Consider the following 487587-nt stretch of genomic DNA (forward strand, 5'->3'; position numbering starts at 1 on the left):
GCTCGCCCACACTACCACAAATAGAGTGTATGGTTTTATCTACTTTTACCTCTGTAAGCCTTTGAGGATCCACTGGACTCTGTTCACACTATACCTTACTTGACCATATCCTTCGGGGAGTGGGCATCACACTGCCCCAGAATTCCTTATCCCACCACACACAAGATGGTGGAATTTCCAACTTGGTGTTCACTTCAGGCTGTTCTCACTAGAGGTGTATCCAGCCTGGCAGAGCTACATGCCTCCTGCATAGCTCATTTTCCAGCTTGTCCTGGTGCCAGATGGGCCGGCGGTGGCAATTCCTCGCTCTGGGGAAGCCTTGGGTCGCATATCAAAAGCGGCAGAGCCCTTTGAAGCCTCCTGCCTTTATATGCAGATCACCAGTCATCCTGCTTGGAGGAGGTGTAAACACCTCCTGCTAGAGCAGGCTTTGTTTCTGTCCTCTGAGAATGGGGCTCTCACCTCGTAGGGGGTCAGAAACTCATCTGTGGTGGCAGGCTGGACTGGACCAGAAAGCCAGAACACTAGAGGACTAGTTGGGGTCAGGGTACTACTAAGGCACCCTCTGGGTGCATGTATTAATAAATCCTTCACTGGAATCAGTGTGGGTTTATTAATACAAGGTGTTTAATACCAAACACCATAGCTTTCAGTGAAGCCATTATGTAGCTGGGAAACTCCCTTTGACCAGTGCCCAGTACAGTATTGTATTGTATTGTAAAAGCTTCTATATAGCGCTTACTACCCCTGACGAAGCGTCAACCACTTTTTCAGCAAGTAGCATGCTACTCCGGAACCCATAAAGGATTAGGGGTGAATTAGTAAAATAAAATATGAAAGTAATTTGAGTGGTGGTTATGTTAGTTAGTTATTTGGATTGAAAAGGATAGTGGAGGGATAGAAAAGGGAAAAGGTTTGCATTTATATAGCACTTGCTACCCCTGAAGGGGTGTTGAATCGTTTTTTCAGCAAGTAGCACGCTACTCCAGAACCCATAAAGTATTAGTGGTGAATTAGTATAGTGTGCAACGCTCTGTCTCGCGAGGACCTTGGAGGCCGGGAGTGTTCTTAGAGGGGACTTGCTGTCCCAGAATCCTGTGCTTCCCTAATTCCCGTGCTGTGCACTTAAAAGTGCGTTCTAACTCCCGCGGCACAGGGACGCTCTGCCTGGCGTGGATCTTGGAGGCCGGTAGTGTTCTTGGAGGGGATTTCCTGTCCCAGAATCTTGTGCTGCCCTCATTCCTACACCGCGCACTTAAAACTGCGTTCTACCTCCTGCGGCCCGTGATGCGCCTGGGCCAAGGGCAGGTCCATCCATGCCCGTCAGAGATCGTGGGAGGCTATGATTGGACACCCCTCTTGGTTGTCTGTTCTCTGGGCTGGCTACATCCTACTGTCCAAGGTGGAGCTGGACTATTACATGGACCACAAAAAGAGGGGTATTCCGGATGTCTTTGTGAAGGTGCTGGAGCGGGTTATGCAAAATTTTGTATACCCACCCCATTTTGCATGTCGTTTTATTAATTAAATTAATTATAATCGCAGTAATGGTTTGGAGTGATGTGGAAATAATTAATCAACCTTATTAATGACTGAAATATATGTGGGATTTGCATCTGTATGGCCTAATTAATGACGTGAACTAAATTTCGTACGCATACTAATGATAGATAATTAGAACATTGCATGATATATGTCGCTTTGGTGATGTAATTGTGATTCGTGCTTTATTTAGTAAGTATAAACCGCATTGAGTGTTGCTTTTGGCTAGATAAATACACACACATATGGGTATTAGCGAGGGAATAACATTTAATTAGTCATTTTTATGTATTAATTACGTTTTTGTGTTTCTTTGCTTAAGTTGACTATTCTGGCCTATCGAATGATGGCTGCTTTTGGTGCCTAACCCGACTGCCAACGCTGAACCAGGCTTGGGTGAAGTGCGCCTGCGCTAAAGATGAGCAACAATGGCCCTGTCCTGACCCCAGATGAACATGTACCTTCCAAGGACAGCCTGAGACATCAGCCAAATATTTTGAACAAAGACTGTTGTGTGAACCGGAACTGACAAGGTTCATAACCCAAAAGACACTTTCGTGAGAAACCAAAAGGATGATCCCTGATTGTCCAATCAGCGAACTCGGATGCCCAAACTTTGATACTTTTTAACATTGATTTTACTATAAATTAGGGTAAAATAGAGAGGTAAAAAAAGTCGCTCCTTCGATTTCCTGATGATATGCTGACGGAGAGGACGGTGACACTGCAGGACAGCTGTTAGCCTGAATCTTTGACGGACAGAATTAATGCCCAAATTCCTGATGAACTGAATCTGCTAAAATTGATGGGCATAGATTTGCGAGACTGCAAAATTTGACATAGAGGACGACTTTAGCCAGAATAGGTAAATATGAATGGCAACTTGATCAAATGAATGATTTAATCTGCAATATTAATATAAATTTGGATTTGAACATCTACAGAAATGAGTTGGGTTGTTTATTCATTGAAATGTGTTAATGAAAAGGTTAATTAGAGTATTAGAAATTCACTTAAATCTACAACTAACAGATCCGTCCCGGTTATGAGGGGAATACCAAATGTGGAATATAGGGCCCAATGAGTATAAGAAGGGTTTGTAGGTTTGATGCTCATTAGGATAAAGTGGTTTCTTCCTCCCTCATTATTCAGCGCTTGGAAGGATGATCGCCTCTCGCACGGACTGATGGTGAGTGTGTGTTGGTGTTATGGGCCCCACCAGCAAATGTTTGGATAGTGTGCGTGTTTGAGATCTTTTAGTCCGTGACAGTAGGGAGGGATTTTACACTCCGCGCTGCATCAGTTTTTCTGGTAGCAGTATGATGGTTTGTTATTGTTTGGTTTAGTGATTATTGCTTGTACATTGCTTATTGATTTTGGTTATTGATTGGTATTGATTTATGTACTAACACTCTATGTTGAGTTACGTTGAGTTATACGTTGTATGCACGGCTTCTGGGATGTAGGAAGTCGGAAGTTTGTAACGGTTCCGTAGTAGAGCAGAGGTAAGCGCTGCTCTCGGGAAAGACGGAATTGTTGTTGCCCTGTAGGTACACAGGGGAAACGTGTGACAATTGAAGTTGTACGGCGCATTGTCTGGGTTCGATTCGGCGACATCGTCGTGTGTTTCCATTAGAGACATTTTTTGTGTGAGAGAAGTGTGTATGATAGCGAAGGTTACCTGTGAAGTTCTGGTCTTAGGTACCAGGGATCCAACTGGCATTCCGATAACGCTTATCACTGGAAAGATAATAGGTACTCTCTGAGCTTGTTAGAAGGACAAAGGAGAGGTAAGCGCTGCCTTGTTAACGTATGTCATAATTCTGTAGTAGGACAACTGTTCGCTGTTCTCGGGAAAGACAGGATTCTGTGTGAATGTACTACATTTTTCTTGTGTGAACGAGTGTAAAGGCATTTGGGTTGATTGCGAAACTCTGGGTTTATTTCTCAGGAGCATTGGGTCTCCAACTATGTGTCTTAAATACTAGAGAAACAATTAGCTAATGCTTGTTAGAAGGGTGAAGTAGAGGGATGTGCTACTTTATCAACGGAAGTAATGATTCCGTAGTAGGGCAGAGGTAAGCGCTGCTCTCCGGAAAGACGGAATTCTCGTGAGAAAGGTCTTTTGCGGACAATGGAGATGTTTCTATGTTGTTACTAACAGAAGTGTAGAAATTGAAACAAAAACTTACTGAGCAGATTTGTAAGGGAGGGGTAGACAGAAGCGGGCGCAGGAGCGGCCGCTGACGTCAGAACGGCCGCGCTGGGATTGGACAGTCGGTCAGGACTGTGAAAGGCCCCGGATTGGTGCGTTAGTGTACGCCGCGCTAGGATTGGAGAAGAAACAGGGTGACGTAGACGCTCCTTATTGGTGCGTTAGTGAGAGTCGCGCTATGATTCGAGGACTGTGACAGTGACGTGGACGCTCTGAATAGGTGCGTTAGTGTGAAGTCGCGCTGTGATTGGATAGATTAGCGGTACAGTTGTAAAGAGGGACTAGCATTGCGCAAAAGACAAGAAAATGTATTACGACCCACCAAAGAAGGAGAAGAAAACCTGGTTAGGGAGAATTAAGAAGTGGTTTAAGAAAGACAAACCAGTTAAGACTAGGGAAGGACAGTTACTTCCTCCACCAAAAACCCCTACATCTTTTATGATTGCGAAATATGGGTATCATACTTGTATTTGGTTAGATAACTGGGTGAGATACACCAAGGACGACGGAGTATTGGCTTTTCCAGAGCATGGTTCATTTAATTTGGCGGTTTTAAGAAATTTACGCGAAAAGATGATGAATTTGGAACCAAGACCTAGACCGACCCAGTTTGAGGCTTTGACGGAATGGGAAGACGAAATGCATGAACGAGAAAGGCAAAGAAGTGGTAGAGGATATAGGTACTGGTTTGGAAGACCATACGGACACGAAACGCATAGTGATCGAATGAAAAGATGGCGCGATGCGAGCATGACTGAGGGTGTGTTCCCTGTAAGAACTGTAGGAGAGAATGAAGGTCGAAAGTGTGCAGAAAAGAGGCATCATTTAGAATCGAGAGGGTATGGAGCGAATGAGTCTGAGGATGATGTTCTTGATGATATGTTCTATAAAAATCCACCACCGTATCGATCAGAACCAGAAATGTTAATTCCAAGTGCCCCAATGAGAGAAACAATGCGAATTATAAAATCGGAACCAGAATCCCTATGTTTGAGCAAAAACAGTGGTACCAGGGAAGTTGAAAAGAGATCAGAAGGAAGAACAGATGGAGAAAATTCTGTAGAATTAGCGAAAACAACCCTGGAACTAACTGAGAGTATAAGAGAATTGACTAAGAATCTAGAAGCAGTAACTGTTCCAGTAACGATAGGTCCAGTAATGCATATTTTTGAAAAACAGAAGGACAATGAGCATTGTTTGACAGTCCCTTACAGAAATAATAACCCTGTAGAACAACCCAGTGTGAGTCAGAATGAGAATCCATGGAGGCAAACTATGAGTGTAATGGAACCAAATTTTACAAATAATACATTTGAAGATCAGAATTGTGCAGAAAGACGTATGACAATGATAGAGACAGTGTCAGAAACACAAAATGATTTTGGACACGGAAGTGTAGAAAAACCAGTAGGACCATCAACAGACGAGTTAAGTGAATGGTTGAGAAGCTTGCAGAGGAAAGACAAGGAATCCCAATCAATTGATGTGGCCAAGTTACGAATGGTATTGGAAGAATTGATTGTAGGGACTATCCCGACAGAAAAATTGAAAACCTATCAGGATGAAGAATTATTATTTCTGTGCAAAAGTGTGACCTGGAGAGCGAAAAACCTGCATGAAAGGTTAGAAGAAGTAGCAAATGAAATGGGTATTGATATTGAAAAGGTAAAAGCCTTACAGAAACCTTATCGAGTAGAATTCACTGAAAAGGATATTGAAAATATCAACACCACAGGACGAATAGGTCAAATTAAGGACATGATCATTTTGCTGAGAAAATGGGGAGACGTGGATAAATGGAGAAGCAGGTGGTATAGAAAACACGATGATGCCTCAGATAAGACATTTTCAGCCTTTCCTGTAAGAGAAAAGGAGAAGGTAGTGACAGAATGCCCTATGAGAGAGATTCCAGGAGGAGGATATGTACATGTCCCATGGACGAGACAGGATATTTTGTCTTTTACGAATGATTTCCCTCGACTACGCGAAAAGCCCGTCGAGTGGTACAGGCAGGTAGACAGATTTGTGAAATTGTCTAAAGTACTATGGATTGATCTGAATAGTCTATTTGACATAATTGTGCCAGAAGATCTATGGTCAGAGTGCAAATTAATGATCGATTGGCCAACGAAGGAATATCCTAGGGATCCTAAAACAGAAGCACCAGACCCCAAGGTAATGAAGAAGTATTAGCAGGTTATGGTATTTTTGAAAAATAAAGTGCCCCCTAAAGAGACAGACTGGGTAAAAATTGATCGAACACACCTACAATGAAGAACAGGTAAATAAGCTGCCACGTGCTAGCACTGTCTCGCAGTATTGGCTGCAACGCGATGAGTGACGCAGAAGAGAGCTATTGACGGTGCCGAAGGGAGGAAGAAGAGTGCGTACGTGGCGCAACTCTAGAAGTAGACCAGACAGGACCTTTTGTAGATGGGAGGGTTAATGATGAAAATATTACTTTCCTAGTGGATACTGGTGCTACTCGATCAACTGTTAGATCAGCTGATGTTAAGAATCTTCCTCTCTCAGATGAAACGATCCAAGTAGTTGGTGTGTCCAACAGACAAATTAAGACATATCTTACAGAACCAGTGAAAGTCAGCATAGGGAAATTTTCAGAAATGCACCGCTTTGTGGTGTGTGACACCAGTCCTGTGAATTTATTAGGTAGGGACCTGTTGTGCAAAATGAATTGCACTACATTTTGTACTCCGGATGGAATAGCTTTTGAAACACCAGATGATGATGTATTGTATAAAATGACCCTAGCTAACAGAGAAAGTGAAGTTACTGAAACATATGCTGTATTCAACCCTGATGAATTACCAAAAGAACTGAGAAACTCTGTAAAGGCAGAGGTTTGGGATTTCACTGGGGAGGATATAGGACTAATAAGAAATTTAGATCCAGTCAAAATAACTGTAAAAGAAGGAGTAACGTATCCAAATGTTCCACAGTACAGATTGACACCTGAAAAAATTGAAGGTGTAACTCCTATAATAGAAAAAATGATCAGACAAGGAATCTTGAGAGAAATAATGAGTAGTCCATGTAATTCACCGATAATGAGACTGAAAAAGCCTAATGGGAAATTCAGGATAGTGCAAGATTTGAGAAAGGTGAATAAAATTGTGGTATCATGTTGTCCCATTGTACCAAATCCATCAGTGATTTTATATCAGATTCCCCATGATGCAGAAGGGTACACAGTAATTGATCTGTGTCATGCTTTCTTTTCCATCCCATTGCACCATGACAGTCAGCAAATTTTTGCATTTCGTTTTGGTGAGCGTATTTTGGCATGGTGCCGAATCCCACAGGGGTATACAGAGAGCCCCTCAATATTCAATCAGTTGTTAAAGAGATCTTTGGAGAGTCTAGAAATGCCAGAAAGCTCTGTATTGGTCCAGTATATTGATGACCTTTTAGTATCGTCAAAAACACGTGAAGCCTGTGAGGTAGATACAATAGCCTTGCTGAATCATTTGGCAGATGGAGGACTTAAAGTGTCACCTGCAAAACTACAGTTTTGTAAAAAGGAAGTGCAGTATCTGGGACACAACATTGAGAAAGGACTAAGGCAAATAACCATAGACAGAATCAGAATAATAAAAGGAATGAGAGCTCCCATGGCTCAAAGAGAAGTGAGAATGTTTTTGGGAATGGTAGGGTACTGCCGTCAGTGGATTGGAAACTTTTCCTAGATCGCAAAGCCTTTGGTGCGATTGACGAGAAGTGATGTAAAAGATCCCCTTGAATTAAATAAAGAAGAATTGGCAGCATTTAGACAATTGAGAGATGGTTTGTGTGAAGCACCTGCATTAGGCATGCCTGACTATGAAAAAGAATTCGAGTTGTATTGCAGTGAGAGAAATGGATGTGCACTTTCTGTGTTGACCCAGAAACATGGAAAAATGAGAAGACCAATTGCATATTTTTCATCAATGTTAGATCCAGTAGCTGTAGGTTTACCTGGATGTTTGAAAGCGGTGGCTGCAACATGTCGAAGTCTGGAGCAGAGTGAAGGAATTGTGATGGGATATCCATTGAAAGTGTTTGTACCACATGATGTAGCGATTCTGTTGACAAGGAGTCGTACTCAGTATATGACACACAGTCGGCTGACTAAGTATGAGAAGGTCATATTAGGTGCAACTAATGTGAGTCTTGCAAGATGTGTGAATGTGAATCCTGCAACATTGTTGCCTGATGCTGAGATTGTGGAGGTAAGAGATGAAGTTGATCATGATTGTCTGGATGTATTTGATTTTTGTACCAAACAACGACCAGACATAAAAGATGTACCTTTGCCAGAAAGTGATTTTGTGATGTTCGTTGATGGGTCATGTTTGAGAACGGATGCTAAGTGCAGCGTATGCAGTGTGTATAGTCACAGCAGTAATTGAAGCATCATATTTGAAAGGAGTGAAATCAGCCCAGGCAGCTGAACTTGTGGCTTTGACTAGAGCATGCAAGATTGGGAAGAGTGTGAGAGTGACTGCGATAACTGACAGCCAGTATGGCTTTGGGTTTGTCCACGACTTCGGCCAACTATGGCTACAAAGAGGTTTCCTGACCTCGAGTGGAACTCCCATTAAGAATGCAGAAATGGTTTGAAAATTTCTTGACGCGATACAGCTGCCTAAACAATTGGCTGTTGTAAAATGTGCTGCACATAGTCAAGGTGCTGATTATATTGCCACTGGGAACAGGTATGCAAACGACATGGCGCAGTATTGTGCACAAAATCAGAATTCGGTCAATCGGGCTAAGGAAAGAGAAATGTCTTCTTGCTCATTGATGTTCACTAACATTGTGGGAACTTGGGAAGAGGTAAAACAATTGCAGGATGAGGCAGGAGATGAGGAAATGAGACAGTGGGTAAAAGCAGGATGTGCCCCAAGGGAAAAGGATCATGTGTGGGTCTATCGAGATGGAAGACCAGTTATGCCTGATAGCATGATGTCTACCATGGCACGAACGTATCATGGTCAGGGACATATTGGGAGAGATGCCGTGATTAGGTCATTTAAGCAGACCTGGTACAATGCAAAATTCAGACTTGTAGCAGAAAGTCTTTGTCAGAGATGCTTAATATGTCAGCAGTACAATCCTGGAAGGAAGACAGTAGTGAGTCTGGGAACAATAGGTCGAGAAGGAGGGCCTTTCACCAGAATGCAAGTAGATTTCATTGAGATGCCTCCCTGTAACAGACTGAGGTATGTTTTGGTAGTGGTCTGCCTATTCTCCAGGTGGGTGGAAGCATTCCCAACAAGAAGAAATGATGGGTTGACAGTAGCTAAGCTACTGCTGAGAGAGTTCATCCCCAGGTTTGGGTTCCCAGTGACAATTGAGTCAGACCGAGGAGGACATTTTCATAATGAGATTGTAGGATTAATTTGAGAAGCATTGAATGTACAACAAAAACTACATTGTGCCTACCGACCAGAGGCTTCTGGTGTGGTTGAACAGATGAAGGGTACTATCAATAATAGAATAGGGAAAATGTGTTTGGCCACAGGTATGATATGGCCTGATGTCTTGCCTCTAGTACTCATGACAATAAGGGCCATTCCAGACAGAACTACAGTATTGAGTCCTCATGAAATAATCATGGGACGTGCAATGAGACATGTGTTTATACCAGTCAACAAGCTGATTACAATTTCTGATGACATGGTGTTGGAATACTGTAAAGGCCTGGCTGACGCAGTTCATTCTGTGTTTCATCAGGTTGGACCAGATGCCACCACACTTGAAAAGAAGCAAGCCCATGATCTGAGCCCAGGTGATTGGGTAAGGATAAAAGTCCACAGAAGAAGAAATTGTCTGGTTCCAAGGTGGGGAAAACCACGACAAGTCATTTTGACCACGACCACAGCTGTGAAGTGTGCTGGACTGAAAAACTGGATCCATGCCAGTCATACATTGAGAATTCCAAATCCGGTGGACAGCACAGGAAAAGAATACTTTGATGAATCAGAATCAAGCACTGAATCAGATGACGAAGGATCAAAGGCACAACGAAACACTGAAAGGGGGGAAACAGAACAAAGATCAGCTTTAGTCCCCAAAAGTATCGCTCTGAGAAGAAGATTGCAGATTTCCGAAACTAGTGATTCTGGAAACGAGCAAGAAGCGCACGGTTCCAAGAAGGAACACAAGAAGAAAAGAGGAAAGAGTACTGAAGATGCAACCAAAGAAATTCGTGAAAAGGAAGTACCAGATGAGAGACTGAGAGAAATTCCACCTGAAATAACAAATTTGGGTGAACAAGGGACAGGTACAGAGATAGAGGGACAGATTTCTGCGGAAGACCCCCAAGGAGATGTAGGGAACTGCAACATCGAGTTAGGTGAAGGGACAAGTAGCCAGCAGGAAGATTGCATGACGGAGACCCGAGGAGGGACAGAAGTAGGGAAAACAAAACAAGTGGTGGAAGAAGAAGTTGCTGAAAAGACAAAGCAAGTTGAGACAGAGTCTGAAGAGAGTGAAAATGAAATACCTGAAGGTCGAGTTCTAAGAAAGAGAGCTTGGAGGAATGAAAAGAATGACAAAGGAAGTAAAGTGAAAAGAGTTGCAAGAGATGATGTTTGGCCCAATAAAATAAGGAAACTGAGATATCGATTGACAAGAGTGAATTCACCAAGAGCTGAACAGGTGAATGAAGTGATAAGTCAAGAAAAATCAAAAGAAGACGAATTAACTGAAGACAAAGAGAGTAGAAGAACAAGGAAACCTAACCAGAAGTTTAAGTCACCAGAATGGACGTACGTGGCTCTGCCTGAACAGGGAGAAGGGGCAGATAGTCAAGGAAATCCAGAGGAGACTGTACTGAAAGTGGTTGAGGATGAAATAGAATCGGAAATCCTGAGAGTTCTCTTGTCCGACATTGGAGAAGAAGAAACGGAAGTTCAGGAAAATCCATATTTGGAAGACGAGAGGAGAGTGAAGAACGATGAGATGCCAAACTGAATAAGTTAAGAAAACTATTGATGAAGAATACAAGATATTGAATTAAAAATAGTGACTGGTAGAACCAAATAGGTGTTAGAACCTTAGGTTAGAAAAACTAGTTGTGAAGTAAAAGAGGCTAAGTCAAAAGACACGGTCCATTTTAACAAAATGGCTAACATAGAAAGTAGTGAAGGTAGATGTACATTCATGAAAAGATGGTGTAAAATGTGTTGTTGTTGTACAGGATTATTAATGCTTTTATGGAGCATCCTTGCTCTTGTCATTTCTTTTAAGGCTACTATAGATACATTAGAAGGACATAGTGAGAACAAAACTAATATAGGGAAAATTCCAAAAGTAGTTCCAACTAGAATAGATAGAAATTATTTGCATAAAGACAGGTCAATAACAGATTTTTCTAATAATGTGTTTTCTAAATTATTGGATGAATATGTAAAGACAATGGACGTACGGGACTGCTACGTATGTATGCAGTTACCTGCATCTGTTTCTGAGGGAGTGACATATCATCACCTTCCGGCAACGTATGGAATAACATGTGGTGTAATAGCTAGTTTGATTTATGAGACAGGGAAATTAGAATATTATTTTTCAGATGTAGATAACATTTTTGTGCAAGTGCCTTCTTATAATAAATTGAACAAAGTAAAACCTGCTAAGATATTAGGTGAATTCTTTTTAGAAACTAAGGAACTAACATTAGAGTATATTTTTAGAAACAATTTAACATGCAGTTTGAAGAAGGAGGAAAAGACATTCCTAGACATGGTTGAGGAAAGGAGTTTGAAAATGCAAAGAAAAGCAGCAGAAGGGAAAGTGGAGAAAACAATCTGGGATATAGAGAAAGAAAAACATTTGAAAGGAGAAGCTAGTCCAACTATAGCTTTAGATTGGCCTCAGAAAGGAAAATTTTGCATTCGAAGGAATCAAACTGCGTATGATAATTATTTTTTAGGTAATAGTGAGTGCCATGATACATATCGAATCATGGGTGGATGGCGATTCAAAGGTGGAAGAGATCCAGTCTTTCCTGGATTATATTTTATTTGTGGGAACAGGGCACATTATCGTTTGCCAGACCATTGGCATGGCACATGTTACGTAGACCTGGTTTTTCCAAAAATCTCTTATATGGATAGAGGAGAAGATGGTGTACATAGCTTAAGTAATCATTTAGCTAGAACCAAGAGAGAATCTTGGGCAGAAATTGTAGGTGATATTTTTCAGGCATTGATACCAGCAGTGGGAATAACTCTGAATGCAAACAAAATTAGAAAATTGTCAACAGTAGTGGATCGCTTGTCAAAAAGCACCGCTGGAGGATTTTTATTGGTTAACACTGAAATGGTTGCCATGCGTGCTATGATAATGCAAAATCGACTTGCCCTTGATATTTTATTGGCAAAAGAGGGTGGAGTCTGTGGAATGCTGAAAGTTCAACATTGTTGTACTCCTGACGAAAGCAAAGATCTGAAAACTTATATTAAGAATATTAATGAATTGCATGATGAACTTGCACCACTGGAGGTTGAAGGTGTTTGGGATAGAATTGGAAAGAAAATAGCTGCTATTAAGAATTTCTTAGTAAAAATAGGTAGTACACGTATAGGTAAAATATTGTTTCCATTAACATGTGTAATCTGCATAATTTTAATGATAAGATTATGTTGTATGTGTTGTAGAAACAAGAAAAATAAGAAACGAATAAAAAGAGAACATTTAAAAAGAAAAGATAAGAAACAAGAGAGAGAAATTGAGGAAATAGAATTGGAGGAGTGGAAGGAGAGTATGTATGAATCAGTAGAAAGAGAAGACGTAGGTGAAACTGAATTATGATTAAGAGCAAGAAAACATTTTAAAGATTCCGTAAAGACAGAACAAAATTTTGGGTGGTGTGGTGATAAAATCACCAAAGGGGGGATTGCTGGAGCGGGTTATGCAAAATTTTGTATATCCACCCCATTTTGCATGTCGTTTTATTAATTAGATTAATTAAATTAATTATAATCGCACTAATGGTTTGGAGTGATGTGGAAATAATTAATCAACCTTATTAATGACTGAAATATACGTGGGATTTGCATCTGCATGGCCTAATTAATGACGTGAACTAAATTTCGTACGCATACTAATGATGGATAGAACATTGCATGATATATGTCGCTTTGGTGATGTAATTGTGATTCGTGCTTTATTTAGTAAGTATAAAGTTAGTAAGTATAAACCGCATTGAGTGTTGCTTTTGGCTAGATAAATACACACACATATGGGTATTAGCGAGGGAATACCATTTAATTAGTCATTTTTATGTATTAATTACGTTTTTGTGTTTCTTTGCTTAAGTTGACTATTCTGGCCTATCGAATGATGGCTGCTTTTGGTGCCTAACCCGACTGCCAACGCTGAACCAGGCTTGGGTGAAGTGCGCTTGCGCTAAAGATGAGCAACAATGGCCCTGTCCTCACCCCAGATGAACATGTACCTTCCAAGGACAGCCTGAGACATCGCCAAATATTTTGAACAAAGACTGTTGTGTGAACCGGAACTGACAAGGGTCATAACCCAAAAGACACTTTCGTGAGAAACCAAAAGGATGATCCCTGATTGTCCAATCAGCGAACTCGGATGCCCAAACTTTGATACTTTTTAACATTGATTTTACTATAAATTAGGGTAAAATAGAGAGGTAAAAAAAGTCGCTCCTTCGATTTCCTGATGATATGCTGACGGAGGGAACGGTGACACTGCAGGACAGCTGTTAGCCTGAATCTTTGACGGACAGAATTAATGCCCAAATTCCTGATGAACTGAATCTGCTAAAATTGATGGGCATAGATTTGCGAGACTGCAAAATTTGACATAGAGGACGACTTTAGCCAGAATAGGTAAATATGAATGGCAACTTGATCAAATGAATGATTTAATCTGCAATATTAATATAAATTTGGATTTGAACATCTACAGAAATGATTTGGGTTGTTTATTCATTGAAATGTGTTAATGAAAAGGTTAATTAGAGTATTAGAAATTCACTTAAATCTACAACTAACAGATCCGTCCCGGTTATGAGGGGAATACCAAATGTGGAATCTAGGGCCTAATGAGTATAAGAAGGGTTTGTAGGCTTGATGCTCATTAGGGTAAAGTGGTATCTTCCTCCCTCATTATTCAGCGCTTGGAAGGATGATCGCCTCTCGCACGGACTGATGGTGAGTGTGTGTTGGTGTTATGGGCCCCACCAGCGAATGTATGGATAGTGTGCGTGTGTGAGATCTTTTAGTCCGTGACAGTAGGGAGGGATTTTACACTCCGCGCTGCATCAAAGGCAGGTAGGGAAATAATTTGTTTTTATTCTCTCCAGCGCCCGGCATTTCACCCTGCATTTCATCCTGTTGTGGCTCAAGCCTCTCCCTCTGTAGCTTGTAGGGAATAGTGTTGGGGGCCTTTCTCGTCCGGAGTTACTGTCACCTGATTTGCTTGCTCATGCCGGGCAGCTCTTTAACCTAAGTTGGTAACAAGCCTCATTGTAACCTGGATCGGCCCTGCCCTGGTTCTGTCGGTGTGTCATCATGAGGAAGTGCAGGCCAGTGGGTTCTACTCCCAAAGCACCTGGGAACACGATGGATGCTTTCTTTCAACAAGCAGTTGGCGTTTTAGATAAGGAGATTGAGTTAGCTACCCAGCGCCTTTCCCATTCCCCATCAAATCACATACCCAATGGCTCCCTGAGCACCTCTCCTTCTCCTTCCTTATACCGAGTCCATCCTGAACCCGTTCGAGGCCAGAATTCCATGCCTATTGACCTGAACAAGGACAGGGACACCAGCTCACTCTTGGACCAAGGAATCATTGAGATACCGGAGGGGTGGGCAGCTCCAGCGGCCTCTGCACAGGATCCCGGGGTGGGGAAAGGAGCAAGAGCCAAAAGGAAGTGTCCTCCCATTGGGAGTAATGCCAAACAACAGAAGAGTAGTGGTCTGCACACCACCCCTACTGACATTTCAGTCCTATCGAAACCAGATAAGGCCGCTATGTTGGAGTCCTTCATGATTTTTCTGACAGCCATTTTGGACTCTAAAATAGATACCATTCTCCATCACTTAACAGCTTTAGAATGGGGCCTTACCACCTTGACTTTGTCCCCCCCCCCCCCGAGCTGATCTAGTGGCATACATCAGAAAACATATGGAATCTCAAACAAAATAAGCAGATTCACACATAAAAACCATCAAACCTATGAATGACTCATACATATCACAAAGCAAATATAGTTCCACAGTACTTACAAATCATAATGATTAAATCATTCAAACATTAAATCGTTGAATCATTGAGTCATTAAATTCAATTGAGTCATTAAATGAAATGAAATTAAATTAAATCAAATCAAGCAAAATGATAATAAATCATGAAACCACACAGAGCATACCATATGATCCGACTGTCATGCTGACTGGTCACCATTACTGCCAACACAATATTGCATACGAGTTGCCTTCACGAAGGTCTATAGTGAAATCTGCATCGCTCTTTATGAAGAATAGTATCCCTCACATCCTTTAATACATAGAACCAGTACGGAACACATATCTTACTTCCTCATTACTTCCGTGTGCCTATGGTACAGCATGGATGATCGTGGGAGATTATGGGGAGTCATGGCGGGTCAAATGAAAATGAAGACCCATCAAGGGAGTTCCAGAGCTTCCTGTGGGAGGCACGCCATGGTGAGGAATGCAGAGCTGGATTGTCAGCTCCTCTTAGAAAGGAGAGCCACTCCTGCCATACCCTGAAAGAAACTTCAGAAGCGTTTTTCCATTTACACAACACTACCTTACAGGCCAGAGTAAGTAAGATATCTAACAGTTGGCGATCATTGACGGGATGGAGTTCCTGGTCCAATACACCCAATAGAACATAGACAAACTCTCTCTTAGGCTTGATACCAAAAATATGTGCTATGCAGTCGAAGACTTTTCCCCAGAATGATCCCAACTCGGGGCAGCTAAAGAGCATATGGGCCAAGTCTCCTATAGCTGAGTCGCAGTTCCAACACATAGGAGTATCTCTCAGTTGGAGTTTAAAAAGCTTATCTGGCGTCCAGTATGTCCTATTAATGATCATATACTTGGTTTGAGCTAGTATTGGTGAGTTCTTGTTCGATAAAGCAGTGGTGTGTATCGTCTCCCAGTCAAATAATAAACCAGTAGAGTTGGGTTCAGACTCCCACTTGAGCTCATTCCTCCTATGGGCCGCCCTTGGGGTAGGGAGAAGCAGCTTGTAAATTTTAGAAACAAAATGACCAGTCGCCATGAACCTTGGGACATGGGTCTTAAGCCATGGGTCACACGGATTAAGGGAGCGAGTGGATAAAATAACTGAGTTTCAAAACATCATAAAAATCTATCGGTGTGAGGTTCTGTTTGACCTGGAGCGAAGAGAACGGTAGAGGGTGTACCCCTTCAAACAAGTCACTCACCAAATTGACCCCTTTCCTTGACCAGTGTTCCCACTGAAGAGGTTTCCCTACGATCTTAAATGAGGGATTACGCCACAAAGATAACATAGTATTTTTTTTTAAAGATAGTCCTGTTTTATGAGTTTGATCAATTCTCAAAAGGGCCCGCCTTGTGTTCAATAAGATGTATTTGGAGTGAGGAAGATGTGAGAGATCCATAGAAAGTATGGCTGTAAGAGGAACCTTATCAATAAGGGATTTTTCAATATCTATCCATAGCGGGGTATACTCCGAATCCATAGCCAGCCACTGTGCACCTTGTTTACAAAGGAAGGCAGTCTGATAATTCCTGAAGTTAGGGAGACCCAGGCCACCTTTTTGTTTAGATAGCTGAAGTTTCTTCATTGATATCCTGGGTTTCTTCCCCTGCCACAGGAACACGCCGAATAGCCTACCCACCTTAGTCAGGAAGTCCTCTGAGAAGGTCATTGGTAACATACTCGCCAGGTAGTTCACCAATGGGGTTATAATTTTCAAGGTTTCGGCCCTGCCCCACGACGAGAGATATTTCGGAGACCAGCCATCCAGTAATTTAGATATTTTCTTTAACGTCAGATTTTCATTAACGCGCAGTGTCGTGATTAGATCCTTATCAAAGTCCAGCCCCAGATACTTAAAGCAGCCCGGTTGCCAGGTCAGACCAGAGTCCCCCATTACCTCTCTATTTCCCAGATTATTTAACAGTTTCACCTCCGTTTTATCTTTATTTAACTTATATCCAGATACCCTGGAGAATCCATCAATGATAGACATGAGAGCCGGTATAGCCTCTTCAGCTTTTTCTGATACAACCAAGACATCATCCGCATATGCGGTTAGCTTTATAATACATTCTTCAAACGGAATCCCGGCAATACCCTCACTAATCCTCAGATGTTGGAGGAATGGCTCAATAGCTAATAAGAACAGTGAGGGGGAGAGGGGGCATCCCTGTCTGGTTCCCTGATGTAAGTGAAACGTGGAGGAGAACGAGCCGCCCGCTCTGACTCTAGCAGAGGGACAAAAATAAAGGGACATCACCGTCCTTGTAAAAAATTGACCCAGGTTAAATTTATTTAATACCGCCCTCAAATAGGTCCAATCGACTATTGAATGCCTTTTCGGCATCAAGTGTAATTGCTACAGTAGGGGTAGATAAAAGTTTCGCTTTTTCAAGTACATGTGCCAATGTTCTGGTATTGTCACTAGACAGTCTATGTTTTAAGAAGCCTGCTTGTGAAGGGTGTATCAGTTTGGGTAAGACTTTCTGAAGTCGATTGGCCAGAATCATGGCAAGGAGCTTACAGTCAAGATTAATCAGTGAGATAGGCCTATAGTTCTTTGGGAGTGTTGCATCTTTCCCTTCTTTTGGAAGGACGGCAATAATAGCTTCAGATAGCGTTCCTCTAACCTCCCCAGCAGTGTTGATTTCCTGAAACAGGTGTAAAAGTGGGTACGATATGAGGGAGGAGAAGCTCTTATAGAATCTAGCAGTGAACGCGTCCGGACCAGGAGCCTTACCACTTTTTAATGACTTAATGACCTTCTCAACTTCCTGAATCGTGATGGGGCTATTAAGATCCTCTTGGTCAACAGTAGAAAGAGACGGTAGATCACATTCCTCTAAGTAACCCTCGATTTTGGAGTCCTCCACTTCCATATTTTTGGCATAGAGACGCTCATAAAAGTGTTTAAATACCTCTGCTTTCTTGACTGGATCTGAGTGTGCCGTCCCCCATTGGTCCTGAATGGAATTTATCGTATTTTTCTGTGCCTTAAACTTAAAATATGCAGCCAGGCTTTTCCCAGCCTTATTCGATTCACATAGCTTGAATTGTTTCCTCCTGTTTAACCAAACACCCGCTCTTTCACTTAATATTTTATTATATTCATACTTCTTATTGGCCAGTTTATTCAATGTCTCTTCCCTCCTATCAAGCAGGTGTCTTTTCTCCAGTGTACCAATTTCTCCCTCCAGACTCTCAAGGGCCTTGTTGTGGTTCTTGTTTATGGCAGATTTTATTTTAATAATGACCCCTCTAATCGTACTTTTCAATGCTTCCCAACGTATCAAATCAGTGGTGTCTCCCCTACTGTTGTGTTCCAAATAATCTCTAATGGCGGTATCGATTGCCACCCGATGTTGTTCCTTGTCAAGGACTTCATCATTGAACCGCCAGATTGATTGGCGAGTGGATGATTTCACGTTGGAGAGGGACAGGGATATACATGAGTGATCGGATATAACCCTTGGTTCTATTGATGTCTCCTCTATTCTGGGAATACCATTCTTTGTAATGAATAAATAATCAATACGGGAGAATGAGTCATGTGGAGGCGAATAAAAAGTATAATCTCTCCCATCAGGGTTTTCCAGCCTCCAAGTGTCTACCAAGTTAAATCGCACACAGAGGTTAATGAAAGCTTTATGAGACTTGTTGCTACGAAAGGAACAACGAGAATCCCTGTCTAGAACTGGGTCGGAGGGTAGATTAAAATCCCCTGCAAGTATGTGTATGGCTGAATCAGGGATAGTTTCAATCTGTTTAGCTAGATCAAACCAGAAATTGAGATCAAATGTATTAGGAGCATAAACATTCGTAACATAGAATTCAGTGTCATCTTTAACCAACTTGGTTGTAACCCACCTCCCTTTAATATCAGAAGTGAAGGAGAGCAGGTCTACATTAGATTTTTTTTAAATCAATGTCAAAACCCCATTCTTCTTCCCGATCGCCTCCGATCCTGCCACTTCAACAAAGAATTTATTCCTAAGCGTGTGAAATTGGTTAGCATTAATTTTAGACTCCTGCAACAGGACAATATCTCCTTTTTGCCCGCGCAGATAATCTAGGATCTTCTGACGCGGGGGGTGACCTAGCTTAGGACACCCCCCGCGCGCCGCACGGCCACCAGCTGCTGCGTGTGCCCCCCCGCCTGTCTGCCTCGCTGCCCCGTCCGCTGCCGTGTGACCACGCCCCCTGCCACCGAGCGGCGTGGGCTCCGTGTAGCGCTGAGCTCGCCTGTCCTGCAGGCTCCTATTCCCCGCTTTCTCGACGTGTGCCCCTTTGTATTTTGTATTTATTGTGTTTGTGATATTGTACCTTCTGCCTGATTGCGTGTTTGCCTGTTTTCCTCCGTCTCTTCCCTACCCGCTCCCCGCTTCCCGCCACCGCCGCTAACCACGCCCCTTTTTTCTTTCTGTACCCTCCCCGCTCCCGCCTCCCAGCTGCTCCGCCCCCCTCGCACTTGGCCATATATGACGACCCTGCGACGCAGGTGAGTGTGACCTAGCTTAGGACACCCCCCGCGCGCCGCACGGCCACCAGCTGCTGCGTGTGCCCCCCCGCCTGTCTGCCTCGCTGTCCCGGCCGCCGCCGTGTGACCACGCCCCCTGCCACCGAGCGGCGTGGGCTCCGTGTAGCGCTGAGCTCGCCTGTCCTGCAGGCTCCTATTCCCCGCTTTCTCGACGTGTGCCCCTTTGTATTTTGTATTTATTGTGTTTGTGATATTGTAACTTCTGCCTGATTGCGCGTTTGCCTGTTTTCCTCCGTCTCTTCCCTACCCGCTCCCCGCTTCCCGCCACCGCCGCTAACCCCGCCCCTTTTTTCTTTCTGTACCCTCCCCGCTCCCGCCTCCCAGCTGCTCCGCCCCCCTCGCACTTCGCCATATATGGCGACCGGGCGAACGCGCAGCGGTCACGCGCAGCGGGCGCGCCGATTGTGCGCCGAAGGCGCGCCAAAGGCAAGCCCGTCTGCGCCCGTCCGCGCCTGGACCGCGCCCAGTGCCAGGACCCCTGGCCCTCGAGGACCCCTGCCCACCCGCCGGACGTACACCGCCGCCACCCTCAACGCGCTCAACACCGGCCGAATCCCAGGATGCTACCGAGCCACCCCGAGACGCACCCACGGACCCTTCAGCTGCCTCGCCTGCAAGTTCACCTGCATCCGGACCGGCCTCGCACCAGCACCCGCCAAGCCGAACACCAGCAGCAACCACCTCAAGTGCATCCTGCTCAACACCCGCTCCGTCCACAGACACGCCATCGAACTCTGGAACCTCCTCGACACCACAGCCCCCGACGTTGCCTTCCTCACGGAAACCTGGATGAACGACTCCTCAGCGCCCGACATCGCCATCGCCATCCCAGAGGGCTACAAGATCACCCGGAGGGACCGCACCGCCAACCAGATGGGAGGAGGCATCGCCATCAACCACAGAGACACCATCCGCATCACGACCAACACCGACGACACCCTGACCACCGCCGAACACCTGCACTTCCAGATCCACACCGACCCAAAGACCACCCTCAGAGGCACCCTGATCTACCGACCCCCGGGACCACGCACACAATTCAGCGAGGACATCGCCGACTTCGTCTGCCCGCATGCCCTCCCCTCCGCTGACTACATCCTCCTGGGGGACCTCAACTTCCACCTGGAGAACAACAGCGACCGCAACACCATCACCCTGCTCGACAACCTCTCCAACCTCGGACTCAAGCAGCTGGTGTCCACCCCCACCCACCTCGCCGGACACACACTCAACGCCGTCTTCTCATCCAGCAAAGACATCGCCTTCAGCCACGCCACAGGACTCCACTGGACAGACCACAGCTGCGTCCACTTCACCTTCAGAAGAACGACAATCCACCACCACCAGCAACAGGTTGCCCGAAGAAGCTGGAACAAGATCACAGCCGACCAGCTCGCCGCTTCCCTGAGCCAGCACCCCCCTGCCAGCTCAGCGAACCCCAGCCAGGCCGCCGACAACCTCACGAAGTGGTTCAGCAACTGCGCGGACGAACTCGCCCCTCTGAGGACCCCGCCCAGCAGACCCGGCAGCAAGAAAGCCCCATGGTTCACCGACAAACTCAAGAGCTCCAAGAAGAACTGCCGAGCCCTTAAGAAAGTCTGGAGAAGGGAACCAACACCGGACAACATGAACACCCTCAAGCTTGCCACCCGGAAGCACCACCAACTGATCCGCGCCACCAAGATAACTGCTTCAAGGACCGGCTGGACAACAACGCACACAACTGCAAGGAACTCTTCAACATCGTGAAAGAGCTCTCCAACCCCAACGCCGGAAACAACGACATCACCCCATCGCAAGACCTCTGCAACTCCCTCGCCTCCTACTTCCACAACAAGATCGCGGACATACACAACAGCTTCAGCATTCAACCGACGCACGCCACGACCGCAGCAACACCGCCCACCACCACCCTCCGCGCCTGGACTCCGATCAGCACCGAAGATACCATCCGCATGATGAACTCCATCCACTCCGGATCTCCGACCGACCCCTGCCCTCACCACGTCTTCAACATGGCCGACGCTGTCATCGCACCCCACCTGCGGGACATCATCAACACCTCCTTCGACACCGCCACCTTCCCGGAGAGCTGGAAACACGCCGAACTCAGCACTCTACTCAAGAAACCAACAGCCGACCCCACCGACCTCAAGAATTACCGCCCCATCTCGCTCCTCCCGTTTCCAGCTAAAGTCATCGAGAAGACCGTCAACAAACAGCTGGCCGCCTTCCTCGAGAGGAATGGATCCCTCGACCCCTCACAGTCTGGCTTCCGAGCCAACCACAGCACCTAGACCGCCCTCATCGCTGCCACCGATGACATCCGAGCCCTGATGGACAACGGAGAAACAGCGGCCCTCATCCTCCTAGACCTCTCCGCGGCATTCGACACTGTCTGCCACCGCACCCTAGTGCAGCGCCTCAGCAACGTCGGAATCCAGGAGAAGGCACTGGAATGGATCATCTCCTTCCTCGACGGAAGAACACAGAGAGTCCTCCTACCACCGTACAAGTCAGAGGCCACCAAAGTAATCTGCGGCGTCCCTCAAGGATCCTCGCTGAGCCCCACCCTCTTCAACGTCTACATGAGCCCCCTCGCGGCCATCGCACGCCAACACAACCTCAACATCATCTCCTACGCCGACGACACCCAGCTGATCCTCTCCCTGACCAACGACCCCGCCGCCGCCAGAGCCAACCTTCACGAAGGGATGAAAGATGTAGCCGAGTGGATGACGACCAGCCGCCTGAAACTGAACTCAGACAAGACGGAGGCTCCTCCCCCTCCGCCTGGGACGACTCCTGGTGGCCCCCCGCCCTGGGCACCGCACCCAAACCGACGGACCCCGCACGCAACCTGGGCTTCATCCTGGACTCTTCCCTCTCCATGACCAGACAAGTCAACGCCGTCTCCTCGTCGTGCTTCAACATCCTGCGCATGCTACGGAAGATCTTCCGGTGGATCCCCACCGAGACCAGGAAGACTGTCACCCAGGCCCTCGTCACCAGCCGACTGGACTACGGCAACGCCCTCTACGCAAGAACCACCGCCAAGCTCCAGAAGAGACTCCAACGGATCCAGAACGCCTCAGCCAGACTCATCCTCGACATCCCACGTAACAGCCACATCGCCGGACATCTGAGAGACCTGCATTGGCTCCCCGTCAACAAAAGAATCACCTTCCGTCTCCTCACCCACGCACACAAAGCCCTACACGATCAAGGCCCGAGCTACCTCAACAACCGCATCAACTTCTACGCTCCCAAACGCCACCTCCGATCAGCCAGCCACGCCCTCGCCGCCGCCCCCCGCATCCAAAGAGCGACAACAGGAGGACGGTCCTTCTCCTACCTGGCCGCCAAGACCTGGAACTCCCTCCCGACCGACCTGCGCCTGACCCAAGACCACCTCTCCTTCAGGAAGAAGCTCAAGACCTGGCTGTTCGAGCAGTAACGGCACCCCCCCCCACCCCCAAGCGCCTTGAGACCCTACGGGTAAGTAGTGCGCTCTATAAATGTCTTTGATTGATTGATTGATTGATTTGACGTTTAACCGGCTGATTGAGACCCTTGACCTTAAGTGAAAGTATTTTCAAGTTGCTCACCCTTGTCAAGCTCAGCGGTGTATCTATTGTGGGTAGTGACAGAGAATCAATAGTAGATCATATCCACTCGGCTATGAGATTAGTTTATATGCACTGACACCGGACCCACCCCAAGTACTACAACATTGCGATGAAGACAAGAACAACACCTGGTCTGAACCTGTACAAATAGAGCGACCATAAGTGTAACAGTAGCTTCAAAGGTGACACAAAAACAACTCCATCGGGGTATTGGCAGCATGATGACCCCAAGACTTGGTATGCGTGAAAATATGGCGACAGAAACAAGGCAAAAGAAAAAGAACCTAAAATTCAGACACTTACCCAACCCTACCCTTCCTCTCAACCCTCCCCTCACCCAACCACCCCTCAACCCACCCTCCCCACCCTGAAAAAAGATAGTAGACATGGTGACACGGAAAAAACAGTGTCCCTCCCATGGTCTTAAACCGTAATCATGTTGACAATTTGGGAACTAACACAACAATCAATGCTATTGTTAATGAGTTTGATCTAATGTTAGCCATGAACAAGATGCCCCCGGGAAAGAATGATATCCACCCCACCTTTATTGGGAGAGGGTGTGGGTCATTTATTGACTTTATTTTTGTCTCTACTTCCTTTTCTGCACATATTATGGATTTTTCCATCCAGGCGAGTGTGTTTAGCGACCACAACCCTGAGCGTATGTCAACTTGCTGGTCCGGGGCCGTACAACAAAATAAGAAGGAAAACCAGGGGGTTACTGACAACAGTGGATGGCAGGAAGAGACTGAAGTGGGTGCAGATCTCCCCCGATAAGTTCTATGAGTCATCGCTTTCTCATGCCAGAGGGAGTTGCAACCTGTATTGATCGGTCGGCCAAGCCTGTAGAAATCTTAAAGGCCTTTAGTGTCATATCAGGCACCATAGAAAGCTTATTAAAAGCCCCGGCGGCACAGCGACCCCCCTTGGTACAGAGTTGGTTCGACCCTGAATGTTCACGTGCCTCCAGGAACTTGAAGCTAGCCCTTGGTACCAAACCGAGAGACCCTTTTATTGTTAAGGTTTGTTGTAGACAATACAAGGTTGCCCTAGCTAATCAGAAGACCGCCTTTTAGGGCACAGCTTGGCTAGATCTTAATCGAAGCCAGTACTCTGATGGACAGGTCCAAGTTCTAGAACATTATAAATAATCCTTTTTTGGCAGGAGACAGTGCCAACCTTCTGGATTCTCACATAACTGAAGATGAATGAGTAAGGCATTTTGAGGACATGTTCTTGTCCTCTCCCACTGCAAAGGAAGACCTGTGTTCAGGTGAGGGGATACCCAATGCGTTTTTTACATCGGAGGAAGTAAGAGAGGGTATAGCAGGGTTGACAAAAAACAAGGGCCCGGGCCTGATGGAATACTCACAGACCTTTACATCTCGAACATGGACATCTAGGTACCAGCCCTCACCTCGATTATCAGCGCTGCAGCCGTCTCAGGATGTCCGGCTACTTGGGCATTAGCAACAATCGTGCCGGTCGCCAAAAAGGGTGACCGTGACCGTACTCACTGTTATAGGTCCATCTCCTTACTTGATTCAGTGGTAAAGATGGTGGGGCGTATTGTACTCAATAGAATTTGCAGATGAGCAGATGACAACAATATTTTGTCAGATGACCAATATGGCTTTCGTCCGGATCGTTCCACGGTGGACCAGAGTTTGAATCTTTACATGGTACTCAATAAGTACACTGTGGCGCACCCCATTACCGTCAATTTAGCTTTCATGGACCTGTCATCAGTGTTCGATCTTGTCAATAGATCAAAAATCTGGCAGATCATGTTGTCCCTTGGTGTTAGCCCAGACCTTTTCCTCTTTTTGAGGGACCTTCATAGAGATACTAAGGTGGTGATTCGCTATTCCAAAGACCTTAGAGTTACCCACCAGTTTTCAATTCAGAGAAGAGTCAGACAGGGGTGTATCCTGGCACCTTTCCTTTTTATCTATACACAAAAAGAAATTGGGGAAGCTCCCCGTACCTAAAGGGTTTGAGAGGTTTCTCAATCAGAGTATGTCCTCCCTGGGCAGAATATAACTCACAAAAAATACCCCAATGGACCAACTTGTGGTCAGTGGTGCCTATTATCTGACTGTACAAAAGAACAAGGGGGGGGAAAGAAAAAAACGGGAAGAGAAAGGGGGGCCTCTCTAGTGAAAGGTTGAACCTAACTCAACCATGAATGTGGGGGAGGAAAACACTCTTTGTTTTAATTACCCTCACACACCCTAGTGGTGACATGCTTCATCATCGGGTCACCCCAACTCCTAAACGTCGGGGTGGGCTCTTTGGATGAATGAAGACCAGGGGGATTAAATATTAAAAAACCTCAGTCAGACCCCTGGTTTCCCTTTATTCTTTGGTCTGTCTGGGTTATTAAAAAATCTTAAAAACGGGTCCTGTAGGAGTATTATGGTCCTAAGACCCTAGTGCTGACATGTCAATGTTTCAGTCCTGGGTGGCCATGTAGGTCCTGGACTTTCCATGTAGGTCCTGGACTTTCTTCAGGGCAATTGGATACCCCCTCTGGGAAGAATAAGAAGGGGAAGTCCCTATCCTCTCAATGTGGCGAGGGCAGAGTAGCTACTCCTCGTGTGTGTAAACAGAAAACTAATCCGTTATGTCTAATCCTCCATCTGTGAAGAAAACAAAGGACAACGACAGACAACACACAATATTAAAATAACATCAATTCAGTACTGTTGTTGTGCTTACAACCATTTAGGTGCGTGGTGGAGACCAGACTCATACGCATGCCATAATCATGTGCATGATAGTGTCATCAGTTCTCGAACCCTTGTCGAAGTATACAGACTGGTTTTTACGCCCTCTGGTCACACGTATAACATCATATGTACAGGACACTAAACACCTGCTCAACCTCTTGACCAACATTGAATATGACCCAAAGGAGAACATCTTGGTGTGTCTAGATGTTGAGGCATTGTATACAAGTATACCCCAGACTGAAAGCATTAAATGATAGACTATCTTCTCAAAAAAGAGGACTGGCAATGGACAGCGCCAGTAGAATGGGTGATATCCTTGATACGTCTGGCACTCACAGAGAACTTCTTCAAGTTCGAAAACAAGCTGTACCTACAAGTTCACGGCACGTCGATGGGCAGTAGATATGCTCCTAGCATCGCCTGTCTGTATATGAGCCATTTTGAGGACCGATATATATGGACGAGGGATCAATACACCAGCAACATCTGTAAATGGTACAGATATATCGATGATGTCCTTTTAATTTGGAAAGGCGATGATCAAAGTTTGAAACAGTTCACAGATTGGATCAATGGGTTAAACCCACATTTATGATTAAAACAAAGAGTGTTTTCCTCCCCCACGTCCTCTTATTAGCAGAAAGAAAGGGCCAATGCCGCTATTTTTAACTTTGCGTCTAGATCGGTTAATAGACCCATCGGGCCCTTTTGCAGATTTATATGGCCAAGTGTATCACCAAGATGGCATATGGCAGTGAGATTTGGGGATTTTAGGGAGCACGATGAACTCCAAATCTCTGAAAACATCTTTTTTAAGCGTTTATGTTTACCGCAGAGCATCCCTCTTTTGAAGCCCATGAAGAATTGGGAATGTTTTTTCTTTCGAACTTATTGTCCTATCGTCCACTATCATTGTGGATGAACTTGTGGCTCAGGAAGGGAATTGCTTTAGGCAAGGACATCTTAAGTGACTGTCTATCTCTGGATTATAGTTATCTTATTCCCTGGCTTAAGTATGTCCTGGATTGCCTTACGGGTTTAGGAAGGGCCGATCTATTTACCAACCCGGAGAAAATGAGTAGAAGAGACCAGGGTTGGGTGAAGGAGAACTTCTTTAAAAAGCAGCAGCTGGACAGGGAACAAGTGGAGCTGAGGAAGCCCAGTGTGCATAGGTACTCTGTACTGAAAACTGATGTCCAGTGAGCCTCATCTTTTATGGCTCAAAAGTAGCCTTGATTGATTTTTACTGACCAGGTTTAGTTTGGACCTCTTTCATTATCTTTTAGCCCACCCAAGGGAAGCACATATGGGCCAGAGTTTTACTCCCTGTGGCTGCGACGGGAAGTCTCCACAGGCCATGATGCATTTTTTATACTATTTATTTTTATTTTGAAGGTTTTATATAGCGCTGGCTAGACCCAGAGGTATCAAAGCGCTTTACAAGATAAGGATAGTATAAGGCACATAGGGTATAAAGGCATATGAAAGGTAGCGCAACAAAAATATACAAAGTAAAAACAACATGAGCATTATACAAATCAAGATAAATAAACGGGGGCAGGAGCTATACATTTAAGTAATTAGGTAAATGGTGAACAGGAGAACAGGGTATAGATTACTGAACAAATATAGTACGATTGATAAGAGATCAGGAGTGATTTAACTGCACAGTGTAATTCACAGGCAGAGGATTCCCTAATGTGCAACAATAAGGTAAGGAAAACAAAAGTTAGAGCCACAGAATTTTCAGGATCAAATTACGCAATCATATCAGAATTATATAAAACAGCAAGCCCAAAAGAAAAGCAAGATGGCAAAACAAGGCTGAAACTTCATAAGCCCTTACAGGGGCTTTGAAGGTTAACTTTCAGGGCCTCTTTAAAACATAAAAGATGAGGAAGAGTTGCAGAAAGGAGATCCAATATTATTACATGTTTTGGTATGGCGCCGCATTCTAAACGCCTGCTGCGTCCAGGCGTTGTAAATGAGACCGTTCTTTCACTTAACCCATAGATAGACTTCAATTCACTGGCCTTGGAAAGATTAAAGGCTAAGTCAGCCAGATCAGGATGCAGATGTGTGGCTTGCAAGTGTGTCACTGTGAGGGTACAGCTTACTGGGGAAACCGGCCAACTGAGTAGTGGGCTGGAAAGAGGAAAGCAGACAAAGATCCAGTATTGTAAGTTGAGTGACTGATAATTACATAAATCATTGGTACCTTATGGATATCCTTTGGTATTTGCAGAGAACCTTGATGGGTTTCACCCAGAAGAATAAAGAAAACTAGATACAGTTTTAGAAAACCACAAATTGAGATGGTTAACACAGCAAGCTTGTTAGGGTCAAAAGAAATACTCTATGCGAACAGGAGAATATAGAGTAAATCAAATCTACAGAATTATTTTCACCAGTCCCATAAAAAAAGGAAGAAACTACTTTAGAATGTGTGTGGACCACCAAACAATTGATAGTAACACCTTTACAGATAAACTTCTGTCTCAGTAGTGGAAGATCTTAAAAGAGAGTGGAGGTGGGTGATCAGACATTGATGTTCGGGTACGCTAGGGCAGCAGATCGATTCAATGTCTTCTCGCCTGCCTTTATGAAGTCAGTGGTTGGAAAAAAATACTGAGCTAATTTGAGTCCTTGTCTTGCTAGAGTCAATCTGTCGCAAAATTTGTATTTAAGGTTTCCTCGAAACTTGCAAGATTGTGACTACCTCAAGGATCACCCCTTCCTCCGCTTTTCCGATTACTATCTCCGGCCTGCAGTTCTATTACATCTCTCTTCTGGAGATTACATTTTCAGCCAGATTGGCATCATCAGTTTTATTTTTAGCTCTAAAAATAAAGCGAGGATTGGGAAAGTTGACAAAAATCTATTTTTTTATTTAAATCTGACACAACCCAAAACTGCTCGCATTTAAAAGTACTTTTGGAGAGACCCAGAATGTTTATTTCATACTAGGCCCAACATCCTACACCCATCCAAGTGGTCACAAATCTGCAAAGTTAAATCGATTTAAACATAGCATTTTACTAGCAAATCTCAGCTGTATTTACAATTATTTTTTTCCTTTTGAAGCTCAAATAACATATATATATATATATATATATCTTTAAAGTCTGTTGCCCGTACCATCACATTTGAATTATAGCGGTACAATTTACCTGGCTTTTCTCCGGTACATCATCCAGCTTGCTGATACTCTGCTTCTTTTTGTACAGATGTCCAACTTCTCCCCTCTAATACCTCCCACTTTCTCTTAGGCTTACCCTCAAAACCTTTGCTAAAATTGAGCCAACTGTTTGTGGCAGGGAAGAGACTACCTTACCGGGGCTCATTATTTCACAAAAATGTGCAAACCATAGACATTATCTGGGTGAATGTGGGCATACAATCAAAACAAAATAAACATTTAAAATTTTTGATCCAATTAGCTCGGTTTAGAATCATTCAAATTAGAGCGTAACATTTGGTGTTCTGGGTCCATCTAGTTAGAGTTCTGCCATGTTATAATCCTATTTGATTGTGAATGGAGTTAATTATATCAAAAATATTTTTGTAATGTTTTGTTCAATTATATTCCTGTTGTGTACCACTGTCTTGAGATATACATTATTTTCCGTATTATTTTTGTAATCGTAGTCCAATAGGAAGTAAATGTCACAAAACGCATGCTAACATTTGGGATATTCTTCGTATCCACAAACCACTCATTGTTACCGTGGTCCAAAAAGTACATGAGTATTAGAGACACTTGAAGAAAACCAAACAAACTATTAAAAATACACTCGCTGTATTTCCGAGTTCCACGCTGACATCAAGGTTCAGACATGATCCAAAGCTGAATCTTTTTGGTAAACAGGAACCAGCTACTACATTACTGTGACAAGCAGCTTCCACACAGAACACCAACTCTGGTGGACCCACTGCATCATCTAAACACGATAGGGCAAACATTGCTTGGATCTGTCAGAGGTGTAATCGTCCAGAATCCCCAGTTACTTGCTAACAAACTCCAAATGCGTATGTCATTTGGGAAGCAGCCACAATATTTGACGTTTAATGGTCATCGTTCTTTTCCACGTCTCTAGTTATGTGTTCTGTAGATCAAAAATGAAATTCACATTCTTAGGAAAATATTTTATTTATCACAAGTGAGTTGGAGAACGATTTGAAAAACTCAGCAATCGAAAGCTCATCAAGCGTTTGTATGTTACCGGTAAAACGATTACAATAATAAAAATGTACGTTGATTTCGCAGTTTTTGAAGTGGGTGTAGACAGGTAAAATATAAACACTACAAAAACATTTCTACAGTGGCTCACAAAGAGTTGCAAATTCTTAAACAGGTTTTTCTCAACAGAAACGGTTATAAAGATAAGACCGCTTAACTCGCCCAGATGCAGGCTCTGTCCCAGACTCTTGAATAGGTCTATGACTTTCCAGCCATAGAATCTTTGCAGGAGCAGCAATGGTGTTCTCAACTCTTTTACCCTGTGTACAGTATCCCACTGGAAATTCTTGGAATGTCATTGTTCCTCATCTAGCAGGGCTGGTTTCAGAGATTGGTCTCTTACTAAAACTTGTCCATGAGCAGGAGGTTCTTAAAGTTGGACCGCCACCCAGAGTAGAATGAGGATGGACTCAAGTGCTAGCAGAACCGGAAGTGCACTCACTGAAGGGGTTGCAAATCCCTATCTGCTACCTTGACAGCTGTGGGCCACAGAGCACTGTTGCCACCAGACTCCATGTTCATGTCCTTCCTTCGGAGTTTCCAACCTATCCTTCCTGGTCTATGAGTCGCTGCCTCGTTTCCATCACAATCTCTTCCGCCACCTCAGGCTTCAATAGATCCTTGATCTGGTGAGGCATGGAAGCCTCATAGCAGTACAGGATGCTGGTGTCATACAGCATCATTTTCTGAGAGGCCAGAGCCACAATACAGTTCCTCAGACGTGAGATCACTTCCCTGTCAGACAGGGGAATGGGCTCCAGGTTGGTGACAAACCCCCCGGCCTCCTCCTCCGTCTGCTCGGGAGTGGGGTAGATCCAAATGAAGCCGTTGTTGCCCAGGATCACAGATGCCCCGCATGGCAGGTTATGAAAGTGAGTCTTGCGCCGTTTCACCAGGGAGGGAGAAACCTGCACCAGCAAACCCTGACCCAGCTTGCCATATTTCAGACTGCGTGTGTGCATCGAAAGAGCACCATCAGAAAATACGGCCTGAACTTCTGCACTGATCAAGTCCTCTTCCTGCAGGTAGTCCCTCATGGCCAGCTCGTCCTCTGCGGATCGCCGCCTCAACTCCCCTCCTGGAAGGTTCACTGCGGACAGCAGCAACACAGAATCTAGCCTGGAGTTGGTCTCTACTTTCCATCTCTTTTGCTGCACCTCTGTGATTCTTCCCACCACAATATCGCCAACTTCGCCATTGTATCTGGTCTTTAAAGCTCGGACGCAAATAAGCTTATTGACTCTCTCCACTGCACCGGCGACTGAAGCAAGGAGCTTCTCATCCTCCATGTAAGTCCCATGGCCTCTCATGAAGCCGCTGTCGGTGGTAATGGTGTCCCCGGGCGCCACCAGGTGCCGGCCGCTGTCCAGGGCCTCGGGCAGTCTCCGCCGGGCCGTGGGGAGCCGCACCTCCACAGCCATGATTCGCAGGGGACCCAGTGCTCAGGGGTCTAGCCACGCGCGAGGGAGCCTGACTTCCGGCCCATGATGCATTTTTTAATGTTCTGTAGTTTTTAAGAGGTGCCAAGGAAGTCCTACCTTATTGCCATCTTAAAAAGGCAGATTTTAGGTAAATGATACCGCTTTTTTTACAAATGCTCTCCAGCAATTCAGTACTACATGTTCTTAGTTTGTCAAGGTCTGCGGTCAAGCTCAGATCCAGTTGTGATTAATTTATTCGGGTTACCCGTGACCTCCTAGGATTGTCGTGACATTTGTAAATGAACGTATCAGTTGCGTTATAGTTCGCTTCATTTTCCATGTAGCCTAAGCGGCTGGGCTCGACATACTGTCCTGTTAATGTCCTTTTACAAGGCTTATCAAGCAGCTATAACTTATCATAATGTATTGGATAATATGTTGTTTATTTATCGTATTTATGTCTTATTTTCATTTCACTGTTATGGTCTATTTTTATAGATCGAATAAAGTTTATTATGATTATGATGGTATAGTGAAATATGAAAGTAATTTGAGTGGGGGATATCTTAGTCAGGTATTTGGATTGAGAAGGACAGCGGAGGGATAGAAGAGGGAAAAAGGTTTGCATCTATATAGCAGTTGCTACCCCTGATGAGGTGTTGAAGCATTTTTTTGGTGAGTAGCACGCTACTCCGGAACCCATAAAGAATTCCCAGTACATACCTTAAGATGGCTTCCCTGTTCACTTGTACTGTCAGTAATTGAACTGGCCAACAAAGGGGTATATCTGCTCATGCAGATGTGTCCTCACATGCAATACAATGCACCCTGACTTAGGGCTCTAAGGCCTGCTGTAGGGGTGGCTTATAAATAATACATGCAGTGTTAGGGGACATGGCAAATGGTGTGTGCCATGTCGTGTTTTCACTTTTTAGAGCACCTTGTCATGCAGTCTGCTGTGTCAGTCTGCATGGGTTTTGTGTTGGGTCCCTTAGAATAACACAATCTATGCTGCTGATCTTAGGGACCCTCTTTAGTACCTATGCCCTAGGTTACACCTACTAGGGACTTGCTGAAGTGCTACAGGCCTGGCCAATTGAGGATCAATTCTCTTGTTTTGGGGAAAGAATACTGGCACTGGGGACCTGGTTAGCAGGAACCCAGTGCACTCCAATTGAAGTTACATTAAATACCAGGTAAAAAGTAGGGGGACTACTGCAACAAAGGCACAGATTCCTTCAATGACAACAAGTAAATCAAAGACAAAGGTGGAAGTAAGCACATTGCTTTTATTAGATCAGCAGCATTTAATACCATCTCAAACTCTATCTTGCATCAGCGACAGTCAGGAACTGGAGGCAAGGTATCCTTTCTCCAAAATCACTCCCAAATTGTTAGGTTGAATTATTTCCTACCAACACCTAAACCCGTCACCACTGTTGTTCCTCAAGGCTCAGTATTGAGTCTCAGTCTTTTGAGTCTTTACATTGCCCATTGCTAAACTGTTTGAGACCTTTGGCATCTCCTTTACGCATGTGGACGACAACAAATAGTCTGCCTTGCTGGGGAAGTCGATATGCAGCACTCAACTTTAAAAAAAACAAAAAAAAACTGAACTGAGGGCCATAAATTTGCTACGGCTAAATGGGGATAAGTCTGAGGTATTTGTTTGTGGTAATGCTTGAGGAGGGTTACCTTATATTGTTGGATCCTATTGCTAACCACAAGATAAAATGTTGCGTTGCTACTGTCTCACTCGGGTTTAGGATTGTTAACTAGGTAAATCGATGAAAACGGTGCCCTTGTGGCATATATTTTAGGGTCCTCTACCACATGTACCACCTATGGCTTGCTTTATCATCGGACCGTCGTCCCGCTCACCTAGTGTGGGCAGACGGGCTCAACACGTTTGGAAGTGGAGTTCTTGGCTATGTGATTTTTGGGATTGTGAGAAGAAATTAAAATTGCCTGCCAGATTTTACTACTTTTTTAATGGTTGGTCCACTGGCGAGGTTGAAAACATTGCAATGTCATAAAGGAGTAGTGACCCTATACATATGAGGTCGACATGTTTCAGCTGTTAGAATTGCCAGTGTGGGACGGCCTGCTTTCTTCAGGACCTTATCTTTGTACTAATCTCTATAAGTGTGATTGGCCTTTATCGCCGTGTACATCTGTCTTTTAAAAAAAAATTTAAGAAAGGCATGCATGCGCACATCATACAGACCAGTATTGTGGACTTTTTCCTATTTGCATTTGTCCGAGTTGGCCTATTTAGTCAATAAGGCTTCATAGGGTTAATCCTACAGGGTGCGGGGAGCCAAACAGGTAAAGACGCTTGGAGCTGTCCTTTGATGAAAGGAGCGACCCTTGACCCTGTCACCAGGCAGGTCGCTCCCCTCACCGCCACACAACCCCACCTGTGTGCACTGAGCCCGCTGCTGATGTCGCTCGCATTTGGTTCGTGCCCGGCGTTATTGCCTGCACTCTGCTCTGCCATTGTCAGTACTGTGTTATCTTTTGTATTGTTTTGTCCGTATTCTTGTGTTTTTTTCTCCAGCACTGTTGTCTTTTACCCCTTGTGCCCCTTTTTGCCTTCTGTAACCCCTGTCCGTTCCCCCCCGTTTTCCCGCTGCTGCGTCCCCGCCCCCCTGCTTTTCGTGTTCGCCGCCCCGCTCCTGCCTCCCAGTTGCTCCTCCCTCTCACATGCCCTCATATGGAGGCTGCGCAGCGGTGAAGAGAGGGACCCTTGACCCTGTCACCAGGCAGGTCGCTCCCCTCACCGCCACACAGCCCCACCTGTGTGCCCTGAGCCCGCTGCTGCTGCCGCTCGCATTTCGGTCGTGCCCCGCGTTATTGCCTGCACTCTGCTCTGCCATTGCCAGTACTGTTTTATCTTTTGTATTGTTTTGCCCGTATTCTTGTGTTTTTTTCTCCAGCACCGTTGTCCTTTCCCCCTTGTGCCCCTTTTTGCCCTCTGTAACCACCACCTGTTCCCCCCTCGTTTTTCCCACCGCTGCGTCCCCGCCCCCCTGCTTTTCCCATTCACCGCCCTGCTCCCGTCTCCCAGCTGCTCCTCCCTCCCACATCCCCTCATATGGAGGCTGCGCAGCGGTGAAGAGAGCGACCTTTGACCCTGTCACCAGGCAGGTCGCTCCCCTCACCGCCACACAGCCCCACCTGTGTGCCCTGAGCCCGCTGCTGCTGCCGCTCGCATTTGGTTCGTGCCCCGCGTTATTGCCTGCACTCTGCTCTGCCATTGTCAGTACTGTGTTATCTTTTGTATTGTTTTGCCCGTATTCTTGTGTTTTTTTCTCCAACACTGTTGTCCTTTCCCCCTTGTGCCCCTTTTTGCCTTCTGTAACCCCCGCCTGCTCCCCCCCTCATTTTTCCCACCGCTGCGTCCCCGCCCCCCTGCTCTTCCCATGTGCCGCCCCGCTCCCGCCTCCATGCTGCTCCTCCCTCCCAAATCCCCTCATATGAAGGCCGCGCAGCCTGAGGCAAGCCCATCACCGCCCGTCCGCGCCTGGACCGCGCCTGGACCGCGCCCAGTGCCAGAACCCCTGGCCCTCGCGAACACCACGACGCCCGACTCCGCTACGACTCCAGCACCCTCCACGCACTCAACGCCGGACGATCACACACCTGCTGCCTGGCTGCCCGAGGTGCACCCAAGGACCCTTCTCCTGCCGGAACTGCAGGTTCACCAGCATCCGGCCCACCAACCCACCTACCGAAGAACCCAACTTCCTCAGATGTATCCTGCTCAACACCCGCTCCGCCCGCAAACACGCCGTCGAACTCTGGGACCTACTTAACATCAACGCCCCAGACGTCGCCTACCTGACGGAGACCTGGCTGAACCCCTCCTCGGCACCCGACATCGCCATAGCCATCCCGGAAGGCTATAAGATCACCCACAAGGACTGCACCAACGGAGTAGGAGGAGGAATTGCCATCGTCCACAGGAACACTCTCAAAATCTCGACATACACCGACGACACCCTCAGCACTGCCGAATACCTGCACTTCCAGATCCACACCGACCCCAACACCACCCTCGGAGGTACCCTCGTCTACAGACCTCCCGGACCCCGACCGCAGTTCAGCGACTCCATCGCTGACTTCATCAGCACACACGCCCTCGCCTCCACGGACTACATCCTCCTCGGGGACCTGAACTTCCACCTTGAGAACAACAACAACTCCAACTCTTCCACCCTGATTGACAACCTCGGACTCAGACAACTCGTCACAACACCCACCCACTCCGCCGGCCACACGCTTGACCCCATCTTCTCAGCAAGCTCCCAAGTCTTCTTCAACCGCACCACCACTGGACCGACCACCGCTGCATCCACTTCACCTTCCGGAAACCCACCACGCACCACCGCACCCAGCAAATGCCTCGCCGCCGCTGGAGCAAAGTCACCGAAGACCAGCTAACCACCACCCTCACCCAGAGCCCACCCGCAGACCCGACCGACCCCGACGCCACAGCCCGTAACCTCAGACAGTGGATCAATGACTGCGCCAACACCCTCGCCCCACTCAAGAAGCCCTCAAACACCCACACCAGCAAGAAAGCCAGCTGGTTCACCGAAGACCTCCAGGACTCCAAGCGAACCTGCCAAAAACTTTTAAAAAACTGGATCCGTGAACAAACACCGGAAAGCTACACAGCCCAAAAGAACGCCACCCGCAGACACCACCACCTCATCAGATCCGCCACAAGGACCTCCTTCTAAGACCGCCTAGACAACAACACAAACAACAGCAAAGAGCTCTTCAACATCGTGAAGGAACTCTCCAACCCCAGCTCCAATACCAACAACCTTCACAAGACCTGTGCGACTCGCTAGCCACCTTCATCCATCGCAAGATCGCAGACATCCACGACAGCTTTGACGCCGTCACCACCCCGGCAACCGCTGAGACCCCCACTCCCACGACCACCACCCGCCTGCTCTCCTGGACCAACATCAACGACGACGACGACACCATCAAGATCATGAACACCGTCCACTCCGGATCCCCGGAAGAGCCCTGCCCACACCACATCTTCAACAAAGCCAGCAGCTCAATCGCACCCCATCTCCGGAAAACCATCAACATCTCCTTCGAGACAGCGACCTTCCCGGAGAGCTGGAAGCACGCAGAGATCAACGCCTTACTCAAGAAACCCAAGGCATATCCCAAGGACCTCAAGAACTTCCGACCCATCTCCCTGCTCCCGTTCCCGGCGAAGGTCATCGAAAAGGCCGTCAACAAACAACTGACCAGCTTCCTCGAGGAGAGCAGCATCCTGGACCCGTCCCAGTCCAGGTTCCGCAGCAACCACAGCACCGAAACTGCCCTCATCGCCGCCACCGGTGACATCAGGACCCTGCTTGACAACGGAGAAACCGCAGCCCTCATCCTCCTGGACATGTCAGCCGCCTTCGACACGGTCTGCCACCGCACACTACGAACATGCCTCTACGACGCCAGAATCCAAGAGAAGGCCCTGGACTGGACCACCTCCTTCCTCTCCAGCAGAACACAGAGCGTCCGCCTCCCTCCCTTCCGCTCCGAAGCCACCCCGATCATCTGCGGCGTACCCCAAGGCTCATCCCTCAGCCCAATGTTGTTCAACGTCTACATGGCACCGCTCGCCCACGTCGCACGACGGCACGACCTCAACATCATCTGCTACGCCGACGACACCCAGCTGATCCTCTCCCTCACCAAAGACCCCCACACTGCCAAAACCAACCTCCACGAAGGAATGAAGGCCGTCGCCGACTGGATAAGAAACAGCCGACTGAAGCTGAACTCGGACAAGATGGAGGTCCTCATCCTCGGATCCACCCCCTCGGCCTGGGACAACTCCTGGTGGCTGACTGCACTAGGAGCACCTCCTACACCCACCGACCACGCACGCAACCTAGGGGTCATCCTCGACTCCACCCTTTCCATCACGAAGCAGGTCAACGCCGTCTCCTCCTCCTGCTTCAACCCCCTCCGCATGCTTCACAGGATCTTCAAGTGGATCCCCACCGAAACAAGAAGGACGGTCACCCAGGCCCTCGTCAGCAGTAGATTGGACTACGGAAACGCACTCTATGCAGGAGCCCCGGCCAAACTCCTTAAACGGCTCCAACGCATCCAGAACGCCTCCGCACGCCTGATCCTCGACATCCCTCGCCGCATACACATCACACCCCACCTGCGAGACCTGCACTGGCTCCCTATCAACAAGAGGATAACCTTCAAACTTCTCACCCACACACACAAGGCACTCCACAACACCGGACCAGCGTACCTCAACAGCCGACTCAGCCTCTACACCCCCACCCGCCAGCTCCGCTCCGCAGACCAAGCCCTCGTCCCCTGCATCCGAAGAGTAACCGCCGGTGGCAGGTCATTCTCCCACCTTGCCGCCAAGACATGCAACACCCTCCCCATCCGCCTGCGACAGACCGAAGACCATCTAACCTTCAGGAGACTTCTCAAGACCTGGCTCTTCGAACAGTAGCAGCTTCCCCCCCACAGCATCTTGAGACCCTCACAGGTATGTAGTGCGATCTATAAATGCTATGATTGATTGATTGATTGCTTGACTGTAAGGATTACCCCCCCAGGTTAACCCTATGAAGCCTTATTGACTAAACAGGCCAACTATGGCCCGGTGCGTACAGGATTAGCCACTTCCAAGCAATCCATTTCCCGTTTTATGGTTTCCTGTATCTAATTGTGCTATCAAAAAGCTAACAAGACGATATAAGCTACACTAAAACCGCACTCCACTGGAGGTAAAGTGGCTACTTTTGCTTTATTGAGGAATATCTCTATACTGGATATTTTCAAAGCAGCCACATGGAGATCTGCTATTACATTTACCAAGCATCACTGCGTAGACTGGGATGGTAGAGCAGATCCTCAAGTAGGACAGGCCTCCTTCAGAAATCTATATGTTTAAATGGCTACCTTCGTTCGCCCTCTGTCTTCACTGCTCTTAGTAGGGATGGGCTTGCTACGCTATTCAGTGCTTATGACAATCAATGGAAATCCCTGAGAAAAGGAACATTTCTGACCTCTGAATCCAGTTCTATCGTAGGGGAATTTTCCTTATAGTCATAATCAACCCTCCCTCCTACCCGGTGGAGTGGACAGAGGTAACAATGGGACCTAAATATGTTCATGCTTTTCTCAAAATGAACTGAAGAAATTGCTACCTGCAGAGCATGATGGGATACTTACGGTCCCTGGGTTCTAAAAAAGAACAGCCTCTATTTTTTAGGTTATTTAATGACAGCCTATGGGGCTACACCGTCCTGCCCTCCATCTCTATACTATATCAAAAAAGGGTTTGTGAAAGAGATTTATGCTGTAATATAAAAACATTATGGAATTATACACATATACATTTCTCCTGGCCCCTTTCTTAAGTATACGATGAAGAATTGGGCCATTGTAGCCAATTCATCTAGGAAAATAATCTTTTTCATTTTAAGTGACTCTGCAGGCCTTCCTGTAGAAAGGCGAACATCTGCACTTAAGAAGATAAATTGTGAAAAAGTGCTCTGGGATTCCCCCATGTGGGCGATACTATTCAGTGCTTATGACTATCAATGGAAATCCCCTACGAAGAAGCCATTTCAAAGGTATGTACTGGGCACTGGTCATTCTGCGTTACCCAGCTACATAACAGCTTCACTGAAAATAATTATGTTTGGTATATAACACCTCATCTCAAATCTATATTGATGCCAGTATCACATTGATTGTGACATGCACCCAGAGGGCACCTTAGAGGTGCCTCGTGAAAACCTACTAGTTCTCTAGTGTGTTGGCTGACTGGTATTGTCCAACCTGCCACCACAGACAGGTTTTTGACCCCTTGCAGGTGAGAGCCAGCGCTCCAAGTAGCCAGAAACAATCCCTGCTCCGGAGGAAGGTGTTCACACCTCCAGCAGGATTGCTAGTGATTTAGCATATCAAGGCCAGAGGTTTCAAAGCCTCTGCTGCCTTTGATATGCGACCCTAGCTCTCCCCCATTCCCCCCACCCACCTTCCAAGACCTGGAGAAAACCACCCACTTCCCTGGGGCCCATTTGGCACAAGAGCAGGCAGGAAATTACCGAGGAGCGCAGCTGGCGAGTAGGAACATACGGGGCGAGCAAGTTAGTTAACAGGCTTGGTGAGGCAAGCTTCAAGATCTTAAAAGATAGACAAAGCATCTTAAATTGGATTCGCTTAGCCATAGGTAGCCAGTGAAGCTTCTGGATGGCACCAGCAGAGGGGCAACTACGCGGGAGTCCCAACAAGGCTCTAGCGGCAGCATTCTGAACACGCTGCAACCGAATAACCTCAGCCTGATTAGCCCCCAACAGGAGAGAACTAGCGTAGTCTGATCTAGATAGAATGGCAGATTGAACAATCAGCTGACGCGTAGGTGGATCAAAGAACTTCAAAAGGGGCTTAAGTCCCCAGAGGAGGCCAAAGCAAGGGCCGGCAACTTTTTTAGTATGGTCTTGAAAACTAAGGGTGGAATCCATCCATACCCCCAAGTTCTTAACCACCGACTTAGGGGTGGGGGTACTACCAAGAGCGTTCGGCCACCATTGCTCCCTCCACAAGCTCGTGTTCTTCCCCACCAACAGGACCTCTGCTTTATTAGCGTTCAACTGGAGGCAATTTATAGTCATCCACTCTGCAACGGCAGCCAGGCCACTCTTAAACCTAGAAGCTTCCAATGTGGAACCATCTGAGAGGGCCATCACCAGCTGCATATCGTCTGCATACGAAACCACGGTGAGGCCCATGTGTCTGGCCACCGTTGCAAGAGGCTGAACATACAAGTTAAACAGTATGGGGCTCAATGCAGAGCCCTGAGGCACCCCCTGATCGATGGGATGAGCCTGAGAAAGAAACGGGGGGGCAGACACTCAGAAGGATCTTTCGGTCAGAAACGATCTGAACCAGTCCAGTGCCAGGCCCACCACACCAGCTTCCTCCAAACGCTGTAACAGAATCTCATGCAAAACCGTATCAAATGCGGCACTCAGATCAAGCAAGATCAGTGCCGCCGTATGACCGGAATCGAGAATGGTCCGCAGATGTTCTGTCACAGCCAGGAAAGCAGTCTCAGTGCTGTGACCAGGGGGGAAACCATTTTGAGATGGATCCAAGATGTTATTGGTGCTCAGGAATCTCATTAGTATGTTATTAATATGCGCCTCTGCAATCTTAGCCACCCAAGGGAGGAGAGATATTGGTCGAAGGTTTTCCAGTTTTGCCGGGTCAAGCGAAGGTTTTTTAAGTATAGGGGATATCCTCGCCTTTTTCCACGGCTCCGGTACCACCGCTGTAGAAAAAGAGGTGTTAACTACCTAGCACAAAGGGGCCAGGAAAAGAGAGAGTGAGTCCCTAAACTGGACAGGTTTTAAAGGATCGGCCGGAGAGCCAGATTTAACTTTTCTACTCAGCAGAGTAAACTCTTCCTGCGAGATACTGGGGATAGCTATCAGAGCGTAGCAGAGATCTAAGAAGAGCAGTAGGAGGAGAAAAAGCCCCTTGTGGGAAGGACCGATAGATGGTGCGTACTTTATCAACAAAGAAAGTTGCCAGGTCCTCACGCTGCTCAGATGTAATCATGGTTATAGAATTTTTCCTTACCCTAAGGTCTTTAAGGATCCTGAAAATGCATTTGGCCGGATTTGGGCTAAGCTTTATTTCATTGGCATAATAAGCCGCTCGAACAATACAAATGGTTCTATGATAGTGTTTGATCGCGGCCAAATAGCATTTGTTTTTCGTTGGGTCATAGTCCTTTCTCCATGCGCGCTCCAATTTCTTACACACTTTCCACACAGTGGTGAAGAGACGTCGGAACCTACCGTAGACGATGGGAGACTTCGAAAGAAATGCCTCAGGAGGAGTCCTTGAAAAAGTTTGGTGAAATCCAAGGGTGGATTCTGGAAGCAAAGAACCTGCAAGCAGAGGAGAAAGAGTCTATGCCACTCGGAAGTGACCAGGAGGCACAGAAGCAAGTCAGGAGTTTCAAAAGTGAAGACGGTGACCTTGTCGCTGCACTGTGAGGACCAGGCGATGCTGAGGAAGACTAGGAGCCGTGCACAAGCTGTCCCACGTCGTCTGTCGGTAACTAGGTGGTCGATGTCTGGCGAGAGCACCAACAAGCCATGGTAGTCGCAACTGGCGTAGTGAATAGAGAAGAAGCAACGTTGGGAACGGCAAGATCCCAGAGACTCACCAACAGCTGGAGAGTCAGAACAGGCCCTAAGCAAGCAGGGGAGCCCACTGAAGCACAGGAAGACCCTCAAAAGGACCCACAGGCTAAATGCACAGGAGTTGCAAGAGGACCTTGGCAGCTCACCCAAGATGGAGGCCCACGAGGCAGGGACTGCAGAGAAGACACTGTTCTTTGGACGATGAGATGCTGGAGGCTGGAGCTTCTTGTAACCCGAAGATCTCTGCAGTGCAGAGCCAACAGGCCTTGGCAACGGTAAGTCACCCCGGTGCACAGGGGTTTGGTCCCAGCAGCCCAGACGAGGGATAATGTCCTCAAAACTGCTGAGAAGACAGGTCAGGCGTCTAGGGAGCAGCAGAATCACCACCTGTGTTGCTAAGCATCGGGAAGTCCGTAGGACGACAGGAGCAGCAGACAGGTCAGCTTCGTTGCGGTGCCTGCAGATGCAGAAGAGTGACTCCTTCACTCCAAGGGAGATTTCTTCGGGTGTCCTTGATGCCCACAGGTCTTTTGGAGAACCTGCATGAAGCACAGACAACACAGAAGAACAGCGAGACCAGCAGCAAGAGTCTTCCCAGTTGCAGTCTCAGTTCCAGTCGAAGTCCCATGAAGTCCAATTGTCCAGGCGGTTCAAGAGTGACATAGTTTTAGGCTCAAGTATGGTCCCATGACGAATCTGAGGACCCACCCACAGGGGAGCCCCAAAATACCCTAAGGTAAGGTTTGGAACCACTCGGGGTCCCTCCCTGAGGCACCCCCTGATCGATGGGATGAGCCTGAGAAAGAAACGGGGGGGCAGACACTCAGAAGGATCTTTCGGTCAGAAACGATCTGAACCAGTCCAGTGCCAGGCCCACCACACCAGCTTCCTCCAAACGCTGTAACAGAATCTCATGCAAAACCGTATCAAATGCGGCACTCAGATCAAGCAAGATCAGTGCCGCCGTATGACCGGAATCGAGAATGGTCCGCAGATGTTCTGTCACAGCCAGGAAAGCAGTCTCAGTGCTGTGACCAGGGGGGAAACCATTTTGAGATGGATCCAAGATGTTATTGGTGCTCAGGAATCTCATTAGTATGTTATTAATATGCGCCTCTGCAATCTTAGCCACCCAAGGGAGGAGAGATATTGGTCGAAGGTTTTCCAGTTTTGCCGGGTCAAGCGAAGGTTTTTTAAGTATAGGGGATATCCTCGCCTTTTTCCACGGCTCCGGTACCACCGCTGTAGAAAAAGAGGTGTTAACTACCTAGCACAAAGGGGCCAGGAAAAGAGAGAGTGAGTCCCTAAACTGGACAGGTTTTAAAGGATCGGCCGGAGAGCCAGATTTAACTTTTCTACTCAGCAGAGTAAACTCTTCCTGCGAGATACTGGGGATAGCTATCAGAGCGTAGCAGAGATCTAAGAAGAGCAGTAGGAGGAGAAAAAGCCCCTTGTGGGAAGGACCGATAGATGGTGCGTACTTTATCAACAAAGAAAGTTGCCAGGTCCTCACGCTGCTCAGATGTAATCATGGTTATAGAATTTTTCCTTACCCTAAGGTCTTTAAGGATCCTGAAAATGCATTTGGCCGGATTTGGGCTAAGCTTTATTTCATTGGCATAATAAGCCGCTCGAACAATACAAATGGTTCTATGATAGTGTTTGATCGCGGCCAAATAGCATTTGTTTTTCGTTGGGTCATAGTCCTTTCTCCATGCGCGCTCCAATTTCTTACACACTTTCCACACAGTGGTGAAGAGACGTCGGAACCTACCGTAGACGATGGGAGACTTCGAAAGAAATGCCTCAGGAGGAGTCCTTGAAAAAGTTTGGTGAAATCCAAGGGTGGATTCTGGAAGCAAAGAACCTGCAAGCAGAGGAGAAAGAGTCTATGCCACTCGGAAGTGACCAGGAGGCACAGAAGCAAGTCAGGAGTTTCAAAAGTGAAGACGGTGACCTTGTCGCTGCACTGTGAGGACCAGGCGATGCTGAGGAAGACTAGGAGCCGTGCACAAGCTGTCCCACGTCGTCTGTCGGTAACTAGGTGGTCGATGTCTGGCGAGAGCACCAACAAGCCATGGTAGTCGCAACTGGCGTAGTGAATAGAGAAGAAGCAACGTTGGGAACGGCAAGATCCCAGAGACTCACCAACAGCTGGAGAGTCAGAACAGGCCCTAAGCAAGCAGGGGAGCCCACTGAAGCACAGGAAGACCCTCAAAAGGACCCACAGGCTAAATGCACAGGAGTTGCAAGAGGACCTTGGCAGCTCACCCAAGATGGAGGCCCACGAGGCAGGGACTGCAGAGAAGACACTGTTCTTTGGACGATGAGATGCTGGAGGCTGGAGCTTCTTGTAACCCGAAGATCTCTGCAGTGCAGAGCCAACAGGCCTTGGCAACGGTAAGTCACCCCGGTGCACAGGGGTTTGGTCCCAGCAGCCCAGACGAGGGATAATGTCCTCAAAACTGCTGAGAAGACAGGTCAGGCGTCTAGGGAGCAGCAGAATCACCACCTGTGTTGCTAAGCATCGGGAAGTCCGTAGGACGACAGGAGCAGCAGACAGGTCAGCTTCGTTGCGGTGCCTGCAGATGCAGAAGAGTGACTCCTTCACTCCAAGGGAGATTTCTTCGGGTGTCCTTGATGCCCACAGGTCTTTTGGAGAACCTGCATGAAGCACAGACAACACAGAAGAACAGCGAGACCAGCAGCAAGAGTCTTCCCAGTTGCAGTCTCAGTTCCAGTCGAAGTCCCATGAAGTCCAATTGTCCAGGCGGTTCAAGAGTGACATAGTTTTAGGCTCAAGTATGGTCCCATGACGAATCTGAGGACCCACCCACAGGGGAGCCCCAAAATACCCTAAGGTAAGGTTTGGAACCACTCGGGGTCCCTCCCAGAGGAGGAGCCAGTAATAAGAAAGGATGCTCTTCTGTCCTTTGTCAAATTTTGTGCAAGAGCGGGAACCAAGGGTCCCTGAACTGGCTCAAACCGAAGTATGCAGGGAGGGCACCATCTGTGCCCTTCAAAGCAGTCTGGTGGTGCTGGCAAGCACCCCCACCCCAGCCCAATACACTAAGGGGCCTATGCATCAACAATGCCATTTGCGATTCCTTATTAGCGAAAAATAAGGAATCGCTAATAAGGAATAGCAAAAGGCTATGCATGTAGGAATCGCTATTCAAATAGCGATTCCTTAATATTCCTTATTACCGAATCGGTAATACCGAATCGGTAATAAGGAATACCTACCCATTCATTCCTATGGGCTTGGAGGCCCATAGGAATGAATGTAAAGCCAGTCTGTATTAGCGATTCGGTATTACCGAATCGCTAATAGCGGGAGCACTTTCAAGGGTGCCAGGGTGTCAAAAGGACACCCTGTTGCACCCCTGAAAATGAAATGTGCACATATGTTGCACACACACATGCTCTAAGGGCATGTGTGTGCGCAACATGAAACTTTGAAAAATGCACAAAAGTGCATTTTTCAAAGTTTTTGCAAATTACCATGCAGTTCATCTTCATGGTAATTTGCTCCCCCTATTAGCGAAATCGCTAATTTTTTAACTTTGATGCATTGCATTTAAGGAATCTCACTTTGGGATTCCTTAAATGCAATCGCTATTTAAGGAATCGGTATTTAAGGAATCCCTATTTCAAGAATCGCTATTTAAGGATTCCTTAAATAGCGATTTCTGCTTTTGGGTTGATGCATTGGGATTGGGTATTTTTTACTTAATACCGGGAGCTATTACCGAATCGGTATTTTACCGACTGGATTTTGGGTTGATGCATGAGGCTGATAGTCCTGTAAGGGAGGTGGTCACACCTCCCTGTGACATGAAACCTATTGTTCTACCTTCCCCTGCTTGAGCCTGGCTCAGCACCAGGAGGGCAGAATTGTGTCTGTGGTTGGCAACAGCACTAGCCTGCTGGCAGACCCTGAAAGGCTGTTACCTGGAGTACAGGGGGTCCCCTAATGAGCCCCCCAGTACATGGGTTCATATTTCCAACACTGGAAACGGTGTTTGGGTATGATTCCAACCTGTTTGATACCAAACATGACCGGTTTGGTGCAGCCATTATATAGTTAAGACATCTCGCAATGACTTATGTCCACTATTTGTGTTAAAGAACAAGTTACTTAGCTTTGGTAATGATATATCTGTAAGAGACATAGATTAGTTCTAGATTCCTTACCTTAGAATAACCCCCAGGCATCAGACTGGATCTGGAAAATGTACTCTCAGTAGTACCCCTGCGCATCAGTAGGTGGCGGTAAGTACTCTGGTACATCCCAACATGGCAACTGGTGTACCCTTATAGGTCCCTAGTATATGGTACTGAGGTACCCAGGGCATAGGTACACCAGGGGTCTCCCATGGGCTGCAGCATGTATTGTGCCACCAATGAGAGACCTTCAAACTGTGACTACAGGCCTGACATTGCAGCCAGTGTGAGATGGTGCTTGCACCCCTCATGACAGATAGTTTCCCTATATGCGAGGTCACTGTACTTAAAACCTATCAGTTAGCTGTATGGTGGGCTCTTCGGTCCTGCAGGCAGGGTGCCTGGTTAGAAGTGTAAGGGTTCCCCTGTATGAGCAGGACACCCCTACAAAGCCCAGAGTCGATTCTCCAGGCTTTATAAGTGCGGTCAGTCATATCCAAAGAGACAATTAGTTATAGATTCCTTACCTTAGAATCACCCCCAGGCGTCAGACTGGATCCGGCAAAAAAATTCTCAGTAGTACCCCTGTGCGTCGGTAGGTGGCGTTGGTCGACACTGCGTTTGTGGATGGTGTCGCAGTATCTACTTAGACGCCGCCACTGCGCGATGACGTCCGGTCTTTATACGACATTTCACGCCAGAAGCGCAGAGCCATGCAAGACACTGACCACTGGTGCACAAAACTAGAGCCCTGAAAGGGAGTCCCTAGCCCTAGAAGTCAGTTCGGAGAACGGGGAGGATGGGTGGGGCGGTGAGGAATCTATAACTAATCTATGTCTCTTACAGATATATTTTTACCGAAGGTAAGTTACTTGTTCATCTGAAAGAGACAATTAGTTATAGATTCCTTACCTTAGAATAGATACCCCAGCAATACCAACCCCGGAGATGGGTCTGCAAACCAAGTTCACACCAGGAAGTTCCGGAGAACCGAACAGCCAAAGAAGCCGACTCTCAGAATTTGGCTGTGCAAAGAAGCCCATGTGGCTGCCTGGCAGATATCATGCAGTGGGACTCCACGTCCCAAAGCAGTAGTGGCTGCCGTCACCCTGGTAGAATGAGCGCACAACCCCACTGGAGGTTCCTTTTTCGCTAAGGAATAGCAGAACTTTATGCAAAGAATGACCCATCGAGATGTTGCGCTTTTGCACGGTCCGACCTTTCTTGGCAGCCACATATCCTGTGACACTGACCTTAGAATTAAGTCTACCTTTAATCCCCCCCCACACACAGTACCAGCTGAAATAATTGCTTTTGAACGTGCAGTTTTTCTGGATGTGGAAGCATTGGAGGATAGAGAGGTTTTCAAAAACATGAACACAACAGAATTTCAGGCACTACAGTCACTACAAAATAACACTGCAATTGTAATCAAACCTGCAGATAAAGGTGGTGGGGTGGTGATACAGGATGTCGCTGATTATGACAAGGAATGTAGACGACTCCTGAATGACTCTGTCAGTTACACTCGTCTAACTAAGGATCCATCTATGGATCTAAAAGAAGTTATATGCAACTTGGTCCAAACGGCTGAATCTAATGAGTATATTTCCAAACAAGAGGCACAATTCCTGACCACCAGTGCAGGGATTGTACCCTACTTTTACACCTTGCCAAAAACTCACAAAAATAGGACCCCGCCTCCCGGACGTCCTATAGTGTCTGGGATCGGCTCCCTTTTGGAACCTCTTTCCCGGTACTGTGATGAATTTTTTAAACCATTGGTGCAAGGGACTTCTACATACTTGAAGGACACCAAAAATCTTTTGGCCCTCATACAGACACTGAATGTGGACAATGATAATACAATCTTGGTCTCAATGGATATAGAGAGCCTCTATACGAGCATACCTCAGGACGAGACCATCAGGGTCCTTACCGAGGTCCTAGATGCAGCGCAATGGGACTACAACACGCCCAGGTCTTTTGTGATTGAATGTGCCACATTGGCTTTAAAAAAGAACTTTTTTGAATATCAAGGTGATCTGTTCATGCAAACCACAGGTACATCTATGGGCAGTGTTTTTGCCCCTAGTGTAGCGGGTTTATATGTCTTCGATTTTGAAAGTAAATACATTCTACATGACAGTAACCCGTTTGGACAACATCTGTCCTTGTGGCGCAGATATATTGATGATGTGTTCATCATATGGCAGGGTGCAGAAAGTCGCCTTTTGGATTTCTTTAACTGGATTAATACCTGCGACAGACACCTTAAGTTCACATACACTTACCACCATACAGAGATGATCTTTCTTGATTTGGTGATAACAAAAACCAATGGGTCATTAACAACACGCACCCATTATAAGCCTACAGCAAAAAACAATTTACTGGCTTTCTCGAGTTTCCATCCACAAACACTACGTGAAAACTTACCATATGGCCAGTATTTGCGTCTGAGACGCAACTGCAGTGAGGTTGCAGATTTTCGTAAGCAATCAGAGGATTTGACTCAGAAACTAAGCAAACGAGGTTACCCTAGAAGAATCCTTACAAAAAGCTGCAAGAGAGCCCGTAATCAACCCAGGGAAGCTCTCCTTGAAGAAACAGTAAAAATAGACACGGGTATCCCCTTGACGTGCGTAACAACCTATAGCACGGCCTCCAACGCAGTCACCAACTCTATACGCAAGAACTGGCGTATTTTGGTGAGTAACAACAGGAAATGGGAAAAACCCTTGTTTTCTTTCAAGAAGGCTAGAAGCATTAAAGATGCCCTAGTACATACTCGTCCAAAGAACATGACTATGCAAGGCGAACAAACACTTTGCAATGCTTGGGGTCTGCCTAAAATAACGGGACACTACCCATGTGGGTCGTGTAGTGTTTGCCACCTAACGAAAGCAAGTAAGACCTTGCTGTTGGAGACCGACAAGGTCTGGACACAAAGACAACACACGAATTGCAACACTAACAACGTGGTCTACCTTATTACCTGCCCATGTGGGTTACGGTACATAGGAATGACCACCAGAAAAATTAAGCAACGAGTGTGTGAACACCGGAGCAATATAAGGTGTAAGCGTAATACCACCAAGCTCACCGAACATTTTCTCCGCTTCAATCACACAATTGATGACCTGGTGTGGACCATTATTGAACACCTACAAGGAGGCAATAATATAACCCAGAGACTCTTTGAGAAAGAACAACGATGGGTATATCGTCTGGCCACTCATACATCTGGCCTTAATGATAATATACCCTGGAATAGCGTAATGCAGCACTGAAACATCTATTGGGCTTTTGGTTTATTAGTGTGGTCACCCTATAAAGCTAAAGGGACTGGTACTTTACCTAGTTTACCTAAATGTCCACAAGCGCCACTGAATAAAGTTTTGAGAAAAGAAAAAAACGTTTAAAAAAGAGGCATCCCTCCTCTTTTTATTTCTCAAGACGTACTGCACTTTATTGTTTCTGTAAAGAAATAGGGCACTTATAATTTTTCTGTGTCTGTTTTCATGCGATACCACACAGTAACGCTTCCGCCTTTACATTTTACATTGTACACTCGTAGAAAAGGCTAGACTGTTTAGTGGGTTTAACGTTCTAGTCCCTGAGCTATTTCCTCATTTTTCTTCTGTCTGATTGGCTATGAAGACGTAATATGACGTAACACGTATTTTGGGGCTTCCGCATTTGAGAAACAAATAACATCAGTCTTGTTTGGATATTGATTGGATGTTAAAGGTATTTCAACTGTTGCCCTGACCAATAACGACACCTACGGGATCCAAATCGGAGGGAACGTTAGGTGTTCCGGCGGGTGCTGCGCTTTGACGAAGTAAGTGGTCCCTTGCAACTGCATAACTCGTTCTCCATTTTAATTTCTCCAGTTACCAGATGGTAACGTTTTTATTATTGTCTATTGCAGTGTGTGACTACAAGTGCGCATCCCCCTCCCTGGGTCCATGGTGTGAGGCATATCATAGCCATTAGTAAGTCTTTTTACGAACACGTTCTGTGACAAGGCACGATCATGACTAAGCCCGTTAAGACCTTTTTTTCCCCTAATGATCTCTTTGGGGACTCCTGAAAGTTCCGTGACCGTAATCTTGGAGTTCTTCCTTTTACCTTTGGTTCCTTGGCCAATGAGTACAACCCTAAATAAGAGGATGTGGTACAGTTGCGACTCCCTTCGAAATGTAACGAATGATACGCATGCTGTCAAATATTTATAGACTTCCATACACCACAGTAGCATCTGATGATTTCTAAATGAGATTCTGTGTGGTCTCTATCGTATACCACATGACGGGATTGTTAAGTGAAGGGGGACTTTTGCCTTTGACCAAAAACATGTAATTGCGTGTTATTTCACTAAGCAAAGATCTGTTTATGTTGTTTGTTGTTTCTGTTTATTCTTGCAGACACTTTTTTCTTCAGAATTTCCTGAAGTCTCTCCGGTAACAAGAACCGTGAGTCTTTTATTAACATCACTGCCAACGGTTGGGTGCACCTTAGCGTGTGCATACCACCGGGGCAGTAAGGTCCTGATGAATGCCTGGTGAATCATCTAAAAATGGCAGAAACATGTTGACCAAATTTTATTCTTTTCACTATTAGGGTTAACTAACCAAAATTTGGTATCTAGTTATCATACCCTTTTTAACTAATGCCAGGTTTACCACAATAAAGGTTTTTGGTTTAAACCTAGACATTTTTTATATTCACTTTGCACATCACATTGCACTATCACACGTTGCACTTCAATCACCAGCTCCGCTGTAAACAGGCGTTGTAGCACACCGGGGAGGTATTAGACCTCCCTGGTGGGAGTCCAATGATGAAGCATGTCACCAACCAGTTTGGTGAGTGAGGACTCTTTTTACAAATTTTGATTGTTTTGGCAATATAGGCTCTCTTTCCCTTTCCTTTGTAGTAGTTGTTCTTTCCCATACTCTTTTGTTGTTTATCATAATTACCTCAGGGGGACGAAGAGTGTGTTCTTGACCCTCTCTCTCTTGTTGTTTGATTCTAGTTAAGGCAGCGTACAGCTGCGAGAGTCCATTTTTTGAACTCCAATTTTTGAACTCCCCTTTTGTGTGCCACGGCTTTCTTTCAATGGAGAATTTGGGCTTAGCATATTCCAATGAGGAAGTGGACGCCCTTCTGGCGGGTCCCTCCCTTTTTGCGGATGTCTCCATTTCACAGACGATTTCCCAGACGACTGAATGGGACAATCTATCAGAACAGAAACGGAACAGGATACGCACCATTTTACACGGTATTATTCTTACCGAATATTTGAGGAATAATATAGCACCGAGAGGTCTACTAGTGACCAATGCCCCACGCATCTTCCTTGATGATGCGCTATTCAGAAAAGAATGGGCCCAGATAGCGTGGCGGTGTACCCGCGACTGGCTGGTTCTCATTATAAAAACAGCACTCAGACTCTCAGAGGCTATAATGGTTGAGATACAACTAGCCGAAACCCATTTTAGGGCGACTCTTACAGGCTATAAAAAGAAACTAGACGAACTCAACAAAGAAATTAATGAGTACAAGGACAATTTGACACAGTCCAAGGCTCAGAAGTTCCAAAAGGACCTAAAAAAATTCTCTTTTTTGAAAGTCTACCCTTATGCCGATCCCGATTACCTTCCTTCCCCCAAAGAAACATACAATTCAGATGCATCGGAAGATGATGTATCCACTACTCGTGGTTCTAGTGGGGGTAGTACCAGACAAAAACAAAGAGGAAGAGGGCGGGGCTGGAGTAGACATTACCATCAACAAGACTCCTGGCCACCCTTTCCTATGGCAGGAAGTATGAATTATCACAATCAGTTCCAACAACCTCATTTTCCTATGATGGGTTGGAACCCTGCATTCATGCCCCCACAAGCCTTTACCCCTAACACTTATCGCCCCCCTTTTTTAGACAGGGGCAGAAGACGGCGGGGCAGAAGAAGAGGACAAGTCCATTGGGGTGCGGAGGAGACAGTAGGGAACAACACCAGGAACAAAACACAGAATCTACAAGCGGGTGTCAGCAACACACGAGCTTAGTCACTAACCTCTCTAGTATCACCCTGTCACCTAGTGAACTTTCAGTACTGGAGAAAGGATTGGGTTTCGTGCCCACGGCACGTTTAGATAAATTTCGTCTACATTGTGAGTTGGCAAATTTCTTTAGAAAACTCAAATTAAAAGCATTTTTTGAAAACATGGAACCAGCCGAGACCACAGAAAATACGAGTGACACTGACCTTAGAATTAAGTCTACCTTTAATCCCCCCCCACACACAGTACCAGCTGAAATAATTGCTTTTGAACGTGCAGTTTTTCTGGATGTGGAAGCATTGGAGGATAGAGAGGTTTTCAAAAACATGAACACAACAGAATTTCAGGCACTACAGTCACTACAAAATAACACTACAATTGTAATCAAACCTGCAGATAAAGGTGGTGGGGTGGTGATACAGGATGTCGCTGATTATGACAAGGAATGTAGACGACTCCTGAATGACTCTGTCAGTTACACTCGTCTAACTAAGGATCCATCTATGGATCTAAAAGAAGTTATATGCAACTTGGTCCAAACGGCTGAATCTAATGAGTATATTTCCAAACAAGAGGCACAATTCCTGACCACCAGTGCAGGGATTGTACCCTACTTTTACACCTTGCCAAAAACTCACAAAAATAGGACCCCGCCTCCCGGACGTCCTATAGTGTCTGGGATCGGCTCCCTTTTGGAACCTCTTTCCCGGTACTGTGATGAATTTTTGAAACCATTGGTGCAAGGGACTTCTACATACTTGAAGGACACCAAAAATCTTTTGGCCCTCATACAGACACTGAATGTGGACAATGATAATACAATCTTGGTCTCAATGGATATAGAGAGCCTCTATACGAGCATACCTCAGGACGAAACCATCAGGGTCCTTACCGAGGTCCTAGATGCAGCGCAATGGGACTAAAACACGCCCAGGTCTTTTGTGATTGAATGTGCCACATTGGCTTTAAAAAAGAACTTTTTTGAATATCAAGGTGATCTGTTCTTGCAAACCACAGGTACATCTATGGGCAGTGTTTTTGCCCCTAGTGTAGCGGGTTTATATGTCTTCGATTTTGAAAGTAAATACATTCTACATGACAGTAACCCGTTTGGACAACATCTGTCCTTGTGGCGCAGATATATTGATGATGTGTTCATCATATGGCAGGGTGCAGAAAGTCGCCTTTTGGATTTCTTTAACTGGATTAATACCTGCGACAGACACCTTAAGTTCACATACACTTACCACCATACAGAGATGATCTTTCTTGATTTGGTGATAACAAAAACCAATGGGTCATTAACAACACGCACCCATTATAAGCCTACAGCAAAAAACAATTTACTGGCTTTCTCGAGTTTCCATCCACAAACACTACGTGAAAACTTACCATATGGCCAGTATTTGCGTCTGAGACGCAACTGCAGTGAGGTTGCAGATTTTCGTAAGCAATCAGAGGATTTGACTCAGAAACTAAGCAAACGAGGTTACCCTAGAAGAATCCTTACAAAAAGCTGCAAGAGAGCCCGTAATCAACCCAGGGAAGCTCTCCTTGAAGAAACAGTAAAAACAGACACGGGTATCCCCTTGACGTGCATAACAACCTATAGCACGGCCTCCAACGCAGTCACCAACTCTATACGCAAGAACTGGCGTATTTTGGTGAGTAACAACAGGAAATGGGAAAAACCCTTGTTTTCTTTCAAGAAGGCTAGAAGCATTAAAGATGCCCTAGTACATACTCGTCCAAAGAACATGACTATGCAAGGCGAACAAACACTTTGCAATGCTTGGGGTCTGCCTAAAATAACGGGACACTACCCATGTGGGTCGTGTAGTGTTTGCCACCTAACGAAAGCAAGTAAGACCTTGCTGTTGGAGACCGACAAGGTCTGGACACAAAGACAACACACGAATTGCAACACTAACAACGTGGTCTACCTTATTACCTGCCCATGTGGGTTACGGTACATAGGAATGACCACCAGAAAAATTAAGCAACGAGTGTGTGAACACCGGAGCAATATAAGGTGTAAGCGTAATACCACCAAGCTCACCGAACATTTTCTCCGCTTCAATCACACAATTGATGACCTGGTGTGGACCATTATTGAACACCTACAAGGAGGCAATAATATAACCCAGAGACTCTTTGAGAAAGAACAACGATGGGTATATCGTCTGGCCACTCATACATCTGGCCTTAATGATAATATACCCTGGAATAGCGTAATGCAGCACTGAAACATCTATTGGGCTTTTGGTTTATTAGTGTGGTCACCCTATAAAGCTAAAGGGACTGGTACTTTACCTAGTTTACCTAAATGTCCACAAGCGCCACTGAATAAAGTTTTGAGAAAAGAAAAAAACGTTTAAAAAAGAGGCATCCCTCCTCTTTTTATTTCTCAAGACGTACTGCACTTTATTGTTTCTGTAAAGAAATAGGGCACTTATAATTTTTCTGTGTCTGTTTTCATGCGATACCACACAGTAACGCTTCCGCCTTTACATTTTACATTGTACACTCGTAGAAAAGGCTAGACTGTTTAGTGGGTTTAACGTTCTAGTCCCTGAGCTATTTCCTCATTTTTCTTCTGTCTGATTGGCTATGAAGACGTAATATGACGTAACACGTATTTTGGGGCTTCCGCATTTGAGAAACAAATAACATCCGTCTTGTTTGGATATTGATTGGATGTTAAAGGTATTTAAACTGTTGCCCTGACCAATAACGACACCTACGGGATCCAAATCGGAGGGAACGTTAGGTGTTCCGGCGGGTGCTGCGCTTTGACGAAGTAAGTGGTCCCTTGCAACTGCATAACTCGTTCTCCATTTTAATTTCTCCAGTTACCAGATGGTAACGTTTTTATTATTGTCTATTGCAGTGTGTGACTACAAGTGCGCATCCCCCTCCCTGGGTCCATGGTGTGAGGCATATCATAGCCATTAGTAAGTCTTTTTACGAACACGTTCTGTGACAAGGCACGATCATGACTAAGCCCGTTAAGACCTTTTTTTCCCCTAATGATCTCTTTGGGGACTCCTGAAAGTTCCGTGACCGTAATCTTGGAGTTCTTCCTTTTACCTTTGGTTCCTTGGCCAATGAGTACAACCCTAAATAAGAGGATGTGGTACAGTTGCGACTCCCTTCGAAATGTAACGAATGATACGCATGCTGTCAAATATTTATAGACTTCCATACACCACAGTAGCATCTGATGATTTCTAAATGAGATTCTGTGTGGTCTCTATCGTATACCACATGACGGGATTGTTAAGTGAAGGGGGACTTTTGCCTTTGACCAAAAACATGTAATTGCGTGTTATTTCACTAAGCAAAGATCTGTTTATGTTGTTTGTTGTTTCTGTTTATTCTTGCAGACACTTTTTTCTTCAGAATTTCCTGAAGTCTCTCCGGTAACAAGAACCGTGAGTCTTTTATTAACATCACTGCCAACGGTTGGGTGCACCTTAGCGTGTGCATACCACCGGGGCAGTAAGGTCCTGATGAATGCCTGGTGAATCATCTAAAAATGGCAGAAACATGTTGACCAAATTTTATTCTTTTCACTATTAGGGTTAACTAACCAAAATTTGGTATCTAGTTATCATACCCTTTTTAACTAATGCCAGGTTTACCACAATAAAGGTTTTTGGTTTAAACCTAGACATTTTTTATATTCACTTTGCACATCACATTGCACTATCACACGTGACACTTCAATCACCAGCTCCGCTGTAAACAGGCGTTGTAGCACACCGGGGAGGTATTAGACCTCCCTGGTGGGAGTCCAATGATGAAGCATGTCACCAACCAGGTTGGTGAGTGAGGACTCTTTTTACAAATTTTGATTGTTTTGGCAATATAGGCTCTCTTTCCCTTTCCTTTGTAGTAGTTGTTCTTTCCCATACTCTTTTGTTGTTTATCATAATTACCTCAGGAGGACGAAGTGTGTTCTTGACCCTCTCTCTCTTGTTGTTTGATTCTAGCCACATATCCCACACAGAGCTGATCATCCACCTGGAATTGTCTTGTGCGATCCAAGTAAAATGAAAGCACACGTTTTGGATCCAGGCGGTGGAGAGTTTCTTCCTCTCTAGAAGGATGCGGAAAGAAGGTGGGCAAAGTGATGGTCTGTCCTATGTGGAAAGAGGTAACCACTTTGGGTAGAAAAGAAGGTTATGTTCTAAGGACAACCTTGTCCGGATGCACAGCAAGGAAAGGAGGCTTAGAAGAAAGAGCCTGGAGCTCACTCACCCTGCGAGCAGAGGTGATGGCAACCAGAAAGGCAGTCTTCAGAGTCAAGAGTCTGAGAGGGCAATTATGCAGCGGCTCAAAGGGCACGCACATCAAGTGCGAACAAGGTTCAAGTCCCACTGGGGCATTATGAAAGGAATAGGAAGAAAGAGGTGAGTAATGCTCTTAAGGAAGAGATTTACAATAGGGTACTTGAAAAGGGAAGGTTGATCTGGAAGGGGAAGGAAGCTCGAAATGGCCGCAAGATAGCCTTATATAGTGCCCAGAGCAGAGCCCTGCTGGGCCAAAGAAAGCAGGAAGAGGAGAATCTCAGAAAGAGGGGCAGAAAGGGAATCCACAGCCTTTGCTGCGCACCATGCCACAAATCTGTTCCATCTAAAGGCATATACCGTTTTGGTGGAGGGAAGCCTGGCTGCCAGAATAACATTACAGACTTCGGGAGGAAGGTCAAAAGCTATCAACTGTCGCCGCTCAATCGCCACGCAAGGAGGTGGAGGCTGGACAGGTTCGGGTGGAGGACCGTCCCATGGTACTGCGACAGAGAGCCTCCCGAAGGATCAATGGCCAAGTTCATGAGCTCGGGATACCAGACTCTTCATGCCCAGTCCGGTTCCACAAGAATGACTTGGGCCCGGTCGCGCTTGATCTTCTTCAGCACTTCGGGCAGAAGTGGTATAGGCGGAAAGACGTATAGAAGACCGCAACTTAACTCGCGACGAAAAGCATCGCCTAGCGAGTGCCACCTTGGAAACTCCAATGCTCAGAACTGCTGACATTGCACGTTCTCTTAGGTAGCTAATAGATCCAACCAAGGCTCTCCCCACCACTGAAAGAGACCTTGCACCACCTCCGAGTGAAGACGCCGTTCGTGATCCATCAGGCACCGGCGGCTGAGTTCATCCGCCCTGGCGTTCAGGGAAACTGCCAGATGTTGAACCACCAGGGACATGCCCCGATGTTCCAACCACTCCCAGAGGCGAAGGGCTTCCTGACATAGGGTCCACAACCCCACTCCACCGTTTGTTGCAATACCACATGGCGGAAGTGTTGTCTGTTAACACCTGAACTACTCTTCCCTTGACAGAGGGAAGGAATGCCTTCAGTGCCAGACAAATTACCATGAGCTCCAGAAGGTTGATGTGGAGCTCGGACTTCGCCGGAGACCAGAGGCCTCTGATCTCCGTCCCTCCCATGTGGCCGCGCCATCCCAGAAGTGACGCATCTGTCATCACTATAAACTCTGGTTGGGGAAGGGAGAGGGATCTGCCGTTGACCCAATCCTGGTTCGTAAGCCACCACTGCAACTGATGTGTAGTCCCTGCCGAGGTCTGGACGACATCGGACAGATTTCCTTGATGCTGTGTCCACTGGAACTTCAGGTCCCACTGCAGAGCCTGCATATGCCACCTGGCATGATCTACCAGCAGGATGCAGGAGGCCATGAGGCCCAGTAGCCTCAGGGTCATCCGTACCGAAATCCGACATAGAGGCTGAAACATCGGTATCATAGCCCGAATATCCCGGACTCGCTTTTCGGGAGGATAGGCACGAAGCTGCGCTGTGTCCAGAACCGCTCCGATGAATAGGAGCTTCTGGGAGGGGGATCAGGTGTGACTTCGGCATGTTGACTGTGAACCCTAGTGAATGCAAGAGGTCTGCCATAGTCTGGGGGTGGGAGACGACAGCCTGGGGTGAGCCCGCTTTCAACAACCAGTCCTCAAGATAGGGGAAGACTGGAACCCCTGATCTGCGCAGATTAGCTGCGACCACCGCCATCACTTTCATGAACACACGAAGGGCGTTGGTAAGGCCAAAGGGGAGCACAGTAAACTTTAAGTGCTCGTGGCCTACCGTGAACCGTAGGTAACGCCGGTGGGCAGGCAGGATGGGGATGTGAAAATAAGCGTCCTGCAAGTCCAACGCTACCATCCAGTCTCCAACGTCGAAGGCAGACAGGACCTGAGCCAATGTTAACATCTTGAACTTCTTCTTCCAGAGGATGCAATTGACGTCCCTGAGGTCTAAGATAGGACACAGGCCTTTGTTCTTCTTGGGCACCAGTAAGTAGTGGGAGTAACAACCTCGACCGACTTCGGGCACAGGGACGTGCTTGATAGCTCCCTTGGCCAAGAGAGCCGTAACTTCCTGACGGAGAAGGGCCAAGTGATCCTCCAATATACGATGGGTTGCAGGTGGTATGGCTGGAGGGGTAGTCTCGAAGGGGAGGGAGTAGCCCTTCGGACTATTTGCAAAACCCACCTGTCCGACGTGATGTTGTGCCAGTGGGGAAGGTGATGGTGGACCCTGTCACCCACTGGCACCTGGTGGCCCTGAAAGGTCGGACTAGGAAGGTTTGGAGGCTGCTGCAGAGGGGGCACTGGAGGACTGACCCGCTCGCTGGACCCCAGACCCATGGCATTGGGTCCCACATCCTCGGCCGCTCAGAGTCTGGGTAGCTTGCGCCAACCTGTGGCTCTGGGCAGAACGTGGTGGGGCACCCCTTCCGTAGCCACGAAAGGCAGACTGCATGGGGTGCGAGGTGGTTGCGAGGCCTAAGGATCTGGCCGTAGCCCTAGAATCCTTGAAATGCTCGAGTGCGTTTTCTGCCTTGTCGCCAAACAGGCGACGGCCATCAAAGGGCATGTCCAAAAGTGTCGATTGGACATCGCCCGAAAAGCCATTGGACCTCAGCCAGGCATAGCATCTAACTGCCTCTCTGTGGGACATTACTCATTATCAATGAATGTATGATGTTGATTATTTTGTAAGTGGTTTGATTGTTGCATATTTCCATAGCGTCAAAGGGCTACTGACATTGAAATCGTCCTGCCTAGCGAGTCAGCGGTATCAAGTCCACAGTGAATTTAGCTGTGTCTCTCCCTTCGACAAGCGGATGGGAAAGTACAGTCCAGGCATCCTCCGGGGATTGTGGCAACACTTGCGTGACCGGATCCCACATGGAGTGGGAATAACGGCCCAAGAGACATGCGGTGTTCACCGACCGCAGTCCTAAGCTGGCAGGAGAAAACATCTTCTTCCCAAGATAATCCAGCTTCTTGGATTCCCTAATTGGGAGAGCAGTAGGGAACAAGCCTTTAAAGGTTGAGGCTTGGAACACCAAGCTCTCAGGGGTAGGGTGTTGGGAGAGGAAAAGTGGGTCACCCAGAGCCGGGCGGTGGCGTCGGGCGATCATCCTATCCACAGGAGCCCCTGTGCTGGGCTTGGACCAGGTGCCCAGTAGGATGTCTGTGAGGGCTTCGTTAAAAGGCAGCAGGGGCTCTGAAGAGGCTGACGCACCTCAGTCAGGAGGTTAGTCCTGACCGTCACAGTAGGAAGCTCAAAGCCCAAGGCCTCAACCGCCCTACACAACACCACAGCGTAGGAATCTCCCTCCTCTGTAGCCACGGTAGGGGTAGAAAGCATGCCAGGGTCTGGTGATGTGTCAAGACCACTGGCATCACCCAACTTCTCTCTCTAGTCCGGTTCTTGGAGTTCATCAGTTAAAGGGTCTCCAGATCCCTCCCAATCCTCCTCCTCTGGCCGCCAGGGTAGAAAATAGGAACAAAATTGCCTGCTGGCGTCGGATCCGGCGTCGGCTAACGCGGTCCGGCTCCGTTTCTCAGTCGGGGGGAGGATCGGGGGCGACGCCGGCCGGGTGCACAGCCGGCGCTAAGCAGAGGTGTCGCCAATGGAATCCGTGCCGGAGAAGATATCGTCCGGCATCGATCGAGATCCAGATTTGAATCCGGGGGGGCCCTGCGGTGCTGGGACCGAAGTCGCTGGCCTCGAAGGCCTAGAGCCCCCAACCGAGTCCGCAGGGCCCGAAGGCACGCCAGCGGAGTCGGGCTGCCCAAAGATGTGGAGGGCTTTGTAAAAACTACGAAGTTAGTCAGGGGTCGCTCCGGCTCCCGGGAAGGAGGGGAAACCCAGAGCTGACCAAGAAGGCTCCGCAGGCGGAGCCGCAGGTTGACGACCTTCCGCGTCCCGCGTCGCGTAGGCAGACGGACGGGGAGAAGGCGAAGAGTGGCGGTGCTTCTTCGACTTCTTCTTGTGCTTCGACATACCCGAAGACGAAGACTTCGATGACGAATGGTGGTGGTGGCGCCGCGACCGGGCCCGCAACCTCCCTATCGACCGGGACCTCGAGCGGCGCGGAGCCGACTGCAGGGCCTCTAGAAGCTTTCGGGACCGCTTCGCAAACACTTCAGGCCATGGCCCGACAGTCAGAGCACGACTTCGGGTTGTGGTCGTGCTCCAGGCACCAAAGGCACACGAGGTGTGGATCTGTGACAGACATCAGTTTGTGACTGGAGTCCCAAGGCTTGAAGCCGGTCCGAGGACGGGACATCCGTGCGTGCACCAGGAGTCAGAAGACTCGAAAAAAGACTTTGACAAAAGTAGAAAAAAGGGTTTAGTCAAAAATTGACTAAGAGTACCGCTGTCTCCGGATCTGCGCTGGCTGGTGCGGAAAAAGAAAGAACAGACGTCAGCGCGCAGGTGTGGCATCAAAGTAGATACAGCGACGCCACGACGGTGACCACAACGCTATAGACGAACGCGGAGTTGACCGATGCCACCTACCAACGCACAGGGGTACTGCTGAGAAAAAATTCCCTGGATCCAGTCTGATGCCTGGGGGTAATTCTAAGGTAAGGAATCTAGAACTAATTGTCTCTTTCAGATATGGCTGACCGCACTTATAAAGCCTGGAGAATCGACTCCAGGGTTTGTAGGGTTGTCCTGCTCATGCCGGGAAACCCTCACACTTATAACCAGGCACCCTATCTGCACGACTGAAGGGCCTACCATAGGGCTAACTTATAGGTTTTAAGGGCAGTGACCTCCGATATAAGGAAATGTATATCGGTCATGAGGGGTGTGAGCACCATCTCACACTGGCTGCAATGGCATGCCTGTAGTAACAGTTTGACGGTCTCTTATTGGTGGCACAATACATGCTGCAGCCCATGGGAAATCCCTGGTGTACCTATGCCCTGGGTACCTCAGTACCATATACTAGGGACTTATAAGGGTACAACAGTAGCTAAGTTGGGATGTACCAAAGTACTTACCAGAACCATTTTAGGAGAGACCACAGCAGCTGGGGTCTTGATTAGCAGGATCCCAGCAGGCTAGGTCAAAACACACACTGACACAGGCAAAATGTGGTGGTAACCATGCTAGAAAGATCCTACCTTCCTACAAGCATGTTACTGTTTTACTATAAAATCCATATCTCTGAAAGTACTTACCTGATTCTGATGATCTTGGTGTCTAAAATTATCTAAAATGTGTATTATTGTTCTAAATTGGTCTCAAATTTCTTCTTGATTGTGTGTCTGATTTATTGACTCTGTGTGTGCAACAAATGTTTAACACTCCCCTCTTATATGCCTAAGCTGCTCAAACACACTACCACGAATAGAGCACTTGGGGTTATTAAAGTAAGCCCTGTAAACCAATAAGGGTCGTCTGGACTTTTTGCATGGTGTGCCCCTACATTGGCCCACGTACATAAAAAGCCAGCTTCCTACATTGGTGGTTCAGCGATGTGATACAAGACTTTGCATTTGCTAAAAACCACTTGGTCCATAGGTGATTCCATGAAGAAATCCAGAACTGACATTCGCTCAAAATTATCTTTTCTATATTTTCAAAATTTTCGAATTCCCCAATCCATTGTATTAGAAACGTAAAACGTATACTAATCAGTTATGCCTTAAAAATCCTTTAGAATTTTTTCTCGAGTTTGTAAAAAAGTCCGAACTGTACTAAGCATGTCTGGCTCAGAGAAACCTGTGCAGGAACTCAACCTGACCCTTTATCTGCAACTTAGTATGAAGCAGTTAAGGGTCCTCTGTAAAGCCAAAGACATAGTTACTGGCTCAAAACCTACCATTTTGCTACTCCAGATTTTGATGCAACCCAGTTAACAAAAGATCCTGAGACCCCTACAGAAGAGGAGGTGGACAGTAACAAAGGCTGTAGTCAGTACTCATGGGGGTAAGCATCTCCATCCTAACAAGGGAAGTTGAGGGCATAACACCTCCCATCTTCCCTCACGCACAAGTTACTTACCTCTGGTAATGTCTTATCTGGTAGAGACTAGAGGTAGCCACAGATTCCTTACCAAAGAATTTACCCAGGTATCAGACTGGATCCGGAAGGTTTTTCGAGAGCAGTAACCCTGCACACCAGTAGCTGACGTCGATTGGCTCCGCTTCCATCGTCTGTGTTGTCCATGCTGGAAGTGATGTCGTGGAACCTAAATAGGCACACTGACATGCATTTCTTTTCACGATTTTACACACCAGAAGCGCGTAGCCTTGACAAACATTGACCACTGGTGGGACAAAATCTAGGGACCTCAAAGGCATCATTTCTGTCCCTAGAAATGTGTCGCAGAGCGGGGAGGATGGGTGGGTCTGCAAGGAATCTGCTGCTCGATATAGTCTCTACCAAACAAGCCATTACCAAAGGTAAGTAACTTGTTCATCTGATAGAGACTTCTAGATGCAGATTCCTTATCTTAGAATAGATACCCAAGCAATACCATGCCCAGAGGAGGGTCTGCAAACCAATTTCAAATGAGAAAGTCTGGCAGGTATGGATGGGCAAAGTGTCCATCCCTGCAGACCTGACTGTCCAGATAGTGATGTTTGGTGAACGGGCGCAGGGAAGCCCACGTTGCTGCCTGGCAAATATCCAGGACAGGAATGCTGCATGCTAACGCAGTGATGGCCACTTTAGCTTTGGTGGAATGAGCTCAAAAACCTTCAAGAGTTTGCTTCTTGGCCAGCAGATTTTGATGCAGAGCATGACCCTTCTGGAGATGGTCCACTTCTGCACTTCCCAACCTTTCTTTGCACCAACATACCCCATGAAAAGTTGGTTGTCCACCTGGAACTCTTTCGTGCGGTTAACGTAGAATGACAACACTCTTTTTGGGTGCAGATAGTGGAGTTGCTCCTCTTTCTTAGAGGAATGTGAAGGAGCGAACATAATAGGCAAGGTGATGGATTGGCTTACATGAAGAGAAGTGACCACTTTTGGCAGAAAGATGGCCTGAGTGCAAAGCATTATTTTGTCAGGATAGACCGAGTGGTAAGGAGGCTTAGATGATCAGGTCTGTAGCTCACTCACCCTGCTGGTAGATTTAATTGCCACAAGGAAGGCTATTTTCAAGGTGAGAAGTGTGAGGGGACAATTGTGTAGAGGCTCAAATGGAGTGCCCTTCAAAAAGTCAAAACCAAATTAAGGTCCCACTGAGGCATAATGAATGGTTAAGTAGGGGATGAGTAAGACATAAGGAACCTACCTACAATAGGGGACTTGAACAAAGAGGGTTGATCAGGCAACCGGATAAAGGTAGAAATGGCAGATAGCCCTTAAGAGTGCTCAGAGCACAACCCTGCTGGACAAGACAAGAATGAAAAGCAGAACCTCAGAAAGAGGGGCAGAAAGGAGATCAACAGATTTTCTACATGCCATTCCACAAATTTCTTCCAATGGCAAGCACACACTGTCTTGGTAGAGGGATGCCTGGCTGCCAAGATATCGTTACAGACTTCGGGAGAAAGGTTGAAAGCTGTCAACTGCCACCGCTCAATCTCCACACAAGAAGGCGGAGAGTCGACAGGTTCGGGTGGAAAACCCTCCCCTGCTGCTACGACAGAAGTTCTTCCAGGAATGGTAGCCTGATCGGAGGATCGATGGCCATGCTCAGAAGCTTGGGGTACTAGACTCTACGTGCCCAATCCGAAGTCAGAAGGAGGACTTGGGCCTGGTCGCTTCTGATCTTCCTGATACTTTGTCCAGGAGCAGTATGGCCAGAAAGGCACACAGTAGGCCTGAGCTCCACAAGAGACAAAAAGCATTTCAGAGCGAGCGCTGCCCTGCAAACTCCAGCGTGCAATACTGCTGACATTACGTGTTCTCGGTGGTGGTGAACAGATCTAACCAGGGCTCTCCCCACCACTGAAAGAGACCTCGCACCACCTCCGAATGGAGATGCCATTCGTAATCCACTAGGCATCTTTGGCTGACCTCGTCTGCTCTGGTGTTCAGAGAACCAGCCAGATGTTGAACCACCAGAGAAACATCCTGGCATTCCAGCCACATCCAAAGGTGCATGGCCTTTTGACAAAGGGTCCACAATCCCACCTGTTAGTTGCAGTACCACATGGCGGTGTTATGGTCCGTGAACACTTGTGCAAGCCTTCCCTTGATGGAGGGCAGAAAGGATTTCCATCCCATTCGTATCGCTCGAAGCTCCAGCAGGATGATGTGGAGCCCGGATTCTGCCGGAGACCAGAGGCCTCTGATTACCATCGCTCCCAGATGGCCGCCCCATTCCTGGAGCGACATCTGTCACTACTGTGACATCTGGTTGCGGAAGGGAGTAGGGTCTGCCTCTGATGTAATCGCGGTTTGTTAATCTGCTGCAGATTGTTTGCAGTTCCCTACGAGATCTGTATCATGTCGTACAGATTCCCCTGATGCTGCGCCCACTGGAACTTTAGGTCCAGCTGCAGAGCCTGCATATGCCACCTGGCACGTGTCACCAGCAGGATGCAGGAAGGCATGAGGCCAGCAGTCACAGAGTCAGTCTCACCGAACCCCAGGATACAGGCTGAAATATCGGTATCATAGCCTGAATATCCTCGACTCCCAGCTCAGGAGGATAAGCCCAACACTGCACTGTGTCCTGAACAGGTCCAATGAAAGGGAGCTTTCTGAGAGGGAGTCAGGTGTGAATTTGGCACGTTTACAGTGAACCCCAATGCTATGCAGGAGGTTCACCATAGTCTGCAAGTGGGAGACGACAGCCTGGGACGAGCCTACCTTCAACAGCCAGTCATCGAGGTAGGGGAAACTGGCACCGCAGACCTCCGCAGCTGAGCTGCAACTACCGCCATCACTTTTGGTGAACACACGATGGGCACTGGTAAGGCCAAAAGGGAGTACAGGGAATTGAAAATGCTCGTGGCCTACCATAAATCGCAGATAGCGCCAATGGGCAGGCAGGCTGGGTATGTGAAAATAAGTATCCTGCAAGTCCAACGCTACCATCCAGTCTCCAAGGCAGACAAAACCTGAGCAAACATGAGCATTTTGAATTTCTCCTTGAGGAAGAGGTTGAGAGTTTGGAGATCGAGGATAGGACGATCGTGAACTTTGCCCGAAACCGTGAAACCCCAAAAGCGGTCCTAGGATGCTTGTTTCCAGTCCAGGGAGGACCTGGCCTGGCAGTTCGGCTGGACTGTTCCCATGAGGCACAGGGTCAAGACTGATTTGCATATGGCTAGGTTCAAACTGGAATGGCAAGGTGAGCAAAAGAAACATGGATTTAGGCCCAGATCTCTGTACTGAGGTGAATGTATGACATTGTTCTGCATTCTGTCCATAAACTGTTCTTTTTGCATTTGTCACCCCTAGTGGGACAGGTATGCCCAGACGTGGGTCCCGTACTCTCCATGCCACTGGAGTCAAGCCATCCTGGCTAATGAGGGGTGAGACCCCAAAACCGGTCCTAGGATGCTTGTTTCCAGTCCAGGGAGGACCTGGCCTGGCAGTTCGGGCTGGACTCTTCCCATGAGGCACAGGGTCAAGACTGATGTGCATATGGCTGAGTTCAAACTGGAATGGCATGGTGAGCAAAAAAAGAAGGATTTAGGCCCAGATCTCTGTAATGGGGTGAATGTATGACATTGTTCTGCATTCTGTCTATCAACAGTTCTTTTTGCGTCCCTCCCGTCAGCAACAGCTTGGGAGAGTACAGCCCTGTGGCAGCACTTACACAAATGTAACCCACAGTTTGTGGGAATAATGGACCAAAAGGCATGGTATGTTCATGGACCGCAATGCCAGGCTGGCGGAAGAAAGGAATATGCTACTTACCAGTATGCATCTGTTCTTGGCATGTAGAGCTGCAGATCTACACACTTTTGCATAGATCGCCATCTGGTGTTGGGCCCGGATGTTTGCAGTTTGTTTTTCCTCTTGGAAAGTCTTTGGAAGTCACGAGGTCGGTGACTCCTCCCTTGGTTCGTATTGCGCATGGGCTTCGGCTCCATCCTCAGATTGTTTTTCGCCAACAGGGAAAGATGGACCGTAGTAATAATAGTGAAGAAACCCATGTGTGTTGTATCTAAATAAGATAGACTGGAACAGATACAGGTAGCCGGGGAGGCGGGTGGGCGTGTGTAGATCTGCAGCTCTACATGCCAAGAACAGATGCATACTGGTAAGTAGCATATTCCGTTCGAGGCATATGAGCTGCAGATTACACACTTTTGCATAGACTATATAGCAGTTCCCAACCCTAGCGGCGACCACCGGTATCTGTTGCAGTGGTTTGAAAAAGTGTTTTTAGTACAGCCTGGCCCACACTAGCTTGTTGCTTGGTTTCCACATCTACACAGTAATGTTTAGTGAAAGTGTGCGGTGTTGACCATGTAGCTGCTTTGCAGATATCATCTAATGGGATGTTCCCTAGAAAAGCCATAGAAGCCCCTATCTTTCGTTTAGAGTGGGCTTTAGGGGGAACAGATAGCGTGTGTATTGCCTTGTGGTAGCAAATCTGTATGCATTTTACAATCCACCTAGCTATCCCTGATTTAGAGATGGGGTTGCCTTTATGTGGTGGAGAGAAAGAGACAAACAGTTGTTTTGTCTTTCTGAAAGGTTGTGTTCTCTGGATATAGTAAAGTAAGGCCTTTTTAACATCCAGTGTGTGTAAAGCCCTTTCTGCAACAGTTTGAGGTTGCGAGAAAAAAAACCCGTAATTCTACCGATTGGTTTAGATGAAAGGGGGAAATGACTTTGGGTAGGAATTTTGGGTTGGTACGGAGGACAACCTTGTTCGGGTGCATTTGGAGAAAAGGTTCTTGTATAGTAAGTGCTTATATCTCACTGACCCTTCTAAGGGAAGTGATGGCTACAAGGAAAGCTGTTTTCCATGCAGTTCACATTTATGCAAAGGTTCGAAAGGCGGTCCCATTAGCTTTGTGAGAACTATATTTAAGTTCCACACAGGTGAGGGTGGTACTCTGGGGGGAATTATTCGTTTGAGGCCTTCCATGAAGGCTTTAATGGCAAGCACTCTGAAAAGTGATAGGTGCGGTCGGTTTTGTAGGTAAGCGGCAATTGCTGCGAGGTGTAGCCGAATGGATGTATATGCTAGGTTACAGCATATGATGTGCTGTATAGATGCGTCTAGAGGGTTAATTGTGTTGTTATGGCAATAAACAACAAATCTTTTCCACTTTGCAGCGTAGCAGGCTCTAGTAGTAGGGCGTCTAGCTTCTCTGATGACGTTCATACAGTCGGGGGGAAGGTTAAGGTATCCGAATTCTAGGATTTCAGGAGCCAGATCGCAAGGTTGAGCTGAGCTGGGTCCGGGTGTCGGATCTCTCCATGGTTCTGGGTTAGGAGGCATGGTGAGAGGTGTAACTTTTGGTGTGGCACTACCGAGAGTTCCAGCAGCGTGGTGTACCACAGTTGTCTGGCCCATGTTGGAGCTACTAGAATCAGTGTGACGGAGTGCTATTGTAGCTTTCGCACCACTAAGGGAATAAGTGGGAGAGGTGGAAAGGTGTATGCAAATTTGCCTGACCAGTTCATCCATATCGCATTGCCTTTGGACAATGGGTGTGGGTATCTGGCGGCGAAGCTTGGACATTTTTTGTTTTCGTGGGTGGCGAAGAGGTCTATGTGTGGATGCCCCCACATCTGAAAGAACGGGTGAAGAACCTGCGGGTGAAGTTCCCACTCGTGGATCTGCTGCGTCTGTCTGCTGAGCAGATCTGCCATGGTGTTTTGGACTCCTGGGACATGTTGGGCTAGGAGAAAGATTTTGTGTGGAATTGCCCATCTCCATATGCTCTGTGCTAGTTGAGAGAGCTGTGGAGAGTGTGTGCCGCCTTGTTTTTGAATGTAGTACATGGCCGTCATGTTGTCTGTGCGAATAAGGACTGCCTTGCCTAAAATCTGTGTCTGAAAATATTTGAGGGCTAGAAAGATTGCCAGTAACTCCAGATGGTTGATGTGGAGTAACTTTTGTTGTGGCGTCCATGTGCCCTGCACTGTGAGGTGTAGTAGATGAGCTCCCCAGCCGGAGAGCGATGCGTGTGTTAGGATTATTTGTGGAACCGGGTCCAGGAACGGTCGACCTCTGGAAAGATTTGTGGTGTTCCACCACTGCAGAGAGCGATGGGTGCGACCGTCTACCAACACCAGATCTGTCAGTTGCCCCTGGGCCTGGTTCCATTGGCGCGCTAAGCACTCTTGGAGTGGACGCATCTGGAGTCTTGGATGAGGCACTATGAAAATGCAAGAGGCCATCATCCCTATTAGTTGCATAAACACTCTTGCTGGGAGAGAGTGTTGAGGTATGAATCTTTGACGCAAAGCCTGAATGCTTGCAATCCTGGCAGGATTGGGGTAGGCTATGGCTTTTGAGGTGTCTATGGTGGCACCGAGGTACTGCTTTGTGTGGGATGGTATTAGCTGGGACTTTTGGTGGTTCACCGTGAAACCTAGCTGGTGAAGTAGTTGGATGGTAGTGGCGGTGTGATGTACACATAGGTTGTAGGACGTGGCTTTTATTAGCCAGTCGTCCAAATATGGGAAGACGTGAATGTGCTGTCTTCTGAGGTGTGCCGCCACTACCGCTAGGCACTTGGTGAATACCCTTGGTGCTGTTGTGACCCCGAATGGGAGCACCTTGAACTGGTAGTGTTGCCCGTCCACTACAAATCTGAGGTACTTTCTGTGAGCATGGTGTACCGGAATGTGAAAGTATGCGTCTTTCAAGTCCAGTGTGGTGAGAAAGTCGTTCTGGGAGAGGAGTGGAAGTACCTGCTGAAGTGTTACCATGTGAAAATGGTCCGAATGTATTTATGTGTTTAGAGGCAGGAGATCTAAAATAGGTCGTAGAGTCTCGTCTCTTTTTGGCATCAGAAAATATAGGGAGCAGACTCCTAAATTTTGTTGACTGGCGGGGACTTGTTCTATCGCATGTTTTTGTAGGAGGGAGATTACCTCCTGTTTTAGTAACGGGGAATGTTCTTGTGACATTGGGCGTTGCCTGGGTGGAATGTTTGGGGGGGTAGATGGCAATTCTAGGCAGTACCCTGAACGAATAATTTGGGTCACCCATTTGTCTGAGGTGATGGTCTCCCAGACGTGAAGGAAATTTTGTAGCCTGCCCCTGACCGGAGTGGGATGGTCTGCAGGGTAGGCGGTGTGGCAGAGCGGGCGGTATTTGTTTTGCCTCTGCCTTTATTGTTATTGCCTCTATAGCCGCCTCTTTGATAACCCCTTGTGAAGGTGGATTGAGCAGGGGATTTGTAGGAAGTGGACACGCTATCTGAGGAGTAGCCTCTGGCTGTGCCCCGAAAGGAAGAGTGGCGAAAGGAGCGCCTAGGAGGGTGTGACTGCAGGGCTCCCATAGATTTCGCCGTATCTGTGTCCTTCTTCATCTTCTCGAGGGCCTCATCTACCTTTGGGCCGAATAGATGTTCTTGATCAAATGGGTGATTTAATATGAAGGCCTGTACCTCAGGTTTAAAGCCTGAAACTCTCACCAAGCATGGCGACGGAGGAGGACGCTAGTGTTAATGGCCCTGGAGGCTGTGTCTGCTGCGTCTAAGGCACAGCGTATAGAGGTGTTAGTTATGGTCTTACCCTCTTGAATGAATTCATTGGCCCTATTTTTGTATTTTTCTGGGAGGTGGTGCATGATGGTTTCTAGTTCATCATAATGCGCTCTGTCGTATCTGGCCAATAGCGCTTGAGTGTTGGCAATACGCCATATATTGGCTGCCTGTGACGCAGTGCGCTTTCCTGACGCGTCCAGTAGCTTTGACTCTGTCAGGTGGTGGTGCTTCGCCTGACATCTGGGAGTTTGACCTCTTCCATGCAGTGGAGACCACTAGGGAATCTAGTGGCGCTGGACCTTTGATATAGGCCGGATCTGTGGGGGCAGCTTTATACTTTTTCTCTATGCGTGGGTTAATGACCCTAGCCCTGACTGGGTCTTTAAAAACCTCTGGTGCATGTTTTATTACCCCTTTGAGCATAGGTAGTATGGAAGTAGACCTATGTGCGGTATCAAAGGTGTCGAGGAGGAAATCTTCCTCTACCGGGTCAGTGTGTAGCTCTACCCCGTGATAATGTGCCGCCCTCTGAAGTAGGTGGTGAAAACCTAATGAGTCTTCTGGTGGAGATGGCCTGGATGGATAAAGGTCATCTTGTGGGACATCTGGAATGTCTGGATTATTATAATTGTCCCATGGGTCTGGGGATCCTGTAGGGGTGGGGTCTTGTGGCACATCCCCTGGATCGTAGTATGGGTCCCCCTGATCATCATGGTCTGGAGACGGGGTCGGAGAGCGATGAGGCAGGGGTGGAGAAGGCGGAGGGGGTGGAGGTGGAGAGGGTGGAGAAGGTGGGGGTGGCACTCTGAAAGGGGAGGTAGCACAGTCTTTCCTCTTTGGAGGTGGAGGCGGAGCCAGTTTGTCCAAATGTCTCTTTTTAGAAGAGAGTGCCAAATGTCGTTTTTGGATCCTTGGTAAGTGTCTTTTGCAAGGGATCCGGTGTAAATAGTTCCTGAGATAATGTTTGTTCCGTCGGCGCCGAAGGTTTCGGGGCCGATGACTTTTTAGGCTTGTCCGTGCCGTGCTCTTTTGGAACCTCCGATTTTTTGTTCGGCGCAGAGGTAGGCTTCGGCGCTGGAGTGTCGGTGCCGAGGGCCTTATGATGTTTGATCGGTACTGAAAGGCTGGGTTTCGACACCGAGGACTTTGGTGCGGAGCTCGGTGTCGAGGTAGAGGCCGGTCTCTTTTTCGGTGCCGAAGTGTGTTTATCAGCACCGCTGGCAGGCTGGCTCGAGCCCGAGCCGCCAGAAGGCTTATTAGGCTTCTTCACCGGGCCCGAAGGTGGGGTGTTTGAAGCAGTGTCTTTGGTCTTGCCTAGGCCCAGAGGCGAAGTCGTGACCAAAGCCTTTTTGGGTGTCGGTGCGGGTGTGGGAGGGGGTATAGTACTCACGACCCTCTGCGCCGGGGTGATGTCCTCCACATCCGAGTCGTCGGCTTCGGAAGCACTGACTAGGTCCTCTTCGGTGTGCTGCTGTCCCGGAGCTTCAACGTCGTCCCCGAAGATGTCGACTGGAACGGAGGTCGAGGAGTGTGCCATGTTTCGTCTGGCCCTTCGATCTCGAATAGTCTTTTTTGATCTAAAAGACTTGCAGGCGGGACAGTCTCGAGCCTCGTGTTCAGGGGAGAGGCAGAGGTTGCACACCTCATGAAGATCGGTGTGGGGGAATTCGGACCCACATCGAGGGCACTTCTTGAATGGAGTTCTTTCCATCAGCCGGGACCGGAGCTTGGATAGGCCCGAAGGCCGCCGTTGACGACTGGAATCGAAGATGTGTCGAAGAAAAGGTGATTGAGGAGATCTGGATCTGAACAATACCGCGATGAGCGAGGATTCCGCTTCGATCGTCGAACTGGAAATGTTCGGAACCGGAGCGCGAAGTATTACATCCGAGCCCGATGGCGGAAAAAAACAATCTGAGGATGGAGCCGAAGCCCATGCGCAATACGAACCAAGGGAGGAGTTACCGACCTCGTGACTTCCAAAGACTTTCCAAGACTTTCCAAGAGGAAAAACAAACTGCAAACATCCGGGCCCAACACCAGATGGCGATCTATGCAAAAGTATGTAATCTGCAGCTCATATGCCTCGAACACATCTTTCCAAATGAGTCCAGCCTCTTCGATTCCCTATCTGGGGGAGCAGTAGGGAAACTCCTTAGGAGGTGGAGGCTTGGACCTCCAAGATCTCAGGGGTAGGGTGTTGCGTGAGGAAGTTTGGGTCCCCAAGCGCAGGGGGAATGCAGCAGGTAATTGTCTTATTAACAGGAGCTCCTGTGCTGGGTTTGGCTATGATCTAGGGAGCAGGGCTCCTGTCGGAGTCAGTTGACTCACCTTCGGCTCCATATCGGGGATGACAATGAGGAAGGAATCTCAGGGGGTGCCGGGTGCATCGGCGTTGGAACCAGAGCCGAGGAAGGTAGAGATAGCTCGACCGCATCGGTCCGAAATCCAGGAATGGATCCTTGAGGCCCCACTGGAGCTGCCGACATGAAACCAGATGGGTGCCCTTGCAGAACAAGATGGGTGCTCTTACGACCATGCGGTGCCCGAGAACGTGCAGACGGGGTCAGTCCCCCAAAAACTTGACGCATTGCTTTATAGAATTTTTTCAGCTTTCAGATGAGTGGTGGTCGCTCTGGTCTTCGGAAATTCAGGGAGGCGCGGAGGTGACCCAGGCACAGGTTCCGGGGAATGTGGCCTGGAAGGCCAAGGCTCCATCGTCGTGTCGGCCGAGGAGAAGACAAAGAGCGCTTCGACTTCTGGCTCTTGTTCTTATGGACTTCGGGCTCTGTAAACGATCCTTCAAAGCCTTCAGAGCCATGCCCAGCATTCAGAGCACGCCTTGGTGTTGTGGTGGCGCTCCAAACACCAAAGGGAAACGAGGTACGGGTATGTCATCAACAGTCAGTCCTAGGTAGATTTTGTTGACTTCTCAGTCAAAACACTAGGAGGCTGGTTAAAAGGCAGTTAGGCGCAAGATTATGAGGGCTCTATAATTTGATAATTAAAGAGCATCTAAGTAATTGCACATCTGAAAACCTGCATCAGTACCTAGTGGAGTTAGGGTTAATTTCTCCTCAAGAGCTATGGAAGAACTGGGGTTTCTAGTCTCCAGATGGGAGCCCTGGTGTGCCACGATCAAGTCAGAGAGCACACCGAAGATATTTTAATCTCAGAGGGTGGGGTGGATATGGCTACCCTAGCTGTCTGGCCCAGTAACCAGGAGAAATACACACAAAATCCACTCGTACATGGGGTTGAGGTAGAAGCAGTGAGGGATACCAGTGCAAGTGTCACCATGGTGACAGGAAAGTGGCTATTCCATGAACAGTACTGAACTGGATAGACATATCCAGTTATCAATGCTGATAACATTAGAAAGGTTTATCCGATGGCTATAGTGACCTTGTAATGGAGAGGGGTTACTGGCCGATGGTGGTCGTGTCCTCTGCACTTCCAGTTGAGTTTCTGTTGGGTAATGACTCGGAGACCTCAGCATGGGCTGAGGTAGGGATGAGAACTCAATCATCCATGCTGGGAACACCTGAATGTGTGTGAAAAAAAAAGAGCACAGAGAAAGCCCAGGGTGAAAAGGAGGTATTGGAGTCTGGAATACTGGCCTAAACCTCCAAGACAAAATGGCAAGAAGGGGTCAAAACGAACTTTTGAAGAGACACAAGCTCCGGCCCTCCCTTCTCAGGGAGAAGACCTTTCAGCCCTTGAGGGAGCTGAGCCTCAGGAAGGAGTAGTTTCTTACCTGTAACTCCAGTTCTGTAGTAGGGGTATCTCTGTGTATAGTCATAATCTACGAATAGTCCCGCCCATGTGCGGGGACCCCGGAGCAATCAAAATATCTCTTAAGCTGTCCTGCATTTGCAAACCTGCAAAGACACTTAAGAGACAGACAAAATAATACAGCCTAATAACAATATGGCTGCACTGGCCAGCACTTCATCTGAAGTGAACACAAAAGCCAAAATAAAGTTTAAATGTCATTTTTATTCACATCTGACATGTTCCTTTATTGTATCACACTCCCTTCACCAAAATCCCTTTAAACAATAGAGAGGAAGGGGTGGACAGACAAGCCCTATAGGCTGTCATTATGTGTCTGCTAAAAGGATACCGTGCCTTTAAGGAACTCTCCAGAGACCCCCGGTATCCCCGGAAGCACAGCCAAAGCAAGTTACTTTCAGTTCTTTTTGAAGGTGTATAACAACAGGCCTGATACTGTCAGTTTACTCCACCGGGGAGGAGGGAGGGTCGCTTATGACTATAACAGAGATACCCCTACTACAGAACTGGAGTTACAGGTAAGAAACTACTCCTTCTGTAGTAGGGGATCTCTGTGTATAGTGATAATCTATGAATAGAATGGCAAGCCAATCCCAACCAATAAACAGCGGTGGAGTAAAAACCGAACACCAACAAATTACTGTGCAAACAAATTCCTCAGCGAAGCCTGTCCAACCTGTGCATCTGCCCTAGCATCAGAGTCCAGGCAGTAATGCTTTGTAGCCTTACAAATGTCAGCGATTGGAACATTCCTAAGCAAAGCTGTAGTCGCTGCTTTGCCCCTAGTCGAATGCACTGTAGGCTTACCCCTTAACGTCTTATTAGCTTTCTGATAACAGAGCTGAATACAGGACACAATCCATCTGGAGATGGACTGTTTCGAGGTAGCTAGACCAGTTCTTACCGAACCATAATTTACAAACAGTTGATCCGACCTGCGGATGTCTTTTGTCTTATCTAGATAGAATTTCAACACTCTACGCACATCTAGTGAATGCAGAGACCTCTCCGTCGGAGAGGAGGGATGCTGAAAAAATGTAGGCAAAGTTATCATTTGATTTACACGGAAATCAGATATCACTTTAGGTAAAAACTTAGGATGAGTACGCTTTACCACTTTAGAAGCATGGAATACAGTGTACAGCTCTTGACAACACAGAGCCTGAATCTCACTTACTCTCCTGGCCGATGTAATGGCCACAAGGAAGGCAGCCTTCCAGGACAAATGCTGCAAAGAAGCCTTATGAATAGGCTCAAAAGGCTCCCTCATTAATCTGGACAACACCACGTTCAATTCCCATGGTGGAGAAGGTCGTCTAACAGGGGGAAACACCTTACGCAAACCCTCCAAAAAATCTTTACCAGAGGGATTTGAAAAAATGAGGTTTGGGAAGGGCCCTTTCTATACGCAGTCAAAGCTGCGAGATGAACTTTAATAGACTGAAAGGTAAGCCCAGATTGAGCTAACTGCAGCAGATAAGGCAGAATAACATCTTCTTTACAGGATGTAGGGTCAATGTCCTTTGCCGTGCACCATAAGCAGAATCTCTTCCACTTATAGGCGTAAGAAGTCCTCGTAGACGGTCTCTTCGCCTCTTTCAAGATCTCCATACAGTCCTGAGGTAGGTTCAAGTGTCCATACTGTACTAGCTCAGGAGCCATGCTGCCAAACTCAAGGACGAGAGATTGGGGTGAACCATCTGTCCTCCGAATTTCGTGAGAAGGTCCGGCCGACACGGCAGGCGCCGGTGTGGTAGAACAGACCGGTGAAGAAGGTCGGTGAACCACCATTGCCTCGGCCACTCCGGAGCAATCAGGATCATCCTGGCTCTGGATTGCGACAGCTTGATCAGCACCGCCGGAATCAGGGGAATGGGTGGAAAGGCGTAGAGAAAGCTGTTCGACCAGCTGATCCATAGTGCATTCCCCAGCGTCCCTGGTTGGTAGTTCCTGGACGCGAAGTCGCGGCATTTGCTGTTTTCTGCCGTAGCGAACAGATCGATATCCGGAGTGCCCCACTCTGCGAAGACGTCTCTTAGCACGTCGTCGTTTAGCACCCACTCGTGATTTTCTTGAACGAGCCTGCTGAGCGCATCGGCTTGGGCATTCTGCACTCCCGGCAGATGGGTTGCCGTGATCGTTAGGTTCCTGGCCACCAGCCAATTCCAGATCGTCTGTGCCTCCCGAGACAGCGTGCGTGAACGGGAGCCCCCCTGCTTGTTGAGGTAATACATGGTAGTAGTATTGTCCGTCTGAACTAGCAGGGAGTTCGTCTTGAAGGAGGAATGGAACGCCTTCAGGGCCAAGTGTACTGCTCTGAGTTCCAAAAAGTTGATGTGGTAAGTCATCTCCGTCTGTGACCATATTCCCTGAATCTGAAGAGGGCCCGAATGCGCTCCCCAGCCCTGGAGAGACGCATCGGTCACTATGGTCTGGACCGGAATATCCTTGTGAAAGGGAGTCCCCTTGCAGACATTCTCTGAGGAGCACCACCATTTCAGAGAATGTAGAGCGTGTTGGGACAGATGAATCTTGTCCTCCCCAACGCCCCCGCCTCTGGTCCCATTGATCCTCCAGACATTCCTGCAGAGGCCTCATATGCAGACGTGCATTGGGGGTGAGAAAGATGCATGAAGCCATCGACCCCAGTAAAGAGGACACCGTCCTCACTGCAGGAGAGTGGGCTGAGAGGAGGTGCAGGGCCTTTCAACGGATAGATCAAAGTATTGACTGAGGCCCCCAAGTACTGGAGACACTTTAGACACTGCACAGGGATCGGCATTGACTTCGTCATGTTGATGTGCAGTTCCAGGCGATGAAGCAAGGCAGCTGTCCTGTTGAAATGACACTGGGCTTCCTGGTACGTGGAAGCTTTGATCAGCCAATCGTCCAGGTATGGATACACAAACACTTTGTTCTTCCGCAAGTGTGCTGCCACCACTGCCATGCACTTGGAGAACGTCCTTGGTGCAGACTTCAGACCAAACGGGAGTACTGTATACTGGTAATGGTTGTTGCCTACCAGAAACCTCAGGAACTTGCGATGCTTTCGTGCGATCAGCACATGAAAGTAAGCGTCCTGCAGATCTATGGCGCACAGCCAGTCTCCTCGATGCAACTGAGGGTAAATCTGATGCAGGGACAACATACGGAACTTTTCTCTGCGGATCCACTTGTTTGCTTGACGCAGATCTACAATAGGCCTGAACTCGTTCTTGTCCTTTTTACTGACGAGAAAGAACCTTGAGTAAAGACCTTTTCCTTTTTGCCTCAAAGGAACAGTCTCTATCGCCTTCTTCTTTAACAGAATGTCCGCCTCCCACTGGAGCTCTCGCACCATGTAGGGAGAGCGCACTGGTGGGATCTGTGGAGGCGGGCTGGTGAAACGAAGACTGTACCCATTGCAAACAATATTCAGCACCCAATTGTCCTGAGTTATTGTTCTCCACTCTGCCAGGTAGTATTGAATACTTCCCCCCACCGGAGCGGGTAACGGATGAGGGGGAAGTGACCTTTCAGGGCTTCGACACAGCCGGGCCTTTGTTCCCCGAGGAGGATTGATGCTGTCCTCTGCCCCTCTGGCGCTTTTGAAAGGACTGCCTCGGGAACTGTTGTTGTTGCTGGTTTTGTTGTTGACCAGACTGACGCCCTTGGCCGCGTTGTTTAGAATAACGCCTGCCATAGGAACGGAATGATCTCTTCTTTTCCTTGGGTTTTTCCAACCCTACGGCCTTCAGGGTTTCTGCTTCGGCCTTCATGCGGGCCATTTCGTCATCCGCATGAGACCCGAACAACGTCGTGCCAGAGAAAGGTAAGTTAGCAATCTTTTGCTGCGCTTCAGGCTTTAGAGAGGTAAGTCTCGGCCAGGAATGTCTCCTCATGTGTACTCCATGACAGTACCCATGGGCCGCCAGGAATGACACATCCCCCGCTGCACTGATGATCTGGTTGGAGACCATCATGCCCTCATTCAACACCTCCTGGAAGTCTTCCCGTTTATCCCTAGGCAGGGAGTCAGCAAACTGTTGCAGGGAGTCCCATAATGATCGGTCATAGCGACCCAGCAGAGCGGAGGCGCTAGCAGCCTTCATAGTCGTGGCCGACGTGGAGCACATCCTCCTCCCCAAGGAGTCCATCTTGCGACTCTCCTTATCCGGAGGAGCTGTTGAAGAGGGCGTCGTGGAATGTTGTTTCCTAGCCGCAACCACAATGACAGAATCCGGGGTAGGGTCCACCCTGAGGAACGCCGGGTCCGAATCAGGGGCCCTGTACTTCTTCTGCAACCTTGAGGGAGCAGACTTCACCACGGCTGGTGTCAAGAAGACCTCCATGGCTGGTTCCTCCAGACCTGGAACCAAAGGGAGGAGGGGGCGTGATAGATGCGCCTTGTGTAATGTCTCGAATATCACAGAGGTAGGGGGAACTGGTACTGTCACTGAGATTCCCAATTTTGCCGCCCCTCTCATCAGTACATCTTGGAAAGTGGCAATATCATCCACTGGCGAGATTCTAGCAGGCAGTGTTTCCGATAACGTGGGGGAAAGCCGTCCAGTGCCAGAAGAGTCCGTATACCTCGTGCCTCTGGATCGAGATCTATACCTCCGTCGTCCATGCCTTGTGTGAGTGGACGATCTGTGTCTGCTCCGTGACCTCCGGCGAGATCTAGAGCGTGATCTCAGTCTGCGTGGGGTCTTAGGAGCCACTGGCAGCCGAGGAGAAGGCGGGAGCTGTGGCACCGGAGGCGGTGGTAGCGGAGGTGGCGTAGGTTGCTTAGGAGGCGCCACTGGGGCTGGGGGTCAGGTGGAGGAGGAGGAGGAGGAGGAGGCGTAGGAGGCTTCTGAGGCCGCGGCTGAGGGGGAGGCTGCGGTTCAGGCTGAGGTTGCGGCCGCGGTAGAGGCAGTGGCAGGGGGTCCATTGGAGACTCTCTCCGTCCATCACCCCTTGCAGGGGAACCCAGACTAGCTCTGTCCGGACTTCCGTCCACCTTTCTCTTCTTTGCGGGTCTACCCCGTGAAGAGGCTGAAGTGAACGAGGGAGAGCGTCCTCCTCTCCTAGATCCACGACTGGATATCGTAATCACTGAAGAAGTGTTACCAGGTGATCTCGTCCTCGATGTCGAACTGTGCGTCGACCTCGTACGGCTTCTCCTCGACGTTGAACGCAAACGGCGTCCCCTCGACGTCGAACGGCGTCCCCTGTCTTTCCTCGACGTCGAGCGCCTTCGTCTCGCCGGCGAGCCTCTCGACGTCGACGGTGAGCGATGTCGCCTCGACGGCGATCTCCTTCGCGTCGACGGCGATCTCCTTCGTCTCGACGGCCTTCGCCGGTGTCTCGGCGTCGATGTCGTCGACGTCGATCTATGAGGCGAAGGAGACAAGCGGGTTCGCCTCGACGGCGAGCGGCGCTGTCAGCGGGGCGCAGTACGACGTCGATGGTGTGTCGACGTCGACTGTGAAGTCTTCGACGGCGACCTAGTCCTAGGTCTCGCCGGCCCCTCTCTCGACGTCGAACGTCGAGGACGCGGAGATCCAGAGCCCTGGAGCGACGGCGAACACACCGGTGCTGTACCTCTCGCCGTCTACGTCGTCGTCCTCGACGTCGAACGGGATCTTCCAGCCGGTAGGCGTCGTTTCTGCTCCTTTTTCTGCCCGGAGGTCCCTCCAGTGGCTGAAGCATGGGCAGAGGATGGGGAAGGAGATCCTCCATGCCCAGAGGTCCCACCTGTTCTCTGCTCTTCCTGTCCCTGAAGGCGAATCTTCTCTCTGTCCCACAGGGTCCTCTTGGAGAAGGCCTTGCAGATGTCACATGTAGCAGGGACATGTGAAGATGATAAGCAGAGAATACAGACATCATGTGGGTCCGTCTTGGCCATTTTCCTCCCACACTCAGGGCATTTATCAAATAAAGCCATGTTAATTAAAATAGAGTGGGTCAAACTGCACCAAACTACAGGATGCAGCAGAGAAAGGCTCTAGACGTCGAATGAACAAACTTATCTTCAAAAAAACAATTTTTAGTCCAAAAAATCCACCCAAAAGGGTAGAGCTCAATGCTCCCGGGTCCTGCTAGCAGGAGCCGGAAAAAAGAACTGAAAGTAACTTGCTTTGGCTGTGCATCCTGGGATACCGGGGGTCTCTGGAGAGTTCCTTAAAGGCACGGTATCCTTTTAGCAGACACATAATGACAGCCTATAGGGCTTGTCTGTCTACCCCTTCCTCTCTATTGTTTAAAGGGATTTTGGTGAAGGGAGTGTGATACAATAAAGGAACACGTCAGATGTGAATAAAAATGACATTTAAACTTTATTTTGGCTTTTGTGTTCACTTCAGATGAAGTGCTGGCCAGTGCAGCCATATTGTTATTAGGCTGTATTATTTTGTCTGTCTCTTAAGTGTCTTTGCAGGTTTGCAAATGCAGGACAGCTTAAGAGATATTTTGATTGCTCCGGGGTCCCCGCACATGGGCGGGACTATTCATAGATTATGACTATACACAGAGATCCCCTACTACAGAACTTGGGCCTTATACGGCAGAGCTCCTAGGACCAGGGGGGACACTCTAGGGAAGATCTGTGCCAGAGACATAAACATGTCCCACTCCTGAGAGCCTTAGACAGCAAGATGCTACACAGGAAGGAGGGGATGCCAATGGTTCCCACAGGACCTATTGGGAGGAAGGACTCTGTTACATTGAGGACAGAGATACCAAACCCATTGCTGCTAGGAGAGTGGAAGTGCCTCAGTATGTATAGAAAGTTCATACATACTTTGGCCTTTCACATCCCCTTAGCTGGGCATCTAGGGCAGACACAAACATGGAGTAGATTAGTTGCCCACTTCTACTGGCCAAATATGTCCCAGAAAGTGAAGGGGTTTTGTAGCTCCTGTGTTACCTTTCAAGCCAGTAGCAAGACAGGTAGCAAACTAAAGGTCCACTTAAGTCCACTTCCAGAGGATGGGGGACCCTTTGAAAAGGAAGAGATTGACATTGCTGGTCCCCCTGACCCTCAAACAGCTTCAGGGAACAGGTTTATTCTGGTGGTAGTGGATCATGCCACTGGGTATCCTGAGGCAATTCTCCTTAGAACTGTCACTGCTCCTGCAGTTGCCTGGGCCCTTTTAAGTATTTTTTACAAGAGTGATTTTCTCCAAAGAGGTGGTTTCAGACAGAGGTAGTAACTTCTTCTCTGCTTCCCTGAAAGCCATGTGGGCTGAGTGTGGGGTGACGTACAAGTACACTACCCAATATCCCTCTCAAAACAATGGCCTTGTTGGGAGGTTCAACAAGACCACGAAAGATATGATCATGGGACTCCCTGAAAAACTCAGAATGGGTTGTCCTGTTGCCATATATGCTTTTTGCCTACAGAGAGGTGCCACAGAAGGGAGGAGGCTTTAGTTCCTTTAAGGATCTGTTTGCCCATCCTGTTAGAGATTCTCTAAGTCAGGTAAGGGATGGCTTGGAGAAGCCTCTCAATAAGCCCAAACTGGACATAGTAGACTATGTGCTAGGCCTTCGTCCAGGACAGCAGAGTATATAAAAAAGTAAGTCAGGCGCTACAGAATCAATGGCTTGACCAAAAGGCTACACCGGTTGAGTTTCAGCAAGGGCAGAATGAACGGGTTTTCGAATCCACTCACCCCCCCATCACAGATCTGGGTTTAATCCATTGTTCTTTTGTTCACTATGCCACCCCAGTTTGGACCAAAGCATATGCAAACGGTCTTGATCCAGGCCCGAACTGCAATGCCAGGTCATCCCTCGACCGCAAACAAGGATCCTGGGACCAGTTTCGTGGTTTCTCCCTCATCAGCCAGGCTAGCTTGAATCCAGTAGCACAGCAAGCAAGAGACCCATGTCTAGGCATACCCTTGGCCACTTTGGGCAAACAAGCTGATGGACGGAGTGCTGAAACGTTTCAACCACTCACCCTCAGTCACAGTTCTGGGTTTAAGCCATCATTCTTTTGCTCACAATGCCACCCCAGTTTGGACCCAGCCATATGCAAATCAACCTTGACCCGACTCCTCATGGGAACAGTCCAGCCCGAACTGCCAGGCAAGGTCCTCCATGGACTGGAAATAAGCATGCTGGGACCGGTTTCAGAGTTTCACCCCTCATCAGCCAGGCTAGCTTGAATCCAGTGGCACAGCGAGCAAGGGACCCACGTCTGGGCATACCCTTGGCCACTTATGGCAAACACAACAAGTTGATGGACGGCGTGCTGAAACTTTTCAACCATTCACCCCCAGTCTTGGGGGGGGGGGGGTTTGAAAAGTTTCAGCACTCCGTCCATCATCTTGTGGTATCCGTAGTCCTGTTACTAAGACATTGCAAGTGATCAGGAAGCCATTTTAAACATATGTAGTGGGCACTTGTCTTTACAAGTTACCCAGCTACATAATGGCTTAACTGAAAAAAATTGTGTCTGGTAGCAAACAACTCGTCTCAATAAATCTATCCTGATGTCAATATCAGATTTATTGTGCCTTGCACCCAAGGGCACCATAGGGGTGCCCCCCTGAAAACCTACTAGTTCTATAGTGTTGGCTGACTGGTATCGTCCGGCTTGCCACCACAGACAAGTTTCTGACCACGTCCTGTTGGTGAGAGCCCGCACTCTCAGAGGCCAGAAACAATGCCCGCTCCGGAGGAAGGTGTCCACACCTCCACCAGCAGGATGGCTAGTGATTTAACATATCAAGGACTATGGCTTCAAAGCCTCTGCCGCCTTTGATATGCAGCACTGGCTTCCACCCAGACCTGGGGAACATCATCCCCTGGGGCCCATTAAGCACCAGAGCAGGCGGGAAATTAGCTAGTCAGAATGTGTGTCACACTTACAGGCTAATTGGGACGAAAGGATGAATGAATGAGTATCAATATTGGCATTCTTGGTGGTTTCTTGTTTATTGGCCTGCCCTTACTGATTAAAGGCCAAACCCTTTTGTGATTTGCAGTTAAGAGCGGGTGCTGACTCGCAAGGTTGTTTTGGTTTCACACTGAAGGTGGTGGTGTGTGTCTGGATACGTAATCATTGGACACAGTGCAGTCCTTTGTGTGGTAATTGTCTGGGGATGACGGAACAGGACGCTTTCTCACACACTGAGGATCACATTAAATAATACTCCAGACCTCTTCTCCTCAGTCTCTCTAAATACCAATGCAAAACAACTCAATGAATCTGATAAACTTATCAGGTTAAAAAAGAAACAAATCAGGACTGAACTGGACACTTTCTTTTAGAACATTTAAAGGCAGGCACAGTCCCTGCTGAATTACAGATACGTAATATTCCAGTAATTTTTACTGAAGATGCTACTTACAAGAAAGGGTACAGCTGCATAGGTACTAAATGCAGTAGAGATTTTTTTTTTTTTAATCTTTTTATTAACAAAACTGGTGGAGCAGTCAATGCGTACAATCAGGTCATGAAATACATGTACAGTACATCAACGCCAGCAACAGGTTGTTTCGATCATTAGAACTGTGAGAAAGAGTAGCTAGGATTGTAGAAATACTTATCAAGGAGTCAATGGTTCGTCAAGGGGGGGCACATTGGGGGGTTCACATAAGTTGCCACAATAGTTATTCCATTTTATCCAGATCGCGATCTATTTTCGGGGACAGCCACGTGACACATACACAGTTTTTTCTCTTATCATACATCAGTCCATTACGGTTTTCCATTCGGCAAGCGTCGGTGGTGTTGTTGCTCCCCATAGGCGAGCGATATTCCGCTTAGCCACCATCTGGCCAAGTGTTGACCAGAGTTTGCCTGTGGTGTTGAGATCCGTCGGTTCCCATACATTTAGAAGACACCTTTTGGCTTCAAGTCGTAGTTCAACCCCCAAACATCACTCATACATTTATGTACCTCCTTCCAGTATGCATGGATCAAAGGACACTCCCAAATAATGTGGAGGAAGGATCCCTCCTGGCCACAGTTCCTTCTATATATCCCTTCTTTGCTCCTACCCATGAGAACCAGTCTGGGACCAGAGAGATATATACAATGTAGGATTTTTATTTGAACCAACCTAAGTTTTGCTGAGATGGCCACCTCCTTCGGCTAGGTGAGTGCCTCCTGCCATTCTTCGTCATCTAGTTCCAGGCCGTCTCGCCCCCACTTCTCCCGTAGTGCCTTTAGAGGATCTGGGGTATTGCGTATAAGTTTCTTGTATGTGAGTGAGATAGCTTTCTCGGATAAGTGACCGTCCAGCAACCTATCCTCAAGTGGGGAGGACTCTGGTAGGTCGGAGCCGGCTGGATTGTTAGTCTGGAGGGAATGTCTGACCTGTACGTATCGTAAATATTCTGAGTCAGCTAACTCGTGTGTCTGTTATAGTGCGGCGAAGGTAATCATCCCGTTGCGTTCCCAAAGGTCCCCAATGCGTGAGAGTCCGATTAGGTCCCATTTATCTAACACCTTAGAGCGTCCCAGCGTGCCCAGGGCTTCAGAGTCCCATAGTGGGGTGGCAAGTGTGAGTCGGGTTCCCCACCCTAAAGTGCGGTTTGCCGTGTGCCAGATTTGCACTGAGAGCTGTGTGGGACCTGTAAGAGGGAATTTGTTTGGTCTGGAGTATATTGCTCTTGTGTAGCTACCACACGGGAGTATCCACCTGTCCATCTTGTATCCTGGGTCCTTATCCCCACGGTAAACACCCTGGTTTATGGCTGCGAGGTGAGCTGCTCAATATTATTTCCTGATATCTGGGAGTGCAATACCGCCGTCGTACCAGCCAAGTGTCAATTTCTGGAGCGATATACGCGTTTACCACCCTAGAGTAGGGCTCTCTGGGTGGATTCGATGTCTTTGAAATATTTTTGCGGTACTGGGTCCGGGAAATTCTGAAGGGCATAAAGGAAAAGAGGCAGTGCCATCATTTTAAAGCGGGCGGCACGACCCAACAAAGATATCAGAAGCGTCTTCCAAGCAGCAGTGTCCCTCTTGAACCGCTGTAAAGGTGGGAGGAGGTTTCTGTCATAACGGAGCTTGGGATCCGTGGAGATGAAGATGCCCAAATATGTGAATCCGTCCATTACTGTTTGAATTGGGCAGCCATTCGGGACCCTTGGGGGGGCTACCGTGCAGGACATAGATCTGTGATTTGCTCCAGTTGATTCTATAGCCAGAGTTTCTTCGGAAACTCGTAAAGATATCAAGGACCACTGTCAATGATTTCTGAGGGGAAGCCAGATACAGGAGGATGTCGTCTGCATATAGGGAGATGCGATCCTCCCAATCAGCTGTCCACCTAAGTCCCCTAATGGATGTGTCTCTCCGTATCCAGGCCGCCAGCGGCTCAAGGGAACGTGCAAAAAGCAATGGCGAGAGGGGGCACCCCTGTCGTATCCCTCTTTCAAGGGTAAAGATGGATGATATTTTGTTATTGACTACCACTTGTGCCAGCGGTTCGCTATAGAGGAGTCACACCCATCCTATGAAGTTGGGTCCAAAACCTAGCTTTCGCAGAACTGCCATTAGGTATGTTCACTCTAGAGTGTCGAAAGCCATTGTTGCGTCCAACGATACCACAATGGCATCCTCCTGAATGGAGGCGTGTCGCCCCAGAACCCCTTGAAGTCTTCTAAGATTAAGCGCGGTATTTCTGTGCGGCATGAAGCCCGATAGGTCAGGGTGCACTAGTGTGGTAATCACTCGCCGCAGCCGAAGTGCCAACAGCTTCCCAAGGATTTTTGGTTCAGCGTTAAGTAAGGAGATGGGCCTATACGAGATACAGTCCAGTTTAGGTTTCCCTGCTTTGGGAATAGCCATCAACGTGGCGATACGCTGATCTCGTGGGAGTTTGCCCATGCCCCTACTGTCTTCAAGCATGCTTTTTAGGTCTCGCCTAGCTATTGCGTTTACGCAATCGCTATGCAAGACTCTAGTAAGAGGGGCATTTCAAAGTGCTCCCAAAAGTGGATTGCATGGCGAGCACGCGCACAATCACGTGCATCGTGCCGCCATGCAATCCGTTTGGGGAAGCGCTTCAGCCCACTGGCGCGTGTACGTGTAGCCACAGCCTCGGCATCATACTTCAAAGTGTCAGCTCCCCCGCCTGGAATGCACTTCCCCGCCCCTGCCACAGCATGCTGAGAGATTGTTTCCTCATGGCACCTCTCACAACTGTCCCTCCCCCACCACAGGGCTAGTCTCACAGACTCATTGCCATCCATCAATTTCACTTTCCTGCCCATGTTCTCTTTGCCTTTCAGCACACAGCCCGCCCTCCCCCCTCCGTGTTTTCTTGCAGCTTTGCCCAGATCTGAGTCTCAAACAACCAAAATAATAAGTTTGCCCTGCACGCTTTCTGCACTTACAAAGATAACATATGCCGCGCTCATTCCCTTTTCATCCTTCTAAGGTCGATAACATTAGCTCCATTAATTCTGCGTCTAAGGATTTTAATAACCATATGTTTTCTTGCAACTTTAGGCACTTCACACACACACACAGCCCCACTGCTCACACACACAGGCATCAAGGCAGCAACAGAATGCTCTGAGCCCCACCAGTGTTTGCCACACACACATGCCTCTCGCATCTCGTGTTTTCTTCCAGCTTTGGCCCGTGTTCTTTGCCTTTCAGCACTCTGCTTCCCCATAACCACCATTTAACTAACATCCTGCCACACTCATTCCATTTTCATCCTCGCTTTCACTTTCATGCCCGTGTTCTCTTTGCCTTTCAGCACACAGCTTCTCCGTAGCCACCATTTAACGACCATCCTGCCACACTCATTCCATTTTCATCCTCGCTTTCACTTTCATGCCGTGTTCTCTTTGCCTTTCAGCACACAGCTTCTCCGTAGCCACCATTTAACGACCATTCTGCCGTAAACACCATTCAACTACCATCCTTTTAGTTAAAATAAAAGAATTGCCTCTAAGAGTTTAAGGAACCATAGAAATACAAGGCAAGGCAGCAACAGAACGCTCTGAGCCCCACCAGTGTTTGCCACACACACATGCCTCTCGCCTATCTCTCCCCCCGCCCTCCCCCCTCCGTGTTTTCTTGCAGCTTTGCCCAGATCTGAGTCTCAAACAAACAAAATAATAAGTTTGCCCTGCACGCTTTCTGCGCTTACAAAGTTAACATAGGCCGCGCTCATTCCCTTTTCATCCTTCTAAGGTCGATAACATTAGCTCCATTAATTCTGCGTCTAAGGATTTAAATAACCATATGTTTTTTTGCAACTTTAGGCACTTCACACACACAGCCCCACTGCTCACACACACAGGCATCAAGGCAACAACAGAATGCTCTGAGCCCCACCAGTGTTTGCCACACACACATGCCTCTCGCATCTCGTGTTTTCTTCCAGCTGTGGCCCGTGTTCACTTTGCCTTTCAGCACTCAGCTTCCCCGTAACCACCATTTAACTAACATCCTACCACACTCATTCCATTTTCATCCTCGCTTTCACTTTCATGCCCGTGTTCTCTTTGCCTTTCAGCACACAGCTTCTCCGTAGCCACCATTTAACGACCATCCTGCCGTAAACACCATTTAACTACCATCCTTTTAGTTAACATAAAAGAATTGCCTCTAAGGTTTTAAGGAACCATAGAAATACAAGGCAAGGCAGCAACAGAACGCTCTGAGCCCCACCAGTGTTTGCCACACACACATGCCTCTCGCCTATCTCTCCCCCGCCCTCCCCCTCCGTGTTTTCTTGCAGCTTTGCCCAGATCTGAGTCTCAAACAAACAAAATAATAAGTTTGCCCTGCACGCTTTCTGCGCTTACAAAGTTAACATATGCCGTGCTCATTCCCTTTTCATCCTTCTAAGGTCGATAACATTAGCTCCATTAATTCTGCGTCTAAGGATTTAAATAACCATATGTTTTCTTGCAACTTTAGGCACTTCACACACACAGCCCCACTGCTCACACACACAGGCATCAAGGCAGCTACAGAATGCTCTGAGCCCCACCAGTGTTTGCCCCACACACATGCCTCTCGCATCTCGTGTTTTCTTCCAGCTTCGGCCCGTGTTCTCTTTGCCTTTCAGCACTCAGCTTCCCCGTAGCCACCATTTAACGACCATCCTGCCACACTCATTCCATTTTCATCCTCGCTTTCACTTTCATGCCCGTTTTCTCTTTGCCTTTCAGCACTCAGCTTCCCCGTAGCCACCATTTAATGACCATCCTGCCACACTCATTTCATTTTCATCCTCGCTTTCACTTTCATGCCTGTGTTCTCTTTGCCTTTCAGCACACAGCTTCTCCGTAGCCACCATTTAACGACCATCCTGCCGTAAACACCATTTAACTACCACCCTTTTAGTTAAAATAAAAGAATTGCCTCTAAGGGTTTAAGGAACCATAGAAATACAAGGCAAGGCAGCAACAGAACGCTCTGAGGCCCACCAGTGTTTGCCACACACACATGCCTCTCACCTATCTCTCCCCCGCCCTCCCCCTCCGTGTTTTCTTGCAGCTTTGCCCAGATCGGAGTCTCAAACAACCAAAATAATAAGTTTGCCCTGCACGCTTTCTGCGCTTACAAAGTTAACATATGCCGCGCTCATTCCCTTTTCATCCTTTAAAGGTCGATAACATTAGCTCCATTAATTCTGCGTCTAAGGATTTAAATAACCATATGTTTTCTTGCAACTTTAGGCACTTCACACACACATCCCCACTGCTCACACACACAGGCACTAATCACACACACCCCTGCGTCTCAAACAACCCAAAAAAATAGTTTACCCTGCACGCTTTCTGCGTTTACAAACTTAACATAGGCCGCGCTCATTCCCTTTTCATCCTTCTAAGGTCGATAACATGAGCTCCATTAATTCTGTGTCTAAGGATTTAAGTTACCATATGTTTTTGTGTAGCTTTGCCCAGATCTATGTGTCACGCGCCCCAACAGTGTTTGCCACACACACATGCCTCTCGCCTATCTCTCAACCGCCCTCCCCCGCCGTGTTTTCTTGCAGCTTTGCCCAGATCTGAGCCTCAAACAACCAAAATAATAAGTTTACCCTGCATGCTTTCTGTGCTTACAAACTTAACGATTGCCATTATAATTTACATTAACTTTTATTTAAGTATTAATTATTTGCAAAAATTAAAAGCCATTGTTATTTGTAATATCAATACATCTAAGTCACGTAAATACAACACATATTGCATTACAAATGCTATAGGTGTCACATTTGCAACAGTTAAAACTATTGACATTGTACATGAGAAAGCTAGTAATTTCAATATTTTCAATACCAACACAAATAAAAATTAGTCAATTTACAATACAAAAAGCTCAAACTTTCCTAATGCGAGACCTATTGCATTGCAAATGATTGTTAAATAGGGGGCCAATTTGTCAGGTCTAAGCTTATAAAGTTCGATTGGCAGGGTATTAGGGCCTAGAGCTTTCCCTGGTTTTAATGCTCTGATCGCCGCGGCTATCTCATCTGTCGTGAAAGGACTCTCTAACACCTCTGCTTCAGAGTCAGAAAGGGTGGGCAGTTGGATGTCTGCCAGGAGGGCTATGGAGTCCTCTTCCGGGAGAGCCGAGCTGCTTCGGTAAACTTGTGCAAAGTGGGTGGCGAACTCCTGTACTATATCATGGGGTTCTGCTAACATAGCACCCGTAGCACTCTTAAGCTCTGGGACCAACCTATTTGCCCTTTCCTTCCTGTCCAACGAGGCAATTCATTTGCATGCTTTATCCCCTTGATCGTACAGGCGACCGTCCTTATCTCTTGCTAGGATTTTGGCCGCCTCTGTTGTTAATGCTCTGTATTCGGCTTCTTTGAGCTGCAGTCTGTGGAGAGTGGCCTTGTCACCTCATTCTTGTGCCTCCTCTTCGAGTCGAAGCAGGTCGCGCTCACATGTGACAATCTGCTTGGTGTTTTCTTTACGTAGCCCAGCTATGGCTGAGCGGGCGTTGCCCTGATCACTGTTTTGAACGCTTCCCAAAGGGTGGAAGGAGAATGTACTGTGCCGTCATTTTCCTGAAAATACTGATCGATGTTTTGGGTTAGTGTAGTTTTAACCTCCGGATTGCGGAGATACCACGGGTTGATGGGCGCTATACACCCCACCCTTCTTTCCTCAATAGTGAGGTGTACCCATAGGGGAGAATGGTCCGATATACCACTCGCCAAATGTCTAATTTCTTGTATAATAGTGTTGTATTGTAAGGGCAAAAGGATATAGTCTTTCTAGAGGATGTCTGATGGGACCCCGAAAAGAAGGTATACTGTTGGAGGTGTGGATGGTCAGTGAGGCCAAATGCCTCTGTGAGGGTGGGAAGCCACGTGTGGCCCGGGGTTGTTGTCTCGGGGCGGATGGCGGTCTAGAACTCCCGATATAACCGCATTAAAGTCCCCACCCAGTATGAGGTGTCCTTCAGGGAGGGAGAGCAAGAGCGTCCCTAAGTCTTTATATGATTGGGCTTGAAGACCTGGTGGGATATAGACTGCCAGTAGTGTTAAGGTTTGCCCTTCCCATTGTCCCAAGACCCCAGCGAATCTCCCGGGTGGATCGTCCCATGTGTGTGTAATACTGAATGGGAACGTGCGTCTAAAAAGGATACCTACTCCACGGGAACCGGAGGTGAAGCCAGCATGCGTTACCATAGTGTATCCCCACCTGTTTAAAGCCTTACAGGAGTTACCAATTAGGTGGGTCTCTTGGAGCAAGGCGAAGTCAGGGGACTGACGCTTTATGTATTGAAGCACTATGCTTCGTTTGACCTTATCCCCAAGCCCATTGACGTTCCAACTGATGAGTTTCAAACTTCTATCCCACTTCATAATCGCTGTCAAAAATCATCCAGGCATTGCCATGCCCGTGAGTGATGTAGAACAACCAGAGCGTGTGATGCCAGTTTCCGCATGACCAAAATTCCACCCTCATAACCTCCCCCTGTAATAATAGGAGCGATTAAATTGACTAACAGTAACATTCATCACCCCAAGCCGAGCCCCCCCTCCCTGCTACCCTGCCACGTTGGTTTGAAACTACCCACATCCCCAACTAGCAGAGTGCCTATCGCCCCAAGAACAAACCAAACAATTGATGAGGGGAAAAAGGTGCAAGCACCGACTCCGGTCACCCAGGGAAAGCCCCCACCCCTATGCCAACTCATAGAGGGGAACAATAAACCAAGTGTCAAATAGGAGCAATCCCACATCACCCAATACAATGCGACCCCTACCCGCCCCACCATCCTGGGAGCATATAGATTACGGTTCACTGGAGCTGTGCCACTGGAGAAGGAGGACAGAGTTCAGCACGGTCAGTCTCTTTGAGCCATACGCCTCCCCGGGCTACTGGACCTTGACCTCCAGGAGCGCTGGCTCTGTTTGTCAACATCGGATCTGCTGTCCGCCGACCCCGGCGATCGGACGCGGGTGTTTTTCCAGCCACTACTCACAGCTGTCGGCGATTTCCGAGTAGCCACCCGATCCAACCAGTCTTGCACTTCCAAGGGGGCCGTGAAGAAAAGGGATTTGCCGTCCAATATGACTGAGTTTTGCTGGGAAAAACATCATATATTTAATCCCGCGTTCTTGGAGCTCCCGCTTGACCCCGTCAAAGGAGCGCCGCTCCCGCTGGACCTTGAGCGTGAAGTCGGGAAAGAATCTTACTGTCGCATTTTCATAGAGAAGATCTCCTTGCACACGGGCAGCCTGCAGGATCGAGTCACGGACCCTATCGTTGAGAATTCTAGCAATTATGGTCCTGGGTGCTGCTCCCGGTTTGGGCTTGGGCATTGGGGCCCGGTGTGCTCGTTCGATTGTGAATAGAGAGGAGAGCCGCTTCAGTTTGAGGTGGTTTAGGAGTAAGTCCTCCAGGAAGAGGTCCATACTAGGCCCCTCCGAGCCTTTCTGGACCCCAACTACCCTGATGTTGTTACGCCGGGCCCTTCCCTCCTGATCCTCGAGCCAGAGTGCCATCTGCCGGTGTTGGCGTACCAATTGATGTACCCGCTCCTCAAGCTTCTTTGTGGAGACCTGGAGTTCCTGAACATTTTTTTCTGTGACTTTGACTCTATCCGTGGTTTTGTTCATGTCAGCTCGCAACAAGTTCATCTCAATGGAGACTTTATCAATTTTAGTCTCGAGTGTGGCACCCAGCACCTGGATGGACGCCATGATAGAGGTGAGGGACGGTTAATTCTCAACAGTATTTCCGCCTTGAGCTCCCTCTTCAGCGGTGTTGTGTTTGGGGACTGCATATTTATTGAGTTTGTCTGAACCGCTGCGCTGGTCTTGGGTTTCATTGTGAGAGCAATTGTGCCCAGCAGGTGTACTATGTCATCGCCGTCACAGAGATCAAGTCTTAACAATGGTGCGGGCTCGTGCCACACTCCGCACCTTGAGAAAGAAGAGGTGCGACAGACACAATTCCAGGGGGACCCAACAGTAGGAAATAGAATATCCTGTCCGTCTGCTGTGTGGGCGGTGTATGCAAACTAGGTCTAATGAAAAGGTATCCGTATTTGGCCGACCACGGCCTGGCTGCCCCTGGGTCATGGAAAGATCTATTCCCTCGCTTCAGACGCCGCCAGGGTTGCAATCTTGCATGGCAGTGTTTTCAATGCAGAGGGGCCGGGTCCGTGACACACCTTCCCCCTCAGTTCCTGGGTAACACCTGTATGACCCCTCTCCACAAAGCGCAGGGCCAGGCACACGCCAGGTGCTCCGCCGGGGTGGTTCTGCTCTGGTTCACCCAAGCTGGATGTGCCCTTAGAATGTAGTCCCCTCCAAGCACAATAATTAAGGCCAGTCACAGTCTTTGTCCCCGGGCCCTATCCGGTGCCTGCCCCGAAAGATGGCGCTGCCTGAGTCCGGCCCCCGAGGCAGCTCCCGCACTGCAATCAGTCACTGGGCCATTGGCTCTTTCCACCCAAGGCGTCGCCAGCATCAAATGACTCCGGTGGTCACAGCCCTCTCACCCCAGTGCTAGTGTTGCCGCTTCGCAGATCTTTCAATCCTCTAAAATGGGTACACCTTTCACACCAGCACCCACCGTCCACCGATCTGCGGACCGAGCTCGATACAGGAAGCCGCCGCACGCCATGACTCATACATTCAGCACCTTACCGGCGTTCGCGGGGTTGGGGCAGGTTATATCCGGTCAGCGGGATGAATGGGATGGCTCCTCAAATCATTGGCTTCACCTCAGCAGCCTGCATCCTCCGTGGGTTCCCCAACGTGTAAGAGGGCCCGCCGCTTTCAGTCCAGATACCGCCGGCACCCTAGAGGCAGCGGAGTATTCATGCCTTTAGGCCCTGCGCCGCACGGGACTTGGCAGCGCGGGTCCCCGATTACCCATCCGATGTCGGACTTACGGAGGCCGCCAGCGCCGTGGGCTGGAGGCCAGCGCCGTGGGCTGGAGGTCAACGGACCATAGGAGGAGCCAGGCGCTGTGATATGCAGGTTCAGCGCCGACGCAACAACCCCAGAGGGCCCCCGGCAAGAAGGGTATCCAGAGGCGGCCGCGCGCTATCCCGGGTCCGCGCGCAGCCTTGTCGGCAGTCGCGGCCTCTTCCTCGTAAGTGCGGTGCTGCCACCCCGGGTGTCTCTCCGCGACCCGAGTTTGCGGCAAAACTGCTTCTAAGTGATGAGGGGTGCAGTGCTGGGTATAATAACGTCCTCTCCTCCGGATTTAGGGTGGTTAGGGCTTATCCCTGGCGGAGCTCTAGGTTCAGGCGGCCATCTTCGCCGGCGCCAAATCACGCCCCCCAATGCAGCAGAGATTTGATGGTGCTCACAATAGAAACCGCACAACGGTTACAACAGGACCAATTTCGTGAAATAGCAGTTTTGGAACAGGAAATAAAGGACAATCAATCTTTATCAGACGCAAAGGCACTTCTAGCTAAAGTTAAAAAAGAAATTTTGTAATTCAAAGACTTTACAATTAACCAAAAAAGGTCCAAATTTGAAAAAGACAAAAAAAACTTTTCACTAGAAAGTGCATATCTGTATTTACAACCGGATTTTTATTCTCGCCCGGAATCAAGAAGATTCGTACCTGATTATTTTGCAAGGTCACGACGTAATTTCATTTTCTTCTCGGACTTGTCATCCTCCTCAACAGGAGCATCAGATTCTGGCGAATACAGTAAAAATCAAAATAGACAGGGACATAATCATCAACAGCAGCAACAACCTTTTTTAGGAAGAGGCCAACAGCGAGCCAAAGGACGCACGCAATTTGTCAATCAGCCATGGGAAATGAGGACAAGTAATTTCATTTCCTTCTCGGACTTGTCATCCTCCTCAAAAGGAGTATCAGATTCTGGCGAACACAGTAAAAATCAAAATAGACTGGGACGTAATCATCAACAGCAGCAACAACCTTTTTTAGGAAGAGGCCAACAGCGAGCTAGAGGACGCATGCGATTTGTCAATCAGCCATGGGAAATGAGGACAAGATGCCAAAATTACAAAACATAGACGCCTCCCCCATTTTTAATTTGTCTAGCAGACAACTATCTGAAATGGAAAATAAAGTCCTGAAGAAAGTATTGTCGTTTGTCCCAACCAGAACCACTGATTTTGTTAGAATGAAAACTGAAACAATGGAATTTTGTCATACACTTAAACTCAAGGCATTTTTCTCTCAAAATGAATATCCATCAAGTTTAGACACATTGGATTAAGAAATAAATCGTACTTTTGCCCTCCCATCAACAAGACACCAACAGAAATCCTTTGAGCAAAGGTCCTGTCAGCAATAAGTGACATAGAAAGGAGAAACACCTTTGTGAACTACAACATGTCCAAAGGTGAAAGAGACGCCCTAAGAGATTTACAAAATGACCCTTCAATAATAATAAAGCCTGCTGATAAAGGCGGAGCCATTGTCATTTGGTCTTTATTGGAATATCAAAAAGAGGCTTTAAGACAGGTACAAAACACGGATCAATACAGGAGACTTTCATATGATCCAACGAGAGAAATCCAGGGTGAAATAACTACACTTATCAAATTTGGAGCGGATTCTGGATATTTTGGTCCAAAAGAAACCAAATTCCTCATAAAACAACATCCTCGAATTTCTGTGTTACATCTGTTACCTCGAGTTCATAAGTACGAAAAACATCTACCAGGTCGCCCGATTGTTTCGGGGTGCGACTCGCTCCTGGAATCGATCGCAAAATATGTTGATTTTTTCCTTAAGCCTTTCTTGAAACAAGTCCCTTCGTATTTAAGAGACACCATGCATTTTTTAAATGCAATTCAGGACATTGAGTTTACGGACACAACACAGAGATTGGTTACATTTGATGTTGTGTCTCTGTACATGGAAATTCCTCAAGAAAATGGATTAGAGGCAATAGGATCTTTCCTTGACTTAAGACCCAAACCAGAACAAGTGCCGACTGATTTCATTATCAAGTTGGCTATAATCTGTCAGAAGCAGAAATATTTAAAGTTTGGTGAAGACTTTTATTACCAAGTTAAAGGAACCCCGATGGGCTGTCCATTCGTATGAAGAAAGGTTTGTCTTCAATAATAACCCATTTCAACATCAAACATCAGTGTGGGTAAGATATATCTACAATATTTTCTTTATATGGACTGGCACAGAGTAGACACTTAAGCAATTTTACAGGTGGCTCAACGATCGGACACCAGATATTAAATTCAGTGTCCACCACAATGAGAATCACATCACATTCTTGGATGTAGAGGTATACGCATCGGAAGGACGTCTTGAAACAACACTTCACACAAAGCCAATGGATAGAAATAAGGCCCTACACCACAACAGCCATCACCCTCGTAGTTTAAGAGATAATTTCCCGTACGGACAGTTTTTAAGGATCCGTCGAAATTGCACAGAGAAGGAGGAGTTTCAACTCCACGCCAACAATTTGATCTCCAAACTTAAAGATCGTGGCTAGCCGACAACTCATAAAAAGATCAATCAAAAGAGCTTGGTGGACACCACGGGACAAATTACTAACACAAAAAACAAAATCATAATTGGAGCAAGTGGTGTGTGTATCAACTAGTCCGTGCTTCCCTTACGAAACCATCATCCAAGATGGACATGCGCCAGTACTTGAATTTACCTCCAATACAAGGACATCATAAATGTGGGACATGTGTCTGCTGCAGCCAGACAATTGAAGGCAATTTGTTCTCCCACGAGTCGGCGAAGTGGAAACATAATACATTTACAAATTGCAAATCAAAAAATGTCGCGTAGGGAATAATCTGCCCATGTAACAAACTCTACATTGGGAAAACCAACCTAGAGATACGCCTGCGTATTTCTCAACATAAATCGTGGATTTGGAAACGTATAATTACAGCACCTTTGGTGACACATTGGTTAGAAAATAATCAAACAGAAACTGAATTAAAATGGACAGTGATTTCGTCTATTGAACCGAAATACAGAGGAGGCGACTTGGACCGGAAATTGAGCCAGCGAGAGGCGTTCCTTATTGTCAAATTCCACTCTGTAACTAATGGCCTCAATGAACTGAGAGCCACAAAACTTATGAGCATCACTCACCCCTACTGCTCGACAGGATTCATATACCTGACCTCCAGTATGGAGGCTATTATACTTTACCACATTCGAGTTTGAAATCTCCCCTGTGAGCAGACCAGTACAGACTCACTATAAAAACATTGGCAACTGGATTGATACCTAGCGATTAGATTTTTTTCACTAATTATCTACTTTCCTTCTCCTTTTACTTTTTGAATAACTGGCTTTGGCTCATATATCACTCAAGGAATTATAGGAATCCGTCAGACAGGTGCAAGTTTTACAAGGATTGCTTAGAGCATGTTCATATAAGTGAGACGCAGTACAGAATATTAATAGAGTGGCGCCTTGCCCCAATCGATCACGACAACTGGAAAGAATGTCAACAGGCCGCCGAGACTTGTCCCGTTTGCAGTAGATGACATAACAAAGTACTGGATCCAAGAGCTAGACGGAATCTGTGACATCAATAAATTTGTTTCTTGTTCGAAAAAGAAAAAAAATCACGTAAGCTGGAAACAGCTTAAAACAAGCTGCTGATGCACCGGCCATAACTCGCGACCTGGACTTTCTCGGCGTAATATCGCCACATGCGAATACAGTGGATAGAAAGTGGCTCTTTCCTACCTCATAACTCTGCCGTATTGCCATTCCGTCGAGCTATTTCGTGTGGCACGCGAACACAACATGCTTTTAATTGAGTGCTTAAAGTGAACGGAGTCTTTCTTCTGATTCCTAAATTAGTCCGCTTGAATTTGCAAGTATCTTTCCCAGACACTGGGCAACATTATATACCCAATATTGAAAAGGCATGTCTATGAACGAAGCGTTACAATGTAGCTTTGTTTTTTTGAAACGCAAGCCAGCTTGCACGAGTTCAATCAAATGTATCAGTTTTAAATGCATGGGTTTTACTCATAAATCTGCTTCCTTCGATCAGTTGACCGTTTGACAAATCGCACTCGAGACCGAGCCAGCCAAATTCTCTTTGAGACACTGGTTTCTTCTTTAAAAAAAACATGTTGGTCACCATAGGAGTAAATGGGTTAATAATTGTCGAAAAATCATGTTTTAAGAGAGCCGCTGCCTACAACTTCCTGAAATTTTTCTTGTGCTGTTTTAGACATAAAAGTTTCCTGTTTGGAGACACTTACAAATAAAATAGTTGGTCAAAATAGGAGAACATGTGAAAGTATTCATCTGATACTCTGGTCTTCTGGCTTACTCAACAGAGAGGAAGTGGAAAATTAGAACAAGAAAAGGCGAGCCCGAGGTCCCATTTCCCATTATGCAAGTAAGCATTCCTTCAGCCAACACATTTTTTATTTTGACTTAGGTTACCATGACATGGTAGTCTAAACAGGTTGTTTTGGACATTGTTTTATAGTGGTGCCCTCGTTAACAAGTGTCACCGGATGGTGAACAAGTGGATAGAAACAAGGAGATGGAAGCCTGGTTTAAAGAGACTGAGGTCAATGAATTGGGATGAATGGGGTTCAAGTGGACAACGTGTTAATGTGATCATCATTTTTGAAATTACAGTTATTTTTTTTTCTTTACATTTTTAGTTATTTATTCTGTGTCCTGAGGTGAACCGGGCAAGTAATTTAAGTAGGTTAGAAACGCGTCAACAGTTTTATTGTTGACTAAATAGGTGCCCTTGTGGATGAAATACCACCGTGCTCACCAAACACCTGTGCTTTGCATTTGTTATGTACACGAAGTGAGCAGAGTAGGATCACCATTTGGCCTTGGCCTCTGAAACAAACTGAAAAACGATCAATACAGATAATTGTCAAAAGCAATGTGGGTTTATGAAACTGTGGATAAAAAAGTATACAATACCAGAGCGAAAAATGTGTTCTATATGTTTGTAATGTAATGTGATTAGTTTGTAAATTGACAATATTTTGTGTTATTTATCTGTAGGAAATTGGCATCGACTGCATAGTTGCCCCCAACTTTTTGCTGATGTTTTGACTGCGTGAGGTGGTGCTTGCACCTCTTACAGGGATATAGGTATCCTGTATCCCACTTAAATACAACACATATATCCTCATTGGTCACCCCTAAGGCAGGCCTTGGTAATCCTACAAGGCAGGGTGCTGAGATATGTGTGAGAGGGAACCTCTAGCTGAGTAGGGCCCCTCTGCAACCTTCGTTAAAACTATTGCTGGGTTGTTTGTAGTGCAGCCATACCATATACTCTTAACCGCATTATAAGTAATCGCGATAGTGTGATAACTTGAGAGTGGCTGCACAGAACCATGTCATGTTTGGTGTCAAACATCGTGGAATCATACCCCCAATCCAGCCATGGGAGTGAGGGCATGATTCCCCCCTGCTAGAGGGGTGATATGGTAAAAGCGGCAGATTTTAGACACCAATTTAAAAGTGCATACGTAGTACAAAATGGATGCTACCCGCCACCCACACGACTCTGGCTGCCTGTTGCTGGGCAGAACTCCAGCCATGGCAGCTGGACAATAGGGATCTTGTTGCAGGGAGGTGTTCCCACCTCCCCAGACAGACTATGTGGATTGGAACTGGGTGGGTGCACCATAGGATGTCTTTCAAACTTGCACGTAGGCTTCTCCAGTGCCTACTTCTGCATACACCGCCTCAAACCGGTTCAGGGGCATCCTGTCCCCTGCCCAGGCGGGAAAACACATAGGGGAGAGGGTGTAGCCACCCTTTCCCGCCTGAACTCTCATTGGTGGGCGCTGATTCAGACACTCCCCTAATCTCTGGATAAAGGTGGGTGCAGGGTCCCCAGAGCCTCAGATTAATCTTGGACTTCAAAGACTTGAACCTTCGACGAGCTTCTGCACAGCTGAATGAAGAAATCTCCCTTGGGGTAAAGGAGTTACCCCCCTGCTTGGCAGGCACCTGAAACACTGCAAGTGACCTGGTTGGAACTCCGCTGCTCCTACGGACATCGAAGACTTCTGCCTACCCTGAGGTGGGTTTCCAAGCATCCCAGAGGCCAGTGAGTGTGCACAGCAAAGCTCAGCACCGTGGATCCCGTGGGTGCCGAGATCCCCAATACCCCAGGACACCGGCCCCCTCTTGCACAGCATACGACCCCGACCAGTGGGGAAGTTGTGCTTTGGCCCATTATTGAGCCAACCTCTCAGCATTACTTTGTACTATGTACTATGTACTTGGTCTCCGCTCCCGGATGGCTGAGTACACGAAGAAGGCGACAAAAACCTTGAGGCAAGTCAGGAATTGCAAAAAGCCTGGCATGACCAAAAGGCTGTACTGGTGGTGTACCAGCCAGGACAGAAGGTATGGGTGTTGGAGCCAGTGGCCCCAGCAGCCCTCCAAGACAAATGGAGTGGACCCCATACCATTTTGGAACAGAAGGGAGAGGTCACCTACTTGGTGGACCTTGGCACTCCCAGAAGTCCCCACAGGGTACTTCATGTAAACAGACTGAAACCATATGTGGACAGGGCTGACATAGGCTTGCTCATGGCAACTGATGAGGGACAGGAGGAGGAGAGTGACCCTCTCCCACACCTGCTCTCTCACAACCCTGATGATGGGTCAGTAGATGGTGTAGCCTTGGCAGGCAGCCTCACTGCCCAGCAACAGTCTGACTGCAGACAAGTTCTCCAGTCATTCAGACATATGTTTTCACTGACTCCAAGTCAGACCACCTAGTGCACTCATGAAGTGGACACTGGGGACAGTCTGCCTGTGAAGAATAAGATCTACAGCAACCTGACCATGTCAGGGATTGCATAAGGACAGAAGTCCAAAAGATGTTGGAATTGGGAGTTATTGAGCCCTCAGATAGCCCTTGGGCTAGCCCAGTAGTCCTGGTACCCAAACCTCACACCCAGGGTGGCAAGAAAGAGATGAGGTTCTGTGTAGACTACAGGGGACTCAATGCAGTCACTAGGACTGATGCACATCCCATTCCCAGAGCAGATGAGCTCATAGATAAATCGGACTCAGCCAAATATCTGAGCACATTTGATCTGACAGCTGGCTACTGGCAGATAAGGTTAGCTGAATCTGCAAAAGCCAAAACAACATTTTCAACCCCTGGTGGGCACTATCAATTTATTGTAATGCTCTTTGGTTTAAAAAATGCACCTGCCACTTTTTAAAGGTTGGTGAACCAAGTCCTCACAGGCCTGGATGACTTTAGTGCAGCGTATCTAGATGATATTGCTGTGTTCAGCTACACCTGGGAGGATCACCTGATCCACCTAAGGAAAGTGTTGGAAGCCCTGCAAAAAGTAGGACTCACTATCAAGGCTACCAAATGCCAGATAGGGCAGAGTCAGGTTGTTTACCTGGGCCACCTTGTGGGTGGAGGCCATGTTCAACCACTACAGAGCAAGATCCAGACCATCATGGACTGGGTTGCTCCAACCACCCAGACTCAGGTCCGAGCTTTCTTAGGCCTGACTGGTTACTACAGAAGATTTGAAAAGGGATATGGATCCATTGTGACCCCCTTAAATGACTTAACCTCTAAGAGGATGCCCAAAAAGGTTCAGTGGACTGTCAGCTGTAAGAAAGCTTTTGAAGTCCTACAACAGGCCATGTGCTCTGCTCCAGTGCTCCAAAGCCCCAACTACTCCAAAGAATTCATAGTTCAAACTGATGCATCTGAGGTGGGGGTAGGAGCTGTATTATCACAACTGAATGAAGAGGGCCAGGATCAACCAGGAGCTTTTATTAGCAGAAGGTTGACCCCCAGAGAGAAGCGTTGGTCAGCCATAGAGAGGGAGGCCTTTGCTGTGGTCTGGGCCTTGAAGAAGCTGAGGCCATACTTGTTTGGCACTCACTTCATTGTTCAAACCGACCACAAGCCCCTCCTATGGCTAAAACAGATGAAGGGTGAAAACCCCAAACTACTCAGGTGGTCCATTTCCCTACAGGGGATGGACTATACAGTGGAACATAGACCTGGGAGCAACCATGCCAATGCAGATGGCCTCTCCAGATATTTCCACTTAGAACATGAAGATTCAACTGGTCAAGGTTAGTTTAATGTCCCTGCGTTTGGGGGGGGGGGGTTATGTAGGAGAGTGGCATCGACTGCATAGTTGCCCCCAACATTTTGCTGATGTTTTGACTGTTTTCTGACTCTAGCCAGGCTGTGGCCCTGCTATCCAGGACCCCAGCCTATCTGCTTCCTCTCTAAACTAATGTGAGTACCCTAGGTACATACCAATTGGATACTGAGGACACCCTATCAGCCCCTTGTAGATGGTACCCTAGGTACCCAGGGCATGGGTCCCTCAGAGGCCTACCAGGGGCTGCAGCACTTATTGTGCCACCCCTGGGACAGCCATACAAACTGACACCACCAGACCACTACTGTAGTCTGGGTAAGGTGGTGCTTGCACCCCTTACAGGGATATAGGTATCCTGTACCCCACTTAAAGACAACACAAATATCCTCATAGGACACCCCTAAGGCAGGCCTTGGTAATCCTACAAGGCAGGGTGCTGAGATATGTGTGAGAGGGAACCTCTACCTGAGTAGGGCCCCTCTGCAACCTTCGTTAAATCTATTGCTGGGTTGGGGGCGTGGCCAGCCGGGCAACATGGCAGACGCGAGCAACTGAGGCTCCGACCGTTACCTCCTAGCAATCCTGCAAATAATCCTGTGAGGGGGCAGATCGTGGCTGCTGGACACGGGCCTGGTGTGGGGAAGCGACGAGGAGTCTGCACAGCCCAGCGGGCGGCGATTGCGAGGCGCCAGGACCCGGCGCGGCCCAGGAGGAGAGGACGAGCGCGGCGGCCTGCGAGGCAGGGCCAGCCGCTGGAGCCTGCGATAGCACCGGGAGGCGGTTCGGGGAAGGCGCTGCGCGAGAGGTCTCTTCCCCCCGTGGACGGAGTGTCCTGAAGGCTGCAGGCTGACATCGCCTGAGGACGCGGACTGGCGGGAGCCCCTGCCGGGTGCTGCGGTGTTGCGGGTGGCCCAGACGGGGTGGCGCACAGCGGAGTGCAGCACCCTGGGCTGCATACTGGGGGCCTGCTGCGCCCTGTGGAGCGATCGGCGGCGGAGCACTGTGGAGCTGCGGCCCAAGGGGACGACGAGATCCGGAGTGAAGGGGGAGTCTGCGGCCTCGAGTGGTGAGGGCCGTCCCGATGTCAGGACAGCGAGGTGAGCTGAGGCCTGGGGCCTGCTCAGGTCCCTCTGATGCAGTGAGCCCGCAGTGACTGTGTGCGCGACGTGCGGTGAGGAGGGCCCTGAGACCGAGGGGTGATGCATGGTCGCACCCGCGGCAAGGCACGGGTAGCGGTAACTGGACCGGTGTGTCTCGGAGCCGGCGCGCGTCGAGGGATATAAGGCGGAGAGGGCAACTATTGCATAGGAGGGGTGCAGAAGCGCGCCTGGAGTGCCCGGAGAGTCCGGAGGCCGCGGCGTGGACTACCCGTTGCTGATTCTGAGGCCTGGTATAGACAGAGGCGGGCGCCATTCCGTGGGAGGCGCCATTTTGTGTGAGGCCGCGGCGGCGTATGGTGTGCCGGACACCGCAGGGATCGCCAGGAGACACACAACGGAGCGGTGGGGGGCCCCCCATGAGACTGTGAGCCGGGGAGCTGGGCGTAGAGACTGAGGGAGCGTGGCCCCTGCCGTGAAGCTGGCTGACGGGGCTGCCGCGCTTGGATTGACTAGCGCTCCAGTGGACGCAAAGCTGAGACGGCACAGAACGAGTGAGCCTGAGCACACAGCGGTCTGCTGGCGGGCACCGGTCGGGTGTAATTGGCAGGGCCGGAGCGGGACTGGATCGGACATCTGCCGGTCGCTGCATCGGGGGACAAGTAAAGTGGTGCGATGCCCTGAGGGGGAAGAGGCTAACAGTTCTATGCGCCCCTTACGGACTGGGGAATCTTACTGGTGTGCTTCCTCTCTGGAGCCTGTTGCTTGTGCGGGCTGTGGGGTATCCTCGGTCCTCCTCCTGCTGTTTGCGGCCAAGCGGCTGGGCCCTGGGGACTGAGAAGAGCTCCGGCGGTCGCGCAGAACAGAGCGCCGGCGGGATTGGAGGGCCCACGCCCGGTTGTGCATACGACGCCTGGGGACCAGCTGTGAATGCCGACTGCTCAGCAGTACGCGATGGGCCGGCTTCGCGACAAATCGCAGCAAGGACAGCTACGTGCCGGGAGCCTGGACCCCCCACAGGGGCGGTCGGGGGGAGACACGGAGCCGCAAACGGCGGCCCTCTCAACTAAAATGGACACCATGCTCGCGGCGGTGGAGAGACTTGGCACTACCCTGAACCAAACAAGGGAGTCCCTCGAAACAAGGATTGACAAGGTCACATCAGACTTCACCCTCCTTCACGCTGACCATCGCAAATTGGCCGAGAGGGTAGCGACACACGACCAAACGCTTCAGGAGCTCCAACCTTTTGTCCAGAGTCGTAGCGCAGCACTGCAGGATGTGCTGGACCGGGTCCATGCGCTCGAAGATCGGATAGACGATGCGGAAGGACGCTCCCGGCGCAATAATATCGGCGCAGTGGGTCTCCCGGAAGGAGTGGAGGGTAGACACCCGGAGCAATACGTGGAAAACTGGTTGCGGGATCTTCTGCCTCAGGGGGTGTTATCTCAGCACTTTGTTGTGGAAAGAGCGCACAGGGTGCCGGCGCAGAGGCCCAGGCCGGGGGCCCGGCCCGACCGTTTCTGTTCAAGCTCCTCCACTACCGGGACAGGGATGCGGTTCTGAGTGAAACTAGAAAGTCTGGCGACCTGACCGTGGGCAGTAGCCGAGTCATGCTATTTCCGGACTACACCGCAGCCGTACAGCGGCGCAGAAGCAACTACATGGCGGTGAAGCGACTGCTTCGAGAGCTGGCGCTACCTTACTCCCTGCTGTTCCCGGCCCGCCTAAGAGTGGTAGCAAAAGAGGGGACCCGCTTTTTCGACTCCCCGGCGGACGTGTGGGACTGGCTGGAGGAGTCGGGCAGTGGACGGGGGCGAGGCCCGCTGGTTCGGATGTTGACGGCCGCCCAGGGAGACGATCCAGAAGACGTGGGCATCGAGGTGCACAACAGCTGGCGCGGCCGGGACCGGTGGCGCCTAGCTCGGAGAGAATACGGATGGAGCGGCAGGAGGCACTTGAGGCGGTGGCGACGCTTGGAACATCACCTGCCAGTGGTCGAATGGAGATTTGTACGCACAGCGCTCCGGGAACGAGTAGGGCGTCGTCCCCGTCCACAGTGGTCTCGGAAGACTTGATTTTGCCAGTGGTGACCCCACAGACTGCTGACCTGATTGTGTGATAAGATGTTATAATGTTTAAGTTTGGGCAGGGACTGCGCATGTTAGACAAGGCCACGTGCCTGCCGTGGCATCGTGTTGGGTGGTTCTGGGGCCCTGGGACATACTGGGGGGGTGTAGGAGTAGCGCTGGGAGTGACTGGCCTCGTGAGGGCGGGTTGCACATGGCGCGCGCCACTAGATGTCACACCTGCGGGCTCCTTCCGCCGAGACTTGCACTGGGCCTGCACGGCAGTTCAATTCTTGACACGATGCTGCTCCTCCTTCTTCCAGTGGAGACAAGGGAGGGGAACTAGTACCAACAAGTCGCTACGATCGCACGAACCCCATTAGGCACTACACTGCAATAGCCTAATATTACTTAGCATTCCTGAGGTTTGGACGGATGCCCCGTTGGGAATACGCCCAATTTGTTAAACTGTTCCTAATAGTTACACTGTTTACATGTCAGCGCGCTAACATGCTCCCTCCGGACTGTGGCCCACCCCCCTCCCCTGGCGCGGACACTTTGCCCCCGGCCCGGCTTGCTCGACTAGCTTTGCGATGACGCACACTAACATTGTGACCTGGAACATACGGGGCATGCACACGCTGTCCAAGCGTTACTCCATCTTTTCCAATCTGCAGCGACGTTGGGATTCCCCTCCTACAGGAGACGCATATGACCCAGACGGAGCTGGGCAGGCTCTCTAGGCGCTGGAGAGGGCAAACGTACGGCACCGTTTACTCGGCGCATGCTGATCTGGGTGCGAGCAGGCGTCCCTTTCGATTGCAAAGAGGTGGTGGTGGATCGGGAAGGCAGGTACACATTAGTGCGGGGGAAGCTGAATGGTCAAGAGATGCTGCTGGGCTCGTTATATGCGCCTAATGTGGATCAGGCCTCCTTTCTAGTGCGACTGACGCAGCTTCTACACCCTTATGCTGGGCTCCCCTGGATGCTGGGAGGAGACTTTAATATGGTGTTGGATGTCCAGTTGGACAGATTCTTCCCTCCCCTCCGTGCCACGGTAGCAGAGTCCAGCGCCCGGGCACTGGGAGACTGGCTCACGCACTGGTCGCTGCAGGACTTGTGGCGCATACCCCACCCGAAGGATAGGATATATTCTTACTATTCAGCAGTTCACGACCTGCACGTACGGTTGGACAGGATAGTGGGCTCCCGGTCATTGCTCCCGCTTATCGAGCAGTCAGAATACCTGGGGCGGACGCACTCCGACCATAACCCCTTATGGTTTCGGATTGGCTGGGTGGCGGATCGCCCGCCGGTGCCCACCTGGCGACTTCAGCCGAGCGCGCTGCAGGACTTGGAGTTCCGCTCCTCCCTTGGTACGGCCATTCTAGCATACTTTGACGCAAATGAGGGGACGGCAAGCAGTGCCTTGGTGGAATGGGACGCCCATAAGGTAGCCATTCGGGGGCACTGCCTGGGGGCCCAGTGGAACATACGTAAGGCCCTTTCAGACTCTCTGGCGTGCCTAGAGGACGAACTCTTGCAGTATGAGAGGGAGGGAGAAGGAGGGGGTAGACATTCACGTAGCCTGGAGGATCTCCGCGGAAAACACGCGGAGCTCCTGGAGCGGCTCCGCTGTCACAACTATGCGGCGCACACAGCCAGAACACATGCTAGAGCAGATAGGGCGGGCCGACTGCTGGCTTGGTTAATCCGCCAGGAGGATCGCCGGGACCCGATCGGAGCAATCCGTAGGGAAGACGGAGTGGTGGTATACACACAGTGCGAAATACATCGGCCCTTCATAGACCATTACAAGCAACTGTATACGGCTAAGGGGACGGGTCCCCGGCACCTTCTTGGGGAGTTCATGGCTTCCATTCACTTGCCTGTGGCCTCAAGGGAACATAACGAAGCTCTCAGTGGGCCCCTTTCCCTGGAGGAAATTGGGAAGGCGATACAATCAATGTCGTCGGGAAAAACACTGGGGCCGGACGGATTGCCTGCGGAGTACTACAAGGCATACCGTGAGTCCCTGGTGCCACTGCTGCGAGCGCTCTACAACAAAGCGTTAGAGGACGGGTCGCTCCCCCCCTCCATGCAGGAGGCGTTCCTGGTTTCCCTGCCTAAACCGGATCGTGACCGCACGGCCTTTGGCTCATACCGACCCCAGGCGATGCTCAACGTGAATTACTAAATCCTAGCAAAAACACTGGCGGACCGATTGGCGCCAGTGGTCCCTCATTTGGTGCATTCAGACCAAAACGGGTTTGTCCCTGCGAGGTCCACGTCGTTAAATCTTAGGAGATACTTCAGGGTGGCCAATGAGGCCTTGCACAGGTGGCCCAGAGCAGGGTGCCTTCTCCTAGATTTGGAGAAGGCGTTTGATTGCCTGGAGTGGGACTACTTGTCCACGGTGTTGTTCCAATATGGGTTGGATGGGGATTTCCTCAGGATGGTTGACCTACTCTACAGGAACCCCACGGTCCATGTTCGGCTGGGCCCCTATGTCTCGGAGGCGGTACCGGTGGGCCGGGGCACCCGGCAGGGATGCCCTTTGTCCCCGTTGCTGTTCGCCCTGGCGATGGAACCCCTGGCGGCGGCTGTGCGGACGACCCTGGGAGATGGTATACCGCTGGGGGACGCTGTTCACCAGATGTCGCTCTATGCAGACGATCTGTTAGTGTACGTTAAGGATGTGGGATGCATGCCGGAGCAGCTGGCCCAGTTGTTGCAGTCCTTCGCCACTATTTCGGGACTCCGCGTGAACGCAGGTAAATCTTGTCTGTACGCTTTTAGGGCAGGGACTGAGGACCCGGGTTATCACCTGAATGGCATGCCGGGTTAATGGAGGGAAGGCACCTTTCGATATCTGGGGATACAAATATACCGCTGCCCGACTGACTTATTCGATGGCAACCTGGGAAGGGCGGTCACGGCGCTCAGGTCGCAGGTGAACTTTTGGAGCACACACCCACTGACGACCACGGGCAGGGTGGCACTCGCCAAAATGGTCATGCTTCCTCGCCTCCTGTACTACTTTGTTAATTTACCGACGTATGTCCCCCCGCCTTTTTTGGTAGGCTCAATAGGATGCTGCTGGATTTTGTTTGGGGCACTGCCAGACACAGGTTGGCGCTCGCAAAACTATTCCTGCCGACGGACAGGGGTGGTCTGGCGGCTCCTTGTTTTGAACACTACTACCTGGCCGCTCAGCTACAATGGGTCGCCCGCTGGTTGGCTGATAGAGGCAGGGACGATACAGCCACGGCAGTGGTACCTTACTCGCTGGAACGTGTGACCGGACTCTTTCACACCCTAGCTACGGTTACAAGACCGCTGCTGCTCCTTCTGGCTGTGGCACATAGGTGCTTTCGGAGGGCTTTGTACCTCACTCGCGCTGTTGTTCCATACGCACCGGCAATACCTCTGGAGGGTTCCCCCGGAGGTGGAGGTGTGCTTGCGGCCCCCGCACTGACGGGCTGGTGGGAAGCAGATGGGCACACGCTGGGGGACCTATAGAGAGAGACGGTGAGCTTATACCGTATGAGACCTTAGTGTGGGAGGACGGGCTCCCACCCGGCGGGTTCCTTACGCACCGCTCACTGCTGGCGAGATTGACCGCCAAATGGGGGAACATGACTACGGAGCCTAATCAGCACCTAACCATGCAATACCTGCACGTCATGGGGAGGGGAGACATCTGGTCCGCTGGTTCGCGGCTTCGCTACGGGAGCACACGGCGGTTAGTCTAGGCCCGCTTTGCGGCAAATGGGAGCTGGACCTGGGGAGGCCATTAGCAGACAAGGAGTGGGAGAGGGTCCTTAAAGGCCCAGTGCGTATCCCCAGAAACATGCGGTTCCGCCAAATCCAGCTGTTCATAGTACACAGGGCCTACCTCACACCTGAGTTGATTAACAGGTACATTCACCGCAATGACGCACTCTGCCCTAGGTGCAGCGAGCTGGGGGCGGGGTTTTTGCGCATGCTGTGAAGCTGCCCTGGGTTGAGCACCTATTGGAGAGCAGTCAGTGGGCTGTTACAGGGGAGTGTGGGTCGTAACATCCCATTAGACTGGCCCGAACACATTTTACACCAATTTAAAAGATAGCCCAAAGACAAGGTAACGTCCCGATATCTGGACCTGGGGCTCGTAGTAGCAAAACGCCTCATCACTAGGAGATGGAAGGCACATGACCCACCACACACGCGGGCATGGAGCTCCTCATTCCAGGCATGGGCTAGGGCGGCGGGGACTGCCATCCGCAGGGAGGAAACTCTGGGGCTGCGGAAGGAACCTATGGCGGACCGCTGGGAGCAGTTGCTTGCTGAGCTCCGGCGCTTGGACAGGGAGGGTCACACGGGCCGCATGGGGGTGGTTGGAAATGCCTGCGCGAGTGACAGCGTAGTACAGGCTGCCTCGCTGATGGTATAGCATAGCCCCTACTGCCTCTGGCCTAAAGACGCGCTTGGATTGACTAGCGCTCCAGTGGACGCAAAGCTGAGACGGCACAGAACGAGTGAGCCTGGGCACACAGCGGTCTGCTGGCGGGCACCGGTCGGGTGTACTTGGCAGGGCCGGAGCGAGACTGGATCGGACATCTGCCGGTCGCTGCATCGGGGGACAAGTAAAGTGGTGCGATGCCCTGAGGGGGAAGAGGCTAACAGTTCTATGCGCCCCTTACGGACTGGGGAATCTTACTGGTGTGCTTCCTCTCTGGAGCCTGTTGCTTGTGCGGGCTGTGGGGTATCCTCGGTCCTCCTCCTGCTGTTTGCGGCCAAGCGGCTGGGCCCTGGGGACTGAGAAGAGCTCCGGCGGTCGCGCAGAGCAGAGCGCCGGCGTACCAATTGATGTACCCGCTCCTCAAGCTTCTTTGTGGAGACCTGGAGTTCCTGAACATTTTTTTCTGTGACTTTGACTCTATCCATGTCAGCTCGCAACAAGTTCATCTCAATGGAGACTTTATCAATTTTAGTCTCGAGTGTGGCACCCAGCACCTGGATGGACACCATGATAGAGGTGAGGGACGGTTAATTCTCAACAGTATTTCCGCCTTGAGCTCCCTCTTCAGCGGTGTTGTGTTTGGGGATTGCATATTTATCGAGTTTGTCTGAACCGCTGCGCTGGTCTTGGGTTTCATTGTGAGAGCAATTGTGCCCAGCAGGTGTACTATGTCATCGCCGTCACAGAGATCAAGTCTTAACAATGGTGCGGGCTCGTGCCACACTCCGCACCTTGAGAAAGAAGAGGTGCGACAGACACAATTCCAGGGGGACCCAACAGTAGGAAATAGAATATCCTGTCCGTCTGCTGTGTGGGCGGTGTATGCAAACTAGGTCTAATGAAAAGGTATCCGTATTTGGCCGACCACGGCCTGGCTGCCCCTGGGTCATGGAAAGATCCATTCCCTCGCTTCAGACGCCGCCAGGGTTGCAATCTTGCATGGCAGTGTTTTCAATGCAGAGGGGCCGGGTCCGTGACACACCTTCCCCCTCAGTTCCTGGGTAACACCTGTATGACCCCTCTCCACAAAGCGCAGGGCCAGGCACACGCCAGGTGCTCCGCCGGGGTGGTTCTGCTCTGGTTCACCCAAGCTGGATGTGCCCTTAGAATGTAGTCCCCTCCAAGCACAATAATTAAGGCCAGTCACAGTCTTTGTCCCCGGGCCCTATCCGGTGCCTGCCCCGAAAGATGGCGCTGCCTGAGTCCGGCCCCCGAGGCAGCTCCCGCACTGCAATCAGTCACTGGGCCATTGGCGCTTTCCACCCAAGGCGTCGCCAGCATCAAATGACTCCGGTGGTCACAGCCCTCTCACCCCAGTGCTAGTGTCGCCGCTTCGCAGATCTTTCAATCCTCTAAAATGGGTACACCTTTCACACCAGCACCCACCGTCCACCGATCTGCGGACCGAGCTCGATACAGGAAGCCGCCGCACGCCATGACTCATACATTCAGCACCTTACCGGCGTTCGCGGGGTTGGGGCAGGTTATATCCGGTCAGCGGGATGAATGGGATGGCTCCTCAAATCATTGGCTTCACCTCAGCAGCCTGCATCCTCCGTGGGTTCCCCAACGTGTAAGAGGGCCCGCCGCTTTCAGTCCAGATGCCGCCGGCACCCTAGAGGCAGCGGAGTATTCATGCCTTTATGCCCTGCGCCGCACGGGACTTGGCAGCGCTCGTCCCAGATCACCCATCCGATGTCGGACTTACGGAGGCCGCCAGCGCCGTGGGCTGGAGGTCAACGGACCATAGGAGGAGCCAGGCGCTGTGATATGCAGGTTCAGCGCCGACGCAACAACCCCAGAGGGCCCCCGGCAAGAAGGGTATCCAGAGGCGGCCGCGCGCTATCCCGGGTCCGCGCGCAGCCTTGACGGCAGTCGCGGCCTCTTCCTCGTAAGAGCGGTGCTGCCACCCCGGGTGTCTCTCCGCGACCCGAGTTTGCGGCAAAACTGCTTCTAAGTGATGAGGGGTGAAGTGCTGGGTATAATAACGTCCTCTCCTCCGGATTTAGGGTGATTAGGGCTTATCCCTGGCGGAGCTCTAGGTTCAGGCGGCCATCTTCGCCGGCGCCAAATCACGCCCCCCAATGCAGCAGAGATTTGATAGTGCTCACAATAGAAACCGCACAACGGTTACAACAGAACCAATTTCGTGAAATAGCAGTTTTGGAACAGGAAATAAAGGACAATCAATCTTTATCAGACGCAAAGGCACTTCTGGCTAAAGTTAAAAAAGAAATTTTGTAATTCAAAGACTTTACAATTAACCAAAAAAGGTCCAAATTTGAAAAAGACAAAAAAAACTTTTCACTAGAAAGTGCATATCTGTATTTACAACCGGATTTTTATTCTCGCCCGGAATCAAGAAGATTCGTAACTGATTATTTTGCAAGGTCACGACGTAATTTCATTTCCTTCTCGGACTTGTCATCCTCCTCAACAGGAGCATCAGATTCTGGCGAATACAGTAAAAATCAAAATAGACAGGGACATAATCATCAACAGCAGCAACAACCTTTTTTAGGAAGAGGCCAACAGCGAGCCAAAGGACGCACGCAATTTGTCAATCAGCCATGGGAAATGAGGACAAGTAATTTCATTTCCTTCTCGGACTTGTCATCCTCCTCAAAAGGAGTATCAGATTCTGGCGAACACAGTAAAAATCAAAATAGACTGGGACGTAATCATCAACAGCAGCAACAACCTTTTTTAGGAAGAGGCCAACAGCGAGCTAGAGGACGCATGCGATTTGTCAATCAGCCATGGGAAATGAGGACAAGATGCCAAAATTACAAAACATAGACGCCTCCCCCATTTTTAATTTGTCTAGCAGACAACTATCTGAAATGGAAAATAAAGTCCTGAAGAAAGTATTGTCGTTTGTCCCAACCAGAACCACTGATTTTGTTAGAATGAAAACTGAAACAATGGAATTTTGTCATACACTTAAACTCAAGGCATTTTTCTCTCAAAATGAATATCCATCAAGTTTAGACACATTGGATTAAGAAATAAATCGGACTTTTGCCCTCCCATCAACAAGACACCAACAGAAATCCTTTACTTTGAGCAAAGGTCCTGTCAGCAATAAGTGACATAGAAAGGAGAAACACCTTTGTGAAATACAACATGTCCAAAGGTGAAAGAGACGCCCTAAGAGATTTACAAAATGACCCTTCAATAATAATAAAGCCTGCTGATAAAGGCGGAGCCATTGTCATTTGGTCTTTATTGGAATATCAAAAAGAGGCTTTAAGACAGGTACAAAACACGGATCAATACAGGAGACTTTCATATGATCCAACGAGAGAAATCCAGGGTGAAATAACTACACTTATCAAATTTGGAGCGGATTCTGGATATTTTGGTCCAAAAAAACCCAAATTCCTCATAAAACAACATCCTCGAATTTCTGTGTTATATCTGTTACCTCGAGTTCATAAGTACGAAAAACATCTACCAGGTCGCCCGATTGTTTCGGGGTGCGACTCGCTCCTGGAATCGATCGCAAAATATGTTGATTTTTTCCTTAAGCCTTTCTTGAAACAAGTCTCTTCGTATTTAAGAGACACCATGCATTTTTTAAATGCAATTCAGGACATTGAGTTTACGGACACAACACAGAGATTGGTTACATTTGATGTTGTGTCTCTGTACATGGAAATTCCTCAAGAAAATAGATTAGAGGCAATAGGATCTTTCCTTGACTTAAGACCCAAACCAGAACAAGTGCCGACTGATTTCATTATCAGTTGGCTATAATCTGTCAGAAGCAGAAATATTTAAAGTTTGGTGAAGACTTTTATTACCAAGTTAAAGGAACCCCGATGGGCTGTCCATTCGTATGAAGAAAGGTTTGTCTTCAATAATAACCCATTTCAACATCAAACATCAGTGTGGGTAAGATATATCTACAATATTTTCTTTATATGGACTGGCACAGAGTAGACACTTAAGCAATTTTACAGGTGGCTCAACGATCGGACACCAGATATTAAATTCAGTGTCCACCACAATGAGAATCACATCACATTCTTGGATGTAGAGGTATACGCATCGGAAGGACGTCTTGAAACAACACTTCACACAAAGCCAATGGATAGAAATAAGGCCCTACACCACAACAGCCATCACCCTCGTAGTTTAAGAGATAATTTCCCGTACGGACAGTTTTTAAGGATCCGTCGAAATTGCACAGAGAAGAAGGAGTTTCAACTCCACGCCAACAATTTGATCTCCAAACTTAAAGATCGTGGCTAGCCGACAACTCATACAAAGATCAATCAAAAGAGCTTGGTGGACACCACGGGACAAATTACTAACACAAAAAACAAAATCACAATTGGAGCAAGTGGTGTGTGTATCAACTAGTCCGTGCTTCCCTTACGAAACCATCATCCAAGATGGACATGCGCCAGTACTTGAATTTACCTCCAATACAAGGACATCATAAATGTGGGACATGTGTCTGCTGCAGCCAGACAATTGAAGGCAATTTGTTCTCCCACGAGTCGGCGAAGTGGAAACATAATACATTTACAAATTGCAAATCAAAAAATGTCGCGTAGGGAATAATCTGCCCATGTAACAAACTCTACATTGGGAAAACCAACCTAGAGATACGCCTGCGTATTTCTCAACATAAATCGTGGATTTGGAAACGTATAATTACAGCACCTTTGGTGACACATTGGTTAGAAAATAATCAAACAGAAACTGAATTAAAATGGACAGTGATTTCGTCTATTGAACCGAAATACAGAGGAGGCGACTTGGACCGGAAATTGAGCCAGCGAGAGGCGTTCCTTATTGTCAAATTCCACTCTGTAACTAATGGCCTCAATGAACTGAGAGCCACAAAACTTATGAGCATCACTCACCCCTACTGCTCGACAGGATTCATATACCTGACCTCCAGTATGGAGGCTATTATACTTTACCACATTCGAGTTTGAAATCTCCCCTGTGAGCAGACCAGTACAGACTCACTATAAAAACATTGGCAACTGGATTGATACCTAGTGATTAGATTTTTTTCACTAATTATCTACTTTCCTTCTCCTTTTACTTTTTGAATAACTGGCTTTGGCTCATATATCACTCAAGGAATTATAGGAATCCGTCAGACAGGTGCAAGTTTTACAAGGATTGCTTAGAGCATGTTCATATAAGTGAGACGCAGTACAGAATATTAATAGAGTGGCGCCTTGCCCCAATCGATCACGACAACTGGAAAGAATGTCAACAGGCCGCCGAGACTTGTCCCGTTTGCAGTAGATGACATAACAAAGTACTGGATCCCAGAGCTAGACGGAATCTGTGACATCAATAAATTTGTTTCTTGTTCGAAAAAGAAAAAAAATCACGTAAGCTGGAAACAGCTTAAAACAAGCTGCTGATGCACCGGCCATAACTCGCGACCTGAACTTTCTCGGCGTAATATCGCCACATGCGAATACAGTGGATAGAAAGTGGCTCTTTCCTACCTCATAACTCTGCCGTATTGCCATTCCGTCGAGCTATTTCGTGTGGCACGCGAACACAACATGCTTTTAATTGAGTGCTTAAAGTGAACGGAGTCTTTCTTCTGATTCCTAAATTAGTCCGCTTGAATTTGCAAGTATCTTTCCCAGACACTGGGCAACATTATATACCCAATTTTGAAAAGGCATGTCTATGAACGAAGCGTTACAATGTAGCTTTGTTTTTTTGAAACGCAAGCCAGCTTGCACGAGTTCAATCAAATGTATCAGTTTTAAATGCATGGGTTTTACTCATAAATCTGCTTCCTTCGATCAGTTGAACGTTTGACAAATCGCACTCGAGACCGAGCCAGCCAAATTCTCTTTGAGACACTGGTTTCTTCTTTAAAAAAAGCATGTTGGTCACCATAGGAGTAAATGGGTTAATAATTGTCGAAAAATCATGTTTTAAGAGAGCCGCTGCCTACAACTTCCTGAAATTTTTCTTGTGCTGTTTTAGACATAAAAGTTTCCTGTTTGGAGACACTTACAAATAAAATAGTTGGTCAAAATAGGAGAACATGTGAAAGTATTCATCTGATACTCTGGTCTTCTGGCTTACTCAACAGAGAGGAAGTGGAAAATTAGAACAAGAAAAGGCGAGCCCGAGGTCCCATTTCCCATTATGCAAGTAAGCATTCCTTCAGCCAACACATTTTTTATTTTGACTTAGGTTACCATGACGTGGTAGTCTAAACAGGTTGTTTTGGACATTGTTTTATAGTGGTGCCCTCGTTAACAAGTGTCACCGGATGGTGAACAAGTGGATAGAAACAAGGAGATGGAAGCCTGGTTTAAAGAGACTGAGGTCAATGAATTGGGATGAATGGGGTTCAAGTGGACAACGTGTTAATGTGATCATCATTTTTGAAATTACAGTTATGTTTTTTTCTTTACATTTTTAGTTATTTATTCTGTGTCCTGAGGTGAACCGGGCAAGTAATTTAAGTAGGTTAGAAACGCGTCAACAGTTTTATTGTTGACTAAATAGGTGCCCTTGTGGATGAAATACCACCGTGCTCACCAAACACCTGTGCTTTGCATTTGTTATGTACACGAAGTGAGCAGAGTAGGATCACCATTTGGCCTTGGCCTCTGAAACAAACTGAAAAACGATCAATACAGATAATTGTCAAAAGCAATGTGGGTTTATGAAACTGTGGATAAAAAAGTATACAATACCAGAGCGAAAAATGTGTTCTATATGTTTGTAATGTAATGTTATTAGTTTGTAAATTGACAATATTTTGTGTTATTTATCTGTAGGAAATTGGCATCGACTGCATAGTTGCCCCCAACTTTTTGCTGATGTTTTGACTGCGTGAAGTGGTGCTTGCACCTCTTACAGGGATATAGGTATCCTGTATCCCACTTAAATACAACACATATATCCTCATTGGTCACCCCTAAGACAGGCCTTGGTAATCCTACAAGGCAGGGTGCTGAGATATGTGTGAGAGGGAACCTCTAGCTGAGTAGGGCCCCTCTGCAACCTTCGTTAAAACTATTGCTGGGTTGTTTGTAGTGCAGCCATACCATATACTCTTGACCGCATTATAAGTAATCGCGATAGTGTGATAACTTGAGAGTGGCTGCACAGAACCATGTCATGTTTGGTGTCAAACATCGTGGAATCATACCCCCAATCCAGCCATGGGAGTGAGGGCATGATTCCCCCCTGCTAGAGGGGTGATATGGTAAAAGCGGCAGATTTTAGACACCAATTTAAAAGTGCATACGTAGTACAAAATGGATGCTACCCGCCACCCACACGACTCTGGCTGCCTGTTGCTTGGCAGAACTCCAGCCATGGCAGCTGGACAATAGGGATCTTGTTGCAGGGAGGTGTTCCCACCTCCCCAGACAGACTATGTGGATTGGAACTGGGTGGGTGCACCATAGGATGTCTTTCAAACTTGCAAGTAGGCTTCTCCAGTGCCTACTTCTGCATACACCGCCTCAAACCGGTTCAGGGGCATCCTGTCCCCTGCCCAGGCGGGAAAACACATAGGGGAGAGGGTGTAGCCACCCTTTCCCGCCTGAACTCTCATTGGTGGGCGCTGATTCAGACACTCCCCTAATCTCTGGATAAAGGTGGGTGCAGGGTCCCCAGAGCCTCAGATTAATCTTGGACTTCAAAGACTTGAACCTTCGACGAGCTTCTGCACAGCTGAATGAAGAAATCTCCCTTGGGGTAAAGGAGTTACCCCCCTGCTTGGCAGGCACCTGAAACACTGCAAGTGACCTGGTTGGAACTCCGCTGCTCCTACGGACATCGAAGACTTCTGCCTACCCTGAGGTGGGTTTCCAAGCATCCCAGAGGCCAGTGAGTGTGCACAGCAAAGCTCAGCACCGTAGACCCCGTGGGTGCCGAGATCCCCAATACCCCAGGACACCGGCCCCCTCTTGCACAGCACACGACCCCGACCAGTGGGGAAGTTGTGCTTTGGCCCATTATTGAGCCAACCTCTCAGCATTACTTTGTACTATGTACTATGTACTTGGTCTCCGCTCCCGGATGGCTGAGTACATGAAGAAGGCGACAAAAACCTTGAGGCAAGTCAGGAATTGCAAAAAGCCTGGCATGACCAAAAGGCTGTACTGGTGGTGTACCAGCCAGGACAGAAGGTATGGGTGTTGGAGCCAGTGGCCCCAGCAGCCCTCCAAGACAAATGGAGTGGACCCCATACCATATTGGAACAGAAGGGAGAGGTCACCTACTTGGTGGACCTTGGCACTCCCAGAAGTCCCCACAGGGTACTTCATGTAAACAGACTGAAACCATATGTGGACAGGGCTGACATAGGCTTGCTCATGGCAACTGATGAGGGACAGGAGGAGGAGAGTGACCCTCTCCCACACCTGCTCTCTCACAACCCTGATGATGGGTCAGTAGATGGTGTAGCCTTGGCAGGCAGCCTCACTGCCCAGCAACAATCTGACTGCAGACAAGTTCTCCAGTCATTCAGACATATGTTTTCACTGACTCCAAGTCAGACCACCTAGTGCACTCATGAAGTGGACACTGGGGACAGTCTGCCTGTGAAGAATAAGATCTACAGCAACCTGACCATGTCAGGGATTGCATAAGGACAGAAGTCCAAAAGATGTTGGAATTGGGAGTTATTGAGCCCTCAGATAGCCCTTGGGCTAGCCCAGTAGTCCTGGTACCCAAACCTCACACCCAGGGTGGCAAGAAAGAGATGAGGCTCTGTGTAGACTACAGGGGACTCAATGCAGTCACTAGGACTGATGCACATCCCATTCCCAGAGCAGATGAGCTCATAGATAAATTGGACTCAGCCAAATATCTGAGCACATTTGATCTGACAGCTGGCTACTGGCAGATAAGGTTAGCTGAATCTGCAAAAGCCAAAACAACATTTTCAACCCCTGGTGGGCACTATCAATTTATTGTAATGCTCTTTGGTTTAAAAAATGCACCTGCCACTTTTTAAAGGTTGGTGAACCAAGTCCTCACAGGCCTGGATGACTTTAGTGCAGCGTATCTAGATGATATTGCTGTGTTCAGCTACACCTGGGAGGATCACCTGATCCACCTAAGGAAAGTGTTGGAAGCCCTGCAAAAAGTAGGACTCACTATCAAGGCTACCAAATGCCAGATAGGGCAGAGTCAGGTTGTTTACCTGGGCCACCTTGTGGGTGGAGGCCATGTTCAACCACTACAGAGCAAGATCCAGACCATCATGGACTGGGTTGCTCCAACCACCCAGACTCAGGTCCGAGCTTTCTTAGGCCTGACTGGTTACTACTGAAGATTTGAAAAGGGATATGGATCCATTGTGACCCCCTTAAATGACTTAACCTCTAAGAGGATGCCCAAAAAGGTTCAGTGGACTGTCAGCTGTCAGAAAGCTTTTGAAGACCTACAACAGGCCATGTGCTCTGCTCCAGTGCTCCAAAGCCCCAACTACTCCAAAGAATTCATAGTTCAAACTGATGCATCTGAGGTGGGGGTAGGAGCTGTATTATCACAACTGAATGAAGAGGGCCAGGATCAACCAGGAGCTTTTATTAGCAGAAGGTTGACCCCCAGAGAGAAGCGTTGGTCAGCCATAGAGAGGGAGGCCTTTGCTGTGGTCTGGGCCTTGAAGAAGCTGAGGCCATACTTGTTTGGCACTCACTTCATTGTTCAAACCGACCACAAGCCCCTCCTATGGCTAAAACAGATGAAGGGTGAAAACCCCAAACTACTCAGGTGGTCCATTTCCCTACAGGGGATGGACTATATGGACTATACAGTGGAACATAGACCTGGGAGCAACCATGCCAATGCAGATGGCCTCTCCAGATATTTCCACTTAGAACATGAAGATTCAACTGGTCAAGGTTAGTTTAATGTCCCTGCGTTTGGGGGGGGGGGGGGGTTATGTAGGAGAGTGGCATCGACTGCATAGTTGCCCCCAACATTTTGCTGATGACCCCAGCCTATCTGCTTCCTCTCTAAACTAATGTGAGTACCCTAGGTACATACCAATTGGATACTGAGGACACCCTATCAGCCCCTTGTAGATGGTACCCTAGGTACCTAGGGCATGGGTCCCTCAAAGGCCTACCAGGGGCTGCAGCACTTATTGTGCCACCCCTGGGACAGCCATACAAACTGACACCACCAGACCACTACTGTAGTCTGGGTAAGGTGGTGCTTGCACCCCTTACAGGGATATAGGTATCCTGTACCCCACTTAAAGACAACACAAATATCCTCATAGGACACCCCTAAGGCAGGCCTTGGTAATCCTACAAGGCAGGGTGCTGAGATATGTGTGAGGGGGAACCTCTACCTGAGTAGGGCCCCTCTGCAACCTTCGTTAAATCTATTGCTGGGTTGGGGGGCGTGGCCAGCCGGGCAACATGGCAGACGCGAGCAACTGAGGCTCCGACCGTTACCTCCTAGCAATCCTGCAAATAATCCTGTGAGGGGGCAGATCGTGGCTGCTGGACACGGGCCTGGTGTGGGGAAGCGACGAGGAGTCTGCACAGCCCAGTGGGCGGCGATTGCGAGGCGCCAGGACCCGGCGCGGCCCAGGAGGAGAGGACGAGCGCGGCGGCCTGCGAGGCAGGGCCAGCCGCTGGAGCCTGCGATAGCACCGGGAGGCGGATCGGGGAAGTCGCTGCGCGAGAGGTCTCTTCCCCCCGTGGACGGAGTGTCCTGAAGGCTGCAGGCTGACATCGCCTGAGGACGCGGACTGGCGGGAGCCCCTGCCGGGTGCTGCGGTGTTGCGGGTGGCCCAGACGGGGTGGCGCGCAGCGGAGTGCAGCACCCTGGGCTGCATACTGGGGGCCTGCTGCGCCCTGTGGAGCGATCGGCGGCGGAGCACTGTGGAGCTGCGGCCCAAGGGGACGTCGAGATCCGGAGTGAAGGGGGAGTCTGCGGCCTCGAGTGGTGAGGGCCGTCCCGATGTCAGGACAGCGAGGTGAGCTGAGGCCTGGGGCCTGCTCAGGTCCCTCTGATGCAGTGAGCCCGCAGTGACTGTGTGCGCGACGTGCGGTGAGGAGGGCCCTGAGACCGAGGGGTGATGCATGGTCGCACCCGCGGCAAGGCACGGGTAGCGGTAACTGGACCGGGGTGTCTCTGAGCCGGCGCGCGTCGAGGGATATAAGGCGGAGAGGGCAACTATTGCATAGGAGGGGTGCAGAAGCGCGCCTGGAGTGCCCGGAGAGTCCGGAGGCGGCGGCGTGGACTACCCGTTGCTGATTCTGAGGCCTGGTATAGACAGAGGCGTGCGCCATTCCGTGGGAGGCGCCATTTTGTGTGAGGCCGCGGCGGCGTATGGTGTGCCGGACACCGCAGGGATCGCCAGGAGACACACAACAGAGCGGTGGAGGGCCCCCCATGAGACTGTGAGCCGGGGAGCTGGGCGTAGAGACTGAGGGAGCGTGGCCCCTGCCGTGAAGCTGGCTGACGGGGCTGCCGCGCTTGGATTGACTAGCGCTCCAGTGGACGCAAAGCTGAGACGGCACAGAACGAGTGAGCCTGGGCACACAGCGGTCTGCTGGCGGGCACCGGTCGGGTGTACTTGGCAGGGCCGGAGCGGGACTGGATCGGACATCTGCCGGTCGCTGCATCGGGGGACAAGTAAAGTGGTGCGATGCACTGAGGGGGAAGAGGCTAACAGTTCTATGCGCCCCTTACGGACTGGGGAATCTTACTGGTGTGCTTCCTCTCTGGAGCCTGTTGCTTGTGCGGGCTGTGGGGTATCCTCGGTCCTCCTCCTGCTGTTTGCGGCCAAGCATCTGGGCCCTGGGGACTGAGAAGAGCTCCGGCGGTCGCGCAGATCAGAGCGCCGGCGGGATTGGAGGGCCCACGCCCGGTTGTGCATACGACGCCTGGGGACCAGCTGTGAATGCCGACTGCTCAGCAGTACGCGATGGGCCGGCTTCGTGACAAATCGCAGCAAGGACAGCTACGTGCCGGGAGCCTGGACCCCCCACAGGGGCGGTCCGGGGGAGACACGGAGCCGCAAACGGCGGCCCTCTCAACTAAAATGGACACCATGCTCGCGGCGGTGGAGAGACTTGGCACTACCCTGAACCAAACAAGGGAGTCCCTCGAAACAAGGATTGACAAGGTCACATCAGACTTCACCCTCCTTCACGCTGACCATAGCAAATTGGCTGAGAGGGTAGCGACACACGACCAAACGCTTCAGGAGCTCCAACCTTTTGTCCAGAGTCGTAGTGCAGCACTGCAGGATGTGCTGGACCGGGTCCATGCGCTCGAAGATCGGATAGACGATGCGGAAGGACGCTCCCGGCGCAATAATATCGGCGCAGTGGGTCTCCCGGAAGGAGTGGAGGGTAGACACCCGGAGCAATACGTGGAAAACTGGTTGCGGGATCTTCTGCCTCAGGGGGTGTTATCTCAGCACTTTGTTGTGGAAAGAGCGCACAGGGTGCCGGCGCAGAGGCCCAGGCCGGGGGCCCGGCCCGACCGTTTCTGTTCAAGCTCCTCCACTACCGGGACAGGGATGCGGTTCTGAGTGAAACTAGAAAGTCTGGCGACCTGACCGTGGGCAGTAGCCGAGTCATGCTATTTCCGGACTACACCGCAGCCGTACAGCGGCGCAGAAGCAACTACATGGCGGTGAAGCGACTGCTTCGAGAGCTGGCGCTACCTTACTCCCTGCTGTTCCCGGCCCGCCTAAGAGTGGTAGCAAAAGAGGGGACCCGCTTCTTCGACTCCCCGGCGGACGTGTGGGACTGGCTGGAGGATTCGGGGCAGTGGACGGGGGCGAGGCCCGCTGGTTCGGATGTTGACGGCCGCCCAGGGAGACGATCCAGAAGACGTGGGCATCGAGGGGCACAACAGCTGTCGCGGCCGGGACCGGTGGCGCCTAGCCCGGAGAGAATACGGATGGAGCGGCAGGAGGCACTTGAGGCGGTGGCGACGCTTGGAACATCACCTGCCAGTGGTCGAATGGAGATTTGTACGCACAGCGCTCCGGGAACGAGTAGGGCGTCGTCCCCGTCCACAGTGGTCTCGGAAGACTTGATTTTGCCAGTGGTGACCCCACAGACTGCTGACCTGATTGTGTGATAAGATGTTATAATGTTTAAGTTTGGGCAGGGACTGCGCATGTTAGACAAGGCCACGTGCCTGCCGTGGCATCGTGTTGGGTGGTTCTGGGGCCCTGGGACATACTGGGGGGGTGTAGGAGTAGCGCTGGGAGTGACTGGCCTCGTGAGGGCGGGTTGCACATGGCGCGCGCCACTAGATGTCACACCTGCGGGCTCCTTCCGCCGAGACTTGCACTGGGCCTGCACGGCAGTTCAATTCTTGACACGATGCTGCTCCTCCTTCTTCCAGTGGAGACAAGGGAGGGGAACTAGTACCAACAAGTCGCTACGATCGCACGAACCCCATTAGGCACTACACTGCAATAGCCTAATATTACTTAGCATTCCTGAGGTTTGGACGGATGCCCGTTGGGAATACGCCCAATTTGTTAAACTGTTCCTAATAGTTACACTGTTTACATGTCAGCGCGCTAACATGCTCCCTCCGGACTGTGGCCCACCCCCCTCCCCTGGCGCGGACACTTTGTCCCCGGCCCGGCTTGCTCGACTAGCTTTGCGATGACGCACACTAACATTGTGACCTGGAACATACGGGGCATGCACACGCTGTCCAAGCGTTACTCCATCTTTTCCAATCTGCAGCGACGTTGGGATTCCCCTCCTACAGGAGACGCATATGACCCAGACGGAGCTGGGCAGGCTCTCTAGGCGCTGGAGAGGGCAAACTTACGGCACCGTTTACTCGGCGCATGCTGATCTGGGTGCGAGCAGGCGTCCCTTTCGATTGCAAAGAGGTGGTGGTGGATCGGGAAGGCAGGTACACGTTAGTGCGGGGGAAGCTGAATGGTCAAGAGATGCTGCTGGGCTCGTTATATGCGCCTAATGTGGATCAGGCCTCCTTTCTAGTGCGACTGACGCAGCTTCTACACCCTTATGCTGGGCTCCCCTGGATGCTGGGAGGAGACTTTAATATGGTGTTGGATGTCCAGTTGGACAGATTCTTCCCTCCCCTCCGTGCCACGGTAGCGGAGTCCAGCGCCCGGGCACTGGGAGACTGGCTCACGCACTGGTCGCTGCAGGACTTGTGGCGCATACTCCACCCGAAGGATAGGATATATTCTTACTATTCAGCAGTTCACGACCTGCACGTACGGTTGGACAGGATAGTGGGCTCCCGGTCATTGCTCCCGCTTATCGAGCAGTCAGAATACCTGGGGCGGACGCACTCCGACCATAACCCCTTATGGTTTCGGATTGGCTGGGTGGCGGATCGCCCGCCGGTGCCCACCTGGCGACTTCAGCCGAGCGCGCTGCAGGACTTGGAGTTCCGCTCCTCCCTTGGTACGGCCATTCTAGCATACTTTGACGCAAATGAGGGGACGGCAAGCAGTGCCTTGGTGGAATGGGACGCCCATAAGGTAGCCATTCGGGGGCACTGCCTGGGGGCCCAGTGGAACATACGTAAGGCCCTTTCAGACTCTCTGGCGTGCCTAGAGGACGAACTCTTGCAGTATGAGAGGGAGGGAGAAGGAGGGGGTAGACATTCACGTAGCCTGGAGGATCTCCGCGGAAAACACGCGGAGCTCCTGGAGCGGCTCCGTTGTCACAACTATGCGGCGCACACAGCCAGAACACATGCTAGAGCAGATAGGGCGGGCCGACTGCTGGCTTGGTTAATCCGCCAGGAGGATCGCCGGGACCCGATCGGAGCAATCCGCAGGGAAGACGGAGTGGTGGTATACACACAGTGCGAAATACATCGGGCCTTCATAGACCATTACAAGCAACTGTATACGGCTAAGGGGACGGGTCCCCGGCACCTTCTTGGGGAGTTCATGGCTTCCATTCACTTGCCTGTGGCCTCAAGGGAACATAACGAAGCGCTCAGTGGGCCCCTTTCCCTGGAGGAAATTGGGGAGGCGATACAATCAATGGCGTCGGGAAAAACACCGGGGCCGGACGGATTGCCTGCGGAGTACTACAAGGCATACCGTGAGTCCCTGGAGCCGCTGCTGCGAGCGCTCTACAACAAAGCGTTAGAGGACGGGTCGCTCCCCCCCTCCATGCAGGAGGCGTTCCTGGTTTCCCTGCCTAAACCGGATCGTGACCGCACGGCCTTGGGCTCATACCGACCCCTGGCGATGCTCAACGGGAATTACAAAATCCTAGCAAAAACACTGGCGGACCGATTGGCGCAAGTGGTCCCTCATTTGGTGCATTCAGACCAAAACGGGTTTGTCCCTGCGAGGTCCACGTCGTTAAATCTTAGGAGATACTTCAGGGTGGCCAATGAGGCCGTGCACAGGTGGCCCAGAGCAGGGTGCCTTCTCCTAGATTTGGAGAAGGCGTTTGATTGCCTGGAGTGGGACTACTTGTCCACGGTGTTGTTACAATATGGGTTGGATGGGGATTTCCTCAGGATGGTTGACCTACTCTACAGGAACCCCACGGTCCATGTTCGGCTGGGCCCCTATGTCTCGGAGGCGGTACCGGTGGCCCGGGGCACCCGGCAGGGATGCCCTTTGTCCCCGTTGCTGTTCGCCCTGGCGATGGAACCCCTGGCGGCGGCTGTGCGGACGACCCTGGGAGATGGTATACCGCTGGGGGACGCTGTTCACCAGATGTCGCTCTATGCAGACGATCTGTTAGTGTACGTTAAGGATGTGGGATGCATGCCGGAGCAGCTGGCCCAGTTGTTGCAGTCCTTCGCCACTATTTCGGGACTCCGCGTGAACGCAGGTAAATCTTGTCTCTACGCTTTTAGGGCAGGGACTGAGGACCCGGGTTATCACCTGAATGGCATGCCGGTTCAATGGAGGGAAGGCACCTTTCGATATCTGAGGATACAAATATACCGCTGCCCGACTGACTTATTCGATGGCAACCTGGGAAGGGCGGTCACGGCGCTCAGGTCGCAGGTGAACTTTTGGAGCACACACCCACTGACGACCACGGTCAGGGTGGCACTCGCCAAAATGGTCATGCTTCCTCGCCTCCTGTACAGAACGTATGTCCCCCGCCTTTTTTGGTAGGCTCAATAGGATGCTGCTGGATTTTGTTTGGGGCACTGCCAGACACAGGTTGGCGCTCGCAAAACTATTCCTGCCGACGGACAGGGGTGGTCTGGCGGCTCCGTGTTTTGAACACTACTACCTGGCCGCTCAGCTACAATGGGTCGCCCGCTGGTTGGCTGATAGAGGCAGGGACGATACAGCCACGGCAGTGGTACCTTACTCGCTGGAACGTGTGACCGGACTCTTTCACACCCTAGCTACGGTTACAAGACCGCTGCCGCTCCTTCTGGCTGTGGCACATAGGTGCTTTCGGAGGGCTTTGTACCTCACTCGCGCTGTTGTTCCATACGCACCGGCAATACCTCTGGAGGGTTCCCCCGGAGGTGGAGGTGTGCTTGCGGCCCCCGCACTGACGGGCTGGTGGGAAGCAGATGGGCACACGCTGGGGGACCTATAGAGAGAGACAGTGAGCTTATACCGTATGAGACCTTAGTGTGGGAGGACGGGCTCCCACCCGGCGGGTTCCTTACGCACCGCTCACTGCTGGCGAGATTGACCGCCAAATGGGGGAACATGACTACGGAGCCTAGTCAGCACCTAACCATGCAATACCTGCACGTCATGGGGAGGGGCAGACATCTGGTCCGCTGGTTCGCGGCTTCGCTACGGGAGCACACGGCGGTTAGTCTGGGCCCGCTTCGCGGCAAATGGGAGCTGGACCTGGGGAGGCCATTAGCAGACAAGGAGTGGGAGAGGGTCCTTAACCCCTTCAGTGCCCATGACGAGCTGGACTCGTCATGGGCTGCGGTGGCGCTGTGCCCATGACGAGTCCAGCTCGTCATGAACTCCGCCCGCTAATGAAAGGCGCGGCACTGGGCGGGGAAAGGGGCGGGCATGCAAGGGGTTAAAGGCCCAGTGCGTATCCCCAGAAACATGCGGTTCCGCCAAATCCAGCTGTTCATAGGACACAGGGCCTACCTCACACCTGAGTTGATTAACAGGTACATTCACCGCAATGACGCACTCTGCCCTAGGTGCAGCGAGCTGGGGGCGGGGTTTTTGCGCATGCTGTGGAGCTGCCCTGGGTTGAGCACCTATTGGAGAGCAGTCAGTGGGCTGTTACAGGGGAGTGTGGGTCGTAACATCCCATTAGACTGGCCCGAACACATTTTACACCAATTTAAAAGATAGCCCAAAGACAAGGTAACGTCCCGATTTCTGGACCTGGGGCTCGTAGTAGCAAAACGCCTCATCACTAGGAGATGGAAGGCACATGACCCACCACACACGCGGGCATGGAGCTCCTCATTCCAGGCATGGGCTAGGGCGGCGGGGACTGCCATCCGCAGGGAGGAAACTCTGGGGCTGCGGAAGGAACCTATGGCGGACCGCTGGGAGCAGTTGCTTGCTGAGCTCCGGCGCTTGGGCAGGGAGGGTCACACGGGCCGCATGGGGGTGGTTGGAAATGCCTGCGCGAGTGACAGCGTAGTACAGGCTGCCTCGCTGACGGGATAGCATAGCCCCTACTGCCTCTGGCCTAAAGACGCGCTTGGATTGACTAGCGCTCCAGTGGACGCAAAGCTGAGACGGCACAGAACGAGTGAGCCTGGGCACACAGCGGTCTGCTGGCGGGCACCGGTCGGGTGTACTTGGCAGGGCCGGAGCGGGACTGGATCGGACATCTGCCGGTCGCTGCATCGGGGGACAAGTAAAGTGGTGCGATGCCCTGAGGGGGAAGAGGCTAACAGTTCTATGCGCCCCTTACGGACTGGGGAATCTTACTGGTGTGCTTCCTCTCTGGAGCCTGTTGCTTGTGCGGGCTGTGGGGTATCCTCGGTCCTCCTCCTGCTGTTTGCGGCCAAGCGGCTGGGCCCTGGGGACTGAGAAGAGCTCCGGCGGTCGCGCAGAGCAGAGCGCCGGCGGGATTGGAGGGCCCACGCCCGGTTGTGCATACGACGCCTGGGGACCAGCTGTGAATGCCGACTGCTCAGCAGTACGCGATGGGCCGGCTTCGCGACAAATCGCAGCAAGGACAGCTACGTGCCGGGAGCCTGGACCCCCCACAGGGGCGGTCGGGGGGAGACACGGAGCCGCAAACGGCGGCCCTCTCAACTAAAATGGACACCATGCTCGCGGCGGTGGAGAGACTTGGCACTACCCTGAACCAAACAAGGGAGTCCCTCGAAACAAGGATTGACAAGGTCACATCAGACTTCACCCTCCTTCACGCTGACCATCGCAAATTGGCCGAGAGGGTAGCGACACACGACCAAACGCTTCAGGAACTCCAACCTTTTGTCCAGAGTCGTAGCGCAGCACTGCAGGATGTGCTGGACCGGGTCCATGCGCTCGAAGATCGGATAGACGATGCGGAAGGACGCTCCCGGCGCAATAATATCGGCGCAGTGGGTCTCCCGGAAGGAGTGGACGGTAGACACCCGGAGCAATACGTGGAAAACTGGCTGCGGGATCTTCTGCCTCACGGGGTGTTATCTCAGCACTTTGTTGTGGAAAGAGCGCACAGGGTGCCGGCGCAGAGGCCCAGGCCGGGGGCCCGGCCCGACCGTTTCTGTTCTAGCTCCTCCACTACCGGGACAGGGATGCGGTTCTGAGTGAAACTAGAAAGTCTGGCGACCTGACCGTGGGCAGTAGCCAAGTCATGGTATTTCCGGACTACACCGCAGCCGTACAGCGGCGCAGAAGCAACTACATGGCGGTGAAGCGACAGCTTCGAGAGCTGGCGCTACCTTACTCCCTGCTGTTCCCGGCCCGCCTAAGAGTGGTAGCAAAAGAGGGGACCCGCTTCTTCGACTCCCCGGCGGACGTGTGGGACTGGCTGGAGGAGTCAGGGCAGTGGACGGGGGCGAGGCCCGCTGGTTCGGATGTTGACCGGCGCCCAGGGAGACGATCCAGAAGACGTGGGCATCGAGGGGCACAACAGCTGGCGCGGCCGGGACCGGTGGCGCCTAGCCCGGAGAGAATACGGATGGAGCGGCAGGAGGCACTTGAGGCGGTGGCGACGCTTGGAACATCACCTGCCAGTGGTCGAATGGAGATTTGTACGCACAGCGCTCCGGGAACGAGTAGGGCGTCGTCCCCGTCCACAGTGGACTCGGAAGACTTGATTTTGCCAGTGGTGACCCCACAGACTGCTGACCTGATTGTGTGATAAGATGTTATAATGTTTAAGTTTGGGCAGGGACTGCGCATGTTAGACAAGGCCACGTGCCTGCCGTGGCATCGTGTTGGGTGGTTCTGAGGCCCTGGGACATACTGGGGGGGTGTAGGAGTAGCGCTGGGAGTGACTGGCCTCGTGAGGGCGGGTTGCACATGGCGCGCGCCACTAGATGTCACACCTGCGGGCTCCTTCCGCCGAGACTTGCACTGGGCCTGCACGGCAGTTCAATTCTTGACACGATGCTGCTCCTCCTTCTTCCAGTGGAGACAAGGGAGGGGAACTAGTACCAACAAGTCGCTACGATCGCACGAACCCCATTAGGCACTACACTGCAATAGCCTAATATTACTTAGCATTCCTGAGGTTTGGACGGATGCCCCGTTGGGAATACGCCCAATTTGTTAAACTGTTCCTAATAGTTACACTGTTTACATGTCAGCGCGCTAACATGCTCCCTCCGGACTGTGGCCCATCCCCCTCCCCTGGCGCGGACACTTTGCCCCCGGCCCGGCTTGCTCGACTAGCTTTGCGATGACGCACACTAACATTGTGACCTGGAACATACGGGGCATGCACACGCTGTCCAAGCGTTACTCCATCTTTTCCTATCTGCAGCGACGTTGGGATTCCCCTCCTACAGGAGACGCATATGACCCAGATGGAGCTGGGCAGGCTCTCTAGGCGCTGGAGAGGGCAAACTTACGGCACCGTTTACTCGGCGCATGCTGATCTGGGTGCGAGCAGGCGTCCCTTTCGATTGCAAAGAGGTGGTGGTGGATCGGGAAGGCAGGTACACGTTAGTGCGGGGGAAGATGAATGGTCAAGAGATGCTGCTGGGCTCGTTATATGCGCCTAATGTGGATCAGGCCTCCTCTCTAGTGCGACTGACGCAGCTTCTACACCCTTATGCTGGGCTCCCCTGGATGCTGGGAGGAGACTTTAATATGGTGTTGGATGTCCAGTTGGACAGATTCTTCCCTCCCCTCCGTGCCACGGTAGCGGAGTCCAGCGCCCGGGCACTGGGAGACTGGCTCACGCACTGGTCGCTGCAGGACTTGTGGCGCATACTCCACCCGAAGGATAGGATATATTCTTACTATTCAGCAGTTCACGACCTGCACGTACGGTTGGACAGGATAGTGGGCTCCCGGTCATTGCTCCCGCTTATCGAGCAGTCAGAATACCTAGGGCGGACGCACTCCGACCATAACCCCTTATGGTTTCGGATTGGCTGGGTGGCGGATCGCCCGCCGGTGCCCACCTGGCGACTTCAGCCGAGCGCGCTGCAGGACTTGGAGTTCCGCTCCTCCCTTGGTACGGCCATTCTAGCATACTTTGACGCAAATGAGGGGACGGCAAGCAGTGCCTTGGTGGAATGGGACGCCCATAAGGTAGCCATTCGGGGGCACTGTCTGGGGGCCCAGTGGAACATACGTAAGGCCCTTTCAGACTCTCTGGCGTGCCTAGAGGACGAACTCTTGCAGTATGAGAGGGAGGGAGAAGGAGGGGGTAGACATTCACGTAGCCTGGAGGATCTCCGCGGAAAACACGCGGAGCTCCTGGAGCGGCTCCGCTGTCACAACTATGCGGCGCACACAGCCAGAACACATGCTAGAGCAGATAGGGCGGGCCGACTGCTGGCCTGGTTAATCCGCCAGGAGGATCGCCGGGACCCGATCGGAGCAATCCGCAGGGAAGACGGAGTGGTGGTATACACACAGTGCGAAATACATCGGGCCTTCATAGACCATTACAAGCAACTGTATACGGCTAAGGGGACGGGTCCCCGGCACCTTCTTGGGGAGTTCATGGCTTCCATTCACTTGCCTGTGGCCTCAAGGGAACATAACGAAGCGCTCAGTGGGCCCCTTTCCCTGGAGGAAATTGGGGAGGCGATACAATCAATGGCGTCGGGAAAAACACCGGGGCCGGACGGATTGCCTGCGGAGTACTACAAGGCATACCGTGAGTCCCTGGTGCCGCTGCTGCGAGCGCTCTACAACAAAGCGTTAGAGGACGGGTCGCTCCCCCCCTCCATGCAGGAGGCGTTCCTGGTTTCCCTGCCTAAACCGGATCGTGACCGCACGGCCTTGGGCTCATACCGACCCCTGGCGATGCTCAACGTGAATTACAAAATCCTAGCAAAAACACTGGCGGACCGATTGGCGCCAGTGGTCCCTCATTTGGTGCATTCAGACCAAAACGGGGTTGTCCCTGCGAGGTCCACGTCGTTAAATCTTAGGAGATACTTCAGGGTGGCCAATGAGGCCGTGCACAGGTGGCCCAGAGCAGGGTGCCTTCTCCTAGATTTGGAGAAGGCGTTTGATTGCCTGGAGTGGGACTACTTGTCCACGGTGTTGTTACAATATGGGTTGGATGGGGATTTCCTCAGGATGGTTGACCTACTCTACAGGAACCCCACGGTCCATGTTCGGCTGGGCCCCTATGTCTCGGAGGCGGTACCGGTGGCCCGGGGCACCCGGCAGGGATGCCCTTTGTCCCCGTTGCTGTTCGCCCTGGCGATGGAACCCCTGGCGGCGGCTGTGCGGACGACCCTGGGAGATGGTATACCGCTGGGGGACGCTGTTCACCAGATGTCGCTCTATGCAGACGACCTGTTAGTGTACGTTAAGGATGTGGGTTGCATGCCGGAGCAGCTGGCCCAGTTGTTGCAGTCCTTCGCCACTATTTCGGGACTCCGCGTGAACGCAGGTAAATCTTGTCTGTACGCTTTTAGGGCAGGGACTGAGGACCCGGGTTATCACCTGAATGGCATGCCGGTTCAATGGAGGGAAGGCACCTTTCGATATCTGGGGATACAAATATACCGCTGCCCGACTGACTTATTCGATGGCAACCTGGGAAGGGCGGTCACGGCGCTCAGGTCGCAGGTGAACTTTTGGAGCACACACCCACTGACGACCACGGGCAGGGTGGCACTCGCCAAAGTGGTCATGCTTCCTCGCCTCCTGTACTACTTTGTTAATTTACCGACGTATGTCCCCCCGCCTTTTTTGATAGGCTCAATAGGATGCTGCTGGATTTTGTTTGGGGCACTGCCAGACGAAGGTTGGCGCTCGCAAAACTATTCCTGCCGACGGACAGGGGTGGTCTGGCGGCTCCTTGTTTTGAACACTACTACCTGGCCGCCCAGCTACAATGGGTCGCCCGCTGGTTGGCTGATAGAGGCAGGGACGATACAGCCACGGCAGTGGTACCTTACTCGCTGGAACGTGTGACCGGACTCTTTCACACCCTAGCTACGGTTACAAGACCGCTGCCGCTCCTTCTGGCTGTGGCACATAGGTGCTTTCGGAGGGCTTTGTACCTCACTCGCGCTGTTGTTCCATACGCACCGGCAATACCTCTGGAGGGTTCCCCCGGAGGTGGAGGGGTGCTTGCGGCCCCCGCACTGACGGGCTGGTGGGAAGCAGATGGGCACACGCTGGGGGACCTATAGAGAGAGACGGTGAGCTGATACCGTATGAGACCTTAGTGTGGGAGGACGGGCTCCCACCCGGCGGGTTCCTTACGCACCGCTCACTGCTGGCGAGATTGACCGCCAAATGGGGGAACATGACTACGGAGCCTAGTCAGCACCTAACCATGCAATACCTGCACGTCATGGGGAGGGGCAGACATCTGGTCCGCTGGTTCGCGGCTTCGCTACGGGAGCACACGGCGGTTAGTCTGGGCCCGCTTCGTGGCAAATGTGAGCTGTACCTGGGGAGGCCATTAGCATACAAGGAGTGGGAGAGGGTCCTTAAAGGCCCAGTGCGTATCCCCAGAAACATGCGGTTCCGCCAAATCCAGCTGTTCATAGTACACAGGGCCTACCTCACACCTGAGTTGATTAACAGGTACATTCACCGCAATGACGCACTCTGCCCTAGGTGCAGCGAGCTGGGGGCGGGGTTTTTGCGCATGCTGTGGAGCTGCCCTGGGTTGAGCACCTATTGGAGAGCAGTCAGTGGGCTGTTACAGGGGAGTGTGGGTCGTAACATCCCATTAGACTGGCCCGAACACATTTTACACCAATTTAAAAGATAGCCCAAAGACAAGGTAACGTCCCGATTTCTGGACCTGGGGCTCGTAGTAGCAAAACGCCTCATCACTAGGAGATGGAAGGCACATGACCCACCACACACGCGGGCATGGAGCTCCTCATTCCAGGCATGGGCTAGGGCGGCGGGGACTGCCATCCGCAGGGAGGAAACTCTGGGGCTGCGGAAGGAACCTATGGCGGACCGCTGGGAGCAGTTGCTTGCTGAGCTCCGGCGCTTGGACAGGGAGGGTCACACGGGCCGCATGGGGGTGGTTGGAAATGCCTGCGCGAGTGACAGCGTAGTACAGGCTGCCTCGCTGACGGGATAGCTTAGCCCCTACTGCCTCCGGCCTAAAGACGGGGCGTCTGCGAACACATGGGGATGGTTGCAACCGTGGGGTTGGGGGGGTGATCCCGGGGGTGAGGGAGGGGGGGGGGATCAGGGGTAGGAAGGGGGGGGGGAGCAATTTATGTGTACAACTGTTCACGCTGCCACTGTTATGAGTTCTTCTTTTGAATTGTAGGTAACTCATTTGTTCTCAACGCCTCAGTTGTGTGGGCTACATAAGTTTGCATGTACGGCTAAGTGGCTGGTATACGGTGGCTACTGCCCCTCCTCAAGAGACAACACCAGAACTGATAAGGAAAATGCAGCCGGCTCCTGGGCGGGTGGTGGTTGGCACATAACTCGAATGCAGGTTATATTAAATTGACTGCAGGCCAGGCACGGATTAACAATCTGCATATGCTCATGAACGTCTGTGTGTAATGTATGCTGCCGAAACATGTATTCTTTTACCAAAACAAAAAAACACAATAAAAACAGATTTGCAAAAAAAAACTATTGCTGGGTTGTTTGTAGTGCAGCCATACCATATACTCTTAACCGCATTATAAGTAACCGCGATAGCGTGAAGACTTCAGAGTGGCTGCACAGAACCATGTCATGTTTGGTGTCAAACATCGTGGAACCATATCCCCAATCCAGCCATGGGAGTGATGGCATGATTCCCCCCTGCTAGAGGGGTGATATGGTAAAAGCTGCAGATTTTAGACACCAATTTAATAGTACACACGTAGTACAAAATGGATGCTACCCGCCACCCACACGACTCTGGCTGCCTGTTACTGGGCAGAACTCCAGCCACGGCAGCTAGACAATAGGGATCTTGTTGCTGGGAGGTGTTCCCATCTCCCCAGACAGACTATGTGGATTGGAACTGGGTGGGTGCACCCTAGGATGTCTTTCAAACTTGCATGTAGGCTTCTCCAGTGCCTACTTCTGCATACACCGCCTCAAACCGGTTCAGGGGCATCCTGTCCCCTGCCCAGGTGGGAAAACACACAAAGGGGAGAGGGTGTAGCCACCCTTTCCCGCCTGAACTCTCATTGGTCGGCTCTGCTTCAGACACTCCCTTAATCTCTGGATAAAGGTGGGTGCAGGGTCCCCAGAGCCTCAGATTAATCTTGGACTTCAAAGACTTGAACCTTCGACGAGCTGCCGCACAGCTGAATGAAGAAATCTCCCTTGGGGTAAAGGAGTTACCCCCCTGCTTGGCAGGCACCTGAAACACTGCAAGTGACCCGGTTGGAACTCCGCTGCTCCTACGGACATCGAAGACTTCTGCCTACCCTGAGGTGGGTTTCAGAGCATCCCAGAGGCCAGTGAGTGTGCACAGCAAAGCTCAGCACTGTGGACCCCGTGGGTGCCGAGATCCCCAATACCCCAGGACACCGGCCCCCTCTTGCACAGCACACGACCCCGACCAGTGGGGAAGTTGTGCTTTGGCCCATTATTGAGCCAACCTCTCAGCATTACTTGTGCCAAAGGACGACGCTCCAGCCCGCTCCGGCGACCCGTGGGCTCATCTTTACGCACTCCAAATTGCCGCCTCCCGCGGTCCCTTGTCTCTCGACTGGTGGGCCCTAGCGGAGGTCAATCTTTACTTTAAAGGGCTCCCCTGGTTGCTCCAGGCCCGCTCTACAGTTTCCTTGCTGGAGACCTCGCTCAGACCTCGTGGGTCTGCACCGTAGCTGTTTTGAGATCCTTGCGTGGGTTGCGGTTGCCAAGGCTTAGTGGATCCAATCCGGACACTAACACTGCAGCGGCCTTCATCCTTTGTGGGACAGTCGCCCTCCAGAAGCTGGCCTTCCTTGAAGCCTCCTGGACCCCGTGGCTGCTGATCCAAGCTACCCGTCTTCAACCTGGAAGCACCCGACATTGAAGGGCTCTTTCTCCTGAGCTCCCTAGTCACTGGCTAGTGACCCAGACTCTGTCCCCTCTGCTTTCAGGTCCTTACCTTCAAGATCTACATCTTCAATCTGCAGGACATCGACGACGCTTCACGCCAGCAGCAGTTCTTCACCTTTTTCCATTGAAAACGAGATCGCGACCTGACATCGAAAACGACCTATGCACCCGGCTTCCCTGGGGCAGGTAACAGTGGTACCTCGGTACTGTCGTGGGTGTGGGCCCTCCAAAAGCTTAACTCTGTGAAGTGTCTAGATTCTTGTAATTTCCAACCGCGACATTTCCCATAGGGTTTAATAGGGATCCCGACTGTAGTTTAAACACTGCACCCGTCTCCCGTGGGTCCCCTTCCTCACTCCCTTGGGTGGTTTCGTAAGGGGCCAGCGACCGTAAGTGCCCTAGGCAACGACTGTAGAACTGTCGTGGTTCTTATACCACTTTTTTAATATATGGTTTGGTCCCCCCCTTGGGCCCTGTGATTCCAGTGCTATTTATTATTGTTTAAATGCTTTATTGAATTCTATCTTTACCTCCAGCCTCACAAGAAATTAGTGGGATTTGTTCTTAGAATAAATACATATATTTTGAATATATACCTGTGTGGACTACTCTTTCATTTGGTCATTCAAGAGGTTATCCATGGTAAAACAATAAGTTTAACACTCCTTCAAGACTTAGCCTGAAGGCTGCTCTTCACAGCTACCACTAGGATAGCTTTCTTTAAAGGTTGTCTTTTAACCTATCACCATAAGAGTCGAATTGGACTGGTGCAAGGTGTCCCCTATAACTAGTGGACAGCATATGCCAGGCCAACTTCTCACATTAACAATTTATGTTGTTGTGTTCTCTTTTTTTTTTTTTAAATTTTTTTTATTGTTTAACCCTTTTTACTCAGTATACACATTGTATTACATATTTAACATTTAACATTTGTACATTTTCCAGCCAATTTTGAAATAACCATCCATAATTTCACTTCATCTGATTGAAATTTAAACAATATCAGCAACAAAAGAACATAGGTTAAAAAACAGGTAGCAGATAGGCCTATATTGCATATTATGTTACAGTACCCTGTGATACAATAGTCTCTTTCCACTTCCCTATAGGTTCCCAAATTTTTAACCCTAACTTCCTTCCCCTTTTCCCCTTGCGTGCATATATTGCTTTCTCAAGGTTATAACTAGCTAATAAATTTGCCAGCCAGCTTTGCATTCCCGGGGGGATCTTTTCTAACCATGCTCTTGCTATCGTCAACCTCAGAACTGCCATAGCCATAAACATAAACTCCTTATATTCAGGTCCGTCCTGGTTATCTCTCCCAAACAAAATCCTCAAAGGTGTCAATTTTACCCGTACATCAAGTGTATTAGCAAGAAAATCTTCCACATTTTTAATCAAACTATACAGCTGGGGGCAGGTAGCAAACATATGGATTATATCTGCATCCCCTGCATTACATCGGGGGCAGGTAATACCAGTGGAGCCTCCCCATTTAGCTATTCTAGCGGGGGTGTGATACAATGAAAATAAAGTCTTGTAGTGCTGCGATTGTAAGGGTCCCGAGCACAAAATATAACAGCCCATATTCAAAGATTCTTGAAAACTTCCGGGGTCCCCCCCCCAATTTTCCAACCCACTTATTGCTAACTTTCTCCATATCATCCATCTTCCCTTTTACTAAGAATGCATAAAAGGATCTAATTGTACAGTCCCTTCCTGTTTTTATTTTCTCCAGCACTTCATTACTATCAAAGCCCATGCTGCCACCCTGCTTACGACCAAGAAAACTCCTTAACTGTAAATATTTGAAGAAGTCCCTTCTCTCAATGCCATATTTAACGGTGAGGTCTACAAACTGTACGATCCCTTCCTCGTCCATTAAGTCTCCAATCTGTACTATCCCTTTTTGAGACCATCTTGCCATTATTGAATCAGCGAATACTTCTGTAGGAAAGGACTTATTCTTATACAGCCTTGTATATCTGTTGTATCTTCCAAGTCCCATTTTTTTTAAAAAGGCATTCCATATCCTATATGCTGCCACTACAGTCTTAAATCTAGTCCTTTTATGGTACCCAAACTCAACCGTGTTTAAGAAATTATTTTCTGCCTCCGCCCCCAGTACTATAGAATAGACTTCCGTAGACATGGTCGTAACCCCTGAGTCTCGCCCCCCGCCCCCAATTAACCCCTGCATATACTGTAATGCTGCTGCCATTTGATATAACCTAAAATCAGGGGCTCCCCATCCCCCTCTTTCTCTTGGGAAAGTCATTAATCTGTAGGCCCGCCTGGTTTTCCCATGCGCCCAGATAAACCTATTTAGTACTCTCTCTAGCATGTTAAACCATTTGGCTTCAAAGACGAGAGGGACAGAACGAAAAAGATATAAAAATTTGGGCAAGATCAGCATTTTGATTACGTTAACACATCCCAGCAAGGAGAGATGTAGGTTATTCATCCTCTCCAGATCCCTCTTCGTCTTATCCATCAGGGGGGTCAAGTTCATTTCTACGATTTTATCCAGATCCGCCACTAATGATATCCCTAAATACACTGCCGAGTTAACCACCCTATCATCATTACATATAGCATGAGTGTTTTTTATAATCTGTGTTTTGGATCTATTTAAGCTATAGCTCGATATCCGTCCAAACACATGGGCCTCTGCCTCGACTTCCTTTATAGCTAAAGTTGGGTTCGGCGTTAAAATAGCTATATCATCTGCATAGGCTAGAGTCTTTATCATACTGCCATTTATCCGCATCGGCGGTATCCCCTGATTTGCTTCCAGTCGTCGCAGTAGTGGTTCAAGATATAGCGCGAAGAGGAGGGGTGAAGAGGGGCAGCCCTGCCTGGTCCCCCTAGCAATTTTAACTATATCTGACAGTCCTCCGTTCACTCTAATTCTCGCTATTGGGTTACTGTATAGTATCCGTATGGCTTTAACAAAGGGTTCCCCTATACCGCACCACCTCATAACCTGCCAAAGGTAGTCCCAGGAGACCCTGTCAAATGCCTTCTCAGCATCTAAAAAAAGTGCTGCGACAGGGTCCCCTAGGTTTCCTGCAGAGTCGAGCATCGTAACAACAGTCCTGACGTGCTGCGTTGTCCCTTTCCCGGGAATAAATCCGTGCTGAGTGGGGGTTACCAACTGCTCGATGATCCCAGCCAACCTCTTTGCTAAAATTTTAGAGTATATTTTTATGTCTGAGTTCATTAGTGTGATTGGTCTATATGATCCTGGTGCTTCTGGTGGCTTCCCTTTTTTCAAAATTACAATTATGTCAGCCCCTCCCCATGATTCCGGGCTGGATTCCCCTCGTTGAACTTGTTGCATTAACAAAAACATATCTGCCACAAGCACTTTTTTAAATATTTGGTAAAACTCAAGCGGGATTTGGTCTGGTCCCGCTGCTTTACCCGTTGGTAAGCTACCAAGGGCCTCGTTAAATTCTTCCAGCTGTAGGGGCCCATTTAATAACTCCCTATCCTCTTCGGACATTAATGGCGGACTGATATCTCTCAGATATTCCTCCACTTCCCGTAATCTTGTTGGTCCCTCTGGGGTATACAAATCTGCATAAAACTTTCTAAAAACATCCCTTACTAAATCAGAGTCCATAACCATATTTCCACATGCATCCCTGATTTCTTTTATTCCAGCTGCAGCCACTCTCTGCCTAGTTCTACTAGCCAGAACTCGACCCACTTTCTCACTAAATTCATATGTCCTTTCCTTTTTTGTCAGAAATTGATCCGCAGCTTGTCTAGCCAACCCTTCCACTGCTTCGGCTTTTAAGGCAATAATTTTAAGCAAATGCTCTTCTAAAGGCAAATTATTTACTATGGCCCTACTTAAGTTCCCTTCTTCTCTTAATAGTCTCTGCCCGATCTGCTCTCTCTTGTCTCTTTCTCTCTTTTGCCTTCTTAAAACAAAACTAATTGTTTCTCCCCTTACTCCTGCCTTAAAGGTATCCCAGACCACTCCTGGAGCTGCTGTCCCCCTGTTGATATCCCAAAAGAATTTAATCCAAGCTGTCATATGCTCCCTATATACAGGATCTTTTAGGAGGCCTCTCTCAAAAGTCCACTGCGATGGCATTTTAGGTGCTTGATTAAATTTAACAGTAAGAATAACCGGACTGTGATCTGACATCAGCCTAGGTAACTTCTCCACTTGTGCTCCAGAGAGGAGACAATTAGAGATCAGAAAGTAGTCCAGCCTAACCATAATCTGATGTGGCGCAGAGAAGAAGGTACTACCATCTAAGTGGGGGTGTAGCTTCACCCAGGGATCCATCAAAGCATTATGTATGACCATATCAGCTAATGCCCTAAATACTTTCTTCTTCCTACCCCGATATATCGCATCTGGAAGTGTAAATGAACTCTCTGGATCATGGATATTAAAATCTCCACAGCATACTAAGGGCTCAGGCCACTGAGCTAACTCAATATCAAGAAACTGGAATACGTCTGGATCGTCTTCCGTGGAGCCATAGATTGAAACAAGAGTAAATTTCTGGCCCCTGAAGCATACTTCTAGCATAACCCATCCCCCCATTGATCTTCCTTTTTCTTCCCTACAATCACATCCCTTTGCCTACCCAGAATAGCTACCCCTCTGGTCCTAGACCCCTGCTTAGTGCAAGCCAATACCTTAAAACCTAATTGCTCCAAAAGATATGTCCTCCCTGCTTCTATATGAGTCTCTTGAAGGCATATCAAATCTAATCGCATAGGTTTCAAATATGCTGCTACTCTCATCCTCTTACCCGGCTCGTTGAGACCGCATATATTGATTGACGCTATCCTGCACGCCATATCATTGACATTCGTGGATCCAGCCAAAAATAACCTTTATTCACCATCTTCAAATCAGCGTGTGTACAACGAATAACTCCTACGTAGGTAACAATGTGCCAAACCTTCTGTTCTAAAAAACTCAATTGTTGCTGTTTCGCCCCCCCCTGCCTCCACCCCCTCCTTCTCCCCCCCTGCACTGCCCCCCCACCCCCCTCCCTCCTACAGGCAAATAGGTCAGCAGACCTATGTGTGCCCGCCTTGGTTGCACCAGCCGCATCCCTCTCCCGCAAAGTATCTTACTTATGCTGTGTTGCCCTTTTATCCCTTCTTATCTATAACACAATCATCTATACTCTGGTTGTATTCTTATGTATGCAGATCCCCATATCCCCTATCCTCCCTTCTGCTTCCTCATTTCCTCCAAAAAAAGCTCGGCTTTGATCTCAGAGTTGAACATCCAAGTTTTTCCCTTCACAATTACCTTAAGCCTAGCCGGATACAGCAGGTATGCTTCCAACCCCAAGGCTTGGAAGGGAGCGATCATCTGCCTTAACTTCCATCTCCTCTCTACGGTGAAGTGGCAGAAGTCGGGCCTGGCAAAAAAGGTGTTGCCTCCAAAGGTCTTCCTACTGTCTATTCTTGCCTTGCTCAGAATCTCCTCCCGAAGCAGGAAGTTCCCAACATAGACTAGTATTGCCCTCGGGTGATTTTGCTGACCGCCCCTCCCTGCTCCTCCTGAGGCCTGAGCTTTCTTCATTGTGAAAGGGAACCTGTGTACCCTCTGTATTTCTGTTTCCCACTGCCACTGGGATTCTGGGAAGGCGCCCTTCAAGAGATTTATCACAAATTGCCTGACATCCTGCCCCTCTGACCCCTCTGCCACACCCAGCAATCTGATATTGTTCCTCCTCTGTCTGTTTTCAAAATCCTCCATCTTCCAACGCATGTCCTCTGCCATTTTTTCCTGCTCTGTCTTGAATGAGTGCCATCTCCCAACATCATCCTCAAGTTTGCCGGTGCGCTCCTCAACCTCTGTTACACGTTCCACAAGTTCATCATATAGTTTATTAACCTTCTTCAAACTACACTGGATTTTCTTTGATGCCTGTCTCGCTCTGCGACTTTCAGCTCTTGCTTCGCTTTGCATCTGCTTGAGAGTAGTGAACAAGGTATGAAAGGGGTCCCCCTGGGGGGGGGGGTACCGCCTGCTGCCGCAATCTCCGTGATATTACCGGAGTTGTCATCCTCCTGGTATACCTGCGAGGTCGCAGAATAATCCCACAATAGCCGTTTCTCTGAGCGCCTGGATAAATTGGGTTCCTGCCTCCTTGATTTTGCATTCCCTTTCTTAGTTGTGGATTCTTTCCCTGGAGTGCTAATATCCGACTCAGTACCGTCCTGATCATCCAGATCATCCTCCTCCTCCTCCTCCGTGTTAGATTCTGATGAGGGAACTGACCCGGAGTCTTCATTTACAGAAAAGAACTCCCCTTCTAGAGAGGTACAATCTCCTCCCTCCAGAGGGTTCTTGCCCATGTTTAATTCCCCCATAGATCTCTGATTTACTAGACTGTCCCTGCTGCCCCCGATGCCGACCTTTTCCTTTTCCTTAGATGCTTTCAGCTCTTCTTCAACAAGCATTATAGCCCCCAGCATGTCTGCAGTCGTGCCACCCGGATTCCTATTGCTGACAGCCAGCCCCCCTCTAGACTCCCCTCCACCGCTGTCTTCGAGCTCATTCTGCTGCTCACCTCCAGTGTTCAATCTGCCTACTTCCACTGGTATCACCGGTATCTCGGGTTCCGCCGAATTCCGCTCCGTTTTCGGCGCTTCCGACGCTTCCAACACTGTCTCAGCTCGTCGCCTAGCAACCAGACTCTCTGAGCCTTCCGCTGCGTCCTCGAGGACGTCTCCTATGGCCAAAGATACAGCGTTCGTTCCGTGGAGGGGATCCAGTGGGTCTAATGGCTCTGAAATCTCTGAAGACTCGGGGGTCTCAAGAACCTTCGCAGACAGCATCTCTGACAAGGTAGGCTGTTGCATCCCCGTGTCCTGATTCCTGCTTTTGGTGTCCGCGCACGGCTTCCGTGCGTCTCCCTTCCTCGCTTTCTTTAATTTCTCCATTGGAGGTGGGGGGGGGGGTACTTTCCTGATCGCGCCCGTGGTAATGTCTGTTTTGGAGCTGCCAGTTGTCTTCGCTGCTACTGCTGGAGGGTCAGATGTCTTGCTCCCCCTCACGCTCCCTCTCTCCTGATTTGCGGTACGAGTGTGTACCTTAGGAGCCATGGGATGTCCGGCAAAGTACCTCGTAATCACTTTCTTGAGGTGAAACAACCGCTGCCCGATCCGAAGCACTTGTCTCCTAACGTGCTGAGTTTCAGAGAAGCCTTTATACCACAGTCGTGCACACTCCATCAAGAACAGTCCTTTGTGGATAACAGAGCATATTGCTCAGTCACTCATTGTCCAGTGCGGGAGAGAAAGGATGCGTCCTCTCAGCACAACGCTACAGCGGCCATCTTGCCCCCCAATTTCGGACTTATGTTGTTGTGTTCTCAGTGTATGTTTAATATGTCTAAAGGTCTATGTCATAAAATTCAAAAAAATAATCTTTTTTCTTAAAAAAACAATATGAAAAGAACATAATTCAAAAGTGATCAAAATAAAAAGTTTTTTCAGATCAGATTGATTAGGTCTTTTGATCTTGGGACAAAAGGATGAATGGATGAGTATCAGTATTGGCATTCTTCTGAAGTGGACAGTTGAAGGTGTAGGAAGGTAAAATCCTACTGCATGGTTACCCCCAATTTTTGCCTGATGCTGTGATGGTTTCAGACTAGTCTGACTGGGATCCTGCTAATCAGGACCCCAGTCTGTGCTTTCTCCTTTAAATTGGCTATGGTGAGTACTTGGTGTGAGAAGTTGGCCTGATGTATGATGTCACTAGTTATAGTGTACACCTTATATCAGTCCAAATACCCTTATGGTGATTGGTTGTAAAGTCAACCTTATAGACCAGCTATCCTAGTGGTAGCATGGACAAGAGCAGTCTTAGGCTAAACTCTGAATGGCATGTGAAGCCAGCTGTGATACCATATATAATCCCTTGAATACCAAATGAAAGGACACCACAACAGATATATATATAAAATAAAGTGTATTTATTCTAAGCAAACCCTCAGCACTCTTTATGAGATTAGAGGTAAGTACAACACAGTCTTATTAATGCATACAGTAAGTCACACAGGTAAGTAATACAGTTAGGCCCTAGGGGCCACGCAAACCATATACTAAGTAAGTGGTATAAGGACCACTGTCACGGAAATAGAGTAGGCCTAGGCCTAGGGAATCGCTGGGGCTACACTGCACTAGCAACAGTTAGGAAGTGGGAGGCCCACGGGATTCGTATGCAGAGTGGAAACACTCACGCGTAATGCGTAAAAGTCACTAGCAATAGTACAGTTTAGAATTAGATAGATTTAGGACACTTCCGGAGTAGCTAGGAAGTTGAGACTTGAAACTTAGACACTAGGATAGTCACTATCCTGATGAGCACCGGAGTACCCAAGTTACCTAGCCCACAGGCTGCGGGTGCATAGGGTTGAAGTTGCGTCGGGTTTCGTCGTCGACTCCTATGGATGCCTGAAGGAAAGATGCTGACAGGCAGTCAGTGAAGAGTGTCCGGTGGATCCCAAGGCTGGGATCAAGAAGAGAAGAGACCTGCAAGCAGAGGGGACAGAGTCAAGATCACTAGCCAGTGACCACGTGGAACCAGGAAGGAACCAGACGATGTCGTGAAGAGTTGCAGGTGAAGGTGGAGCTTGTCGCTGCAGCCAGGAGGACCAGGAAGCGTCGAGGACGACCAGGACCAGGAGGCGAGCTGTCCCACGAAGGCTCTTGCTGTCGGCGGCGTCGAAGCTGGGCTAGGACTCACCAGGCCTTGGCAAGCGGAACCCACGAAGAACGGAGGACTTGCTTCAGGATCAGACCAGGAAGGTCTGGGGTGCTTCTTCTTTGCAGGGAAGCAGGAGCCAGTCTGGAGGAGCCAAACCAGCGCAGAAGATTTCGGGATGCGTCGTCACAAAGGCCACTAGCCAGCGGGCAAGCAACCGGACAGACGCGGCAAGCAGGAAAATGCTGAAGGGCCCCACGCAGGACTCGTTGAGTGTGGGGGGCTAGTCTTCGGTGCAGATGGTGCTTGGGGGTGGGGCTTCTCAATCCCCGGTGCACAACTTCGAGGGTGCCTCAGAAGCTGCGCTTGAAGATACTAGCCACTTTTCCCAGGTAGCCGGTCCCATGTCGCTCGTCGCCTCCACGGATCTCAGCTCTGCTGCAGATGTGGATCAGGGTCGGAGAAGTCTGGAAGTCAAGGCTCTGGTCGGGCTCTGCAGTCGGTTCCTCGTAGAACGTGGGCAAAGCAAAGGGTAGTCTCTTGATGGTGCCTGTTTGCACAGGGTAGCCACTCCTTGGCCACAAGGGAGATTCTTCAGTCTTCTTCTTTCGTCGAATGTCGAAGGTCCAGAGTTTCTGTTCAGTTTTGCAGGTTCAGGATAATCTAAAGTCTTGAGGCCCAACTCCCACTCTTATACTAATCTGGGGGGCTGGGATACCTGCTAGGTCTCGCCTTATGGGTGGGACCTAGGAGGGGGTGGTTACACCCACTTCCCTTTGTCCAGTTTCGCGCCAGAGCTGGGGCTGGAGTGCCCCAGCACCGGTTTGAACTGGACTATGTAAGGAACACCTTGTGTGCCCCAGGCATGTCTCATTCCTTTCAGCCCACCCTGCCCCAATACACTAAAGGCTGTCTGGGGAGGTGGTAGCACCTCCCCAAGCAGGAAACCTATTGTCCAGGCCTCCCTGGCTGGGATCACTCCCAGCTGCAGGAGGTCAGACTTGTGTCGTGGCAGCAGCATCCATTTTGTGATGCTGAGGCTTTGGTCAGAGGTTACACAGCAAAGTAGGATTTTAACATGTCTCTCCCTCTAGAAGGGAGGAATAATATCCTCATCACCAGAAATGGTATGGGCGTATTATTCCAAAGTGTTAGACACCTTACACGACATGTTTTGATACAGCCCAACCATAGTTACCATAACCGTTTAAGATTATAAGGCACTTTAAGAGTATATGGTAGGCTATATCATAGAACAGCTATAAGGACATGGTTCCGAAAGCTGCAGACAGGCTCAGCTCATGCTAGAGCACCATCTCACATGTTACCAAGCACTCTGCCTCCAGGATTGTTAAGGCCTGCCATAGGAGTGACTGATAGGTACACATGTGTCTATATATAAGGTAGATATAGATATACTATATCTAAGCAAGGGGTGATTACACGACCTTGCCCCAGCTGAGTGATCAGCCAGTTGTGTCTGATTGGAAGGCCAGACCAGGGGTGGCATAATACATGCTGCAGCCCCTGGGAGGCCTAGGGTACACCTATGCCCTGGGTACCTAGGGTACACTGTACAGGGTCCAATAAGGTGATCCTTACCAATTGGTTATGTACCTAGGGTACATGGAGTCCATTTTACAGAGAGAGCAGACAGCCTGAGACCCTGAATGGCAGGATCTCAGGCCAACTAAGTCGAAAAACCAGCTAGACACTAGGCAAAAAGTTGGGGGTAACCATAGTCAGATATCCACCTTCCTACACAACCCCCCCCCCAAACTAAAGGAGATAAGGCTGGCCTTGACAAGGTAAGCCTCTATTGCCTGAGTGGCCATATAAGGAAGAACCAGCACTGGCATGGTTACCCCCTGTCTCATGGTCCACTAAGCAATCCCTCATCCTAAAGATATCATAGGGTCTCCACCATAGGGAATCTCTACCTTTGGTGTGTCTTTGCAAAGAAAAAGGCTGGTGTTGAGATGGAGTACTGAAGTGAGTGTCCCCAAAGTGAGGCCTCAGCTTCCTCCAATCATCCTCCACCATGGATGCCTTTCTTTCTCTAACTGAGTTGCACTGTGCTCTCAGGGTCAGCCTCTGGCTACCTAAAGCTGGAGGCTGGGTCCCTTTTGTGGGCTTACTGGAGGGACAGGTCAGGTTTGGGGCCCTAAGGTCCCATGTTTGCCTGTGCCCAACAGAATCCCTCTGGGGGAGGTCCCTAACTACCTGTGAAGGGGATCCCTCAGGAATGTTTTTACCCATCACCTGGCTAGGGCAACTAACCAGGCAATCCTCATTCTTTTGAAGGGGGGGTTCTTGTGGACAGGGGCCCTCTTGGGGTCCACTGGCCTCCCTGACCTCTGCAGCCCTGGGCTGACTGAGGCAGGGTAGAGAGAGGCAGGCTACCTGCACCAGACTGGGTCCCACCTTGGAAGGGGCCACTGACATCAGAGGCTCTGCCAGGCCAGGCCTGGCTACCTCTGGGGCAGTTCCTTCACAAGGGGTGAGGTCAGATCCCTGAGGAGGCTGACCTTTTCCTAGTGTCTGGGGAGAGGGAGACTTTTCTTCCTCCCCACTACTCTCTGTTTGTGTGGAGTGATCCATAGTTTCAGGCTTCACTACACCTATATCAGTCTGAGTGTGGGCTGAGACCATTACAGCCTTGCCAACCTTTTCAGGAAGGCACTCAGTTTGTGTTTGAGCTGTGACTGTCACAGCTCTGCCAATTTCTACAGGGAAGTCTGTCTGTGCCTGGGCTGTGGCTACCACTGCCCTTCCAACCTTTTCAGGGAGGAAAGCTACTTGGTCAGGGGTTGTGACTGGCACAACCCCACTACCCTTTTTGGAAAGGCCTACCATTTTAGAATGGGTGTCTTGTTCAACTCCAGCCCAAGCTGAGAGTTCTAAGTCATTCCCCAGTAAGCACTCCACAGGCAAGGTTGGAGACACTGCCACCCTTTTAGGGCCAGTGACACCTCCCCAGCTGAGACATACCTCTGCCATGGGATGACTGTTCTGTTTGCCATCAATGTTAGTTACCTGGTATGAGAAACCAGGCAAAAGCTGCTCAGAGGGAACTAGCCTATGGGCCACCATAGTGATGCTAGCTCCAGTGTCTCTGTAGGCCTCAGCTTTTCTACCATTGATGTAGGGTTCCTGTCTGTACCTACCCAAAGTGTTGGGACAGGCAGTGAAGTTGGCAAACCCCATGCCACCATCACAGACAAGAGTAGCTGCTGTAGGGGAATTGGCTAAGCCAGGATCCCCCTGTGTTCCCCAAGAAAACCCAACCAAATTTTTGGGGGCACTCCCACCACCTGGGGGATTACTGCTGACAGTAATAGGTGGTGTGACAGGAGTAGTTGGAGGAACAGTTTTGTTTTTAGCCTGTGGACAACTGCTGTCAGTTTTCCAATGCCCAGGAGTTTTACACACATGGCAGTAAGGCTTTTTAACTGTGGTAGAGGAGGGAGCTTGGGACCCACCACCCTGTGTGGAGTTTTGGGGCCCTGAGGAAGATTTCTCTTTTGCTTTATCCCCACCCTTCTCTTGAGGCTTGGTGGTATCTTTCTTTTGGTCACCACCCTGATTTTTAGGCCTAATCCTGGTCCTGACCCATTTATCTGCCCTCTTTCCCAATTCTTGGGGAGAGGTCAAATCTGAGTCTACCAGGTGTTGATGGAGAAGCTGGTTCTGACAATTATTAAGGATCTGCTCCCTCATAACCAAGTTGTACAATCCTGTATAGTCCTGCACCTTGCTGCCATTTAACCAACCTTCCAAAGCCTTAGTGGCACAATCCACAAAATCAGACCAGTCCTGTGTCTGTGTCTTCTGGGTGTCTCTGAACAACAACCTATATTGTTCAGTGGTTAAGCCAAACCCATCTATCAGAGCACTCTTCAGGACTTTGTAATTGTTTGCATCCTCATCACTGACTGTGAGGAGCTTGTCTCTACCTTTGTCAGAAAAGGAGAGCCACAAGATAGCTGCCCACTGACTTTGGGGTACCTGCTGTACTTTGCAGGCCCTCTCCAAAGCAGTCATCCACTTGTGGATGTCATCCCCATTCTGATATGGGGGGACTATCTTGCTTAGGTTTCTATGGTCATAAGACCTATCCCTTTCTCTAGGAATGTTGCTGCCACCAGTGGGTTCTGACCCACACAATTTTTGCTCTCTAGCCAGAGCAAGCTTCTCTTTGGCAAGGGCAATTTCTTCCCTCTGAATCCTCAGATTAGCTTCCCTCATTCTGGCTTTATGCTCCTTTCTCTCAGGTGAAGTCATTCCCCTGTGAGAGGAAGCATTAGAGATGCTAGAGACATGGGAGTGGATGGATTCCCTTGAAGGGGATCTGTCCCTCCTGCTTCTCTGTGAAAACCTACTTGGGGGTCTGTATGGGGGGACCCCATGCAAACTCCCATGTAAGCTTAGGTTAGCCTGGCTAAGTCTTCCTACTTGGCCCTGGCTGTCTACCTCTTCCTCTGACTCATCTGTGGTGGGTAGACCCCCATCTACAGCTATGGCACCATCCCTGGCAGCTCTTTCAGCATCATAGGCCTCCAGAAGCTCCACTAGCTGTCTAAGGGTAGGGTTTGCACCCTGTTTTATTCCTCTGGAGGTACACAATTGTCTCATCTCCTGGAATGTTAAGGTATCATACCTAGAGGGGGTCTTCTGCAGACCTGCCCCTCCTGAGAGAGCATCTACTTGATCTCCACCCAGAGGCATGATCTAGTGAGGGTGTGGTGTGTGCACCTACCTACACTAGTTGTTTCTACTAAACCTCTCTAGTAGTTGTAGTCAGGGTGTGTTACTCCCTTCAACCTACAACCACTAAGTCCAGTAGGACTTAAATATTATAAACTATGTTATATGTACCTAGACAATATATGTGTGATCTTTCAATTTAGTATCTCAAGATTACAATGGTATTACAACAGCAAGCTCAGATCCCAACCGCTGCTCACCAATGTGAGAAGTTGGCCTGATGTATGATGTCACTAGTTATAGTGTACACCTTATATCAGTCCAAATACCCTTATGGTGATTGGTTGTAAAGTCAACCTTATAGACCAGCTATCCTAGTGGTAGCATGGACAAGAGCAGTCTTAGGCTAAACTCTGAATGGCATGTGAAGCCAGCTGTGATACCATATATAATCCCTTGAATACCAAATGAAAGGACACCACAACAGATATATATATATAAAATAAAGTGTATTTATTCTAAGCAAACCCTCAGCACTCTTTATGAGATTAGAGGTAAGTACAACACAGTCTTATTAATGCATACAGTAAGTCACACAGGTAAGTAATACAGTTAGGCCCTAGGGGCCACGCAAACCATATACTAAGTAAGTGGTATAAGGACCACTGTCACGGAAATAGAGTAGGCCTAGGCCTAGGGAATCGCTGGGGCTACACTGCACTAGCAACAGTTAGGAAGTGGGAGGCCCACGGGATTCGTATGCAGAGTGGAAACACTCACGCGTAATGCGTAAAAGTCACTAGCAATAGTACAGTTTAGAATTAGATAGATTTAGGACACTTCCGGAGTAGCTAGGAAGTTGAGACTTGAAACTTAGACACTAGGATAGTCACTATCCTGATGAGCACCGGAGTACCCAAGTTACCTAGCCCACAGGCTGCGGGTGCATAGGGTTGAAGTTGCGTCGGGTTTCGTCGTCGACTCCTATGGATGCCTGAAGGAAAGATGCTGACAGGCAGTCAGTGAAGAGTGTCCGGTGGATCCCAAGGCTGGGATCAAGAAGAGAAGAGACCTGCAAGCAGAGGGGACAGAGTCAAGATCACTAGCCAGTGACCACGTGGAACCAGGAAGGAACCAGACGATGTCGTGAAGAGTTGCAGGTGAAGGTGGAGCTTGTCGCTGCAGCCAGGAGGACCAGGAAGCGTCGAGGACGACCAGGACCAGGAGGCGAGCTGTCCCACGAAGGCTCTTGCTGTCGGCGGCGTCGAAGCTGGGCTAGGACTCACCAGGCCTTGGCAAGCGGAACCCACGAAGAACGGAGGACTTGCTTCAGGATCAGACCAGGAAGGTCTGGGGTGCTTCTTCTTTGCAGGGAAGCAGGAGCCAGTCTGGAGGAGCCAAACCAGCGCAGAAGATTTCGGGATGCGTCGTCACAAAGGCCACTAGCCAGCGGGCAAGCAACCGGACAGACGCGGCAAGCAGGAAAATGCTGAAGGGCCCCACGCAGGACTCGTTGAGTGTGGGGGGCTGGTCTTCGGTGCAGATGGTGCTTGGGGGTGGGGCTTCTCAATCCCCGGTGCACAACTTCGAGGGTGCCTCAGAAGCTGCGCTTGAAGATACTAGCCACTTTTCCCAGGTAGCCGGTCCCAAGTCGCTCGTCGCCTCCACGGATCTCAGCTCTGCTGCAGATGTGGATCAGGGTCGGAGAAGTCTGGAAGTCAAGGCTCTGGTCGGGCTCTGCAGTCGGTTCCTCGTAGAACGTGGGCAAAGCAAAGGGTAGTCTCTTGATGGTGCCTGTTTGCACAGGGTAGCCACTCCTTGGCCACAAGGGAGATTCTTCAGTCTTCTTCTTTCGTCGAATGTCGAAGGTCCAGAGTTTCTGTTCAGTTTTGCAGGTTCAGGATAATCTAAAGTCTTGAGGCCCAACTCCCACTCTTATACTAATCTGGGGGGCTGGGATACCTGCTAGGTCACGCCTTATGGGTGGGACCTGGGAGGGGGTGGTTACACCCACTTCCCTTTGTCCAGTTTCGCGCCAGAGCTGGGGCTGGAGTGCCCCAGCACCGGTTTGAACTGGACTATGCAAGGAACACCTTGTGTGCCCCAGGCATGTCTCATTCCTTTCAGCCCACCCTGCCCCAATACACTAAAGGCTGTCTGGGGAGGTGGTAGCACCTCCCCAAGCAGGAAACCTATTGTCCAGGCCTCCCTGGCTGGGATCACTCCCAGCTGCAGGAGGTCAGACTTGTGTCGTGGCAGCAGCATCCATTTTGTGATGCTGAGGCTTTGGTCAGAGGTTACACAGCAAAGTAGGATTTTAACATGTCTCTCCCTCTAGAAGGGAGGAATAATATCCTCATCACCAGAAATGGTATGGGCGTATTATTCCAAAGTGTTAGACACCTTACACGACATGTTTTGATACAGCCCAACCATAGTTACCATAACTGTTTAAGATTATAAGGCACTTTAAGAGTATATGGTAGGCTATATCATAGAACAGCTATAAGGACATGGTTCCGAAAGCTGCAGACAGGCTCAGCTCATGCTAGAGCACCATCTCACATGTTACCAAGCACTCTGCCTCCAGGATTGTTAAGGCCTGCCATAGGAGTGACTGATAGGTACACATGTGTCTATATATAAGGTAGATATAGATATACTATATCTAAGCAAGGGGTGATTACACGACCTTGCCCCAGCTGAGTGATCAGCCAGTTGTGTCTGATTGGAAGGCCAGACCAGGGGTGGCATAATACATGCTGCAGCCCCTGGGAGGCCTAGGGTACACCTATGCCCTGGGTACCTAGGGTACACTGTACAGGGTCCAATAAGGTGATCCTTACCAATTGGTTATGTACCTAGGGTACATGGAGTCCATTTTACAGAGAGAGCAGACAGCCTGAGACCCTGAATGGCAGGATCTCAGGCCAACTAAGTCGAAAAACCAGCTAGACACTAGGCAAAAAGTTGGGGGTAACCATAGTCAGATATCCACCTTCCTACACTTGGGTACATACCACATTGGCTATTGGTGTACCATTATAACTCCCTAGTATATGGTACTGTGGTTCCAAGGGCATGGGTACACCAGGGGTCGCCCCTGGGCTGCAGCATGTATTATGCCACCCATGAGAGACCACTTAAATTGTGACTAGGGGCCGGCCATTGCAGCCTGTGTAAGCTGGTGCCAGCACAACTTACGATAGATATAGGTTTCCCTATATAAGAGGTCACTGCACTTAAAACTTTAAAAGTCAACCCTAAGGCAGGCCTTTCAGTCCTGAAGGCAGGGTGCTCGGTCTGAGTGCGAGGGTGCCCCTGCATGAGCAGGACACCCCTACAACCTTCGGAGTCCATTCTCCCAGGTTGTAAGTTCATCAGCCATTAAGATACTGTAATAAAAGAGGCGCTCTTGTGATTTGGCACCCTATGATGACCCCCGACTACCATCATTCGAACTGACTTTAGTGTGTTATTTTACCCTAGCCTTAATGTAGAACGGTCCTGCACATGCCTGCTTGTCTTATGTCTTATAATCTTGCTGTCTTTTAGTGAAAGCTGTCATGGAGTAGAACAGTACATTTATATTGTAAGTGCTTACTATTGGCTTTGACATGGTCTCATGTCATCTTGCTTTCTGACTTTGCCATGCTTCTGCGTGCACAGAAATATGAGTTTGTACTATTGGCTTTGACATGGCCTCATGTCTAACTTTGCCTTGCTCCTGCCTACACAGCAGTGCTTGCGATTCATAATTCAAGGTCTTTTTGCTCCTCACTTGTTATTGGCACCTCACAGACTAGAGTGAACTGGATATTATCTGTGGAATGTACAAACTCTGTCTCAGTCAAAATACAGAGGCTTGGCCAGCCATTGTCTTGGCCTTGACGCAGACTGTTACAGCCTGCTCGGTTTTTTCCAATGAGAAAGGGGCAGGGTTTTCTAGAAATTTCACCTCACGTTGAAAAATGAAATTTAAGCTGGAAGATTTCGTAGGTCAGGTGGGAGTTCACCACAGAATAGACGTATTGCTGTGGAAGGTGATGGAACTTGAGACCTGACTGACACTCCTACCTGGGCTGTTGAAAGGGCTTCCCCAGCTAAAGAGCAGGCAAGGATGTTGCAGAACTAGTCGGTGAGGTGTTCCTAACCACTCACTCTCTCTCGTATATATTTTCTACTTTTTGCCATCTGTAATATGTTGCATTCTATTTCAATTGATCATTTAATTATTCATTTGACATCTGAGAATCTGCATCTACTGATATATTTGGCTTACTTTTTTTGAACATTGCATTACTCAATAGTTTTCTTTCAGTCTGCCATAATAGATATGTTCGGCCTGTCTTTTTAAAATGTTGCATTAATAAACTTGTGTGTACTATTTTAAATGCATCAGAATTCGTTTTTCTTGCCTTGCCTAAAGGGATTGCTATGTTCTTCCCTCATCTTTAAGAAGTGCTGTTCAAAGAGTATTTTTAAAGGTGCAGTGGTATATTTACCTCCCAGAACGGGAGTGCAGGGGTTGGGTGTGTTCTTTTAGTGAAAAGCAGATTCATTACAGATGCATAAAGTGGCCCTGCGTCATTACGCGATGACCATCTCTAAACTGGCTGTAACAAACCCGGTCATGTTTGGTATCAAACATGTTGGAATCATCCCTCCACACCGTAAACGGTGTGGGAGGTATGATTCCATGCATTGTAAAGCTCCTCCGGGAGCTCCTTATCAGTGCTCCCAGTACCAGTCTTTTAGACCCGGACACAACATGGCTGCTGAAAACCAGAGACACACGATTCTGCCCTCATGCTGCTGAGTCAATCTCAAGCAGGGGAAGGCAGGCAGAACAATAGGTATCCTATCTAAAGGAGGTGTGACTCCCAGACAGGGTTTAGTGTTTTGGGGACAGGTGGGAGCACTTCCCAGCGCCACTGTCTGCTTGACGGGCACATTTGGTGCCCTCCCTGCTTAGTTCAGTTCAAACCAGCTCAGGGAGCTGTCGGCTCCCACTCTAGCGCTAAACTGGACAAAGAACATGGGACTATCCTCCCCATTGTCCGACTCCTCTCCTGGGAGGCAACTCTGAATTGTCTCAACCCTTTCCTTAGGGTACTTAAGTGCTCACCTGTAGGTGGGTCCCTAGATTTGTCGTAGGACAAGATTAATATCAAGACACCACTTCTTTGACTCTCTGGGCACTCTGGACTTCGCTCTGGGTATCAAGACTGCAACTGGGAAGACTCCTGCTGCTCCGGGTCTCGTCACCCTACTCGTCTGCTGCAGCGTCCGTACCTGTGCTTCATACAGAAACGTTCCAAGACCTGTGGGCATCCAAGACACCTGAAGGAATCTCCCTTGAAGTGAAGTAGTCACTTCCCTGCATCTGCAGGCACTGCAATAAAGCTGACTGGTCTGCTCATCCTGTGCTCCCACAGACTCCGAAAGGCTCAGCAACACAGGTGGTGGTTCTTCACATCCCCAAAGCCTGCACTGTCTTCTTACAGAGTTTGAGGCCAGTATCACTTGTTGGAGCAGCAGGAACCGGACCCCTGTGAACCGCGTTGACTTGCCGTTGCTAAGACTTGTTGGCTCTCTTCCTCAGAGATCTTCGGGCTCCAAGTAGCCTCCACCTCAAGCATGTACTGTGACCAAGATCTTCGTACTAATCGCATCCCTTACACCGTGGGCTGCATCTTTGGTTAGCTGCTCGAGATCCTCTTGCGACTCCAGTAACTCCAGCCTGTGGATCCATTTGAGGGTCTTCCTTGCTTTCAGCTTGCTCCCCTGTTTGCTTGGGGCCTGCTCCGACTCCTCTGCTTGTGGTGAGTCACCTGGACTTTGCACCTTCTTTGCTTTCCACATTGTTTGTGGTTGCTAATGCTTGTTGGTACTCCCGAGGACACCAACCCCTGAACTCTCGACATCCGACGTGGGACAGCTCATGAACAGCTGCTGGTCTTCCACAGTATCACCTGGTCAGCACAGCTCCAGCTCCAAGGTCACTGTCAACTCTCCTGCAACACTCGATATCAGTTGGCATTCGACTTCCGTGCACCCTGGTCACTCCTGAGTGGCATAGACTCGGTCCCCTCTGCTTGCAGGTACTTCTTAACTTGAATCCTCCAGACACTTTCCACTTCTTTGCCAGTGGCATCTTCCTGAAGTCCTCCATTGAATTCAACTGCGGTTTCCGATGCCACTTCGCACCTATGCACCCAGCTTCCCTGGTGTAGGTATCCTGGTTCCTAGGGTATCCACAGGTGGGGTGGCTCTCCAACATTCTGGCTTTCACAGGGTTTCTTCAGGGTCCACTGGGAAGGGTCCTTCTTTAAAATTGCACCTGCAAACTGGTTATTTACCTTGGGTGGTTCCTTGGGTACCCACCACTTCTAAGTCTTCTGGGTATAGTCTTGACTTGGCCCGTAGTTCGCATTCCACTATTTTAGTATATGGTTTGGTCCCCCCCCTGGTGACCACTGTGTAATACGTGCTTCTTACCTGTTTTCTTTGCAAAGTATTGTGTGCTTTTCGTATATCTCCGGTAAGGAGATATTTGTATGCGTTAGTGAGTGTCTTATAATAAATAAATAAAATTATAAATACACTGTGTGGTTATTTTTCACTTAATCTATACCAATAAGATTATGCTCTGGTAAAACAAGCTGCTTTGCACTCCTTCTGGACTAAGCCTGAAGGCTGCTCTCCACAACTAAAACTTAGAGAGCTTTCTAAGACCACTAAAATCACCATAAGGGTTGTCTGGATTAGTGCAGGCTGCTACACTTACATAAGTGAACACCATATACTAAGCCAGCTTCTCACAGAAGGGTTTCACCATCTTGGGTTTGGTGAAACTAGGAACAATGGGTCAGAATTATGGCAACTCCTCGAAGTATGTGGTCATGTAGGGGGTGTAGACATCACAGGGGTAGGTATCCCATTGCCTACTACCCTACACTCCTCTAAATGCCCATAAACTCAGGATTATGGGGTCCCTTATGACACCAGACAGACAGATTTGTCTACTTGGGAACAGAAGAAGGACAAAGAAGAGCTGACACCGCAAGAACAGAGGATCTGCTCTGAAATTAGTGCCAATATTTGCCTGGTTGCTGGTAACCTAGACAATTGCAGGTCTGAATCGTCCAGAAGCTGTACATCCTCCCCAAACCCTTTGAGGACTGTTTAGCACTTCAACAACCTTGCAGCATCTCCCTTGGGGTGGAGGAGCTATCCCCCTGCATCTGCAGACACCAACCGCACTTGCCTAGTCCACTGTTTTGCTGGCCATCAGGTCTACCAAGGAAGCATCTCTCTAAGAGGAGGACACTGTGGTTCTAGGAGGCCAGCCCAGTCTCTCCAGCCCGTTTCAAGACACTAGACTCTCCAGGAGCCCACAAGCAATAATACCCTGGGTATCGAAGAATTTGCCGCAACCAAGGCTTGCTAAGTGTCCAGTCTCGACACAACCGTCACAAAATCCGACCTGGCCATGAGGGACTTCAGGACCGGCGTGGCCCTGCCTCCCTGTTTTCTTCCCCTCTCCTAGTCACCCAAGAACCATGAGAGCCTCTAACTCAGGCGCCCTGCCAGACAAAACACCTTTGCACCCAAGCCCGGATCTGCAGAAACAGACTACACCTCCTCGCATCAGACACCCTCATGAGCCGAGCCCTCCTTCGGGTACTGCTGGGCTTGTCCCCACTTGCACCGTTTTTGTTACAGGTACCCTTCCACTGACTTTAACACACAGAGCTCAACGTGACCAGCAGGTAAAACTGAACTGCTGGTGGTTCTTTGGACTTTGGCCCCTAAGCACTCAAATCCTAAAAGGCACCTTCAACAACTGTTTGCAAGTTTATGTACGCAGTGCATGTTTCTCCCATAGAATAACATTATTGCATTCAAGGCTCATATCTAAAAAAACATTAGTTGAGCATTTTACTGTAAAATCTAGATCTCTGAAGTACTTAACCGATTCCGATGATCTTGGTGTCTAAAATTATATAAAAATCTGTATTATTTTTCTAAATTGATCTCAAATTTCTTCTTGAGTGTGTGTTTCATTTGTTGACTCTGTGTGTGCAGCAAATGCTTCACACTCCCCTCTGATAAGCCTAAGCTGCTCGACCACACTACCACAAACACAGCACTTGGGATTATTAAAGTAAGCCCGGTAAACCAATAACGGTTGTCAGGACTTTTTGCATAGTGTGCCCTTATATTGGCCCACTACATAAAAAGCCAGCTTCCTACAGTTTCGTTGTCTGGATGCGAAGAACTGGCATTTTGCGCTTTCTGCCTTTGCAAACAGGTCTATTGCTGGTGTTCCCCACCTTTTGAACACCTTCTCCTTCACCGCATTATTCAACTCCTACTTGTGAAAGGCGAAGCTTGCATGCTCAGTTTGCCCGCTCCCACGTTGTCTATTCCAAGTAGATGATTTGCTGTCATGGTTATCTGTCTCTGGATGGCCCATCTCCATATCTCCTGTGCTAGTCTTGAGAGGGCAAAGGATTTTGTTCCCTCATACTTGTTGAGGTAGAACATTGTTGTATTGTCTGTTTGAATTTGTATTGATTGTTCTACAATTGCTTCTGAAAGATATTTAACGCTAGGAACACTGTAATGTGGTTTCCTTAACCCTCTGATGTTGAGCTTCCCCCATAAGCTACCCAACTTATATGTGAGGCATCCGTGGTGATGGTCACTGTTGGGGATGGTAGCATAAAGGATAGAGGGTCTTTCAGATGTTACATTAGTGTTGTTCCACCACATCATTTCCTTCTGCACTTTTAACGTGACAACCACTAGATCTTCCTGGCTCCCCGTCCCATGTGACCATTGGCTTTGTACCCATTTCTGGATTGGTCTCACGTGTAGCTTTGCATGTGAGGAAGTCATAATTCCTATTAATGTCCTCACTGTCAGAGCTTGACCCTTCCAGTAACTGTGACCTTGCATTATAGCTTTCTTGCATGGAAACACCTTCGCTTGCATGGTTTATTTTCACCACCAGGAAGAGCTTCTCCTGTTCTGGTGTGGGTGAAGACTTCAACACATGTATTTCCATTCTTCTCACATGCATGGCTAAGGCTCCCAAGCACTTTGTGAACACTCTAGGAGCTGATTTTATGCCGAATGGTAGAACTCTGAATTGGTAGTGCACATTCTCCACTGCAAAGCGTAGAAACATCTTCTGCTTGTGATTACTTGGAATGTGCAGATAGGCGTCATTCAAGTCGATGGGTGCCATGTAATCCCCCTGCTAGAGTTAAGTTATGACCTCCAGTAGGGTCCTCATTTTTAACTTTTGTGTTCTTATAAACCTTTTCAGGAAGCAGAGGTCTTGTATGGGCCGTAGCTACCAGAAAGTATGTTGAGTAGATTCCCTTGTTATCCTTTAAGGGCATCTTTTTGATTAAATGTTTTTGTAGAAATTCTATTACTACCTGTCTAAGACGGACTTTCTCTTTTTCCATATGGGTTGTAAGGTTTGGGGCACGACTTAAGTGGGTGTTTCTCCAGTTCTATACAATAGCTGTGTTGGATAATATTAAGTATCCACTTGTCTGATGAGTTCTCCCTCCACTCCTGGAGGAAGGCCCCTATTCTTTCCCCCCCAACAGTGTTTGGTGTGGGGCTCCTCATTTTGAGAGTCACTTGCTTGCCTCTGCCATCACTCTTGTAGGCTTTCCTTAGACTCTCGCTTGACCGCAAAAGGTCTGTGGTGCCTAGAATTACCAAGCTGTGCTGGTGTTTGTGTCTGACCTGTATGTTGGGAGGTTTGGTGTGTCGTGACGATTTGGAAACCTCTTCTCCCTGATGGTCTTCTAATGGAAGTGATTCTCTGTCTCTGCTACCCCCTGTACTGTAGAGCTCACTTCGGTTTTGCTGTCTCGTTAAACCTTTTTGAGCTGTTGCAGTGGGTCATCTGTTGCACTACTGAACAGGTGTTCTCTGTTGAATGGGGTGTTTATGTTGGCCTGAACCTCATCTTGAACCCAGAGATTCACAGCCAAGCATGTCACCTTAGAGTCGTTTCTGTCACCAGTTGTCTAGCCGCTGTGTTCGTGGCATCAAGTGCTGACTTTAGGCACATGTTAGCTATGTTATTCCCTTCTTCTGCGAACGGAAAGAGCGTCCGCCGGTCGACCAGTTGGAGTAGGGGCTGGATATGGTGGCGTGTCTGCTAGACACCGCCATCCATATTAGAATGGGCAGCGGTGCAGGGCTTTCCATGGCGGAGACCCTGCCATGGAAAGCCAGGCGGATTTTTCTTTCGGGGGCCTGTTGCGGGACCCCAGGATATGGGGGGGTGGGGGTGCACATTGGGGGGTACACATTGTCATGGACAAGGTGGCAGGCACCGCGCGGTGCCTGTCACCTTGTGCTTGACAATGCACAACGTGCATTCCCACCATTGTGGCAGTCGGTGCTGTGAGCACCGCCCGTCACAATGCTGGGAATAGAGGATGCCACCGCCACGGTGGCATCCTAATTGCCGGTGCGGGACCGTCGCACCACTGGCGGCCGGACCCAGCACCGCTAGGGTGCCGGGCGGCCGAAAGTCTGCCCGCCATCCTAATCGGCCCCTAAGTGTGGTATTATAATCACAAGGCCCCTCTCACTCACCAAGTTCTATCAGTAAGTAGACTTGAAATGGCGAGGGAATAGGAGCGGTTCCCCGTAGTCACACACTACATGAAAAATACATAAAGTTAGTGGTAAACAGTTACTCATCTATATTTAATGAGTCATGCATCTCTTAATCTGAGGGTCGTCGCTGATTTTAGTGAAGCCATACCACCTAACACTACGGAGATCGTAGTGATCTGGGGAACCTCCCACCCTTGTCGGCGGTCATTGTTTTATAAAAATGTCCTTGCTCCGTAATAACCAACACGTGTGAGTCTGTCACATCCCTGTGTGTTATCTTGAATTGCCAGCGAGGTAAAAGTAAAACCACGTTTGAGCTCTGTTGATTTTCAATTATCAAAGTTTTCCCCTCAGTTTCTAAAAGGTGCCGCGGTCGATGATCAAGTAGCCCCCGTTCTGTAATGGGATTATTAGGGACGTACTCAAAAGGCCTCCTGCACTTGTTAAACTCCATGCGCCAAACCCTCAAGAATTACGGCGGGCAGGAAAAATGGTTAATACCCCCGCCCCGTCTCCTTACTTTGTCAAGGTGAGACCACTGCCCGGCATTGCCCTCCTCATGCCTTGAAGGTAGCGGTCTCTCTCCATGGCGACTCTGTTTTACGGACATTGTTCCGGTCACGTGGGGCGGTGCCCCATCACGTGATCGGGATGTGCTGACGTCCACATCTGCCTACCTCCAAGCCCTAGGGGTGTTCACATCGCGCCATAGAAGAGTGGTGCAAGTTTCTCAATGGTGTTTCTCTTTCCCTGCTATTATGTCTGCTTCAGTAAGTGATCATGGGTGGGATGGCGCCTGTATGCCGTACTACATTCTCCACTTGTCCTCACTATTCCAGCGTATGAGTTATGCAGAGGCCTCCTTCTGTCTGCACTTGTTACCTATGCATATAATGTAATGCAAAGTAATGCCCAAAGTAGGTGCATTAATCCACTGATTGTTTGGGCCCATACAGGTGGATATACCAGGGGAACCAGATATATCCAAGATGGAAACTCGTATTCCAAAATACCTTTCCCCTATTTCTATATCACCAGAGCTTATGTAAGGTGAATAGTCACGTCTAATCCCATCCCAGTAATCTTCTGGGAGGGTACACAGTCGTGTTATTGAACCACCCTCCTGGTGTGCATTGAGTCGTGATGTGCATATTCTTCATATATGTCCAGACCCCCCCTTGAAACTTTCTAAAGTATCACCTATTCAGAGTACTCCACGGGATATCGTTGTTGAGACCCACCTCATGACTACGGAGTCTATTCACCCATTTCTGCTCCCTAAGGAGAAGCAGTTTCTTTTTATAATTCTTTTTATTTAACATTCATCGACAATAGAATTGTACAGTACAGAGGATGCAAAAAGAAAACTTGCAGTATTGGCAATTGCAGTATGCTACAGTTCGGTACAATAGTGCAATATAAAATCAATTACGGCTAAAGGGGATCCTCGTGTTCAATACTACGTGGTGAGTTACAGATTTCACCCCTGTAGGAATTTCACGGGCTCCAGATTCGCGACCATTTTCGGGGGCAGCCCCGGGCTATGTAGACAGTCTTTTGCCTAAACATGCACCAGTCAAGGTCCCTCTCCCAAGCCTCTAGAGAGGGTGGATGCGTAGCTCCCCACAATTGTGCAATATTCCTCTTTGCCACCATTAATCCTAATGTGACCCATTGTGTGTGGCAGCTGTTTAAATCAGTGGGCTCCCAAATATTTAGGCGGCATCGACGTGCTTCTGGGAGAACTGTCGTGAGCACTTCGCTCAGTATGTCATGTATTTGACATCAATAGGGTTGTATGTATTCACATTCCCATAATATGTGCATAAATGTGCCTATCTGGCCACATCCTCTTCTACATTCTCCTCCCTCCGCCCTCCCCATTTGTACCATTCGGGGCCCTGTCAGATACACTCTATGAAGAATTTTAAGCTGCATTAGTCGGAGTAATCGCTACAACTCTGGGGGAGGAGACCGCTTCCTGCCATTCTTCGACATCCAGCTCAATACCATCTCTTACCCATTTGTCCTGCAAGGCCTGTAGGGGGTTCTCCATATTGTTGATCAGTTTTTTGTACATTAGGGATATGATTTTTTCAGGCAGATGACCATCTAGTAGCCTGTCTTTCAACGGAGAGGAATCAGGGGGAGAAGTGCCTCTAGCGATGTGCGATTGAAGTGCATGGCGGACCTGCAGGTATCTAAAGCGCTCCGAGTCGGCTAACATGTGCTGTTGCTGCAGAGATGCAATTGTCTTTATGTCACATTTCTCCCAGATATCTTTAATCTGTGAAATAACAATTAAGTTCCACTTGTCAAACCCCTTCGACTTCCACAGGCTACCCAGCATTTCGGAATCCCATAGGGGGGTTGCCAGCGTTTGTTTCTGTCCCCAGCCAAGAGCTTTAGTGGCAGTGTGCCAACTGTGAACCGAGTGCTTGGTGGGGTCTGTCAATGGGTACTGATTAGGTTTGGAATATAGTGCCCTGTTGTAGCTTCCACCCGGTAAGACCCACCTGTCCATGAGATTCCCAGGATGCGGAGCATTCAATCAGGTGACACGGATTATTTAAAGCGGGAGAGTAACATGCAGTGGTTTAAAGAGTTGGGTCGAACGCTTTAACATTGAACCAAGTTCGAGCACAAGAGAAGATAGGCACGCTGTTGAAAACGTGGTGGGCTTACCGCAGGTGAGAAGGAATTGAATACGCTCTAGATAGTAGGTTTCGGTCAGCTGTAAAATCGGGGAGGATTCATGTAGGTGACATTATGGGCTCATGTTCAGTTGTATTAGTGGAATCAGAGTCAGTAAGGCATAACCGTTATGTTTATACTCGGGGTGAAGGAGCGCAGTTTGATGGGTGGCAGTTATAGGGGGTGATTGATACTGAATATGCAAGTAGATGAGGGATTTCACATTTGTTTCAATTACACTGAATTATTCACGTAAGAGTTAGGGCTTGAAAAAAGAAAGGATTTGCTTAATTTGTTTAAATTTAATTTTAAGTTGCTGTAATAAGAATCATTTATGTTTTTCTGACAGACATGTATTTTACTATTGTAGATACCCCTGAGGAAGGTCGAAATGACCGAAATGCATTGGGTGATTGTAAATGTAAATGGAGGATTCAAGTTTCCTAACATGCCTGCGATTAGGCCCGGATGGGCAATTCCTGAGAAAACAAAAAGCATGAAATTGTGGAATCTTGTACCTTTGATGTGACGGACAAACGTTGACAAATGAATTTAAATAAACAGAATGAACTAATTTGAATAATTCGGAGTACGTGGATAACATGGATCACAAACGTGTATAAGGCTGTGCAACTCTAGGTGACTCGCACAGAGCGCGTCACACCTTCTTGAACATATTTAAAAGCCTCCCACAGGGTCTGGGAAGAGTCAACTGTACTCTCATTTTCTTGAAAGTAACGATCCATAGCCTCGCCCAGTTCTTTTTTGATGAGGGGGTCCCGGAGATACCATGGGTTGATGGGAGCAATTTTCCCTATTCCCGGTTGGCCAAGAGCTAACTTGCACCCACACCAGGGAGTGATCAGAGATGCCTGAGAAGCAGTTTCTCGACATTTCGTGTAGAGTTGTACATTTTAGGTTTGTACAATACTGTCCAGATAATGTCATCCACAGAATGGTGTTTCTCTAGGTAATGTGTGGTGAATTCTGAGTTTGTTCTTTGGCACTGAATGTTGCTTCTGTGCTCCATGATGCGCATCTTCACTTTCGGTGCCGTCACACCTATATATAGTTTTCTTCCATGGATCAAGTAAATTATGTTTTCTGAGTTACTATTTGTGTGGATTTTTTGCACTCATGGGTAAATCAGACCCACGTCTATACTTTTCAAGTCCCTGGTCGGATTGCACACACCACACAAGCCACACCTAGTGTGGCCTATCACAGGGGCGTTACCCCAAAGACCCTAAGCTCTGTCTATCACCGTGGTGTAGGGTTGTGTATGTACTAACAGGTCTTTGAAGTTGGCGCTTCTCCTGTGGGAGAACAAGGGTTTCTCTACATTAAGGCCGTTGGAGTTCAAGATCTTTATTATGAGGCGTCTTATGTGATGTGAGGCTGTATTAAAGGTTGTTACGCAGACTCTGTTCGTGACTGTGGGCTTTCCCTGTTGACGTTCAGGGCTCTTTTTCTAGCGCCCTTCACTATTCTCTCAGGATACTGTCTTTCATGGAGTTTTGTCAGAAGCGATGCTTCATCCACGAAGTCTGTTTTATCTGTACTGTTTCTTCGCAGACGGAAAAACTGCACCACTGGCCATGAATGTCAACAGGGAAAGTCTCTGCAAATATCTAAAAACTGCTTTACTTACCCTTTCTCTACGAAATGTCCCGGTGTGAGATCGAGGCATATCACACTGAGTAGGAAGAGTAATCCATAAGTAATCAAAAGTAATCTAACAGTAATTTCTACTGTATTGAAAAGATTTACAAACCTGTAACAACTACATTTTTCATTCAGCTTGCTTGTATTGTTCAACCTGCCTTCAAAGGATTATGTTACTTAGCCAGTAAGCATATGTTCTTGGCATGTAGAGCTGTAGATTCACATGCTTTGCATAGCCGGCCATCTAGTGTTGGGTCCGGATGTTTGCAAGCTGTTTTTCTTCGAAGTAAGGCGGCGACTCCTTTCGGTGAAAGTGCGCATGGGCATCGACTCCATTGTTCGATTGTTTTCCCGCAAGAGGGCGAGAATGGAGAAAGCAAGTGTAGTATAGAGATGTCCATGCGTATGAATGTGTTAAGAACTGCAACGATTACAAGTACCCAGGGGGGCGCATGTGAATCTACAGCTCTACATGCTAAGAAGAGATGCTTACTGAGTAACATTATCCGTTCGAGGAATGTGAGATGTAGATCACATGCATTGCATAGACTATACAGCAGTATTCTCCCAAAGCGGTGGCTAACCTGTAGACGTTGAAGTGGTTTGGAACAGTGTTTTAAGTACTGCTTGGCCTACATTAGCTTGTTGCCATGCTAACACATCTACACAATAGTGTTTGTTAAATGTGTGTGGTGTAGACCATGTTACGGCCTTACATATGTCAGCTAGAGGGATGTTGCCTAAAAAGGCCACTGATGCCCCTATTTTGTGAGTGGAATGCGTCCTAGGGGGGTATGGTTAAAGTTCTTTTAGCTATAATATAACAAGTTTGAATGCATTTCACAATCCATCTGGCAATACCAGACTTTGAGATAGGACTTCCCTTGTGGGGTGGAGCAAACACAACAAACAGTTTTGTTTTGCGAAAGTCTTTTGTCCTTTCTATGTAATACAATAAAGCTCTTTTAACATCAGGCATGTGAATAGCGTGTTCTGCCACAGAATCAGGTTGAGGAAAGAAAACTGGTAACTCAACTGATTGGTTTATATGAAAAGCAGAGATTACCTTGGAAAGGTATTTTGGGTTGGTACGGAGAACTATCCTGTCTTTGTGTAGCTGAAAGAATGGTTCTTCTAAGGTTAATGCCTGTAGCTCACCAATTCTCCTTAGTGATGTGATGGCAATGAGGAAAGCAACCTTCTAAAATAGAAATTACAAAGGGCGCTTGTGAAGGGTTCAAGGGTGGCCCCATGAGCCTTGTGAGAAGAATTCTGAGATTCCATACCGGGGCAGGGGGAATCCTTGGTGGTATTAACCTTTTTAAGCCTTCCACAAAGGCCTTGATTACTGGAACTCTGAATAGTGACAGGTGTTGCCTATTTTGTAAGTACACAGCTACTGCTACAAGGTACGAATGAATAGAAGTCTAAGCCAGGCCTGTTTGCTGCAAGTGTAATAAGTAACACATTATGTTTTGTATAGAAGCATCTAAAGGATTGATTTTGTTGTTATTGTAATATACAGCAAATCTTTTCCGTTTTGCAGCATAGCAGGCCCTGGTGGTAGGCTTTCTTGCTTCTTTTAGAATATTCATACAGTCTGGTGGAAAATTTAAATAACGAAGCTCTATGACTTTAGGAGCCAGATTGCAAAATTCAGTTCTTTGGGATTTGGATGTCTGATTTCTCCATGGCTCTGTGTAAGGACATTTTGCGTTTTCGACTGTGGCAAATAGGTCTATTTGTGGAAACTCCCACTGTTGGAAGTACGGCAGGAGAACTTGGGGGTGAAGTTCCCAGTAGTGAATTTGTTGTTTTCTCCTGCTGAGGAGATTGGCAATTTGATTGTTTACTCCTGTGAGATGTTCTGTCAGAAGATAAATCTTGTGATGGGTCGCCCAGTTCCAAATGGCTTGAGCGAGTGTTGACAGTTGGAGAGAATGCTTCCCTCCTTGCTTCTGAACATAATACATCGCTGTCATATTGTCCGTCCGGACTAACACTGTTTTGGCTATGAGCTGAGTTTGAAATGCCTTTAGTGCTAGGAAAACAGCTAACAGCTCTAGATAATTGATGTGGAGAGTCTTGTGGTTGTTGCTCCACATGCCGTGTATTGTGTGATTTTTTTAAATGAGCCCCCCCCAACTTGCTAGAGATGCGTCTGCTGTGAGCACGATTTGTGGAACAGGGTCTGTGAAAGGCTGGCCTGCTGATAAGTTTTGTGGGTTCCACCACTGCAGAGAGCGATGGGTGCAGCCGTCTACCAACACTAGATCGGTTAATAGACCCTGAGATTGATTGCACTGGCGTGCTAAGCACTCTTGTAGGGGGCGCATGTGAAGTCTAGCATGGGGTACATTTGTGATGCAGGAAGCCATCATTCCCAGCAATTGCATGAACACTCTGGCTGCTAACGCTTGGTTGGGTTGAAACTGTAGAATGGTAGCCTGAATATTGTATATTCTGGCTACATTGGGAGAGGCTAGAGCTTTAACTGTGTCTAGAGTAGCTCCTAGATAAGACTGCATCTGTGATGGATACAGGTGAGATTTTTGTGCATTGCTAGTGAAACCCAGTTGATGAAGTGGATCTACTGTGATGCAGACAGTTTTGGTAAGTGCTGGCTTTGATGAGCCAGTCGTCTAGATATGGAAAGACGTGAATTTGTTGTCTTCTGAGATGAGCAGCGACTACTGCCAGGCATTTGGTAAAATCACAGGGCGCTGTAGTCACTCCGAAGGGAAGCAACTTGAATTGGTAATGCTTTCATGCTATTACAAATCTCAGGTATTTGTGATGAGTCTGATGAATTGGAACATGAAAATATGCGCCCTTTAAATCTAGAGTAGACAAAGTCTGCTCTTTGTAAAAGTGTGAGTACCTGTTGAAGTGTCACCATGTGAAAATGCTCAGACAGTATGTAGAAGTTTAGCTCTGTCAGATCTAAAATAGGTCTTAGGGAACCGTCCTTTTTGGGGATGAAAAAATAGAGAGAGTAAACCCCTGAGCCTTGGTACTGTATGGGGACTGGCTCAATCGCCCCTTTTAGTAAGAGGGACTGGACTTCTTGTTTTAGCAAGTGTATGTGTTCTGGAGACAACTTGTGAGATCTTGGTGGAATATTTAGGAGATTGCTGGTAAACTACAGGCAATAACCATGTTGGATAATTCCAAGAACCCATTTGTCTGATGATATAGACTGCCAAATGGGGAGAAATAGGTGACGTCTTCCCCCGACAGGTGTGGTATGATCGGGGGGAAGCTTGGGCGAGTCGCTGTTTGTTGTTGGAAGGGGAGTTGTGAGGAATGTTGCCCTTGCCCCTATCCTTGAAGTTGTTGCCTCCATAACTTACACAAAAAAAAACTGGAGGGAGAGGATTGGTTGTTACCCTTGTAAGTGGAGGTATTTTGATCTGGGGATGTTGTTTTTGACCCTCTCCTATAAAATGAGCGTCAAAAAGAACCTCTGCTGGATTTGATTTGAAGTGCTCTCATGGATTTAGCGACTTCAGTATCTTTTTTCATCTTTTCTAACTCTTGGTCAACTTTAGGGCCTAACAAGTGTTCCTTATTAAAGAGTGTGTTAAGGATTGATTGTTACACCTCAGGTTTAAAACCTGAAATCCTTACCCAAGCATGTCTCCTAAGCATGATGCTGGTGTTGATCTCCCTAGCTGCAGTGTCTGCAGCATCTAGAGCACAGCGAATAGAGGAATTTGAAATTAGTTTACCCTCATTTACTAAGTCTTGTGCTTTAGCCTTGTGCTCATCTTGGAGATATTGGAGCAGTTGCTCCATTTCAAACCAGTGGGCCCTGTCAAACCTAGCTAAAAGGCCTTGGGTATTTGCAATGCGCCATTGGTTTGCTGCCTGAGCAGCTATGCGCATGCCAGAGGCATTAATTTGTTTGGACTCCTTATCTGGTGGAGGAGCATCCCCTAAAGTTTGAGAATTTGCTCGTTTATGAGCTTTGAAACTACAAGGGAATCTAAAGGTAATTGTCCTTTAATAAAGATGTGATCTGTAGGTGAGGCTTTGTATTTTTTGTCCACTCTAGGAGTTAAGATGCAGGCTCTGACTGAACTTTTGTCGGCATGTCACATCATGCCTTTGCGCATAGGAAGTGATTGTGATGACCTATGTGTGGATGTTAGTGTCTCAAACAGGAAGTCTTCCTCTAGGGATTCCTTGTGGAGCTCTACCCCATAGTAATTTGCAGCTCTGGCAATGAGTTCATGGTGTGATGCATTGTTGTCTGGAGGAGATGGTTTGGTGGGGTACAAGTCTGGGTCCGTGTCACCTGGGGGATTCACTGTATAATCAGTCCATGGATCCATAGAGATAGTTATGCCCCCGTCAACTGCACCATCATCGTCATGATGAGATTGAGGAGAATCTTGAGGTGTAATGTGCAAAGGATTCTCAGGCGGTGACGGAGGTGACGAAGGTGCTAGAAGTGGTGGCGATGGTAAACGAAAAGGTCTTGTAGCCAAAGTTTTTTTCTTCAAGGAGATTTCGTAATAAATGTCCTCTACCAGATATTTGCGTTTTTGAGGCGGTTTTATGTGAATATGCCCAGTGTCAGGGTTAATATGTAGTCTTTTCTGCTTCGGATAAGGTGTTAGTGGAATAATGTAGTTTCGGATCCGAAGGGGCCTCTTTATGTTTCAGTGCCAATGTTTTTAGTGCCGGTGTTTTCTGTGCCAACAGAGGCTGACCTTTCGGCATGCAAGGTTTCGGCTCTAAAAGGTGCTTGGACTTCAGCGCAGGTGATTTCGGCTCCAAACCAGGCTTGTGTTTGGATCCAGAGACTTTTGGCTCCGAGGAGGGTTTCTGTCGACCCGGTACTGAGCCGGAAAGCTTGATTGATGGTTTTGGTGCCGAGCTGGAGGGCGGGGCTTCTGAAGCATTGTCTCTGTGCCGACCCTGGCCAGAAGGCAGAGGTGGTGCCGAAGCCTTAGGTTTTTTGACAATAGTTTGTGCGGGCAAGGGATCATCGTTACTCATGTCACCGTAGCCCTGCGGCAGTTCTTCGGCGTCAAGGTCGATCTCAAGTTTGGAGCCTGAGTTTTCGGAGAAGGTTTTCTCCGCCTCTGCCGCCGATGTCTTCATGGCCGGATTCTTCACCGAAGATGTCCGGCATGTCTATGATACTTTGACGCTGCATGTCCCGACGTCGAGCTTGATGATCACGAAAAGCATTCTTCGAACAGAACGATCTGCAAGTGTCACAATTGTCTTCTTTGTGCACGGGTGACAAGCACAAGTTGCACACTTCATGTGAGTTGGTGCGCGGATACTTCGCGTGGCACCGAGGACAGAACTTAAACCTAGTCTGATCCATCGATGGAGAGCTAACTCAGCACAGTTAGGAAACACTACCATCGAGGTAGAGAGGATTTCGCGTTGAGGGAAACCCGAAGAACGGTTTGGAACCAGAGCGCAGCAATATACATCCGAACCAGATGGCGGAAAAAAACAATCTAACAATGGAGTCGATCCCCATGCGCACTATCACCAAAAGGAGGAGTCACCTTACCTCGTGACTAGGAGAAGAAAAACAACTTGCAAACATCCGGACCCAACACTAGATGGCAGGAGTATGCAGCTCACATGCTTCGAACAGTACCATTTACACTTACCTGTATCAGGCTTGCTTGGTTCTAGAAAATAATTATACCTAAATAATATTTTTATACAAACAAATTGGTCTGAGTTCAGCCTTTCCAAGTTACACTGTAATTTTGAATTGTGTTCATACAAGTAGTCTACTACTGAAAAGTATTTTCATGCTTACCTATACCAGGCTTGATTGGTTCTAGAAATAAAACAGTATATTTTTTATACAAAAACAATTGGCCTAGAGTTCAGTTCTTGAGTGTGTGACATCATTTGCTGCCTGAGTGTGTACAACAAATATTGAACACTACCCTCTGATACAGCGTTACTGATAGCCCACACTACCACAATTAGAGAGTAAGGTGCTATCTACTTTTACCTCTGCCTACCTTTGGGGTTCCACTGGACTCTGTGCACACTATACCTCATTTTGGTATAGTATATACAGAGCCAGCTATCTACAAACATTAAAAAAGAAGAAACATCAAATGGTATATTAATACCAGACATGGATCTTAATGAAAAAAAACCCAATAAAAGTAACATAACACAGGGCTACATGAAACTCTATGTCCTGGTGAATAACCCCCATTTCAGTTTGTACACTCTATAAACCATTCCAATGGTAATGAATGGCATGGCAATAGCCAAACAGAACCTACAACACCACCAGGTTGTGTGTTAAATCACACCATTATGTGATATATTGACAGTACCAATGTCAAGGTTTGATGACACCAAGAAGACTTTCATAGAAAGAACAAAGACATAAATACTACTCTCTGGTGTACCATTCAGAGAAAAAGAGAAAACATGCCCCCACTATACCGACCACACACATTTGGAAATGGATATTATTGCAACATCTAAACAACCTAGGCGGCTAGGTCAAGCGATTTGTTTAGTCCCAAGATAGATTGAGATAGTGATCATTGGTATATAAACCCAGTACTGAAAGGGTATAACCTTTACCCCAAAGGAAATTCGCAGAGCTGGGAGGATGGGCAGGGCATTAAGGAATCTGCGGCTAGACTGTGTCTCTACCGGATAGTGTCACCGAAGGTAAGTAAATTTTACATCTGACAGACCCATCTAGCCGCAGATTCCTTAACTTTGAATTAAATACCATAGCTATACCCCACTGGAAGGGGGTCTGCAAACTAATCCTACAAAAGTTCTCAAAGACAACTAGCCGGTCAAAACTAACGACTGACCAAAAGTATGTAGGAGTAGCAGAGCAAGAGCTAGGCTCTTATTAGAATCCATGATCACTGTCACAGAACATATAAATAAAAAACAACCTTACAGTCCTGAGAGAATCGGCCCTAGAAGAAAAAAGGGATGAAAAAAACCCCTGGACAACCATCTGTCGGTTATCAGACATTAACCAAACACAAATACCAAAAAGGGTCAAATTCATGATAAGTCATTAAATCTGCATTGTTCATGACAATAAAGAATCAGAAAAAGAACTGTCCTGATATAGTCCCAAAACAGAACTTTCAGAACTAATTTCCCCCACCTCCTTGTTATAAATCATTTAGTTTTGACAAAATAAAAAATTATATTCGTTCTATGCTCTAATTGTATAACATTTTGCCACAACGATTCAAATATAGACATATGGAATATGCTACTTACCAGTATGCATCTGTTCTTGGCATGTAGAGCTGCAGATCTACACACTTTTGCATAGATCGCCATCTGGTGTTGGGCCCGGATGTTTGCAGTTTGTTTTTCCTCTTGGAAAGTCTTTGGAAGTCACAAGGTCGGTGACTCCTCCCTTGGTTCGTATTGCGCATGGGCTTCGGCTCCATCCTCAGATTGTTTTTCGCCAACAGGGAAAGATGGAGCGTAGTAATAATAGTGAAGAAACCCATGTGTGTTGTATCTAAATAAGATAGACTGAAACAGATACAGGTAGCCGGGGAGGCGGGTGGGCGTGTGTAGATCTGCAGCTCTACATGCCAAGAACAGATGCATACTGGTAAGTAGCATATTCCGTTCGAGGCATATGAGCTGCAGATTACACACTTTTGCATAGACTATATAGCAGTTCCCAACCCTAGCGGCGACCACCGGTATCTGTTGCAGTGGTTTGAAAAAGTGTTTTTAGTACAGCCTGGCACACACTAGCTTGTTGCTTGGTTTGCACATCTACACAGTAATGTTTAGTGAAAGTGTGCGGTGTTGACCATGTAGCTGCTTTGCAGATATCATCTAATGGGATGTTCCCTAGGAAAGCCATAGAAGCCCCTATCTTTCGTGTAGAGTGGGCTTTAGGGGGAACAGATAGTGTGCGTTTTGCCTTGTGGTAGCAAATCTGTATGCATTTTACAATCCGTCTAGCTATCCCTGATTTAGAGATGGGGTTGCCTTTATGTGGTGGAGAGAAAGAGACAAACAGTTGTTTTGTCTTTCTGAAAGGTTGTGTTCTCTGGATATAGTAAAGTAAGGCCCTTTTAACATCCAGTGTGTGTAGAGCCCTTTCTGCAAAAGTTTGAGGTTGCGAGAAACAAACCGGCAATTCTACCGATTGGTTTAGATGAAAGGGGGAAATGACTTTGGGTAGGAATTTTGGGTTGGTACGGAGGACAACCTTGTTCGGGTGCATTTGGAGAAAAGGTTCTTGTATAGTAAGTGCTTGGATCTCACTGACCCTTCTAAGGGAAGTGATGGCTACAAGGAAAGCTGTTTTCCATGTGAGAAATTGCAGTTCACATTTATGCAAAGGTTCGAAAGGCGGTCCCATTAGCCTTGTGAGAACTATATTTAAGTTCCACACAGGTGAGGGTGGTACTCTGGGGGGAATTATTCGTTTGAGGCCTTCCATGAAGGCTTTAATGGCAGGCACTCTGAAAAGTGATAGGTGCTGTCTGTTTTGTAGGTAAGAGGCAATTGCTGCGAGGTGTAGCCGAATGGATGTATATGCTAGGATACACCTTTGTAGATAGAGTAAGTAGCATATGATGTGCTGTATAGATGCGTCTAGAGGGTTGATTGTGTTGTTATGGCAATAAACAACAAATCTTTTCCACTTTGCAGCGTAGCAGGCTCTAGTAGTAGGGCGTCTAGCTTCTCTGATGACGTTCATACAGTCGGGGGGAAGGTTAAGGTATCCGAATTCTAGGATCTCAGGAGCTAGATCGCAAGGTTGAGCTGAGCTGGGTCCGGGTGTCTGATCTCTCCATGGTTCTGGGTTAGGAGGCATGGTGAGAGGTGTAACTTTTGGTGTGGCACTACCGAGAGTTCCAGCAGCGTGGTGTACCACGGTTGTCTGGCCCATGTTGGAGCTAATTGAATCAGTGTGAGGGAGTGCTGTTGTAGCTTTCGCACCACTAATGGAATTAGTGGGAGAGGTGGAAAGGCGTACGAAAATTTGCCTGACCAGTTCATCCATATCGCATTGCCTTTGGACAATGGGTGTGGGTATCTGGCGGCGAAGCTTGGGCATTTTTTGTTTCTGTGGGTGGCGAAGAGGTCTATGTGTGGATGCCCCCACATCTGAAAGAACGGGTGAAGAACCTGCGGGTGAAGTTCCCACTCGTGGATCTGCTGCGTCTGTCTGCTGAGCAGATCTGCCATGGTGTTCTGGACTCCTGGGACATGTTGGGCTAGGAGAAAGATTTTGTGTGGAATTGCCCATCTCCATATGCTCAGAGCTGTGGAGAGCGTGTGCCGCCTTGTTTTTGAATGTAGTACATGGCCGTCATGTTGTCTGTGCGAATAAGGACTGCCTTGCCTAAAATCTGTGTCTGAAAGGATTTGAGGGCTAGAAAGATTGCCAGTAACTCCAGATGGTTGATGTGGAGTAACTTTTGTTGTGGCGTCCATGTGCCCTGCACTGTGAGGTGTAGTAGATGAGCTCCACAGCTGGAGAGCGATGCGTCTGTTAGGATTATTTGTGGAACCGGGTCCAGGAACGGTCGACCTCTGGAAAGATTTGTGGTGTTCCACCACTGCAGAGAGCGATGGGTGCGACCGTCTACCACCACCAGATCTGTCAGTTGCCCCTGGGCCTTGTTCCATTGGCGCGCTAAGCACTCTTGGAGTGGACGCATCTGGAGTCTTGCATGAGGCACTATGAAAATGCAAGAGGCCATCATCCCTATTAGTTGCATAAACACTCTTGCTGGGAGAGAGTGTTGAGGTATGAATCTTTGACGCAAAGCCTGAATGCTTGCAATCCTGGCAGGATTGGGGTAGGCTATGGCTTTTGAGGTGTCTATGGTAGCACCGAGGTATTGCTTTATGTGGGATGGCGTTAGCTGGGACTTTTGGTGGTTCACCGTGAAACCCAGCTGGTGAAGTAGTTGGATGGTAGTGGCGGTTTGATGTACACATTGGTTGTAGGACGTGGCTTTTATTAGCCAGTCGTCCAAATATGGGAAGACGTGAATGTGCTGTCTTCTGAGGTGTGCCGCCACTACCGCTAGGCACTTGTTAAATACCCTTGGTGCTGTTGTGACCCCGAATGGGAGCACCTTGAACTGGTAGTGTTGCCCGTCCACTACAAATCTGAGGTACTTTCTGTGAGCATGGTGTACCGGAATGTGAAAGTATGCGTCTTTCAAGTCCAGTGTGGTGAGAAAGTCGTTCTGGGAGAGGAGCGGAAGTACCTGCTGAAGTGTTACCATGTGAAAATGGTCCGAATGTATGTATGTGTTTAGAGGCCGGAGATCTAAAATAGGTCGTAGAGTCTCGTCTCTTTTTGGTATCAGAAAATATAGGGAGTAGACCCCTAAATTTTGTTGACTGGCGGGGACTTGTTCTATCGCATGTTTTTGTAGGAGGGAGATTACCTCCTGTTTTAGTAACGTGGAATGTTCTTGTGACATTGGGCGTTGCCTGGGTGGAATGTTTGGGGGGGTAGATGTCAATTCTAGGCAGTACCCTGAACGAATAATTTGGGTCACCCGTTTGTCTGAGGTGATGGTCTCCCAGACGTGAAGGAAATTTTGTAGCCTGCCCCCGACCGGAGTGGGATGGTCTGGAGGGAGCAGGGGGGAAGTCATTGGGTAGGCGGTGTGGCAGAGCGGGCGGTATTTGTTTTGCCTCTGCCTTTATTGTTATTGCCTCTATAGCCGCCTCTTTGATAACCCCTTGTGAAGGTGGATTGAGCAGGGGATTTGTAGGAAGTGGACGCGCTATCTGAGGAGTAGCCTCTGGCTGTGCCCCGAAAGGAAGAGCGGCGAAAGGAGCGCCTAGGAGGGTGTGACTGCAGGGCTCCCATAGATTTTGCCGTATCTTTGTCCTTCTTCATCTTCTCGAGGGCCTCATCTACCTTTGGGCCGAATAGATGTTCTTGATCAAATGGGTGATTTAATATGGAGGCCTGTACCTCAGGTTTAAAGCCTGAAACTCTCTCCAAGCATGGCGACGGAGGAGGACGCTAGTGTTAATGGCCCTGGAGGCTGTGTCTGCTGCGTCTAAGGCACAGCGTATAGAGGTGTTAGTTATGGTCTTACCCTCTTGAATTAATTCATTGGCCCTATTTTTGTATTTTTCTGGGAGGTGGTGCATGATGGTTTCTAGTTCATCATAATGCGCTCTGTCGTATTTGGCCAATAGCGCTTGAGTGTTGGCAATACGCCATATATTGGCTGCCTGTGACGCAGTGCGCTTTCCTGATGCGTCCAGTAGCTTTGACTCTTTGTCAGGTGGTGGTGCTTCGCCTGAGAGTTTGACCTCTTCCGTGCAGTGGAGACCACTAGGGAATCTAGTGGCGCTGGCCCTTTGATATAGGCAGGATCTGTGGGGGCAGCTTTATACTTTTTCTCTATGCGTGGGTTAATGACCCTAGCCCTGACTGGGTTTTTAAAAACTTCTGGTGCATGTTTTATTACCCCTTTGAGCATAGGTAGTATGGAAGTAGACCTATGTGCGGTATCAAAGGTGTCGAGGAGGAAATCTTCCTCTACCGGGTCAGTGTGTAGCTCTACCCCGTAATAATGTGCCGCCCTCTGAAGTAGGTGGTGAAAACCTAATGAGTCTTCTGGTGGAGATGGCCTGGATGGATAAAGGTCATCTTGTGGGACATTTGGAATGTCTGGATTATTATAATTGTCCCATGGGTCTGGGGATCCTGTAGGGGTGGGGTCTTGTGGCACATCCCCTGGATCGTAGCATGGGTCCCCCTGATCATCATGATCTGGAGACAGGGTCAGAGAGCGATGAGGCAGGGGTGGAGAAGGCGGAGGGGGTGGAGGTGGAGGAGGTGGGGAAGGCACTCTGAAAGGGGAGGTAGCACAGTATTTCCTCTTTGGAGGTGGAGGCGGAGCCGGTTTGTCCAAATGTCTCTTTTTAGAAAAGAGTGCCAAATGTCCAGTTTTTGGATCCTTGGTAAGTGTCTTTTGCAAGGGACCTGATGTAAACAGTTCCTGAGATAATGTTTGTTCCGTCGGCGCCGAAGGTTTCGGGGCCGATGACTTTTTAGGCTTGTTCGTGCCGTGCTTTTTTTGGAACCTCCGATTTTTTGGTCGGCGCCGAGGTAGGCTTCGGCGCGGGAGTGTCGGTGCCGAGGGCCTTATGATGTTTGGTCGGTACCGGAAGGCTGGGTTTCGACACCGAGGACTTTGGTGCGGAGCTCGGTGTCGAGGTAGAGGCCGGTCTCTTTTTCGGTGCCGAAGTGTGTTTATCGGCACCGCTGGCAGGCTGGCTCGAGCCCGAGCCGCCGGAAGGCTTATTAGGCTTCTTCACCGGGCCCGAAGGTGGGGTGTTTTAAGCAGTGTCTTTGGTCTTGCCTAGGCCCGGAGGCGAAGGCGTGACCGAAGCCTTTTTGGGTGTCGGCGCGGGTGTGGGAGGGGGTATAGTACTCACGACCCTCTGCGCCGGGGTGATGTCCTCTATATCCGAGTCGTCGGCTTCGGAAGCACTGACTAGGTCCTCTTCGGTGTGCTGCTGTCCCGGAGCTTCGACGTCGTCCCTGAAGATGTCGACTGGAACGGAGGTCGAGGAGTGCGCCATGTTTCGTCTGGCCCTTCGATCTCGAATAGTCTTTTTCGATCTAAAAGACTTGCAGGCGGGACAGTCTCGAGCCTCGTGTTCAGGGGAGGGGCAGAAGTTGCACACCACATGAAGATCGGTGTGGGGGAATTTGGACCCACATCGAGGGCACTTCTTGAATGGAGTTCTTTCCATCAGCCGGGACCGGAGCTTGGATAGGCCCGAAGGCCGCCGTCGACAACTGGAATCGAAGATGTGTCGAAGAAAAGGTGATTGAGGAGATCTGGATCTGAACAATACCGCGATGAGCGAGGATTCCGCTTCGATCGTCGAACTGGAATTTTCGGAACCGGAGCGCGAAGTATTACATCCGAGCCCGATGGCGGAAAAAAACAATCTGAGGATGGAGCCGAAGCCCATGCGCAATACGAACCAAGGGAGGAGTCACCGACCTCGTGACTTCCAAAGACTTTCCAAGAGGAAAAACAAACTGCAAACATCCGGGCCCAACACCAGATGGCGATCTATGCAAAAGTGTGTAATCTGTAGCTCATATGCCTCGAACTAACTGTTTCTTGTGTATTGATTGAACCGATTTTGTTGTTAGTGGTGCACAATGTGGTATATCGCTTACATTTTGCTGTATAGAATTTTCTTGACTGATTTCTTGCTTCTTTTCCATGGTTCGCAGAGGCAGATTGAGGTGCCCAAATTCTATGTACTCTGGTACCAAGCTGCTAGCTGTTGCGTCGCTGGTTCCGGGTAATAAATCTGGCCCTGCTGCATTGTTAGCATGTCTTTTTCTGCTTTGATCTTGACCATTTCTCCCCTGGATAGTTCTAGGAGGGTTGAGTACCCTGTTTGCCTAGCCCATTGAGGGGCAATAAGAATCATATTTGTTCCTGGACTTTTTGCTTTTTGTAACACTCTTTGCATCAGGGGTATTGGTGGAAAGGCGTAAGCAAATGTCTGTGACAAATTGAGTGAAAGTGCATTTCCCTTTGATAGGCGGTGTGGAAACCTCAAGGACAAGCATTGGCATTTCTTGTTCTGCATTGTTGTAAACAGATCTATCGCTGGTGTACCCCAGATGTTGAATAGATACTGTACTGTCTTCTGCTTCAACTCCTATCCATGGGAGCAGCTGGTTTGTCTGCTTAGTTGGTCCGCTGTAATGTTGTCTACTCCTGGTAGATGTACTGTGTGTAGGTTGATTTTTTAAATTATCGCCCATTGACAGATCCTGTATAAGTTTGCTCAGGGGAAAATACCTTGTTCCGCCCTGTTTGTTTAGGTAGCACATTGTTGTCGTATTGTCAGTTTGAATTAACATGGTTTTCCCCTGAATCGGTTTCTGGAATGCCTTGAGTGCCAGAAAGACAGTTTTCATCTCCAAAAAGTTGATGTGCTTTGTGGAGTCCGGTTCGCTCCATTGACCATGAACTTTCAGCTGGTTGAAATGTGCACCCAAACCGTTGAGGGATGCATCCGTGGTGACTGTCATAGATGGAGTTGGGTCCCTGAAAGGTCTCCCCTGTTCTATGTTGTTGGATGCCCACCATTGTATCTCTGCTTGCACCCTTTGTGTAACAACCACTAGCTCCTCCCAACTTCCTGTGGCTTGAGACCAGCTGTTGGTGAGCCATTCTTGAATGGGTGCATGTGTAGGCGAGCGTGGGGGATAAGTGGGATACATGATGCCATCATGCTCATTAGTATCATTACCTTCCTCACTGTCAGAGACTGACCCCTTCTGGTAGAGGGCTGTTTCGTGCTGGATAGCTTGTATGCTGGCTTGTGTGGGGTAAGCCTTTGCGCTTGCTGTGTTCAGTCTTACTCCCAGGAAGATTTTTTCTCTTTCTGGTGTTGTTGAAGATTTCTTGTGGTTTATTGAGAAACCCAGTTCTTCTAGCGTTTGGATTGGGTTTTTTAACATGATTGTGACATGTTTGTTTTGAGTGTCCCCTTATGAGCCAGTCATCTAGATAGGGGTAGACGTGGATTCTCGCTCTTCTCATGTGTGCCGCCACTGCGGTTAGACACTATCAGAACACTCTTGGAGCTGATTTTATTCCGAAAGGGAGAACCTTGAATTGGTAGTGTGTTCCGTTGTGCAGGAATCTTAGGTACTTTGTGTCTTTTGTTCATAGGAATATGTAAGTAGGTGTCTTTGAGGTCTATTGTTGACAAATAATCCCCCTTTTGAATTTGTGGGATTATTTCTAGGAGGGTACACATTTTGAAGCGTTGTGTTGGTATGAACTTGTTTATAAATATTAAGTCCATGATTGGTCTTAGAGTTTGATCCTGTTTGGGTAATAGGAAGTTTGGAGAGTAGTTTCCTTCGAACCATTCTTGTGAAGGTACTTTTTCTATTGCCTGTTTTAGGTATAGTGCTTTGATCTCTGCGTTTAGCAGTGTTTGTTCTGATCTCGTTAATTTTCTTGTCTTTGGTGGATTGAAGGTGGTGTTTTTGTTAACTCTATGCAATATCCGTATTGTACCTAAATTAATATCCATTTGTCTGTTGTGATCCTTTCCCATTGTCTGTGGAAAAAGGATATTCTTCCACCCACTGGTGTCTTGAGTGTGTCCTTTTTTGTGATTGTCAGTTTGACCCATTTCATCTTCCTCGAAAGGGCTGCTTTTGTTGTTGTTGCCAACTTTGGTAGCTCGACTGTTGACCCATTTGTTGATTTGGGTTATGTCCCTTAGATTGGTGTGGCATCTGCTGTCTTTGACCAAAGGTGCCTCTACCTGTGGGCTTTCTGCAATTATAACCTCCTCTTTTAAAAGAACCTCTTTGCTGCTGGGCCCCCATTGCCCTTGCTGTTTTGTAGTTCTTTTTTATTTGCTGAAGGGATTCATTCACTTCTTTGCCAAACAGAGCTTCTCCGTTGAATGGTCTGTTAATGATTGATGTTTGAACTTCCTGTTTAGAACCTGAAATTCTGAGGCAGTCCTGTCTTCTGAGGATGGTTCCTGTGCACATTTGCCTACTAGCAATATCTGCTGCATCTAAAGCTGACTTTAGGCAGGTGTTAACCACGTTCTCTCCTTCCTGGACAATAGATCCTGCCCTCTTTTTGTCCTTCTCAGAGAATTTGTTCAGCAACTCTTCAATCTCATCCCACTGTTGGTGGCCATATCTAGTAGGGCATTGGAGTTAGAAATACGCCACTGTGTTGCTGCCTCTTTTTCCATCCTTCTCCCCACCATATCCATCCTCTTACTTTCTTTTTCTGGAGGACGCCCGGAGACTGCATTCTTTTAATTGCGGCTGACCCTCGATCGCCTTCTTGCTTGGCGTCGGGGCTGCCTTGGGTGCTTTATGTTCATGGCCCTTCGGTTCCAACGGATCTTTATAGTGTCTTACCTTCTCCGTCTTCTTTTTCGACTCCTTTGCCTTCTTCTCGGTGTGGATTTTTTTCGGAGTCCCCTTCTAGGATCTCGACATCCGATCCTTCGTGTGTCGACTCTGCTGGTGCTCCATGTTCTTCCTCATCGCTAGAGAAACCCAGGTCTCTCAGGGAAGTTTTCTTTGTTGTCTGCAACATTGTGGCGTAGTGGGCCTGTCTTTGGTTTCGGCGTGTCCCGAGTGTCTTCGCCAGGAACGCTGTGCAGACCTCACAGTCCTTGTACTGATGATTTTCGGGCAGGCAGAGGTTGCAGACGTCATGTGGGTCGCGTTGTGCGTACTTGTGGTGGTACTTGGGACAGAACTTGAAAGGGGTATTCTCCATGACCCCTACCTCGCCATTTGTGGACCGGAGTGGTCCTCTGGTGTTCAAACTGACGCTCTACTCCTGCCTTTTTTTGGGAAAAAACAAAACTTTCTTTGAAGCTTCCAGTCTTGCTTCCGGACCCAACAGTGGAAAAAATAAACTGAAGATGGCCACCACGCAAGTCGACCTCCAGGATACCGTCTGACGTCACACAGGGGACGTACCTGGCACCAAATGGTGATCAACACTGACCAAAACAAGAGGAAAAAAAAGAAAAAAAAAGACTATTCCGGAACAAACCACTAGATGGCGGAATGATGCACAGCATGTGAATCCAGAGAAGGATTCACGCTGCAAAACCAGGCTTTGGCTGGCCCGTCCCAGGACCCATACACTGCTGTGGGGACATGTTCAACGACTGCCCCTGAGGAGGCACCATCATGGAAAATCGTTGCATGCCCTGTGGCATCTGCTGGGGCTGCAATAGCCCTCCCATCAACCATTGCGCCTTCTGTTCTGGCTGTTGCTGCATCATTGCCTGTGCGGCCTTCCTTGGTCGACATGCACAGGCCCGCCGGGGTGGCTGTGCCGGATTCATGCCAACTGGTGCCATGGTGTTCATGTTTGACATCTGGGGCCGCATTACATACAAGGCGCAATTTCATTGTTTGGCTGGGCGCACCTTTTAAAATGCGCCCTATTCTGATGAATGCGCTGCCCCTTGGGCAGCCGCAAACTCACGCTTCCATGAGGGCAGCGCATTTTGTGAAAAAAAGGAGCAGCTGCTTTACAGTCGCTCAGTGTTTTCACAAGGCAGGCGGCAACCCGCCTACACTTAGATTAGAGATCTCCCAAGAGTTCTCTGCATAGCATAGGAAGGCATGGTATGAGGCAGTGTCGCTGCGATACTGGCAGGGGTTGGGGAGGAGACTGGCTGCAGAGTCTGTGGCATTGTAGGCTGCTGGCCCATGGGAGTTGCAGTCCCTGTCATGTAGTTTCCACTGCACTAGGAACTGCACGTTTGTGGACTACATAAACTTTGGGGATAGTGCCTGGCTGATTCTATGCACCCCGCAGGATACGTTGTCCAATGGCTAGCACACAGTGCCACTGTAAACCCCCCTAACCTAGACAGGAAGAGAATGGTTTCTGGCAACCACTGAACATGACAACCCTGACCCCTCAGGGATCGTGGTAACAGATCTAGAACCCTTTTGCCTAGTCACTCGTGCACTTTCGTTCTCAGAGAAAATATACAATGAATACTCAGGGAAGTTCTTCAATATTTATTGAACCAATGTTATCCTTGTATAAAGTACATGTGCTGCAATAATCAATAGGCAGAAGCATATGAAAGTGATTACAAGCATTAAAATAGTAAGCATCAAAATAGTGAACAGCAGAAATAGTTCCACCATAGTGCTGAGACAATATATATATATATATATATGAAGGCATAGAAAACAGTATTTGATATTTGTGTACCCCCACTATGCAGTCCCTAACCTAAATGTCTAGGGCAAGTGTATGTTTAACACCAAGAATCTTCTTACTGGATGATCCACCCCATTAGCTGGTGAGAGAGAATGAAGGAACCTGTGTTGGTTATGAACTGGACACCCCTCATGGAGATGTTAAGTAGCTGTTAGGCTAAGGATCAGTTTGCAGGGTCCTCACGGTGTCAGCAGGAGTCTCTCCTCTGCCTGACTACCAGAAATTGCTTGTTTATTTATAATAAAAAGCATCACTGCAGGATACGTACAAACCAGCATTTGTTATGGTCTTGCAGATAGTCATGTCGCCTCATGAATGACAAATAGACCGACATTTGTATATTGAGTGCGAGGCCTTGTACGCAGTGTTCAAGGAGTCCTGATAATGTTAGACGAAGCTAATTGTGTTTGCAAAGCAGTTTCAGAGCAACTAACCCAACATTGCCACGCATGCAGCTATGTGCAAAAAACGGCAAAGGTTATTGTAAAAGAAGACAATGTAAAGATAACGTACAGCGTTATTGCATGGGCCTAACTAAGACACAACAGTCTAGCGGACGTGGGGAATGGTAAGCTCTGTTGTGGATGCTGCCCACGGATGTCTGTCCTCTACATGTTGGCCATTCTCCGGCGGAGAATCTGAGCCTGCTGCAAACGCTGCAGTAGCTGTTGCTGCTGAAGCTTTTGTTTGATGTTTAAGCAGAAGGGCACCGGGCACTGGTCCACCTTGCAGTGCTTGGCGTGAAAGCAGCAAAGTGCCATTAATTCTTTGCAGATGAGGCAGCTAAGATTTGCCTTCAGCTTGCAGTCTTTAGTGTGCTGTATCACACGCTTCATCTTTTGACAGGACAGCAGTGAACAATTGTCATTGCTGCACTTACAGGCATGCACCAGTGATTGGATGCAGCGCTGGATGCTGTTGCGGCGGAAGTCGCCAGGGGCCTGTGCTGCATTTGCCTGCTGGTTGTTGTTTTCATCATCCAGGGAAAGGCCGAGCTTTTCCATCTTGTGCTCGTGAATCTTAGTTTTGTAGCAGGAGATACACAGGTTGTAGTCCTGTAAGAAACAACAGGTACGTGAGTAGAGTAGTAGCAATGCTTGCGAAAAAGAGGGAATGTTATGAACAAGTTATTTACCTTAGGTAATGCATTATTTGGTAGAGACTATCTTGCTACAAATTCCTTACTTTTGAATTTCCCAGGCATCAGGCTGGATCCAGAAACTTTTGCTGAGCAATACCCCTTGCGCGTGCTGTCGGGTGGCTCCATTTGGCTCAGTGTGACATCGTCGTTAGCGTCGGTTATGACGTTGCGGTACCTATATAGGCACCACCTAGGCACGTGGACGTCAGTACTTTTGGTTTTTTTCCACGCCAGAAGAGCAGAGCTACGAAGTAAGTGACGTACTCGTTAGCCCTACAATATTAGTCCGCAAAGCGGGGCGGCAAGGGTGGGACTGTAAGGAATCTGCAGCCAGATAGAGCCTCTACCAGATAATGAGTTACAGAAGGTAACTTGTTCATCTGATAGAGACTTCTAGTTGCATATTCCTTACCTTTGAATTAGATACCCAAGCCATACCATCCAGGCGGTGGGTTGCGGACCAACTCCTACACTAGGAAGTACTGCAGGACCGAACAGGCAAAATGCCCGTCCCGGAAGACCTGACTGTCCAGGCAGTAGTGTTTGGCAAAATTGTGCAAAGATGCCCACGTTGCCACCTGACAGATTTCCAGGACTAGGACACCCCAAGCCAAGGCCCTAGTCGCAGCCTTTCCACTGGTGGAATAGGCCCTCAATCCCTCAGGGGGCTGCTTCTTTGCTTTTCTGCACTGCCCTTCCCTTCTTAGCTCCCAAGCACCCCACAAAGAGTTAGTCATCCACCCAGGACTCTTTTCTGATGTCAAGATAGAACGACAATGCTCTTTTTCGGTCCAGTCGGTGGAGACGCTCCTCTTTAGAGGGATGAGGGGGGAGCAAAGAAGGTGGGCAATGTGATGGATTGATCAGGATGGAATGGGGTCACGACCTTTGGTAAAAAAGAAGCCTGGGTGCAACAGCAGGCGTATACGGTCTTAGTGGAAGGCCGCCTGGCTGCCAAAATGATGTTACATACTTCGGGAGGAAGGTCAAAAGCCATCAACTGCCGCTGCTCAATCTTCATGCATGGAGGCGCAGAGTTGACAGATTCGGGTGGAGAACCCTCCCCTGCTGCTGCGACAGAAGATCCTCCCGAAGGGGCAGCCTGATCGGAGGATCGATGCTCGTTTTCAGAAGCTCTTAATCCTAGACTCTTCTCACCCAGTCCGGAGCCACAAGAATGATTTGGGCCCGGTCGCTCCTGATCCTCTTCAGAACCGTGGGCAGGAGTATTATGGGGGGAAAGGCGTACAGCAGGCGTCAGCTCCACTCGCGATGAAAAGTGTCACCCTGCGATAGCCACCTGCGAAACTCCAGTACGCAGTGCTGCTGACACAGCGAGTTCTCATCTGAGGCGAACAAATCTAACCAAGGCTCACCCCACTGCTGAAAGAGCTTGTGAAACCTCCAATTGGAGACATCATTCGTGATCCGCTAGGCATCAACAGCTGAGTTTTTCCACCCTGGCGCTCAGAGAACCTGCCAGGTGTTGAACCACCAGGGTTATGCTCTGCTGTTCCAGCTATGTCCAGAGACGCAGGGCCTCCCAACAAAGGATCAACGACCCCACCCCGCCCTATTTGTTGCAGTACCACATGGCGGTGGTATTGTCCATGAACACCTGCACTAACTTCCCCTTGACAGAGGGAAGAAATGTTTTCAATGCCAATCGAATTGCTCAGAGCTCCAACAAATTTATGTGGAGACCCGAATCCGCTGGAGACCAGTGTCCCCTGATCTTCAACTCTCCCAGATGGCCTCCCCATCCCAGAAGTGACACGTCTGTGAGATCTGGTTGGGGAAAGCAGAGGAGTCTGCCGTTGACCCAATCATGGTTCATCAACAACCACTTCAGACCTTTCGCAGTTTCTTCTGAGATTTGAACTACAGCGTTGAGAGTTCCCTGATGCTGTGCCCACTGGAACTTCAAGTCCCACTGCAGAGCCCTCATACGCCGGGAAACGATCTTTACATCGCAGTGATTACACCGTGCTGCCATTACAACGCGGTCGTTACAGCGACCGCGTTGTTCGCACGCAATGCCATTACTACGCAAGTCATTACAATGACCTGCAGTAGATGGCACGCTAACATTAGGAATAGTATAGTTTACTATTACAACACCTTCCCTACTGTTGCGTAGGCTGGAGTTGGAATAGTAAATTATATATTTCTAATGTCAGTGTGCCATCTACTGCAAGTCGATGTAATGACTTGCGTAGTAATGGCATTGCATGGTAACAACGCGGTCGTTGTAACATCCGCGGTGTAATGCCACGCGATGTTTTGACTCGCGTAGTAACGAGTCATATTTTCCCATACGCCACCTGCCATGCTTTACCAACAGGGTGCAGGAGGCTATGAGGCCCAACCGCCTCACAGTCAGACTCACCGACATCCAACAGAGGCTGAAACATCTGTATCATAACCTGAATATCTTGGATTTGCTGCTCGGGAGCATAGACCCGAAACTGCACTGCATCCAGAACAGCTCTGATGAAAGGAAGCGTCTGAGAAGGAGTCAGGTGGGACTTTGGCAGATTTATAGAGAACCCCAGCGAATGCAGGAGGGTCTCCGGAGTCTGAAGGTGGGGCGAGGACGCCTTCAACAGCCAGTCGTCAAGGTAGGGGGAAGATTGACACCCCTAACCTGCGCAGATGAGCTGCGACCACTGCCATCACCTTGGTGAACACCCGAAGGGGAACATGGTAAACTGAAAGTGCTTGCGGCCTACCTTGAACCACAGGTAAAGCGTGTACCCTGGCAGGATGGGGATGTGAAAATATGCCTCCAGCAAGTCCAATGCTACCATCCAGTCTTCTAGGTCTAGGGCAGACAAGACTGAGCTAGAATTTCTCCTTCTTGAGGAAGAGATTGGCGATCCAAAGATCTAAATTGGGCCGCAACCCTTTGTTCTTCTTCGGAGACAGAAAGTAGCGGACATAACAGACACTGCCTACTTCTGAGTCTGGGACCCTTTCTATAACTCCCTTGGACAAGAGCGCTGTAACTTCCTCCTGGAGCAATTTTAAATGATCCTCCGTCGGCCATCCCTGAATTGGCAGAATGGGAGGAGGAAAAGAAAGGAAAACAGAGAACAGCCCTCCTGAATGATCTGTAAGACCCACTTGTTCGATGTTATGGACCTCCAGAGGGGGAGAGGATGATGTATTTCCCCGCTAACTGGAGTGGTGTGGTCTTGCAGTCAGACTAGGAGTGCTTGGAGGCTGCGGCTGCCGAGGGCAGGGTGGCCGATGACTTCTGGTTTTCATTCCGAGGCCGGAATGAACCACGTCCCCGCCCGGTTTGAGAAGCTTGTGCAGGACGGTGGCTGGGATAGGGCTGACGTGGCTAAAAACAAATTCCGTTGCCACGCAAGGGGTGAAAGTTAGACTGGCCACAAGGAGTAGAAGAGAGGCCCAAGGATCTGGCTGTAGCTCGAGAGTCCTTGTACGTCACTAGGGCCGAATCTGCCTTTTGCCCCAAAGGGTTCCATCAAAGGGCATATCCAACAGGTTTGCCTGGACAACACCCGAGAAGCCTGTTGTCCTAAGTCAGGCGTGGCGTCTCAAGGCCACTGTCGTGGAAATTGATCTGCCCAGCGAATCAGTCGCATCAAGGCGACACCTTAGGGTGAAATTTGCTGCATCTCTCCCATCCTTAACTGCCCGAGAAAACACAACCTGCCCCTCCCCTCCAGGACTTGTGGCCACACTTGCGCAACCGTCTTCCGGGCCTCCCCCAGGACTTGTGGCAGCACTTGTGCAACTGTCTTCCAAAGGGAGCAATGTCAGGCTGGACGAAGAATTTTTTTTCTTCCCCAATGAATTCAGCCTCTTGGATTCCCTATCCGGAGGAGCGGAAGGGAACGCGCACAGTGACGTGGAGGCCTGCAGCACCAAGCTTTCTAGGGTGGGGTTTTGGCGGAGGAACTTTGGGTCACCCGGAGCTGGGCAATGGCGGCGGGCGATTGTCCTATTCACAGGAGCCCCTGTGCTATGCTTGGACCATGTGCCTAGAAAGACATCAGTAAGCGCTTCACTAAAGGGCAAAAGGGGTTCTAAGATGGAAGCCCCAGGCTGAAGCACTTTAGTCAGGAGATTAGTCCTAACCTCCACTGAGAGCAGCTCCAGTCCCAGGACCTCGGCTGCCCTCTTAACCACCAGGGCATAAGATGCCCCCGCCTCTGTTGCCACAATTGGCGGAGAGAGCAAGGCAGTATCTGAGAAGTGTGCAGTCCACTGGCTTCTCCAAGTTCCCCATACCAGTCCACCTGCTCTGCAGAGTCATCCTGGTGTTCCAGAGGGCCTAAAGACACCTTTCATTCTTCTTGCGAGTCTAACATAGCCACAAAGTGTTCAGGCAGCCACATAAAACCCCTTCGTTCAATCGACGTCAGAATCTGCATCGACCGACACCATTCCGACTCCGTGTCCTCGGGGATAAGGATGGGGCTGGCACCGCCAATGGGTATCGGCGCTGCTGCAGGCACTGACTTCGTGTCTGATTCCAGAGGAGGTTGCGGTGGCACGACCAGGGGTCGACCCAGATTGTGCTGAATCCGACGGGGACCCTTCTGGCCCCGCAGGGCCTGAAAGCTCAAATGAGCGGCGCATGGCCTCGTAGAACTCCTTGATTTGAGCAGGTGTCGCTCCGACTCCTGGAAAAGGAGGGAGGCGTGAAGTCGACCCTGGTTTCACCGTGCCTAGAGTGTTAGCGGTACGTACCTTCTTCGTCGACAGATGACAGTCGAGGTGAAGATGAAGTCTGCTTGGAATTCTGCCTCTTCCCAGAGTGTCCCGACGACCTCGAGTGGGATGAAGAGGACTTTGGGCTCCGAGAGCGGTCTGGCGACCTCGGGACCGGGACCTCCACGGAGTCTTGCTTGACGGTGTCGGCTCACAAGGAAAGTTTTAGGAGCCATGGCACGACAGCCTGAGCACAAGTTCGGATCGTGGCCGCATTCGAGACACCAGAGGCAGAAAAGGTGAGGATCGGTGAACGACATTGTGCAGGGACAGGCCCCGCAAGGCTTAAATCCTGTCTCTCGATGACATCCTTTCGCACACGATGGAAAAAGTCTTGGAAGTCGACAAAAAGCTGAGAAAAAACCTGTCAAAAAATGACAGGGCGGTAGCTCTTTCTGGATCGGCCCTTAACTGGCGCAGAAAGAAAAGAACCAACGTCGGCGCGCCTGGGTGCCGTCTATATAGGTACTGCGATGTCATAACAGACGCCGTCACGCAGAGCCAAATGGAGCCACTTGATGGCACGCGCAAGGGGTATTGCTCAGCAAATGTTTCCAGATCCAGCCTGACGCCTGGGAAATTCAAAGGTAAGAAATCTGCAGCTACATGTCTCTATCAGATACAATGCAAGATAGAGACTGGTCAAAGCCAGCCAGTAGGGAGGCAGAATAGGCAGGGTGACAAAGGGGAGTGGTACAGGAAAGTCCATACAATAGAGAGCAGGACAGGAAGTACCAGAGAGGGTGCATAATAGGTGGTGCTCAGAATGGCGACAGAACATGTAATACTTCAGAGAGGGAACCCAATGGGCAAAGGAAGCAAGAGAAAGTAGAACGGGCAGAGCAACTGAAGGACCATGGGAAACCAGTAATGGCAGACAAGGTATGCAGAAGAAACAGTCCCAATGAATTAAAGTGAGGGACAGAAGAATTCATAAAAGCGGGGAAGAGTAGAGGGGAACAACAGCACAACTAAACTGTTTAGTGGTGGTACAGAGTAAAGGTAACCAGAAGGGGCAGTATCAGTGTATTAAGGTGCTAATCAGAGTATGTGCAGGGCAACAGCATCCATTCTTTTCACTGAAGTGGCTACAGGTCTAACAGCAGATTGGTTAATAGTCTGAACCGCCGCGTGATACTATACACCTTACCTCAAAGGCTGTGGAGTAACTGGACAAGTTACAAGAGTGATAACAGAAAAAGACATGCTACGTACCTCAGATCGTGCTTAAGTCAATATTGGAGGGAGAGTACATATAAGGGACATTATTGCACAGATTTTGCAAATCCTGTACTGTTTATGAACTAATTGAAAGGCCTGGGGAAAGGAGGGAGAGCAAATACAAGCATGACTTCCCCCACTGAAGGTGCAGATAGGATTGGAGGGCAACATAGACCACCATGACTTACATCACCAGATCCCATAATACCAGCACTCACTGGTGGGAGACAGAATGAGCAGACTGGCAAGACACTTACCTCGCAGACCGTACAGTGCCAGCATGTATCCACATGGTGTTTGCACTCATTGCATGTGTACAAAACACGATCCTGGCTCTGTGGGTGCAGTTCCACCAGCATGCACATGGTGGGCCACTTTGCTTGACGCAGGGAAGAGAACTCCAGGAGCTGGTCACGGAACAGGGTGAGGAAGGCATCCCGACCTTTCATTTGGTCGCAGAGCATCAGGGGATCTGGCTTCACTATTGGTGGCAGAGAGTTAGTAGTGGGGCCAGCAATCAGACAAATCACGAAGAAAACCTGCAACAAACATGACAACAAGTATGCAAATATGAAACTTACAGCAGGAGCAGCATGGGTCAAATATGAGCAAAAAACTTAGACTAAAGAGTTGGTATTACTGGCATTGCACAGACATTACTGGCAATGCAGGGAACAAGCGGGTACCACTGGTAAATAATGGAAGACAGTCTATGTAGCTAGCAGGTCAGGCTAGTAGTACAGGCTCATCTAGCAGGAGAGTGCATTCTCACCTCCTTGTGCTTCTTCATGGTGGCGTACAGCTTCTGGGACAGGTCGCTGGACACGTTAGGCCTCCATGGCTTCTTTATGTTGCCTTGGCTGAGGCTACTTTTGTCCTCACTTGTCTTCTTGTTGTGCTCTTTCTTAGCATTCTTACTGTCGCCCTGCATCACCTGCTGAGCCGCATGAAAAAAGGATTTACATGATTGAATGCAATTCAATAGCACTTCGGCAAAAAAAGTGTTTTAAACCCATTTGAGCTTGTTGACTACAGTAGCTAGGAGAGAGCAAACTCAACCAAACACTGTTATCTCCAGAGCCAAACTACTTCACAACACTGCCAGCACCCCAACCTCACCTCAATAGCCCAAATTAATCTTGAGCACCCCACCCTCTCGCTGGCCCAATTTAATTCCAAGCACACCAACATCACCTCCAATGCTCCTTAATTGCTTCAACATCACCCCCTGCATCCCCAATAGTGTGTAACCCCAATGACCATTGTCTCCTGTGCCCGTACCGCCTTCTAAATGCACTTTTGGGCCACACCACTGGCTCCGCCTCTTACATCAATACTATCAATGCTGGTGTTCTGCTCCTGTGTACGCTCTTCCTCCTCCTGTTCCAACTCATTGATGCTCTCCTCAAACACATTGGGCCAGAAGTCCCTTTCGAAGTATGGAAGCTCGTTAGCACTAGTCAGGCGGTCCTCAGTTGCTTGTCTGAACACATCCTGGCAAGAGAAACGGTACATGCTGTCAAAAGCAGGCTGGGATGTCAGACATGATCAACAATAGCAATTTGCTCTGTGCACAGCGGTTAGCACCAAAAAACGGTTGTTACCCTAGTTTCGCGCAAGGACAGTGCCTCTACTTCCCTCAAAATGTTCCGTTTGTATAACCGCAAAGTAGAAGCCTCTGACTGCAGTAGCAAACCTCCTTGAGTCTGTGTTCAACTGCATTTAGAAAGTACTGATAAGAGTGACACTATACTTTGCGCACCAGCAGGACTAAGATGCATCTTAAAGATGTGACATGTCCATAGAACCCTAAATGGCCACGCTGAAGCAACAGCTTATTTAACAAAATGTCACCAAAGGCATGACACAGTTTGCTGTTATAATGAACACTAAAAATAAAAAAAAATTGAACAGCACTCAGGACACCAGCATCAATAAGATAGGAACTGCCAGCAAAGGTCCCAGCAGCCATGCTGAACCAGAAAGAACCACAGAAAGCATTGGAGGTAATCTGCAGCAATGCTGTTGCCCGAAGAAATACTCTAGAGAAGGATGCAAGTAAGCACACAAGACAAACCTTACACAGACTATGTTATCAGAAACACACAAGTTCAGCACCAGCCTTAAATCAACTCAATATGTATGTACCTTGTATTCATGAACAATGCGCTCAGACACACACTTGTCCAGCATCTTTTTGTACCACTCCTGCAGTCGCTTTGGCTTGGGCAACTTCTCATCCATGGGGTGACAGTGGAAGATCTCATCGCCGCCCTCAGTGGACGGGCTGGCCCAGATGTGCCCGGTGGTGTACCTGACGAGAAAAATTGCATCTTGTTGACCAAGCAGAAAACTAACAGGAAGACATGGCAGAAAGACCAATGGAGGATTTGACTGCTTCTAACTTTGGTTTTTACCTCACCTACTCAGCCTTCTGTGGTGACAGTATAGGTCAAATTAGTGAACACACACACAGCTCTTCACTCCCTGCTTAAGAACTCGATACACAAATACTTTTAAAACATCCCGTCCAGAAATGGATCAGTGCAACACCAAGACTGTACAATCCCTTCTTTCTTTGAGCCACTGATCCCCTTAGGGTTTTCATACTACAACCATATCACTCAACTTTCCTCAGAAAATTTAAAACGAGCTCCTTCGTGTGTTACTGCATTTGTCCAAATTCTGGAAAATATATTATAAAATTTAGGTCTGAAAGACAGACTGGCAAAGATCTCAGAAGTCTATTGCAGCATTATCATGTAGCTCAGAACACACAAGCTAATACCAGCACATGCTGCATAGGAAAAGCATCTCAAAAACATAAAAGTGATAGGAAGAATGCCTGCAATAATTCTAACCACTGGCAATCTCTTGGTAGCATTCCAAAGCCATCGCTCTTTTGCTCAACAGACCATCTTAGTTTGGACCGAGCCATATGCAAATCAGTCTTGACCCTGCTCCAACAAAACAGTCCAGTCTGAACTGCCCGGCCAGGTCTTTCCTGAACCAGAACACAAGCAACCAAAGATTGTTTTCTCCCTTATTGGTGCTTTTCAGTCAGGTGTAGATTGATTCCAGCGGCATAGTGAGCAAGGGACCCACGTCTCGGCATACCCTCTACCTTTCATGGCGTTACATCAAACACACAAAAGGTGATAAGAGTAATGTTTGCTCAAGGCGGAAGTTGGGGAAAGGCTGGGTTGAAGTTGATCAGCGCATAAGACACTTGTTCCAGCGTAGTAGTCCAAAGTAGCAGAAACTCGCTATGGGACACTCTGCAGAAAACGGGTTTCTGTTGCAGTACCCGCTTTTTGCCTGACTTTGATGCACCTTTGACTGAACGTGCACTGGGTTCCTGATAATCAGGTTCCCAGTGCATGTGTTCTTTACCAAAACTGTACCTTTGTTTCCATAACTGGCACACATATGGCCCACTTCTAAATACCATGTAAAAGGTACCATTGGTACCAAGGGCATTGTGACCAGAGAGGGTCCTTAAGGGCTGCAGTATGTATTATGCCACCCTAAAAGACCCTTCAACAAATACATGCACACTGCCACTGCAGCCTGCGTGTTTTGGTGCAGATAAAAGTGAAGAGTTGACCTGGCACACATCCCTGTGAGCCAGGCCTGGCAAACACTGCAATAGGCATAGGTAAATCACCCCTACAGCACACTATCACCCCGAGGCAAGGTACGCAATCCCTCTTGTGAGGGCATGACTGCACAAGCAGATATGCACTTACAGTGTCTAAATCCATTCTCAGACATTATAAGTACATAGTAAAGCCATACTGAATTCATGGGTTGGGAGCTCGTCATTTAGAGTTCCACAGCATTAAGAAAGAGGCTATTTATATACTGCACCAAAGTAAGGTTCAGTGTGCAGAGTCCACAGTCCCCAGAGGTTTGGCAGAGGCTAAAAATAACCTTACTCTCTAAAGTGGTAGCTTGGTCAAACAATAAGGCAGTATCAGAGGACGTGTAAAGCATTTGTTGTACACACTCAGTCAGTAAATAGTCTCACACACTCAAGAACTGAACTCTAGGCCAATTGTTTTGTATATAAAAATATATAGTTGTTTTATATTAGAACCACAAGTAGGTATCAAAATACTTTCTCAGAATGGAATGCTGTAGTTGTATACTTTCAATAAGCAATATACTTTTAAATGCAATAGTTACAGTTGTTGCAATAATTATAACATTGAGCTCAATGGGAGATTTTAATTAAATGCAATTTCAATTACTTTGCGTGTGATTTTCTTACTCAGGGTTGGATCCTGGATTCAACCCTGGTGCATTTCCTGTAAACAGTTGAAAGAAATCGTTTTTGTTACACAGGCAATTTTTAAGGAATATTTGTATGTTTCAAAAATCGACACTTCGAAGAATTTCTGGCAAAAACCAGGCAATGTTATCCTATGGAGGAAAATCAAGTTAGCGGTAAGTACTGTTGTAATTACTTTACAGGGTCAGTGCTGGGCACCAAGATGCAGTACTGGGATCTCTCCTGATAACAGGTGAGTAATTTCGTTTTTGTTGTTAGGCTGATTTTTAGTGAATATTTTAAAGTTTCAAAACTCGACACAAGAATTTCCAAGTGAAACCAGTCAATGTTACCCTATGGAGAAAAGGCAAATGCTACTTACCAGTATGCATCTGTTCTTGGCATGTAGAGCTGCAGATCTACACACTGTGCATAGATCACCATCTGGTGTTGGGCCCGGATATTTGCAGTTGTTTTTCCTCTTGGAAAGTCTTTGGAAGTCAAGAGGTATGTGACTCCTCCCTTGGATCGTATTGCGCATGGGCTTCGGCTCCATCCTCAGATTGTTTTTCGCCAGCAGGGGACTGATGGAGTGTAGTAATAAACAGTGAAGATGCCCATGTGTGTTGTATCTAAATAAGATAAACTGGAACAGATAAAGGTAGCCGGGGAGGCGGGTGGGCGTGTGTAGATCTGCAGCTCTACATGCCAAGAACAGATGCATACTGGTAAGTAGCATTTGCCGTTCGAGGCATATGAGCTGCAGATTACACACTGCATAGATTATATAGCAGTACCCATCCTTAGCGGCGACCACCAGTATCTGTTACAGTGGTTTGAAACAATGTTTTGAGTACAGCCTGGCCCACACTAGCTTGTTGCTTAGTTTGCACATCTACACAATAGTATTTAGTGATAGTGTGCGGTGTTGACCATGTAGCTGCTTTGCAGATATCATCTAAGGGGATGTGCCCTAAGAATGCCATGGAAGCCCCTATCTTACGAGTAGAGTGGGCTTTAGGGGGAACAGATAGTGTTCGTTTTGCCTTGTGGTAGCAAATCCGAATGCATTTGACAATCCACCTAGCTATCCCAGATTTGGAGACGGGGTTGCCTTTATGTGGTGGTGAGAAGGAAACGAACAGTTGTTTTGTCTTACGAAAGGGTTGTGCTCTCTTGATGTAGTAGAGTAAGGCTTGTTTGACATCTAATGTGTGGAGAGCTCTTTCTGCAACGGTTTGTGGTTGCAAGAAGAATACGGGTAGTTCCACAGATTGGTTTAGGTGAAAGAGAGAAAGGACTTTAGGGAGGAATTTTGGATAAGAACAGAGAACCACCTTGTTATGGTGCATTTGCAGAAAGGGTTCTTGAATGGTGAGTGCTTGCATCTCGCTGACCCTTCTGAGAGAAGTGATGGCTACAAGAAAAGCATTTTTCCATGTTAGGAATTGAAGTTCACATTTGTGTAGCGGTTCAAAGGGAGGCCCCATTAGTCTGGTAAGAACGATGTTTAGGTTCCACACCGGTGAGGGTGGCACTCTTGGGGGAATTATTGCTTTGAGGCCTTCCATGAAGCTTTTATAGCAGGTACTCTAAAGAGAGATAGATGTTGCCTGTTTTGTAGATAAGCTGCTATGGCTGCAAGGTGCAGTCTAATAGACGTGTAGGCTAGATTGCATCTTTGTAGGTGTAGTAAATAGCCTATGATGTGTTGAATGGACACATCTAGGGGATTGAAGTTATTGTTGTGACAATAGATCACAAAACGTTTCCACTTGGCTGCGTAGCAAGCTCTAGTGGTAGGTCGCCTAGCTTCTTTAATGACGTTCATACAGTCAGGGGGAAGATTTAGGTGACCAAATTCTAAGATTTCAGGAGCCAGATCGCAAGGTTGAGCTGAGCTGGGTCCGGGTGCCTGATCTCTCCATGGTTCTGGGTTAAGAGGCGTGGAGAGAGGTGTAATTTTTGGTGCGGTACTACAGATAGTTCCAGCAGTGTGGTGTACCACGGTTGTCTGGCCCAAGTTGGAGCTACTAGGATGAGAGTGAGGGAGTGTTGTTGTAGTTTGCGCACCACTAATGGAATGAGTGGGAGAGGCGGAAAAGCGTACGCAAATCTGCCTGACCAGTTCATCCATATCGCATTGCCTTTGGCCAATGGGTGTGGATATCTGGCGGCGAAGCTTGGGCATTTGGCGTTTTCGTGGGTGGCGAAGAGGTCTATCTGTGGATGCCCTCACATTTGAAAGTACAGGTGAAGAACTTGTGGATGGAGTTCCCACTCGTGGATCTGTTGTGTTTGTCTGCTCAGCAGATCCGCCATAGTGTTTTGGACTCCTGGGACATGCTGGGCTAGGAGAAAGTTTTTTGGGGTATGGCCCATCTCCATATACTCTGTGCTAGGTGAGAGAGCTGCAGAGAGTGTGTGCCGCCTTGTTTTTGTATATAGTACATGGCTGTCATGTTGTCGGTGCGGACTAAGACGGCCTTGCCTGAGACATGCGTTTGAAAGGCCTTTAGGGATAAGAATATGGCTAGTAACTCTAGATGGTTGATGTGGAGCAACTTTTGTTGAGGCGTCAACCTGCCCTGCATGGTGTGATGTAGTATGTGAGCTCCCCAGCCGGAGAGCGATGCGACCGTTGTTAGTACTATTTGAGGAACCGGATCCAGGAACGGTCGTCCTTTGGAAAGGTTTGTGGTTGTCCACCACTGCAGAGAGCTATGGGCACGACCGTCTACCAACACCAGATCTGTAAATTGACCCTGGACCTGGTTCCATTGGCGCGCTAAGCAATCTTGGAGAGGACGCATCTGGAGTCTTGCGTGAGGTACTATGAATATGCAAGAGGCCATCATTCCTATAAGTTGCATGAACACTCGAGCTGGAAGAGAGTGTTCTGGCTGAAATTTGTCGCGGAGAGCCTGAATGCTTGCTATCCTGGCAGGACTGGGATAGGCTAGCGCTTTTGTGGTGTCTATGGTGGCACCGAGGTATTGTTTTACGTGGGATGGTTGCAGATGGGACTTCATGTAATTTACTGTGAAGCCCAGGTCGTGAAGTAGATTGGATAGTGGCGTGAGTGTGTTGTACACACTGGTTGTATGAGTTGGTTTTTATGAGCCAGTCGTCTAGGTATGGGAAGACATGAATATGTTGCCTTCGCAGGTGTGCAGCCACTACCGCTAGGCACTTGGTAAACACCCGTGGTGCTGTGGTGACTCCGAAGGGGAGCACCTTGAATTGATAGTGTTGATCGTCCACTACAAATCTGAGAAACTTCCTGTGAGCGTTGTGAACAGGAATGTGGAAATAGGCGTCCTTGAGGTCTAATGAAGTCGTTTTGGGAGAGCAGTGGAAGTACCTGCTGGAGTGTGACCATGTGAAAATGGTCAGTGTATATATTGATTTAGGGGTGTGAGGTCTAGGATGGGCCTTAGTGTTGTCCCTTTTTGGTATGAGAAAATATAGGGAGTAAACTCTATATTGGTTGGTAGGAACTAGTTCTATCGCACTCTTTTGTAGGAGGGAGATTACCTCCTGCTTTAGTAGTGCTAAATGTTCCTGTGATATTGGGCGTTGTTTGGGTGGAATGTTTGGGGGGGGGTAGATGTTAGTTCGAGGCAGTAGCCTGACCGAATTATTTGCGTTACCCATTTGTCTGAGGTGATGATAGTCCAGACAGGAAGGAAATTGTGGAGTCTGCCCCCGACCGGAGTGGGATGGTCTGGGGGGAGTGGAGGAAAGTCATTGGGTAGGGGTGGAGGCAAAGCGGGAGGTGTTTGTCTTGTCTCTGCCTTTATTATTGTTGCCCCTGTAGCCGCCTCTTTGGTAACCCCTTGTAAAGGTGGATTCGGTAGGGGCTTTATAGGAAGTAGAAGCGGTGTCAGAGGAGTAGCCTCTGGAGGTGCTTCGAAAGGAAGAGCGGCAAAAGGAGCGCCTGGGAGGGTGCGATTGTAAGGCTCCTATAGACTTCGCCGTATCTGTTTCTTTCTTCATTTTTTCTAGGGCCTCATCAACTTTTGGGCCGAACAGATGTTCCTGGTCAAAGGGGTGGTTCAGGATGGAAGCTTGCACCTTTTGTTTGAAACCTGAAATTCGTAGCCAGGCATGTCGACGGAGGAGGACGTTGGTGTTAATTACCCTAGAGGCGGTGTCAGCTGCGTCTTGGGCACAGCGAATGGAGGGGTTGGTGATGGCTTTGCCCTCCTGGATTAGCTCATTGGGTCTATTTTTATATTTGTCAGGGAGGTGTTGCATTATGGCTTCTAGTTCATCATAATGTGCCCTGTCATATCTTGCCAAAAGCGCTTGTGTGTTTGCAATGCGCCATATGTTGGCAGCCTGGGATGCAGTGCGCTTGCCCGATGCGTCCAAGAGTTTGGACTCCTTATCAGGTGGTGGTGCCTCGCCTGATGCCTGGGAGTTTGCACGCTTTCTTGCAGTGGACACTACTAGGGATTCTAGTGGTGCTGGCCCTCTGATGTAGGTGGGGGTCTGTAGGGGCGGCCTTATATTTTTTGTCGATGCGAGGGTTGATGACCCTGGCTCTGACCGGGTCTTTAAAGACCTACGGCGCGTGCTTGATCACGCCTTTGAGCATGGGCAGGATGGAAGTGGCCCTGTGTGTTGTGTCGAAGGTATCTAGGAGGAAGTCCTCCTCCACGGGGTCAGTATGAGATCCACACCGTGGTAGTGTGCAGCCCTCTTGAGCAGTTGGTTAGACCCCATTGAGTCTTCCAGGGGGGGGGGGGGGCGGGGGATGGGGGGGGATGGTCTCGAAGGGTAGAGATCATCCTGCGGGACATTAGGAATGTCATAGTCGTCCCATGGGTCTGGGGAGCCTGTAGGAGTGGGGTCCCCTGTGGGTTGGTCATGGGGCTCATCCCCTGTGTCATCATAGACATCATCATCATCATCATCATGCGGAGAGGGTGTGGGGGAATGATGAGGTGGGGGAGGAGGAGGTGGAGGAGGGGGGGAGGTATTCTCAAAGGGGAGGTAGCAAAGTCTTTCCTCTTAGGAGGTGGAGCTGGGGCAGGCTTGTCCATCGGTCTCTTTTTGATGCTGAGCATCAAATGTCCAGTCTCAGGGTCCTTGACCAGTGTTTTTTGTAATGGATCAGGCTGCTCCGTCGGCGCCAAAGGCGTCGGGCCGTAGGTTTTTTTGTCTTGGAGTCTGCATCAGTTTGTTGTTTTGAACTGTGCGGCTTCGGAATGGCTGGTTGTTTACTCGGCTCCGAGATGACTTTCGGCTTTGAGGTGTGGGTGTCGATGGCTTTGTGTTTTTTGCTCGGCTCCGGGGACAGTGTCGGTACCGTGGAGCTGGTGCTTGTTTCGTCGCCGAGTGCTTCGGTGTGGAGCTCGGTGCCGAGGAGGAGGCCATTTTCTTATTCGGCATCGGTGCGGAAGAGTGTTTCTCGGCACCGACAGTAGGCTGGCTCGAGCCACCAGAAGGCTTGATAGGCTTCTTTACCGGGCCCGGAGGCGCGGTGTGGGAAGCAATGCCCTTGGTCATGCCTAGGCCCGAGGGTGAAGGCGAGACCGAAGCCTTTTTGGATGCCGTCGAGGGTGTGGGGTGAGGGTGGATGTTGGTACTCACGACCCTCTGTGCCGGAGTGATGTCCTCGACATCTGAGTCGTCGGCCTCGGAGGCGCTGACTAGGCCCTCTTCGGTGTGCTGTCTTTCTGGAGCTCCGAAGATGTCGTCTGGGATCGCTGTCGACGAGTGTGCCATGGTTCTTCTCGCCCTTCGGTCTCGAATGGTTTTCTTGGACCGGAAGGATTTGCACGCCGGACAGTCTCGAGCCTCGTGTTTTGGGGAGAGGTAGAGGTTGCATACCTTATGGCGATCGGTGTGGGGAAATTTGGATCCACATGGAGGACACTTTTTAAATGGAGTCCTTTCCATCAGCCAGGACCGGAGCTTGGGTAGGCCCAAAGGCCCTCGTCGATGACCAGAATCGAAGACCTGGATCGATGAGAGCCGCGTCGAGTGTGGAGATCGCGATCAAAAACAATACCGCGAAAGGGGGGAAAGGGGGGGCGGATTGCACGTCGATCGAGGAACTGGAAACTGTTCGGAACCAGGGCGCGAAGATCACATCCGAGCCCGATGGCGGAAAAAAACAACCTGAGGATGGAGCCGAAGCCCATGCGCAATCCAATCCAAGGGAGGAGTCACATACCTCGTGACTTCCAAAGACTTTCTAAGAGGATAAACAACTGCAAACATCCGGGCCCAACATCAGATGGCGATCTATGCACAGTGTGTAATCTGCAGCTCATATGCTTCGAACAGTGAGTTATCGGCTTTCAGGTAACTACTCGACTGGCAGAGTTAAGGTTCTGGGCATAGACTCAGGGGTCTACCAGGGTAAGGTAGGTACAGTTGCTGCATCCTCAGCGGCACAGGGGCAGCTGGGTGCAGAGAGAGTTAGGACCAATGTTAGCCTATTGCGGGCAGGGGGCCTTTGGTTGGTGGCTGCTAGCAGGCAGGCCACGCGGCTGTGGGAGCTGGGCCCCTGGTCACTCACAAAGGGCAAGTGGGGAAGTAAGATAGGATAGAGGTTGCACTTCCAGGGGCACTCGGGCAGCTGGGTGCAGGGTGCTTTTGAGCCGTCGGGCGCTCAATGTATCTCAATGGAGAAGCTACCAGATGAACAAAGGCTGCAAGCTCGAGGACGGAGATTCTTCAGGTGCGACCACCACTTCGAGAGGTAAATTGGGAAGCTGCAGGTTAGGTAGGCACCCAGGAGCTGGGCACAGGGGGCCTCAGGGCGCCGGGTGCAGGGGTGTCTTTTCGCGTTGGGAAATCTTACCCTCTGCTGGTCGCGGTTGGAGGGGTCCCTGGTTCTGAGGCTGCAGGCGTGTTCAGGAGCGTCGAGGAGGGTCCTTGGGTGCTAGATTCTTGGTCACACTCGCCGGGGGGACATCCTCGTGGTCTTTGTCCACTCAGGCACAGGCCGGGCTTGGCGGGTGCAGAGTGTGCAGGAGTCGCGATTCCTGGCTGGAACCACGGGCTTGTTGGTTGCTTTGAGCAGAACCACTGCTCGTGGGAGTCCCAGTCTTTTAGATGAGCAAGGTAGTCAGGTCCTCCGATGTTTTCGAGGTTGCTGACCACTGGAGACGCCAGGTTTTAGCAGGAGCAGGTTCAAGGGTCGGCAGGCCTGTAGGGCTGGACCCAAGTCAGTTGGTGTCGTCCTCTTGTTAGCAGCTGCAAGGCAGGTCTTCTTTATTCTTGTTCTTCTTTCTTGTTTCGGATTCGGGATCTGAGGAAGGAAGGTTCAAGGAGCCCCTAAATACTAAATTTAGGGGTGTTAAAGGTAGGTAGAGGTCAGGGACCAATGGGTCCCTTCCCTGGGGTGGGTACACCCCCCTAGCCTGCCACTCTCCAGTGGGAGGGGGGCAGGAGCCTAGTCCTGATTGGGTAGGGCTCCCCATCCTCAAGATGGTGAGAGATCGGGAGTTGTGCTTCACCTCGCCTCCCCCACCTGAGGGGTGGGGTTGGCAGAGGCTGGCACTCCCCCTTTCCTCACTTAATTTTTCCCACCGATCTTCCCGCCAGAGTGGGGGTCAGAACCGCTAGGGGCCACTTGCTGAGTACAGCAAGTGGCCTGGAGAAGCTCACAAAGCCGGCATGCCTTTGAAGCTTCCCCTGCCCATCCTGGGGGAGGAGACCTAGCACCTCGCCCAGGATGTGCATTGCTGCAGACCCATGAGAGCGCATTGCTCTCTACCCAGGGGTCCAGCAACATGTCTGCTGGGTGGCAGCCTCTCAGTCAGGACGCTGGTTGTTGGTTAGGTTCAGGGGGCATCTCTAAGATGCCCTCTGTTGTGCATTCTACATTAAATGCCAGTGGCCTGGGGAAGCTCACAGAGGCGGCATGCCTTTGAAGCTTCCCACTGCCCATCCTGGGGGAGGAGATCTAGCACCTCGCCCAGGATGTGCATTGTTGCAGGCCCAGGAGAGCAGGGGCTCTCCTACCCAGGATTCCAGCAACATGTCTGCTGGGTGGCAGCCAAGGCAGCCTCCCAGGCCAGACGTGGATTGTAGGTTAGGTTTCAGGGGGCATCTCTAAGATGCCCTCTGGGGTGCTTGGTACATTAAATCCCACAATGGCATCCGTGTGGGTTTAATGTCCTGAGAAGTTTGATATCAAACTTCTCAGTCTTCAGTGCAGCCATCATGGTGCTGTGGAGTTCGTGGTGACGACCTCCCAGCATCATATACTCTTAATGGCAGCACTGCATTTACAGTGCCCAGGAATGGACCTGGGTACTGTAGGGGTACTGGTCTCATGCACCTGTACTCACACCACTGGTATAGGGCACCCAGCTAGAGGGGTGACTGAGGTATGCCAGGGCAGTGTGTTTTGTGGGCATGACACACAGGGATGTGTTTCATGTCGACTCTCCGTTTTGTTCTGCACCAAGACACTCAGCCTGCAAAGGCAGTGTGAGTGTGTCAGGGTACAGGGCCCCTAAGGGTGGCACAATAAGTGCTGCAGCCCTTGAGGGCCTTCTCTGGTCACACGGCCTGGGTACCTAGGGTACCATTTACCAGGGGCTGACATGTGGCCAGAGATGCCAATTGGGTTCAGGCTTCATGCAGTTTTAGGGAAGAAACACAGGCCCTGGGCACCTGATTGGCAGGAGCCCAGGGCACACTCAGTCAAAGTACATCAGCAATTCAGCAAAAAGTGGGGGCATACCATGCAAGAAAGATGGCAGTTTCTCACAACAGCTCCATGATGGCTTCACCGAATCCCCAGATGTTTTGTACCAAACATCTCACATTGATGAACCCACACTGATGCCAGTGTTGGATTGATTAATAAATGCACTCAGAGGGCACCTCAGAGGTGGCTCCTGAAAACCTACCAAAGTCCTAGTGAGTGCTTGACTGGTCTGCACCAGCCTGCCTTTTCTAGACATGTTTCTGACCCCCCTGAGGTTGGAGAATTGTTCTCTTGTAGGCCAGAAACAAAGTCTGCTCTGGGTGGAGGTGCTTCACATCTACCCCCAAGCAGGAACCGCATTGAAGGGGGGCAAGCCTCAAAGGCTTCCTGCCCTTTGTTATGCTGACCAGGGCCTCTACAACTAGTGGAGATGCCTGCCCCCCTGACCAAGCCCCACTTTTTGGAGGCAAGGTCAGCAGGAAATTTAGTAAGCAGGAGAGGTGTGTCCCCTCTCAACCAGGACCACCCCTAAGGTCTCCTGAGCAAGGTGACCCCCTTCTTTGAGAATCCTCTATATGGCTTTGGAGGAGTCTAGCAGATAGGGGTATGCCCCTCCCCAGCGGGAGTGAACATACAAAGGGTGTATTCACCCTCCAGGTGAGGACCCCCTTGGCTACTACCTGCCAGTCCATGTAAGGTCCCTAAAACTAGTATTTAGGGCGTAGGAAACTGGCTCTCTATAGACTATACCAAAAAGAGGTATAGTGTACACAGAGTCTAATGAGTCACCAAAGATATTGCAGAGGTTAAAGTAGATAACACCTTACTCTCAATTTAGTGGTAACTGGGCTGAACAGCTAGGTTTATCAGAGGTTATTGTTAATCATTTGTTGTACACACTCAGGCAAAAAATTATGTCACACACTAAAAGAGTGAATCCAGACAAATTGGTTGGTATAAAAAGTTGTTACTTTGTTGTTTTATTACTAGAACCAAGAATACTGTTCAAGAATGCAGTAACGTTTTGTAGATGCAGTTATATACTTTACAGCATTTAAAAATGCTTTCTGTAAATGTCAATCAAGTACAGTGGTAGATTTTGGCAACGGTACAGTTAGGCAGTTCAATGCCATCCTATGGAGGAAAAACAATGTTAAACAATTTGCAGGTAAGTACTCAACTTACTTCCCCAGGCTTTGTGTGTTTAGGACAACACAGGGCAAAGAGGTAATGCACCACCAGCTGCACTGGGACAGCAGGGTGCAAAGGACACTGGGCTCAATGTTATTCAATGGAGCCGGGCGGTACCTCGAAGAGGCAAGGGGTTGCAGGCAAGTTCTTAGGGTGCATGCCCCGGAGGTTGAAGTGAGTACAGGGGGGATCACAAGGCAGCACTAAAGCAACATCACAAGGGCGGCCAGGTGCAGGGTGCAAATCAGCTTTGGGCGCCCAATGCTTTCAAATGCAGATCTGCAGTTTCGGAAAGAGGCTGCAGGCTTGGACCAGGAGTCTGGACGAAGGCGACTAACGGCTGGGCAGTAAGCTTGGGGACACATGGGCACCATCGGCTGGATTCCCCATAGTCAGGGGCGGAGGATGCAGGAGTGCATTTTGGTGTCTGGTTTCCTCACCTGGGTCCGGTCGTCGTAGGGGGACCATTCGAACAGAGGCTGCAGGCGTCGTGGTGGGTGGGATCCTGGACAGTTCAGCCACCAATGCAGGCGAGGTCAGGATCACCAGGGAGACTTCACTGGATGGGTGAGTCACTGAAACAGGGGCCGGGGGCATCAGGTGCAGAGAGGTGCTGTGTCGCGGATCCACCTAGATCCAAAAACTGGTGTTGGTTTCTTTGCTGGACAAATCTGGTGTCCACGGGAGACAAGAGACTTTGGCACAGATAGCACAGGTCCCCTGGGGTTCTTGAGGTTGCTGGCTGCAGGCCACGCTGGTTTTTTGAAGCAGGGTCGCTGGAGGAGGACTGGGGACAAGTCAGTCGCATTCTCCACTGCTGCATGGCTCTTCAGTCCTTCTTAGTTACTCAAATCTGAGGAGCAAGGTTCAGGGGTGCCCCTCAATACTAGATTTAGGGGCATTACAGGGGTGCGTAGGTTGAGACCAATGGGTCCCTTCCCTGGGGTGTCTACACTCCCTATTTTGCCACCCTCCAGTGGGAGGGGGGCATATGCCTCGTCCCGATTTGGAGAGTCTCCTCATCTTCAAGATGGAGGGGACTGAAATATGTGCTTCTCTTCTCCTCCCCCACCTAGGGGTGGGGTTGGCAAAGGTGGGTACACCTCCCTTTCTTCCTAGGATTTCCTGCTGATTCTCCAGCACAAAGTGGGGGTCAGAACCGGTGGGAGCCAGCTGCTCAATGCAGCAGAGGCTGGGGGTAGCTAACAAAAGCGGCACCTCTGCCCAGGATGTGCTTCGTTTCAGGACCCAGAGAGCGGAGGGCTCTCTACCCAGGGGTCCAGAAACCTGTCTGGTGGTGGCAGATGGCTGGTAGCCAGTCAGGTACCACACCCAGGTTGGTCGTTTTTCAGGAGGCATCTCTAAGGTGCCCCCTGCATGCACTTTACATTAAATCCAACATTGGCATCAGGGTGGGTTAAATGGGTTGAGAAGTTTGGTACCAAACTTCCCCGTCTTCAGTATAGCCACCATGGAGCTGTGGATTTCGTGTTGATACACTCCCAGCCAATGTACTCAAAATGGCTCCACTGCACTTACAATGTCTGGGAATGGCACAGACACTGTAGGGGCATATTGCTCTTGCAGCTTTGCACTCACCTGTTGTATGGAGCACCCTGCCTTTAGGGCTGTAAGGCATGCTAAAGGGGTAACTTACACATGCCACAGGCAGTGTTGGGGGGCATGGCACACAGGGACGTGTCAAATTAATTTTATTGTACACACCTGTTTTAGTGTATCATGCAGAAACAATTTGTAGAGTTTAAATGCTGTTTTAATGTTTTAACATGCTGTTCAGGAACGTGTGACTGCCTTGCACATGTGCACTTCCCTATTCCAAGTGTCACTGATCACTTGCAACCCAGCCGCACTGTAATGGATTCCATCAAGGCAATTTTAAACAATGCTAGAATGACTGATTCAGTTTCTCATCGTTTTCAATCTGTTATTTTTTAAATTTATCAATAGCTATGATATGCATTCATTGGTATTGAATTCAACAACAACTTACTCTATTTTGAACATAAATAAAAACTAAGAAACACATAAAGTGGCCAATTTAACAAATGAAGGTTTTGTTTCCAAACGCATGTCTGTTGCCTGCCCAATGCATTTCGGGATGTTACTCCCTTCTTAAGGGGTCTCTGTGCAAAATATGAACAACAATAAAGGGGGAGGAAATATCCAAAAACAATGCATTTTCAACTCAATCCAAACATACACAGGAGAAATGGCAAAACTTAAGAAAAAATGTTTCGCTCAAAGGGTGAAAAAACTTGTGCCTGAAGACAGAATAATGTACTCTATATTGCCCAAAGATGAAAGCACCCGTGCCTGAAGTCCTGACAAAGTGGTTGAGGTCACCCGAAGAGAAGATAAAAAAAGAAAAACTGTGCATCAATCTCCTTTCTGTAATGGCAAATCAATCCGTGATCGCAAAGTGCCCCTATTATCTAACCATGGTACCCCACAAAAAGTAGTTCCTAACTTGGTTCTCTAAAATGAGCGTACGAATTAGTTGGTAAATACTCACTACTCCGGGAAGATGTACATCACAACACCTTCTACCGGAAAATCTTAAACACACGTTCTTCTGTGCAAACTCTAGAAAATAACCGCCTGCAAGGGACCAACAGAGTGTGGAAGTACCTGCTTTGACTAAACCAGAACTATGTAGCATGTGTACATATACCTGCAGAGAACAAAGCTTAAAATACGCCGGTCGATAACGTCTAGGACTCACTTGAGAGTCAATTGCAATATATACTATAAAACAAGAGAAATTAAAAAATGTGCTTACCACGATCGTTCGGTGCTCTATATTCAACCCCTTGTCTCTAGAAACCGCACTCGTATTCTACCGCTGGGTAGCCACTTTTTATTTGGCATATGTGATCAGCGTCTTCCCTGTTTGAAATCAAAACAGGACTGGCACTCCCTCAAATCACTAAGCCAAACAAAAGCCGCCATGTTAGCCCTGTGTACGCTAAATCAATCTAGGTTGCAACACAATATCAATTCGCTACATGATGTCAGCGTATTCCTTGTTTAAAATGGGACTGGCATTCCCTCAAGCCACTGAGCTGAACTGATAGCTACTATGTTAGCACTGTGTACGCTAAATAAATCTGCCACAGCTGAAACCCAATAGGAGCCTAACCTTACTCCAGTTATGGTGCCTCATGCTTGAAGTAAAAACACTAAGTGTTTTAGGAACTGAAACCATACATTTGGTTAACAGTGAATCAACTTATAGGTTGCTTAAGCAATTGAGGACATGTGCTGTGAAGACTGAACATACCCACAGTAAAAACTTGGTGGGAAAGATACATAGGTGACTATGCATGAAAAATGTTTTGGGTGTTGAAACCATGAATTCGTTTTAGCTAATTAACATGAAGAATGTATAATAAATCATGGGTACTGTCGCTTGAAACAAGATCATAAATTTTATATTGGAAACATAAATTTGTTTTAATCAATTAACACAGAAAATGTATAAACAATCTTGAATATCATTGTTTGCCTCACGATCTCGTTATGTCAGTGGAATTGATTAGTGAATAAACATGTACATCCATTACTGAAGTAATACCTTTATAAGAAACAGCTCATGTCAATTTTATCATTCATTCCTGACAGTATCATTGTGTTAAATCTATTGATCCAGTAAGTTTCTCTGTGAGAGTGCTTTGGAATTATCTTTAACACTACTAACTATGCGATGTTATGTCTGCTTTCTAGCTGATGGACAGCTAAACTAGAAGGAAAATGCTACTTACCCAGTATGCATCTGTTCTTGGCATGTAGAGCTGTAGGTGTATGTGGTGGTGAGTGCTCAGATGAAGTTGGTACAGGTAGAGCCTGAGGAGAAGGTGGTGATGGAAGAGGAGGAGGAGGAGGGGAAGGGTTAGTTCCAACAGTTCTCTTCATTATTGGAATGTGATATTCCTCTTCAGTATCAGTCCTCCTCTTTAAGGTCACCTTGGTGGTAATATGTCCAGGTTTAGGATGTATGTAAAGCACCTTCTGATTTTGGTCCGGTTTGTCAAGCGGATCGTCTAAACGGTGCTTTTTTTTGGTGATTTTGGGGTATCAGTCTGTTTTGGCACCGGCGGCTTAGGGGTTGGTGTCTTCGGATCCAAAGTGTTTTTTAGTGCCGAGTGGTGAGGTTCGGTTCCGGACTTGGGCTTCGATCCCAAAGGCTTTGGCTCGGTGCCAGACTTGGATCGGGGCTTCTCGGAGCCAGAAGGCTTTTTGGAAGGCTTTGGTGCCGTGCCTAAAGGCGGGGCATCGGAAGCCTGTTCTCGGTGCCGACCGGGGCCTGAGTGCTCAGGTTGGTTCGGAGCCTTCTTTTTAACTGTTTGACTTGGGAGTCGGGCCAAGAAGGGACTGTACTTACAGTACATTGTCCATGTGGGATGTCCTCATCCTGGTCGGAGCTCTCCTTCGAAACGGAGATCGGATCCTGCTCCTCCTCGGCCCGATAGCGTTGCCGGCTTCTTCTTCCGATTCAGGTCCAAAGAGGTCCGGAATGGAGCCTGTGCCTTGGCTCTGCATGTCGCGTCGTCGAGCCAGACGGTCACAAAGCGTCTTCTAGGAGCGGAACGCCTGTTACGCGTCGCAGTCCTGTTCTATGTGTTCTGGTGACAAATACAGGTTGCACACTTTGTGTGAGTCGGTGCGCAGGTATTTCGTGTGGCACCAAGGGTAGTATTTAAAGGGAGTTCGTTCCATCGACTGCAAGTCGAATGGAGGCGGTTAGGCCCGATGGCCTACCACGGGTTTTCTGATCGAAAGAGGGTTCTTTCGAAACAAACACGATACCCGAAGAATTGAATATGCGATTGGAAACAATACCGTCGAGGGCGAGTGTTCTACGCAACGAAGGAAACCGAAGGATTGGTGTTGAACCGGAGCGCAGCGAGTAAAATCCGAACCTGATGGCGGAAAAAAACAATCTGAAGATGAGTCGATGATCATGTGCACTATCATCAAAAGGAGGAGTCACTTACCTCATGACTAGGAAGACTTCTTCGAAGAAAAACAAAGTGCAAACATTCGGGCCCGAAACTAGATTCAGATCTATGCATAAGCATGTGATCTACAACTCACATGCCTCGAACTTAGTGTTTTTATTGTGGATCATGCCTTTGTGTTCCGTGATTCTTATTTTTATCTTGCACTCAGTTTTCCCAATGTAAATTAGTCTGCATGGGCATTTAATGCAATAAATAACACTGGATGAATTGCAGTCTCCAGAACGTCTGAGTTGCACTATCTCGCCTGTACTGGGGTGTGTAATGGTATTGCCTGTAATTACGTTATTGTAATGTATGCAATTTTGAAATTTTTGGGTCCCCTCATCTTGTTTCTGGCTCTGGATTTTTCGTGAACCCAGTAGTTTCTTCATATTCTTTGTCCTCGCATAAGCAAAGAGTGGTTTGTTTTTGAATAATCCTTTAAATTCTGGTATGTTCTGAAGAAGTTCCCATAGTTTATTGATGATTTTCCAAATGGAGACTGATTTCGTTGAAAATTTAGAGGCGAAAACAGGTCTGTCCTGTGGAACTTTAGGTTTATTTGTCAATAACTCTTGCCGGTTTATCATTTCCAATCTTTTTTCTGTAGTCTCCAGTATTGTCAATTGGTACCCTCTTTCCTTAAATTTCAGCTTGTGTTCTTCAAGTGATGTTGAAAAAGCTATCGTAGAGGATGATATTTTTTTAATTTTTAACATCTGAGAGTAAGGTAAATTGATAATAAGACTCATTGGATGAAAGCTTAACTGTTATTTCTGTCCGTGCTTTTCTTATGTACACTCATTTCAATCTTCAAATTTAACTTAACCACCCAAGTATCTAAAAATGCTAAACTTCTGTCACTGATGTTGTGAGTAAATTGTATTTGCATGTTCTTAGTGACCAGCTCTATTATTTTGTCCAGAAATTTATTTTGGGTGTTTTCCAGATCAAAAAATATGCAATTGATGAATCGATAGTAAAAAACGAGGTCCTCATTCCACTCTGGATCTGAAAAGATGTAATCGTGTTCGGATTTGGCCATGAATGTACTTGCATATGTTGGAGCCCCAGTAAATCCCATTGATGTTCCACTTAGTTGAAGGAAGGAAAATGCTACTTACCCAGTATGCATCTTTTCATGGCATGTAGAGCTGAAGATTCACATGCTTTGCATAAGTCTGCCATCTAGTGTTGGGTCCGCATGTTTGCACTTTGTTTTTCTTTGAAGAAGTTTTTTCCAGTGATGAGGTAGGTGACTCCTCCTTTCGGTGATAGTGCGCATGGGCATCGACTCCATTGTCAGATTGTTTTCCCGAAGAGGGTGATAATGGAGTTAGTAAGAGTAGAATAGAGACGTCCATGTGTATGTAAGATGTTACTGCAACAGGTATAGGTACCAGTGGAGGCGGGTAGGCTCATGTGAATCTACAGCGGTACATGCCACGAACAGATGCATACTGGGTAGGTAGCATTTTCAGTTTGAGACATGTGGGCTGTAGATCACTTGCTTTGCATAGACTATACAGCAATAACCTCCCAAAGCGGTGGCTAACCTGTAGCTGAAGTGTACGAAGAACTGCCTGGCCTACATTAGCTTGTTGTCTTGCTAACACATCTACACAATAGTGTTTTCTGAATGTGTGAGGAGTAGACCATGTTGCAGCTTTACAGATGTCAGCTATTCTGTTTCCTAAGAAAGCCCTAGAAGCCCCTAGTTTGCGAGTGGAATGCGCTCTAGGTGGAATTGGTAAAGTTCTCTTTGCTTTTGCATAGCAAGTCTGAATACATTTGACTATTCACCTTGCAATACCCGATTTAGAAATGGGATTGTCTTTGTGTGGTGGAACAAAAGCAACAAAGAGTTGTTTAGTTTTAAGACAGGGTTTTGTCCTTTCTATGTAATAGAGTAATGCTAGTTTAACATCTAAGGTGAGTAGAGCTCATTCTGCCACTGAATCTGGTTGAGGAAAGAACACAGGCAACTCAATCGATTGATTGATGTGGAAGGCAGATACTAATTTTGGTAGAAATGTAGGGTCAGTGCCAAGAACCACTTTGTTCTGGTGTACTTGTAAAAATGTTTCTTCTATGGTTAATGCCTGAAGCTCACCCACTCTCCTCAGTGATGCAATAACAATGAGAAAAGCAACTTTCCAAGTGAGAAATTGCAGTTCACATTTATACAATGGTTCAAAGGGTGGAACCATTAGTCTGGTAAGGACAATATTAAGATTCCGTGCTGGGGCAGGTGGAAGTCTTGGTGGAATAACTCTTAAGTCCTTCCATAAAAGCCTTGATAACTGGCACTCTGAAAAGAGACAAATGTTGCAGTTTCTGAAGGTATGCAGCTATTGCAGCGAGATGTAAGCGTATAGATGTATATGATAGAATTGAGCGCTGCAAATGCGGTAAATAACAAATGGTATTTTGAACTGAAGCATCAAGTGGGCTGATGTGTTGTTATTGCAATAAATAACAAACTGCTTCCATTTAGCTGCATAGCAAGCTCTTGTAGTAGGTCTTCTGGCCTCTTTAATGATATTCATAGAGTCTGGTGGAAGATTCAGATAACCAAACTCTATGACTTCAGGTGCCTGATCGCAAGGTTGAGAGGCTTTGGATCTTGACGTCTTATCTCTCCATGGCTCTGCGTGAGGAGACTGAATGTGAGATGTAGTTTTTGATGGGGAACTACTGAGAGTTCCAACAGGGTAGTGAACCAGGGTTGACGGGCCCATGTGGGAGCTACCAGGATTAGTTTGAGGGATGTTTGCCTGAGCTTCTGAACCACTAGTGGAATGAGTGGGAGAGGCGAAAAAGCATTAGGAAATATCCCTGACCAGATCATCCATAGAGCATTGTCTCTGGATAATGGGTGTGGATACCTGGAGGCGAAGTTTGGGCATTTTGCGTTTTGTTGTGTGGCGAACAGATCTATATCTGGGAAGCCCCGCATCTGGAAGAACGGGAGGAGAACCTGAGGGTGAATTTCCCACTCGTGGATCAGTTGTCTGTCTGCTGAGAAAATCTGCTATCTGATTGTTTACTCCTGGGAGGTGTTCAGCTAGGAGATGCATTATATGATGAATGGCCCACCTCCAAATGAGAGTGCCCCGTGCCCCCCCCCACCCCCAGGCTTTTGTATGTAATACGTGGCTGTCTTTTTTGTCTGTGCCTATCAGGACAGTTTTGCCTACAAGGTGAGTTAGGAAGGCTTTGAGCGCTAGAAAGACTGCTAGTAACTCTAGATGATTTATATGGAGTTGCTATTCCTTTTGACTCCACAAACCCTGAATTGTGTGAGTTTGGAGATGAGCTCCCAACCATTGAGCGATGCGTCTGCTGTTAGCACTGTCTGTGGAACTGGGTCGATGAAAGGCCGTCCTTTGGAAAGGTTTTGTGGATTCCACCACTGCAGAGAGCGATGAGTGCAGCTGTCCACCAACACTAGATCTGTGAATTGACTCGGAGACCGATTCCACTGACATGCTAAACATTCCTGAAGGGGACGCATTTGAAGTCTTGCATAGGGAACTATCATGATGCAAGACGCCATCATTCCTAGTAGTTGCATGAATACCCGAGCTGGTAATGAGTGGTCAGGTTAAAATTTAGAAATAAAAGCTTGAATATTGTGGATTCTGGCTGGATTGGGAAAAGCTAGAGCTTTTTGTGCATCTAGAGTAGCCCCAAAGTACGTTTGCATATTGGAGGGTTGAAGATGGGACTTTAACAGATTTACTGTGAATCCGAGGTGGTGTAGTAAACGTACTACTGTTTGAGTGTGCTGTAGACACTTTGAGAGAGCGCTGGCTTTGATGAGCCAATCGTCTAAATATGAGAAGATGTGAATATGTTGTCTTCGCAGATGTGCAGCGACTACTGACAGGCATTTGGTGAATACTCTGGGAGCAGTGGTGACTCCGAATGGAAGCACTTTGAATTGGTAATGTTGTCCCGCTACCACAAACCGGAGGTATTTGTGATGAGCGGGATGTATTGGAATATGGAAGTATGCATCCTTTAATTCTAGAGTAGACAGAAAGTCGCCTTGCTGAAGGAGTGGGAGGACATGTTGGGAGTGTCACCATGTGAAAATTATCCGATTGAATATACAGATTTAGATCTCTGAGGTCTAGTATAGGCCTGAGAGAGCTGTCCTTTTTGGGTATAAGAAAGTATAGGGAGTATACCCGGGCACCTTGATATTGTAATGGGATGGGCTCTATAGGAGTAAACCTCTTGTTTGAGAAGTTCCAGATGCTCTGGTGACGTGTGTTTGTGGAGGAATGTTTGAGGGATTGTTGGTAAGCTCCAGGCAATAACCAGATTGGATAATTTGTAAGACCCATTTGTCTGATGTTATTGTATTCTATACAGGAAGAAATTGAGAAAGACGTCCCCGGACGGGTGCGCAATGATCGGGGGAAGTGGAAGCAAGTCACTGTTTATTTGCTGCAGGGGAAGTACGGGTGTGTTACTTTTGCCCCTTCCCTTGCCATTGCTGCCTCAAAATGCTCCTCTAAAATAACCTCTGGAAGAGGGTGACTGATTGTTGCCTTTTTATGAAGAGGATGTGTCTGTGGATACAGTTTTTGAGGCCCCTCTGTAAAAGGAGCGGCGAAAGGAGCCCTGACCAGATGGGAATTGCAAAGTTCCCATGGATTTTGTGACCTCTGTGTCCTTTTTAGGTCTCGCTGAGCCCAGCGCATGTGCTGGCTCGGAGAGACATTTTGGAGGTGAGTTTTCAAAGTGCTGCTGGCTGGCCTAGCACTTGCGTTCACGCAAGCGTGCACGCACGAACCGCTACCCTTCAGCAGCACTTTAAAAACTCATGCTTTAGCGCGTCATCGCGTTCACTTCCGCTTTCAGAGCGATCGCGATGACTTTCGCTTTTACGGCAATAAAAGTAACGCTGCGCGGCTGTAAAAGCTTGTTTTATAATGTATTTTAAGCCAGGTTTACAAACATTAGCAAAACAAAGTAGAGGGCTTTTGACACCCTATCGCTTTCTGGGAGTTTGAACCTGGGCTTGTGTCCATTGAACCAATTTGACTAAGACACCTGATGACAAACGTTTGTGAGAGGTCAGTAAAGGACTTGAAACGATGTGTCCTATTGAAACTGAGCAAGGTTGAAGCCCTACATTATCACCCTAGATCAGAATGCATTTTACCAGATGATTTCAAGCCAACAAGGAGACAGAGCTGCTCGTTTGTTCAGAAATCGTTGTTTGAGTGCACTGGTTCGAGTACAGCAACTGAAGTTGACGGACTACAGCTCCCAGAATTCATTAGATGTCATACTAAACCCCGGGAACGAAGTACTGTGCCCTTCGTGACATTGAGCGAACTGGTAAGGAATATGCTACTTACCAGTATGCATCTGTTCTTGGCATGTAGAGCTGCAGATCTATACACTGTGCATAGCTCGCCATCTGGTGTTGGGCCCGGATGTTTGCAGTTTGTTTTCCCTCTTGGAAAGTCTTTGGAAGTCACGAGGTTGGTGACTCCTCCTTTGGTTCGTATTGCGCATGGGCTTCGGCTCCATCCTCAGATTGTTTTTCGCCAGCAGGGAAAGATGGAGCGTAGTGATAACAGTAAAGAAACCCATGTGTGTTGTATCTAAATAAGATAGACTGGAACGGATACAGGTAGCCGGGGAGGCGGTTGGGCGTGTATAGATCTGCAGCTCTACATGCCAAGAACAGATGCATACTGGTAAGTAGCATATTCCGTTCGAGGCATATGAGCTGCAGATTATACACTGTGCATAGATTATATAGCAGTACCCAACCCTAGCGGCGACCACCGGCATCCGTTGCAGTTGTTTGGAACAGTGTTTTTAGTACAGCCTGGCCCACACTAGCTTGTTGCTTGGTTTGCACATCTACACAGTAATGTTTTGTGAAAGTGTGCGGTGTTGAGCATGTCGCTGCTTTGCAAATGTCATCTAGTGGTATGTTTCCTAGGAAAGCCATAGAAGCCCCTATCTTCCTTGTAAAGTGGGCTTTAGGGGGAACAGATAGCGTTCGTTTTGCTTTGTGGTAGCAAATCTGTATGCATTTTACAATCCACCTAGCTATCCCAGATTTGGAGATGGGGTTGCCTTTATGTGGTGGAGAGAAGGAGACAAATAGCTGTTTGGTTTTCCTGAAAGGTTGTGTCCTTTGGATGTAGTAAAGTAAAGCCCTTTTAACATCCAGTGTGTGTAAAGCCCTTTCCGCAACTGTTTGGGGTTGTGAGAAAAAGACTGGTAATTCTACCGACTGGTTAAGATGGAATGGAGAAATGACTTTGGGTAGAAATTTCGGGTTGGTGCGGAGTACAACCTTGTTCTGATGCATTTGGAGAAAAGGTTCCTGTATAGTGAGTGCTTGTATTTCACTAACCCTTCTGAGGGAAGTGATGGCCACTAGAAAAGCTGTTTTCCATGTGAGAAATTGGAGCTCACATTTATGTAATGGTTCGAAAGGGGGTCCCATTAACCGTGTGAGAACTATATTCAAGTTCCAGACAGGTGAGGGTTGTACTCTGGGTGGAATTACTCTTTTGAGGCCTTCCATAAAGGTCTTGATGGCAGGCACTTTGAAAAGTGAGAGGTGCTGCCTGTTCTGTAAATAAGCAGCAATTGCAGCGAGGTGTAACCGAATGGAAGTATATGCTAGGTTACACCTTTGTAGATGGAGTAAGTAACATATAATGTGCTGTATGGATACATTTAAAGGATTGATTGAGTTGTTGTGGCAGTAAACAGCAAATCTTTTCCACTTTGCCGCATAGCACGCTCTAGTAGTAGGGCGTCTAGCTTCCCTGATAATATTCATGCAATCAGGGGGAAGGTTAAGGTATCCGAATTCTAGGACCTCAGGAGCCAGATCGCAAGGTTGAGCTGAGCTGGGTCCGGGTGCCTGATCTCTCCATGGTTCTGGGTTAGGAGGCATGGTGAGAGGTGTGCTTTTGGTGTGGTACTACTGAGAGTTCCAGCAGTGTGGTGTACCACGGTTGTCTGGCCCATGTTGGAGCTACTAGGATCAGCGTTAGGGAATGCTGTTGTAGCTTTCGCACCACTAATGGAATTAGTGGGAGAGGTGGAAAAGCGTATGCAAATTTGTTTGACCAATTCATCCATATCGCATTGCCTTTGAACAATGGGTGTGGATATCTGGCGGCGAAGCTTGGGCATTTTTTGTTTTCGTGGGTGGCGAATAGGTCTATGTGTGGATGCCCCCACTTCTGAAAGAACGGGTGAAGAACCTGTGGGTGAAGTTCCGACTCGTGGATCTGCTGCGTCTGTCTGCTGAGCAGATCTGCCACGGTGTTTTGGACTCCTGGGACGTGTTGGGCCAGGAGAAAGATCTTTTGTGCAATTGCCCATCTCCATATGCTCTGTGCTAATTGAGAGAGCTGTGGAGAGTGTGTGCCCCCCTGTTTTTGAATGTAGTACATGGAAGTCATGTTGTCTGTGCAAATGAAGACTGCCTTGCCTGAAATCTGCGTTTGGAAGGATTTTAGGGCGAGGAAGATTGCCAGTAACTCCAGATGGTTGATGTGGAGTAACTTCTGTTGCGGCGTCCATGTGCCCTGTGCTGTGAGATGTAACAGATGAGCTCCCCAGCCGGAGAGCGATGCATCTGTTAGGATTATTTGTGGGACAGGGTCCAGGAACGGTCGACCTCTGGAAAGGTTTGTGGTGTTCCACCACTGCAGAGAGCGATGGGTGCGACCGTCTACCAACAGCAGATCTGTCAGTTGTCCCTGGGCCTGGTTCCACTGGCGCGCTAAGCACTCTTGGAGTGGACGCATTTGGAGTCTTGCATGGGGCACTATAAAGATGCAAGAGGCCATCATCCCTATTAGTTGCATAAAAACTCTTGCTGGGAGAGAGTGTTGACATATGAATTGGTTACGCAGAGCCTGTATTTTTGCAATCCTGGCAGGATTGGGATAGGCTATGGCTTTTGAGGTGTCTATGGTGGCACCGAGGTATTGTTTTGTGTGTGATGGTACCAGGTGGGATTTTTGATGGTTCACCGTGAAACCTAGCTGGTGAAGTAGTTGGACTGTAGCGGCGGTATGTTGTACACATTGTTCGTAGGACGTGGCTTTTATTAGCCAGTCGTCCAGATACGGGAAGACGTGAATGTGCTGTCTTCTGAGGTGTGCAGCCACTACTGCTAGGCACTTGGTGAATACCCTTGGTGCTGTTGTTACCCCGAACGGGAGCACCTTGAACTGGTAGTGTTGTCCGTCCACCACAAATCTGAGGTACTTTCTGTGAGACTGGTGTACTGGGATGTGAAAGTATGCGTCTTTCAAGTCCAGAGTGGTGAGAAAATCGTTCTGGGAGAGGAGTGGAAGAACCTGTTGAAGGGTTACCATGTGAAAATGGTCTGAATGTATGCAAGTGTTTAGAGGTCTGAAATCTAGGATAGGTCGTAGAGTCTCGCCTGTCTTTGGAATCAAAGTACAGGGAGTAGACCCCTAACTTTTGTTGATTTACGGGGACCTGCTCTATGGCTCCTTTTTGCAGGAGGGAGATCAGCTCCTGTGTTAGTAGCGCAGTATGTTCTTGAGACATAGGGCGGTGCCTGGGTGGAATGTTTGGGGGGGTAGAGGTTAATTCTAGGCAATACCCTGACTGAATAATTTGCGTCACCCATCTGTCTGAGGTGATTGTCTCCCAGACATGAAGGAAATGTTGTATTCTGCCGCCGACCGGAGTGGAATGGTCTGGAGGGAGCGGGGGAAAGTCATTGGGCAGGAGGTGTGGCAGAGCGGGCGGTATTTGTCTTGCCTCTGCCCTTATTATTATTGCCTCTGTATCCGCCTCTTTGATAACCCTTTGTGAAGGTAGACTGAGGAGGGGATTTGTAGGATGTGGATGCACTATCCGAGGAGTAGCCTCTGCCCGTGCTCCGAAAGGAAGAGCGGCGAAAAGAGCGCCTGGGAGTATGTGACTGTAGGGCTCCCATGGATTTCGCCGTGTCAGTATCTTTCTTCATCTTTTCGAGGGCTTCATCTACTTTGGGGCCAAATAGATGATCTTGGTCGAATGGGTGGTTTAATATAGAGGCTTGTACCTCAGGTTTAAACCCCGAAACTCTGAGCCAGGCATGGCGACGGAGAAGGACACTGGTGTTTACGGCCCTGGAGGCTGTATCTGCTGCATCTAGGGCACAGCGTATAGAGGTATTAGTGATTGTTTTTCCCTCTTAAATCAATTCATTAGCCCTAGTCTTTTACTTTTCTAGCTCATCATAATGCGCCCTGTCGTATCAGGCCAACAGCGCTTGCGTATTGGCGATACGCCATATATTGGCAGCTTGTGATGCAGTGTGCTTCCCTGACGCGTCTAGGAGCTTGGACTCTTTGTCAGGTGGTGGTGCTTCGCCTGACGCCTGAGAATTTGAGTGCTTCCTAGCTGTAGATACCACTAGGGAATCCAATGGTGCAGGGCCTTTAATGTATGAAGGGTCTGTGGGGGCGGCTTTGTATTTTTTCTCTATACGAGGGTTTAGGACCCTTGCCCTGACTGGGTCTTTAAAAACCTCAGGTGCATGTTTAGTTACGCCCTTTAACATAGGTAGAATGGCAGTAGACCTATGTGCATCGTCGAAGGTGTCTAGGAGAAATCTTCCTCCACTGGGTCAGTATGTAACTCCACACCGTGGTAGTGTGCCGCCCTTTGTAACAAGTGGTGAAAGCCTAAGGAATCTTAAGATGGGGATGGCCTAGATGGGTAAAGGTCATCCTGTGGGACATCTGGGATGTCCGGATTGTTATAGTCGTCCCATGGGTCTGGAGATCCAGTAGGGGTGGGGTCTTGTGGCACATCTGCTGGATCATAATAAGGGTCTCCCAAATCGTCTGGGACAGGAGACAAGGTGGGGGAACGATGAGGTGGAGGGGGTGGAGGTGGGGAGGGTGGAGGAGGGGGGGAAGGCACCCTGAAAGGAGAGGTAGCAATGTCTTTCCTCTTTGGAGGTGGATCTGGTTTGTCCAAGTGTCTCTTTTTTAAGACAATGTCAAGTGTCCAGTTTTTGGATCCTTGGTGAGTTTTTTGCAGAGGATCCGGTGTGAAAAGTTCCTGCGACACTGGTTGTTCGGCCGGCGCTGAAGTTTTCGGGGCCGACGGCTTTTTAGGCTTATCTAAGCCGTGCTTCTTTGGAACCTCCGATTTTTTGGTCGGTGCCGAAGAAGGCTTCGGCACGGGAGTGTCGGTGCCGAGGGCCCTTGTGATGTTTGGTCGGCGCCGGAAGAGCAGGTTTTGACACCGAAGGCTTGGGTGCCGGGTTCGGTGTGGAGGTGGAGGCCGATTTTTTCTTCGGTGCCGAACGAATAGTTTCTTACCTGTCGGTGTAGTTTTGCAGCTTGAAGATCTTTCTGGATTCACTATGCTGTGCATTATTCCGCGATCTGGTGGTTGTGTCCGGATTCGTAGTCTTTTTTTTTTTGTAGCCCAGGTGGGCATCGACGTCCCACCATTTGGTGCACCTCTCGTGACGTCGTCGTGCTTCCTGCGGAAGTCCCACCTTTGGGGCGCCATCTTCGGGTTCTTTTTTCCACTTCTCTTTTTTTTAACCCTAGGCGTTCTCTTAATTTTCCTTTTCCAATTTCTTTTAGTATTCCAATTATTCTGTTCTTCCATGTCCTTCCACCTCTTCCTCCATCCTCATCTTCCTGGCGGAGGTGGGTAGGTTCGCTAGTGAATCCAGAAAGATCTTCAAGCTGCAAAACTACACCGACAGGTAAGAAACTATTCGTTTTGCAGCGTGAATCTTTCTGGATTCACTATGCTGTGCATAGACTTTGTAGCGGTTTGTTATCTTTGCGGCGGCTGGGTGGTAGATGAGTGTTGGCTGTTGAATATGTGTTGAAGCACCTTCTGTCCGACTTGTGCTTCCTTGTTCATCTGAACGTCCACGCAATAGTGCTTAGTGAACATGTGCACTGAAGCCCATGTTGCCACCAGGCATATGTCCTGAATGGGCGTATTTGCCAGAAAGGCAATTGTTGCTGCCTTCTTCCTTGTGGAGTGGGCTCGTGGCCCCTCCGATAGCTCCTGCCCTGCTTGTTTGTGGCAGAATTGTATTGTCAGTGCAATCCATCGTGCAATGGTGGCTTTTGTCACGGGTCTACCCAGAAAACTAGTTGCAAAGGAGACAAAGAGCTGCTTGGTCTTCCTGTGCTCTTTGGTGCTCTCAATGTAGTGCATCACTGCCCTTCTAGCGTCCAGAGTGTGCAGTGCCCTTTCTGCGCTTGTCGTGGGGTTTTGAAAGAAACTCGGTATCTGAATTGTCTGGTTCATATGGAATGCCGACACCACCTTAGGCATGAAGTGTGGGTCCGTTCTTAGAACCACCCTGTCCTTGTGTATCTGGATGTAGGGCTCTTGCAGTGTCAGTGCTTGCAGCTCGCTCACTCTGCGCAGCGAGGTTATCGCTACCAGGAAGGCTGTTTTCATTGTCAGCATTTGCAGCGTGGCCTTGTGGATGGGTTCAAACGGCTCCTTCATAAGCTCGGTTAGGACCACGTTGAGGTTCCATGCCGGCGGCGGCATCCTCTTTGGAGGCGCAATTCTTTTCGCCCCTTCCATGAATCTCTTTACTACCTGTGACGTAAAGAGACTTCCTCCTCTCTCCCCTCGTGTGTAAGCTACGATTGCCGCCAGATGTACCCTTAGGGAGAATGAGCATAGATTACTTTTTAGTAGGTGTGTGAGATATCTAAGCACCGTTGACTCTGTTGTCATTTTATTCAGTAGCTTATTTCTGCTGCACCATATTGTGAACCTTTTCCACTTCTCCCCATAGCATTTTCGTGTTGTAGGTCTCCTTGCCTCCCGCAGCACTTGCATAGTGCTTTGAGGTAGGGTTCAGGTGCGCAAACTCTAAGTCTTCAGGAGCCCTGCCGCCAGGCTGAAGCGCTCTGGTTCTGGGTGCAGGACCTCTCCGTTCTGCATGGAGAGCAGGTCCTTTCTTCTTGTGAATTTGTGAGGAGTGCCTTGTGCCATTTCCACTATTTGAGAGAACCAAGTTTGCCTTGCCCACTGTGGTGCCACTAGGATCAGTGTCATGTTGCTGGTACTGCACTTGTCGAGCACCCTGTGTAACAGCGGCATCGGTGGAAAAGCGTAGGCAAATGTCTTTGACCAACTTATCCATAGGGCATTCCCTTGCGATTGCTGTTCTGGTTGTCTGGATGCGAAGTTTTGGCATTTTGCATTCAGGCGTGTTGCAAACAGGTCTATTGTCGGTGTTACCCACCTTTGGAATAGCCTCTGCGTTTCCTGTCCATTGAGCTCCCACTCGTGGGATGCCGATGTCTGTCTGCTGAGCCAGTCTGCCTCCACATTGTCATTCCCTGGTAGGTGTATGGCCAGCAGGTCTATCTTGAGTGGGATGGCCCATCTCCAAATCTCCTGTGCCAGAGTGGAAAGGGGGAACGATTGTGTCCCTCCCTGCTTGTTGATATAGAACATGGTAGTGGTATTGTCCGTCTGAATCAACACTTTCTGGTTGTATAGCTGTTTCTGGAAAGCCTTCAGGGCTAGCAGGACAGTCTTCAATTCCAGGTAATTGATGTGTCTGACCGCATCTGCCGGAGTCCACAGACCCCTCACCCTGAGTTTGTTCATGTGTGCTTCCCATCCTATTTGTGATGCGTCCGTGGTAATGGTCACAGTTGGGTTTGGTGGTTTCAAGGTATTTCCTGTAGTTAAGTGTTTCTTGTTCCACCAGGTTATCTCCTCCTGCACTGCGTGCGTAACAACCACTAGATCCTCCCAAATCATGCTTGCTTGTGACCATTGCTGTTGCAGCCATTCTTGGAATGGTCTCATGTGAAGCCGTACATTGGGGACTAGGTGGATGCATGACGCCATCATCCCCATGATCTTGCTCACTGTTCTCACTGTCAGAACTCGCCCCTTCTGGTAGAGACATGTCTCGTTCAGCAGGGCTATTGTTCTTCTGTCGCTGGGCATCACCGTTCCGTCTATGGTGTTGATCGTCGCCCCCAGGAAGATCTTCACCTGCTCTGGTTCTATCGATGACTTCCCCCAGTGTATCGAGAACCCCAGGTTTGTTAGTGTTCTTGTCACCCGTTCTGCGTGCTCCTCGCACTTTTCGCAAGTGTTTGCTTTGACTAGCCAGTCGTCTAGGTAAGGGTACACATGAATCCCTTCCCTTCGTAGGTACGCTGCTACTGCTGCAAGGCATTTTGTGAAGACCCTTGGGGCTGACTTTAGGCCAAATGCCAGGGTTGTAAACTGATAATGATCCTGGTTGATGCTGAACCTTAGCAGGTTTTTGTGTCGCCTGTTCATTGGGATGTGCAGGTAGGCGTCCTTGAGGTCCACGGTGGACATGAAGTCTCCGCCTCGTATTTGGGGTAGCACTTCTTGTAGTGATGTCATTTTGAATTTTTGCGTCTTTATGAATTTGTTTAGGAACCTTAGGTCCAGGATGGGTCTTAGGGATTCGTCCACCTTTGGTGCAAGGAAGTAGTTTGAGTACACCCCCTTGTTCCTTTCTCTGCGTGGCACTATTTCTATGGCCTTCTTTTCCAGTAGTTGAAGTGTCTCCTCCCTGAGTTGAGCGAGCTCCTGACCCGAGCGCTGTCTTCTCTTTGGTTTCTTGTTTGGAGGCCTTTTCTCTAACTCTATGCAGTATCCGTGCTGTATGACGTTGAGAACCCATTTGTCTGAGGTTATTTCCTGCCATTGTTGAAGGTAGAGGCCCAGTCTTCCGCCTACCGGTGTTGCATGCTCGTAGGCGCTTGTTTTGTGTAACCCCCTTGGTGTTCTTACATTGCGCTTCACCCTTCGGGGTATGCTGTGGGTGAGCGTCCTTTTGTGTGTGTAGTCACTTAGATGAGGGTTGGTCTCCCCCTCTCCTCCTTTGGCCACGTCTATTTCCTCTCCCTCGAAAGGACTGGCCTCGAGGCTGGTACTGCCAGTTCTGCTTCTGCTGTCCCTGCTGGCTGTGACTGTCACCATGCTGCCCGTGCTGGAATGTCTGGTGCGACGTACCCTGCTGGCTTCCTCCCCTTCCGTAGGGTTTCCGATTTGGGGTGCCTCTTCGCATTCCTCTGAATTGCAGGGCTCCCATGGATCTTGCGGTCTCATTTTCCTTTTTCAGATGGGTGAGCTTCTCGTCCACTGTTTCCCCGAACAGCGTTTCACCGTTGAAAGGGGCGTTCAGTATGTTATTCTGGACTTCCTGCTTGAATCCAGAAATTCTGAGCCAAGCCTGCCTCCTTTCCGTGATCCCTATGGCCATCAGTCTGCTCGAAGTTTCCGCCCCGTCCAATGCAGTCTTGATGCATGAGTTGGCGATATTCTTCCCTTCCTCCACTAGATGGGAAGCTCTTTGACGGTACTCTTCTGGGAGATGCTTGACTAGTTCCCCCATCTCATCCCAGTGCTGGTACTGGTGCCTGTTCAGTAGCGCGTTTGAGTTTGCCATGCGCCAGTGCATTGCGGCGTTTCTTTCTACCTTCCTTCCAGTGAGGTCCATCCTTCTGCTCTCCTTATCAGGAGGTGGCCCCGAGGTCGCCGGCACATTGGCTCTTTTCCTGGCCGTGGAAGCAATGATGGAATCTGCCGTGACCGATCCCTTGATGTAAGGAGGATCCTGAGAGGAGTGCTTGTACTTCTTTTCCGTTCTGGGTGTGATGGACCGGCATGTTCCCGGGTCCTTAAACGCCTCCTTCCCTTGGTTTATCACGCTTTGGAGCATGGGGAGGAACTGGCTCCTCGTCTGGATGGGGAGCAGAGTTTCGAGTAGAAAGTCTGCTTTCGGCTTCTCCTCGTCCAATTTCACACCAGAAGCTGCTGCAGCACTCTTGACGACCAAGTTGTACGCCCCGATGTCGTCAGGCGGCGAAGGCCTCGAAGGATACGAGTCCACGGGCTCTTCGGGGTTTTCGGTGTCGATGTCCTGCCATTCCAGCTCCTGACTCGTCGACGGCGCCGAGCCGTAGAACGACTGCTGATCCTCATCATCACCTTCTCCCTCATAGTAGGTGCCTTCCTCCTCCTCTTCAGGACTTCTCTACTGCTCTTCGGCGTAGAAATCCCCTTCTTCCTCGATCTCCACGACGGGACCGTTGGGATTTTGAATCGTTTCATTCGTTTATCGAACTCCTTCTTCCTCTGAAGGATGCTCTCCATCTCCGCCTTGAGCCTTCTCTTTTTGTTCTCCATGCTTGAGATGTGCTCGGCGTCGACCGCAGGTCTCTTCGACGGAGCTTGCGTCGACGCGGTCTTGTCTTTCGTCGCCGAACGTCCCACCTCGTGGGTCTGTTTCGACGAACTCTGCCTCTCGGCGGTCTTCGGCACCTGGGAGTCCTTCTCGAAGGATCCGCTCGGCCTTTTGTCCTTTGAACCACTGGCGGACGTCGAAATCTTCGGCGCCGGTGTTTCCTTCGAGGACTTTGACTCATTTTTTCGAGAGTCACCATCCGATTTTCGGGGCCCTTTCGATGGTTTTGTACTAGACGTGTCTCTTACCTCATCACGCGTTTTCTTATCGGTCTCTGCGACCGTGAAGACATCAGGTCCCTCGGCGATGTCATCATCGTCGGTTGATAGGCCCAGATCGTACAGCGACGGGGCCTTACCCTTGCCTTCCATGCTGAAGTTGGCTCTCCTCTGACGTTCTCTCACCCAGAGAGTCTTCGGCGTGAAGGCGGAACAGGCGTTGCAGTCCTTGCTCTCGTGGTCGAACGGCAGGCAAAGGTTGCAGACCGGGTGTTGGTCCTTCTGCGCGAACTTGTGGTGGCAGTTAGGGCAGAACTTAAATGGTGTCTTGTCCATTGCGCTCAGAGCCTCTGAGTGCGCATTTTCCTCTGTGCGTCGAAGAATTCGAGGATCCCCTCCTTCGTCGTCTCGGCTGTAATACCTTTCTCTCTGTAGTCTTCCAAAGGTTCTCCTTCGATGAAACTCTCGTATTTTCCTTCTTCCTTCGTCTAAAACTCTGGAGCTTCTCGATGACGATCCAGACCCAACGGCGGAAAAAAGAATCTGAAGATGGCGCCCCAAAGGTGGGACTTCCGCAGGAAGCACGACGACGTCACGAGAGGTGCACCAAATGGTGGGACCTCGACGCCCACCTGGCCTACAAAAAAAAAAAAAAAAAAAAGACTACAAATCCGGACCCAACCACCAGATCGCGGAATAATGCACAGCATAGTGAATCCAGAAAGATTCACGCTGCAAAAGGGTATTTTTCGGCACCGGTGGTCGGCTGGCTCGAGCCCGAGCTGCCGGAAGGCTTAATAGGCTTCTTTACCGGGCCCGAAGGTGGGGTGTGAGAAGCAGTGTCCTTGGTCTTGCCTAGGCCCGGAGGCGAAGGTGTGACCGAAGCCTTTTTAGGTATCGGCGTGGGAGGGGGTATTGTACTCCACATCTGAGTCGTCGGCCTCGGAAGCGCTGACGAGGTAGTCGTTCTCCTGTTCGATGTTCTGCTGTCCCGGAGCTTCGACGTCGTCCCCGAAGATGTCGACTGGAGCGGAGGTCGAGGAGTGCGCCATGTTGCGTCTAGCCCGTCTATCTCGAATAGTCTTTTTAGAGCGAAAAGACTTGCAGGCGGGACAGTCTCGGGCCTCGTGTTCTGAAGAGAGGCAGAGGTTGCACACCTCATGAAGATCGGTGTGGGGAAACTTGGACCCACATCGAGGGCACTTCTTGAAGGGAGTTCTTTCCATCAGCCGAGACCGGAGCAGGAATAGGCCCGAAGGCCGCCGTCGACTACCGGAATCGAAGAAGTGCCGAAGAGAAGGTGAGTAAGATGATTTATTATCTGAAGAGGCTCGATGAGCGAGGATTTTTGCGTCGATCGTTGAACTGGGAAGTTCGGAACCGGAGTGCGAAGTATTACATCCGAGCCCGATGGCGGAAAAAAACAATCTGAGGATGGAGCCGAAGCCCATGCGCAATACGAACCAAAGGAGGAGTCACCAACCTCGTGACTTCCAAAGACTTTCCAAGAGGAAAAACAAACTGCAAACATCCGGGCCCAACAACAGATGGCGAGCTATGCACAGTGTATAATCTGCAGCTCATATGCCTCGAACACTTAGTTTTAAGCTAATAATACACTGTAAATCGATATGGCCCACCAACTTTTATTTCTGCACTTACATGTGGAATTAAAAGCTGGTAGATGCAAGGTGCTGGCTTTTTGGTAACCTCGTGGAAAAGGAACGACTACAGTAGAGGGTGAACAGACCATCTAGCTTATGTAACCGAAACTGGCTGACTGGCTGCTGCTCTAACACGATGAAAAGAAACGCGCAAATGCTTTCTCACTATACAGTACCTTATTTACCCGTAAAATAAATTTGCAGACGAATCGGTCTCGAAGACTGAAATTGTTTCACAAATTGAAACTACTCGCTGAGTGCAGTAGCAATGATTAGCTGCTACTGAAATAATAAAGGGACTACCGAAGCAAAAGTAAATTTAACACTGTGTGTTTTGTATTAATTTGTTTAGCTTCTATGTAGGGTGTTTTTGTTTGTTATAAGGATTCTGCTGAAAGCGTATCTAAAGCGGCACTTTTTGGGAATCATTTATTTTTTGAAGATTTCTTTGAAAGAGTATCCTGAAATACAGGTATGCTTCTCTCTGTTTGTATGTAGTCAGTAATATATGAAGGAAAAAATATATGCATTGTGTTTGTGCGTTCTGTGGACTTTGCTGCAACATTCTGTATACAAGAATGAGGTAACAATTTGTTTCAAGATGTCCGCCTTAATTGATCCGTAAAGCGGTAAACTGGTGCTTATTCTGCTTATTACAAAAACAGAAAATCCAATGAAAAACAACTCTCTATGTGTAGAGTTGCAGCGTTCAAGAAGAGAAAGAGGCAGAAAAAGAGCGCATGCAAAACACAGTACCTCAGTACACAATGTCACGCAAAACAAGGGAGTGCAGACCAAGAGAACAGGATGAAACTAAGAGGTTTTGTAGATATTTTTTATCTAAAATAATTAGAAATTAATATAATTCTGAACTCTATACGACATCAAAAAGAGGACACGAGTAATACATTATTAATCATAAATTATAAACATTTACAAGCTGAAACAATGTATCTCCATAACGTAAATTTCCCCTGTCCTTAAGTTAAGTGTTTAAAGTTTTGTTACTTATTATTTTTCTGCTACTAGTATTATACATAAACTTCTTCCATTCCAACATGGAGCTTTGAAGTGGCTATCACCTTACACGCAGGTCCTTGTTCTGTTTTAGTGATTACCCTAGAACGGGAGCATGTGCATACAAGTAGCTCAGGTTCCGACGTGTGCGACATGCCATATGATTCCATCTTCCTGTTCTGTTTTCAACAGTGTAACTAAAGAAGTCATACGCTTTACAGACATGGCCTCAGCAGAAGAAGATGACACTATGGACCAGTTTATGGATAAATTGAAAGCTCAGAAGTACAAAGGAGCGTTCAAAGAAGAAACATGGGAAGAGGTTTGATGTTTTATTGTGTACTGGATGTTCACTTCAGATTGAAGGTGTGTTGATTGACACAGCTGCAAGGCCATAAGATGTTTAATGGGCACCCAGGCAACATAATATTTTATGGGTCCTCTGTTTTTGCTTTATTTAGTTTTTCAGGGTTCTTTATGACAATTTTTTCCAAAAATATTTTTAATGAGTTAGCAGTTCCTGTTGGGAGTATTACTAATGGAACATGACCAGGCCTGTTTTGCATGAGGGCGTTTAATGTCTTGAGAAGTGAAATGAGCAAAAATAACTGTGCACTGGAATGCAGACCAGGGCAGCTACTAGTGACCGAGATTAGTTCAAGCACTCCATACATCCCTTTTCTAGTTCGAAGTCTACCACATAGTGGAGCTGTCTGATTTGTTAAAGACATTTTGGGGGCATTCGGAAAGCTTACTTAAGAATGCGTTCCCCATTGTATTACCATTGGCTTTGTAAGTCACATGTGCTTCCTTTCTATTGGCTGACTTTATTTGTTTTAGGCTATCCAGTGTGGTCCATCCTGTGGAGCATTGCCTGGTTTAATGTATTCTTCCGCAGTGCTTCCTTCCTGTAAACAGGCCTTGACATATTGTCTTTTATCTCGTCACATATGCTGTGCATTCAAATACTAAGGTCAAATGTCAGGCTCTGTCTACCGAGGGAGCTTAGTGTTTTCTTTCTCTGACTTTAAAGTGAGAGGTTTAATCTAACAGTCTAGGGGTGTGAATGGGGGTTTGCTTTTTCATTTTTTATTCTGTTTAGGATTTTCTCATCATTTCAATTGCTCTCCCTGCCTCTGTCACAGCTTCTGGGTTTTGCTAGCAGCGTGACACCTTTGGGCACCGGGCGCTCGGTAAATGAATTTTATTTACTTCCAGCTTTTGTCTAGCACGCAACAACATTTAAATATCTGTAAATGAACTGTGCTGAATATATCGGTATTCGGAAAGCACAAATGAAACTTTTTTTTTTGTGATTCTGAAGTATGCTGGACACAAATATTTGAATACGATCAGAAACAAGCATTGACATGGCCAATAGGTCTCGCCTTTAGGACCTTGTAAGTGTTTAGCCATGCAACACTTGATGTTGTTGCACCAAGGATATTGTGCTGGATAACTAAACACTTATAAGGTCCCAAAGGCGAGACCTATTGGCTATGCCAATGCCTGGTAATTTTTTCCAAAGAAGTATCCACTGTGGGACCAAAGAGGTGCTCTTTATCGAAGGGTAAGTTTAAAATGGAAGCCTGGACTTCGGGTTTAAATCCTGAGATTCTTAGCCAGGTGTGTTGTCTTAAAAGAACACTGGTGTTGACAGTGCAAGTTGCTGTGTCGGCTGCGTCTAAAGCACACCTAATGGAAGTGTTGGAAATTAATTTGTCTTCCTGAATTAAATCATGTGCCTTTGATTTGTGTTCATCTGGCAAGTATTGAAGCATTCTCCAATTCGTCGCAGTGAGCCCTGTCATACATCGCTAAGAGAGCTTGAGTATTAGCAATACACCAGAGATTGGCTGCCTGCGCAGCCACCCATTTGCCAAAGGCGTCTAGGAGTTTTAACTCCTTGTCAGTAGGAGCATCTCCTATTGTTTGCGAGTTTGCTCTTTTACGGGCGGTTGAAAACACTAAGGAGTCTAAGGGACCCTGGCCTTCAATGTAGACAGGGTCTGTAGATGCAGGTTTGTATTTTTAGGTCTCGCCTGCGAACGCAGCGCGAAGCACTGCTGTCCGCCAGCGAGATCTATTGTTGCTGACTTGCCTCGGAAGTGGGACAGGAGATGGGCACGTGTAGGCTTTTGGCGGATTGGAGCCTGTGTACGTGCTTACAGCCACGCGGCGTGCACCTCTCCTGTCCCCCTTCCCTCGCAAGCCAGCATGCAGTTTCACTTTCGCTTGTTCTGTTTTTTTTAAACTCTCCCTTTCTTGACACTGTGCCTTCATCGGCACAACCACTGGACAAATAGAGAATCCCCCACTTACCCGGTCTGCGGGGGAAACCTCAACGGCGGCTGGCTGCGGTGCTTCCAGAGCACTCCAGCTCCACTACTGCCAGCACGACGCGGGGCACTCTCCGTAGGCATGGGAACCCCGCACTGCTATCTGCCGCTCTTCACCCGGGCCCCCTCCTGGGACCCGGGACTTCAGCTTCCTCTGTTGCGCCGGGGCTCCCTCTTCACCACGGGAGCCCCGGAACGGGACAGGCGCTGTCTGCACTGGCTGCACACGCTGCCACTGGGCACGCGAAAGTGACAGGTACCGCGCATGCGCTGGCAGCCCTCGCCCTCCCAGGTCTCCCCCCCCCAGCCCGGGCGTGGAGCTGCTTTCTGTTTTGCTTGCTATAACATATGTCTCTGACTTTGCACTCTTTACCAGTAAACAATGGCGTCCGCGCGTCTTGTTTTTTGTTCCTGCGTCTCATTCCACTTCCTGGCATGCCCATCCCTCCCCCCCACCTCACTCCCCCCTGTACTCCCCCTCCCCGTTCTATTGTTAACAATCATGTGTTCCTTTGTCTTTCGGTCGGACCTCTTTCTTCCTGTTCCCTCTCCCTGTCGCTCCAGTCCTCTCTTTCATGTCTCTCTGTTCCCCCCCTCATTATTTGCATATGTTTACACATTTTTGCGTGAATTTTATTTTACTGCCAGGGGGCAATGAGCGCCTTGAAGAGGGGGAGAGACGCCGAGTGAAGCGCGGGGAAGGCTGCTGGGAGACATCACGGTTTCCTCCCGGCTCTTCTGCGTTAATGTTTTGTGCATTTAGCTGTTTAATGTGTACCTAGAAAATCCACAAGAATTTTACCATCGCATTCGTGTTCCCCACTTCTGACTGACGAAGCAAAATTGATCTCTACAGATTTTCCAGCAAAAGCGCCGGATCACAGGCGTGTGCGTCTCGCTGCTTTGAAACCACATGACGCTGAGCGAGCTCCCGGCCACTGAATTGCATTGTGATAATTGCAGTTTGTAGGAGTTTCAATAAGTTGCAAGCAAGGAATCGTCCCACCGGCTTGCTCGGCTGTGTGCATTCCTGGACGTGTGCATCACGGTGGCAAGAAGGAACAAGTATGAGCACTCCCATTCCAGCGCTTGGAGGAGTCAGCACTCCCGGAGGAGCTTTAACGAGGCATGGAGAATTCCAGCAAAAGGTACCATTCCAACCCGGTGAATGAAGTTCAAGATGGTTTCAGTAACTCATAATCAGGGCTTTAAGTGGGCCGGGTCCTGCCGGTGCACAGCACCAGCAATTCTAACAAGCATTTGCAATGCAATAGGTCTCGCATTAATAAAGTTTGAGCTATTGGTGTTGCATTATTTAGTAATGCCAATAGCTCAAACTTTAATAATGCGAGACCTATTGCATTGCAAATGCTTGTTTATCTACCCTTGGTGTCAGTATTTTTGCATGTACTAGGTCCTTAAAAATATCGTCTGCGTGTTTAAGCATGCCCTTAAGCATGGGTAGTGTGTGGGTCGCTCTTTGAGAGGAACTTAATGTCTCAAAAAGAAAGTCCTCTTCAAGAGACTCCTTGTGAAGCTGAACCCCATTATATTCAGCAGCCCTGTTAATTAATTCTCTGTACTCTACATTATCATCAGGTGGAGAGGGTTTTGTAGGTTATAGATCCAGGTCATTGTCAGTATTATGATCAGTGTTTTAATCATCCCATGCATCTGGACTATTGTCATGTGGTGTATCCCCATCCCTGTCACCCTGGTGGTCAGGTGACTGTGGTTGTGGTGAATTTGTAGAAGTAATGATTAGATTAGGGTTAAGTGAGGAAGGGGGGGGGGGGGTAAGAGGAGAAGAGAAGGGTTAGTACCCACATTTTTCTTCTTGAGAGGAATGTGGTGAGCTTCCTCCATCTTGTGGTTTAAGCTGGTAATTTAACATGAATATGACCAGTTTTAGGGTTTATGACAAGTTCTTTCTGTTTCGGGTCCGTGTTGGAAGGCAGAACGTCGAAACAAGACTCCTTGGATGGGGAAGGAGCTGTTTTGTCTTTCAGTGCTGATATTTTTGGTGCGGAATGTTTCGGTGCCGAGCTTTTCAGATCTGAAGATTTTGGTTTAGGTACCGAAGGAATGGTCACGATGACATGCTTAGATTTCGGTGCAGAAGATTTTGGTCCGGTGCCGGAATGGGGCCGACTCGATCCTGAGCCAGAAGGCCTAGATGTGTGTTTCGGTGCCGAGCCCGAAGGCGGGGCATTCGAAACCTGTTCTTGGTGCCGGAGGAACCGGAGCCTTTATCTTCGGCATAGTTTGGGGCAGGGAAGTATCTGTACTCACAGTAAGCGGACCGTGCGGAACGTTTTCTTCCATGTCAGAGTCGGCTTCGGACACAGAAGTGTGTTCCTCTTCTTCCTCGGCTCCTTGTGCGTCGAAAACTTCATGATCCGAATCTACTCTGAAGAGATCTGGTGCGGAGCCGCTTTGTTGGTGCATTTCGTGACGTCAAGCCCAACGATCACGAAGCGTCTTCTTGGATGAAAAAGATCGGCACATGTCGCAGTCCTGTTCGTAGTGTTCCGGGGACAGACACAAGTTGCACACTTCGTGCAAGTCGGTGCGCGGATACTTAGCGCGACACCTGGGACAGAATTTGAATGGAGTCCGTTCCGTCGACTGCGAGCTGACCCAACGTGGTTAGGTCCAACGGCCCTGCACAAGTTTTCCGCTTGAAGACTTTAAACCGATACGATACGCGGAGAATGGGAAAGGCGATCGAGAAACAATTACGTTGAGGTTAGTGGTTTGCGCACCGAGGGGAACCCGAGAAACACTGTCAAACCGGAGCGCAGCAATTCACGTCCGAATCCGATGGCGGAAAAAACAATCTAACAATGGAATTGATGCCCATGTGCACTATCACTGAAAGGAGGAGTCACCTACCTCGTCACTGGAAAAGACTTCTTCGAAGAAAAATAAAGTGCAAACATCCAGACCCAACACTAGATGGCAGACTAATACAAAGCATGTGATCTACAGCTCACATGCCTCGAACATACTGGTTTTTCCAGGTGAAATAACTGTTGAAGGCAAAATAGTAAAATTTGTTGGCTTTAATTTGAGGCTGTTGTAATAATGCCCATTTTACTGCTTCAATGCCCTCTTGTAAAGGAATGAAACTATAAAGGAATGTTACATCAATTGTGCATAGTAACCACTGATCACTGGCTTCACATTCAAGGTTCTCTAGGCGTGGTATCTTGTATGTATGATCTCCATGTTTGAACGAAAGGCTGCAAAAAATAATCAACATATTTCCCAAGTGGTACAAACAACGAGCCACATCCAGATACAATGGGTCAAAATGGTGGGTCAGTAATGTTTTTGTGGATTTTGGATGCATGTACAGGCATGGTCATCGTGGATATCGGACTGCTCACCTTGATATTGATAAAGTGAACCATAGAGCTGCCCGCACCCTTTACCATACGGAAATAAAACAAGCTCGCAAATCATACATAGCCTCTCAGCTAAATCAGGCAGGCAACGCCCCTAAAATTCTCCATCAAATCCTGCAAGATTTTATTTGCCCTAAAGCATGCGATTTGGATAATAATTACTCCCAGCTTCTGTGCAATAAAATTAGCTCCTTCTTTATTCAAAAAATGTATACCATTTATGATAAATTTTCTAAAACTTCCCTCACATCATGGTCTGTTGACACTGATAAATCTATTGGTGCCAAACACACAACTCTGTTGGCCTTTCCTCCCCTCTCACGGGACAAGACCATCGCACTTATGTGCAATGTTAAATCCGGCTCCCCCTTAGATGTTATGCCTGCAAAAATCTCGGCATCTGTCGCACACGTACTGGCAGATTCTGTCAACTTACTTTTTAACTCCTCTTTAAGTAAGGGGATGGTCCCCCTTGTTTGGAAAGCAGCCCAGGTCATTCCTCTGCGGAAAAACAACAAGCTTCCCATGGATGACCTCTCCAACCTGCGTCCTATCTCCCTTCTCCCCTACTTGGGCAAGGTATTGGAGAAACATGTGAATAAACATCTTTCGAACTATATCGAGGCTACTGGCCAGCTGGACCCGTCCCAATCAGGGTTCCGTGCAAACTATAGTACTGAGACCGCCTTTGTAGCAGTCACTGACTGCATCAGACGGACACTTGATCAAGGACAATCTGCCATCTTAGTCCTTTTAGATCTCTCCGCCGCCTTCGATACGGTTGACCATCTGACCCTACTTGGAAGATTAAAAACGACTGGACTTGGGGGAATGGCGATGAGTTGGGTAACCACCTTCCTCTCCGAACGCACACAAACTCTCAACCTTGGCCCCTTTCGCTCCACTACTGAAAGTCTGAACAAGGGTGTGCCACAGGGCTCCTGTTTGAGCCCAACGTTATTTAATATCTATGTGGCCCCCCTTGCTTCTCTTTTAAGATCCCTTGGGTTCATCCCTGTATCCTATGCGGATGATACCCAATTTATCTTCCCTTTTGATAAATCCTCTCTGACAGCTCAATCATCTTTCTCCCTGGGTATGTTAGCTATTTCGGAGTGGATGAGTAGCAATTATCTTCAGCTGAATGCAAACAAAACAGAGATTATTCACTATGGTGAGGCCTCCATTATGTGGTCACCCACCTGGTGTTCAACAGATTTGGGCATCGCTCCCCAGCCTAAACTAACAGCAAAGAACCTTGGTGTCCGCTTCGACCAGGCTATGACTATGAAAGATCATGTATCTTTTACAGTCAGCGCATGTTTCTATACTCTGAGCCTTCTGAGGAAAGCTCTCCCCTATCTTCCGGATTCTTTCCGCAAAACACTTGTCCAAGCTCTTGTGTTGAATAAAATAGACTACTGTAATGCTCTTCTGGTCGCCGCTAATGAGTCTGCTCTCAGTCGCTTGCAGATGGTACAAAACACCGCTGCACGACTGGTTACCAATGCACCGTATAGATCAGCCTCTCTCCCGCTGCTTCAACGCCTGCACTGGCTGCCGGTGAGGAAAAGAGTTATGTTTAAGTTTTGCTGCCTGACACATAAAGCATTGTGGGGCCCTGGACCGATATATCTAACGGAAAGACTCCACCAATACATTCCCAATCGTGAATTGAGATCATGCTCTAAATCCCTGCTACTCATTCCGAGGATAAAGAGAGCACGGATGGGAGGTAGATCTTTCTCCTACCAAGCTCCGCTGGTCTGGAGTCAGCTCCCCCTTCCGCTCAGACAATGTTCTGACTACCTCAGGTTCAGGAAGATTCTGAAAACCACTATGTTCACAGAATGACATCTCTTTTATGCTCTTGCACAGCCCTGCCAGCGCTGAGAGACCCCCTCGGTGGTGATTCACGCGCTCTACAAACTATTTAACATAACATAACAATGAACATCTGTTTAATATGGCATAAAACTTGTCCATGATTGCTTTATTGAATTGAAATCTAAATAACATCGGTTTGAGTGGTAGCTGCAGTCCACGTGGAATTCTTTTAACTTTGTGATACTGAATCAAAGTTAATGCATGTAAACATTGATTTAGTGCTCTTCTGGAAATGAATTCAAGCCGTTTTAATTGAGAGCACTAAATCAACCAACAGAACCAAAGTTTGACTTTTTTAGGCAGCAGCCGAGATATAGGACGCCCACCAGATCCAAGCATTTAAAAAAAACACGCAGAGGACAAAAAAAAAGGATAAGCAAAAAACCCAAGGACAAAAAAAAAGTCTAGTCATAGACATATACTTGGTTGTATTAACAACACAACAATTGGCAGTTGTAGGAAGTTGGCTCTGTATAAACTATACCAAAGTAAGGTATAGTGTGCACAGAGTCCAGTGGGACTCCCAAGGTAGGCGGAGGTTAAAGTAGATAATACCTTACTTTTCATTTATGGTAGTGTGGGTGAGCAGTAAGGTTTTATCAGAGGGTAGTGCTAAGTATTTATTGCACACACTCAGGCAAGAAATGTCACACACTCAAAGACTGAAATCAGACCAATCTGTTTGTATAAAAATATTATTTAGTTATATGTATTTACTAGAGCCAATATAGCCTGGCACAGGCAAGTGTAAATGGTACTTTTCAAGGCAGGTTGAACAATACAAGCAAGCCAAATGAAAATGACTGTTACAGGTTTGTAAATGCTTTGAATTTCAGTTGAAAATAATATTAGATCACTTTTGATTACTTTGCAGATTACTTTATAGATTAATTTTTCTACTTAGTGTGATATGCCTAGATATCACACTTGGACATTTCCTAGAGAAAAGGCAAGTAAAGCAGGTTTTGTATATTTTGCAGTTTATTAGAGTTCACTACAAACCAACTCCACACTTGGCACAATTTAAGAAAAGCAGTCAATACAATCCTATGGAAAGGAAATGGAGTTATCGGTTTACAGGTAAGTACTTAGTTGTGGGAGCTGGGTTTCTGGGGTTAGAACCAGGGTTCCCCCTGAGTCGAGGATGCACTCTCAAAGGCACTAAGGCGGCCAGGTGCTGAGGCCCAATGTTATCCAATGGGGGACAGGGGGGCCTCCGGTTAGTGGCACAGGGGCGGCCGGGAACAGGGTGCTGTTTTGGCATCAGTTGCCCTGTTTTCAACGGGCACTGTCAGTTTTGTTTTTTAACTCCAGGCTCGGTCAAGGAATTCTTCCAGGAGGAACCAACAGCTGGGCAGGTAAGTTGGAGGGCTTGTGGACGTAGGTACACATCAGGTTCTCTTCTCTAGGGTGCAGGAAGGCTGGATGCAGGGCTGTCTTTTGAGGTCGGATTTCACCTTATCGGGACACTCACGGTGAGGGGGGCGGCCTCCGTGTGAACTCGGACTCTGGAACGCTGCAGTCTCCTCTGCTGGGCATTTTCTTCCGTTCTTCTTCTTCATAGGTTGTGGGCATCTCTTCTTGGTTCAGGGCTGCCCCCTAAATACTGTATTTAGGGTGCGTTTTAGGGGTCTCGAGGTCAGTAGCCAATGGGCTACTGACCTTAGGGTGACTACACCCTTGGTGTGCTCACCGCAAGTGGGGGAGTGGGCCCAATCCCTAACCCAGATAGGAGAGTGCCTGCCATCTGCAAGATGGCGGGCACTGGAGAGTGGGCTGCACCTCGCCTCACCCACCTGAGGGTGGGGATGGCAGTGGTGGGCACACCTGGGCTGATTTAATTTTTCCCGCCTGTCTTCCCGCCGAAAGGAGGGGAGACAGGAAGGGGGCCTGCTCTTGATAGCAGGAGAGGCTGGGGGTCGCGTTACAAAGGCGGCAAGGCCTTTGAAGCTCCCCTGCCACATATGGCTCTTCCTGGCCTGTGGGAGGTGTGAACACCTCCGCCCAGAAAAGGCTTTGTTTCTGGGCTCATGGATCGAAGGCTTCCAGCCCAGGGGTCCAGAAACATGTCTTGTGGTGGCAGGCTGGTGTTTACCAGTCACTGAACCCACCAGGCTGGTTGTTTTTCAGGGGGCATCTCCGAGATGCCCTCAAACCCACACTGATGTCAGTGTGGGATTATTATACTGGAAAGTTTGCTACAAAAATTCCCAGAATTCAGTAAAGCCATTATGGTGCCGTGGAATTTGTAAGGACAAACTCCCAGACCATATACTCTTTAAGGCTTTATTGCACTTACAATGTCTAATAACAGACTTAGACACTGTAGGGGTACATTGCTCATGCAACTGTACCCTTACCAGTGGTATAGTGCACCTAGCTAGAGGGATGTCTTACCTACACCATAGCCAGTGGTTTTCAGGCATAGCACCCAGGAATGTGTGCCATGTCGACTCTTCACTTTTCTCTGCATCAAAACATGCAGCCTGCAATGGCAGTGTGTGTGTGTGTGTGTGTGTGTTAAGATACAGGACCTCCAAGGGTGGCACAATATGTGCTGCAGCCCTTAGAAGCCTTCTCTGGCCACAGTGCCCTTGGTACCCATGGTACCTTTTACAAGGGACTTACATGTGGCCAGAGAGGTGCCAATTAGGGGTACAAAGGTACAGTTTTGGGAAAGAACAAAGTCCCTGGGAACCTGGTTGGCAGGGCCCCAGGGCACACCAAGCAAAAGTGCATCAGAAATCTGGCAAAAAGTGTGTGTATGTGCAACAGAAACCCAGCTTTCTACAGCAGTATTAAACAAAGGTACCTTGTTTGTACCAACTTATAACACCAATCTACAGGAAATGGAAGTTGCTCTGATTAAATTTATGCGATCTTTACAATTACGGCATTTTTTTGGAGAAAGTTATACCACCTAAAAGTGAGATGGAATCACTGGAATACAAAGAATTCAATCCTAGGAGCAAATGTATGCCACTGGTTTACCATAAAATGCTGGACACCTTTGAAGTACTGACAGAAAAAAAAACTAGCCTCCTTAAATGTTTTATCTAATCAACGTTCTAATTTTTCAAAAACGAAACACTGAATTTTGAAATCCTTATCTCAAAACACACAGTATTCCAACCAGCAGATAAAGGTGGCGCCTTAGTCATTATGGATAAGAATATTTACAACACTAAAGTACAAGAACATGTGTGGGACGATTCTTCACATTTGCCTCTTGATAAAGACACCACGGGAGACATATAGGGAACATAATAAAAAATCTTTGAAAAAGCTCAGAAATGGATAATCTCCACAACACGATCTTTTTTGACAGTCAGATATCCACGGCGACCCTCCTGTACATGCTTCTGAAAATCCCCAAAAGCATTACTGACCCACCATTTTGACCCACTGTATCTGGATGTGATTCGTTGTTTTAACCACTTGTGAAGTATGTTGATTTTCTTTTTGCAGCCTTTCGTTCTAACATGGAGATCATACATACAAGATACCACAGATTTTCTAAAACGCCTAGAGAACCTTGAATGTGAAGCTAGGGTTCAGTGGTTACTATGCACAAATGATGTAATATCCCGTTATACTTTCATTCCTTTAGAAGAGGGCACTGAAGCAGTAACATAGCATTATTACAACAGCCTCAAACTCAAGCTAATAAAGTTTTGCTGCTTGAAATTTTACAATTTTGCCTTCAACAGTTATTTCACCTGGAACGAACAGCATTTCTTCAAACTAAGTGGAACATCAATGGGATTTGTAGGGGCTCCAGCATATGCACATGCATTTGTGGGCAAATCCGAAGATGATTACATCTTTTCAGATTCAGAGTGGAATGAGGACCTTGTTTTTTTACTGTTGATTCATCAATGACATTTTTGATCTGGAAAACACCTAAACTGAATTTCTGGACAAAATAACGGAGCTGAACACTTAAAACATTCAAATTCAATTTATTCACAACATCAGCGACAGGAGTTTAGCATTCTTAGATGTTTGGGTGGATAAGTCAAATTTGAAGATTGAAACTAGTGTACCTAAGATAAACACCGACAGGAATAATCTTTTACTGTATCAGAGCTTTCATCCAAAGAGTCTTATTACCAATTTACCTTACTTACAGATGTTAAGAATGAAAATATCATCCACTAAGGAAGTTTTTTCAACATCACTTTAACACAAGCAGAAATTTAGGGAAATAGGGTACCCACTGAAAATACTGGAGAATACAGAAAAAAGATTGGAAACGATAAACCTGCAAGAGTTATTGACAAACAAACCTAAAGTTCCACAGGACAGACCAGTTTGTCTCCAAATTTTCAACAAAATCATTCTCCATTAAGAAAATCATCAATAAACGATGGGAACTTCTTCAGAACAAACCAGAATTTAAAGGATTATTCAAAAACAAATCCCTCCTTGCTTATACGAGGACAAAGAACATGAAGTAACTACTGAGTTCACCAAAAATCAGAAACAAGATGATATAATCAAAAAATGTCGAAATTGCATGCATTGCAATAATGTAATTACAGGCAATACCATTACACACCACAGTACAGGCAAGATAGTCAAACTCTTACATTCTGCAGATTGCAATTCATCCTATGTGATTTATTGCATTAAATGCCCATACTGACTAATGTACATTGGGAAAACTGAGCGCAAAATTTAAATTAGAATCACGGAACACAAAAGAATGATCCGCAATAAAAACACTAATTCTGGTTTAGCTGTCCACTAGCTAGAAAGCAAATTATCACCACCCAATTAAGATTTCTGATTCTGGAAACACTAATCGTTAGTAGTGCGAATGAAAATTCCAAGCACTCTCACAGGGAGAAACTCACTGGATCAAAAGATTTATCACAATGACCCCGTCAGGAATGAATTATAACATTGACATGAGCTGTTTCTTATAAAGGTATTACTTCAGTAATGGATGTACATGTTTATTCACTAATCAACTCGACTGACATAACAAGATCGTGATCCAAGCGATAATATTCAGGATTGTTTGTATATTTTCTATGTTGATTGGATAAAAAGAATGTATGGTTCCAATATCAAATATATGATTGTGTTTCAAGCGACGATACCCATGATTTCTTATACGTTTTTCATGTTAATTAGCTAAAACAAATTCATGGTTTAAACACAAAACCTTTTTTCATGCATAGACACCTATATATCTTTCCTACCATGTTATTCCTTTGGGCATATTTGGCCTTTACAGCACATCACCTCATTACCTTAAGCAACTTATATTAGAAAAAGACCAGCTATCAAGCACACCCTTATACCAAATTGTATATAGCAGTCCATCTGAATGTACACGTTATAAAGAAAAGTGTCTCTAAGAAGTTAGTAATCCAATCGAATACACTGGACAGGATACAATGGTCCTCTGCTATGTTCAAGTTGTTCCTCTTTATTGAAAATGATATCCAAGAGATGTGGTACAGTCGTCCAATAATGAATACAGCTCCAAGAAATGTGGTACAAGCGTCCAATATCAGATGCAGCCCAGCCAACACGTGTTTCGTCTGTACTTAATTGGTACAATGACTTTTTCAAGGCTGTTGACAGGAATATGCACATGTAAATAAACATAAATTGAAGGAGCAAAAGAAGTCGAAAGACAGAAGTGTGACCAAATAGTGAAAACTGCCCAAAATAGAGGTGAAGAAGGCTAACTGTGTTGGGTAATAAGCATTGTATACCATAATAAGAAATTAGTGTAATTCTGAGTCCCAAAACCCAGTCAGAAAAAGAACGGATCAAGAAGAAAAGAAGCTTCACTGTGGCCTATTAAAGAAAGGAGTTTAAGTTATGAGGAGGACGTAAGATCATATAGGAAGTGCAAACCTAAGATATAATGAGTGGACAAGTAAATTGGTAAAGTTCTGGTCAAGAAATCTAGTGAAATACGATTGAACAATAATATCAAAAATGTCAACCAACTGCTGACGTCTAGGAGCCAAGTAACCAATAGAGAACCTGAAAAAAGTGCTCTCTACCACCAATATGTAAGTTCGAACCCACCTCAAAATCCATACTTTGGGTCCACCATTCCAATACATCAATATAGGTGGGTTGTCCAATCACATAAGAGTCTCCAAAGTAATCACGTAATAAGCAAAATTCTAATGAAGAGAAAAAGGGGGGTGTGCAATGATGTCAATAATCTGATCGAATTGGGAGGTATAAGAGAACAGAGTCATAAAGCATTCGTAATCACAAGTCGGGTGAGGGAGTAGTATAAATTCATTAAGATAATGAAGGAAAGCCAAACTAATTAGCAAACCCTCCGCAGAGCCAATGTAATGGTGTGTAGCGTGACAAACTATAAAGCTGAATATAGCCATATAGTGCTAGGTACGTAAAATTCATATGAATTGTCTTAGTGAAAAGCATAACTTACAGGCCTAATTAGAGCCTCCTCCTAGAGACAATAGGAGCTGAAATATAGAAATATAAGGACACAGTAATATATGAATGGACACTTACCAAACCAAATATAAGGCGATATAGAAGTATAGAGTGTCCAATCCGAACTGACGAACACACCAAATTGTATAGTATGAAGCGTAAAGAAACCTACAGATAAAGAAAGTATGTAACTGAGTAGGCAACTAAAAACCTAAAGTTGAAATGCTACGAGTAGCGGTGATTCGTACATTGTGAGACTTATACTAGCGATAAAATCATGGCAAGATGCCAAGTAATGCCGACATCACCTGACTCATACTATTTGGTGATTCATACATTGTGAGACTTGTAATAACAAAAAGATCATGACAAGTTACCTGTAATGCCGACATCTCCTGACTTACATTTTAACTAAAAAAATCAACACGCTACTGATCATGAACCCCAAATCGTACATAGACAAGAAGCGGCCCCCATATTAATCTTAACGGATAAAAGTAATCCGGCAACAAACATCCAGCGTCTGGTAACGCGAAAAACAGAGTCACAACCAAAACTCGCGGCCACCATCTTAAATAAGGTACCGCCCAACAAGCACGTCACGGAATAACACTGCAACAAAGAGAAGGGACTATATCCAATGAATCCAATGGAAACAGTCAGCGCCATCACAGAAGGGACAAATATACTATATGAAGTATTGTGACGGGCCCAAATTGATAATGTCTTGCGCCCAAACACTACAGAAAAAACGTAGAAATACGTGACGCGCTGGGAAAGTAATGCCCAGATAAAGCGCTCCTTAACAAAGAAGTCAACAATGTCCCCAAAATAAAAGGAAAATTAGAGGGAAATTGAAAAAGAAAAAGATACTCAGAAACCCCCAGATGAAGAGTAATCTAACAATCCTAGTGGTTATCACGTCAAATTGCAAATCTGAGTAGTAGTCTTAATTAACAATACAATAAACATGTAATATGTAGAGAAACATGTATGGTCATACATATTGCGTTAAGAACAATGTACAGTGGTGTGTCCAAAGTTAGGCAACAGAAGAGCACTGTGGAAAGAAAGACACCTCAAATATATACATAATAGTTCGAAAACTCCCAGATAAATCGATCTGAACAGTAATATTAGGTTCCTAAATTCAATGATGAGAGGGATAAGCTCTTCAATGATATTTTTACTGGACAGGGGATACAATCTAATAAGATATCCATGTCTGAAACAAAACCACAAGGTTTAAAACAACTATTTACTAAACTTGAGAGATTGAGGAAGGCCGAATTGTCTAGATGGTGGGATCTTACCACTTTGAAAAAATACATAGAGATTGGACAAGTTCCGAGAGGATTACGGGTTATTATTTTCCCAACCTTCGAGGACTTGGATCCGGATCTCCTACAAGAATGGGAGAAACTTACATCATTCTCTTCTTTTGGCATGATGGATGTATTGATCCGTCATGCTGAAAGAAAGAGAGCGAAACTCATGGAGGAAATTGAACAGATAGAGCAGGAGATCAGGAAACTCAACCTTGAAGAGGCTACTGAGAAAAACTTTAAAATTCTGAAAGATGTTTTGAGCTTACATCAAACTTATATACGTGACAAGAAAATTCGTAAATTAAAGAGGGACGAAAACGACTACAAGAACGGTCGTATTTATACTTTTGCTAAGAAATTCGATGAACAGAGACCTAGAGCAGGAATACAAGACCTCGACAAAAAGAGAGTGGATACTGATGTTATAGCCAGTGACTCGGAACTTTCAAGCATAGCTAGCGAGATTAGTAATGCTAGCAATGATGGTGTATCTACCCTGGGCTCTAATGACAATATTCCTGTGACCCCCACGTCTTCTTTTTTATCGGAACTAGAGAGGTACAGGAGGGGTACCAGACCAGGATTTATCAATCTCAAACCTGTAGGAAGAACAGGATCAGGCGGGGGGGGGGAAGGAAGAACAGAATCAGAAGAGACCAAAAGAATTACAAGATCAGTGACACGGGTGCAGAAAAAATGAGTGCTGGTCTGAGACCGACTGATATGGTTGCAACGAAACGTATTAATACTTTGGAACCTAATGTAGTTGATGATGTTTCTGTTGTTAATCTGTCCAAGCATTGTTTGAATGATAATGAGATTAAGGTATTAAAAAAGGGGCTCAGTTTCTGCCCAATGTCTAAACCGGATTTTACTCAAATTCATATTGACTTATTCAAATTCACACGGAGGCTTAAGCTAAAGACGTTTTTTGCCTGTCAAGAAAGAATGTGTCCAATACCTATCTACACTACTAGTACTAGTGGACAATCTATCCATGACATGCACAACTTACCGTTATTACTGTCACTTGATGACAGTCTTGAGACAGTTCCTAATATGTAAGAGATATTGTCTGATCTAAACATCACACACAGACAGATAGTGGATTGAGGACTAAATCATCTTTTATTCCCACTTTAGCACCAGATAACATCATTGACTGTTTTTTTAAGGCAGTTACTGCTGACCTTTACAAACTGGAGGATAAAATATACAAATCCCAGACTAAAGAGAGGGATAACCTTACCAAAAAAGAGAGGATTGCTCTCCTACAATTGCAAAGTTATCCACACCTCAGTATAAGGGAAGACGACAAAGGTGGCAACATTGTTCTTTTGGACAATGAGGATCATCACAATGAAATTCAATGTCAACTATCTGACATGACAGCTTACACCAAAATGCCACATAACCCAATGAAGGAAGTTAATATCTTAGTAGAGAAAACACTTAGGTATTGGCTCAATTCAGGGATCCTTTCTGATCTGGAATTCAGATATCTGTTCAACTCAACACCTAGAACAGCATACATTTATACACTACCCAAAATCCATAAAAAACATCACAGCACCACCGGGTAGGCCGATTATTTCTGGAATTGGGGGCCCTACTGAACGTATCTCAGAATACATCGACATATATCTTCAACCGATTGTGCGTAAATTACCTGCCTTTATTGAAGACACTAAAGATCTTCTTAATAAATTGGAACAATTTCCATGGTCAGATGATCTTACTGTAGTCACACTAGACGTAAATTCATTATATAGTAGTATTCCGCTTGACAAGGGCATGGAAGCATTAACGTATTTTTTATCTAAAAGAGATGCAACTTTGTATGATCATACCAAAATGGTTCTAGAGCTTACAAAATTGACTCTAGAAAACAACTACTTCAAACACTTGGATGTTTGGTACAGACAGCATTCTGGAGTAGCAATGGGGGCCAAATTTTCACCTTCATTTGCAAATATCTACATGGGGTTCTATGAACAACAACATATTTGGAAAGAAGGGCCACCTCATTTGACCAATCATATAGTGTATTGGGGTCGGTTTATCGATGATATTTTACTCATATGGGAGGGTGTGGAAACAGATCTCTATGATTTTATTCGTCATTTGAATACTAATGAGTACAACTTGAGTTTCACCCATAACCATAGCAAAACTGAGATTGATTTCTTGGATGTGACACTATTTGTTGAAAATGGCATGTTGGAGACTAAACTCTTTCGTAAGAAAACTGCTTGCAATTCTATTCTGCACGCTAGCAGTGCACACCCTACTTCCCAGATTCGGGCTATACCATTTGGAGAAATGACCCGAATACGGAGAAATTGCAGTACTGAACAACACTTCCAACAGGAAATCAAGAACTTAAAAACAAGATTTGCCATTAGAGGCTATGACAAAATAACTTTGGACAAAGCACATACAAGAATCAATGGGACAACACGATCCAATTTGCTTAGACCTAACAAGAGAAGCAAGAATGCTTCTACTGAGAAAGAAATTACTATGATTACACATTTTCATTAGCACAGTAATGAAATATTCCGCACCCTTCTTAAACACTGGCACCTGCTTAAACTAGATCACGATTTGGTTCCATATGTCAGAAAGAAACCTCATATTACTTACATGAGAGGCAGAACACTTAAAAATGTACTCAATCACTCGACGCAGGCAGTTCAGGTAGCTGTGAACACCTGGTTGCCCCCAAAACCTAAGGGATTCTTTAAGTGTTCCATGTGCAATATATGCCAATTTGCAGAAGATAAAATCACTAGCTTCAGGTACAATACGGAACGAGTACACAAGATCAACCACTTCATGAACTGCAATACTAAATACGTTGTTTATTGTATCATTTGTCAGTGCGGTCAGATCTATGTCAGTAGCACGATCAGGCCTCTTAAAGAACGTATACAAGAACACATCAGAGCCATCAAAAATAACAATGCTAACTATCCATTGGCAGTACACTTTAATGCTGAACATAATATTTCGGAACTTATACAGATTCGATTTCATGGCATAGACAAACTAGTGGATGATCCGCGGGGTGGTAATAAAACCCTAGCGCTGAGAAAATTGGAGACGAGATGGCTCATTAAATTGAGGTCTGTTGATCGGGGGATCAATGTCGATAGGGAATTGCATGTCTTCTTAAAGGACTAAACATGTCTACTTCCAATGTCTACACTGCTGCGTGTATGGATATCCTTCAGTAGTATTGATTCTCTCTGCACTGACTTTAACATCATGAGTGTGCATCTTCCAGGATATCCTCGATCCAAAATATTACTGTTATTAGTAACTACTGTTATGTGTTCTCATACCCCACAGCATTACTGATCTTCTATTTACCTGTTCCAATATTACGCAAATTTGTTTATGTATTGTAATTTGACACAATGATTCAAATTTTTAAAATAATAGGGGGATAGGAACCTAATATTACTGTTCATATCAATTTATCTGGGAGTTTTCAAACTATTATGTATATATTTGAGGTGTCTTTCTTTCCACAGTGCTCTTCTGTTGCCTAACTTTGGACACACCACTGTACATTGTTCTTAACGCAATATGTATGACCATACATGTTTCTCTACATATTACATGTTTATTGTATTGTTAATTAAGACTACTACTCAGATTTGCAATTTGACGTGATAACCACTAGGATTGTTAGATTACTCTTCATCTGGGGGTTTCTGAGTATCTTTTTCTTTTTCAATTTCCCTCTAATTTTCCTTTTATTTTCGGGACATTGTTGACTTCTTTGTTAAGGAGCGCTTTATCTGGGCATTACTTTCCCAGCGCGTCACGTATTTCGACGTTTTTTCTGTAGTGTTTGGGCGCAAGACATTATCAATTTGGGCCCGTCACAATACTTCATATAGTATATTTGTCCCTTCTGTGATGGCGCTGACTGTTTCCATTGGATTCATTGGATATAGTCCCTTCTCTTTGTTGCAGTGTTATTCCGTGACGTGCTTGTTGGGCGGTACCTTATTTAAGATGGTGGCCGCGAGTTTTGGTTGTGACTCTGTTTTTCGCGTTACCAGACGCTGGATGTTTGTTGCCGGATTACTTTTATCCGTTAAGATTAATATGGGGGCCGCTTCTTGTCTATGTACGATTTGGGGTTCATGATCAGTAGCGTGTTGATTTTTTTAGTTAAAATGTAAGTCAGGAGATGTCGGCATTACAGGTAACTTGTCATGATCTTTTTGTTATTACAAGTCTCACAATGTATGAATCACCAAATAGTATGAGTCAGGTGATGTCGGCATTACTTGGCATCTTGCCATGATTTTATCGCTAGCATAAGTCTCACAATGTACGAATCACCGCTACTCGTAGCATTTCAACTTTAGGTTTTTAGTTGCCTACTCAGTTACATACTTTCTTTATCTGTAGGTTTCTTTACGCTTCATACTATACAATTTGGTGTGTTCGTCAGTTCGGATTGGACACTCTATACTTCTATATCGCCTTATATTTGGTTTGGTAAGTGTCCATTCATATATTACTGTGTCCTTATATTTCTATATTTCAGCTCCTATTGTCTCTAGGAGGAGGCTCTAATTAGCCTGTAAGTTATGCTTTTCACTAAGACAATTCATATGAATTTTACGTACCTAGCACTATATGGCTATATTCAGCTTTATAGTTTGTCACGCTACACACCATTACATTGGCTCTGCGGAGGGTTTGCTAATTAGTTTGGCTTTCCTTCATTATCTTAATGAATTTATACTACTCCCTCACCCGACTTGTGATTACGAATGCTTTATGACTCTGTTCTCTTATACCTCCCAATTCGATCAGATTATTGACATCATTGCACACCCCCCTTTTTCTCTTCATTAGAATTTTGCTTATTACGTGATTACTTTGGAGACTCTTATGTGATTGGACAACCCACCTATATTGATGTATTGGAATGGTGGACCCAAAGTATGGATTTTGAGGTGGGTTCGAACTTACATATTGGTGGTAGAGAGCACTTTTTTCAGGTTCTCTATTGGTTACTTGGCTCCTAGACGTCAGCAGTTGGTTGACATTTTTGATATTATTGTTCAATCGTATTTCACTAGATTTCTTGACCCGAACTTTACCTATTTACTCGTCCACTCATTATATCTTAGGTTTGCACTTCCTATATGATCTTACTTAAACTCCTTTCTTTAATAGGCCACGGTGATGCTTCTTTTCTTCTTGATCCGTTCTTTTTCTGACTGGGTTTTGGGACTCAGAATTACACTAATTTCTTATTATGGTATACAATGCTTATTACCCAACACAGTTAGCCTTCTTCACCTCTATTTTGGGCAGTTTTCACTATTTGGTCACACTTCTGTCTTTCGACTTCTTTTGCTCCTTCAATTTATGTTTATTTACATGTGCATATTCCTGTCAACAGCCTTGAAAAAGTCATTGTACCAATTAAGTACAGACGAAACACGTGTTGGCTGGGCTGCATCTGATATTGGACGCTTGTACCACATTTCTTGGAGCTGTATTCATTATTGGACGACTGTACCACATCTTTTGGATATTATTTTTAATAAAGAGGAACAACTTGAACATAACAGAGGACCATTGTATCCTGTCCAGTGTATTCGATTGGATTACTAACTTCTTAGAGACACTTTTCTTTATAACGTGTACATTCAGATGGACTGCTATATACAATTTGGTATAAGGGTGTGCTTGATAGCTGGTCTTTTTCTAATATATGTACTGGTTGGTCGTTTGTCGACTACCCAACTGCACTTTTAGGTAGTAAGTGCTTACAGTTTACTAGCACCCTGATTCATTTTACTATATTGTTGACGCCATTATATATACTGCTTCACTGTTTAGGATAACCTTGTTAAATTGATGTGCGGTTTTTTCCCATTTTGGGAAACACTACTACCTAACTCAATTTTTACCTTAAGCAACTTATTAGTTGATTCACTGTTAACCAGATGTATTGTTTCATTTCCTAAAACTGATGACACTTAGGGGCCAATTAGCCTTCTGACTCGCATCGTAATGTGCCAGTTGGATTCTTTTCCGACCGCCTAATTAAGATGTAGGCGGTCGGAAAGAAATCCTACCGGTCATTCCGGCTGGCTTCAGACGGGCTCGGAAAGCCTGTCCGCAAGTCGGTATGAGGACATTAATCTCAAGAGCGAACATTTCCGCCCTTGAGATTGCGATGTTGGGTTTCAGCAGCCTTTCTGTGCCAGCCTTTCCTACACAGAAAGGCTGCCAGGACTAGACATTGGAGGCCCCCAGCAGGGGTGCCCCCCCCCGTTGATCCCTGAACCTTGTGGCAGGCACCATGCAGGGATGAACTGCACCTACCATTGTAAAATATAGGATCCTCATGGGCCAGTCGGGACCGCCAAATGGGCGTCGGTCGGTCCCATGACGGATGCGGTGCCGGGCGGAAGAGATTCCACCCGACATCACAATCAGCCCCTTAGTGTTTTTACTTCCAGCATGAGGCGCCAGAACTGGAGTAAGGTTAGGCTCCTATGGGGTTTCAGTTGTGGCAGATTTATTTAGCATAAACAGTGCTAACATGGCAGGTATCTGTTTGGCTCAGTGTCTTGAGGTAATGTCAGTCCCATTTCCAACAAGGAAGAAGCCGACAACTTAAGGCAAACTGATATAGTGTTGCAACCTAGATTGCTTTAGCATACACGGGGTTAACATGGCAGCTTTTGTTTGGCTTAGTGATTTGAAGGAATGCTAGTCCTATTTTAATTTCAAACATTGAAGACGCCATTTACATGCGGCGAAAGGATAAAGCGTTGCTACCCAGTGGTAAAATACGGATTCGGTTTCTCAAGACAAGGAGTTGAATATAGAGCACAGAGCGATCGCAGTAAGCGCATTTCTTGCAGTAGAATACTGGAATGTTTCACATTTTACATTAAGAGTTGTAAAACGGGTTGTTTAATTTCTCTTGTTTTATAGTATATACTGCAATAGACTCAAGTGAGTCCTAGATGTTATTGAAAGGCGTATTGTAAGGAAAATGCTACTTGCCAATATGCATCTGTTCTTGGCATGTAGAGCTGCAGAGTTGTATACTTTTGCATAGATCGCAATCTGGTGTTGGGCTTGGATGTTTGCACCTTGTTTTTGTCTTCGAAGAAGTCTTTGTAGTCACGAGGCTGCTGGCTCCTCCTTCGGTCGACAGTGCGTATGGGCATCGACTCCATCTGTAGATTGTTTTTGCCACGCAGGGTTACGATGGAGTAGTGAGAAGTAGAAAGATGTCCATGTGTAATGTATCTAATTAAGATAATACTGGAACAGATAGAGGTATCCGGGGAGGCGGGTGGGCGTATACAACTCTGCAGCTCTACATGCCAAGAACAGATGCATACTGTTAAGTAGCATTTTCTGTTCGAGGCATATGAGCTGCAGATTGTATACTTTTGCATAGACTATACAGCAGTTGGCTTCTTAGCGGTGGCTATCTGTATCTGTTGCAGTAGTTTGAAAAAGTGTTTTTAATACAGCCTGGCCCACAGTAGCTTGTTGTTTTGCCTCCACGTCTACACAATAGTGTTTTGTGAAGGTGTGTGGTGTAGCCCAAGTTGCTGCTTTGCATAGGTCATCTAGGGGAATGTTCCCTAAGAATGCCATAGAAGCCCCTAATTTGCATGTAGAGTGAGCTCTAGGGGAATGGTTAATGTGCGTTTGGCTTTGATATAGCATATTTGTATGCATTTAACAATCCACCTTGCAATTCCTGCTTTTGATATAGGATTACCTTTATGAGGTGGGGAGAAAGCCACAAAAAGTTGTTTGGTTTTCCTAAAGGATTTTGTTCTCTCAATGTAGTAAAGTATTGCTCTTTTAACATCTAAGGTGGGTAGAGCTCGTTCTGCCACTGAGTCTGGTTGAGGAAAAAACACTGGAAGTTCAACAGACTGGTTGAGATGGAAGGCAGATACTACTTTGGGTAAAAATTTGGGTTAGTCCTTAGGACCACTTTGTTATAATGGATTTGTAAAAATGGTTCTTGTATGGTTAATGCCTGGAGTTCAATAACTCTTCTGAGAGATGTGATAGCAATTAAAAAGGCCACTTTCCAAGTAAGGAACTGTAGTTCGCATTTGTGGAGAGGATAAAAAGGAGGACCCATGAGTCTGGTAAGGACTACATTGAGGTTCCACACCGGAGAGGGTGGAACTCTTGGTGGAATTATTCTTTAAGTCCTTCCATAAAAGCCTTGATAGCAGGAACTCAAAACAAAGACAAGTGTTGTCTGTTTAATAGATAGGCCGCTATGGCAGCTAGATGTAACCTAATAGATGTATATGCTAGGTTACATTGTTGTAGATGCAAAAGGTAACAGATGATGTTTTGAATGGAAGCATCTAGTGGGTTGATTTTGTTGTGTGTGCAGTAAATGACGAACTGTTTCCATTTTGCTGCATAGCATGCCCTGGTGGTAGGGCGTCTAGCCTCTTTAATAACGTTCATACAGTTGGGTGGAAGATTAAGGTAGCCAAACTCTAAGATTTCAGGTGCCAGATCGCAAGGTTGAGTTGATTGGGATCTGGATGTCTCATCTCTCCATGGTTCTGAGTGAGAAACTTGGGTGAGAGGCGTAGCTTTTGATGCGGAACTACTGATAGTTCCAAAAGAGCTGTGAACCATGGTTGCCTTGCCCATGTTGGATCAACTAGGAATTTTGTTTGAGTTTCCGAACCACTAACGGAATGAGCGGGAGAGGCGGAAAAGCCTAAGCAAATTTGCCTGACCAATTCATCCATAGAGCATTGCCTTTGGACAATGGGTGTGGATACCTGGACGCGAAGTTTGGGCATTTTGCATTTTGGTGTGTGGCGAATAGATCTATTTCTGGGTGTCCCCACATGTGAAAGAATGGAAGAAGAACTTGAGGATGAAGTTCCGATTCGTGGATCTGCTGTGCTTGGCGGCTGAGCAGATCTGCAATCTGGTTGTGTATTCCTGGAAGATGTTCTGCAAGGAGGTATATCTTTTGCGGAATGCGCCATCTCCATATGCTTTGAGCTAGGTGTGAAAGCTGCAGGGAGTGTGTCCCCCCTTGCTTCTGTATGCAATACATTGCTGTCATGTTGTCTGTACGGATTAGAACAGGTTTGCCTAGGAGGCGTAGTTGAAACGATTTCAACGCTAGGAAGATTGCTAACAATTCCAGGTAGTTGATGTGAAATTGTCTTTGCTGGGGGTCCAGATACCCTGAATGGTATGGGTATGAAGATGAGCTCCCCAGCCGGTGAGTGATGCGTCTGTTTGAACTGTCTGCGGGACTGGCTCGAGGAACGACCGGCCTTTGGAAAGGTTTTGTGTGTTCCACCACTGCAGAAAGCGATGGGTGCGGTCGTCCACCAACACCAGATCTGTTAGCGGACCTTGAGCCTGGTTCCACTGACGTGCCCAACACTACTGTAATGGACGCATCTGGAGTCTTGCATAAGGGACGAGAAAGAGGCAAGAGGCCATCATCCCTATTAATTGCATGAACACTCACGCTGGTAGTGAGTGTTGCGGCTGAAAGCTTTGAACTAGTGCTTGTATAGCGCTTATCCTGACTGAATTGGGATATGCTAGGGCTTTGGAAGTGTTTATTGTAACCCCTAAGTATTGTTGTATTCTGGACGGTTTGAGGTGGGATTTGTCCAGGTTTACTGTGAATCCCAAACTGTGAAGCAGTTTAATTGTGCTGAGTGTGTGTTGGACACAGCTGTTGTGGGATTTTGCTTTTATGAGCCAGTCGTCCAGATAAGGGAAGACATGGATGTGCTGTCTTCTCAAGTGGGCTGCAACCACTGCGAGGCACTTGGTGAGAACTCTGGGTGCCGTGGTGACCCCGAATGAAAGACCTTTGAATCGGTAGTGTTGACCATCTACCACAAACCTGAGATATTTCCTGTGAGCGGGATGAATGGGAATATGGAATTAGGCATCCTTTAAATCTAGAGTGGAGAGAAAGTCGCCTTGCTGAAGTAGCGGAAGCACCTGTTGTAGAGTGACCATGTAGAAGTGGTCTGATTGGATGTAAAAGTTGAGTGGTCTGAGGTCTAGTATCGGCCTGAGAGAGCCGTCCTTTTTTGGAATTAGAAAATAGAGGGAGTAGACCTTTTGCAGGTATTCTGCTCTTGCGCAGAACTATGCTCAGGAAACCAGGACCTTGTGTATTATTGTGTACCAAAAAAAGCCACCTCAGTGCCCAGAACCCCAATCCGACTAGCATTAGTGTCTCATTCGTTCTCCGTACTACAGCGAAGCTACCAGTGATTAGACAACCTAGAACATCTCAGGAATAGTGGGAAACAAGAACACTCTTTCGATCACACTCATACTTGTCCACAACGTGAGTAATCAGAGACACTGTATAGTTTAAAATGTTTATTTTTAACTAACGTGCTCTAAGGTGCAGTACTCTAAGCCAATACGAGCAGCATAATGCATAAAAACAATATAATTAGCATTGTTACAATTCCATAAAGCACAAAAGAGGAAATCATATTATAATGACAGTGGAAACAGGACTATAGCTCCTTTTACCACCCTCCCCGTGCTCATGAGCTAGTTTAGAATAATTATAGAAGACCTCTGGGCTTTGTCAGCGAGACCTCATACCTACAAGATCAGATGCAGTGAATTACATCTCAGGATCAGCACATCTCTTCTATGTTGGAAAGGTTTTCTTCAAGTGCCTTCTCATGCATGTAATACCATATTAAAAGCACCCGACTTTCAGTTGGGCCGCTGTGCTTCATGTTATGTCTATGTGCGTGGGACTGACCAAAGTGAATCAACAGCATACACTGTTATTCGACCTTGAACAGGCTGTGCAGACAGAGAGCGCGGTGCCCCGCTGGATGTGAAAGGTAGAGAGTTCTCATGTGAAGCAGCGCAAGCAAAGTATTTCACGAGAACAGAGCCACGTAGTGTCATGTGCAAAAGCAGCAGAATGGCAGCCAAGCCTATACTACTTATGCTAACTTAGCAATGTCTGCAGTTAACCCCATTTCCTCATTACACCCTCCCCTTGGTCAGGCCAACGGAGAGTTGACTCAATAGAACACAGAGTTCAAGTAAGAGTGAGCAAGAATTAAGAGCAGCCGTCATATTTGGACAAAGAGTCAAATGGTGCACTAATTCATGTGTAAAAACTCAATTTGAGAAAAAAAAGTGAAAAAGAAAAACCATTACAAAGAGTATCCGGCAGATGATGGAAGCCATCCAGGTTAATCCATTAAGGTGTATGAGCAGTATGTTGCAACAGCCTCCAAGAGGAAGTCATTGATATCGTCAGAAAAGAGAGTAGCCATCCATTCCAGCAAAAAGAATGAACATACATGTTCATCAACAATGGGAGCTTCTAGCACCATCAGTGGACAACTTGCGTGTTCCTCAAGAAAACTCTGTTGTTAGAAATCATGTGCAGCAGCACAGACATCCCATTCCGCTAAAACTCCAAGCGCAGCTGCGCAGGCCCTAATCCCAACACCAGATCATTCCAGCGCATGCGCCACTAGAGGACTCATTAGCAGGTCATAATTTGGGGCAGGAGACACCATATTGGAGAAGCGAAGATCCAATGCCCATTCAAACGAACATTTCAGGCAGTGGAAGACTGGTTGCACGCAAGTGAAATAACCAAAACGAAAGGATAATCCATAAGCCACGCTCAGAGTGGCCAGTAGTAAAGTAAAGTAGCATTCAACCACACGACTACGAAGCAGCAGCAGCCAATCCCGGCTGTTTGTTGCCACAGGAGGAGCATCCACTTTGTAGCAAGCAAATTAACAGCAGGACTCCAGCGGCTAGTGCAAGTAATAGTGGTAAGCCACCGAAGACGCTGGAAAAAATAGAATGGATAAATGCTGGTATCACACCAAATATAGTTTGAAAAGAAAGTCACAAGGCCAGAGCCCACAGATTTAAAAAAAATGGGCAATGCCTGTAGTGTTGGAAGCATTGAAGATAGTGTGAATCAAAGCACTGAAATGTAGTGGGAGATCGGCATTAAGAAGCACATGTACCTCTGAACGGGTGTTAGCCACGTGAAGGACGTAGGTCTCACGAGCAGAAGTGAGAGCAACTTCTTTTTGTAACAATAATGCTCTTATTCTGCTCAATTTGTTGAACTCTGCCTTCAAGGTCGGAATGGAAGGCCAAATCGAGATGTCGGGCCTCCCATGTGGGGACGGAAAAAGCAAATTTTTATAGCAAACCACACGCTGTGAGACTGTTACAATGTAAGGGATGTCAGCAAGCATGCCGTAGCAATCTTCATTATTTTTTTTTATTTTTCAAAAACCTTTTTTGAAAAAATTACACAGTTACAAGATTCCACAGTTATACGGCAGTATGCACAGAAATAAAATACATCAGAGCAAAGGCTACCTCAAGCTTGTGCCACTTGGAAACTATGTCAGGGAGAGATATCGTGGAGCCGTTAAGAAAGGGAAGAGAACAACAGTGAGAGGTACCATGAGTAGGGGAAGGAGGCAGACCGAGCAGAGGGGAGCAAGAGCGAAAGGGGAGCAGATCATTGACCTTCACCGGCGGCCGGCGGGGAGCGCAGGACACTGGGAATTATGACTTGAGAAGTAGGTCACGAGTGGACCCCATATGTCAATTGGGCGGTATCTGGCTGGTAGAAGGTCCCAGAACTTGGACAGGAGGGTCTGGCATCGGGAGGCATCCTCGAGCCAGAGGGCAACCCTAGGCGCAGGCCTACAACCCTAACACAAGGAGATCCTGAGCCGCGCGAGGACCAGCAGCATGGCAGTCAAGCGGCGGGAGGCGTCCGAGCAAAATATAACAAAGCCTAAGAGGGAGAGCAGAGGGTCGGGTTGGACCAGTGATGAGGAGATTTCAGAAATAGCAGCACAGACCACGCGCCAGTATGCGGATACCTGGGGGCACAGCCAGGCGAGATGGGAGAAGTCAGCCGCGGGTGCAGCGCAGGCATCTGTCACTTGCGATTAGTCCAAATTTATGCAGTTGGTCTGAAGTTCGATATAGCCTATGTATGTACTTAAAGTGAATAAGGCGCAAACGATAATTAGGGGAGAGACGTTTGATCTGCTTACAGCAATACAGCCAGTCGGCTTGAGACATTTCGACTCCTAGGTCCTCGCCCCATGCAATGGGCGCCCAGTCAGTGGGGGCGGAAGACGCTGCCAGCGTGTAAGCGTAGATTTTGGTGACCAGTTTCTTAGGAGAAAGGGATACGTAGAGAATATTGAGAGTGGCAATCGAGGGGGAGGCTGGGGAAACGAGGGGTGCAGCTTCCTACAGACCGCCCTGAGTTGGTAATAAAGCAAGGTGTCCATGGGGCCAGAGTCAGCTGCCAGCGAGAAGAATGTGCTCCCAGGGTAAAAGTCGGACACTGTGGAGTGCCCCAGGTGAGTGGCGTGTTCAACCATCCCAGCAGGCTGGAGAGGAGGAAAATCCGGGTGATGTGCGATTGGCATAGTGTTCGGGAAAAGCATATCGGATCCTGAGAATTTGCGCAGCCCGTCCCAGGCCCAGCGCAAGGTCTCCACTGTGTCAATTTCAGTGTGTAGGAGCTTCGCCGGGGCGAATAGGGCGGTCGTGAGCAGCCACGGGGCGGCGAGGTTGGCCTCCACCGCGATGTGGGGCTGGAATGGCGTGGGGTGAAACCAGAAGTATAGTAAACTTGCCTGAGCACTAAGGGCATAGAGATTGAAATCCTGGGCGCCGAGCCCATCATGTGACATAGGGAGAGTAAGGATACTATAAGCGATCCTGGGTTGCCGGCCGGCCCAAATTAGGGTGATTAGCAGAGAGCGGATCTTGCGGAAGAAGTGGGCAGTGAGAGGGATGGGGATATTGATGAATAAATATAAAAACTTCGGGAGTACCACCATTTTGGCGATGACTATGCGCCCGGCCACAGACAGAGGCAGCCGGATCCAGAGCGTGATCTTGGACTCAAACCAGTCCAATGCAGGGCCGAACTCCATAGTTCATCCACATTCCTGCTCAGCCATACGCCCAAGTATCTAGTGGGCTTCGAAGCCCACATAAATGGATAGTCTGGAACAAAGGGCGTTGTGGCATCTGTGAGAGGAAATAATACGGACTTATTCCAGTTGACTTGAATTCTGGAATAACCACCGAAGCGTATCACCTCACAAACCAGAGGGCTGAGATTCTCCTGGGGGTTGCGAACATACAGAGTAATATTGTCCGCAAACTTGGAAACTAATAAAGCACGAGTCGCGAAGCCAATGCCTCTCCGAGTATGATGTGGTCGGAGACGTACTGCGAGGGGCTCCATTGCAACAGCAAACAACATGGGGAACAGTGGACAACCTTGCCGGGTGCCGCGCCCGATGGAGATGGGTTCAGAGATCTGGTCGTTGATACGGAGACGGGCTGTGGGAGTGGGTGCAAAGGAGTGACACTTTGCGTATAAAGACCGGGCTGAAAGCCAAGCGGGGAAGAAGATAAAACAGGAAAGGCCACTCTAAAGTTGTGAGAAAGTGCCCTCTTTCTTGCATGGTATGCCCCAACGTTTTGCTGAATAGCTGAATGTACTTTGACTGAGTGTGCCCTGGACTCCTGCCAATCAGGTGCCCAGGGCCTATGTTCCTTCCCTAAAGACCTAAAACCCAAATTGGCAAACCCTGGCCACGTCAGCCCCTGCTAAATGGTACCCTAGGTACCCAGGGCTTTGTGACAAGGGAAGGCCTCCAAGGGCTGCAGCACTCATTGTGCCACCCTTAGAGGCCCTGTACCCTAACACACACACACTGCCCTTGCAGGCTGAGTGTCTGGGTACAGGACAAAACAAAGAGTCGACATGGGACACTCGTGGGATGCCAAGGTCTGCCTGCTGAGCCAATCGGCTTCCACATTGTCCTTCCCTGGTAGGTGCATCGCCAGCAGGTCTATTTTGAGTGGGATGGCCCATCTCCAAATCTCTTGTGCCAGAGTGGAAAGGGGGAACAATTGTGTTCCTCCCTGCTTGTTGATGTAGAAAATTGTGGTAGTATTGTCCGTCTGTATCAACACTTTTTGGTTGTATAGCTCCTCTGGAAGGCCTTCAGGGCTAGCAGTACGGTCTTCAATTCCAGGTAGTTGATGTGTCTGACCGCATCTGCTGGAGTCCACAGACCCCTCTCTGAGCTTGTTCATGTGCGCTCTCCATCCTATCTGGGATGCGTCTGTGGTAATTGTCACAGTTGGGCTTGGTGGTGTCAAGGGCTTTCCTATAGTTATGTTCTCCCTGTTCCACCATGCTATCTCATCTTGCACTGCGTGCGTAACAACCACTAGATCCTCCCAACTTCCGTTTGCTTGTGACCATTGTTGTTGCAGCCATTCCTGGAACGGTCTCATGTGAAGCCGTACATTGGGGACTAGGTGGATGCATGACGCCATCATCCCCATGATCTTGCTCGCTGTTCTCACTGTCAGAGCTTGCCCCATCTGGTAGAGGCGCGTCTCCTTCAGTAGGGCTATTCTCTTCTCGCTGGGCCTCACCGATCTGTCTCTGGTGTTGATCTGTGCCCCAGGAATATCTTCACCTGCTCTGGGTTCATTGATGATTTCCCCCAGTGTTTTGAGAACCCCAGGTTCATTAGTGTCCTTGTGACCCGCTGTGCGTGTTCCTCGCATTTTTCGCGCAAACTTGCTTTTATTAGCCAGTCGTCGAGGTAAGGGTACACATGAATCCCTTCCCTCCGCAGGTACACTGCTACAAGGCATTTTGTGAAAACCCTTGGTGCGGACTTCAGCCCGAATGCCAGGGTTGTGAATTGGTAGTGATCTTTGTTGATTGCGAATCTTAACAGTTTTTTGCGCTGTCTGTTCATTGGGATGTGCAGGTAGGCGTCTTTGAGATCCACTGTGGACATGAAGTCCCCGTCTCCCATCTGTGGGAGTAGTTCTTGTAGGGACGTCATTTTGAATTTTTGCGTCCTTACGTACTTGTTTAGGAACCGTAGATCCAGGATGGGTCTTAGTGTTTGGTCCACCTTTGGTACCAGGAAGTAGTTTGAGTACACTCCTTTGTTCCTCTCCTTGAAAGGTACTGGTTCTACGGCCTCCTTTTGGAGCAGCTGTAGTGCCTCCTCTGCGAGTTGTGCTTGCTCCCGTCTCGAGTGTTCCCTTCTTTTTGGTTTTCTGTTTGGAGGGCTCCTTTCCAACTGTATGCAGTATCCGTACTGAATGATGAGTATCCATTTGTCTGAAGTAATTTTTTGCCATTCCCGGAGGAAAAGCCTCAGTCTTCCGCCTACTGGTGTTGCATGCTCGTGGGCGTTTTGTTTGAGTACCCCCTCCATTTTGTTTCTTTTGTGCTCCACCCTCGGGGGTATATTGTGGGTGAGCCATTTTCTTCGTGCAAAGTCACTTTGAGGTGGGTTGGTCTCCCCCTCTTCTTCTTTGTCCTTGTCCGTTCCCCCTACCGGGAAAGGACTGGCCTCTAGGCTGGTACTGCCAGTTTTGTTTCTGCTGCCCCTGTTGGCCGTGGCTCTCGCCTTGCTGGAAACTTTGGTGAGACGTTCCCGGCTGGTTACCTCCCCTTCCGAAAGGTCTCCGAGTCGGGGTACTTCTTCGCATCCCCCTGAATTGCATGGCCCCCATGGACCGTGCCGTCTCATTCTCCTTCTTGAGTTGGGTGAGTTTCTCATCCACCGGTGCCCCTCTCTGTTGAAAGGGGTATTCAGTATATTATTCTGGACCTCTTGAATCCTGAAATTCTGAGCCAGGCCTGCCTCCTTTCAGTGATTCCTATCGCCATCAGTCTGCTTAAAGTCTCTGCCCCGTCTAATGCCGTCTTAAGGCATGAGTTAGCTATATTCTTCCCCTCTTCCACTAGATGTGAAGCCTTCCTTCTTCGTCGTCCCGGCTCTATGTTCTTCCTCTCTGTATTCTTTGCTTAACTTCCCTTCGATGAAACTCGTGCTCTTCTTCTTTCTTCGTTCAAACTCTAGAGCTTCTCGTTGACGATCCAGACCCAACAGCGGAAAAAAGAATCTGAAGATGGCGCCCCAAAGGTGGGACTTCCGCAGGAAGCACGCCGACGTCACGAGAGGTACGCCAAATGGTGGGACGTCGACGCCCACCTGGGCTACAAAAAAAAAAAAGAAAAAAAAAAAAAGACAGACTACGAATCCGGACCCCAACCACCAGATCGCGGAATAACGCACAGCATACTGAATCCAGAAAGATTCACGCTGCAAAACCGTAATTAAGTCGACTTTTATCACTTGATGAGCTCCTGCCTAAAGTTGAATGACGACAAAACTGAGCTGATGATCCTGGGCACAGCCTCCCCCGTCTCCATAGAGCCGAGCTGGCCATCAAGCATGGGAGTGGCTCCACCCTCCAGAGACAACATCAAAAGCTTAGGGGTCTGGCTCGACAAGTCTCTGAGCTTTAACACACAGGCCACTAAGATCTCAGCCACCTGTTTTGGCCTCCTCAGAGTGATCAAGAAAGTCCTTCCCCTCCTCTGCTTCGAGGCCAAACAGATAATTATACAGGGCCTTATCCAATCCCGCTTGGATTTTAATAACGCCCTATACCTGGGAGCCCCGGATTACATCCTACAGAAGCTCCAACGCACCCAAAACTGTGCTGCCAGAGCACTGTTGGGCATCCCCCGGAGGACCTCAGTGAGAACCAGCTTGAGGACCTTGCACTGGCTACCTATCAGGGACAGAGTAAGATCCAAATCGCTCTGCATTGCCCACCAGACTTTCTGGGAAACGGGCCCAGACATCAATCGACCCCTGATTTCTCCCTATAGGCCGAATAAATCCCTCCGCTCTTCTACAGCATTCCTGGCCGAGATCCCCAGAACTCGCAGAGCTAGAGCAGGAGGACGCTCCTTCTCGTATAACGTTTCCAAACTCTGGAACTCACTCCCTTTGCAGCTAAGAAACAACCCCAACCTGACCACTTTTCGTAAACAGCTAAAAACCTTGCTGTTTAATGCCTAGCTAGTAACCTCAAGAGGGCCCCATCTGTTTCCAGCGCCTGGACGCCTCAGGGCAACTGTAGCGCTTTATAAGTCACATTTTCATTTCATTTCATTTCACTGACCCAGGACTGAATCTAGGATCCAGTCCTGGAGTTCCAAAAGTAATCCTAAAAGTAATCTGTTGCAAATAAATCTAGTATTTAGGGGCACACTGAACCTTCCTTCCCTAGATTCCAGATTCCGAAATACAAAGAAGAGCAAGGAGAAGGAAGACCTGCCCTGCAGTTGCTAAAAAGAGAAAGACACCAACTGCTTTGGCCCCAGCCCTACCGGCCTGTCGACCCTCGAACCTGCTCCTGCTCCAACCCGGCATCTCTTGTGGCCAGCAACCTCACAAACCCCGGAGGACCTGGCTACCCTTTGGCTCCAAGCCCCTGGGACTCCCATGAGTAGAGGCTCTACTCAAAACCTACTTCTAATCCCTGGCAGCAGCCCGGAACCGCGAACCCAGCACACTCTGCACCAGCCAAGCCTGGCCAGTGCCGGAGTGAACAAAGACCACGAGGACGACCCCACGGCGACTGTGATCCCGAGTCCGGCACCCAAGGACCTCCCTCAACACTCCTGAAGAAGCCTGCAGCCTCAGAACAGGGTGCCCCCCCTAACGCAATCAACAGAGGGTAAGATTTCCCGACACTAAAAGGCACCCCTGCACGCGGCGCCCCTGTGCCCAATCCCGGGGTGCCTACCTATCCTCCAACTACCCAACTTACCTCTCGAAGTGGTGGTGGCACCTGAAGAATCCTCGTCCCCGAGCTTGCAGTCTTTTTCCAAACCGGAGATTTCCCATTGAAATCAATTGAGCGCCCGAAGGCTCAAAAGCACCCTGCACCCAGCCGCCCGAGTGGCCCTGGCAGTGCAACCTCTACACCTACCTACTTCCCCACATGCCCTGAGTAAGTGACCAGGAGCCCAGTTCCCACAGCCGCGTGGCTTGCTATTCAGCAGCCACCAACCAAGGCCCCCCTATCCCTCATAGGATAACATTGGGCCTAACTCTCTCTGCACCCGGCCGCCCTAGAGTAGCTGAGGGTGAACAAACTGTACCTACCTGACCCTGGGGGACCTCTGACTCTCTGCCCAGAACCTCAACTCTGCCAGTTGAGTACTTACCTTTAAACCGGTAACTCTATTTTCTTCATAGGGTAATACTGACTGGCTTTTCCTGAAATTTCTTCTAAGTGTGGACTTTTCAAATCTTAAAATATTCACCAAAAATCAGCAGAGTAACAAAAACGAAAATACTCACCTGCTCTTAGGTGAGCTCCCAGTGCTGGATCTTGGTGCCCAGCACTGACTCTGAAAAATACAACTGTACTTACCAGTAACCCAATGTTCTCCCATGGGAAATCATTGACTGTTTTTCTGTGAAATTTCTTCTAAGTGTCAATTTCTGCAGTCTTTAAATATTCTTTAAAAATCGTATAATATCTGAAAACGTAATTACTTACCTGTTTTGGATAAATGTCCCAGTACTGAGTCTAGGTACCCAGTACTGGATTACAAAAGTAACGAGAACATACTGTACCTGCAACTTGAATTTTCTTCCATAGGGAATCATTGACTGTTTTCTCTGAAATATTTTCTAAGTGTCAACTTTTAAAATAGCTAAACATTGTTTAAAAATCATCACAGTAATTAAGTCGACTTTCATCACTTGATTCTAAGTACTGACCCAGGACTGAATCTAGGATCCAGTCCTGGATTCCCAAAAGTAATCCTAAAAGTAATCTGTTGCAAATAACTTGAAATTTCCATTGAGCTCAATGCATTGTTGTGTTTAAAATAGTGTTGCCTATTGCAACCACTTGTAACAGTTTACAAAAGTCAATTGCATATTGCAAAAGTATTTATATAATGCATCTCATTCTGAGAAAGTATATTTTAATGCCAAGTGTTGGTTCTAAAATAAAACAAGCATATATTTTTTATATATAAACCATTGGCCTAGAGTCCAATTATTGAGTGTGTGAGACCATTTGCTGACTGAGTGTGTACAACAAATGCTTTACACTGTCCTCTGATACTGCCTTACTGCTCGACCAAGCTACCACTTTAGAGAGTAAGGTTATATCTAACTTTAGCCTCTGTCAAACCCTTGGGGACTGTGGACTCTGTACACCCTGTACCTATTAGGGAACAGTATATACAGAGTCACTTTCTCACACAGAGTGGGCTGGATTCGCGGATTCTGGATGGCACCAGAAGCTGCAATTCAAACACGTCCGGTGTTCATGAAAGAAACAGCTTGGAAAGTGAATGCAGGCAGGTCCTCCTGGGTTTTTGAGGTTGCTGGCCGCTGGCTAGTCTAGTGGTGGCAGCCTAGGCAGCCACTCAGTCAGGTCACTGGAGGTCGGTTGAGTTTCAGGGGGCATCTCTAAGATGCCCTCTGTGGTGCATTTTACATTAAATCCCACACTGGCATCAGTGTGGGTTTAAAGTGCTGAGAGGTTTGATACCAAATTTCCCAGCCTTAAGTGTAGCCATTATGGTGCTGTGTAGTTCGTAATGACAACCTCCCAGTACCATATACTCTTAATGGCATCACTGCCCTTACAGGGCCCAGGAGTGGACCTGGATACTGCAGGGGTACAGGGCTCATGCACCTGTACCCTGTAGGAAAGTGGCTCAGTATTGATTATGCTACTTACCAGTATGCATCTGTTCTTGGCATGTAGGGCTGCTGACATTCATATCTGTGCATAGATCGCCGCCTAGTGTTGGGTCCGGATGATTGCACATTGTTGTCCTGGAAGAGTCTTCGAAGTATCACGAGAAAGGTGGCTCCTCCCCTGGACTACAGTGCGCATGGGCATCCTCTCCATCCTTAAGATTGTTTTTTGCCATTGTGGCAGTGATGGAGTAGATATAGTAAGTGATGACCATGCTATACAGAAAATACTGAGTGCTGCAGCCGCGACAGGCGCCGGGGAGGAGGGTGGGCGATATGAATGTCAGCAGCCCTACATGCCAAGAACAGATGCATACTGGTAAGTAGCATAATCAGTTCGAGGCATGTGGGCTGCTGAATTCATATCTGTGCATAGAATATATAGCAGTACCTCCCCTAGCGGCGGCTACCTGTGCCAGCTGCAGCAGTCTGGAAAAGAGTTTTGAGAACAGCCTGTCCTACAGCTGCCTGCTGTCTTGAGTGTACATCTACGCAGTAGTGTTTGGTAAATGTATGTATAGTGGACCATGTGGCTGCTCTACAAATTTCGTGTAAAGGGATGTTTCCTAGGAAAGCCATGGATGCCCCTAACTTTCGTGTTGAGTGGGCTCGTGGGGGAACAGATAATGTGCGTTTAGCTTTGTGATAGCAAATCTGATTGCATTTAACGATCCATCTGGCTATTCCTGCTTTGGAAATGGCGTTGCCTTTGTGTTGTGGAGAGAAGGCAACGAAGAGTTGTTTAGTTTTTCTAAAAACCTTTGTCCTGTCAATATAGTACATGAGAGCCCGCTTTACATCTAGTGTATGGAGCATTCTTTCCGCGACATTTTGCGGATTTTGGAAGAAAACGGGCAGTTTGATTAATGTGGAACTGTGATATGACTTTGGGCATGAACTTGGGGTTGGTGCGTAGGACAACCCTGTTTGCGTGGACCTGAATGAATGGCTCCTGAATGGTTAGTGCCTGGAGTTCACTAACTCTCCTTAAGGAAGTGATGGCCACCAGGAAAGCCACTTTCCAGGTGAGGAATTGAATCTCACATGAATGGAGAGGTTCAAAGGGCGGACCCATCAGTCTGGTGAGGACCAAGTTGAGGTTCCACACTGGTGCTGGTGGGTGTCTTGGGGGAATTACTCGTTTGAGTCCCTTCAAGAAAGCTTTGATGGCAGGTACCTTGAATAAGGAGAGGAGCTGCCTGTTTTGGAGGTAGGCTGCTATCGCGGTCAAATGGATGCGTATTGAGTTGTATGCCAGATTACAGCGGTATAGGTGTAAGAGGTAGCATATGATGTTTTGAATAGATGCGTCCAGTGGGTTAATTTCATTGTTGTTGCAGTAAATGACAAACCTTTTCCATTTGGCCGCATAGCAGGCTCTAGTAGTGGGTCTCCTGGCTTCTTTGATGATAGTCATACAGTCAGGTGGTAAGTTTAGGTAGCCAAATTCTAAGACCTCAGGAGCCAGATCGCCAGGTTCAGTTGCTGGGGATCTGGGTGCTGAATTTCGCCATGGTTCTGCGTTAAAAATGCTGGTTTTATCCGCAGTCGTTGATGAGGCACCACGGAAAGTTCCAGAAAGGTGGTGTACCATGGCTGGCGTGCTCACGTTGGAGCAACCAGGATAAGGGTCAGTCAGTGTTGCCTTAGTTTGCGCGCCACCAGCGGTATTAATGGTGCTGGGGGAAAAGCGTACGCAAATCTGCCGGACCAGTTCATCCATATCGCATTGCCCTGCGACTGTGGGTGTGGGAACCTGGCGGCAAAGCTTTGGCATTTTGCGTTTTCTTTTGTGGCGAATAGGTCTATCTCTGGATGACCCCACTGCTGGAAGTACGGTTGGAGAACTGATGGGTGTAGCTCCCACTCGTGCATTTGGTGGCTGTGTCTGCTGAGCAGATCCGCCATCTGGTTGTCCTTGCCTGGGAGCTGTTCTGCCATGAGGAATATGTTCCTCTGAATGGCCCACTTCCACATGCTCTGAGCCAGATGAGACAACTGTGGAGAGTGTGTTCCTCCCTGCTTCTGTATGTAGTACATGGCAGTCATGTTGTCCGTCCGGATCAACACGACTTTATTGCACAAGTGTACTTTGAATGCCTTCATGGCTAGGAAGATTGCCATCAGTTCCAGAAGGTTGATGTGCATCTTCTTTTGTTGTGTTGTCCATAGTCCCTGCACTGTGTAATTGAGTACATGAGCTCCCCATCCCTGGAGAGACGCGTCCGCTGTTAGTATGATTTGTGGAACAGGCTCTTGGAACGGTCGGCCCTTGCAAAGGTTTTGTGGACTCCACCAATGCAGAGAGTTGTATGCCCGACCGCTCACCAACACTAGGTCTTTTAGTTGCCCGTGAGCCTGATTCCATTGACGTGCTAAGCACTCTTGAAGCGGGCGCATATGTAGTCGCGCGTGTGGGACTATGAAAATGCAGGAGGCCATCATGCCCATCAACTGCATGAACACTCGCGCAGGAAGGGAGTGTTGAGGTTGGAATTTTGAGATCAGCAGTTGCATGCTGTTGATTCTCACTAAAGTTGGCTGAGCTGTGGCAGCCAGAGCGTTGATCGTTGCGCCTAAGTACTGTTGTACGTGCGCAGGTTGGAGACTTGATTTTGGGTAATTTAGTGAGAATCCCAGATCGTGAAGAAGGTGAATGGTGTGGGACATGTGGGTGGCACATTGTTGTGCTGACTTGGCCTGAACTAGCCAGTCGTCCAGATAAGGGAAGACGTGAATGTTTTGTCTTCGCAGATGCGCGGCCACTGTTGCCAGGCACTTGGTAAAGACCCTGGGTGCTGTTGTTACTCCGAAGGGGAGAACTTTGAACTGATAGTGATTCCCTTGAATAGTGAATCTGAGGTATTTCCTGTGTGAAGGGTGTATGGGTATGTGGAAGTATGCATCCTTCAGGTCTAGTGTGGCTAGGAAATCCCCCTGACTGAGTAGTGGGAGAACCTGCTGGAGGGTGAGCATATGGAAATGCTCTGACAGAATATATAGGTTTAGGGGTCGCAGGTCTAGAATAGGTCTGAGCGAGCCGTCCTTTTTGGGTATTAAGAAGTTGAATATGCTACTTACCAGTATGCATCTGTTCTTGGCATGTAGGGCTGCTGACATTCATATCTGTGCATAGATCGCCGCCTAGTGTTGGGTCCGGATGTTTGCACGTTGTTGTCCTGGAAGAGTCTTCGAAGTATCCTGAGATAGGTGACTCCTCCCCTGGACCACAGTGCGCATGGGCATCCTCTCCATCCTCAGATTGTTTTTCGCCATTGTGGCAGTGATGGAGTAGATACAGAAAGTGATGACCATGCTATACAGTAATTCTGAGAGCTGCAGCTGCTACAGGCGCCGGGGAGGAGGGTGGGCGATATGAATGTCAGCAGCACTACATGCCAAGAACAGATGCATACTGGTAAGTAGCATATTCAGTTCGAGGCATGTGGGCTGCTGAATTCATATCTGTGCATAGAATACATAGCAGTACCTCCCATTAGCGGCGGCTACCAGTGCCAGCTGCAGCGGTCTGAAAAAGAGTTTTGAGAACAGCCTGTCCTACAGCTGCCTGCTGTTTTGAGTGTACATCTACACAATAGTGTTTGGTAAATGTATGTATAGTGGACCATGTGGCTGCTCTACATATATCATGTAAAGGAATGTTTCCCAGGAAAGCCATGGAGGCCCCTAACTTACGTGTTGAGTGGGCTCGTGGGGGAATCGTTAATGTGCGTTTAGCCTTTTGATAGCAAATTTGAATACATTTAACGATCCATCTGGCTATACCTGCTTTGGAGATGGCGTTGCCTTTGTGTTGTGGAGAAAAGGCAACGAAAAGTTGTTTTGTCTTCCTAAAGCCTTTAGTCCTGTCTATATAGTACATGAGGGCTCTTTTGACATCTAGTGTATGGAGCATTCTTTCAGCGACATTTTGTGGATTCTGAAAGAAAACAGGCAGTTCAATAGTTTGATTCATGTGGGACTGCGATATTACTTTAGGCATGAATTTGGGGTTGGTACGTAGTACGACCCTGTTTGCGTGAACCTGTATGAATGGCTCTTGAACGGTTAGTGCCTGGAGTTCACTAACTCTTCTCAACGAAGTGATTGCCACTAGGAAAGCTACTTTCCAGGTGAGGAATTGAATCTCGCATGAGTGGAGAGGTTCGAAGGGTGGACCCATCAGTCGGGTGAGGACCAAGTTGAGGTTCCACACTGGTGCTGGCGGGTGTCTTGGGGGAATTACTCGTTTAAGTCCCTCCAAGAAGGCTTTGATGGCAGGCACTCTGAATAAAGAGAGGTGTTGCCTGTTTTGGAGATAGGCTGCTATTGCGGTTAAATGGATACGTATTGAGGTGTATGCCAGATTGCATCGGTATAGGTGTAAGAGGTAACAGATAATGTTTTGAATGGATGCGTCTAGCGGGTTAATGTCATTGTTATTGCAATAAATGACAAACCTCTTCCATTTGGCTGCATAGCAAGCTCTGGTAGTGGGTCGCCTAGCTTCCTTAATGATCTCCATACAGTCAGGTGGCAGGTTTAGGTAGCCAAACTCTAAGACTTCAGGAGCCAGATTGCCAGGTTCAGCTGTTGCGGATCTGGGTGCTGAATTTCTCCATGGTTCTGCGTCAAATGCGCGGGCTTGATCCGCAGCCTTTGATGCGCCACCACGGAAAGTTCCAGAAAGGCGGTGTACCATGGCTGGCGTGCCCATGTTGGAGCAACCAGGATGAGTGCCAGTGAGTGCTGTCGCAGTTTGCGTGCCACCAGCGGTATCAACGGCGCTGGGGGAAAAGTGTACGCAAATCTGCCGGACCAGTTCATCCATATCGCATTGCCCTGCGACTGTGGATGTGGGAACCTGGCGGCAAAGCTTTGGCATTTTGCGTTTGCGCTTGTGGATGTCTATCTCTGGATGACCCCACTGTTGGAAGTACGGTTGGAGTACTGACGGGTGTAGCTCCCACTCGTGCATCTGGTGGCTGTGTCTGCTGAGCAGATCCGCCGTCTGGTTGTCCTTGCCGGGGAGGTGTTCCGCCATGAGGAATATGTTCCTCTGAATGGCCCACTTCCACATGCTCTGAGCCAGATGAGACAACTGTGGAGAGTGCGTTCCTCCCTGCTTCTGTATGTAGTACATGGCAGTCATGTTGTCCGTCTGGATCAACACGACTTTGTTGCACAAGTGTACCTTGAAGGCTTTCATTGCCAGGAAGATTGCCATCAGTTCGAGAAGGTTGATGTGCATCTTCTTTTGTTGTATTGTCCATAGTCCCTGCACTGTGTAGTTGAGTACATGAGCTCCCCATCCCTGGAGAGACGCGTCCGCTGTCAGTATTATTTGTGGAACAGGCTCGTGGAACGGTCGGCCCTTGCAAAGGTTTTGTGGATTCCACCAATGCAGAGAGTTGTATGCCCGACCGCTCACCAACACTAGGTCTTTTAATTGCCTGTGAGCCTGATTCCATTGACGTGCCAAGCACTCCTGAAGCGGGCGCATATGTAGTCTCGCGTGCGGGACTATGAAAATGCAGGAGGCCATCATGCCTATCAACTGCATGAACACTCGCGCAGGAAGGGAGTGTTGGGGTTTGAACTTTGAGATCAGCATTTGCATGCCGTTGATCCTCACTAAATTTGGCTGAGCTGTGGCTGCCAGAGTGTCTATGGTCGCACCTAGGTACTGTTGTACGTGTGCGGGTTGGAGATGTGATTTTGGGTAATTTAGTGAGAATCCCAGACTGTGAAGAAGGTGAATGGTGCGGGACATGTGGCTGGCACATTGCTGGGCTGACTTTGCCTGAACAAGCCAGTCGTCCAGGTAAGGGTAGACGTGAATGTGTTGCCTCCGTAGATGTGCAGCCACCGTAGCTAGGCACTTTGTGAAAACTCTGGGTGCTGTTGTCACGCCGAAGGGGAGGACCTTGAATTGGTAGTGCTGCCCCTGAATAGTGAACCGGAGATATTTTCTGTGTGACGGGTGTATGGGTATGTGGAAATACGCATCTTTGAGGTCTAGCGTGGCTAGGAAGTCTCCCTGTCTGAGGAGCGGGAGAACCTGCTGTAGGGTGAGCATGTGGAAATGCTCTGAGAGAATGTAGTGGTTGAGGGGTCTCAGGTCTAGTATAGGTCTGAGTGACCCGTCCTTTTTTGGTATTAAGAAGTACAGAGAGTACACCCCTGTCCCTTGCTGGTGGACGGGCACGACCTCTATTGCGCCTTTTTGCAGCATACTTAGTACTTCCTGCTGTAATAATGCTAAGTGCTCTGAGGACATAGGACGGTGCTTTGGCGGTATTGTGGGTGGAGTGGAGGTTAATTCGAGGCAGTAACCGTGTTGGATAATATCTTTGACCCACCTGTCCGTGGTGATGGTATTCCATGTGGACAGGAACCGCTGGAGTCTTCCCCCGACAGGTGTTATGTGGTCGGGGGGAAGGGAGAGGGCGTCACTGTTTGTTTTTGGGGGAGGACCTGGTATTGCCCTAACCGCGTCCTCTGCCCTTTGTGCTGGAGCCACGATATCCACCTCGGGTGTTTTTATCGTAGGTACTCTGTGTGCCCCCTTTATTGTAGGTTTGCTGTGACCCCTGTCCTCTACCCGCTCCTCTATTTCCGGGGCGACGAAAGGAGCCACTACGAAATGTCTGCGTTTGCAGAGCCCCCATTGACTTTGCAGTGTCTGTGTCTTTTTTGATCTTTTCTAGGGTGGTGTCAACCTCTGGTCCGAATAAGTAGCCGGGGTTGACCGGCTGATTGAGGATGTTATTTTGAACCTCAGGTTTGAATCCGGAGATTCGTAACCAGGCGTGTCGTCGTAGCATGACGCTGGTGTTTATTGCTCTCGCAGCTGTGTCGGCGGCATCCAGTGCACACTTAATGGATGCGTTTGTGAGAAGTTGTCCCTCCCTGATGAGGAGCTCCGCTGCCTCTTTGTACTCGTCTGGTAGATGTTGGAGTAGGGACTCTAACGTGTCATAGTGTGAGCGATCGTAGTGAGCTAGGAGCGCCTGTGTATTGGCAATGCGCCATATGTTTGCCGCCTGGGCTGCAATCCTTTTGCCGGCGGTCTCTAGCACTTTGGACTCTTTGTCCGGGGGAGGAGCATCACCAGTGGTCTGCGAGTGTGCCCGTTTGCGAGCGTTAGCAACTACGATGGAGTCCAGAGGTAACTGGCCTCTAATGTACGTAGGGTCCCCAGGTGCGGGCTTGTATTTTTTCTCGATCCTGGGGTTTATTACTCGTGCCCTGGTTGTTTCCTTGAAAATGTCCTTTGCTGGCTTGAGGACACCTTTCAACATGGGCAGAGTCCTTACAGTCCTCTCTGAGGATGCGAAAGTGTCCACCAAGAAATCGTCCTCGATTGTGTCTGAGTGGAGTTGCACTCCATGATTGGCTGCGGCACGTTCAATGAGGGCGTTGAATGCAGCAGTGTCCTCTGTGGGAGATGTTTTTGCGCTATAAAGCTGCGTGTCCTGGGTATCTATAGCGGCACCCGGGTCTACAGGGTCATCCCAAGCTTGATCAGGGTCCTGCTGGTCCTCAGGGTCCATATCCCTGGGGTAGGTGGTGTCGTCACCCATGTAGTCCTCTATTGCGTCCGTGTCGGAGTGCGTCGGAGAGAAGGACTGTGGATCTGGATAGGAGGTGTGGAGGCGTTCATAAAGAACTGGTTCCGATTCCGCCGGTAGTTTTTGCTTTAGCGGGATTCTGTAAGAGTCCAAAGCCTGCTCAGAAGTGATCTTCCGCTTTCGGAGCATGAGCCTGCCGGTGTCGGCGTCGAAGTGGGACGGTGATGTCCCAGTAGGAGAGTGTTCAGTAGATGGGGACCTTGTCTGGGTGACACGTGTTCTGATCTCGAATAGTTTTGGCGCCGTGGATGGCGGTAAACCAAAGGTGATGTTGGTTGGTGCCGAAGGTGCCTTTTGAGCCTTTTTGGGCTCGGAGCCCGACGTTGCCTGAAGGGCTGCCTTTTCTCTGATACGTTGCAAGGACGCTGCAACTTGTCGCACCGAGAACGCTGACGGTTCTTTGGCGCCGAGTGGTTCTGTAGAGGTAGGTGTGGACTTCTTTGGAGCCACAGGGTCATCGAGTCGAGGAGAGGTAGTAGCTGTCGACGGCGTCGATGATTGGACCGTAGTCGCTGCTTTCGAGGTGGATTCCGATGGAGCGGCCATTTTAACCTTGGTGGTCGGTGCCGATGGTTTTGGTGCCGGTGGCCGAGGCGCTTTGGCGGTACCGATGGCCTTTCTCTTCGGATCGGCGCCGACATCGGCTGCAGCGAGTTCGGCACCGAAGTCCCTTTTGGTGCGGTCGGAGCCGACGGTTTTGGCTGGCGTCGAAGGAGTGGTGGTCTTCGAGCCGACCAGTGTCAGTTTCACTTTCGGTTTCTGTTGAACTGGTGCGACGATTGGTTTCGGTTTCGTGGAAGGGAAACCAGTCTTTTTGGGTAATAATGGCTCTCACTGGATGTCCGAGGCCGGGCCAGAGGGCGGGGCCGAAGAACTGCGGGATTGATCTCGGGTAAGGCCCGAAGGCGATACCTCGACCGGAGCCGTAGACTGACGCACTGTGATAGCCTCCGTTTTGACGGGTAGGCCCTGCTCGTCACCAGAGCTACCTTCTTCGGCCCCTAAGGCCTCATCGTAGTCTCCTACCTCATCGTCGGCTTCTTCCCTGTGAAAAAGCTCTTCATCTACGTCTTCCGATCTGGAACCGTGTTCGGAAGCGGGGCTGGAGTGTATGTTTTCCACGCTTTCAACATCTTCGTCCTCGGTGCTGAAGATGTTGGTCGGGGCCGGTGCCGCTTGCTGCGCTTCTAGTCTCGCGGCTCGTCGATTCCGGAGAGTCTTCTTGGATCTGAATCGGGCACAGGCCATACATTTCGATTTGTCGTGATCCGGCGAGAGGCATTTGTTGCACACCGGGTGGACGTCGATATGTGGATATTTCGCGTGGCAAACAGGACACCGCTTGAATGGGGTCCTCGATTCCATCGTCGATGTTAGGTCGATGGTCGGATGAAACGGATCCGAAAAAGTTGTTAAGGTCGCTAAACTAGCAAGTAAACTGTCGATACCGATCGGGAACAGTACCGACGAAAACTAAAGGCCTTTTGGCCTGAAAACTAAATTTTCCTAACTTGAGTCAAGATAAGCACATCCGAACCCAATGGCGGAAAAAAACAATCTGAGGATGGAGAGGATGCCCATGCGCACTGTGGTCCAGGGGAGGAGTCACCTATCTCAGGATACTTCGAAGACTCTTCCAGGACAACAACGTGCAAACATCCGGACCCAACACTAGGCGGCGATCTATGCACAGATATGAATTCAGCAGCCCACATGCCTCGAACACAGAGAGTACACCCCTGTGCCCTGCTGGTCGATGGGCACTACTTCTATTGCCCCTTTTGCGAGCATAGCAAGCACTTCCTGCTGGAGTAAATCTAAGTGTTCGGCTGACATAGGACGGTGCTTTGGTGGTATGTTGGGTGGAGTGGAAGTTAGTTCTAGACAGTACCCGTGCTGGATGATGTCCCTGACCAACGTGTCCGTGGTGATGTTCTTCCACGCGGACAGGAACAGCTGGAGTCGTCCCCCGACAGGTGTTATGTGGTCGGGGGGTAAGGAGAGGGCGTCACTGTTTGTTCTTTGGAGAGGACCTGGTGTTCCCATAGCCACGTCCCCTGCCCTTGGTGCTGGATCCACGATATCCACCCCTGTTGTTTTTGTCATAGGTGCTTTGTGCGCCACTTTTAGCATACTGCTGTTGTGACCCCTGACCCCTTGTTGTTCCCCTATTTTCGGTGCGACGAAAGGAGCCACTACGAAATTGCTGCGTTTGCAGAGCCCCCATTGATTTCGCAGTGTCAGTGTCTTTCTTTATTTTTTCTAGGGTAGTGTCAACGTCTGGGCCAAATAAGAATTCTGTGTTAACTGGTAAGTTCAGAATATTGTTTTGGATCTCGGGTTTGAAGCCTGAGATGCGTAACCAGGCATGGCGCCGTAGCATGACGCTTGTGTTTATTGCCCTAGCCGCTGTGTCAGCTGCGTCAAGGGCGCATTTTATGGATGCATTAGTGAGGAGTTGTCCTTCTCTAATGAGTAGCTCCGCTGACTTTTTATACTCATCTGGTAGATGTTGAAGCAGTGACTCCAGCGTGTCGTAATGTGACCTGTCATAACGTGCCAGGAGTGCCTGTGTATTGGCAATGCGCAGGATGTTCGCTGCTTGCGCTGCAATGCGTTTGCCCGATGTTTCTAGTACTTTTGACTCCTTGTCTGGGGGAGGAGCATCACCAGTCGTTTGTGAGTGGGCTCTCTTGCGAGCATTGGCAACCACTATGGAGTCTAATGGCAACTGACCCCTAATGTATTTAGGGTCACCGGGTGCAGGCTTGTATTTTTTTTCAATCCTGGGATTTAACACCGGGCTCTTGTGGTGTCCTTGAAAATGTCTTTGGCAGGTTTGAGAACCCCTTTTAACATGGGCAGAGTTTTGACAGTTCTTTCTGAAGATGCGAAAGTGTCAAGCAGGAAGTCTTCCTCAATGGCATCAGAATGGCGTTCCACCCCATGATGAGCAGCAGCCCGTTCGATGAGGGCATTAAATGCAGCTGTGTCCTCTGTAGGAGACGTTTTTACGTTATAGAGTTGCGCATCTTGAGTATGTGGCGCGACACTTTGGTCTGTGGAGTCATCCCATGCCTGATCCGGGTCTTGTAGGTGCTCATCAGGATCTACGTCCCCAGGGTAGATGGTATCCTCCCCGCCATAGTCCTGTATTGCGTCCGATTCGGAAGGGGTAGGAGAAAAGGACTGCGGATCTGGATGGAAGGGTTGGAAGTGTTCTTGGAGCACTGGTTCCTGCTCCGCTGGCAGTTTGCGTTTAAGAGGAATTTTGTAGGGCTCCTCTTCCCTAACTGGCGTTATTTTGCGCTTGTGGAGCATTAATCTGCCAGTGTCGGAGTCGATAAATTGTGGCCCCGAAGAGTCTTGTTCTGTAAGGCCAGAGGTGGTGGACTGTGTGTGGAGGACACGTGTCCGAATTTGAAATAGTTTCGGTGCCGATGCCGGTGGCAGCCCAAACGTAATGTTGGTGGGCTCCGAGTGCACTTTACAGGGTTTGGTTGTGTCGGGACCCGAGATAGAGTGGAGGGTTGCACGGTCACGGATGCGTTGCAAAGATGCGGAGACCTGCTGCACAGTGAACGCAGATGGTGGTTTGATGGGCACCTTCGTAGTAGACGTCGAGGCCAGCCCCGACTTTTTTGTCGGAAGGGGGTCACTGGTCTGAAGGGATGTATCGACAGTCGACGTAGTCGAGGACTTAGTCGGCACCGGTGCGCTAGACGTTGACGTAGCCGGGGCGGCCATTTTGACTGCGGAGGTCATGGCCTTCGATGTCGGCGCCGAAGGTCTCGGTGCCTTGCGGTGCCTGAGGGCGTGCTTTTTCTGGGTGTCAACCGCATCGGCTGCGGTGAGCTCGGCGCCGAGGTCTCTTTGTACGCGGTCGGAGCCGACGACTTTTTTCGGCGTCGGGGCAGTGGATGGTTTCGACGCCTTCGATCCGACCACCACCAGTTTCCCTTTCGTTTTTGAAGGGACTGGAGCGATGGATGGTTTTGGGTTTAATAACCCAGTCGTCTTCGGTAATAGTGGCTCTTGCAGAGTGTTCGAGGCCGGACCGGAAGGTGGGGCCGAGGAACCATGTATTTGATCTTGGGTAAGGCCCGAAGGCGATCCCTCGACCGGAGCCTGATGACGACGTACAGTTTCGGCCTCCGTTTCGACGGATTGGCCTAGCTCCTCGAGAGAGCTGTCTTCTTCGGCCCCGTAGGCCTCGTCGAAGTCTCCTACCTCATCGACGGTTTCTTCACGTCGAAAGATCACTTCATCGTCGTCGTCCGATCGGGAATCATGTTCTGAAGCGGGGCTAGAGACTACTTCTTCCACGCTCTCGGCGTCCTCGTCCTCGGTGCTGAATATGTTGGTGGGAGCAGGCGCTGCTTGCTGCGCCTCCAGCCTCACTGCCCGTCGATTCTGCAGAGTCTTCTTAGATCGGAACCGTGCACAGGCCATGCATTTCGATTCGTCGTGATCCGGCGAGAGACATTTATTACAGACTGGGTGGACGTCGATATGAGGGTACTTCGCGTGGCATAACGGACACCTCTTGAATGGAGTCCTCGATTCCATCGTCGATCGAGCTTCGAAGTTCGGACCAATCCGGTCTGAAAGTTGGAAGAGGGTGCGGAGCACTAAAGCTAGTAGTCGACACCGAACGGTAACTGTACCGACGAAAACTAAAGGCCTTTTGGCCTAAAACTGAGTATTCCTAAGTTGAGCTAAGATAGTCACATCCGAACCCAATGGCGGAAAAAAACAATCTAAGGATGGAGAGGATGCCCATGCGCACTGTAGTCCAGGGGAGGAGCCACCTATCTCGTGATACTTCGAAGACTCTTCCAGGACAACAATGTGCAATCATCCGGACCCAACACTAGGCGGCGATCTATGCACAGATATGAATTCAGCAGCCCACATGCCTCGAACATACTGTTCCCAAATAGGTACAGTGTGTACAGAGTCCACAGTCCCCAGAGGTTTGGCAGAGGCTAAAGTTAGATATAACCTTACTCTAAAATAAAGTGGTAGCTTGGTCGAGCAGTAAGGCAGTATCAGAGGACAGTGTAAAGCATTTGTTGTACACACTCAGTCAGCAAATGGTCTCAAACACTTAATAACTGAACTCTAGGCCAATGGTTTGTATATAAAAATATATAGTTGTTTTATTTTAGAACCAACAATAGGTATCAAAATATACTTTCTCAGAATGAGATGCTTTAGTTGAATACTTTGCAATAGGCAATTGACTTTTGAATGCAATAGTTACAGTTTGAAGCAATAGGCAACACAATTTCAAACACAATAATACATTGAGCTCAATGGGAATTTTAAGTTAAATGCAATTGATTACTTTCAGGATTACTTTTCTAACTCCAGGACTGGATCCTAAATTCAGTCCTGGGACAGTTCTTGGAAACAAGTGAGTAAATACGTTTTAGTTACTGTTGTGATTTTTAAGCAATATTTTGGTATTTTAAAAGTTGACAAACTTTTTTCAATGAAATCACCAATGTTATCCTATGGGAGGAAATTCACTTAGCAGGTAAGTGGGGTTATTGTTACTTTTTCTAGCTCAGTGTTGGATCCTGGATCCAGCACTAGTGTACCACCTTTAAGCAGTTGAGAGACTGCGTTTAGGTTATACAGGCGATTTTTAACGAATATTTGCAAGTTTGCAAAATCGACACTTAGAAACTTTTTCAGCAAAAACTAGGCAATGTTATCCTATGAAAGGAAATTCAAGTTGCAGGTAAAGTATGTTCTCGTTACTTTTGTAATCCAGTGCTGGGCTTCTAAGCTCAGTAGTGGGACATTTATCTGAAACAGGTAAATAATTACGTTTTCACAGTTGGTACGCTTTTTAAAGAATATTTGTAGTTTGCAAAAATCGACACTTAGAAGAAATTTCACAGAAAAACAGTCAATGGTTTCCTATGGGAGAAAATTGGGTTAGCGGTAAGTATGGTTGTAATTACTTTTCAGGGTCAGTGCTGGGCACCAAGATCCTGCACTGGGATCTCTCCTAATAGCAGGGGAGTTTTTTCGATTTCGTTACTCGGTTGATTTTAGGTGAATATTTTAAAGTTAGAAGAATTTCCAAGTGAAACCAGCCAATGTTACCCTATGGAAGAAAGGAATATGCTACTTACCAGTATGCATCTGTTCTTGGCATGTAGAGCTGCAGAGCCACACAATAAGGATAAGATCGCCATCTGGTGTTGGGCTCGGATGATTGCAGGTTGTTGTTGTCTTCGGAAGAAGTAATTGGTCACGAGATTGGTGACTACTCCCCTGGACAACAGTGCGCATGGGCATCCACTCCATCCTCAGATTGTTTTTCGCCATGATGGGAAATGGAGTGTGTAAGAAGTAAAGAGAAAGGATGTCCATGTGTAGTGTCTAATTAAGACAATGCTGTAACGGATACAGGTCCCCGGGAGGCGGGTGGGCGTGTGTGGCTCTGCAGCTCTACATTCCAAGAACAGATGCATACTGGTAAGTAGCATATTCCGTTCGAGGCATATGAGCTGCAGATCACACACTAAGGATAAACTATATAGCAGTGTCTCCCCTAGCGGTGGTCACCTGTATCAGTTGCAGCACTTTGGAATAGAGTTTTTAGGACAGCTTGGCCTACTGAAGCTTGTTGTTTGGATTGCACATCAACAGAGTAATGCTTAGTGAAGGTGTGTGTAGTAGACCATGTGGCTGCTTTGCAAATGTCTTCTAAGGGGATGTTCCCTAAGAATGCCATAGAGGCCCTTATTTTACGCGTGGAGTGCGCCCTAGGGGGGAACGGTAAGGAATATGCTACTTACCAGTATGCATCTGTTCTTGGCATGTAGAGCTGCAGAGTTGTACACTTAGCATAGATCGCCATCTGGTGTTGGGCCCGGATGTTTGCAGTTTGTTTTTGTTCTTTGGACAGTCTTTGGAAGTCACGAGTTCGGTGACTCCTCCTTCGGTCCGTACTGCGCATGGGCTTCGGCTCCATGCTCAGATTGTTTTTCGCCAACAGGGAAATGATGGAGCGTAGTAATAACAGTGAGAAACCCATGTGTGTTGTATCTAAATAAGATGGACTGGAACGGATACAGGTAGCCGGGGAGGCGGGTGGGCGTGTACAACTCTGCAGCTCTACATGCCAAGAACAGATGCATACTGGTAAGTAGCATATTCCGTTCGAGGCATATGAGCTGCAGATTGTACACTTAGCATAGATTATATAGCAGTACCCAACTTTAGCGGCGACCACCGGTATCCGTTGCAGTGGTTTGAAAAAGTGTCTTTAGTACAGCCTGGCCCACACTAGCTTGCTGCTTGGAATGCACATCTACACAGTAATGTTTTGTGAAGGTGTGCGGTGTTGACCATGTGGCTGCTTTGCAGATGTCATCTAAGGGTATGTTCCCTAGAAAAAGCCATAGAAGCCCCTAACTTTCTAGTAGAGTGGGCTTTAGGTGGAACAGATAATGTTCTTTTTGCCTTTTGATAGCCAATTTGTATGCACTTTACAATCCACCTAGCTATCCCTGATTTAGAGATGGGGTTGCCTTTATGTGGTGGAGAGAAGGAGACTAACAATTGTTTAGTCTTCCTCAAAGGTTGCGTTCTTTCTATGAAATACAGTAAAGCCCTCTTAACATCAAGTGTGTGTAAAGCCCTTTCTGCAACCGATTGAGGTTGCGAGAAGAAGACAGGTAATTCCACCGATTGATTGAGATGGAAGGGGGAAATGACCTTGGGCAGAAACTTCGGATTTGTACGAAGTATGACCTTGCTGTGATGTATTTGTAGGAAGGGTTCCTGTATAGTGAACGCTTGTATTTCACCAACCCTTCTAAGGGAAGTGATAGCTACGAGAAAAGCTGTTTTCCAGGTCAGAAACTGTAGCTCACATTTATGCATTGGTTCGAAGGGCGGACCCATTAGCCGTGTAAGAACTAAATTTAGATTGCATACAGGGGAAGGTGGTGCCCTGGGAGGAATTACTCGTTTAAGGCCTTCCATAAAGGCTTTAATAGCGGGCACTCTAAAGAGTGATAAATGCTGTCTGTTTTGTAGATAAGCAGCAATCGCTGCTAGGTGTAGGCGTATGGATGAATATGCCAGGTTACACCTGTGAAGATGGAGCAGATAGCATATGATGTGTTGTATGGATGCATCTAAAGGGTTGATTGTATTGTTACGGCAGTAAATTACAAATCTTTTCCACTTTGCGGCATAGCATGCTCTAGTGGTAGGACGTCAGGCTTCCATGATGATGTTCATGCAATCAGGGGGAAGGTTAAGGTATCCAAATTCTAAGATTTCAGGAGCCAGATCGCAAGGTTGAGCTGAGCTGGGTCCGGGTGCCTGATTTCTCCATGGTTCTGGGTTAGGAGGCATGGGGACAGGTGCAGTTTTTGATGTGGTACCACTGATAGTTGTAGTAGTGTGGTGTACCACGGCTGCTTGGCCCACGTCGGAGCTACTAGAATGAGTGTGAGGGAGTGCTGTTGTAGCTTCCTTACCACTAATGGAATTAGTGGGAGAGGTGGAAAGGCGTATGCAAATCTGCCAGACCAGTTCATCCATATCGCATTGCCCTTGGACAATGGGTGTGGGTATCTGGCGGCGAAGCTTGGGCATTTTTTGTTTTCGTGGGTGGCGAAGAGGTCTATGTGAGGATGCCCCCACTGTTGGAAGAATGGGTGAAGAACTTGTGGATGCAGTTCCCATTCGTGTAGTTGTTGCGTTTGTCTGCTGAGCAGATCTGCCATGGTGTTTTGTACGCCTGGAACGTGCTGTGCCAGGAGAAAGATGTTTTAGGGAATTGCCCATCTCCATATGCTCTGGGCTAAGCGGGAGAGCTGGGGAGAGTGTGTCCCCCCCTGTTTTTGGATATAATACATTGCAGTCATGTTGTCTGTGCGAATGAGGACTGCTTTGCCCGAAATCTGTTTTTGGAAAGATTTTAGGGCTAGAAAGATCGCCAAGAGCTCCAGATGGTTGATGTGGAGCTATTTTTGCTGTGGCGTCCATAGACCTTGCATTGTGAGGTGTAGGAGGTGCGCTCCCCAGCCGGAGAGCGATGCGTCCGCTGTTAGAATCACCTGAGGAACCGGGTCCAGGAACGGCCACCCTTTGGAAAGGTTTGTGGTGTTCCACCACTGCAGAGAGTGATGGGTGCGGCCGTCCACCAACACCAGATCCGTTAGCTGACCCTGGGCCTGGTTCCACTGTCGTGCTAGGCACTCTTGAAGTGGACGCATGTGGAGTCTTGCATGGGGCACTATGAAAATGCAAGACGCCATCATTCCTATGAGCTTCATAAACACTCTTGCTGGAAGAGAGTGTTGAGGAAGGAATGTTTTGCGCAAGGCTTGTATGCTTGCGATCCTGGCTGAGTTTGGATAGGCAATACCTTTGGAGGTGTCTATGGTGGCCCCGAGATATTGCTTTGTGTGAGATGGTACAAGGTGGGACTTTTGGTAGTTCACCGTGAAGCCTAGTTGGTGGAGCAGCTGGATGGTGCTGTTTGTATGTTGCACACATTGGTGGTAGGACGCGGCTTTTATCAGCCAGTCGTCTAAGTAAGGGAAGACGTGAACATGTTGACGCCTGAGGTGTGCTGCTACTACCGCTAGGCATTTGGTAAACACCCGTGGTGCGGTGGTAACCCCGAAGGGGAGAACCGTGAATTGGTAATGCTGATTGTCCACCACGAACCTGAGGTACTTCCTGTGAGATGGGTGTATTGGAATGTGAAAGTATGCGTCTTTCAGATCCAAGGTAGTGAGAAAGTCTCCCTGACAGAGGAGCGGGAGGACTTGTTGTAGGGTGACCATGTGGAAATGGTCTGAATGTATGTATGCATTTAGAGGCCGGAGGTCCAGAATGGGCCTCAGGGTCCCGTCTTTCTTCGGTATTAGGAAATACAGAGAGTAGACCCCTAGATTTTGCTGATTGACGGGGACCTGCTCTATAGCGTGTTTTTGGAGGAGGGAGAGCACCTCCTGTTTGAGCAGTGTGGAATGTTCTTGAGACATTGTACGGTGCCTTGGTGGGATATTGGGTGGGGTAGATGTTAACTCGAGACAGTACCCTGACCGAATAATTTGGGTCACCCATTTGTCCGATGTTATGGATTCCCATGCGTGGATAAAGTTTTGTAGTCTGCCCCCGACCGGAGTGGGATGGTCTGGGGGGAGCGGAGGGAAGTCATTGTGCGGGCGGGGTGGCAGAACGGGTGGTGTTAGTTTTGCCCCTGCCCTTATTGTTGTTGCCTCTGTAACCACCCCTTTGGTTGCCATTTGAAAAGGTATTTTGAGGAGGGGACTTGTAGGAGGTAGAGGCGCTATCGGTGGAGAAGCCTCTGCCTGTGCTACGAAAGGATGAGCGTCGAAAGGAACGTTTAGGGGCCTGTGTTTGGAGTGCCCCCATAGACTTTGCTGTGTCTGTGTCCTTTTTCATCTTTTCCAACGCTTCGTCCACCTTTGGCCCAAAGAGAGTTTGTTGGTCAAAAGGGTGATTGAGTATGGACGCCTGGACTTAAGGCTTGAACCCTGAGATCCTGAGCCAGGCATGACGACGAAGCAGGACACTGGTATTTATGGCTCTAGAAGCAGTGTCGGCTGCATCGAGGGCACACTTAATGGAGGTGTTTGTAATTAGTTTACCCTCCTGTATCAGGTCATGAGCCTTGCGCTTGTGTTTTTCGGGGAGGTGCTGCATAAGAGCCTCAAGTTCGTCGTAGTGTGCTCTGTCATAGCGCGCAAGTAGTGCTTGTGCATTTGCAATGCGCCACATGTTTGCAGCTTGGGAGGCGGTGCGTTTGCCAGACGCGTCTAAAAGTTTCGATTCCTTGTCTGGCGGTGGGGCTTCTCCTGAGGACTGGGAGTTAGCCCGCTTTCTAGCTGTGGAGACAACTAGGGAATCTAAGGGAGCAGGGCCCTTAATGTATGCAGGGTCTGTGGGTGCCGCCTTGTACTTTTTTTCTATTCTAGGGTTCAGTACCCTGGACCTGACAGGGTCTCTGAACACCTCTGCAGCATGCTTGGTGACACTTTTAAGCATGGGCAAAATAGACGTGGATTTGTCCTGAATGTCAAATGTGTCCAGTAGGAAGTCGTCTTCCACTGGTTCGCTGTGCATGTCCACCCCATGGTAGTGTGCTGCTCTCTGCACTAAGTGATGAAACCCTAAGGAGTCCTCTGGAGGAGACGGCCTGGATGGGTATAGGTCGTCCTGAGGCATATCAGGTATGTCAGGGTTGTGGTAGTCTTCCCATGGGTCTGGGGTCCCCGGTGGAGTGAGGTCCATTGGGGCGTCCGCCGGGTCATAAAATCCGGGCCCCCGTCATCCGGATCTGGGGACGGGGTCGGGGAGTGATGAGGTAAAGGTGGCGGAGACCTGGGAGGGGGAGGGGGTGGAGGAGGCAGAGGAGGAGGTAATGGGGAGGGCACTCTGAGGGGAGAAGTAGCAGAGTCCTTCCGTTTGGGTGGTGGAGGAGGAGCCGGAGTGTCAAGGCGTCTTTTCTTGATAATTAAAGTCAATAGCCCAGTCTTTGGATCTTTAGATAGAGTCTTTTGCAAAGGGTCTGGTGTAAACAGAGCCAGTGGCGCCGAATCGTCCGCTGGCGCCGATGATTTCGGAGCCGAGGGTTTCGATGGTTTCTGTGCGCCATGCTTTTTTGGGGCCTCCGGTTTTTTCGGCGTCGAAGGAGTTTTCGGCGCCGGAGCGTCGGTGCCGACAGATTTGTGTTTGTGTTTGGTCGGCACCGAGAGTCCAGGCTTCGGCACCGGTGGCTTCGGAGTCGAGCTGGGTATTACTTTCTTCGGTGCCGGATGGTGTTTTTCGGCACCAGGCGTCGGCTGGCTCGAGCCCGAGCTGCCGTGAGACTTTTGAGGCTTCGACACCGGGCCCGAAGGTGGGGTGATAGAAGCTGTGTGCTTGGTTTTACCCAGGCCTGCAGGCGAGGGTGTAACCTGAGTCTCTTTGGTTTTGGGCGCGGGGGTGGGAGGGGGTACAGTACTCACAACCCGCTGCGCCGGTGTGATGTCCTCCACGTCGGAGTCGTCGGCCTCGGAAGTGCTGACGACGTCGTCCTCCTGCTCGGTGTGTAGTTGCCCCGAAGCTTCGGCGTCGTCTCCGAAGATGTCCGGTGGAGCTGCGGTCGATGACTGCGCCATGGTGCGTCGAGCTCTTCGATCCCGGATGGTCTTTTTTGATCGAAAAGACTTACAGGCGGGGCAGTCTCTGGCCTCGTGTTCTGGAGAGAGGCAAAGGTTACACACCTGATGGAGGTCGGTGTGGGGAAATTTAGACCCACATTTTGGGCACTTTTTGAACGGAGTCCTTTCCATCGGCCGGGACCGGAGTCGAGGAGGGCCCGAAGGCCGGTGCCGATGTACGGAATGGAGAAAAGTGCCGCTTCGAGAGATGAAGATATGATGAAGAAGCTCGAAGAATGAGGATTTTCCGTCGAGGCTGGAATCGTAGAAGTTCGAAGCCGGAGCACGAAGTATCACATCCGAGCCCGATGGCGGAAAAAAACAATCTGAGGATGGAGCCGAAGCCCATGCGCAGTACGGACCGAAGGAGGAGTCACCGAACTCGTGACTGCCAAAGACTGTCCAAAGAACAAAAACAAACTGCAAACATTCGGGCCCAACACCAGATGGCAATCTATGCTAAGTGTACAATCTGCAGCTCATATGCCTCGAACGAGTACGTTTAGCTTTTTGGTAACATATTTGGATACATTTGACTATCCATCTGGCGATACCCGATTTGGAAATAGGGTTGCCTTTATGTGGTGGAGCGAAAGCAACAAACAGTTGCTTGGTTTTCCGAAAAGGTTTGGTTCTGTTGATGTAATATAGCAAGGCTCTTTTAATATCTAAGGTATGAAGTGCCCTCTCGGCTACTGAGTCTGGATTAGGGAAGAAGACTGGCAGTTCCACTGACTGGTTTAGATGGAAAGGGGAAATGACTTTAGGGAGGAATTTTGGATTCGTCCTAAGAACCACTTTGTTCCGATGTAGCTGTAGGAAGGGTTCTTCGAGAGTTAAGGCTTGTATTTCACTTACTCTTCGCAGGGATGTGATTGCGATGAGGAAAGCCAGTTTCCATGTTAGGAACTGCAGTTCGCATTTGTGCCTTGGTTCAAATGGGGGACCAATGAGCCTTGTTAGAACAATATTAAGGTTCCACACCGGGGAAGGTGGTAACCTTGGAGGAATAATTCTTTTAAGACCCTCCATAAATGCTTTAATGGCTGGTACCTTAAAGAGGGACAGGTGTTGTCTATTTTGCAAATAGGCTGCCAATGCTGTTAGATGTAGACGTATAGAGGAATACGCTAAATTGCATCTTTGCAAGTGTAATAAATAGCAAATGATGTTTTGGATGGAAGCATCCAGTGGTTGTATGTCATTGATAGCGCAGTAAATGGCAAATCGTTTCCATTTTGCAGCATAGCATGCCCTAGTAGTAGGTCTCCTGGCTTCTTTAATGATATTCATACAGTCTGGAGGAAGGTTGAGGTACCCGAACTCTAAGACTTCAGGAGCCAGATTGCCAAGTTCAGTGTTTGAGGATCTGGGTGTCTGATTTCTCCATGGTTCTGGGTTAAGAGATCCGGGGAGAGATGCAGTTTTTGATGTGGAACTAGCGATAGTTCCAAAAGTGTGGTGAACCAGGGTTGACGTGCCCAAGTGGGAGCCACTAGGATGAGTGTTAGCGACTGTTGTTTCAGTTTGCGTACCACAAATGGAATTAGTGGGAGAGGCGGAAAAGGGTACGCAAATCTGCCTGACCAGTTCATCCATACTGCATTGCCCTTCGACCGTGGGTGTGGGAACCTGGCGGCGAAGGTTGGGCATTTTGCGTTTTCTTGTGTGGCGAACAGGTCTATGTCTGGTTGTCCCCACTTTTGGAAGAATGGGAGTAAGACTTTGGGGTGTAGTTCCCATTCGTTTATCTGCTGTGTGTGGCGACTTAAGAGGTCGGCCACCTGGTTCTGAACCCCTGGGAGGTGTTCTGCTAGCAGGTAGATGTTTCGGGGAATTGCCCATCTCCAAATTTGTTGCGCCAGTTGGGACAGTTGTAGAGAATGTGTCCCTCCTTGTTTCTGTATGTAATACATTGTGGTCATGTTATCCGTGCGGATGAGGACAGTCTTGTTTTGTAGATGCACTTGGAAGGATTTCAGTGCTAGGAACACCGCTAGAAGTTCTAGGTGATTGATGTGGAGCTGTTTTTGTTGAGTGGTCCACCTTCCCTGAGTGGTGTGTTGAAGGAGGTGGGCTCCCCACCCCGTGAGAGATGCGTCGGTGGTCAGCACAACTTGTGGAAGGGGCTCCAAGAACGGCCGCCCTTTGGACAGGTTGATGGTGTTCCACCACTTCAGTGAGCGAAGTGAGCAGCTGTCCACCAACACCAGATCGGTAAGTTGTCCGTGGGCCTGATTCCACTGTTTTGCTAGACATTCCTGTAAGGGACGCATTTGAAGGCGTGCATAGGGTACTATGGAGATGCATGACGCCATCATGCCTAAGAGTTGCATGAACACTCTTGCGGGGAGAGGGTGTTGTGTTTGAAATGTTTGATGAGACTTTGTATGTTGGCTATCCTGGCTATGCTGGGATAAGCTACGGCTTTGGCTGTGTCTATGGTGGCTCCCAGGTATTGTTGTACTTGGGAGGGTTGTAGTTGAGATTTGGGATAGTTGATGGTAAAACCCAAGTTGTGTAGGGTTTGAATAGTGCGGTGAGTGTGGAGAACGCATTTGTCTAGAGTATTGGCTTTTATGAGCCAATCGTCCAGATAGGGGAAGACATGGATTTCTTGTCTCCCGAGATATGCTGCCACAACTGCCAAGCATTTGGTGAACACCCTGGGTGCAGTTGTTACTCCGAATGGGAGAACTGTAAACTGATAGTGCTGACCGTCTACCACGAATCGTAGAGACTTCCTGTGTGCGGGATGCATAGGGATGTGAAAATATGTGTCCTTGAGGTCTAATGTGGCAAGTAATGGAAGGACCTGTTGGAGAGTGATCATGTGGAAATGATCCGATTGTATGTACTGGTTCAGTAGTCTGAGTTCCAGTATGGGTCTTAAGGTTTTGTCCTTTTTGGGACAGATGGAAGTATAGGGAATATACTCCTGTGCCCTGATGTTGTAGTGGAACAGGTTCTATTGCGTGTTTTTGAAGCAAAGACTGTATTTCTTGTTTGAGGAGCGTGAGGTGGTGAGACGTAATGGGACGGTGCCTGGGTGGTATGTTTGGGGGTGGGTTTATGAGTTCGAGGCAGTAGCCAGATTGGATAATTTGTCTTACCCACCTGTCTGTAGTGATGGTATTCCAGACAGGGAGGAACTGTTGAAGTCTGCGCCCGACCGGAGTGGAATGGTCTGGGGGGAGTGGTGGCAAGTCACTGTTTGGTGGCTGTAGAGGTGCGGGTGTTGTTGTTGCCCCGTCCTCGGCCTTTAGTATTGTTTCCCCGATAACCTCCTCTAAAATATCCTCTGTTAGGGGATGTTTGACCTGATGCTTTGAAGGTGGAGGAGTTGTCTGTTCCCACATTTTTGGAAGCTCCTCTATAAAAGGAGCGACGAAAGGAGCCTCTGGGTTGAGTAGACTGCAATGCTCCCATAGATTTGGCAGTCTCATTATCTTTCTTCATTTTTTCTAGGGCAGTGTCTACTGCAGGGCCGAATAGTTGCTCTTGATTAAAGGGTTGAGCAAGAATGGTGGTTTGGACTTCCGGCTTGAAGCCGGAAATGCGCAGCCATGCGTGGCGTCTAAGCAATACGCTTGTGTTGACTGCCCTAGAGGCGGTGTCCGCCGCGTCTAATGCACATTTAATGGAGGCATTGGATATTAGTTTGCCCTCTTGGATGAGGTCTGTGGCCTGTGTTTTGAATGGTTCAGGCAGGTGTTGCAAGAGATCCTCTAGTTGATCATAATGGGCTCTATCATAACGAGCCAATAGGGCTTGTGTATTTGCTATACGCCAGTGGTTGGCCGCTTGAGCGGCAACACTTTTGCCGGAAGCCTCCAGGAGTTTAGACTCTTTGTCTGGGGGTGGGGTGTCTCTGGTTGTTTGGGAGTTCACCCGTTTTCTGGCATTTGATACGACTAGTGAGTCTAGGGGGAGTTGCGCCTTAATGTACGCAGGATCTTGTGGCGCCGGTCTATATTTTTTTCTAATCTGGGGTTGAGAACCCTGGCCCTGACAGGGTCTTTAAAAACCTCATTGGCATGCTTTATCACTCCCTTAATCATGGGTAGAATGTGGACTGTTTTCTGGGACTGCTCAAAAGTGTCGAGTAGAAAATCCTCCTCAGGAGTGTCGGTGTGCATGGTGACACCATGAAACGATGCTGCTCTGTTTATAAGCTGACCGAACCCTAAATGGTCATCAGGAGGGGAGGGTTTTGAGGGGTATGGAGTGGGGTCAGGCATATCAGACATAGGGTAAGTCCAGTCATCTACTGGTGCTGTGTCCGGGAGTGTAAAAGGATCAGTAGGATCAGTGGGATAAGTAAAGAAATTGAATATGCTACTTACCAGTATGCATCTGTTCTTGGCATGTAGGGCTGCTGACATTCATATCTGTGCATAGATCACCGCCTAGTGTTGGGTCCGGATGTTTGCACGTTGTTGTCCTGGAAGAGTCTTCGAAGTATCACCAGATAGGTGACTCTTCCCCTGGACCACAGTGCGCATGGGCATCCTCTCCATCCTTAGATTGCTTTTCGCCATTGTGGCAGTGATGGAGTAGATACAGAAAGTGATGACCATGCTATACAGTAATTCTGAGAGCTGCAGCTGCTACAGGCGCCGGGGAAGAGGGTGGGCGATATGAATGTCAGCAGCCCTACATGCCAAGAACAGATGTATACTGGTAAGTAGCATATTCAGTTCGAGGCATGTGGGCTGCTGAATTCATATCTGTGCATAGAATACATAGCAGTACCTCCTATTAGCGGCGGCTACCCGTGCCAGCTGCAGCAGTCTGAAAAAGAGTTTTGAGAACAGCCTGTCCTACAGCTGCCTGCTGTTTTAAGTGTACATCTACACAGTAGTGTTTGGTAAATGTATGTACAGTGGACCATGTGGCTGCTCTACATATTTCCTGTAAAGGAATGTTTCCCAGGAAAGCCATGGACGCCCCTAACTTTCGTGTTGAGTGGGCTCGTGGGGGAATCGTTAATGTGCGTTTAGCTTTTTGATAGCAAATTTGAATACATTTAACGATCCATCTGGCTATACCTGCTTTGGAAATGGCGTTGCCCTTGTGTTGTGGAGAAAAGGCAACGAAAAGTTGTTTTGTCTTCCTAAAGACCTTAGTTCTGTCTATATAGTACATGAGGGCTCTCTTTACATCTAGTGTATGGAGCATTCTCTCTGCGACATTTTGTGGATTTTGAAAGAAAACAGGCAGTTCAATAGTTTGAATCATGTGGAACTGCGATATCACCTTGGGCATGAATTTGGGATTGGTACGTAGTACAACCCTGTTTGCGTGAACCTGTATGAATGGCTCTTGAATGGTTAGTGCCTGGAGTTCACTAACTCTTCTTAACGAAGTGATTGCCACTAGGAAAGCTACTTTCCAGGTGAGGAATTGAATCTCACATGAATGGAGAGGTTCGAAGGGTGGACCCATCAGTCTGGTGAGGACCAAATTGAGGTTCCACACCGGTGCTGGTGGGTGTCTTGGGGGAATTACTCGTTTGAGTCCCTCCAAGAAGGCTTTCATGGCAGGCACTCTGAATAAGGAGAGGTGCTGCCTGTTTTGGAGATAGGCTGCTATTGCGGTTAAATGGATACGTATTGAGGTGTATGCCAGATTGCATCGGTATAGGTGTAAGAGGTAACAGATGATGTTTTGAATGGATGCATCCAGCGGGTTAATGTCATTGTTGTTACAATAAATGACAAACTTCTTCCATTTATCCGCATAGCAAGCTCTGGTAGTGGGTCTCCTGGCCTCCTTGATGATATCCATACAGTCAGGTGGCAGGTTTAGGTAGCCAAACTCTAAGACTTCAAGAGCCAGATTGCCAGGTTCAGCTGTTGCGGATCTGGGTGCTGAATCTCGCCATGGTTCTGCGTTAAAAGTGCGGGTTTGATCCGCAGCCTTTGATGCGGCACCACGGAAAGTTCTAGAAAGGTGGTGTACCATGGTTGGCGCGCCCATGTGGGAGCAACTAGGATGAGTGTCAGTGAGTGCTGTCGCAGTTTGCGTGCCACCAGCGGTATTAATGGCGCTGGGGGAAAAGCGTACGCAAATCTGCCGGACCAGTTCATCCATATCGCATTGCCCTGTGACTGTGGATGTGGGAACCTGGCGGCAAAGCTTTGGCATTTTGCGTTTTCGTTTGTGGCGAATAGGTCCATCTCTGGATGACCCCACTGTTGGAAGTACGGTTGGAGAACTGACGGATGTAGCTCCCACTCGTGCATCTGGTGGCTGTGTCTGCTGAGCAGTTCCGCCATCTGGTTGTCCTTGCCGTGGAGGTGTTCCGCCATGAGGAATATGTTCTCTGAATGGCCCACTTCCACATGCTCTCAGCCAGATGAGACACCTGTGGAGAGTGTGTTCCTCCCTGCTTCTGTATGTAGTACATGGCATTCATGTTGTCCGTCCGGATCAACACGACTTTGTTGCACAAGTGTACTTTGAATGCCTTCATGGCTAGGAAGATTGCCATCAGTTCCAGAACGTTGATGTGCATCTTCTTTTGTTGCGTTGTCCATAGTCCCTGCACTGTGTAAGTGAGCACATGAGCTCCCCAACCCTGGAGAGAGGCGTCCGCTGTCAGTATGATTTGTGGAACAGGCTCTTGGAACAGTCGGCCCTTGCAAAGGTTTTGTGGATTCCACCAATGCAGAGAGTTGTATGCCCTACCGCTCACCAACACTAGGTCTTTTAGTTGCCCGTGAGCCTGATTCCATTGACGTGCTAAGCCCTCCTGAAGCGGGCGCATATGTAGTCTCGCGTGCGGGACTATGAAAATGCAGGAGGCCATCATGCCTATCAACTGCATGAACACTCGCGCAGGAAGGGAGTGTTGAGGTTTGAACTTTGAGATCAGCAGTTGCATGCTGTTGATCCTCACTAAATTTGGCTGAGCTGTGGCTGCCAGAGTATTTATGGTCGCGCCCAGGTACTGTTGTACGTGTGCGGGTTGGAGATGTGATTTTGGGTAATTTAGTGAGAATCCCAGACTGTGAAGAAGGTGAATGGTGAGGGACATGTGGCTGGCACATTGCTGGGCTGACTTTGCCTGAACAAGCCAGTCGTCCAGGTAAGGGAAGACGTGAATGTGTTGTCTTCGGAGATGTGCCGCCACTGTTGCTAGGCACTTGGTAAAGACCCTGGGTGCTGTTGTTACTCCGAAGGGGAGAACTTTGAACTGGTAGTGATGCCCCTGAATAGTGAACCTGCGATATTTCCTGTGTGAAGGGTGTATGGGTATGTGGAAATACGCATCTTTTAGGTCCAGTGTTGCTAGGAAGTCTCCCTGACTGAGTAGTGGGAGAACCTGCTGTAGGGTGAGCATATGGAAATGCTCTGAGAGAATGTAGTGGTTGAGGGGTCTCAGGTCTAGTATAGGTCTGAGCGACCCGTCCTTTTTTGGGATTAAGAAGTACAGAGAGTACACCCCTGTTCCCTGCTGGTTGACGGGCACGACCTCTATTGCACCTTTTTGCAGCATACTTAGCACTTCCTGCTGCAATAATGCTAAGTGCTCTACGGACATAGGACGGTGCTTTGGGGGTATGTTGGGTGGAGTGGAGGTTAATTCGAGACAGTAACCGTGCTGGATAATGTCCCTGACCCACCTGTCTGTGGTGATGGTTTTCCACGTGGACAGGAACCGCTGGAGTCTCCCCCCGACAGGTGTTATGTGGTCGGGGGGAAGGGAGAGGGCGTCACGGTTTGTTTTTGGGTGAGGACCTGGTGTTGCCGTAACCACGTCCTCTGCCCTTGGTGCTGGAACCACGATATCCACCTCTGTTGGTTTTATCGTAGGTACTCTGTGTGCCCACTTTAGAGTATTGCTGCTGTGACCCCTGGCCTCTAGCTGCTCCTCTATTCCCGGGGCGACAAAAGGAGCCACTACGAAACTGCTGCGTCTGCAGAGCCCCCATTGATTTCGCAGTGTCAGTGTCTTTCTTAATTTTCTCGAGGGTAGTGTCAACTTCAGGGCCGAATAAGTAGTCGGGGTTGACTGGTTGATTTAAGATGTTGTTCTGAATCTCCGGCTTGAAGCCTGAGATTCTCAACCATGCGTGTCGTCTCAACATGACGCTTGTGTTGATTGCCCTTGCCGCTGTGTCGGCAGCATCCAGGGCGCACTTGATGGATGCATTGGTAATGAGTTGTCCCTCTCTGATGAGGAGCTCCGCTGCCTCTTTGTATTCATCTGGCAAATGTTGGAGTAGTGATTCTAGTGTGTCGTAGTGGGAACGATCATAACGGGCCAGGAGTGCCTGTGTGTTGGCAATGCGCCAGATGTTTGCTGCTTGCGCTGCAATCCTTTTGCCTGATGTCTCCAGCACTTTGGACTCCTTGTCTGGGGGAGGAGCATCACCTGTTGTCTGCGAATGGGCTCGTTTGCGAGCGTTAGCAACTACCATGGAGTCCAAAGGTAACTGACCCCTAATGTACATAGGGTCTCCGGGTGCAGGCTTGTATTTTTTTTCAATCCTGGGGTTTAGCACCCGTGCCCTGGTTGTTTCCTTAAAAATGTATTTTGCAGGTTTGAGAACTCCTTTCAACATGGGCAGAGTCTTGACAGTTCTTTCGGAAGAGGCGAAAGTGTCCACCAAGAAGTCTTCTTCGACAGTGTCAGAATGGAGTTCTACTCCATGATTGGCAGCAGCCCGTTCTATGAGGGCATTGAAGGCAGCAGTGTCCTCTGTGGGAGATGTCTTTGTGCTGTAAAGCTGCGTGTCATGGGTATCTGGCACGGTACCCTGGTCTGTAGGGTCATCCCATGCCTGATCTGGATCTTGCAGATGCTCATCAGGATCGACATCCCCAGGGTAGGTGGTATCATCTCCCATATAGTCCTCTACTGCGTCTGTCTCTGAAGGCGTAGGAGAAAAGGACTGGGGATCCTGATAGGAGGGTTGTAAGCGTTCATGAAGAACTGGTTCCGACCCCGCTGGAAATTTGTGCTTGAGAGGGATTCTGTAGGAGTCCAATCCCCTCTCTGGCGTGATTTTCCGCTTGCGGAGCATCAGTTTACCAGTGTTGGCGTCGATGAATTGTGGCTGTGAAGGCTCAGAATCTGTGTGTCCAGTAGTCGGGGACTGTGTCTGGCGGACACGTGTTCGGATCTCGAACATCTTCGGCGCCATGGACGGCGGCAAGCCAAAAGTGATGTTGGTCGGCGCCGAGGGTGCTTTCGGAGCCTTGTGCGTGTCGGGGCCCGACGTGGATCGGAGGGCTGCCCGTTCCCTGATGCGTTGCAACGATGCCGCGACTTGTTGCACGGAGAACGCAGAAGGCTCTTTGGAACCGGTCGGCACCTTGGAGGTAGGCGTGGACTGCTTTGGAGCCATGGGGTCATCGATCTGAAGAGAGGTATCGACGGTCGTTAGTCGACGCCTTGGCGTGTGCCGCTGTCTTCGACGTCGACGCAGATGGGGCGGCCACTTTGACTTTGGTGGTCGGGGCCGACTGCTTCGGTGCCAGAGGCTGAGGCGCTTTGTGGGGACCGAGGGCCTTTTTCTTCGGGTCGGCACCGATATCCGCTGCAGTGAGTTCGGGGCCGAAATCCCTTTTACTGCGTTCGGGGCCGACGGCCTTTGCTGGCGTCGAAGGAGTGGAGGGCTTCGAGGCCTTCGAGCCGATTACAGCCAGTTTCACTTTTGGTTTCGGTGGAACTGGTGTGACGATTGGTTTCGGTTTCGCTGAAGGGAATCCAGTCGTTTTCGTTAATAATGGCTCGTGCGGAATGTTCGAGGCCGGGCCTGAAGGCGGGGCCGAGGAACTTTGAGATTGATCTCGGGTAAGGCCCGGAGGCGATCCCTCGACCTGAGCCTTATGATGACGCACTTTGTCGGCCTCCGTATCGACGGGTGGGCCTGGCTCCTCGCTAGAGCTATCTTCTTCGGCCCCAAAGGCCTCATCGTAGTCTCCTACCTCGTCGATGACTTCTTCCCTTTGAAAAAGCACCTCATCGTCGTCTTCCGATCGGGAATCGTGTTCGGAAGCGAGGCTGGAGTCTACTTCTTCCACGCTCTCGGCGTCCTCGTCTTCGGTGCTGAAGATGTTGGCCGGGGCAGGCGCCGATTGCTGCGCTTCTAATCTCGCCGCCCGTCGATTCCGGAGAGTCTTCTTCGATCAGAATCGGGCACAGGCCATACATTTCGACTCATCGTGATCCGGTGAGAGACATTTGTTGCATACCGGGTGGAAGTCGATGTGTGGGTATTTTGCGTGGCATAAAGGACAGCGTTTGAATGGAGTCCTCGATTCCATCGTCGATGGAAGTTCGATGTTCGGACCAAACGGATCCGAAAGGCTGGAAGAAGGTTCTAAAGTAGTAAAGAAACTAGTCGATACCGAACGGGAACAGTACCGATGAAAACTAAAGGCCTTTTGGCCTTAAACTGAATTTTCCTAACTTGAGCTAAGATAAGCACATCCGAACCCAATGGCGGAAAAAAACTATCTAAGGATGGAGAGGATGCCCATGCGCACTGTGGTCCAGGGAAGGAGTCACCTATCTCGTGATACTTCGAAGACTCTTCCAGGACAACAACGTGCAAACAACCGGACCCAACACTAGGCGGCGATCTATGCACAGATATGAATTCAGCAGCCCACATGCCTCGAACCTGGGTCTCTCCCTCCCCCTAAATCATCATCATCCTGTGGAGGTGGTGTGTGAGAAGGAGATGGTAGAGGTGAAGGGGGTGGGGAGGATGGAATAGGAGGTAATGTAGGAGAGGAAGGACGTATGGGTGAAGTGGCACAGTCCTTCTTTGGAGGTGCTGGAGGAGGTGTTGTGTCCAGCTTCCTTTTCTTGTAGGGCACCGCTGTGACATGTCCAGTTTTCGGATTTATGTAAATCCGTTTTTGCTTTGGATCAGGCCGAAAGAGTTCCTCACTGTCCGAAAGCGGCTTTGGCGCCGACTTTTTTGGTTCTTTATGGACTTGTTTTGGCACCGAGGATGTTTTGGGTGCCGAAGAACTTTTCGGTTCCGGTGGATTTTTCGGAGCTGAAGGACCTTTCGGTGCCGACGAGCCTTTCAGTGTCGGTGGAGACCTCGGCGCCGAAGAACGTTTCGGTGCCGGTGCCGAGTGACGTTTCGGGGCCGATGGAGATTTCGGTCTCGGAGCCTGCTTCGGTGCCGAAGGTATTATAGGCACAATGATATGAGGTTTGCTCGAGCCCGAGCCACCTGCAGGCTTACTTTTCTTCGGAGCCGGGCCCGAGGGCGGGGCTTCTGAAGAGGTTTTTGGATCGCGACTGGGCCCAGCTGGCAGAGTCTTGACAAATGTCTTTTTGGGTGGTGTTGGGATAGGGGGGCTGGTACTCACAGGCTGCCCCGGATCTGAATCGTCGGCCTCGGACTGGAGATCTTCGGAATCATCGTCAGGGACATCCTGTGCAAAGATGTCTTCTGGTTCCGGAACCGGCTTTGCCATGATATGGCGTCGAGCTCTTCGGTCCCGGATAGTTTTCTTCGAACGGAATGCGGCGCAGGCTGGACAACTGGATTCGTTGTGGTCTGGTGAAAGGCACAAATTACAGACCTCGTGGTGATCGCTCTGAGGGAACTTTGCTCCACATTGGGGGCATTTTTTAAAAGGTGTCCTTTCCATCAGCCGCGTCCGGAGTCGGTATGATATGGTTTTCGACGTCGAGTTTTCAAATTTTGAGAGTTGTAGTGATTGCTATAAGTTTTCTGCTGGAGCGGAAAAAAGTTCATCCGAACCCAATGGCGGAAAAAAACAATCTGAGGATGGAGTGGATGCCCATGCGCACTGTTGTCCAGGGGAGGAGTCACCAATCTCGTGACCAAAGACTTCTTCCGAAGACAACAACAACCCGCAATCATCCGAGCCCAACACCAGATGGCGATCTTATCCTTAGTGTGTGATTTGCAGCTCATATGCCTTGAACAGTGAGTTATCGGCTTTTGGGTAAGTACTCGACTGGCAGAGTTAAGGTGCTGGGCATAGACTCCGGGTTCTCCCAGGGTCAGGTAAGTACAGTTGTTACACACTCAGCGGCACAGGGGCAGCCAGGTGCAGAGTGAGGTAGGCCCAATGTTATCCTATGGGAGGCAGGGAGCCCGTGGTTGGTGGCTGCTGGCTAGCGGGTAACGTGGCTGTGGGAGCTGGGCTCCTGGTCACTTGCTCAGGGCAAATGGGGAAGTAGGTTAGAGTAGAAGTTACACTGCCAGGGCTACTCGGGCGGCTGGGTGCAGGGTACTTTTGAGCCGTCGGGCGCTCAATGGATTGCAATGGAGAAGCTCAAGAACGAACAAAGGCTGCAAGCTCGGGGACGAAGATTCTTCAGGTGTGAACACCACTTCGAGAGATAAGTTGGGTAGTTGGAGGATAGGTAGGTACCCAGGAGTTGGGCACGGGGGGGCCACAGGGCGCCGGGGTGCCTTTTGGTGTCGGGAAATCTTACCCTCTGTTGATCGCGGTTGGGGGAGGTCCCTGGTTCTGAGGCTGCAGGCGTCGTCAGGAGCGTCGAGGTGGGTCCTTGGGTGCCGGATTCGGGGTCACAGCCGCTGGAGGGATGTCCTCGTGGTCTTTGTCCACTCCGGCACAGGCCAGGCTTGGCGGGTGCAGTGTGTGCAGGGTTCACGGTTCCTGGCTGATGCCAGGGGTCAGTTACTTGCTTTGAGCAGTGCCACTGCTCGTGGGAGTCCCAGATGCTCAGAGTTACAAGGTAGCCAGGTCCTCCGGGGTTTGTGAGGTTGCTGGCCAAGGGAGATGCCTGGATTTAGTAGGAGCAGGTTCGAGGGTCAACAGGCCGGTAGGGCTGGGGCAAAAGCAGTTGGTGTCTTCCTTTTTTTTTTTTTTGCAGCTGCACGGTAGGTCTTCTTACAGGTAGGTAAAGGGCAGGGACCACTGGGTCCCTGCCCTGGCGTGGGTACACCCCCTATCCTGCCACTCTCCTGTGGGAGGGGGGCAGTGGCCTAGTCCTGATTGGGCAGGGCTCGCCATCTTGAAGATGGCGAGAGCCCGGAGATGTGCTTCACCTCGCCTCCCCCACCTGAGGGGTGGGGTTGGCATAGGCTGGCACACCCCCTGTCCTTCCTTGGGGTTTCCGGCCAGTCTTCCCGCCAGAGTGGGGGTTTAGAACTGGTAGGGGCCAGTTGCTGAGTACAGCAAGTGGCCTGGAGAAGCTCACAAAGGCGGCATGCCTTTGAAGCTTCCCCTGCCCATCCTGGGGGAGGAGACCTAGCACCTCGCCCAGGATGTGCATTGTTGCAGGCCCAGGAGAACGAATGGCTCTCTACCCAGGGGTCCAGCAACATGTATGCTGTGTGGCAACCTAGGCTGCCCCTCAGACCAGATGTGGATTGGAGGTTAGGTTCAGGGGGCATCTCTAAGGTGCCCTCTGTTATGCTTTGTACATTAATGTGCTGAGAAGTTTGATACCAAACTTCTCAGTCTTCAGTTGAGCCATCATGGTGCTGTGGAGTTCTTGTTTGACGATCTCCCAGCACCATATACTCTTAAATGGCAGCACTGCACTTACAGTGCCCAGTAATTGACCTGGGTACTCTAGGGCACAGGGGTCATGCTCCTGTACCCACACCACTGGCATAGGGCACCCAGCTAGAGGGGTGGCTGATGTTTGCCAGGGCAGTGTATGTTGTGGGCATGGCACACAGGGATGGGTGCCATGTCGACTCTTTGTTTTGTTCTGCACAAAGACACTCAGCCTGCAAAGGCAGTGTGTGTGTGTCAGGATACAGAGCCTCTAAGGTTGGCACAATTAGTGCTGCCACCCTTAGGGGCCTTCTCTGGTCACAGTGCCCTGGGTATCTATGGTACCATTTACCAGGGGCTGACATGTGGCCAGAGATGCCATTTTGGTTTAGGCTTCAATGCAGTTTTAGGGAAGGAACACAGACCTGGGTACCTGATTGGCAGGAGCCCAGGGCACACTCAAAGCACACCAGCAATTCAGCAAAAAGTGGGGGCATACCATGCAAGAAAGAGGGCCCTTTCTCACAGTATAGTAACCATATGACCAGTCTTTGGAAGGATAAAGATGGTTGTCTGTTTTGGATCCGGGAGAAGAAGTTCTTCGGATTCGATAGCCTTCTTTGGTGTTGAAGCTTTCTCTTTAGAAACAGGCTTTGGCTGTTTAGCAACAGTGTCCAGTTTAGAAGCTTTCCCTGGGTCCGAAACCTTTGGTGCGGATTATTTCAGCTCCGGAGGTTTTTGTTTGGGAGGTTTAGTTGTAGAAGGCTTGTCCTTCGATGGTTCCGGTTCTGAGGTCTTCGGTGCCGAAGTCTTATCTGGTTGCTTTGGTGCCGAAGATTCCTTTGATGGTTTCGGTGCCGAATGTTTTTCCTATGCTGACAGTGGGGGGCGCAGCATCTCGGAAGGCTTAGTTTTAGGTGCCGAGGGTGTTTTTATCGGGTCCTTCGGAGCCGGAAGGTTTGTCTTTGTCTTTCGTGGACGGGCCCGGGGGCTGGGCATCCACATGTTTTGTTCGGAGTGGACCTGAGGCGAAGGTGTTTCCGGAGCCTTTGGTATGGGCTTGGGTGGGGCAGGGGTCTCGGTACTCACGTCCCATTGAGCTGGGGTGATATCTTCGGCGTCGGAGTCATCTGGTTCGGAGACCGAGACTTGTTCTTCCTATTCTGGTTCCGGAAGGCTATCGGGGCCTGGATGGAAGCTGTCCGGAATGGAGCCGGTGCCTCGGAAGGCAGCAAGTCACATCCGAATCCGATGGCGGAAAAAACAATCTAAGGATGGAGTCGATGCGCCTGCGCACTGTCGACCGAAGGAGGAGTCACTTGCCTTGTGACTACAAAGACTTCTTTGAAGACAAAAACAAGGAGCAAACATCCGAGCCCAACACCAGATGGCGAACTATGCAAAAGTATACAATCTGCAGGTCATATGCCTCGAATACGGTGTTCTCAGCAGGTATGTGTACACATGCTATACAGTTTTGGTTTAGTCAAAGCGGGTACTTCCACCCTCCATTGGCCCATAATGGCCAGTTATTTTCTACAAAGTTTGCACAGAAGAACGTGTGCTTAAGATTTTCTAGTAGAAGGTGTTGTGATATACATCTTCCCGGCGTAGTGAGTATTTACGAACTAATTTGTACACTCATTCTGGTGAACCAAGATGGGCACTACTTTTGTGCCATGGTTAGATAATAGGTGCACTTGGTGATCACAGATTGATTTGCCATTACAGAAAGGAGATTGATACATGGTTTCTGTTTTCTTTCTTATATTCGGGTGACCTCAACCACATTGACAGGATTTCAGAAACGGGTGCTTTCATCTTTGGGCAATACATAGTACCTTATTCTGTCTTCAGACACAGGAGTTTCTTCACCCATTGAGCTAAAAGGAATATGCTACTTACCAGTATGCATCTGTTCTTGGCATGTAGAGCTGCAGATCTACACACTTTTGCATAGATCGCCATTTGGTGTTGGGCCCGGATGTTTGCAGTTTGTTTTTCCTCTTGGAAAGTCTTCGGAAGTCACGAGGTCGGTGACTCCTCCTTTGGATCGTATTGCGCATGGGCTTCGGCTCCATCCTCAGATTGTTTTTCGCCAGCAGTGAAAGATGGAGCGTAGTAATAACAGTTTAGAAACCCATGTGTGTTGTATCTAAATAAGATAGACTGGCACAGATACAGGTAGCCGGGGAGGCGGGTGGGCGTGTGTAGATCTGCAGCTCTACATGCCAAGAACAGATGCATACTGGTAAGTAGCATATTCCGTTCGAGGCATATGAGCTACAGATTACACACTTTTGCATAGACTATATAGCAGTTCCCAACCTTATCGGCGACCACCGGTATCAGTTGCAGTGGTTTGAAATAGTGCTTTTAGTACAGCCTGGCCCACACTAGCTTGTTGCTTGGTTTGCAAATCTACACAGTAGTGTTTAATGAAAGTGTGCGGTCTTGACCATGTAGCTGCTTTGCAGATATCTAATGGGATGTTCCCTAGAAAAGCCATAGAAGCCCCTATCTTTCGTGTAGAATGGGCTTTAGGGGGAACGGATAGCGTTCGTTTTGCTTTGTGGTAGCAAATCTGGATGCATTTTACAATCCACCTAGCTATCCATGATTTTGAGATGGGGTTGCCCTTGTGTGGTGGAGAGAAAGAGACAAACAGTTGTTTGGTCTTTCTGAAAGGTTGTGTTCTTTGGATATAGTAAACTAAGGCTCGTTTGACATCTAGCGTGTGCAGAGCCCTTTCTGCAACAGTCTTGAGGTTGCGAGAAAAATACTGGTAATTCTACAGATTGGTTTAGGTGTAAAGGGGAAATGACTTTAGATAGGAATTTTGGGTTGGTACGGAGAACAACCTTGTTCTGGTGCATTTGAAGAAAAGGTTCTTGTATGGTAAGTGCTTGTATCTCACTGACCCTTCTAAGGGAAGTGATGGCTACAAGGAAAGCTGTTTTCCATGTGAGGAATTGCAGTTTGCATTTATGCAAAAGTTCGAAGGGATGCCCCATCAGCCTTGTGAGAACGATATTTAAGTCCCACACAGGTGAGGGTGGTACTCTGGGGGGAATTATTCTTTTGAGGCCTTCCATGAAGGCTTTAATGGCAGGTACTCTGAAAAGTGATAAGTGCTGCCTGTTTTGTAGGTAAGCTGCAATTGCTGCGAGGTGTAGCCGAATGGAGGTATAGGCTAGATTACACTTTGTAGGTGGAGTAAGTAGCATATGATGTGTTGTATAGACACGTCTAGAGGATTGATTGTGTTATGGCAATAAACAACAAATCTTTTCCACTTGGCAGCGTAGCAGGCTCTAGTGGTAGGGCGTCTAGCTTCTTTGATGACGTTTATACAGTCAGGGGAAAGGTTTAGGTATCCGAATTCTAGGATTTCAGGAGCCAGATCGCAAGGTTGAGCTGAGCTGGGTCCGGGTGCCCGATCTCTCCATGGTTCTGGGTTAGGAGGCATGGTGAGAGGTGTAGCTTTTGGTGTGGTACTACCGAGAGTTCCAGCAGCGTGGTGTACCACGGTTGTCTGGCCCACGTTGGAGCTACTAGGAGCAGTGTGAGGGAATGCTGTTGTAGCTTTCGCACCACTAATGGAATGAGTGGGGAAGGTGGAAAAGCGTAGGCAAATTTGCCTGACCAGTTCATCCATATCGCATTTCCTTTGGACAATGGGTGTGGGTATCTGGCAGCGAAGCTTGGTAATTTTTTGTTTTCGTGGGTGGCGAAGAGGTCTATCTGTGGATGCCCCCACATTTGAAAGAACGGATGAAGAACCTGCGGGTGAAGTTCCCACTCGTGTATCTGCTGCGTCTGTCTGCTGAGCAGAACTGCCATGGTGTTTTGGACTCCTGGGACATGTTGGGCTAGGAGAAAGATTTTGTGTGGAATTGCCCATCTCCATATGCTCTGTGCTAATTGAGAGAGCTGTGGAGAGTGTGTGCCGCCTTGTTTTTGAATATAATACATGGCCGTCATGTTGTCTGTGCGAATGAGGACTGCCTTGCCTGAAATCCGTGGTTGAAAGGATTTTAGGGCTAGAAAGATTGCTAGTAACTCCAGATGGTTGATATGGAGTAACTTTTGTTGAGGCGTCCATGTGCCCTGCACTGTGAGGTGTAATAGGTGAGCTCCCCAGCCGGAGAGCTATGCGTCCGTTGTTAGTATTATTTGGGGAACCGGGTCCAGGAACGGTCGACCTTTGGAAAGGTTTGTGGTGTTCCACCACTGCAGAGAGCGATGGGTGCTACCGTCTACCAACACCAGATCTGTCAGTTGCCCCTGGGCCTGGTTCCATTGGCGCGCTAAGCACTCTTGGATTGGACGCATCTGGAGTCTTGCGTGAGGCACTATGAAAATGCAAGAGGCCATCATCCCTATCAGTTGCATAAACACTCTTGCTGGAAGGAGTGTTGAAGTACGAATTTTTGTCGCAAAGCCTGAATGCTTGCAATCCTGGCTGGATTGGGGTAGGCTATTGCTTTTGAGGTGTCTATGGTGGCACCGAAGTATTGTTTTATGTGGGATGGTGTTAGCTGGGACTTTTGGTTGTTCACCGTGAAGCCTAGTTGGTGAAGTAGTTGGATTGTGGTGGCGGTGTGGTGTACACATTGGTTGTATGAAGTGGCTTTTATCAGCCAGTCGTCCAAGTATGGGAAGACGTGAATGTGCTGTCTTCTGAGGTGTGCCGCTAGGCACTTGGTGAATACCCGTGGTGCTGTTGTGACTCCGAATGGGAGCACCTTGAACTGGTAATGTTGTCCGTCCACTACAAATCTGAGGTACTTTCTGTGAGCATGGTGCACTGGAATGTGGAAGTATGCGTCTTTCAAGTCCAGTGTGGTGAGAAAGTCGTTCTGGGAGAGGAGCGGAAGTACCTGCTGAAGCGTTACCATGTGAAAATGGTCTGAGTGTATGTATGTGTTTAGGGGCCGGAGATCTAGAATAGGTCGTAGAGTCTCGTCCCTTTTTGGTATTAGAAAATATAGGGAGTAGACCCCTACATTTTGTTGATTGACGGGAACGTGTTCTATTGCCTGTTTTTGTAGGAGGGAGATTACCTCCTGCTTTAGTAATGTGGAATGTTCTTGTGACATTGGGCGTTGCCTGGGTGGAATGTTTGGGGGGGGTAGATGTTAATTCCAGGCAGTATCCTGACCGAATAATTTGGGTCACCCATTTGTCTGAGGTGATGGTCTCCCAGACATGAAGGAAATTTTGAAGTCTGCCGCCGACCGGAGTGGGACGGTCTGGAGGGAGTGGGGGGATGTCATTGGGTAGGTCGGTGTGGCAGAGCGGGCGGTATTTGTTTTGCCTCTGCCTTTATTATTGTTGCCCCTATAGCCGCCTCTTTGATAACCCCTTGTGAAGGTGGACTGAGTGGGGGATTTGTAGGAAGTGGACGCGTTATCTGAGGAGTAGCCTCTAGATGTACTCCGAAAGGAAGGAGCGGCGAAAAGAGCGCCTAGGAGGGTGTGACTATAGGGCTCCCACGGACTTCGCCGTATCCGTGTCCTTCATTTTTTCGAGGGCCTCATCTACCTTTGGGCCGAATAGGTGTTCCTGGTCAAAGGGATGATTAAGGATGGAGGCTTGTACCTCTGGTTTAAATCCTGATAATCTTAGCCAAGCATGGCGACGGAGGAGGACGCTAGTATTAATGGCCCTGGAGGCTGTGTCTGCTGCATCTAAGGCACAGCGTATAGAGGTGTTAGTGATTGTCTTACCCTCTTGAATTAATTCATTGGCCCTAGTTTTTTATTTTTCAGGGAGGTGGTGCATTATGTTTTCTAATTCATCATAATGTGCTCTATCATATCTGGCCAATAGCGCTTGGGTGTTGGCGATACGCCATATATTGGCTGCCTGTGACGCAGTGCGCTTTCCTGATGCGTCCAGTAGCTTTGACTCTTTGTCAGGTGGTGGTGCTTCGCCTGACGCCTGGGAATTTGTTCTTTTTCGTGCAGTGGAACCCACTAGGGAATCTAGTGGCGCTGGCCCTTTGATATAGGAGGGGTCTGTGGGAGCAGCTTTGTATTTTTGTGTATGCGTGGGTTAATGACCCTGGCCCTAACTGGGTCTTTAAAAACCTCTGGCGCATGCTTTACCACCCCCTTAAGCATAGGTAGTATGGAGGTAGACCTATGTGTGGAACAAATGTGTCGAGGAGGAAATCCTCCTCCACTGGGTCAGTGTGCAAGTCTACCCCGTGATAGTGTGCCGCCCTTTGAAGTAGATGGTGGAACCCTAATCAGTCTTCCGGTGGAGATGGCCTGGAAGGGTAAAGGTCATCTTGTGGGACGTCGGGGATATCTGGGTTATTGTAGTCGTCCCATGGGTCTGGGGATCCTGTCGGGGTGGGGTCTTGGGGCACATCCCCTATATCGTGATATGGGTCCCCCTGATCATCATCGTCTGGAGACGGGGTCGGAGAGCGATGAGGTGGGGGTGGAGAAGGCGGAGGGGGTCGGAGGTGGAGAGGGTGGAGGAGGTGGGCAAGGTAGTCTGAAAGGAGAGGTAGCAGAGTCCTTGCTCTTTGGAGGTGGAGGCGGAGCCGGTTTGTCCAAATGTCTCTTTTTGGAAGAGAGTGCCAGATGTCCAGTTTTTGGATCCTTGGTAAGAGTTTTTTGCAAGGGATCCGGTGTAAATAGTTCCTGTGAAAGTGTTTGGTCCGTCGGCGCCGAAAGCGTCGGGCCGATGTCTTTTTAGGCTTGTCCGTGCCAGTTTGTTTAGCACCGGGCTTGGGAACCTCCGATTTCTTGGTCGGCGCCGAGATGGGCTTCGGCTTGGAAGTGTCGGTGCCGAGGGCCTTATGGGGTTTGGTCGGTACCGAAGATGGCGTCGGTACGGAAGAGCTGGGTTTCGACCCCGAGGGCTTCGGTGCGGAGCTCGGCATCGAGGTAAAGGCCGGTTTCTTTTTCGGTGCCGAAGTGTGTTTCTCAGTACCGCTGGATGGGCTGGCTCGAGCCCGAGCCGCCAGAAGGCTTCTTCACCGGGCCCGAAGGTGGGGTGTGTGAAGCAGTGTCTCTGGTCTTGCTTAGGCCCGGAGGCGAAGGCGTGACCGAAGCCTTTTTGGGTGTTGGCGCGGGTGTAGGGGGGGGGTATAGTACTCACGACCCTCTGCCCCGGAGTGATGTCTTCCACATCTGACTCGTCGGCCTCGGAAGCACTGACGAGGTACTCTTCGGTGCGCTGCTGTCCCGGATCTTCGATGTCGTCTCCGAAGATATCGACTGGAACGGAGGTCGAGGAGTGTGCCATGTTTCTTCTGGCTCTTCGGTCCCGAATAGTCTTTTTCGATCGGAAAGACTTACAGGCCGGACAGTCTCGAGCCTCGTGTTCAGGGGAGAGGCAGAGGTTGCATACCTCATGAAGATCGGTGTGGGAGAATTTGGACCTACATCGAGGGGACTTCTTGAATGGAGTTCTTTCCATCAGCCGGGACCGGAGCTTGGGTAGGCCCGAAGGCCGCCGTCGACGACTGTAACCGAAGGTTTGCCGATGAGAAGGTGCGTTGATTGAGGAGATAGCGATCGAAACAATACCACGATTTGGGGTGAGGATTCCGCTTCGATCGTCGAACTGAAAAATGTTCGGAACCGGAGCACGAAGATTACATCCGAGCCCGATGGCGGAAAAAAACAATCTGAGGATGGAGCCGAAGCCCATGCGCAATACGATCCAAAGGAGGAGTCACCGACCTCGTGACTTCCAAAGACTTTCCAAGAGGAAAAACAAACTGCAAACATCCGGGCCCAACACCAGATGGCGATCTATGCAAAAGTGTGTAATCTGCAGCTCATATGCCTCGAACATATAGTTTGTGTTCATGTTAAAACGTTTTCATTGGCTGCTGCATTTTTGCAGTAAAAGACAGAAGCATAATCCTCGCTTACTGTCCTTAATAAAATTGAAAATTGTTGGTGCGACTGCTAGCAAAATTTCTATCCTGGAAGTTAGGCTGCACAGAGCAGAAGCCACCTCAAGGCAGACGCTACATAGAGCAAATGATATTCTTATCCTGTTTCAGTTTAGTGTGGGTGAAAAGCAAGAGTTACTCACCCCAATCTGTTCACATACCCCAAGTACCCAATGAGGATCTCGTGGTACACCGCAATCGGCAAATACCTGGGGCGGAAAAAAGAACACTGTCAAGGTAAGAGGTATAGACCCCCCTAGAGGGAGATAAAGAGGCAGCAATCAGTGAGAGTAGAAACAGGCAGACTTCGAATGAAACTGGAACAGCAGAGGTGGCTACTAAGGAAGGCAGTCACTGCAGAAACTATCCTTAAAGTAAGAAGGAACTAATCTCACAAGGAGAAAGGCAGAACAGAAGAGCCAGAGGTCAAGAGTAAGAAGTGCAGAAGAGGGAGAAGGCTGGATTATAGGAAGATTATTGGACATGGAAGAGGATAAGAAGAGCAGTAGGCAGAGACTGCAGTCAGTCGATGGTCAGTCTGTGATAGGACATAAAAGATCCCTCACTGTGACTGAACCAGTTCACATGAGGGGGGAAATGACACAGTCTGGGGAAGCATTAGGTGATAGGGAGAGGATCTGAACTTGAGGAATGCTTTGCCGTCATCAAGAGGGTTGCACTTAAAATGAGTGCTGGGAAGAACTGTTCTTGAGTTGACAGTCGAAGGGAGAAAAGTGGATAGTTCTCACTGCTGGCTGGGCAATGGAGTTGCACAGGATAGGGACCGAGGTGGAATCTCATCTGATTGGGACATGGCATCACTTGGAGCATACGGGGGCAGGGCATTCTCACCTCTGGTTGGGCTGCAGACAGTCAGACCTGTATTCTTGCACATGCATGCCAAAGAAACACAGATCCACTCCATCCACCTCATCGAAGTCAAAAAGTGCTTTTGTTCGATAAGGGAAGGATTCAGGCAACTCGCCGCGATCTACAAACCTGCAAAGAAACACAACACACAGTCAGTCAAGTTCAAGAACAAGCGTTTAAGGTATTTAATATGAACAAGTTATTTGTTGCAACAATACACCGGTTGCTTGCATATAACCAAGCTACCTGGCTCCCTCTTTAACATTTAAGATGGGTTGAACTATGTTTTTCTGCAGTGAGATGTATGTTTGTTATTATAATCCTATCTAAAAGGAAAGATATTGGGAGCACAAAAAAATATATTAAGTCTTTTGATGATCACTGGACCTTTAGAGTCTGAGCCCCCTTAATCTGAAAGGTCTCTTGCACTTAAGACATGATATCCAAAGTCCGCAGCTTGCCACAACACAACCTTCTCCTGGGTTGGGGCAAAAAGGCAGATTTGCCTTAAACTATTAAAGAGATCTGTTATCACAGATACCTACTTGTTCCTCAGCATAGGACACCTGGTAGAAGCATACAACTTCTGGAACATTATTAAGCAACAAGCAAAGGCAACCTTTACCCTTTGGGACCTATTTGATTTCCCAATGATTTTTAGCTTTGTTGTAGGGCATTCCTGATGCTTTGCAGCATAGCTGAAGAAAATGTTAAAGGAAGATAAAAAAAAAGTGGGAGAACGAGGCTGTTGCATCATTTGCCAGGTGTGTGTAGCATGCATGTATGCACCTACAAAATGATGCACTTTTTTTATTTACAATAAAGTAAACAAAAAAGAAGCACAGAAACTTTTTTAAGTGTGGGTGAGCAACTAGGAGGCAGGAGTAGGGGGAAGCAGCATGGAGGGCACTGGTGTGGGAAGCAACTGCAAAGGAACAGAAAGCAACAGAGGGCGATGTAGGGAGGCGAAACCACAAGCAGGGAGCGGATGGGGGAGAGGGAAGAAACAGGGTAGGGAGGAGAAGCAACCTTAGCAAAAGCAACATGGAGCAGTGGGAAGAAGCACACAGGAGAGAAAGCAACAGAGGAGCGGGGGAAGTGTTAGAAGGCAACATGGAGGTGGGATGGGTGAAGCACAATGGATAATACAGCAATATGGAGTGCAGGGGGAGAGAAGTGCATGAGAGAGACAGCTGGAAAACATGCATTTACAATGGAATGTTTAACCCAAAAGAAAAAAGCAGTGCTTTAAAAGGAATCAATGGAAGCATACAAGCTAGCCAATTAAAAGAAAGGGTAAAAAGGCTATGCTCCACGGGAGGGACCAACACAGGGCTGGCAAGCTAGGACTCGAATAAGAAGCAGGCACATGGCAGACAGGAAAGCCAACCAATGGTAAGAAAACCTTTGTATGTTCTCGGTAAACCCACAGCAGACCCAATCTCCATCCCTATACTCATCAGCTGTTTACACAAAATTGAAATCCAAGGGCCTGCTTTTGGCTGGATCTGCTCCTTCCTGACCGGCAGAACTCCAGCACTCAGCCTGGCCCCGTACTCATTGATTGACTTCAACCTCATCTGTGGAGTACAGCAAAGCATGACACTCAGCACGACCATGTTTAACCCTTAAATAATCCCTCTGGCCGGCATCATCCTCTCACACGACATCAACAAACTTTTCTACGCAAACACCTAACTTCCACTCGGATTGGACCCTCACCACCTGCATGACTGAAATCGCCAACTAGATGAAGAATAACTGCCTCAAACTCAACACCAACAAGACAAAGGTCGCTGTCTTTGGGAAGAACCTCTCACTGTGGGACTCCACCTGATGGCAAGCTGAACTAGAACCCAGACCCCGCACCAAGAACCTTTGAAACATCATCAACATCAAACTCAACATGTCCACCAAAGTAAACACTGTTACTGCTTTCTGATCCTGAAGATCCTAAGGAAACCTTTCAAATAGTTACCAAGAAGCACTGACAAAACTGTCTCACATGCTTTTATCACTAGCAAGTTGGACTACAGGGAACTACTTCTACGCCAGGATCAGCAAACAATTTACTAGAAGCCTGCACACCATTCAGAACTTGGCCACCAAAATCACTCAGAACCTCCCATGCAGTAAAAACACCAACACACCTCAACAAGCTCCACCGGCTCCCTATACACAAATGTACACCGCACAAACCTTTCACAACGCTAGCCTAGCCCAACCTCAATGCCGGCATCTCCTTTTACAAACCATCTAAAACATCTCTGCTTGAGTAGACCTCTACTGGCACACATACAAACGATACACAGAACCAGATCCAGAAGCCAGGACTTCTCCACATCACCCTTAAAGTGTGAAATAACTTGCCAATCCACGTCAGAGCTTCGTCCTCAATACTTGAATTCTGCAAAAGCAGATATCTGGCTCTTCAAAAGGCCTCCTCTGCCTGCCCACGGTGAGGCTAGGCTCACACCTGCACAGCTCCAGAATACCCTACCCGGTGATAGTGCTTCTACTAATACACATGTCTCGTAACAGACAGAAAAATTCACTATCTAGTAGGCTCGACCCAAAAATAGTCAAGAGGGAGCTTAGAAAATAGCCTTCATTTGCACAGGTTTTACAACATGTACTCCCAAACTTTGGCCTTCTCAGATAATAAATGTCCAGCAATAGAAACATGACCCAATGGTCTAGATAACCGGCTTACAGGAACTTTAAAAAAGTAACAATTCACCTAAAGACACTCTGGCTAGATACGGTTCTCTCTTTTTCATCAGATTTACAAACTATGGAGGGATGTTTTAAATCTATGAATAGTTGTGCTCCATCTAAATAATGAAGTAGAAACCTTTTTGTGTTAACAGTGCAAAGATTGATTAAGATTAAATTCATCACCAACCCTACCAGAAAATTCAGCTGAGATCTAGGAACTACCTTAACTTTGTGGAAATTAAACTGGTTGGTTGATGAATTGACAGAGAACAAATTTTCTGTCCAGCTGGGTGTAGTAGAGTCAAAGGGCATGCAGGAGCAGCCATCCAAAATGAAACTTGCAATGCTGTCACTGTAGACTAAAATAAACTAGTTGGAGCACAAGTGACGAGAAAATCAATAAGCTCTTCTAACAGCACTAACAGAAAGGTGAGAACACAGTGCTATTAGCTGCGATTACATGCAGTCACAACCAATTGTTTCACAGCGTGCCTAAATGTCTTATCAGGAATTTCCAAGCTACACTGAATATTTAGAAGCAGATTTGGGGTAACACTTCATTGTGGAAGGTAAACCTTGGACAGGATTATTTAGCCTCGATTGGCAATGGCTGATCAGAATTCTGAATCTTACAAACAGTCTCAGAGGATTATAACCAGTTTAGCCACCTGGGTTGTGGACTTTGTTCTGGAGTGGACTAGGCATAACTTTCTCCTTTTCTATTAACGTTCCAGGAGGACTTTAAACTGGCAAAAGTATCAAATGTTGACTCTGGGCACAGACCTCCAGAATATTTCTTATCAGTGGATATGCAGTAGGAAATCTGACTGCCTCTGAGGGGACCTGAGCTTGGTTCCTCTCCTACTCACATTCCGAAATACACTTCACATAGAAGGTGGACAGACTCCAAATAGCCTAAGGCATGCTGTTGGACTTGGCCCTTTTTGCAGGGTCATCCCAAAACTTTTTGCCTCCCTCCTGGTATTTTTTATGACCTGGTGGTGGTGGTTTTAGGACTCTGGGTACTTTATCACTGCTGTCCAGTGTTAAAGTGCATGTGATCTCTATAGTAAACTTGGTAAGATTGATCTACACCTGTTTGATGTATTTAATTTACCTATCAGTCCTGTGTAAAGTGGTATCTCAAATACCCGGGGCCAGTAAATTAAATGCTACTGGTGGGCTTGCAGCGCTGCTTGCGCCACCCACCAAAGTAGCCTTTCAAACCTGTCTCAGGCCTCTGCCATTGCAGGGCCTGCGCGCACAGTTTACTGCCGCTGCGACGTGGCACATAAAGTGGTTGCCACGTCTGTGACTCCCCTTTTACTACATATCAGTCAGCCTCAAGGTAGGCCCTAGCTAGCCCTATTGGCAGGGTGCGCTGTAGGTAAAAGGTAGGACATGTGCCTTAACTGTGTGGCATGTCCTGGTAGTAACAAACAGCCTATTTGGTTTCTCACTGCTGGGAGACTGCCCTCTCATAGGAATGCATTGGGGATTCCCTGATATGTGTTTCAGTGGTAATTCTTGAAATGAGAGGGGTAGCGTGATCAAGTTTGGTATGTTTGGAATAGGGGCAATAAATGCTGCGTAATGGTGTTCGCAGACTTATTACCGCTATTTTAGAAATGCCACTTTTTCAGGGTGCTATGTGTCTTTGTGCCTGCCTGTTGTGTATTGCATGTCTGGCTCTGGATGACAGGGGCTGGGGAGGTGTAGTGGCTCCAGAGGGGCTGGGTGAGTCAGCGCTAGGCTGAATAGGCCAATCTGCTTTTGGAGTAGTACCACTTGACCCTGAATAGGACTGTGCCTGCCTTCCACAATGCTGGCTCTGCCCCCCTGTGGTGTATATGGGGCCAGAGCCAACACTAACAATAAAGGTGTTGTGCAAGTAAAAATATGTATGTAAGTACCCCCCCGGGCTGATTTGGATTGGGCTCAGAGCCCTTTGCAAGGTGGAAGAACAAAGACACTTGTCGACTGCTGGTCGTCTTCCTCGTCTTCGCCTTCATAGTAGGGGCCTTCTTCCTCCTCCTCAGGATCTCTCGGCAGCCCTTCGGCGTCGAATTCGTCCTGTTCCTCGATCTCGACGACGTCCGTCGACAGTCGTTGGAATTCTGAATTGTTTCATTTTGGCGGCAAACTCCTTCTTCCTCTGAAGGATGCTCTCCATCTCCGCCTCGAGCCTTCTCTTCTTTTTCTCCATCTCGGAGATGCTTTCGACGTCGACCGCAGGTCTTTTCGACAGAGCTTGCGTCGACGCTGGCTTGTCTTTCTGCGTCGAACGCCCCGTTTCGTGGGCTATCTTCGACGAACTCTGCCTTTCGGCGTCTTTCGGCACCAGGGAGTCCTTTTCGCAGGATCCGCTCGGCCTTTTGTCGATGGATCCACCCTTGGTCGTCGAAATTTTCGGCGCCGGTGCTCCTTTTGAGGACTTTGACTCAGATTTTCGAGAGTCACTCTCAGGTTTTCGAGGCCCTTTCGGGGGTTTTGAACTCGACGATTCTCTTACCTCGTCAGGCGTTTTCTTGTCGGTCTCTACGACCGTGAAGCTTTCAGGTCCCTCGGCGATGTTGTCCTCATCGTCGGTGGAGAGGCCCAGATCGTAAAGCGATGGGGCCTTACCCTTGCCTTCCCTGCTGAAGTTGGCTCTTCTCTGGCGTTCTCTCACCCGGAGCGTCTTCTGCGCGAAAGCTGAACAGGCGTTGCAGTCCTTGCTCGGGTGGTCGATCGGTAGGCAAAGGTTGCAGACCGGATGCTGGTCCTTCTGCGCGAACTTGTGGTGGCAGTTAGGGCAGAATTTGAATGGTGTCTTGTCCATTGCGCTCAGAGCCTCTGAGTGCGCATTTTCCAAGGGCGTCAAAGAAAATTCGTGAAAACTCTTCCTTCTTCGCGTCCCGGATGTAAGTTATTCCTCTCCGTGTGATCAGTAGTACTTTCCTCGACGAAACTCGCGTTTTCTCCTTCTTCCTTCGATTGAAATCCTGGAGCTTCTCGATGACGATCCAGACCCAACGGCGGAAAAAAGAATCTGAAGATGGCGCCCCAAAGGTGGGACTTCCGCAGGAAGCACGACGACGTCACGAGAGGTGCACCAAATGGTGGGACGTCGACGCCCACCTGGGCTACAAAAAAATACAACAAAAAAAAAACAAAGGAAAGACTACGTATCCGGACCCAACCACCAGATCGCGGAATAATGCACAGCATAGTGAATCCAGAAAGATTCACGCTGCAAAATCTTGTATTTCACAAAGATGTCAAGATGCCTACACTTGCCCCTAGCAAAAGGCAGGAACTAGAGGCAGATTTGACGGCAGAGGAACTGACACTAGCAATCAGTGCGCTACACACTGGGAAGGCTCTGGGCCTCAATGGGCTACCTATCGAACTGTATAAAAAAGCGGTGAACCACCTAGCGCCACACCTGCTAGATATGTATGCAGACAGTCTGGAAAGGGGAGAACTTCCCAGGGATCAACCCTTAACGACAATAGTGGCAATACATATACCTGGTAAACCACGGCAGGAATGTACATCTTATCGGCCAATTTCATTGCTAAATCCAGAAGCCAAAATACTGGCTAAGACCCTGGGAATCAGACTGCTACCCTATCTTACAAAGTTGGTGTACCCGGATCAGTCAGGGTTCATGCCAGGTTGTAACACGGCACTGAACCTGCGGCGGCTACATGGCATCGTGGCACCTATACCACGTTGAGGAAGACGCTGTTATTCTCTCCCTGGACGCACGTATGGCCTTTGATTTAGTTGACTGGCCTTTCCTTATTGAAGTCCTCAGACACCTAGGCTTTGGCCCCAGGTATTGTGCGTGGGTCCAGCTTCTCTATACGAAACCCTTGGAGCATGTGGTGGTGAATGGCCACATCGCGGATGACTTCCCCTTGGGAAGGGGGACACAACAAGGCTGTCCCTTATCACCGCTCATGTTTGCGCTGGTGCTCGAGCTGCCTGCGGCTTGGATAAGATAGGATCTGGTCATTCAAGGGCTCAAATGGGCGGAGGGATGGGAGGACCGCATTTCCTTAGATGCGGATGATGTGTTGCTATACATGCCATCCCCGGGCGCTCCATTAATTGCCTCCTAGATATATGCGCTGCATATGGTAAAGTTTCAGGATATAGCATTAACTGGGCGAAATCACTGCTGTATGTGCTTAGGGGCCCTCCTCCGCGACTACCAAGAAACTGTGAGATACAGATTGCGGATGGCGGGTTTAAATATCTAGGGCTCCATATAACGCCACAGCCTGAGCAGTTAATTGAAAAAAAACTCCTGGAACCCCTGGGAAGGTTCCACCAAGATGTAAAACACTGGCGCTTCCTACCACTGACGCTGCCGGGAAGAGCGGCCCTCTTCAAAATAAAGGCACTCCCTAGATTCCTATACGCCCTGCAAAATACCCAGTTTACGGTTCCCCCCCAACTATTTTAAAGCAATTGAAACCTAAGTTGGCAATCTCCTTTGGGATGGAAAACCCGCCCGTATAGCTATGCATAAATTGGTGAAGAGCTGGTATGATAGTGGAATGGCAATTCCAAAAATAAAAGCATACTATTGGGCATCACAGCTCACCGTGATAAACCAATGGATCCATGCTCCGCAAGAGGAACCGGTGTTCCATATGGACAGGTATGCCCTCGGTGCCGAGGGCGTCATGGGAGCACTTTACAATAAATATCGGGGACCTAACCTCATGGGACCAGTAGCACACACCGTACAAATATGGTTCACAGCACTCCGCGCATTTGGCTGGGAGGGGGTAATAACACAAGCTACACCAGTTTGGGAAACCGGACGCTTAGGTAAATTACGTAATAGCAAGGGTTTTAAACAATGGGACCCAATAGGTATCTTCCAGGTTGGGGATTTGTGGAGTACGGGCAAAATCATTACATTCGCCCAGCTCCGGGAAACAAATGGGATGGCGTCGACCGAAACTTTCCGTTACATGCAGATTAGCCACGCGCTTGTGAAACTCATCCCACCGGGAACTGAGCTCCCAGAGGCCTCACCACTAGGAGGATAGATTATTGACGGACCACATGACAAAACAGCGATTTCCCAAACATACCGCAAACTTGTAAATAACCAACCTGACCCCGCAAAATCCCTCAGGGACAGATGGCAGACCGACATAGGGGAACTGGACGAGACAGACTGGCAGAAAGCACTTACGTCCCCGCGAGAGGTGGCAATACCCTCTAAATTAAGGTTAGTGCAACTCAAAATCCTCCATCGAATCTACTACACACGAACAACTATGCACCTGTCTGTGGCAATGTGGAGGGCTGGGTAACTTTTTACCACTTACTGTGGGAATGCCTGGAGATCAAACCATATTGGGAAGCTGTCATGCGCACGATCTCGTTGGTAGGCGGAGCTACCGTTGAACCGGAACCCAAGAGATGTCTTCTAAATATCTGGGAGCCGATAGACCTCAATCAAATGGCCCATGGTCGGGCGACGTTAGGCATGATGATAGCAAAACGGAACATAGCTCAACACTGGGGAGCTAGATAAATTCCCACCTACCGTCAGTGGTGCTGTGACATGGATGGCGCGATGGTAGCGGAGAAAGTGGTATGTATATGTGCATAGGGCATGCCCCAAGAAATGGACACGGGTGTGGGGAAAGTGGAATGCCTTCAGGGGCAACATTTGCGATCCGCCTATAGTTGAGTCGGTATCAGATGTCAGCGACTAATTGTATAGACCGGGGGTGCTGTGATGTTTTCACCAATCTACATAACAACGTTACTGTGAATGTGGGGGGGAGAATGTGATGAAGAGCATGTAGATGTAATCAGTCTGTATATGACTAATCGTAGTAACATGCATTACTTAAATATCTCAGTACGCAGTAATATGTACCATTTCACGAGAAAATGCTAATAAAAATGTTTTTAAAAAAAATAAAGTATCTTTGACAATCTGTAACTGGCGATATTGAGCAATCCTCACTTTCTTTAAAAAATAATAATAATTTAAAATTTACAGAGAAGTACATATTTTTAGTATAGTGACAAGAAACCACTTTCACAAACAGCAATGTTGAGAGGAAATAGGGGTACTGGCGCCAAATGGGCTGCAGCCTAGCAGGTTAACAAAGCAAGCATTGAAAATGCAATAGGTCTTACCTTTGATTAAGTTAAAGCCATTTGCTTTGCTAATGGTATTGTATAGCAAAGCAAATGACTTTAACTTAATGAAAGGCGAGACCTGTTGAATTTTCAATGCTTGTTTTCGGGGCTTCTCAACTCCGGCAGCTTTGGTCTCTCACTGTCCCAGCTCCAGCCGCGGTCCTCCCTGTCCGGTGTCCTTGAGTGCAATGCTGCAGCGACCTGGTTACCAGACTTTTATACCACCGACACGTCACAGTGGAGCATTTTCAACATGTCATCATCATCATACATCACTACTATGCGGGATATACCATGTGTTTCAGGTTACCAGGGAGCGCAAGCAACGCACGTCTTTGTGTGTCTTGAGAAACTTCAAATATTTAGCCACAAAAATTATCCTGTGATAAACCTGAAAGACTTTTTTTCTACCCAATAAAGTACCCGAACAGTGAGCTCTCCTTTTCCCTCTGGTGCAGCGGGGGCCTCCCCTCCGCTGATACCGTCGGCCTCGTGACATCACATTGCAGTGTCTGTGAGATCATCCGGTTGTATTCACAGAATTATTTTGCTGCTGGGAAGGCAGACACGTTTCAGGTGAATTTTAGAATGTGAGGTTTTCTCAGTCTTCGTTTATAATTATATTTTCACCATAAGGCTCCTCTTCACAGCCTGCCTCACTGCGCTCCTTCGATGTATATACTGAACGATTTTACAGGGCCACGTCCACATCCTGTCAGCCTAGCTCCTCCCCTCGCATCGAGTAACGTCCGATAATTCCCATTGCTCCTTTCAAGAAGCGCAGATATCAATAGCAACAGAACGTGTACAAGTTCTCACCCCAGTGAAAAGAAGGGGCGCGCGTTCCAGGGTGCAGAAGGCTGAGGCATTGAGAACAGATGGTGGCGCTGCACTGGCCCGTCTGTCTGTGCCTTGTTCCTTTCTCCTTGAATGCACGGCATGCATGCACTTTCACTATAAAATGTCAGACATCCAACTCTATGTATGCGAGACTGTGAGTGCACCCTTGGGCCCCACCATGGATGGCGCGAGACACACAACTATAGATGTAAGGCATCCAACTATGTATATGAGTGAAGCCTTAACCCCGCCCCCATGGATGGCACGAGACCCACATCAATAGATGTCAGACATCCAACCCTAGGTGTGTGAGTGAAACCTCACCCCCCTCCCCATGGATGGCGCGAGACCCACATCTATAGATGTCAGACATCCAACCCTATTCACGTGAACGAAACCTCAACCCCTTCTGGTGGCTATCGAACCCTTAGTGTGTGAGTGAGACTGCAACTCCCAAGGAGGCGTGAGATCCAAATCTCCTACATATGCCAGATATCTGGCCCTGGGTATGTGAGACCACAACCCCCAGGCATGGCGTGAGGTCCATATCTATCAAGGATGTCGGCCAAGGAGCCCTATACCTGTGAGTGAGACCTCCGCTCCCACGGGTGGCGTGAGATCCACATCTCTTACATATGTCAGACATCCGGCCCTTTATGTTTGTGAGTAAGACCTCAACTGCCAGGAGTGGTGTAAGATCCACATCTACTACATACATCGGCAATTCAAACCTGCGTATGTGAGTGAGACCCCAACCCATATCTCTTGACGGTGCCGGTCATCGAACCCTGTGTGTGTGAGTGAGACTGCAACTCCCCGGGGGGAGGGGGTCGTGAGAGCCACATTTACTGCACATCCCAGAAATGCAACCCTGGGTGGGTGAGACCCAGGTCCATATCTATTCAGAATGTCGGCCATCTAGTCCTCTGTATGAGAGTGAGACCTCAGCTCTCACGGGAGGCGCGAGTCCCACACCTACTACATATGTCAGACATCCAGCCCTGGGTATGTGATACCCCCAGCCCTCAGGGGTGGTGCAAGCTCCACATTTCCTGAGGGTGCCATACACCCTGCCCTGGGTATGTGAGTGAGACACCTACCCCCAGAGATGGCATTAGATACACGTCTACCCAGTGCTTTAAATGGGAAAAAATAAGTACAGGTTGTGAGAAAGTGGCTCTGTATATACTGTTCCCTAATAGGTACAGGGTGTACAGAGTCCACAGTCCCCCAGAGGATGATAGAGGTCAAAGTTAGGTATGAACTTACTCTCAAAAGTGGTAGCTTGGTCGAGCAGTAAGGCAGTACCAGAGGACAGTGTAAAGCATTTATTGTACACACTCAGTCAGCAAATGGTTTCACACACTCAATAACTGAACTCTAGGCCAATGGTTTATATATATATAAAATATATGCTTGTTTTATTTTTAGAACCACAAAGGGGATAAAAATATACTTTCTCAGAATGAGAGGTTGAATATAAATACTTTTATCTTAAGCAATACATTTTTGTAAACAGTTACAGTTGGTTGCAATAAACAATCCTATTTCCTAAACATAACAATGCATTGAGCTCAATGGTAAATTCAGGTTATTTGTAATAAATTTTATTTCAGATTACTTTTGGAATTCCAGGTCTGGCTCCTAGATCCAGCTCTGGGTCAGTATTCAGAATCAAGTGATGAAAGTCGACTTAATAACTGTAATGGGTGGTTTGGGTGGTATGGGTGGGTTGGGGGGGGTTGATGGGGGGGTCAGGGGTCAGGGGGTGTGGTGAGGGGTTGGTGTTGTGTGAGGGGTGTTTGGGGGGTAAAAAATTATCAACAGCCTGGACATATGATTTTGTTGATTCAGAAAACATTAATTTTTATGTCAGGATCATTCGTATATTTGCAATATTTGAACAGTATACTATTTCGGCTATCCTAGTTGTTCATCTATATAAGATGATGGCTTGCAATATTTTTGTTCTATGGCTAAGAAATTAAAAATTTGTACGCTCAATATCTGTGGGCTAAATGATGTGAAAAAAAGAGAGGTGTTTGCTAAATTCATCCAGATTATTAATGTTGATTTACTTTGCTTACAAGAAACTCATGTTGCATGGGCTAGAAGGGGCTGTCTGAGGAAACTTGGTTTAGAACTTATCGTATGCTCTAAACAGACAGGGGTGAAGAGAGGGGTTGCAACCCTCATGAGACGTGGCTTAGGTGTATGTGTCAAGTCGGCAGAAGACAAATGGGGGCGTTGGGTGATTTGTTTACTTCAGATTGGACAATTTAGATTTACAGTATGAAATGTGTATGGTCCCAATCTGGATGATACGGAACTTATACATTTTCTTAATCTCGAGCTAGCTCAATGGCCGCAACCTCTAGTTTTATGCGGAGATTTGAATATCCATCTTGATGCTAGCTCAAATGTAAGGATGACTTCTCCTTATAAAGGCAGAAAACCGCGTCTATTTACAGCATTAAGGGATCTAATTATAGATCATGGTTTGTTCGATGTTTGGAGCGCTATTCATGGGGATGATTCAGGGTATACTTTCTATTCGGCTCCGCACAAAAAGTTTGTGAGACTTGATTACTTTTTTGTTTCCTTGCTATATTTAGGTAAAGTTGAGCTCGAGATTCTGCCAAAAGTTATATCTGACCATAACCCTCTAGTTTTGGAGTTTTTAATTGAATCTCAAATAGAGTTTGGAATCCATTCATGGTCTTTTGAACGAAGTTTGCTTTTTGATGAGGAATATTGCCAATTTATGTTTAAAGTTATACAGGAATTCTTTTCTTTTAATAAAGGTACGGCATCTATCCAAATTATATGGGATGCTTTTAAAGCTATAGTACGTGGGGAAACCCTCAGCTTCTCTTTATCTCGTCGTAAACAATTATTAGCTAAATATAAAAATGACTTCAAGATGGTTATGTTAGCTGAACACAAACTAGCTGAGGTAATTAGGTCTGGCGGGGACCCTGTATTAGCTCAAAGAGAACTCACTGTCAACCGGGCCAGAGTTTATTCTAATTTGGCAGATAAAATAGCTTTAAGATACAGACAATACAAGGAGCAAGAATACGAATTTGGAGAGAAAACTGGGAAAGTCCTGGCTAAAAGATTGAGGCAAAAAGCCGCCCATAATGACATAACGAAGATTATGGATGTAAATGGGGTATTACAAGAAACGAGAGAGGGGGTTCTAGAGTCTTTTCAAAATTTCTATCAATCTCTTTATAAGGCTCCTCTCAGTGAGATCTCTGATCATGACGGGTGGGACTACCTGACAGGAATTGCGACAACAGGCCTCACCGAATCACAGAAAACACTTTTATTAGCTCCAATAATGTGGGAGGAGGTTGAAAAGGCTATTTTAGCACTGGCTTTGGGTAAAGCAATGGGTCCAGATCAGATCCCTCTGGAGTTCTACCGTACCTTTAGAAACATTTTGAAAAATGAACTACTGGAAGTATGTCAACATTCTTTTTTGGGTTTCCCCCCTGATTCATGGTCTGCGGCCACAATAGTGATCTTAAAAAAAGGGAAACAAGAAGTTGATATGGGATCCTATAGACCCATATCCCTCCTCAATGCGGATAGCAAAATTTATTCTAAAATCCTTGCAAACAGATTAAACAGCCTCATGCCTCTGCTGGTATCCAAGAGACAACATGGATTTATTTTACGGCGTGATACGACGGATCATGTTAAAAGGATTATTTCCTTATTAGACTGGGCGCAGGCTTCTGACTCTCCAGTTGCAGTGGCCCTTTTGGACGCCGAAAAGGCGTTCGATCGGGTCTGCTGGAAATTTTTGTGGTTAACGTTAGCTTGGAAGGGTTTCCCGGTCGAATTCATTAAAGCTGTTCAGGCTTTATACAAAAATCCAAAAGCAGTAGTTCGTATTGCAGGCCGGCTCTCTGGTAATATAATAATTACTAGGGGGACTAGGCAGGGTTGTCCCACGTCGCCTTTGTTATTTGCTTTGTATATCGAATCTTTTTTAAATAGTTTGGATAACAATGCTGAAATCAAACCTGTTTGGATACATGATGTAGCTTATAAAGTATTCGCATATGCAGACGATATCGCTATAGTCACCACAGACATTAAGTCTGCCCTCCCTAAGATGATAGAAGCAGCAGAGGAATTTGGTATGCATTCTGGATACAAGCTCAATGTTGCAAAGACTCAACTTCTTCACTCAGTGTCTGGGCGCCCACAAGATATGCACTTTGAAGCAGAGGCTATATATTTGGGAATAAAAATATCTGCTGATATAGATAAAATTGTTCGCTTAAATACTGACACAATAATTGCTTCTGCCAATAAAACCTTAGAGAGACTTGATAATCTCCATTTATCGCTATATGGCCGTAGTAATGTTTTGAAAATGCTAATTTTTCCTAAATTTTTGTACTTATTTAGAACCATCCCTCTTTTTTTTCCTATTTCTATATTTAATCGAATTGAGAGAATGTCTTCCAGATTTCTCTGGAGCTATCATAGATCGAGAAGAGCTTTTAAAAAATGCACTCTACCAAGAGATAGAGGGGGTTGGGCAATTCCTAATTTTCAGCTATATTTTTGGTCTATCTTTTTGAAGAATATAGGTGTTTTATTGATCGATGAAATATGTCTGGATGAGTCAGCAAGACCATCAATATATGAGATGGTACTAGGACAAGAGGCACGTCAATGTTTAGTTCGCATTATTGAGCCGAGCTATTACAAAAAAAACAAATTCAAAATCATTATAACTGCTTTTGAGATTTGGAAAAAAATTAAAAAAAGAATTGGACTTGGCTCCAACTTAAATTGTTATACACCTTTAATTAATTGCCCTTTGCTACCGGATATTTTTAATGACCCAATTATGCATAGATGGAATAGGGCTGGCATAACCCAACTGGGGGATTTAATGGATGGTCAACATATAGCCTCTTTCTTATCCTTACAACAAAAATATGGTCTATCTCGGACAGAATTTTTCAAGTATCTACAGGTCCGTAGTTTCTTAGACAGGAAATGCTCCGATGATCAAATTCTGTTTCCAAAAATTAAAATCATAGAAATACTTCAGAAAGGACCGAGAATTGGCCATATTTATCAATTAATGTTGGCTAACTATCAGGATGACTTATCTATGCTGGAAGATAAATGGAAAAAGAAACTTGATGTGGAAAGTCTTGACCTGCATAGAGTCATAGAAATATCTATCAAAACGTTATATAACGGATCATTAATAAGCCAACACTTTATGTCCATCTATGATTTATATTATACACCGGCTAAACTTGCTAGATGGGCACTCGGCAGAGTGAACAAATGTAACCGATGTGGTCTCATTGCTGCAGACACTATGCACATGTTTTTTTCGTGCCCTAAATTATCTCAATTTATTGGAGATATAGAAAAATTTTTGCTGAATTATCTAGGCATTCAAATAATAATTACTGCAGAACTTGTTATCTTAGGGGCACAAACCAGTAGCAATAGTTTAAGAACTGATTTGGAGGATAGATTCGTATTCATATGTATGTCAATATTGCGGTGCTGCATTACAACGCAGTGGCTTGATATTGAACCACCTGTCTTTAGTAATTGGCAAGCGAGATTACTGTCGGTCTATTATCTGGAATTGGCTGTTTATAAAACAAAGGGCAAGAAAAGAAGGATAAATGGTTTGAAATTGTGGGCTCCACTCTCTAACTGGGTATGAATTGAACTTATGTTAAATAATTGTTGTATTGTTTCTTTTCTTGGGCCATGTGTCTATTTAGATGAGGAAATTGTTAATCTATTTGTATACTTTGTTTATGTCTCGGCTGTTTGATGATATAAAAATCAATAAAGAAATTTAAAAAAAAAATAATAACTGTAATGATTTTTAAATAATATTTAGCTATTTCAAAAGTTAGCACTTAGAAAATATTTCAAAGAAAACATTCAATGGATCTCTATGGCAAGAAATTCAAATTGCAGGTAGAGTACTTTATCGTTACTTTAGTAATCCAGGACTGGGTACCTAGACCCAGGACTGGGGTCCTTATCAAAAACAGGTAAGTAATTTCGCAGAAATGGTACGATTTTAAAAGAATATTTCAAATTTGCAAAAATAGACACTTAGAAGAAATTTCACAGAAAAGCAGACAATGGTTTCCTATGGGAGAAAAATGAGTTAGAGGTAAGTATAGTTGTGGACACTTTTCAGAGTCAGGGCTGGGCACCAAGATCCAGCACTGGGAGCTCACCTAGGAGCAGGTGAGTAAATTCGTTTTTGTCACTTGGCTGATTTTTGGTGAATTTTTGCAGTTTTGAAAAGTTCACACTTAGAAGATTTTTGAAGAAAAAGCCAGTCAATGTTACCCTATGAGGAAAATGAAGTTAGCGGTTTAAGGGTAAGTACTCGACTGGCAAAATTGAAATTCCGGGCATAGACTCAGGGATCCCCCAGTGTCAGGTAGGTACAGTTGGTTCACCCTCAGCGGTTTCAGGACGGCCGGGTGCAGAGAGAGTTAGGCCCAATGTTATCCTATGAGGGATAGGGGGGCCTTGGTTGGTGGCTGTTGTCTGGCAAGCCACGCGGCTGTGGGAGCTGGGCTCCTGGTCACTTACTCAGGGCAAGTGGGGAAGTAAGTTAGTGTAGAGAGTGCACTGCCAGGGCCACTCGGGCGGCTGGGTGCAGGGTGCTTTTGAGCCGTCGGGCGCTCAATGGAATCAATGGGAATGTTCCGGTTTGGAAAAAGGCTGCAAGCTCGGGGACGAGGATGCTTCAGGTGCCACCACCGCTTCGAGAGGTAAGTTGGGTAGTTGTAGGTTAGGTGGGTACCCCAGGATTGGGCACAGGGGGCCGCAGGGCGCCGCGTGCAGGGGTGCCTTTTGGTGTCGGGAATCTTACCCTCTGATGATCGCTGTTGGGCGGGGCACCTTGTTCCGAGGCTGCAGGCTTCTTCCGGAATGTCGAGGGGGGTCCTTGGGTGCCGGACTCAGGGTCACAGTCGCCGTGGGGTCGTCCTCAGGGTCTTTGTCCACTCCTGCACTGGCCAGGCTTGGCTGGTGCAGAGTGTGCTGGGTTCGCGGTTCCGGGCTGCTGCCAGGGGTTAGAAATAGGTTTCTGAGTAGAGCCTCTACTCATGGGAGTCCCAGGGAATCAGAGTTCAAAGGTAGCCAGGTCCTCCGGGGTTTCTGAGGTTGCTGGCCACAAGAGATGCCGCGCTGGAGCAGGAGCAGGTTCGAGGGTCGACAGGCCGGTAGGGCTGGGGCCAAAGCAGTTGGTGTCTTCCTCTTTTTAGCAGCTACAGGGCAGGTCTTTGTTCTTCTTGCTCTTCTTGTAGTTTCGAATCTGGGATCTGGGGAAGGAAGGTTCAGGGTGCCCCTAAATACTAGATTTAGGGGCGTTACAGGTAGGTGAAGGCCAGGGACCAATGGGTCCTTGTCCTGGGGTGGGTACACCCCCTATCCTGCCTCTCTCCTGTGGGAGGGGGGCAGTAGCCTAATCCTGATAGGGTAGGGCCTCCCATCTTCAAGATGGCGAGAGCCCGGAGATGTGCTTCACCTCGCCTCCCCCACCTGAGGGGTGGGGTGGGCAGGCTGGCACATCCCCTGTCCTTGTATGGGGTTTCCGGCCAAGCTTCCCGCCAGAGTGGGGGGTTGCAGTGGCCTGGGGAAACTCCAAATGGCGGCATGCCTTTGAAGCTTCCCTTTGCTCGTCCTGGGGGAGGAGATTTCTCACCTCACCCAGGATGTGCATTGTTGCAGGCCCGGGAGAGCAGGAGCTCTCCCACCCAGGGGTCCAGCAACGTGTCTGCTGTGTGGCAGCCTGGGCAGCCTCAGAGCAGACGTGGATTGTAGGTTAGCTGTAAGGGGGCATCTCTAAGATGCCCTCTGGGATGCTTAGTACATTAAATCCCACACTGGCATCAGTGTGGGTTTAATGTGCTGAGAAGTTTGATACCAAACTTCCCAGTCTTCAGTGTTGCATTATGGTGCTGTGGAGCTCGTGTTTGACGAGCTCTCAGCACCATGTACTCGTACATGGCAGCACTGTACTTACAGTGCCCAGGAATGGACCTGGGTACCTGCTCCTGTGCCCACACCATAGGAATAAGGCACCCAGCCAGAGGGGTGGCTGACATATGCCTTGGCAGTGTAGGTGATGGGCATGGCACACAGAGATGTGTGCCATGTCGACTCTTTGTTTTGTCCTGCACCCAGACACTCAGCCTGCAAAGGCAGTGTGTGTGTGTAAGGGCACAGGGCCTCTAAGGATGGCACAATGAGTGCTGCAGCCCTTAGAGGCCTTCACTGGTCACAAGGCCCTGGGTACCTAGGGTACCATTTACTAGGGGCTGACATGTGGCCAGGGTTTGCCAATTGGGAGTTTGTATTTTAGGGAAGGAACACAGGCCCTGGGCACCTGATTGGCAGGAGCCCAGGGCACAGCAAGGAAAAGTGCATCAGCTATTAGGCAAAAGGGGGGGGGGGGGGGGTTACTGCAACAGAAACCCACTTTCTCACACAGGTACTCATTAAAATAGAGGCGAGGCAAGGAGGCGAGGCAAGTAGGCGGGGCTATGGACAAGATATGATCATACATAATGACTTCTGGACCAGTTGCAGCACATATCAAAACACACGAAAAATGCGTTTATGTAAATAAAACAGATTTACATTACAAATATTAAAGCCATGATGGTACTTTCACCCAAATGGTCGCTGTGTACCTGATTGACCGTGCAGTGTCTGTATAGAGACCCTATCCTGTTAATCACAGCGTGACACAAGCCCTCTCAAACCCCTGCGGTTTGGGGACATTCAAATGGGCGCTGCTGGAATCTTCACCAGCAACTCTGTAAAAGGCTACTTCAGGGCTCGGTTAATTACATGCTCCTCGGAAGCAGAGCGGCCTCTGCCCTGCACTGCAGGAGAAACCTAACCTGCGCCTACCGTGCCTTGGACCAGGGTACCGGTACTCTCCCTGGCTTCAGGGAAGTGCCGGTACTAATGGCAAAAAAATTCGTAAGTGCCGGTACTCCGTACCGGTGAGTACCGGCCCATTGTAGCGCACAGGGAAACAACTTCTGAAGCGCGTAGTCTTTTATCTTCTTTATTTAAGTTAGTTTCTCATAAGCGGACCCGGAGGAAGCGGCAAGCTCAACAACAAATCAGGTAGAAAATGAACAGTGACTAGAATTCTAGAATACAGAAGGAAGGAATACATTAACAGAGAAGAAAGACCTAATAGAATGTTACACATCTTCCCCTTATAGAAGGAACAACATTTACATTTTTTTTTGTTTTGTTTTTTAAATAAGACATAGGATACATTCATTTTTTTTTATGACAAATCAACAAATAAGAATCTTTCAAAAACATATGATATTAAGTATATGAAACACAGTATCATTTTTTATTTTTTTTTAAATCATGACATGACAAAATCCTTAAAATGAGCAGGTAGCTTACAAATTCTCCTAGAAGCTAAGGTGGGATTAAAACAAAGAGAACTATATGAAGAACAGAGGTTGCTAGTGCCATTCTGAGAAAGAGAAGTGGACGTGTTATTAGTTTCATCTTGGGAAAGAGCAGTGGATGTGTTAGAAGGGAAAACTGGAGATTCAAACAAATTGTAATCATCAGAATCAGAAGTAACAGCAGTTTTAGCATGAATCATGGCTTGTTCCTCTGAAATGGGAACAAGTCTGCTCTTGTTCCACCATCTTCCATCCTGAAGAAGACAAGAACTCAGACCAACCTTCCGAATTTTGTAAGGAGATGTAAAGGAAGATTCTCCTTTTTTGATACCAAAAGGTTTCTTAATCAATACCCATGATTCAGGAATAAACTCTTTGGTTTGAGAGTGTTTGCGAACGTCAAAATTAGACTTCTGCTTGCTTTGTGCTAAAGTAACAGTTTGATGTATTAAATCATTTTTCCTTGAATCATTGAGTCCGTCAGAAAATGAAGAATACCTTCCAACCAAGAAGGTAAGAGTAAAGTGCGACATCATCTGCCTCTCAATAACTCAAAGGGAGTGAAACCAGTTGTCGAGTGAGATGAAACATGATAAGAATTGACTTTTTCTTTAAGAAAAAGTTTAACGTCTAAACCAGAAGAAAGAGCAGTTTGAATTCCTTCTTTAAGAAAGCGATTAGCTCTTTCAACAAGACCATTTGCTGCCGGACTATACAAAGCTACTTGAATATGTTTGATATCCATGGAGTTCAAAAATTCTTTCATGGCATTTGAAACAAAATGGGTTCCATTGTCTGTGACTAATTCTTTGGGCGGACCTTCAAGTGAAAAGACAGACTTGAGAAATTGCAAAACAAAGTGAGTTGAAGCTGACTTCACGAAAGAAAAACAGATCCATTTAGAAAAATAGTCAATCAATACCAATAAAAACTTTGAAGAACTTGGTAAGAGGTAGAAGGGACCAGCGAAATCTAAAGCAATTCTGGACCAGGGACTGTCTGGGAGAAGAACTGGACGCAGGGGATTTTGAGTAGTTTTCCAATGTTTGTCTGAGATTACACATTGAGGACAAACATCTATAAAAGAGGATACTTGAGTATTTAAAGAAGGCCACCAATAATTTTTTCGGATTTTTTTTACAAGTGGCAGTGACCCCAAGGTAACCTGCATGTGCGATAGAAATGATTCTATTCCTAAGAGACGAAGGAGGGATAAAACATCCATTTCTAGTACAGATGTAATTTTCCAATGATAATTCTGAAGCAACCTGAGCATAGGATTTTAAATCATGGGGAACATTGCGAATGGGAGGCCACCCTTTGATGATGAAATTTGCAATTTTTTGAGAGTTTGATCAGTGGAAGAGGCTTCAACCCAATCTTTTTCTGAAATAGTACCATTAGATATGGAAGAAGCATCAATTGATGCCACTACACAATCAAACTCATCAACATTATCATCAACTAGTGGTAAAGGAAGACGAGAAAGGCAATCAGCTCTGACATTTTTCACGCCTTGTATATATTTAATGGTGAAATTATATTCTTGCAACTTAGAAAGAATACATACAAGACAAGCAGAGGCTTTGCCAAGTCCATCCCCTTGTAAAAGGTAGACAAGAGGTTTGTGGTCAGTAAAAATAGAAAATGGACAACCCCAGAGATAGGTCTTAAATTTGGAAACAGCCCAAACACAGGCTAACGCCTCACTCTCAATTGTACCGTATCTCGATTCAGCAGTAGACAAAGATCTAGATGCAAAAGCAACTGTATGACCTTTACCAAAACCTTGTTGACCAAAAACAGCACCAAGACCATTAAGACTTGCATCAACAGTGACAGTGCAATGAAGACCATGAACATAAGGACTAAGAGCAGGAGCATTGACAGCTAATTTTTTGATGTTGATGAAGGCTGTATTGACATCATTGGACCAGACAAAGGCAGAAACTTTTTTAAGAAGAGATCTCAATGGTTGAATACATGAGGAATAATGTGGTACAAAACGAGCGCAGTATTCGCAGAGACCTAGAAAAGATCTCAGCGCATCTTTGTCAGGTGGAGGTGGAGGTAGAGCTTTAATGATGGCTTCCACATTGCTAAATTTCGGTTTGATGCCTTCGGGTGTGATGTTATGACCTAAGTAATCAATTTGTTCAGCTAAAATTTTGCATTTATCAGGCTGAACAGTGATACCGCTTGCAGACAAAATGGAAAAAACTTTGTGTAAAATATCTAAGTGTGATTCTTTAGTCTCAGTGAAAACAAGAATATCACCCTGAAAGGCCTGTACATTTTCAACATCTTTAAATAAGACGTCCATAACTTTTTGGAATACTGAGGCAGCTGAGGCTAAGCCGAAAGGTAGTCTCAAGTATTTATACACACCGAAAGGAGTAACAAAGGTGGTAAGTTCCTGAGAATCAACATGTAATGGTATTTGGTGATATGCTGAATGTAAATCGATTGTTGAAAAGTACTTTGCATGACCAATGTTTGAAAGCATTTGTTGGATGTGAGGAAGAGGATGACAGTCAACTATAATGTTGCGGTTCAATGATCTTAGGTCCACTCAAAGACGAAGATTACCATTTTTTTTCTTTGCGAGAACAATGGGAGAGACCCATTCAGAGGAATCAGTTGTTGTGATAATGCCCTCTGCGGAAAGTTTCTCCAACTCTTTTCTAAGATCATTCATGACACTGATAGGAACAGGTCTAACTTTGTGGGTAATAGGTGTAGCATTATTTTTTAGTCTAATGACATGCTCAAAACCCTTTATTTTACCAATTTTATCAGTAAAGACAGAAGGAAACTTTTTTTTTTAGGGTATCAATGGTACACACATTTTCAACACTACTATCGATGGCCAGTATTGGAAAATCTCCTAAAACGATAGGATTTTTATGACCAGGTTTAAGAATTATACCTAATTTGGCTAAGTCCTTCCAACCTACTAGGTTTCTGCCTCTGACTGCAACATATACTTTAGTGTCAATAGATCTTCCAAGGATTTGTAAGGAACCAATGAAGTAACCAAGTAAATCAATATCCTTTTCACCAAAAGCCTTTGGAGAAATGTCCGGAGCTTGAAGTGTGATAGAATAACCCCAGGTGTTATAAAAAGTGGAATCAGCTAACACAGTGATAGGGGCTCCGGAATCAGCCATAACTTGTAAAGGTTTGTCATTAATAAAGGCTTGGCAAAGGGGATGTTCACAATCAATCGAATCAAGAGGTTCATCAATAGATAAAAGGAGATTAGAAGGCGGGAGGAAGGGAGGGGGGCATTGTTTAGATGTTATCTTATTGCATATATGAAAAGGCCTGTGGTTAGGCCGGTAAGAAAACAAGTTACTTACCTGTAACTTTGGTTCCCCAGTATTGGTAACTTTCATAGATTCTCATGCTTTGTATCATTCCTCGTCGTCGGAATGGGAGCCTCGGTAAATAAAAAAAAATATATATCATAACCATAGAAACAAAAGAGAAAATAGGCTTAGGCCTCATCTCATTTTGTAGTATATCACCCTCTTTGTGTAAAAGAGCCCAAACTTTTGCCAGGACCAATCAGCACAGCCTCACCCTTTGGAACATTCCTGAGAGAGCTCAGAGCCTCAGATTTTCGTAGCCGTTGTGCAAACAGCCACTACCTTAGTAAACCAGCAGAGCTTTCCCAGGGGAGGTGGGTGGGTGCATGAGAATCTATGAAAGTTACCAATACTGGGGAACCAAAGTTACAGGTAAGTAACTTGTTTTCTTACCCCAGTATTGGAACTTTAATAGATTCTCATGCTTTGTATCAGAATAGTAAGCAGTAAATCACAAAAGCACATTTTGGTAGACACTTGGCCTTACATAACCATCTCAGTTTACAGTAAAAACAATAATTACTGAACCAAATGTGCTTACCAGGATGGAGGGATTGTAGGGAAAGCTCACCTCTCAATGAAAAAGATTCCTGAGGACTGCTTGACCAACAGCAGCGTCATCTCGTCCCACCGATTCCAGGCAGTAGTGTTTCGTGAAGGTGTGTACACTGCTCCACGTTGCTGCCCTGCAAATGTCTTTGATAGCAACTCCAGCAAAAAGAGCCACTGAAGACGCCATCGCTCTTGTAGAATGAGCACGGGCCCTTCTGTCCAAAGGTTTGCCCGCAGCCTGATGACAGAATTGAATTGCACTGGAGATCCAGCGGGAAATGCCACTCTTAGCGAGAGGCAATCCCTTCCGTGGTGCACTGTAGGAAACAAATAACTGTGTAGACTTCCTGAAAGATTGTGTGCGCTCGAGATAGAATTTCAGACATCTCTGGACATCCAAAGAATGCAATGTTCGTTCCGCCTGGGTAGAAGGACGTGGAAAAAAGGAATTCAAAATCAAGGGTTCATTCAGATGAAAATCCGAAGGCACCTTCGGGATGAATTTTGGGTTGGTTCTCAATATTAGCACATCCTTTTTGAACTGAAGAAATGGCTCCACTATGGACAGAGCCTGGAGTTCACTAACCCTCCTAGCCGATGTCAACGCTAAGAGGAGGGCTAGCTTCCAAGAGAGGAACTTCAAGTCCGCCCTGTGAATTGGCTCAAAGGGAGCTTTCATGAGCTGAGCCAGTACTAGGTTGAGCTGCCAGATCAGTGGAGGTGCTCGGTCCGGAGGATACATCCGAAACAACCCTTTTAGGAACTGTTTTACAATCCTCGCGGACCATAGAGATGGCCCCGATGTCTTTCTTCGAAAACGCGATATGGCAGCCAGATGTACTTTGACAGAAGAGTGTGCCAGACCTGATTTAGCCAGCGACAGGATGCAAGGTAAAACCTGATGTGGCAGGGATTTATAAGGATGGAGTTTATTCCTCTGGCACCACAGACAAAAACTCTTCCATTTTGCCCTGTATGTCTTGTTAGTGCTTGGCGCCCGCGCCTGAGACAAAACATCCCTGCACTCCCTGGAGAGATTCAGATGACGGAATTCTCTGTATTCAGGAGCCACGCTGTCAAGTGTAGTGACTTCGGATCCGGATGGAGCACCTGTCCCCAATCCCGCGACAACAGAGATGGAATCAGCGGCAAGCGAATTGGGCGATCCTGGGAGAGAAGCAGGAGTTCCGTGAACCAGAACTGCCGGGCCCACGCTGGAGCAATGAGAATCATCTTGCACGGTTCCGCCTTGACCTTCCTGAGAACTCGAGGAATGAGGGGAATGGGAGGAAAGGCGTAGCAAAATGCGCCGAACCAAGCAATCGAAAGGGCATTCCCCAGAAATCCTCGATGGGGAACCTTGCTTGCGTAAAACCGACATTTGGCGTTCTCCGGGGACGCAAAGAGGTCTATGGTCGGAGTACCCCAGACCTCGAACACTCCCTCCAGCGTGGCTTGGTCTAATTCCCACTCGTGAGTCACTTCCGTCTGACGACTCAGAGCATCCGCCGTGATGTTGAGGCATCCTGCTAGGTGCTCGGCTTGTAGGTTGATCTTGTGAGAAATTGCAAAATCCCAGATCGTCTGAGTTTCCTTGGACAGAGTTCGCGATCTTGTTCCCCCTTGCTTGTTGATGTAGTGCATGGTCGTCGTATTGTCCGTCCGGACCAGCACTGCACGATTCTGAATTCTGGGAAGGAACGCCAGCAAGGCTAAGCGAATGGCCATCAGCTCCAAGAGGTTGATGTGGTTTAGGCTCTGTGCTGGACTCCAGTGACCGCTGATTTGAAGCTCCTGGAGTACCGCTCCCCAGCCTTCTAAGGAGGCATCTGTGGTCACCACCATAGGAGACGGAGTAGTCAGGAATGTTAATCCTACTGCGATGTTCTCCTTTACCAGCCACCACTCGCAGGCCTTGCGCATACCTGGTGTTACCCACACCTTGTCGTTGAATGACCCTTCTGCCTGGCGCCACTGTTTGTCTAACTCCTCCTGCAGAGGACGCATATGAAGCCTGCAATGCGGTATTAATGGTATGCAGGATGATATCGATCCGAGTAAGGACTTGTAGAGGCGAACCGACAAATATTTTCTCTGCAGCACTTGACGAGCGGAGGTGATCAGCTTGCGTTGACGCTCCTCCGACGGACAAGCGGTGCATAGTGTCGTGTCCAGAATAGCTCCCAGGAACCTTTGCGACCTGGAGGGTATCAGCACCGACTTGGACCTGTTGAGCTGAAGACCCAAGTGAGCGAACAATTGAATGCAAGTTGAAACGGCTTGAGAAGTCGCCTTGAGCGATGGAGCCTTGACGAGCCAGTCGTCCAAGTATGGGAACACTTCTAGAGATTGCTTTCTGAGAAAAGCAGCGACTGGTGCCAGCATCTTCGTGAATATCCGAGGTGCAGACCGAAGGCCAAACGGAAGCACTTTGCACTGGAAATGGCTCTTGCCTACTGTGAAGCGTAGATATTGCCTGTGAGCTGGGTGAATTGGAACGTGGAAGTACGCATCCTCTAAATCCAGGGACGCCAAAAAATCGCCCGGATTCAGTAGACGGAGAATATCCTGGAGAGTGACCATCCTGAAGGAGAGCTTGATGAGATAGGTGTTGAGCTCCCTTAGGTCTAGTATAGGACGCCACGTATCTTCCGTCTTCCGAACCAGGAAGAACCTGGAATAGAAACCCTTGCCCCTCTGCGAAAGAGGTACCGGTTCTATCGCCCCCTTATGAATAGTTGGTGGGCTTCGAGATGTAACAGTCGGAGATGTTTTGAGGGACGGGCGTCCGGAGCTCTCGTTGGAGGAAGATCTTGGAATTCCAACGTATGGCCACTCTGAACAATATTCAAAACCCACCGGTCCGATGTTATAAGGACCCAGCTGTCCAGACAATAGGAGATCCTGCCCCCAACCGGTGTCCTTGGTAGGGGAGAAACAGTAGTCAGAGCCAGGAGGCTGCTATTGCCTCTTGGCATGGTCTCGTCCCTGACGATTCTGACGTCCTCTCTGGGACTGATGAGAGAAAGACGCCGATTGACCTTGGCGTTGGTTCGAGTACTGAGCCTTGTATGATTGTCCTGACTGCGTGGAATACTGACGCTGGTTGCCTCTGTAAGAAGTGAACCCTCGTCCACGAGCTCCTCTGAATGGAACCTTCCGATAATTTAAGGATCCTAAGGACTTTGCTGTGTCCGTGTCCTTCTTGATGCTTTGCAGGGCCTCATCAACATGCTTGCCAAAAAGCATTTCCCCGTCAAATGGAAGGTCCAGGATCTTATTTTGGACCTCCTGACGGAACCAGGTCGCTTTTAACCAGCCTTGACGGCGCAAGACCGCTGACCCTGCCAAAGCCCTGAAAGCGGTAGAGGCTATGTCCATAGCACAGTCAATGACCTCAGAGGAACATCTCTCTCCTTCCATGAGGACTTGCTTGGCCTCCTCCTGAGTAGAGTCTGTTAGTAGATCCATAAACGGCTCCATGTCGCACCACATTTGGCGGTCGTACCTGCCTAGAATGGCTAATGAATTTGCTGCCCGAACCAACAAACTGGCCATGGTGGAAAATCTCTTCCCTACATTGTCCAGCCGCCTGCCATCCTTATCCGGAGGCGTAGTTAAAGGTGTTGAAGGATTCTTGGACTTGCTCTGTGCGGCCTGAGATATCACAGAGTCAGGCTTTGGTTGTCCAAGAAGACATGCAGGACTGCCCTCAGGGGCCTTGTATTTCTTCTCTAGCCGGGGAAGAACCGGGATGACAGTAGCCGGGTTCTGCATAATCTTGATTCCCTCATCCCACACATGCTCAATGATGGGAATTGACCTGACAGACTTCTTGTATTGTGCCTTAAAGTCATAAAGAAAACAGTCCGACTGTTCCACTGTGAGAGGCAGGCCAAACCGTTTGGATGCACGCTCCATAAGATTATGGAATCCCCCAATATCTGCCGGAGGCGACACGTTCGTGTCCCGCCCTGCAGCATCCGGATCTTGCATTCCAGTGTCATCAGGATCCACATCCGGATCCCCTGGATCAGTTAGTGGGACCACCTGCATTTCATCCTCTTCATCCGTATCAACATCCTGTGTATCCTCATTGGTAGGGTCCGGATACGAAGTCTGAGGAACCACTACTGGTACCACCACTGGTGAGGTACGCGGTATGTCTTTAGGTAGAGGTGGCAAGTCCACTGACGGCCCTCGCGGAACCACTGATGTAGATGGATGCACTGGTGGAACGTCAGGGTGTGATGGAAATCGAGCTCTGTAGTCCTGCAACATCATCTGCAAGTCCGTAACCAGAGCAACTGGTAAAGCTATCATGTCCTGTCTCAAAGTGCGAGGACGTACTTCCTGCTGAACATATTGTTGTTCCTCCTGCTCATCTTGACCATAATACTCCTCAGTATCAGTCTCTTGCTGCTTTACATGCAGATCTGAGGGACTGTAGGCATCCCCATACTGCTCAACCTCATCCTCCTCCTCCGATTAATCTAGTAGCATAGATGGTGGTAAAGGCGTAACCCGCCTAGGTGATGTCATGTCCGTGTAATTTTCAACCTCTGTATTGAAAATCCAGAAATTTGACCCGTCGACGGCCCCGTCGACGGAGTCGTCGTCGAAGGAATCCCAAGCGTCGATGAAATCGACGATGAAATAGTCGACGGCACGGTAGTCTTCGTCGACGGAGTGTGAATCGTCGTCGACAATGAGGTAGTCGACAATGCTTGAATCGTTGTCGACGGTAGGATCGTCGACGGAGCCTTCTTCATCGTCGACGGGACAACCGTCGATGGTCTAGTCGACGAACTCGTCGTCATCAGCATTGACGACGACGTCGCCGTCGTTGTCATCGTCGTCGTGGTCTTCGTCGTCGAAACTGCTGTCGACAGGAGCTTCATGGAAACCGTCGTCGACGACGAGAATGAAGCTATCGTAGTCGATGAAACAGGAGCAGACATCTTCGACGGTCCCGTCGACGAAACCAAGGAAACAGTTTTTGCCGTGGAAATCGTCGTCGACGTACCTGCTTTAATCACCGTCGACGGACGCTGTTTCTTCACAGGAACCATCTGTCGAGTTCCTGCAGAGTGTTTTTTAGCAGGCTTTTCCTTTTGGGACGGAGGAGAAGATATAGAAACCTCCTTTTTGTCCCTAGAGGCTGTGTCCACACCAGCAGCCTGTCCCTGCCTCTCCTTTACACTTCCGTGAGGAGATTTCATGGGACCAGCCTCCTCAGACCTTTCAGAGATCCCGTGAGGGGCTTTGACAGGGGGTTCCGCAGAGATGGAGGGAGATGACCCACCCCTCTTCTTTGATCTCCTGGAGGAGGTGCCAGAAATCGAATCCTCCTCATCTGAAGAGAGAACCTCCTTCCTGGTCTTCAGCTTTTGCAGCCATGTCAGCAATCGACCCTCTCTGTCCCGCAAAGTCTTCGTAGATAAGGTCCGACAAATCTTGCAGTCTGTGGCCTTGTGTTCAGGGTATAAGCAGTAAATACAACTCTCATGCTTATCCTCAATGAAAAGTCTCTTCTTTCCACAAGAAGCACAGGGCCTGAATAAGGCTTTCTTTTCCTTTTCTGACATAATGTCACTATAGATGTTAAAATGTAGATTTCTGAAAGAAAAAATTGAGAAAACTGAGCAGAGCTCAGTGGAGACTCCCTAGCACAACGTGCGGTAGAAAAATCTGAGGCTCTGAGCTCTCTCAGGAAGGTTCCAAAGGGTGAGGCTGTGCTGATTGGTCCTGGCAAAAGTTTGGGCTCTTTCACACAAAGAGGGTGATATACTACAAAATGAGATGAGGCCTAAGCCTATTTTCTCTTTTGTTTCTATGGTTATGATATATATTTTTTTTTTTATTTACCGAGGCTCCCATTCCGACGACGGGGAATGATACAAAGCATGAGAATCTATGAAAGTTCCAATACTGGGGTAACTACAATGCTCTTGATTTTGCGAAATACAATAAAAAAGATTTAAACATAAAAGGAGATTAGAAAACGTATTGGTACAATCAGAGACAGAAGATACAGAAGGTGAAAGAGATGAGTTTTGTAATTCAACATTGTGAATTTTAACCACTGGAAAAGAACAGCGAGATTTACAAAACTCTTGAAAATGGCCAGTTTTCTTGCATTTGCCACATTTTCTACTCAAGGCAGGACATGAAGGAAATTTTGCAATGTGATTTTTGTTACCACAGCGAAGGCAAAAAGTTTTTTTTTTAATTCTTTGTCCATTTTGATGGCAGAAACATTAGAAAACTCTGTATTTTCAGAAACATAGGAAATAGGAGAATGACCCTCTTGGCCTGACAATGCTTGTGAAGAGACAATAGAACGCTCAATACTTTTCCCTATATCAATAACTTCCGATAAGGAAGGATTACGACAAGTTAAGAGACGTTCTTGCATTTTTTTTTAAAAACAATTAAAAACAAATTGATCTCTAATGGAGATGTCAGTATAATTTTGTCAAATTCACAAGTAGAGGCAAGAACCCGAAGGGCAGCTACATATTCTAAAACAGATTCATCGCTGGCTAGTTTCCTTTTAAAGAAGCTATGTCTCTCCAAAAGAACATTTGGTTAATCTAAAAACTCTTTCCTGAGCTTACTTATTGCTTCAATGTACATGTTCTAGGTGCCATCACCGGAGGGTCTAGGAAAAGGAGGTAAGTTGTCAAAAATCTTCTGAGCAGCAACACCCAAATGATTGTAAAGAAGAGCGTGTTTCCTTTCTGGAGAAAATTCCTTTCCACCAGATAATTTTCAAAAATATGGATCTATTGTTTCCATTCAATTTCCGGTTTGCCAGGTCTTTGTAGAAACGGAGGAGGATGTAACGCGCTATCTGAAGCAGACATGGCGATTCCCAGTAAAAGTGAGACTGTAAAATGGTAATTCCCTGTTAATGGAATAATAAAATAAAATAATGTTCTCTATAATTCTGCTGCCACTTTGAAATGAATTCCCCCTTTTTTTAATATATATATATTCTTCTTGAAATTACAATGTAGAAGGAAGAGCCAAATCCTTTTTATTGAATACTTTCAAACAGCTTGGAAAGACAGAATGTGGAACAAAGGCTCAAAATAATGTTCACCAGTAAAGTTCCAAGAGAAAAGACAATATGTGGTATACTTCTGTTGCCAATAAGCCTTTGCTATCAAGAATGCTGGTTAGAATGTTGCAAACAAACACTTAAAAGAATGTTCATCTTTAATAATATTCCATACGAAGGAGCAACTTGTGAAACACTTCTGTTGCAAAATTCCAAAGAATGCAGCCTTTTAGAACGTCTTGGCAGTCAGCGCGCGTAATCACTAAAGGATTCGAAAGCGCGTGAAGTAATTACCATTCTATTTGCCGGAATGCAGGAAGAAGCTTTGTTGCTAGGAGGCGTGCGAGAAGCGCGTATACAAAGCGCATTAAGCACAAGGCAGCTCGCGTTGGTTGCTAGGGAGCGCGTCTGCACACAGCGCGTGAATATTAGCATGCAATAGATCGTGCCTCGCGCTACTGTAATCGTTAGCCTCACGCAACAATAATACTGAGCAAAACAAAGCCAGCGCATGAAATTAAAGCAATCCGACCTGAAGGGGTGTGTCCACCTGCGGGTCCGTAAGGGAAGGAATATGCTACTTACCAGCATGCATCTGTTCTTGGCATGTAGAGCTGCAGAGCCACACACTTAGGATAGTAGATCGCCATCTGGTGTTGGGCTCGGATGCTTGCAGGTTGTTGTAGTCTTCAGAAGAAGTCTTTGGTCACGAGATAGGTGACTCCTCCCTTGGACTACAGTGCGCATGGGCATCCACTCCATCCTCAGATTGTTTTTCGCCATGATGGGAAATGATGGAGTTTGTAAAAAGAGAGAGATGTCCATGTGTAATGTCTAAGTAAGACGATGCTGGAACATACACAGGTCCCGGGGAGGTGTGTGGGCGTGTGTGGCTCTGCAGCTCTACATGCCAAGAACAGATGCATACTGGTAAGTAGCATTTGCCGTTCGAGGCATATGAGCTGCAGATCACACACTTAGGATAGACTATATAGCAGTGTCTCCCCTAGCGGTGGTCACGTGTATCGGTTGCAGCCGTTTGCAATAAGGTTTTAAGGACAGCCTGACCTACAGAAGCTTGTTGTTTTGCTTGCACGTCAACACAGTAGTGTTTAGTGAAGGTGTGTGTTGTAGACCATGTGGCTGCCTTACAAATATCTTCTAAGGGAATGTTTCCTAAGAATGCCATGGAAGCCCGTATTTTGCGTGTGGAATGCGCTCTAGGGGGAACTGTCAGTGTGCGATTAGCCTTGTGGTAGCATATTTGGATACATTTAACTATCCACCTGGCTATCCCGGATTTGGAAATGGGGTTGCCTTTATGTGGTGGAGAGAAAGCAACAAACAATTGTTTGTTTTTGCGGAATGATTTGGTTCTGTCAATGTAGTAAAGCAGGGCTCTTTTAACGTCTAAGGTATGAAGAGCTCTTTCAGCTACCGAGTCCGGATTTGGGAAGAACACTGGTAGCTCAACTGATTGGTTAAGATGGAACGGAGATATGACTTTTGGCAGGAATTTCGGATTTGCTCTAAGAACCACTTTGTTGCGGTGTAATTGTAGGAATGGTTATTGTATGATTAAAGCCTGGATTTCACTTACCCTTCTAAGGGATGTGATAGCAATAAGGAAAGCCACTTTCCATGTGAGGAACTGCAGTTCGCATTTATGCATAGGTTCAAATGGGGGTCCCATGAGCCTTGTAAGAACAATGTTTAGATTCCACTCTGGAGAGGGTGGTAATCTGGGCGGAATAATTCTCTGAAGGCCTTCCATGAAGGCTTTAATCGCAGGTACTCTAAATAGTGACAAGTGTTGTCGATTTTGTAAGTAGGCTGCTAATGCTGCTAGGTGGAGACGTATGGATGAGTATGCCAAATTACATCTTTGCAAGTGTAGTAAGTAGCAAATGATGTTTTGGATGGATGCATCCAGTGGGCGTATATCATTGTTAGTGCAGTAAATGGCAAATCTTTTCCATTTTGCAGCGTAGCAGGCTCTAGTGGTAGGTCGTCTGGCCTCTTTTATAATATTCATGCAGTCTGGTGGTAGATTGAGGTAACCGAACTCTAGGACTTCAGGAGCCAGATCGCTAGATTCAGTTGTCCTGGATCTGGGTGTCTGATTTCTCCATGGTTCTGGGTTAATAAGGACGTGGAGAGGCGCAGTTTTTGGTGTGGAACTAGAGAGAGTTCCAGCAGTGTTGTGAACCAGGGCTGGCGTGCCCATGTGGGAGCTACTAGGATCAGTTTGAGAGACTGTTGTCGGAGCTTGCGTACCACGAATGGAATGAGTGGGAGAGGCGGAAAAGCGTACGCAAATCTGCCTGACCAGTTCATCCATATCGCATTGCCCTTCGACTGTGGGTGGGGAAACCTGGCGGCGAAGGTTGGGCATTTTGCGTTTTCGTGTGTGGCGAACAGATCTATGTCTGGTTTGCCCCATTGTTGGAAAAAGGGGAGTAGGACTTGTGGATGTAATTCCCATTTGTGGATCTGTTGAGTCGGATGACTTAAAAGGTCGGCAATCTGATTGTGAACCCCTGGAAGGTGTTCTGCAAGTAGGCATATGTTCTGGGGAACGTCCCATCTCCAAATGTTCTGTGCGAGCTGGGACAGCTGGAGAGAATGTGTGCCTCCTTGTTTTTGTATATAACACATGGCTGTCATGTTGTCCGTATGGAGATGTATTTGGAATGATTTTAGTGCTAAGAATTTTGCCAGTAGTTCCAGGTAATTGCTATGGAGCACTTTCTGTTGAGTGGTCCATTTGCCCTGAGTGGTGTGTCCTAGGAGATGGGCTCCCCATCCTGTGAGTGATGCGTCCGTTGTTAGCACCATTTGTGGAAGAGGCTCGAGGAACAGCCGCCCTTTGGACAGGTTTATTGTGTTCCACCATTTTAGAGAGCGATGTGAGCGGCTGTCCACCAACACCAGATCTGTTAGTTGTCCGTGAGCCTGATTCCACTGACGTGCTAGACACTCTTGCAAGGGACGCATTTGTAGTCTTGCATAAGGCACAATGAAGATGCATGACGCCATCATGCGTCAATGGAAGGACTGTAAACTGATATTGTTGTCCTTAGGTACTTCCTGTGAGCAGGACGTATGGGAATGTGAAAATAAGCGTCCTTGAGATCTAGTGTGGCAAGGAAATCGCCTTTTTGCAGTAGTGGGAGCACTTGTTGAAGAGTGATCATATGGAAATGATCTGAGTTTATATACAGATTTAGGGGTCTGAGGTCGAGTATTGGTCTTAGAGTCCCGTCCTTTTTGGGGATTAGGAAGTACAGTGAGTATACCCCTGTACCCTGATGTTTTAAGGGAACTGGTTCTATTGCGTGTTTTTGAAGCAATGAGAGAACCTCTTGTTTGAGGAGCGTAAGATGGTCTGGTGACATGGAACGCTGCTTGGGTGGTATGTGTGGGAGGGTAGTGGTGAGTTCCAGGCAGTAACCATACTGGATAATTTGTCTTACCCACTTGTCTGTTGTGATGGAGTTCCAGACAGGTAGGAACTGTTTGAGTCTTCCCCCGACTGGAGTGGAATGGTCTGGGGGGAGTGGAGGAAAGTCACTGTTTTGTGGCGGGGGAGGTACGAGTGTTGGTATTGCCTCGACCTCGTCCCTTGGTGTTGTTTCCTCTATATCCTCCTCTAAAATATCCTCTGCTGGGGGATGTTTGTTGAGAGGTTTTGAAGGTAGAAGAGGTGTCTGCTCCCATATTCTTGGAGGCTCCTCTGTAGAAGGAGCGCCGAAAGGAGCCGCGTGGTTGTGGAGACTGCAATGCTCCCATGGACTTAGCAGTCTCGGTGTCTTTTTTTCATTTTTTCGAGTGCAGTGTCTACTGCTGGCCCAAATAACTGTTCTTGGTTAAATGTTTGGCTGAGTATGGTACTTTGTACTTCTGGCTTAAAGCCTGCGTAGCCAGGCATGGCGTCTGAGGAGTACACTTGTGTTTATTGCTCTAGAGGCAGTGTCTGCGGCGTCAAGTTCGCATTTAATTGACGCATTTGAGATGAGTTTTCCCTCTTGTATAAGGTAATTTGCCTGGGTCTTGTATTGGTCTGGCAGGTGTTGTAGCAGATTCTCCAACTGATCGTAGTGAGCCCTATCATAGCGTGCTAGTAGGGCTTGGGTGTTGGCAATACGCCAATGATTAGCAGCTTGTGCTGCTACTTGTTTGCCCGAGGCTTCTAATAGTTTAGATTCTTTGTCAGGGGGTGGTGTATCTCCCGTGGTTTGGGAGTTGGCGCGTTTCCTTGCGTTGGAAACGACCAAAGAATCTAGAGGGAGCTGTCCTTTGATGTAACAAGGATCTTCTGGGGCAGGTCTATATTTTTTCTCAATTCTTGGGTTAAGCACCCTGGCACGGACGGGGTCTTTAAATACTTCTGTGGCGTGTTTTGCGACACCTTTAATCATGGGTAGAATTTGTACTGTTTTCTGAGACTGTTCAAACGTGTCTAAGAGGAAATCTTCCTCGGGTGCATCGGAGTGCATGGTGACGCCATGGGAAAGTGCTGCCCTGTTTACTAGTTGTCCAAACCCCAGGTGGTCATCTGGAGGTGATGGTTTGGAGGGATATGGTGTAGGGTCAGGCATATCTGGTAGAGGGTATGCCCAATCATCCAATGGTGCGGTATCTGGATCCGTAAACGGATCATTAGGATCACCAGGATCACCCCCTCCCCCTAGGTCATCATCATCATCCTGTGGAGGTGGTGTATGTGATGGAGATGGTAGAGGTAAGGGTGGTGTAGGCAGAGGGGGTGGGGTAGAAGGTCGTATGGGAGAGGAAGGAGGAATAGGTGATGTTGCAGAGTCCTTTTTTCTTATAGGAACTGGGGCAGGTGTTGTGTCCAGTTTCCGTTTCTTATATGGCACTGCAGTGACATGTCCAGTTTTTGGATTAATATAGATCCTTTTTTGTGTTGGATCTGGATGGAAAAGTTCTTGTCCTTCAGGAACAGATTTTGGCGCCGATTTTTTCGGTTCCAATCGAGGTTTTGGTTTATCGGTCGAGTCTTTGGCTTTAGGAGGTGTATTATAGTCCTTAGCCGGTGGTTTTGGTGCCGATGAAGGTTTCGGTCCCGATGAAGGTTTTGTGCCGAAGTTAAGTCTTTCGGCTTGGGAAGTTTCGGTGCCGGTTTATCTATGGGCCTCGATGTTTTCGGTGCCGAGGGTGTCGGATCCGATTTCGGTGCCGAGGGGTCTTTTGTCTTCGGTGCCGAAGGTACCATTACATACGGCTTGCTCGGGCACGAGCCACCGGAAGGCTTATGTGTCTTCGGAGTCGAGCCCGGAGGCGGGGCTTCTGAAGGGTGTTTTCGGTCTCGACTGAAGCCAGCTGGCGAAGTCTTGACCAATGCCTTTGGTTTTGGAGGGGTTGGGGCAGGGGCAGTGGTACTCACGCGTTGCCCAGGAGTAATGGGGTCGTCTGAGTCGTCTGCTTCTGAGATGATTTGAAGTTCCTTGGAATCTTCTTCTGGGACATCGGGACCTTCATCAAAGATGTTTTCTGGTTCCGGGGCTGGTTTGTGTGCCATGATATGGCGTCGAGCTCTTCGATCCCGAATGGTCTTTTTGGATCGAAATGCTGCGCAGGCTGGACAGCTGGCTTTGTCGTGTTCCGGTGATAGGCACAGGTTGCAGACTTTGTGATGGTCACTGTGCGGAAATTTTGCTCCACACTGGGGGCATTTTTTAAACGGCGTCCTTTCCATGAGCCGTAGGGCTCGCAGCGTGGATAGGCCCAACCGCCCACGTCGACGTCCGGAATCGAGCCGATGAATTCGATGTCGAGTGAAGGTGCTTCGATGTAGTTGTTAGAAGTTTTTTCGCTTCAAAAAACTTGTATTTGAGATTTTCAACCGGAGTGGAAAAGTTACATCCGAACCCAATGGCGGAAAAAAACAATCTGAGGATGGAGTGGATGCCCATGCGCACTGTAGTCCAAGGGAGGAGTCACCTATTTCGTGACCAAAGACTTCTTCCGAAGACAACAACAACCTGCAAGCATCCGAGCCCAACACCAGATGGCGATCTACTATCCTAAGTGTGTGATCTGCAGCTCATATGCCTCGAACACAATGTAACACTGGTGAAATTTCCATACGATGAGATTCGTTGTAAAGTAACGAAGCTTCCGAGTGAAAGGTGTGAAGGCGAGAAGTCTCTCTGTGACCCCACTCCTGGTACCAAAAGATGTAGCGCACAGGGAAACAACTTCTGAAGCGCGTAGTCTTTTATCTTCTTTATTTAAGTTAGTTTCTCATAAGCGGACCCGCAGGAAGCGGCAAGCTCAACAACAAATCAGGTAGAAAATGAACAGTGACTAGAATTCTAGAATACAGAAGGAAGAAATACATTAACAGAGAAGAAAGACCTAATAGAATGTTACACCCATTTAAAGCACTGCGTCTACTACGTCTGTGAAACATACAGCCCCAGGTAGGTATGTGAGGCTTCATTTCCCAGGGATGACACAAGGCCTATAGGTCCCGAGGATGTCAGCTATCGAACCCAGTGTATGGCGTGAGATCCACATCTTCTACACGTGCCAGACACCCAGCCCTGGGTACGTGAGTGCCACTTCTACCGACAGATGGCGTGAGATCCACATCTCCTAAATGTCAGACATCTAGCCCTGTGTAGGAGAGCGAGACCTCAGCTCCCATGGGAGGTGTGAGATCCACATCTCCTACACATGCCAGACATCCAGCCCTGGGTACCCGAGTGAGACACCTACCCCCAGAGATGGCATGAGATTCACATCTCTTACATATGTCAGACACCCAGCCCTGGGTACGTGAGTGCCACTTCTACCGACAGAGATGGCATGAGATCCACATCTCCTAAATATGTCACACATCCAATACTGGATATGTGAGACCACAACCCCCAGGGATGACACGAGGTCCATAGCTCCTGGAGATGTCGGCCATCGAACCTTGTGTAATGTGAGGGAGACCCCATACTGGAGGGAGTGCATGAGGTCCATTTCTCCCAGGGATGTCGCTCATCGAGCCATGTGTGTGAGAGTGAGACATACATGCCAGGGTGGTGCAGAGGGATAGATGCGAAAAGGCTGGTCCGGGAGTCATCAGAGCCGGATCATTGCATTTTTGGATGTTTTAATCAGTTTGAGATTAATTACTGGCCATTCATCTTGGCGTAACGAATCCCCTTCATGACATATTGATTTTTCAATAATTTGACCATTTTGGTTTGGGAAAATCTAACAGATAACTCTCATATTCCTTTTTTCTTCTATTCCCGAGGGGAGACCGCCGTACCCCACATCCCTTACCTAACCCTACACTCCCGCATACCTCTTATTCTGGCGCTATTCCTACGCGCAACCTATCGCGAATTGTGTCTCTTAGCCTCGCCATCTGCCCCGCCCCCCCAACCGTACTTCGAAACCCACTTTTAATTTTTTTCTACACCCCCACACCCTAGTAGAATGGATAATGCTATCACCCTAAGCAGAGAGATGGTGGTTCTTACTGAAAGCCCAGAGGTCGCGGTGTCTCACCCTGCTCCCTGGTGTCGTCCTTCTCCCTAGGATCTCACCCTCCACTCCCACCGCCCCTGTGTTTGGGGAACCAGAATCCTCCCTAGTGACTGACATCTTAGCCTTCTTCACTCCTTCCACTAGTAATAGTCTCACCCTTCCTCTAGAGTGTGGGGCTCCTCTCTAGCCGTTACGGTGTCGCCATCCTCCCCAGTGATTGGGCTCTCACCCTCATTGCCCGTAGTTAACGTGTCGTCCTCCTCCCCAATCCCATCCTCGTTACCAGTAGTTATGGTCTCACCTTCCTCCCCAGTCGAGGGGTCTCACCCTCATTAACAGTAGTTATTGTCTCGCCTTTCTCCTAAAGTGTGTGGTGGGAGCACTCACACCCCTAACCAGTAGTTATGGTCCCGCTTTTTTCCCTAGTGACGGGGTCTCACCCTCATTTTCAGCAATTATAGTCTTGTCCTCCTCCCCCAAGGATGGGTCTCTCCTTCATTACCAGTAGTTAGTGTTTCACCCTCCTCCCCAGAAGATGGATATCACCCTCATTCCCAGTAGTTAGGGTCTCACCCTCCTCCCCAGAGGATGGATCTCACCTCGTTGCCAGTAGTTAGGGTCTCGCTCTCCTCCCCGCGGCCATGATTTTACCAGTATCCCCCGAGATTGGGGTGTCACCCTACTCTTCTCACCCTGCTTCTAAGTGTTGGGCTTCCACACATTTCCTGCGGTGGAAGTCTCCCCCTCTCCCCCGACCATACGTCTTCTCTCTCCTCCCAGGAGTTGTGGTCTCGCCCTCGCCCCCACAGGTTGGGGTCTCACCAGCTGTGGAACGGAATCGAATTCAAGTGAATTCGGGTAAATACCTGGACAGGTGCACTCCCTCAGAGTCACTGCTGCTTCCACTCCGCACGTGATGGTATTCCTACACAGAGTAGGGGAGAAGCTACAGCGCCTTGAAGACTGGGTTCAAAAATGCGCTTCTGGGTATCCGCATCCTCTGACATTTCGATCCCACTTTGGTGTGGACAATACATTGGGCGATAGCTCAGTCACTCCTCAGGGTATCTCGAGGGAGACGGGATAAAAATCCCGGCAAGGCTGTTGCACACGGAAAGAAATAAAATATACATCCGTTGCCACCAAGCGCAATTCCTGGTATTCTTTAGCAACGCCATCAAACAGCGCTTGGATGTCCAGAACTATAGCGCCAACTAAGAAGGCGAGGCTTTGATCATTTCCACGTTCATAAAATTGATGTAATTGTTGTGAGTGAGAAGACCCTGTTGTACCAGCATTTCAAGGCTTCAGCCCTGAGGCAGGATTGGATGGTGTGGAGCAAAGGAATTCTGATATTTAAGCCACAAACTGTGGGTGTCGTTCAGCAGAGTTTAATACAGTTACGCATTTCATGTATTTTTCCAAGCGCTGTGTGCTGCATTTCGACTCCTCTTTCAGCACTCTCGGAGGAATAGAGAAGCCAGTAATGGTGACGGACAATTGTAACTGTCTACAATCCAGTGCTTTATGTTTAGACGGTTTTGTACAGCTCTGTGCACTGCAGCTTCAGGCCGCTCGACTGGGCACCAGAGTATGTGCTTAACAATAAGGATTGATATGGGGACTGACCCACGAGGCAGTAGTGCCTATATCACTCGCTCACTGTGTGACGTGATTATGCGAAAACCAGTGCGCACGGCCAGTTTCCACCAGTCCCTCGAGCCTAAGAAAGCCCAGTGGGTTCAGGCAGAGATGCAGTTATCAGCGTTCCACTTCCAGAAGTTCCAGACCCCATCCAGAACCATCTTGAGAACCCTCTCCAATCTGCATACGATTCTTGAAACTCCGCGCGTCCCCGCACTGCTGAAGACACATATTTAAAAAGAAGCGCTTCTTCCGACTGAGGGCTCGATCCTCCTCGGACCTATGAATCGATGCATTTTTCCGTTGTGATGTGTACATGTGCCCTATATTGAGGCGTTCAAAGTTCATCAGAGCCATTTCCTCACCCAGCTAGAGAGAAAACAAGCATCGATCTCTTGCCTTTATGGAGCCATATGTTTAAACACATGGCCCCATAAAGATAAGAAAGTGCTTCACAAAAGCCGTGAAGCAGGCAAACCAGTCCGGATCGCAAGCCAAAGGGCGGGAACCAAAAACCCTCATTTCCAATGGCAGGCCCCTATTTAGCATCAACGGTGACGCCGGCCAATGGAAATGTGGGGCGGGGCTTCAAGCCCTCTTCTCAAAGTCCTCTATCACAAAACTCTTGCGGAGGCGGAGCAGAGCTTTGCGCTGCAAGGCGCGCAAGACCTAAAAATGGTTATTTACCTGTAACTCCTATTCTCTAGCGTTGGTATCTTTCATACACCCACAGGCTTGAAACATTCCCAATCAGGGTGGCAATCCCCATTAACTTTAAAAAGCAGTAAACTTTAAATACCAGTAAACAGAGTCAAAATAGCCAAAAGCCTCAGCAATTGTGATTATAGCACTTACACCCCCATTTAAAGCAACTCAAACTTCAGTCAATGAGGTGAAAGTGCTGAGCTCTCCTACACCCACTAAAGGCCACTGTAGGAAAGTGGGTTTCTTTTGCAGAACCCCAGCCCCCCCCACACTCCCCCACCTCCCCCCCCCCCAAAAAAACTTTTTACCTGGCTTTTTGATGGAACTTTGACTGTCGAGTGCTGGGTTCCTGCTAATCAGGTTCCCAGAATCAGTGTTCTTCTTCCCTAAACCTATACCACAATCTGTATCTCTTCAGAGCCTTCTATAAGTCCCTAGTAAATGGTACCCCTGGTACCTAGGGCATTGGGACTGAAGAGGGTCCCCTATGGACCCTTCACCAAGGTCATGGAAATTGCCACTGCAGCCTACATGCCTTGGTGCAGAGGAAAAGGACGAAGTCGACATGGCATACTGCCTGTGTGCCATGTCAAAGCAGCACTACCTAAGGTATGGTTAAGTCACCCCTCTAGCAGGCCTTACAAGCCCAAATGCAGGCTCCACCATATCTCAGTCATGGGCAGATATGCCCCTACAATATTTAAGTATATTCTTAATATTGTAAGTGCCAGGGAAGCCATAGAGAGTACATGGGCTGGAAACTCTACAACTTTAGTTCCCCAGCACCATGATGGCTTCACTGAACCCAAGAGTGTTTGGTATCAAACATATCCTATAAATAAACCCACACTGATGCCAGTGTTTGATTTATTAAAACATGTACTCAGAGGGCATCTCAGAGCTGCCCCCTGATAAACATACCAACCCTGGTGTGGTCTCAGACTGGCTTTAGGTAGCCTGCCACTACCAGCCATGTTTCTAGACCCCTGATTCGAGAGCCCCTGCTCTCCAATGCCAGAAACAAAGCCTATCCTTGTAGGTAGAGGCCAAGTTCAACCCTGTGAGAAAGCGCCATCTTTATTGCATGGTATGCCCTCACTTTTTGCTGAATTGCTAATGTACTCCTGCCAATCAGGTACCCAGGGCCTGTGTTCATTCCCTAAAAACTGCATGAAGCCTAAACCCAATTGGCATCTCTGGCCACATGTCAGCCCCTGGTAAATAGTACCCTAGGTACCCAGGGCCTTGAGACCAGAGAAGGCCCCTAAGGGCTGCAGCACTTCTTGTGCCACCCTTAGAGGCCCTGTACCCTGACACACACACCCTGCCTTTGCAGGCTGAGTGTCTTGGTGCAGAACATAACAGAGTCGACATGGCACACATCCCTGTGTACCATGCCCACAAACACACTGCCCTGGCATACCTGGGTCACCCCTCTAGCTGGGTGCACTATGTGTGAGAAAGTGGCTCTGTATATACTGTTCCTTAATAGGTACAGGGTGTACAGAGTCCACAGTCCCCCAGGGTTTGGCAGAGGTTAAAGTTAGATATAACCTTACTCTCTAAAGTGGAAGCTTGGTCGAGCAGTAAGGCAGTACCAGAGGACAGTGTAAAGCATTTGTTGTACACACTCAGTCAGCAAATAGTTTCACACACCCAATAACTCAACTCTAGGCCAATGGTTTATATATAAAAAAGATATGCTTGTTTTATTTTAGAACCAACACTTGGAGGTAAAATATACTTTCTCAACAGTAGATGTTTCATATAAATACTTTTGCAATATGCAATAGATTTTAGTAAACAGTTACAAGAGGTTGCAGTAGGCAACTCTATTTTTAGACACAACAATACATTGAGCTCAATGGTAAATTCAAGTTATTTGCAACAGATTACTTTTTAGATTACTTTTGGAATTTCAGGACTGGATCCTAGATTCAGTCCTGGGTCAGTTCTCAGAATCAAGTGATGAAAGTCGACTTAAGTACTGTAATGTTTTTTAACGAATATTTAGCTATTTTAAAAGTTGACATTTAGAAAATATTTCAGAGAAAACAATCAATGATTCCCTATGGAAGAAAATGCAGGTTGCAGGTTCAGTATGTTCTCGTTACTTTTGTAATCCAGTACTGGGTGCCTAGACTCAGTACTGGGACCTTTATCCAAAACAGGTAAGCAATTACGTTTTCAGATATTATACGATTTTTGAAGAATATTTAAAGATTGCAGAAATCGACACTTAGAAGAAATTTCACAGAATAACAGTCAATGGTTTCCTATGGAAGAAAATGGAGTTAAGGGTAAGTACAGTTGTAGAGATTTTTCAGAGTCAGTGCTGGGCACCTAGATCCAGCACTGGGAGTTCACCTAGGAACAGGTGAGTACATTCGTTTTTGTCACTCAGCTGATTTTTGGTGAATATTTGAAGATTTGAAAAGTCCACACTTAGAAGAAATTTCAGGAAAAAGCCAGTCAATGTTACCCTATGAGGAAAATAGAGTTTGCGGTTTAAGGGTAAGTACTCGACTGGCAGAGTTGAGGTTCTGGGCACAGACTCAGGGGTCTCCCAGGGTCAGGTAGGTACAGTTGGTCACCCTCAGCGGCTCTACGGCGGCCGGGTGCAGAGAGAGTTAGGCCCAATGTTATCCTATGAGGGATAGGGGGGCCTTGTTTGGTGGCTGCTGACTGGCAAGCCACGTGGCTGTGGGAGCTGGGCTCCTGGTCACTTACTCAGGGCAAGTGGGGAAGTAGGAAGGAGTAGAGTTTTCACTGCCAGGGCCACTCGGGCGGCTGGGTGCAGAGTGCTTTTGAGCCTTCGGGCGCTCAATGGATGTCAATGGGAAATCTCCGGTTAGGAAAAAGACTGCAAGCTCGGGGACGAGGACTCTTCAGGTGCCACCACCACTTCGAGAGGTAAGTTGGGTAGTTGGAGGATAGGTAGGTACCCCGGGGTTGGACACAGGGGGCCGTGGGGCGCCGCGTGCAGGGGTGCCTTTAGGTGTCGGGAAATCTTACCCTCAGTTGATCGCGGTTGGGGGGGCACCTGGTTCTGAGGCTGCAGGCTTCTTCAGGAATGTCGAGGGAGGTCCTTGGGTGCCGGACTCGGGGTCACAGTCGCCATGGGGTCGTCCTCAGGGTCTTTGTTCACTCCGGCACTGGTAAAGCTCGGCTGGTGCAGAGTGTGCTGGGTTCGCGGTTCCCGGCTGCTGCCAGGGGTTACAGATAGGTTTCGAGTAGAGCCTCTACTCATGGGAGTCCCAGGGGCTTCGAGCCAAAAGGTAGCCAGGTCCTCCGGGGTTGGTGAGGTTGCTGGCCACGAGAGATGTCGCGCTGGAGCAGGAGCAGGTTCGAGGGTCGACAGGCCGGTAGGGCTGGGGCCAAAGCAGTTGGTGTCTTCCTCTTTTTAGCAGCTGCAGCGTAGGTCTTTGTTCTTCTTGCTCTTCTTGTAGTTTCGAATCTGGGGAAGGAAGGTTCAGGGTGCCCCTAAATACTAGATTTAGGGGCGTTACAGGTAGGTGAAGGGCAGGGACCAATGGGTCCCCGTCCTGGGGTGGGTACACCCCCTATCCTGCCTCTCTCCTGTGGGAGGTTGGCAGTAGCCTAGTCCGGATAGGGTAGGACTCCCCATCTTCAAGATGGCGAGAGCCCGGAGATGTGCTTCACCTCGCTCCTCCCCCACCGGAGGGGTGGGGTGGGCAGGCTGTCACATCCCCTGTCCTTATTTGGGGTTTCCGGCCAAAGCTTCCCGCCAGAGTGGGGGGTTGCAGGGGCCTGGGGAAACTCACAGAGGTGGCATGCCTTTGAAGCTTCCCCCTGCCCATCCTGGGGGAGGAGATTTAGCACCTCGCCCAGGATGTGCATTGTTGCAGGACCAGGAGAGCAGGGGCTCTCCTACCCAGGGGTCCAGCAACATGTCTGCTGGGTGGCAGCCTAGGCAGTCTCAGAGCAGACGTGGATTTGTAGGTTAGGTTCGAGGGGGCACCTCTAAGATGCCCTCTGGGGTGCTGGGTACATTCAATCCCACACTGGCATCAGTGTGGGTTTAATGTGCTGAGAAGTTTGATACCAAACTTCCCAGTCTTTAGTGTTGCCATTATGGTGCTGTGGAGCTCGTGTTTGACGAGCTCCCGGCACCATGCACTCTTTAAATGGCAGCACTGCACTTACAGGGCTCAGGGATGGACCTGGGCACTGTAGGGGCACAGGGCTCTTGCTCCTGTGCCCACACCATTGGCATAAGGCACCCAGCTAGAGGGGTGACTGATGTATGCCATGGCAGTGTGTGTAATGGGCATGGCACACAGGGATGTGTGCCATGTCGACTTTTTTGTCTTGCACCCAAACACTCAGCCTGCAAAGGCAGTGTGTGTGTGTGTGAGAGGGTACAGGGCCTCTAAGAGTGGCACAAGGAGTGCTGCAGCTCTTAGAGGCCTTCCTGGGTCACAAAGCCCTGGGTACTTAGGGTACCATTTACCAGGGGCTGACATGTGGCCAAGGTTTGCCAATTTGGGTTTGGTTTGCTGTAGGGAAGGAACATAGTCCCTGGGCACCTGATTGGCACGAGTCCAGGGCACACTCAGTCAAAGTACATTCAGCAATTCAGCAACAAGTGGGGGCATACCAGGCAAGAAAGATGGCACTTTCTCACACTATGCCAGTGGTGTGGGTACAAGGGCATGAACTCTGTACCCCTCCAGTAGCCAGGTCCATTCCTGGGCACTGTAAGTGCAGTGCTGCCGTTAAGAATATATGGTGCTGGGAGGTCATCATCACGAACTCCACAGCACCATGATGGCTTCACTAAAGGCAGAGAAGTTAGATATCAAACTTCTCAGCACATTAAACCCACACTTATGCCAGTGTGGGATTTAATGTAAGATGCACTACAGCGGGCAACTTAGAGTTGCCCCCTGAACCTAACCTATAATCCTCGTCCTGTCTGAGGGGCTGCCTAGGCTGCCACACAGCAGACATGTTGCTGGACCTCTGGGTAGAGAGCCATTCGCTCTCTTGGGCCGGCAACAATGCACATCCTGGGCGAGGTGCTAGGTCTCCTCCCCCAGGATGGGCAGGGGAAGCTTCAAAGGCATGCCGCTTTTGTGAGCTTCTCCAGACGACTTGCTGTACTCAGCAACTAGCCCCCACCGGTTTTGACCCCCACTCTGGCGGGAAGACTGGCAGGAAACCCCAAGGGAGAAAAGGGGGTGTGCCAGCCTCTGCCAACCCCACCCCTCAGGTGGGTGAGGCGAGGTGAAGCACATCTCCGGGCTCTCACCATCTTGAAGATGGGGAGCCCTGCCCAATCAGGACTAGTCTTCTGTCCCCCTCCCATAGGAGAGTGGCAGGATAGGGGGTGTACCCACCCCAGGGAAGGGACCCATTGGTCCCTGCCCTGTACCTACCTGTAACGTTCCTACATTTAGTATTTAGGGGCATCCTGAGCCTTCCTTCCTCAGACCCCGAGTCCGAAACAAGAAAGAAGAACAAGAAACAAGAAGACCTGCCGTGCAGCTGCTAACAAGAGGAAGACACCAACTGATTTGGTCCCAGCCCTGTCGACCCTCGAACCTGTTCCTGCTAAAACCCGGCGTCTCCAGTGGTCAGCAACCTCAAAAACCCCAGAGGACCTGACTGCCTTGTGACTCTACAAATACTGGGACTCCCACGAGCAGTGGTTCTGCTCAAAGCAAGTAACAAGCCCCTGGTGCCAACAAGGAACCGCGACTCCTGCTTTCTCTGCACCCGCCAAGCCTGGCCTGTGCCGGAGTGGACAAAGACCACGAGGACGTCCCCCTGGCGACTGCGACCCAGAATCCAGCACCCAAGGACCCACCTCGACGCTCCTGACTACGCTTGCAGCCTCAGAACCAGGGACCCAACCAACCGCGACCAGCTGAGGGTAAGATTTCCCGACGCGAAAAGACACCCCTGCACCCGGCGCCCTGCGGCCCCCTGTGTCCAGCTCCTGGGTGCCTATCTAACCTACAGCTTCCCAACTTACCTCTCGAAGTGGTGGTCGAACCTGAAGAGTCTTCGTCCCCGAGCTTGCAGACTTTGTTCGTTTTGTAGATTCTCCATTGAAATCCATTGAGCGCCCGACTGCTCAAAAGCACCCTGCACCCAGCCGCCCGAGTGCCCCTGGGTGTGCAAAATCTATCCTAATCTACTTCCCCACTTGCCCTAAGTGACCAGGAGCCCAGCTCCCACAGCCGCATGCCCTGCTTGCCAGCAGCCCCCAACCAAAGGCGCCCTGCCCGCCCTAGGCTAACATTGGGCCTAACTCTCTCTGCACCCGGCTGCCCCTGCGCTGCTGAGGGTGTAACAACTGTACCTACCTGACCCTGGGAGACCCCCAAGTCTATGCCCAGAACCTTAACCCAGCCAGTCGAGTACTACCCCAAAAGCCGATAACTCACTTTTCTTCCATAGGGTAACATTGTCTGATTTCACTTGGAAATTCCTTTAAGTGTCGAGTTTTGAAACTTTAAAATATTCACCTAAAATCAGCCGAATAACGAAAACGAAATTACTCACCTGTTATCAGGAGAGATCCCAGTGCTGGATCTTGGTGCCCAGCATTGACCCTTCTTTTAAGTGTTGATTTTTGAAACGTACAAATATTCCTTAAATTCGCCTGTATAACAAAAACTATTTCTTTCAACTGTTTACAGGAGATGCACTAGTGATGGATCCAGGATCCAACACTGAGTAAGAAAAAGTAACGATAACCCTACTTACCTGCTAAGCGAATTTCCTCCCATAGAATACCATTGCTGATTCTATGTGAAAAAGTTTCCAAGTGTCAACTTTTAAAAAACAATAATTTTCCTTAAAAATCACACCTGTAACCAAAACGTTTTTACTCACCTGTTTCCAGGAAATGTCCCAGGACTGAATCTAAGGTCCAGTCCTGTGGTTAGAAAAGTAAACCAAAAAGTCATTAATTGCATTTACTAAGAAATTCCCATCGAGCTCAATGTCATAATTGTGTTTGAATTGTGTTGCCTATTGCAACAACGGTAACTACTGTGTTCAAAAGTCTATTACCTATTGAAACCATTTATCTAAAGCATCTCATTCTGAGAAAGTATATTTTGGTACCTATTGTTGGTTGTAAAATAAAACAACCATATATTTTTATATACAAACCATTGGCCCAGAGTTCAGTTCTTGAGTGTGTGAGACCATTTGCTGACTGAGTGTGTACAACAAATGCTTTACACTGTCCTCTGATACTGCCTTACTGCTCGACCAAGCTACCACTTTAGAGAGTAAGGTTATATCTAACTTTAGCCTCTGCCAAACCTCTGGAGACTGTGGACTCTGTGCACACTGTACCTATTTGGGGACAGAATATACAGAGCCACTTTCTTACAAACCCTTACACAGCCCCAGATCCAGACAATTCTGGACTGGGAATCTCCAACAACCCAGACGCAAGTCAGGGCATTCCTTGCCTTGACTGGGTAATACAGGAGTAGTGTGAAGGGGTAGGGCACCATTGTGTAAGCCCTCACAGAACTTACCTCAGAGAAGATGGACAGGAAAATGAGCTGCCAAAAAGCTTTTGACACCCTGAAAGATGCAATGTGTTCAGCACTCATTTAGTCAACGCAGTTCATAGTGCAGACTGAGGCATCTGAACATGGGATTGGAGAGTCCTTTCCCAGACAACTGATGATGGCAATTTCCAGCCTGTTGCTTTCATTACCAGGAAATTATTCCCAAGAGAGCAGCGTTGGAGTGCCATTGAGATGGAAGCCTTTGCCATGGTCCGGTCCCTGAAGAATCAAAGACCAAAGCTGTTTGGTTCTCATTTTTTTGTCTAAATCGACCACAGGCCTATCAGATGGCTGATGCAAATGAAAGGTGAAAACTCCAAACCGTTGAGTTGGTCCATCTCCCTACAGGATATGCACTTTACAATTGGACACAGACCTGGGACTGACTATGCAAATGCAGATGACCTTTCAAGGTTTTTCCACTTACATGAGGAAGACTCTCTTGGGAAAGGTTAGTCTCATTCCCTTTCATTTGGGGGGGGGGGTTATTGTGTAGTTAAGTGCCCCTTTTTGACATGATCACCCCCACCTTTGGGCTGGTATTTGATGCAATTTTGACAGAGGTGTGCTGGGTTCCTTTTATCCAAGGTGTAGGAAGCTGGGTTTCTGTTGCAGTATCCCCCCCCCACGTTTTGCCAGACTACTAATGCACTTTGACTCGATGTGCCCTGGGTCCCTGCCAATCAGGATCCCAGGACCTTTGTACCCCCAATTGGCACCTCTCTGGCCACATGTCAGTCCCTTGTAAAAGGTACCATGGGTACCAAGGGCACTGTGGCCAGGGAAGGCCTCTAAGGGCTGCAGCACTTATTGTGCCAATCTTAGAGTCATTGTACCTTTACACACACACACTGCCCTTGCAGGCTGCGTGTTTTGGTGCAGAACAAAGTGAAGAGTCGACATGGCACACCTCCCTATGTGCCATGCCGACAACCCACTGCCCTGGCATAGGTCAGACACCCCTCTAGCTGTGTACACTATACCATTGGTGTGGGCACAGGTGCATGAGCCCTGTACCCCTACAGTGTCTAAGCCAATTCTTAGACATTGTAAGTGCAGTAGTGCCATTAAGAGTATATGGTGCTGGAGTTTGTCATTACGAGCTCCACAGCACCATGATGGCTTTACTGAAAACTGGGAAGTTTGGTATAAACTTCTCAACACATTAAACCCACACTGATGCTAGTGTGGGATTTAATGAAAAAATCATTCAGAGGGCATCTTAGAGATGCCCTCTGAGATGCCCTCTGAAAAACAACCTAACTCCAGTGTCCTGGCTGAGTGCCTGCTCGCCAGCTGCCGCCACCAGACATGTTTCTGGACCCCAAGGTCGGGGGCCTGAAACAATGCACATCCTGGGACAAGGTGTCAAGCCTCCTCCCCCAGGATGGGCAGGGTCCACGAAGAGGCAGCTTCAAAGGCTTGCCGCCTTTGTCAGCTACCCCAGGCCTTTCCTGCTTCCAGCAACTGGCCCCCACCGGTTCTGACCCACACTTTGGGCAGGACAATCGGTGGGAAAACCAAGTGAGGAAGGGAGGTGTGCCCACAACCCCACCCCTCAGGTGGGGGAGGCGAGGTAAAGCACAACTCTCAGTCCATGCCATCTTGCAGCTGGGGAGACCCAGCCAACCAGAGAGAGGAATATGCCCCCCTCCCAACTGGAGGGTGGCATAATAGGGGGGTGTGTTTACCCCAAGGAAGAGACCCATTGGCCCGACCTTTACTTACCTGTAACGCCCCTAAATCTAGTATTTAGGGGCAACCCCGAACCTTGCCTCCTCAGACAAGAAACGATCAGAAGAAAAGAAGCAGAAGGACCGAAGAAGCTGTGCTGACCTAAGAAGAGGAGGACACCCACTGATTTGACCCCAGCCCTACCGGCCTGTCCGCACATCGAACCTGCTCCAGCGAAATCCCGGTGTGTACTGCAGCCAGCATCCCTCAAGAACCCGAAGGACCTGCCCTGCCTTCCAAACCAAGACTTTGTCTCCCGTGAGCACCAGACTTGCTCACCCACACTCAGGTTCTGGCTAAATCTGCGTGTCTGCATCACTCTGCACCAGGCTCCCACAGCCAAAGTTCGAGTGGCCCAACACCACGAGTAGGTCTCCATGACGATCATGGTCTGAAATCTGGTGATCTCTGACCTGCCTGGAATCTCCAAACAACACCTGCAGCCCCTTTCTGGAGGATCTCCGCGACCGGTGCTGATAAGGAAACCCGACGCCTAAAGACACCACTGGACTCTGTGCACACTATACTTCATTTTGGTATAGTATATACAGAGCGGTACAAAAGGGGGCCTGGCTGAAGACGGCTGAATTGCCAAAAACCGGTCGTAGGAAGCTGGTTTCCGGTCCAGGGAAGGCATGGCTTGGCAGTTCGGGCTGGACTGTTCCCATGAGGCACAGGGTCAGACTGATTTGCATATGGCCATGTCTGAACTAGGGTGGCAGAGTGGGCTAAAGAACGGTGATGGATCAAACCCAAATCTGTTGACTGGGTGTGAGTGTTTGATTGGTTCTGATGCTCCGTCCATCACCACCCCCTTTTGTACCGCATAGTATATACAGAGCCAGCTTCCTACACCTTCACTCGTTTGGGGACCAGAAACCAGGCCAGCTCTGTCAGGGAGTGTCTTTCACCCCTTCCCACTAGATGACCTGCAGATTAGCCTGCCAAGTCAAGGGAGAATCAAAGTAGCCCCTTTGCCTTTGGTATGCAATTCCGGTTTCTCTCCGACACCGATGCATAGAAAGGCCTGAGCCCACTCACTGGTTCCACCCAACTGGCTTGGTAGCCAGAGCCTGCAGCCTCTTTTTACAGAGACAGATCCCCAATGAAATGCATTGGGCTTCCAACGCAGATTTGCACCCTGCACCCGGCTGGCCTCATCCCGCTGGTGGTGTACGGTTTATGCTGCCTTGGCCTTTGCCCACCTCTCACCTTAACTCCAGGAGATTGGTCCCGTAAGTCGATGTACTATACCAGTTTGCAGAACATTTGTTTCTTTCCATAGGATAACATTGCAGAATTTAGAAATTGCCACGGCGTCAACTTTTTAAAGTGAAAATAATTTAAATGCTATGGGGGCCTGCTTTTCCCCAAGTTATGCTTGTCTGCATGTGGGTCTTTGGGAGGAGCAGGTCCTCAAGGTACAATTTGCAGACATAATGAGACAACATGTGCCATACTGGTTTAGAAACATTGACGATCTGTTCTTGATTTGGAGAGGCCCTGAGAAGCGGGCACTTCAATTGTGATCAATAGCAATGATCTTAATCTCCATTTTACTGCAAATAGCAGAGAAACAGTATGTTTACTTGACATTGAGGTTTTTACAAAGGGACACAAACTTGAGATCAGGATGTGTAGGAAGCCTACTGCAGGGAATACAGTACTCCACGCAACAAGCCATCACCCCAGACACTTAATACAAAGCATTTCGTATGGGGAAATGCTGCGCATCAAACGCATTTGCATTATGGCAGTAGACTGTGACACACACTGCACAGCAGGAAAGCAGAGATAGGTTCCTAGCTAGGGGCTATACTGCTAACATTATTGACAAAGCCATCGATAAAACCAAGGCTATTGTCAGAGCTGAGGTCCTTTCCATTAAACCTAGTCCGCAACAAACAACCCTTTGTCAACCAACTCAACCAACTAGAATGATTCTCGCATATAACCGAAAACACCAAGCTCTGCGTAAAATACTGAACAGAAATTGGGGATTAGTGCGCAATGACCCAGTCCTGGGAGAGCAGTTACCAAAGACTCATGACATAACATTCAGGAAAGCACGACGATCCATGAGTAACACCTTGGTGAAAAGCAGTCCTGAACTGATGGGAGCAAAGAATTGGCTCAATTCCAGCAAGGGATTTGTTAAATGTCCCTCTTGTAAAGCATGTAGATTTGCCAATAGTAATACATGCTATACTAGCCATTTTAAACCAGACCTTGTACCTATCAAGAAAATACTTACTTGTAAGACGGAATGCGCGGTTTATGTGCAGGAGTGTCCTTGTGACCTGTGCTATATAGGTAGCACCAAGTTGCCGGTACACAAGAGGATACTCCAGCAGATCAGGGCTATTACCAACAGTGTCCGAGCGTATCCAGTGGCTAGACATTTCAGGGAAACTCACCATGGGAGTCCCGAACACCTTAGATACTTTGTCATGGATACAATTCCACCACTTAGAAGGGGACGCAATTGTGAGGCCCAGCTACGTCAACTGGAAACTAGATACATTCTGGAGCTTGACACAAAGACACCATTTGGACTCAATTTAAGTGAAGATTTTTACACTTGCCCGTGAGCAGGACTCTCCTTTAGCATGTTTGCACAGTCTGGTTTTACTACCTCCCCTTTTCTTTTTTTAAACAACTCAGTCACATTGTTTTAGTCTTCATATAATTAGCACTTTGCTCTTTAAGAATCATTGTTGATTTAACAGGGTGACACTTTAGAGCATTTGCACTTTATCACAGCCGCACAGGGGAGAGATTCATGGACCACTGTGGGCTAAAGTAACAAGCACCAGCGATTTATGAGTACATAGCAAAAGAGTAATAAACAGTGGAGGTATGTGTGACATTGAAAATTGAGGTAAACATGAATATGCATTGCTAATAAGTTTTTTTTTACCAATTCAATATTTTAACACACGCCATATTATCTTCTATACAGGTTCAGCGGATTGTTGTATTTACATGACAAAAATCTATCTAACAAATGCATTGGCTTTTAAATTAATGTAATGTTTTAATTAATTCTGAAATATTAATATGTAAGCTGCCATCCATTTTTACCTGTAATTGTTTTGTTTGGTGCGCATTTGATATTATAATTTATTCCTGACTCTTCCATGTCTATGATCGCTTCACCTGTGTGATCACAAGTCTTTGCACTAGCACTTTAAATATTTGAAGGCACTCCGCATCGCGTCATGTGATCAAGGCCTTTGGGAGGCCGAAACGCGTTATGGCAGTGGTGCAAGGCAGTAAATAAATCCATTTGCACCAACTCTTTGGGTCCGCGTTCGTCTGTTCCAGGGAAACTGGATGTTGCAAGGCAAAGTCGGTGATATATATATATATATATATTCACTTAAAAAACCATAGGTTTCACACATGTTATAGTTACCTGGACATTTCACTCGTGAAAACCCATTGAAATTCCCCCGTTATAGTTAGTGCAGGCAACTATAACTCACACGACCGCAATCCTCTGCTGATGACGTCAGATATTACATCACTGTATTTAGACACTTATTTACCCATGTCTTCTTCCACTAATTTTTAGCTATACATATATTACAAATATGTTTTTTTCAGAAAGACACATATGTCATCAGTGATGTAATATCTGATGTCATCAGCAGAGGATTGCGGTCGCGTGAGTTATAGTTGCCTGCACTAACTATAACGGGGGAATTTCAATGGTTTTTCACGAGTGAAATGTCCAGGTAACTATAACATGTGTGAAACCTATGGTTTTTTTTTTTGGTTTTTTTAAATTTGTTTTTTATTTTTAAAAAAACCACTTTATTAACACAGACAAACATAAATGCACCTTGCCTCATTACATCATATTCCAATGCAGTATCACCATTAGCACATTGCCCGTTCCAGACAAGCCACAAAAATCAGTATCCCTGCACACCCCACCTGTGACAGCCACCCCCGTCTCCCCCCGCCCTCCCATCCAACCCCCATCATGCCCCTCCCCAGGCCGCGAGAATGGTACGACTCCAGCCTCAGTCGCTCAGCTCGGACTCAGAGTCCGCTACCGGGGGTTCACAGATATTGCCTCTAAACGTGTTCCATTTTCCCCAAATTCGTTGCCAGCGCCTGGGACAGCCCCTGTTCACACACACCACCCTCTCCGCTGTCATGGCACTATCTATGTCGCGGGCCCATCTCCCGTGTGAGGGGGCTGCCTGCGCCCCCCAATATTACCTATGGTTTTTTAAGTGAATTTGCAAGGTTTTTTAAATTCTAATTCCTAACTATAACGTGTGTGAAACCTATGGTTTTTTCAGTGAATTTGTACGGTTTTTTAAATGCTAAGTTATGTATTTATTTTATTTATTTTTTTAAGGTTTTTCACCGTGGTGTCTGGGTGCAAGACAAAACAAAGTCGACATGGCACACATCCCTGTGTGCCATGCCCATTACACACACTGCCATGGCATACATCAGTCACCCCTCTAGCTGGGTGCCTTATGCCAATGGTGTGGGCACAGGAGCAAGAGCCCTGTGCCCCTACAGTGCCCAGGTCCATCCCTGAGCCCTGTAAGTGCAGTGCTGCCATTTAAAGAGTACATGGTGCTGGGAGCTCGTCAAACATGAGCTCCACAGCACCATAATGGCAACACTAAAGACTGGGAAGTTTGGTATCAAACTTCTCAGCACATTAAACCCACACTGATGCCAGTGTGGGATTTAATGTACCCAGCACCCCAGAGGGCATCTTAGAGGTGCCCCCTCGAACCTAACCTACAAATCCACGTCTGCTCTGAGGCTGCCTAGGCTGCCACACAGCAGACCTGTTGCTGGACCCCTGGGTGGGAGAGCCCCTGCTCTCCTGGGCCTGCAACAATGCACATCCTGGGCGAGGTGCTAAATCTCCTCCCCCAGGATGGGCAGGGGGAAGCTTCAAAGGCATACCGCCTCTGTGAGCTTCCCCAGGCCACTGCAACCCCCCACTCAGGCGGGAAGCTTGGCCGGAAACCCCAAATAAGGACAGGGGATGTGCCAGCCTGCCAACCCCACCCCTCAGGTGGGGGAGGCGAGGTGAAGCACATCTCCGGGCTCTCGCCATCTTGAAGACGGGAAGCCCGACCCTATCAGGACTAGGCTACTGCCCCTCTCCCACAGGAGAGAGGCAGGATAGGGGGTGTACCCACCCCAGGACATGGACCCATTGGTCCCTGCCCTTCACCTACCTGTAACGCCCCTAAATCTAGTATTTAGGCGCCCTGAACCTTCCTTCCCCAGATTCCAGATTCCAAAATTCAAAGAAGAGCAAGAAGAAAGAAGACCTGCCCTGCAGCTGCTAAAAAGAGGAAGACACCAACTGCTTTGGCCCCAGCCCTACCGGCCTGTCGACCTTCGAACCTGCTCCTGCTCCAACCCGGAATCTCTTGTGGCCAGCAACCTCACAAACCCCGGAGGACCTGGCTATCTTTTGGCTCTAAGCCCCTGGGACTCCCATGAGTAGAGGCTCTACTCAAAACCTACTTCTAATCCCTGGCAGCAGCCCGGAAACGCGAACCCAGCACACTCTGCACCAGCCAAGTCTGGCCAGTGCCGGAGTGAACAAAGACCACGAGGACGACCTCACGGCGACTGTGACCCCGAGTCCGGCACCCAAGGACCTTCCTCGACACTCCTGAAGAAGCCTGCAGCCTTAGAACAAGGTGCACCCCCTACCGCGATCAACAGAGGGTAAGATTTCCCAACACCAAAAGGCACCCATGCACGCGGCGCCCCGCGGCCCCCTGTGCCCAATCCCGGGGTACCTACTTATCCTCAAACTACCCAACTTACCTATCGAAGTGGTGGTGGCACCTGAAGAATCCTCGTCCCCGAGCTTGCAGTCTTTTTCTAAACCGGAGATTTCCCATTGAAATCAATTGAGCGCCCAAAGGCTCAAAAGCATACTGCCCGAGTGGCCCTGGCAGTGCAACCTCTACACCTACCTACTTCCCCACTTGCCCTGAGTAAGTGACCAGGAGTCCAGCTCCCACAGCCTCGTGGCTTGCTAGTCAGCAGCCACTAACCAAGGCCCCCCTATCCCTCACAGGATAACATTGGGCCTAACTCTCTCTGCACCCGGCTGCCCTAGAGTCGCTGAGGGTGAACCAACTGTACCTACCTGACCTTGAGGGACCCCTGAGTCTATGCCCAGAACCTCAACTCTGCCAGTCGAGTACTTACCTTTAAACCGATAACTATTTTCTTCATAGGGTAACCTTGGCTGACTTTTTCCTGAAATTTCTTCTAAGTGTGGACTTTTCAAATCTTAAAATATTCACCAAAAACCAGCCGAGTAACGAAAACGAAAACATTCGCCTGCTCTTAGGTGAGCTCCCAGTGCTGGATCTTGGTGCCCAGCACGGACTCTGAAAAATACTTACAACTGTACTTACCAGTAACCCAATTTTCTTCCATAGGAAATCATTGACTGTTTTTCTGTGAAATATCTTCAAAGTGTCAATTTCTGCAATCTTTTAATATTCTTTAAAAATCATATAATATCTGAAAACGTAATTACTTACCTGTTTTGGATAAAGGTCCCAGTACTGAGTCTAGGTACCCAGTACTGGATTAGAAAAGTAACGAGAACATACTGTACCTGCAACTTGAATTTTCTTCCATAGGGAATCATTGACTGTTTTCTCTGAAATATTTTCTGTCAACTTTTAAAATAGCTAAATATTGTTTAAAAATCATCACAGTAATTAAGTCGACTTTCATCACTTGATTCTAAGTACTGACCCAGGACTGAATCTAAGATCCAGTCCTGGAATTCCAAAAGTAATCTAAAAAGTAATCTGTTGCAAATAACTTGAAATTTCTATTGAGCTCAATGCATTGTTGTGTTTAAAATAGTGTTGCCTATTGCAACCACTTGTACAGGGGTGGGGAATTCCTATCTCCCGACGCCCGAGACATCTAGATTTCTTACAAGGGCAAGAGGATTTAATTTCTAACTTGTCCAAAGGACAAGTTGACAGGCTTACGGTAATCTGATACACAGCTGTTTAACCCTCTTGGTCACAGCCAGTTAATAAGGAGCTCTGGGGAGTTTATTGGCAGTGAAAGGGTCAATTCGAAAGCTGGGGCCTGCACTTTAATTTCACCAGAGCAGAACAACAACATGATTGAGCTGAGCTCAAAGTTGCAACTCCATATAAACAAGCATTGGCATAGCCAATAGGTCTCGCCTTTGGGACCTTATAAGTGTTTAGCCATGCAACAGTTGCATAACTAAATACTTATAAGGTCCCAAAAGCGAGACCTATTGGCTATGCCGTTCGGCCGTGAAAGTGATTGCGATCGCAATCAGATCAAACATCAAAGCGGCCGTGTGGCCGCGAAAGTGAAAGTAATCGCGGTAAAGTGCGGCGCGCGCGCCCGCGCACATGCACTGTAGCTCTAGGCTGGCCTGGTAGCACTTTTTGGAGCCCTCTCAATAAGTCTCGCCAGACCAGCGCATGCGCTGGGTCAGGCGAGACCTAAAAATCCACAGCACTGTCGAGTCATTTTGCTTTCTCCCCGAGACTTCCAGGCCCTCTTCTGGCCCTTTCCTTTTCTTCCAGCATAAGATGCAGCCCCAGAACACACACATCACTGGAATGTAAGAGGCTGGGCCTCTTTGCTCCTGCTCTGACTTTAACCTCGTGACCCCCCTGCCTTTTATTGTGTGCTTCACCCTTAAGCCTCAAATCGGCCCCAAGATCCCTCCTCGTCTCCGGGGGCCTACAGTAAAGCCCATGCTTTCTCTTCTCTTGCTGCCCCTTCACAACCCTCCTTTGCACTTTGCATTTTCTGTACACCTTATTTCACCCGCCGCGCTCCCCTTGGCCTCTCATATCTTACCTCATCCAGGGCTTACATTAAAGCTCATTAGTTTACCCATGGGAAATTCATGCAATCCTCAGGCGCACCATCATTTCTCTCCTTGCACTGGGCCTCTCCTCTCTCTTTGTGCTTGCACCAGGGGCATCTGAACACGCCACTGTAGCAGCAACAGCAGGATGGATGGATGAGTGCCAGGATGGATGGATGAATGAGTGCAAGGATGGATGGATGGATGAGTGCAAGGATGGATGGATTAGTGTAAGGGTGAATGGATGGATGTGGTGAAAGTGGATAGATGTGTGTGGATGGATGAGTGAAAGGGTGAATGGATGGGGTGAAAGTGGACGGATGAGTGAAAGGATGGATGGATGGCTGGGTGGATGGCTGGGTGGATGGCTGGATGGGTGGGTGGATGGATGGCTGGCTGGGTGGATGGATGGCTGGTGGGTGGATGGATGGCTGGTGGGTGGGTGGATGGATGGCTGGTTGGGTGGGTGGACGGCTGGCTGGGTGGGTGGACGGCTGGCTGGGTGGGTGGACGGCTGGCTGGGTGGGTGGACGGCTGGCTGGGTGGGTGGACGGCTGGCTGGGTGGGTGGATGGCTGGCTGGGTGGATGGCTGGTTGGAAGGATGGATGGCTCGGTGGATGGATGGAAGGATGGCTGGTTGGAAGGATGGCTGGTTGGAAGGATGGCTGGTTGGAAGGATGGATGGATGGATGGCTGGATGGCTGGATGGCTGGGTGGAGGGAGGGAGGGATGGCTGGGTGGAGGGAGGGATGGCTGGGTGGAGGGATGGATGGATGGCTGGGTGGAGGGATGGATGGATGGATGGATGGATGGCTGGGTGGAGGGAGGGATGGATGGGTGGAGGGAGTGAGGGATGGCTGGGTGGAGGGAGTGAGGGATGGATGGCTGGGTGGAGGGAGTGAGGGATGGATGGCTGGGTGGAGGGAGTGAGGGATGGATGGCTGGGTGGAGGGAGGGAGGGAGGGAGGGAGGGAGGGATGGCTGGGTGGAGGGAGGGAGGGATGGCTGGGTGGAGGGAGAGAGGGATGGATGGCTGGGTGGAGGGAGGGATGGATGGCTGGACGGAGGGAGGGAGGGATGGATGGAGGGGGGAAGGGAGGGAGGGCTGGAGGGAGGGAGGGAGGAATGGAGGGAGGGAGGGAGGGATGGATATCTGAAGGGATGGATGGATATCTGAAGGGATGGATGAATGGATATCTGAAGAGATGGATGGATGGATATCTGAAGGGATGGATGGATATCTGAAGGGATGGCTGGGTGGAGGGATGGCTAGGTGGAGGGCTGGGTGGAAGGATGTGAAGATTGATGGGTGGAAGGATGTGAAGATTGATGGGTGGAAGGATGTGAAGATTGATGGGTGGAAGGATGTGAAGATTGATGGGTGGAAGGATGTGAAGATTGATGGGTGGAAGGATGTGAAGATTGATGGGTGGAAGGATGAAACGATGGATGGATGGGTGAAACGATGGATGGGTGAAACGGTGGATGGATAGATTTGAGTGAAGGGTGGATGGATTGGGTGAAAGACGGAAGAGCAAAAGGATGGATGAATGAAGGGATGAGTGAAAGGGTGGATGAATGAAGGGATGAGTGAAAGGGTGGATGGATTTTAGTGAAAAGGAGGATGGATGGGGTGAAAGACGGAAGAGCAAAAGGCTGGAGGGATGAGTGAAAGGGTGGATGGATTGGAGTGTAAAGGAGGATGGAGGAGTGAAAAGATGGAAGAGCACAAGGTTGGCTGGATCGAGGGATGAGTGAAAGTTGATGGATATGAGTGAAAAGGTGGATGGAGGGGTGAAAGTGGATGAATGGATGAGCGAAAGGATGGATTGATGAGCTTGAATGATAGATTTGGAGCTGGAAGGATAGGTTTGGCCAGGGGTGTTGTGCACCACTCGCTTTAGCAGCTACAGCAGGGTGGAGCTCTTGATGAGCCTTTTCTGTCTGGAGTTCGGCAGACAAAGGCCCATAATTAACGTGTAAGGATGAGTGAGTGAAAGGATGGATGCGAGTGAAAGGGTGGATGAGTGACAGGGATGTTGGATGGACGATGGATGTGTTGATGAAGGAAAGGGTGAAAAGATAGATGGGTTGCAGGGTGGATGGATCAGTAAGCGAAAAGATGGATGAGTGAAAGGGTAAATTGATGGATGAGAGGAAGAATGGGCGAGCGAAAGGATGGACAGATGCTATGTTTGGGGATGGATTGACAAGCAGAATGGTGAAAGGCCAATTAAAGAATGAATGGAAGCTAATGTAAAGGTGAAATGTTAGATATCAGTGGGTGAATGAAATGATGAATGTGTAGATCTGCAGAAATGAGGCAAAATACGGAAATCACTAGTTTTCAAATCCTTCTATACTATGAGCCTGACATAACCAGAGAGGCTATTATCCGAGCTCTTCTATGATTGCTGCCATTATTTGACGGTGCACATCAAGGCACCAAAGGGACAAGTGGATTTTGTACAGGACATGTAGATTTATGAAGCTCCCTGTCCCATGGACAAGTAGATATTTTACTAAATTCCACACCCCTGCTTGTAACTGTTTACAAAAGTCAACTGCATATTGCAATAGTATTTATATATAGCATCTCATTCTGAGAAAGTATATTTTAATGCCAAGTGTTGGTTCTAAAATAAAACAAGCACATATTTTTTATATATAAACCATTGGCCTAGAGTTCAGTTATTGAGTGTGTGAGACCATTTGCTGACAGTGTGTACAACAAATGCTTTACACTGTCCTCTGATACTGCCTTACTGCTCGACCAAGCTACCACTTTAGAGAGTAAGGTTATATCTAACTTTAGCCTCTGTCAAACCCTTGGGGACTGTGGACTCTGTACACCCTGTACCTATTAGGGAACAGTATATACAGATCCACTTTCTCACAGGGTGCATTAAAGGTTATATTAGGGTGTGAGAAGATGCATCAGATTATCACATGGATGATGTCATTTGAGATATCATGAGTGATGTCATCAGTGATGTCACTGACCATGTCAAGTGTGATGTAACATGTGACATCATCAGCAGTGCATTGCGGGGGTGTGAGTTATAGTTAGCTGAACTAACTATAACGGCCAAATTTCACTGGTTTTGTACGAGTGAAATGTCCAACTAACTATAACGTCCCTGAAACCTATGTTTTTTCCAGTGAATTTCTTTTTTTTTTTTTTTTTTTTTGAAACCGTTTATTACAGTTTATAAAAGTTACAGGTATGGGCCTACAACCACACGGCCGGCCGCTAGAGCATCAGAAGCATATTACATACATACAGCAAAAAGTCTCTCAGCGGTGCACAGTAGGAAAACAGGGGTAGTCAATGGTGTAGGCCACATAGCTCCGTGCCCACAATACGGTTCCATTTTCTTAAAACAAAACAACATCAACAAACCACAACCGCAAGGCAACCCGCGATCCAAAGTGACAACACGTGCTCCATAAGTGGGGGATCCAAACAGCAGCAAAACCCTGAAGAGGGGACGGGAGTAGATCAGGGACTGGGGGACCGCGCGCCCGCGGCCGAGGGAGGGGGGCCATCTAGGGAGACGGAGCAGGCGAGGCAGCCGGTAGCAGTGGCGGCTCACAAATACCCCCGCGGTAGGCGTTCCAGGGGCCCCAGAGTTTCATCCACGCCCCAGGCTTACCCCTCGCCACATACACCACCTTTTCACGAAACATACACCAATCCAAATGCTCCTTCCAGGCCGACACCGCAGGGGGCCTCTGGGATCCCCACAATTGAGCAATATCACGCTTAGCTATCATGTATCCCAGAGTCACCCACCGCGTCTGGGGGACCGAATAATCATTAGGTTCCCAGACATTCAGCAAGCATCTCCTCGCTTCAGGCAGCAGCGCGACACGCGTAACCACTCGTAGAACCTCATGCACACCACGCCAGAATCGCTCCACCTTCGGGCACTCCCACAGTATATGCATGAAAGTCGCCAACGCACCACAGCCACGCTTACACATTCCATCACCGGCAAAACCCATACGTAGAAGCCTCGGCCCCGTCACGTAGACCCGGTGAAGGATCTTGAGCTGGACGAAACGAAGGCGAGCCGGGATGGCCACCTCTTTCGGGGAGGCCACCGCAGAAATCCAATCCTCGTCGTCCAGCTCCAGCCCGTCGGCGACCCAAGCCGCGCGGAGACTAGTCAGCAGGCACGATCTATCGTTGATCAATTTTTTGTATATGAGGGAGATCGTGCTGTCCGGGACATGGCCATCTAGCACTCTGTCCTCCAGGGGGGAAGACTCCGGAATGGATGCGACATCCGGGAAGACGGAGCCCAGCGCATGGCGGACCTGTAGGTACCGAAAGTACTCACTGCCCTGCAGCTGAAACTCCGCCTGCAGCGTCTCAAAAGTTTTGAATCCCCCCCTCGTCCAGAGATCTCCCACCGTGCTGATTCCGATCGTGTCCCACTTCTCGAAGCCCTTCGACATCCACAGGGAGCCCAACCTCTCAGATGCATACAGCGGAGACGCTCGGGTCAAACGGTCCTTCCACCCCATAGCTGCATTAGCCGCGTGCCAGACACGCACCATGACACGCGTCGGTCCCGTCAAACGGGAGTCGGGCGCGCCAGAGTAGAGCGCTCGATTATAATCGCCACCGGGCAGAAGCATCCTGTCCATCTCAAATGCCGGGTTCAAGGCGGGCCCGTAAAGGCCATGATTAATTGCAGCTAGTTGGGAGGCCCAGTAATACCGTTTGATGTCCGGGAGGGCGACCCCTCCATCGTACCACGGGAGCGTCAATTTAGCCAGAGCAATACGCGGCCTCCCGTCCCAGAACAGGCGCCGCTGGAGGCCCTCCACCTCGCGAAAGTAGCGTGCCGGGACCAAGTCCATGGTATTCTGGAGGGCGTAGAGGAAGCGCGGCAGAGACATCATTTTAAATAAGGCCGCTCGGCCGAGCGGCGAGAGCGGCAAACGCCGCCAGCGCACCACGTCCTCCCTCAAACGCTGGAGGGGGGGCAGCAAGTTCCGCTCATAGCGGGCCTCCGGGTCAAGAGTGATATATATACCCAGGTACCGGAAACCCTGGGAGGCAATCTGGATCGGACAGTCCCGTGGCAGGACCGGAGCCTCCCCGGAAAGCACATAGACACAGGATTTCGCCCAGTTGATGACCAGGCCTGAGTTGCGACCGAAGGAGCGCAGAACATCAACCAGGACGATCAGTGATTTGCGCGGGGAGGCGAGATACAAAAGGATATCGTCAGCATAGAGGGACACACGGTCCTCATGCTCGGGGGTCCAGCGGAGACCACGGATAGAAGGGTGCCACCGCAGCCACTCCGCCAGGGGCTCCATGGCCAGGGCGAACAGGAGAGGCGACAGGGGACAACCCTGTCGCGTGCCCCGCCCCAGCGCGAATGGGGCCGATACTCGCCCATTCACCACCACCTGCGCCAGCGGGCCCGAATAGAGCAATTTGACCCAGCTGACGAAACCCGGGCCGAACCCAAACTTCGCCAGCATCGCCCAGATATATGGCCATTCGAGCGTATCAAACGCCATGGTGGCGTCCAAGGACGCCAAGATGGCCGGCTCCCGCACAAATGGAACACGCGCGAGCACCCCATGTAAGCGCCGCAGATTAAGCGCAGTGTTGCGGTGTGGTATAAAGCCCGATTGGTCTTGGTGGACCAAATCGCCCACCACGCCAACCAACCGGTTGGCCAACACCTTGGCGAGGATTTTGGGCTCCGCGTTCAAAAGCGAAATCGGCCTATAGGATGTGACCCGTTCACGGGGCTTCCCCTCCTTATGGATCACTACAATTGTAGCCAGACGCTGGTCCGGCGGGAGGGAGCCCTGCGAGTGGGCCGCAAGGAACATCGCGCGCAGGTGGGGCGCCAACACATCCGGGCGTAGCTTGTATAGCTCAATGGGAATACCATTGGGGCCCATGGCCTTGCCGGATGCAACCGAGCGAATAGCCGAGGCAATTTCGTCCGAGGTGGGCGGGGCATCCAGCGAATCCCTGTCCTCCACCGTAAGGGAGGGCAGTGCGATGTCCCGAAGCAAGGCATGGGAATCTTCCTCCGAGCAGGGAGAAACCGGGGAGTAAACTTCGCGGAAATAGTCCGCGAAGCAGGAGACAATGGCTTCCGGCTCGGTGACACACACTCCATCCACGCTCTCAATCAAAGGCACCACGCGGCTCGCTCTCTCCCTCTTATCCAACCACGCAATCAGTTTGCCAGCCTTGTCACCCACATCATACAATCGCCCCTGCTGCTCTCTACTGAGGCCCCTGGCCGCCTCCGTGACGAGGGCCCGATAGGCCGCCTGCTTTAAATGCAAAACATGCAACTTGGCGTCTGTTACCCCGCTCCCCAGGTCACCCTCCAGTTCAGCAATTTCGGCCTCAACCCGGGTCACCTCCTCCCGCTCGCGCCGCCGGGCATTGGAAATAACGGAGAGGGCCTCCCCTCTAAGGACCACCTTGAAAGCCTCCCACAGGGAGATGGCAGACGGAACCGACCCCACATTCTCATCAAAATAGCGCTGTAAGGATTTGATCAAGTCGGCACGAATGGTGGGGTCGCGCAAATACCATGCATTAATCGGGGCCACCCTGCCATCCCCCCTCGGGAAGACATCGAAATGCAACAACAATGGGGAGTGGTCTGAGATACCCCGTGCCAAATGGCGCACCTCCCCCACCCTCCCTGCATGGGCCGCCGGGACAAGGATATAATCAAGCCGCGAGAGGCTACCATGGGCCCCCGAGTGGAAGGTGTACTGTAGCAATCCAGGATGCTTTAAGCGCCAGCAGTCCACCAGGCCCAGCGTGTCTAAAAGGCCGGGCAGCCATGCCTGTGCCCGGGGGAGGTCCCTAGGGGGATGGCGATCCATAGACCCGGAGGCAACCGCATTAAAGTCCCCTCCAACCACCAACAGGCCACTCGGAAGGTCCAGGAGGAGGCGCCCCAGGTCTGCAAATGTAGTGGCTTGTAACCCAGGCGGGACGTACACTGAGATAAAGATAAACACTCTACCCTCCATTCGTCCCACCAGAACAGTGTAGCGTCCCCTCTCATCATGACGCACCTCGTCAATCTCCAACGGGAGCGAGTTCTTGACCATAATGCCCACCCCCCGCGAGCCCGAAGTGAAGCCGGAGTGGGCCGCCAAACGATATCCCCGCCGATTCATTGCATGAAAGGTGTTACCTATAAGGTGCGTCTCCTGCAGGAAGACAACATCTGGTGAAATACGTTTTAAATACTGCAGGACCACACCACGCTTAATCCTATCCCCCAGGCCGTTAACATTCCATGACAACACAGTCAAATCCCTACCCCCCATCATACGTCGAAACAATCGGTCGTCCCCCACCGAGCATCTTAAAAACGACAAAACAGTTGCGGGTTTGCCTTGCGGTGCTAACAAACAACACACCCCCCCCACCCCCCGGTCCCAACAGAACTCCCCCCTCCCTGCACCCCTGCATGAGCCCAGACATCCCCCCCAAAGTGCAGTGTGCCTGTCGCCCCATAGCTAAATACTAACTAGTCCCCCAGAGGAGGAGGGAAGCCCCCAGCAGACCCCACCCGACCTCCATGGGAGGGGAACATACGAAAGCAATATATGGTAAAGGAACAACATCCAGAGCAAGGCCTATACAGTCACCCCTCAATTCTGATCCGGCGGGCCCTCCTCGCCAGCCGCGCCCCCCCCGCCCCGATCCCCAGGCAAAGTGTCTAACCAGTCCCCAGCCGCCTCGGGCCGGTCGAAGAAGTGCGTACGGCCATCCACCTCCACCCTCAGCTTAGCCGGAAAGAGCATTGAGTACTTGAGGTTTAGGTCCCTTAGGCGACGTTTAACACCAAGAAAGCTCTGTCGCTGCTTCTGGACCGCCGGAGTAAAGTCTGGGTAGAAGTGTACGTCCATGTTGTCCAGCCTGACCGGTCCCTGTTGCCTGGAGGTCTGGAGGATGGCATCTCTGTCCCGAAAATTAAAAATCCGGGCAATAAGAGGCCGCGGCGGGGCACCGGTCTTAGGGCGGCCCCCGGGGACCCGGTGGGCACGCTCCACCGCAAAAAGCTTACTCAGCCCCCGGGGCTGGAGATGGGTCAGGATCAATTCTTCCACGAAGAGATCCGCCGCCTCCGCCTCTCGGCCCTCCGGCACACCAATAATACGGACATTATTCCTCCGGGCCCGACCCTCGGAATCCTCTAGTCGCCGGTCCATCAGGGCGCTCACCTGGCCAAGCCGGCGCACCTCCCTCTGGAGGGCCACCACGTCCGTCGTGAGGCTCGTTGTGGTGTGGGCCAGGGAGTCGACTCGGTCGTTTGTTTTTGACAAGTCTGCCCTCACAAGGCCCACATCCACCAGGACCGAGTCAATTTTTTGCGCCAAGGTATCGAAACGCTGGTCCACTGAGGCCTTCATCTCCGCGATGGCGCCCATGACGTCCCGGAGGGTCAGATCTGCCGGATGGGCAGGTACCTCCGTCGGGCCCACCGGGGATGTCCGCGATGTCTCCGGAGAACCCTTCTGGAGCGTGTAGCGATCCATACTATTGGCCTGGTGCGCCGTGCCACGGCGAGTTGTCTTCATCTTCGCCCGGTCGCCATCTTGTTTGGTGGACATGCTGGCTCTTCCACCGTCGTGCCTAGATCTCCAAACGGGCCGCCACACCAAATCACGGGTGTCAGGGGGGGGGCGGGGGCGACCACCGGGCCGCGGGTCAACCCACCGCCGGCGGGTCAGCCGGGCACCTGGACAAGGCCACACCACCGCACCCCGCTCCGCAGCCCGACCCCGCTTGAAGCAAGGAGGGCGCAAAAGCGAAAGTGAAAGTGCGGGGTACGCGAGCCGCCCAGCCCCGCTCGCCGCTGTTATTCACTTTGTCCCCGGATCGCCCCACTACTCCAATCCGGGGGGCCGGCGAGGAGAAGGCCGCAACCGTAGATCGATGCTCCCACCGGTGTTCGGGGTCCGATTCGAGCCCAGAAAACGGGCGGCGCCTTAGCTCGGGTTCCCCGACACAGTCCCCTCAACAAGGACAGGATATCGCCAGGATTAATTCAGGAGGTCGCGGAGGTCCTCGGGAGCCTCGCACCTACGCGGCCATCTTGGTTGCGCGCTAGGCTCCTCCTTTTCCAGTGAATTTCAAAGCGTTTTTAAATGCTAATTTCTAACTTTGCCTACAGAGTTAGGACATGTGCAGAAAGAGGAAGAAAGGCACAGAAAGAAGCAAGAGAAATGCAGAAAGAACCAACAGAGGTGCAGATGGAGGCCTTGATGCAAAGTCATACTGTGCCCCCAACTTTGTGCTGACTGGTACTGGTAGCAACCGACTCTGCCTAACCAGGCCCAGAGCCAGTGCTATGCTGAAAGACACTTAGAATACAGTAAAAACACCTACATACACTAGGGCACACTATGGGTTGGCTCTCGGAAAACTGGGATACACACTGGCTCTCCTTCCTTCTGGGCGTATCAGGGCCCTTGTACCAGTGGTCCACCGCTAACTATACGGTGATGCGTACAGTCCTTTCTATTTCTGTACTCAGGATTTCTACCGTTGTCTATCTTCACTAATCTCAAGAAAGACTTGGGTAGCACCGTTTAACAGGTGTTTAGGACACTCTTTCTGGCCAACTTTTGCTGCCAAACGGATACCTGCATTGCATTGAGATTCCCTATAGGTACGATCATTTCAGGTCTATTGGAACCTCAGACTGCACTCCATACCCATGTGCTTGCACATACTGCACTAACTATCTGCAGGCATCCGGTATGGGAACAGAGGTTGGTGACTTTGACCAATTTCATTTGTATGCTGATCCAACGTTTGATGGAGAAGCAAAGGATGATGGGGTGCTAACACGTCATCTACCTACAGGCACTCGGAATTCTTGTGTCCATACTGGTCTCTGGGACTCCATACTCTGGGGTGTCGAATATATCTGCCTATTTTATGTAACCTTGAAAAACTCCTTTGGACGAAACACGTGTCGGCTGCCATTTCTTGCTTTTGTACATGAATCATTGAGAAGAATAAAGAGAAAGAAATACCTAAATGGACTTCTTTTGATTACTGCATGGGTTAATGCCTACTTTACAATTTGGACTTATAATTCAGTGTGCCTTGGCAATTGTGCAGTTCATTTATCCCCGTGATTGGCATGACCTCGCCTGTAAGGCCCTAGTACATAATAGGGCAGGGGGACTAAAACTACCTCTAAGTCAGAGGTGCACAAAGAGGCAAGAAAAGTACAGAAAAAAGCAACAGAGGTGCCGAATGAGGCAACAGAGGTGCAGAAAGAAGTGAGGTACAGAGAGAGGCAACAGAGGTGCAGAAAGAGGCAACAGAGGTGCAGAGCGAGGCAAGGAAAGGTGCAGAAACAGGCAAGAGAAGTACAGAAAGAGGCAAGAGAATTGCACAAAGAAGCAACAGAGGTGTAGAAAGAGGCAAGAGGTGCAGAAAGAGGGAAGACAAGTACAGAAAGACAACAGGGGTGCAGAAAGAAGCAAGACAGGTGCAGAAAGATGCATGGGAAGTGCAGAATGAAGCAACAGGGTGCAGAAAGAGGCAAGAGAAGTACAGAAAGAACCAACAGAGGTACAGAAGGGGACAAGATAACTACAGAAAGAGGTAAGAGAGTTGCAGAAACAGGCAAGAGGTGCAGAACAAGCATTTACAATGCAATGGTCTCGGCATTGTTAAAGTTTGAGCTATTGGCATTGCTCATGACATTATTTTTGTTTTTAAAACATCTGTCTCTGTCACCAAAATAAGTCTTTTTTTGTGAGAGAGAGATAGATGTTTTTAAACCAAAAATAATGTCATGAGCAATGCCAATAGCTCTAACTTTAACAATGCCGAGACCATTGCATTGTAAATGCTTGTTAAGATCTCTTTCAGTAGCCTATAAACATTGTCCCATCCACTAAAACATGTTTGTTGTAGCTATATCAGGTTTAGTCACAATTTATCATTCTACTTTCTTGAATTGGCTCTAAGGATAGCTCCGCCCCATTGTTTGAAGTGTAACTATGTGAATGAGTTCCTTTTAGATTTACTGTATGCAACGTTATGTGTTTATCTTTAAAATTGTGGTGAGTTCCAAGGATTGTTCACTTAAATCATAGTGCACTTTTCACAGGTGCATTGTTATAAATCCTTTTTGTTTCTTATTTGATTCTCCTTGCACCGAAGACCTTTCCCTTGATTTATTTACCTCTTCCTAAGTATTCCTTATAAAAGATAACACAGTGCCAGTTATACCATCGCGATTAGGTTTTGATAGAGAATCGGGCTCTCATGCTTTAAAGAAATAGTTTTCTTCTACGAGCAGGCTGTGAGACACCAAATGCCACTGCCACCTATTTCAAAATGAAGTAAGAAATTGAACTACATTCAGAGAGGCTTCCACAATGCCTTTTGAACTAATAAAGCACAAAATTCAAGTGAGTCTTCCCGCTGTTGTTGAGATGTTAGCAGATACCCCCACTCTCCAAACCTCCACCCCAAATGTAGTGCCACATTTGCTGCACTTTCTAGGATTTCCACCAGACAGTTTCATAATGTCATCAATGGTATTTAATATCTTGGTCGGTAAAAAATAAGCAGAATCTCCTAAAGCTGGTATTCTTAGCCCTTAGTTAAGTATCCTTGACTATTAAGTAATAAAAGACGAGCCAAGTTACAAATGACTCTTAAAAACAACAAACAGTCGGTATTTTACTCTTGGAAATGTAGCTAGCAACTCACATGTTCGAAAGAAAGTTACCCCATCCATGCAATCTAATTCACAGGTTGTTCCTTCTACCTCTCCATGACGAAAGCCACAATGTTTAAAGCTCGCAGAGGAGAAGCTGAGTCCGGCACCCACCTCTCACGTAAAGCACTACACACTTTTAAGCGAGGCATATCAAAGAATGGCGGTTCCCGCCTTTGAAAGAATGCGCAGCGTTTGTGGAGAACTCAAAGTGCGAGGAGATGGAAAAAAAAATCACACCAGCCTAACTTTGTGCCACATCCCAGATTCTTTATTGGTATGGCAATACAAATACTGTCAAGGTACATATATGGGGAGAAGAGCAGCTCTAAGTAAACACCTCAAGTTAAAAGTTTAAGGTGTGGCAAGAAAAGATTGTTTTCTGTGCAAGTGTTCTCAAGTCTTGCAGAATAAAGGAGTTTTTAAGAACGAAGACTGCACGTTCCTCTTTTATGGTACTGTGAAGCAAGTTTTTGTAATGTTTGCCCTTTGCCTTTATGTTTTGTTTTAACCGAAACTGACAAAACAGTTAAGGGGCTCTAGCCTATTGATGCTTCAGAGAGAACATGTGGCACGTTCACTTACCAGTTATGTGTATATTCAAAATTTTGCCCGTTTTCCCCCATGGCAAGAGCAGGCTGTAAGGATGCCCCATTGTTTATTCAACACCTGCACACGCCGCATAGAGTAGACTTGTCTGTCCCTGCAAGACCGTCACAAAGTATTTCTGCAGTCACAGATAATCATATCTTTTAACACTTCGCCACATTACCATACGTTTTGTCCTCTAACACTAACACATATTCACCAAAGATGCACACAGTTGATCACTAGAAGAGAGTCACGCATTCAGCAGCATGGACCGGGCTGCCCTATATTTGCAGACAGAACTAGTGAGAGCAGGCGGGCAACTAGAGCCAAATTTCGGGGGGGGGGGGGCTGAAAAAGATTTCAGGGGGGGCTAAGTCTTCCAGCCATAGGCAGAGTAGCTGTAGGAAGGGGTGAAAAGTAACACAGCAAAAGCCTCATTAACGAGTAAATTGTCTTTTAAAGACCTGTGAAGTACTCGGGTCCGGCTGCAATTAGACGGACGCCAGCCCGCGAGGCTGTCTCGGCCGGGCTGACAAACATGACGGAGGGGGCTGAAGCCCGGTGAGCCCAATGGGTGTTGCGCGCCTGAGTGAGAGTCACGTTACCAGAAGAACCACAGGTCCGTACATTTGACCTTACATCACTTGCTTCACAGTAACTTCACATCCCGTTTCTAGCAAGTTACACAATCTTTACTTACTTACTGCCTTTTAGTTTGAATAACTCTATGGCCGGCCTGCTGCGCGAAGTGCTGCTTGCGTCTTCTGTGGCAGATCAGACTGCGGCTGTGCAGCATGCTGGGGTGGGCGGGGCCGCAGGAGAAACGAAAGTGGGGAGACTCCACACCCCTGCTTGTAACTGTTTACAAAAGTCAACTGCATATTGCAATAGTATTTATATATAGCATCTCATTCTGAGAAAGTATATTTTAATGCCAAGTGTTGGTTCTAAAATAAAACAAGCACATATTTTTTATATATAAACCATTGGCCTAGAGTTCAGTTATTGAGTGTGTGAGACCATTTGCTGACAGTGTGTACAACAAATGCTTTACACTGTCCTCTGATACTGCCTTACTGCTCGACCAAGCTACCACTTTAGAGAGTAAGGTTATATCTAACTTTAGCCTCTGTCAAACCCTTGGGGACTGTGGACTCTGTACACCCTGTACCTATTAGGGAACAGTATATACAGATCCACTTTCTCACAGGGTGCATTAAAGGTTATATTAGGGTGTGAGAAGATGCATCAGATTATCACATGGATGATGTCATTTGAGATATCATGAGTGATGTCATCAGTGATGTCACTGACCATGTCAAGAGTGATGTAACATGTGACATCATCAGCAGTGCATTGCGGGGGTGTGAGTTATAGTTAGCTGAACTAACTATAACGGCCAAATTTCACTGGTTTTGTACGAGTGAAATGTCCAACTAACTATAACGTCCCTGAAACCTATGTTTTTTCCAGTGAATTTCAAAGCGTTTTTAAATGCTAATTTCTAACTTTGCCTACAGAGTTAGGACATGTGCAGAAAGAGGAAGAAAGGCACAGAAAGAAGCAAGAGAAATGCAGAAAGAACCAACAGAGGTGCAGATGGAGGCCTTGATGCAAAGTCATACTGTGCCCCCAACTTTGTGCTGACTGGTACTGGTAGCAACCGACTCTGCCTAACCAGGCCCAGAGCCAGTGCTATGCTGAAAGACACTTAGAATACAGTAAAAACACCTACATACACTAGGGCACACTATGGGTTGGCTCTCGGAAAACTGGGATACACACTGGCTCTCCTTCCTTCTGGGCGTATCAGGGCCCTTGTACCAGTGGTCCACCGCTAACTATACGGTGATGCGTACAGTCCTTTCTATTTCTGTACTCAGGATTTCTACCGTTGTCTATCTTCACTAATCTCAAGAAAGACTTGGGTAGCACCGTTTAACAGGTGTTTAGGACACTCTTTCTGGCCAACTTTTGCTGCCAAACGGATACCTGCATTGCATTGAGATTCCCTATAGGTACGATCATTTCAGGTCTATTGGAACCTCAGACTGCACTCCATACCCATGTGCTTGCACATACTGCACTAACTATCTGCAGGCATCCGGTATGGGAACAGAGGTTGGTGACTTTGACCAATTTCATTTGTATGCTGATCCAACGTTTGATGGAGAAGCAAAGGATGATGGGGTGCTAACACGTCATCTACCTACAGGCACTCGGAATTCTTGTGTCCATACTGGTCTCTGGGACTCCATACTCTGGGGTGTCGAATATATCTGCCTATTTTATGTAACCTTGAAAAACTCCTTTGGACGAAACACGTGTCGGCTGCCATTTCTTGCTTTTGTACATGAATCATTGAGAAGAATAAAGAGAAAGAAATACCTAAATGGACTTCTTTTGATTACTGCATGGGTTAATGCCTACTTTACAATTTGGACTTATAATTCAGTGTGCCTTGGCAATTGTGCAGTTCATTTATCCCCGTGATTGGCATGACCTCGCCTGTAAGGCCCTAGTACATAATAGGGCAGGGGGACTAAAACTACCTCTAAGTCAGAGGTGCACAAAGAGGCAAGAAAAGTACAGAAAAAAGCAACAGAGGTGCCGAATGAGGCAACAGAGGTGCAGAAAGAAGTGAGGTACAGAGAGAGGCAACAGAGGTGCAGAAAGAGGCAACAGAGGTGCAGAACGAGGCAAGGAAAGGTGCAGAAACAGGCAAGAGAAGTACAGAAAGAGGCAAGAGAATTGCACAAAGAAGCAACAGAGGTGTAGAAAGAGGCAAGAGGTGCAGAAAGAGGGAAGACAAGTACAGAAAGACAACAGGGGTGCAGAAAGAAGCAAGACAGGTGCAGAAAGATGCATGGGAAGTGCAGAATGAAGCAACAGGGTGCAGAAAGAGGCAAGAGAAGTACAGAAAGAACCAACAGAGGTACAGAAGGGGACAAGATAACTACAGAAAGAGGTAAGAGAGTTGCAGAAACAGGCAAGAGGTGCAGAACAAGCATTTACAATGCAATGGTCTCGGCATTGTTAAAGTTTGAGCTATTGGCATTGCTCATGACATTATTTTTGTTTTTAAAACATCTGTCTCTGTCACCAAAATAAGTCTTTTTTTGTGAGAGAGAGATAGATGTTTTTAAACCAAAAATAATGTCATGAGCAATGCCAATAGCTCTAACTTTAACAATGCCGAGACCATTGCATTGTAAATGCTTGTTAAGATCTCTTTCAGTAGCCTATAAACATTGTCCCATCCACTAAAACATGTTTGTTGTAGCTATATCAGGTTTAGTCACAATTTATCATTCTACTTTCTTGAATTGGCTCTAAGGATAGCTCCGCCCCATTGTTTGAAGTGTAACTATGTGAATGAGTTCCTTTTAGATTTACTGTATGCAACGTTATGTGTTTATCTTTAAAATTGTGGTGAGTTCCAAGGATTGTTCACTTAAATCATAGTGCACTTTTCACAGGTGCATTGTTATAAATCCTTTTTGTTTCTTATTTGATTCTCCTTGCACCGAAGACCTTTCCCTTGATTTATTTACCTCTTCCTAAGTATTCCTTATAAAAGATAACACAGTGCCAGTTATACCATCGCGATTAGGTTTTGATAGAGAATCGGGCTCTCATGCTTTAAAGAAATAGTTTTCTTCTACGAGCAGGCTGTGAGACACCAAATGCCACTGCCACCTATTTCAAAATGAAGTAAGAAATTGAACTACATTCAGAGAGGCTTCCACAATGCCTTTTGAACTAATAAAGCACAAAATTCAAGTGAGTCTTCCCGCTGTTGTTGAGATGTTAGCAGATACCCCCACTCTCCAAACCTCCACCCCAAATGTAGTGCCACATTTGCTGCACTTTCTAGGATTTCCACCAGACAGTTTCATAATGTCATCAATGGTATTTAATATCTTGGTCGGTAAAAAATAAACAGAATCTCCTAAAGCTGGTATTCTTAGCCCTTAGTTAAGTATCCTTGACTATTAAGTAATAAAAGACGAGCCAAGTTACAAATGACTCTTAAAAACAACAAACAGTCGGTATTTTACTCTTGGAAATGTAGCTAGCAACTCACATGTTCGAAAGAAAGTTACCCCATCCATGCAATCTAATTCACAGGTTGTTCCTTCTACCTCTCCATGACGAAAGCCACAATGTTTAAAGCTCGCAGAGGAGAAGCTGAGTCCGGCACCCACCTCTCACGTAAAGCACTACATACTTTTAAGCGAGGCATATCAAAGAATGGCGGTTCCCGCCTTTGAAAGAATGCGCAGCGTTTGTGGAGAACTCAAAGTGCGAGGAGATGGAAAAAAAATCACACCAGCCTAACTTTGTGCCACATCCCAGATTCTTTATTGGTATGGCAATACAAATACTGTCAAGGTACATATATGGGGAGAAGAGCAGCTCTAAGTAAACACCTCAAGTTAAAAGTTTAAGGTGTGGCAAGAAAAGATTGTTTTCTGTGCAAGTGTTCTCAAGTCTTGCAGAATAAAGGAGTTTTTAAGAACGAAGACTGCACGTTCCTCTTTTATGGTACTGTGAAGCAAGTTTTTGTAATGTTTGCCCTTTGCCTTTATGTTTTGTTTTAACCGAAACTGACAAAACAGTTAAGGGGCTCTAGCCTATTGATGCTTCAGAGAGAACATGTGGCACGTTCACTTACCAGTTATGTGTATATTCAAAATTTTGCCCGTTTTCCCCCATGGCAAGAGCAGGCTGTAAGGATGCCCCATTGTTTATTCAACACCTGCACACGCCGCATAGAGTAGACTTGTCTGTCCCTGCAAGACCGTCACAAAGTATTTCTGCAGTCACAGATAATCATATCTTTTAACACTTCGCCACATTACCATACGTTTTGTCCTCTAACACTAACACATATTCACCAAAGATGCACACAGTTGATCACTAGAAGAGAGTCACGCATTCAGCAGCATGGACCGGGCTGCCCTATATTTGCAGACAGAACTAGTGAGAGCAGGCGGGCAACTAGAGCCAAATTTCGGGGGGGGGGGGGGGGGCTGAAAAAGATTTCAGGGGGGGCTAAGTCTTCCAGCCATAGGCAGAGTAGCTGTAAGAAGGGGTGAAAAGTAACACAGCAAAAGCCTCATTAACGAGTAAATTGTCTTTTAAAGACCTGTGAAGTACTCGGGTCCGGCTGCAATTAGACGGACGCCAGCCCGCGAGGCTGTCTCGGCCGGGCTGACAAACATGACGGAGGGGGCTGAAGCCCGGTGAGCCCAATGGGTGTTGCGCGCCTGAGTGAGAGTCACGTTACCAGAAGAACCACAGGTCCGTACATTTGACCTTACATCACTTGCTTCACAGTAACTTCACATCCCGTTTCTAGCAAGTTACACAATCTTTACTTACTTACTGCCTTTTAGTTTGAATAACTCTATGGCCGGCCTGCTGCGCGAAGTGCTGCTTGCGTCTTCTGTGGCAGATCAGACTGCGGCTGTGCAGCATGCTGGGGTGGGCGGGGCCGCAGGAGAAACGAAAGTGGGGAGACTCTCCTGCACCCTATTCATGTGTTCCCAACAGAGCGGCAGTGCCCTGTCCTAGGGCAGGTCTTCTCTCGCTGCAGCAATGGCGGGGCCGCGGAGCCAGGTCTGGGCATGGTTCTGCAGGCTGCCTTTACAGCAGCGCTGCTGCCCCGACCCCACTGCCAGGCAGCCCCCTTAGGGATCATTGGCGTTAGTGCCTCCACCATGCGCCCGGATAGACAGTGACCACACTCATCTTGTGAAAGCTTTCCGGAGCTCGCACCGCGCAGGACAACCTTAAGCTGCTCCACCAGCTACCCACCGGGTGCATCCTGAGCACTCAATGCCCGCCCTTGCATGGTGTTGACCCAGCACCTGTCCTAAGCAACATTTGTCATTTGTGGGGAAAGAATGTTCCAGAAAAACACTAGTCTCAGCAGACGTGGGGAATCGCTTGGCCGGGCCCAGGAGGAATGGTTTTAAAACGGACTATACGCTGTTCACAGCATTTCACGGAGCATTTCACAGAGAAACGCAGCGTCCTTTTCGCATTCGGGGGCGTGTTTTGCTGTTGTCTCCTCCTTGAGACTTCTCGCAAAAAACACGCCCCCCGATCCGAAAAGGACTGGGCCTAATCAGAGTGACTGACCTCTTCTCCAGTGGCTGGCCAGCATTTACGAGGCCAGCCAATGGAGAACAGGGGAGAAGAGAGGCTGGTTCAAGCCCCTCTTCTCCAAGTCATTAAATCTCCGACTTCCGGTTCTGCCTTTCGGCAGACCGGTAGTCCTCGACCTAAAAAGGGAACAGGGGTGCAGAAAGAAGCAAGGGAAGTGCAGAAAGAAGCAACAGAGGTGCAGAAACAGGCAAGAGGGGTGCAGAAAGAGGCAAGAGAAGTACAGAACGAAGCAACAGAGGTGCAGAAAGAGGCAAGAGGGGTGAAGGAAGAGAGGTGCAGAAAGAGGCACGAGGGATGCAAAAGAAGCAAGAGAGGTGCAGAAAGAAGCAAGAGAGGTGCAGAAAGAGGCTAGAGAGGCGCAGAAAGAAGCAAGGTGGCTTGCACACCATTAGAACCAATTTAATACCCACATTTAGCAATACGTAACAGATGACCATTCTAGGTTTACAAAGGACCTTCCACCACAATAACACTTGTCGCTGCATTTTTGGCAATGTTTAAGCCAGAAACAAGGCTTTTTTGTGTTCAAATATGCAGATTAGGCAGCAGATGATTAACTATGTGGCTGATGCGGAAAATGTATAATTGTGCGAAAGTTGTGGCAGGCAAACAGTCACATAATTCCAGTGGCCCTGCTCATACCTCTAACTAGGTCCAGAAGTGCTCCTCAGTGATTCCTTTTTTTTGTCTCATTGAGTTCCTAGTTTAGCTTGTATGGAAACGAGAAAGACTAAACCGGAGGTTACCACTCCACAACACAGACTACCATACCACATAATTACTCTCCGTAAAACATGATCCCACTCTACATAATTCCTATACACTAAATACCACATACTTTCTATCAACATCATTTTACTGCACAACATGCCACATAATTCCACTACACACAACCTACATCCACTCCACTCCAAGAAACATTAAAAAAACACTTTTAGATTTACGACGCTAATAGCTCTAACTCTTGCAAATGCAAGACCTATTACATTACAAATCCTTCTTTAATTGGTAGTCGAGTTTGCAGAGTGGTAGAGAAAGAGGGCTGGGCCTCCAAATAGCACTCAGGAATTCCACTGCGTAGGACTTACAGGAGGTACCAGGAGGGCTACTTGGCCGCCAAAGTCCCTTATGCGTAAAGTGGACTTCATCCCCCCCAACCAGTACTGTTCCAGGAGGCGCGTTTGCAGAGTGGTGGAGAAAGGTGAGCGTGGCCTTAGAAGACCTCTTAGCAATCCCACAGTGTGGGATTTACTGGAGGTAACAGAAGGGGTAATTAGCCCCTAAGGTCAACCTTGGGGGCCAACTACTCGTCCAATTACCTCCGGTAAATCCCACACAGCAGGATTATTAAGTTCTCATAGCAGGCCACGCCCCCTTGCCTCGCCACTCTGCAAACGTACTTCCTGGAGCGCTCTTGGATGGAGATTAAAGTCCCCTTCGCTGCTGTGGGTCCTTAGAGGCCAACTACCCTACCTGAAACCGCTAGTATACCCCAGATAGTGGGATAGCTGACAGGTGGACACAGGCCACACCCCCTTTCTCCACCACTCTCCAGGCGCGTTCTGGGTTTGGGAATTAAGTCCCCTTGAATCCTGAGGGTCCCTGGGGGCCAACTAGCCCACTAGGTACCTCCATTAAGCCCCACACAGCTGGATTGCTGAGAGCGGTCCGAGACCACGCCCCCTTATTACACCACTCTGCAAATGTGCCTCCTGGCGCACTGCTGCTCGGGGGATGATGTCCACTTTAATCCTAAGGTCCTCAGGACACAAGAGGACCTCATCGCCCCAACAGCAGTGCGCCAAGAGGCGCGTTTGCAGAGTGGTGTAAAAATGGGGCATGGCCTCGGACCACTCTCAGCAATCCAGCTGTGTGCGGTTTACTGGAGGTACCTGGTGGGCTAGTTGGCCCCCAGGGACCCTTAGAATTCAAGGGTCCACTTGTTTCATCTATCCGCCAGTCACCCATTCATCCATCGCCTTCTTATATTCATCCACCCATCACCCTACTGTATCCATTCATATATCACTTTATTCCGTCCATCCATCTCTCGGCCATTCATTCATCACCTTGTTTATCTTTGTATCTAGTTTATATTATGTTGGCTGCCATTGTCCGATGATTCGTGCTTGCATGGTTCTTTAAATATTAGTTGCTGCTACTATCCCGTTGACTAGTACATAATTTATAGATCCTGGGAGGATGAAAAACAAAGTCAGTCTCTGGGTAACTAGCCGGTGACCTGCAGGTATGACAGATTTCTGCAGCTGCCACGTTACCCAATGGTACCTTATTTGTGTCTTCATGCTGCAAAGATTTCGCAGCTGATACTTTTATCTCTGTTTTTAGGCCTCGCAAACAGCTATTCGCTGTCTGAAGGCCAAAGCCTCTTGTGGACCATACCAACAAGCATTTGCAATGCAATAGGTCTCGCATTATTAAAGTTTGAGCTATTGGTGTTGCGTTATTATTAGCAATGCCAATAGCTCAAACTTTAATAATGCGACATCTATTGCATTGCAAATGCTTGTTTTTAATTGCTTTTGGAAGGGGGGCTGTGTGGCCCCCACCTTACCTTTATTATTTTTGGGCCCTGGGGACCCCATCCCCTAGGGCCTGAGCTTTTTCTTGCTTTTTTTTTTTAAAAAGGAAGAGGGCCGGGGGCCCCACTCCCATGGCCGATATCGAAACGGAGACCCCCATCCCCCGGGACATGGGGAGGCCCCCTCCTGAGGCCAGTTTTGGCCCCAAGGACCCCATCCCCCGGGGCCCGGCCTTTTTTGTTTATTTATCTAAAATACTAAAGGGAAGGGGGCCGCGTGGCCTACCTTCCCTGGGCCAATTCTGACCCCGGGGACCCCATCCCACAGGGCCAGGCCTCTTTGATGGGGACTGTGGGGGGAGCCCCAATGCCCCCACAGTCCCTGCCGGCTCGCCGGCTCCTGCGGGAGCTGGCATTGCAATTGGGCAAGGGGAGCTGCTGACATGAAGCTCCCCTTGCCCAAAAGCAATTCTGCTTTGCTTCTTAGAAGTGAGAGCAGGTTTCCTGCTCTCGCTTCCAAGAAGCAAAGCAGTGCTTGCTATGGCAGGGCGGGAGCCGTGCTCCCGCCCTGCCATAGCAAACGGCAAAGGGTCGGGCACCCAGTGCAAATTCGCTGATTTTTCTTTTTTAAATGCTTTTTTTGGCCCTGGGGGTCCTTGTGGGACCCCCTGAGCAGGCCTAGGGGGTCAGGGTGTTTATACCCTGCCCCCTTTTCTTGTTTTCCATCCTTTTAGGTCTCGCCTGCATGCGCTGGTCTGGCGAGACTTATTGAGAGGGCTCCAAGAAGTACCAGCCTAGAGCAACAGTGCATGTGCGTGGGCACGCGCGTCGCGCTTGACCGCGATTACTTTCACTTTCACGGCCGCTTTGATGTTTGATCGCGATCACGATCACTTACGGGGCCGCTCGGCATAGCCAATAGGTCTCGCTTTTGGGACCTTATAAGTATTTAGTTAGGCAACTGTTGCATGGCTAAACACTTATAATGTCCCAAACACGAGACCTATTGGCTATGCCAATGCTTGTTACTCCTTTTTTCTTGTGACTCGGTTACTGAGTCACAAGATGGCTGCCAACACTTCCTGGTTTGGAGTGTTGGCAGCTAATCAGAATGAAGCTCGTGCGGGTTCGAGAAGCCTCCTTGGTGCTCAGATAGCGATATTTTTTTATTTTTGAATTTCTCAGCAACTACTGAACCGATTTACACCATTTAATAAAAGGCCACTTTCTGAACCAAAAGCTACCTTTTTGTCAAATTTGGGGTAATCCCGTTCAGCAGTTTGGGCTGTAGCCGTGTCTAAAGTTTCCTATGGAAATGAAGACAGGAAAAACACGTTTTGGGACCCCCCCATTTTTCTCGGCCCCTGCTTGACGAATCACCCCCAGACTTTCAAGACAGGAGCTGACCTGAGCTGGGCATTAGTTTGGAAATTTTCGCGAAGATTCGTCAAACGGCGCCAAATAAAATGGCACATCAAAAAACGCTTTTCCTATGGAAACTAGGTCCTAACTAGAACTACCTACTGGCGACTGCCAGTAGGTAAGTAATTAATTATATATAGATCTTGCTATTTTTATAAATTGGTGTGGACCTCCTTCTTGAGTCGTGTTATCCTATCATTTATTGACCATTGTGTGTATTTTGTGAATGTCTTGAACTCTTTTGTGTTAAACCTAAAGCTGTTCGACCACACTACTCCCTAATAGAGCACTTCAGGATTGCACAGCAAGCCCCTATCCACTAGTAAGGGAACCTCTGAGCCCTTTGCATGGTATATCAGATTATTGAGATATAGCACATAAAGAGCCAGCTTTCTACAGATGCTCCGGATGTGATGTGGTCGATGTGTCTTCCAGCAGGGATTCCACAGTCCAAAAAGATGGTGAGGGGGTTCTAGCTGCAGGATCCAAGTCCTACAAAGTCCTCTCCTGTCTGGTCAAAGTCCAAAAGCCACTGGACTATCAGTCGCCCACTGTCTTAGTCACAGGCGAATGCTTACTGAGTCGATAACTCACATTCTGAGGGTCCCAGTAACTCTGACAGCCCTCTCTGGTTCCGCAAACTCACGTTTTGGTCCTCAGTGCTACCAGGAAGTGGTGGTAGTGGCTTGAAGACTTTGAGCTATCAAATTACTCTACTAAAGGGGTAACACTTCTTGTATTTCAGAACAAACTTGTTCTGCAAGTTCAGAGTAATTCACAAGTTCATCCCAGATTTTTTTCTTTTAGTCCATATAAGAGGAGGGAGCCATAATACGATTTCCAAGAAGAACGTCTTTATTTATGTTCCATCAATACGTCACACTTCAGCCTAGCCAATGCGTTTCATCCTGAGAAGGACTTCATCTGGGTTTGCATAAATATGTATTAATTATCTGAAATTGGATTTGACCAGTCTTAGTATGGCAATGAACCAACAGTTTCACTCAAGTGGAATCTGCAAAGTGATGCAGACAAGCATGCGACGGTGCCCGTATTAATGCCATAATAAGACTGGCCAAATCCACAAAGAGTTTTTTGGTATATGTACGGTGGTTCCTGAGCAGTGGAACTGCAAGAGGTGGAGCACTTTTGTTCAACATTATCAACACTAGCACCAGCGCAGTCGTCCTAGGGCCAATACTGCTCTAGTTTGTTGTGTTTACTTGGGCAACCAGCTTGACCCAGCATGCGTCTTCAGCTGTTGTGTTCCTGTGCTGTGAACAGGAGGCCAGTCGGCTGGCCCTTGGAGTCCTTTTGGCTTGACTGGGCTCTGAGGATACTTTTCCTTGAGTAGGACACAGCAGGTGCAGTCCTCTTCAATGCAGCCTCTCTTTGCTAGTCCCTCTGTGCAGCAGGGCAGTTCTTCTTCCAAGTCAGTGGAGATCCGAGTTCTGGGTGCCAGGGGTGTGAGAAAGTGGCTCTGTATATACTGATCCCTAATAGGTACAGGGTGTACAGAGTCCACAGTCCCCCAGAGATTGATAGAGGTCAAAGTTAGGTATGACCTTACTCTCAAAAGTGGTAGCTTGGTCGAGCAGTAAGGCAGTACCAGAGGACAGTGTAAAGCATTTATTGTACACACTCAGTCAGCAAATGGTTTCACACACTCAATAACTGAACTCTAGGCCAATGGTTTATATATATAAAATATATGCTTGTTTTATTTTTAGAACCACAAAGGGAGTAAAAATATACTTTCTCAGAATGAGAGGTTGAATAAAAATACTTTTGTCTTAAGCAATAAATTTGTGTAAACAGTCACAGTTGGTTGCAATAAACAATCCTATTTCCTAAACATAACAATGCATTGAGCTCAATGGTAAATTCAGGTTATATGTAATAAATTACTTTTCAGATTACTTTTGGAATTCCAGGTCTGGCTCCTAGAACCAGCCTGGGGTCAGTATTCAGATTCAAGTGATGAAAGTCGACTTAATAACTGTAATGATTTTTAAATAATATTTAGCTGTTTCAAAGGTTAGCACTTAGAAAATATTTCACAGAAAACATTCAATGGATCTCTATGGCCAGAAATTCAAGTTGCAGGTAGAGTACTTTATCGTTACTTTAGTAATCCAGGACTGGGTGCCTAGACCCAGGACTGGGGTCCTTATCAAAAGCAGGTAAGTAATTTCGTTTGCAGAAATGGAACGATTTTTTTTTTTTTTTTTTTTTTTTTTAAAAAACCTTTATTTGTGCATATTAAAAGAACAAATACGGGCCTACAACCATCAGGCCGGCCACAATACGGTTAAGCACTGAGACAAACATTACGTCCCCTGTGTATCACTGGTCAAGATTAGCAACGATTCAGGAGTTATACACTGGAGAGATCCTTGACACCAGGGGAAGGAGAAGTGAAGGTTAATTTTAAGGTTTTCAAAATAATTTTATCGAGGAAAAAGTCAGTAGAGGATAGAACCAAGGAGATTCGAGTCCGCAAGATGGCTTCACCACACGGGAGAGCAGCAGCATCATTAAAACGGCCATAGAAAATCTCAGACAGTGAGGCGATGCAGTTATATAACGGGATAGTCACATGAGTAAATACGCACCCCTCCAAAGCCGCCCCCACTCAATCCACCCCACACCCGGACCCCGAATCGAAACAAGTATAGCGCAGAGACATAGAAGAAAAAGGCCCATAGAACTAAAAAGAAACCGTGAATTACCCCCCCACCCTACACCAATGCGGAGGCTACGGCCTGCCCCCCCCCCCAGCATAGTGCCTGTCGCCCAATGAACCCGAAATATAGACAAGAGAGAAAGTAGGAATAGAGTAAAGAAAATAAGAAAACAAAGAAGAAAGCGGGGAGGAGCCCACGTAACCTCGGAGCGCCCGAAACCACCGGCCAGCTACGCCTCCACACACTGAGAACCCACTACACCCAAAAGCGGTCGTGTGAAGATAACGTGTAACAACCATTTAAATGAAGGCAGACAAATCGCGACGAATGCGCACAACATATGCAAACAGTTCCAGTCCCAGTCCAGCCCATCCGTGAAACCATGGTGATATAAATCAATCTAGCCCTGGCCCGATCGCGGGCTTAAGATTAGACCAGCCCCCACATGAAGGCCCCGCATCCCGTGCAGACAAAGACAATATGGCCGCTTGGGAGAGGATGGAGAAGTAGAGTCACAAAATGGCCGCCGATCATCTATTGAGGTCCCCTTGTGCACCATATAAAATCCAGACCTGGCCTGTAAAGTACAGGAGTTCCACATAAAAGAAGCCGTAGGCCACCGTGAACGGTTCCTCGAGGACGTCAGGTGTCGCTCAGCTGGATACTCTTGCTGACGCGGTGAGGCAGGCAACAACAAAGCAGGCAGCAATGAACGGGGAAACAAAGCATCCGCAATTGAGCAGGAGATCGATTGATCCTGGGTGCCGGGAGAGCCAGATGCAGACACCCGTGTAGCACGGTTATACACAGTCGTTGCGTCCCCGCAAGAGGACGAAAGCACTGGCAGACCCACTTCTTGGTGATAACAAACGGGGCGCTCACGACCCGCAGCCGACAGTATGGAGTCGAACCGCTCACTCAGCGTTTGCAAGCCAACACACAATTGCAGACTAAAGTCCCGCATGGCAGCCAGAACGGAGCCGCATGTCAGCGGAAGCTGCGCCCCCACATCGGCAGCAATCCGGGACGGCACTGTGGAGCCGGAGTCTGGTAGAGGGAGGGCGAAGCGGGCAGCGGGCGAGACCGGAGCATCACCCCCCAGCAGCGAGCAGGCAATCAACGCCATGTTTTACCGCTGAACGGTACAGTGGCCAGGGGGGGGTCGTAACAAGGAGGCAATTCCCCTCAGGTCTGCGCCGCAACAGGTGAAAGCCAACAGTCGCTTCCCCTCCCTCGGGCTCTCTTTGCAGCCGACTAGGCAATAGAAGAAGGGGGTCTGCAGCCTTCCACAGCGCGGTCCACAGAGCGGGGCAGGAGACCCGCCACACCGGGGCTTACCCTATAGCTCCAGCCCGTCAGGTGCAAGGTGCAGGAGGTGTCCGGGCGTCTCTCCCCCGGCTCATCTGGCGACAGTCCGTGGCGTGAGGCGGGATCGGGACCGCGGGGCTCAGGTTTGCGCCAGCGGGTCCGGTGGCTGCGGAGCTTCCAGGGGGCCGGCCAAGGCCACAATAGAGCAGGGGTCCAGTGCGGAGAACAAAGGCACCAAGAACTCCGGCATCCGGGCGGGCTCAGACTCCGGGAAAGCGGCGGCGCGGTCAGCGCGTCGTCGCACACGTTGCACCTCGAAAATCGGCGAGGATAGGAATCAGGATGATAGTCCGAGGCCAAGGGCCGACGGAGCCGGGCGCTCAAGCGTCTGCTCCGGTCGCCATCTTGGCTCCTCCCCCAATGGAACGATTTTTAAAGAATATTTCAAATTTTCAAAAGTAGACACTTAGAAGAAATTTCACAGAAAAGCAGACAATGGTTTCCTATGGGAAAAAAATGAGTTAGAGGTAAGTATAGTTGTGAACACTTTTCAGAGTCAGGGCTGGGCACCAAGATCCAGCACTGGGAGCTCACCTAGGAGCAGGTGAGTAAATTCGTTTTTGTCACTTGGCTGATTTTTGGTGAATTTTTGCAGTTTTGAAAAGTTCACAATTAGAAGATTTTTGAAGAAAAAGCCAGTCAATGTTACCCTATGAGGAAAATGAAGTTAGCGGTTTAAGGGTAAGTACTCGACTGGCAGAGTTGAAATTCCGGGCATGGACTCAGGGGTCCCCCAGTGTCAGGTAGGTACAGTTGGTTCACCCTCAGCGGTTTCAGGACGGCCGGGTGCAGAGAGAGTTAGGCCCAATGTTATCCTATGAGGGATAGGGGGGCCTTGGTTGGTGGCTGCTGTCTGGCAAGCCACGCGGCTGTGGGAGCTGGGCTCCTGGTCACTTACTCAGGGCAAGTGGGGAAGTAGGTTAGTGTAGAGAGGGCACTGCCAGGGCCACTCGGGCGGCTGGGTGCAGGGTGCTTTTGAGCCTTCGGGCGCTCAATGGAAATCAATGGGAATGTTCCGGTTTGGAAAAAGGCTGCAGGCTCGGGGACGAGGAGGTTTCAGGTGCCACCACCACTTCGAGAGGTAAGTTGGGTAGTTGTATGTTAGGTGGGTACCCCGGGATTGGGCACAGGGGGCCGCAGGGCGCCGGGTGCAGGGGTGCCTTTTGACGTCGGGAATCTTACCCTCTGGTTGATCGCGGCTGGGGTGGCACTTGGTTCTGAGGCTGCAGGCTTCTTCCGGGATGTCGAGGGGGGTCCTTGGGTGCCGGACTCTGGGTCACAGTCGCCGTGGGGTCGTCCTCTGGGTCTTTGTCCACTCCGGCACTGGCCAGGCTTGGCTGGTGCAGAGTGTGTTGGGTCCGCGGTCCCGGGCTGGTGCCAGGGATAGCAAATAGGTTTCTTGAGTAGAGCCTCTACTCGTGGGAGTCCCAGGGGCTTAGAGCTAAAGGGTAGCCAGGTCCTCTGGGGTTGGTGAGGTTGCTGGCCACGAGGGATGCCGCGCTGGTGCAGGTTCGAGAGTCGACAGGCCGGTAGGGCTGGGGCCAAAGCAGTTGGTGTCTCCGTCTCTTTTTAGCAGCTGCAGGGCAGGTCTCTGTTCTTCTTGCTCTTCTTGTCGTTTTCTATCTGGAATCTAAGGAAGGAAGGTTCAGGGTGCCCCTAAATACTAGATTTGGGGGCGTTACAGGTAGGTGAAGGCCAGGGACCAATGGGTCCTTGTCCTGGGGTGGGTACACCCCCTATCCTGCCTCTCTCCTGTGGGAGGGGGGCAGTAGCCTAATCCTGATAGGGTAGGGCCTCCCATCTTCAAGATGGCGAGAGCCCGGAGATGTGCTTCACCTCGCCTCCCCCACCTGAGGGGTGGGGTGGGCAGGCTGGCACATCCCCTATCCTTGTATGGGGTTTCCGGCCAAGCTTCCCGCCAGAGTGGGGGGTTGCAGTGGCCTGGGGAAACTCCAAATGGCGGCATGCCTTTGAAGCTTCCCTTGGCTCATCCTGGGGGAGGAGACTTCTCACCTCACCCAGGATGTGCATTGTTGCAGGCCCGGGAGAGCAGGGGCTCTCCCACCCAGGGGTCCAGCAACGTGTCTGCTGTGTGGCAGCCTGGGCAGCCTCAGAGCAGACGTGGATTGTAAGTTAGCTGTAAGGGGGCATCTCTAAGATGCCCTCTGGGGTGCTTCGTACATTAAATCCTACACTGGCATCAGTGTGGGTTCAATGTGCTGAGAAGTTTGATACCAAACTTCCCAGGCTTCAGTGTTGCCAATATGGTGCTGTGGAGCTCGTGTTTGACAAGCTCTCAGCACCATGTACTCTTAAATGACAGCACTGCACTTACAGTGCCCAGGAATGGACCCGGGTACTGTAGGGGCACAGGGCTCCTGCTCCTGTGCCCACACCATAGGCGTAATGCACCCAGCTAGAGGGGTGGCTGACATATGCCTTGGCAGTGTAGGTGATGGGCATGGTACACAGTGATGTGTGCCATGTCGACTCTTTGTTTTCTCCTGCACCCAGACACTCAGCCTGCAAGGGCAGTGTGTGTGTAAGGGTACAGGGCCTCTGAGGGTGGCACAATGAGTGCTGCAGCCCTTAGAGGCCTTCCCTGGCCACAAGGCCCTGGGTACCTAGGGTACCATTTACTAGGGGCTGACATGTGGCTAGGGTTTGCCAATTGGGAGTTTGTGTGGTTTAAGGAAGGAACATAGGCCCTGGGCACCTGATTGGCAGGAGCCCAGGGTACACTCAATCGAAGTACATTCAGCAATTTAGCAAAAAGTGGGGGCATACCATGCAAGAAAGATGGCACTTTCTCACACAACCCCCCCCCAAACGAAAGGTGATGAGACTAACCTTGTCCTATGGAGTCTTCATTGTCTAAGTGGAAGAACCTGGAAAGTCCATCTGCATTGGCATGGGCAGTCCCTGGTCTGTGTTCCACTTCAAAGTCCATTCCCTGTAGGGAGATGGACCACCTCAGTAATTTTGGATTTTCCCCTTTCATCTGCATTAGCCATCTGAGAGGTCTGTGGTCAGTTTGAACTAGGAAGTGAGTGCCAAACAAGTATGGCCTCAGCTTCTTCAGGGACCAAACCACAGCAAAGGCCTCCCTCTCAATGGCACTCCAACGCTGCTCTCTAGAGAGTAGTCTTCTGCTTATAAAAGCAACAGGTTGGTCTTGGCCTTCATCATTGGTCTGGGATAGGACCGCTCCTATCCCTAGCTCAGAGGCATCAGTCTGCACTATGAACTGCTTGGCATAATCTGGAGCTTTTAGAATTGGTGCTGAGCACATTGCTTCTTTTAGGGTGTCAAAAGCCTTTTGACAACTAACTGTCCAGTTAACTTTCTTGGGCATTTTCTTGGAGGTGAGTTCTGTGAGGGGGGTCACAGTGGACCCATACCCCTTCACAAACCTCCTGTAGTACCCAGTCAAGCCAAGGAATGCCCTGACTTGGGTCTGGGTTGTTGGAGCTATCCAGTCCATGATGGCCTGGATTTTGGGTTGTAAGGGCTGTACCTGGCCTCCACCTACAAGGTGGCCCAAGTACACCACAGTGCCCTGCCCTATCTGGCATTTGGACGCCTTGATAGTGAGACCTGCACTCTGCAGAGCCTCTAAAACCTTCCCAAGGTGGATCAGGTGATCCTGCCAGGTGGAGCTAAAGACAGCAATATCATCAAGATAAGCTGCACTAAAGGACTCCAACCCAGCCAGGACATGGTTCACCAACCTCTGGAAGGTGGCAGGGGCATTCTCTAACCCAAAGGGCATCACAGTAAACTGGTAATGCCCATCAGGGGTGGAGAATGCTGTCTTTTCTTTTGCTCCTGGGGCCATGCCAATCTGCCAGTACCCTGCAGTTAAGTCAAAGGTACTAAGAAATTTGGCAGCCCCCAATTTGTCTATCAGTTCATCTGCTCTTGGGATAGGGTGAGCATCTGTCTTGGTGACAGAGTTGAGCCCTCTATAGTCCACACAGAACCTCATCTCTCTCTTTTCACCCTGTTGATGAGGTTTGGGGACCAGAACCACTGGGCTAGCCCAGGGGCTCTCTGAAGGCTCAATGACCCCTAACTCCAGCATCTTGCTGACCTCAGCTTTGATGCTTTCCTTGACTTGATCTGACTGTCGATAGATTTTGTTCTTGACAGGTGCACTGTCACCAGTGTCCACATCATGGGTACACCAGCTTGTCAGACCAGGGGTCAGGGAAAAGAGGCTAGCATATTGTTGCAAGACTTGCTTGCAGTCAGTCTGCTGTTGGGCAGAGAGGGTGTCTGAAAAAATCACACCATCTACTGACCCATCTTTTGGCTGTAGGATAGGAGGTCAGGGAGTGGCTCACTCTCTGCTTCCTGTTCTTCATCAGTCACCATCAGCATGGTGATGTCAGCCCTATCATTGTAGAGTTTAAGGCGGTTCACATGGATGACCCTTTTGGGTGTCCTGCTAGTGCCCAGGTCAACTAGATAGGTGACCTCACTCTTTCTCTCTAGGATAGGGTAAGGGCCACTCCATTTGTCTTGGAGAGCCCTTGGTGCCACTGGCTCCAAAACCCACACCTGTTGCCCTGGTTGAAATTCAACCAGTGCAGCTTTTTGGTCATACCAGTGCTTCTGGAGCTCCTGGCTGGCCTCAAGGTTCTTGGATACTTTTTCCATATACTCAGCCATTCTGGACCTTAGGCCAAGCACATAGTCCACTATGTCCTGTTTGGGTTCTTGAAGAGGCCTCTCCCAGCCCTCCTTTACAAGACACAGTGGTCCCCTTACAGGATGACCAAACAGAAGTTCAAAGGGTGAGAAACCTACTCCCTTCTGTGGCACTTCCCTGTAAGCGAAAAGCAAGCATGGTAACAGGACATCCCACCTCCTTTTGAGTTTCTCAGGGAGTCCCATGATCATACCTTTCAATGTCTTGTTGAACCTCTCAACAAGGCCATTGGTTTGTGGGTGGTAGGGTGTAGTAAACTTGTACTGCACTCCACACTCTTTCCACATGTGTGTTAGGTAAGCAGACATGAAGTTGGAACCTCTGTCTGAAACCACCTCCTTAGGAAAACCCACCCTGGTGAAGACACCCAGGAGGGCCTTGGCTACTGCAGGAGCTGTAGTAGTCCTAAGTGGAATTGCTTCAGGGTACCTAGTAGCATGATCCACTACTACTAGAATGAATTTGTTCCCTGAGGCTGTGGGAGGTTCGAGTGGACCCACAATGTCCACACCTACCCTTTCAAAGGGGACCCCCACCACTGGTAGTGGAATGAGGGGGGCCTTTGGGTGGCCACCTGTCTTGCCACTGGCCTGACAGGTAACACAGGAGCTGACAAACCCCTTCACCTTTTGGTGCATCTGGGGCCAGTAAAAGTGACTCACTAACCTTTCCCAAGTTTTGGATTGCCCCAGATGTCCAGCTAGGGGGATGTCATGAGCCAAAGTTAGGAGGAACTCCCTGTACTTCTGTGGCACTACCACCCTCCTGGTGGCTCCAGGAGTGGGGTCTCTTGCCTCAGCATACAGTAATCCCTCTTCCCAATAAGCTCTGTGGGTACCACTGACATCTCCCCTGGCTTCTGAAGCAGCTTGTTGTCTCAGGCTTTCAAGAGTGGGACAGTCTCGCTGACCCTGGCACAGCTCTTCCCTAGAGGGTCCCCCTGGGCCCAAGAGTTCAACCTGGTAAGGGTCAAGCTCCATGGACTCAGTTCCATCAGAGGTATCTACATCCTCTCCAGGGGGAGAGGGGTTCTGAGTGTTTGGCTGTACAGAAGCTGGTCCCCCAGTCTTCTTGCCCTTCCTCTTGGTTGGTTGGGCCATTATTCCAGGCTCCAAACCTACTTTTTCACCCTTCCTCTTGCTCTGTGCTCTGGTTTGCACACACACCAATTCAGGGATGCCCAGCATGGGCTGCATGGGCCTTTAACTCAACCTCAGCCCAGGCTGAGGTTTCCAGATCATTTCCAAGCAGACATACAGCTGGCAACTTTGGAGAGACCACTACCTGTTTCAGGCCAGTAACCCCCCCCCAGCCTAATGTTACCATGGCCATGGGATGACTAGTGGTGACACTGTCAGCGTTGGTGACTGGGTAAGACTTCCCAATCAAGTATTGCTCAGGGGAAACCAGTGTGTCTTTCACCATAGTGACACTGGCACCTGTATCCCTCAAAGCTTCTACCCTAGTTCCATTCACCCAGGGGTACTGTAAGTATTTCTTCAAGTTGGGGGGCCACACAGCCACAGTGGCAAACTCCACTTCTCCCAAGGAGACTAAACTTGCTTCAGTGTGTTCCCAGATTTGCTCAGGGTACACCTCTGATCCCATTTGTATACTTGCTGCCCCAGGAGTGGCTGTACTGGGTGCCTTAGGGGCTTTGTTTTGGGGGCAAGATACAGTTAGGTGTCCCTGCTTCTTACAGGTATTACACCAGGCCTTTAAGGGATCAAAGTTCTTCCCCCTATATGGTTGGGGCACATAGGGAGTAGTTTGGGTCCCACCCACCTGAACAGGTTTTTGGGGCCCTTTGGAAGACTCAGACTTTTTATCTTGGGGATTCTCACCACCTTTCCCCTGGGGAGGTTTTGTGACCACCTTCTTTTGGTCACCCCCAGTGGTTGTCTTGGTCACCCTAGTCTTGACCCAGTGGTCCGCCTTCTTTCCCAATTCTTGGGGAGAAATTAGACCTAGGTCTACCAAATGCTGATGCAACTTTTCATTTGTGCAGTTACTCAAAATATGTTCCTTCATGAATAAATTGTACAATCCAGTATAATCCTGCACACCATGTCCAGCTAACCAACCATCCAGTGTCTTCACTGAGAAATCTACAAAATCAATCCAGGACTGGGTCTGGGTTTTGTGAGCCCCCCTGAATCTAATTCTATACTCCTCAGTGGTGAATCCAAATCCCTCAATCAGAGCTTTCTTCATGAGGTCATAGGATCCTGCTTCTGGCCCAGAGAGAGTCAGAAGCCTGTCCCTGCAGTTACCAGAGAACAGTTCCCACAGGAGTGCCCCCCAGAGAGGTTTCTTTACTTTCCTGATATCACAAGCCCTCTCAAAGGCTGTGAACCATTTGGTGATATCATCACCTTCCTCAAATTTAGGGACAATCCCTTTGGGGATTTTAAGGTCAGAAGTTTCCTCCCTATCCTTGTTTTTATTATTGCTGCCACAACTGATGGGTGCTAAACCCATCTCTCTCCTTTCCTTTTCTAGGGCCAGGAGTCTGGACTCTAGATCTATTCTTCTGGCCAGCCTCACAAGGCTGTCCTCTTCACTGGGGGGTCCCCAGTGTCGCCTCTGGGACCAGAGCCACCTGTGTGGTCTCTAGGTGCCCAGATGCTATGTCTTGAGTTGGAGGGTATGGGTGCCATCTCCTCCCTAGGGAATGGTATGGGGAGGTTGCTGTCCACCTCCTCTGTTTCCCTTTCCTCATCTGACTGGCCATCACCATGTTCAGATGGGTGGTCTTTAGCATACTCAGCCAGGAGCTCCTGGAGCCCTTGTTTGGTTGGATGCAGACCCATTTGTAAATTTTTAAGTTTGCATAAGGACCTCAATTCCTTGAAAGACAAGTGTAAGTAAGGTGTGAGGTAGAGCTCCTCCACCAGGTCCATGTTATTATTATCACTAATAGCTGGGTTTGTTTGAGACATTCTAACCTGACAGTTCTAACCCTCTACCCTGACTATAGTGACTTTTATTTTTCTAAAATTCTAATGGGACTTAAGCAAGGCCCTAGCAAGACTTTTAGTAATTTTGGAAAAACCAATCAGAATTCTAAAGGCAATTTTTAAGAGTTCTGTCATGTGATCAGATGGTAACCAAGTAGTCCAACAAATGCAAGTTTGTATCCCACCGCTGATCCACCAATGTGAGAAAGTGGCTCTGTATATACTGTTCCCTAATAGGTACAGGGTGTACAGAGTCCACAGTCCCCCAGAGATTGATAGAGGTCAAAGTTAGGTATGACCTTACTCTCAAAAGTGGTAGCTTGGTCGAGCAGTAAGGCAGTACCAGAGGACAGTGTAAAGCATTTATTGTACACACTCAGTCAGCAAATGGTTTCACACACTCAATAACTGAACTCTAGGCCAATGGTTTATATATATAAAATATATGCTTGTTTTATTTTTAGAACCACAAAGGGAGTAAAAATATACTTTCTCAGAATGAGAGGTTGAATAAAAATACTTTTGTCTTAAGCAATAAATTTGTGTAAACAGTCACAGTTGGTTGCAATAAACAATCCTATTTCCTAAACATAACAATGCATTGAGCTCAATGGTAAATTCAGGTTATATGTAATAAATTACTTTTCAGATTACTCTTGGAATTCCAGGTCTGGCTCCTAGAACCAGCCTGGGGTCAGTATTCAGATTCAAGTGATGAAAGTCGACTTAATAACTGTAATGATTTTTAAATAATATTTAGCTGTTTCAAAGGTTAGCACTTAGAAAATATTTCACAGAAAACATTCAATGGATCTCTATGGCCAGAAATTCAAGTTGCAGGTAGAGTACTTTATCGTTACTTTAGTAATCCAGGACTGGGTGCCTAGACCCAGGACTGGGGTCCTTATCAAAAGCAGGTAAGTAATTTCGTTTGCAGAAATGGTACGATTTTTAAAGAATATTTCAAATTTTCAAAAGTAGACACTTAGAAGAAATTTCACAGAAAAGCAGACAATGGTTTCCTATGGGAAAAAAATGAGTTAGAGGTAAGTATAGTTGTGAACACTTTTCAGAGTCAGGGCTGGGCACCAAGATCCAGCACTGGGAGCTCACCTAGGAGCAGGTGAGTAAATTCGTTTTTGTCACTTGGCTGATTTTTGGTGAATTTTTGCAGTTTTGAAAAGTTCACACTTAGAAGATTTTTGAAGAAAAAGCCAGTCAATGTTACCCTATGAGGAAAATGAAGTTAGCGGTTTAAGGGTAAGTACTCGACTGGCAGAGTTGAAATTCCGGGCATGGACTCAGGGGTCCCCCAGTGTCAGGTAGGTACAGTTGGTTCACCCTCAGCGGTTTCAGGACGGCCGGGTGCAGAGAGAGTTAGGCCCAATGTTATCCTATGAGGGATAGGGGGGCCTTGGTTGGTGGCTGCTGTCTGGCAAGCCACGCGGCTGTGGGAGCTGGGCTCCTGGTCACTTACTCAGGGCAAGTGGGGAAGTAGGTTAGTGTAGAGAGGGCACTGCCAGGGCCACTCGGGCGGCTGGGTGCAGGGTGCTTTTGAGCCTTCGGGCGCTCAATGGAAATCAATGGGAATGTTCCGGTTTGGAAAAAGGCTGCAGGCTCGGGGACGAGGAGGTTTCAGGTGCCACCACCACTTCGAGAGGTAAGTTGGGTAGTTGTAGGTTAGGTGGGTACCCCGGGATTGGGCACAGGGGGCCGCAGGGCGCCGGGTGCAGGGGTGCCTTTTGACGTCGGGAATCTTACCCTCTGGTTGATCGCGGCTGGGGTGGCACTTGGTTCTGAGGCTGCAGGCTTCTTCCGGGATGTCGAGGGGGGTCCTTGGGTGCCGGACTCTGGATCACAGTCGCCGTGGGGTCGTCCTCTGGGTCTTTGTCCACTCCGGCACTGGCCAGGCTTGGCTGGTGCAGAGTGTGTTGGGTCCGCGGTCCCGGGCTGGTGCCAGGGATAGCAAATAGGTTTCTTGAGTAGAGCCTCTACTCGTGGGAGTCCCAGGGGCTTAGAGCTAAAGGGTAGCCAGGTCCTCTGGGGTTGGTGAGGTTGCTGGCCACGAGGGATGCCGCGCTGGTGCAGGTTCGAGAGTCGACAGGCCGGTAGGGCTGGGGCCAAAGCAGTTGGTGTCTCCGTCTCTTTTTAGCAGCTGCAGGGCAGGTCTCTGTTCTTCTTGCTCTTCTTGTCGTTTTCTATCTGGAATCTAAGGAAGGAAGGTTCAGGGTGCCCCTAAATACTAGATTTGGTGGCGTTACAGGTAGGTGAAGGCCAGGGACCAATGGGTCCTTGTCCTGGGGTGGGTACACCCCCTATCCTGCCTCTCTCCTGTGGGAGGGGGGCAGTAGCCTAATCCTGATAGGGTAGGGCCTCCCATCTTCAAGATGGCGAGAGCCCGGAGATGTGCTTCACCTCGCCTCCCCCACCTGAGGGGTGGGGTGGGCAGGCTGGCACATCCCCTATCCTTGTATGGGGTTTCCGGCCAAGCTTCCCGCCAGAGTGGGGGGTTGCAGTGGCCTGGGGAAACTCCAAATGGCGGCATGCCTTTGAAGCTTCCCTTGGCTCAGCCTGGGGAGGAGACTTCTCACCTCACCCAGGATGTGCATTGTTGCAGGCCCGGGAGAGCAGGGGCTCTCCCACCCAGGGGTCCAGCAACGTGTCTGCTGTGTGGCAGCCTGGGCAGCCTCAGAGCAGACGTGGATTGTAAGTTAGCTGTAAGGGGGCATCTCTAAGATGCCCTCTGGGGTGCTTCGTACATTAAATCCTACACTGGCATCAGTGTGGGTTCAATGTGCTGAGAAGTTTGATACCAAACTTCCCAGGCTTCAGTGTTGCCAATATGGTGCTGTGGAGCTCGTGTTTGACAAGCTCTCAGCACCATGTACTCTTAAATGACAGCACTGCACTTACAGTGCCCAGGAATGGACCCGGGTACTGTAGGGGCACAGGGCTCCTGCTCCTGTGCCCACACCATAGGCGTAATGCACCCAGCTAGAGGGGTGGCTGACATATGCCTTGGCAGTGTAGGTGATGGGCATGGTACACAGTGATGTGTGCCATGTCGACTCTTTGTTTTCTCCTGCACCCAGACACTCAGGCTGCAAGGGCAGTGTGTGTGTAAGGGTACAGGGCCTCTGAGGGTGGCACAATGAGTGCTGCAGCCCTTAGAGGCCTTCCCTGGCCACAAGGCCCTGGGTACCTAGGGTACCATTTACTAGGGGCTGACATGTGGCTAGGGTTTGCCAATTGGGAGTTTGTGTGGTTTAAGGAAGGAACATAGGCCCTGGGCACCTGATTGGCAGGAGCCCAGGGTACACTCAATCGAAGTACATTCAGCAATTTAGCAAAAAGTGGGGGCATACCATGCAAGAAAGATGGCACTTTCTCACAAGGGGTGCCATATTTCTTTAGAAAATTCCCTCAGAGTAGGATGCGGTTAGTAGCCAATGGGATACCAGGTTCCCCCTCTCGAGATAATCATTTCCTGGGAAGTGTGATATCTGGCTATCCCAGGATGCACCATTCTGCCCACTCCCAAGATGGCGAGACCCCTCTCTTGACACTCAGAGCTCCCTAGCCCACACTCAGAGGTGTGGCTAACAAGGGGCTACACACCCCTGGAAAGAAAGGTTTGGCAACTGGTTTCTCCTCTCCTGTCCCCAGTGCCAGCCTCTCTGCCTAAACAATAAAGCAGCCCCTCTCCTAAGTGTTACCAATTTGCCCATCAAAGGAGGCTTCTGATTTAAAGCTCGTCTTTTGGGCTAACACCTGTGTGGCTTCCTGCAGGAGAGCGGTAACACCTCTCTCCCATGCAGGCCCCTATTGTATCTTTTCCTGTGAGTCGTTAGCATGTCTTCCCAGGAGGGCAGAACGCGGTCCGAAAGACAAGCCCGGAGTACATCAGTAAACGGCCACTGGAAACCTTGGGCAACTAATATGTCAACTTCTATAGTTGCACTTTGAATTTAATGTCTCTGGTGGGCATTTTAACAATTCAATCGTATTTAATGCACTGCTTCTTTTGATACTAAAATTAGTAGTTCCATTCAGAAGTTAGCAGGGCTGTGGGGCCAGCCTGTAACTCTGTACTTGTCAATAAGGCTACTAGTCTTTTCACAGTAAAAACGTCAAATTAGGGTTTTACTGCTGGAACATTTAAAGTACATGCTCCACTTTTTAACTCCCAGCACCCTGCTTTGTTTGGGGTTAGTTAGGCCATATGGGTGACTTACATACATTTAAAAGGGGAGATTTGGGCTTTGCCATTACTTTAAGTGGCAAAGTTGAGTTAGTAGTTTTAAACTGTCCTTCCAGTCTGCAGTGGCAGACTGGGAGCCATGTTTTATCTTGTCCCACTCAGGGTGGCACAACAAGTGCTGCAGTCCCTGAGGGACACTTACTTACATCCCCCTAGGTACCCATGGTACCATATACTAGGGCCGTACAGATAAGTTAGGCTATGCCAATTGGAGACAAGCTAACTAAACTTACACCATTTTAAGGGTCAGAGCACCTGCAAAGAGTCCTGTTTAGCAAGGCTCAAGGCATTTCAGAGCCATTACACCAGTTCACTAGTAGTCAAACTGTGGGTAAAAGGTCGGGGTAAACCTGCAAAAAGCCTGTTTTTTAGCATGCAGTAATCTCAAATACAGTGACTGCCACTTAACTTACAGGTGAACGATGTTGTGCCTTACTCAACCTCGACCAGCCTGACTTAGTTGACTATTTTAAATTCTAGGACATTGGAATAGCACTCATCATCTATGTAATTGTCAACTGTGTAGTCTTTGGCAGATTTCTTGCCCTTACTTGCCAATGGAGATTTAGATAGTTTTATTCTTTTATAGCAACTTGTCGAAATAAAGACGCACTGACTGACTGATAGCGATGATGATCTTTTTGGGTGACATGTTGCTGGATTCTACCACCAAAACCTCTCCATGACCGGAGATCTGTATCTTCAGGGCATGGACAAAGGTTCTCTTTGTAAGAGTGGACTCTGTGAAAATGCCTGTGCCTAGATATTTTGGGCTGAAAATCTCCGATTTCTGATTGTTTGCTTTCGTAGCACTGTTCTCAGATGGCTTACCAAGAGATTCAGCATTTACAAATCACAGCAACTGATCCTGTGTCTTTAAAATGTTATTGCTGAATGTCCCACAGACATCATAATTGCTGGTATATGCCCAGCTTAGTTGAGACAAAATATACATTTCACGTGTGGGTCCTAAGAAAAGATCTTCGTTGCCCAAACCCCTCACATGGCTTAAAGAGAGTTCTTGGATGAACAACCAGTCGAACAAAAGGAATATGCTACTTACCAGTATGCATCTGTTCTTGTCATGTAGAGCTGGTGGTGTATGTGAAGGAGATGGTAGAGGAGAAGGAGGTGGGGGCAGAGGGGGTGGGATGAGAGGTGATATAGGAGAGGAAGGACGAATGGGTGAGGTGGCAAAGTCCTTCTTCTTTATGGGAGCTGGATGAGGTGTTGTGTCCAGCTTCCTTTTCTGTTATGGCACAGCGGTGACATGTCCGGTTTTTGGATTGATATAAATCCTTTTTTGCGTGGGATCCAGGCGAAAAAGTTCTTCATTGTCCGAAAGTGGCTTTGGTGCCGACTTTTTCGGTTCCGATCTATGTTTTGGGTGATCGGTAGAGTCTTTGTGGACTTTTTTCAGTACCGAGGATGGTTTCGGTGCCGAAGAACTTTTCGGTGCCGTTGGGGACTTCGGTGCCGAAGAACGTTTTGGTGCCGGTGGAGACTTTGGCCTCGATGGTCTCGGAGCCTGCTTTGGTGCCAAGAGGTGTTGAGTCTTCGGTGCCGAAGGTATTGTGGGCACAACAACATGTGGTTTGCTCGAGCCCGAGCCACCTGCAGGCTTATATTTCTTCGGAGCCGGGCCCGAGGGTGGGGCTTCTGAAGACGATTTTCGGTCGCGACTGGGGCCAGCTGGCAGAGTCTTGACCAATGTCTTTTTTGGGGGGGTTGGGGTAGGGGCACTGGTACTCACTCGTTGCCCCGGAGTGATGAGGTCATCAGAATCATCCGCTTCGGATACGATTTGTAGGTCTTCGGAATCGTCTTCCGGGACATCCTTGGCAAAGATGTCCTCTGGTTCTGGAGCTGGTCTGGCCATGATATGGCGTCGAGCTCTTCGGTCCCGGATGGTTTTCTTGGAACGGAATGCGGCGCAGGCTGGACAATTGGATTCGTTATGTTCCGGCGAGAGGCAGAGGTTGCAGACCTCGTGGTGGTCACTGTGGGGGAACTTTGCTCCACATTGGGGGCATTTTTTAAAAGGTGTCCTTTCCATGAGCCGTCTCCGGAACCGATCCGATTGGATTTCGACGTCGAGTTGTAAAGGTTGTTGGTTTCGAAAGCTGGAGTGGAAAAGTTCATCCGAACCCAATGGCGGAAAAAAACAATCTGAGGATGGAGTGGATGCCCATGCGCACTGTTGTCCAGAGGAGGAGTCACCTATCTCGTGACCAAAAGGCTTCTTCCGAAGACAACAACAACCTGCAATCATCCGAGCCCAACACCAGATGGCGATCTTATCCTAAGTGTGTGGCTCTGCAGCTCATATGCCTCGAACATATTTTACCTCCACTATTAAGTGCAGCGAGGAGCCAACACTGCCTCCTCCTTTCACATCAGAAGACCAAGGGATCACCAGAGAAGATTTTCAAAAGGTCAGAAAGCAAAAATGAGCAGAGCTAAGGGAATTCCTTGTTGATTCTTACTATGCACCACAAAATCTGACAGTTGGAGCCTCAGATGAGGGTTGGAACAATGGACACCTCCACCTTATTGGCTAGAGTTTGGTTAATAAAAAGAGATTACTTGAGTTCTCGCATTGTTTTCAATGTTAATTGCTGTATTAAAATACTGCTATGTTAATACTGACTACAGCTGACTCCTCTGACCTTGGGGAATAATTCACACATGTAAATCTATGGAAAAATAATACCGGGGAACTTCAAATGCTAATAACTGAAGACAAATGCCTGCAATTGGTCTCTTTTTACATTACTGACTACCCACCCCTTGAATCTTCCCTTATCTTCATAATTTGTTAATCCTTCCCATTCTATCTTTGAATACTCTGCTGTCTGGTTCTTCGGAAAGCAACTTTTTCCAGACAATTTAAGTGATCCTCAATGCTATAATTTGCTTCTATAGTCTACTACGCTATACAACTTGGAGTCCCTTATTACAACATAATTTACATACTGTAATCCTACAAAAGTTACATGATGTATTTCTATAGTCATTAAGCACTGGATGAATTCTTACTGCTACAATTGCAGTTGCACTCCTGAACCTTCCCTTTTTCATTTCATACACAATAGCCACTTTTCGAGCACGGAAAATGAAAACTTAAGCTAAAAAAAAACCATTTGTGAGCACCAGGAAAGCAGCAATCAATAGCTGAAAGACACGCTTCACACTTCCATCAAATGTGGAGAGCGACTCTCCCAGTTCAGTGAAGCACAGGCTACCTCATACTTGCAAGAAGCTGGGAGAAGAAGCAGTTGTGCCTCCTCCACATTTGTACTCTTAAGTCCTCAGTAAAGACACAGATTTTTCTTTACCCTACCCTTCTCCTTACTTGTCTTTCATCCCCGGCTTCACTTCTTCAGTCCTGTCCGAGGCATGGACCACGTTGACAGTCACCTTACGAGCCTCAGGAGGGCTTTGCCGACTGAGATAATCATTAACTCTGTTCTCCAGGAAGGTCCCCAATCTGGTAGGTAGGCCTGAAATATAAAAACATACGGCATGATTCAATGTATCGGCTGCGCTCAACTTTTTCAACAGGTGCAGCACAGGGGTTGGGATTGCACTGGGCCTACATTCAAAATCTTTTCTAGGAGGTGGCACCACTGTCCCCTTATACAGCACAGTTACTTAGGAGGTTTTGGATGCTTTAAACAACAACATAATAAGTAACAGCTACTTCCCAATGTACACAAAGGAATATGTTACTTACCCTGTATGAATCAGTTTGTGGGGTGCAGTGTTATAGATTCACAAGCTCAGCATAATCCTGCCATCTAGTATTGGGCTCCAACATGTGCAGCTTGTTTTTCTCCAAGGTGTTTTGAGTCACGAGTAGGTGTGAGTGGAATGTTTTGTTCCACCCGCGGAATTTTGAACAGTCCGTGTTACTCTTTAACTTTGAGTTCTGGACAAATTCTGCCAATCACTGCGTGACAGAATTTTTTGACTGTGAGGTGTAGGAAGCTGGCTCTGTATATACTATAGTAAAGTAAGGTATAGTGTGCACAGAGTCCAGTGGGTCCCCAGAGGCTTGCGTAGATAATAAAAGCTCTATTTGTGGTAGAGTGGTTGAGCAGTTAGGCTAATTATAGGGCTGTGTTAAGCATGTATTGCTCAGGCATGAAATGACAGCACACATTCAAAAACTGAATCCAGACCAATTATCTGTAAAAAAAAATATTACTTTGTTATTTTATTATAGAATCAAGAAGCACTTAGTTTCAGGTAAGTTGCAGTTTTAAACGTAGCAATACTTTTTAGAATTGCAGTATAGGTTGTTTTGCAAGGCATTAAAAATGCTTTCCAGGGCAGTAAAAATGCTTTCCAGTAACAAGATAGCTTTTGTATTGTCTGTCAAATACAGTTGACTTTGCAGTTGTAAAGATAGACAGTTATCTGCAATAGGAAAAATCACAATGCAATCCTATAGGAGGAAACAGAGTTGAGCAGTAATGGGTAAGTACCCAACTTATTTCCCCAGTCTTCAGGGGTTTTGGCCAACAATGAGCGAGGTTCCGTTTAAGGTAGGTCCTGCACAACCAGCGGCACTGGGGAAGCTGGGTGCAGACATCGCTGAGTCCAATGTTAGTCTATGCCGACCAGGGGCATCTCATAGAGGTGCAGATTCGCAGGTAAGAACCCGCGGTATCATGGCAAGACCCAGGGGTTGAAAAAAGCACTGGGGGGGGACAAGTGTGAGAAAGTGCCATCTTTCTTGCATGGTATGCCCCCACTTTTTGCTGAATTGCTGAATGTACTTTGACTGAGTGTGCCCTGGACTCCTGCCAATCAGGTGCCCAGGGCCTAGGTTCCTTCCCTAAAACCCAAATTGGCAAACCCTGGCCACATGTCAGCCCCTGGTAAATGGTACCCTAGGTACCCAGGGCCTTGTGACCAGGGAAGGCCTCCAAGGGCTGCAGCACTTATTGTGCCACCCTTAGAGGCCCTGTACCCTACCACAAACACACTGCCCTTGCAGGCTGACTGTCTGGGTACAGGACAAAACAGAGAGTCGACATGGCACACATCCCTGTGTACCATGCCAACAACATACACTGCCCTGGCATACATCAGCCACCCCTCTAGCTGGGTGCCCTATGCCAGTGGTGTGGGCACAAGAGCATGAGCCCTGTGCCCCTACAGTACCCAGGTCCATTCCAGGGCACTGTAAGTGCGGTGCTGCCATTTAAGAGTATATGGTGCTGGGAGCTCGTCAAACACGAACTCCACAGCACCATGATGGCTCCACCGAAGACTGACAAGGTTGGTATCAAACTTCTCAGCACATTAAACCCGCACTGATGCCAGTGCAGGATTTAATGTACAATGCACGTCAGAGGGCATCTTAGAGATGCCCCTGAACCTAACCTACAATCCACGTCTGTTCTGAGGGGCTGCCTAGGCTGCCACACAGCAGACATGTTGCTGGACCCCTGGGTAGAGAGCCATCCGCTCTCCTGGGCCTGCTTCAAAGGCATACTGCCTTTGTGAGCTTCTCCAGGCCACTTGCTGTACTCAGCAACTGGCCCCTACCGGTTCTAAACCCCCACTCTGGCGGGAAGACTGGCCGGAAACCCCAAGGAAGGACAGGGGGTGTGCAAGCCTCTGCCAACCCCACCCCTCAGGGAGATGGGAAGCCCTGCCCAATCAGGTCTAGGCTACTGCCCCCCTCCCACAGGAGAGTGGCAGGATAGTGGCATGTACCCACCCCAGGGCAGGGACCCATTGGTCCCTGCCCTTTACCTACCTGTAATGCCCCTAAATCTAGTATTTAGGGGCACCCTGAACCTTCCTTCCTTAGATTCCAGATTCCGAAAAAGCAAAGAAGAGCAAGAAGAAAGAAGACCTGCCGTGCAGCTGCTAAGAAGAGGAAGACATCAACTGCTTTGGCCCAAGCCCTACCGGCCTGTCGACCCTCGAACCTGCTCCTGCTGAATCCAGCGGTACAAAAGGGGGTGGTGATGGACGGAGCATCAGAACCAATCAAACACTCACACCAAGTCAACAAATCTGGGTTTGATCCATCACCGTTCTTTAGCCCACTCTGCCACCCCAGTTCAGACATGGCAATATGCAAATCAGTCTGACCCTGTGCCTCATGGGAACAGTCCAGCCCGAACTGCCAAGCCATGCCTTCCCTGGACCGGAAACAAGCTTCCTAGGACCGGTTTCTGGCATTTCAGTCGTCTTCAGCCAGGCTTGCTTGAATCCAGAGGCAAAGTGAGCAAGGGACTCAAACGTCTGAGCATACCCTGCCAACTTATGGCGAACAAAGCGGCACCTCTTGTGGCCACCAACCTCACAAACCCCGGAGGACCTGGCTACCTTGTGACTCTGAGCACCTGGGACTCCCATGAGCAGTGGCTCTGCTCAAAACAAGTTTCTAACCGCTGGCATCAGCCCAGAACCGCGAACCCTGCACACTCTGCACCCGCCAAGCCTGGCCTGTGCCGGAGTGAACATAGACCCCGAGGACGTCCCCCCGGCGACTGTGACCCCGAATCCGGCACCCAAGGACTCACCTCGACGCTCCTGATGACACCTGCAGCCTCAGAACCAGGTACCCCCCCAACCGCGATCAACAGAGGGTAAGATTTCCCGACATCAAAAGGCACCCCTGCACCCGGCGCACTGCGGACCCCTGTGCCCAACTCCAGGGTACCTACCTATCCTCCAACTACCCAACTTACCTCTCGAAGTGGTGGTGGCACCTGAAGAATCTTCGTCCCGAGCTTGCAGCCTTTGTTCATCCTGGAGCTTTCCCATTGAAATCCATTGAGCGCCCGAAGGCTCAAAAGCACCCTGCACCCAGCCGCTCGAGTGGCCCTGGCAGTGTCATTTCTACTCCTACCTACTTCCCTATTTGCCTTGAGCAAGTGACCAGGAGCCCAGCTCCCACAGTCACGTGGCCTGCTAGCCAGCAGCCACCAACCAAGGCCCCCCTGCCTCCCATAGGATAACATTGGGCCTAACTCCCTCTGCACCCAGCTGCCCCTGTGCCGCTGAGGGTGTAACAACTGAACTGACCTGACCCTGGGAGACCCCTGAGTCTATGCCCAGAACATTAACTCTGCCAGTCGAGTACTTACCCAAAAGCCAATAACTCTCTTTTCTTCCATAGGGTAACATTGACTGGATTCACTTGGAAATTCTTCTAAGTGTAGAGTTTCTAAACTTTAAAATATTCACCTAAAATCACCTGCTATCAGGAGAGATCCCAGTGCTGGATCTTGGTGCCCAGCACTGACCCTGAAAAGTAATTACAACCATACTTACCGCTAACCCAATTTTCTTCCATAGGAAACCATTGACTGTTTTTCTGTGAAATTTCTTCTAAGTATCGATTTTTGCAAACTACAAATATTCCTTAAAAATCGCACCAACTGTGAAAACGTAATTACTTACCTGTTTTAGATAGATGTTCCAGTGCTGAACCTGGAAGCCCAGCACTGGATTACAAAAGGAACGAGAACATACTTTACTGGGAACTTGAATTTCCTTCCATAGGATAACATTGCCTGATTTTTGTTGAAAAAGTTTGTCAACTTTTAAAATACAATAATATTCCTTAAAAATCACTACTGTACCCAAAACGCTTTTACGCAACTGTTTATAGGAACTGTCCCAGGACTGAATCTAAGATCCAGTCTTGTGGTAAGAAAAGTAATCCAAAAATTAATCTATTGCATTTTACTATAAATTCCCATTGAGCTCAACGTATAATTGTGTCCAAAGTCTACTGCCTATTGAAAAGTATTTATCTAAAACCTCTCAATCTGAGAAAGTATATTTTGATACCTATTGTTGGTTCTAAAATAAAACAACTACATATTTTTATACAAAAACCATTGGCCTAGAGTTCAGTTCTTGAGTGCGTGAGAACATTTGCTGACTGAGTGTGTACAACAAATGCTTTACACTGTCCTCTGATTCTGCCTTACTGCTCGACCAAGCTACCACTTTAGAGAGTAAGGTTATATCTAACTTTAGCCTCTGCCAAACCTCTGGGGAGTGTGGACTCTGTGCACACTGTACCTATTTGGGAACAGTATATACAGAGCCACTTTACTACACCACTGCAGAGCCTGCATATGCCAGTGGGTATGTACCGCAAGCAGGATGCAGGAGGCCATGAGTGCCAGTAGCCTCAGAGTCAGTCTCACTGAAACCCAGCATCATAACCTGAATATCCTGGACTCGCAGTTCAGGAGAATAGGCCCAAAACTGCACCGTGTCCAGAACAACTCCGATGAAAGTGAGCCTCTGAGAGGGAGACAGGTGTGACATCTGCACCCCAGCGAGAGTAGAAGGTCTGCAATATATGGAGGTGGAAGACACCTTTGGGCGAGTCTGCCTTCAACAGCCAGCCGTCAAGATAGGGGAAGACTAGCACCACTAGCTCCGCAGATGAGCTGTCACCACAGCCATCACCTTGGTGAAAACCTGAGGGACGCTAGTCCGGCCAAAAGGGAGCACAGTGAACTGAAAGTGCTTGTGGCCAACCGTGAACCGTAGGTAATGCCTGTGAGAAAGCAGTACGAGAATGATTAATTATGCAACCTGTAAGTCCAACGCTGCATTCTGGTCTCCCGGGTCTAGGGAAGACAGGACTTGAGTGAACGTTGTAGGAAACTTGTTTTTTGTTGCAGTAGTCTCCCCACTTTTTCCCTGGTATTTGATGCAACTTTGACTGAAGTGCACTGGGTTCCTGTTAACCAGGTCCTCAGTGCCAGTGTTCTTTCCCTAAAGCAAGTGAACTGGTCACTTTATCCCCAAATGATGAGGCCTTTAGCACCTCTGTAAGTCCCTAGTAAGTGGTACCGCTGCTACCCAAGGCATAGGCACTAAAGAGGGTACCTAAAAGCTGCAGGCCATCTTATGCCACTCTAGTGGGACCCAGCACCAAAAGCATACACACTGCTTCTGCCGGCTGATTGACAAGGTCCTCTAAAAAGTGAAAACACAACATGACACACTTGTGTGCCATGTCCCCAAACAGTGCATGTGAGTAATCAAAGAAGGGACAACAGGGCTTTTCAGGAGTAAAAGATTCACTACAAATACATATACATCTACACACAATAAGTCCCCTCACCCCCACATCACCTACCGGCTGTTGGTAAAAGATCTCTGTTAAAGTGCCCCTATTATAGGGAGCCTGACGGGTATTGCACTGCCGACCCGACGAGGAGCAGCCAGATGATGAAGCATGACACCCTACCAGGTGTATGAGGGCATTATAATCCAACAAAATGGATTCCCAACTTTGAACCGTCCTGGTCAGGTTGGTTTATATTCCCTGTATCTGACTCTCTTCAAAGGAACAGCATTAATCTTTTTTCTAGACCCAAACAGTGCATGTAATATTTGTAAGTCACCCGTAAAGGAGGCCTTACAGCAGGATACATCATAATACGCGAGGACATATCTCCCTGAGCAGATATGCCCCTGTGCTGGCCAGTTCAATTACTGACAGTACAAGTGAGCAGGGAAGCCATCTTAAGGTATGTACTGCACACTGGTCAGAACGAGTTTCCCAGCTACATAATAGCTTTACTAAAACCTATGGTGTTTGCTATCAAACACCTCGATTCATAAACCCACACTGATTTCAGTGATGGATTTATTAATACATGCACCCAGAGGGTATCTTAGATGTACCATCTAAACCCTACTAGTGGGGGTGTGGCCAAGATGGCGGCCGAGTAGGATGTGCCTGCTTGTTGCTCAGTCTACCCGACTGGGCCCACTGCCGTAACAAAGCACTGTGGGACCAGAGGACCTGCGGTTGGGCACCTTGATCCCCCGGACAATCTCTGGGGTTGAGAGAGCCTGGTGATGGGGGAGAAATCCGACAGAGGAGAGGAGAGAGCTGGCTCCCGGTCCGGCGCTGAGCAGCAGACGGAACGAGGATCGCACCCCTTCCCGAGCCGGAGTGAGAGGGTGACGGAGGGCGGCGTGCGCACTACTGTGGCCTTGCCGTCCAGCAGCTGCCCAGGGACCGAAAGACCTGTATCCTGGAACCCGAGTGACCAATTGCAGCGAGAGAGAGACCCTTTGCCACAGTGAAAGGCGCACACAGATAGACACCCCCAGGCCACTGCTGGGTGGTGGGGTCCCTCTGGGGGCACACGCTGGCCGGAGGCTGAGGGGGTGCTCCCCCCCCTCTCTGGGCATCCGACCCAGGCCCGCAGGAACCTAACAAGGACGACGACGTGTTGAGTGAGGGGCTGCGCAACTTCACAGAAAGGCGAGAGAAACGGAGGCCTAGATTCGGGCCTACGGGAGACGGGGACTGGCTTCACAAGTGCCCTGAGGGAATAGCAGGGCTTCTCTCCGCGGCAGTGCCTCCCGTTCCCCAGTCAGAGGTCAGGAACCAACAACGGGACACTCACCACGGGGCCGAGACTGTGCATGCCCTGAATCCATATATAGAAGAACAGGGAGCGGCCCCACTAGCCAAGAGACAGGGTACCTCAAGTAATGATCAAAAGAAACTCTCTTGGACCAAATAAATAGATTATACTCTTCACTCTCACTCAAACATGTTTAAACTATCACCAAAGAATCATTGCAGTAGTGCACATGAATCATAAATTTGAACCCAGCAAACAATTGCATAGACACATATTTAAGTTATAACCAAAATTACAAAAAACATTAAAAAGTATGTTTTAAATGACAGTTCATCATAGTATGAAGTTCTCCTTGATCAATATAAATCACATATATCAAATTTTATACAACAACTAAAAATCACAACATTAAAATATGAGAGAGACAACTGGCATGTGAAACATTTAAAAACATAATCAAGTGGTTATTCCAACCGGAATCATTCAGATTTCTAAAGGTCCACTATTCAATAGTTAGGTAGGACCATGAAAGTTCCTTGGATATAACCTCAATGGACAAGGCATCCGCGCGTTTCGGTAGAGAAAAAAAAATTATACAACCACCTTCATTGCCCTGAGATCCAGCCTGCCCGGCTGGAGGGGGAGGGACGAGCTCGCGGATCCCGCCTTGCGTTTGGGAGCACAGCATGGGAGGCCCACCCTCTATAATCAGCACTGGCGATAGCACTGTGGGGTGGATCCCTGGTGGCTCCTCGTAATACCCCACCTAGGGCCTGCAGTCTACAACCTGGCCCTTGGAACTATACTGATCCTACAAAGACTCTGGATTTGGCAGGCCCAGGGTCAAAACAATTGAGGTGCTTAGCCCACCCCCACCCCAATCTCCGACGCATGGCGGTAAATCCCAGATCGGGGCCCAAGACAAATCCTTAGCAATTTGGGCAGCTGAAGACTTGGGAGATCACGCACTAAGGAGCTGGACAGCTGCTTGACCTCTGCAGACGTAAGCCTGCGCCTGCTATGAACAAAGACCGGCTGAGGCCATGTCGAAACAGCTGAGGGTCAAATGGGCCGCTTCGACTCTCCATTTGACAGGGCCCGTGAGGTGCCCCAGCAACAGCGCTCCCTCCCCTGCCCCCCCACCCCCATCCTCCCCACGACAAGGCAAAGGAAACCGACCTAGCTTGTGAAATAAATCTAAAAGCGCTCCCTCAGTCAGCCTGTAGAGATTTACTGGAGGCGTAGGGTGCCAGATATCGCCTACAACACAAATCTACATTTTCAAATGGCGACCGCCAAGGGGGGGAGAAAAGACTGCTCAGTCAAAGAACTCATCCACAAAACGACTCATCCTGGTGGGCAACCCTCGGACTCAGAGGATCTCCCTGTCCAGGGAGATGCAGAAGCTCCAATCACCCGTGCCTTCATAGAAACTCTCTATGCCTCACTACGCGATGATCTCAAAACTATGAAGACAGAGCTTGCACACGAAATCAGAGAGGTGAGGAAAGACGTGGACGCGCTGGGGGACAGGGTTGACACATTGGAGACTCAAAGTTCCAACCAAGATGAGGAGATCGAGCACCTGTAATAGGTGGTGCTTCGCCTCAGGGGAAAGCACCTTGATTTTCAGGCACATGCTGAAGATTTGGAGAATTGATCGAGGCGCAACAACATCTGGATTCGGGGGTCCCCCAGGGAACAGACGGGCAGAACATTGAGACATCTGTGAGAGACCTCTTTACCAATTCCGGGGGTGTCCCCAGGACCGATCTAATCAAGCTAGATTGTACACACCGGGAAGGCCCTGGGAGATCATCCGCCGCACCTACTCCTGATATCCTCACGTGTGCATGATTTTCAATTAAAGGAACGCATTCTGCAAAAGGCGATGGACACCCACCCAATCCAATTTCGGAGGCACCTGTGAGAAAATGCCCTCTTTCTGCATGGTTGCCCCCACTTTTTGCTGAACTGCTGATGTGCTTTGCCTGAGTGTGCCCTGGGCTCCTACTAGTCAGGTACCCAGGGCCTATGTTCTTTCCCCAAAACTGCATTGAAGCCTAAACCCAATTGGCACTTTCTGTCCACAGGGCAGTCCCTGGTAAATGGTACTACAGGTACCGGGGGCTCTGTGACCAGGGAAGGCCTCTAAGGACTGCAGCACTTATTGTGCCACCCTTATAGGCCCTGTACCTTTACACTCACACACTGCCTTTGCAGGCTGCGTGTTTTGGTGCAGAACAAAGTGAAGAGTCGACATGGCACACATCCCTGTGTGCCATGCTTACAACCCACTGCCCTGGCATAGAACAGCCTCCCTCTAGCTGGGTGCACTATACCAGTGGTGAGGGTACAGGTGCATGAGCCCTGTACCCCTACAGTGTCTAAGCCAATTCTTAGACATTGTAAGTACAGTACTGCCATTAAGAGTATATAGTGCTGGGAGTATGTCATTACAAACTCGACAGTACCATAATGGCTTCAGTTAAAACTGAGAAGTTTGGTATCAAACTTCTTAGCACATTAAACACACTGGGAATTAATGAAAAATGCACACAGAGGGCATCTTAGAGATGCGCCCTGAAAAACGATCAACACTAGTGTCTGGGCTGAGTGGCTGCTTCCCAGCTGCCACCACCAAACAGGTTTCTGGACCCCTGGGTCTAGAGCCTGCCACTCTCTGGGGCCTGAAACAATGGACATCCTGGGACGAGGTGCCAAGCCTCCTACCCCAGAATGGGCAGGGCCACGAAGGGAAGGCTTCAAAGGCTTGCCGCCTTTGTGAGCTTACCCAGACCTTTTGCTGCTCTCAGCAACTGGTCCCCACCGGTTCTGACCCCCACTTTGGGCGGGAGAACTAGCGGGAAAACTAAGTGGGGAAGGAAGGAGTGCCCACCTTTGCCAACCCCACCCCTCAATTGGGGGAGGTGAGGTGAAGCACAACTCGCAGTCCCCACCATCTTGCAGACGGGGGACCCAGCCAACCAGAGTGAGGCATATGCCTCCCTACCCTCCAGAGAGTGGCATAATACGGGGTGTACCCACCCCAAGGAAAGGGACCCATTGGTCCCAACCTTTCAGGTACCTGTAACACCCCTAAATCTAGTATTTAGGGGCACACCCAAACCTTGCTTCCTCAGACAAGAAACAAGAAGATGAGAAGAAGGACCGAGCAGCCATGCCTAAGCTAACAGGGGGAGGACACCCACGGACTTAGCCCCAGCCCTACCGGCCTGTCTCCACCCCGAACCTGCATAAGCGAAATCCCAGTGTGTCCGGCAAACAGCGACCTCAGAAACCCTGAGGACCTGCCCTGCCTTCCAAAAGTAAAGACTGTCTCCCGTAAACACCGGATTTGTTCAATCCAAACAGACTCCAGCTCCGGCAGGATCGGCAAGTCTGCACCACTCTGCACCCGACGCCCCCGGCTCAAGTTCGAGTGGTCCAACAACAAGAGGAGGTCTCCCGTCAATCCAGACCCGAGCACCAGTGATCCCTGACCTGCCTCAAGCCTCAAATCGACACCTCCAGCCTAAATCCGGAAGGTCCCTTCAACTGCGACCAGGAACTGGTAAGAAGATCCGACTCCAAAAGACACCACTGCACCAGACGTCCCACGGCCCTGAATGGCCCAACCGATGGTGTCAAACCAACCCCCAGCATCCCTACGTACCTCTCCACATGGTGGTCGCACCCAGAAGACCTTCGTCCCCGAGCCTGGAGTGTGTTTGCAAACAGGAGGTTCCCCATTGAAAGCTACAGGGCGCCCGACGCCAAAACAGCAATCTGCACCCAGCCACCCCAGTGAAGCTGATGGTGCACCTTTTGTGCTGGCTTGAACCCTCATTTGCTGTGAGCTTAAGTCCAGGAGCTTTGCTCCCACAACCCTGGGGCCGGCTCGTGAGCAGCCACCAACCGGAGGCCCCCTATCCCCTATTGGATAACATTGGGCCTCAGCACTCGGCCGCACTAGTGCCGCTGAGGGTGTAACAAGAGTGCATCCTTGACCCTGGGGGACCCCCGAGTCTACCCCCAGATTACCAACTCCCACAATGGAACACTTACCTTTGAACCAATAACCCTATTTTTCTCCATAGGATAACATGGACTGTTTCTCTGTGAAAAGTTTGGAGTTGGAAAATCTATTAAACCCTTTTAAACTGTAACTAAATAACAAAAGCACTTTTACTTACCTGTTTACAGGAAATGTCTGTGTAAGAAAAGTAATCTATAAGTAATCTACTTGACATTCTACTAGAAAGCCAATACAAAGTATATGTGCAGTATTTCCAAAGCATTGCATTACTAGTAGCTCTACTGAATCAAATCAAAGTGCATATACAATTGCAAGACAAACTGTTTACAAACTGCATTTCTACTGTAAAGTATCTATTGCTTATCTGTGCCAGGCTTGCTTGGTTCTAGAAAATAAAATAACTAAAAGAATATTTTTTGTACAAACAAATTTGGTCTGAGTTCAGTCTTTGAGTGTGTGACATCATTTGCTGATTGAGTGTGTATAACAAATGCTTAACACTACCCTCAGAAAAAGCCTTACTGCTCGCCCACACTACTGCAAATAGAGAATAAGGTGCTATCTACTTTTACCTCTGCCTACCTTTGGGGTTCCACTGGACTCTATGCACACTATACCTCACTTTGGGATAATATATACAGAGCCAGCATCCTACAGCACCATTCCACCCTCTATTGGGATCTCACAGCCTCCACATTGCAAAAGAGGAAATATTTCCGACCCATCACAACCTATCGAAGAGATAACAACATTTCCTACACCTGGGGTCCCCCGTTGCGACTTATCTTCCAGCTCAATGGGAAGATCCACCAAATGCTCTCCCTAAGCGAAGCCCACCAGTTGCTGAACCTCGCAGAAGAACCTTCCAAAAGCCCGCAACCACATTCCTGTAGAAAATGAGGCACTTGCAGATGGAAAGCGGTGGGTCTCTCATAGACTCAGTCACGACCGGACCCAGAAACAATAGCTAAAGAGCGCCAGGCGATCTTAGCCTCCCTGGAGGTTGACACAGCGGGCCCAGCATGAACAATAGCTTAGCCTTTCTCTTCAACCTCCGTTGCCGGCTACTGCAGGTCTCTCTGGTCCCTAATTTCCTAGCTTATTGGAATGTGGGGAGGGGTGGGCCTGGGAGGGGCTGACTGGGCATGCCATCCTGACTTAAACCACCCCCTTTCCATGGGTTTCCACCCAGGACATTATTGATTGAACATTTTGAATTGTTAATAATTTGTTGGGTTGGGTTTGTTGGGTCTCCTCTCCTCCACGAACACCTCCCACTCGCCCCTAGGGGATTCTTTGCTGAGTTGACTGGGGCACGATCCCACTATTCCCCCTGTAATGAGCTTACTCAGACTCTTTCCCCCCCCCCCCCCATTAATAATGCTATGCCTAACCTCATCATGCATTTGTTATCATGTGACAGGCACTTAAAGTACTCACTGTAAATGTCGAAGGGCTTAACAATCCTATTAAGCGTTGCCCCATCCTCTCCTACCTCGAGAGCACAATCTGCCTACTCCAAGAAACCCATCTACTTTCAGGAGATACACATAGGCTTCGATCCAAAGCGTGTCCTCAACAGCTGTTTTCCTCTCTCACTACCAAGTGTGCAGGGGTTGCCATCCTCTTCTCCACCTTTTCTGGGAAGCTGGGCCCAAAGCAAGTGGAACTCAGAGGACGACTCTTACCTACTCCTTCATGATAGGGTTGCACACTTTCACAATAGGCTCACTCTATGCCCCAAACGAAGGACAGGAGTTCATCAATAAAGCGCTAAAAGAAGTTACTGGATCCTCCGATAGGTTGCTGTTGTTGGGAGATTTAAACTTGGCCTTTGATAACACCTTGGACAGGTAGGCTTAGAGGCAGGAGCTCTTTCAGCCGCAGCGCTTCAGACATTGCACGAGGCGGGTCAATTGGATATTTGACAAGCCACAAACCCAACAGACAGAGAATACAACTGTTATTCACACTCGCATAAAACGTATGCAACGATGGACTACTTCCTGGGCACGCAGACAATATTAACACACACCCAGCAAATAGAGATATCACCCTGTTCATTATCCGACCACTCTTCGGTGTCGCTAACCCTTTCCCTACAGGAATCTGCCCACCTCCCCGAACATGGAGAATTAGGGACACACTACTGCGTCACACCGAAGTGGTCCAACAAGTATCCAAAACTATTAAATATTACCTACAGATAAACGACACACCAGATACTTCCCTCTGGGACGCTCTGAAAGCGGTTATCAGAGGGGAACTTATAGCTATAGCCGCCTCTGACAACAAGACTTGTATAGAAAAAAGGGACTCCCTGACAAAGCAGGTACAGAAATTAGAATTCATACACCAGAGGGCTGGCGCCCCATGCAGGAGGCCTCACGAGCACAGCTCGAAGCCCTGTACATTGACAGAGCTGAGTACACCGCACTCAGACTTCACCATACCTTTTACATCAGGGGAGATAGGTGTGGGAGGTTGTTGGCTAATAGTCTGTGGATTCAAAGACAGGCAACGGGGATCGCTTTGCTCATCACCCAATCCGGAGGCGAGGCAAACGCAGATCAGCAGATCGTGGAAACTTTTCGCCATTATAAGGGACTCTATGGGGCACAAGACCTCTCGCCAGATGCCCCCACCCAGTACCTGCAGGGAGTGGCCATGACCAGAATTACACCACACCAGGCAGAAACTCTGGAGCCCCCCCCCCCCATCAAAATAGAGGAGGTAATCACCGCAATGTCAAAACAGAAATTACTCAAATCCCCAGGCCCTGATGGGTTCACAAAACATTTTGCCCTCTATTGGCCCCCGTCCTTGTGTGATTGTACAATGCTAGAGGGGCCTCTACATCGCTCGCATCTACAATGTTGGAAGCATCAGTGGTGGTGATGATACCTAAACCTGGCAAGGACGGACGCCAATGTGCCTCGTATAGGCCAATTTCCCTCCTCATCGTGGACCTAAAACTGTTCACAGGGATTTGTGCGGCGCGTTTGTCTCCCCTGCTCCCTGGATTAATAGATCCTGATCAGGCAAGATTCATCCCCACCCTCCAATGTGCCGACAATACCAAGAGACTGCTCCATATTGTTGATAAGGCACACCGTTTTGATACTGAACGTATGCTCCGTTCGAGTGACGCAGAGAAAGTGTTCAACAGAGTACATTGGCCTTACCTACAAGAAAGCCTGCGCCACTTCGGACTTCCTCACAGATTTATAAACTGGGTCCTTAGCGGTTACACCAAACCAATGGCAACAGTGCGGATCAACGGTTATTCATCTCCTCCCTTTTCCATCCAAAGGGGCACTAGGCAGGGCTACCCTCTCTCCCCCCTTACTTTTCACCCTTTATATGGACCCAATGGCTCAAAGGGTTCGCGACAATCCCTCTATCACAGGAATACCCTTTGGGTGGGGGCACTACACCCTTGGCCTCTATGCGGATGATGTGATAGCAACGCTAGAGGACCCCCGAGCTTCCCTTCCAGCCTTTCTGGCCGAACTAGAGCAGTTTTCCCTAGCAGCGTGATATAAGATAAATGTCCACAAATCTTTAGCTCTCAACCTGACTCTTAAAGACCCCCTACTAACAGAAGTGCAACACGCCGATCCCATTCAGTGGGCGCCTACCGCAATACCATATCTTGGGATACAATTCACTTCGTCCATACAGGGAACTATATTATTAAATTATTCTAAATTACTCAATCAAATAAAGACAGATCTCCACCGCTGGCGGCTACACACACTTTCCTGGTTGGGCCGGATAGCGGCGATAAAGATGACTATACTGCCTAAAATATTGTCTTCCAGACACTCCCGTTAGAACCTCCATCTAATATCCTACCCTCCCTGCAGAGCGAGATAGAACGATTTATATGGGCTGGTAAGAGACCTAGACTACGCCAGGTACTATGCTACAAACCCCCTAGGGAGGGGGGGATGGGAGACCCAAACTTAAAGAGAGTATTACTGTGCAGCTTCACTCAAAACATTTGAGTAATGGTCCCACCAGGAATCAGAGAAGCACTGGCTTTTTATTGCAGGGCAGTCATGGAAAACCCTTTCCTTTCCAGACAAGCGCAGTCTCAAAGGCTCTATCTCTCATCTGTCACCCGACAACCCCTTGCAGCATGGGATAGGGTGGCAGAGAAGAGAGCATTAACGACTTTCCCCGTGCCACTAACACCCATAGTAGGAAACCTCGACTTCACACCCAGTTTGCGCACAGAAGCCTTTGCCTACTGGACCCGCGAGGGTCAAAGATCTATAGGGTATTTCTTTGATGAGCATGGCCCCCTGTCTTTTGAAGACCTCAGATATCAGCAAGAGCTCCCCGAAACTAAGCGATTCCGGTATCAACAAATACGGCACTGGGTGATGCACCCAGGGGTTCGACCGCAGGCCCAGCGTCACTTAACCACATTTGAAAAGTGACTGCTGGCCAAATCCTCAGATGCTCACCCAATATCTGAAACATATACCCTGCTAAGATTGCCCCCGGCAGATGCCAAATCCCCAGGCCAGAGGAGGTGGGAGGGGGAGTTGGGTCGAACAATTACACAACGCGAATGGGAGGACTTATACTACAGGGACCGACATACAGCGAATAATGTTGCAAGTACTGATATAGCAACTAAAATCGCCACCTACTGGTATCTCACACCCACCAGACCCCACAGGGGAAACCCCGCAAGGGACCCCTCATGCTGGCGAGGCTGTGGGTCCTCGGGCACTCTGACAGATGTACTATGGGACTGCCCCAAACTTTCTTCTTACTGGGCGCAAGTATTGGATGACATTGACAAGCACCTTGATACACAGCTCCCTCGTTTCCCAGCTTACACTCTGCTAGGCTTACCAAATGCTCTTAAGTTCCCTCCAAAATCCCGCAGAGGCCGGCAAATAGGTCTGGCATTAGGAGCGGCCCTCCAAAACATCCTGTCGCTCTGGGGGTCTGCCCGCCTCCCCATGCATCTGGGGTGGCTTCATCGTATATGGCATATCCTAAGCATGGAGCGTAGCGCTCTTTTCTTAACACAACAAAAGACCTTCTTTTCTGATCTTTGGAAACCGTTCCGGTCACTGCTCTCTTCCGAATTTCGAGAGCTCACATGTCCCAAGTATCTACGACTCACTGATTCCCCCCAACAAGGCGCCCTGAGAGAGCGATAGCCCAATGATAAGTTAGCAGACAATGGGGGAGGGGGGAAATGGGAGGAGGGGTGACCATTCGGGGGAGTTATGGGGGTTTAATAGCAAATGTCACAGGCTCCCCTGCGTAGTAGGGTATTTCAGATGTATCCTATGATATTTCCCACTTATAAAAATTACTTAAAAAACGTAAACCATAAACCCTACTAGCTTTATAGTCTGCTGGCTGACTGGTCCAGTCTAGCCTGCCACCACAGCCTGCCACCACAGACGATTTTGTGACCCCCAAAGAGGTGAGAGCCCTGCTCTCAGAGGCCAGAAACAATGCCTGCTCTGGAGAGAGATTTGACTGAGACCAACAGACGATAAGCTAATGTGATATGTTGATTTGAACTACCACCAATTAGGGGTGGGCGGAATTTGCGAAATTCACTTTCGCAAATTATCACGAAAATTTTAAAAATCTCCGCAAACACGCGGAAATATCGCGAAGATGCGGAAGTTTTTTTCCCGCCCGTTCGCGGTATTTTCTGCGTGGTCGCGGCTCGCCAACTTACCCATGCGGGTGCTCGCGGGCGCATCCATCTTGTTTTCACTTGTCTTGCGGTGCATGATCGCGAGAAGAAAGACGTGATCGCGCGACGCATGACGTTACTGCGGGCGCGAACTGTCGCGAGACAGCGCAAACGGCTACCAACAATCCAACACCTCGTGGAAAACGCGGCCGGATCGGGAAAACTTGTCGGCGAACGCGGGGATTCGGGTAAGGCGATCGCGTGCACGCGAGAATGTATTATTTTACAGCGCGAGCAAGAAACAAATTATCACTAAGCTGCGGAATGTGGAAATTTTGACATTTTCGTGCTTTCCGCGGAACGCGAAAAATGCCAAATTATCGCAATTTCCGCAAACGGAACGGAATTTTGGCCCAGGCCTACCACCAATAAGGACATGTCCATCACATTGAGGGTTTGTCCAAACAGGCCATTAACCATACTTTTAAGGGGTAAGCACACAAGGACATTCATCCTTGCATCTGAAGAAGAGGACAGCTTTTCCATCTTCACTAGAAGCTGGTAAAATGCTTCCCATTCTAAAATTGCTCCCTTTTCTATGCAAAGCAGTGGAATTATTTTCCATCCCCATTTGCATACCTTTGTAAAAAAAAAAAAAAAAAAAAACGCACACACAAGAGCAGTGTTTCTCCAATTCCAGGACCAATTATACAAACACAACTTTCTCTCTCCATCAATCTGGTATTAGACGTTACTGAAAAAAACACATGTTGTTGACTACAAGGGAATGCCGCACTCACTCGTGTTTTGTGCCATGCTCCACTTCTTATGCTTCTCTGCCATTACTGACCACAAAAAAGCACAACTGCTGACCCTCACACAAGGTCATAAGATTTTTTTTTTTAAAAACATTCTTGAGTACTTGTCGTCCTTCCTTACAGAGAGACACCAATTGGTGCACAATCAGATACCTCTGGATACAAACCTCTCTCTGGCACGAGTGGAGTCCACATAGGTTCTACCTTATCCCCATGATACTTAAAACATATACAGGGAAAGTGATGTCCTCATACTAAATCAAATTCTGTCTCTTAACAATAGAGCTCTGGGATATTACCAGCCATTAAAAGCCGGAGCACTCCATTGTTTTCAATAAAGTGCTCAACATTCCAATGTTCTAATACAGTGTTCGCTCTAGAACAGTGAATGATGGTGATTACAATGTTAGCTGTTGTGTGCTAATCCCACCAAGGTTCTAGAGCAGTGATGACTGTGATTACAATGTTACCTTTCGTGTGCTAAGCTCACCAAGATTCTAGAGATGTAATGATGGTGATTACAATGTTAGCTGTTGTGTGCTAATCTCACCAAGGTTCTAGAGCCGTAATGATGGTGATTACAATGTTAGCTGTTGTGTGCTAATCCCACCGAGGTTCTAGAGCAGCGATGACGGTGATTACAGTGACAGGGAGTGTGTGCCTGTCTGCCTCCCTAGTGAGAGTATGTGGGCAGAGATCTCCCAAAGTACTGCATCTTTCGATCATTCATCATTGCTGTTAATAAAATAGATATTTCCCACTTTGATTGTGTGCAGTGTAACAACCCCAGAAGGATGAAAGGATGAGTTTGCCTTACTGAAATTCAGTTATGTCTTGCATGTCAGATGCCAGCACTGAGCACTTCCCTCACTGAGCCCTCTTGTAAACTTGAGGATATATTTTTAGACAGGTTTGTGCTCTAAAGTTCTAGAGCAGTGATGATAGAGTTTGCAGTGACTGAGGCTGTGTGCTAATCCTTACAAAGTTGTAGAGGAATGGTGACAATGTTTAAACAGCAGGGATTTGGTGTGGTAGTGTTGTGGGTGCTACCAGGAATATACATGGACCCCAGTAAATAACGTATTTATTAAGGTCTGTGAACCTCGGCATGAAGGGACGTTTATAGGTTGACTAATCGTTAAGTTAAAAACAAGCATTTGCAATGCAATAGGTCTCGCATTTACGAGAGTTTGAGCTATTGGCTTTGTAAATGACAATTACTTGTTTTTTTTTTTTTTAAACGTAAATAAAAGGCATTATCATTTACAATGCCAATAGCTCTAAATCTCGAAATTGCGAGACCTATTGCTTTGCAAATCCTTTTGTTTCTGGCTTCTTTATGGTGTTATCAGCCTTTGATAGGAGTGAGCTTTACCTCCAAGATGAGCGAGTACTTAAGATGACCATGATGTATGCCTATGACTATGCTGACTCTAACTGCAATGTCAATTGAGATGTTGTCAGTGGAACCATGTGGAGGCTGCGATGTGACAGAACGCTCTGACCCAGCTAGGTATATATTATAACCCACAACAGTGACAAGATGTGCATCAGATCTGCAAGACGAGAGCAGTCTACTACAATTCGTGGGTATTAAAATACACCAAGCCACGTGAATCAAGAAAGAATGACATAAGCCTTGCCCAAATGCAACAAGCAGTCCATCAAATGTGACCAGCACCAGAATCCACCCAGCGAGCATACATGCAGCAGGGCCAAGTAAAGATCGGGGCATACGTTATAGAGACTGGCCTTGTAAAAGGGCCATATTGTGACATGTGATCAGAGACAACAGCAACACTGTCTCAATGTAGGTGCGCGGTAGAGGCATTCATAGCATTGTTCGTGTTTGAAAGGTCCTGGGGATCATTAGAGGTCTCGGACCAAAGGTGCTCGCCAGGTACCACACACTACACTGAGGGACAGACACTGCCTCTCCTTCCCGGGCCCCAAAAGCATACCATGCCTGCCACTCCTACATTAGCAGAACCCCTCCCGCCCCTGGGTCCTCTAACCTTGACCGTTCCCAAGAACCTTTCCTGCACAGAAGTACCCCTTTATCTAGTGTTTACCCACATTCAAAGCACCCCCGCCACCTGTCGCGCGACTCACCTCGCGGGTACAGGCACCGTGGCGACTCGAGATCCAGGTCAGAGTTGAGTAGAGAGATGAAGTCCGAGGGCATCGCAGCACGGCCCGGCAGGAGGGGTACCGCCTCAGGCCCTGGTGCAGTGGCGCGAGGCGCCGAGTTGTCCTCCACCGCAGCCCAGCGCGTGACCCTCAGAGCTCGACCCTCCACGGAACCAAAGAACAGGGAGACAGACAGAGAAGAAGGGCCTTGGCTACTGGTGGATGTTCGGGGAGCAACAAAGCACAGGGGACAGGGTCCAGGGGTACGTGTGCGGGCTCGGAATGAAGAGCCACATTCTTGTCTCTCTTCGGAGCGGAGACACGCAGCCTAGAGTGTCGCTGGTCCTATGCCATTCGCTGTGGCCCGCAGTTCTCAGGCAGGAATGAGCAACTTACGGAATATTTAATGTCTCCGACTTGAAAATGAACTCATCTGAATGAGCGGGTTTCAGTCTGTCCTGGGAACTGAGATCTTCGATGTGCACAAGCTTTATTGATTGGGCTGTGGTAATGAGACGACATTTCTAAACCGTTCAGTGTGAATCTGGAAGAATCAAGTTATTTTTAACCAGTCTCACTACCACGTGTCACGGAGACGACCCTTGAAACAGGCCACGGTTTCCTTAAACTTGGATTCAACCTTTAGGTAATGAACAGCTCAATGAGGTGTGGGAGCCTGTATGTTATGAGGCCAACTTGAAAAAAAAAACAACAACAAAAAAGCATTGGCATAGCCAATAGGTCTCGCCTTTGGGACCTTAGAAGTGTTTAGCTATGCAATAGTTGCATAACTAAATACTTATAAGGTCCCAAAAGCAAGACCTATTGGCTATGCAAAGCGGCCGCGAAAGTGAAAGTAATCATTTCGCGGTCGCTTTGATGTTCTCAGTGGCCGCGCGGCTCACTGAGAACACCAAAGCGGCCGCGAAATGATCACGCAGGCTGCCAAATGGTGCGCGCGCCCGGCGCACATCCACTGTAGTTGGCGGCCTGAAAGCACTAGTTTGCACTTTCAAATCCCCCATTTACAAAAGCTCTCGCGAGAGCAGCGCTAAAGCGCTGGCTCAGGCGAGACCTAAAAATGTGTATGTTGCCCCATACTATATCGTGCGTTATGTATTAGACCATTTTTCAAGATAATGTACTCTAATACTGTTGCAATGAGTAGTCAATATGCCGTTTTTGTTGTAGGTCACTATGAAAATAAAAGATAAAGCTAAAAAAAATAGGAATTATTAAGTATATACTCAAGACTGCACCAAGAGCAGATGTTAGTCAGCCCTGCTCTCACTGAGCTAACCGCCGCTCCTAGAAGGCCCACGCTTTGGCACTCCATAGCATCACATGAAGCACGCTGGTCTCACTGAGCTATCTGCCTTAGAACACCCACTTCCTGCCATAAGATATTAAAGCTACTTTTGGATATTGCTAGAGCTTTGACTGTTGTGTATGAGCAGTAACTCACACTGAGCACGAGTCCGCAGGCGCTGCTCTCAGTACTGAATCTTATTTCAAATACTGGTCTTATGTGATGTTCATCCTTTGTTCCTGTAGCTGTTGTTGCTCTTCAATACAAGGATGATATGTGTGTTATTACAGGTGTAATAATGTAAAGATTCAGAGTCCAGAAAAGGTGAAGAATTATAAAGGTAAATATCATTGTGCACTGTATATTACTGTTCATTAAATTGTATGGTATGGTATGTTATGGGCTGTTATGGTGGTATGGTGATATATAATGGGATGGCATGTTATGGTATGGTGGGATGGTGTGATATGGAATGGTATGATATGTTACATGTCCACTTGTCAAATTTCATATTTCACTATACTAATACACCACTAATCCTTTATGGGTTCCAGAGTAGCGTGCTACTCGCCGAAAAAAGCACTTCAACACTTCATCAGGGATAGCAAGCACTATATAAATGCAAACCTTTTTCCCTCTTCTATCCCTTCGCTACCCTTCTCTATCCAAATAACTGAATAACATATCCACCACTCAAATTACTTTCATATTTCACTATACTAATTCACCACTAATCCTTTATGGGTTCTGGAGTAGCATGCTACTCGCCAAAAAAGCGCTTCACCACTATCAGGGGTAACAAGCGCTATATAATTGTAAACCTTTTTTCCCTCTTCTATCCCTCCGCTATCCTTCTCAATCCAAATAACGGACTAATATCCACCACTCAAAATACTTTCATATGTCACAATACTAATTCAACACTAATCCTTTATGGGTTCCACAGTAGCATGCTTCTCGCCGAAAAAAAGCGCTTCAATGCCTCGTCAGGGGTAGTAAGCACTATATAAATGCAATTATTTATAATACTATACAACAGACAGGCCTAAGAGAATCATTCCACAAAGAGATATTCAATCTGTCTTCGGCCTACATTAAACAAACAAGAAAAAAATAAATTGACATTTACTCCTGAAAAAGTAACATGAACCCACAATATACACTCCTGGCTTGGAAAGGATATCAAGGTGACTATCATGGCTATTGTGGATGACTCACGGGAAGAAATGGATTACAGCATTGATACTCAAAATACGGCACGGGGCCACATGAGGCCCTCCTTACCTTTACACGCGGCCCCTAGGTCAACAGCAGAACTGACCTGCTCTTTACTCGACTCAGCACTAAAAAAAATATGTTAAATGAACAGGTAGGCATGTATTTAAAGGGTAATGAATTGGTGTTAAATAAAGGAAGTAACTAGGGAACACCTTCATTTTTTTTTTTTTTTTTTAAAACATGTTTTTATTTTATTAATAAGCAGCAGTACATCACAGCAGTCGAGCACGCAGTTTTCCACAATGCTGAGCAGTTCAGTAGCAACTGATAGAAACAAGTTTGTAGATAACAATTCCACAACAGTGCACCTCTTCAATATCCACCACCCCGCTCCCATACCACTGGGCCCCCCCGCATCAGTCTGAGGCATCATCGTCTGGATCTGAGGGCGGGTCACAGATGCCACCTCTGAATTTATTCCACGCCCCCCATACTTTACTCCATTTACGAGGGCAGCCCCGTCTAACAAAGTTCGACCTCTCAGCAAACATGGCCTCGTCCATGTCCGCTCCCCAGGCGGGGAGCCTCGGCAATTCCCCTGTCCCCCATTTTTGAGCTATGTTGCGTTTGGCGATCATTATCCCTAGCGTGGCCCAGCCCTGCGTCAGGCGCGAGAGGTCGTTAGGTTCCCATATATTCAGCAGGCAGCGCCTGGGTTCTGGTACTAGCGAGACTCCCCCTGACTGTGACAGCGTCCGCATCACCTGCTTCCAGTACTCCTGGAGTACGGGGCATTCCCATATGGTATGGAAGAAGTTTCCCACCTCCCCGCAGCCGCGCAAGCAGAATGAATGTGGCGCACTACCTATACTGTGTAGAGTGTGTCTGGTGTAGTAGGAGCGGTGCAGAATAAGGAGCTGTACCAGCCGGAGCCTCGACGGTGTACCCGCCTCTCGCGGCGAAGCCAACGCCTCTCGCCACTCCGGGTCATCAAATTCCCCCACATCACGGGACCATTTCTCACGGAGAGGGCCCATTGGGTCTGGCAGGTTGTTGATCAGCTTGCGGTATGTAAGCGATGTGGCCCTTTTGGGCATATAATCCGTTAATAACCGGTCCTCCAAGGGCGACGCCTCCGGTACTGCCACACCAGGTGTCAACCTCACCAGCAAGGCGTGTTTGATTTGTGTGTATCGGAACCACTCGGAGGGCGCCAGCTCATATTGCTGCTGAAGACGCTCAAATGCAATGATGTCATCCCTGTGCCACATGTCGCCAATCGTAGAGATCCCGATATTGTCCCAAGTATCAAAGCCCCTGCTGTTTCTGAGCTTCCCGAGCTGTTTTGTGTCCCACAGAGGTGTGAGTTGGGTCAAAACCCCGCGCCACCCTAACTTGGCCTGCGCCGCATGCCAAATGGCAACAGTCTGTCTAAAGGGGCCGATGAGCGCAGGAGCCAGCTTACCATCATACAGGGGTGACAACACACCTCGCTCTCCCAGTAGGTCCCTATCTGCTTTGAATGCCGGGTCTGTACGCGGAACATGGAGCCACTGATTAATTACTTTTAGCTGCGCTGCCCAGTAATAGAGCTGAATATCTGGAAGCGCTATCCCTCCATCATACCAGCCACGGGTTAATTTGGACTGTGCTATACGCGGTGGTCTGCCACCCCACATAAGGTCAGTCACCTGCGCCGCTATTGCACAGAAGTATTCCGGCGGTATGCGACACGGTGTGTTTTCCAGTATATATACGAATCGAGGCAGGGCCATCATTTTAAAGAGGGCAGCTTTCCCCAGCAACGTGAGCGGCAGCGCACCCCAGTGACGCACATCGCATTTGAGCCGGTCTAGTGGGGGTTGCAGATTCAGTTTCAGGAAGTCCGCAGGGTTTGCAGTGACGTGGATACCCAGATATTTAAACGATCCCGTCGCCGTCTGCAATGGGCAGTCCACGGGGAGCCGAGGAGAAGGGCCGCGCAGCACATATATTACCGATTTTGACCAGTTGATAGTATAGCCGGACGCTCTCCCGAAGATTTCGCAAATGTTAAGTAGTGCGAGTATTGAGCGCCTCGGGGAAGACAGAGCAGCACATCATCCGCGTAGAGGGAGATGCGGTCTTCCCAGTCATTTGTCCACTTAAGACCCCGAATCAGGGGCTTCCAGCGGATCCAAGCAGCCAAGGGCTCCAGCGCTAGGGCGAAGAGCAGGGGCGACAGGGGGCACCCCTGACGAGTGCCACGCGTCAGGGGAAAGTCTTCAGACATGTGCCCGTTAACGGTCACATGGGCCATTGGTTTAGTATAGAGAAGCCGGACCCAGGCACAAAATTTGGGTCCAAAGCCCAAGTGCGATAATACTGCGAAGAGGAAGGGCCACTCGACCATGTCAAATGCCATTCGCGCATCCAATGAGAGCAGCACCGCTGGCTCCTGCAATCGCCCCACTCGGGCCAACACGCCGTGTAATCGCCGCAAATTAAGGGCCGTGCTCCTGCCGGGCATAAAACCAGATTGGTCTGGGTGTATAATGTCCAGCAAACACGGTGTTAGTCTGCACCTTCATTTTTTAAGATATCTTGTAGGAAAAGTGTAAAAATATGATAAAGTCTCTTAACATGCAGAACCTTTTCACCTTAGTACATCAGATTGTATCAGTGCATTGATAAGTATTATTTTAAAAGTGATAGTTTTCAAATATGAATTTAGAATCATTCATTTCATCCCAATCCTGACAAAAATGCAAATGTGAACTAAAGAGGCAAGACAGTTGTTATGTGTACTCTTTGGGTGGCCACGGTTCCTTTTAAACATGAACAACATTATATTTATTTAATCAAACACATTTTGTACAGTGCACATCCTGATGTTATGTATTTCGAGGGCTTCATATATGTGATAATAATGAAAAAGGAGAGAACATGAAATAAAACAATTGCCTAGGATCACACAATTTGGCAAAGTGGGGAAGCAGGGATTAATACCATGTTTTCAAGGTTCATATTGTGCACTTCAGTCAATAGATGTATATGCTTCGCTTCCCCTACATCATTCTTAGTGCCAATCTCCGCCCGACTACCACACCGCTGGCATCAATGTGGCCCTCAGATACCTCACCTACCATACTTTGTGGCCCTTGGAAAAATGTTTGTGAGTACCCATGGACTACAGTAATAACCTCTACCCTGACACTCTTGGATCTATCAACAGCTTTTGACACAGCGGACCACTCAAATGTAATAAAACTAGCAAAAGTTAGGTGTAGGCAGAATAGTATTGAAATATAGTTAGTCCTTCCTCTCAGATAAAAATTAAACAAGTAGACTCAAATCATTCAGATCTTCTTTAGTACCCTTTGAAGTCAAATTCAATTCAAATCAGACTTTATCCGGATGCAAAAACACCAATAAAAATCGCATACAAAACAAAATCAATAAAAACACACATGTAATAAAACAGTGGATAGTTACAAATGATAAATAGCAGCGACTATAATTATATTGTTTTAGTTAATTAGTTTCAAACCCATGGAACTACGGGCTCGTTCAATCGGTTAATGCAGTCTCCGCACCAATCTCAAGTTAACTGTGTGTGACTGGAGATTGCTTGCCCCTTTATCTATCCTGAAACCTTCTGTTGGGAGTGCTAGAAGCGCTACCTCGCTAGGGTTGTGGTCACTATAATTGGAGGGGACATCCATTCCATGCAAGAGTAGGTCTTTCAAACTACGGGTAAAAAAGACAATCTACTGTGGATGGTCTACGTCTGCCCAAAGGTGGGCACTATGGAAATGTTTTATGCCCACTACATCCATCACATTTACTAAGTCAAGGGGGGCAAGAAAGGAAACCAACTCCTGACGTCTGGGATCAATAGGAATGGATGAACTCATATCAGCATTCAACCAATTCGACCAATGGGTCCTTTCCCTGGGGTGGGTACACCCCCTATTCTGCCACTCTCCAGTGGGAGGGAGGCAGGAGCCTGTCCCTGGTTGGCTGGGTCCCCCCCCTCCGCAAGATGGCGGGTACTCTAGGTTGTGCTTCACCTCGCCTTCCCCACCTTAGGGGTGGAGTTGGCAGAGGTGGGCACACCTCTCTTCCTCACTTGTTTTTCCCGCTGGTTCTCCCGCCCAAAGTGGGGGGTGGAACTAGTGGGGACCAGTTGCTGAAACCAGCAAATGGTCTGGAGAGGCTCACAAAGGCGGCATGCCTTTAAAGCTTCTCCTTCGTGAACCCTGCCCATCCTGGGGGAGGAGGCTTGGCACCTCATCCCAGGATGGGCATTGTTTCAGGCCCCCGAGAGCAGCAAGCTCTCGACCCAGGGGTCCAGAAACATGTCTGGTAGTGGCAGCCTAAGCAGCCACTCTCTTAGGTCACTAGGAGTTGGTCAAATTTCAGGGGGCATCTCTAAGATGCCCACTGTTGTGCATTTTACATTACATCCCACACTGGCATCAGTGTGGGTTTAATGTGCTGAGAAGTTTGATACCAAACTTCCCAGTCTTCAGTGTAGCCATTATGGTGCTGTGGAGTTTGTAATGACAAACTCCCAGCACCATATACTCTTTAATGGCAGCACTGCACTTACAGTGCCCAGAAATGGTTTTCGGCACTGTAGGGCACTTTCTCATAGATGTGTTCTGTCACTCTCAGTCCGTTCCTTACACAGGAAAGACTTTGGAAGTTTATCACAATACAATCCCCTTCAATGTTTTTTCTTGAGTCTCCCACCCAGCCCACCTTTCTCACCATTATGATCTTGTTAAGGCCCTTTACATTAAAATGTTTAAATTTACTAGAGCTGCGCCTATGCCTCCCGTTGGCCTGATCTAAGAGGAGGAATGCCCGCTAAAACAAAAACATATGGACAGGCTGCCGGTGGCAGGCTAAAAGTATCTTATGTTAGGAGAAACATCGACGTTTGAGAGCTTCTTAGAACTAAATTGAAGTTCGGTGTTCGAGTCCCGGCTGATATATTATGTTCAATAGTTATTGTATCCTTTGGTCTAGGGGCAGCCTCAGGCCTAATGTTCCTATCTGGAGGAGGTTCGCAGGTGACCGCAGTGGTCATAGAGAAGCTGTATGCCTTAGCCTGTGAGATACTAGCCCCAAAAAAGGCTGGAAGTGATTTGAGCTGATGGGGTGGGCCTACTTCCATTACTATCCAAAACTGAGTAATTAGATAAGCCAGATAAAAGGCTCTCGATATGATCTAGAAGCTCAGATAATGGTTTCAATTTCTCCTCCAGTATGCTGCAAACATTTGCACACAAATCAGCAGAGCCAGAAAAATCCTGGGGCAGAGAAGCATACGTCTGGGTAAGCTGGGATGGAGTATGAGGCTGAATCCATGGGGACTTTGTAATTGAGCCGGTTGTTTCCGCTTGGCAGCCACACCCTTCCCAGTAGGTGGTTTCCTCTTGTCTTGCTGAACCTTGTGGGATCTGGGCGGTTGGTGATATAAGAAACCCAGATACAGTAACTAAATTGGTGGCAATGCCATTGCGATCGCTAGGTCTAGTGTGCACACATGATAGGCCGACCCTTGCTTTTGAAGACCCAGGTGTGATATTATCATTGTTTATGCCAGTGTTGTTGCCTGCCAGGCTAGCCAACGCACCATACTTTAAAGAGAGTCTGTGCTCTGTAACTCCATTTCATTTGAGAATATCCCAACAGCGCTCTCCCACATGCTATCAAATGTTACTGGTGGGCGTGTAGCGGTAGCAACCCCTGTGGCTTTATGCTTGCCCATAGCCTCATGCCTTAAAATAAGACTCACCTGATGACCAAGGCACACATTTCTCACTCAATACTTTGCTCCCTGGCTTTAAAGAGAGAGGGTCCAGCCTTCTCCAGCCGTGGACGAGCGCAGGCAGACCTGGTAGTTGTGGCACGGGCCCAGCTGCAACTTGCGCTGCAGGATGCTAGAGGTAGATTTAAAGGTCATGAGGCACCTCCCTTGGCCTAATGCACACTGGGGGACAAAGTCCCATCCCAGTGCATAGAACACAACGGTTGCGGGAGGAGTTGCAGTCAGGAAAACTGCTGATGATAGCACCCCTTTGATGTCAAGTTTCACACGGGTTCACGTTGCTAACAAATATCATTAATGATTATTTGTAACCTTTATTTCCTCCCATTTATTCTTTCAAACTGACAGCATAAAGTGCCACTGATGCAACACCCACGCTAGTTAATCTGTCCACATCATCAATACACAGCCGCAACACAGAATAAAAATAGGCTAGCAGCCAGCAACTTGAGACCCTCACGGGTGAGTAGTGCGCGTTATAAACCCCTTGATTGATTGAGGCAACTAAATGATGCCAATTACATTCAGGTTTAACAACTTCAAAAAGGGAGCTGCTTTGGAAAGATCACAAAACTCAACTCTGGGAGCATCCTACTGACCAAGTTGCTTGAGCCACTGCAGCTAATCTGTCTCCCAGGTTTGAAGCCAATGCGTGATCTCTGCCGAAGAGCTCTCTAAGGATTTAGAAACAGCATTCACAGTACAGTAGTCAATGTCTTCATCTGGACCCGGAGGAGATGGAGTAGTTTCTTTTCTGTAACTCCAGTTCTGTAGTAGGGGTATCTCTGTTAAAGTCATAATCTAGTGAATAGTCCCGCCCATGTGCGTGGACCCCGGAGCAATAAAAAATAATCTCTAAAGGTGACAAATCATGCAGACCTGCATACACCTTTAAGAGAGAATTTAATTTAAAGACAGATAATGCAGCCTATACCCACAGGCTACACTGTCCAGTACTTCAACTAGAATTCCACCAACATCCACAAACAGCACTGCCTGTCTAGTTTTTCTCCACATAGGAAAAAACCCTGCCTCTACCAGCAAAAGCCTCTGGAATGATAGAGAGGAAGGAGTGGACAGACAAGCCCCATAGGCTGCCATTATGTGGCTTAGAACAGGATACTGTGCCTTTAAGAAAACTTTCCAGATTTCCAGAACTTTCCCCAGTATCCCAGAATGCCCAGCAGGTCCCATTTACTTTCAGTTCTTTTTGAAGGCGTAGCACGCCAGACCTGTAGCATTCTTCATATGAATAAATATCTCTCCACCGGGGAGGAGGGCGGGCGCTTATGACTATAACAGAGATACCCCTACTACAGAACTGGAGTTACAGAAAAGAAACTACTCCTTCTGTAGTAGGGGATCTCTGTGTATAGTCATAATCTAGTGAATAGAATGGCAAGCCCATCCCCACACAACAACAGCGGTGGAGAACAAACAAGACAAACCCACTACTGTGCGAACAAATTTCGCAGCGAAGCCTGCCCAACCTGAGCATCTGCCCTGGCATCCGAGTCCAGACAGTAATGCGCAGCAAAGGTATGGACCGACTCCCAAGTGGCCGCCTTGCAGATTTCCGCAATAGGAACATTACGCAGCAAAGCCGTCGTGGCAGCTTTGCCCCTGGTGGAATGAGCCTTAGGTTTACCCCCTAAGGTCTTATTAGCCTTTTGATAACACAATTGTATGCAGGACACAATCCACCTAGAAATGGACTGCTTAGAGGTCGCAAGACCAGTCCTGACTGATCCATAATTAACAAACAATTGGTCAGACCTACGAATATCCTTGGTCTTATCCAGATAAAATTTCAACACCCTCCGAACATCCAGGGAATGGAGAGACCTTTCCGCTGGCGAAGAGGGATTCTGAAAGAACGTAGGTAAAGTTATGGTCTGGTTGAGATGAAAATCAAAGATAACCTTAGGAAGAAATTTAGGGTGAGTACGCATCACAACCTTAGCCGCATGAAATACAGTATAAGGTTCTTGACAACATAATGCCTGAAGTTCACTCACCCTGCGGGCCGATGTAATTGCCACTAGGAACGCCGCCTTCCAGGATAGGTGCTGCAATGAAGCCTTGTGAATGGGTTCAAAAGGCTCCTTCATCAGTCTGGACAGCACCACATTCAAGTCCCAGGAAGGCGAGGGAAGTCTGACGGGAGGAAACACTTTCTTCAAGCCTTCCAAAAAATCCTTGACCACAGGGATCTGAAAAAAGGAAGTCTGTGAAGGGAATTTCCTGTAAGCAGTCAAAGCAGCCAGATGAACCTTAATGGAATGGAAATTAAGGCCAGACTGCGCCAGATGTAAAAGGTATGGAAGGATGACATCTTCCTTACACGTTGTCGGATCAAAGTTCTTGGACTCACACCAGATACAGAACCTCTTCCACTTGTAAGCATAGGATGTCCTAGTGGAAGGTCGTTTAGACTCCTTCAGTATGTCCATACAATCGTCTGGTAGATTCAGATGGCCCTATTGCACTATTTCAGGAGCCATGCCGCCAAACTCAAAGACGAGAGGTTGGGGTGCACCATCCGCCCCCCGAACTTCGTGAGAAGGTCCGGCCTGCACGGCAACCGCATGTGAGGAAGGAGAGACCGGTGAAGTAGGTCCGTGAACCACCACTGCCTGGGCCACTCCGGGGCGATCAGGATCCTCCGCGCCCTGGACTGGGACAGCTTGATGAGCACCGCCGGAATCAGGGGAATGGGTGGAAAAGCGTACAGAAAGCTGTTCGACCAATCGATCCATAGCGCATTCCCCAGCGTCCCCCGCTGGTAGTACCTGGATGCGAAGTCTCGGCATTTGCTGTTTTCGGCGGTGGCGAACAGATCTACGTCTGGAGTCCCCCACCTTGCGAAGACTTCTCCTAGTACTTCGTCGTTTATGACCCATTCGTGGTTTTCCTGAATCAGCCTGCTCAAGGCGTCCGCCTGAGCATTCTGCACCCCTGGCAGATGCGTGGCCGTAATCGTCAGTCCTCGGGCCAGCAGCCAGCGCCAGATCGCCTGTGCCTCCTGCGACAGAGTGCGCGATCTCGACCCCCCCTGCTTGTTGAGGTAATACATCGTGGTTGTATTGTCCGTCTGTATCAGCAGCGAGTTGGTCTGGAAGGACGGAAGGAAGGCCTTCAGTGCCAGGAAGACAGACCTGAGTTCCAGGAAATTGATGTGGTACGTCGATTCCAAAGGAGACCACTTTCCTTGAATCTGCAAGTCCCCGGAATGCGCTCCCCAGCCCTGGAGAGAAGCATCCGTCACGACACTCGTCGTGGGAATGTCCTTATGGAAGGGAACCCCCTTGAGGAGGTTGTCCGCCGAACACCACCACTTCAGAGACTGAAGAGCATGCAGCGACAGTCGTATCTTGACGTCCCAAGAGCCTGTCCTCTGATCCCACTGATCCTCCAAGCACTCCTGCAGTGGTCTCATGTGTAGCCGTGCGTGAGGCGTGAGGAAGATACAGGAGGCCATCGATCCCAGTAGAGAAGACACCTTCCTCACTGTCGTCGATGGAGCAGTCCTGAGGTCCTGAGCCTTCCGAAGGAGTGATAACCGTCTCTCCTCCGAAGGAGACACGCTTGCTGACCGCGTATCGATGGAGGCTCCCAGGTACTGTATGCACTGGACCGGAGTCGTGACCGATTTGGACATGTTGACGTGTAACCCCAGCTTGTGCAAGAGAGCGCACGTCCATCGGAAGTGATCTTGCGCTTCCGAGAAGGATGAAGCCTTGATCAGCCAATCGTCCAGATACGGGTAGACAAACACCTTGTTCCTCCGCAGGTGTGCCGCCACCACCGCCATGCACTTCGAGAAGGTCCTGGGCGCAGACTTTAGCCCGAATGGCAGTACTGTGTATTGATAGTGATTGGCGCCGACTTGGAATCGCAGGAACTTCCTGTGCTTCCGTGCTATGGGCACATGGAAGTACGCATCCTGTAGATCTATGGCACAGAGCCAGTCTCCCCGTTGCAGCTGAGGGTAAATCTGGTGCAACGATAGCATGCGAAACTTCTCTCTGCGAATCCATTTGTTTGCCTGTCGCAAATCCAGAATGGGCCTGAACTCGTTCTTGTCCTTCTTGCGAACGAGGAAGAACCGAGAGTACAGACCTCTTCCCCTTTGAGACAGAGGTACCTCTTCTACCGCCTTTTTTCTCAACAAGATGTCTGCCTCCGCCTGGAGCTCTCTCAGCTGGAATCGAGAGCTGACCGTCGGAATCGCTGGAGTCGGGCTGATAAACCGAAGACTGTATCCATTGCAAACAATATTCAGCACCCACTTGTCCTGAGTAATTTTTCTCCACTCTGCCGGAAAAAATTGAATGCTTCCCCCCACTGGAGTGGGTAACGGTTGAGGGGGAAGTAGCCGCTCAGGGCCGAGACCCGGCCGGGCCCTTGGTAGTGGTAGTAGCCTGCTGGCCTCCTCTACCCCTCTGACGCTTCTGGAAGGGCTTGCGGAACTGCTGCTGTTGTTGCTGCTGCTGTCCCGAGCCCTGCCCACGCCCTCTGCCCGAAGACCCGAACCGCCTCTGGAACGGGCGCTTCTTCTTCTCGGCCTTCTCCAACCCGACGGCCGTCAGGGTTTCCGCCTCCGCCTTCATGCGGGCCATCTCATCATCCGCATGTTTCCCGAACAGGGTTTCCCCCGAGAAGGGCAGGTTGGCCACTCTTTGCTGCGCCTCTGGCTTGAGGGACGTCAGGCGCAGCCACGAATGCCGCCTCTGGTGGACGCCATGACAGTAGGCGTGGGCGGCCAACAAGGATACATCCGCCGCTGCGCCGATCACCTGATTAGAAACCAGCATGCCTTCGCGCACTGTCTCCAAGAAGTCCTCCTTCTTGTCCCGGGGCAGCAGGTCCGCATACTGCTGCAGGGACTCCCACAGGGCCCGGTCGTAACGGCCCAACAAAGCCCCTGCACTCGCCGCCTTCATGGTGGTGGCGGCGGTCCCACACACCTTCCTGCCCGCAGAATCCAGCCAGCGGCTTTCTTTGTCAGGCGGGACCGTCGATGAAGGGGCGGTCGCATGTTGTTTCCTCGCCGCCGTCACGATGACCGAATCCGGCTTCGGGTCCACCCTCAAAAAGGTAGGGTCCGACTCCGGGGCTCTATACTTTTTCATGAGCCTGGAGGGGGCGGCCTTCGTCACCGCGGGAGTGAGGAACAGCTCCAACGCGGGTTCCACCAGTCCTGGTACAAGAGGCAGTAGAGGGCGAGACAGATGTTTCTTATGAAGTGTCTCGAATATCACGGACGTCGTGGGTGTTGGAACCGTCACGTGATACCCAACTTCGCTGCCCCTCTCAACAGCACCTCTTGGAAAGAGACCAAATCGTCCACCGGAGACACCCTAGTCCCCGGCGAGTCCGACAGCGTCAGTGAAAAGTCTCTGGTCGAGGATCGCGTGTGCGACCTGGACCTGTGCCTCCTACGGCGTCGTCCTGAGTCCGACGATGACCGTCCATGGCTCCGTGATCTTCTACTCCTGAGAGAGCGGGAGCGCGACCTCTTCGGCTTCGGTCTGCCCGCCGGTCTAGCCGGTCCCGGCGACCGCGGGCGTCGTGGCTTCGGAGTCCCCTGCGGCGGAGTCGGGTACCTCGGAAGGGAAACCGACCGCGGGGGAACCGCCGGCAGCCCCAATGGAGTGTGTGGTAACGACCGAGGTGGGGGCGGCGGAGGCAGCGTCCGCGGCTGTGGAGGCGGTGGTGGCGGTGGAGGTGGTGGAGGTGGCGGTGGTGGCGGTGGAGGTGGTGGAGGTGGCGGCGGTGGTGTTGGTGGTGGTGGTGGAGGCGGAGTCGGAGGTGGCGGGAGAGGAGGCGGTGACGTCGGCATCCGGAGGCGTATACACCACAGAGTACACCGATCCCGATGAGACTCTCTTCCTCGACGTCGACCTTCGCCTCGACGGCGACCTTTGCTTCGACGGGGACCTTTGCTTCGACGGCGACCTTTGCTTCGACGGCGACCTTCGCCTCGACGGCGACCTTCGCCTCGACGGCGACCTTCGCCTCGACGTCGATCTTCGTCTCGACGGCGACCTGTGCCTCGACGGCGATCTGCGCCTCGACGGCGATCTTCTTGACCTCGAGCGTCTCGACGTCGATCTCTTCTTCGACGGCGACGTCGACCGTCTCCTCTTCATCGACGGCGAACGGCGATCTCCCCTCGACGGCGAGCGCCGACGTCGGGTCCGCTCTCGACGCCGACTGCTGGACGGCGCCGTAGACGGCGTTGTGGCCGACGATGCCGATGTAGTCGACGGCGGCCTATTCAGGTCCCTCGACGTCGACCGTCGACGCCGCTTCTCCCCAGAGCCCTGGGGAGACGGCGAACAGATGGTGGCCATCCTCCTCGACGTCGCCGTCTACGCCCTCGACGGGGAGTGGGAGCGCTTACTGGTCTTCCTGCCCCTGGGGAGCCCCCCAGAGGCCTCAGTATGGGCCAAATCAGCCCCTCCAGACCCACCTGGTGCCTTCAGCCTTCTCTCCTCCAGAACTTGAAGCCTGATTTTCATTCTGTCCCTCAGGGTCCTGGCTGAGAACGAGTGGCAGATATCACAGTCTTCAGGCACGTGGGACCGGGGAAGGCAACCTATACACACCTCGTGTGGATCAGTTTTAGCCTTCTTTCTACCACATTCCGGGCACTTGTCGAATAAGCCAGGCATGTTGACAGTACCAGCTACTAAGCACTTGAAAAAGTGACAAAAATTGACAAAATCTCCAATAAACCCTTGAAAAGGGGAGAGCTCAATGCTCCAGGGTCCTGCTAGCAGGATCCGGAAAAAAGAACTGAAAGTAAATGGGACCTGCTGGGCATTCTGGGATACTGGGGAAAGTTCTGGAAATCTGGAAAGTTTTCTTAAAGGCACAGTATCCTGTTCTAAGCCACATAATGGCAGCCTATGGGCCTTGTCTGTCCACTCCTTCCTCTCTTATCATTCCAGAGGCTTTTGCTGGTAGAGGCAGGGTTTTTTCCTATGTGGAGAAAAACTAGACAGGCAGTGCTGTTTGTGGATGTTGGTGGAATTCTAGTTGAAGTACTGGACAGTGTAGCCTATGGGTATAGGCTGCATTATCTGTCTTTAAATTAAATTCTCTCTTAAAGGTGTATGCAGGTCTGCATGATTTGTCACCTTTAGAGATTATTTTTTATTGCTCCGGGGTCCACGCACATGGGCGGGACTATTCACTAGATTATGACTATACACAGAGATCCCCTACTACAGAAGGCTCTATTACTCTGCCCATGCCCAATTAGCGATTGTCATTGTGTTACTTTTGCTGTCCTGCATCGATTTCAATAATGAAGTTCATGGGGGTCTGTTAAAACACCAACGGGGATGGGTGGTGGATGCCTTAAGAGACTTCACAATTCAGAGTTCATGTCTTCTGATGGTTAAGAACTGTGTGGTATAGCAGCATATGGGTCCCTCCACTGGTGCATGTGAAGCGGAGAATCAAATTGAAAATACTCTTCATAACTAACCAAAATTTTGATAATCACGGACCCACTTCCTTGACAGAAAATTGTCCACTATAAGTAAAACCTAAGGTTTCCCATTTTTACAGATTTTCACAGATAAATACTGTAGGAAGCTGACCCTGTATATACTATACCAAAGTGAGGTATAGAGTGCACAGAGTCCAGTGGAACCCCAAAGGTAGGCAGAGGTAAAATTAGATAGAACCTTACAGAACAGGAGGACAGTGTTAAGCATTTGTTTGACACACTCAGTCAGCAAATGAATTCACACACTCAAAGACTGAACTTCAGACCAATTGTTTTTGCATAAAAATATTCTTTTAGTTATTTTATTTCTAGAACCAAGCAAGCCTGGCTCAGGTAAGCAATAAATACTTTTCAGTAGTAAATGCTAATTGTAAAACTGATCAATTGCATTTGTAAATGTACTATGGTTTGATTTACAGTATTGTTTCAGAGAAATGCAATCACTTGTAAATACAGTACATAGACTTGCATGGGATTTTCAGTAAAATAGCAGATAAGTTACTTTTGGATTACTTTTCTTACTCAGTGCTGTATGCCTGGATGCAGCACGGGGACATTTCCTGTAAACAGGTGAGTAAAAGCGTTTTTGTTAAATCGTACAATTTTAAAGAATTTCTTAAGGTTTCAAAACTCCACACTTTGAAACTTTTTCAGGAAAAACAGTAAATGTTATCCTATGTGTAGGAGAGTAGGGTCTGCAATCCTATGATCACCCAGATTTTTTGCTTTTGCTTCATTGGTTTACGACTTTCCCCGGCTGTGGGCCTGCCAATCAGACCCACAGCCTAGCTGTTCTCTCTCGAAATTAACACACATGTACATTAGGTGCATCCACTAATTGGAACTGGGCCGCCTTGTCAGTCCCTGTCTCAGCATACCACAGGTATCCAGGGCATCGGTGTACCCAGGGCCTACCAGGGGCTGCAGCATGTATTATGCCACCCCTGGAATGGCCGCCCAAATCTGACACAACTGGCTGCACGACAGCTGGGGCCACGTGGTGTAATCACCCGTTGCTGTAGGTGTAGTATTCCTACACCTAACCCTAAAATGGACACATGGATTCCTATCAGTCACTCCTATGGCAGGCCTTATCAATCCTGAAGGCAGAGTGCGGGGAGTCATGTGGGATGGTGCTCTGGCGCGAGCTGAGCCCGTCCACAGCTTGCGGAACCAAGTCCTAATAGCCGTTCCATGGTGACGCGGGCCAACTATTTGCTAACTTCGGCATCGCATCACCCACACATGTCGAGTAAGGTGTCATACGAATTGGAATACGAACCCCTCGCTAGTTCTGGCGACGGGGTTAGCATTCCCCTCTTCTAGAGGGGCACGACATGGAAGTAACCCTGAACCCCGGTTAAAGTTGACTCAAGCCTCAGCATCACAAAATGGATGCTGCCACCAGACACAAGTCTGACCTCCTGCTGCTGGGAGACCTTCCAGCGAAGGGAGTTTGGACAAAGGGTTTCCTGTCGAGGGCGGTGTTAGCACCATCCCAGACAGGGTTTGTGTATTCCAGGTAGGCAGGGCTGAAAGGAAGGTGATTGCAAGTGGCACCCCGGTGCTCACTGTGCATAGCCCGGCTCAGACCAGTTTCGGGGGCCCACCAGCCCCTGAGCTGGCGCGAAGCCGGACAAAGGATAGGGGTGTAACCACCCCCCTCCTGGCTCCACCCATAGGTAGAACCTAGTCACGGGCCAACCCCTTTTTCTTAGAATAAAGGTAGGAGCGAGTCCCCTTCCCAAATTGGATAATCAGATAATCGGATAACTCCGAATCACGAACCACTTTCCACGAAAGGAACTCTTGACTATTTCTGAAGACTCTCCCTTGTGGCTAAGGAGTAGCCACCCTGCACCAGCAGGCACCACCTAAGCGCTTGCGGTTTGCTGTAAGTCTCTCCTACGGGTCAAGACTGCCCAGCTCGACGAGACCCGAGTCCCTGCCATCTCTGACCTTTTACCTGCCTCATCAGCCCAGCTGAGAGTCGTAGGTGTGACGAGACCTGCGGAACCGGCCATCTTCAGAACCTGCACGACGCTTATCTAGCACGCCCACCGAGGGACCCTCGAGTGAGTGCACCTAGGGTTTGAGAAGCCCTAATCCTGAGCAGCTCCAGCATCGAAGTCTGCCTCCCCAGCATCCCCGAGATCTGCGTGGGGGCCCTTCCGCTCCTTGCTGTTCACCGCGTTGTTCGACCACTGGCTGACCGGCTTGTGGCCCTCTTCACGACGCACCACGATTGTTCATCACTAGTCTGGTTGCTCCAGACTGGCTCTTGCTCCCCTCCAACAGAGGAGTACCACGGACTCTCCTAGTCCACTCCAGACGCCATCTTGACTCCACCACGTGGGCTTGCCCCTGCCAAGATCCGCTGCCCCATTCCTGGGCCCAGCATCGACAGCAGACACCTTCGTGGGACAGCTCGCCCTCCATCCTGGTCGCCGCCGCGCCTCCTGGTCCGAGGAACAGCCGAGACCGACGTCATCCACTCACCTGGTCGAGGTGACTTCAGCCGGTACCCTCCTGGTACCCACACGATCGCTGGCTAGCGGTCGAGAACTGAGTCCCCTCTGCTTTCAGGTTTTCTTTATCACCGATCCAGGCTTGGATCTCGCTGAATATCGACACTGGTCGCCTGCCAGCAACTCTTCTTTCAGGCTCCTGAGACTACAACGAGGACTACCGACATCTTGCCGAACCTTCTACCGCCGCAGCCTCTGGGCTAGGTAACACGAGCATTTCGGTGCTCCATCGCAGGTTCGCTTTACAAGTGTCCAGTTCCTTTTTCGTTTAAGTCCCACTGATCGGATCACTCCGCAATCAGTAACTTTAGACTTTCTAACCTCTCCCCTTCCACTTGCAGTGTAATGGTTTGGTGCCCCCGGGCATTTGTGTAAATTGTGCAACCAGAAGTATTTTCCTAAGAGTTTTGTATTGTGCTTAGCTCCCTGACTCATAAAGAGCCAGGGTAGTCTTGTTATAAATAAATATTCTTTATTTTCATAACAACTTGTGTGGTGTCCTTTCACTTGGTGTTCAAGGGGTATATGTGATGGTAAACAGCTGGCTTAACACGCCCTCTAGAGTTTAGCCTAAGACTGCTCGTATCCACGCTACTAGGATAGCTGGTCTATAAGGTTGACTTACAACCAATCATCAATAAGGGTCGTTTGGAATGATACACAGTGATCACTAGAATAGTGAGCACTACATATCAGGCCAACTTCTCACACTATGGAGGCAAATTTGGTTATCGGTTTTTAGGTAAGTAATCGGTCTTTGGAGTTGAGGTTCTGGGGTTAGACTCAGGGGTCCCCCAGGGTCTGTGATGCACTCTTGTTACACCTTCAGCAGCACTGGGGTGGCCGGGTGCAGAATGTTTAGGCCCAATGTTATCCAATGGGGGATGGGGGCCTCCGGTTGGTGGCTGCTGACAAGCAGGCCACTGGGTTGTGGGAGCAAAGCTACTGGACTTTAGCTCAGGGCAAATGGGGAAACAAATTAGCACCAAGGGTGCACCCTCAGCGGCACTAGGGCGGCAGGGTGCTGTTTCGAGGTCAGATGCCCTGTGCTTTCCAAAGGAAAACGTCCGGTTTTCAAAAGCACTGCAGGCAGGGAGACAAAGGACTTCTAGGGGCGTCCACCACTTCGAGAGATAAGTTGGGAAGTTAGGGGTTGGTTAGGCACCCTCGGTTTGGGCACACAAGGCCGTGGGGCGTCGGGTGCAGGGGTGCCTACTGGGGTCGTATTTTCTTACCAGCTCCAGGTCGTGGTTATGGAGGCCTTCTGGATTTAGACTGCAGGCGTCTGCTGGAGGCTTGAGGCAGGTCAGGGGTCGCCAGATCTCGGTTCAGGATTGCCGGGGTGACCTACTCGTGTTGTTTGCACCCGCCGTCCACGGCCCGAGCTCGAGTGGGCAGAGTGGGGCAGATTTGCGGTCTCTGGCTTCTGCCAGAGATTGCAGTTGAACAAATCCGGTGTTCACAGGAGAAGCAGTCTTTGGAAGTGAAGGAGGGCAGGTCCTCTAGAATTAGAATTTGAGGGTACTAACTGCAGGACACACCGGCATTTCTCTGGAGCAGGTTCGAGCGAGAGACATGCCAGTAGGGCTGGGGCTAAGTCAGTGGGCGTCTTCCTCTCGTTAGCTGCTGCACAGCTGTTCGGTCCTTCTTTTCTTCTGGTTTCTTGTATGGATCTGAGGAAGCAAGGTTCAGGGGTGACCCTAAATACTAGATTTAGGGGCGTTACAGGTAGGTAAAAGGCAGGGACCAATGGGAGGGGGGCATGTGCCTGTCCCTGGTTGGCTCTCTTCCTCACGTGTTTTTCCCGCCGGTTCTCCCGCCCAAAGTGGGGGTCAGAACCGGTGGGGACCAGTTGCTGAAAGCAGCAAGTGGCCTGGGGAAGCTCACACAGGCGGCAAGCCTTTAAAGCTTCCCCTTCGTGAACCCTGCCCATCCTGGGGGAGGAGGCTTGGCACCTCGTCCCAGGATGTGTATTGTTTCAGGCCCCAGAGAGCAGTAGGCTCTCGACCCAGGGGTCAAGAAACATGTCTGGTGGTGGCAGCTGAAAGCAGCCACTCAGCCTGGACACTAGAGATGGGTTCGTTTTTAGGGGGCTAATTTTCTTGGGGCATCTCTAAGATGCCCTCTGAGGGCATTTTTCAATAAATCCCACACTGGCATCAGTGTGGGTATAATATGCTGAGAAGCTTGATACCAAACTTCTCAGTTTTCAGTGTAGCCATTATGGTGCTGTGGAGTTCGTAATGACAACCTCCCAGCACCATATACTTTTAATGGCAGCACTGCACTTACAATGTCTAAGAATGGACTTGGACACTGTAGGGGTACAGTGCTCATGCACCTGTACCCTCACCACTGGTATAGTGCACCCAACTAGTGGGGTGACTGATCTATGCCAGGGCAGTGGGTTGTAGGCATGGAACACAGGGATGATTGCCATGTCGACTTTTCACTTTTTTCTGCACCAAAACACGCAGCCTGGCAGTGTGAGAGTGTAGTGGTACAAGACCTCGAAGGGTGGCACAATAAGTGCTGCAGCCCTTAGAGGCCTTCTCTGGTCAAAGTGCGCTGGGTACCTGTGGTACCATTTACCAGGGACTAACCTGTGGCCAGAGATGCCAATTGGGCTAGTTTTGGGGAAAGAACACAGGCCCTGGGATTCTGATTGGCAGGGACCCAGAGCACATCAAGTATAAGTGCATCAGTAGTCTGGGAAAAAGTGTGGGGGGGTTTTACTGCAACAGAAACCCACTTCCCTACAAATACGGACAGAAAATAATGTGTTTCCGGTCTGTATTTATTTTTCAAAGCGAAAAAATACTGAAATGGTGCTTCTTGTAAGATATTCTCTATGCTGTCTTTCATAAATTCCAGGCAACAGCAAATCAGATAGACAGCATGGAGAGTTAAACAACAGGATGAGATTTCCTTAATTACAGGCATATGTTAACCTATATTTGTAGTATTACGCTAACATATACCTGTGAATGTAGTCTTTTGTTATACGTGGCTGCTTAATATGCTAAAGCGTGACAGGCCTCCATGTTTGAGTGCATGTCCAAGAGCTATATAAACCTGGAAATATACTATTTTACAGGTTCTTTTATTCTTAAAACACAAAATAAATATGGATAAATACCAATAAGATGGCCAAATAATGAATATGGATACCGATCGAAATGTTTACAAAATAAAAACCATAAAACCAGGAGTGCTAACTGTAAGCCACAGGAAACCTTTGAGTCGTCCAGTTAACTATTTATTCCTCAAAGTCCCTGCAGGAAGCGGACTCTATATATGGTATACCACTAGGTGGTTATAACGTGCACAGAGTTCAGAGATTCCCCCTGAAGTATAGAGGTCTCAATGTAAACCTAAAGTGCTCCATTAGTGGTAGCGTGGGCGAGCAGCCTTAGGCCTAACACAGAGGAGTGTAAGACATTTATTATACACACATTGTCCAATAACTGACACACAACTCAATGTTTATGTTTTTGTTTTAAAAAAAAAATAAAGAAACAGCATTGTTATTTACAATGTCAATAGCTTAATCACTCTCAAATGCGAGACCTATTGCATTTGCACCCACACACAGAGCCACACACACAAAGCCACCCACACACACAGAGCAACTCACACAGAGCCACTCACATAGAGCAATCCACACACAAATAGAGCCACCCACAGAGCCACCTACACACACACACGCAGTAGCCCCCACTGACCTATTTACATTATGTGCACTTAATACAATACAATTAGTAGTTGATGTTAGGGCCGTTCCGGTGCGCAGTCACGGAGGTGAGAGAGAGGGAGTACAGCCACCGCTCTGTACTTTTGCAGACTCCTGTCTGCCGAGGATAAAAAAAGTCTACTTATTCCCGGGGCCTCCTGAGCAAGTCACACCTGCCTGCAAGTGCTTACAGTCTCGGGAGGAATCTTACCCTGAATGCAAATATGTTGTAATGCACACTTCGCCGAGGTATTTCACTGCGGGTGTTAAACAGAAGGGTAAACAAAACACTCATGCGGGAGCGCAGAACGTCTTCACACAACTGCGGTGTCCTTCACATGTTACAGAACGGGCGTGCGCTAAATGATTTGGAGCCCCTAAGCAAGTCAGCGTGATCGGTGCATTCTAGACTAATAACACCACTCAAAAACACGCCTAGAAGATAAGCTTCACGGCGCGATGTTAGTAAGTAGCTCCAGACACTGCACAATGTGAATGGTGGAAGTGCCCATCGGCGGCGAGTGCTCTGCAGTTCTCCAGCGGCGCTTTAAAACTTTGCTCACTCCACGCCTGTGTGACACAGTCATAACAGCGCGACCACCCTCTTACCTCCCACAACATTGGCATCTCACGCTTACCTCTTTACACGTGCCCGGACGGCGTCCACTTCCATTCCTTTAAACCCATACACATACGTCTGGAAAGTGAAGTAGAATAAAAGAAGCGCGTGCCCCGTGCACTTGCGGCGCTTCGTGCCTCCTCGGACTGGTTCAGCAGACCCCTAGCTGCAGCCGCGGCCTCCCTGCTCGGCCCTCCCCCTGCTGACACCAGCTGACATCACGGGCTGCACCCCTGCCCCTCCCCGCCCTCTTCAGGAGATAAGGCTCCTGGCACAGCAGGGCTCTTGCTCGGGATGTGTCACGAATCAAAGGGTGAGCTCGCGAGTGCGCCAAGCTCGCCTGAAGTGAAGCCACTTTCACGTCACTGAAGTGAGCTCTCGGCTGCTGGCAGCTCAGTCTCTGCTCCACCCTGCTGAGGCATCTCAACAAATGAGGAGGAACCGGTTACACGGGAAGTGTAACCATACACCGTCCGTGCCCTCACCTTCAGCACACTGCACTGCGAGGGCGAGCATGGCCTTTGTGCAGCGCCGATCCATAATTTACAAGTCACAGAGGAGTTAGCCTACAATGTGGGCTTTGACACGGGCGCTGACAGGCAGTCTGTCAATTGACACGGTCACTTCAGAGATCCCCGTACCGGGGCAGGCAACGCCGGCAGTCAAGCGCGCCCACTAGTAGGCGCTAGCATGGGGACACATAAGGACGAAAATGCGACAAGCCCCACTTTACAGCCATAACAATTAGTATTTGATGTTAGGGCCGTTCCGGTGCGCAGTCACGGAGGTGAGAGAGAGGGAGTACAGCCACCGCTCTGTACCTTTACAAACTCCTGTCTGCCGAGGATAAAAAAAATGCTCCGTTCCCAGTCCCACCGCGCACGAAATGGCCGAACCTTCGGATGTAAAAAAAAAAAAAAAAAAAAAAAAACACGCCCACCACGTGTGAAAGGGGCAGGGAGTACAAAAAAGAGAAATAATTGAAAAAACACGCCCCCGAATCCGAAAAGGACGGGGCTTGTTTGGAGAGACAAACCTCTTCTCCAATGGCTGACCAGTATTTCAGAGGCCAACCAATGGAGAAGAGGAGAGAAGAGAGGCGGTTTGAAGCCCCTCTTCTCCAAGTCATTAAATCTCACGAGCAAGACTGCGCAAGCGCAGCCTTCGCTAGCCGAGACCTAAAAAGGAGACCCACACCAATTCTAGAAAAATAAGCTTTGAGTTTTATTTAAAGACCAACATCTTCGCAAAAAGGTAAGCAAGTTTTTCAGGAAAATACTTAATTCCTTTCAAAAGTTGACACTTTTCAAACACTGCAATGTTAACCTATGGAGGAAAACAACAATGCAGTTTCACGGGTAAGTGCACAACTCACAGTTACAGTCTTCGGGGTTTAAGGTCAGCAGAGGGCAAGGTTCATGTAAGCACAAAGGCTACACCACCAGCGGCACAGGGGCTGCTGAGTGCAGAGGCAACATCTGGAGGCAGGCCCAATGCGTTACAATGGGGACTTGGGGTGCTTGAAGGCATGCTGCTTGCAGGTAGGTAAAGCGGCTGCTGGGTTAAAGCTTCAGAGGTTAGGGCAAGCACAAGGCAGCACAAAACATACACCACAAGCAACACAGGGACAGGGTGCAAATACAGCATCGGGCATCCAATGCAAGTGAATGGAGGAACTTGTTTGGGAAACAGGCTGCAGGAGTCGAACCGGAGCTTGCTCGAAGTACACCAGCAACAGAAGAGGTAAGTTGGGATGCTGTGGGTCATAGGAACACCGTTGGTCGTGCTCCCCAAGGCCCATGGAATTCAGGTGCAGGGGTGTCCTATGACATCGGGTTTTTCCAACCCGGAGCTGGATGCGGAGAGCCTTTGGATTCCCACTGCAGGCGTCATCATGGAGTCCAGGAGGGGTAAGCCAACGCTGGACTTGGGCTTAGGTTTGCTGGGGAACATTTTCTGGATCGATGGGCCACCTGGACAGGGGCAGGAGGCGTCGGGTGCAGAGTGGTAAGGACTTTGAGTACTTTGTGTAGATTTCTTGGAGACAGCTCTGCTGTCCTCAGGAGTTCTAGTCTTTATCACAGGCAGGCAGTCTTCCTCGGGTTCTGGAGGTCGCTGGCTGCAGGACAGGTGTCGTCTTCTTTGTAAGGTCTTTGAAGCAGCAGACAGGCTGGTGCGAAGTCAGTGAGTGTCTTCAGTCGTCTCTGCACGGCGTCATCTTCGTCCTTCTTAGGTCGGCAGGAACTAGTTTCAGGGTCTGAGGGAGCCCCCTAAATACTAGATCTAGGGGCGTTAAACGTAAGTAGTAGGTAGGGATCAATTGTTTCCTTACCTGGGATGTCTACACCCACTATTATGCTACCCTCCTGAGGGGGCATAGTCTGAGCCCTGACTGGAGAAGTCCCATCATCCTCAAGATGGGGGTGGGGGGCTACAAAGTGTGCCTAACTTCAACACCAACACCTAAGGGGTAGAGTTGGTGAAGGGTGGCACACCTCCTAGTCTTTTAAAGTTTCCCGCTGGGTCTCTCGCCCACAGTGGGGGTCTGAACCGGTGAAGGCCAGCTGCTGCTAGCAGCAGAGGCTGTGGTTGTGTTACGAAGGAAGAAGGCCTTTGAAGCTTCCCTCTCGAGCAGTGTGCCCATGCTGGGGGAGGAGGTGTGCCTCTGCCCAGGATGTGCTTTGTTTCTGGCCTCTCAGAGGGAGGGCTCCCGACCCAGGGGTCCAGAAACATGTCTGGTGGGCACAGGCTGACTACAGCCAGTCAGAGACCACACCAGGCTTGGTAGGTTCTCAGGGGGCACCTCTAAGATGCTGTAAGAAAGTGGCTCTGTATATACTGCAGCAAAGTAAGGTTCAGTGTGCACAGAGTCCACAGTCCCCAGAGGTTTGGCAGAGGCTAAAGTTAGATATAACCTTACTCTCTAAAGTGGTTGCTTGGTCGAGCAGTAAGGCAGTATCAGAGGACAGTGTAAAGCATTTGTTGTACACACTCAGTCAGCAAATCGTCTCACACACTCAAGAACAGAACTTTAGGCCAATTGTTTTGTATATAAAAATATATAGTTGTTTTATTTTAGAACCACAAGTAGGTATCAAAATACTTTCTCAGAACGAAATGCTGTAGTGTATATTTTCAATAAGCAATATACTTTTAAATGCAATAGCTACAGTTGTTGCAATAGGCAACACAATTCAAACACAATTAAAACATTGAGCTCAATGGGAGTTTTTAAGTACATGCAATTTAAATGACTTTGCGTGTGATTTTCTTACTCAGGGTTGGATCCTGGATTCAACCCTGGTACATTTCCTGTAAACCGTTGAAAGAAATAGTTTTTGTTACACAGGCGATTTTTAAGGAATATTTGTATGTTTTAAAAATCGACACTTTGAAGAATTTTCTGGCAAAACCAGGCAAGGTTATCCTATGGAGGAGAATCAAGTTAGCGGTAAGTACTGTTGTAATTACTTTACAGGGTCAGTGCTGGGCACCAAGATCCAGCACTGGGATCTCTCCTGATAACAGGCGAGTAATTTCGTTTTCGTTGTTCGGCTAATTTTTAGTGAATATTTTAAAGTTTCAAAACTCGACACTTAGAAGAATTTCCAAGTGAAACCAGTCAATGTTATCCATGAAGAAAAAGTGAGTTATCGGCTTTCGGGTAAGTACTCGGCTGGCAGAGTTAAGGTTCTGGGCATAGACTCAGGGGTCTCCCAGGGTCAGGTAGGTACAGTTGTTACACCCTCAGTGGCACAGGGGCAGCCGGGTGCAGAGAGAGTTAGGCCCAATTTTAGCCTATGGCGGGCAGGGGGCCTTTGGTTAGTGGCTGCTAGCAGGCAGGCCATGCGGGGGAGCTGGGCTCCCGGTCACTCACACAGGGCAAGTGGGGAAGTAAGATAGGATATAGGTGTCACTTCCAGGGGCACTCGGGCGGCTGGGTGCAGGGTGCTTTTGAGCCGTCGGGCGCTCAATGTATTTCAATGGAGAAGCTGCAAGATGAACAAAGGCTGCAAGCTCAGGGACGGAGATTCTTCAGGTGCGACCACCACTTCGAGAGGCAAGTTGAGAAGCTGATGGGTTAGGTAGGCACCCAGGAGCTGGGCACAGGGGGGCACAGGGGGCCGCAGGGCGAGCCGGGGTGTCTGTTCGAGTCGGGAAATCTTACCCTCTGCTGGTCGCGGTTGGAGGGGTCCCTGGTTCTGAGGCTGCAGGCGTGTTCAGGAGCGTCGAGGAGGGTCCTTGGGTGCTAGATTCTTGGTCACACTCGCCGGGGGGACATCCTCGTGGTCTTTGTCCACTCAGGCACAGGCCGGGCTTGGCGGGTGCAGAGTGTGCAGGAGTCGCGATTCCTGGCTGGAACCACGGGCTTGTTGCTTGCTTTGAGCAGAACCACTGCTCGTGGGAGTCCCAGTATTTTAGATGAGCAAGGCAGTCAGGTCTTCTGGGGTTTTCGAGGTTGCTAACCACTGGAGACGCCGGGTTTTAGCAGGAGCAGGTTCGAGGGTCGACAGGCCTGTAGGGCTGGGGCCAAGTCAGTTGGTGTCGTCCTCTTGTTAGCAGCTGCAAGGCAGGTCTTCTTTCTTCTTGTTCTTCTTTTGGATTAGGGATCTGAGGAAGGAAGGTTCAGAGTGCCCCTAAATACTAAATTTAGGGGCGTTACAGGTAGAGGTCAGGGACCAATGGGTCCCTTCCCTGGGGTGGGTACACCCCCTATCCTGCCACTCTCCAGTGGGAGGGGGGCAGGAGCCTAGTCCTGATTGGGTAGGGCTCCCCATCCTCAAGATGGCGAGAGCCCGGAGTTGTGCTTCACCTTGCCTCCCCCACCTGAGGGGTGGGTTTGGCAGAGGCTGGCACTCCCCCTTTCCTCACTTAGGTTTTCCCGCCGATCTTCCCGCCAGAGTGGGGGTCAGAACCGGTAGGGGCCAGTTGCTGAGTACAGCACGTGGCCTGGAGAAGCTCACAAAGGCAGCATGTCTGAAGCTTCCCCTGCCCATCCTGGGGGAGGAGACCTAGCACCTCACCCAGGACGTGCATTGCTGCAGACCCAAGAGAGCGGATGGCTCTCTACCCAGGGGTCCAGCAACATGTCTGCTGGGTGGCAGCCTAGGCAGCCTCTCAGTCAGGACGCTTGTTGTTGGTTAGGTTCAGGGGGCATCTCTAAGATGCCCTCTGTCGTGCATTCTACATTAAATCCCACACTGGCATCAGTGTGGGTTTAATGTGCTGAGAAGTTTGATATCAAACTTCTCAGTCTTCAGTGCAGCCATCATGGTGCTGTGGAGTTTGTGATGACGACCTCCCAGCACCATATACTCGTAAATGGCTCATGCACCTGTACCCACACCACTGGCATAGGGCACCCAGCTAGAGGGGTGACCGAGGTATGCCAGGGCAGTGTGTTTTGTGGGCATGGCACACAGGGATGGGTGCCATGTCAACTCTGTTTTGTTCTGCACCCAGACACTCAGCCTGCAATGGCAGCGTGTGTGTGTCAGGGTACAGGGCCTCTACGGGTGGCACAATAAGTGCTGCAGCCCTTAGGGACCTTATCTGGTCACAGTGCCCTGGGTACCTAGGGTACCATTTACCAGGGGCTAACATGTGGCCAGAGATGTCAATTGGGTTTAGGCTTCATGCAGTTTTAGGGAAGAAACACAGGCCCTGGGTACCTGATTGGCAGGAGACTAGGGCACACTCAGTCAAAGTACATCAGCAATTCAGCAAAAAAGTGGGGGCATACCATGCAAGAAAGATGGCACTTTCTCCTGTCACCTGTGTACCTTTGAGTACATTGTTGGCTGGCATCGCATCCAGGCAGGAATTTCATAGTTTTTCACTTTACCAAGGCATGCAAGGGGCAGTGGCATGGCATTGGCGACGGGTCCCTAGGGGACCTTCTTCAGCTTTAATGACAGGTACCCAGGGTACCATTTACTAGGGACTTACAGGGGGCTGAAGTTTACCAATTGTGGATTTGTTTTAGGGAAGGAGCACTGGCACAGGGGACCTGGATGAGAGGGACTCTGCACTACACTCAAAACCACATAAATTTCTAGGCACAAACTGGGGGGCTAACTCAGTCAAAAGAGGCACTTTCTCACATTCCCATGGTTATTAAAATTCCAGAAGAATGACGTATAATTTTTAAGTCTGGCTTGACAGTGCTGATATCTGCAAGTCATATTGCGACTGATTCTTTAAAGAATTTAGAGTGGGCCTTGCTTCCGCGCAAAAAAGTATCGCTCTCTCACCTCTTGCTATTGTCTATCTGTTGTATTGTTCTGGCTTCCAGAAATGATCGCCACTGAAATGCATGAGGCACTATTTTGGATCTAAAAAAATACCCGGTCTATCACATTCAATTATTTAAAACTAATGTGCATCCTATACACAAAGCAATCCAGGAAAGCACAGATAATAAGACAGGATTTAATGTGACAAACAGGTTTTGTGCACGCAACACATGTAGACAACACTGGTGAATGTCTGTGTTTTTATGCGTTGACACATAAAAGCGAACCTACTGCCTTTGGCAATCCTTGAGGTAAGGGCATCCACACTTCAGAACATGATTCATAATGGCATGCAGAAACAGGAAAATCACATTGTTGTTGGGAAATTAATAAAAACATTTGTCCAATAATCAGATTATGCTACAACTATTTTACAAAGCCATGTTGGTTTACTTGTTCTCAATTCAGTGCAAGGAGAAATTAAAAGTGAACAAGTACACCTTACAAGAATAAATAAGTCAAAACAACAAAACATAATTTGACTATATTTATGCAATATATGACTTAGATTCATAGTAAAACGTTAAGAGGTCTAATGAGGCGCATCAGGGAGTGACAGACAGCGAGGGATTCTCCCATGTAGACCATTTACACTCACCTGAATCTGAACCGCTAGCCTGAGAGTTACGGGAACTTGTGGCAGATGAAGTATGTGGACGAGGGTTAAAGACATTATACTCAGGTTCCTGCCCAGACAATAGGTCCCCATCTCTGGATTCCATCACATTGGAGCTGCTGCCACTGGCGAGTCTACTACCATAATCACTGAAGCTGCCGCATGCACGGAAGAGGGCCACGTCATCCTCATCCACATCCATCTGATCAGACATGCTGTCCATAATGGGAGAGGGTGATAACTGCCAAGAGGAAGATAAGAATGACAATCAAGGTATATTCTTCAGCAGTTTGAAAGAGAAACTACCAGGAAAGAAAAACCTTAAGAACGAGAGCCAATGCACATTCATAAAGAGCTACCATGAGAGGACAGTCAGAATTCCATCTTGTATTTTAGCACCTGGCACACAAAAACTGTCAAAGGAGAACAATGAAAATTAGAAAAGGCAACATTCATAGAACAACCTCAGGGGGGAAAAGAACTACCAGTGTGAAAACATAGGATCGCATGTCCCTTCAATCCCTTACTCTCTGGATTCCACCTCCATGCCTGTTCATACCTTAAAAGACATGTACATGCCCATCACTGCCTGAGCGACCCTCTCAAAATATAGCGACCAGTGGCACATCTTGTTTTACTCAAGCTACCTCCAAATCATAGATGCCCCTTGAATTCTGCGCACGCCAATGACTCCATGACTTTTTCCCTAAGAAGCCCAATTGTCTGGTGCTTAAGGTTAGATCTACTGTCTGATCTAAAACAGTTCAACTGAAATTTCATTGACCTCTAACATAACCACCTTTTTTTCTCTGCGCTGCTCCTCAAAATGTCTTTCGAAATGTTGACCTCCATAATGCTGCCTACTAACATGTCCCTTTCAATGGATTCCACCTTCTTCCACCACCCCAACTCTGAGGCTTCCATCTTAGTCATTTCACCTAATAGATGCCACGTCTCTCTCCATCACACCATGACTGCCTACTCTAATCCCAAATCATCCATGGCTGCCACCTCACAACATGCACCTACTTTCTCCTGCTCTCTTTAGTTTTTATCTTTGCCACTTAAAAGCATTCATCAGGAACCTTGCATACAATGCAGCAACTTCCAATCCTGCTTCAATCAGTGCTGTCACCTCATGCATTAATGTCTCAATGGCTTTCCCTCTGCCCCATTTGGCTTTCACTGCTGACTCTTCACCTTATGGTTACTACGAAAGCCCTCCTTGAACCATGGTGGCCTATTTCACCCCTGCTTACCCTATGGTTGCCACCTTAGCCCCACAACAACCATTACTACTACTTCTGGAGATTATATCTAACACCCTATAAGCCCTATTCGCTGCCACCTCTACCACTTCACATCATGGTAGCCATCTCGACCTTGAAGGAAACCTATACTCAATAGCTGTCACATGGTCCCCTTCACCCGCCACCTCTAATCTCCTCATTTCGTAACTGCAACCTCTAACTACTCATGTCACAGCAGACACTTCTAACCCTCCTACCCATGGCAGTAACCTCTAATATCCACACTTCATTGCTGCCATCGCTATCCCTCTCATCCCTTGGTTGCCCCTTCTAACACATATTCCATGGCTCTCATCTCTACCACTCACACCCCTTGGCTGCCACTTCTTGCCTCAACCCATTCCTCCCAAATATACTCCCTTAGTCAGTCAAAATCACTTTATTCAGTTATTTAAAACCATAAAAGCACATTAAAATTATCCATTGAGTAAAAAAACAAATACTACATGATCATTAAGCGAAAATGAATCATAATTGATATACAGTTCAGGTTAAAAGTACACCCAATTAGAAAAAGTCACAAGAAAGTTCAAATGATATAATATAATTTACATTTGATAAGGGAGAAAACCATTTCACATTAAAAAGGGATGAACATTTAATTTGTCAGATCATGTGGACCCTCTTTTTTTCATTTCTCTGACTGCCACCACTAAGAAGCTAGCAACATTAAAAGGTTTCCCAGGGATTATTTAGCATCTACAAATATATCAGGGCTGGCCAGCCTGCAAAAAACCTTTGTCCTTTAAAATTGGAAAGATAAAACGTTTAGGAATGTGCAAATATTGCTCACAAAACAGGACAAAGTGCAACGTGCCTTGGCTTGAAACATTATCACAACTGCAGGGTCCCGGATCCTCTATCTTTCTCCAAACCTGGGGTTCGGCCAATAAAAAGTGCAGATAATTAAACCTCAGTCTTGTTAAAATAAATGATGTAGGGGCTTAGTAACTATGTCTAAATAAGACTCCATAAAATAAGTGGTTTTTACAATTTGGTGAGCCCGCACAGTAGGTTTCAATAACTCTTTGACCTCTCTTTCTACAGATGCTAGATGTAACAAGCATTTGCAATGCAATAGGTCTCGCATTTACGCGAGTATGAGCTATTGGCATTGTAAATGACAATGCTTCTTATTTATGTTTTGATTTTTAAAACATAAATAAAACGCATTATCCTTTACAATGCCAATAACTTAAACTTGCATAAATGCGAGACCTATTACAATGCAAATGCTTGTGTCTATGGTTTACACACAGCTGCATGTGCATACGTTGCTTCTCAAGGTGCCATCTTAAAATAAGGCAAAAAGTTTCCTGATGGCTGCAACCGTCCAAACCATACGACATAACAAATAAATGGCACACGTTCGCCTTAAAGGAGGCATAAAGCCCATGCAGGCGAAACAGACCTGTAAAGGCATGATGTATTCAAGTATCGACATGGAGGGAGAAGGCACAGACAGCGGGCGGGCTGCGGGGACGGGGGGTAAGGCACAACAATGGGAGGGAGGGGGGTAAAATAGGCACCAGAGCACGTCTTACCTGCAGCAAGAGAAAGTGAGCGTGTTTATGCTATGAAGGTTACAAAAGCCGATGGCAAGTTAGGCGGCACAATAATAAATAAAAAAATAACATGGCGAGATAACACAGCAATACAAAAACTAGTTTTATTTTATTTATTATTGTGCCGCCTAACTTACGATTGGCTTTTGTAATCTTCATACCATAAACACGATCTTACAAAGGCCGATCGCAAGTTAGGCGGCACAATAATAAATAAAAAATAACGCGGTGAGATAACACAACAATAAAGTATATTGCGAAATAATAATCAAAATAAAACAGCATACACACGATGCGAAATACTAAGCAAAATAAAACAGCTTACACATGATCAAAGGTTACAAAAGCCGATTATGCTGTTTTATTTTGCTTATTATTTAAGTAAAATAAAACAGCATAAGCACTATCTAAGTTTACAAAGGCCGATCGCAAGTTAGGCGGTACAATAATAAATACAAACAAGCCCGCGTGGCAGCAGGGGAGGCGCGTGCCTCGCGTGGTAGCAGGGGGAGGAGGGGGTCTGCTCGATTCACTTGCCGGAGCGATAATTGCTACCATATGGTTGCGCTCGCTCCCGCAAGTGAATCTCCACACGTGCACGAGTTGCCATTGAAGGCAATGGAACGCGTGCACGGTTGTGGGTGAAAAAGGGGACCGATGAGTAAAGGTCTCCTCCAAGCAGCGCATGCACGCTGCATAGGCAAGACCTAAGAATGAATGTGTCTATCTGTAACAAAACTGGTGCTCATGTAAAGCGCTCTGATACCCGATGTCTCGGGTCTAGGTCGCGCTATATAAAACACTAAAAGAAATGTTTACTTTTTTGGAAACATGATAAATATTTTTCTAAAGCATCACAGATAATCGACCTTTATTTCTAGTTACACCCCTATATCAATGATAAAAGCTAAATGCATTATCTTTTCTAAGGTTTACGCCCTACACTTAGAAAACTACATCAGTAAATTAATCAAAAATGATTAAAAAAAAGTAATGAAAGGCCGGCATGTTGCATCAAATTCTAGATTGATAACTAATTTACAAAATCAGAATTGACAATCAAGATGGTAGAGTAACCCCAGAGATTGTGAACGTTTTCAATATAACCTAAATTGTGGGTGTAATTAAAAAACTGGAGCCAAACCCTCATTCAACAATCTAGGTGGTATGCATTATGATAATGTTTGACTCACATCTGTCCGACATTCTTAGGGGGGAGGGGGGGATGGGCTCCCAAATGTTTAGGGAGTATTTGGGGTTGAGCTGTCTCCTAATGCCAATATTGGGATACAACACAAGTGGTTAAAGATCTCTACAGATAGTCCAAAGTGATATTTATTGTTGGATTCTATGGGGATATTGAAACCAAATGAGTATGGAGATGTTAGGGACACCTATCAAACCCGCAGCCCACTGGGCAACATGTTTCAGCTATTTTAGTGGTCCCAAATGGGGAGCTACAGCTTTATTCAGGACCTGGATCCCTGTACTCAGAATAGCCCAATAAGGCCTTATATTTATAACAAACAAAGTTGGTGGTGTCCTATTGAAACACACGCACACACAATTAAGCGCATCAGAATTATGCCCGAGTCAAAGGCTGAGCCTTCTCGGTTTTAGGGATCTGTAGAAAAACGTATGACAAAATAATAGACACACAAATATTTAATTCAGGTACACAGAAGGCCAAAATGCTCCATGTGGGTTATTTTGTGCCAGAGATGATGTGCTCGAAAGGCAAACAAAAACAATTATGGCAAATCATCACTGCAAACATATGAGGTATAGGGAAATACATAGTTAAACAAACCACTTAATGTCATTGAAGTGACGTAATGTCACCCTGACATTCGTTAGTAGTATTACCCCACTCAGAATATACAATGGGCCCCATGAAGGGAAGTGCATAGAGGGCCTTCCTGAGTCACCCACTGAAATAGTTAACAAGCATTTGCAATGCAATGGTCTCGGCATTGTTAAAGTTAGAGCTATTGGCATTGCTCATGACATTATTTTTGTTTATGTTTTTGTTTTTAAAACATTTAAAGAAACGGCATTGTTATTTACAATGTCAATAGCTTAATCACTCTCAAATGCGAGACCTATTGCATTTGCACCCACACAGAGCCACACACAAAGCCACCCAGAGAGCCACTCACAAAGAGCAACCCACACACAAATAGAGCCACCCACAGAGCCACCTGCATCAAGACCCGAACTGAAGCTCCTGAAAAGTATTTTCTCAAAGAAGCTCGCTTTTACCTAATGAACACCTTCTCACTCGCCCTTCTCCTTATTAAACTTATTTCGGACCGAACCTACCCACTGAACCTCACTGGGTGAACCTCCACTTTCTGATCCTCTGCTCTTTCAACCTCTTGTCACTGAACCGTATCATCATAAATGACTTGCACAGTACATAGAATCTGCTCGCTGAATTTTCATCACTGGACGGACTGACTTTATTGAATCTCTTCCTCACTGAAGTGCCCTCGCTGAAGCTCTCCCTCACTGAACCTCACTCTTAATAAACCTCCCTCATTGAACCTCTCCCTCATTGAACCTTGCTCTCACTAAACCGCCTTCACTGAACCTCTCCCTTGTTGAACCCCTTTCACAGAACCTTGCTCACAGAATCAGATTCACTGAACATACCCTCACTGAGTCACCGTAACTGAACCCCTGCCTCACGGACCCGCACTCATGCAACCTTTCTCAGTAAACCTCCGTCACTGAAAACCCTTCATAAAGCTCCTCTTTAACCTCTACCTCATTTAATATCTCTCTTGTTGAACCTTTCCCTTGATGACTCTCTCACTCACTGAACCTCTTCCTTTCATGCTTTGCTGCATGCTTGCCAAATGCCTGTTATCCAGCCCAGTGCTATTAGAAGTCACTGCTTTTTGGGGGACATAATTCAGATCCGAAAATCAAGATTTGAAAAATGATCCATCAACACTGGATGCGTGGTTTTTGAGGTACTTGGATTCATCCGGCCCACGTATTCTCACTAAACCACTCCATACCCGTTCCTTACCAGGCCGAGTCCTTGCTGAGCGGGACCCTTCTCCGCACTACACACGTCTTTGCTCGGAGAGGTTAGAACATATCCATCCCCCACCCCTCCCTCGCCGAGGCTGCCCCTCGCTGCCTCCCTTTCTCATACTCGGCACTGTACACGGCCCCTCAGAGCGGAACTCTCACCCACACGCTTAGACGTCATGTGGCATTTAAACTGAAGTCCTTGTCCATGCACCGCACCCCATCTACAGATAGATATATGTTTATTGTACGATTAATTGAAATCATTACAGACTTCATATAGTGAAATCAAATGTGCTTACAAAAGTTAAAACAAGCATTTACAATGCAACAGGACTCGCATTTACACGAGTCCTATTACATTGCAAATGATAATCATCACGGACAACGGGAGGGAGGAGGGGAGAAGGGGTGGACAACGGGAAGGGGAAGAAGGCACGGACAACGGGAGGGAGGGCGGGGGGCAGGAGTCATGGACAATGGGAGTGAGGAGGGGAGAAGGCGCGGACAACAGGAAGTGGAAGAAGGCACGGACAACCCACGGAAGGCACGGACAACCCAACCTTTCCACCCATTGAAGAACACTTTAGTATTTCCCAGTTTATGTTGCTTAATTTACGACATTGGAAAGGACAGAAAATTAAAGAAGGCTTTCCTAGGATTCGAACTCGTGAACTGCCAATCAGCGCTCTTTTCAAGGTACGAGCATTCAACTGGATGAGCTAGATCGCCAGAATGACGTAATGATTTCCCAAACGGGAGCAGAGTGAAGCACTTTAGAGCCGAGAAAGAAAATGAACACTACCCCGTTAAATATGCCAACACGCAACTATACGTAATGTTAAGCCAATGCGCTCGAAACATACCGCCCCAGATAGAAGGCGGACAAGTAAAAGTCACTCTTTGCAAAATAAATCTATTAAACGGGGAGTTTTCTGCTGAAATGGAGATCCTGAGCAGTCACACTTAAATTACAAAGCCCTGTCTTGACGAGTTTGCTAAACGAAGCGCTGCACAGAATGTGAAACATATTTTAAAACAATGGTACTGGCGAGATCAACAAGTGACCATACAACTGACCTCACGTCGCACTTCGCTGAATCAAACGTATACACATAAGAAGTGCACGAACATTCCTAGTGGCCACGCCATGTTCTGTAATGTTTTTTTTTTAACGAATATACTATTTTTCATAGAGGCCACAACGGTTTTACCAGTGCTCCTTTCTGTGCCCACTAGCCCTCTAGTAATAACTTCCTTGGCCGCTGCTGCCTGCCTTCGTCGCAGAGGGCACCGGCCTGGAGGTGTGTACATCAAAACCCCCAGTGAGTCACGGGCACGCGCTGTGTTTACTCTCTCGGCTCATGTCATGTGCAGTCGCTAAGAACTACTTTTAATCTCCTCTGATTTCCTGAAGCCGGGCGATTGAGTCACCGCGCTTCACAGGCCCCTGTGCCCGCGCCAGCCCCGGGAGCGATCTTTGAAAAGATGAAAAAGGCCCAATTGCTTCCTTTATCGCATCTGAGAATGTGTTTCTTTCCGGGCAGGGGATGGGGGAGCGGCTGAGCTCAGCGTTAGTCAGTGCCCGGAAGCGGGCCTGGAACAGAGCCCCCTCACTTCTCATAGCTCCCGTTTCTGGATCTGCGTGTGTCAGGGCACTGCTAGAGTCTGAAGCGCCGCGCTTCAAAGCGCCCTGAAACCTGTGTACCTGCCCACGAAGAAGAGAGCGTCCTTTGAGAGGACATTCCAGACAGATTTCATGCAGACGCCGGTTGTGCAATCCACGTCTCCATGGCTCATCCGTGCCTCTTCCGCCCCCCTCCTGCCCGGAATGAAAACACGTGCTTTCTAAGTCTAGGGTGTTGTCGTGAAGCAGCCGTCCCCGGCCTCCACGGACCGCGATGCACCCCAAAGAAGCGCTTACGGGCTGCAAGGAGCAGCGGCAGATCGGCACAAACGCCTGCAGGGTAAACAAGACACATCACACAACGCGCCAGTCGGCTCTCTGATTGGTTGACAAGGTCCACCAATCACATTGCTTATTTGGTAGTTGCCAACCAATCAGAGAGCCGACTGGCGCGTGTAGGCAGCGTGAAGACATGCTGTCTTGTGGGCGTGTAAGGGGCGGGCTGCCAAAAAGCGAAAAACAACAAAAAGGCTATTAAAAAAACGCCCCCGAATCCGAAAGGACGGGGCCTGTTCGGAGTGACACACCTCTTCTCCAATGGCTGGCCAGCATTCAAGAGGCCAGCCAATGGAGAAGAGGGGAGAAGAGGGCCGGGTTCAAGCCCCTCTTCTCCAAGTCATTAAATCTCGCGAGCGAGACTGCGCAAGCGCAGCCTTCGCTTGCCAAGACCTAAAAAGGCACATAGGTTGATTGTAAAAATCATCCTCAGTGTAAATTATGACCCTCAAAATTGTTAGTCTAAAGAAAAAAGAAAGTAAAGACCTACGTAATCAAGAGGTCTTACATTGGTTTTGGTTTCGTTCCTGGTAAACTTAACTTCAAGATATACAGTGTGTTGACCATCTTGTTTGGAATAAGCAAAAAGTATGGTTAACAATACTTAAGGTACAGAGATCAATTGCTCAGACATTATAAGTTACCTACCATTTTGCCTTTGTGCTCAAGCACGTGTGATTATTGTTTACCTGCGTTTCTACCACCTGATTAAAATCTGTACTGGTGAAATGCTAAAAATATCTTGGCAAAACTATATTTTTCTTACGTTTTTGTGTTCAATGAACGTTTGCAATCCAAAAAGCAGTTTTACAGTATAAAAGATACTTAAACTGTCACATAAAGAAAGTAGGGATAATAGTTGATCCACAGAAAATCTGACCAACAATGTCAATCTGCCACCATCCAAAATTAAATATCAATGAAGTCCGCTTTATTGGTAAGATTGGATGGATTAGCAACGCAGACAAGTCATCATGTCAAGGTGTTTTCCAAACATGTAATCAGTTAAAAAAACAACGTGGTTTAACCAACAATCACTTTAAACAACATATTAATTTTAATGAAATATTTTACAAAAATTCAAAGCTGTTTTGCATCCCTCTCACGACCTTTAGTTAAAAGGCACTGACAAAGGCAACAGGTCTTACATTTTGTTTGCTAATGCAGACCTTTTTGACAATGCTTATCTAAAATAAAAAAAAAGCATTGGCATAGCCAATAGGTCTCGCCCTTGGGACCTTATAAGTGTTTAGCCATGCAATGGTTAATGTTGTTGCACAAAGAATTTTGTGCTGGATAACTAAACACTTATAAGGTCCCAAAGGCGAGACCTATTGGCTATGCCAATGCTTGTTATTTATTTTTGCGCTTTTCCCCATTAAAACTGTAGGTATCCCGGGATATTTAAATAAGCTTCTGTGAAGACATGACTTTCTTTCCTCGACCCTTTCCTGATACAACGAAACAACTCAGCCAATAGGCGATGGCGGCTACATCACATCTAGTCTACCTTCAAGTTCCATCATATTATATGGTCGCTCTCCGTTTGCTGGCAGCACCTTCGCATCAAACATCAACAATACACATAGGAGACTGACGTTCCTGTAACTCAATCACCCCCAAAAGAAAAACACCTGCCACCGTTTAACGTAATTTAATTTTTTTCATAAAAAATTCATACAGCTTTATTGCCCGCTATTAATCCTTATGACATTTGTTCACTCACATTATAAGAATACATTTCCAAAACACATTATTTTGGTGTCTTTTTTAATAGAACAAAGATTTAGTAGTTTAAATTTGAAAACGTACAGTTTATTGATGTTTTGCAAGGTTTACGAGCACATACCTTGTTGAAATAAAATGAGAATACAAGCGTTAAAGATGGCCACCTTCTCTCTACGTGTTCCTGGCGCGACCACGCCTACCCTATGCGCGCTCCAGGCTCAGAGCACGGACACTCCGCACTGCGCCTGCGCGTCTCCTCGTCCTCTCTTCTGTCAGGGAGAAAATGGCGGTGGCCGTGTGTAGAGCCGGCGGTGCAGCGGGACGAGCACTCTTACGGACCAGGGCGGTGAGTCTACAGGTTCCCAGGGAACGGGAAGGTGGACGCCCGTGACGGACCTAAGCTTTACCCGTGGGACAGGGGAAAGCCCCCATGTGGCGGGGACAGATACTTGGGTCTGAGTGTAAGGTCATCTGGGTTATGGGACTCGGCGTCTCGTAGGGCAGGGAACCGGAGGAGTGAAGGGGAAGGTTGATAGTTTCACTTTTGCGAAATGTTGTTTTTCAGTCAGTCGATGTAAAGTGTCCCAAGACGACCCCGAGAATGTTATTGGTTGTATAACTTTTCTCCATCTCTCTGTTATTACGCACCGTGAATGGGGAAAGCGGGCCAGCCCTGTGGCTGTAGCGCCGGAGGGCCTCTCTGATGTGGCTGGGCTGGATGGCTTCGCTCGGTGGCTCCGCGCCACAGGCTGCAGGGAGCTACAACAGAAACACTGGTCTCTAACAGGGGGCGGCGGCAGTGGCGAGGTGTGTGCGCGCGCGTTAGGCAGCCGCGGATGCGGTGAGGGGGGGGTCGGCAGCGGCAGGGTGTGTGCGCGTGTGTGCGCGCGCGTGTGTCTGTGTGTGTGCGTCTGCGCAAGCGCGTCTCAGAAGCGCGTCCACAGACCCCGACCCCAATCGCTGCGCGTGCCCCGGTCTGTCTCCCTTGAGAGGCATCTCGGCGACAATAGGTCTCGAGAGCGAGACCTAAAAATGAGGTCTTAACCCAGAAACATTATGTAAAAAAGATCTGGTGTGGGCTATCAAATGCCTCTGGGCGGCCTATCAGCCTTGCTATACTTTTGACACAGCTAAGCCAAGGGAGGCTACTTGCCCTATCTAATGCAAGGCAGTCTCGTATAATTTCCTGATTCATCACCAATTCTGAATTGGTCCTAATCGAGATCCATTTGAGAAAGGGGGCCATTCTAATCAAGCCTACCACAAAACCAATAGCAACTTCCTGATGAATAATATAAGATGGTATTGATTATGGAACTGAGAGCAAGCTTCTCAAAAATTTATTTTACACTTTTAGAAGCTCTACACATTCCTTGTATCCACAGCTTTCAGAACCATAATTCGAAATAGCAATACTCTTGGCTTTGTATATGTTTGACATTGCTTGCACAGGCTTGGCACCCAACCTTCAAGCACAATCAAGCACCGCGACTATCGATCTTGCCATGGCATTTCTCTTCGCCTTCCTTTGCGGGGCCCATGAGCCCCTGTCGTCAAATAAGATGCCTAGATACAGGAATGTAGGAACCCTAGTTATTTCATTTCCATCGCAATAATGAGTCTGTTTTTTTGGGCTTCACTCCCTTAATCAGAGTGTGTGATTTTGAAAAATTTACATTCAGGTTTATTCAACCCATAAAATTGGCAAAGGAGTTCAGAAGGCACTGTAGGCCCACCGCTGTGCGTGCAAGCAAAGAGTCGTCATCTGCATATAGGAGAGCCGGAATCAATCGATTTCCTACATGTGGGATGTCCTTACTAGCTCTGCACAAGGCTGAGTCTAGGTTGTTAATATAAAGGGTGAACAGCAGGGGGGCCAAAATGCAACCCTGTCTGACTCCTCTTATAATACCAATCTCGTAAGATTACCATTTTTATTAAACATTACTGATGCAGAAAGATCCCTCTGCAAGTCTGACAAAAAATACACAATGTTTTTATCCATGCCCAGTAAGAGCAGCAGCTCCCAAAGTTTGGGTCTATTCACTTGGTCAAAAGCAGAGGACAGATCCATACAAGCAAGATGGCGTGTCCCTTTCTTCGCTATGGTATATTTCCCTACTAGAAGATGTGGGTTAAGACACTGATACAAGGTGCCCCTGCCTTTCCTAACACCATATTGAAGGCTTGACAGGACATTGCGTTCATTAATCCAATGTATTCATTTACTAAGGACCACTCTGCCTAACACCTTGACCGCAGAGTCAATCAATGATATTGGCCTATAACACCTGGGATCTCCTCTCTGCCCTTTTTTAAAAACTGGAACAATAATTGACTTTGACCAGGATCTTGGCAGACCAGGTTGACACGCCATATTAAATACATTTGCCAATATTTGTTACCAAAATGTAAAGTCCACCTTAAAAAGGTCAGCAGGGACCCCATCCGGGCCAGGTACTTTATTGCATGTCATTTTGGCAAAGGCAGCATCCACTTCTTTATCAGAAAAATCCATGCTATATGCTGCAGCCATATGTGTGGTGCCTATGTCTACCTGGTATGGCTGATCACCGTAAATGTGTTTAAAATAGTTAAACCACAGCTCTTCCAGTATATTACATTCAACAGTGGTGCCCCTTAGAGCAGAAAAAAAAGGTTTATTTACAATGTCCCTGAATTTCGCACTGTTCTTAATAACATCAACAGCCAGCAGTTCATTTCAGGCTTCATATTTGATCTCCGATTTGCGGATACGCAAAGCCTGCTTATACTCTTTCCTCAAAGCAGCTATTAAGGTTCTCTATCTTGAGATTTTTGTTTTAAAAAGATAGTAAAATCTGATGGGCAGCTGAGCAATTATGATCCAACTACCTCTCGCTGTTATTGATGCATTCCTTATTAGGGTGGGAGAGGGCACTAGCTACCTGCTTACAGATCCTGTCAAATGCTGTAATAATCTCAATTCCCCCTTGGCTACCCTCTTGACATATAACTATCTCATTCCCTACACTATTTAATAAATCATTTAGAAACGATCTGGTACAAACATGGCCCATTTGAGTCTACGACCTTGATCCCTGGTTTGTAAGGTAGGTGCTGGGGCGATATTTAGCCATGTCCTTAAGGCACCCTCGTAAAGAGAGGTGGATGGGATTATGGTCACTAAAATGGGACCATTGAGCAGCATAATCCAATACCAGGGAAAGTAAGGTTGTATTAACAAATATGTAATCAATACCATGGCTACCATCACCGCATTGCTGTCACCTCTATCACCATTCCATGATTTTCACCTCATTCCATGGTTAACACCTCGACCACCTCATCCTAGAGCAGCAGCTTCTACTCCCCTCACCCACAGTTGCCACCTCTACCCCCTCATACCACAGCTGCCACTTATCACCTTATCCAGTGGCTGACTACTTCTTGCTAGCCAACCCAAGGATGCCACCTCTAACTCAATCGTCCCATGTCTGCCACCTCTACCTAGTCATTCCAAAGCAACCACCTCTACCTGCCTCATCCCAGGTCTAAAGCACATTGTTTGTACCATCATCATCATTTTATTTTGATTATAAAAGATCATAAAAGTACACAGCAAATACATTATACAATAAAAGAGGGTTGAATAGATAAAAACATTTCATATAAAGGTTTGTATAAAAAAACAAATAAATAGGAAATTTCATCATAAGGTGCCTACTGTGCGCCTAATCTGCAGTGCATATTCATTTTCAGACAGATCAGAGCCCGCCATAAAATGCATTTGGTTAGTTTTAGCCACAGTACATGCCAATAACTAGACAAACCAAAAACCACAACTCTACATGTAGCTGTACTCAAAATTCTTAGCACCTCTGGATAGTGGCCAGGGCCAACTAGTTTACAAAGTGGTATTATCCATTTTTCCCTGAGAGATTTGTAGTTAGGGCAGAAAAATAGCAGATGCACGATGGATTGAGGGCTTGTGTTACAAGCAGGACAAAGATCATAGGTGAAAACCTCCTTACCCCAATTTTTACTAAAATGTTTCATAGGTTAGGTTTTGTACCGAAACTGAAAGAATAGTTTTCGGGCCAGGGGAGGGACAATTTCATCCAGTGTGTCCTCGAAACGGGGGACACATTTAAAATTAAGAAATTTGATGGTCAAATGGCCCTTTGCTTTTGTCAGGACTTGCAATAACATTACTTTCCAAAACCTTTCCTTCAGGTTCAATCTGGATACAGTTGCCAGGCTATCTGGGTCAGACCTAAACCCCTCTATCCCAAGCCTCCCCAGTAGCTCTTTTAGTACTCTAAACCAGGGAATCGAGGTGATCGACTGAGACTTTAATAGCTCAGAGAGGGGCTCCTGGTATAGCAAAAGTTCATCCTCAGTCCACAGCCTGTGCCAAAACATCAGGAGTTTATAGCTTACTTTGTGTGCCAGCTGCCTTTGCGCAAGATCCAAGTATATAGGCACCAGCGGGGTGCTAGCAGGTAAGTCTACCAGGGATCTAAGGAAGCGATTTTCGATTGTGGACAGGCAATTTGTCAAACCTGTGCCCCACAGTTCGACCCCATAGAGGGAACCACCTAGTACTTTTGTGTTATAAATTTCCAGAGCGGGTGCAAGCTGTCTTGATAGTGTTTTCCTGTGTATTTTGGTAATATTAGTGGTCTGATGTATAAAAGTTGCATCTTCACCTTCTCAATATGTGCTGCCCAATTTATTGTTGGAGTCAGGCGAATGCCCAAATAATCAAAGGCATCGACACGCCCCAGATTACTGTTACCAACTAACACCGGTCTTTTGCTAGGCTTAGCCATGCCTTTTCTAAAAATCATATATTTGGTTTTAGTTTCATTTAACACCAGAACTCGCTCGTTACAAAACTTGATGAAATCATTTAAAAGCTGCTGTAATCCCTTCTGCGATTTTGAGATTAAAAGTGTATCAGAGCAGTCACTCTTTTTCTACCGACTTTAGGGGCATCCCACCCATCTCGGTCTAAAAAATTAACATCGTTCATAAAAAGAATAAAAAGTGTGGGAGCAAGGACACAGCCCTGACTTACTCAACACTGGACCGGGAAGGGATCTGTGATTTGGTTACTCTCCCCCCACGTCACCTGTGCTGTGTTTGATTAATGTAATCTAATTAAAACATCTATAAGATTCATTGGTATGTCCTGCTCCTTTAGGACCCTCCAGAGGTTTGCACGCGGGACTAGGTCAAAGGCAGACCGTAAGTTTACGAAAGCCACGTAAAAATTTCCCCCCTTAACTTGCACTTCCTTCCAGTAGATGCACAACAGACAAAAGGTTTGGTCCAGGGTGCTAGTTTTTGCTCGAAAACCTGCTAGAAGGTCACCCAGGATATTGGACTCTGTAATTCAATCCTGTATCCGGTCTAGGATTTGCATGCAAAAGATCTGCAGGTAGTCGATAAGACTAATTGGCCTACAGCTCGATGGCCTCGCTCTGTCCCCCTTTTTATAAATTGAGACAACCTCAGCATTTTTCCACGAGGGAGGGATAGGGGTACCTCTGAGGATTGAGTTACTTAGTAAATGTATATAGGATCCCCAGAGTTCTACATCCTCCTTCTAGAGATCATTGGGGATTCTCTCTGGTACAGGGGCACGGGCCAAAATGCAAGAGCAAATTGCTACTTGTGTTTCTTCTATTGAAAAAGAGAGGCCTTCACCCTCATTACTGAGCCCTTCACATGGCCCCTGGAGTTCTTCCCTCAACTGTAGCATTCCTTGTCTCATAAAGAGAGCCAAAGTATGCTTCCCACTCCTCTGGCTGTACTGTGAATTCTAGGGCTCTCCCGTTCCCCTTAAGCCAATATGCTGCTTAACTCCAGAAGCTCTTTGAATCTTTGACTGACAGTGCATTCCGTAAAGCAGACCAGAGGGAGCCCTCACACTCCTCCGCAGATTAGATTGCCCACTTGCACATAGCTCTGCAGGTCACTATGTCAATACGTGATTTTTGCTTTACTGCCTTATTGTACCATACACCCTGATGAACTGATCTCTGGTGTGTGCCGTTGTTGTCCTTCTTTTGAGGATTTCCCGGGTGGCCTAGCGATTCCCTTATCTCTTTGTATGAAAGCTCATGACTGGAGCCTAATATCTCCATGACATTCTGAGTGGTAGAGCTAGTACATTCCTCAAGTAGCAGGCGAACCTTCCCCTTGACGGCACCTAGTACCCCTGGGTGAGCCTCTACCCAGCCCTATCTAATTGCCCACTGGTTATTGGTAATTGTTAGAGTACCTAAATCTTGGCAGCCCATTTTAGCAGGCCCAGCAGTACCCTGCTTCGTAAAAGGTAAGAGCTAGGGCATTGTGGTCACTATCAACCCTTTTGACCACTGCCAAATCTGTAACTGAGTGCCAGCGATTTAGAGATACTAGGCAGTAATCAATCCTGCTTTCGTGGCCTAGCCTATTGAAGGTGGGATCCCCATTTGGATCAGCAGTTGTCCTTCCATTCGTGGCTCTCAAGTCATGCTGCATTGTGAGTACCATCATCTGGGCTCCTCCTTACTAGGGGGAAGATCTAACTGAGGAATTTGCCATTCTCTGTCCCATTCATCGGTCAAATATGGGGGAATCGGGGCAAGCAAAAAAGTATAAGTAAAATCACCCATACAGGGATGTTATCTGTATAATATGACAGGGCAAGCTCTCGGATGCGCAATATGTTAGTTTCCTCCTGGGCCCTCTGCACTCTGTTATAGACGTTAAACATCCTAATGTTTGATCCATCCTAAAAAGTAGGCTCTAGAGCATGGGTACTCACAAACTTTGTCGGGGGCCAAAATTACAGTGTGGTTTGTGGCCGAGGGCCGCACCGGTATGGGTAGGGCCAATTGGGGGGGGTGGGGCTAGAGTAAAAAAAAAAAATCAAAAACGTTTCAAAACATTAGACAATGCGACAATGCTGTATTTCGAAAAGCAGATGTAACTACAAAGAGCACATTTTGATAATAGATTTTTATTAGCAGACAATAGCAATCTAAGAGGCATACACTCTTTAACCCCAATTCCATCACAGTCTCTCTGTCAGTCTCTCTCTCAGTCTCTCTCTCTCTGTCAATCAGTCAGTCTCTCTCTGTCAATCAGTCAGTCTCTCTCTCTCTCTGTCAATCAGTCAGTCTCTCTCTCTCTGGCTGGCAGTCAGTCTCTCTCAGTCAGTCTCTCTCAGTCAGTGTCTCTCAGTCAGTCAGTCAGTGTCTCAGTCAGTCAGTCAGTGTCTCAGTCAGTGTCTCTCTGTCAGGCAGTGTCTCTCTGCTGCTCAGTCAGGCAGTGTCTCTCAGTCAAGCAGTGTGTCTCAGTCAGGCAGTGTGTCTAAGTCAGGCAGTGTGTCTCAGGCAGTGTGTCTCAGTCAGTGTCTCAGTCAGTGTCTCAGTCAGTCAGTCTCTCTCAGTCAGTCAGTCTCTCTCAGCCAGTCAGTCTCTCTCAGCCAGTCAGTCAGTCTCTCTCAGCCAGTCAGTCAGTCTCTCTCAGCCAGTCAGTCAGTCAGTCAGTCAGCCAGTCAGTCACTCAGTCAGCCAGTCTCTCAGTCAGCCAGTCTCTCAGTCAGCCAGTCTCTCAGTCAGCCAGTCTCTCAGTCAGCCAGTCTCTCAGTCAGCCAGTCTCTCAGTCAGCCAGTCTCTCAGCCAGTCTCTCAGCCAGTCTCTCAGTCAGTCTCTCAGTCAGTCTCTCAGTCAGTCAGTCTCTCAGTCAGTCAGTGTCTCAGTCAGTCAGTGTCTCAGTCAGTCAGTCAGTCAGTGTCTCAGTCAGTCAGTGTCTCAGTCAGTCAGTGTCTCAGTCAGTCAGTGTCTCAGTCAGTCAGTCAGTGTCTCAGTCAGTCAGTCAGTCAGTGTCTCAGTCAGTCAGTGTCTCAGTCAGTCAGTCAGTGTCTCAGTCAGTCAGTCAGTGTCTCAGTCAGTCAGTGTCTCAGTCAGTCAGTGTCTCAGTCAGTCAGTGTCTCAGTCAGTCAGTGTCTCAGTCAGTCAGTCAGTGTCTCAGTCAGTGTCTCAGTCAGTGTCTCAGTCAGTCAGTGTCTCAGTCAGTCAGTCAGTGTCTCAGTCAGTCAGTCAGTGTCTCAGTCAGTCAGTGTCTCAGTCAGTCAGTGAGTCAGTCAGTCAGTGAGTCAGTCAGTCAGTGAGTCAGTCAGTCAGTCAGTCAGTGAGTCAGTCAGTCAGTCAGTGAGTCAGTCAGTCAGTGAGTCAGTGAGTCAGTCAGTCAGTCAGTCAGTCAGTCAGTCAGTCAGTCAGTCAGTCAGTCAGTCAGTCAGTCAGTCAGTGTCTCAGTCAGTGTCTCAGTCAGTCAGTCAGTGTCTCAGTCAGTCAGTCTCTCTCTGTCAGTCTCTCTCGGTCATTCTGGCAGTCTCTCTCTGGCAGTCAGTCTCTCTCTCTGGCAGTCAGTCTCTCTCTCTCTGACAGTCAGTCTCTCTCTCTGACAGTCAGTCTCTCTCTCAGTCAGTGTCGGTCAGTCAGTGTCGGTCAGTCAGTGTCGGTCAGTCAGTGTCGGTCAGTCAGTGTCGGGTAGTCAGTCAGTCTCTCTCAGTCAGTCAGTCAGTCTCTCTCAGTCAGTCAGTCTCTCTCGGTCAGTCAGTCAGTCTCTCTCGGTCAGTAAGTCAGTCTCTCTCGGTCAGTCAGTCAGTCTCTCTGGGTCAGTCAGTCAGTCTCTCTGGGTCAGTCAGTCAGTCTCTCTGGGTCAGTCAGTCAGTCTCTCTGGGTCAGTCAGTCAGTCAGTCTCTCTCAGCCAGTCAGTCACTCCGAGCCAGTCTCTCTCTCTCAGTCAGTCAGTCTCTCAGTCAGTCAGTCTCTCAGTCAGTCAGTCAGTCTCTCAGTCAGTCAGTCAGTCTCTCAGTCAGTCACTCTCAGTCAGTCAGACAGACAGAGTGACAGACTGACAGAGTGACAGACTGACAGAGTGACAGACTGACAGAGTGACAGACAGAATAACAGACAGAGTGACTGACAGAATAACAGAGTGACAGAGTGATGACTGACAGAGTGATGACTGACAGAGTGATGACTGACAGAGTGATGACTGACAGAGAGACTGACTGACAGAGAGACTTACTGACAGAGAGACTGACTGACAGAGAGACTGACAGACAGAGAGACTGACAGACAGAGAGACTGACAGACAGAGAGACTGACAGACAGAGAGACTGACAGACAGAGAGACTGACAGACAGAGAGACTGACAGACAGAGAGACTGAAAGACAGAGAGACTGACTGACTGTCACTCGGTCAGTCAGTCTCTCTCCCCAGTCAGTCTCTCTCTCTCTCTCTCTCTCTCTGTCAGTCAGTCAGTCTCTCAGTCTCTCTCAGTCAGTCAGTCAGTCTCTCTCTGTCAGTCAGTCAGTCAGTCAGTCAGTCAGTCTCTCTCTGTCAGTCAGTCAGTCAGTCAGTCAGTCAGTCTCTCTCTCTCTCTCTCAGTCAGTCTCTCTCTCAGTCAGTCAGTCTCTCTCTCAGTCAGTCAGTCAATCTCTCTCTCAGTCAGTCAGTCTGTCTCCCCTCAGTCAGTCTCTCTCTCAGTCAGTCAGTCTCTCTCTGTCTCTCTCTCTGTCAGTCAGTCTCTCTGTCAGTCAGTCAGTCTCTCTGTCAGTCAGTCTCTCAGTCAGTCAGTCAGTCAGTCAGTCTCTCAGTCAGTCAGTCAGTCAGTCAGTCAGTCAGTCAGTCAGTCTCTCAGTCAGTCAGTCAGTCAGTCAGTCTCTCAGTCAGTCAGTCAGTCAGTCAGTCTCTCAGTCAGTCAGTCAGTCAGTCAGTCTCTCAGTCAGTCAGTCTCTCAGTCAGTCAGTCAGTCTCTCAGTCAGTCAGTCAGTCAGTCTCTCAGTCAGTCAGTCAGTCTCTCAGTCAGTCAGTCAGTCTCTCAGTCAGTCAGTCAGTCAGTCAGTCAGTCTCTCTCTGTCAGTCAGTCAGTCAGTCTCTCTCTGTCAGTCAGTCAGTCTCTCTCTCAGTCAGTCTCTGTCAGTCTCTCTCAGTCAATCTCTCTCTCAGTCAGTCTCTCTCTCAGTCAGTCTCTCTCTCAGTCAGTCTCTCTCTCAGTCAATCTCTCAGTCAATCTCTCTCAGTCAGTCTCTCTCTCTCAGTCAGTCAGTCTCTCTCTCTCAGTCAGTCAGTCTCTCTCTCAGTCAGTCAGTCTCTCTCTCAGTCAGTCTCTCTCTCTCAGTCAGTCTCTCTCTCTCAGTCAGTCTCTCTCTCTCAGTCAGTCTCTCTCTCTCAGTCAGTCTCTCTCTCTCAGTCAGTCTCTCTCTCTGTCAGTCTCTCACTCAGTTAGTCTCTCTCTCAGTCAGTCTCTCTCTCTGTCAGTCTCTCTCAGTCAGTCTCTCTCAGTCAGTCTCTCTCAGTCAGTCTCTCTCAGTCAGTCTCTCTCTGTCAGTCTCTCTCTGTCAGTCTCTCTCTGTCAGTCTCTCTCTGTCAGTCTCTCTCTCAGTCAGTCTCTCTCTCTCAGTCAGTCTCTCTCTCAGTCAGTCTCTCTCAGTCAGTCTCTCTCAGTCAGTCTCTCTCAGTCAGTCTCTCTCAGTCAGTCTCTCTCAGTCAGTCTCTCTCTCTCTGTCAGTCTCTCTCTGTCAGTCTGTCTCTGTCAGTCTGTCTCTCTCTGTCAGTCTCTCTCTCTCCGTCAGTCTCTCTCTCTCTCAGTCAGTCTCTCTCTCTCTCAGTCAGTCTCTCTCTCTCTCAGTCAGTCTCTCTCTCAGTCAGTCTCTCTCTCAGTCAGTCTCTCTCTCTCTCTCTCAGTCAGTCTCTCTCTCTCAGTCAGTCTCTCTCTCTCAGTCAGTCTCTCTCTCTCAGTCAGTCTCTCTCTCTCAGTCAGTCTCTCTCTCTCAGTCAGTCTCTCTCAGTCAGTCAGTCTCTCTCAGTCAGTCTCTCTCAGTCAGTCTCTCTCAGTCAGTCTCTCTCAGTCAGTCTCTCTCAGTCAGTCTCTCTCAGTCAATCTCTCTCTCTCTCTCTGGCAGTCAGTCTCTCTCTCTCTGGCAGTCAGTCTCTCTCTCTCTGGCAGTCAGTCTCTCTCTCTCTGGCAGTCAGTCTCTCTCTCTCTGGCAGTCAGTCTCTCTCTCTCTGGCAGTCAGTCTCTCTCTCTCTCTCTCTGGCAGTCAGTCTCTCTCTCTCTCTCTCTGGCAGTCAGTCAGTCAGTCAGTCTCTCAGTCTCTCTCAGTCAGTCAGTCAGTCTCTCTCTCTCTGTCAGTCAGTCAGTCAGTCAGTCAGTCTCTCTCTCTGTCAGTCAGTCAGTCTCTCTCTCTCAGTCAGTCAGTCTCTCTCTCTCAGTCAGTCAGTCTCTCTCTCTCAGTCAGTCAGTCTCTCTCTCAGTCAGTCAGTCTCTCTCTCAGTCAGTCAGTCAGTCTCTCTCTCAGTCAGTCAGTCTCTCTCTCAGTCAGTCTCTCTCTCAGTCAGTCAGTCTCTCTCTCAGTCAGTCAGTCTCTCTCTCAGTCTCTCTCTTTGTCAGTCAGTCTCTCTGTCAGTCAGTCAGTCTCTCTGTCAGTCAGTCAGTCTCTCTGTCAGTCAGTCAGTCTCTCTGTCAGTCAGTCAGTCTCTCTGTCAGTCAGTCAGTCTCTCTGTCAGTCAGTCAGTCTCTCTGTCAGTCAGTCAGTCTCTCTGTCAGTCAGTCAGTCTCTCTGTCAGTCAGTCTCTCTGTCAGTCAGTCAGTCTCTCTGTCAGTCAGTCTCTCTGTCAGTCAGTCAGTCTCTCTGTCAGTCAGTCTCTCAGTCAGTCAGTCAGTCAGTCAGTCTCTCAGTCAGTCAGTCAGTCAGTCAGTCAGTCAGTCAGTCAGTCTCTCAGTCAGTCAGTCAGTCAGTCAGTCTCTCAGTCAGTCAGTCAGTCAGTCAGTCTCTCAGTCAGTCAGTCAGTCAGTCAGTCAGTCTCTCAGTCAGTCAGTCAGTCTCTCAGTCAGTCAGTCAGTCAGTCTCTCAGTCAGTCAGTCAGTCTCTCAGTCAGTCAGTCAGTCTCTCAGTCAGTCAGTCAGTCAGTCAGTCAGTCTCTCTCTGTCAGTCAGTCAGTCAGTCTCTCTCTGTCAGTCAGTCAGTCTCTCTCTCAGTCAGTCTCTGTCAGTCTCTCTCAGTCAATCTCTCTCTCAGTCAGTCTCTCTCTCAGTCAGTCTCTCTCTCAGTCAGTCTCTCTCTCAGTCAATCTCTCAGTCAATCTCTCTCAGTCAGTCTCTCTCTCTCAGTCAGTCAGTCTCTCTCTCTCAGTCAGTCAGTCTCTCTCTCAGTCAGTCAGTCTCTCTCTCAGTCAGTCTCTCTCTCTCAGTCAGTCTCTCTCTCTCAGTCAGTCTCTCTCTCTCAGTCAGTCTCTCTCTCTCAGTCAGTCTCTCTCTCTCAGTCAGTCTCTCTCTCTGTCAGTCTCTCACTCAGTCAGTCTCTCTCTCAGTCAGTCTCTCTCTCAGTCAGTCTCTCTCTCTGTCAGTCTCTCTCAGTCAGTCTCTCTCAGTCAGTCTCTCTCAGTCAGTCTCTCTCTGTCAGTCTCTCTCTGTCAGTCTCTCTCTGTCAGTCTCTCTCTCAGTCAGTCTCTCTCTCTCTCTCAGTCAGTCTCTCTCTCTCAGTCAGTCTCTCTCTCAGTCAGTCTCTCTCAGTCAGTCTCTCTCAGTCAGTCTCTCTCAGTCAGTCTCTCTCAGTCAGTCTCTCTCAGTCAGTCTCTCTCTCTCTGTCAGTCTCTCTCTGTCAGTCTGTCTCTGTCAGTCTGTCTCTCTCTGTCAGTCTCTCTCTCTCCGTCAGTCTCTCTCTCTCTCAGTCAGTCTCTCTCTCTCTCAGTCAGTCTCTCTCTCTCTCAGTCAGTCTCTCTCTCAGTCAGTCTCTCTCTCAGTCAGTCTCTCTCTCTCTCTCTCAGTCAGTCTCTCTCTCTCAGTCAGTCTCTCTCTCTCAGTCAGTCTCTCTCTCTCAGTCAGTCTCTCTCTCTCAGTCAGTCTCTCTCTCTCAGTCAGTCTCTCTCAGTCAGTCAGTCTCTCTCAGTCAGTCTCTCTCAGTCAGTCTCTCTCAGTCAGTCTCTCTCAGTCAGTCTCTCTCAGTCAGTCTCTCTCAGTCAATCTCTCTCTCTCTCTCTGGCAGTCAGTCTCTCTCTCTCTGGCAGTCAGTCTCTCTCTCTCTGGCAGTCAGTCTCTCTCTCTCTGGCAGTCAGTCTCTCTCTCTCTGGCAGTCAGTCTCTCTCTCTCTGGCAGTCAGTCTCTCTCTCTCTCTCTCTGGCAGTCAGTCTCTCTCTCTCTCTCTCTGGCAGTCAGTCAGTCAGTCAGTCTCTCAGTCTCTCTCAGTCAGTCAGTCAGTCTCTCTCTCTCTGTCAGTCAGTCAGTCAGTCAGTCTCTCTCTCTGTCAGTCAGTCAGTCTCTCTCTCTCAGTCAGTCAGTCTCTCTCTCTCAGTCAGTCAGTCTCTCTCTCTCAGTCAGTCAGTCTCTCTCTCAGTCAGTCAGTCTCTCTCTCAGTCAGTCAGTCAGTCTCTCTCTCAGTCAGTCAGTCTCTCTCTCAGTCAGTCTCTCTCTCAGTCAGTCAGTCTCTCTCTCAGTCAGTCAGTCTCTCTCTCAGTCTCTCTCTTTGTCAGTCAGTCTCTCTGTCAGTCAGTCAGTCTCTCTGTCAGTCAGTCAGTCTCTCTGTCAGTCAGTCAGTCTCTCTGTCAGTCAGTCAGTCTCTCTGTCAGTCAGTCAGTCTCTCTGTCAGTCAGTCAGTCTCTCTGTCAGTCAGTCAGTCTCTCTGTCAGTCAGTCAGTCTCTCTGTCAGTCAGTCTCTCTGTCAGTCAGTCAGTCTCTCTGTCAGTCAGTCTCTCTGTCAGTCAGTCTCTCTGTCAGTCAGTCTCTCTGTCAGTCAGTCTCTCTCTCAGTCAGTCTCTCTCTCAGTCAGTCTCTCTCAGTCAATCTCTCTCTCAGTCAGTCTCTCTCTCAGTCAGTCTCTCTCTCAGTCAGTCTCTCTCTCAGTCAGCCTCTCTCAGTCAGCCTCTCTCAGTCAGTCTCTCAGTCAATCTCTCTCAGTCAGTCTCTCTCTCTCAGTCTCTCTCTCTCAGTCAGTCTCTCTCTCTCAGTCAGTCTCTCTCTCAGTCAGTCTCTCTCTCTCAGTCAGTCTCTCTCTCTCAGTCTGTCTCTCTCTCTCAGTCTCTCTCTCTCAGTCAGTCTCTCTCTCAGTCAGTCTCTCTCTCAGTCAGTCTCTCTCTCAGTCAGTCTCTCTCAGTCAGTCTCTCTCTCTGTCTCTCTCTCTCAGTCAGTCTCTCTCTCTCAGTCAGTCTCTCTCTCTCAGTCAGTCTCTCTCTCTCAGTCAGTCTCTCTCTCAGTCAGTCTCTCTCTCAGTCAGTCTCTCTCTCAGTCAGTCTCTCTCTGTCAATCTCTCTCTGTCAATCTCTCTCTGTCAATCTCTCTCAGTCAGTCTCTCTCAGTCAGTCTCTCTCAGTCAGTCTCTCTCAGTCAGTCTCTCTCAGTCAGTCTCTCTCAGTCAGTCTCTCTCAGTCAGTCTCTCTCAGTCAGTCTCTCTCAGTCAATCTCTCTCAGTCAGTCTCTCTCTCTCTGGCAGTCAGTCTCTCTCTCTCTGGCAGTCAGTCTCTCTCTCTCTGGCAGTCAGTCTCTCTCTCTCTCTCTCTCTGGCAGTCAGTCTCTCTCTCTGGCAGTCAGTCTCTCTTTCTCTGGCAGTCAGTCTCTCTCTCTCTCTCTGGCAGTCAGTCTCTCTCTCTCTGTTAGTCTCTCTCTCTGTTAGTCTCTCTCTCTGTCAGTCTCTCTCAGACAGTCTCTCTCTCAGACAGTGCCTCTCTCAGACAGTGCCTCTCTCAGACAGTGCCTCTCTCAGACAGTGCCTCTCTCAGAAGGTGCCTCTCTCAGACAGTGCCTCTCTCAGACAGTGCCTCTCTCAGACAGTGCCTCTCTCAGACAGTGCCTCTCTCAGACAGTGCCTCTCTCTCAGACAGTGCCTCTCTCTCAGACAGTGCCTCTCTCTCAGACAGTGCCCCTCTCAGACAGTGCCCCTCTCAGACAGTGCCCCTCTCAGACAGTGCCCCTCTCAGACAGTGCCCCTCTCAGACAGTGCCCCTCTCAGACAGTGCCCCTCTCAGACAGTGCCCCTCTCAAGACAGTGCCTCTGTCAGTCAGTCTCTCTCTGTCAGTCAGTCTCTCTCTGTCAGTCAGTCTCTCTCTGTCAGTCAGTCTCTCTCTGTCAGTCAGTCTCTCTCTCTGTCAGTCAATCTCTCTCTCTGTCAGTCAATCTCTCTCTCTCTGTCAGTCAATCTCTCTCTCTCTGTCAGTCAATCTCTCTCCGTCGTCAGTCAGTCTCTCTCTCCGTCGTCAGTTAGTCTCTCTCTCCGTCGTCAGTTAGTCTCTCTCTCCGTCGTCAGTTAGTCTCTCTCTCCGTCGTCGGTCAGTCTCTCCGTCGTCGGTCAGTCTCTCCGTCGTCGGTCAGTCTCCCCGTCGTCGGTCAGTCTCTCCGTCGTCGGTCAGTCTCTCCGTCGTCGGTCAGTCTCTCCGTCGTCGGTCAGTCTCTCCGTCGTCGGTCAGTCTCTCCGTCGTCGGTCAGTCTCTCCGTCGTCGGTCAGTCTCTCCGTCGTCGGTCAGTCTCTCCGTCGTCGGTCAGTCTCTCCGTCGTCAGTCAGTCTCTCCGTCGTCAGTCAGTCTCTCCGTCGTCAGTCAGTCTCTCCGTCGTCAGTCAGTCTCTCCGTCGTCAGTCAGTCTCTCCGTCGTCAGTCAGTCTCTCCGTATATGCCTTCTACACCCCCAGAGATGGAACTGTCACAGCCCCGTTTCACACAAAGGGAGCGATCTCACTGTTCACCTCAGGCTCTGTAACTACAACACATGATGGAGGGATTACTATTGGGGAGGGACTAGAGTGTGGCATCACCGGGGGACTTTAGGATGCTCACCTATTTGCAGGTGTCATCTGCGCCTCATAGAAAGGTAAACTGTACCCTCTCAAAACACCCATATTTGGTGGGGGCAACCCTGTTGGCGGTAGCCCATTTGTTGGAAAAAGCAATCTAGTACAGGTTTCAGCAGTAGGTGTGAATAGGGGTCTAGGGGAGCTCTAGCAGGAAGTCTATATCTGATAGAGATGCGGGAGTTTTCGGGGGGGGGGGCTGTATGTGAATCAATCAACAGTCGTCCAGTAATAATACCAGCATCATGGAAGCTAACCTCAATCATATGCCACATTGACCTCTGCATAGGGAGTCTTCTTACCGATTTTATATAATCCCTAATGATTGAGTAGCATTGTCGGGTAAACCTGAACCAATAAATGAGCTTATTCTTGAGCGACAAAGCTCCTGGAAGGGAATTTAGGAACTTCTGTGAGGTAGATCTCCGCAGAGTTTTCCCATGACCTAGGTCTCACATAGACACCATCCCATACAGTCCCCCTGACTGGGGCCCTCCCATGGTCTCGCATATATGTGTTTACTTCGTCCAGAACCACCTCTCCTCTATGTTCCTACCTTGTGTGGGGCCCGGGGGGTTTCTCTGGGTTTGCCTTACAGTGTTTTGAGGGTTACAATCCCCAGTGATGTATGGCAAGGACTGGGTATATCCTGTTCGCATAGGGTCTTGGTGCTATTTGCGTTTGTGCTGACCATACTACATGCTTCTGCTCCATCAGCAGCTCTATTCTGTGATGATGGCTTGGTTTCTGGGGCCAATCGAAGCCCACCGTCTGCCCTTTCCAAAAAAGTGGCGACATTCATTTTGAGGGAGGATACCCCATCTCGCAAAGATTCAATCAAATCTTTTAATGCATGGATTACGCCAACAGTGATTTTGCATGCCTCTACACGGTCTGTAGCATCAATCTGAACGTTTAACAAAAATTTAGCTGAACCGTAAGATCCTAAAAACTCATCAAAAGAAGCAGGAAAAGTTTATAAAATATGGGTAAAGGAAGACCAGTTCCGGTATCTTACTGCTCACAGCTACCACTTACAGGTCTTCCTTGCAGCCAGAGCAGTAGGGAAAGCTCACCAATGTTTAAATGGTCAGGCACAAATTAGTTAGCTATTCTTAAAGTCTCACCACCTGCTCCGTACCGAACTTTCACCTGCTGGCACCGCTCTATCCAATGCTCGTCACCATTTCAGAAAAGCAAGATGTCTTCTCAAGGTAAGTAATTGGAATGGTGTTTTTATTCAATACAATTAATCTGGGTAAGAAGTGGCACCAGCGTGAAGCACAATTTCACGCCATCGGCAACTCTTTCCCCCCCCCCAACCGTCACCCCAAGAACCCAGCAGGTTCTACATTCTCTCATTCTCTCTCTAAACATTCCACGTTCCTTTGCGAGTCGCAATAACCCACAAATCACAGCCTCACCCTATGGGTGCCACACACACCACATTCCAACGCTGCCACTTCTACCAATCTTAGCCCATGGTTGCCACTTCATTCTATGTCTCACACCTCTGCCGACTCAACCAATGTCTGCCACTTTCACCCTCTCACCAACAGCAGTGACCTCTACCCCCTCATCCCATGCCTACCACCTCCACAACCCAAGGCTTCCACCTATACCCATCGTACATCATATCCATCACTTCTACCTATGTCAATCTCCCTTAAACCATAGCTGCCTCCTCCAACCCCCCACCCCAAACCACACCTGCCATTTCTAACCAGCAGACCCAATGGCAGCCCTCTCTAACCTGGTCACAGCTGTCAACTCGACAACCCTCACCCATTGCTGCCATCCCTAACCCCTCATCCAACTGCCAGCCCTACACCCGCTGGCAGTCCCTACCCACAGCCCTCCCAGGAGCATGCGTGATGTGCTACTCTACACCAGGTTTAATCTTTGAATTCTGGGACTTGTAGTCATGTTTAATAATGGCATAAAAAAAGACTACAAGTCCCAAAATGAAGAGGAAAATACTGGACTGCAGCAGCACATCACGCATGGACATAGAAACCTTGGCAGCTATGATTGCCCTCACGCTCATGACTGCCCCCAATACTTCCAAAGCTCTCAAGATTCCTAAGCCCATAAGTAACTCATCCATTCAGTGGAGGTTTACGATTTGCATTGTAAGTCTTGTAGTCCTATCTGGGATAAACAGGACTATAAGTCCTAGAACGCAGAAGTCCTAGAAGGCAAAACAGGCATTTGCAATGCAATCGGTCTCGCCTTTGGGACCTTATATGTATTTAGCTGTGCAGCCCATTAGCCTGGGTGACGAAACATCTACTGTTCTTTAACATGGAGGGAAAGTAAGCACCACAATGCGTGAAATGCCAGGAATGGGAACACTTGGAGAGAAATATTGCCTTTCAGCTGGAAATGGTATAGTCCAAAGCTCTTTTTTTAATATAAAATCAGGGCCTTTGGTGGTAATATTACTGAAAATACAAGATTTGAAAAAAATATTATTGGGTACGGGTGCTTGTGGGAGACAATTTATATGGACTGGAATCTAGAGAATGCTGATTTTACTGAGCTCAGCTGGTCGTTTTCTATCAAGAAAGTTAAATAGAGTCAGTTGCCAGATTTCTTTTTTTTTAAAGTCTCTTGAAATAATTCTGGTATTTTACTGACCTCTGTTGGTCGTTTTCTATCAAGACAGTTAAAAAGAGGCAGTTGAACAGAAAAAAAGTCCCTAAGCGGAAGCAGACAAGTCCTAGGGCTGATCCCCAGAGCTCACAAAGTACATACTCTAAGAAAGTGGCTCTGTATATACTGTTACCAAATAGGTACAGAGTCCACAGTCCCCAGAGGTTTGGCAGAAGCTAAAGTTAGATATAACCTTACTCTCTAAAGTGGTAGCTTGGTCGAGCAGCAAGGCAGTATCACAACAGTGTAAAGCATTTGTTGTACACACTCAGTCAACAAATGGTCTCACACACTCAAGAACTGAACTCTAGGCCAATGGTTTTTGTATAAAAATATGTAGTGGTTTTATTTTTTTAAACCAACAATAGGTTTCAAAATATACTTTCTAAGATTGAGAGGCTTTAGATAAATACTTTTCAATAGGCAATAGACTTTTGAATATAATAGTTACAGTGGTTGCAATAAGCAACACAATTTCAAACACAATAATACATTGAGCTCAATGGCAATTTCTAGTTTAATGCAATTAGTTACTTTAAGGATTACTTTTCTAACCACAGGACTGGATCCTGGATTCAGTCCTGGGACATTTCCTGTAAACAATTGAGTAAAAGCGTTTTGGTTACAGTAGTGATTTGTAAGCAATATTTTAAAAATTGACACTTAGAAACTTTTTCTCACAGAATCACCAATGTTATCCTATGGGAAGAAATTCACTTAGCAGGTAAGTGGGGTTATTGTTACTTTTTCTAACTCAGTGTTGGATCCTGGATCCAGCACTTGTGCATCACCTGTAAACAGTTGAAAGAATGTGTTTTGGTTATACAGGCGATTTTTAACTAATATTTGTAAGTTTGCAAAATCGACACTTAGAAACTTTTTCAGACAAAACCAGGCAATGTTATCCTATGGAAGGAAATTCAAATTATAGGTAAAGTATGTTCTCGTTACTTTTGTAATCCAGTGTTGGGCTCCTAGGTTCAGCAGCACTGGGACATCTATCTAAAACAGGTAAGTAATTACGTTTTCACAGTTGGTGCGATTTTTTAAGAATATTTGTAGTTTGCAAAAATCGACACTTGGAAGAAATTTCACAAAAAAACAGTAAATGGTTTCCTACGGAAGAAAATTGGGTTAACAGTAAGTATGGTTGTAATTACTTCTCAGGGTCAGTGCGGGCACGAAGATCCAGCACTGGGATCTCTCCTGATAGAAGGTGAGTATTTTCGTTACTCGGTTGATTTTAGGTGAATATTTTAAAGCTAAGAAACGCCACACTTAGAAGAATTTCCAAGTGAAACCAGTCAATGTTACCCTATGGAAGAAAAGAGAGTTAGCGGCTTTTGGGTAAGTACTCGACTGGCAGAGTTAAGGTTCTGAGCATAGACTCAGGGGTCTCCCAGTGTCAGGTAAGTACAGTTGTTACACCTGGCACAGGGGCAGCCCGGTGCAGAGCGAGTTAGGCCCAATGTAATCCTATGGGAGGCAGGGGGCCCTTGGTTGGTGGTTGCTGGCTAGCAGGCCACGCGGCTGTGGGAGCTGGGCTCCTGGTCACTTGCTCAGGGCAAATGGGGAAGTAGAGTAGAGATTGCACTGCCAGGCGCACTCAGGCGGCTGGGTGCAGGGTGCTTTTGAGCCGTCAGGCGCTGAATGGATTCAATGGAGAAGCTCAAAAACGAACAAAGGCTGCAAGCTCGGGGACGAAGATTCTGCAGGTGTGACCACCACTTCCAGAGGTAAGTTGGGTAGTTGGAGGATAGGTAGGCACCCAGGAGTTGGGCACAGGGGGCCACAGGGGTGCCTTTTGGTGTTGGGAAATCTTACCCTCTGCTGGTCGCAGTTGGAGGGGTCCCTGGTTCTGAGGCTGCAGGCGTCGTCAGGAGCGTCGAGGTGGGTCCTTGGGTGCTGGATTCGGGGTCACAGTCGCCAGGGGAAATGTCCTCGGGGTCTTTGTCCACTCCAACACAGGCCAGGCTTGGCGGGTGCAGAGTGTGCAGGGTTCGCGGTTCCTGGCTGGTGCCAGGGGTCAGTTACTTGCTTTGAGCAGTACCACTGCTCGTGGGAGTCACAAGGTAGCCAGGTCCTCCGAGGTTTGTGAGGTTGCTGGCCACTGGAGATGCCGGGGTTTAGCAGGAGCAGGTTCGAGGATCGACAGGCCGGTAGGGCTGGGGCCAAAGCAGTTGGTGTCTTCCTCTTGTTAGTAGATCCACAGCAGGTCTTCTCGTTTCTTGATCCTCTTTGCTGTTCCGGAATCTGGATCTCAGGAAGGAAGATTCAGGGTGCCCCTAAATACTGCATTTAGGGGTGTCACAGGTAGGTAAAGGGCAGGGACCAATGGGCCCCTGCCCTGGGGGGGGGTGGTATACCCCCTATCCTGCCACTCTCCTGTGGGAGGGGGGCAGTAGCCTTGTCCTGTTTGGGTAGGGCTTCCCATCTTCAAGATGACGAGAGCCCGGAGATGTGCTTCACCTCGCCTTCCCTACCTGAAGGGTGGGGTTGGCAGAGGCTGGCACACCCCCTTTTCTTTCTTGGGATTTCCAGCCAGTCTTCCTGCCAGAGTGGGGTCAGAACTGGTAGGGGCCAGTTGCGGAGTACAGCAAGTGGCCTGGAGAAGCTCACAAAGGCAGCATGCCTTTGAAGCTTCCCCTGCCCATCCTGGGGGAGAAGACCTAGCACCTCGCCCAGGATGTGCATTGTTGCAGGCCCAGGAGAGCGGGTGGCTCTCTACCCAGGGGTCCAGCAACATGTCTGCTGTGTGGCAGCCTAGGCAGCCCCTCAGACAAGACGTGGATTGTAGGTTAGGTTCAGGGGGCATCTCTAAGATGTCCTCTGTCGTGTATTGTACATTAAATCCCACACTGGCATCAGTGTGGGTTTACTGTGCTGAGAAGTTAGATACCAAACTTCTCAGTCTTCAGTGTAGCCATCATGGTGCTGTGGAGTTCGTGTTGACGATCTCCCAGCACCATTTACTCTTGGATGGCAGCACTGCACTTACAGTGCCCAGGAATGGACCTGGGTACTGTAGGGGCACATGGCTCATGCACCTGTACCCACACCGCTGGCATAGGGCACCCAGCTAGAGGGGTGGCTGATGTATGCCACTGCAGTGTGTGAGGGATGTGTGCCATGTCAACTCTGTTTTGTTCTGCACCCAGACACTCAGCCTGCAAGGGTAGTGTGTGTGTGTCAGGGTACAGGGCCTCTAAGGGTGGCACAATAAGTGCTGCAGCCCTTAGGGGTTTTCTCTGGTCACAAGGCCCTGGGTACCTAGGGTAACATTTACCAGGGGCTGACATGTGGCCAGAGATGCGGCCAGAGATGCCAATTGGGTTTAGGTTGGCAGGAGCCCAGGGCACACTCAAAGTACATCAGCAATTCAGCAAAAAGTGGGGGCATACCATGCAAGAAAGATGACACTTTCTCACACATACACATATGAAAGTATATATTATAATATAATGAGTATATACAAGAGGTCTCGAATGCTCAACAACAGATTTTTTTTAAAAAATCTGGAATGGACCAACTACTCACGCATGGACCTGGGAAACTCGAGAGCTCTGCACTTCATTGCCACCCGGTGCCCATCTGCTTTCAACTGTGTCCACACGCAATGCAGTAATTTCCTCACAAACCCACCCATGCCCCTATCTAGCTGCCTTCATTCTAACTCAAACCTACTTCCCCATTCCCCTCACTCGATAACTGTCCCTCAGCACCATATAACCACTCCTACCCAAAACAAATAATACCCGAAGGTATAAGAGCGTTTAACAGACAAGCACGTTCTTTTTTAGGCAGAGGGAGAGTACGTGATTTGCACAGAATAACAGGATGTTTATTCCTGCCGCCAGACTGGTTTCCCATCTTAAAAGTTGTCCGGCCTAGCCGTTAACCCACAGCCTCTAGCAGGCGCGCAACACCCATTGGACTCACAGGGCTTCATCCCCCCCCCCTCCCCCTCCCCCTCCTCGTGTGTGGCAGCCCGGGATGAGACAGCTCAGCTCCCCGGCGCACACACAGCCACTTAAAAGACCATTTGTATGTTAATGAGGCCTCGCTGTTGTTTCACCCCTTCTAAGAGCCCCTGCAGCTCCACTATGCCTATGGCTTAAAAGATTCAGCCCCCCCCCCCCCCCCCCCGAAATTTTTCCTTAGCCCCTCCCCCCCAAAATTTGGCTCTAGTTGCGCCTCTGGCCTCTAGCACCCTTTATCTTTCCACCATTAATCCGTGCCCCTCACCCCTCCGGTAGCTCCCTCCATTGTCTCGGCATCAGCAGACTGCGCACTGAGATGTCCAGACGGCTCCATCACGAACGTACATTCGTAGTAGTATCTTCTGGGTGACGTCACGTTCACGCCGGCGCCACCCCCACCTTGAAAGAGAGCCTGGACTGGCCGCGGAAGAGGAGACTAGTGCACCGAACAGAACACTAAATAGAAATCTTCCGTTGCTGAGAACAATTGGTACACCAGCGACATTTTAGTATGTTTAAAAAAAAGCAACATTTTCAGTAATTTATAAAAACATATTTAGGTTACAATGTAATACAACCCAGCAAACACATTTTTACTCCTACAAGTGGGGCTTTAACATTGTTTACAAGGTTTTACAATATACACTATATTTGTTTTTGCTCTTAGAGGTCATTTGCTTGGGCCCCGGCTCCTTCCCAAGATGTCCGCCAGTACGCAAGCATCGTACCCTCCCAGAGTTTGAGGGCCGTCCAAAGAGGCCCAAGCAGAAGCCCAAATTCAACCCAACGCAGAGCAGTATCAACCCAAAAACCAGCTCAAAGATGAAACGCTCACATTTTACAACAAGCATTGGCATAGCCAATAGGTATCGCCTTTGGGCCCTTTTTAGGTCTCGGCTACCGAAGGCTGCGCTTGCGCAGTCTCGCTCGCAAAATTTAATGACTTGGAGAAGAGGGGCTTGAACCCGCCTCTCTTCTCCCCTGTTCTCCATTGGCTGGCCTCTTGAATGCTGGCCAGCCATTGGAGAAGAGGTCAGTCATTCCGATCAGGCCCCGTCCTTTTCGGATCGGGGGGCGTGTTTTTTGCAAGAAGTCAGAAAAGACAAACACGCCCCGAATCCGAAAATGCCGCTGCGTTTCTCCAAGGCATTTCTGCTCTGCGTCGGAGAAAGGCGGTGGTGTGCCTTTTGCTCTGCCTTGTTTTTTCTCTCGCCATCATCATGAACCATATATGACCTCGACGATTGAACACCCTTCCCCGGTCTTTTGGGGAATTTCTTTCAAGGAGACTACTTTGTTATGTCTGAAGCCTCAATCGGGAACTATAGGCACCTGGTAGTGCTCGGAAAGCGCGCGCCGCGGACTCTGCAGGGGGCCAGAAGGGGTAGTGAGCAGAGCGCGAGCGCTACGTCACCGAGGCAGCGATTAGCGCGAGCTCTGCCTGTAACACCGAGGCAGCGATTAGAGAGAGCTCTGCCTGTAACACGCCCCCGCCCTGTAGTAAAGACTGGACACAATGAAACGATTCTTCTTTTCATGCAGTTTTCTCCTCCACTAATCCCGCCATTCAGCAGTTTAGCTAGCTTGCAAATTCAAGTTGCATGCTGCCTTCCATCCTGCCAACCCCACCCCCCCCAACCGACACCCCCTCACCCTCGCTCAAAAAAAATCTCGCTATTCACCGATGGACACCATCTTCAGTGCCGAGCAGTCAGTCTCTTCAGAAGAGAACGTTTCTCCCAATGGAATGGATAGCTCAGGGGGCTAATGCACACGCTGCTGTGATCTGTGTGTGACACCGTATCTACGCAAAGAAGGGCGCGCTTGTTTGCTGTTCCTTCCGAGTACAACACAACGGTCGCCATTTTCTAGGGAAGCAGCAGCCCAGTTCATACTTGTTGGCCGGCAGGTCTGAGGCAGCGGTTCGCAGTCACTCCTCGGACAGACACTTCTGTTCATTCGTGCTGTGTTGTAGTGTCGGGAGGGGTGGGGGACACCGTGCCAACACCTCTTGACCCTTCCCTCGCCCTAGCCCACATCCTTGCACCCTAAAGTCTGTTCTAAACTTTCATGAGGGGACAGCTGGCAAACTCCGAAACTATACAAACTTTCTTACAAAAGGCTCAGGCTATGTATAGCAACCTTTTCATGGGGGCTAGCGTCGCAAATGTACAAACTGTTTTTGTGTTAGTCGGCGCAAATACAGATATAATCTGAATTACTGCACTTGGATGCTGTTTTTCACTCTGAGTAGTTTCTGTTGCCTCAGAGGGCGAAGAGCACCCAGTTTGGACCTGGGGGCCCTGGGTACACCAGAAAAGTAATACTAAGACTGTTAGAAGTAACGGGCCACTAAAGTTGCATAGAAACAGCTGTAGCGAGGGCATTAACCCACTGAGATATGTTTCCAGCACTTATGCAGTTAGGAAATGGAAAGAAACTATATTTAATGTTGGTAAAGCTTCCCTTTCGATTTGCCCTCTACTCCGGATTTTAGTGTGCTCTATCTTGGTCAATTTGAAGAGAACAGGGTTAGCAAGAGCCAGTGTAAGTGGGCGCTATAATACAGGCGTGCTGTTTCAATAGGCCTCCCTTTTCGAAGTGCTGCGAGCCTTAAATGCTATAGCGCTACATACCTGCGAAGAGCACCAGGAAGTGTGTTTTTACCTCCCTCTGTCCCAATTATACAACTGCCAACATCGGAGGATTCAGAATGTAAAATTTGTAACTATGCAATGTAGTTAAAAAGAAAAACGCTTGTTCCGCGGAGAAGCGCCTAGAAGCGATTCCTGATGCAACCAGGTGTCAAATGCATCCCTTATGGACTGCAGTAGTAGTACTGGCCCTTCAGAAGAGTACCGTAAGTCCGATACTACGTGCCATAGCAGGTGCGGGGAAAGGCAATATTGAAAGAATCCTGGGCAAAAAAAATGTGGATTAATAACCTGTGGTGGTAAAACGAACTGTCGGTGACCCGCTCCCTTCCCCAAGAAAGTCCTCGTAAATAGCGCAAGAGCCTCCCCTCCCATCTATCGGGGAGGATGTGGTTCTATTGTGAACCCCGGACAGCCCCTCTGTTTTCTTTGTGAAGCCGCTCATGCGTGCACGGAGTTGCTGCTTTGACGTAGGCCGACAAGCCGCCTTTCATCACCCCAGATTTCAAGAGTTTAGACTTTAATAGCAATAAAGACCACGCAAAAAGCATAAATAAAATCAATTTCACTTCCCCGCGGGCCGCTTTGTTTGCATGTATTACGCGAAGAGCTGGATCTTAAACGTGTTAAGCTTCCCTCAACTTGTGGGCAGCGGGGGCTGAGTTTGGGGAACTCGACAGCAGTTCACAGCTCCGAACACGAGGGCACCACATCTCCAGGCTGCGAGCCGTGCCCGCTGCATGCGTGTCCGTCAGTCAACGCATGTCAGAGATCAAGTGGACACATCGGGCACCTTTAAAAACACTAGTAGAACTCGAGCCGTGAAATAAACATTTTATGACCGCTCCTGGGCAGATGGGGGGAGGGGTGCAGGGTGCAGGAGGGACACGTGGATTTGCTACACTTTCATTCTCTAAAGCAAAGGAGCGGATAATTATTTCAGCCTGCTGGAAACAGCGTCCACGAGGCGAGGTGCCCGCTGCAAGAACGCGCCCTA

The 487587-nt window shown here is 48.4% G+C and overlaps 1 protein-coding gene and 1 pseudogene across 3 annotated transcripts; both read right to left on the bottom strand.

Annotated features, from left to right (window-relative positions):
- Positions 1-30416: 30416 nt before the first annotated feature.
- Positions 30417-31636, bottom strand: LOC146833321 (exosome complex component RRP4 pseudogene; annotated as a pseudogene). Its single transcript, XR_014960222.1, has one exon. The product of XR_014960222.1 is annotated as an exosome complex component RRP4 pseudogene (transcript).
- A 148873-nt stretch (positions 31637-180509) lies between these two features.
- On the bottom strand, positions 180510-484341 carry LOC146833322 (histone acetyltransferase p300-like). Of its 2 annotated transcripts, none has more exons than XM_085601045.1 (10): positions 484202-484341; positions 451852-452110; positions 402511-402658; positions 303408-303554; positions 302699-302764; positions 189989-190154; positions 189170-189334; positions 188613-188774; positions 188098-188379; positions 180510-181787 (listed from the first exon to the last, which is right to left on the bottom strand). In XM_085601045.1, the coding sequence occupies exons 1-10, from the start codon at positions 484268-484270 to the stop codon at positions 181341-181343; spliced, it is 1911 nt and encodes a 636-aa protein (XP_085457171.1). In that variant the 5' UTR covers positions 484271-484341; the 3' UTR covers positions 180510-181340. The 2 variants fall into 2 exon arrangements, with proteins under 2 accessions (XP_085457171.1, XP_085457170.1); XM_085601044.1 differs by having other exon boundaries at positions 188613-188777.
- Between the last annotated feature and the right edge of the window lie 3246 nt (positions 484342-487587).

The sequence above is a fragment of the Triturus cristatus genome, chromosome 4_2 (assembly GCF_964204655.1).
Source record: "Triturus cristatus chromosome 4_2, aTriCri1.1, whole genome shotgun sequence".
Lineage (NCBI taxonomy): Eukaryota > Metazoa > Chordata > Amphibia > Caudata > Salamandridae > Triturus > Triturus cristatus.

What these genes read in the sequence shown, in the direction of transcription:
- LOC146833322 (XM_085601044.1), bottom strand. Translation starts at nt 484,270, where the DNA reads ATGGAGCCGTCTGGACATCTCAGTGCGCAGTCTGCTGATGCCGAGACA. An exon ending in AAGCCGGGGATGAAAGACAA is followed by an intron (nt 303,555 to 402,510) that starts GTAAGGAGAAGG and finishes GTTTCTTTGCAG; the next exon opens with GTTTGTAGATCGCGGCGAGT. An exon ending in CCAGCATTGATAGTATTGAT is followed by an intron (nt 188,778 to 189,169) that starts GTAAGAGGCGGA and finishes CATGCGGCTCAG; the next exon opens with CAGGTGATGCAGGGCGACAG.